General features: G+C 46.1%; 9 protein-coding genes, 1 non-coding gene and 1 pseudogene across 28 annotated transcripts; 4 read left to right on the top strand and 7 right to left on the bottom strand.

Moving 5' to 3' along the window:
* The first annotated feature begins 18,158 nt into the window (after window positions 1-18,158).
* Window positions 18,159-27,345, top strand: TP53INP2 (tumor protein p53 inducible nuclear protein 2). Of its 4 annotated transcripts, none has more exons than XM_008021459.3 (5): window positions 18,159-18,396; window positions 19,243-19,359; window positions 22,570-22,743; window positions 23,222-23,390; window positions 23,961-27,345. In XM_008021459.3, the coding sequence occupies exons 3-5, from the start codon at window positions 22,620-22,622 to the stop codon at window positions 24,208-24,210; spliced, it is 543 nt and encodes a 180-aa protein (XP_008019650.1). In that variant the 5' UTR covers window positions 18,159-18,396; window positions 19,243-19,359; window positions 22,570-22,619; the 3' UTR covers window positions 24,211-27,345. The 4 variants fall into 4 exon arrangements, with proteins under 4 accessions (XP_008019650.1, XP_008019646.1, XP_008019641.1 ...); XM_008021450.3 differs by having other exon boundaries at window positions 18,161-18,396; window positions 23,102-23,390; XM_037982846.2 differs by lacking the exon at window positions 18,159-18,396 and adding an exon at window positions 18,568-18,663 and having other exon boundaries at window positions 23,102-23,390.
* NCOA6 (nuclear receptor coactivator 6) lies at window positions 26,529-146,811 on the bottom strand. 6 transcript variants are annotated; one of them, XM_073008105.1, is made up of 15 exons: window positions 146,612-146,811; window positions 109,951-110,064; window positions 98,764-99,047; window positions 93,215-93,370; window positions 85,091-85,213; window positions 75,088-75,216; window positions 73,494-74,387; window positions 70,996-71,142; window positions 66,043-67,159; window positions 63,074-63,195; window positions 58,349-58,966; window positions 52,332-52,400; window positions 48,232-48,268; window positions 42,618-42,766; window positions 26,529-29,927 (listed from the first exon to the last, which is right to left on the bottom strand). In XM_073008105.1, the coding sequence occupies exons 3-15, from the start codon at window positions 98,996-98,998 to the stop codon at window positions 29,884-29,886; spliced, it is 3,840 nt and encodes a 1,279-aa protein (XP_072864206.1). In that variant the 5' UTR covers window positions 98,999-99,047; window positions 109,951-110,064; window positions 146,612-146,811; the 3' UTR covers window positions 26,529-29,883. The 6 variants fall into 6 exon arrangements, 5 of the variants coding, with proteins under 5 accessions (XP_072864206.1, XP_008019692.3, XP_008019687.3 ...); XM_008021501.3 differs by having other exon boundaries at window positions 55,985-58,966; window positions 70,996-71,106; window positions 146,612-146,809; XM_008021496.3 differs by having other exon boundaries at window positions 55,985-58,966; window positions 70,996-71,109; window positions 146,612-146,809.
* Window positions 146,812-154,530: 7,719 nt separating this feature from the next.
* LOC119618438 (high mobility group protein B3-like) lies at window positions 154,531-155,568 on the bottom strand (annotated as a pseudogene).
* A 10,937-nt stretch (window positions 155,569-166,505) lies between these two features.
* Window positions 166,506-195,520, bottom strand: GGT7 (gamma-glutamyltransferase 7). Of its 6 annotated transcripts, none has more exons than XM_008021536.3 (15): window positions 195,303-195,519; window positions 185,703-185,938; window positions 185,204-185,355; window positions 183,523-183,640; window positions 182,306-182,373; window positions 182,020-182,093; window positions 181,493-181,689; window positions 178,830-178,917; window positions 176,853-176,980; window positions 176,588-176,676; window positions 174,139-174,288; window positions 173,905-174,022; window positions 172,979-173,116; window positions 171,722-171,814; window positions 166,506-167,265 (listed from the first exon to the last, which is right to left on the bottom strand). In XM_008021536.3, the coding sequence occupies exons 1-15, from the start codon at window positions 195,469-195,471 to the stop codon at window positions 167,203-167,205; spliced, it is 1,881 nt and encodes a 626-aa protein (XP_008019727.1). In that variant the 5' UTR covers window positions 195,472-195,519; the 3' UTR covers window positions 166,506-167,202. The 6 variants fall into 6 exon arrangements, with proteins under 6 accessions (XP_008019727.1, XP_008019719.1, XP_037838767.1 ...); XM_008021528.3 differs by having other exon boundaries at window positions 171,715-171,814; XM_037982839.2 differs by having other exon boundaries at window positions 171,715-171,814; window positions 183,511-183,640.
* A 3,731-nt stretch (window positions 195,521-199,251) lies between these two features.
* On the top strand, window positions 199,252-249,900 carry ACSS2 (acyl-CoA synthetase short chain family member 2). The gene is made up of 18 exons (XM_073008126.1): window positions 199,252-199,509; window positions 205,155-205,350; window positions 234,567-234,658; window positions 234,858-234,961; window positions 235,219-235,291; window positions 235,562-235,637; window positions 235,944-236,058; window positions 241,348-241,485; window positions 242,460-242,630; window positions 242,940-243,073; window positions 243,263-243,395; window positions 243,477-243,533; window positions 243,720-243,800; window positions 245,284-245,392; window positions 247,674-247,742; window positions 248,081-248,257; window positions 248,844-248,918; window positions 249,053-249,900. The coding sequence occupies exons 1-18, from the start codon at window positions 199,332-199,334 to the stop codon at window positions 249,178-249,180; spliced, it is 2,106 nt and encodes a 701-aa protein (XP_072864227.1). The 5' UTR covers window positions 199,252-199,331; the 3' UTR covers window positions 249,181-249,900.
* Window positions 249,901-250,368: 468 nt separating this feature from the next.
* On the bottom strand, window positions 250,369-278,277 carry GSS (glutathione synthetase). 2 transcript variants are annotated; one of them, XM_008021561.3, is made up of 13 exons: window positions 278,193-278,277; window positions 274,281-274,417; window positions 268,035-268,180; window positions 265,006-265,081; window positions 264,563-264,702; window positions 263,754-263,870; window positions 258,949-259,029; window positions 258,769-258,846; window positions 257,584-257,650; window positions 254,206-254,400; window positions 253,623-253,704; window positions 251,326-251,515; window positions 250,369-250,883 (listed from the first exon to the last, which is right to left on the bottom strand). In XM_008021561.3, the coding sequence occupies exons 2-13, from the start codon at window positions 274,407-274,409 to the stop codon at window positions 250,760-250,762; spliced, it is 1,425 nt and encodes a 474-aa protein (XP_008019752.1). In that variant the 5' UTR covers window positions 274,410-274,417; window positions 278,193-278,277; the 3' UTR covers window positions 250,369-250,759. The 2 variants fall into 2 exon arrangements, with proteins under 2 accessions (XP_008019752.1, XP_008019760.1); XM_008021569.3 differs by having other exon boundaries at window positions 278,060-278,208.
* Window positions 278,236-323,984, top strand: MYH7B (myosin heavy chain 7B). The gene is given in 45 exon segments (XM_037982838.2): window positions 278,236-278,475; window positions 280,564-280,676; window positions 299,547-299,595; window positions 299,853-299,889; window positions 299,892-300,014; window positions 301,285-301,391; window positions 301,541-301,684; window positions 302,436-302,592; window positions 302,894-302,921; window positions 304,303-304,399; window positions 306,526-306,549; window positions 306,687-306,779; window positions 306,898-306,961; window positions 307,935-308,033; window positions 308,727-308,830; window positions 308,985-309,123; window positions 309,394-309,512; window positions 309,602-309,751; window positions 309,918-310,088; window positions 311,535-311,714; window positions 311,809-311,941; window positions 312,029-312,105; window positions 312,537-312,624; window positions 312,803-312,920; window positions 314,615-314,738; window positions 314,847-314,983; window positions 315,647-315,902; window positions 316,856-317,098; window positions 317,862-318,038; window positions 318,129-318,274; window positions 318,628-318,718; window positions 318,796-319,185; window positions 319,856-319,982; window positions 320,072-320,190; window positions 320,280-320,476; window positions 320,619-320,968; window positions 321,134-321,258; window positions 321,354-321,469; window positions 321,858-322,254; window positions 322,329-322,454; window positions 322,545-322,715; window positions 322,802-322,906; window positions 322,988-323,083; window positions 323,506-323,643; window positions 323,717-323,984. Coding segments are annotated over 44 exon segments (6,048 nt in total). The 5' UTR covers window positions 278,236-278,475; window positions 280,564-280,590; the 3' UTR covers window positions 323,747-323,984.
* Window positions 323,960-411,967, bottom strand: TRPC4AP (transient receptor potential cation channel subfamily C member 4 associated protein). 4 transcript variants are annotated; one of them, XM_073008119.1, is made up of 20 exons: window positions 411,753-411,967; window positions 397,122-397,250; window positions 387,764-387,880; window positions 375,688-375,745; window positions 373,098-373,153; window positions 368,009-368,137; window positions 362,654-362,861; window positions 353,320-353,505; window positions 342,844-343,010; window positions 337,366-337,497; window positions 334,425-334,483; window positions 331,638-331,739; window positions 330,131-330,214; window positions 329,029-329,119; window positions 327,927-328,067; window positions 327,188-327,296; window positions 325,962-326,074; window positions 324,922-325,128; window positions 324,622-324,798; window positions 323,960-324,165 (listed from the first exon to the last, which is right to left on the bottom strand). In XM_073008119.1, the coding sequence occupies exons 1-19, from the start codon at window positions 411,918-411,920 to the stop codon at window positions 324,661-324,663; spliced, it is 2,394 nt and encodes a 797-aa protein (XP_072864220.1). In that variant the 5' UTR covers window positions 411,921-411,967; the 3' UTR covers window positions 323,960-324,165; window positions 324,622-324,660. The 4 variants fall into 4 exon arrangements, with proteins under 4 accessions (XP_072864220.1, XP_072864221.1, XP_072864223.1 ...); XM_073008120.1 differs by having other exon boundaries at window positions 324,612-324,798; XM_073008122.1 differs by having other exon boundaries at window positions 323,960-324,798; window positions 342,844-342,986.
* A 28,283-nt stretch (window positions 411,968-440,250) lies between these two features.
* EDEM2 (ER degradation enhancing alpha-mannosidase like protein 2) lies at window positions 440,251-473,774 on the bottom strand. 2 transcript variants are annotated; one of them, XM_008021634.3, is made up of 11 exons: window positions 473,577-473,774; window positions 473,237-473,347; window positions 471,110-471,149; window positions 468,178-468,283; window positions 463,352-463,477; window positions 460,245-460,456; window positions 457,119-457,260; window positions 451,837-451,961; window positions 449,120-449,264; window positions 443,488-443,609; window positions 440,251-440,819 (listed from the first exon to the last, which is right to left on the bottom strand). In XM_008021634.3, the coding sequence occupies exons 1-11, from the start codon at window positions 473,681-473,683 to the stop codon at window positions 440,319-440,321; spliced, it is 1,737 nt and encodes a 578-aa protein (XP_008019825.2). In that variant the 5' UTR covers window positions 473,684-473,774; the 3' UTR covers window positions 440,251-440,318. The 2 variants fall into 2 exon arrangements, with proteins under 2 accessions (XP_008019825.2, XP_008019831.2); XM_008021640.3 differs by lacking the exon at window positions 473,237-473,347.
* Window positions 442,032-442,103, bottom strand: LOC119618679 (small nucleolar RNA SNORD56). The gene has a single exon (XR_005235049.1). It is a non-coding gene; the product is annotated as a small nucleolar RNA SNORD56 (small nucleolar RNA).
* A 23,827-nt stretch (window positions 473,775-497,601) lies between the features above and the next one.
* Window positions 497,602-503,043, top strand: PROCR (protein C receptor). The gene is made up of 4 exons (XM_008021651.3): window positions 497,602-497,882; window positions 500,418-500,669; window positions 501,848-502,126; window positions 502,379-503,043. The coding sequence occupies exons 1-4, from the start codon at window positions 497,813-497,815 to the stop codon at window positions 502,492-502,494; spliced, it is 717 nt and encodes a 238-aa protein (XP_008019842.2). The 5' UTR covers window positions 497,602-497,812; the 3' UTR covers window positions 502,495-503,043.
* Window positions 503,044-576,716: the final 73,673 nt, after the last annotated feature.

The raw sequence follows: 576,716 nt of genomic DNA on the forward strand, positions 1-576,716 counted from the left end.
TAGCCGAGTGTGGTGGTGCACACCTGTAGTCCCAGCTTCCTGCGAGGCTGAGGCAGGAGGATGGCTTGAGTCTGAGAGGTGGAAGTTGCAGTGAGCTGTAATAGTGCCACTGCACTCCAGCCTGGGACCAAAATATGTTTGTTTGTTTGTTTGTTTTCTCTTTTTGAGACAGTCTTGCTCTGTCGCCCAGGGTGGCGTGCAGTGGCATGATCAGAGCTCACTGCACCCTTGACCTCCCAGGCTCAAAGAATCAAAGTTCTTAAGCTGGCCTGCCTGCAAGGCCAAGCCTCATCTGACCTGCCTAATTCTCTTGCTTCATCCTCCACTGTGCTGTCCATTTGCATCTGAGAAAATAAATGATCAGTGATGATTCCCTTGGTACATTCTAGTTTTTACACCCCACCCTCCACCCCAGCAGCGCTTATCCTCAACTGGCAAAGTTCTACTTATTCTTCAACACCCATTCCTTTTTTTTTTTGTTTTGTTTTTTTTTGAGACGGAGTTTCACTCTTGTCACCCAGGCTGGAGTGCAGTGGCGTGATCTCGGCTCACTGCAACCTCCTCTACCTCCCGGGTTCAAGCGATTCTCCTGCCTCAGCCTCCGAGTAGCTGGGATTACAAGTGTGTGCCACCACACCTGGCTAATTTTTGTATTTTTAGTAGCAATGGGGTTTCACCATGTTGGCCAGGCTGGCAAGACCCATTCCTTTTTTAAAAAAATTCAATTCATTATTTTACATGATATAGAGATGAAATGATATAGACATGAAGTAGCTCTTGCTATTTTGACCAGGTTGGTCTAGAACTCCTGTCCTCAAGCAATCCTTCCGCCTTGGCCTCCCAAAGAGCTGGGATTATAGGTATGAGCCACCACACCTGGCCTCAAGACCCATTTTAAAAGTATATATATATCTCTCATGTATTATTTTACAAAAGACCCATTCTTTTTTTTTTTTTTTTCTCTTTTGAGGCAATCTCACTGTCGCCCAGACTGGAGTACAGTGGGGCAATCTTGGCCCACTGCAACCTCTGCCTCCTGGGGTCTAGTGATTCTTCCACCTCAGCCTCCCGAGTAACTGGGACTACAGGTGTGCACCACCACACCTGGCTAATTTTTGTATTTTTAGTAGAGATGGGGTTTCACATGTTGGCCAGGTTAGTCTTGAACTCCTGATCTCAGGTGATCTGCCTGCCTTGGCCTCCCAAAGTGCTGGGATTAAAGGCGTGAGCCACGGCGCCCCGCCAAAAGACCCATTCTTAAAATTTCTTTCTCTATGGATACCTTTCTTTTTTTTTTTTGAGACGGAGTTTTGTTCTTGTTGCCCAGGCTGGAGTGCAATGGCACGTTCTTGGCTCACCGCAATCTCTGTCTCCAGGTTCAAGCGATTCTCCTGCCTCAGCCTCCTGAGTACCTGGGATTACAGGCATGCGCCACCACGCCCGGCTAATTTTGTATTTTTATTAGAGACAGGGTTTCTCCATGTTGGTTTAGGCTGGTCCTGACCTCAGGTGATGCGCCCGCCTCGGCTTCCCAAAGTACTGGGATTACAGGTGTGAGCCACTGCGCCTGGCCTCTATGGAGACTTTTATTACATCAGGTAATCAGTTATTTCTTTCTTTTTTTTTTTTTTGAGACGGAGTCTCGCTTTGTCGCCCAGGCTGGAGTGCAGTGGCGCGATCTCGGCTCACTGCAAGCTCCGCCTCCCCCGTTCACGCCATTCTCCTGCCTCAGCCTCGGAGTAGCTGGGACTACAGGCGCCCGGCACCACGCCCGGCTAGTTGTTTTTTTTTTTTTTTTTTTTTTTTTGTATTTTTAGTAGAGAACGGGGTTTCACCGTGCTAGCCAGGATGATCTCGATCTCCTGACCTCGTGATCCGCCCGCCTCGACCTCCCAAAGTGCTAGGATTACAGGCGTGAGCCACCGCGCCCGGCCGTATTCGGTTGTTTCTTTATGCTCCCAAAGCACTTAGTAGCTGCGTCTACCTGCCCTTCATGATGGCTATCTGATACTTCTGTTATCTGAAGTTGGTGGGAGTCTGGTTTTTCTCTTCATTGTGTCTGCTGAAACTTCATGGTGAATTGTTTTCTTGTATATTTTATAAATTTAGATTATAAGCTAATGTTTGGAAAGTATCTATCCACCTCAGAGCTAGGAGGCTGCTGGCCCCCAACAGGTATTCATCCTCTTAACCCCTTACAAGGACACCTGCTTAGCACGTCCGCTTTATTGGCTTCAGGGGTCTTCAATAACCTGAGCTCACCACACCCTGTTAGAAGGTAATTGAAAGCATATACTTGGCTGGGCACGGTGGCTCACGCCTGTAATCCCAGCACTTTGGGAGGCCGAGGCGGGTGGATCACTTGAGGTCAGGAGACCAAGATCAGGCTCAGGGCTTAGACATCCCAATGATAACTGAGACTTTGAGCTTTGACTCAGAGGAAGCACATGGGCCAGTTCCAGATGACACCCTAAGGCTCATCTTAGGGTGGAAGTCTAAAGTGGTAAAGCATTTTGGGAGAGTAATTTGACAGCATCTGTTCAATTTGAAATGTACATACCTATCAATCTTGCAATTCACTTCTTTGAAACTATTCTGTATATCCAAGATTAGTCACTGTAGCATTATTTGTGGCAGCAAGCATGGTGAAGCCCTGTCTCTACTGAAAATACAAAAATTAGCCGGGCCTGGTGGCAGCTTGCAATCCTAGCTACTAGGGAGGCTGAGGCATGACAATCACTTGAACCCAGGAGGCAGAGGTTGCAGTGAGCTGAGATCGCACCACTGCACTCCAGCCTGGGCAACAGACTGAGACTCTGTCTCAAAAGAAAAGAAATAAAATGAAAAGCAAGCATATACTCCAAGCATTATCTATTACAGTTGCCTTAGTCATTTACTTCACACTCCTACGGACCTCAGAATACTTTGCGACAATCTTTACTATTTCCGACAGAGTGTACAGCTCAACATTCTTTATAGAAACAGGGTTTCATAGACTTCACATCATCATTGGCTCAACTTCCCTGCTGCCTTCTCTGCCAACTACAATTTCACTTTATATCTAATCACCGTTTTGGATTTGAAGCTGCTGCTTGATACTGACATTTTGTAGATGTAGTATGGCTATGCCTGTACGTTTCTGCCTATTGATGAAGATCATGTTCTTTTAGTATTAAACAGTACAGTTGACTTCCAATCAATTAGTTTATATATAGGAATCCTGTGTAGCCTGCAATGGGGTTGTGGGGGGCAAGGCAGAAGTGGCCACTCCAGAAACGATTTACATGTATTTCTTCCAGGCATCTGAGAGATCATTTCAGAATGGGTCTCTTTTTATAGTAATTTCTCAGCTTTGAGATTCCCAGCCATGCAGGTGATGCAAATGTGAATGCCAGACTCATGGAGGGTAGGCATGTGGTTTCAAATTCTCAGGAGATCGTTTTTCCCTCCTGCCCAAAGACCAGGTCAAGATGGACGCATCCTTTTTGTCTCCCTTCCGTAGTAGGGGTTTGTTTTTCCCCTAGTTTGTTCTTTCACCGTGGGTGTAACCCTTCGAGGGTCCTAGATTTATCAAGGGTCTCAGCTGCAACCTCTAATTTCATGTAAGCCCAAAACTTCAATGCCCCAAATGTTTGTTTAAAAACCCAAGCTATCGGCCGGGTGCGGTGGCTCAAGCCTGTAATCCCAGCACTTTGGGAGGCCGAGACGGGCGGATCACAAGGTCAGAAGATCGAGACCATCCTGGCTAAACCGGTGAAACCCCGTCTCTACTAAAAAATACAAAAAAACTAGCCGGGTGAGGTGGCGGGCGCCTGTAGTCCCAGCTACTCGGGAGGCTGAGGCAGGAGAATGGCGTGAACCCGGGAGGCGGAGCTTGCAGTGAGCTGAGATCCGGCCACTGCACTCCAGCCTGGGTGACAGAGCGAGACTCCGTCTCAAAAAAAAAAAAAAAACCCAAGCTATCGCAGATTCAGTTGTGCATTTTAAAGGATGTTCGTTGTTTTTATTTCCAGCATCTCCTTGGGTTGTGTAGCAGGAACTTCCCGATATTGTCAGAAAAGGAAGTCCAACTCAGTATTTAGTACAGCTGTCTGTTTACTTGTCTATTTTCTCCATGAGTGTCAAGCTCTGGGAGGCCAGGAACTAAGGCTGACTCATCTCTGGGACAAAACACCAGGCCCAAGATCTGTCACAAAGTAAATGCTCAGTGCATTTGTTGACACTGAACCTCCACTTGGACGCTTCTAATGATGGGGAGCTCACTTTCTCCCAAGGTGGCCTCTTTCCTTTAGAGAGGGTGTGTGTTACCTGAGTGACCACCTGGTTAATGGGGGACAGCTTGCCCCTCATTTATGTACAACCTTCCCAACACTCAGCTTGTCCATCCAGATTCTGCAGAGGGGGGCTCAGGGCTTAGACAACCCAATGATAACTGAGACTTTGAGCTTTGACTCAGAGGGAAGCACATGGGCCAGTTCCAGATGACAACCTAAGGCTCATCTTAGGGTGGAAGTCTAAAGTGGTAAAGCATTTTGGGAGAGTAATTTGACAGCATCTGTTCAATTTGAAATGTACATACCTATCAATCTTGCAATTCACTTCTCTGAAACTATTCTGTATATCCAAGGATAGTCACTGTAGCATTATTTGTGGCAGCAAACAATTGAAAACCGCCCAAATGTCTGTCAATAAGAGTAACTAAATAAATTCTCTGTAGTGAAGTCATACAGTGGAAAACTGTGAGGCTTTTTGTTTTTTTGAGACAGGGTCTCACTCTGTCGCCCAGACTAGACTGCAGTGGTGCCATCACGGCTCAATGCAGCCTCAACCTTCTGAGCTCAAGGGATCTTCCCACCTTAGCGTTCCAAGTAGCTGGGACTACAGGTGTACACTAATTATTTTTCATTTTTATTTTTGTAGAGACGAGGTCTCACTATATTGCCCAGGCTGGTCTCAAACTCCTGGGCTCAAGAGATCCTCTAACCTAGACCTCCCAAAGTGTTGGGATTACATGCATGAGCCACCACACCCGGCCAAGGTTTTTTTTTTTTTTTTTTTTTTTGAGATGGATTCTCGCTCTTGTCACCCTGGCTGGAGTGCAGTGGCGCGATCCCGGCTCACTGCAACCTCAGCCTCCCAGGTTCAAGCGATTCTCCTGCCTCAGCCTCCTGAGTAGCTGGGATTGCAGGCGCCTGCCACCAAGCTCAGCTAATTTTTGTACTTTTAGTAGAGACAGGGTTTCGCCATGTTGGCCAGGTTGGTCTCAAGCTCCTGACCTCAGGTGATCTGCCTGCCTCGGCCTCCCAAAGTGCTGGGATTACAGGTGTGAGTCACTGCGCCCAGCATGTTTTTCGTTTTTGTTTTTGTTTTTTAATAAGGTAGATCTATGTATATTGACATAAGTAGAGTTCTAAGACATGTTACTGTGAGTCTGTAAGACAGAGTGTATAATATCAAGAAAACAGACAAACCTAAAAGCAGTGTAAATTGGTACCTCATGTAGGCTATTTAGTAATATCAGTCAGTTTTTTTTTTTTTTTTTTTTGAGATGGAGTCTTGCTCTGTCACCCAGGCTGGAGTACAGTGGCGTGATCTCGACTCACTTTAACCTCCACTCTCGGGTTCAAGCGATTCTCCTGCCTCAGCCTCCCGAGTAGCTGGGAATACGGACACGCACCACCGCAGCCAGCTAATTTTTGTTTTTTTTTTTTTGTTTTTTTTTTGAGACAGAGTCTTGCTCTGTCGCCCAGGCTGGAGTGCAGTGGCCGGATCTCAGCTCACTGCAAGCTCCGCCTCCCGCATTTATGCCATTCTCCTGCCTCAGCCTCCTGAGTAGCTGGGACTACAGGAGCCCACCACCTCGCCTGGCTAGTTTTTTGTATTTTTTAGTAGAGACGGGGTTTCACCATGTTAGCCAGGATGGTCTCAATCTCCTGACCTCGTGATCCGCCCGTCTCGGCCTCCCAAAGTGCTGGGATTACAGGCTTGAGCCACCGCGCCCGGCCTAATTTTTGTATTTTTAATAGAGACAAGGTTTCGCCATGTTGGCTAGGCTGGTCACAAACTCCTGACCTCAGGTGATCCACTTGCCTCAGCCTCCCAAAGTGCTGGGATTACAGGTGTGAGTCACCGTGCCTGGCCTAAGTCAACTTTTAAAATGCTATTTAAACTTTTAAAATAACCTCAACTGACTAATCCCCACTAATAGATATTTATATTACAAATAAATATGCAAAATAATGGGTAAAAATATTAATTGCCACATTGTAATAACAAAATATTGGAAACAAACTTTTTCTCCTTATGAGATGGAATATATAGAGTGCATCTATTTGATGGGATACTATGCAGGTTTGAAATAAAATGAGGCTGCTCTCCATATTGATATGGAAAAGTCTGCAAGATAGAGTATGGAGTGATGAAAAAACAAGGTGCAGAATAGTGTCTCTATGTTTATGAAAAATACATGTATTATATGTTGGATTTTATAATTTTATATTTTTATTAATTTTTTGAGACAGCATCTCACTCTGTTGCCCAAGCTGGAGTGCAGTGGTGCAATCATGGCTCACTGCAGCCTCAGTCTCCTGGGCTCAAGCAGTCCTCCCACCTGAGCCTCCCGAGTAGCTGGGACCACAGGGCTACACCACCACGCCCAGCTAATTTTTGTATTTTTTGTAAAAACAGGGTTTCACCATGTTGCCTAGGCTGGTCTCAAACTCCTGGGCTCAAATGATGCTCTAGCTTCAGCCTCCCAAAGTGCTGGGATTACAGGTATGAGCCAACACGCCCACTCTGCATCAGATTTTAAATGCATAGAATTCCTCTGGAAGGAATCACAGGGAACTGAAATTGGTTACCTCCAGGAAGGAAACCAATAATTGGGAACTGGGAAGGGAAGGACACCTGCTTTTCACTGTACTCCCTATTGAAGTTTTTGTAATTTTGAACTATTGCCTTACAATTAAGTAAGGAAGTAAAAAACATTAAACCATAATTGTAAAACTGGAAGCAAAACAAGCTGTACAAAACAAAACACTTTCTATATGTATGTACACATGTTGTGTAGAAAAAGAAAAGAAGGATACACTTCAAACTGGTGGCAGTAGCAGAAGGTCTCTGGGACTGGATAACGAAGGGTGGTCAAGGATGCCCTTGGCTTTATCTTTTCGTTGTTGGGTTTTTTGTTTGTTTGTTTGTTTTGAGATGGAGTCTTGCTCTATCGCCAGACTGGAATGCAGTGGCACGATCTCGGCTCACTGCAACCTCCACCTCCTAGGTTCAAGCAATTCCCCTACCTCAGCCTCCCAAGTAGCTGGGACTACAGGGGTGTGCCACTACGCCTGGCTAATTTTTTGCATTTTAGTAGCGAGAGAGTTTCACCATGTTGGGCAGGATGTTCTTTTTTTTTTTTTTTTTTGAGACGGAGTCTTGCTCTGTTGCCCGGGCTGGAGTGCAGTGGCCGGATCTCAGCTCACTGCAAGCTCCGCCTCCCGGGTTTACGCCATTCTCCTGCCTCAGCCTCCTGAGTAGCGGGGACTACAGGCGCCCGCCACCTCGCCCGGCTAGTTTTTTGTGTTTTTAGTAGAGACGGGGTTTCACTGTGTTAGCCAGGATGGTCTCGATCTCCTGACCTCGTGATCCGCCCGTCTCGGCCTCCCAAAGTGCTGGGATTACAGGCTTGAGCCACCGCGCCCGGCCGGGCAGGATGTTCTTGATCTCCTGACCTCATGATCCGCCTGCCTTAGCCTGCCAAAGTGCTGGGATTACAGGCGTGAGCCACCGCACCCGGCCTGTTGTTGTTGTTTTTTAACATATAGGGTCTCACTCTGTTTTTTGTTTGTTTGTTTGTTTGCTTCGGGGTTTTGTGTTTGTTTGTTTCGGGTTTTTTGTTTATTTGTTTTGAGATGTCATCCAGGCTGCAGTACAGTGGTGCAATCATGGCTCACTGAAGCCTCAACCTTCCAGGCTCCAGCAATCCTCCTACCTCAGCCCCTGGAATAGCTGGGGCTACAAATACATGACACCACATGTAGCTTTTATTTTTATTTTTATTTTTTGTAGAGACAGGGGTCTCATCATGTTGCCCAGGCTGATTTTGAACCGGGGCTCAAGCAGTCCTCCTGCCTCAGCCTCCCGTGGAGCTGGGATCACAGGTGTGAACCACCATGCCTGGCCTTGCTTAGATTTTTATATAATATTTCTGTTAATTGTTACTTTTTTTTTTTTTTTTTTTTGAGATGGAGTCTATCTCTGTCACCCAGGCTGGAGTACAGTAGCATGATCTCGGCTGGTTGCAACCTCCGCCTCCCGGGTTCAAATGATTCTCCTGCCTCAGCCTCCCTAGTAGCTGAGATCACAGGCGCCCGCCACCACGCCCGGCTAATATTTGCATTTTTAGTAGAGATGGAGTTTTGCCATGTTGGCCAGGCAGCTGGTCTCAAACTCCTGACCTCAAGTGATTTGCTCACCTCGACCTCCCAAACTGCTGGGATTATAGGCGTGACCCCCGTGCCCAGCCTGTTACATCATTTAAAATCCATTTTAATCTTTAAAGGTAGGCTTCAGGTGGATGGAATACAACCACAGCCTGGCAAAGGAATGAGGCTGACTCGCCTCCTTCTGAGGGAAGGATTCATGTTGTGCCCTTTGTCCCACTTGCCTTCCCCAAGGACAGCCTGGCTCAGGGGAGGCACCGGGGCTATTCCTGGCGTCATTCCAGAGAGCCTCTCTTGTCACCTCTCACCCACTTGGCTCCCTGTCACCAGTGTTCTGGGCTGGGCTGAGAAGCAGCACGGATTGACTATTGGGTTGTATCTCCAGAAGCTCCATCAATGTCAGATTGGGCAGAGCCAGCCCAGGAAACATGGAACATCTATCTGCCTCTGGCCTGTTACCTCTTTGTGTTCCTATGAAGCCCCGCCTTTTTTTTTTTTTTTTTAGATTTTGGCAGTTACTTGGAATATTCTTTTTTTTTTTTTTTCTTTTGAGACAGAGTCTCTCTCTGTCGCCCAGGCTGGAGTGCAGTGGCCGGATCTCAGCTCACTGCAAGCTCCGCCTCCCGGGTTTACGCCATTCTCCTGCCTCAGCCTCCCGAGTAGCTGGGACTACAGGCGCCCGCCGCGTCCTCCAGCTAGTTTTTTGTATTTTTTAGTAGAGACGGGGTTTCACCATGTTAGCCAGGATGGTCTCGATCTCCTGACCTTGTGATCCGCCCGTCTCGGCCTCCCAAAGTGCTGGGATTACAGGCTTGAGCCACCGCGCCCGGCCGGAATATTCTTTCTCTTTGATACTCCACTACCTTTTTCTTCATACCCCAATTTATATTTCTGTGTCATCTCATTCAGTGGAGAGGAGGCATCTGAAAAACCCATCAGCTAGATGTGTAGGGATTTAATGTTCCTACATTAATTGTATTTTAGGAGGCATCTAAAAAGGACGATGCTTAACTATGAGGAAAGACACGATAATAATGGAATTCCTGGTACCGGTGGAGAAGAGATCCTAAGGCAGAAAGGCCTTGCTGTCACTCTTCAGTCATGTTGATAGGCAGTGCCACAAAGGGCTTAAGAACGTGGCACTGAGGCTGGGCACCATGGCTCATGCCGGTAATCCTAACACTTTGGGAGGCCCAGACAGGAGGATTGCTTTAGCCCAGGAGCTGAAGACCAGCTTGGGCAATATGGGGAGACCCCGTCTCTATACACAACAACAACAACAAAAAATTAGCCAGGTATGGTAATGCACACACGTAGTCCCAGCTAATGGGGAGGCTGAGGTGGGAGGATGGCTTGAGCCCAGGAGGTTGAGGCTTCAGTGAGCTGTGATTGCACTACCACACTCCAGCCTCGGCAACAGAGTGAGACCCCATCTTAAAAAAAAAAAGAATGTGGGCACTGGAGCCAGGCTGCAGGCTGACAGATTCGTATCTGTCACTTAGCAGCTGTTAAACCTTTGACAAATAACCTCTCTGTGCCTCAGTTTCCAAATCTGCAAGATGGAGATAAGAGTAGCTCCTTTATAGGACTGTTGTGAGGCTGTAATGAGATATTACATGAAAAGCCTGTAGTCCCAGCTACTCAAGAGGCTGAGGCCGGAGTACCACTGGAGCCTAGGGTTCAAGTCCAGCCTGAGCAACATAGTGAGACCGCCATCTCTAATTAAAGAGAAAAAAGAGAGAGATTTAATCTCTCTGTAATCCCCATCACTTTGGGAGTCTGAGACAATTGGATCTCTGGAGCCCGGGAGTTTGAGACCAGCCTGGGCAACATGATGAAACCCCATCTCTACTAAAAATACAAAAATTAGCCGGGCATGGTGGCTCATGCCCATAGTCTCATATACTCAGCAGGCTGAGGCACAAAGAATTGCTCGAGCCCAGGAGGCAGAGGTTGCAGTGAGCCGAGATCGTACTTGGGTGACACAGCAAGACTCTTTCTCAAAAAAAAAAAAAAAAAAAAATCAAAGGGCCTCTGATCTGTGCCAACCACTCCTTAAAATCCCTTTGGTTCTCTCCAATCTCTCACATCCCACCACTGCCTCTCAGTGGCCTTCACTCACCAAACCTGTTACTCTCCATGAAAAACTGTACCCCCAGGCCCTTTCCCTCAGGCCTCACTTTTTTCTTTTTTCCCTCTCACCTCTCTATCCTGTCTCTGTTACCCTGTTATCTCAGTTCCATATCTCAGAAGCCTAGAAAGCAGGCAGACAAGACAGAACTCTCCTTAAAAAGTGAGGGGCAGGCCAGCTGTGGTGGCCTATACTATAATCCTGGCACTTTGGGAGATCAAGGCAGGCAGATCGCTTAAGACCAGGAATTGGAGACTAGCCTGGGCAACACAGTGAGACCTGGTCTCTACAAAAAAATTTAAAAATTAGCCAGGCATGTAGGTGTGTGCTGTAGTCCCAGCTACTCAGGAGGCTGAGGCAGGAAGATTGCTTGAGCCCAGGAGTTCAAGGCTGCAGTGAGCCATGATTACACCACTGCACTGTAGCCTGGGTGTCAGAGACGCCATCTCTAAAAAATAAAAAATGTGAAGGCCGGGCGCAGTGGCTCACACCTTTAATCCTAGCACTTCGGGAGGCCAAAGTGGCAGGACTGCTTGAGTCCAGGAATTCAAGACCAGCCTGGGCAACAAAGTAAGATCACATCTGTACGAAAGAAAGAAAGAGAGGAAGGGAGGGAGGGAGGGAGGGAGGGAGGGAGGGAGGGAGGAAAAAATTCACCAGACATGGTGGCACAGGCTTGGATAATTTTTTAAAAATTATTTGTACAGAAGGGGCCCCACTGTGTTGTCCAGGCTGGTCTTGAATTCCTGGCGTCAAACCATCCTCCCACTTTGGCTTCCCAAAGTTCTGGGATTATAGGCGTGAAGCCTGTGTGTACTGATTTTCTGTTGCTGTGTAACAAAACCTCCACAAACCTAGGGGCTCATGACAGCACCTGTTTATTAACTCACAATTCTCTAAGTCAGAATTCTGGGCACAGCTCATCTGGGTTCTCTGCTTGGGATACCACAACGCTGAAATCAAGGTGTTGGCCAGGTATGTCCTCATGTGGAGGCTCAACTAGAGAAAGATCAACTTCCAAGCTCCCTCGGGATGTTGGAAGAATTCATTTTCTTGTGACCATATTAGTGAGGCCCTGTTTTCTCACTTTCTGTTGGCAGGGGACCACTCTTAGCTTGTAGAGGTCCCTCTTGGGTCCTCATCAGGTGGCCCTCTCCACACATGGCAGTTTGGTCCTTCATGGGAGCACCAGCTGCTCGAAAAAAATGACTCTGTTAGGTAAAAATACTGTACGTTTTTGAAACACGCACCAACTGTTTAGCTCTGTGATTGTGGGCAAGTTTCTTCAAGCAACCTGAGCCTCAATTTCCTTATTTGTAAAGCTGGGAAAACAACAATGCCCATCTTGGAGGGTTACAGGCACATAGAAAAATAATAAATATAAGCTGCTGTTTATATTCTTTTTTTTTTTTTTTTTTAACAGAGTCTTGCTCTGTCGTCTAGGCTGGAGTGCAATGGTGTCATCTCGGCTAACTGCAACCTCCGCCTCCCAGGTTCAAGCAATTGTCCTGCCTCAGCCTCCCGAGTAGCTGGGATTACAGGCATACACCACCATGCCCGGCTAATTTTTGTATTTTTAGTAGAGATGGGGTTTTGCCATGTTGGCCAGGCTAGTCTCGAACTCCTGACCCCAGGGGATCCACTGCCTCCCAAAGTGCTGAGATTACAGGTGTGAGCCACCACACCCAGCCTACATTAATTCTAATGAATAGACAGGGTCTAGACACAGAGAGATTAGATGAGTGAGGGGCAGGGTTCCCTACATGGAGGAAACCGCAAGAGCAAAATCCTGGAAGCAGGAAAGCTGGTGGTTTATTTGCAAAGGGTATGTGTGTGCATATGTGTACAGAGAACTCTGAAAGAGTAGGTGAACACAGCTTTGCTTATCCCTCCAGTCAGAATTTACCAGCTGCTTACTGTGTACCCGGTACCAGGAAAGGGTGCCCCGCCAGCAGTGTGAATTCAGCCTGGGAGTGAGAGGGAGCCAAGGAAGAGCCATGAGTTGGAGAGGGAAGTGGTCTGAGCTTCAGGAAGTTAATTTGCTTCTAGCAGAGTGGTTGACTCAGCAGGAGGGAACCCCCTTCTCTTCTGCACCCTCTCCTCCCTAGCCTCAAAGCCTGCTAAGGACCCAGTTCCCAAGCAGAGACCCAGGCGGGAGTTGCACAATCTGGCCCTGTCTGGGCAAGACAGATAGGATGCAACTCCAGATGCCAGTTCCTTTTCTTTTGCTCCTGGATGGCCCCAAAGCTATCCCTTCTAACCATGATGGTCAAGGAGGGATAGAACAATTTCTCTTTTAAATGTTACACGTGGGGTTGGGCACAGTGGCTCACACCTCTAATCCCAGTACTTCAGGAGGCCAAGGTAGGAGGACTGCTTAAGCCCAGGAGTTTGAGACCAGCCTGGGCAACATAGGAAGACCCCCATCTCTAAAAAAAAATTAGTAAAATAAAGTTCTAAACGTGGGAAATCATGCTGGGCACTCAACTACAGCAGCTCACTTGGGTACTTGTCCACACTCATAAACATACCCCTGGGACCCCAAAGTCACTGTCCCACCCTCACACCATGGCAGACGGACTCAGACTAAGCCAGGCTTTTGACTTGCTGCCACCTGCCTCTTCTCTCTGAAATGAATCCTGTCCTGATCATCACCTCCTTGCTGACAGGGCCATTAAGTACAGTTCACACAAACAAGCCACGATGCCTTGAAGTTGAGCCTGGGAGGTATGTTAAGGGAGCATGGAGCCAGCCATTCTACTGATGGGGAAACTGAGACAAAGAAAAAGGAAGTGACTTGCCGAGGCTCAGGCAGTGAGCCCAGGAAAGACCAAGACTGAAATCTGACAGTCAGGCCAAGGTTTATACACACACACACACACCCCGCCCACAATTTGAGTTACTCTCAAATGTAGATATCTGTGGATTGAACAACAAAGGGTTTTGTTTTTTGTTTTTTGTTTTTTTTCCCTGAGCCAGAGTCTTGCTCTGTTGCCCAGGCTGGAGTGCAGTGGTGCGATCTCGGCTCACTGCAACCTCTGCCTCCTGGGTTCAAGTGATTCTTCTGCTTCAGCCTCCTGAGTAGCTGGGATTAAAAGTACCCGCCACCACGCTTGGCTAATTTTTGTATTTTTAGTAGAGACAGAGTTTCACCATGTTGGCCAAGCTGGTCTGAAACTCCTGAACTCAAGTTATGTGCCTGCCTTAGCCTCCCAAAGTGCTGGGAATTACAGGTGTGAGCCACCCGGACCACAACAAAGCTTTTTGAATAGAAGTTCTTGGAATGTGGCCTCTTGTTAATGTGTAGGCCCATCTGTTGGGGTAATTTGGGGATTATGCCTGCTCTAGCTGGCTTTACCAATGAAATGTTTTCTCCTCTCTGTCTTAGTTTTTTCACCGGTAAGATAGGAAGAGTTTATTATCTATGTCAGAGGGATTCCTCTCAACCTCACTCTCTATCTCAGGGCAGGGGGCAGGGGAGGGTGGGGAAGGAGGGGAGTGGTGAGCCAGTTCTCCAGCCAAGCGCAGAGACTGGCTCATACCCGCAAGTACACACAAGGTCCTTTGAGCGACACACACAGGCTGACACATCACTTAAGGGGGCAAGAGGGGGGCAGGCAATGAGAGTGGCAAGCAGTGGGGAGCCCCCAGGTGAGGGCAAGCCCAAGGAATAGAAGGGCGGCCTCATTTTTTTTTTCTTTTTTTTTTTGAGATGGAGTCTTGCTCTGTCACCCAGGTTGGAGTGTAGTGGTGCAGTCTCGGCTCACTGCAACCTCTGCTGCCCAAGTTCAAGCAATTCTCCTGCCTCAGTCTCCCGCGTAGCTGGGACCACAAGCTCACACCACCACGCCTGGCTAGTTTTTTGGTATTTTTTAGTAGAGACAGGGTTTCACCATGTTGACCAGGCTGGTCTCGAACTCCTGACCTCAAGTGATCTGCCTGCCTCAGCCTCCCAAAGTGCTGGGATTGCAGGCATGAGCCACTGCACCCTGCCTGAAGGGTGGCCTCTTGACCTCCAGTCCTGGAGCCCATGAAATTGGGCAGGTACTCACACCTGGGCATGGGTTAGATGGGCGTGGGTCCCTATTAACTCTGAGCATGAGCTCATGTGCACGTGTGTATATGTTTATATATGGGTGCCTTCATTGTATGCACAGATACGCCTGATTATCCATGTGCGTGCATAGGAATGACACCCTCTGTCTGCTTGGAAATGAGACTCCAGAGTTACCCCAGCATGATGCTCACTGCCTCATTTTTTTTTTTTTTTTTGAGACAGTGTCTCCCTATGTTGCCTAGGCTGAAGTGCAGTGGCATGATCACACCTCACTGCAGCCTCAACCACCCAGGCTCAATTGATCCTCCCACCTCAGCCTCCTGAGTAGCTGGATCTACAGGTGCAGGCCACCACACCTAGCTAATTCTTGTATTTTTAATAGAGACAGGGTTTTGCCATGTTGACCAGGCTAGTATCGAACTTCTGGGCTCAAGTGATCCTCCTGCCTCGGCCAAAGTGCTATGATTACTGGCCTGCACCACTGCGCCCAGCTCCGCTGCCTCTTTTTACAGCCCACTGGCCCAGACCAGGGTCTCAGAATACTAAACCCACTTTCTGGGGCCAGGGTCAGTAGATGGCTTTGCTGCTGTGTGATTCTAAGCAAGTATCTTGACCTGCGTGTGCCTCAGTGGACTTCAGTTTCCTCACCTATAAAATGAGGGGTTTGGATGAGTTGAGGTCTGAGGTATCCTCCAGCCCAGATAATAAATCTTTGTAGTGGACAGGAAGAATGGGTCCCATTGGTTTCAGGAGGGGACTTCCATGGGTACCTGTGACTCTACAGAGAAATGGAAGACTGAGATCTGACTTGGCAGCCTAGAAATGGGGTTCAGCTAATGCTGGGAACAGAGTCCAGTCACTTAGGGTACCAGAGTGTAGCCAAGAGCCCCCTTTTCTGGGCTTGGGGAACCAGAACCATGTGCTCAACAGACCATTGCCTGTACACAGGGCAGAGTGCAGGTGTACATTCCTGAACCAGCCACCCTTCTTAAGCTTCAAGCTATAACTACTGAGCCTTTGATGAAAGTCTACTCTATGCCACACCCCCACAAGCTGGGTGGGGGCAATACATGGACAAAGACCCTGCCCTTGGGATGCCAACCATTCACTTGAGAAGACATACACACATACAATGAGTGATCATCATTTACTGTTTACTGAACAAATAAATGACTGTCCATCAAGGTAGCCATCAACTGGTAGGAAGGAACAAGGAAGGCTACCTCGAGGAAAAAAGGGTAAGTAGAACCTCTCTCTCTCTCTCTTTTTTTTTTTCTAAGAGACAGGGTCTGGCTCTGTCATCCAAGCGGGAATGCAGTGGCTTGATTATAGCTCACTGTACCTAAACCCAAGTGATCTTCTTATCTCAGCCTCCTGAGTAGCTGGGACTACAGGTGCATGGCATCTGGCTAGTTTTTTCATTTTTTGCAGATAACGGGTCTCGCTATGTTGGCCAGGCTGTTCTTAAACTCCTGGCCCCGAGCAATCCTCCTGCCTTGGCTTCCCAAAGTGCTCGGATTATGGGTGTGAGCCACCACACCTGGCCAAGTAGAATCTTGAAGACAGGAAAGATCTGGATTTCAGAAAGTTCTGAAGAAGGCATTCCAGGCAGGGGAAACAGCTTGAGCAAAAGGGTGGAGGTGGCAAAGTCCCATAGAGTGAACGAGGAGTTTGACTTTAGCACAAGATGCATGCAGGAGAAGGGGAGGTGAAGCTGGACAGAACTGGGGCTGGAGCATGAGGGGCATGAGTACTGTGTTAGGAGTGTGGGGCTTTAGGAGCCACATCAGGTTTTAGAACAAATAAGTGGCTTGACAGGAGAGATGTGTTACGGATTATTTAGTTAAAGTCAGCAAGTAGGTCTGAGAGGGTATGAAGTTAGCAGGAAGTGGCTGTGATGGGCAGAGGCTCAGAGTTGCATGGAATGAGGACACTCTGGGTATAACACTACAAGGGCCACAAGGCGACTCCCCTCTCCACCCCTCAGCCTCAGGTTATTTTTTTCTGGCTTCTTCCTCTGTCCCTAGGGTTAAGGAGTCCCTTGGGGGTTTCAGATGAGGCTGGGACAGAGTTTTATCACTAGTGCATTAACCTCTGGCCTAGGTCACCTCTGGCCTCCTTTTGGGCTAGATGGGCAGTTCTCAGACCCTCCCCCACCAGCCCTGCTGTGCTGACCTAGAACCTCTGGCCCTGGAGATTCTGATATGTGTATTTGTGGTCTCTTCTCAGGCATCTCCCAGGCCACTGGGAGAGCTGGGGCCTAGAACATCGGGTGGGCGGAATCCTGAGGGCAGAGAGTTTGGAAGAATCTTACAATGGCAGCTCTAGAGGGAAGCCTGGATATGTTGTTTGACAAACTGAGACCCAGAGAGGTAACATGACTTGAGGTCACACAGCAAGTCTAGGGCACCGACAGGACTGAAAGCCAGGACTCTGGGGAGCCTGAAGCGTCCTGAGGTTTAGACCATCTGGTGCATGTAGAGAATGGAGAGGGTCAGGGCTGGGAGCTATAGGTTCAAATCCTGGCTCTGCCATTGACTGTACTTTTGAGACCTAGGAAAGTCAAGCTCTGTGAGTCTGTTTCCTCAGCTGTAAAACGGGGAAAATATCCACCTTTTGGGGTTGTTGTGAAGATAAAAAAAAACACACATAAAGCACCATAGCACAGGTCGTGGCACACAGTAAGTGTTAAATACATGTCAGCTAGTGGTATGGTGGTGCAAAAGTAGGTGCCTAATAAATGTTGAATGCATTGTTGAATATGAGTTCACACACTAACAGTGAGATTGTGAGACTCAGCTTCCCCACGTGTAAATCAGGACTCCTAATCAGCCCCTGTCCTGCCGCTTCTGTACAGCCCCAGTAGCAACGTGGATTAAGGAAGGTGTGAAAACGTTCAAGTGCAGAGCCCTCTCAGGTCAATGTTTACTCAGCACAGGGCAATTCCTCTCAAGTCCTACTCTGCGAAATTTCCCGTCAGCTTCACTAACTTCTCTACATTCCCAGATGCTCCCCCGGAACCGGGGATGGGGAATGTCCCTCTTCTCTCAAGCCTGCAGAGCTGAAGAAAAACCGGGGTGGGAAAACAAAGTGTGTAGGGCTGAGGAGCTGAGTCCGAGGAGGGAGGGAGAGCAGGGAGAAGGGCAGTGGGGAGAATGGAGGTGCACAGACGTGGTGTGGATCGAGAACAGGGTCCGCATCGCGGGACTTGGACATAGGATGCAGTGAAAGGATTTGGGGAGCAGTGGGAGAGGTGAGGGTGCTTCGATCCGGGAAGAGTCAGGAAAATGAGGAGCCGGTAGGAGGGAGTGGAGATCCTCCTCGCGGAGAGCTCGCCGCGGCACAGGGCTCCCAGCTCCCCGCAGCTGCCTCCCCGAACACTCACCCTCCCGGTTCCGAGAACGTTTCCCGGCCCGAGCGCCCGGCCCGCAAACCGGGAGGGGAGGGGCAGGACGGGGGGGTGGGGATCCGCAGCCCGGGATTGGCCGCCGCCCCGCTAGCCGGTGACGCGAGGCGGGCGGGCCTCTTTGTGACATCACAATCAGCTGTTTGAACGTTCCAATTTGTGCCGTGAGCCCCGCCGCAGCGGCGGCACAGACTCAAAGCCCGGCGGGCGAGCTCAGCAGCCCGGAGCGACCGCGGCCCCGCCGCCTCCCCCGCGAGCCCCCGCGAGCCCCCGCGATGCGGCCTGGCCTGTGAGCTGCCGGCGACCCTGGGACGCCCCGCCGCACAACTACCTCAACGCCGTGCCGCCCCCCTCCCGCCCCCAGGTGAGTCCCGACCCGGGTGGGCCTAGGGGGCTCCCCCGCCACGGACACGCCTTGAGCCCCCCGCGCCCGGGCCTTTGTCTCTCTCCGCCGGCGGCCGCCGGGGCCGCGTTCCCGGCTCTCAATTGGTTGCCGCACGCCCGGTAGACCATGACGTCGTTCTATTTGCATATGACATTGAGACGTCACCAAGGCCGGCACCGCCCCCACAGGCTCGGGTCACTTGTCCTCCCGTGACCCGGTAGCCGCTGTGTCGGGGCTGGGCCCTGGGTGAGACGCTGCAATCCAAAGGGGGCTGCAGGGGGTCGGCGATTTCCTAGGGCTAATCCAGGGGCTGGGGTCAGGCCTCTGATCCCCTACTTTCTCTTTGCAACCTGAGAAGGAGTCAGACGGTGCTGCTGGGCCTAGGTCGAGGGGGTCGTCAGGAGTTCGGGGCTACCTTGGACTCCAGGTGGTTGGGACAGCACCAGATGGTGGTGGGATCCCCTCCCTCCGGCTCCAGACTCCGCCCCCAGGGACTAACAGAATAACATCCTCCTAATCCCTGATTTGTGTGCAGCGCCTTAGCTGATGTCACTCCCAGACCCAAAATGAGGGGTCTTAGACCCCAGTTCATGGAAGGGGCAACAGGCTCAGAGAGGAGAATTAGCTCACTCGAGGTCACACAACCAATTAGAGTCATGCTCACTGAGTGACAGATGCATTATTAGCCAGGGGCATAGACATAATAGAGGCTCAATACAAGTGGTAAGGTACACATCTTCCTTTCGCTGGGGACCTGATCTTGGGCTCAGCCTCATCACGGTTTGATAGGCTCCTAGGTCTCCTTACTCCTGGACCTTTTTCCAGGGAATCTCTGCAGATTGGTTCACGTTTTGTGGTCCTGACCCCTTCTGTCCTCACTGTACCTTGGAGTCCTAGAGTCCAATAAAATCGCTGCCTCCCAGCTGTTTGGATCACAGAGAGGTGAGTCATTGGCTGCCTCGGGGTGTCTCCAGGGCTGATGTTGGGGTTGGAGGGTGGGGTGAGGGTTCCCTCTATTGGCCCTTTACCTCCCCAACTTCCTAGGTTGTCAGCTAGGAAGGGCCTGACCTGGCCTAGTGCAGACAATTCCAAGTGTTTTGCTGCTCCCTCCTCACCTTTGCCCAGAGAGTATAGGAAAAGGGATAGGATAAGGAGAGTTTCTGACTTAAGTGGATGGGCCTAGAGGCTGAACCAGGAACTCCATTCCTGCTGGGAGTTTGCTCAAGGATGGGCTGGGGGTAGGGATGGCTTAGGGCATAAATGCTATTCTGGGCAGAGCTGCTGTAGTTATTAAAGGGAATGGTTCTCCCTGGAGCAGAACTGGGAATGTGAGAACCTGGAAGCTGGCAGGGCTGGGAAAGGAAATCTGGGAGGCTTCCCAAGTGGTCAGGAGAGGGGGCAGGCACTGGCTGGCTGGTGCTGCTGTCACTCCTGGCTGTCACTGACTTGCTGTGTGACCTCAGACAGGGAGCTTCTCCCCCGAGCCTCCCTCCCCTAAACCTATCTGAAATTTGAGGAGGCACAGTGCAGGCTCTGGTACACAGTGGGTCTTCAGGAAGTGCATGCTAAATCTTGGTGCCAGTAACCCCAGACCCTTTTGTAGCTAGGCGAGGGGTGGTGTGGCTAGGTCAAGGTCTTTTTCACCTCCCTGTACCCCTGCATCATTGTATTCTTGGGGATTGTTTGCTGAGTCTTTCCTGACATCCTCCTAATCTGGACTGGATGCACAGTAATGTGGGACTAGGACTGCCCTGCCACTATCTAGCCATGTATTTTTGGATAGATTATGTCTTCTTTCTGATCATCACATTGTAAAATGGGCTGGGTGAATATGATGGTCCCTGAAACAGCTCTTAACTTCTCTTTCATATTCCATGAAGTAGTAGGTTCTTGGAAGGAGGATGTGCCTCATTAAGGCCTTGATATTCCCTTCCTTCAAGAGGGGCCAAACTTTCTGGGCTTTTGGCAATGGAGTCACCAGCTCCCTGTGGCTACAGATGGGTTGGGATACATGAATTGTGCTGGGCGGACACTAGTTGGGGGTGGCGCCACCTTCTTAACCCTTGTAGATCTCCCACCCCCATCCCACCAGGGAAGCCAGCATCTTGAGCCTCCTGTGAGTCTGCAAATGTGGAAATATTCTCAGGGTATGGAAGTGAGGTGATTCTGCAGCAAGTGTGAAAACACTTCCAGGGAATGGGGGAGGTAGCAATAAGCATGGCAATACTGCAGGTGGATTAGCAGAAAGAGGAGAAATACCTCCAGGGAAGTCTGGACCTGCCCCCAGGAAGTTCTACAGGAAGTGTGGAAACACCCTTAGAGAATGGTGACAAGTGGCTCAGCAGCAAAACCATTGAGCATCTTTAGGGAACAGGTGTGGAGAGTCAGTCAGGCTTCAGGTACTGGGGAGTATGGCCAGCAGCCCCCAGCCAAGCTCTAGTCCTGAGGTAGGCTGGCATGGGGAGGGGGTAGATCTAGAGCTACCACCTTGGTGTTTCCATTTCTGGAGTAGGGGGCCTCTCTCTTCATCTTCACCCAGGGAAGGATTGGTTAAGGGCTTGCCTGGGTCTGGGTCCAACCCTCAGTGCTCATCCTGAAGGGCCCCTGGAAACTGACAGCTCCCTTCCTCCATCATCGCCTCCCACTGACCTGCTGTCTCCCTGAGCCCAAGCAACCTGATCTTCCTCCTAGCCTGGGATGCTGCCCTTGAACAGGAGCCCAGGAAAAGGGGGTCAGAGGGGGGAGGGCCTGCCATCTTTACACCTCATATGACAGACACAACCGAGCCATGCCAAATCACATGGTAAGATGGTAGCAGTTCTATGGGATTTCTGCTGGCCAGTGCTTTTCAAACCACACAGGCTCCAGGAGTGGTTCTTAGTCTCTCGGGTCAAAGATTGCTGTTGAGGAAATCATGATGAAAACCAAGGTCCTTTTTCGCAGAAAAATACACATGGACCATGACCCCTGTCCACCAAGTTGAAAATATCAAATTCAGACAGACACCCAGAAAAGGCAATAGAATATGGTGATTCTGGGTGCTACCTCTGGAATCTGATAGTGTGGATTCAAATCCCACCTTTGTCTCTTACTAGCTGTGAGACTTTGGGAAAGTTAACTTCTCTGTGCCTCAATTTCTTCAACTGTAAAGTAAGGATAATAATTATCTACTTCCTGTAGTTGTTGTGAGGATTACATGAGGTAATGTAGGTAAAGCTGCTTAGTATAGTGCCAGGAACATAAATGTTAGCTATTATTATTATTATTATTATTGAGACTGAGTTTTGCTCTGTCACCCAGGCTGGAGTGCAGTGGCGCCTTTGCAGGTTCCAGTGATTCTCCTGCCTCAGCCTAGGATTACAGGCACCTGCCACCACGCCCAGCTAATTTTTGTATTATTAGTAGAGATGGGGTTTCACCATATTGGCCAGACTGGTCTCTAACTCCTGACCTCAAGTAATTCACCCACTTCTGCCTCCCAAAGTGCTGGGATTACAGGCGTGAGCCACCGCGCCCGGCCTAGCTATATTGTGATGATAACAAGCAGACAGTATGGGCAATTTCCTCCCTGCCTGGAGAACTCCTGTTTACTCCTCAGAGTCCAGCTTGGATGTCCAATTCTCTGGAGACCTTCCCTGGCAGAGCTGTGTCATATGTCATTCTATGTTCCTAAAGCACCCTGTAATAATAACTATTAGTTTGTTGAGTGCTTACCGTATGCCCAGACATAGTTCTAAGCACTTTATAAGTGTTTAGCTCATTTAGTTCTTTCCCCCCGCCTTTTTTTCTTTCAATAACTTTGATATAGCTCATTTAATTCTTATTAGAGCCTGGAGGAGGATACTATTATTAGCTTATTTAATTCTTATAAGAGCCCGGAGGAAGGTACTATTATCATTGTCTTTTGACAGATGAGAAAACTAAGGCACAGATAAGTTAAATAACTTCCTAAAATCATACAGAAGATTTAAAAAAAAAAAAACAACCAAAACCTAGATTTGAATACAGAAAGCACATATCCTCAAAGTGTCCGCACATATCCCTGTTGTGTGTACCCTTCTGCCTGCTCTGGGGGTGGTATCTTCTGTCCTCTGCCCCAAGCCAGGAGTGGGGTGAACTTCAATCATCTCAACGTCCTTCTATGATTCCCAGGTTTTTGCACTGCCATAGGGTGCCCCCGTGAGGCCACTTCGCCCCCCACCATGTTCCAGCGCCTCACCAGCCTCTTCTTCAGCACCCCCTCGCCGCCTGAAGACCCCGACTGCCCCCGCGCCTTCGTGTCGGAGGAGGATGAAGTGGACGGTTGGCTCATCATTGACCTGCCGGGTGAGGTCTGGGTCTGCCTCCTGGGCCTGTGAAGTCATTCTAAGGGCAGATGGCCGAGCAGAGGGGAAGGGCGCTGCTGGAGGATTGGGGAGTCCCCCAAGCCTACTGGAGGTGGGGTCACGGGACCCCTTACCATGAGAGGCGGGGCCCTCTCCTGGCGGCCCAGGAGAGGACGCACGTCAGGTCCCCTAGGGCAGCAGGGCGAGACTTCTGGCCCGTGGGTGCCCCGGGGAGCTGCGGACGGGCTGCGGGTCTGACTAACGATGCCCTTTCTCTCCCCGCCCCCTTGTCCGGTGTGCGTGTGTGTCCCTCCTCGCTGCTCCCCTCCTCTGCACGGCTCCCAACCCGCGCCCCTTAGACAGCTACGCGGCTCCACCCAGCCCCGGGGCCGCCTCTGCCCCCGCGGGCCGCCCTCCGCCCGCGCCCTCCTTGATGGACGAGAGCTGGTTTGTTACCCCTCCCGCCTGTTTTACTGCAGAGGGGCCTGGACTCGGTCCCGCCCGCCTCCAGAGCAGCCCCCTGGAGGACCTCCTCATCGAGCACCCCAGCATGTCCGTTTACGTCACCGGCAGCACCATAGTGCTGGAGCCCGGGCCCCCTTCCCCGCTCCCGGACGCGGCCCTGCCAGACGGCGACCTCAGCGAAGGGTGAGCGAGCCGGGGGCGGAGCCTGGATGCCCAGGGAGACGGATCTTGGAGGCCAGGGTCCAGGCCAGGAGGCTGGGGTAGCGGGCCAGCCCGGCCCCGCGCTCGAGGGGGTAGCGGCCTTGGGAGAGTTGCGTTTGAGACAAAGTAGGGGGCCCGTGAGCCGCAGGGCGAGGCTAGAAGCGGGCCTGAGGATGGAGGGGCTGGGCTGTTGGGTGGGAGAGGCGTGGCTTTGTGGCCGGGGCGAGGCTTGGGAGGGAGGGGCGTGGCTAAGAGGCCGGGGCCGGATTTGGAGGCTTGAGGAGCGTGGCTGGAGCGTCTAGGGAGTGGGACTTAAACAGAAAGGCAAGGGTGGAATGGGGAGTGGGGGGTCCAGTCTTCCCCGAGGTCTGGTTTACCTGTTATGGGCTAGAACCGAGGAGACACCTCCGGGTTGGCACCCACAAGAAGGGCGTCGGGCACCCCAATCTGAACGGACGCAACTGCACCAAAGCAAGGGTGGGAGATGGCAGCGCCCCCTAGCCCCCCCACCCGGCTTACCCGGCTTGACCGAGCCTCGCTCTGTACCCACAGGGAGTTGGCGCCCGCCCGCCGCGAGCCCCGGGCCGCGCGCCACGTCGCTCCTCTCCCAGCGCGGGCGGCGCTGCTGGAAAAGGCGGGCCAGGTGCGGCGGCTGCAGCGGGCCCGGCAGCGGGCGGAGCGCCACGCGCTGAGCGCCAAGGCGGTGCAGCGACAGAACCGAGCCCGCGAGAGCCGTCCGCGCCGATCCAAGAACCAGGGCAGCTTCATCTACCAGCCGTGCCAGCGCCAGTTTAACTACTGAGCGTCCACCGGCCGCGCCGCGAACCCCTTGCTGACTCCCGATCCCTGTCGGGCTCCTCCGACGCCTCGGGCTGGACACCGAAACCTCCCTTCTTAAAGCGTGTGAGGTTAGGTGATAGCCGACACCCTCAATATCCCCATCTCTGATCGTCTAATCTGCCTCTGAACCCCTTCAAGCCCCCTTCACCCTCACTCCTTCTGGCCCCCATACCCAGCATCTAATCATCCATGCCCCCTACTCCTGACCCCTCCATCCTTTCTTCTCCGGTCCCCATCCCTGTCTTTCCCCTTCACCCTTGCCCTTCAGTCCTCTACCTCTGGCCCACCCCTATTTCTGAAAGCTTCTTCCAGTCCCTGATCTAGCTCATTCCTCACTTTCACCTCCCACCTTACATGAGTCACACTATCCCATGGTTGGCATTACACTTATTCCTGTTCCCTTGTTCTTCATTCCCAGTAATTCCCTCCCAAATGGTGGGGACCCTGAGCCCAGCTCTGACCAGCTAGAGCCTTTGCAGCCTGGGCTGCTGTCATTGCCCTCTAGTAAGGGCTCAGGGTTTTGCTAATTTTAGTCTCCCCTTCCTTCTGCCTTGGGGACGGTACTCTGTGGAGCTACTTAGGCCTGGAAAGGTACAGTATGTAGAAGAGGACTGTGAGATGTGAGTTAGAGGGAGAAGACGGAGGGAATCTAGGGAACGAGGCAGCCTATTGGAGATGCGGACAGGACAGACACGTTGAGAAGCTGCAGGGAGCAGGGCACCAAGGGAGTGTGCACTGTGCTTGCTCAGAGAGGCCAAACCCTGCTCCCAGGCTGAAGCCTGGAGTCTGCCCCCACTTCCCTTTTCTATAATCCACCCTTGTGCAGGTCCCGGAATCTGAAGGGCTTAGTCAGTACCTTGCCACTCTACCCCTGACATGTCACCCGAGTAGAAGCTGGGCAAGGCCCCACCATCCTGGCCATCTTTTCACAAGCCCAAGGTGCTAGAACTAGCTTAGGAGACATGCAGGCCACACGGCTTCTAGGCAGGGAAAGGGCACACACTCTAGGTCAGCATGCAGAGCAGTGATGCTGGAGGACACACCATGGGGTGAAGTCATCCCAAGGCTGACAGCTCAGCTTTCACCTTGCCTCTGGCCTTGTATTTCACACCCTGCTCAGTATGGCTAGCCAGCAATCCTAAGTAGGAGTCCAGGACCCCTACTGTCCCAATCCGCAAATTGTTCCTATCCAGGTTCAGGGCCTTCAGGGGGCCTCTTTTCATTTTCTCCCACAGGCCTCTCTTTCTTTCTAGGTTGCTGGGGAGAGATGGGTGCCCTATGGTCCTCCTCCCCTCCTCCTCCAGTAAGTACCTGGAGGAGGGAACCTGAATCCCTGGGGGAGACAGACGGGGCAGGGGCCACCGGCCTCCCCCTTCTTGCGGTGAGACTGAATTTTGGGCTCAGACACCAGCAACAGCCTCCTGGGATGCCCCGAGTTGCTTCCCATTTCCTCTTTCTAGCCACCCTTTTCTAGTGTGTGCCCACTCTTCCTTGGAACTTTTAAGACTTCTTGGTACATATGAACATAAGTCCTCCACTCACCCCAACTCTAGGTTTCCAGGCCTCCCAGCCAAGCTGAGGCTTGGAGAAAACTCTGCATTCCCATGAGGGCAAAGGCAGCTGCCCTCCCTGACCCTCTAGCCCCAGGCCTCATGGGGGATATGTGGGGAAGGGATGGGGTATCCCCATGGATGCTGGGATGAGGACAGAGGAATACCTGATGGGGTCTCCTATTCCAGGGAATAAGCCAAATTAACACTAAAAACGGATCAAAGCTCCCACGCCAGTCCACTAGGGCCCCAGTAGTTGACAGCCTTGCTCCTCTCCCCAAGTTCTCCTTCAGTTACAACCTAGTTGCTTTTATTCTTCCAAAGCTACCACTTGGGCACTTCACAGCCAGCCTAGGGTCTTCGGCACCTCCAAGAGCTGAAACTCCCTCCAACCCTTCTTGCCTACTCCTCACTGCCAGCTGGGACCTAGGCTCAGTCCTTTGTGGTGCCCATGATCCTTCTGGTGGGGGAAGAGTTTAAGTTATAGGGCATTTGGCTCAAATTTTAAAAGGCCTTTTCTTTACATGTATTTCTGGAGGCTCCTGTAGTTCTAGAACCCAATCTCTCACGTGGCAGGTTGCAAGGCTATTTTTTTGTACCTTTCCTATAGATTCTGTAGCATTTGAGTGTGGCAATATTTTAATTGTGTATAGATTTCTAAAAACCAACACTACTCAGTCTCCTGCTAGTCTGACTCCTGAAGCATCAGCCCTTGTCATACTGTATTGACTGTGTACGTGCCTTTCACCTTGAGCATGCTTCAGGATTTTTTTTTTTTAAACCACAGAACTTGAATATATGAGGGAACCAGAGTTCAAAGTCCTATGCAACCTTAGGAGGGGGTTAGAGACTCTGTTTTGATCGATGTTTTCAGAGGCCCTAGAGTTTGTACCAGTTTGTGAGTATTAATGTCAGTACTACCAGCACTTTGCCAAAACTGTGTCAGAGGGACCCCTCTTTCTAGAGTGAGTCCCAGTTACATCAAAGAGTGACTTCCAGTTATTCCCCAGTTAAGTCTGAGTGGGTCCTTCAAGCTGGGTGTCTTTCCAGCCTTTGCCAGTCTAGTCCCAGCAGGGCACCGTGTATGAATGCAGTTTGGTGCTGTTTTAGAGTATGCCTGCTCCCCAGCCCCCTGCCTGGAACCTTCTAATCAACTTGCTCTGACCTATAATGTCTTAGGTGCAATAAGGACCCCATCAGAGCTCTTGGATACCCCCCTAGATCCATGTGGCTTTACATGAGGGGACTGAATGCAGACACACCATAGCCCCCTTCTACTACTTTCCCTCTCGCCCTGCCACCTAGTTCCACATGGAACCAACAAGTTGAGTGCATCCCTGTTGGATGTTTTGAGACTGGCTGAAATGAGGAGATTTTGACCATGTGACGTGTCAACAGACTCAAGGAAACAACCACCTCAACTGGGTCATGTGGCATGCCTGTGTGTGTGTGTAACAGAATTCTGATTGTTAGACTGTAATGCTATTCCTCTATGGGAGAAAAAAATTAATATAAAGAAAAACAAATAAAAATCTATTTAAAGCACATGATCCTTTCTGCCTGAGTTGAGCTTAAGTATGAGAAGCACTTTGTAATCTTAAGCACAGTAGTGGCATAGGATATTATGATAAAGCTGACTTTGGTTCTGGTGTGTGTGTCATGGGACAGGAAGAGGGGAGATAAGCTTACTGGGAACAGAGCCAGACAATGGGGTCTGACTCATAAATGACGACTATTAGGATCCTTATAATGCAACACGCATATATGAAGACAGCTGAAATAGAGATGAGAATAAGAGCATAACAGAATGACCAACTCATCCTTTTGGTTTCAGGCACTGGGTTAGAGCAAAGGCAAGGAGCCACTGGAGGGAAAGGATGAAGTCTAGCCCTAGGGGAGATGCAGCAGAAGGCTGAAGCCCAGGCTGAGACAAGGCCAGGGCCCCCAGCATCAGAGTCTCCTGAAAGTTGGGGGTAGGGTGGGGCAGAAGCAGCTGGCTTTGGAGACTACACACATTTTGAAGCAGGGCAGCCAGAGTGAATGAAATGTAGTGAACATCTCTGAAATATATAACACAAAATGACCCCTCTAATTTGGAAGCTGCTCCATCTTTTTTTTTTTTTTTTTTTTTTTTTTTTGAGACAGAGTCTTGCTCTGTCGCCCAGGCTGGAGTGCAGTGGCCAGATCTCAGCTCACTGCAAGCCCCGCCTCCCGGGTTCACGCCATTCTCCTGCCTCAGCCTCCCGAGTAGCTGGGACTATAGGCGCCCGCCACCTTGCCCGGCTAGTTTTTTGTAGTTTTTAGTAGAGACGGAGTTTCACCGGGTTAGCCAGGATGGTCTCGATCTCCTGACCTCGTGATCCGCCCGTCTCGGCCTCCCAAAGTGCTGGGATTACAGGCTTGAGCCAACGCGCCCGGCCGAAGCTGCTCCATCTCACCACAGAACTGGACTGAAGGTGGAAACCTGACCTAAACTGGACTAGATTCTTTTTTTTTTTTTTTTTTTTTTTTTGAGACGGAGTCTTGCTCTGTAGCCCGGGCTGGAGTGCAGTGGCCGGATCTCAGCTCACTGCAAGCTCCGCCTCCCGGGTTCACGCCATTCTCCTGCCTCAGCCTCCGGAGTAGCTGGGACTACAGGCGCCCGCCACCTCGCCCGGCTAGTTTTTTGTATTTTTAGTAGAGACGGGGTTTCACCGTGTTAGCCAGGATGGTCTCGATCTCCTGACCTCGTGATCCGCCCATCTCGGCCTCCCTAAGTGCTGGGATTACAGGCTTGAGCCACCGCGCCCGGCCTCTTTTTTTTTTTTTTTTTGAGACGGAGTTTCACTCATTGCCCAGGCTGGAGTGCAATGGTACAATCTTGGCTCACCGCAACCTCCGCCTATTGGGTTCTAGCAATTCTCCTGCCTCAGCCTCCCCAGTAGCTTGGATTACAGGCATGCGCCACCATGCCCAGCTAATTTTGTATTTTTAGTAGTGACGGGGTTTCTCCATGTTGGTCAGGCTGGTCTTGAACTCCCGACCTCAGGTGATCCGCCCGCCTAGGCCTTCCAAAGTGCTGGGATTAGAGGTGTGAGCCACCACACCTGGCCCTGGACTAGATTCTTGATGCTGGCATAATCTTACAGGCCAGTCTGGGCTTACCTCCTGCACGGAAGATATGTAAGCACAATTGTTTTGGATCTATCCACCATGCATATGGAGAAGCAATGTGTGACATGGTGAAAAAGTGCTGTCTCAGCTGCTGACAGCTTCCTGTCCCTAGAAAATCCTGGGTGGTCATTGATCTCCTCTAAGTTGGTTTTGTTATTTGCATCAAAAGAAATTTGAGCAATATATATCAAAGTACCTGGCATAGTGCTGAACAGGGTTGGTTTCTTCAAAGCCAAGAATGAAGTGAGGGAGCAAGTATGTACATTTTCCTCAACTTGCCAGGCGGACATCTCAGGTGCGATGAGGACTAGATGGGAATTCCATTCACAAAGAAGGTTGTGTCTGCTTATTTAAGGTCCAAAGAAAGAGCTTATCACCCAAAAATCCCTTACCAATAACATAACTTTATGTTCTATGACAATGACATTTATTTAACACATTATTTCGCATTGTACAAATCCTTAGATTCTCTTTATTCACTGGTCCATTTCTACAACAAATACATCCAAAACACTATATAATAAAATTATTTACAACATTTCCAAATGAGAAGATTGCTTTTGCCCCCACTACTGCTATTCACACACAGTACTTCCACAGCACAATACGTCATTAGGAGATCTAAAAATGCTCACCCTGTACTCTAGGCTGCTTAGGAAATGTGAAAACTAATAACATTTATAATGGCATTAGCTCCTTTCAATACAAGACAACATTTTAGAAACCTTGAACTTCAACTCGCAACACCAAAAGGGCTCAACAATCCTGCTTTCCCCATTGCACTTTATGAAACAGGTTGCAGGGACTAGGAAAAGGGCCATATTATTAAAATTACTAACTGTACAGAAATTGATTTAAAAAAGTCACAGCTCAAAATTGCTCTTTGTAAAAGTCACACACATTTACAAGTATCAAGTCGCCGTCCTGCTTGTTTACTTGGATTTTCTTCGCTTGGATTGCACCGCACTGGTTATGTCTGTCGGGGGAAAGAAAGGACGTGTTCAGTGGAGGTTAACACTTTATAGCAGTACCCTTTAGGCAGTCCACAACAAGCAGGGCAGACCTAAGGGGAGCCCTACTTGACTCGGAATCTGTCTAAGAGGTGCTCTGAATGGAGCACAGGCTTTGCTTGATGACCTATGTGGGAAGAAGGTGTGGTCCTGCATTGGGCAGAATTGGGGGAATGTGACAAACGTGGTGGGCGATGAAGCACACTGACTAGAGAAAGTGCAGAGTGGAGACAGCCTTTGTAGCTGGGCAATTCACCCACTGTTTCCCTCACCAGTTCCCATCATACAACGAAGTATGAATAGATAGATTGACAATGCTTTTGGTGGAAATCAACGAGTAATGCCATAAGCAAGTAAGTAAGTTGTGTTAGAGTGCAAAAAAAAACCTGCCTTGGGATCCCTTTTGGAGCCAAGCTATTGTTTCACAGTAAGGAACCATTTTTGTCATGCTATAGTCAAGGTCTAAACAACATGACCATGGGCTCTGGTCAATGAGTGTCTACTATGGCCCAGCCAGTTATATCAAGACTGTGGAAGGCTGGGCGTGGTGGCTCACGCCTGTAATGCCAGCACTTTGGGAGGCCAAGGCAGGTGGATTGCCTGAGGTCAGGAGTTTGAGACTAGTTTGTCCCATCTCTACTAAAATACACAAAAATCAGCAGGGCATGGTGAAGTGCGCCTGTAATCCCAGCTACTCGGGAGGCTGAGGCAGGGGAATTGCTTGAACCAGGGAGGTGAAGGTTGCAGTAAGCTGAGATCCCACCACTGTACTGCAGCCTGGGTGACAGCGAGACTCCGTCTCAAAAAAAAAAAAAAAAGACTGTGGATATATCAGTCATGAACTCAATTCAGAACAAGCAAGAGTCCACTCTGAGTCCAAGTGAGCCTGAAGGCTTCATGGAAGAGGGGAACTGAGTGATTTACACACAGAATGACAGTGACATAAAGGCAAATGACTATGTTTTGATTCCTTTAGTCTCTCTTGTCTTAATCTTATGCCAGATTTAAACAGTGTTTCTTAAAAACATTTTAGGCTGGGCGCGGTGTAATGTATTACATGCCTGTAATACCAGCACTTTGGGAGGTCGAGGCGGGCAGATCACCTGAGGTCAGGAGTTCGAGACCAGCCTGACCAACTTGGAGAAACCCTGTCTCTACTAAAAATACAGAATTAGCCAGGTGTGGTTGCACATGCCTGTAATCCCAGCTCCTAGGGAGGCTGAGGCAGGAGAATCACTTGAACCTGGGAGGCAGAGTTTGCGGTGAGCTGAGATCACACCATTGCATTCCAGCCTGGGCAACAAGAGCAAAACTCTGTCTCAAAAAAAAAAAAAAAAAAAGTTTTGGCCAGGTGTGATGGCTCACGCCTGTAATCCCATCACTTTGGGAGACTGAGGCGGGAGGCTCACTTGAGCCCAGAAGTTTTGAGGCCAGCCTGGGCAAGATGGTGAGAACCCATCTCTACAAAAAGAAAAGAATTAGCTGGGGATGGTGGCACATGCCTGTAGTCCCAGCTACTTAGGAGACTGAGGTGGGAGGATCACTTGAGCCCAGGAGTTCATGGCTGAAGGAGTTCAACGCTGAAGTGAGCTATGTTCATGCCACTGTACTCCAGCCTGGGTGACACAGACCCTGTCTCTATTAAAAAAAAAAAAAATTCTACACAAAGTTATGGCAGAGTACAGTGAATAGCTTGAAGCTCTCCAAATGTAAACACTTCTTTAGAATCTCATATTGACTACAAAAGGTCACCTTTACTTAATATTCTGGTTTTAATATGAAAAGTGTTCTAAAATTACTTCTCATCAAGGAGAAAAAAAATGCTTCTAGTATATCAATACAAAAGATGAATCAGATTTACCCATTTCTGGAAGTAGGCTGAATTTTCTGATACTGCATGTTAGGTTGTATTCTAAGCAAATTTTACTTTGTCTTTTGTATCATAATATTTTGCGAACCCAGACTCTAATAAATATGTAGATTTTAAGGAAAAATTTTACTACTCTGTTAGCTAAGGTAACTGCTAAGAAGTGAGGCCTAGGCCAGGCGCGGTGGCTCACGCCTGTAATCCCAGCACTTTGGGAGGCTGAGGCGGGCGGATCACCTGATGTCAGGAGATCCAGAGCAGCCTGACCAACGTGGAGAAACCCCATCTCTACTAAATAATACAAAATTAGCCAGGTGTGGTGGTGCATGCCTGTAATCCCAGTTACTCGGGAGGCTAAGGCAGGAGAATTGCTTCAGCCTAGGAGGCGGAGGTTGTGGTGAGCCGAGATTGTGCCATTGCACTCCAGCTTGGGCAACAAAAGCAAAACTCCGTCTCACACACAAAAAAAATAAAATAAAATAAAAAGAAGTGAGGTCTAGATGAATTTCCAAGAAGTGCCCAGTAATTTCATTCAGGCCTCTCTGTTGGTGGAAATTTCAGTATGTTTATCTTCTCAAAGGTCATGTTTTTTTGTGCCATGTGGTAGAATCAGTCTTTCTGATTTACTCATTAGTCTTTTACTAATCAGAAGACAGTTAATCTGCCAGGATGTTAATAATGGTGTTCTTTATTTTAATTCATGTAAATTAAGAGTCTCACAGAGCCCACACAACTCCCTAAAATCAACTCTTCAGGTCCAAATCTCAAGCTTTATTTTCACTGCAGCAAATCTGTCATGTGCAGTAAAAATAGGCAGGTTTTTGTCTTGACAGTATTCATCCTCAGAAAAACATTCATTAATTAGGTCAACTTTGGAAGCTTTTCCCTTGTTGTGATATGAAGGATCAAGTGGTATGTCTGAGAAACATATGTGGCTGGGAAAAGAAGTGGGTAGTGGAGTGTGGGTGAGAATCAACCTCAGGCTCCCCCTCCTACCTTGCTTGTTCCCATTTGTCACTGCTCCAAAGCACCCAATGAACTGGCAGGCTGCCTCTGAGCGTGAATCAATGAGTGGGGCCAGGAATAAACAAATGACTTGTGCTAGAAACTGCAAAAAAAACACAAACATGGCCAGGCACGGTGGCTCAAGCCTGTAATTCCAGCACTTTGGGAGGCCGAGATGGGTGGATCATGAGGTCAGGAGATCAAGACCATCCTGGCTAACACGGTGAAACCCCGTCTCTACTAAAAAATACAAAAAACTAGCCAGGCGAGGTGGTGGGCTCCTGTAGTCCTAGCTACTCAGGAGGCTGAGGCAGGAGAATGGTGTGAACCCGGGAGGCGGAGCTTGCAGTGAGCTGAGATCTGGCCACTGCACTCCAGCCTAGGCGACAGAGCGAGACTCCGTCTCAAAACAAAAACACAAACAAAAACAAACCACAAACACACCAATAAAAACCCTCATCTTTTGGATACTATGGTTGGTGGGGAGAAGTGGTGAAAGATGTACTTTCATACTTCCATGAGGAAAAAAATAAATTTTAAACTGAGTTTGAAGTCTCTATCACCTTCCCTAGATAAATCCAGTCAATCTGAGTCAGAGAGCAAACCTCAGACTCAAAATGTCTAAAACCAAACTTGGGATTTTCACCTCCAACAGTGAGGTCCTCTGCCACTGTTCCCCATCATGTCTGAAAAAAAGATTTTTTGATGAGTTTTTTTGTTTTAGTAGTTGATTTTATACTCCTTCCAAAATGTTACCACTTTTACTACTCTAATGAATAGGCAAATTATTATGTTTTTTTTTTGCGAGTGAGTCTTGTAAATTACTTTTTTTTTTTTTTGAGACAGTCTTGCACTGTCACCCAGGCTGGAGTGGCGATCTGAACTCACTGCAACCTCCACCCCCTGGGTTCAAGCAATTCTCCTGCCTCAGCCTCCCTAGTAGCTAGGATTACAGGCGCACACTACCATGCCCAGCTAATGCTTGTATTTTTAGTAGAGATGGGGTTTCACCATGTTGGCCAGGCTGATCTCAAATTCCTCACCTCAACTGATCCGCCCGCCACAGCTTCCCAGAGCGTTGGGATTACAGAAGTGAGCCACTGAGCCTGGCCACAAATTAAGGTAAGAAATTCTAGGTAAGTGATGTAGAGGCTAATGATCCAGTCAGGGTGTACCTCAGACTGTGACTGGCACACTGTTCCTAAAGGCTGCCTGGCCTGTGAACCTACCTTCAGTTTTTTAATCATCAGGGATTTTACAAAATTAGTGTCTCTTCACAGATAAACAGTTCAAACTCTAGCAGTGCAGTCAGATCATTTATATCCATGTCTTACAACATGGATAAACATGTTCTTAGAACATAGATAGAACATGGGTGGTAAAGAACTGGGTCAATAACAGTCTTTGAGGTGACTGTCCAAGTATGTCACTGGGGGAACATTTAAATTTGTAACCTAATAAAGGGATTTTTCAGCCTGGTTGCCTCATTTTGACCTTAAGCAAATTTGACCAAATCTACAGTACAAGGCTCTACTTAATCCTCTAGTATCCTCTACCATCCATGGAGCTTTAGAAATGGACTTTGACCTTCCTCACATCATTGTGCCTTTCACTGTCTATACTACTTCTACCCAAGACGTCTACGTAATTGTAAAAAAATTCTGGGAATTGGCAAGGTGCGGTGGCTCACACCTATAATCCCAGCACTTTGATTAGCAGAGGTAGGCAGATCACTTGAGGTCAGGAGTTCAAGACCAGCCTGGCCAACATGGCGAAACTCCATCTCTTCTAAAAATACAAAAATTAGCCAGGCGTGGTGGTGCATGCCTGTAGTCCCAGCTACTCGGAAGGCTGAGCCAGGAGAATCACTTGAACCCAGGAGGCAGAGCTTGCAATGAGCCGAGATCAAGACACTGCACTCCAGCCTGGGTGACAGAACAAGACTCTGTCTCAAAACAAACAAACAAAAAAATTCTGGAAATTTTCCTTTACAATTTGCATGGTTGGTTTCTAAATGAAGCTACTAGAGTACACTTTCAGGTGGTTACTCTTCAGGGTTTTCTCCCACGACATTATCAATATATGTTCACTTGCATATCTACAATAATACTTCTGCTTTAATTCAGTATATCGGTATACCCTGTGTTTTTTTAGATGGTTGCTTCACTGGCTGTGGGTAGGGTGGGGCTATCACCTACTTTGCTGTCAGGGGGACACCCAGGGCTGCTGATAATTACAGATTGCTCTGAACTTTCCTTAAATTAACATATTTTCCTGGTTCCAAACTTATGCTTTGAACTTCATGTTTTCAACTACCTTTTAAAAAAATAATTACCTTTTTTTTTTTTTTTTTGAGACGGAGTCTAGTTCTGTCGCCCAGGCTGGAGTGCAGTGGCGTGATCTCGGCTCACTGCAAGCTCCACCTCCCGGGTTCACTCCATTCTCCTGGCTCAGCCTCCCGAGTAGCTGGGACTACAGGCGCCCACCACCGCGCCCGGCTAATTTTTTGTATTTTTAGTAGAGACAGGGTTTCACTGTGATCTCGATCTCCTGACCTCGCGATCCGCCCACCTCGGCCTCCCAAAGTGCTGGGATTACAGGCGTGAGCCACTGAATAATTACCTTTTTCCCAGGTGAAAATATAACAAAAACTATTCTAAATGAAGGAGTAAATAATGATAAAGAAAACTAGAAAAATCAGCCAGGCACAGTGGCTCACGCCTATAATTCCAGAGCTTTGGGAGGCTGAGACAGGAGGGTCACGAGGTCAGGATATCGAGACCATCCTGGTTAACACAGTGAAACCCTGTCTCTACTAAAAAATACAAAAAATTAGCCAGGCGTGGCGGCGGGCACCTGTAGTCCCAGCTACTTAGGAGGCTGAGGCAGGAGAATGGTGTGAACCTGGGAGGCAGAGCTTGCAGTGAGCCGAGAGCGTCACTGCACTCCAGCCTGGGCAACAGAGCAAGACTCCGTCTCAGAAAAAAAAAGAAAACTAGAAAAATCATTTGTGTTTTTGTGGCAAATTCACCATGTCAGGAAGGAGAACTACTCATTTGCATGTTTGTAAACAACACATCTGATCAGGTGCAATTTTAAAAAGTGATTTGTGGTAGCTAATTTTTGTGTAATTATAAGTGACCCAACCAACCAAAACAATGGATCAAAGCATGACCAAAAACCATGAGGGCCTTCCTGGACTTGCCCAGAAATCATCCATCCCACCTGCTCTGATCTGGCAGTCTGGCAGGCCTTGGCCAGCATGATGTAAGCAAACTCAGCTCTCACAGCAGGAGCATGATTAATGTCACTGGTTCTCCAACAATACAAAAACAGCAACACTTTTAATTACAAACCGCTCATAGTGTTTCTCAGCTTCAGAGATTTTCATGAAAAACACAGTATGTTTCTGATTTTGTTTGTATATGATATGTATGACCAAACTCTTATTAAATGCAAAAAGAAGCAGCCCCCTTTCCCCCTCAAAACTTTAAAAAGTGCTGATTCTGCAGGAACATACTTAATTCATATTTCAGGTACCCAGCACTGCATATGTCCCCACATTTGAGGTGCATCCATTTTAGAAACCAGCTTGATATTTTGTGATCACAGTCTGGGTATGGGTTTAAATACAATCACAGTAAATTATTTTGTAACTTGGTTCACATTTTTGGATACAATATACAGGCCAAAAATATGCATAATTATTCTTTAATTTGGCTCCAAGAACTTTAATACTGAAAAACCAAAAGGGCTCCAGTACTAATTTCTGATTTAAAAGGTAACTGTGATACTATGATATATAATTTTTGGTTTTTGTCCCACGTTCCTGGCTCATAGGTCCTGTAACTCTTATAATTTCCTAAGTGACTGAGCAATCTTTTGTTAAAATATTTGGCTTTTTGCCCATAGTTCTTGAAACAGCTCTGAGGTTGAGTTGATCACAAATGCCCAACTCTTTTATCAATCATGCCTATGTAATGAAGCCCCACTAAAAATCCAAAAGGGACCTACCTCCCCTTCCCCTTCTTCCTCCATACAAAAACAAACAAACAAAAAACAAAACAGAACAAAAAACCCCACAAAACCCACAAAAGGACTGAATTCAGGGGCTTCCCAGAAGCTGAACAAGAACATATCCACCTGCTAAGAGAGTGGTGCACCAACTCCACATGGATGGAAGCTTCTACACTTGGGACCCATACAGACCTTGCCCTATGTATACCTTCATCTGGCTGTTCATTTGTATCCTTTAAAACAGTGGTCCCCAACCTTTTTGGCACCAGGGATTGGTTTCGTGGAAGACAATTTTTCCACAGACTGGGGGTTGGGGGGATATGGTTTCAGGATGAAACTGTTCCACCTCAGATTCTCAGGCATTAGTTAGATTCTCATAAGGACCACGTAACCTCTATCTCTCGCACGCACAGTTTACAGTAGGGTTCACACTCCTATGAGAATCTAATGTCACCTCTGATTTGACAGGAGATGGAGCTCAGGCAGTAATGCTCGCTTGCCCACCACTCACCTCCTGCTGTGTGGCCTCGTTCCTAACAGGTCACAGACCACTACCAACCGGTCTACGGCCCGGGGATTGGGGACCACTGCTTTAAAATATCAGCAGGGCATGGTGGCTCATGCCTGTAATCCCAGCACTTTGGGAGGCGAAGGTGGGAGGATCACTTGAGCCCAGGAGTTCTAGACCAGCCTGGGCAACAGGGTGAGTCTTGTTTCTACAAAAAATTAAAACTTCAGCTAGCCATGGTGGTGTGTGCCTGTAGTCTCAATTACTCAGGAGGCTAAGGCGGGAGGATTGCTTGAGCCCAAGAGTCTGAGGCTGCAGTGAGTGATGAGAGTGCCACTGCACTCCAGCCTGGGTGACACAGCGAGACCCTGTCTCAAAAAAAAAAAAACAAAAAAACTGGCTGGGCATGGTGGCTCACGCCTGTAATCCCAGCACTTTGGGAGGCCGAGGCAGGTGGATCATTTGAGGTTAGGAGTTCAAGACCAGCCTGGTCAACATGGTGAAACCCTATTTCTACTAAAGATATAAAAATTAGCTGGGTGTGGTGGTACACACCTGTAATCCCAGCTACTTGGGAGGCTGAGGCACAAGAATTGCTTGAACCCGGGAGATGGAGGTTGCAATGAGCCAAGATCATGCCACTGCACTCCAGCCTGGGCGATAGAGTGAGACTCCATCTAAAAACAATAAATAAATAAAAATAAAATAAAAGTAAAAATTTAAAAAAAAATCTTTCATATGGGAGGCCAATGTGGGAGGATCACTTGAGGCCAAGAGCTCAAGATCAACCTGGGCACACAGGGAGACCCCGTCTCTACAAAAAAAATAAAAAATTAGCCCAGCGTGGTGATGCACACCTATAGTTCCAGCTACTTGGGAAGCTGAGGCAGAAGGATTATTTAAGCTCAGGAGTTTAAGGTTGCAGTGAGCCATGATCATGCCACTGTACTCTAGCCTGGGTGACAGAGTGAGAACCTGCAAATGAAAAAAAAAAAAAAAAGGGCCAGGCACAGTGGCTCACACCAGTAATCCCAGCACTTTGGGAGGCCAAGGCAAATGGATCACTTGAGGTCAAGATTTCGAAACCAGCCTGGTCAACATGGCGAAACCCCATCTCTACTAAAAAAAAATACACACACACACACACACACACACACGCACACACACAAAATAGCCAGGCATGGTGGTGCAAGCCTCTGTAATGCCAGCAACCCGGGAGGTTGAGGCATAAGAATCGCCTGAACCTGGGAGGTAGAGGTTGCAGTGAGCTGAGATCGTGCCACTGTACTTCAGCCTGGGCAACAGAGTGAGACTCTGTCACAAAACAAAACAAAACAAAACAAAACAAAACAAAACAAAACTAGAAAAAAAGAAAAAGCTTTATAATAAACTGGTAAACATGCTTCCCTGAGTGCTATCAGCCATTCTAGCAAATTAACTGAACCCGGTTAGGAGGGTTTCATGGAAACTCCAATTTTTAGCCAGCTAGTCAGAAGCACAGGTAAAACAACCCGGGGCTTGCACCTGGCATTGGAAGTGGGCAGCAGTCTTGTGGGACTGAGCCCTCAAACCTGTGGATCTGATACTATCTCCAGGCAGATAGTGTCAGAATTGAATTGGAGGACACCCAGCTAGTGTCTGAGGCAGGACTGCTTGCTTGCTTGATGTGTGGGGAAAAAAGACACCTTACATCTGGTGTCAGAAGTGTGTTGTGAGAGTATAGCAGGAGAAACTGAGTCTGTTTTCCTACTCATACACAGTAACTTAACCAGGGACAGTTACAGAATGATGGCCTGAGGTCTTGTGACTGATGTGGGTATCTATACATGACTGTGATTCCAGGGGCTGACCAGAGCTATGCCATTCTTTAGGGAGACACTTAGCACCCCTCCATGCAAGAACACAAAGCCTGAGAGTCATTATGGCCTCTTCTAAGCCAACTGCTAAGCCTCAAAGCAAGGATGTGCCAGGCATTCCGACATCACCACCGCCACCGTGGGACAAGGTTCAGTTTAAGTGTACAGGCTTATTCCCCACCCCCAACACCCCCTAAAAACAGGTTCTAGCTTTCCATCTCTTCTTGGCTGGTAGTTCTCTACAGAGCGGTTCTAGTTTGAGCATCTCTTCTTAACTGTCCCAGCTGCTTCTTAGATTCTTTCTGGTGCCCTGTAAATAACACCTTTAGTAACCTGAGGCTCTGGGCTGAGGTCAAGGTTCCAAAAATCTGGTGTGTGACATCTCTAAAGGCCAATACCTTTTCCCTGCTTTAAAGGTAATTACATACCATATTCTATAGCCTAGAAGATCTTGCTCTTTTGGGAAAGTGAAAGGCTACAAGAACATGCAGAACTGAGGGGAAGCAGATTTTCCCACAGAACTCTAGGCATGTTCCCTTTTATGCTTTAAGTTTAGTACTTCAATATACTGAAAAGTGTGCTTCCTTCCAAACTAGTTTCTGCCTAGAGATGATTCCCAGGGAGGAGGAAGGAAGTTACTGGCTTCATATCTCCACCTAAAGTTAGGATACCTAACAGGACCCTGACAGTATTCCTAGAAAAGAAAGAAGGCCCCTCTCACCTTTGCCGCTTAACTCTCCAGCAGGCTGAGTATGGTGATGGTACTTTGTACACCTCAATTTTACCTGTAAATGACCTCTGCCCTATTCCCAGAGGCTCTTGTGAGGCATCGTGACATTCTTGCCTAGAGACATAACCTGCCAAGAGCAGCTGAGTCCTCAGATCCGTGTCTAGTGTCTAGTGTGGGTGCACCAGAATCTACCTGGCCTTTAGGCTGGCATCCCAATGATACTTGACCGTTTCTCAGCAGTCCTGCTGGTATCAGGTACTCAGCCAGGATCCCAGCTCTTACCTTACCCAGACTGAACTATTCAAGCTCAGCACATTTCCTAAGAGAATAATCTGGTCACTGCCTCAGCTTAAATGTCATGTCATTTTTTTCCAGAAAGCCTTCTCTGACCTGGCAGAAGAACAAGGTATCCCAGCTATATGCTCTTATAGTGCCATGTAATTTTGCTATCATAGCATTTAACATTTAACACAGAGTATTAGAATTCGTCTTTCAATGTGGTGAAGACAGAGACTCTCTTTTTTTTTTTTTTTGAGATGGAGTCTCACTCTGTCGCCCAGGCTAGAGTGCAATGATGCGATCTCGGCTCATTGCAACCTCCGCCGCCCAGGTTCAAGCAGTTCTCCTGCCTCAGCGTCCCCAGTAGCTGGGATTACAGGCACCCACCACCACGCCCAGCTAATTTTTGTATTTTGAGTAAAGACAGGGTTTCACCATGTTGGTCAGGCTGGTCTCGAACTCCTGACCTCAGGTGATTTACCCAACTCGGCCTCCCAAAGTGCTGGGATTACAGGCATGAGCCATCGCACCTGGCTGAGACTCTGTCTTTTCACTAAATAACCTCAGGGCCCGACATGTAGTAAATATTTAATACATATTTGATAGACGGTTATTCATCTGATAATTACTGATTGGTACATCTCTGTATTTGGCACCATACTAGGCACCAGGGATACAGTAGTTAGCAAAATCAGACATAATCTCCTGCCCTAACCAAGTATACATACTAATTACCTATGTCACAAACTGGCATAAAGTTATAGCTGTGGTATTATGAAGAAGAACCTGGTGCTGTGATTCCCCACAGCAGTGACAACTGAGCTAAGATAAGTAGGAAGGGTGGGACGTTAAGGAGAAGAGAGGTGGGCAGAGAGAAGAGCACTCCCTGCAGTAGCTGCATGCAACATATGCACAGGGTTGTGATGAGAGGAATGAGGATGGCATGTCCAACTTGCCAAGAAAGTGGGATGAGGCTGGGAGATGACAGGGCCGAGACCACACAGAAGCTTGTGGGCAAGGTTGAAGCTTCTGGACTTTAATCCTAATTACAATGGTAAATCACTGAAGGTTTTTAAGCTAGTTAAGTAGTAGTGAAGATGGAAAAGGGCCACCTGAGATAAAATGGGCAATATTTTGTGATGAATTTGATATAAGGGTGAGGGAAAGAGGTATCAAGGAGAACTTGTCTAATGGATAGATGGTGGTGCCATTTATTGACATGAGGAACAATGGCAGAGGACCTCACTGTTGGAGGTGAAAATCACAAGTTTGGTTTTAGGCATGTTGAGTCTGAGGTTCCAATAAGGATGTGCATGCAGTTGTCTAAGATCTCTAGGGTTCTGTACTAGAAACAGAAATACAAATTTACAAGTCATCTGTGAAAGGTTGTAACTAAAGAAGAGGGGCATGACTGAGATCTAAGGGAGAAAATACAAATTTGAAGAGAAAAGGTGACTCAGGATCAAAGTTTGAGGAAGGTCACCATCTAATGGCTGGGAAGGGAATTCTACTTTCTCTGTGAAGAGGTCAGGGTCTCTACCGAGAAAGGGGGAGAAAGTGTGAACCAGAGATTTAAAAAGAGTAGAGAGTGGGAAAGAGAGCTGACCACAGAAACATGGAAAGATAGCTGGGCCATATTCAGGACCTATCTGAAGTGGGTGATCACAAATTTAAAGTGGAATGAGCTGGGCGTGGTGGTTCAGCCTGTAATCCCAGCACTTGAGAAGCTGAGGCGGGCAGATCACTTGAGGTTAGGAGTTTGAGACCAGCCTGGCCAACATGATGAATCCCTGTCTCTACTAAAAATAGAAACATTAGCCACGCGTGGTGCACGCATCTGTCATCTCCTGAGGCAGGAGAATCACCCGAACCTGGGAGGTGGAGGTTACAGTGAGCTGAGATCATGACACTGCACTCCAGCCTAGGCAACAGAATGAGACTCCATCTCAAAAACAAAAAAAACGTGGACTCAAGGCCAGGTGTGGTGGCTCATGCCTGCAATTCCAGCTTTGGAAGGCTGAGGCAGGAGGATTACTTGAGCCTAGGAATTCAAGGCTGCAGTGAGCTGTGATTGTGCCACTGCACTCCAGCCCAGGCAATAAAGTGAGACCCTGTCTCAAACAAACAAACAAAAAACAACAACAACAAAAACCAGTGGAATAAATCTGCCCTGTTATGTTCTTTTTTCCAGCAGTGCTTGTTGCTCTTGTGTACACACACAGAGAACACATAGTTAAATGAACAAATAAAGGACCAAACAAGTAGTAGAAGACAAAGACACTTGACACACTTCAGGAACAGAAGCAAAGATGAAGAACAAAGTCTGCTGCTGCTGTGATAAGGACTCTATTCCTCTATTTGACTCACAAATAGCACCCACATCCCACTGCTAACCTTTAGTAGAGCTGGAGGCTGACGCAGGTCGAGAAGATCGTTTACGATGTCCATTTTCCACACTTTCAGAAGCCACAGTTGGCTCTTCAGTTCGGGAGTTTCTTCGGCTCGGGATTTTGGACTTTTCAACTATCTCTTTGGGTTCACTGCTGACAGAAGCAAAAAATTTCCAAGCAGGTGAGGGAATCAGGCCACACAAAAAACGGGCTCTTCAGATAGTTTCATTCGTAAAGTAGGAGACTAAGAACTATATAGTTATTCTGGAGAGAAAGCAGTTCAACCTGGGGCAATAAGCACTATTGCCTTCTATATTACTGGGGGTTTAAAAGCGAGTCTAGCTTATTACATTAGTAAAAACAAAATAGTAAAGCATAATGTTGGTGAAATTATAGAAAAACTGGTAAAAGACATAAAAAAAATTGGAACAAAACTCCCCTAATTCCTCACCCATTTCCTTATCTTTTTTTCTTTTCTTTCTTCTTTTTTTTCAGACAGAGTGTTACTCTGTCGCCCAGGCTGGAGAGCAGGGGTGTTATCTCAGCTCACTGTGACTCCTACCTCCTGGGTTCAGGCAATTCACCTGTCTCAACCTCCCGAGTAGCTGGAACTACAGCCATGTGCCACCATGCCCTGCTAATTTTTGTCTTTTTAGTAGAGATGGGGTTTTACCACACTGGCCAGGATGGTCTTAAACCCCGACCTCAAGTGATCCACCCACCTCGGCCTCCCAAAGTGTGGGATTACAGGTGTGAGCTATTGCACCAGGCCCCTCATCCATTTTCCTAAGGTAGGAATAGTCCCCTTCAAAAATTACAACATTTTGGATTTTGTAAATTTTTAGATTCAAGAAAAAGGTCTTTAATATGTCTGAAAATTGCTAATAACTCAAAATAGTATATAAACCTAGGAAATTATTAACATATATTGGCATTTACTAATGATCCTGGTAGAGTTAGATAACAGCATATTAGAAGCCACAGTATGGGGATAATTCACAATATACTGCTAGGTATATTGATTGTCCCCACCCCAAATCCCTTTTCTTAGTATATGAAGATTTAAAATTGGTAATATTCACTGTTATTGAGGATACAGGAACAAAAACATTTACATACACTCCTAATTGGAGTGTAAATTGTGTAACCTAGTGGTTCTCAAAAGGAGGCAATTTTGCTTCTTAGGGGACATTTAGCAACGTTTGGAGACATTTTTGATTGTCACAACTTGAGGAGAAGGGTGCTACTGGAATCTTTTGGGTACAGGCCAGGGATGCCACTAAACATAAGCCCCACACAACAGTTATCTGGCCCCAAAGCTCAATAATGTTGAGGCTGAGAAACCCTGGTGTAACCCTTGACTCAGCAATCCCATTTCTAGGTGCCTAAGGAAACAAATCTTTTACAGAGCTCCACACATAAGGAAGTTAAAACATTTTATTTGTACTAGTGAAAACAGAAGACCTAAATGCCTAACGATAGTAGATTAGTTGGCTAAATCATGGCACATCCATATGGAGTCATGAAAAATCATGTTGTAGATTATTTAATGACAAAAACAATTCGTGACACATTACCAAGTGGGAAAAACTTACCAACATAATGAACAGTATAATTCCATTTTCATTGTTATATATGTTGAGTATATATGTAACTACATATGAATAAATATGAGCTATATACACATAAATCTTCTGTTGTTGTTGTTTGTTTTTAAGATGGAGTCTTGCTCTGTCACCCAGGCTGGAGTGCAGTGGCACGATCACAGCCCAGTGTAAACTCATTACAGGCGTGAGCCACAACGCCCAGCCCTATACAGATAAATCTGACACAATATATTTGGGTGCATACTGTGTGAAAAAGACTAGAAGTAGATGAACTACTAGTTGAGTTGTAGGAATACTGGTTTACTGGTGAGTTATTTTCTTCTTTGTAATTCTCTGATCTGAATTTCTGGTTTTCTTTAATAAACTTTTTACACTTTCATGGTTCAAAAATGCATGTTAAAATTATTAGAAAAAAATTCCTTTAGACAATTAAATTTGCTTGCAAGACATGTACCAAATACAAATAATGCAACAAAGCAAAACAAAACTGGTCAAAAGGCTGCCTCTTCTGGGAAGTCTTCCATGACTTCATTTCCCAAGTACAGCCGTCTCTTTTGTATCTTGGGTTCACAGTCTTTATCTGGCATTCTAGAGCACCCATCAGATTGTACATCATGTTCTATTTTAATGTTTTGTGCCTTCAACTAGACTGTAAGCTTCTTAAGGACAAAGACCATAACCTGATTGTCAACTATCCCTACCCTTCCACTGTTCACTCCTGCCAGAGGACCCTTTGCTAGTAGCACCGTGGTTGGGAACTGGGCCACACTGTTCACTCCCATAGTTTTATGTATAACAGCTGCCCCACACCCAACCATAAGCCAAGGTAAGTCAAGGAGAGGTGAGGCTGAAGCTGGGGTGGAATTACAAGTCAGAGGGATTTACACCTCCTTTGAGAGGTAGTGAAGACGACTTTCTGGCTAGGAGCCCAGAAAATGGTCAAAGCTTCTGAGGAAAGAAAACTCTTTAAAAAAAAATTTTTTTTTTTGAGATGGAGTTTTGCTCTTGTTGCCTAGGCTGGAGTGCAATGGTGTGATCTCGGCTCACGTCAACCTCTACCTCCCAGGTTCAAGCGATTCTCCTGTCTCAGCCTCCTGAGTAGCTGGGATACAGGCATGCGCCACCACGCCCAGCTAATTTTTGTATTTTTAGTAAAGATGGGGTTTCACCAGGTTGGCCAGGTTGGTCTCGAACTCCTGACCTCAAATGATCCGCCCACCTCGGCCTCCCAAAGTGCTGGGATTATAGGCATAAGCCACCATGCCCAGCCGATTTTTTTTGTTTTTTTTGAGGCAGGATGTCACTCTGTTCCCCAGGCTGGAGTGTGGGTAGTGCAATCATGGTTCATTGCAGCCTTGACCTCCCAGGCTCAAGTGATCCTCCCACCTTAGCCTCCTGAGTAGCTGGGACTACAGGCAAGTGCCACCATGACCAGCTAATTTTTTATTAATTTTTTAATAATTTTTCGTAGAGACAGGGTCTCCCTATGTTGCCCAGGCTGGGCAACTCCTGAGCTCAACCAATCCTCCCTCCTTGGCCTCCCAAAATGCTGGGGTTACAAGCATGAGCCACTGTACCTGGCTAGATGGTTCCTAATGAAAGTGCCTCTTTCTCCTGGCAAAACAAAAGCCACAGCAAGACTATCCTGTTTTTTATGGTCAATGCTCAGGTATCGCTGGAAACAAATACCCCAAAGGCATTTTTGGTCTAATTAGCTTCTTTCTCTAGACAAATCGCTGGTGCATGTTTGAGAAATGCAGATGAGGCCGGGCGCGGTGGCTCAAGCCTGTAATCCCAGCACTTTGGGAGGCCGAGACGGGCGGATCACGAGGTCAGGAGATCGAGACCATCCTGGCTAACCCGGTGAAACCCCGTCTCTACTAAAAAATACAAAAAACTAGCCGGGCGAGGTGGCGGGCACCTGTAGTCCCAGCTACTCGGGAGGCTGAGGCAGGAGAATGGCGTAAACCTGGGAAGCGGAGCTTGCAGTGAGCTGAGATCCGGCCACTGCACTCCAGCCTGGGCGACAGAGCGAGACTCCATCTCCAAAAAAAAAAAAAAAAAAAAAAAAAAGAGAAATGCAGATGAATTCAAACATTAGCCCAATCCAAATAAAACCAGACAGGCAGAGTGGTATAGTAGGAGTAGCAATGAATTTGGAATGAGATGAACAAGGGTCAAGTCTTAGCTATGCATTTATTGACTATGCTATTTAATGCTCTATGTTCTAGACTCTTTTTTTTTTTTTTTTTTTTTTAAGATAGAGTCTTACGCTGTTGCTCATGTTGGAGTGCAGTGGGCAGGACTATGGCTCACTGCAACCTCGACTTCCCTGGGCTCAGGTGATCCTCCCACCTCAGCCTCCCAAGTAGCTGGGACTACAGGCGCGTACCACTACGCCCAGCTAATTTTTTGTACAGACAGGGTTTCACTATGTTGCCCAGGCTGGTCTCAAACTCCTGGGTTCAAGCCATCTGCCTACCTTGGCCTCCCAGAGTGTTGGGAGTACAGGTGTGAGCCACCGAGCCCGGCCATTCTAGACTCTTTTTTCTTTTCTCTCTTTTTTTAGACAGAATCTCACTCTGTCGCCCAGGCTGCAGTACAGTGGCATGATCTCAGCTCACTGCAACCTCTGCCTCCCAGGTTCAAGTTACTCTCCTGCCTCAGCCTCCCAAGCAGCTGGGATTATAGGCATGCGCCACCATGCCTGGCTAATTTTTGTAGTTTTAGTAGAGACGGGGTCTTACCACGTTGGCCAGGTTGGTATCAAACTCCTGACCTCAAATGATCCGCCCACCTCGGCCTCCCAAAGTGCTGGGATTACAGGCATGAGCCACTGCGCCCAGCCTTGTTCTAGACTCTTGATCTATAAATCCCATCTTGTCTGCTGCAATACATAGGTTAAATGTCAGGGCTCTGAAGTCAGAAGGCTTGGGTTTGAATTTAACCTTCACCATTTACTAACTCTGTGACCTTGGGGAATTTAGTTAACCTTTCTGAGCTTTAGATTCCTCATCTATAAGACAGAATTTACTTTCCTAATAGATACTGTGAAAACTAGATGAGATAATACATCTAGGGCGCTTGTAGCTCAAACTATTAAGGATGCATGGCATGGAACAACATTCAAATAAATGGTGGCTATTAACCTCCTCACAGGGATGATATTAAGATTAAATGAAAAAAATATTGTGAAAGTGTTTTATGAAGTTGCTGTACAATTATGAGAAGTTCTTTAAAATATTATCCAGTGCATTCCTACACTAAAAGAGGCAAGGCTGGGCATGGTGGCTCACGCCTATAATCCCAGAGGCTGAGACGTGTGGATCACTCGAGGTCAGGAGTTCAAGACCAGCCTGGCCAACATGGTGAAACCCCGTCTCTACTAAAAATACAAAAATTAGCTGGGCGTGGTGGTGCACCAAGATCGTGCCACTGCACACCAGCCTGGGTGACAGAGCAAGACTGCCTCCAAAAAAAGCCATGACTTTTGGAAAATGGTAATATTCCTCTCCATAGAGCTAATGAAGTTGAAGCCATAGATGTATTTCATTTTGTAGGGTTATGTGGAGCAGCACAGTGTAACAGAAAAAAGCACAGGTTTTAGGTCAGATCCTGCCTGGCTTTCTCCTTCTTTCGCCTTGAGGGTCAAACAACTGTTCTTTAGAAGACAGTTGCAAGGACTATTATTAATATCAATGGTAACAACAGCTCCCATATATTGAACATTTACTATTTCCTCATTATGCTGAGTGCTGAATGTGTTACCTTATTCAGCTTTGAAAACAACCATAAAAGGTAGAAACTTAGCCTCCAAGTTTTATTAAGAGAAATGTTACCTCTGAGGGATTAGGACTCAAGATATCTCTCTACGTTAGCAGTAAAAACAGACTGGCGTGAGAGTGAAGGAAAAGGACAAGGTGAAGAGAGGTTTAAAGACTGAGAAAGCTGATACCTTTCAAAGAGGCTTATGCTGTGTTCATGCTACGTCTGCAGAAATGATCATCTTACCTTTGTCCAGAGACTATGCCAGCATTTACCTCCAGCTCTGTAAAAAAATGTAAAGGATAAAAATGAAATGTGGGAGCTGCCACGGAGAGAAGCTAGGAGTCTACAAGAATTCTCAATGCCCTATTTAGGCTAAAGTGTCCCTGTGCCCAGAAGGATTCTCACCCTACATGGTATGGAGACAAAGCTGGCACAGATACAACTTGGTTTGTTTGAGACATAAGACACTTGGTCTATTTTTATTTCTACGCCACACTGTGAAATAACCTGTTTGGATTAATAGAACTAAGTTCACCCTTCCTCGTTTGTATCTCATCCAGTTACAACCAGGTTAGCAAAATAAGTCTCTTCCTCTCATGTGAAAGAGACTGTTTTCATTTTAAAACATCTCCACCTTCTTGGCATTTTTTTAAAAAAGCAATCTTCAAATATGTCTTGAATATCTATTAAGGATGCATTCTTCTTAAAAGGACTTCCTCACTGAGTGTTAGAGGGCATAGTGCTTTGCTTTCAGATATTGCCTTAGACCCCATTCTATTCCTTTCTTTCTCAACCTCCCAGCAATGCCCTCCAAGCAAGGAAAATCTCAGTAATTCGTCTCACAGCGTTTAGCATCAATGAGCACACTCTGGGTTTGCCAGGCACTTCTTCCTCAGCACCAGAAAAAACATTTGCTTTCTCTATTATGTGCCTTTAGGTAGTTCCATCTTTTCCAAAAGCCTTCCCTGATGTACCAGAGAGCAGTGATCTATCTTGCCTCTGGCCTCCCATAGCCCTACACCTGTTCCCCCATTGAGGGAATTCAGCACCTCATTACTCAGTGTATATGTCTAACCTATTCTACTAATTACATGGTAACCTTAAAGGCAGTGAAGTTAGAGTGCCTGGTTCAAAATTTTGGCTTCAATGCTTATTAGCCATGTAACCTTGGGTAAATTACCTGACATCTCTGTGCTCAATGCCTTATCTAAAAGATGGGAATAACCACATTACTCACTTCAAAGTTAAGAAGATGAAATAATGCATGTAGAAATTTTAGTATGGCAACTGACACTTAGTCATAACTCAATGTTATTAGCTAGTATTATTGCTATGAAGATCAGGTTGATGCAGCCTTCCATGTAAGGAGGTTGGACTACTCTGCCTTTAATGCAAGGTGCTAGTAGAAGGGAATCTTTAATGGGAGGCTGAGGCAAAGGAATTGCTTGAACCCAGGAGGCGGGGATTGCAGTGAGCCAAGATTGCGCCACTGCACTCCAGTCTGGTGACAGAGCAAGACTTCGTCTCAAAAAAAAAAAAAAAGGAAGGGAATCTTTGCTTCTCACTGCTGTTTAGCCTCCTGTATTTGTACCCACAAAGCCTGAAAACCCATCCACAAGAAATAGACACCAATTCACTGAGTCTCTGCTACTTTGCTGGCCTGGCTGGAAGATATAAACTCAGGTAATGTGTGCTCAAAAGTGAAAACGACTCAAGTCAAAAGAGGTGCTCATACTCACTGTTATTTTATTTTTTTGAGACAGGGTCTCACTCTGTCCCCCAGGCTGGGGTACAGTGGTGCTCACTGCAACCCCCACTTCCAGGGTTCAAGCGATTCTCCTGCCTCAGCCTCCCAAGTAGCTGGGACTACAGGCACACACTACCATGCCCAGCTAATTTTTGTATATTTAGTAGAAACAGGGTTTAGACATGTTGGCCAGTCTTGTCTTGAACTCCTGGCCTCAAGTGATCCGCCCGCCTCGGCCTCCCAAAGTGCTGAGATTACAGGCATGAGCCACCGCACCTGGCCTATTTTTATTTTTGGGGAGACGGTCTCACTCTGTCTCCCAGGCTAGAGTGCAGTGGGATCACAGCTCACTGCAGCCTCAACTGGACTCCTTGGGGTCAGATGATCCTCCTACCTCGGCCTCCCAAGTAGCATGCATGCCAAGCCCAACTAATTTTTAAAAATTTTTTGTAGAGATGGCGTTTTGCTATGTTGCCCAGGGTGATCTTGAACCCCTGGGGCTCAATCATTCCCCCCGTCTCAGCCTCCTAAAGCACTGGGGTTACAGGCATGAGTCATCACACCCAGCCTAGTTTGCTCTTTTTTTTGAGACAGAGTTTTGCTCTTGTTGCCCAGGCTAGAGTTCAATGGTTCAATCTCCGGCTCACCACAACCTCTGCATCCCAGGTTCAAGCGATTCTCCTGCCTCAGCCTCCAGAGTAGCTGGGATTACAGGCATGTGCCACCATACCCAGCTAATTTTCTATTTTTAGTAGAGACGGGGTTTCTCCATGTTGGTCAGGGTGATCTCGAACTCCCAACCTCAGGTGATCTGACCGCCTCATTCTCCCAAAGTGTTGGGATTACAAGCATGAGCCACCACGCCTGGCCTAGTTTCCTCTTTTAAAACAAGAAAGTTTGATGTTTTTGAGAATCTTAACACTATCACTGCTGATTCATAAGTAGAGATCAAGAAAGTTCGATGAAGGTAATCAGTGGCTCTGAGGGATGTTAAGGATAAGGAGATTCATTTATACCAAACTTCAAAATGGAACAGGATTTTTCAGCCAATTACTGCGAGAAGGGGGAAAAATGATATGGTAAATCCTATTTTCTAGAGTAGGGTTGGGGCAGGAAATGGAATTCCCTTTCTCTTTATAGTTACTCCTTTTCTTACCAAAAATGAGTTTTGCTGTATGACCCCTCCTTTAAATAATGTGCTCCATTCCTACCCTTCTCAAATATCAACATGATGTCAGGTATCATGTGGGCAATGGCAACAAAGAAAGCATCTGGGTGGCTGGGCCGGGTGCCGTAGCTCACACCTGTAATCTCAGCACTTGGGGAGGGCTAAGGCAGGTGGATCACGAGGTCATGAGATCAAGACCATCCTGGCTAACATGATGAAACCCCGTCTCTACTAAATATACAAAAAATTAGCCAGGCGTGGTGGCAGGCACCTGTAGTCCCAGCTACTCGGGAGGCTGAGGCAGGAGAATGGTGTGAACCCAGGAGGCAGAGCTTGCAGTGAACAGAGATCGCACCACTGCACTCCAGCCTGGATGGCAAAGCGAGACTCTGTCTCAAAAAAAAAAAAAAAAAAAAAAAAAAGACTCTGGGTGACTGAAATGTTTTTTGCTCGCACACTATTTTCAGAGGCCTGATTTTATTCAGAGTGTGCAGTAGAAAGTCCTGTCCATCACATAGGATGTAGCATTCTGAAGTAGGTTTTAAAATAATCACAAACTATACCTTACTTTTATTGGCTCAGATTCACAAAATTAAGCATGGCTACTATTTTTTTTTTTTCTTACTTTGTCAAGTATGTGATTGTAGTTTCAATGAGATTCTTACCTCTGTGGGAACCAGTCAGACTTTTTTTTTTAAACTCCTCAGTGACCTACAGTGATAAAGAATCAGGCGAGACTAAACTGTACCATATCTGATATTTATCTGCCTCCAGTGTGTAAAGGCAAACCAAGGGCTGTTACTGCCATCATCCTCATGTATTCTGAGCTGACCCTGATCCCACAGCAGTTATTTGTCAGATTACCATGGGCTCCTACTTCCAGAACTATCATCCCTTGTGCTATTTACAATATATCGGTCACAGGGAGAAACTTAATGCCACCCAGAGATGACTGAAATGACTCTGCCTCCCTGGAGGAATGGCTACCACATTGTGGCAGAGACTCTATGAACAAGACTCCACTACTGTCATGATAATAAAATTACAAAGTGCATTAATGCTTGCCAGCCCCGTAAGTCACCATATGCCAGTTATTCAGCTGCCAACCATGGGTGCCAAGGTCATAGAACAGGGAAAACTCTGCAACAGAAACCCATGACTGGGTGGCAGACAATGGGCACAGAGATGCCCTTCTTGAGTTCCTTAGCTGATACTATGAATGCATAAGAGAGCAAGCTGGTCAGGGGGAAAATAATCTCAAGTAGAACTGCACAAGTTCTGCTGCTCAACCAAAGTCTGCTCTGAAACAAACAGATAAAATAGTTCCAGCTACTTCCTGGCATAAGAACACATGACGTTGAGGACAGCAGTAGTTCCTTCACATGTAACCCATCCCACTCCAAGATGTTTTTCCAAAGTACACCTTACCTGGTCTGGCAACAGAGGCCTGCAGTGCTGTGGTTGAAGTTTCCTTTGAGACTAAATTCTGCGATGGGGCTAAGGCAAGGAAAAAAAAATTACAGACCTTTTACTTTCTTTTCTAAACAAAAAGCAAGCATTAACCTAATCAAGGGCTAAGTAACTGCTGAAACAATACACTCTTAGAGGGCAGTACTCAAAATTGGCCTCGAAATTACAAGTATATTTTAAGACTTACTAAAAAAATTAATTACCATAACACTCAGTACCAATGACTACCATTTAGGGGTATAAGCTTTTCCTTTTGGTATGTATAATAATAAGGGAAGGAGATGGCTATAAGAACACAGCACTCATATTTTCTGCTTCTTGGGGTCAGGTTCTGAACACTACTCCAAAAAGTCCCAAAGCATACCTTAGTAGGCAACCCAAACCATAGAGGTACAATTATACATTCCCCTCAGCATTTAAAAAATCTAGTCTTACTCCCTAAAGACTATACTCCATGAGAGTGGAAATGGTCACATAGTTTTGTACTTTTCTACAGCACTCAGCAAAAGTGATGGGCATAAAGCAGGCATTCAATTCATACATAATAAATAAATAAATTTCATATGTTATTTACTTATCTAACAAATAGTTGCGAAGAACTTACTAGGGGCAAGATACTGTGCCAGGTACCCTGAGAGACCAAACTACATCCTCTTGCACATCAGGAACTCAGTCTAGTATTAAAGATAAGATACATACATGTGGTGCACTTGAGTGCACTCTGATGTCATATGAAGGAGTCACAAAGTATAAAATACTACAAAAGTCCAAAGCAAGGGTTAGCAATTCTAGGTTGAGAAATCTGAAGGCACATTAAAGGGAGAAACATCAGAATCAGGCTTCAAAGGACACAGAGAACTTAGGCCCTTAAGGAATGGAATAAAATACATAATGCACTCTAGAAGGGAACCATCCTGGAAGATACAGGAAAGATTATGGCGTGGATATGCCACAGTCACATCTCGACACCTCAGTCTAAAATCCTAGATAAACTCTGCGACAATACGTTTTACTCTCTTGTGGAAACTGTGAATTTTGTATATTTCCCTCCCTGCTTTTTAAAGCAGTAAATTAGGCATTTATGTATAAGAATTTATTTTGGATGCTTATCTGATAAACCTTAAAACTATATCTTAACTTCTACTTTTAACTTTAGTGTTCATTTCTCAAATTTCCTTTTCTTTTTCTTCTGAGACAGACTTGCTCTGTCACCCAGGCTGTAGCGCAATGGCAGGATCTCAGCTCACCACAACCTCCGCCTCGTGGGTTCAAGCAATCCTCCCGCCTCAGCCTTCTGAGTAGCTGGGACCACAGATGCATGCCACCATGCCCGGCTAATTTATATATATATATTTTTGTAGAGATAGGGTTTTGCCTTGTTGCCCGGGATGGTCTCAAACTCCTGGGCTCAAGTGATCCACCTGCCTCAGCCTCTCAACATGCTGAGATTATAGGCATGAGCCACTGCGCCTGGCCAATTTCTCACATTTTCAAAGTAAAAGCACAGAAGTCCCTTGAAAAAGAATAGAAATAATCACTTATAAGCAAAGTGAGTATTCTTAACTAAAATTGAGAACTTTTTCCAAGTGTGGTTCATCTCCTCAAGGCCCACATATTTCTCTAGTATAATATATGATCCAGATAAAAAAAATTTCTAATTACTTCATCATTTTTCTCTTGATACCAGAGGGAAAAGTCTCCTGAAAGGAGAAGTGGAAATATTTAATAGTGAAGGATATACTTAATTTACAGCAGGTTCCCTTTTAATTATTAAGGTTCATCTACACCAACAGAACTAGAACAAGATAGAATAAGCACCCAGTCTTGTGAAGACTGTCTCCTATAAGAGCAGCAAACTCCTTGAAGGCCTTTATCCTGCCCCCATATCTCTAACACTGAGGTGAAGAGGTAGAGAAAAGGGGAATTAACCTTTCCAGAGCTCGGTGTGAGGCAGTGTGTTGGCCACTTGACAAATTTTCTCATTGAGTCCTCTCTCAGAATCCTAAATTCTGGGAGGTAGAATGTACAATCTCCATTTTACAAGTGAAGTACATGGCTTAGGAGAGGTTAAGGAATGTATCAACTGTAACTGGTAACCAGTGGGCTAGAATTTGAACTCTGATCTTACCCTGAAGCTTGTGTTCTTTCTGCCTCTCCACCTGGGTGCTTACCACTCAGTGGTAGGCACTCGAAGCATTTTAGCTGCATAAATAAGATAGGCACTTAATTAGCCGGCCTAGGATATTGCAAAGGTCTTTCTCAGCTCTAGCAGTGTGTGACCGACTCCACTCTGAGGAAACAGAGCTTCTTCACTTAAGCCTCACAGGAGGAGGAACATGTAGGGGAAGGGAAGAAGGGAAGGAGGGGCAGTTGTAAGGACACCTATGCTTCCATCATTAGCCCATTTTAACAGTACATAGGAAATAGCCTGAACTAGATACACACAAATGGAATGCACCAATCAACAAAGAGATTACATCAAAAAGAAACTGGGAATAACAATTTTTACCACTTATTGAATAATTATATGCTAGGTTTTGTGCTAAGAATGTTACATGCACTACCATATTGAATTCTTATAACTATTATTGTTCCATATTACAAAGGAGGAAACCAAAGTCTGAAGTGGTCAAGTAACTTGCCCAAGTCCACAGAGCTGGTAAATGCTGGTGTTATAATACCAACCCAAGCCTACAGGCTCTTGACCACTTTGTTTCTGCCGTGTCCACTATCATGAAACCCAGTTTTCTTCCAGCTCTCCTCTAGAGTAGCCCAGACAAAGAAAGAATGGTTCCTGAGATAGAGTACAATGAGAATGAGGACCCATTGTTCTGAAAGTCATGAGCAAATCTTCACCCTGGTAAAGAGAATCTGCAGAAGCTGCTGTTCACACGTAAGGTACAGTGTTAAATGGGAGGTTCACAGTATAGACTCTGAACAAACACTGAACTTCTTTGAGCTTCAATCTTTTCACCCATACAATGGGATTAATAATATCTGATATGGTTGGTATAAAGATGATGCAAGACAACATATGTAAAAATGCTTCCTTGTAAATTGAAAAACTTTTATATAAATGAAAGGTGTCATTATTTCAGGAGCTCTTTGTTTTGAAAGCCTTAGCTCTCTTTGTTTTTTTTGAGACAGAGTCTCACTCTGTTGCCCAGGCTGGAGTACAGTGGCGTGATCTCGGCTCACTGCAACCTCTGCTCCCAGGTTCAAGCGATTCTCCTGCCTCAGCCTCCTGAGTAGCTGGGATTACAGGTGTGTGCCATCATGCCTGGCTAATTTTTGTATTTTTAGTAGAGATGGAGTTTCACCATGTTGGCCAGGCTGGTCTCGAACTCCTGACCTCAAGTGATCCACCCGCCTCGGCCTCCCAAAGTGTTGGGATTACAGGCGTGAGCCACCGCACCCGGCCCTTAGCTCTCTTTAATGAATGCAAACTTAACATGGGATTTAAAAGCATATTTTCCAACGTACTTTCAATAAATAAAACTACTTCTATTTAGCCCACTCTCCTCCAAGTAAAAAACGAGTCATGCTTTCTCTTGTGGGATTAGGTCATCAAAAAACTGACACAAAGAGATGATGAAGCCCCAAGTACATACCTATGCTGGGTAGAAGTTCTGGATGGGATCCCACCTTCTCCTCCACTAGGCCACCCGCAAGTGGCTCAGATGCTATGCCACCATGATTGCTTTTTGTGGTCGGTACGGCGGAGATGAGCTCGGAGGGTACCAGAGTGGTTACTATCGAGCGTACACTGGTGGGGAGAGCACCGCCAGGTAAGCTGGGTCCTGCTGAGGCAGTGCCCGGGCCCACGGGGCTAGAGGTCATTTTTAGCAGAGTGGGTGCTGGGGGCGTTGGGGTTTTACTGTCCAGCTCTGTGGGTAACTGCTCTGTTCCCACGAGCCCCGGAGCTGTGGTGTCTAGCCCTTGGCCTTCAGTCTCTCCATCTGCACCATATTGTTCTTCCCCTTTCTCAAGAGAGCCTGTAACTTTCTTACACGCCTTGGTCAACAAAATTTGGCCAATTTTGTCCACTTTTCCTTTGCCCTTACTAGACGAGACTGGGCTTCGCCGGTTGACAGAGGACCCTGGACTATTGGTCAAAAGGGGAGAAACCATTGTGGTTGGCTGTGAAGAGGGAAGAGTGTTCTGATCTGCTGAGGTGTTCACCTGAGGGCTAGCCTCATCTGGATTCAATTCTTTCACTTGCTGGACAGGGGGATGAGGAGGGACAACTGGAGAAGACGTACAAGGAGGGGAAGGAAGCTGAACAGGGGTGGCTCGTGAGCTAAGGACCAAAGGTCGACCTGTCTGGATGTTTGGAGCAGGACTACTGGAGGGAGCATTAGGCGGTACAGGAGCAGAAGAAAACTTTATGTTCTGAGGTATGTGTAAAGGGCCAACAACTGCAACAGAGGGCGGCATCAGGCCAGAGTTGGTTGTCAGTGGGGCTGCAGGAATTGTGCTTGGCTGTGATCCTTTCATAACCTGAATTATTGAGGATGAATTGATAAAGACAGGTGTAATGAACTGAGGCCGGGCATTAGACTGAGCAGCTGACTGTCCCTCAGAAACCATAACCTTGCTACCCACATTGGGCATTGTGACAACTGTTGACATCAATGCAGACTGCAAGTGAGTTGGCAAAGCTGCTGATGTGTTAGCTGAAGTTGTGATGGGATTGGAAGTGACAAATACAGTTATTTGATTTGGGGGCAAAGGAGTGGAAATGGAAGAAGAGCTAACAGGTCTTGACATTACTGGAGGGATGCTTGGTGCAACATTAGAACTGACCTCACTCAATTCGGGATGCCCAAGGGTTGAACACGGCTCATTACTGTGAGGTAAGTTTAGGGAATTAGAGGGTTCTTTAGAAGAAGACGGATCCTGCAGTGTGGGAATGACAGATGCTTTTTTGAGGTCCTCCCCAGAAACTACTGGAGGTGTTACTTCCAGATCTGTAAGCCCAGGGGGTTTAATCGTCACATTGGGAGCTCCAGAGTTGTCAAGAAGTTGACTTAACGATGTTGGTGCTTCCCTCATAGCAGGAGACACCACCAAATTTTTGTTCTCTTCGACACTGGGAAGTTTGTTAGGATCCGAAGGCTGCCCATCCTTTTTGGATTGATCTTCAGGGACAACCATTTTAACTTCTTGGGCAGGGACTGCTTTTAGTTCAATGTTTACCTGTTCCTTCCTACCCTGGGAATTCTGGCAATCACTGTCCTGAGGCACATTCAAGCTCTCCTTGTTATCCTCAACAACACCCCCAACTGCAGCCACAGACACAGTAGGATTCTGAGGATTCAGCCCACTGTTGTTAGGAAAGCTCCCAGGTACAGGGGGATTGGCCAGAGGAGCGGAACTGACCAATACATTTCTCGGCAACTCCACATTCTGCAAAAGGGCTGCATTTGTCTGAGAGGCCAGAGTAAGTTTAGGGGCTTTTGAATTTTGCCTCCCGGGGCTTGGAGTGGTTTTCCTACTGGCCCCAGGACTAGACCTGCGACTGTTGCTTGGACTTGCCCGTTTTGTTGCTCCAGAATTAGACTGCTTTCCAGAATTCACTACCACAGAATCTAATTTGTGAGTTTGTGGGGTAGCAAAACTGGAAGGATTCATGGTAAGATTTGAAGGTGCTTGCCCGATGGCCTTCAAAGTTGTTGGATTTAGGCCTTGTTGATCAAAGCCCCTGTTTAAATTTGGCCTAGGAGGTAAAGGAATATTAATCTGTGGAGGGAAGAGTCCTGCTATGGAAGCATTGAGTCTTTCTGGTGACAGACTGATTTCTGAAGGTTCTGTGCTGGGAGGGCGGTTGTTGGGTGTCTGAGGATAATAGGGTCTGGGGCTGGCTCTGTTCGGTGTTTTGGGCCTAGATGTCTGGGTTGGCGCGGCCACATTTGGAAAGTGGTGGCCATGAGAGCTGGGCAGGGAATTTACAGGGGGTTGTTGGGGAGTTGCACCTTGAGTTGCTGAAAGGGGCGATGGTCCAGGTTTTGGCCCTGTCATCATTAACTGATTCTGGGGAAGTACTACATGTGAAGGCATGTTGTTTGGGCCTCCTGGGACAGATGGTGCTTCACTGCCACTTGCTTCAGGGAGCGAGGCCATCTCCGCCAGTGGCGAGCTGGAAGGATTCTGCGGGCTCTCCTGATAGACCATTTTCCTTGAATTGCTTCCCAAAGGAGTATTCACAGGCATTGGCATTCTTTGTTTATCAGGTGATGGTGGCACGGAGGCAGGTCCTTGCAGACTGACCATGACAGGCACACTGCCACTCTGTTGCATGGGCATTCTCTGGGAGTCGGGGTTCAGGGGGGCCCTTGGAGGATGGATACTTTGAGAGACTGGAAGCCTAACTGATTTGGGATCCTGCTGCATCATGAGCATCATCATCATTTGTTGCTGCTGCTGCTGCTGCTGCTGAGACTGTGGCTGACTGGGAGGTGGTGGCTGCTGCTGCTGAGGCAGTTGTGGCTGTGGCTGCTGCTGTGGTGGCTGTGGTGGGGGTGCCACATGCTGCATGAGTTGAGGAGGCATCTGCTGAAGTGGCCTCTGTTCAACTGGTTGAGAAGGATAACCTAAAACAAGCCCCCCAAATCAGGGAAGTTAGATTTTTCAGCAAGAAAATGTTGCTACCTTTAGAGTATAGCCAAGCAATACTCATCTAGGTGGCACAGACTATGCACAAACAGCTCAGGCATGCCCACTCCTGGGGCAGGGGGCAGCCCCTCATTACTTGACATAAGCAAAAGGGGCACAGTGCTTAAGGAAGCAAAAAGCAAAGCATCAAAAAACCTGGAGCTCCTTGGTGTGTAGGGTCTGAATGAGCCATGACTGTACTAAGAGCCTGATTTTCTGTGCTATGCACTGAAAATGGCTGTGTCTATACCAGCCAAACATTCAGATGAAATGAGAAAAACTCCATCAACAGCAAGTGCCTGTCTACCCAAGATTCAGATCTCATGTAGTCATAATCAATATTTCAATGTACTTGTGAATGAAGTAAAGCATTTAGGATTCACTTCTTCTGTTAGCATAGAAATAATTTTTTTAAAGATGTGGTTTTATTGAAAATAACAGCATTGAAGACAACCTTTTTATTCTTTCAACAGAAGTAAAATATAAAATTCTAGGATTCAGTTCCTTAAGAAAGAGGAATTTAAAATTATTTCAATTCATTGGCTCCATACACTACGCCGCATCCTTCAGGATTAATCCTTTGGGGGAAACCAACTGAATTAAAATTGCCCTTCAGATGTAAATCAGTTTAATAAACAGTAGGAGTTAATGGAAGCTGAGATACACATTGAAAATAAAATTAGGGCACTGAAGTTTTTATGGATATTAATTTGCACTTAACTTTCTTACATGCAAATCTCTATTTGGAGAAATATTTTCCATGAATCCACAGTTGGAGAATAAGGAAGGCGGAAGCATAGCCCTCAGGAATAAAAAATAATTTTGGAAAGGCCGGGCGCGGTGGCTCAAGCCTGTAATCCCAGCACTTTGGGAGGCCGAGACGGGCGGATCATGAGGTCAGAAGATCGAGACCATCCTGGCTAACACGGTGAAACCCCGTCTCTACTAAAAAAAACTACAAAAAAACTAGCCGGGCGAGGTGGCGGGCGCCTGTAGTCCCAGTTACTTGGGAGGCTGAGGCAGGAGAATGGCATGAACCCGGGAGGCGGAGCTTGCAGTGAGCTGAGATCCGGCCACTGCACTCCAGCCTGGGCGACAGAGCGAGACTCCGTCTCAAAAAAAAAAAAAAAAAAAAAAAAAAAAAAATTTTGGAAAAAGAACCCTGAAGGACAATGTCTTCTAGATAAGCAGAGGGCAACATCTCAAATTATTCTCTTTTTTGTGAAGATTTTACTTGGCATTTTAGAACCAAAACCTTACAATCAGAAAAGATAAAAAGTTACACAAACTGGCCAGGCGCGGTGGCTCATGCCTGTAATCCCAGCACTTTGGGAGGCCGAGGCGGGCAGATCACCTGAGGTTAGGAGTTCGAGACCAGCCTGACCAACATGGTGAAACCCCGTCTCTACTAAAAATACAAAATTAGCTGGGCATAATAGCGCACGCCTGTAATCCCAGCTACTTGGGAGGCTGAGGCAGGAGAATCGCTTGAACCTGGGAGGCAGAGGTTGTGGTAAGCCAAGATTGCGCCATTGCACTCCAGCCTGGGCAACAAGAGCAAAATTCTGTTTCAAAAAAAAAAAAAAAAAAAAAAAGATATGCAAACCAAGAATAACAGTAGTTCTGTGGGAAAAAGTGGGCATACAGCTGTGCATATATGGGATAAAATTCCAGTTCCACAAACTAGATTTATTCCATTGTTGCATGAAGAGTACATTGGGGGAGGTTTTAAGAAGGTGTAGGAATAAGAGCAATTGGCTCTGGTGGTCAAAAGAAATGCTGACTCAACATTTTCATAGAGCAGCTACCAAATTTTGTGGGTCAGACTCAGTACTCAATAGCTAATTAATGTCTTCTGGCCAAAGATTTCCATGGTATCAATGAATACAATGTGTAGAATCCAGTTTTGAAGATTTTTTTAAAAATCCTTTTTTATTTTAGGCCCGAGTACCTTCTTGACCCTTATAAAGCCAATAACATATGGCATTTCTATGGTTCAATTGTCCTTTAGACTATATAGTCAAATATAGCGGGTTCCTATTTTTCACATTCAATCTGGGGTTCCCACATTAAGAAAATCGTAATTTCTGCAAAAGCCTGTTGATGTCAGGGCTATGACATGGATGCCTTTTATCTTTAAAATCAGCCCACCAGACAGTAAATACCAAAGAGGACAGCATAGACAATACAGCAGCCTCTCAAAGGTAACAGTTAAGGGCATGGCTGCTACAGAGTCTAGAAGCTGGAGGCAGCAGTCCAAAAGGCACTAATGATAAGACAGATTGGGGTTGATGTGACAGAATGGTGAAGAGGGAAAGCCAGGACACACACAGTGCCCGTAACACAATCACAAACCAAATTTATTACTCAGGGAATGCAAACTTCTATGCCTTTAGGGGTCAAGCAGGTAGTAGAGAATAGAAGTGGACTGGTATAAGACAGCAAGAGTCCTATCCACAATGCCAAACTGCAGAGCAGATGCCCTCTTTAAAGGCATTTAAATTCAGACTTTTGTTTAAGACACTGCATAGCAACTCAAACCCATTATAGGCCAAATTCAGCCTGCAAGTCCCCAGTTTGCAGAAAGAAGGCAATAAATGTATACAAAGACCCTGGGATTCATATAATATAGAAGAGCTCAGATGTGTCTGAGGCAAGAAGGCATGTTCCTGCTCTCAATGCCTTCTGGACATACTCCCCAAAGACTGATGAGCACTCAGTCTCAGCTATGCCGCTGCATCTCACTGATGGGAAGTGTGATATGCCCAAACAATTTGTAATAAATAACACAAAATATTGATATAATGATGGATTTAGCTTTTTGTTTGGATTCACTTTTAAAATACATAAATCAGGGGTAGATTAAAGTTTATTCCTAAAATAATGTCACTCTCATTTTCATGCCAAAAAGGAGCTGAAATAACTAGTGAGGAAGAAACAAAACATACCCTCTGTACACACAGGGGAGAGTAGCCTAAGTGTGAAGGGCTGTGCATCCTCAACCGTGTCATAGGGGAATAAAGTTACAAGTCATTGCTCAGGCCAAGATAACTAGGTTTAGAGATATTGTGGCAGCTGGCTTTGGTTCTATAATATCCATGTTTGAATGAATTAGTTTTAGGAGCTTTTCCATCTTTGACATAATTTTTCAACATTTAAAGGATAGTATTATTTTATAATCAGGGTACAACAAAGGGGGTTTCCAATATTGGTCCTATTTATTATAAATTATTAACCTACGTGGCAGAAAAATGGGTGTCTCTTTTATTTCTTTATATCTTTTTTATATTTTAAAGACTCAATAATGAAACTTCTATAAAAAAGATCACCTTGTTTTAAACCCTGGTAGTTTCCTGCTTTGAAAAAGCCCCAGGAAGAAACACTGCAGGAAAGGCAGGTAAGCAGGATTAGAGTGAAATCATCTCTCCATTTAATCTTATCCTATTCTGATGCCAACTAGAACCTTGACATTGACAAGAATAAAGAGGCACTTCACATTTCAGGGTTTTTTTTTTTTTTTTGAGACAGGGTCTCACCCCTGTAGCCCAGGCTGGAGTGCAGTGGCATGATCATGGCTCACTGCAACTTCAATTTCCTGGGCTCAGGTGAAACTCCCACCTCAGCCTCCTGAGTAGTTGGGACTGTAGGTGTGTGTCACCATACCCGGCTAATTTTAAAAAAATTTTTTGTAGAGACAAAGTTTCACCATGTTGCCCAGGCTGGTCTTGAACCCTTGGGCTCAAGCAATCTGCTCACCTTGGCCTCCGAAAATGCTGGGATTACAGGTGGATGAGCCATCGTGCCCAACCACATTTCAGTCCAATTTTATGAGGACTTAAAATAACAAAGACAAATTTGAATAGAATGTGTGTATGTGCCTTCAAAAGTTATATTTGAAATTTTTACCTAATACCAAGGCGAGACACACTAAATCACTGAAGTAGACTAGTTAGCAGATAAAATACTATTGTTTCCTCGAAGACAATGAAGCCTTGAATGCCACATGCACATGTGATAAGTGTATAATCTAGCTAACATGTTATCACCTGGTGGCCGGTTTGAAAATTCTGGCAGTTTAGGGCCTGAGTTATCCAAGTTAATTCCTTGTTCTCCAGGCAATGGTGGCTGATCAGCCTCTTCCAGACCAGCTGGGCGAGTATCTGGGGTGCTAAAAAAAAAAAAAAAAAAAAAAAAAAAAAAAAAGTAACATATTTTAGAATAAGTTGCATAGAAAATACACAAAACTAGCTTAACCCTTCCTCTATTTCAGAGGAACTAAAATGTTTGTATTACCATTATTCATCTCTCTCTAGTGTGGATAAAACATTAAATATTGGCATAAAAATAATCTGGCAATTTCATTAAATGTTAAAATCCACTTAATCTAACAGCACTGTATTTACTCAAAATGCTTTCCACAAATTCCTGATGCAATAATTTTCATGTAATCACCCATTCCTTAGATGTTTTTAAGACTTGATCACAGGGCTATCAATGTTATAAGATATTATTCCTGTGAAACCACACTATCTCCAATGTAGCGATCAAATTCAACTACAGGGTCTGATTGTTTCTTTTTTGTGGATATAACAGTGGGGGCTCAATTCATAACACCTTGCAAAAGGTTGTATAGGTTGGCTGATGGAAATGGTGTTCAGAGAACAAATAAAGATTGACATCACCACAACAAAAATTTTGCTGCAGAATGTGCAGACATCTCTATTGGCTTTGAGATGCCTTCACTTTTACCTGGGTGTAGCTTAAAATTTTTAGTGGGGAAGAAAAAAATGAAGAAAATGTAGCTACTAACATCCACATTCTCAAAGAACAAGACAGATCACGAGCCTCATTTTGTTTGTAATCTCAGTACTAATTGTACTTTTCTTTTCTATCTTTAGTTTCCCTTTGCCCTGATTTTGTTCACCCACTTTTAGGTAGTGTTTTGTCTCACTCTACTGTGTACAGTTTCATAAGCCACCAAAATCCATTTTAAAAGCCCCCTAGCACATGGAAATTTAGAACCTGAAGCAGATCTTTAGCACATCCAGACCCCTGTAACAATTTGCTCCTTGTAAAACTTCTCTCACTTTAAATTACAGGCACAATTTGCTCCTTGTAAAACTTCTCTCACTTTAAATTACAGGCAAAGATTCAGTGGTAACCCCTACTTTCAGAAAATTGTAGAGCTAAGAAATCTCAAATATCTGGTCCAGCCCCCTCATGGTTTTTTTTTTTTTTTTGAGATGGAGTCTCGCTCTGTCGCCCAGGGTGGAGTGCAGTGGTGCGATCTCAGCTCACTGTAACTCCGCCTCCTGGCTTCACGCCATTCTCCTGCCTCAGCCTGCCGAGTAGCTGGGACTACAGGCGCCTGCCACCTCGCCCGGCTAGTTTTTTTGTATTTTTTAGTAGAGACGGGGTTTCACTGGGTTAGCCAGGATGGTCGCGATCTCCTGACCTCGTGATCCGCCCGTCTCGGCCTCCCAAAGTGCTGGGATTACAGGCATGAGCCACCACGCCCCGCCTGCCCCCTCATGTTATGAATGAGAAAACAAAGGCCCAAAAAGGTGTGTGAAACAGGCCCAAGATTTCACAGTGAACTAGTGGTAGAGCTGGAAGCAGGTACTTTTCCTGTAAACCCACTGTCTCCCTTTCCTAGGAGTCCTGATGCTGTATAAGGTCGCTTTCACAATTTGTAGACCTAAGTAAGCAATTTCCCTAAGGGCTGGTGAAGATGGCAAAAAATGCACACTAGAGGCAACTGAATAACCTTGCAATTTTACTCCCAGACTATCGAGAGAATAAAATATTTATTAAATAATTATTCCCACAGATTGATACTAGTAAAGAATTTAACTGAGAAAGAGCTATCAGAAAAATGAGATAATTAAGTTTGAATTCAGAAAAATGTTATTATTAATAATATACCATGATAAGCTTTTAAAGTATAAGATTCAAGAAGCAGCAAGTGAGCATGATATAACACAGTACAAAGAATATTGTGGGAAGGCTTAAAGGTAGTTGGTTTAATTTTGAACATTTAAGCTTGTTGAAATAAAGTTTCTAGATTCTTTTTCTATAATTCTAACAATTTGTTTCAATTAACCTGTTTTACATTCATTAGCCATTATTTCCTCATAATAAATGTCTCTAAATTTTAGTTTTATGATTAAAGGCACAAAATACAGCCCAATGAATATTCCTTTTGGAAACATTTTATCGAACCCAGAAACACAAATTAATACTTAGCTTCAGGAAATGAAATATAAATTGTTAATTGCCTTTCCTGCTATGATCTTGCAATATAACTCACCTGGAGAACGTTTACTGAAAGGGTAACTGATTTAAAAGGTCCAATCATCTTAGCGTGGGGTTTTAAGCTTCTAGGGATGATAAAGAGCCTTTAAAGGAAAGGCACCTGTGCAAAAAAACCATTTCTATTTGAGAGACAGCAGTAGTTTTAATTTCCAAAACACATTTGGCCTCTCTGGTTCCCCAATAGCCATCATAGGCTTGAAGTCAGTGCTTTGTGGAGTTACCATATGGAAGCACTGGTTACTTTTCAGGCTCTGATTGCCAAAACCCCCCTGACACTGTAGAATTAAGAGATATGCCAGCCAATTGCAACATATGAATCTTGTTTGGATCCTTATTTGAACAAATTGTAAGAAAAAAATTTGAGATAATCAGGGAAGTTTGAACACCGGATATGAGAGTACTAAGGAATTATTAGTTTTCTAGGTGTGCTAACAATATTGTGCGGGCATATTAAAAACTGTCCTTATCTTTTAGAGACACACACTGAAGTATTACCAAGTGAATTTGCTTTGAAATACTCAAGAAGGTAATGGAAGAGAGTACAGATGAAGGCAAGATAAGCTGTGAGTTGATAACTGCTGAAGCAGGGGGATTTCATTATACTATTCTAGTTTTATATTATGTAAAATTTTCCATCAAAAAAAGTTATCCACATAGAAAACAAATGAATAAAATTTGAGGCAAAACCATCACAACCTACTTTAGATCTTGCTGACTGTTTTTCTTCTTCCGAGGGGGTTTCTTCTTCTTCGGTTTATTTGCGTTGGTATTATTTTGCTTATTGTTTACCCCAAAATGGCCTGCAGAGATATCACTCTGCAATAAGTTGACCAACAATGGGCTCGTCAGCGTGACATCCTTATTGACTGGGAAGCCTGGATTTTGACCACAGGACATCTGATTTCCATTGGGAGCTCCACTGAAAGGCGCATTGAAAGACATCCCATGGCCTGAGAAGTGGTTTCCCGAGGCACTGTTTCCCTGCATGGCCTGTACATGAGGGGGGACCATGTTGGTTTGTTGCATGCTAACATCAGGCATCATCTGAGACAAACTGACATCATTATTTGCCGTAGTAGCAGGATCACCATGCTGCTGGGCCATGTGTGGGCTGGGCCCTGGTGGCCGCAGGACCTGCCCCTGAATCCCCATAACCTGAGATGGACTGTTGTTCACAGGCCCTTGCTGGGGCAACATCTGTCCTGACATTTGTCCCGTAAACTGCACCATATTTCCTTGCATGTTCGGAGTTGGTCCCCTCATTATCTGGGCTGGTCCCGGCATGACACTGGATTGGTTCTGAGTGTTAAACTGCTGCTTATTCCCCTGCATTTGATTGGTCATGATCTGCTCTATCATTGGGTTCTGTTGGAGCAAAACCTGTCCCTGAGGCCCCATCATCTGGTTATGTGGCGCCATCATTTGTGGGCCCTGCTGGGAAAGCATCTGCTTGGGTGGGGTCATCCTTTGGGGCGAGGGCCCAAGATTTTGGCTCGGAGGGTTCACCATCATCTGGCCCTGTGGCATAAGCTGGGCCCTTGAAAGGATCATAGGGTTCTGAGGGTTCAAGCTTCCTTGTTGCTGGACCATCTGGCCCTGGGAGGGCACAATCTGCTGGTGCATGCCCATCAGTTGAGATGGTGGGCCCTGCTGGGGCTGGCCTTGCATGTTGCTGAGGTTCACTTGAGGAACCCCAGAACTACCAGCCTGCTGATTGTTCATGTTGCCATGAATTCCCATGAGGCTGGGCTGCATCATATTTGGTGGCCCGTGGGACACCTGCATCTGGTTTTGAGGAGGACCAGCTCCTTGACCACCTTAAAAAAAAAAAAGTCATAGTTTCAGAAATATTTTTATCTCATTGGTATTAAGATACTCAAGTTACATTACTCAGAGAGACATCCATCACCCACATATCCACTGACCAACATAAATGTGCTGTTGACATACTTCCTGTGAGTTTTCTAAACCATGAAGATGTGGCTGTGGGATAAATGCTTACATTCCCAATGACCATATAATAGAGAAGGAGAAAGTTTCTATATTCCCATATGGTATCTTAAAGATTTAACATATTAAAGATTAAGAAGTTTACTTTCTTCCAGATTAAATAATGAGAAAGGCAGCATCTCATTGTTTTAAAATGACTTGTAGTGGCGGGGCTCGGGTGGTTCATGCCTGTAATCCCAGCACTTTGGAAGGCTGAGGCAGGCGAATTGCTTGAGCCTGGGAGGTGGAGGTTGAAGTGAGCAAAGATCACGCCATTGCACTCCAGCCTGGTGACAGAGAGAAACCCTGTCTCAAAAATTAAATTAAATTAAATTTAAAAAGCACTATAGGCTAGTGAAATAACTCTGCTATAAATGAGCCAGAGAAACAAAGAATGTGAAGTGTCCTCTTAGGAAAACCTCAACAATGATGAGGACATTTAAAAATGCTTCTTGGAAAACTGAAACAATAATGACTCTCAAAGGCTATGTGTGTGATATATGGATGCTGCATTTCAAAGAAAAGAACACCAAGGACAGGTTTCCTCTGCCCTGATGTGGTAAAAAGTAGTTAATCTTGATCTGGAAGCTGAGCCTCTGGTGGGAGCCAACTGACTAGATGACCCATCTGGAAGCTGCAAATCCTGCACAGTCCCTGGTGAATCATGTGGCACATGTCCTAGTCTTCTCAGCTATTTCTAATTTAGACAAAAGTTGCTACCCGCCTTGCTGTAGTGCTTATTTATTTACTGGGTCTTTGGGATTTTCCTATAGCTACTTGCATTATCTCCCCGTTTAATTGTGTAACTTTGTAGTTTATTTTATCCCTTTTATTTTTCACTTTTTCTGTTGTTTTGTTTTTGAGACAGAATCTCGCTCTGGTGCAACCTCAGCTCATTACAACCTCCACCTCCTGGGTTCAAGTGATTTTCATGCCTCAGCCTCCCCAGTAGCTGAAACTACAGGTGCACAACAGCATGCCTGACTAACTTTTGTATTTTTAGTAGAGACAGGGTTTCACCATGTTGGTCAGGCTGGTCTCGAACTCCTGACCTCAGGTGATCCACACGCCTCGGCCTCCCAAAGTGCTGGGATTACAGGCATGAGCCACCGCACTTGGCCTTATTTTTCATCTTTAAATGGGGACTAGAAAGTTCCCTATAATGAAGTTATGAAGCCAGTCCATGCTCCGGCTATGAAGGCAGGGGACAAACTACCTTGTTCACACTATCCAGACTTTTCCTTAACTCCAAAGAAGATTTTCTAAACCAGCCTTATAAACTCAAAGTGGAACTCCATGACCACTGTATATGCTTGTATACACTAAATATACTGTGTATATTCACTCAACTGACAATTATTCATTAAGTACCTAATATGTGGAAGGCACTTTGGTGCTGAGGTAACATCAATAAATAAGACAGACCAAATCCCTGCATCCTTGGAGCCTACAGTCTAACTGGCAAGAGACACAATTAACAAACAGACAAGTATTTTTTCAGGAAGCGGTAAAAGCTAACGAGAAAGTAGGGTAAGAGAAAAGAAAGTAAGAGACAGGAGTAGAGCTACTTTAGATAGCATGGGGAAATTAAAACACATACATGTGGGCCAGGCACAGTGGCCTGTAATCCCAGCACTTTAGAAGGCCGAGGTGGGTGGATCACCTGAGGTCAGGAGTTCTAGACTAGCCTGGCCAACATGGTGACACCCCATCTCTACTAAAAATTAAAAAATTAGTGGGGCATGTAATCCCAGCTACTTGGGAAGCTGTAAACGCTTGAACCTGGGAGGCAGAGGCTGCAGTGAGCCGAGACTGCACCATTGCACTTCAGCTTGGGCACAAGAGCAAAACTCCATCTCAAAAAACAAAAACAAAAACAAAAACAAAACAAAAGAAAACAAACGAAAAAATGTACACATGGAAGGTACTATATAAAAACACAAAATAGCTGTGATAGGGTGCAACAATGAGAAATGATTTTGTCATTGTTTTAAAACTTACTTTTTTTTTTTAGATGGAGTCTCTGTTGCCCAGGCTGGAGTGCAGTGGTGTGATCTCAGCTCACTGCAACCTCTGCCTCCCAGGTTCAAGTGATCCTCCGTCTCAGCCTCTTAAGTAGCTGGGATTACAAGTGTGCGCTACCACGCCCGGCTAATTTTTTTGTATTTTTAGTAGAGACAGGGTTTCACCACGTTGGCCAGGATGGTCTCAAACTTACGATCTCAAGTGATCCACCTGCCTCAGCCTCTCAAAGTGCTGGGATTATAGGCGTGAGCCACCGCACCCTGCCTGTTTTAAAACTTTCTATAAAAAAAAATGAATTCGTCAGATGGTGGCTCATACCTGTAATCCCAGCACTCTGGGAGGCCGAGGTGGGTGGATCATGAGATCAGGAGTTCAAGACCAGCCTGGCCAACATGGTGAAATCCCATCTCTACTAAAAATACAAAAATTAGCCAGGCGTGGTGGCCGGTGCCTGTAATCCCAGCTACTCAGGAGGCTGAGGCAGAGAATTGCCTGAACCCGGGAGATGGAGGCTGCAGTGAGCTGAGATTGTGCCACTGCACTCCAACCTGGGTGACAGAGCGAGTCTCCATCTCAAAAAAACAAAACAAAACAAACAAAAAAAACACATGAATTCATGTAACTCAGGAATGAAGTTTTGCTTTAGCAGATAGGGAAATTTAAGCAGTTTGCACTACCCTTCCGTTTCCCTGCCAGAAATAGTGTGAACTTTTTTTGTAAAAGTCAGATTTTTGTCTCATTCCTTAGTGATTTACAATTAAAGTTGGAGTCACATTACTAAATTAACTCCAGTGGGGATGAGAATTCAGAAACTAGTTGCACTACCTCAGTCCAAACTGCTTCAACGAGAAAGGGTAAGAGGATTAGTCATGTGGTCCTTAAGCAACCAGAAACATGAAGTTTGAGCTTATACATTACTGCTTTGCAAATACTTTTTAGCCATTCCCCTGTATCTTATTTCCTCTCCAAAATTTCTTCTTTTTGTAGTACACTGTTGGTATTAAATCTGAACTGAAGAAGTTTGAAAAATATCACACTAAACCAGAATTCAGACACTCAGCATAAACAAAGCTTAACATGTATCGTGTAGAAATGTAAAAAGTTGCAGTTGTCCAAACATGCCTCCATGCCTTTGTGTCTGTGGTTTTCATTTGCCAGAAATGCCTTTTTCCCTTTTACTACCTGAGCAAGCTCTAACTCAGGGGTCAGCAAACTATGGCCTCTGCTGGTTTGTAAATAAACAAGTGCTTGGAATGCTGCCATGCTCGTTTGTTTATGTATTGTCTATGGCTACTTTCTGTGGTATCATAACAAAGTTGAGTAACTCCAACAAGAGACTATATAACCCGAAAAGCCAAAAATATTTACTATCTGCCCCTTCAGAGAAAAAAAAAAAAAAACTGCTGATTCCTGCTCTAACTCAAGTTCCATCTCCTTTTAGATGTTTCTGAGTTCCTGTGACATTTCACCGACTTTTGATATATTGACAAAAGTTACTAACCTGAAAGAATAATTATTTTGGGCTCGAAATTAAGGGAAGAGACCAAGACTTACTATTTATCTGTATACTCCTGTTGTCTATCAAGTCTACCACACAATGCTCAATAAATGCTGGCTGAACAAATCACAGAAAACAAACCTGCATGCTGAACATTTTGATTTGCTTGCAGCTGAGGGGCTCCTGAATTCCCAGGGGTGGTTGCTGTGGTCGAAGGCACCTGACCTTGCATAAAATTCGGATTGGCCTGTCCTGCTGAGAAGCCAGGTGGGAGGCGTTTAGGCATTCCTTAATAGAAAACAATGAGTAAGGCAGTTACCTAGCAAATTTATACTCTTGCTTAGATATGGAATGAATAAGGAAGGATGAGCTGCATGAAGTCTCCACTGGCTTAGCTCTCTCTGTCACACTGGTAGGATCTTTAATAATAAGGTTGGGAAAGATGGTTAAAAAAATCAACACAATCTCTTATATGAGGCATTGTCAAAATGAAAAATAAATACTAAAAAATTTACACTTAGAACATGCCAAGGAAAAGATGGCAATCTGCTCCCTAAATGTGATCTGAGGCCACGCCACAGCAAGGTTTGAGGGCTCACTTTTCTCTGTAATTAACAATGGACCCCAAAACTTTACATATTTTAACACAGGCACCAAAGGAATATGCTAAATTCTCTCATTTCAAACAAATTGATGTGAAATAGTATAAAACAAAGAGATGGGTCCTGATATTAAGGATAGATTGGTGATTTTTTTTCCTTTGAGGTAAACTGATGACAATCTCCTTTGCAGAAAATTTCCCCCCAATATTGTGCTTGTCTCTTTGGAAGAGACAGATTGGAAACAGTTCACGGGAGCTTCAAAGTGATGCTATATTAAATCATTATGCTTTCCTCTCATAAGGTTTGCTGTGATTCTGACAGCTTTGGTGCCAAAAACCATACTCTAATGGAATCTTTCTCAAGTATCAGTTCCTTTTAGGAAGGGCTAATTTTAGAAAATTTGTATTAACGAGAATCTCAGAACCCACTTATCATTTACAACACAGGCCTTGATGTGGCCAGATCACCTAGGTGAGCATATCATCTGCTCTATGAAAGCATCAAGACCTAAACTCACTTAAAAATTTATTATATTCATTCATTTATTTATTTACTTTTATTTTTATTTTTTGAGACAGAGTCTCGCTCTGTTGCCCAGGCTGGAGTGTGGTGGCACAATCTCGGCTCACTGCAACCTCCTCCTCCCAGGTTCAAGCAATTCTCCCTGCCTCAGCCTCCCGAGTAGCTGGGATTATAGGTGTGCACCACTACACCCGGCTAATTTTTGTATTTTTAGTCGAGATGGGGTTTCACCATGTTGGCTAGGCTGGTCTCGAACTCCTGACCTCAGGTGATTCACCCGCCTCGGCCTCCCAAAGTGCTGGGATTACAGGCGTGAGCCGCTGCGCCCAGCCATTTATTTTTTTAAGGGCCAAATTTTCAATGTCCTGAAAAACTCTTTGTAGACAAATATGCATTTGTCCTTTCTTTAACAGTGACAAGTCCCATTTGCATGCTCCCACTGTAATTATATCAGTAATCACATTTGCAGGAGGGACTACCCAGCTTCTACTGATCCGGGGCTAGATTCCCAGAACAGTGAAATTTGGAGCTGAAACATTCTTGCATTTTCTAAGAACTTCTTACGATTCAAATATTAGAGCCTGCATGTCAGCAAAATTAATTACAAGAGAGTGAAAGGCTGATGAGCAACTTAACTTCACCAGAAACCATGGGAACATGCCTTTGCTATGTTGCACTAAAGATGCAAGGATTTTTTTCTGGATAGGCAATGGGTGTCTTTTGGTGGGGGGTATGTTTATCAGATGACAGTATTACTGATACTCTATACCTTACTGAAAAGCTCCAAGCACATTCATGTGCACTAGATCAATGATTAATAAGAATAAATAATAAACATGGAGATGGATAAGTTTTACTGTAATCGTTTTACCTCTCACACATTAAGCTCCATTGCTTTTTCTTCATACAAGAGGCACCTTACAAAATAAATAAATAAATCTCCTTTAGGTATAACTGGTGGAATTCCCTCTCTAAGGAGCAGGCATTGGCATTATAAAACTATAAAAGTCAATGATTTCTGAACTTATTCCCCTTTAATACTTTAATCAAACTTAACAAGTACCATGCTTACTATTTTATTAACTAGGATTATAAAAATTGGTAACTAAAAGGGCCTTTTCTTCAATGAGACCCTGTTCTTTTTATTTCTGCTCTATTGCATAATCTTAATTTTTCAGCAACTCAGAAGTTTAAATTGTTAACAAAATGCATTTTTCTTCTGGACATTTTAATTTACTAGTAAAAGATCAAGGAAAAATAATTTGAAAAACAAAATGAACATCTCTACGTTGACTTTTACCTGAATTTCAGTTCAGAGAGCTAGCTTAAATTTAACTAGTAAGATGCTGCATAATGTATCCAGTTAACTAAGTTATATCAAGTGTCACCACCATATCCACAAAACCAAATAATTACATCCTTATTTCACTCCCTCCATTAACTCTAAAAACTGAAGTTCTACTAAGATCTAGCTCCAGCAAATTTACCAACACAAATAGCTACAGTGTTCCTCACCTCCTAGGCCTGGATGTAAACTCTGTGGCCCCTGGTTTGGTGGTTGCTGCTGCATCACCATGAAGTTAGGTGGCACATTTCCCTGTTGAACCATAGGATTCCGACCCGGAGAGCTGACAGGCTGCTGAAATCCCTGGGGAAGTGGGTTATTTTGAGGTGGCCTTGGTCCCATCTGCTGCTGAGTTTGGTTAACCGTTGGGGAGGATGCAGGGGATCCCTGCTGGAAGGAGGAGGGTGAGGAGGCAGGAGACTTATTGGTGAGGTGGGGCTGCTGCAGGGGAGTTGGGACCCTAGAGGGCCCTCCCTGCAAACTCTTCATCTGAGGAGCTGTGAACTGGCCTGGGTTGCTCATCTGAGGAAAGTTTGTGTGGGCTTGTGAGGCTTGCTGGCTGCCAAAGGGATATGGAGGGGGAGGGTGGGAAGGCGTCTGTACCGTAGCTAAGGATGGTCTTGCCTGGAGTTGCTGTTGCATTGGGCCAGGCAAGGGAGCCTTCTTCCACCCTTGGTTTGCAGTCATTGTGCCCAGAGAACCCTGGGCTGGAGGAGGTTGAAGGGCTCCAGAAGGCAGCTGGTTCCAGCCTGGAGGAACAGGCACCTGAGTTGGGGAAGTAAACTGGGGTCGAATTCCCTGTGGCTGTTGTTGCTGATGTTGCTGTGGGGGTCTTGCCTGCAACTGTTGTTGCTGCTGTTGCTGCTGTTGTTGCTGCTGCTGCTGCTGCTGCTGCTGTTGTTGTTGTTGCTGCTGCTGCTGCTGCTGCAGCTGGGGAAAATTAGCTGGGTTCATTTGTCTGTTCACAGAGACAGGCTGCATTGGGTGGTGTGGGGGAGCTAAAGATCCTGAGGGATGACTTTGCTGCTGTATATGGAGCCCAGAGAGGAGTGGATCCATTGCATCTGTTTAAAGATAGTCAACAAAGCAATAATTAACCTACTGCAATCTAGATCCTAGAGCAGTGGCCTTTGTAATTCTTGATATACAGAGTAAAATCTGCTGCTACTATTTGATATAATAAATGCTTGTGAATACCTTCTATGTGTGAAGCAACATACCAAGATGATGAATTCTGCCTTAAAAAGAGCTTGGTCAGTAGTGGACATTAAAAGCAAAATGTAAAACATGGAGAGCAGTATTTACCAAATCATATTCTGGAGAACTATGTTAATTAGCGTTATAAGAAAACAAAACACTTAGGTTTGGGAAACAATGAACCTAACAAACTTAGATGGGTTTCTTCACTGTAGGGCTTTCAGTGCCTCCAATATGTGACTTTTGAATCTCCAGGAGGGAAGGTAAAGAATGATGCATTTACCAAATTTACTTGACTACAGAATTCTATGTAATGAGCATCTTGCAGGACTACGCAGGCCAAGGCACGCTTTTAGAAAAGTTAGGGTATAACTGATTAAGAAAACAATGAGAAATTCTGAGAAGAAAATAACGACATTTAGCTTGAAGAAATCAGGTCATATTTTGTAAAGAAGGTGACAGTGTGAGTTTGGAAATTAGAAATTCAGCATCAGAGATAACTGAATTTTGTAATGATCTGTGCAGAAAGTTTCAGACTCTTCATCCTCAAAGATTGGAAGTCATTACCTGATTGAGAAGCAGGGCGAGGAGTCCTGGGCTGCAGCTCTGGATTGTGGCCTGGTGCCATCATGGAAGATGACACATTTCCACCCGGGGGTATCATAACAGTGGCAGGGTTGTTCATCCTTATTATTCCTAGAAAAAAGATCCCTAGAATAGAGTACTGGAATTGGCACAATTTTTGTTTTTTAATGAGTTATTTCAAGAATATGAAAAGATATGGAAAATTTGGGTTTTTTTTTTGACAGGTCAAGCTCTGTTGCCCAGTCTGCCAAGTGGCACAATCACAGCTCACTGCCACCTCGACTTCCCGGGCCCAAGTGATCCTTCCGAGTCAGTCTCCCAAGTAGCTGGGACCATGGGCACATGTCACTGGGACCACAGGCACACACCACTGTGTCCAGCTAATTGTTCTATATTTTGTAGAGATGGGGTCGCTATGTTGCCTAGGCTGGTCTCGAATTCCTGGGCTCAAGTGATCCTCCAGCCCAGCCCTCCCAAAGTGCTGGGACCACAGGCGTGAGCTACTGCACCCAGCCTGGAAGTTTCTACACCCATCATCTACCTTTTTTAAATTTAAAAAATTTGCTCTTATCTCCTTCAGGTATATATGTAGATACAGCAGAAGCCCGCTACTCCTTCCATTCCACCTCCTCCCTGTTATTGCAGTTGGGGTTAACAGTTCTGTGCATGTTTATTGACCTTTTCTGTATCTGTAGGTAAACTGCACTTTTTCTGTAGGTAAACAGCATTTTTTGTATGCTTTTAATCTTTGTATAAATGGCACTTTACTATATGCATTCTTCATCAGCTTCCTTTTTCACTTAATGTTATTTTTTGAGATTCACATCTCTCTTGACTGTTACAAGGGCTCCATCGTATAGAACCATATATCCACCCTTCTGCTGATGAATACTAAGGTTTTATTTTTCCTTTATTCTTATAATTTTGCAATGTTGTGTATTTGTCATAAATTCTTGTGGATATATGAGAGTGTTTTTACACTATATACTTAGAATTGCTAGGTTTTAAAGTCTAAGCATCTTTAAGTTTACTAGATATTGGTAAACTGCTCTCAAAAGTTGGTTATACCAAATTATACTCAAACTAGCAGTTTGAGAACTCCTCTTTCTCCACATCTGAAAATTTCTGATACTGCTAAACTTTTCAGAATTTATCATCCATGCTCCTGAGAACAGGCCAGGCATGGTAGCTCATGCCTGTAATCCCAGAGCTTGTGGAGGCCAAGGTGGGAGGACTGCTTGAGGCCAGGAGTTTGAGACCAGCCTGGGCAACATAGCAAGATCCCATCTCTACAAAAAATAAAAAAATCAGCCAGTGTGGTGGCAAGCGCCTGGATTCCTAGCTATTTAGGACACTGAGGCAGGAGGATCACTTAAGCCCAGGAGTTTGAGGCTGCAGTGAGCTATGATCATGCCACTGCTCTCCAGCCTAGGCAACAGGGTAAGAGCCTGTCTTCAAGAAAAAAAAGTGATAACCACCTATACTTATTCTCTTTTCCTTTCCTTGGCTACAGAATTCTCTGTCATGGGGCATCTTGCAGGACTAAGTAGGCCAAAGCACACTTTTAGGAATGTTGAGGTATGAATAAGAGAACAATGAAAAATTCTAAAATGAAAATGATGACATTTAGCTTGAAGGGCAGATTTTGTGACATCTTTGATTTTTGGCATCGAGGTGAAAATAACCTCAAAATGACTGGGAAAGCATCTTTCTTCTTTTTCTGTGCTCTGTGTAACTGTTCTTTAAATGTTTGATAAAACTTTCCTGTAAAACCATCTGGGCCTATAGGTCATACTAATTGATTTACAGGGAAACAGATTTTTATTTCAATTTCTTAAATGGTTATAGACTTTTCAAGTTTTCAATGCCTTATTAAAAGTCAATTTTTATTAAATTATAATTTTGCCAACACTAAAATTTATTAGCATAAAGTTAACTGTGGAATATCTTTTCCATTCTTTTAAAAAAAATGATACATAACTCATATACTATAATATTCACCTTTTAAAATTTGTACTTTTTTCATTCTTTACATTGTTTGTGCCCTCTTTTCTTCTTTGGTGGTTTTACCACATTCATAAGTTTTAGCTGTCCTTTCAAAGAAACATCTTTTGGGCCAGGGATGGTGGCTCATGCCTGTAATCCCAGCACTTTGGGAGGCTGAGGCAGGTGGATCACTTGAGGTCAGGGGTATGAGATCAGCCTGGTCAACATGGGGAAACCCCCATTTCTACTAAAAATACAAAAATTAGCTGGGCAAGGTGGCGGGCGCCTGTAATCCCAGCTACTCAAGAGGCTGAGGCAGGAGAATCTTTTGGTTTTGCTGTTCCATTGTTTTTTTGATTCATATTTTACTTATCTCTGTTCTTATCTGTATAATTTCCCTCATAACTTACTGCTCTGCTCAATTCTCAAGTCAGACACTTAGTTTGTTAATTTTCAGTTGGTGTTCTTTCTTCATTAATACCAATTTCTGAAGGCTTAAAATTTCTTCCAAGTGTTGTATTGGCCACATCTCACAAATTTCAGTATATATTATTCTCATAATTCCATTCAAAATATTGTCTAATTTCCATCAGGATTGCTTTTTTAAATCACTAAGTATAATGCATTACCACATTTCCAAAAATATGGGATATTTTGGTTGCGTTTTTTTTTTGCCACTGACTTGACCTAACAGCATTGCGGTTAGAGAACAGGATCTGTGTGATATTAATATGTGGTATTTACTGAAACCTGCTCTTGGAATAATCCCTGGTCAGTCTGTATAAATTTTCCATTTATGCTTGGGAATATTAAAAATTCTTGAATTATGACTGCACTTTTATTTTTTTTTGTTTTTTCTTCGAGATGGAGTCTCATTCTGTTGCCCAGGCTGGACAGCAGTGGTGCGATTTTGGCTCACCACAACCTCCACCTCCCAAGTTCAAGCGATTCTCCTGCCTCAGCCTCCCAAGTAGTTGGGACTATAGGCACACGCCACCATGCCTGGCTAATTTTGGTATTTTTAGTAGAGACGGGGTTTCACTATGTTGGCCAGGCTGGTCTTGAACTCCTGACCTCGTGATCTGCCTGCCTCGACCTCCCAAAGTGCTGGGATTATAGGCGTGAGCTACCATGCCCGGCTGACTGCATGGTTTCTATGTATGTCCATTATATAAAAGGTATATTGTTATTCAAGCTTTCCTTTATCCTTACTAATTTTTTACAAACTTGGCCATCAATTACTCACAGAGGTGTGTTAAATCTCCCCTAAGGTTTGCTATTTACATGCAATTCTTAAATGTTTTGAGGCTAGGTTGTTAAGTACATAAGAGTTTAGCAACTTCCTGGTGAATTTTTCCTTTTACATTATATAGTGGCCCTATTTACCTTCAGTGATGCTTTTTATTTTAATGTCTGTTTTATCTGATAAAAATATTATTATACTTTTCTTGGTTAATAGTCACCTTGTTAATCTTTCTATCTTTCTAACTTTGAACCTTCTGAGTCCTTACATTTTCTGTGTTTCCTGTAACAGCACATAGGTAAACCTGAGAATACTACTCTGATTAATCATTTCCTTTTTATCAGTGTTCATAATCCATTTACCTTTATTGTTAATTACTAGTATAATTTTATTTATTTTGTCATTTTATGATTTCTATTTACCCTTTTTCTCTGTGCTGTCTTCCTATTTTTCCTGAATGTTACTGGATTAAAATTTTTCATCATGGTCTTCCTCTTTAATCCTCTACTACTAGTTTAGAAGTTATATATTCCATTCACATTATTTTACTGGTATCTTTAAAATGTCAACAGACATATCTCACTTAAAGTTTAAAGACAATATATGATCATCATTATTACTAAATAAGTCAAGGCTTATTTAGATTTACCCCATGCTTATCAATTATTTAGCTCACCATTCCTTCTTAGATCTTATTTCTTCCATCTTAGGTTCAATTTTCTTCTTCCTGAAGTACATCCTTGAGCAGTTCAATTAGCAAGGGTCTGTTAATGGTAAATTCTCTTAGTCTCTTTGAAAAGCTCTTTATTTCATACTACTCTTGATAGTATAGCTATGTTTAAAATTCTAGGTGGTCAATTATTTTCTCAGCACTTTGAAAAAACTATTCCAATGTTTCCTGGCCTCCAATGCTGCTGTTGAGAAATCAAGGAAAGCTGATAGTCTTTCCTTTGCAAATAATAGGTCTTTTCTTTTGGGTTGCTTTTAGCATTCTGTTTTTCAATGTTCTGAAGTTTTTTTTGTTTTGTTTTGTTTTGTTTTTGAGACGGAGTCTCACTCTGTCGCCCAGGCTGGAGTGCAGTGGCTGAATCTCAGCTCACTGCAAGCTCCGCCTTTCGGGTTCATGCCATTCTCCTGCCTCAGCCTCCTGAGTAGCTGGGACTACAGGCGCCTGCCACCTCGCCTGGCTAGTTTTTTGTATTTTTTAGTAGAGACGGGGTTTCACCGGGTTAGCCGGGATGGTCTCGATCTCCTGACCTTGTGATCCGCCCATCTCGGCCTCCCAAAGTGCTGGGATTACAGGCTTGAGCCACCGTGCCCGGCCCTGAAGTTTTACAATATTGTGTCTAGATGTAGATTTATTTTTATTTTGTAGTGCTCAGGATTACTGGGCTTCTGAATCTGAGGACTTATGTCTTTCATCCATTCTGGAAAAATTTTAGCCATTCTCTGACTGTCATCCCTCCTCAATTTCTTTATCTTCTTCAGGAACTCTTTTCAAACATGTTAAACCTTCTCATTTTATCCTTCTTGTCTCTTGACCTCTTTCATACTTCCATCTCTTTTTCTCTGCTGCATCCTAAGTGATTTATTCAAATTCACCTTTCAATCCAGCTATTTCTAATTTGCTGAATAAGTTATTCACTTTATTTTTAAATTTCTGTAAGTTCTGTTCCCCCATCTCTCCTTATGTTTTAATAGTGCTTGTTTTCTTATGATTCTTGTAATTGTTAATACTCTGATATTCCTATTACCTAAAATTCTGGAGGGAGTGAGTCTAATCCTAAATTGTATAAATTCAGAATATAAGCTCATTTATATCAGGTTTTAACTAGAAGTCTGCAATGACTAGGGTTGAGAATATGCCCCTCCACAGCTTCAACAGTTATCACCAGTCTAGACCCACTTAATGTTAATGACTTAGCCTGTTAATGGGTATTCACTAACATATTAAATGTCCAAAATGCAAGAGGGTAGAGAAGACAATTCCACAACACCCATTTTCCCACCTCATGTCTACAGCCCCAGCAAACACAGACAAATTTCCTATTAATTTCCCATTAATTTCCCTATGCCAGAGGGTGACATTTTCCTAATCTATCTTTCACTGAAAATTCTGGTTTCATGAGGAATTTTGAATTCTAACTTGCTTCTTCATGTTGACCCAAGGCTTTATTTTTTATCCCTTCCAGGCCATTAAAACCCAAATGCTTTAGACCCTGCAGAATCTCATTTGTTTACTGCTGTTTAAATATTCATCTTTGACTTTTTTTTTTTTTTTTTGGCCCTAGGGACTTCCTCTACTTTCTTTCCCCAACCCTCTGCTTCCAAGCCCAGCTACCTTTTTTTTTTTTTGGACACGGAGTCTTGCTCTGTCACCCAGGCTGGAGTGCAGTGGTGCGATCTTGGCTCACTGCAAGCTCCGCCTCCAGGGTTCACGCCACTCTCCTGCCTCAGTCTCCCAAGCAGCTGGGAATACAGGCACCCGCCACCACACCCGGCTAATTTTTTGTATTTTTAGTAGAGACAGAGTTTCACCATGTTAGCCAGGATGGTCTCGATCTCCTGACCTCATGATCTGCCCGCCTTGGCCTCCCAAAGTGCTGGGATTACAGGTGTGAGTCACCGTGCCCGGCCGCCCAGCTACATATTAAATGTTATAGGCAGGGTGCGGTGGCTCATGCCTGTAATCCCAGCACTTTGGGAGACTGAGGTGGGTGGATCACTTGAGGTCAGGAGTTCGAGACCAGCCTGGCCAAGACAGTGAAACTACTAAAAATACAAAAATTAGCCAGACATGGTGGTGGGCACCTGTAATCCCAGCTGCTAGGGAAGGTGAGGCAGAGAATTGCTTGAACCTGGGAGGCAGAGCTTGCAGTAAGCCGAGATCGCACAACTACACTCCAGCTTTGGTGACAGAGCAAGACTTTGTCTCGAAAAAAAAAAAAAAAAAAGTTGTATTTTAAGGTATTTTGTAGTTGGAGAGGACAGTTAGGCTAATGTTTATCTGTTGAAACTGGATTTGTTTCTGAGGAATTGCACCTGGTTTTTTAAAGATGGTAGTTAGACAATTAAGAGAGCTCTCACGAGGGCTTGGTTGTGGTGGCTCACGCCTGTAATCCCAGCACTTTGTGAGGTCTAGGCAGGTGGATCACCTGAGAGCAGGAGTTCGAGACCAGTCTGGCCAACATGGTGAAATCCCATCTCTATTAAAAATATAAAAATTAGCCAATTAGCCGGGTGTGGTGGCACCCGCCTGTAATCCTGGTCACTCTCGAGGCTGAGGTGAGAGGATCACTTGAACTCAGGAGGTGGAGGCTACAGTGAGCTGAGATCATGCCACTGTACTCCAGCCTGGGTGACAGAGTGAGACTCCTTCTCAAGAAAAAAAAAAAAAAGAGAGAGAAAGTTCTCGTGAGATAAGAAACAGGTTTTTGGCCGGCGCGGTGGCTCACGCCTGTAATCCCAGCACTTTGGGAGGCCAAGGCAGGTGGATTACGAGGTCAGGAGATCCACACCATCCTGGCTAACACAGTAAAACCTCATCTTTACCAAAAATACAAAAAATAAATTAGCCGGGTGTGGTGGCAGTCGCCTGTAGTCCCAGCTACTCGGGAGGCTAAGGCAGGACAATGGCGTGAACCCAGGAGGTGGAGCTTGCAGTGAGTCAAGATCGCGTCACTGCATTCTAGCCTAGGCAACAGAGCGAGAGTCCATCTCAAAAAAAGAAAAAAAAGAAAAAAAGGTTTTCTTGGTCCATAATAAGCTTCCTAATCCCAGAAAATTTCAAGTATATGCTGACTACATGTTCAATAGTGACACTATAACATGCATTCCAGTACTAGATGGGAATGTGCACAAGATCCAAGGTTCTCATCTAGGGGAAATTTTGTCCCCCAAGGGACATTTGGTAATGTCGGGAGACATTTTTAGGTGGCACAACTACAGGGAAGTAATGGTGCTACTGGCATCTGGTGGGTAGAAGCCACGGATGCTACTAAACATCCCACAACACACAGGACAGTCTCCCACAGCAAAAAATTATTGGCTCCAAACATCAACAGTGTTGAAGCTGAGAAACTTGAATTAAACGACTACTATGGTATCTAACAAATCTTTGAATTCTATAAGGCTATGAAAAAAAAACAGGCTATGGATTTAGTTTTAATTGCAAAAGACTCTTATTAGTAAACTTTCTGTTCCCCACGCTAAGAGAAGAAAGTAGTACTAAGAATGATTGAAAAACCAACTGCTGTAGATACACAATTCTAAAGTTATTTATTATAGTTTTAGAAGAGATTTAAGGTCTCTTTCCCCAGAAAAATTTAGCTGTTTAACCTAATATTAAACTTTGTTTGCATCCTTCAAGTCTCAATAGACAACAGAGAAAAGCAATCCTAAAATATGCTTGGCAGTAAAGAAAGGTATCTTGGGGGTTAAAATGTTACTATTACTACAGGTCATTACTAATTGATTATTCCTGAAACTTTATACCATACACATTATCTCAATCTGAGTCCTTCATTAAATACAAATCTAACCTGATTTCAATCTAAAGCTTCTCAGTTTCCTAGGTTGATAATCAACTATAGTACTACAATTGGCTGGGTACGGTGGCTCAGTTCATGTCTGTAATCCCAGCACTTTGGGAGGCTGAGGGGGCAGATCACTTGAGCCCAGGAGTTAAACCAGCCTAGTCAACACGGCAGAACCCTGTCTCTACAAAAAAAACAAAACAAAACAAAAATAAGCCGGGTGTAGTCCCAGCTACTGAAGGGCTGAGACAGGAGGAACACTTGACCCTGTCTCAAAAAAAAAAAAAAAAAAGCACTATAATTTACATGCACTTCTTAGGGATACTTAGTAAACATGCTTGCTATTTGCCAGATACTAGCCTAAGAGAGCTTGTAATTACAGTACTAGTAACAATTAAGTGGAGTCTTAACATTTTAAGCCTAGAAGGGATCTCTAGCATTGTTTTTCTAGAACATAATTAAAGATGTTTATAGGCAACTAGGGTCAGTAAATATTAAGTCCTTTGGAAAAGAGACTAGAACCCAGATTTCCTGATTTATTCATTCTTTCATTAACTATACGTAACTATATGGTAACTATAGGTTTATTCATTCTTTCATTAACTATATGTAACTTGGCTAGGCTTTTCCCACTCTGCTTCTGGCCCATGTCTTTCCAGTAGTGGCAACAGTGTCGTCTATAATTTCTCATAAAGCTACCTTAACACCAAATGCTCAGACTTCTGTGGGGAACTACATCTATGTACACAATACCAGGCTGGATATTTTACATCTATTATATGGTATTCCACAACAGCCCAACAGCACAGGTCCTGACATATATATTTTCCTAAGTCCTAACAAGAACTTAGGAAATGTCTGCTGCACTGCTCAGGGTCCTCCTACCTTCAAGCATGAGCTCAAAAGATGGTAGGTATTATTACTTCATTTTATTGTGAAGAAAGTATTGCTTGGGGAAGTATAGTAACTAGCTTGAGGTAACCAGTAAATGGTAGTACCTGAATAAAAACCTAATTCAATTCTATGATCAATTCATTAGTTACAGTTCAGAATAGCATGTTTTTTTGTTTTGAGACAGAGTCTCGCTCTGTTTCCCAGGTTGGAGTACGGTGGTGCAATCTCGGCTCACTGCAACCTCTGCCTCCCAGGTTCAAGTGATTCTCCTGCCTCAGCTTCCTGAGTAGTTGGGATTATAGGCACCTACCACCACACCTAGCTAATTTTTGTATTTTTAGTAGATATGGGGTTTCACCATCTTGGCCAGGCTGGTCTTGAACTCCTGACCTCAGGTGATCCACCCACCTCAGCCTCCCAAAGTGCTGGGACTACAGGCGTGAGTCACCGTGCCCGGCCAAGAATAGCACCTTATAAATTGAGCTCCTCTACACTGCTGCATTTCTCTAAGAGCTACTGTGGTAGAGTGGGAAGGGAATGACTGGGTAAGCAGGTTCTTACTCAGGTTCAATCACAGCAGCTGTGCTTTTCTGTTTTATTTGAATAAAGGGTCCTGCAGCTGAAAAAATTTGAAAGCCACTAGTGCAGTGAAAAAAGCACTAAACTGGGCGTTAGAAGATCTGTGATACTAGTTTATTGCTCCTTGACCCTGGGCAAATCACTTCCTTTATGTGAGTTCCACAGCTTCCTCAGCTTTAAATGGCAGTCAGCTCAATTCTAATATTCTGATATTCACAGAATATTGAGTTCAGTCTCTGAAGAAGAGATTTCAAGATTACTAGAAAAGGAAGCAATTTATAACTCTCAAATTCTAAACACGTAAAAACTCATATTCTTCCACATACATCTTCAGATTCCACATAAGCACACAAGAATTCAATTTACAGATATTCTCAGCCTCAGAGAAAGTGGGAGTTGGAAAGCTACATTCTCCATTGTACTATTAATATTAACATAAAGAGGGTAGAAAATGTCTCATTCATTTCTATTTCCAACAGCACAGGTCCTGTCACACAACAAGAAGTCAATAAATGTTTGCTGCATGGCTCAGTGTTCATCAACCTTTAAGCATGAGACCAAAAGATTGCAAAGATGCTTCATGCTGTGACCCCTAGCCTCCAGGAATGACTCATGTCTAGCTTTCCTGATTCAACACATAGAGATTTAAGTATGCCATGAACCCCCACCTATCTTGCAGGGCTCAAATGATCAAATAAGCCAAAAAGGAAACTAGTAAAATGTCATACAATTGAGTCGGAGGTCTTACCTGGACCACCTGCCATGGGAAATCCCGCCTCCATCCTAACTGAATTTCCGGCTCCGATGGGTCCATTCATTCTCACATCTTGGCTTCGGTTCTGAGCCAAAGCCAGGTTGATAGCACCTTCCCCTGAGAATGACAGTCAAGTGATAAAAAGGAAATCAGAATAAAATGCAAATTTTGCTTATAGACAGCTATATAAGTGCTGTAGTTATCCGTGCTTTTGAAGAATTATGGTTAGTTTACCACCAGAACAATGGTGGGTTCAATGTAGATGGGTCTTTCTTCAACCCATCTGAGTAGGTTTCATTAAGCACAAGGAGATAGAACCAATTCTTGTAATAAGGAAGCAGGGTGACCATGAATGATGCTTAGTATCAACAGAGATCCTGGAACTCTGAATATTTATTTTCAACCATCTTACCAATTGTGTGTGTGTGCGGTGTGTGTGTATAATGGAAGAAAATGTTCTCAAAAACTCTCAAAATCCTAGACTTTCTTTTGATAATTTATGATCAGAAGGTAGATATTAAATATAAGTAGGTTTAATGAATGAAGAACATATACTGGTACAGGGATACTAGCACTTGTGAACAAAATGCCACTTCCATTCAATGCAACATAAACCTATTTCCAGCAGGAAAAAAATCATGCAATGAAGAGGAGATAGGTTGCTACAAATCTACTTTCTGAGACACCAAATGACAGGACCAGTATTTGTATAGGTTTTTGTTTATTGAGACGGGGTCTCACTTTGTCACCCAGGCTGGAGTGCAGTGGCACAGTCATATAGCTCACCACCGCCTTAAATTCCTGGGCCTAAAGGGTCCTCCTGCCTCAGACTTCTGAGTTGCTGGGACCACAGGCACATACCAGTATGTCCGGCTATGTATAGGATTTTCCTTTTTTATTTTTTTGAGACCGAGTCTCACTTTGTTGCCCAGGCTGGAGTGCAGTGGTGCAATCTTGGCTCACTGCAAGCTCCCCCTCCCGGGTTCATGCCATTCTCCTGCCTCAGCCTCCTGAGTAGCTGGGACTACAGGCACCCGCCACCTCACCTGGCTAGTTTTTTTGTATTTTTAGTAGAGATGGGGTTTCACTGTGTTAGCCAGAATGGTCTCGATCTCCTGACCTTGTGATCCACCCAGCTCAGCTTCCCAAAGGGCTGGGATTACAGGCATGAGCCACCGCACCTGGCCTTTTTTTTTTTTTTTTTTTTTGAGAAGGGGTTTTACTCTGTCACTCAGGCTAGAGTGCAGTGGCGTGATCTCAGCTCATTGCAACCTTCGTCTCCTGGGTTCAAGGGATTCTCCTACCTCAGCCTCCCGAGTAGCTGGAATTACAGGCACCCACCACCACGCCCAGATAATTTTTGCACTTTTAGTAGAGACAGAGTTTCACCATGTTGGCCAGGCTGGTCTCCAACTCCTGCCCTCATGTGATCACCCACCTCAGCCTCCTAAAGTGCTGGGATTATAGGCATGAGCCACCGGGCCTAGCCTGTATAGGATTTTTAATTTTATCTTATTTGAGCTTCACGGTACCCTCACAGGTAATGTTACTAGAAGTGTTCCAATTAAGTAGACTCTAAACTTAGAGGAAACTTAAATGTTACTTGGTCCAATGATAAAAAGGTCTCTGAAACAAGCTACAGAATGTTTCTTGCACTTAATCCAAAATTTTGACTACTGTTATTATAAGAGAGCACCACCTTGTGGAGAGTTAAAATATAGCTAGTCTGTGGCTGCTGAGCTGAAAGGTTGCACTCACCCAAGTCCTCCTATACTAGGGTTCAGATTCATAGGGTCAGATGGCAAAGTAAAAAGTTAATGAGACATGGCAGTTTCCTCTGTCCTGTCACTGATCTAGGTCAGCTTTCTCTTTCTTTTTTTTTTTTTTTCTGAGATGGAGTCTCACTCTGTCGCCAGGCTGGAGCGCAGTGGTGTGATCTTGGCTCACTGCAGTCTCCACCTTCCAGGGTCAAAAGATTCTCCTGCCTCAACCTCCCGAGTAGCTGGGATTATAGGCGCATGCCAACACACCCAGCTGATTTTTGTATTTTTAGTAGAGACAGGGTTTTACCATGTTTACCAGGATGGTCTCGATCTCCTGACCTTGTGATCCGCCTGAAGTGCTGGGATTATAGGCGTGAGCCACTGTGCCTGGCCTAGGTCAGCTTTCTATGTCTGTTTTAACCAGGGAGGTTCACTGGTCACAGGGAACAAACATCCTACCAAAAAGGAAGCAATCACTGGGAGCTACCAGATGCTCTGGCTTGCCTCTAGAAATCAGGCGTAAAAGAGAAAGCGAATACAGGTCATGAGGGTTTCCACCAAAGGAAGGGAACTATTAATATACAAAATTTGTTAAGACATTCTAGGTAGAAAGAAAATTGTTCTGGAAAAGGACATCAGTTTGTATCATTCCCCTGCTTAAAACAGGTCCATTGCTTCTCACTATTTTAGAAATAAAGACCAAACTTTTTTTTTTTTGAGTCAGAGTCTCAACCTATTGCCTGGGCTGGAGTGCAATGGCACAATCTCAGCTCACTGCAACTTCCGCCTCCGGGTTCAAGTGATTCTCCTGCCTCAGCCTCCCAAGTAGCTGGGATTACAGGTGCTTGCCACCATGCCCGGCTAACTTTTGTATTTTTAGTAGAGACAGGGTTTCACTATGTTGGCCAGACTGGTCTCGAACTCCTGACCTCAGGCAATCTGCCCATCTCAGCCTCACAAAGTGCTGGGATTACAGGCATGAGCCACTGTGCCCGGCCAGGCCAAACTTCTTAACAGTCTACACAAGGGCTCAAATTATCTACCTAGCCAAAGTGCTGTTCAACACAAATATAATATGAGCCACAGATACAATTTAAAATTTTCTAGAAGCCACAGTAAGAAACAGACTAAATTAAACATCATTTATTTCACTTAATACATCCAATGTACTGTTATTTCAACATGTAACTAATGCAAAAATTATTTTTATTTTTTGAGACAGGGTCTCACTCTGTCGCCCAGGCTGGAGTGCAGTGGTGAGATAACAGCTCACTGCAGCACTGACCTACTGGGCTTAAGCGATCCTCCCACATCAGCTTCCCAAGTAGCTGGGACTACAGGAGTATGCCAACATGCCTGGCTAATTTTTTTCAGTTTTAAATTTTTTGTAGAGACAGGGTGGGTGTCACTATATTGCCCAGGCTGGTCTTAAACTCCTGCGCTCAAGCAATCCTCCTGGCCTCAGCCTTCCAAAGTGCTGGGATTATAGGTGTGAGCCACTGAGCCTGGCCAATATAAGAATTATTGAGATACTTTACATTCTTTTGGGGGATACCAAATCTTCAAAATGTAATATGTATTTTATACTTACAGTGCATATCAGTTTTAACTAGCCACATTTTCAGTGCTCAAAAGCAATATACAGTCAGTCTGTGGCTACCAATACTGGACTGCCCATATTTAGCCCTGTCTACCTCTTTAACCTCATCTCATGCTATTTTTCTCCTTCAATAACAAGGATTCAGCCCCATTGTTTCTTTTTAGTTTCTTAGGCACACAAGGCTGCTTCTTAACCCAAGGCCTTTGCTCATGTGGTTTCCTCTGCCTAGAACAGTTCTCTGCACTCTTCGCATAGCTAGCTTCTCAATTTTCATGTAATCTTAAGTGTCACATGCCCCAAAAGGCCTCTACCAACTATCTTATCCAAGGTTAGGTAACTTTTATCAGAACATCTTGTTATTTCTGCAGAGCACATTCCACGTAATCATTCACTCACTCATTTTCTTGCTTGCCTCCCCCATCACTATACAGGGGTAATCACAAGTCTGTCCTTATTCCTTTACATCTGTTGTTCCAGCATAATTAATAGCATTCTCTTTCACTTTCAGAAGTGTCCTACTTTAGGCTGGGCATGGTGACTCACGTTTGTTAATCCCAGCACTTTGGGAGGCCAAGGTGGGAGGATTGCTTCAGACCAGGAGTTCAAGACTAGCGACATGGTGAGACCCCATCTCTATGAAAAATTAGTCAGGTCCATGGTGGCATGCACCTGTGGTCCTAGCTACTCAGGAGGCTGAGATGGGAGGATCGCTTGAGCCCAGGAGGCTGAGGCTACAGTGAGTTGTGTTTGTACCACTGCACTCCAACCCAGGCAACATAGTGAGACTTTATCTCAAATAAAAAAGAAAGAAAAGTGTCCTAATTTAATGATAAATTATATGACGATCTATAATATATCCTTTATACATAAAATAGTGCCTGGTACATGGCAGGTGCTCATTAGCTATTTTTTAAATATAAACAGTCATCTTATTTATAACCTTACAAAGGATTATAGGCATTTTTCTACATGACAAATTAATTTCTGGAAAACCTCACATTTATCAAATCTCATACTCACAATAAGAGGGTTAGGGCAAACTGAAAACCTATGAGACTTTGTAACCAGAGCTCTAATAAAAGCAGTAACTGGTGGAGGCAAAATACCAGAAAAAAATGCAGTGGAAATGCCTGGTTAAAGCTGCTGAGATAATGCAGATGTAGTGGAGCTCTGAGCCAGTGGGGCTGCCATTAAGGTGGACACAGGAAGAAATGCAACCTGTCATGAGCTGAGAGCCACGCAAGGCTGGGGGACGCACGTCAGGAAGGCACACGAATGCATACTCTCATCCTTAATTTTAATAGAGCTGTAAAGACTCCCACACATGCAACAGCTGAGTGAAAAGCTTCTTCTTGTTGATAATTATAATTCTATTTCTACTATTCCAGCTCCTCTTACCTAAGAAAAAAAATCACATCTTAATAAACAGAATTTCCACATTATACTGCTATTATTCCCCTATTTGCCAACTGCATATATGCCAATTCATGTCAAAGAGAACACTACGGGCTCCCAAACTTGCCAATTAGGGGTCCACAAACTACGTCTTGTGGGCCAAATGCAGCCCACTGCATGTTTATTTAAATAAAGTGTTATTGAAATCCTGCCACGTTTACTTGTTTACATATTGCCTATGGCTGTTTTTTCCCTACAAGACAGAGCTGAGTACTTGTTGAGTTGAGATCTTATGGCCTGAAAAGCCAAAAATATTTATTCCTGGCCCTTTATAGAAAAAGTTAGCAGACTACCGCTTTAGATCACCATGAATTTACAGAGGTGGCACAAAATGTCCTCAAAAAAGATGTTTCCCCAACTCCCTGGCCAAAACTTAAAAAGGGAAGGGTACAGGGAGTATTAGTCAATGGAGAATGGACTCTTGCGAGAACAACCTGTCCCTCAAGCCTTGCAGCAGACATGATAGTGGCAACATTCCTTCTTTTTGATTTTTTGAGACAAAATTTCGCTCTTGTCGCCCAGGCTGGAGTGCAGTGGCATGATCTCGGCTCACCATAACCTCTGCCTCCTGCGTTCAAGCAATTCTCCTGCCTTAGCCTCCCGAGTAGCTGGGACCACAGGCATGCACCACCATGCTGGGCTAATTTTTATATTTTTAGTAGAGTCGGGGTTTCACCACGTTGGCCAGGCTGCTCTCAAACTCCTGCCCTCAAGTGATCCATCCACCTCAGCCTCTCAAAGTATTGGGATTACAGGCGTGAGCCACCGTGACTGGCCAACATTCCTTCTTACAATTTACAAAATCAATAGCCCAGTTCCACAAAAGCAATAGCTGCTGCCATCACTTCACTCCTGCCTGAATTTCCAGGATTGTAAGAACAGAGATCATCTGGGACACACATGTAGCCTGAAAGTTAAAGAACTCTTTCTGTATTGTGATAATCATTGTCATATGTGAATTTCATAATTTCTTAAAATATGTTATCTATTTGCTTCCTTGCTAGTACTCATGTTTGAATTTATGGCTATAATATTAAGGGAGAACCAGCATTTTATCCTTTTAGGAAGTAGGTCTGCTTAAGAGATAAAACTGGTACTTCTTTCTCCAGTTAAAAACACTATCAATTAAGGTTTTGAAGTCTTTAAATAGGAACAGAGACCATAAAACATGTGGGGTTTTAAAGAAACCACTTATGTGTCCCTTAAAGTATAAACGGCCCACATACTGTTATTTTATCCAACAGTTGTTCGATTTCCACTCTTCCTAATAGTTCATCCTACAGATTGCTGTGAATTAACTATACTTCTCTGGATCCTTTTCGATAGTTCCACATTTTTCAAATTAAAGTGGTTATTGTTTAAGCCACTATCCCCTCATTTATCAAGTGGTGAAATTTACCCCATTTCTCAATCTACATATAACCCTTTCTAAATAATCTGTTTGTTGGTATTTCCCCTTTGAGGGCACAGCAACCTATAATGCTAGACTGCATAAAATGTGTCTCACTCCTATAAACAAAATGATGACCTCGGCTGCTGAGGTTTCACGGAGCATTTAGGTTCTACGTAAGCACAGGGCCAGGAGGACCTGGCCTACTGTGGAAGGGAAAGTTGGAATTGCTGGTTGTCACCTGGTTGTATCAACACAGGAGGGGAAGAGGGGGGTCTAGTTCACTGAGCTTCCAAAGAGCTCTCCCACACATGGTAGGTACTTATATCTCTCACAGGTTTGTCTTCCTTACTAAAGTCATAAGCTCTTCCCAGTTTATAACAGTAAGGACAATATTTATCACTGTATTCCAAATGCTAAAGCTTATAGTCTATGGGGGATAAAACAACAATCAATAATTGCTCTAATGAAAAGTGTGAGATAAATGATCTGAGGGAGAGAAACAAACTTTTGTGAGAGCACATAGCAAAGGACTCTGACTTGCCAAAGGAGTTCAGAGAATATATCCTCAAGATTTAAGCTGATACTTGAAGGCTGAGCAGGCATGAACTAGGGGAAGGGGGGCTGGTAGGGGATGGTATTTCATTCAGAGAAGACATCAATACAAAGGACCTGTGGCAGCAGGAAGAGAAAGTTGAGAAGCTGGAACACAGGGGGCAAGGGAGGAGAGTTATACAAGATAAGGCTCGATGAAGAAGGTAGAGGTGAGACCATGCAAGGCCTGAGGTCATGGTAAGGAGTTTGGTCTTCATTCTTTGAATAATACCAAGAGATGGTAGGATTTTAATCTAGGGGTGTAGGGATATGTGTGTGTGTGTGTGTGTGTGTGTGTGTGTGTGTGCGTGCGCGTGAGCATGCGCACGCGCGCGCGCCTGCTCATCTAATTTTCATTTTGAAAAAGATCATTCTGGTAAAAATATTGAAAATGAACACTGTGGGCCGGCATGATGGCTCACGCCTGTAATCCCAGCACTTTGGGAGGCCGAAGAGGGTAGATCAACTGAGGTCAGAAGTTTGAGACCAGCCTGGCCAAGATGGTGAAACCTTGTCTCTACTAAAAGCACAAAAATTAGCTGGGCATGGTGGTACATGCCTGTAATCCCAGCTACTCGGGAGGCTGAGGCAGGAGAATCGCTTGAACCTGGGAAGTGGAGGTTGCAGTGAGCTGAGATCACGCCACTATACTCCATCCTGGGCAACAGAGCGAGACTCTGCCTCAAAAAAAAAAAAAAAAAAAAAAAGAAAGAAAGAAAGAAAGAAAAGAAAAGAAAAGAAAATGAACACTGCTACAAAAGGAAAGGACTGTTGAAGGCTTCGTAATCTGTTAGACGAATAAAGAAAATACTAAACTTTATTTGGTGGAAGGAAGGAAGCAAATTAAATTATATGTTAAGCTGGGTACAGTGGTACAGGTGTAGTCCCAGCTACTCAGGAGGCTGAGATAGGAGGATCATCTGAGGTCAAGAGTTTGAGTCCAGCCTGGGCAACACAGAAAGACACCATCTCTAAAAACAACAACAATAACAAAGAAAACCACACAACTAAATAAATAAGACAAATCAATTCCTGGTCAGGATGCCAGTAAAATCAAAGTCTGAAAGACTGATGGTCAAAATTAGCCAAAGGAATGGAAACCAAGACTACAGATGTAAAGACCATCAGGACCCAGCAATAACCTCAGTCAGTCCCTCTTCATCTAAGGTGCTGCAAAGCAAAGTACAAGTTACATGAGTTGCTTGGCATTCTGAAACACAAGAGCAGAAGAACAGACAAAGCAGCATAGAAAATCATGCTATATTCTACTACTGTAATGATTCTGGTCTAGATGGGCACATGGCAAAGTAAAAGACCTTCAATCTGAACGGAGAGAATCCCTAAATCCCGAAGCTGCTGGTTGTTGCTCTGAGCAAGGATCCGTAGCCGCTCCGCTGCTTCCCGGGGGATGTTGAATGTCACACGCACGCTGTTCCAGGGCTCCACCTTCTGTACTTTTAGCTTGCTGGACTCTTGATTGTGAAAGAAAAAGATTTTTATTAGTAATCTTTTAGCCACCAGAAGAGAGATGGAATTAAAGACAAACCAAAAGAGTAAAAGAATAAGGTGGAGCACCAGCTTGGAATAGCTAACAGAGCATGCTTTGGAGCTACATACTCAAATCTAATCCTAGCTTTGCCACTTAGCACCTGGATGACCATGAATGAGCTATTTAACCTTTCTGAAACTTATCTTTTTCTTTTCTAAAACTATGAAAAAAACTACTTCATGAGATTTTGAGTACAAATTAGATAATACATGCAGAAAACCTAGCATAGTACCTGGTACACCACAGGCAATGAATAAATGGAAAGCAGTAAGATGGAGAAAGGATCATAAAAAAGAAGAGAGAGGTTAAGTTTAAATTAATAGAACAGGCTCATGCCTATAATCCCAGCATTTTAGGAGGCCGAGGTGGGTGGATCACAAGGTCAGGAGTTCATGACTAGCCTGGCCAACATAACGAAACCCTGTCTCTACTAAAAATATAAAAATTTGCTGGGCATGGTGGCACGCACCTGTAGTCCCAGCTACTCGGGAGGCAGAGACAGGAGAATTGCTTGAACCCAGCAGGTGGAAGTTGTGGTGAGCCTAGATTGTGCCACTGCACTCCAGCCTGGGCAAAAAAGTGAGACTCCGTCTCAAAAAAAAAAAAAAAAGGCAAAGGACAGTTCTCCAGAAAAGATACACAAATGGCCAATAAGCACATGAAAAGATGCTTGACATAACTAATCATTAGAGAAATGCAAATCAAAATAAGATACCACCTCACAACCATTACCATGATACTATCAAAACCACAGAAAATAAACATTGGTGAAGATATGGAGAAATAGAATCCGCAGGGCATGGTGGCTCACACCTATAATCCCAGCATTTCGGGAGGCTGAGGCTGGTGAATCACTTGAGTTCGATCAGTCAGGAGTTTGAGATCAGCCTGGCCAACATGGCAAAACCCCATCTTTACTAAAAATACAAAAATTAGCCAGGCATGGTGGTGCACACCTGTAGTCCCAGCTACTCAGGAGGCTGAGGCAGGAGAATCACTTGAACCCAGGAGGCAGAGGTTGCTGTGAACCAAGATTGCGCTACTGCACTCCAACCTGGGCAACAGAACAAGACTCCATCTCAAAAAAAAAAAAAAAACTGGAACCGTTGTGCACTGTCAGTGGGAATGTAAAAGGATACAAGCTGCTGTGGAAAACGACAGTTTCTCAAAAAAAATTAAAAACAGAATTACCACAAGATGTAGCAATTCTACTTCAGAGTACACACTCAAATGAACTGAAAGCAGAGTCCCAGAGAGATATTTGTACACCATATTTATAGCAGCATTACTCACAATAGCTAAGATATAGAAGCAACCCAATGTCTACTGACAGATGAATGAATCAGTAAAATATGGTATATATATACAATGGAATATTATTATTATTTGAGATGGAATCTTGCTGTCACCAGGCTGGAGTGCAGTGGCATGATCTTGGCTCACTGCAACCTCTGCCTCCTGGGTTCGAGCAATTCTTCTGCCTCACCATTCTGAGCCGGGACAACAGGTGTGTGCCACCACGCCCAGCTAATTTTTGTATTTTTAGTAGAGACAGGGTTTCACCATGTTGGCCAGGATGGTCTTGATCTCCTGACCTCATGATTGCCTGCCTCGGCGTCCTGAAGTGCTGGGATTACAGGCGTGAGCCACTGCACCTGGCCACGATGGAACATTATTAAGCCTTAAAAAGGAAGGAAATCCTGTCACATGGTGCAACATCAATGGACTTTGAGCATCTTACGCTAAGTAAAATAAGCCAGTCACAAAAAGGCAAAATTCCACTTATATGAAGGAAGTAGTCAAAAATCATAGGAACAGATAGTAGAATGGTGGTTTCCAGGGGCTAGGAGCAAGGAGGAAATGGGGGGTTGTTATTTAATGGTTAGAGATGTTCAATATTTTTTTTTTTTTTTTGAGACAGAGTCTTACTCTGTCACCAGGCTGGAGCGCAGTAATGCGATATCGGCTCACTGCAACCTCCACCTCCCACGTTCAAGTAATTCTCCTGCCTCAGCCTCCCAAGTAGCTGGGACTGTAGGCGCCCGCCACCATGCCCGGCTAATTTTTGTATTTTTAGTAGAGACAGGATTTCACCATGTTGGCCAGGATGGTCTCAATCTCTTGACCACGTGATCCACCTGCCTCGGCCTCCCAAAGTGCTGGAATTACAGGCGTGAGCCACCGTGCCTGGACAGAGATGTTTAATTTTACAGGATGAAAAGAGTTAGGGCGACACATGGTGGTGATGGTTGCACAACATTATGAGTATATTTAATTTCCACTAAACTGTATGCTTAATAATGGTTAACATGGTAAATTTTATGTGTATTATACAAAAAAAAAATACTTCTTAAAAAAGTTAAGTAATTGAGGAGGTACTATTAAATGTAGTTACATTTTACAGGTTGGAAAGCAAATCCCAGGCACAGTTAGCTGATAAAAAAGTTATTTGGCTGGGTGCAGTGGTGCATGCCTGTAATCTTAGCACTTTGGGAGGCCAAGGCGGGCAGATCACTTGAGCTCAGGAGTTTGAGACCACCCTGGGCAACATAGTGAGAACTCATCTCTACAAAAAATAAACAGAAAATTAGCCAGGTGCAGTGGTGTGCGCCTGTAGTCCCAGCTACTTGTGAAGCTGAGGTGGGAGAATTGTTTGAGCCTGGGAGGTCAAGGCTACAGTGAGCTGAGATCATGTCACTGCATTCCAGCCTGGGTGATGGGGTGAGACACTGCCTCAAAAAAAGAAACAAAAAACAAAAAAAGTTATTCAACAACCTCAGGCAAAACAACTTTCTCTTTTGTTATTAACTCAGCTAAACTGAATCTTCTGTATCCTTCATTCAGTTATACATTCTAATATTAAGATAATGGTCATTCAACACCTGTGAAAAGAAGGAAAAAAAAGAGATAATGGTCATAGAGGAGTATCTTTTCTCAAAATGAGAAATATCTATGGATAGAGGAAAGTGCCTACATGTTGCCTACAGCCCCTTCCAGCTCTTAAACCACTGTACATTGAATGTTAACTTTTCCAGACATGGAGTTCACTTGCTCTAATGTGGAAAAAAAAAAAGGGGAAACTTGCTAAAAGGAATGAGATAACACAATCACAGGAATTTAGAAAAGATTAGACAATATTTAGTCCAAGACTATTTTATAGGTGAGGAAACCAAGGACCAGAAAGTGATCTGCTCAGAATCCTGTGGCTAACTAGTAGCATCAGAGATGACATTAAAACCCAGCTCTGATTTTCAGGGCAATTTCCTTTCCATTACACGTAGGCCTCCAAACAGCAAAAGGCAGGAAGTTTGGGGATCCTGGCCACCAATCATAGACACTGCAGGACTTCTTCCCACTCTGAAGTGTACTAGAATCTTGTACATATTCTACACAAACATCAAATTTGCTTATGGTATTAACACTTGTAATATGCTTGCAGAAAAATCCATATTCCTAATAGTTATATCTTATCAAAATCTTTTTGAACTTTCATATTTGAGAGATTTGACTTAAAATTTTTTTGGACCAAGAATATAATCTGATAGCACCATAAATCTAGAATTGGTTATTTATTTATTTTTATTTTTTTGACACTCACTCTGTCACCCAGGCTGGAGTGCAGTGGTGTGATCTCAGCTCACTGCAACCTCTACCTTCTGGTTCAAGCAATTCTCATGCCTCAGCCTCCCGAGTAGCTGGGATTACAGTCACCTGCCAGCACGTCTGGCTAATTTTTGTATTTTTAGTAGATGAGGTTTCACCACGTTGGCTGGGCGTGTCTCGAACTCCTGGCCTCAAGTGATCCGCCTGCCTTGACCTCCCAAAGTGCTGGGATTACAGGCGCGAGCCACTGCGCCCACCTTTATTTATTATTTATTTTTTTAGACAGGGTCTCACTCTGTTGCCCAGGCTGGAGTGCAGGGGCACTATTAGAGCTCACTGCAGCCTTGACCTCCCTGGACTCAAGTGATCCTCCCACCTCAGCCTCTCAAGTAGCTGGGACTACAGGCGCACGCCAACATACCCAGCTAATTTTTGTATTTTCTGTAGAGATGAGGTCTCTCTATGTTGTCCAGGCTGGTCTTGAACTCCTGGGTTCAAGTGATCCACCCAACTCAACCTTCCAAAGCGCTGGGATTACAGGCAAGAACTACTATGCCTGGCCTAGGTTTGGTAATTTATTTGAAAGCCATAAATAAATTGATTCAGCAATATATAAACAGAAAAATGTAGTAATTAATAAAGAGCAATGAACAATTTCAGGCCCAGCTAGACCTTTATAATATATATTATAACTATGATTATGGTTACAATATTGTTGATAACGACATGAAAAATTCTTAATTGTATGCTAAAAATAATACATAACTATGAAGAATCGTATACAACACAGTAAAACGCAGTTGAAAAAACAGCTTCCCTCCAGATAACAATCTCAAAGATAAAACCCCCAAGCCTAAAAAAAGCTAATTAACTCTTGATCAATTTAGGATTTGTGATTAAAGGAATAAATCTAGGCTTTTCACTGTGTCTGAACGGATTAGATAATTGTGCTAACTAGAATAGAGAACATCTAAATCAAGGTTCAAAACCACAAATGCCTGTAAGATCTGGACAGGTAATCTAAATGTGTGAAAAAGCCAGATGGGAACTGTGGTGAAGTGGGGTTGCTCTCAGTAGCAGCTGCTACTTAGTACCATCTGGGAAAGAGGGAGAACTCAATGTTATCAGATCTTCCTATTTTTAAAGATAAAAGTAAAAATCTGAATTTTCATGCAATATATGTCAATTTTTAAATCACTGGCAATGAAACTCAAACATTAAAAACAAACTAAATCTCAAACACTAATGTGGGCCAAATAACACATGGCTGCAGACTGGATCCAGCAAGTTGTCAGTTAGTGACTTCTGATATAAAAGTTTAGGGAATAAATTTAAAGTGCATTATAAGCAGACTCATGGAATAGTAAGTTTTCTAAGCTTTAAGGGTCCTTAAAGATTTCAATTTACAGATAAGGAAAATGAAGTCCAGAGAGTTAAAAACAAATAAATTTGGATATTGAGAATTACTTTTATCCACTACAGCAGATTATCCAACAACTTCCACGATAAGAAATACTTTATGTTCAGCTCTTCGATGTTACTTAAAAGAAAGAAAACATGTATATTTTTAAAATCCTAAAATTCTACCTTTGCACTTAAATTCGGCCTTTTGACCCAATTTAGCAAACTTGCTTTGTAAAACTCAGGATAGCCATGGAAGGGCAAACATTTCAAAAACAGTAACAGGAATAAAAAATAATTAAAGCAAATTACCCATGTGTAGCAAATTGGGCACATTTTTCAATATTGCATCTAATTTCCATTTGAAGTCTTTATCATCTATATTTCCTTTGAAGGCCACAAAAATTGTGGAATCCTCCAAAATACTATCACTTTTTGTGTCATCATCTTCTAGTCCGGAGTCAAAATCCATCTCTGAGTTTTCCATTGTTGATGAACACAAGGAAGTATAGATGTCTTCTAGGTTTGGAAGGTCATCCAAAACCATGGTGAATATTATTCCAGAAGCATGTGCCAAGCGGACAATAAGAAAACTTCTGAAAAGAGAAGATACAAAAGAGCATTACAATGCATAGTTATGCATTCAACAATGTATAATTCATAGTTCTATGAAAATTATAGGCCAGGCGCGGTGGCCCAAGCCTGTAATCCCAGCACTTTGGGAGGCCGAGATGGGCGGATCACGAGGTCAGAAGATCGAGACCATCCTGGCTAACATGGTGAAACCCCGTCTCTACTAAAAATACAAAAAACTAGCCGGGTGAGGTGGCAGACGCCTGTAGTCCCAGCTACTCGGGAGGCTGAGGCAGGAGAATGGCGTAAACCCATTCTTGCAGTGAGCTGAGATCCGGCCACTGCACTCCAACCCGGGCGACAGAGCGAGACTCTGTCTCAAAAAAAAAAAAAAAAAAAAAAAAAAAGAAAATTATAATTTATTTGACAATAAGGAAATACTATAATTAAGAAATTACAAAAAAGATAAGCTATTTTAATTATTATATTCTAAAGCAATTAGTTCTTACAGTTATTACCAAAAATAAAAATACACCAGTCTTAAATTTAACATTCTTTTTATTATGTTATATGCCACTTTTTTATAAGCCTAGAATGTCAGGAGAAGGGAACAAAGGATCACAAGAAAATAAAACAAGCACATACTTTTTGGGAATTATAGGCCTTTGGTTGACCCCACAGAGCAAGGGGCTCCCCAAGACTCTCCCTACTTCTGTCCTGACAAAAGCTTAAAAGGAGCCAAGGTTTCTAAAGCCCTCTTCCTTCTCCAAACTACAAAGCACAACCAGACCTGACTAATAGCAACTGGATGATTACCTAAAATTCTGAAGTCTTTCATGAGCCATTTTAAACAACGTTTAAAGGGTTATTAATAGTGGAATGGCTGAAAATAATGATTCAGAAATAAACACTTAAAAATTCTTACATGAAAGGGCTGGGTGCGGTGGCTCACACCTGTAATCCCAGCACTTTGGGAGGCCAAGGTGGGCAGATCACTTGAGATCAGGAGTTTGAGACCAGCCTGGCCAACATAATGAAACCCTGTCTCTACTAAAATACAAAAATTAGCTGGGTGTGGTGGTGTGTGCCTGTATTCCCAGCTACTCAGGAGGCTAAGGCAGGAGAATTGCTTGAATCCGGAAGGGGAGAGGTTGAAGGAGCCGAGGTCATGTCACTGCACTCCAGCCTGGGCGACAGAGTGAGACTCCATCTCAAAACACACACACACACACACACACACACACACACACACAACAAACCAAAAAAGGGGTTGATAGACATTTATGAAGATAAAGAACTGTGTTCTGGACAGAATTAAATTGCTTCCTAACTTTTAGATATAAAGAAGTTACATTTTCTGCTATTTTCAGGTATACTGCTTACCAAAAAGTACATGTAGATCACACAGTGTGGCCATTTCCTCTGTTAGCTTTGGGACTGAAGATCACATACTTAACCCAAAAGTAAATGAATGAACATTAATTTCCAGCATTTGTGGTAAGCAAAAATGGCATGGAAACCTAAGAACCTCCCACAAATGTTCTAATAAAATAATCCCTTATAATTTAACTATAACACAACATTGATTGATTGACTGACTGATTGAGACAGAGTCTCACTTTGGTGCCCAGGCTGCAGTGCGGTGGCACAATCTTGGCTCACTGCAACCTCCATCTCCCAGGTTCAAGCGATTCTCCTGCCTCAGCCTCCTGAGTAGCTGGGACTACAGGCAAGCACCATCATGCCCGGCTAATCTTCTGTAGTTTTAGTAGAGATGGGGTTTTGCCACGTTGCCCAGGCTGGTTTTGAACTTCTGAGCTCAGGCAAGCCACTCATCTTGGCCTCCCCAAGTGCTAGAATTACAGACGTGAGACACCATGTCCAGCCTTTTATTTATTTATGGCACTTATTTATATTATTAAAATATTATAAATTATTACTTTATACTTGTAACTGTAATTACAAGTTTCTTTTAAAAAAAAGGATAAGAAAATTAATCCCCTAAAAAGCAACTATATTAGGTTGGTAGGATCATTGATAAATTTTATTTTCCTATTTTCCAAATATGCTGCAAATCATTAGGAAATACAAAACTGCTCTAATATGGTTATATTCCGTGCATAAATGAAAAAAAGTAACTGAAAAACTGTTTAACTTTTTTTTTAAATTTATTTTTTTGAGACAGGGTCTTACTCTGTTGCTGGAATGCAGTGGCACAAACATGGCTCACTGCAGCCTCAGCCTCCTGGGCTCAAGTGATCCTCTCACCTCAGCTTCCCAAGCAGCTGGGATTACAGGCAGGTACCACCATGCCCAGCTAATTTTTAAAACTTTTTATAGAGATTGCATCTTGCCATATTGCCCAGGCTGGTCTCAAACTCTTAGGTTCAGGTGATTCTCCCACCTTAGCCTCCCAAAGTGCTGGGATTACAGGCATGAGCTACCATGTCCAGTCAATTTTTCTTTTTTAAATAGTGAGGCTGGTGGATGGCTTGAGGGCAGCAATTTAAGACTAGCCTGGGCAACACACTGAGACCCTGTCTCTACAAAAAATAAAAAAATTAACTGGGTGTGCATGCCTATAGCTCCAGCTACTCAGGAGGCTGAGGCGGGAGGATCCCTCAAACCCAGGAGTTTGAGGCAGAAGTGAGCTACAATAGTGCCACTGCATTCCACTAAGGGTGATAGCAAGATTTTTGTCTCTAAAAATAAAAATAAAATAGGCCGGGCGCAGTGGCTTATGCCTGTAATCCCAGCACTTCGGGAGGCTAAGGCGGGTGGATCACCTGAGGTCAGGAGTTCGAGACCAGCCTGGCTACCATGGTAAAACCCTGTCTTTACTGAAAATACAAAAATCAGCTGGGCGTGGTGGCAGGCACCTATAATCCCAGCTACTTGGGAGGCTGAGGCAGGAGAATCACTTGAACCCAGGAGGTGGAGGTTGCAGTGAGCCGAGATCGCACCACTGCACTCCAGCCTGGAGGACAAGAGCAAGACTTCGTCTCAAAAATAAATAAATAAAATAAAATAAAATAATTGCTAGTGACTAAACTTCAACAGCAAAGGCTTTGCAAAAACCAACCTAAGCAACCTTTGGGGAAAAAATTCCTCTGTTATAAGAAAAAATACTTCCAAATTTTAGCAGAGCACCTTGTGTTCTGGCAATTATATCCTTTTCTCGTACTATGACTGTTACAGTGAAACTGATTTGGGTGGTTAAGAAACAACAGTAGGGTCAGTGGTTCACACCTGTATTCCTAGCACTTTGGTAGGCAGAGGCCGGAGGCCTGCTTGAGCCTAGGAGTTCCAGACCAGGCTGGGTAACAGCGAGACCACGTCTCAATTTTTTTAAAAATTAAAAAAACAGGGCCGGGCACGGTGGCTCAAGCCTGTAATCCCAGCACTTTGGGAGGCCGAGATGGGCGGATCACGAGGTCAGGAGATCGAGTCCATCCTGGCTAACATGGTGAAACCCCGTCTCTACTAAAAAATACAAAAAAATAGTCGGGCGAGGTGGTGGGCGCCTATAGTCCCAGCTACTTGGGAGGCTGAGGCAGGAGAATGGCGTAAACCCAGGAGGCGGAGCTTGCAGTGAGCTGAGATCCGGCCACTGCACTCCAGCCCGGGCGACAAAAAAAAAAAAAAAAAAAAAAAAAAATTAAAAAACAAAAGAAACAACAGCAGTCAGAAAATCTCAAATTAATATCACTGCCCTTATTTAACTGCCATCTGCATTTTACAGATTTTTAATAAACTTCAGAGGTAATTAAACACAACTAATAAAGATTTTTAGGGCTTAAAAGTTGCTGCTTAGCAGGAAAAATGATGACTGCCTACAAAGCTATAGCTATTTAGCAACTATTCCAAAGTTGGAACAACTGCAAGAAAACAATTTAAAATCTAAGAAACATTTTCCAAAAGAATCTTTAACCAGAAAGGAGACTAACTAAAAAGCCTGGACTTTGATAGTCTCCCTAAATAGGCCGTTGGTCATGACATGAGGACTGTGTATCCAGATCTGGAAAACCTTATGCTGGCAGATACAGGAATTGTCAGTTTAACAATACTATGGGCACTACACAGTACTTTAAAAAAAAAAAAAAAAGAGAAATTGAAAGTCTATGAAAAATTGCTGGCCTTTCCTCCAAAAAAATAATTTTTAAAGAAACTTCTTTGGTTGGTAGGCTATTTATTATTGCCTCAATTTCAGAACTTGTTAATTGGTATATTCAGAGATTCAGTTTCTTCCTGGTTCAGTCTTCCTGGTTCAGTTCAGAGTGTATGTGTCTAGGCATTTATCCATTTCTTTTAGATTTTCTAGTTTATGTACATAGAGGTGTTTATAGTATTTCTGTGGTATCAGTGGTAATAGCCCCCTTATCATTTCTGATTGTTTATTTAATTCTTCTTTCTTCTTTATTAGACTTGCTAGTGGTCTATTATAACTAGTGATCCATCATTTTTTTTTTCCCCAAAAAACCAGCTTCTGGATTCACTGATTTTTTGAAGGGTTTTTCGTGTCTCTATCTCCTTCAGTTCAGCTCTAATCTTGGTTATTTCTTGATCTTTTGCTAGCTTTGGGGTTTATTTGCTCATTTTCCAGTTCTTTTAGTTGAGATGTTAGATTGTTAACTTGAGATCTCTCTAGCTTTTTGATGTGGGCATTTAGTGCTATAAATTTCCCACTTAACACTGTTTAACACTGTCCCAGAGATTCTGGTATATTGTCTCTCTGTTCTCATTAGTTTCAAAAAACTTATTGATTTCTGTCTTAATTTCATTATTTACCCAAAAGTCATTCAGGAGCAGGTTGTTCAATTTCCACTTAGTTGTGTGGTTATGAGTGAACTTCTTAATCTTGAGTTCTAATTTGATTGTGCTGTGATCTGAGAGACTGTTACGACTAAATAGGATTCCTTATTTAATAAATGGTGCTGGGAGAACCGGCTAGCCATATGCAGAAAATTGAAACTGGACCTCTTCCTTACACCATCCTTACAAAAATTAACTCAAAATGGATTAAAGACTAAAATGTAAAACCCAAAACTAAAAAACCTCAGAAGAAAATCTAGGCAATACCATTCAGGACATGGGCATGGGCAAAGATTTCATGACAAAAACGCCAAAAGCAACTACAAAAAAAAAAATTGACAAATGGGATCTAATTAAAATAAAGAGCTTCTGCATAGCAAAAGAAACTATCATCAGAATGAACAGACAACCTACAGACTGGGACAAAATGTTTGCAATCTACCCATCTAACAAAGGTCTAATATCCAGAGTCCACAAGAAACTTAAACAAATTTATCAAAAAAAAAACCCCATTAAAAAGTGTGTTTTCAGGTGTCTCCTGCCTCCACTCTTATCGTCCTCCAATCTGTCTTCAGACAGCAGCCAGAGGGATCTTTTTAAAACACAAAATAGGACAGGTGTGGTGGTTCAGGCCTGTAATTCCAGCACTTTGGGAGGCTGAGGTTGGAGGATATTTTGAGACCACTCCTGCCAACACAGTAAGAGCCCATCTCTACAAAAAAAATTTTTTTAATTAATCAGATGTGGTGATGCACACCTGTAGTCCCAGCTACTTGGGAGGCTAGGGTGGCAGAACTGCTTGAGCCTGGGAGGTCAAGGCTACAGTGAGCTGTGATTGTGCCACTACACTCCAGCCTGGGTAAGAGAGCAAGATCCTGCTCTTAAAAAAAAAATTAAAAGAGCAAGATCTATTTTAGAGATGGCCTAACAGGCCTAGGAAACAAGTTATTGAGGAAAAACCTCAAAACAAACTTTGCCATTTACAAATTAACCTGTATTTGATGCAGGAGAGGCAAGCCCCCAAAGTGGGGTTTAGCCTTCAAGCGTTCTTGGCTTCAACCAGGAAAGAACCTAAGGATGAGCCAGGGTAGGGTAGAAGAAAACAGCTCTATTGAAGCTGCAGTGTTACAACTCTGTGACTGCTCCTGCACAGCAGGACCACCCCATAGGCAGTGTGCTGAGACTAGCAGCTCAGGGCAGTTTTGCAGTCATATTTACACCAAATTTTTTTTTTTTTTTTTTTTTAGATGGAGTCTCGCTCTGTCACCTAGGCTGAAGTGCAGTGGTGTGATCTCAGCTCACTGCAACCTCCGCCTTCCAGGTTCAAGCAATTTTCCTGCCTCAGCTTCCCAATTAGCTGAGACTACAGGCAGATGCCACCACGCTTGACTAATTTTTTGTATTTTGGTAGAGACGGAGTTTCACCGTGTTGCCCAAGCTGGTCTCGAACTCCTGAGCTTAAGCAATCCGCCCACCTCGGCCTCCTACTGTACCCAGCCAGGGGTTATATTTATATCTACTTTCATGTATTTATTTATTTTAATTTTTTTGAGATGGAGTCGAGCTCTGTCTCGCCCAGGTTGGAGTGCAGTGACACATTTTAGTAGAGATGGGGTTTCACAGTGTTGCCTAGGCTGGTCTCGAACTCCTGACCTCAGGTGATCCACCCGCCTTGGCCTCCCAAAGTGTTGGGATTATAGGCGTGAGCCGTCACGCCTGGCCTATACCTACTTTTAAGTGTGTAGAATAACAGGTGGTTTATGCAGAAATTGCTAGCAAAAGTATGGTAACTTGGGTCATTGCCATGGAGAGGGTTGGTAAGTCCTGGGTGTTGTCATGGCAATGGTAAACTGAAATGGCACACCGGTGGACATGTCTTATGGAAAGTTGCTCCTGCCCCACCCCTGTTTTAGCTAGTCCTCAATTTGGTCTGGTGTTCAAGCCCTGCCTCTGGAGTCGATTCCCACCTCCTACCTCATATTTAGGCTTAACTGAATGACAGCTAGTTTTTAAAGTTGAAGATTAAATAAAGAGCCTGTAATCCCAGCACTTTGGGAGGCCAAGGCAGGTGGATCACCTGAGGTCAGGAGTTCGAGACCAGCCTGACCAACATGGAGAAACCCCGTCTCTACAAAAATACAAAATTAGCTGGGTGTGGTGGCGCATGCCTGTAATCCCAGCTACTGGGAGGCTGAGGCAGGAGAATCACTTGAACCTGGGAGGCGGATGTTGCAGTGAACCGAGATAGCGCCATTGCACTCCAGCCTGGGCAACAAGAGTGAACCTCTGTCCCAAAAATAAATAAACAAATAAATAAATAAATCTCTTTAGCAGGTTGATATTTTGCCCTGGTGTGCCAATGAATTGCTTGATTATGTGTCAAGTTCAAAGCATCTGAAAATTTCAAATTACAGCTTAAAAAAAAGTATATACCATAGGTTACGTGGGGGCCTGATATTAGGAAATCAACAATTCATCTAAGTGCTGTATGAACCAGCACCTAGAAAGCTTTATTCAACAAACTTTGAGGGAACTATGGTAGTAGTAATGAGAAAAGTTAAGTGAATAGCAGTGATCAAATGCAATTTCTTCAAGTTTCAATCTATTGAAGTCAACCAATGACAACAATGGTATCTTTCTTACTCATCTAACAAATAATTTATCTTTAGAAAAATATAAGGATAAAAACGTTATTGTAAAGCCCTACAGCGAGGAAATCCAACAGTTTTTCTGACTATTGAGGCATCAAATGCCTGACATTGCATTTACAGGTAGGTATCTTGATATTGTGTCATAGGTTTATCAGCAGTTCCGCAAATTCCTACTCCAACTTTGCATAAAGGCTTACTATGGCTAGGTGTGGTGGCTCACACCTGTAATTCCAGCACTTTGGGAAGCCAAGGTGGGCAGACAGCTCAAGCTCAGGCTTTTGAGACCAGCCTGGGGAACATGGTGAAACCCCATCTTTACAGAAAGTACAAATATTAGCTGGGCCTGGTGGTGTGTGCCTATAGTCCCAGCAACTCATGAGGCTGAGGTTGTAGTGAGCTGAAATTGTGCTACTGCACTACTGTTGCTCTGAGCAACAGAGTGAGACTCTGTCTCAAAAAATTTAAAAATGAGCCGGGCGCGGTGGCTCAAGCCTGTAATCCCAGCACTTTGGGAGGCCGAGATGGGCGGATCACGAGGTCAGGAGATCGAGACCATCCTGGCTAACACGGTGAAACCCCGTCTCTACTAAAAACACAAAAAACTAGCCGGGCGAAGTGGCGGGCGCCTGTAGTCCCAGCTACTCGGGAGGCTGAGGCAGGAGAATGGCGTAAACCCGGGAGGCGGAGCTTGCAGTGAGCTGAGATCCGGCCACTGCACTCCAGCCCGGGCGACAGAGCAAGACTCCGTCTCAAAAAAAAAAAAAAAAAAAAAAATTTAAAAATGATTATAAACACTCAGTAAATGTCAAAAGTGTTACAGTCACACACAGCATAACAATAAAATAATATTCTTTATGGCAATTATTCCTGCCTTAAATGGAAGAATATTCACTGAAAAAAAAAAATGTAAAAATTTAAGAAAGGCTGGGCACGGTGGCTCACACCTGTAATCCCAGTATTTTGGGAGGCCAAGGCGGGTGGATCACTTGAGGTCAGGAGTTTGAGACCAGCCTGGCCAACGTGGCAAACCCCGTTTCTACTAAAAAAAAAAAAAAAAAAAAAAAAAAAAAGATTAACTCTAAATTACACATATGTTCACAGCAACATTATTCACAATAGCCAAAAACTCAAACGTCCATCAACAGGTGAATGGATAAACAAAAAAGTGTGGTAGATACATATAGACAGAATATTATTTAGATATAATAAGGAATGAAGTGCTGATACATGCTACAATGTAGATAAACCTCAAAAACCACATGCTAAGTAACAGCAGTCAGACATAAAAGGTCATATATTGCACAATTCTATTTATTTATTTTATTATTATTATTTATTTATTTAAGAGGGAGTTTCGCTTTGTTGCCCAGGCTGGAGTGCAGTGGCATGACCTTGGCTCACTGCAAGCTCCACCTCCCAGGTTCACACCATTCTCCTGCCTCAACCTCCCAAGTAGCTGGGACCACAGGTGCCCACCACCACGCCCGGCTAATTTTTTGCATTTTTAGTAAAGACGGGGTTTCACCGTGTTAGCCAGGATGGTCTCGATCTCCTGACCTTGTGATCTGCCCACCTCAGCCTCCCAAAGTGCTGGAACCACAGGCGTAAGCCACGGCAGCCGGCCTATTACTATTATTTTTGAGATGGAGTCTGGCTCTGTTACCCAGGCAGGAGTGCAGTGGCGTGATCTTGGCTCACTGCAACCTCTGCCTCCCAGGTTCAAGTGATTCTCCTGCCTCAGCCTCCCAAGTAGCTGGGATTACAGGCACACACCACCATGCCCGGCTAATTCTGTTTATTTTTAGGAGAGATGAGGTTCACCATATTGGCCAGGCTAGTCTCAAACTCCTGACTCAAGTGATCCACCTGCCTTGGCCTCCCAGAGTGTTGGGATATCAGGCGTGAGCCACCGCACCCGGCCTAATTTGTATGAAATATCTAGAATAGGTAAATTCACAGAGACAGACAGAAGGATTAGTGGTTGTGAGTGGGAGCGGGATGGGGAATGGGACATCTTAATGGTTATGAAGTTTCATTTTGGAGTGACGGACATGTTTTGGAACTAGACAGAAGTGGTGGTTGTACAATGTGAATCTACCAAATGCCACTGAATTGTTCACTTTAAAATGGCTAATTTATGTTATGTGCATTTCAACCTGATGCATTTTTAACAAGTCAGAACTCAGCCCACTCCACAGAGAAAGTAGCACATTTAATTTCTTCTCAAAACATACTTTTAGAAAAATATTTTCCCTAGGTAATTTTTCTTGTATCTTTTTACTGCTTTAAAACGTCAATTGTGCACCCAGTGTGAGTATTCTCTAAGTAGGGAGCGGCAGTCTTTGTTAGTCAGATAAAGATTTACACAGAAGAGTAGCGGCTTGTGGCAACAGCTCTACAGTGCTTGCTTCCTTCCCTCTTTGCTCCTAATAGCACTCCTTCTTTCCTCCTAGGATCTGGGAGTGAAGGACTGGTTGTACGTACCTCAATGCACTGCTCACCCTGGCAGAAATGATGGGCTTCTGCTCCTGGCACAAAGTTCTTAAGTCTCAGAAAGAAAGAAAGAAAAAAAAAACTTTCTAGATATAAAAACTACCTCTCAGCAACTTGCAAATGCCAGTGTCTTTAAGGAAAACCAGCAATAAACTCTTAAATTACATTTAACATAAACAACGACTGCTTGCCAGAGTCGTCACTTTAACAAACTGAGATGAAAATCTAAGGATGTTAGGGCACCAAGGCACATATCCAAGCCCCTGTCATAATACTGTACATGAAGGAAATTCTCAAAAGAAGAAGGAGAGAGGGCAGGGAGATGATGCAAAACATGTTTTAATATTAACAACTTCTCATGTGGGCTTATGAAGCACTTCTGAAGAGTCCCCTGTGCCAATTTAAACCCATTATGACATACCTCCCAGCAGGGGACTGCCAGGATCTGTTATTGGAGTGCTACACAAAAGCTAGGAGGGAGGGAAACAGAAATTTCAAGATAAAAACAATCTAATTTTTGCTGGGCTTTAGCTCACCTCAGATCTAAATACAGTATCAAACTATGAGTTATGCTGAGTTTGCAACTTTCAACATATATTTATTTCTATTTTTAATCAAAGGTATTTATTTGAAGTATAATACCCTATTACAGTTTTAATCAACATAAATTCTAAAAATAAGTATTGTTTACTGGTCTTTCATTGTCTTCTACAGTGAAACCTAAGATTATCATTTATAAAAAAGACGAGAAACTACATAGTTTGTAGTAAAAACCCCATTTAAAAACAGAAGAATGGCATTTGTATTTTATTAAATATCTCCAAGATTAATAAATGCATTCTAGACAGTTTTTCCAAAAAGAAAGACAGTATCAGAAAAAAACAAAATAAGCATTAAGTTGGCTTTATATAAGCCATTAAGTTGGCTTAATATATATACTAAGTTGGCTCTCATATAAGGTTTCACTCACCAAAATCTGTTTCTTAATTTTTATCATTTATCCAGGTCATCTTCTAAGTCCAAAGAAGCCGGCATTTTTAGGGCTTGGATTTCAAGGTAGCAGCCCAGTAGCCAAATCAAAATTCTAAAAACAAACAACAACAACAAAAAAAAAAAAAAAGAGAGAGAGAGAGAGAAAATAAAATAAAATAAAGCCACAGTATTATACAGAAATTACAGACATAACCTATCTTTTCAACAAAAGTCAATGTAAATATCACAAGTTATCAAGTCAACATTGTCATTTTTAGAGAATGTTAAAATAGGGTTTTCATTAAGTCTACAAAGATTACCTTTTTGGAGACTTTTTTTTTTTTTTTTTTTTTTTTTTTTTTTTTTTTTTTTGAGACATGGTCTCGTTCTGTCACCCAGGCTGGAGTGCAGTAACAGATGATAGCTCACTGCAGCTCAACCTTCTGGGCTCAAGCAACCCTCCCACCTCAGGCTCCCAAGTAGCTGGGACCACAGGCATATGCCACCACATCTGGGTAATTTTTTTTTTTTTTTTTTTTGGTAGAGACAGGGTTTCCCCATGTTGCCCAGGCTGGTCTTGAACTTCTGGGCTCAAGCGATCCACCTGCCTCAGCCTCCCAAAGTGCTGAGATTACAAGCAAGAGCCACTGCCCGCAGCCTTTTTTGAGATTTTAGGCCACTCATCAGCAAGCATTCAAAGACTGTAGAAGCAAAATTCACAGACTTACACCAGCTTCACTTAGGAATCACCAAACTGTGACTTTAAGCCTTAGAGCCCTCTCTATACCTTCATTCCTAATTCTGTCAAATTAAGATGAATTAACATGTCACACTATTTGCATATGCTTACAGCCCAAAACAAAATATTTTGTACATATATGATATATAAGACCTGCTTTTCTAACAGGATTTCAAATTTAGCTTTTTAAACTTCACAAAGTTTTAGGTATAAGTTTTTTTCCGATTTTATCCATAATATCTATACATTATATTTTTCATTAAATTTTCAGTTTAAGTCTTGAAATATTCTTTACTGTAGATATAAAACTTATACATGGAACTGGCGTGGTGGTGCATGCTGGTGGTCCCAGCTATTCAGGCGACTAAAGCAGGAGGACCACTTGAGGTCAAGAGCTTGAGGTTACAGTGAGCTATGATCATGCCACTGCAATCCAGTCTGGGCAAGAGAGCTAGATCCTGTCTCTAAAAAATAATAATAATAAAGCCATAAGAGAAAAGATTGATAAGTTCAAATGCAAAAAAAATCAATTCTGCAAAGCAAAAAACATTGTAAATCAAAAAAACAAAGAAAAAAATACTTGCAATCTTATCAGTGATAAAAGAAAAAATCTCCCTATATAGAATGATATAGAAAAAAACATATATGCATAGGTATGTGTACGTGTATGTGCTTATACATATAAAATAAAAAGATCAATTTGGACAAACGTATAAAAATGGACAAAGAATATGATCAGAAAATTCACAGAAAAAGAAATACAAATGAACATTCAACATATGACAAGATGTTTACCCTCACACAAAAGAAGCAAAAAACAATTTTTCACTCATCAGATTAGCAAAATTCCAAAAATTTGATAATGCACTGTTCCAGCAAGGTTATGGTGAAACAGGCACTCTTATTATTTGCTGGTATTAGAGAAAAGTGGTACAACACCAGCAATTAGGTAATGTCTTTCAAAATCACAATTACAAGCTGGGTGTGCTGGCACACACCTGTAAACCTGGGTACTTGAGGGGCTAAGACAGGAGAACTGCCTGAGGCCAGGAGTTCAAGGCTGTGGTGAGCTATAATAGCATCTGTAAATAGCCACTGCCCTCCAGTCTGGGCAACACAATGAAACTTCATCTCTTAAAAAAAATTACTATTACATAAACCATTAACCTAGCAATTCCACTTCTGGATAGCAATCCTACAGATACACTTATCACCATACAAGATGACATATGTATAGTGTTATTCACTACAGCATTGCTTGTAATAGCAAAAGTTAGGAAATTACCCAGATGTCCATCAATAGGGACTGATTTAAATTACAGAACACCCATGCAAATGAAATGCAAAAAACAAAAAACAAAAACCAAAAAAACACACAGCAAGAAGGAGAATGCTGTCTGTGTACTGATACAAAAAGATCTCCAAGGTATATTTTTGAAAGAAAAAAAACAGAGTAAACCGTTGAGTACATTGCGCTACTTTTTTGGGGAAAAGGGGAGAAAAAATATTTTACATATGCTAGTGTTAAAATACTCTAGAAAGAAATATGAGACCAATAAAAATGGTTATCTTACAAGGTGAATTTAAAAAACGATGTTATACCGGAGGGAAGGAAGCACTCATACTAATGAGGAGTGTGTTACAAGAACACAGGAGCCAGTTTTAAGGTTTTCCACTGGGCAAATTTGAGTCAATTTGAGTATCAAAAGAGAATGGGAAATTACTAAAATTGATTATATCATGAATAAGTAAGAATCCATGAATCCCCAGCAATAACTCAGAGAGTGAAAAAACAAAAAAACACCTCTTCAGCCGGGCGCGGTGGCAAACGCCTGTAATCCCAGCACTTCAGAAGGCCAAGGTGGGCGGATCACGAGGTCAGGAGATGAAGACCACGGTGAAACCCCATCTCTACTAAAAATACAAAAAATTAGCTGGGCGTGGTGACGGGCGCCTGTAGTCCCAGCTACTCGGGAGGCTGAGATAGGAGAATGGCGTGAACCCGGGAAGGGGAGCTTGCAGTGAGCCGAGATCATGCCACTGCACTTCAGCCTGGGCGACAGAGTGAGACTCCATCTCAGAAAAACAAACAAACAAACCAAAAAAAAAAAAAAAACAACACCTCTTCCCATCACTGGAGGTACCTATGACGTTAATGACTTATTCTGAAGACTGACAATTAAAGAGAAAGAATTAAGCAATTTACAGCCTTTTTAGAAGGGTTCATCCTCAGTAGAGCAGCAAAGCTCTCTTTTACAGAAGACTACCAGTCAATAAATGTAGAAGGAAAGAAAGAATTTCAAAATCACCACTGTGCAACCCCAAATGAAATAAATGATTCAGGCAAGGATGGTCACAGGTTGCTAAAAATCATTTTTGCATAATCGAAAATTGTTGGAAAACAGAAGGTTACCACAGTGCCAAAGGATCATTCCAGAGATTACTTCCTAATTGCAAAGGGGAAAAACTGAGTACCATTATAACGGGAAGATGTGACAGTCGCCAGCTTAACCTAGTGATCAAACTCAGCAACAATCAGAATGAGACTCTTCATTTATGCCTCCTGATGTGATGTAACTTTAAGTACACAGCCTAAGTTATGATGTATTATTACCAAAAGTGCCTAACCTGGGTCTAAACAAGTCTTCAAATGCAATTTCTCCTTCATAGGAAATTCAAGAGATAGAGCAACAAGAAAAATCAGAAGAAAACATAATCTGACAGAACTAGAATATGGAACTTGCTACAATAAAACTGGTCTGGTCTCTTCAAAAAGCCAAAACCCTGGGGGAAAAAATAGGGGAAGGATAGAGTTATAGATTAAAAGAGACTGAGAGTCATAACAACCAAATGCAATGCAGAAATGTTACTCAGATCTGGTTTGAAGAAAAGAGTCATAAAATAATTTTTCAGGCAGCTGGGGGAAACTGAAAGTGAACTGAGTAGAAGATACTAGGGCATTATTTTTAATTTTCTTGGGTGTGGTAATGTTATTTGTAATTAGGTAGAGAATATTCTTTATTATTAGAAGATGCATAAAGCACAGGGATAAAGTGTCATTATGTCTGCAGCTTGTTTTCAAATTATTCAACAAAGGTAGATATTACAAATATGGCAAAATGTTAACACTTGTTTAAACTACATGGTGTACACTGTATTATTGTTTCAACTTTTGTATACGTTTGAATTTTTTTTTTTTTTTTTTTTTTTTTGAGACAGAGTCTTGCTCTGTCACCTAGGCTAGAGTGTTGTGGTATGATCACAGCTCACTGCAGCTTCAAACTCCTGGGCTCAAGTAACCTCCCACTTCAGCCCCAGAGTAGCTGGGACTACAGGTGCACACCATCATGCCCAGCTAATCTGTTGATTATCTGTAGAGATAGGGTCTCCCTATGTTGCCCAGGCTTATCTCAAACTCCTAGGCTCAAGCAATCCTCCTGCCTCGGCCTCCCAAAGTGCTGGGATTACAGGCGTGAGCCACCGCACCCAACCTGAAATTTTTCATATTAAAAAAGTTGGAACCAGGTATAGCAGCTCATGCTTGTAATCCCATCACTTTGGCGGTGCTGAGGGCAGACTGCTTGAGCTCAGGAATTCGAGATCAGCCTGGGCAACATGGTGAAATCCTGCCTCTACAAAAAAATACAAAAAATTAGTAGGTGTGGTACCTTGTGCCTGTAGTCCCAGCTACTCAGAAGGCTGAGGTGGGAGAATCACTTGAGCCCGGGAGGCAGAGGTTACAGCGAGTCATGATTGTGCCACTGCACTCCAGCCTGAGCCTATAAGTTCGAGACTAGCCCAGGCAACATAGTGAGATATTGTTTCAACTAAAAAAAAAAAAAAAAGAATAAAAAATCGTCTGGGTTTTGTAGTCCCAGCTACTCAGGAGACTGAATTGGGAGGATCACTTGAGCTGAGGAGACTGAGGCTGCAGTGTGCCATCATCAGCATTCCAGCTAGCTGGAATTCCACTGCTTTCCAGCCTGGGCAACAGAGCGAGACTCCCGTCTCAAAAAAAAAAAAAAAAAAAAGTTGGAAGCAAAAGAGCATAGAGAAGGTCCAGGGAGCTGAGGGTGAGATCAAGACTTTTGACTGTGTATCTTTTCAAATAATGTTTTTCTTTTTGAATCATGTGAATATATTACCTAGTGAAAACAAAAGTTAGCGATCAATAAAACCTCTTAAACCCTTAGTATCAATATTTCTGCTCTTACCTCATCTCAGATATGCAACGACAAAAATATCTCCTGCTTTTTATCTCCTTTTTTGAAGGGGGCTCCTCTGGCCACATTTCCCCATGAGCCATTTGACTCATGATAAGAACCTAGACCACATCATTACCAGGTGCCAAGCCACCGCCACCATCCCCAACTCTGTATTCCCTTAGGCCAGTCTCTCCTACTTATCCCTATCTAATCCCATCCCACCCCCTTACCTCCAGGTAATAAACCTCCTTATTCACACAGTTTCTTTCCTCTTATCCCACTGTTCGCTCCTTCAACAATGTCCTATCACGTCAGTGTTGTGGCTCCTCTTGCTCACCTATTCTTCAGGCACACGAAGTCCACCTGCCTCTCCCCCATCCCCACTGGCTCACAAACTTGAAGTTTTAGAGCTAGAAAGGAATTTACAGACTATTAGTCTTATTTTCCCCACTCTTTCAGATAAGGAAAATGGAAACACAGATTGTGTCTTTTTATTTATTTCTCTCTTTTTCATAGAGACAGGGTTTTGCCATGTTGGCCAGGCTGGTCTTGGACTCCTGACCTCAAGTTATCTGCCCACCCCGCCTCCCAAAGTGCTGGGATTACAGGCATAAGCAGCAGCACCCAGCCTGAAATAAAGTGAGTGGTTTTGTAACTTGACTAAAGTTACAAAGATTGTAGCAGGATCAGGACTAGATCCTGATCTTCCAACCTCAAGTTCAGTGCTTCTTGCACCATATACCAAACTTGCTTCTCACCAGGGTGATTTTACCCCACTGTATATACACAGCACACTATTAGTAGAAATATGAGAATGAAGGAGATTCGGCCTATCAAGCCAATACCCCCCAATTAGAACTTCCCTAGCTACTCTGAAATGACTAAAGTCAGAATACCCAAGATCAAATGGGTATGTGCTTTGAAAGAACTTCACTGGCTCTCAACCTTGGCTCTACATTGTAATCATTTGGGAAACTTAAGAAAAATAATAATGCCAGGATCCAACCAGGTCTGCACTATAGCCTGAGCTTTGGGTATTTAAACAGGCAATTCTAATATGCAACCTAAGTTTATTTTATTATTATTTTTTCAACTTTTACTTTAGGTTCAGGGGATACATGTGCAGGTTTGTTAAATTGGTAAATTGAGTATCACTGGGGTTTGGTGTACGAATGATCCTATCACCCAGGTACCCAACAGTTTTTCAATCCTTACCTCTCTCCCTCCCTACCCCTAATAGTCCCCAGTGTCTATTGTTCTCATCTTTACGTCCTTGTGTACTCAATGTTTAGCTCCTACTTATAACTGAGAAAATGCAGTATTTGGTTTTCTGTTACTTTAACTTGCTTAGGATGATGGCCTCTAGCTGCATCCCTATTGCTGCAAAAGGCAAAATTTCTTCTTTTTTTATGGCCTCTAGCTGCATCCCCATTGCCGCAAAAGGTATAATTTCATTCTTTTTTTACGGCTGCATGGTAATCCATGGTGTATATGTACCACATTTTCTTTATCCAGCCCACCAATGGGCATGGAGGTTGATTCCACATCTTTGCTATTGCGAAGAGTACAGCCAAAGTTTAGAACTACACTTCCAACATTATTTATTTTTCCTTTAAATGAGGTAACTGAGTAGGTGGGCAATGTAGCTAAAGAATTTGCCCCAAGGAAGGAGAAGGAGGGGAGCAAGATGGCCAAATTGAAGCATCCACTGATCATCCTTCCCACAAGAACAACAAATTGACCAACTATCCACACAAAAGGCACCTTGAAAACAACCAAAAGTCAGGTAAGCGATCCCAGGACCTGGTTTTAACTCCCTATCACTGAAACAGGCATTGCAGAGGGTAGGAAAAACTTGAATTGCCAATACCACCCTTCCCCTACCCCCAGCAGTGGCTGTGTGGCATGGAGAATTTGTGCACTCGAAGCAGGGAGAGCACAGTTACTGTGGAATTTTGCATTGGAACTCAGTGCTACTCTGTCACAGCAGAAAGTAACCCTGGGCAAAACTCAGCCGCTACCCACGTACCCATGGAGGGAGCATTTTAGACCGGACCTAGCCAGAGGGGAATCATTCATTTCAGTGGCTAGAACCTGAGTTCCAGCAACCCTTGCTGCCGTGAGCTAAACTGGTCTGGGGTCCTAAATAAACCTGAAAGGTAGTCTCAGCCACAGGGACTGCAAATCCTGGGCAAGTCCTGATGCTGTGCTGGGCTCAGAGCCAGTAGATTTCGGGGACACATAATCTAGTGAGACATCAGCCAGGATGGCCAAGGGAGAGCTCGTGCCACCCCTTCCCAAAACCCAGGCAGCACAGCTCACAGCTCTGGGAAAGACCCCTTCTCTCTGCTTGAGGAGAGGAGAGGGAAAAGTAAAGAGGACTTTGTCTTGCAACTTGGATGCCAGCTCAGCCACAGTAGGAGAGGGCAACATCCTGAAGTCCCCACTCTAGACCCTGGCTCCTGGATGACATTTCTAGACATACTCTGGGCCAGAAAGAAACTCACTGCCTTGAAAGGAAGGACTCAGCCCTGGCAGCATTCATCACCCGCTGACTAAAGACCCATGAGGCCCCAAATAATCAGCACTGGTAGCCAGGTGGTATTTGCCGTGGGGCCGTGGATGAGACTGAGACATGCTGTCTGCAGGTATGACCCAGCACATTCCCAGCTGTGGTGGCTACAGGGAGAGACTCCTTCTGCTTGAGAAAAGAAAGCAGAGTAAAGGGGCCGGGTATGGTGGCTCATGCCTATAATCCCAGCACTTTGGGAGGCCGAGGTGGGTGGATAACCTGAGGTCAGGAGTTCGAGACCAGCCTGGCCAACATGGTGAAACCCTGTCTCTACTAAAAATGCAAAAATTAGCTGGATGTGGTGGTGTATGCCTGTAGTCCCAGCTACTCAGGAGGCCGAGACAGAAGAATTGCTTGAACCTGAACCTGGGAGGCAGCAGCTGCAGTGAGCCAAGATCACACCATTGTACTCCAGCCCAGGAAACAGAGTTTCCAGCTTAAGTACCAGAAACACTAAGCTACAAGACAAAGTTCCCTTTACTATTTGGGTTATGTAGAGCACTAAGCAGATTCTTGGGGCCCCCAACTCTAGGACTTGGTTCTTGGATGGCATTTTCATTCTTTTTTATTCTTTTTTCTTTTGTCTCCTCTGACTGTATTTTCAAAGAGGTTCTGGGTCTGTCCTGGGCCAGACAAGAGCCCATTGTCCTGAAGGGAGAGTCCTAGGCCTGGCAGCATTCATCACAACCTAACTCAAGAGCCCTCGGGCCTTGAGTGAACACTGGCAGTAGCCAGGTGGTACCTGCTGCAGGTCTGGGGTGGTGGTGGCCACAGGGAGAGATGCCTCTGTTTGGAGAGATGCCTCTGTTTGCAGAAAGAGGACAAAAAAAATGGGAAGGACTTTGTCTTTTTACTTGGGTGCTAGCTCAGCTGCAGCAAAACAAAGCACTAGATAGATTCCTAAGGTTTCTGACTCCAGGCCCTGGCTTCCAAACATCTCTGGACCCACCCAGGGACAGAGAGAACCTGCCACCCTGAAGGGAAGGATACAGCATGGCTGGCTTTGCCACTTGCCAACTGTAAAGCCCTAGGGCCTTGAGTGAATAACACAGGTGGTGGTTACTGCAGGCCTTGGGCGAGAGACCCAGTGCTGTGCTGACTTTAGGTCTGACCCAGTGTAGTCCCAATGGTGGGGTGGCCACAGGGGTGCTTGTGTAACCTCTCCCCTAGCTCCAGGTAGCTCAGCAGAGACAAATTCCAATTGTTTAGGAGAGAGTAAGAGAAGAGAACAAGAGTCTCTGCTTGGTAATCCAGAGAATCATTCTTGATTTTACCTAAGACCACCGAGGTGGTACCTCTATGAGTCTGCAAGAGCTACAGTTTTACTACACTTGGGGTGCCATCTAACGTACATACAAATGCAGTGACGAGAGACTTAGATCACAACACTCAAGTCCCTTCAGATACTTGGGAAGCCTTCTCAAGAAAGATGGGTAAAAACAAGCCCAGACTGTAAAGACTATAATAAATACCTAACTCTCCAATGCCTAGACACCAACAAACATCCACAAACATCAAGGTAATCCAAGAAAACATGACCTCACCAAATGAACTAAATATGGTACCAGAGACTAATTCCAGAGAGACAGAGATATGTGACCTTTCAGACAGATAATTCAAAATAGCTGTTTAGAGGAAACTCAATGAAATTCAAGAGAGCATACAGAAGGAATTCAGAATCCTGTCAAATAAATTTAACAAAGGGACTGAAATAATTAAAAATAACCAAGCAGAAATTCTGGAGTTGAAAATGCAACTGACATACTAAAGAATGTATCAATCTCTTACCAGCAGAATTGATCAAGAAGAAGAAAAAAATGGTGAGCTTGAAGACAGCCTCTTTGAAAATACAAAGTCAGAGGAGACAAAAGAATGACGCACATCTACAAGATCTATTAATACAAAATAACCTCAAAAGGGCAAATCTAAGAGTTATTGGCCTTAAAGATGAGGTAGAGAGAGAGAGGGGGCAGAAAGTTTATTCAAATGAATAACAACAGAGAATTTCCCAAACCTAGAGAAAGATATCAATATTCAAGTACAAAGAAGTTCTAGAATGCAAGCCAGTTTAACCCAAAGAGTACTACTTCAAGACATTTAATAATCAAACTCCCAAAGGTCAATGATAAAGAAAGGATCCTAAAAGCAGCAAGACAATAGAAACAAATAACAATTTTAAAAAATACAATGGAGCTCCAATACATCTGGCAGCGGACTTTTTAGTGGAAACCCTACAGGCCAGGAGAGAGTGGTATGACATATTTCAAATGCAAAAGGAAAAAAAACATTTACTCTAGAATGGTATATCCAGCTAAAATATCCTACAAACGTGAAGGAGAAATAGAGACTTTCCCAAACAAAAGCTGAGGGATTTCATCAACATCAGACCTGTCCTACAAGAAATGCTAAAGGGAATTCTTCAATGTGAAAGCAAAAGATGTTAATGAGAAATAAAAATCATCTGAGGTACAAAACTCACTGGTAATAGTAAGTACACAGAGAAACAGAATATAATAACACTGTAATTGTAGTGTATCAACTACTCATATTTCAAGATATGAAAAGATAAACAAAATTGACAACCTTTAACCAAACTAACAAAAAGAGAAGACCCAAATAAATAAAATCAGAGATGAAAAAGGAGACATTACAACTGATACTTCAGAAATTCAAAGGATTGTTAGAGGCTACTATAAGCAACTATATGCCAATAAATTGGAAAACCTAGAAAAAACCTACCAACATTAACCATGAAAAAATCCACAACCTGAACAGACCAGTAACAAGTAACAAGATCAGGCGAAACCCTGTCTCTACTAAAAATACAAAAGTTAGCCAGGCATGGTGGCACATGCCTGCAGTCCCATCTACTCGGGAGGCTAAAGCAGGAGAATCACTTGAACCCAGGAGGCGGAGGTTGCAGTGAGCCGGTATTACACCGATGCACTCCAGCCTCGGCGACAGAGTGAGACTCCATCTCAAAAACAAAACAAAACAAAACAAAAAACAAGATCAAAACAATAAGGAAAAGCTATAATAAAAAAGAAGCCTGGGATCCAATGGCTTCACTGCTGAATTCTAACAAACATTTAAGGAAGAACTAATACCAATCCTACTCAACCTATTCCAAAAAATAGTGAAGAGAATAGTTCCAAACTCATTCTACAAGGTCAATATTACCCTGATACCAAAAAGAAACATCAAAAAAAGATGATAAACACCGATGCAAAAATACTCAACAAAATACTGCAAATCAAATTCAACAACACATTAACAAATCATTCATAGGCCGGGTGCGGTGGCTCACGCCTATAATCCCAGCACTCTGGGAGGCCGAGGCAGGCAGATCACCTGAGTTCAGGAGTTCAAGACCAGCCTGGCCAACACGGAGAAACCTCATTTCCACTAAAAATACAAAATTAGCCTGGGCACAGTAGCTCACGCCTGTAATCTCAGCATTTTGGGAGGCTGAGGCGGGCGGATCATGAGGTCAGGAGATCAAGACCATCCTGGCCAACATGGTGAAAGCCTGTCTCTACTAAAAATACAAAAATTAGCTGGGCGTGGTGGTGCATGCCTGTAATCCCAGCTACTCAGCAGGCTAAGGCAGAAGAATCGCTTGAACCAGGGAGTTGGGGTTGCAGTGAGCCGAGATTGCACCACTGTACTCCAGCCTGGCAACACAGCAAGGCTCCATCTCAAAAAAAAAAAATTGGTGAAAATATAAAAATGAAGTAATACTATGATCATATATTGGTTACCTATTAAAATATATCAGTTCATGAACTGTGAAAGAACTAAGCAAAATACAGGTTTAATTATATAATTATATTATTTTAAAATTTCTGCAGGTCGAAATGCACATGAATTGAAAGGCAAAATGCAAGTTGATAATTATATATTTTTGTTTGTTTCAGTTTGTTGAGTCAGGGTCTCACCCTGCTGCCCAGGCTAAAGGACAGTGGCACAATTTCCAGCTCAATGCAGCCTTGACCCACCAGGCCAAAGTGATCCTCCCACTTCAGCCTCCTGAGTAGCTGGGCCCAAGTGATCCTTCCACCTCAGCCTCCCAAGTAGCTAGGCCTACAAGCACACACCACCATGCTCGGTTAATTTTCGTATTTTTTGTAGAGACGGGGTTTTATCATGTTGCCCAGACTGGTTTCCAACTCCTGGGCTCAAGTGATCCACTCACCTCAGCCTCCAAAAAGTGCTGGGATTATAAGCGTGAGCCACCATGCCCAGCGATTTATAAAATCAGAAATAAACATAATCAATGATCAAAAAGCTTGCTACACTTCATAAGTAATCAAAGAAAAACAGGCCAGGCATGATGGCTCACACCTGTAATCCCAGCACTTTAGAAGGCCGAGGCAAATGCATCACTTGAGGTCACGAGTTCAAGACCAGCCTGGGTAATACAGTGAACCCTCATCTCTACTAAAAATACAAAAATTAATGGGGTGTGGTGGCCCGCACCCATAATCCCAGCTGCTCGGGAGACTGAGGCAGGAGAATCACATGAACCCAGAGGCAGAGGTTGCAGTGAGCCACTATTGTGACACTGTACTCCAGCCTGAGTGACAGAGCAAGACTTGGTCTTTAAAAAAAAAAAAAAAACAGAAAAAAAGAGAAAGTGAAATGTGTCTTTTTTCATCAAATTAGAAGATTTAAAAATAAAATAATTGTGGCAATGGTACAATGAAATAGATTAACATTTACATTTTGCTTAAACATAAGCAAACAGAATCACCCTTAACATCTTAACCATAAGCTTAACAATCTAGGAATTTAACCCAATGAAATAACTGAAAATGTGGTCAAAGATTTATATTCAAAGAAGTTCATCACTGACGGGGGCAGTGGTTCACACTCGTAATCCCAGCACTTTAGAAGGCTGAGGCGGGAGGATCACTTGAGGTTAGAAGTTCGAGAGACCAGCCTGGCCAACATTGTGAAACCCCGTCTCTACCAAAAATACAAAAAATGAGCTGGGTGTGGTGGTGCACACCTGTAATTCCAGCTACTAGGAGGCTGAGGCAGGAGAACTGCCTGAACCCAGGAGGTGGAAGCTGCAATGAACCGAGATGGCGCCACTGCACTCCAGCCTGGGTGACAGAGAGAAACTCTGTTTAAAAAAAAAAAACCTGAAGAAGTTCATCACAGCTTGGACAACACAGTGAGATTCCATCTCTACGAAAGTAAAATTTAGGCCGAATGTGGTTGCTCACGCCTATAATCCCAGCACTTTGGGAGGCTGAGGCAAGCAGATCACCTGAGGTTGGGACTTGGAGACCAGCCTGACCAATATGGTGAAACCCCATCACTACTAAAAATACAAAAATTAGCCAGGCATGGTGGCAGGTCCCTGTAGTCCCAGCTATTCAGGAGGCTAAGGCAGAAGAACAATTTGAACCCGAGAGGTGGAGGTTGCAGTGAGCCAAGATCGTGCCACTACACTCCAGCCTGGGCAACAGAGGGAGATCCTGTCATAAATAAATAAATAAGCAAGCTAGGTGTGGTGGCACACCTGTGGTCTCAGCCACTCAACAGGCTGAGGTGGGAGGATCGCTTGGACCTGGGAGAGGTTGAGGCTGCAGTGAGCCATGACTGCACCACTGTACTCCAGCGTGGATAACAGAGTGAGATCCTGTCTCAAAAAAAAAAAAAAAAAAAAAAAAGTTCATCAAAATATTCTGTTGATGGTTCAACAACAGAGGTGGTTAAACAATTTAAATATACTCAAATATTGCTTCCCATTGAGACTAATGTTTTTGAGAATACTTAACATCATGAGAAATATTTACATTTTAAATATAAAATATATAAAACATGTTATTTCAGCTTTCTTTTTCAAAAAAATTATTTTAATCACACATAACTGTACTTATATGTGGGGTACAGTATAATATTTTGATACATGTATACAATGTGTAATAATCAAATCAGAGTAATTAGCACATCCATCACCTCATTTATTATTTGTGTTGGAACATTCAACATCCTCTCTTCCAGCTATTAGAAAATATACAACAAATTCTTTTTATTTATAGTCATCCTATAGTGCTAGAGAACACTAGAACTTATTAGCCCTATCCAGCTATAATTTTGTACCCATTAACCAATCTCTCCTTTTTACCCTTCCTCCACTCTTCCCAGACTCTAGTAACCACTGTTATACTCTCTACTTCTTATAACTTTTTTTTTTTTTTTTTTTGAGACAGTCTCATTCCGTCACCCAGGATAGAGTGCAGTGGTGCAATCTCAGTTTACTGCAACCTCTGCCTCCTGGTTTCAAGCGATTCTTGTGCCTCAGTCTCCCTAGTAGCTGGATTTTCAGGCGCGCACTACCACGCCCAGCTAATTTTCTTGCGTATTTTTAGTAGAGATGGGGTTTCGCCATGTTGCCCAGGCTGACCTCGAATTCCTGGGCTCAAGCGATCCACCCACCTTGGCCTCTCAAAGTGCTAGGATTACAGGTGTGAGCCACCACACCTGGCCTATTCTACTCTCTACTTCTATTGTGATCAACTTTTTTAGCTTCCACATGTAAGAACATATGGCATTTACCTTTCTGTGCCTGGCTTATTTCACTTAACATAATGTCCTCCAGGCTGATGCCTGTTGCTACAAATAACAAGATTTCATTCTTTTATGGCTGAATAGTATTCCACTGTGTATATATACCACATTTTCTTTATCTAGCCATGTACTGATGGACACAGGTTGATTCTCTATCTTGGCTATTGTGAATAGTGCTGCAATAAACATGAGAATGCAGATGTCTCTTCGACATACTGATTTCCTTCCCTTTGAATATATACCTATTAGCAGGATTGCTGGATCATATAGTAGTTCTCCTCTTAGCTTTTTTTTTGAGACGGAGTCTTGCTCTGTTGCCCAGGCCCCAGGCTAGAGCACAGTGGCGTGATCTCGGCTCACTGCAACCTCCACTTCCCAGGTTCAAGAGATTCTCCTGCCTCAGCCTCCCGAGTAGCTGGGATTACAGGCGCCCGCCACTGTGCCCAGCAAAATTTTGTATTTTTAGTAGAGATGGGGTTTCACCATCTTGGCCAGGCTAGTCTCAAACTCCTGACCTTGTGATCCACTTGCTTCAGCCTCCCAAAGTGCTGGGATTACAGGTGTGAGCCACTGTGCCCAGTCCAGTGACTTTTTAGCTTTTTGAGGAACTGCCATAACTATTTTCCACAATGGCTATACTAATTTACATTCCCATCAACAGTATATAGTAGTTCCCTTTTCTCCATCTTTTTGGTAATAGCCACTATTTTAACTGGGGTGAAATAGTATCTCATTACGGTTTTGATTTACATTTCTAGATGATGAGTGACGTTAAGCAGATTTTCATATACTGGTTGACAATTTTACATTTTCTTTGGAGAAATGTCTATTCAGATCAAGTACCCAATTTTAAAATCAGATTGTTTTTCTGCTGCTGAAATATTTCAGTTCCTTGTTTATTCCAGATATTAATCCCTTGTCAAATGAATAGTCTGCAAATATTTTCTCCCATTTTGCAGGTTATCTCTTCACTGTTTCCTTTGTTGTGCAGAAGCTTTCTTAATTGGATATAATCCTATTTGTCAACTTTTGTTTTTGTTGCCTGTGCTTTTAAGGTCTTATCTATAAAATCTTTCTGCAGACCAATGTCCTGAAGTGTTTCCTCTACGTTTTCTTTTAGTGGTTTCATAGTTTCAGGTCTTACATTTAAGTCTTTAGCTCATTTTGAGTTGATTTTTGTATATGGTGAGAGAGAGGGGTCTAGTTTCATTCTTCTCCATGTGGCTATCCAGTTTTCTCTGCACATTCATTGAAGAGACTGTCTTTTTATCAATGTGTGTTTTGGGTGTCTCCGTTGAAAATCAGTTGGCTGTAAATGTGTGGATTTATTTCTCAGTTCTCTATAGTGTTTCATTGCTCTATGTGTCTGTTTTTATGCCAGTGCCACGCTGTTTTGGTTACAATAGTTTTGTATACTTTCAACTCAAGAAGTGTACTGCCTCCAGCTTTGCTCTTTTTGCTCAGGATGGCTTTGACTACTCAAGGTCTTTTGTGGTGCCTGCCATACAAATTACAGGATTGTTTTTTCTAAAGAAGTCTGTGGTAGACAGACTTGTAAAATGGCCACCAATTACTCCAGCCTCCTGGTGTTCATGCTTTTGTATAATCTCTTCTGTCTGAGTATGGACTGGCCTAGTGATTTGCTTCTAACTAACAGACTATGGCAAATGTGATAGATGCCACTCCATGATTATAAAAAAATTGTGACTTCCATCTTCCTAGGAGACTTGCTATTCCCTTCTCAGCTCTGTGATGTTGAAGAAGCTACATGGAAAGGAATTCAGAGCAGCCTTCAGCCATCAGCCAGTGAGAAACCAAGCCCCTCAATTCAACATCCCTTCAGGAAGAGAATTCTGTCACCAACCAAGTTAGTTTGCAAACAGATTCTTCCTCAGCCAAGCGCTAAGATGAGATACCAGCCCTGGCTGACACCTTGACTACCTCCTGTGAGAGACCCTGAAACAGAAGACCCATCTAAGCTATGCCGATTCCTGACCCATGGACACTCATGCCATAATAAAAATATATATTGTTTTAAACTGCTAAATTTGTGGTAATCTGTTACACAACAATAAATAACTAATGTTACCCTACATGGAAATCCTCCTGAATAAACTGCCTGGCAATTTCCTTTTTTATTTTTTTATTTTTTGAGACGGAGTCTCACTCTGTCGCCCAGGTTGGAGTGCAGTGGTGCAATCTCAGCTCACAGCAAGTTCCGCCTCCTGGTTCATACCATTCTCCTGCCTCAGCACCACCCCCGCCCCGACCCCCCAGTAGCTGGGACTACAGGTGTCTGACACCACGCCTGACTAATTTCTTGTATTTTTAATAGAGACAGGGTTTCACCGTGTTAGCCAGGATTATCTCGATCTCCTGACCTCATGATCCTCCCTCCTTGGCCTCCCAAAGTGCTGAGATTACAGGCGTGAGCCACCGTGCCTGGCCTTTTTTTTCAGTTTTTATTTTTTTGTAGAAACAGGGTCTTGCTGGCGGGGCCTGGTGGCTCACGTCTGTAATCCCAGCACTTTGGGAGGCCGAGGAGGGTAGAGTACATGAAGTCGGGAGTTTGAGATCATCTTGGCCAACATGGTGAAACCCTGTCTCCACTAAAAATACAAAAATTAGCTGGATGTGGTGTTAGGCGCCTGTAGTTCCAGCTACTCTGGAGGCTGAGGCATGAGAATCACTTGAACCCGGGAGGTGGAGGTTGTAGTGAGCCAAGATGGCACCACTGCACTCCAGCCTGGCGACAGAGCCAGACTCTGTATCGAGGAAAAAAAAAAAAACAAAACAAGAAACAGTGTCTTGCTATGCTTGCTATGTTGCCCAGACTGGTCTCTGACTCCTGGCCTCAAACGATCCTCCTGCCCTACCTTCCCTGGAACTCTGCCCAGCCAGGATTCTTAAATCAAATTTAAGGATTTAAGGATTCTTAAATCAAATCACAGTGCTGTAACTGTGCCCAGCCAGGATTCTTAAATCAAAATATTTTTCCCTTTATTTATAAATATTTATCCAAATATTTATGGGGGGAAAAAAGTCACAGATCACATAGTGGCCAGTTCTGCTTTAGCTAGCAGTGGTTCCCAAACTTGTCTGCGCTTTTTTTTTTTTTTTTTTTTGAGTCAGAGTTTCACTCTTGTTGCTCAGGCGAGAATGCAATGGTATGATCTTGGCTCACTGCTACCTCTGCCTCCCAGGTTCAAGCGATTCTCTTGCCTCAGCCTCCCGAGTAGCTGGGAGTAAAGGCATGTACCACCATGCCTGGCTAATTTTGTATTTTTAGTAGAGACGGGGTTTCTCCATGTTGGTCAGGCTGGTCTTGAACTCCCGACCTCAGGCCTGCCTCGGCCTCCCAAAGTGCTGGGATTACAGGCGTGAGCCATGGCGCCCAGCCTTGTCTGCACTTTAGATCATCTTGGGATCTTTTAAAAATTCCAAAGTCTAGGCCATACTCTCAGGGCAATTAAATCACAATCTGCTGGGGAAGGGAAAGAGACAAAGGCATCAGTTGTCCAAGCTCCACAGGTGATTTCAATGTGAAGACAGGTTTGGGAAATCACTGAGCTAGAGTTTTATCTGTGTGATCAAGAAAAAGTTAATTCAAGATGACAGAGAGAGAGGCAGCTGAATGAAAACAACTATATACACCTGCCCTTCTCTGAGATTGTAAGGTAGCCTTGATTTCCCCCTGCAATGTTATGAATTCTGAAAACATCAGAGAGAAGGCCAAATAAATGCTTATTTTCCTTTTTGGATTTATCCATGCCTCCATTCGCCTCCAGAATTATGGACAACTGAGAAATTCACCTTTTCATCTTTTCTTGGTACTCTTCATGGAACCAATAAAGAATTCTGCCATATTACGTGTATTCAACAAAACTAATAAGACTGACTCAAATGCTTTTTTATTAAGCAGATCTTATGTAATTTAGTCAGTTTTGATTCAACCCACACGCCAAATGCAGCTTGCCAAAGTAAAATACCCTATGGACATTAGGATCAAAATGCTTCCTTTTTAAAAAGTAAAGTCTATTTGTAATCCAATCCTTTATAAGTTAAAATTAGGCCTTTTAAAATTGAATTTCACGTATCCTACAGAATCAACAGACCTGCTTAAGAACCCTCTGACCACTCCCAGAAAAGTTAGTCAGTAGGACTCCTTTCCATTCCTCCCAGGACCTAGACAAAAAGGAAAAAGGGCAAGAGGAAGAAGAGAAACATCAGAAGAAAAGACTAAATATAAACCCAATAAACCTATTCAAAATAAATTTTTGTGATTGACCAAATTCCTTCTCTCTACCACTGTTTCTGCTAATTTTACTCTAGAAAGAGTTGTAAAAGGCCAGGTGCTAGGGGTCATGCCTGTAATCCCAGCACTTTGGGAAGCCGAAGTGGGTGGATCACCTGAGGTAAGGAGTTCGAGACCAGCCTGACCAACATGGTGAAACCCCATCTCTACTAAAAATAAAAAAAAATTAGCCAGGCATGGTGGCGCACTCCTGTAGTCACAGCTACTCCGGAGGCTGAGGCAGGAGAATCGCTTGACCCTGGGAGGCAGAGGTTGCAGTGAGCTGAGATTGCACCACTGCACTCCAGCCTGGGTGACAGAGCGAGACTGTCTCACAAAAAAAAAAAAAGTTGTAAAAGATAGATGACCTATTTACAATCTCTAGTCCAGTGGCTTCTATTAAGGAAAGCTTATAATCATCAAAGAGGCTCAATATACTTTTGAAATACCACGGTAGTGGTTATACAAGTGTGTTAATTTTATAATTCATTAACCTTATAATTTGTGTGCTTTTCTTTGTATGTTACACATCAATTAACACATTTTTACAATAGATACATTTGTCCTGGGCAGAATCTCTGAAAGATTCTAAGTAAGCAGGTATCAGAAATAGTCAAGGTTACATGACTTGCCCTAGGTCACAGATGCAGTTAGCTACAAATGAAGTCCTTCATATCACTTTCCTACTCTTTCTGTTATAAATTGTAAATATGTTGATATTATTATACTTTTTAATTAAACATTTAGTTTCCTACTTAGACTCTGAAAAAAAATAAGTATTACAAGTGAGAACTGCAAAAAAGTAAATAGAAAACACATGTCCTGGCTTCGTAACTGTGCACTGTTGAAGCTGTTGTACCATCATATGAGGAAATTAAATAAAGCCTAATGCCCATGCAACTATTTCTTAACCTTGATATCCTTTTTTAAATGCTTTAATGTAGACACATGTCAAACTATTAGTACAAACTATTAGTAAAATGAACTGTGTACCTATTCAGATAGACTAGCATTATTTTTGATATGAAAATATAGGGTAATAGAATCAAAAGAGGGCTAGGCTGAGCATGGCAGAGTGGGTTTTAGTCACGGCTGTCCCATAAAGTTGTTTTATGATTTAGGGCAGGACATAATCTCTCTGGGTCTAAGAGTGTTAAAATGAGAGGATGGGGCCGGGCGCGGTGGCTCATGCCTATAATCCCAGCACTTTGGGAGGCCGAGGCGGGTGGATCACGAGGTCAGGAGATCGAGACCATCCTGGCTAACACAGTGAAACCCCGTCTCTACTGAAAAAAAAAACAAAAAAAAAATTAGCCGGGCGTGGTGATGGGCGCCTGTAGTCCCAGCTACTCAGGAGGCTGAGGCAGGAGAATGGTGTGAACCCGGGAGGCACAGCTTGCAGTGAGCCGAGATCGCACCACTGCACTCCAGCCTGGGCAACAGAGCGAGACTCCGTCTCAAAAAAAAAAAAAAAAATGAGAGGATGGAACACCAGAGCCAGGACTAAAAAGAATCTCAGGTTTCTTCCAGATTTAAGAAAAATCAAGGACTATTTAAAAACAACAACAACAACAAATATATATATATATACACACACACACACACACTTTTAAAATGCATTTTACAAATGATTATCTCTATTCAAATATGTTCAAAGTAGCTTTGTAAAATAAAAATACTAGAATTCCTCTGGCACCTGCTTCATAAATACAAGCATATTCTTCAGCTTGTATCAAATGCAAACCTCTGATTTGTTGTCTAGGTGCAACAACCTCTCCCTCTCAGTTGACTAATAATAACATTGTTGATTCTTTATCATCATGAGACTCCTGCATGCATTTAAAAAACTTTATATTAGGAAACAATTTCAGATTTACAGACATGAGTTATTTTTATGGGAAATATGTATCTCTCAATATGTAACAGAAGTCTCTCTTAATTTCTAATCTGCTGTAATTTGAAAACTTTCGATGGATGCATTTATCTAACTACCCTTTACCAACTACCTACTAGCACTCTGCTAGGCACTTTACTGTTCCTGAAGTTAATTGAAACAACATTATTTCATGAGTGCCTCAATCCGAATATTACACTTATAGTACTTAAAAAATTAAGTTGGCCTTGTAACCACATAACCTTAAATGTTTCAGGATAACTTATAAGACATTGTTAAAGTGTCTAAACAAACAGTTAAATGCCCACTGTTAAAGACGATTTGCCTAGGCATAACTATTAAGATCCAATTTCATCCTTCCTATACCCTTTCATGAGATACTTACAAAATTATTTCATGCTGGCCAGGCGTGGTGGCTCACACCTGTAATCCCAGCACTTTGGGAGGCCGAGGCAGGAGGATCACAAGGTCAAGAGATCGAGACAAGCCTGGCCAACATGGTGAAACCCCGTCTCTACTAAAAATACAAAAAAAAAAATTAGCTGGGCATGGTGGCATGTGCCTGTAGTCCCAGCTACTTGGGAGGCTGAGGCAGGAGAATCTCTTGAACCCAGGAGGCAGAGGTTACAATAAGCTGAGATTGCGCCACTGCACTCCAGCATGGCAACAGAGGGAGACACCATCTTAAAAAACAAAACAAAAAAAACAAAAAGAAAAAACCAAAAAAACGCAATTATTTCATGCTTCCTAGCTTCCTAGTCTCAGATCTGGGGCTCCCAAGGGAAAATCTGTACAGCCCTCCAGCCAAATCAGAGAAACTTAGTGCTCTGAAGGGATCAACAAAATGCCTGTCAAGGCGACTGGCATTTCAATACAACAACCCTGGTTTGCTCTTGGTAGGGATAATAGACTATTTAAGGGATTAGGGAATATTAACATTAATTTTTAAACTTCAATCCTAACTTCTTAGTACAAGAAACAAAAGATAAATTAGTAAAACATGAAACTTGAGATTTCCAAAATCACTCATTCCAACACATATAATAAACATAAACTGTAAGTCAGAAGCTCAATGAGATTTTTCCCATCTTGTTACATACCACAGTAGGCACATAAAATAAAATATAGAGAAAACTACTTTATACACCATGTTCTAATTATGAACACCACCACACTCTCAATCATAATAAAGCTATAGTCAAAAAACAACACAGGTTAGGAGCATCAATCTTCTAATCCATGATCTAAATATACAAATGACAGTGAAAAACTGACCAAATTCTACAACATCCACAAAACAATTTTTAATATTCCCTAAAAATAACTGGAGAACCTGAGCAGAGTAAGAACCAGAGCTTAGCAATAATCGGGTCCAATACCTTCAAGGAACAAACAGAAAAATCAAGGCTCAAGTGAACAATTTGTCCAAAGTCTCTTAGAAGTAGGAAAGTCATTTCATATGTTATATAATGAATGTTGTCTTGCCATAAGACACTGATGAAAGACAACTTAAAGAAGTCTTTCTGCTTCTGTTAGGTTTCTCTATGACAAGAATTAAATCATGCCATCTAGGTTCTAGTCAGGGAAGTCCTTAGGCCATCATTCTCAGAATTAGCCAGTGTTTCTTCTCCCTTATCTTAATATGTTCATAATGACAACGCTGTCAGGATTTTTGTTTTGCTTTGCTTTATGCTCTTGCAATTGTTGTTTTTTTTTTTTTTTTTTTTTTTGAGACGGAGTCTCGCTCTGTCGCCCAGGCTGGAGTGCAGTGGCCGGATCTCAGCTCACTGCAAGCTCCGCCTCCCGGGTTTACGCCATTCTCCTGCCTCAGCCTCCCAGGTAGCTGGGACCACAGGCGTCCGCCACCTCGCCCGGCTAGTTTTTTGTATTTTTTTTAGTAGAGACGGGGTTTCACCATGTTAGCCAGGATGGTCTCGATCTCCTGACCTCGTGATCCGCCCGTCTCGGCCTCCCAAAGTGCTGGGATTACAGGCTTGAGCCACCGCGCCCGGCCTTTTTTTTTTTTTTTTTTTTTTTTTTTGAGACGGAGTCTTGCTCTGTCACCCAGGCTAGAGTGTAGTGGCGCGATCTCAGCTCACTGCAACCTCCACCTCCTAGGTTCAAACGATTATCCTGCCTCAGCCTCCTGAGTAGTTGGGATTACAGGCACATGCCACTGCACCCAACTAATTTTGTATTTTTAGTAAAGACAGGGTTTCACCATTTGGCCAGGCTGGTCTCGAACTCCCGACCTCAGGCAATCCGCCCGCCTCAGCCTCCCAAAGTGCTGGGATTATAGCCATGAGCCACTGCGACCGGCCAACTGTCACCTTTTAAATCAAATACTGAAGCCCTAAGACCAGCTTTCAGGTCTTGCAGCTACCATTTCATCATTATTCATAACCCAGATGAATACACTGACTATGCTTAGCAAACCTCCAGATGGAACAGTATTACGTGGATGTACCAGTATTTTCAAACAGAGAGAGAGCATTCAAATGATTTGGTGCAATTAGGATAGCATTTTTTTTCTTTTTTTGAGACAGAGTGTTGCTCTGTTGCCAGGCTCGAGTGCAGTGGTGTGATCTCAGCTCACTGCAAGCTCCGACTCCCAGGTTCACGCCATCCTCCTGCCTCAGCCTCCCAAGTAGCTGGGACTACCGCGCCCGGCCAGGATAGCATTTTTTTGAAGTTCAAAAGAGATCATTTAAAAACTAAAAAATTGGGCCAGGCATGGTGGCTCACACCTGTAATCCCAGCACTTTGGGAGGCCAAGGCGGGCAGATCATGAGGTCAGGGTATCAAGACTATCCTGGCTAACGTGGTGAAACCCTGTTCCCTATTAAAAATATAAAAAATTAGCCAGGTGTGGTGGCAGGCACCTGTAGTCCCAGCTACTTGGGAGGCTGAGGCAGGAGAATGGCATGAACCCGGGAGGCAGGAGCTTGCAGTGAGCCAAGATTGCACCACTGCACTCCAGGCTGGGTGATAGAGTGAGACTCCATCTCAAAAAAAAAAAAAAAAAAAAAAAAAATTGAATATTGTGCTTACCCATAAACAATAAAGATTATATAATTTTTTTATCAGAAGAAGAAATTCATTGGCAAGATAAACTGGTTCATTTATGCTAAAAAACAAAGAAATAAATCTCTACCCAATTTGCAACAAAGAGAAAATAATATTACAAATGAATAATACAAAAACAGAAATAAAATCTAGAAGAGGCCATGCATGGTAGCTCATGCCTGTAATCCCAGCACTGTGGAAGGCCAAGGCAGGAAGACTGCTTGAGGCTACAAGTTTGAGATCAGCCTGGGCAACACAGAGAGACCCCACTTCTATAAAAAAAAATTTTTAAATTATGGCCAGTCACAGTGACTCATGCCTATAATCCCAGCACACTGGGAGGCCAAGGTGGGTAGATCACCTGAGGTCAGGAGTTGAAGGCCAGACTGGCCAACGTGGTGAAACACTGGTCTCTATTAAAAATATAAAATTAGCCAGGCTTGGTGATGCAACCCTATAATCCCAGCTACTAGGGAGGTTGAGGCAGGAGAATTGCTTGAACCCAGGAAGAGGAGGCTGCAGTGAGATGAGATAGCGCCATTGCACTCCAGCCTGGGAGACAAGAGCAAAACACCGTCTCAGAGAAAAAAAAAAAAAAAAAGCTGGGCACGGTGGCTCATCCCAACACATTGGGAGGCCCAGGAGGGTGCATCGCTTTAGGTCGGGAGTTCAAGACCACTTGGCCAACATGGTGAAACCCTGTCTCTACTAAAAATATAAACATTAGCCAGGCATGGTGGTGGGCACCTGTAATCCCAGTTGGGAGGCTGAGGCAGGAGAAACGCTTGAACCCACGGGGCAGAGGTTGCAGTAAGCTGAGATTGTACCACTGCACTCCAGCCTGGGCAACACAGCGAGACTCTGTCTTAAAAAACAAAAAAACAAACAAACAAACAAAAAGGCTCATTTCGGAGATAACTGGAGAAAGATTTAATGTTGGATAATATTAAGAAATTACTGTTTTATTAGGTGTTAATAATGGTATCATGTTTATGTAGAAGAATATCCTTACTTGTAAGGAGATGGCGTGCTAAAATATTAAAGGGATAGTATCATATCTTTATTTTTAAAAGGTTTAACATAATAAACATTATTAAGCATATGACAACATGTTGAATATAGATGGTAGGTATAAGGGTGGTTCATTCTACTGTTATTTCTGGGGCTTTTTGTATGTTTGAAAGTTGTTTTTTTTTTTGAGACGGAGTCTCACTCTGTCGCCCAGGCTGGAGTGCAGTGGCGCGACCTCAGCTCACTGCAAGCTTGGCCTCCTGGGTTCACGCCATTCTCCCACCTCAGCCTCCCAAGCAGCTGGGATTACAGGCGCCCACCACACACCCGGCTAATTTTTTTTTTGTATTTTAAGTAGAGACGGGGTTTCACCGTGTTAGCCAGGATGGTCTCGATCTCCTGACCTCATGACCCGCCCGCCTCGGCCTCCCAAAGTGCTTGACATACAGGCGTGAGCCACCACGCCCAGCCTGAAAGTTTTAATAAAACACTTAAAACATCAAAAAAGCCCACAAAACTGAAGAACTGCTATTATACTAGAAGAAAAAATTTATGAAATTCAATCTGAACTAGTAGCTAGTGGCACTATAAACTGGTAGTTGTTCTAAAGAATAATCTGACAATGTGGCTAAAAAGTGATAGCCTCAGATCTAATCAAATCATTTTAGGGAATATATTCTAAGAAAAAAACTGGAAGAAAAAGATTTCTAAAAAGATGTTACAGCACTACAATTTAGAATTGTAAAATAGGGCTGGGTGTGGTGGTCCACTCCTGTAATCCCAGCACTTTGGGAAGCTGACCGAGGTGGGCAGACCACGAGGTCAGGAGATGGAGACCACCCTGGCCAACATGGTGAAACCTACTAAAAATACAAAATATTAGCCGGGCGTGGTGGCACACGCCTGTAGTCCTAGCTACTTAGGAGGCTTAGGTAGGAGAATTGCTTGAACCGAGGAGGCGGGGGTTGCAGTGAGCTAAGACCACGCTACTACACTCCAGCCTGGGTGACAGGGTAAGACTCCATCTCACGTGGAAAAAAAAAAAAAAAAAGAATTGTAAAATAGGAATAAAAACGAACTGAAAATCACCCTAATGCCAAATAACCAGAGTACTTTAAACTTTAGTTGTTATATATCCATTAAAAATGATAAATATAAAGACGTGTGGAAAAGTACGTCAATATATTGCCAAATGAAAGACTAAAAAAAACCTTTATATGAATTAAACTAGTAAAGACTGTATGGGCTGGAGTGCTATGGCATGATCTTGGCTCACCGCAACCTCTGCCTCCCAGGTTCAAGCAATTTTCCTGCCTGAGCCTTCCAAGTAGCTGGGATTACAGGCGTGTGCCACCACACCAGGCTAATTTTTGTATTTTTAGAAGAGATGGGGCTTCACCATGTTGGTCAGGCTGGTCATGAACTCCTGACCTCAGGTGATCCACCCGTCTTGGCTTTGCAAAGTGCTGGGATTGTAGGTGTGAGCCACAGTGCACAGCCTTAAACATAATTTTTAAAATTTCATGGGGACACATGCTATTAGAGGAAGTATAAACAATGCAAATATAAAATCAGGAAGAATGCCTAGGCACAAATAAAGAAAAGCACCTGAGGGCTATTACTGACCACAATTTGAATGAGTATTCAAAATTTAAATACAGTCCTATCCTGGACAAGGCCAACATAGCTACCATTAAAAAGACAGGCTGAGCAAGTGGCTCATGCCTGTAATCCCAACACTTTGGGAGGCAGGAGTATCGCTTAAGCCCAGGAGTTTGAGACTGGCCTGGGCAACATAGGAAGACCCATTCTCTACTTCACCACCCCCACCAAAAAAAAAAAAGCCAGGTGAGGTGGTGAACACCTGTAGTCCCACGTGTTCACTCTGGAGACTGAGGTGAAAGGATCGCTTGAGCCTCGGAGGTTAAGGTTGCAGCGAACCATGATCACACCACTGCACTCCGGCCTGGGTGACAAAGCAAGACTCTATTTTTTTAAAATAATAATAATTTAAAAATAAAAAGACACAGAAAAAGAGCACATCGTTAGCCTGGACAATACACAGTCTTCCTCAATTCTATTTGTTATTTTAAAACAATACTCAGTTTTCTTCAATTATTTCCAATATTTTTTAAAATTATGAGAAAACTGAAGAAGGTTCAGAGAAAAACCAAGAGGTAAAGAAAAGGATGGAAAAGAAGTAATTTTGAAGAACGGTCTGAAATCAAATGAAGTGTGACATGACTAATTAACACTGAAATATCCATGGGGAGACTTTTGAATGGAGACCCTGAAAAGCTGATGTTATCTCTCAATGCCCACAGATGACTCACCAAGAAGAGAGGGCTAACAAAATCCTCAAAGTTTGTTGTTTTACAGAAGAGAGATCTCTTTACTGTGCTGGCAAAAGTTACCGGCATAGGCAAATAAGGGAGGCTGGGTGTCTTAAGTCATTGACCATCTGTTTTTCTACAGGGTGTTTACTTATCCATGATCACCTGATCATATTAGAATGTCTCTAAAACTTGACTCAGTTACTCAAAGCTTGAATCAATTATCTACCATTTCAAAATTCTGCAATGCCATCCCGCTCCCACACACTGCTCACTCAGCAACATCCAAATGTCTTAGACCTGCCATCCAGGGCCCCAAGAAAGTACGCTGGCTTCACTTCTCCACAACTCCTCAACACACCAGCAAATCAGATGTCTGACTATTTCATTACCTAAATATTCCTTACATTTTCCTATGTACTTTTGGTTACTCTCTCCTTAACCCCACTTGTTGCAATCTTACCCTTCCATTTTAATAAATTTTAATTTAATGCTTCTATGTTATCTCAAACACAACCTGTTATGTGTTGAATTGTAGCCCCCCATCCCGCCCCTGCCAAATATGTTAGTCCTGACCCTCAGTACCTCAGAATGTGACCTGATTTGGAAATGGAGTTGCTGCAGATGTAATCAATTAAGATGAAGTTACTGGAGTAGGGTGGGACCTACTGGTGTCCTTATAAGGGAAATTTGGACACAGAGACACACAGGGAAAATGTCATGTGACAACAGAGGCAGAAATTGGAGTGATGCAGCTACAAGCCAAGGAGCACCAAGAACTGATGGAAGCCTCAGCCTCCCAAGTAGCTGGGATTAGACGCACATGCCAGCACGCCTGGCTAATTTTTGTATTTTTAGTAGAGATGGGGTTTCACCATGTTGGCCAGGCTGGTCTCAAACTCCTGAACTCAAGTGATCCACCCACCTTGGCCTCCTAAAGTGCTGGGATTACAGGCGTGAGCCAGCTACTTGGGAGGCTGAAGCAGGAGAATCACTCGAACCTGGGAGGCAGAGGTTGTAATGAGCCAAGATTGCGCCACTGCACTCCAGCCTGGGCAAGGGAGTGAGACGCTGTCTCATTTAAAAAAAAAAAAAAAAAAGCAGCTGGGTGCAGTGCAGTGGCTCACACCTGTAATCCCAGCACTTTGACAGGCCAAGGCAGGTAGATCACCTAAGGTCAGGAGTTCGAGACCAGCCTGACCAATATGGTGAAACCCCGTCTCTAGTAAAGCTACAAAAAAATTAGCTGGGCGTGGCGGTGTGCACCTATAGTCCCAGCTACTTGGGAGGCTGAGACAGGAGAATCACTTGAACCCAGGAGGTGAAGGTTGCAGTGAACCAAGATCTCATTGCTGCATTCCAGCCTGGGCAAGAGTGAGACTCCGTGACAAAAAAAAAAAAAAAGAAAGAAAGAAAAGAAAAAGAAAATGTACATAAATGGGTACTATTGAACTGATATTCAATAGATTCAACATCAGTAAAGGAGCTGATTAATGGGAACTTTTGTTGCCTTTGCATATGGGAGTGGGGAGTTGCAGCTGGTTAATGCTAAATACAAACTGAAATATCTATTTAAAGTATGAATACCCTCTGAATTTGGTGCTCATTAATAATAACTGATATAGTTAATTTATTAACTGATAATGAATATTGTAACTGACATAGAATACACAATTCATCATAAGGTAAAGGTGTGGTCCTGGCCTTCTGCTTTATTGAGCTTGTATATCGAATAAAGCATATGACCAACCCTAGGGCTGCATTACTACTGCCATCAAAGCCATAGTATTTCATTTGTATATACATCTAAATATAACTCTAGTTATTTACTAATTAATTCAGAACGTTTATTGAGCTCGTAGGCAGCCACTTTACATCCTTTTTAGAATAAGGTGAGGCAGAAAAAGATCACATTTAAAAAAATAAATGAGGGCCGGGCGCGGTGGCTCAAGCCTGTAATCCCAGCACTTTGGGAGGCCGAGATGGGCGGATCACGAGGTCAGGAGATCGAGACCATCCTGGCTAACACGGTGAAACCCCATCTCTACTAAAAAATACAAAAAACTAGCCGGGCGAGGTGGCGGGCGCCTGTAGTCCCAGCTACTCTGGAGGCTGAGGCAGGAGAATGGCGTAAACCCAGGAGGCGGAGCTTGCAGTGAGCTGAGATCTGGCCACGGCACCCCAGCCTGGGTGACAGAGCCAGACTCCGTCTCAAAAAAAAAAAATAAAATAAAATAAATGAATATGACAGACATCAAAATAGGCAGACACTGGAGCCAAAGGGAGGGAAGAGGGAAGGCAGAGACAGACACCAGCCCAGTCCTAAAGGAGCACCCATCCAATCTAGTGAAAAGTAAGAGAGTAAACTAGCTTCATACCTCTCCTTTCTCCCCATGCCAATCCTACACTTCACAATCAGGCTTCCTTTCCTAATGTACAGCTTTCATTAGATCACTGGTGAAAAACATTCAATGACTTTCCACTATTTAGTCAATCAAGTCCAAACTTCCCAGCTTGGAATAGAAATGGAGACTCAAAGCCTTCCATGATTTGATTGTGTGGTATGCAGAGATTAGGAAGACAAGCTTTGAAATTAGACTACCTGGACTCAAATATTTTCTGTATCAACTGTTAGCTCTCTTCCTCATTTTATATGTAAAAAGGGATTAAAAACCAGTGCCTACCTCATCAGGTTGTTGTAAGGATTAAATAAAATGCTACTTATGAAACGCTTAGCACATTATCTTGCAAATAGTAACCATGCAAAAACTGTGAGCCACTGACCAGGCATATGGCTTGCACCTATAATCCTAGCAATTTGGGAGACCAAGGCAGGAGATCACTTGCGTCCAGGAATTAAATACTGCAATGAGTTATAATCACACCACTGCACTCCAGCCCAGGCAACAGAGTAAGACCCTGGTTCTATTTAAAAACAAAACATAACAAAACAAAACAAAAAAAAAACCCTACCCAAAGCACACTGGGGGAAAAAAAAGCCACTACTACTATTAATTTTTTTAAGTTTTATTTATTCATTTTAGGTTTTATCTATTATTGTTGCTGTTGTTCATCTCCATTTCCAGTCTTAAGTCCAACAACACCCTTATAACAATCTTGTTCTCCAAGCAAAGTGGACTCTTTACCATCTCCTAAATACCCACCTCTGTGCTTACGCTTTCACTCAGCCTGAAAATACAGTACTGTCTCATCTCCAAGTATTAAGATACTAACTATTCTTGGCAGTTTCATTCACAGGCCACCTCTTTCAGGTACTATTCTCTAGTACCCCAGCTCCATAACACATTACAGACATTCCTCAGCATACAAACCTTGGCTAGATTCATCCTGGTATCTTGCAGAGTTCTAGCCAGTTTCCAGTATACATGGTAGAGCTCAATAAATATTTGAGAAAATAATACCTATATTTCCTTTCTCCTCTAACCACTCTCTTGGATAAGAGCTCCATATTACAAGTAAAAAGAGTTCTTCTAGAGTATTTCATAAAGCTGGCCGGCTAATTTTCTATCACCAATGTGGTAATTTTCTAATACAGTATCTAACACATAGTAGATGCCCAAATATTCAAGGAGCTAAGCTGAATTTCACCTCATCTTTTAATTTCAATTATCATTCTATTCATTATGATCAAGTATGGCTCATCCTTAGAAATAGATTTTAGTATTTACTTGCCCACAAACTCATCTATCAATTTCTGGCCATCCTCCCCCATCCCAATATGTCATTTATTGGTTTGGGAGAGACAACATTCAAAACCTCAGTAAAGTAAGAATCAGAGAATTAAATGTCTACAGGGCCATAAAAATAAACAGCAGGCCAGGCGCAGTGGCTCACGCCTATAATCCCAACACTTTGGGAGGCCGAGACGGGCGGATCACGAGGTCAGGAGATCTAGATCATCCTGGCTAACACTGTGAAACTCCGTCTCTACTAAAAATACAAAAAATTAGCCAGGCATGGTGGTGGGCGCCTGTAGTCCCAGCTACACAGGAGGCTGAGTCAGGAGAATGGCGTGAACCCTGGGGGCGGAGCTTGCAGTGAGTGGAGATTGTGCCACTGAACTCCAGACTGGGAGACAGAGAGAGATTCCGTCTCAAAAAAAAATAAAAAATAAAAAAAATAAACTGCAAAGCAAGAGAGCAGTGCAGACTATGGAGAACTAGGAAACACATCCCACCTAAAAGTTTCAGCTAGTTACTGCTATAAGTGAATATGGGCTTGCTGTTCACAGATCTTCCAATTTTTCAAAGTTAAGTCAGAAACTCAGAAGTCTGTGTACATTTTTAAGACATTAAAAATATTGTGTAAACCAAACAAAATATGTATACAGGTCAAATCCAACCACAGGTTGCCAGTTTGCAACCTCTGCTACAGAAGTTCTCTGCAAAAGTGATGGCGTGAGAAGAGTTCTATCCCAGCAGATAATTTAAGGCAGCCCCTAAAACTAAGCAGCTTCTTGGAAGCATCTCCTGCAACACTTAGCCCAACCCTCAACCATTCTGATTGACCTGAAAACCAAATTAATTTGACAATTTAATTAAGCAAAGTGAGCCCCTACTCTGTACCAGGTGCTGAGGAATCAGAAATGAACAGTAGTGCTAAAGAAAACCTAGTATTTATTGAGCATGTTCTAGATGCCAAGCACTATTTTACACGTTATGTATATTGACTCATTTAATCCTCACAAAACCCTATGAGATTACTATTATCCTTAAAGATGAGGAAACTGAGGCGCAATGAGGTTTTATTTGTCCAAGGTCACACAATCAGCAAGCAGCAGTGCTTAATAAGGACCTCAGACAGACTCCACCAAAAAAAGCTCACAATTTGAAAGCAAGCCCCATTCAATAAATGATGCTGGGATCACTCGTTATACGTAGGGAAAAAAAATGAAACTGGACCCTACCTTACACTACACATAAGAATCCATTCCAGATACATTAGAGATCTGACCATTGAAAACAACAGAGGGATTCCAGAATATAAAGAATAATTGCAGGCTGGGCACAGTAGCTCACACTTGTAATCCGAGCACTTTCGGAGGCTGAAGCGGGTGGATTGCTTGAGCTCAGGAGTTTGAGACTAGCCTGGGTAACATGGTGAAACCCTACCTCTACAAAAAATGCAAAAAGTAGCAGGGCACAGTGGTGCATGCCTGTGATCTCAACTGCTCCAGGAGGCTGAGGCGGGAGGGCTGCTTGAGCCCAGGAGGTTGAGGCTGTAGTGAGCCAAGATTGCACCACTGCACACTAGCCTTGGTGACAGAACGAGACCCTGCCTCAAAACAAAACAAAGAATAACTGCAAATCTTGAAGGAAAAGATTGATAAAGTTGACACTAAAATTCAGAACTTTTTAACAAATGACACCTTAAACAGATTTTTTTTTAATAAGCAACAGGCCAGGTGCAGTGGCTCATAACTGTAATCCCAACACTTTGGGAGGCCAAGACAGGTGGATCACTTGAGGTCAGGAGTCTGAGACCAGCCTGGCCAACATGATGAAACCTTATCTCTACTAAAAACACAAAAATTAGCCAGGTGTGGTGGCACATGCCTGTAGTCCCAGCTACTTGGGAGGCTAAGTCAAGAAAATCACTTGAACCTGCGAGGCGGAGGTTACAATGAGCTGAGATGGCATGACTGCACTCCAGCCTTGGCAACAGAGCAAGACGTCATCTCAAAAAAAAAAAAAAAAAAAATTTAAAATAAGCAAGAAACTGGGAAATGACATCTGTAATACCTATCAACAACAAAGGATTAATAATCAGAATCCATAAAGAAATATTTTGTAAAAGACAACCCAGTAAGAAAAACAGCAAAACAAGCCCGAGCATTATCTAATCTGTGTAAAGCTGGCACTACCACAGTTACCACACAGTACACTCCAGAACAATAGACCTTGCCATCACTGACTGATATAAATATTCAGGGGTCTGTGTTGTGCTGCAGGTACACAGTGCATGGGTAATCCAGCCCCAAGGCCAGAACCAAGACATTTATTCATTCTCCATCATCATATAGACATTGGATGGCAAATTAGAGGTTGAACATCCAACCCTCAGACATATAGAACAGGGGTTGGCAAGTGTTATTGTAAAGAGTATTTCCAGCTTTGTGAACTGACACAACACATCTCTGTCATGACTACGCAACTCTGCTATTGGTACCATAAAAGAAGATAGGGACAATATGTAAATAAATGAGTGTGGCTGTATTCCAATAAAACGTTATTTACAAAAACAGATGGTGGGCCAGATTTGATCTGGGGACCACAGTTTGTTGACCCCTAACATAGACAGCTGTGCTATTTCTACACTATAGGTAGGACACTTCCCACGTTTTCGCCTGTCTTTTACGTCTGCTGACACCTCTGATTTCCTTAACCAAAAACTACACTACACTTGACAGCAACTCTATTATTCTGCCAAAAAAACCTTTTCGCCCTTATTATCAATGAGAATTCTCCCCTCATTTTCCTTTCACTTTTTCAAACCTCTTTTGACAGCCACCACCCCAAACCAGAAATCTAAAAAACTCCTCCCTTTTACCACTCACAATGTCAATCGTCAACACCTGCAAATTCTAACTCTGATCAATGCCCACAGCCTCTGCCTTAGTTCAGATCCTCATTACCTCTCTGGTCTTTGGTCTACCCTTCTTCCAAAGAACATCCATTTATCTCCTAGAAATTAAACCTCCACCCCATACTTCCCTTCTCGAAGATCCTGAATGCCTCTCTCAGCTGAGGTTTCAGTCCAAACTCCTTAGCAAGGTCCTTCACAACCAGGTTCCTAACACGGTCTTCCTAGTATCATCTCTGGCCATGCTTTCACACACATTCTATGCTCCAGCCACATTCAGTTATTAATACATTCCCTGAAAACGTGTCTTTACCTGAAAGGCCCTTCTCTCCATATCACTGGCAAACTCCTGTATCTTTCAGGACATATCTCAAATGTCACCCCTTCAAAACACCTTCCCTGATTCTTTGAGCAGAGACACACCCATCTCTGTGTCCTTACAATGTTTAATAACTCTTCTTTGGTGTCGACCATCCTGAACTATGATTGCTCATATGTCTACTTCACTCATAGGGCTGCATACCCAAAGTGAAGTGACTCTGCCTTAAAGACCTCTGAATCAACAGAGCCCAGCATAATGCTTGATATGCAGTAAATGCCTTGAGGCACAGTAAATGTTCGCTGAATAGAACACATGCCTGGTAGTAGGAGGAGGGTTTCTTAACCTGGGGTTCACAGACAGGAGTCCATAGACAGGACGTCAGTGGGGTTTGTGAACTCGGATAGAAAAAAAAAATCTCTTTTATTAATCTCTAACTGAAAATTATTATTCTATTCAAATATGAGTGTAGGTAACATACCATTCTAGTATTAGCAGTATCTATGACTCTGTAACAACAGAAATCTCAAATATCTTTATATCATACTACAGTTGTTGCATATAATCTTGAAGTAGGCTTTATGCGCATCACGTCTTTGAAATTGTAATTATCAGATCCATCAATAAATCTGATTTCTTAATGTGCTGATAAACAAGTATATGAATATTAGATTTGTATATTTTGGAAACTATATTTCCATATAATTGGTGTTCCTTATAATTCAATGTACTTTATTTTATACAACTAAAAAATATTATTCTGAAAGGGGTCCACGGCACAGATAAGGTCAAGTCTTCCTTCATTAGAAAAACCCAGAACAGGCTGGGCACGGTGGCTCACGCCTGTAATCCCAGCATTTTGGGAGGCCGAGGTGGGCAGATCACTTGAGCTCAGGAGCTCAAGACCAGCCTGGGCAACATGTTGAAATCCCATCTCCACAAATTAAAAAAAGAAAAGAAAAACCCAGAACAAATGAATTGTGTTGCGGTATATATATATGGTATTGACAATCTTATTTAAAATTTGCCCTCATAACCTTTCTGTTCATTAATTCTCTTTAATTATATGGGGCCCTGGACCTATTTTCCATGACTAGTTTGCATATTTCCTTCAGAACTCCCCCATAGCCCGTGCGAACTTTGAATTCTTCTCTAACATGATCCAACTTCAATTAACAAAATAGAGACTCTGGGTCTTTACAATTTTTCACTTTTCTTTTTTAGGATTTTGTGTCCCTTTGTGGTAAACACCTAGAAGAGAAGAAGTATTTTTCTTTTTTTTTTAGACAGTGTCTTACTCTGTAATCCAGGCTGGAATATCATGGAACGATCACAGCACGGCTCATTGCAGCCTTGGCCTCCCAGGCTCAAGCGATCCTTCCACCTCAGCCTCCTGAGTGGCTGGGACTAGAAGTATAAGCCACATCAAGTGGCTAATTTTTTTTATTTTTTTGTAGAGATGGGGTCTGCCAGCTCCTGGGCTCAAGCAATCCTCCCGCCTTGGCCTCCCAAAGTGCTGGAATTACAGGCATGAGCCACTATGGCTGGCCGGAGCATCTCTTAAAACTCTACAAAGTTAGAAGGTCTCAAAGATAACTTCTTTGCACAATTAGAGATGAGCCAGGAAATACCAAATAACTGGCTGCCTACCCTCTTTTGTATTCCCTTCAGCCTTTGTATTGCCAAAGTCATTAAAGGAACAAAACAAATTTAATAGTTATCTGGTATATACTGTTACGCTTCACTTCTTATTGTTTTTGTTTGTTTGCTTTTAGTTTCATCACACGAATGTTATGGTTCATTTCTTAACACCTTTCTCCCAGCTAGCAAACTCCTTTAAGGCAATGTGTTTAGTGAGCAGGCAGCTGACCATTTCCAGTAGACCCTCTGCCACTAACTTGTAAGATCTTGAAAAGTCAACTTTACCTTTCTATGTTTCAGCTAAAATCACTACCTGATTTGAAACCTTTACTTGATCTCTCAGGCCTTTGTAGTTTTTATACATTCACTCTTCTTCACCATTTTACTGGCTTCAATAACGCCTTTCGGATGACCTCTCCAGGTGACCCTGCTCTTAAGCTGTGGGCTGTCCCCTTCCAGGGAAGACACCTTGGGTCACCGCCCCCAAACAGCCGGGTCCCTCCTTTTAAAGACACACACAATTCCCTAAGTTGATAAAGGTTCTTTCCTTTCTTGCCAACCAGTTCCACTCTCTGTGCCTCTTTTGCCCGTCAGCTCCTGCACCCAAACCTCAGTCCCCTTTTGTCCCCCTTTTCTCTCATCAAACACCTCCTTTTTCCTGTTGCTTCCCCCAATAGGGAGTGGAGGATGCTTGGAACGTAAGTCTTCAGAGCCTTGGGAATTATACAGCTTTGCAAATCAGCCCCAGTACCCCAAGAACTGCCCCAATCTGATACCAGCGTCTGTACCCAAAGGGCCCTCATTCCTCATCAATCACCTCCTTCCCTCCCCGCAAAGAACTGCTCCAGCCCTGACAGCCTAAGCTTGGCCCCCATGCCTCCACCCCAATCACCAGGTTCTACCTGCACTAGGGCTCTAACCCCGCCTAAGGCCTAACCCAGTTCCACGTCCTGCCATCCTCTCAGCCCATGGACCCCAATCCTGGTTCCTTTCGGATCCAGAGTTCCTTCTCCACGACCCTGACCACGACCCCACTACTGGCTCCCGCCTGTTCCCCGGGCCTGGAGCGCCACCCCGTGCAGACCCCGGCCAGCCCTGCACTCCCTCAGTGCGCCGGCCCCAGCGCCCAGCACCCTCCCCACCCGGCTGGACCGCCGCTCCCTCCAGCGCCCCCGCCCGCAGGCCTGGGGCCCGCTCCCCAACATGGCGACGGGGACACAAGCGCGGCGGGCGGGGCGGCTCCGGGCCGGGCCCGCACTCAGACCGTGCCACTCGGTCGCCCGGCGCCATTTTCCCGCGCCGGGCCCGGGCGGCGCCTCCTCCCCGCGAAGCCAGCCCGACAAGGACCGCGGACACCCGGCGGGCCCACCCCTTACGGGCCTGCGCCGCCGTCGTCTCACCTGAGCGCGGCCCCAGCCCTCCCGGGCGGGCCTTGGAGCGCCGGCCCCGGCCGTGCGTGCCCGCCGCCCTCCGTGCGTCCGTCCGTCAGTCCTCGCGTGCGCCCGTCTGTCCGGCCACCCGCGCCCGGCCGCCCGCAGCCCGACCCGGCAGGGCCTCACGGAGCCGGCGGGGAGGGGGATGGGCCGGACCGGGCCGGGGAGGGAGGGGGAGGGAGGGAAAGAGGGAGGGAGCGCCAGAGGGGGCGGGGCAGACTCGAGGGGCGGGGCATTGCCCACGTGACCAGACGTCCCCGGGAGCGCGAGGTGGAGTGCGCGCCAGCTCGCTTGGGTGCTGTGTGCTTAGTGCTGGGATCTCGTGGGTCTCTGTCGGCTTCCCAGTGCTATTCTCTCGCCAGTGAGTCCCGCTGGGGAAACACACCGAACAGCCTTTTGCGAGGGCACTGAGTATCCTTGGAAATGGCAACTCCAAACCTCAGTTTACCCATCTGAAATATGGGGAAAATCATAGTTCTTGTGAGGAGGAAATGGAGGTAGGCATGGAAGGCACTTGTCACCGTGCCTGACACATAGTGTCTAATAATAAGCTTAATGGGATATAGATAAAAGCTTTCACTATTATTTGCCTCTAAATCCCTCTCTTCTTTTTCCCATCATTACCTCCCTAGCAAGCTAAAATGCTCAGGAAATAGAATTATTGATCGAACGAGTGTGACCCCTGCCCACTTCCCAAATGTAGAAAGGCCTCCTCAGCACTGGCCTTGACGTCTGTCATACAGGCCTGGATTCATATCTGGCTTTCACTCTTTTTTTTAAATTTTTTGGGCCGGGCGCGTTGGCTCAAGCCTGTAATCCCAGCACTTTGGGAGGCCGAGACGGGCGGATCACGAGGTCAGGAGATGGGGACCATCCTGGCTAACACGGTGAAACCCCGTCTCTACTAAAAAATACAAAAAACAGTGAGCTGAGATCCAGCCACTGCACTCCATCCTGGGCGACAGAGCGAGACTGCGTCTCAAAAAAAAAAAATTTTTTTGTTTTTGTTTTCTTTTTTCCCACACTACACTGATGTATTTTTAAAATTTTTGTAAGTACGTAGTAGGTGAATATATTTATGGGGTACATGAGATTTTGATACAGGCATACATCGTGTAATAATCACATCATGGTAAATGGGGTATCTAGCACCTCAAGCATTTATCCTTTGTGTTACAAACAACCCAATTACACTCTAGTTATTTTAAAATGTACAGGTAAATTGTGTGTGTGTGGTTTTTGTGTTTTGTTTTGTTTTGTTTTTTTTGAGACGGAGTCTCACTATGTCGCCCAGGCTGAAGTGCAGTGGCGCGATCTCCGCTCACTGTAACCTCCGCCTCCCTGGTTCAAGGGATTCTCCTGCCTCAGGCTCCTGAGTAGCTGGAACTACAGGCGCCTGCCGCCACACCCAGCTAATTTTTGTATATTTTTTAAGTAGAGATGGGGTTTCACCATATTGGCCAGGCTGGTCTCGAACTCCTGACATTATGATCTGCCTGCCTCAGCCCCTCAAAGTGCTGGGATTATAGGCGTGAGCCACCGCGCCCGGCCAATTGTTTTGTACTATAGTCACCTTCTTGTGCTAGCAAGTACTAGGTCTTATACATTCTTTGTAACTATTCTTTTGTACCCGTTAATCATTCTCGCTTCCCACCCACCTCCCCACTAACCTTACCAGCCTCTGGTAACCCTCCTTTTATTCTCTATCTCCATGAGTTCAATTGTTTTAATTTTTCGCTCCTGGCTGGGTGCAGTGGCTCACACCTGTATCCTAGCACTTTGGGAGGCCAAGACGGGTGGATCACCTGAGGTCAGGAGTTCAAGACCAGCCTGGCCAACATGGTGAAACCCTGTCTCTACTAAAATACAAAAACTAGCTGGGCATGATGGCGAGTGCCTGTAATCCCAGCTACTCAGGAGGCTGAGACGGGAGAATCTCTTGAACCTGGGAGATGGTGGTTGCGGTGAGCTGAGATTGCGCCACTGCACTCTAACCTGGGCAGCTGAGCGAGACTCCGTCCCCCAAAAAAAAATAAAAATAAAAAATTTGTTGCTTCCACAAATAAGTGAGAATATGTAAAGTTTGTGTTTCTGTACCTGGCTTCTTTCACGTAACATAATGACCTCCAGTTCCATCCATATTGTTGCAAATGACAGGATCTCACTTTTTTAATGGCAGAATAGTATTCCATTGTGTATATGCACATTTTATCCATTCATCTGTTGATGGACACTTAGGCTGCTTCCAAATCTTGGCTATTGTGAATAGGGCTGCAGTAAACATGCGAGTACAGATCTTTTCCATACACTGATTTCCTTTTTTCTGGTGTATACCTAAGAGTGGGATTGCTGGATTGTATGGTAGCTGTCCTTGGCTTTTGCTTTTGATAGCTGTCCTTGCCTCTCTGAACTTGAGCTTCTTTATCTGTAAAATGGGAGTTAGGGGTCTGTTCTGAGCATCACAGGAGATGGAGGATGAGCAGGTAGATGTAAACTAATTAAACAGATCAGTCCTACTGATCCCATAGAAGAAAGAGAGTCAGGAACCCTTTCATTCCATCAATATTTATTGAGTACACACAGTGTGCTTGAACTGGGATACCCACCATCTTTTCGCATTACCCTGACTGCCCTCTAATCTATTCTCCACCCTGCTGTCAGAGTAATGTTTCTAATGATCAGAAATCTGATCATGTCACTACCCTACTTAAAAGTATCTGATGATGGCCAGGTACAGTGGCTCGTGCCTATAATCCCAACACTTTGGGAGGCTGAGGCAGGTGGATCGCTTGAGCCCGGAGTTCGAGACTACCCTAAGCAACATGGCAAACTCTGTCTCAACAAAAAATACAAAAATGGCTGGGCTCAGTGGCTCACACCTGTAATCCCAGCACTTTGGGAGGTCAAGGTGGGCGGATCACCTCAGCTCTGAAGTTCGAGACTAGCCTGGCAACATGGCGAAACCCCATCTCTACTAAAAATACAAAAATAAGCTGGGCATGATGGTGCACACCTGTAGTCCCAGCTACTCGGGAGGCTGAGGCATGAGGCAAGAATCACATGGGCTGGGAGGTGGAGGCTTCAGTGAGCCGAGGTAACACCAGTGCACGCCTGCCTGGGTGGCAAAGGGAGACCGTGTCTCAAGAAAACAAGACAAAAACATAGCGGGCATGGTGCTGCACGCCTGTGACCCGAGTCACACAGGAGGTTGAGGTGGGAGGATTGCTTGAGCCTGGGAGGTTGAGGCTGCAGTAAGCTGAGATCATACCACTGCACTCCAGCCTGGGCAATAGAGTGAGACTCTGTCTCAAAAAAAAAAAAAAAAATCTGATGGCTCTACATTGCTCTTAAGATAAAAGTCAAATAAATGTTGGCCTCCCCACATCTCTAGATTTATCTCAGGGCCCTCTTCCCTTTTCTCTGGGTTGCAACTACAGTGATATTTCTTACACATTGTTCTCCCTCCCTTCTGAGAACCCTTGTACATGCTGATCCCCCGCCTGCAATGCTCTCCCCACTTAGATAACTCTCAGCCTTGAGATCCCAATTCAAACAGGGCTACTCCAAGGATACTTTACCTGACCCATTCCCAGACAGGTTTTCTTAGCACAATGTGCTTGTCCTCAATAGAATGTACTAAGTCATTATTAGGTAATAATAATAATCTTTGCCACTACACTATGGACACAATAAGGAAGAAAACCTTATCCATCTTGTTTAACACTGTTTCGTCAGCACATAGCACAGCGCCTGGCACAGAGTAGGTGCTCAATAAGTATTTGCTGCGTTTGTGAATCCTAAGCATGATGCTAGGTACTGGGCCCAAGAGGGCAGAGAGGAGCAAAGAGAACCACAGGCAACCGCAACAGGGGGGCACCTTAGACCTTTGAGCCTATGAAATTAACACTAAAGAAATTTAAAATATCCTGGGAAAAAAAACTTTTCTGAAGCTTTTTATTTTAACTTCTAAAAACTGAAATATAATTTATACACAATAAAATGAAAAAATATTACATGTATATCTAATAATTGTTTTGCCTACATTCCTGTGTTACTAACATCTAGATCAAGTTATAGATCTATCAACCCAGAAAGTTCTCATTTGTTCTCTTTTATATGTTCCCTTCCAATAAATACCTGCTCCCCCAAATGTAACCATTATTCTGACTTCTAGCACCATAGATTAACTTTGACAGTTCTTGATCTCCATAGAAACAGAACCATACAGTTTGTACTTTTGTGTTAGCCTGGGAATCTGACATAGCCAAAGAATGATTTTTTGGATAAAGATACAATGAATGAATGACTTGATTAATTTACCTGAAAGATTGAATGAAAAGCTCTGGCTACTTCCTCCTGTAGATACAGAGGTCTTGACAACAGCCAGCCCAGAGGCTGAGAAGACCTCATTGACATACTTCCAAACCCACAAAGACTTCTAGAGGTAAGAAAGCTCTGGAAGATTCCAGAAACTCTGCAATAAGACTGGGTGCTACGGCTCACGCCTGTAATTCCAGCACTTTGGGAGGCCAAGGCAGGAGGATTGCTTGAGTCCAGGAGTTCGAGACCAGCCTAGGCAACACAGTAAGACTTCATCTCTACAAAAAATTAAAAATTTAGCTGGCCATGGTCGTGTGTGCCCGTAATCCCAACTATTCATGAGACTGAGGTGGAAGGATCACTTGAGCCTGGGAATTGGAGGCTACAGTGAGCCAAGATCATATCACTGCTCTCCAGCCTGGGTGACAGAGTAAGACCCTGTCTCAAAAAAAAAAAGGCAGGCCGGGCGCGGTGGCTCAAGCCTGTAATCCCAGCACTTTGGGAGGCCGAGACGGGCGGATCACGAGGTCAGGAGATCGAGACCATCCTGGCTAACACGGTGAAACCCCGTCTCTACTGAAAAAATACAAAAAAAACTAGCCGGGTGAGGTGGTGGGCGCCTGTAGTCCCAGCTACTCGGTAGGCTGAGGCAGGAGAATGGCGTAAACCCGGGAGGCGGAGCTTGCAGTGAGCTGAGATCCGGCCACTGCACTCCAGCCTGGGCGACAGAGCGAGACTCCGTCTCAAAAAAAAAAAAAAAAAAAAAAAAAAAGGCAAAAGACTTGAATAGACATTTCTTCAAAGAAGATATACAAATGACTAATAAGCACGCAAAAAGATGTTCAATCTCTGTAGTCATTAAAGAAATGCAAATCAAAACCATAATGAGATACCACTTCATACCCATTTTATTTATTTATTTATTTATTTATTTATTTATTTATTTATTGAGACAGAATCTCTGTCGCCCAGCCTGGAGTGCAGTGGTGTGATCTCAGCTCACTGCAACCTCCGCCTCCCAGGTTCAAGCAATTCTTGTGCCTCAGCCCCTGAAGTAGCTGGAATTACAGGCGTGCGCCACCATGGCCAGCTAATTTTTGTATTTTTAGTAGAGACAGAGTTTCGCCATGTTGCCCAGGCTGGTCTCAAATTCTCCTGAGCTCAGGCAATCTGCCTGCCTCGGCCTCCCAATGTGTTAGGATTACAGGCATGAGCCACGGCGCCCAGCCGCTGTTATTTTTTTAAAAGGCAAAAAGTAACAAGTTTTGGCAAGGATGTGGAGAAATTAGGACTTTTATGCATTGCTGGTGGGAATGTATTTTGTTTTTGTTTTTTGTTTTTCTTTGAGACAGAGTCTTGCTCTGTCATCCAGGCTGGAGTGCAGTGGTGCAATCTCAGCTCACTGCAACCTCTGCCTCCCGGGTTCAAGCAATTCTCATACCCCAGCCTCTAGAGTAGCTGGGATTACAGGCATGCGCCATCATGCCTAGTTAATCTTTGCATTTTTTGTAGAGATGAGGTTTCACGCTGTTGCCCAGGCTAGTCTCCAACTCCTGGGCTCAAGTGTTCCACCTGCCTTGGCCTCCCAAAATGCTGAGATTACAGGTGTGAGCCACCATGCCCAGATAGGAATGTAAATTGATGCAGCCATGGTGGAAAACAGTTTGGCATTTCCTCAAAAAGTTAAACATAGGCGCCCCCATAATCCCAGCTACTTGGGAGGCTAGGGCAGGAGGAGCACTTGAACCCAGGAGTTTGAGTCAAACCTGGGCAACATAGCAAGACCCAGTCTCAAGGAAAAAATAAATTAAACATAGGATTACCCTATGAGCCAGTAATTCCACTTCTGGATACTTATCCAAAATAAGTGAAATCACATTAGTACCACTGTACTCCAGCCTGGGTGACAGATGAGACCCTGTCTCAAAGTTTAAAAATAAATAAACAAGCCAGGTGCGGCAGCACATACCTGTGGTCCCAGCTACCCAGGAGGCTGAGGCGGGAGGATCAGTTGAGCCCTGGAGGTTGAGGCTGCAGTGAGCCATGTTTCCATTCCTGCATTCCAGCCTGGGTGATGGACCAAACCCCTGTTTCAAAATAAAATTTAAAAAATAAAAAAGAAGTGAAAGCAGAGTTTCAAAGAGATATTTGTGCACCCCTGTTCAAAGCAGCATTGTTCACAAGAACCAACATGTAGAAGCAACCCACATATCTATGGACAGTTAAATAGATAAGCAAAATGTGGTCTATACATACAATGGAACATCACTCAACCTTCATAAAGGAAGGAAATTCTGACACAACGTACAACATGGATGAACCCTGAAGACATTATGCTAAGTGAAATAAGTCAGTCACAAAAGGACAAATATTGTATGATTCCTCCTATATGAGGTTCCTAAAGTAGCCAAATTCGTAAAGACAGAAAGTAGAGTGGTTGCCAAGGGCTAGAGGGAGAGGGAATGGGAAGTTTGTGTCCAATGGGCACGAAGTTTCAGTAGGGAAAACAAAAAAGTTCTGGAGGTAGATGGTGGTGATGGTTGCATGTGAATATACTTAATGCCACCAAATTATAGACTTAAAAATGGTTAAAATGGCAAATTTTATGTTATATACATTTTACCATACACACATACACAAAAGATTCCAGAGCCACTATCCTAATTTTTTCACCTTGATGTCCATGTCCTTAAGCCAAGGGTCATGGGTATTCCTGGGATCTGCAAGAATGCAAGATGCTGAGAAGACAGGGGCCCACTGGGCACCTGCGGATCCTGTAGGTAAAAATAGTAGGAGCCTAGGCAACACAAATACTTGTTGCCTGCAGGCAGGCAGCAAAGGAACAAAAACAGGCCATGAACTAGCAGATAGTATAGCATAATGATTACAATATTGGGCTCTGAAGCCGAAACACTCAAGTTCAGATTCTAGCTCTGCCATTTATTAGCTGTGTGATCTTGGGCAAATGCAACTTCTATGTTATACAGATAAAGAAGCTGCAACCAGGAGGAGATAAATGACTTGTCTAACAGGGTCCAAAGTATTTTCTCCTTTATATTGTTTAAAAATCTTTACATGGCTTTGTTTCGTTTTGTGTCCCCAGTAGACTGTAAGCTCCCCAAGGAAGCTATGTTTGTAATAGCATCACTTGAAATGCAACTTCTTTGTGCTTCAGTTGCCTCACCTATGGGATGCAGAGAATAAGGGCTCCTACCCCATAAGGTTGTCAAGCATATTAATGAATTTATACCTAGAAATGTTTAGGAGAAACCTTAGTGCATATGATAGTCTCAACAAGCAATAGATTGAGAGAGGCTTCTGAAGAGGTGATCAGGCTATTTCATAAAATGTTTTGAGCAAGAAAAACAGTCCTAAAACATCCAGGATTGTTCTAGATTTGGACTAGAGTGAAGAAAATCAATTGTTCTTTGATAATTTGATTTGTATTTATTGGACTTCTACTTTCATGTATGTCTAAATAGGCTTAAGCTTTGCAGTGATAAGACTGACAGTGAATACTTCAATGATGTGTTTAAGAAAAACAGTAACAAAACAGGGGAAAAAAAGAACAAAACCACCTAGAAAGTGTCTACATTTTACTGTCTGCAGGGTTCGTCACAACAGTGCCAAATCACAGACTTAACACATTTAGTTGGATGAATTTTGCCCTGAAGAAGGATTTCACTTTTTTTTTTACAGTTTATTTATTCATCTACCTTCTCCTCTTCCTCCTCCTCTTCTTCATCTTCCTCTTCCATCTTTTCCCAGGCAACTTTAGCAGGACCTTTTGCGCCATCCAATTTTCCTTTCGACTTATAGTCAGCAACATCCTTCTCATACTTCATCAGTTTTGCCACCTTAGTGACATAAGGCTGCTTTTCACTGTCATTTAAGTTCTTCCACATCTCACCCAGTTTTTTTGCCACATCTCCAATAGAGATGACGGGGTTTGTGGATTTCATCTTGGGGTGGAATTCTGAACAGAACAGGAAGAATCCAGACAGTGGCCTTTTGGGGGCATTAGGATCGTTCTTCTTGCCTCCCTTAGCTGGTCCATAATCCTTCCTTTCTGTATCATTGTGCACTTTATCTGCCTTTGCCATTTAATCGAATTTAGACTTCTCTCTCTTCTTTTTTTTTTTTTTTCTGAGATGGAGTTTTGCTCTTGTTGCCCAGGCTGAAGTGCAATGGCACAATCTCAGCTCACTGCAACCTCTGCCTCTTGGGTTCAAGCCATTCTTCTGCCTCAGCCTCCCCAGCAGCTGGGATTACAGGCACCCACCAACACGTCCAGCTAATTTTTTGCATTTTTAGTAGAGACGGGGTTTCACCATGTTGGCCAGGCTGGTCTCAAACTCCTTACCTCAGGTGATCCACCCGCCTCACCCTCCCAAAGTGCTGAGATTACAGGCATAAGCTGCTGTGCCTGGCCTAGACTTCTCTTTCCCAGACATTGTCTTCCACCTCTTAGAGCACTTTTTGGAAAATTCTGCAAAATTGACAGGGACCTCTGGGTTTTTCTTATGTTCTTCTCTGCACATCTGTACAAAGAAGGCAAAAGCAGACATCTTGCCTCTTGGTTTCCTGGGGTTACTATTAGCCATCCTGACTGTATTGTTCACTAGTCTTGAAGGATATCACTTTTAAGTGGACACCATTCACATGATATTGTAATTTGTAAATTTATTATGATAATTTACCAGTAGATGGCAGTAAAATGCCTTGTTATTACAGAATCCGTTCATTGTAACAATTTTCAGACATATGGAAATAAAATGCCTTGAGAAGGGGGTCACTTCTACTTTGCATAAAGACATACTATGGCGAGGCACAGTGGCTCATGCTGTGAACCCAGCACTTTGGGAGGTGGAGGTAGGTGAATTGCATGAGTCCAGGAATTAAGAGACCAGCCAGGGCAACATGGCGAAACCCCATCTCTACAAAAAAATACAAAAATTAGCCAATCGTGGTGGTGCATCATGCCTGTAGCCCCAGCTCCATGTGAGGCTGAGATGGGAGGATCACTTGAGCCCGGGAAGCAGAGGTTGCAGTGAGCCAAGATCGCACCACTGCACTCCAGCCTGGATGACAGAGTGAGACTCCATCTCAAAAAAAAAAAAAAAAGAAAAAAGAAAAAAGAAAAAAAAAAAGTAGGGGGCTTACTATGGGCAAGCCATGGCTTGCTCTTCAGGAAAAAAAAATGTTGAAAAAATAGAAGAAATAGAGTAATTATTACACAATTTTAAAAAATGGAAGAATATCAAGTGACCACATACACACACACAAAGGTGGGGGTGGGGGAGAAAAAAAATCTGTTTCCAAAAATATTCTGAAATTGTAAAGCTTTTTATTAGAGTATAATATAAAGACATAAAAGTACAGAAATCATAAGTATAAAGCCTGATGAATTTCCACAAAGCCAACATACATGTCTAACAAACACTGAAATCAAGAAATAGAACATTTAGCCCCAAAGAAGCCCCTTCTAGTCATTACCCACAGCCTCCAAGGGTAAACAGTATTTTGACTTCTAACTCCATAGATTAGTCTCACCAGGAGTTAAACTTATAGATTCATCTACATTGTTGCATGTAGTTGCAGCATGTTCATTTTCATTGCTGGGTAGCATCTCATTATTTATTTTTTATTTTTTTGAGACAGAGTCTTGCTCTGTCACCCAGGCTGGAGTGCAGTGTTGCAACCACAGGTCACTGCAGCCTTAACCTCTCAGGCTCGAGTAATCTTTCTGCCTCAGCCTCCCTAGTAGCTAGGACCACAGGTGCATGCCACCACACCACGCTAATTTTTGTATTTTTTGTAGAGACGGGGTTTCACCATGTTGCCCAGCTTGGTCTCAAACTCCTGGGCTCAAGTGATCCTCCCACCTCTGCCACCCAGAGTGCTGGGATTACAGATGTGAGCCACCACACCTGGCCAGCATTTTATTGTTTGAATACACCATAATTTATCCATTCTACTGTTAATGGGCATGTGGGTTTCCACTTAGGAGCTATTTTATTTTATCTTATTTTATTTTATTTTTTAGAGATGGAGTCTTGCTCTGTCGCCCAGGCTGGAGTGCAATAGTGCGATCTCGGCTTACTGCAACTTTTGCCTCCTGGGTTCAGGCAATTCTCTGACCTCAGCCTCCCGTGTAGCTAGGACTACAGGTGTATGCCACCACGCCCGGTTAATTTCTTTTGTATTTTTTAGTAGAGACAAGGTTTCACTGTGTTGCCCAGGCTGGTCTTGAACTCCTGAGCTCAGGCAATCCGCGTGCCTTGGCCTCCCAAAGTGGTAGGATTACAGGCATCAGCCACCACACCTAGCCGGAGCTTTTTTGTTTTGTTTTTCTTTTTTTTGAGATGGGAGTTTTGCTCTTGTTGCCCAGGCTGGAGTGCAATGGTGTGATCTCAGCTCATTGCAACCTCCACCTCCTGGGTTCAAACAATTCTCCTACCTTAGCCTCCCGAGTAGGTGGGATCACAGGCACCTGCCACCGCGCCTGGCTAATTTTTTGTATTTTTAGTAGAGATGGGATTTCTCCATGGTGGTCAGGCTGGGCTCAAACTCCCAACCCCAGGTGATCCGCCCACCTTGGCCTCCCAAAGTGCTGGGATTACAGGCTGTAGCCACCGTACCCAGGCCAGAGTTATTTTAAATTTTACTACTACGAACATTCTTGTACTTGTCTTTTTTTTTTTTTTTTTTTTTTTTTGAGACGGAGTCTCGCTCTGTCGCCCAGGCTGGAGTGCTGTGGCCGGATCTCAGCTCACTGCAAGCTCCGCCTCCCGGGTTTACGCCATTCTCCTGCCTCAGCCTCCCGAGTAGCTAGGACTACAGGCGACCGCCACCTCGCCCAGCTAATTTTTTGTATTTTTTAGTAGAGACGGGGTTTCACCGTGTTAGCCAGGATGGTCTCGATCTCCTGACCTCGTGATCCGCCCGTCTCGGCCTCCCAAAGTGCTGGGATTACAGGCTTGAGCCACCGCGCCCGGCCGATCCTATGTCTTTTTAAAAACAGCTTTATTGACAGGCTGGGCGCGGCGACTCACGCCTGTAATCCAAGCACCTTTGCAGTCTGAGGCGGGTGGATCACCTGAGGTCAGGATTCAGACCAGCCTGGCCAACATGGTGAAACCCCATCTCTACTAAAAATACAAAGATTAGCTGGGCATGGTGGTGGGTGCCTGTGATCCCAGCTACTCAGGAGATTGAGGCAGGAGAATTACTTGAACCTGGGAGGTGGAGGTTGCAGTTAGCTGAGATCCCGCCATTCCACTCCAGCCTGGGTGACAAGAGTGAAACTCTGTCTCAAAACAAAAAACAAAACAAACACCAATTTTCCCGAACAAAACAAAAAAACAACTTTATTGAAATATAATTGACATACCATACAATTTACTCATTTAAAGTGTGTAATTCAGCCGGGTGTGTGGCTGAAGCCTGTGATCCCGAAGGCTGAGTCAGTCAGATCGCATATGTCCAGGAGTTCAAGACCAGCCTGGGTGACATGGTGAAACACCATTTCTACCAAAAATACAAAAATTAGCTGAATGTGGTGGTGTATGCCTGCAGTCCCAGCTATTGTGGAGACTGAGGTGGGAGGATCGCTTGAGCCCAGGAGGCGGAGTTTGCAGTGAGCTGAGATTATGCTACTATACTCCAGCCTGGGCGACAAAGCCAGACCCTGTCTCAAAAAAAAAAAAAAAAAAGTGTAATTCTATGGTATTTAGTATAGTCACAGATATGTGCAACCGTCACCAGAGTCAATTTTAGAACATTTTCATTGCCTCAGAAGAAACTCCATACTCTTTAGATATCTCCCTCTCCCCAACTCCCCCATTCCCTCAGCCCTAAGGAATCACCAGTTGACTTTCTGTCTCTATCAGTTTGCCTATTATGGATATTTCATATAAATGGAATCATATGTAACCTTTTACCTTCTCTCACTTGGCACAATGTTTTCAAGGTTCATCCATATTGTAGCATGTATCAGTATCACTACTTCATTCTTTTTCATAGCTGAATAATATAATATGTATTATCGTATGAATATACCACATTTTGTTATCTTTTTGTCCATTGATGGACATTTGGGTTGTTTTTTACCTTTTGGGATTGTGAATAGTGCTGCTATGAACATTCATGTACACGTTTTTCTTTCAACACCTGTTTTCAGTGATTTGGGGTTTATGCCTGGGAATGGTGTTGCTGGGTCATTTGGTAATTTGGTTTGTCTTATTAAAGAAATGCCAAACTGTTTTCCATAGCTGCTGTACCATTTTACATTTCTACCAATAATGTATGAAGACTCTAGTTTTTCACATCCTGAGCAACACTTGTTATTTCCTTTTTCAAAAATTATTGTTGTAGGGGCACAGTGGCTCACACCTGTAATCCCAGCACTTTGGGTGGCTGAGGCAGGAGGACTGCTTGAGGCCAGGAGTTTGAGACCAGCCAGAGCCACACAGTAAGACTTCATCTCTATTTAAATAAAAGATAAAAAAATTTTAATAAATAAAAAATAAAAATAATATTTATGGCCAGTCTAATTGTTGTGAAGTGGTATCTCATGGTGATTTTGACCTGTTTTAATCTACATTTCCTTAGTGATTATGATATTCAGTATCTTATCATAGACTTATCTTTGAAGAAATGTCTGTTGAAACCCAGGCACAGTGGCTCACACCTGTAATCCCAGCATTTTGGGAGGCCAAGATGGGAGGATTGCTTGAGTCCAGGAGTTTGAGACCAGGCTGGGCAACATGGCAAAACCCCATCTCTACAAAAAATGCAAAAATTATCTGGGCGTGGTGACATGTACCTGTAGTCCCAGCTACAAAAGGCACTGAGGTGGGAGAATCTCTTGAGCCCGAGAGGTGCAGGTAGCAGTGAGCCAAGATGGTGCCAGTGCACTCTATCCTGGGTGACAGAGTGAGACTCTGTCTCAGAAAAAAAAAAAAGAAGTGTCTTTTTTGTTTTGTTTTGTTTTGAGGGAGGGCTTCACTCCTATCACTCAGGCTGGAGTACAATAGCACGATCTCAATTCACTGCAGCCTTGATCTCCTGGGTTCAAGGGATCTTCCTGCCTCAGCCTCCCGAGTAGCTGGGACTACAGGCACGTGCCACTGCACCCAGCTAATTTTTTATATTTTTGGTATATACGGGGTTTCACTATTTTGCCTAGGCTGGTCTTGAACTCCTGGACTTAAGCGATCTGCCCACCTTGGCCTCCCAAAGTATTGGGATCACAGGCATGAGCCACTGTGCCCTGCCAAGAAATGTCTATTGAAGTCCTTTGCCCATATTTTAATTGAGTTATTTGTCTTTATGTTGTTGAACTCTAAGTGTTTTTAATATATTCTGGGTACTATATAAAGTACTCAGATCAGATATAAGATGGCAAATATTTTTCACATTTTTGGACTGTCTTTTCACTCAATATTGTCCTTTTATGTACAAAACCTTTTAATTTCGATGAAGTCTAATTATCTATGTTTGCTTTTGTCACTGTGCTTTCGGTGCCATATCTAAGAAACCATTGCCAAATCCAAGGTATGAGGATTTACCCCTATGTTTCCTTCTAAGAGTTTTATAGTTTTAACTCTTATATTTGGGTCTTTGATCCATTTTGAGTTTTTTGTATGTGGTGTGAGGTAAGGTTCAAACTTCATTTCATGTATGTGAGTATGTTAAAGAGACTATTCCTTCTTCATTGAATGATCTTGGCATGCTAGTTGAGATCAATTGGCCGTAGATATATTGATTTATTTCTGGATTATCAATTATGTTCCATTGATGTGTTTATCCTTATACCTACCACACTGTTTTGATTACTTTGTAGTAAGTTTTGAAATCCGGAAATGTGTGTTCTCCAACATTGTTCTTTTTCAAGATTGTTTTGGCTATTCTGAGTCCCTTACAATTAATTCCATATGAATTTTAGGATCATCCATATTCATTTCTGCAAAAAAGTGCTGCTGGAATTTCGATATAGATTGCGTTGAATTTGTAGATCAATTGGGAAGTATTGGCATCTTAACAAAATTGAATCTTTCGATTCATAAACACAGAATGTCTTTACATTTATTTAGTTCTCCTTTCATTTCTTTCAACAATGTTTTGTAGTTTTAAGTTTTATATTTCTTTTATAAAATCTATTCCTAAATATTTTATTCTTTTTGATGTTTCAGTAAGTGGAATTTTCTTTCTTTTTTCTTTTTCTTTTTTTGTTTAAGGGTCTTACTCTAATGCCCAGGCTAGAGTGCAGTGACGCCATCTTGGTTCACTGCAACCCACCTCCCGGCCTCAAGCTATTCTCCCACCTCAGCCTCCTGAGGAGCTGGGACTACAGGCACACACCACCACTGTCAGTTAATTTTTGTAGAGACAAAGTTTCACCATGTTGCCCAGGCTGGTCTCCAAGTCCTAGGCTCCAGCAATCCTCCAGCCTCAGCCTCCCAAAGTGTTGCAATTCCAGGTGGGAGCCACTGCACCTGGCCAGAATTGTTTTCTTCATTTCATTTACAGGTTGTTTATTGCAAGTGTACAAAAACTTTATACTGATTTTATACCGATCTTGTATTAGTAATCTTGCTGAACTCCTTTGTTAGCTGTCATTGTTTTCATTGATTTATTAGGATTTTCTGTGTACAAGATCATGCCGTCTGCAAATAAAAACAGTTTTACTTTTTACTTTCCAATCTGGAGGCCTTTTATTTCTGTATCTTGCCTAACGGCCCTGACTAAAACATCTAGTACAATATTGAATAGAAGTAGCAAGAATGGGTATGCTCTAATCTTAGTGGGAAAGCATCCAATCTTTAACTATTAACTATGATGTTAACTGAGGGTTTTTCATATTTGCCTTTTATCATGTTGAGGGAGTTCTCTTCTATTCCTAGTTTGCAGTGTTTTTTGTTTGTTTGCTATCATGAAGGGGTGTTGGATTTTGTCAGATGCCTTTTCTGCATCTATTGAGATGATCATGTGGTTTTTGTTTTTTATTCTACCAAAAAAATATAATGCAATACTTGAGTTTTGAATAGTAAACCAAGCTTGAATTTCTGGAATGTATCGCACCGAGGCAGGGTATACTTCTTTTTATATGTTGTTGGCTAGTATTTTGTTGAGTATTTTTGCATCCATGTTCATAAAAGAATATTGGTCTGTAGTTTTCTTATTATGTGTTTGTTGGATTTTGATCTCAAGGTAAAACTAGTCTCAGAATAAACTAGAAGGCGTTTCTTCCTCTTCTATTTATGGAAAGTTTTTTTATAGAATTGGTATTTTTTAAATGTTTTGTAGAAATCACTAGTGAGGTCATCTGAGACCTGGGCTTTTCTTTGTAAGTAGTTTGCTTTTTAGTATATATTACTAATCTCTTTATTTGTTATACATCTCCTCAGATTGTCTATTTCTTCTTGAGTCAGTTTTGGTATGTGTCTTTCTAGGAAATTTTACGTTTCATCTAAGTAATCTGATTTATTAACGTACAATTGTTCATAGTATTTCTTTACAATCCTTTTTTATTTCTGTAAGATTGTAAGTACTGTCCCATCTTTAATTTCTGATTCTAGTAATTTGAGTCTTCTTTTTTTCTTGATCAATCTGGGATGGGTTTGTCAATTTTGTTGATTTTTTCAAAGATCCAGGGGTTGATTTTATTGATTTTCTCTATTGTTTTTCTATTCTCTATTTCACTAATCTCTGCTCCAATCTACCCAGTTTATCATATTTTGGTATGGCAGCCCAAATGAACTAAGACACTCTGTCATTTGAAAGACAGCCTGGGAGAGTTGGTATGACTACAGGCATGGCTCAAGCACCTAAAGATATCAGGACAAGGATCACCCAAACATCCATCAAAAGGAAACTAGTTAAACCCTTCAGTGAACTACGATGCATTATTATAAATAATGAAGTGGATCCATATATATTAACAGGGGAAAATGCCCATGTTATATTGGTAAATTTTTTAAAAAGGAAGTTGTAGACAGTGTGAAAATATAGTGCCATTTTACTTTTTAAACAGAATATATGTTAATGTACAGAAAAAGGTTGGAGGAATGTGTATTAAATTATTGATAGTGAGATTTTTGGGAAGTTTGGATTTTGAGGTGGTGGATTACAGATACACATTATATATCTATAAAGTGTTTGATATTTGAAAAACTGTTACATCTGCAATCCAATAAAATAATTTAAAAATTTTTAAAGAAGTGGCCAGGCACAGTGGCTCATGCCTACAATCCCAGCACTTTGGAAGGCCAAGGCAGGAGAATCACTTGAGGCCAGGAGTTCAAGATCAGCCTGGGCTGTTAGTGAGACCCTTGTTTCTACAAAAAGTGAAAAATCAGCCAGGTGTGGTGGTGTACGCCTGTAGTCCCAGCCACTTGGGAGGCCAAGGCAGGAGGATTGCTTGATCAAGAAAGTTGAGGCTACAGTGAACAGGGATTGTACCACTGCATTCCAGGCTGGGTAGCAGAGTAAGACCCTGTCTCTAAAAAAAAAAGAAAGAAAGAAAGAAAGAGAAAGGGGAGAGAAGGGAAGGGAAAGAAGGGGAAAGGAAGGCAGGGAAGGAAGGAAGAAAGAGAAAGAAGGAAAGGGAAAGAGAAAAAGAGAGTGAGACAGAGGGGAAGGGAAGGGGAGGGGAAAGGGAGAGGGAGAAGGGGAGGGGAAAGGGAGAGGGAGGAGGGGAGGGGAAAGGGAGAGGGAGGAGGGGAGGGGAAAGGGAGAGGGAGGAGGGGAGGGGAAAGGGAGAGGGAGGAGGGGAGGGGAAAGGGAGAGGGAGGAGGGGAGGGGAAAGGGAGGGGGAAAGGGAGAGGGAGGAGGGAGGGGAGGGGAGGGAGGGGAAAGGGAGAGGGAGGAGGGGAGGGGAAAGGGAGAGGGAGGAGGGAGGGGAGGAGAGGGAGGAGGGAGGGGAGGGGAGGGAGGGGAAAGGGAGAGGGAGGAGGGGAGGGGAGGAGGGGAGGGGAGGGGGGAGGGGAGGGGAGGGAGGGGAAAGGGAGAGGGAGGAGGGGAGGGGAAAGGGAGAGGGAGGAGGGAGGGGAGGAGAGGGAGGAGGGAGGGGAGGGAGGGGAAAGGGAGAGGGAGGAGGGGAGGGGAGGGGGGGAGGGGAGGGGGGAGGGGAGGGGAGGGAGGGAGAGGACGGGAGGGAAGGGGAGGGGAAGGAAGGGAAGGGAAGGGAAGGGAAGGGAAACATAGTCTATGGAGTCAAACAGATTGCTTTTGAATCATGGATCTGTGAAAGGAGGGCAAGGAAAGAAGGGAGAAAAGAAAAGATAAAAGAGAAAGGTAGGAAGGAAGGAAAGGAAAAGAAGAAAGAAAGAAAGAGAGACATAGTCTATGGAGTCAAACAGATTGCTTTTGAATCATGCATCTGCCAACTACCAGCTGGGTGATCTCTGGTAAGTTACTTCATGTTTCTCACGTCACAATTTTCTCATCAATAAAATGGGGAATTAATACCAGCCTCATAAGAATGATCTACCTACCTCACCAGTTTCATCTCATCCCATCATCCCCTCGGGGTGCTCTAGTGTAGGGGTCAGCACACTACCGCTTTTATGGCAGTAAGGGTCTATTTCTAGAAAATAAAGTTCTGGCTGGGTGCAGTGGCTCACACCTATAGTCCCAGCACTTTGGGAGGCCGACGTGGGCGGATCACGAGGTCAGGAGATCGAGACCATCCTGGCTAACATGGTGAAACCCTGTCTCTACTAAAAAGACACAGAAAAAAAAAAAAATTAACCAGGCTTGGTGGCAGGCGCCTATAGTCCCAGCTATTTCGGGAGGCTGAGGCAGAAGAATGGTGTGAACCTGGGAGGCGGAGCTTGCAGATCACACCACTGCACTCTAGTCTGGGTGACAGAGGGAGACTCCGTCTGAAAAGAAAAGAAAAGAGAAAGAAGAATTCTATTGAACACATCCACAGCCATCAGGATGTTGTCTTACACATTGTCTATGGCTGCTTTTACACTTCAGCAACAAAGTTGAGTAATTACTACAGGAACCATATGACCTACAAAGCCTGAAATATTTACTTTCTGGCCCCTTGTAGGAAAACTCTGCCAACCCCTGCTCTAGGAAGAATATATAGGCCTTCTTTCACCTCCTAAAACATGACACATTCCTTCTCACCACAATACCTTTGAACATACTGTTCCCTTTGCTAGAATGACATTTCCACATCCCATATCTAATCCTTTCCTGTCAATCCTATTCATCCTCATGACCTTCTCAGGGAGGTTTTTGCAGATCCTCAAACTAGATTAACTTTCTTTTTTTTTTTTTTTTTGAGACGGAGTCTTGCTCTGTCGCCCAGGCTGGAGTGCAGTGGCAAGATCTCAGCTCACTACAAGCTCCGCCTCCCGGGTTTACACCATTCTCCTGCCTCAGCCTCCTGAGTAGCTGGGACTACAGGCGCCCGCCACCTTGCCCGGCTAGTTTTTTGTATTTGTTAGTAGAGACGGGGTTTCACCGTGTTAGCCAGGATGGTCTCGGCCTCCCAAAGTGCTGGGATTACAGGTTTGAGCCACCGCGCCCGGCCTTGATTAACTTTCTTGATATACATTTTCTTAGTATCCCTCATAGAGCTTATTGTGATGGCAATTATCCGAATTATCTGTGCTCTTATTTCTTCAACGTTTGACTGCCGCTATAGACTGCAAACCCATTAAAAAATCTGTCTTGGCCGGGCGCGGTGGCTAATGCCTGTAATCCCAGCACTCTGGGAGGCTAAGGTGGGCAGATCACCTGAGGTCGGGAGTTTGAGACCAGGCTGACCAACGTGGTGAAACCCCGTCTCTACTAAAAATACAAAATTAACCAGGCATGGTGGTGCATGCCTGTAATCCCAGCTACTCGGGAGGCTGAGGCAGGAGAATCGCTTGAACCAGGGAGGCGGAGGTTGTGGTGAGCCGAGATCACGCCATTGCACTCCAGCCTGGGCAACAAGCGCAAAACTCTGTCGCAAAAAAAAAAAAAAAAAAAAAGCCTGTCTTGTTCAGTGCTGAATCTCTAGTGCCTAACAAAGTACCTGAAGGTACAAAGTAGATGGAGGCATGAATGATATTATCTATAAAAGGTACTTATTGTCTGATATATACTATATGACATATACTTTATAACAAATAGTTCAACTAACAGGTGTGGAATTGGTTAAGAGCACAAATTCCGGGGTTGGACATGCTGAGATGAACCCCAGTTCTTCCATTTAACAGATGAAGAACCTTAGACAAGTCCCTTAACCTCTTTTGGCCTGTTTCCCATCTGTAAAATGGCAATAATATTAGTACCTACTTTGTGAGGCTTGTAATAAAGATTAGATGCTATCTACTATAGTTATTACTGTTGTTATGAATTATTATTATTATTGGTGCGTGTCTTAGCTGGACAGCAGATATTATTATGAGTCCTTCAACGCTGACTCCAGGTTACTCTGGAGTCGGTTACTGGGACAGGGTGAGTCGAGGTCTCCTCTCCCACTCCCACTCTCAACCCAGTTAAATATAAATTAAACCACAGCCATAGTTAAGCAACATTCTTTCTTTAATTCCCCTTTGCAAATGGAAGCCCCTGAGCTTGTCCCCACCCCCACCCCATACCCTGGGGACCCCCAGATGCAAGGCCCCCACCTCAACCTGGTGGGAAAAGAGGAGCAACCCTTCCCTATAATGGCCCATTAAAAAATTCCTAGTCTTTTAAGAAATGAGGCTGGGAACAGGAGAAAGGAATTAGAAGACAAGGCCCAGGTCAGGCCAGTCTGAAGATGTTGGGGTTGTGAGACCCTTGAGAAGGGTTTGCAAGCACATCCCTAAGCTCAGGGCCAGCATGGCTGAAGGAGGGGAGGTGACACATAGACAGTCTGATTCCTCAAGGTCCTGCCTGCCTGGTTGTGGATGCTGACACTCATCACCATCATCATCACCATCACTACCACCACCACCACCTCCAGCGGCGGCCTCCTGATGGAGAATTTTCCAGTTACTCTGGGATTGGGTTTGCTAAGCATCCCCTCTGGCCCCTGATCTGCGGCATCCATGGGGTCCCCCTGAGACCAAACCTGGGAGAAGGAGGGACTCTGGGAACATGCAAAGTGGGGGAGCAGAGACCCCGCCCCACCCTGCTGCTCTACAGGATGGTGGCTCCAGCTGCATCTGGGCTCCGAGGGTCCTTAACAGCAATGATGAAGTTGTTGGTCCTTCGGCTGCCATGGACCCAGGATAAGACATCTACTTTCTCCACGTGGTGACCCCTGGCTTCCAGGAACTCAATCTCTTCCTCTGTGAACTCACCTGAAAAACCATCCCCGACATACATTCAGAATGTACAGAGCACTAGTTCAAGAGTCCTACAGTCAGACCTGAGTCCTTGTCCTGGCTGCTCCACCACAGAGCTGTATGACCTTGGACAAATCACTTTACCTTGCTGAGCCTCAGTTTCCTCATATATAAATAGGGATTATATGAGAACATGAAGTTGCAGGGACTAACAGAGATAATGCACACACAGCACTGAACCTTGCATACAGTAAGTGATCAATAATATACAGTCATTCTTCATATTGAAAACAGGACAGATCAGGTGCAGTGGCTCATGCCTGTAATCCCAGCACTTTGGGAGGCTAAGGTGGGAGGATCATTTGAGCCCAGGAGTTTGAGACTAGCCTGGGCAATATAAGGATACCCCATCTCTGCAGAAAATTTACAAATTAGCTAAGGTTGGTGATACATGCCTGTAGTCCCAGCTACTCAGAAGGCTAAGGTAGGAGGATCGCTTGACCCTGGGAGGCACAAGTTGCAGTAAAGTAAGCTGAGATTGCACCACTGCACTCCAGTATGGGCAACAGAACAAAACCCTGTTTCAAAAAAAAAAAAAAAAAAAGAAAAAGAAAAGAAAAGAACGGAAGGAAGGGAGGGAGGAAGGAAAAAAAAGAAAAAGAAAAAGGGGCTTTGTGGATCTTCATCTTCACCTGCCAAAGTCAAGCTGCCATCATTACTTGCCAGGATTCCTGCATAATCCACTAACTGGTCTCCCTGCTTCCAGCCCTCCCTTCCTTCCTTACTGGTCTCCCTGCTTTCAGCCTTCCCTCCCTCCCTTCCTTCTTTTTTTTTTTTTTTTTTTTTGAGGTGGAGTGTCGCTCTTGTTGCCCAGGCTGGAGTGCAATGACACGATTTTGGCTCATGGCAACCTCTGCCTCCCGGGTTCAAGCGATTCTCCTGCCTCAGCCTCCCCAGTAGCTGGGATAACAGGCATGAGACACTATGCCCGGCTAATTTTCTATTTTTTTTTAGTAGAGACGGTGTTTCTTCTTGTTGGTCAGGCTGGTCTCGAACTCCCGAGCTCAGGTGATCTGCCCACCTCGGCCTCCCAAAGTGCTTGGATTACAGGCGTGAGCCACCATGCCCGGCCCCCCGTCTTTCTTATAGCCTGTTCAAACAGCAGCCAAGGGGATCCTTTTAAACCATTAGTCAGACCTTGTCACTTCCCCTGCTCAAAGCCCTCCAACAGCTTCAATGGCTTTTAGAATAAAATCCAAAGTCCTTACCAAGGTGCCTCTAAGCCCAACATTGTTTGGGACCTTGCTACCTCTCTAAATTCCTTCCCTCATTTCCTTCTATTCCTCACCTTGCTTAACTGTATTCCAGCCACATTGGCCTCGTTGCTGTCCCTTTAGAAGGTCAAACATGTTTCTACTTCAATGCCTTTGCACTTCCTGTTCTTTCCATCTGGAATGCTCTCCTAGAAAGTCACACTGCTGGTCCCCTTACTTCAGTCCAGTCTTTGGCACCTCTTCAAGAATTTCCTCCACCATTACCTAAAACAGCAGTCCCTACCATATTTACCTTGTTTGGTTTTCTTCCAAAGTACTTACTGTTACCTGTATTTGTTTGTTTATTTACTGTGTCTCCCTCCACTAGATTATAAGCTTTTTGAAGGTAGGAACGTTGTCTTGTTTGCTATTGATCCCCAGTGCAGGATCAGTACATAGTAAATACTGAGCAGATACTTACTAGATAGATGAACAAATCCCCATCCCGTTGGATAAGTTCAGGCCCTCATCATCTCTTGCCTGGGCCATATCCCAGCTGCTTCTCATATGTCCCTGACTTAAATTCTCCTCCCCTCAATCTACCTCCCCTAAATAAGACAAATCAGGTCATGTGTCTCCCCTTCTCAACTGGATAATCTTAAGGCTGACCTCTGTGATAAGCCCTGTAACTCCACATCATACCGCTTCTCAATAAAGATCTAGTCTTATTCTTTCCCTAATAGGAAGGCTTTCGGCAGCTCTTGAGATGAAGACCCAATCTTGAATAGTATTAAATCACTTAATCGAAAATCTATGTCCTTTGTGGCTCACTTTCAATCCTTTTGATTATGGCAAGGAACAAGTTTCAGTCTGCTCTCTAACACTTCCTAATCTCCTTTAATGGAGAAAGCAGTCTCAGAGCCTTCCATGGGCAACAATATTTAACTAAAAACTGCACGTATCTATTTGTGTAGCTAACAAATAGATGGTAGCTATTTATCATCTATTTGTGGCAAATGATGTCATTTTTCCATTTGTGATTATAATATAAGGTTTATTTTAAAAATACATTTAGGGCCAGGCGTGGTGGCTCACGCCTGTAAATCTAACACTTCGGGAGGCCAAGGTAGGTGGATTACTTGAGGTCAGGAGTTCGAGACCAGCCTGGCCAACATGGGGAAACCCTATCTCTACAAAAATGCAAAAATTAGCCGGCTGTGGTGGCATGTGCACCTGTAATCCCAGCTGCTAGGGAGGCTGAGGCATGAGAATCGCTTGAACCCAGGAGATGGAGGTTAAGTGAGCTGAGACTGCACCACTGTACTCCAGCCTGGGTGACACAGTGAGACTCTATCTCAAAAAAATAATAAAATAAAATACATTTAGGCTAAAAGGAAGTTCATTTATAGAGACATGTTCTGTACATAATGGTTTAGATGGTGTGCAAATGTGGCAAAAGTCACAAAGGTGCTGGGTAAACTCAGAACTCTGGGAAACAACAGCTAGCCTCCCGACTGCTCTCTGAGTCATTCGTTCTGGTTTTTGCCTAGGCTGTTCCTCCTGACCAGAATGTCCTTTACCTCCACATGCCAAATTCCTATTCATACCTCAAGGCCCAGCTACTTGTTGCCTCCTCCATAAAGCCTCCCCAGGGCCTCAGGTGGATGAACTTTCCCTTCACCAAGCCCCCACCCCTTATGCCTCCATCTTACACTAAGGCCCTGAGGGGAGGACTGGGCTGAGCCCAAATAACTTAGCAGAGAGCCTCACGTTCAACAGAGACCAGCAGATATTTGTTGAACAAAATTCAGTTTCAAGGACGTGGCCTTGTCATCTATCAGCTGGGATCCAAGTGTTGCTGGCCAACTACAGGATGTGATCGTTGAAGATCGCAGTCTCTGCTTCTAATGTGATTCAGTCCAGCAGATATCAAGAGCTGTGCGGTAAAGAATAGAGTCTTTGGTATCAGCCAGGTGTATGTCCTAATTGAAGTTCTGCCACTTAGTGGTTGATCTTTGACTAGTTTATAACTTCTGTGAGCCTCAGTTTCTTCCTCTATAGAATGGGGATAATAATATTGAATAGGCAAGGACTGTGTCTCAATCAATTCTGTATTCTTTTGGACTAGTGTCATATTAATATATTGTTATAATAAAAACTCTTCAAAGGTGCACACACTTTCCTGTTTATAAAATTCAGCTGTGCCAAAATTAAGCCCTTAGGTGAAAGTCCATCTCCTCACCATAAGGTCCATGATCTGGCGCCTGCCTGCTGGCCTCTCTGATCTAATTTCATCCTTGCTTACCTTGGTCTCCTTTTTATTCCTCGAACCACCAAGTCCATTCCTGCCCTGAGTTCTTTGTACTTGCTCCCCTGACCTACACAGTTCTGCATCAGTTCTTTGTACAGTGGGCTCTCTCTTACACTTTTTTTTTTTTTTTTTTTTTAGGAGACAGGATCTCACTCTGTTACCCAGGCTGTAGGGCAGTGGCGTGATCTCGGCTCACTGTAACCTCTGCCTCCCTGGTTCAGGCAATTCTCCTGCCTCAGCCTCCCAAGTAGCTAGAAGCACAGGCATGCACCATGCCTGGCTAATTTAAAAATTTTATAGAGATGGGGGTCTCACTATGTTACCCAGGCTGCTCTTGAACTCCTGGCCTCAAGCGATCCTCCCACCTCAGCCTGGGATTATAGGTCTGAGCCACTGCACCCAGTTTCTTTCTCTCTTTAGATCTCAGCTTAAATATCACCAAAGAGAAGTCTTCCTTGATCATTGAATCAGTCCTATTGTGTCACCCTGCTCTGACTGTTGGCAGAGCACTTATTTGTCTCATATTTCTTTGATGACTTATTTTCCTGTTTGCCTGTAAATGCAGTATCCCCAACACCTAGGATGATGCCTAGAAAACAGTAGGTGTTCAATACAAACTGTTGAGTAAATGAAGGTTTGAAGAATGAACAACTGTGTCTTATTTTACAAATGAGAAAACTGAGGCTCAGAGTTGAGACATGGATTTCCCAAGGCCACACAACCAGGAAATGGCAAGACTGGTTCCAATCCCCAGATCGTCCACTGCTCCAATAGGAATTTGCCAAATAAAACCAAACTTCACTGGCAGTTGGTGCTGGTTGAGGCATGGGCACCCTTGGGAGGAGTCCTTTCTCTACCAGTCCCTGTGCCCTCCCCACAAGATCTCTCCTCTGCACTCACTGTCCACCTGCAGGAGGTTGGACTGCAGGTCCGGGTGCAGGCGGCCGCGGGCCAGGCTGTCACTCAGGTTCCGGTTCAAGGTCAGGACATTCAGCAGAACCTGTGGTAGCCAAGGAACAGAAAACTCAGGGCTGTCCCAGGGCGATGGTCAGGATTCCTCAGCTCCCACCCTTGGTCCAGGCTCCTTACTCTTGAGAACTCTTATACTGGGTGTCATGTGAGCCTCCTAACAGCCCTGGAAGACAGGCAGGCCTGTGATGACTGTTCCCATTTCACAGAGAGGGAAAGTGAAGGCCAGCAAGGGAAATGACTTATGCCAGAGTTTAGAGGAAGCCAGGGAAGATATACCACTAGACCCAAGTCTCCTTAATCTAGCCCAGGGCTCCCTTTTTTTCTCTCTGGATAGGGCAAGGTTAATAGCTAGGGGTGGTCTAGGGCACAATCTGGGTGCCTTTAACTTAGTGGTTAGGAGTGTGCATAGGCTCTGGAACCAAACTGCCTCCCCACTCTTTCTAGCTGAGTATTTGACCTAATGTCTTAACCTCTCTGGGCTTTGGTTTCCTTATCTATAAAATAGAAATAAGGATTCTCCCCAGAACTGGGAAGGTTAAAATGGTTAACACACATAACACAGTGCCCAGGACTTAGTACGAACTCTTTAAATGTTAGCTATGTTATTACTTCCATTTTAAAGATGAGGAGACTGAGGTTCAGAGCTGTTAAGTGAATGTTCCAGCATCACATGGTTACAAATTGGTAACACGGGCTGGAACCCAGGCGTGTCTGATTCCAGAACTCAAGATTGTTAACTCACCACCTACCAGAATAGGTGCCTAGCATATATATCAGGTTCTCAAGACATTCAAGGAGCCATTCTGAGATGTTCTGGAGAGAAGCAGGCCCTTCCTTTCAAAATCCCACCCTAAAAAGGCCTGGTTGTCTATTCAGATGCTGGGTAGAGGTGTAATGGGACTTAAGGTTAACAGAACCTAGGCCACCCAGATGCTAACCCCACTTTTCAATCTACTGACCCTGCCATTTCCCCTGCAACCGGGAAAGACAGGAAGCATTGGAGTTCCATTTTCACTAAGAAACTCAGAGCAGCCTGTGTCCACATTGCCCAGGATGCACCTGGCACAAAGCAGCCTCAACCCATGTTTGCTGCATGAGGAATGGAAACAAGTCACAGATACGACAGGCATCTGCAGTCTAGGCCACAGTTTGGCTCCTGGCTGAAAAAGGCCAACCATGGCATAAACCTCACCTGGGTCAGGCCGCTGAGGCCCCGGGCAGCTCCATTGGCCCCCAGAGCGAGGTAGGTTCCACAGAGCCCCTCTGCGGGTCGGACCACTGTGGGCAGCAGGAAAGAGAGTGGCCGCTTCCCTGGCTGCACTGAGTTCTCCTGTTGTTAGAGGACAGAGACCACAAGGGGGAGGTGGGGTAGGACAAGACCGGGAAAGTGCCACTCCACAACCCTTCCAACTGCTCTCCCTCTTCCACATCTTCCACATCTTCCACAGGCCCAGTTTTCCTGGGAGACTGGTCCCTTCCCAGACAACAGTTTGCTGTCTGTGAAATGGGTAGGGTGCCTGGATGGGTGGGGTGGATGGGGTATAAGTGGATCCACTGAGCTATGAGGCTGCCATGAGTCACAGGAGAAAGGACCAAGCCAAGAAAGATGGCAATGGGGAAGAACAGGATAACCCCACCCTGATCATCTCTATATGTATTTGCCCTGCTGGGACCCCAGACTATGGGGCGTAAGAGAGCTTTTAACTGGATAAAAATTATTAAATCCTTCCTCCTTGGGTCCCTCTTTGGTGCCTAGACATAGGGCTGAGCCCCATCAGCTCAAGCTCACATCGTCACAGACCACTAGTGCTGGAAAGTGCCCAAAACATCAAATCGGAGCCAAAACCCTCATTCTACAGGTGAAGAAATTGCCCAGAGAGGGCAAGATCTTCACGAGGTCACACAGTTAAGACAGTGACAGAATGGGACAAGAGTTCTTCAGACCCACCAGGCTCCATGTCCCAGACTTAGCAGGGCTAGGGATGAGGTGAACTTCTTCTTTAGGCTTCCTTATACTAGAAGATTCTGGACAAAGTAGGGAGAAAGGGGCAGCCATGCCACTGCACCTCCTACCTATAGGCCTTAGGATCCCCAGGGAAGTGGGGAAGCAAATCTTACCAGGCTGGGTGCAGAGTGGTTAGCTGTCCGGTTGGGCCAGGAGAAGTCTAGCATCTGGCTGTTGAGCAGGATCCCCGAGGGGGTGATAAGACCGCTGCCAAAGGGCTGGTTCAGGGAGCTGGGGGCCGAGGTGGAGTCGGGTGAGCCCTGGCCCATCTTCACCTCTACCCAGCCCCCACCCTCTCTTGGTTCAGAGGATCCCTTGTTCCAGGTTCTGAGTCTGAGCTGGCATACCTAACCATGGCCACAATGAAGTCATCAGGTCCCATGATCAGCACCTGGGCAGCCGTGGGCGCTCCGTCTAGTTCATAGACAGGCAGGAGTGGGGCAGGGGCTGCCTGGGAGTCATTGATATGGCCCCGGAGGTAGGCGGCCTCCACCTTGCTGAAAAGACAAGGGGTGGGAGATGAGCAAACAACAGGCTCTCTATACACCTCACCTACCTCACTTTTGTGGTGTTTGTGTAATTATTTGATGAAATCTACCTCCCTCACTGGACTGCTAGAACTATGAGTGCAGAAGCTCATTAATTGCACATAAGAAATACCCAGAGAGGCCGGGTGCGGTGGCTCAAGCCTGTAATCCCAGCACTTTGGGAGGCTGAGACAGGTGGATCACGAGGTCAGGAGATCGAGACCATCCTGGCTAACCCGGTGAAACCCCGTCTCTACTAAAAATACAAAAAACTAGCCGGGCGAGGTGGCGGGCGCCTGTAGTCCCAGCTACTTGGGAGGCTGAGGCAGGAGAATGATGTAAACCCGGGAAGCGGAGCTTGCAGTGAGCTGAGATCCGGCCACTGCACTCCAGCCTGGGCGACAGAGCCAGACTCCGTCTCAAAAAAAAAAAAAAAAAAAAAAGAAATACCCAGAAAATAGCTGTTGAATGACTTTATTTAGGTATTATTTAGATTCTTTTCTGGAACCAACTTTTAATTTATTTAATGTTTAAATCAAGAGCCTTTTAGTTATCTGACTTCTTAATCCTTTCTATAAAAGTGCCTGGTGTATAATGGATGATCAGAAAATATTTGTTTTGAATTAACAAACTAGATTCATTTAGACTAATGTTTGTAGTCTAAAGTTTTATTAGGAGTTTAGTTGGGGGAGGATTTTGTATATGAGGATCTTTTTTTTTTTTTTTAATGAGACAGACTTTTGCTGTTACCCAGGCTGGAGCGCAGTGGTGCTATCTCAGCTCACTGCAACCTCTGCTTCCCAGGTTCAAGTGATTCTCCTGCCTCAGCCACCCAAATACCTGGTATTACAGGCACCTGCCACCACACCCGCTTAATTTTTGTTGGTATTTTTAGTAGAGACAGGGTTTCGCCATGTTGGCCAGGCTGGTCTTGAACTCCTGACCTCAACTGATCCACTCACCTCGGCCTCCCAAAGTGCTGGGATTACAGGTGTGAGCCACCACATCCAGCCAGGATCTTTACTTTCTATTATAATTTTTTCCCAAGGCACAGAGTAAGTGCTCAATAACTATTTACTGATGAACTGGTTGAATAGATTTCATATAGGCATATGTGTGTGTGTTTTAGAGCAAAGTTTGCATTGATCTTAGAAACAACATGTAATGCTCCAGACTTTTATAAATTCAACTGAGGCAGGAGGCTGAGGCAGGAGAATTGCTTGAACTCAGGAGGCGGAGGTTGCAGTGAGCCGAGATCATGCCCCTGCACTCCAGCCTGGGTGACACAGCAAGACTCCGTCTTAAAAAAAAAAAAAAAAAAAAATTCAACTGAGGGTTTCTTACCTAACAACTATGTGTTGGGTTCTCCATAGTAGATTAGAGAATAAGTTACCAAAAATTACTTGAAGACAGTTATCTAATTTTCAACCAAAAAAAGCTTTACATGTATGATTTTGTTTAGTCCTCACCACAACCTCACAAGTTTGATACCATCATTGTCAAGCCCCCTTGTAGAAACTGAGATTTAGAGAGTTTAAATTACTTGCCCAAGGCTGCACAGCTAGCGAAGGGTAAAGCTGGAATTTGAATGTAGGCAGTCTCACAAGAGCCCACAACCTACTATTATGTTATGTTGCTAATGAAGCTGTATTCCCACCACCTTCAGTATTTGCTTGGAGACTGGTTTTTTTTTTTTTTGGAAACAAAGTCTCACTCTGTCACCTAGGCTGGAGTGCAGTGGCATGGTCTCGGCTCACTGCAACCTCTGCTTCCCAGGTTCAAGTGATTCTCCTGCCTCAGCCTCCCAAGTAGCTGGGACTACAGGCATGGGCCACCACACCCGGCTAATTTTTGTAGTAGAGACAGGGTTTCACTATGTTGGTCAGGCTGGTCTCAAACTCCTGACCTCAGGTGATCCCTCCGCCTTGGCCTCCCAAAGTACTGGGATTACAGGTGTGAGCCTCTGCACCCAGCCTTTGTTTGGTATTGAGCTTTCTTTTCCTACTCAAAAGGAGGAGCAGATGGACTCCTATAGGTGCTATGCTAGCCTCAAAAAAATTTAAGAGCCACATGAAGTAGGCCAACTCACTGTGCTGATAGGAAAGGTGAGGTGTACGGAGAGGCACCCAGTGTCATGTTGTGAGTTGGAGTTGAGCTGAAATTGACTTAGGATTTCAGGCCTTTATTGCTACACCAGCTGCTTTTCAACTGACCCTTTCCCCACACCCACCACTGCCTCTGCAGTCCCCAGGTCCTGCCCAAGACCCACCTGAGCATGTCATCCATGCTCTCAGTGATGGTAGAATCATAGATGGGATCTCCCAGTCTGCTGGCCAGGGCTAACGCAATCTTCAGGGTCTGAAAATACAGAGGGGATATGGAAGAGGCTGCCAGACCCCTCCCAGCACCCACACCCAGTGGATTTTCGTGTGTGAGAAAACTTGGAGGTGATTTAGTCCTGCCCTATGGCAGTACCCAATCTCCCCACTCCTAATATCCCTAAATCCAGGGAAAGGCAGAGGGGTCAGTCTTACCTCTGCCACCCAGTGAAGAGCCTGTTCTCGGGATACCAGGCTGGTGAGATTGAAGCCCTCCAGGATGTTGAGAGCACTGATGAGGGCAGGGCCCGTGTGCGGGGGTGGGGGACTAAGAACCAGGTGGCCTGAAAGGACAGGAAGTGACTGATGGCAGGGTAGGGGTCAAGGCACCTTCACATCCCACATCCCATTTCCACATCCCACCATCACACACACTGAGACTACTGCGCTGAACCCCCTTGCCAGATGGGGAAACTGAAGCACTGAGAGGCAAAGAGACCCATTCAGGTTCACATGGCAAGTCAAAGGCAGGGCCAGGACTTGAACTCAGAACACTGGTCTTCAGTTTCCTCTGCCATTTGGGAAAACTAAGCCTCAAGAGGGCTGTGGCTTGCCCAGAGTCACACTGCAGGCTATCAGCAGAGCAGAGCAGAAACAAGTGACCAGATGTCTATATTCCTGGCCTGTCATGTGTCTCCTTTTAGCTCTCCCATAGGCCAGGATACTATCCATGACTCCTGATGGTCTCATCCAGCCCCAAACCTCTTGGCAGCAACAACTTTCTCTTCCTATTCTGTTACTAGATGTTTGGACATCAAAGGAATAGCTGATGCATAACACTAACATTAATTAATTCATTTAGTCCTCATGGTGGCTACTGTTATCACACATATTTGATAGGTCCAGAAACTGTGGTACAGAGAGACAAGGGGAATCCAGAGCACTTAAGGTACTAGCATTGTTGAGACAACCCAGGCTGGGAAGGGGAAATGGAAAATCCACATTCAGTGCGTGCTCTGATCAGGGCGACTTCCTACATCATCTCATCAAATCCTCATGGGCATTCTAAGATGTAGGCACTAATATTATTTCCATTTTAAGGAAGGAACCAAGGCTCAGAGTGGGAAGCAGCTTGTTCAAGGCAAATGGCACAGTTGGTACTCAAACCCAGGTCTTCCTAGCTCCAATGCTATGCTTGTTCCTTTTTTCTTTTTATTTATGTGTGTGTGTGTGAGATAATGGTCTCACTCTGTCACCCAAGCTATAGTGCAGTGGCACAATCATGTTTACTGTAGCCTTGACCTCCCAGGCTTAGGCAGTCCTCCCATCTCAACCTCCTGAGTAGCTAGGACTACAGGCACACCACGACGCCTGGGTAATTTTTAAATTTTTTATAGAGACCATGTCTCACTATGTTGCCCAGGCTGGTCATGATCTCCTGGGCTTAAGTGATCCTCCTGCCTCAGCAACACAATGTGCTGGAGTTACCGGCCTGAGCCACTGCACCCAGCTGATATGCTCTTTCCATTGCTTCATATTCCACTGCCTCTGGCAGAGGAATCAGGTTGGAGATTGAGGCCTGGAAAGTTGAACTCAGAGAAAACCTTGCCTGGGGCTTGATGTGATCTGGCTCTCCTATAAGGGAAAGAACCTGAGAATCTTCTGAGAAATCCAGCACCTGCCACCTTGGGTTCAGCAAACATGGACCCCACCCATATCATAAGCTTCGTTTTCTGGATTCCCTGTTGGTTTTCTTGAGTTTGGCCAGTTAAGTTCTATTCTCTCCTCCAGCCTCAATTTCCTTTTGGCACAATGAGGAGCTGGGTCTATGACTGTCTTGAAGGTTTGTTCTACGGTGAAGCTTGGATGGACTTTGACAGTGCTGCTGGGGAGAGGGTGGGGGCAACACAGAACCCAAATCAAGAAAACCTATGGCCAGAACCCCAACTTCCAGGTCGGACCTTTTGACCAGGTCCACCCCCCAATATCCTAAATACTTGGGGTAACTGACCCCACAGCTACTTTTCAGAAGGTGGGCTGGCTCTGGCTTGCTTCACAGTTGGCTGCCCAGGCAGTTCACTGCCTTAGTTTCTCTCCTGTGAAATGGAGAGGAGTCTCTAGGCCAAAACGATGTGGCCATGGACTGGGAGGCTTCTCCTGAGTGGGGACCCTGGGAGCTGGGGGAGAGGTCACCTCTGTACACGCCACACACAGGCTTCTCCACAAGGGCGCTGTAATTGCTGAAGTCCTCTTCGGTTATGACACCCCCTGCATGCTGAGCCTGGAGGGGAGAGAATGAGAGAATGACCTCCACAACTGTGACATGTGGTTTTGGCCTATAATACATGTTTGGATCACAGACAGGTCAGCTGTTTATAACTTCTGTGCCTTCTGCAACTCCCATCATGGCCTTTAGAGACCCCATTATCCTTAGATACCTGAGGAAAAAGGAAGGGGGAAAAGCACTAACATTGAGCACCTATGATGTGTCAGGCATTATACTGGGTACATTCCATGAATGACCTCTTTAACTTGCCATTCAAGACCTTTTGTGATCTGGTCCTGGCCTACACCTCCCACCTCATGTCCTGCTGTTCCCCAGTGAGTTCTATGCAACTGCAGAGTGACCTGAAGTTCCTGAACTCATGCCTTTGTGTCTTTGTACCTGCTGCTCTCTCTGCCTGTGGAAAAGGAAGATTTTCCACTTATGGCACACTTGCCTAGGAGATATCAAAACTGAATGCTGCATCTCACCATAACCAACTAAAGCCACTAGAAAACCATGACTTCGAGTGATCCTGGAAGGACTGACCCTTATTGGACATAACCAAGCAGTCATTATTGACCAATGAACCAATCTGGTACAAACCAATGGGCTCATTCCATCCTATCCAGTGTGCTGACTGTCAACCCTAAATTAGCATAACCACTCTGAATCCTTTCTTTTTTTGTGCTTAGTAGTACTTGAAACCCTTGAGTTATCTATCTTCAGCGAATTACACATTGACTTTTTTTTTTTTTTTTTTTTTTTTTTTTTGAGGCAGGGTCTCATTCTGTTGCCCAGGCTGGAATGCAGTGGCATGATCATGGCTCACTGTAGCCTCAACCTTCCTAGGCTCAGATGATCCTCCTGCCTCAGACTCCTGAGTAGCTGGGACTATAGGCACATGCCACTATAGCCAAACTATAGCCAAACCTGGCTAATGTTTGTATGTTTTGTAGAGATGAGGTCTCACTATGTTGGCCAAGCTGGTCTCAAACTCCTGAGCTCAAGTGATCCACCCATCTTGGCCTCCCAAAGTGCTGGGATTACAGGCATGAGCTACCATGCCTGGCCCATTTGAATTCTTGAGTTCCTTTTTCTGGCAAGTTAATAAATTCAACTGTGGGTTTCTTTTTGTCAAAGATCTGATGGTCTTTGTTACAATCTCCTGCATTCCCTTTGCCACCTCCAGGAAAGGGCACACAACCCAGGCCTGGCCAATTGGGGCATTCCCTTCTGTGCCACAGTGATTGATTTGGGAATAGTCATGAGACCTATGATGAGCCAATAAGACACAGTCTGGAGGTTTTTGCTGGAACTACTGGGAAGGAGAAATGCTCTTTCTCTGGGATAGCTTGCTGGAAGGATGGTCTGATATGGGCTGATGGGGAGCAGGTGGAAAGGATCTGAGCGTGAATCCAAACAAACGAAAGTAGAGTTGAGAGAGAAAGAGGGAGAGCAAATCCTAACACAGTGGATTGATAATCTGGACACAGAAGAATCTAAGCCAGTAATCTCCTGGACTTTCAAGTTAAGTCTGTTTGAGTCTATCACCACATCCAGTGCCCAGCATAGGGCCTGGCACAGAGCAGGCACTCTGTGAATGTTGAATGAATAACAGACCTATTTAATTCCCACAACTGTATGGCAGAGACAGATTGAATCATCCCCATGGCTCAGATGAGAGAACCACTGAGTTAGTCTATGCATCCTTATCATGAACATAATTTTCCATTAGGAGTTTTGCACTATTAATGACAGTTCTCACACCTGTTACTGCCTGAGACTGGGACTCTTTGGGATTGGATGGTAACTTTCTGTGTCAATCTTCCCAGTCTTGATAGTCAACAATGAAAGAGGTGCTTCCCTCAGTCCCTAGAAAACCCAAGAGCAGGGAAGGATTGTGAGCTTAGGGAAGCTGAGGCCGATACTGGGTCTCCACCAGGCCTGGGAGGGACATGACAAGCCCCTGCACAGGTTGGCATCACCCCTGAGAAGCCCAAAGGTAACTCTGAATCAAGACAGAATACTTCTGGCTAGGCACGGGGGCTCACACCTGTAATCCCAGCACTTTGGGAGGTTGAGGCAGGTGGATCACTTGAGGTCAGGAGTTCGAGACCAGCCTGGCCAACATGGTGAAACCTCATCTCTACTAAAAATACAAAATTAGCTGGGCGTGGTGGTGCACACCTGTAATCCCAGTTACTCAGGAGGCTAAAGCAGAAGAATCACTTGAACCTGGGAGGCAGAGGTTGCAGTGAGCCAAGATCGCACCACTGCACTCCAGCTTGGGTGACAGAGCAGGACTCCGTCTCAGGAAAAAAAAAACAAAAACAAAAACCACTTCTATCATCCCAGGAGGTTTTTCATGTCATATCCCAGTCAACTCCTCCCAGCCCCACCAACCACTGATCTGATTTCTGTCACTAGAGGTTAGTTTTGACTATTCTAAAATTTCAAATGAACATCATCCACAGTAAATAATATAGAAAGAAAAGGAGGGAGGGAAGGAAGGAAGGAAAAAATGCAGACAAGGATGTCCTGCAATAGGGACCTTGGGGCATGCCCCCACCCGCACAACATGAGCACTCACCTCCGCCACCATCTCCAGTGTGAGGTTGCTGCCCGCATAGAAGGCGGCCGGGCCAGAGGTGCCAAGTACATCCAGCACCTCAGCCAGGTCGGGCCGATGCAGCAGTGAGCCAGGTAGTGGCGGGCGGCCCGATGGCAGGAATGTCTCCCGGAAGCGCTCGGACATGTTGGGTGGCAGCTGTTCAGCCAGGGCACGGGCTAGAGGCAGGGACGGGAGGCTGGGCAGGGCGGGGCGCCAGGACTGGACCAGATGAGACGCGCAATAGGTGGGGTAGATGGGAGCTGAGTGGCCCACCCTAAGTGCCCCGACCCCCCAGGAGGCTGTTAAGTGTGAGGCAGGGATGTCTCAGGGCCCTTCCCAGACCCCCTCGTCTGAGGTCGCCTCCAGGTGAGGGTGGGATAAGGTGGGGAGGGGGTCTGAGGAGCAAACTGGAAGAGAGGGCCTCTCTGGCTTGGGCCCCAAATCTCAAAGATTCTACCCCTCTCCGTCAACCTCATGTCTCTCCCAAATCCCCAGGCCCCACTGACCTAGATCATGAGTCACGTTGAATCCGTCTTGGGCCACAGCTGCTGCGAAGGCCAGGACTTGGGACCATGGCAGCCTGGGGGGGCCGGAGAGCAGGGGGTGGAGGAGGTCCTGGGGGAAGGAGGAGGGGTCCTGGGGGGAGGGGGGTTCCTGGGAAGGAGAGTCCTGGCAAGGGAAGGGGATATTAGGAAGGGGAGTTTGGAAAGGAAGAATCCAGGGAAGTAGGAGAAGGCCACCCAAGGAGAGATGCAAATGGGGGTCCCTGGTCCCCAGGGGGAGGGTTGTTACCTGCCATACAGCTGGTGAGCTTCATGTAGCCCCTTCACCATTCCAGGAACCCCCACCAAGAGCCCAGGCTGGGCAAGGCGGGCAGGCGAGGGAGAGAGGAGACCAGGTCACTGGAAGGGGGGTGCTGGGCTGAACTCCGCAGAGCCCCAAGCCAGGGATGGCTGGCACAGGGGAGAGACACAGGCCAAGTATCCCAGGGGAGGGACAAGCTTTCCCAAGCAGGCACCCCTCCCATCTCCCTGACTTCCTATCGGCAAATGCAGAAAGGCCTCTTTTAGCTGCCATAGTTGAGGGATTTATAAATTAAGCAAAACCTTTCACGACCCAGGACATAATCAGTTTAGACAGCCACTTGTCTACATTGGATTTCACCAACCCCTGCCCTTTTTTTTTTTTTTTTTTTTTTCCTGTTACCCAGGCTGGAGTATAGTGGCGTGGAGTACAGTGGCAGGCTCACTGTGGCCTCCAACTCCTGGGCTCAAGTCAAGCGATCCTTGGCGCATGCTACCATGTCTGGCTCATTTCAAAACATTTTTTGTAGAGACAAAGTCTCACTATGTTGCTCAGGCTGGTCTCAAATTCCTGGCCTCAAGCAATCCTCCTGCCTTGGCTTCCCAGAGTGTTGGGATAACAGGTGTGAGCCACTGTGCCCAGGCAACCCTGCCTTTTAAAATGGTGGACAAGGGACCTTCATTTAACCTATTCAGTTTCACACCACCCTTACTCTGAGATCTGAAGGCTCAGGGGTGTGTTTGGCTTTTGCCACTGCACTAAGTACCGATTTTTCCAAGTTATTTGATTTCTTCTTTTTCTCTTAGCAGACAGTTGGTTTGCCTCTAGCAGTTCCCCTCTAATCTTTCAATATGTCAGGGGCTGGGAAAGTTACAGTCAACTAGCTCAGAGTGAGATGTGTGAGTTTTATTGCATCAACTTTGTGACATTTTGGGGTACTCAGTAGTCTTTTTTCTTCCTATGTGCCAGATAGGTAAGACTGCCAGAGAAGTATGGTGTTGCAGTATTACCTGTAATGAACCAGCCAAATTTTCTAGTTCATTATTTTATTTTGGGGGCTGCCTGTCTCTCTCATAGCCTAAGAGAATCCTGCTCAACTCTTTTTTTCCACTCCCCTAGTAAATACTTAGCAAATTAATGCTTGGGTTAGCAGAAGGGCAATGAAGAGACTCCCCTGAACTCTCTCTTCTCACCAGGGTCCCCACCTTGGTCTCCCAGGATCTTTGCAGGGTCTCTTCCCTGAGGGCCCCTGGTGCGGACTCCCGGAAATCAATTATGTGGCTCTCATTTCGTCGGATGTCATGTACCAGCATCACGCCCCCACTGGGAGAGACACAGAAGGGGAAGTGTGATGATAACATGCTACCTCTCTGTACAATTAACATGCCACCCCTCCACCACCAGTGATGACAGATGTAGGCTCAGTTTGTCATTTGGGGTCAGGTGTCTGAGCCCCCTCCCAGCATAATTCATAGACTCAGCCACCCTAAGAGGATGGGAGTGAAACCAAGAGGGTTGGAGACCCAGGGTCCATGGACTTCTTCTACCCTGTCACTGGAGACTTTAATCCCTGATTAGGAAAAGCCCAGAGACAGGGAGAACAGGATGTTCTGCCCCATGCCCCCACCCTGACCAGAACTGGACCCCTGCCAGCTTCCTGCACCTGTCTACTTGGTGTGTCCCTTGCCCCTCCTCCAGGACTGGATTATGTAAGGATAGAACATGCAAAACCAAAAGAGGAATTTCTTTGGTAAGGCTTGGAGACCTGATCTTACAGGAGCCAAGATAGGAACTCTGTCAGCTTGTTCCTTTTCTGTGGCTTATTTACTTCTAAGATGGGGGCTGCAAACTTAAATGCCCACAGCCAAATGACAAAATAAGGCAAGCAGGACAGAGAAACAGGAGGAAGTGGTAGAAACTATGGCAAACCAGACAGCGCATGCCCCATTATGGGAAGCAGCTTCTATTCCACTCCAGATAACTTCAGCCATGTGAGAATGTGGGCCCAACTTGTTATCGAATTTCCTGATTATTCAAGAAATGTTGGAAATCTGGATTTTTATGAAAATTCTTAACTTTTTAACAAGAGCAAACAAAATTTTAAGACAGTTCAGTGTCTAAACCAAACCAGTCTGTGTGCTGGGTGTTGTCCATGGGTGGCCAGTTTGCAACTTCTGTTTTAAGAGTTCTGGCCGGGCACGGTGGCTCAAGCCTGTAATCCCAGCACTTTGGGAGGCCGAGACGGGTGGATCACGAGGTCAGGAGATCGAGACCATCCTGGCTAACACGGTGAAACCCCGTCTTTACTAAAAATACAAAAAACTAGCCAGGCGTAGTGGCGGGTGCCTGTAGTCCCAGCTACTCAGGAGGCTGAGGCAGGAGAATGGCGTAAACCTGGGAGGCGGAGCTTGCAGTGAGCTGAGATCTGGCCACTGCACTCCACCCTGGGCGACAGAGCAAGACTCCGTCTCAAAAAAAAAAAAAAAAAAAAAAAAGGTTCTTAGCGTGGGGCGTATTTTTGGAAGACAGCGGGTCCAAGGCTTTCCATCAGACCCATAGGGATGCATGATCCTAAGAGTTTAAATATCTCTGCCTTAAGTGATGACAGTATACCTCCACCTGTGCACCTTAATTTATGGTTTACAAATTTCTTTTTCCAGTTTAAAAAAAAAAGCTTCTCAAAACACTTCCAGGTTTTCCATAAGGTAGCTTTGCTCTTCTGACTCCATCCAGGGAGAAGGGCGTGAAATTTGGTGTAGAAAGAAAAAATGCAAGGAGTTGGGGCCCAACTGCCACTCTCCCTAAGTTAGGAGTGCTCCACATGAGGCCTGCAGACCAGGAGGCAAGCAACAGGCCTGGGGGACCCCGACCTCCACTGCTCCTTACCCGCCCAGGCCAGAACTGTGGGGAGCCACGATCCCCAAACACAAGGCTGCTGCCACCGCTGCATCCACAGAAGATCCCTGTTTACTGAGCACCTCGATGCCCAGTGAAGTGCATCGGGCAGCATCGGTCACCACGGCACCCTGCTGGAAGATCTGGGAGGGGAGATAGGACTTGGTAGGGGCAGGAGGAGCTGTCCGCCTCCCTAGGGCACCTCCACTAGCCCCAGAACTCTAGGGGGGGATGAAGGTCGATGCCCTACCCTCTTGTTGCCTTGACTCTGCCCTCATTACCCCAAGTGCCTTCTAATAGATCGAGCCCCTTCCTTGTTCTGTCCCTCTCACGCCCTGGAGTTCCTCCCTTTGGGACCTTCCTCTCCCCCAAGTCACCACCCTCTGTCCCCTTCCACCACTCAGCCATTCCCCAGTTTCCACGGTTCCTGGGAACATTACCCCACTCCCTCCTCCCCAGTTCCTTCCCGCTCCCCATTTGTCCCCCTCACCTGGGGGTCCCCAAAGTAGATCTGCATGACCAGCGCCACGGTGACACCTGTGGCGAAGGTGAGACAGGCCGTGACGATGACCGTGAGCCCGTCCTGGCGGCAGGAGCACTCGGCTGCTGCCGCAGAGAAGGGGTCTTTGCGCGTCTCCCGTAGCGGCGACCCGTCTTGGCTGCCCATCTCCGAGGACGACGATGGCAGCCGCTGCAGCCGTGCTGACTTCAGGAAGGAGTCCGGGTCTGCAGGCAGGCAGCCAGGTCTGTCTGGGCACCTCCTACCTGGCCCTGCCCACCCTCCAGGCGGAACCATTCAGCGCTTTCTCTGCCCTGCCCCTGTCACACAACCCCCCCACTGGCTAGCACTACTCACCTTTCCTCATCTTTGCATGCACCCCAGGACAGGCGGGGGCAAAAGTGCCCGGCTGGGAAGAGACAGGGACCTTCCCAGCTGGGCAGCAGGGAGGCTGGATTCGTGCCCCTCCCTGATACCTAGGCCAAATTTCCTGGCACCCAGGGCCCAGGGCTGAGAACACTTCCTGGGGGGTGGGGTGGGGGTTCCAGCCCTCCCTGGAAATCGGATCCTGCCCCAGTTGGGGCTCAGCTTCTGTGCAAGGAGGCAGCTACAAAAACAGAGTAGAGGGACCCTCCCTTCCAACCTTACTTCAGTTATCCGTTCACTCATTCCTTAAATATGGAGAGCCCTATGTTAGGTGCCAGGGGAAGGGAACAGATAGTTCCTGCTCTCATGTGGTTCATAGAGCCCTGGAAGAAAAAGCCAATAAGCAAAGGAGTCTATAATTAAAAGTTGTGGCAGGTGCTATGAAGAAAAAGGAGGAAATGACAGAATAATGGTGGGTGGTAGGGGAGGGAGGATTCCTTAGCTGCAGAAATCATGGAAGGCCCCTCAGGAAGTGACTTTTAAGCTGAAAACAGGGATGAGAAGGAGCCATCTATAATGTAGAACAAGGAATGTGGAATGTTCTGGAAAGAGGGAATAGCAGATGCAAAGGCCCTAAGGTGGGAATGAGCTTGGTACATTAGAAAAAAAATAACCAAGGCCTGGGCGGCTCTGGTGTAGCAGGCATGGGGAAAGAGTAGTAAGGGTGGAAGCTAGGCCAGATACATGCTGAGTGCAGTGATTCACTCCTGTAATGCCAGCACTTTGGGAGGCCGAAGCGAGTGGATCACTTGAGGTCAGGAGTTTGAGACCAGCCTAGCCAACACGGTGAAACCCCGGCTCTACTAAAAATACAAAAATTAGCTGGGCATGGTGATGTGTGCCTGTAATTCCAGCTACTTGGGAGGCTGAGACACAACAGTCACTTGAACCCACGAGGTGGAGCTTGCAGTGAGCTGAGATTGTGCCACTCCACTCCAACCTGGGTGACAGAGTGAGACTCTGTCTCAAAAGAAAAGAAAAAAAAAAAGGAAGAAGATATGTGAGGCTCTACCAGCCTGGGGAAAAGCTTGGGTTTTACCCTAAGGATTATGGGAGGTCACTACTAGAGAGGCTATTTTTGTTTGTTTTTGAGAAGGAGTTTTGCTCTTGTTACCCAGGCCGGAGTGCAATGGCACAATCCTGGCTCACTGCAACCTCCACTTCCTGGGTTCAAGCAACTCTCTTGCCTCAGCCTCTCAAATAGCTATGATTACAGGCACATGCCACCACGCCTGAGTAATTTTGTATTTTTAGTAGAAACAGGGTTTCAGCATGTTGGTCAGGCTGGTCTCGAACTCCTGACCCCAGGTGATCTACCCGCCTCAGTCTCCCAAAGTGCTAGGATTACAGGTGTGAGCCACTGCACCCAGCCCACTACTAGAGAGTTTTAAGCAAGAATGTAAAACCATCTGTTCTGCATTTTGTTGTTGTTTGAGACAGGGTTTGGCTCTGTTGCCCCAGCTGGAGTGCAGTGGCACCATCTCAGCTCACTGCAACCTCTGCCTCCCAGGCTCAAGCCATCCTCCCACCTCAGCTCAGACTCCTGAGCAGCTGAGACTACAGGCGTGCCCACCACACCCAGCTAATTTTTGTATTTTTTGTAGAGATGGGATTTCGCCACGTTGCCCAGGCTGGTCTCAAACTCCTGACCTCAAGTGATCCACTCACCTCGGCCTCCCAAAGTGCTGGGATTACAGGCAAGAGCCACCGCGCCCAGCCTGTTTTGTGTTTTAAAAAGATCCCTCTGGCTACTGTTTGGAGACAGACTGGAGAATGATAGGAGTGGAGGTAGGAGAGAACTGAAAGCCCACTACTTGCTGGTGGCTATGGACAAGTCACTCAAGTCATGCACCTCACCTTCCTCATTCTAGTAATGGAGCTAATCCCTAACTGGTGGGATAGGGGTACAAGGATTCCATAAGGTGATGTGCACCCAGTGCACTATAGGTACTCACTCCAACTTATTTCTATTCCTTTTCCATTGTGGCCAGGGCTGAGACCCTCTTCCATCCCATAGCTCCCTTCTCTGAGTGTTATTAGCTGTGAACCTAGGTCCCTAAATGGCCTAAAGGTCCTAGGTGTTTGTGAACAGTAAAGAAATAGTCTGGTACCTTGACTATTATGCTATATTCACAATATGTTTTTTAAAGTTTATTCATTCAATATTTTTTTAGTACCTGCTACTGTGCACTAGGAGTATAACCCTTTTAAAAGTCTGTGTGATAATATTAAAAACTGACCATTTTATTGTTCTGTTTAAAATACATGGTTCACTGATGCCAACATAATAAACATCCAAGTTCCTTGTGGTGTTTAAAGGCCTACGTGATCCACAATCCCATCTTTTGTGTAAATAAGAAACCAAATATATAGATAAAATGATGATATATGCAACAAATGTTTATGATTACAGAAGTTACTCTTGGGGAAGGATACTGAAGATGGGAATGAAATGGGGTGGGAGTATTTTTGGTTTGAAATTTTTACCACTTACATGTATTTCCTTTTTAGAAATCAATACATAAACCAGGAGTGCTCGTGCATGCCTGTAAGCCTAGCTATTCAGAAGGCTGAGGCAGGAGGATCACTTAGAGCCCAGAAGTTCAAAGCTGCAGTATGATTGCAATATGAATAGCCACTGCACTCCAGGCTGGGCAACACAGAAAGACCCTGTCTCTAAAAAAAATTAACATCTATATTTTGAAATGAAAAGGAAAAATTACAGGGAGATAGGAATGGAAAAGGGGACTTTTTTATTTTTCCTCACTATTGCTTTTTTTTTTTTTTTTTTTTTACCATGAACATGTAACTTTTGTTTTTGTCTGTTTTTGAGACAGTCTCTCTGTCGCCCAGGCTGGAGTGCAGTGGCACAATCTCAGCTCACTGCAACCTCCACCTCCCAGGTCCTGCCTCAGTCTCCTGAGTAGCTGGGGTTACAGGTGCATGCCACCATGCCTAGTTAATTTTTTATATTTTTAGTAGAGGCAAGGTCTTACCATGTTGGCCAGTCTGGTCTTGAACTCCTGACCTCAGGTGATCTGCCTGTCTTGGCCTCCCAAAGTGGTAGTATTACAGGCATAAGCAACCGCACCCTGCTGTTTTTAAACTTTACCTTCAAAAAAAGGTTATCTTCTGAGAATCTCCCTCACTTGATAATATTTGCCTCTAACCCTCAACACCAGCACCAAAGAGTCTGTAAATAAATAAAACTGGAATTCATCCAAACAAACAGATGTTAAACACCCACTGTGGGCACAGAACTCTCCTTGGCCCCTAGAAACGTCTTTTGTTGTTGTTGTTGTTGTTGTTAATAGAGACAAGGTCTTGCTATGTTTCCCAGGCTGTTCTTGAACTCCCGGGCTCAAACAATCTTCCCGCCTCAACCTCCCAAAGTGTTGGGATTACAGGCGTGAGCCACTGCACCCAGCATTAGAAGTTTCAAAAGAAGTGCAGGAAAGGGTTTTGAACTTATATTTATTGATGCTGACTACGTATTAAGCATTTTACATATATTCCCTCATTGAAGTGTTCCCAAGACTTTATGAAATAGGTCCCACTCTCCCCACTTTACAGATGATAAAACTAAGATCGAGAAAGGTGATATTGCCCATCTCAGGTCATAAAATGAGTAAGTGGGCCAGGTTTGGTGGCTCATGTCTATAATCTCAGCACACTGGGAGGCCGAGGTGGCAGGATTGTTTGAGCCCAGGTGTTCAAGACCAGCCTGGGCAACATAGTGAGACTCTACAAAAATTTTTTTTAAAATTAGCCAGGCATGGTGGTGTGCACCTGTTGTCCCAACTACTTGGAAGGCTGAGGTAAGAGCATCACTTGAGCCTGGGAGTTTGAGGCTGCAGTGAGCCATGATCACACCACTGCCCTCCAGCCTGGGTGACAGGGTGAAACCCTGTCTCAAAAAATTTAAAGTAAAATATAAAATAAAATAAAATGAATAAGTGGCAGAAACAAGAGTCTGTGTAACTAGAAAGCCTCCTTCCCATTGCTCCACGTGGCATCAAGAGCCATTTCTACCCTTAGAAACCAACCTTACAAGCTAATTTTTGTTGCTATTTCTTGGTACTTATTGTTTTGTTTATGAGACATAGTTTTCCTACCAGGCTGGAATGCAGTGGTGTAATTTCAGCTCACTGCAACCTCCACCTTTGGCTTCAAGCAATTCTCATGCCTCAGCCTCCCAAGAAGCTGGGATTATAGGCATGCGCCACCATCCCAGCTAATTTTTGTATTTTTAGTAGAGATGGGGTTGCACTATGTTGGCCAGGCTGGTCTCAAACTCCTGGCCTCAAGCAATCCGCCCGTCTTGGCCCCCCAAGGTGCTGGCATTACAGACGTGAGCCACCGTGCCCGGCCCTACGTACGGTTTAATTTGTTTTCTCCAGTCAGATATAAGAATCCGGGAGATAAAGGTGACACGCCCCTATCATAGCTATTCAAGACTCTCTACTCCACCAGTCCATCATAAAGTTATTCATTTATACAATAAAAATATTTACTGAGTACCTACTACGTGCACTGTGGAACAGCTAGGGCAATAATAGTGTTGATTTTACTGATTGGGAAGAGCAACAGCAGGATACTGGGAAAAGATTAATTTGCAACCAGATTAAGATGGGAGAAAAGACGACAAGTTCAATTTTGGTTATTATAAATTTGTGGGAGACCAGAAGAAGATGTCTGGAGGCAGTTGGCCTAGTAGATATCTAATTTTTACCTTCAGGGCTCATCCCTGGTATCTGCTTAGATACCACTTCTTATTCAATTTTCTTTTAAGGAACATTCTCTCTCCTCAGCCCACTCCCTCATTCCTGACCAAAGTATATAATTCAGACTTGACCAATCAGAACAGGTACCTCTGTGCAGTAACAGGCATGTGAACAAAATTCAGGCCAATAAGACCCAAACTTTCTTCTTTTGCTGGAACTATTGGGAAAGAGAAAGGCTCTCTTTCTATTACACTTAAGTTGCTAAGTTAATAGGATGTAAGCCTGTAGCTGCTGGGGGCATCTTGCCCCCAGTAAAATGGGAGGCCTTCTGACAATGAAGCCCACCGAAAGAAGGCAGAGAAAAAGATGGAGAAAAGTCCATTCCTTTTTAGGTACCTTAATCCAGCTATGCCTGAAACCCATATCCCTGGACTTTTCAGTCGTGCTACCCAGTAAAATTCTCTTTTTTGATGTAGCTCAGTTAAGCTGGGTTTATGACAAAATAATCCTGAACAGAATTGATTATATAAGTCCAGAGTCTAGGAGAGTGATCTTGGCTAGAAGTTAGGGTCATCCCTGGCTTGTCGTTTACTCCCTTAAGGGGAGAATCACTAAAAAACTAAACTAAAAATAAATATATATAATATAAATTTTATATGTATACATAATTTTGAGACAGTGCCTCACTCTGTTGCCCAGGCTAGAGTGCAGTGGTATAATCTCAGCTCACTGTAGCCTCAACCTTCAGGGCTCAAGCCATCTGCCCACCTCAGCCTCCCGAGTAGCTGGGACTACAGGCATGCACCACCACGCCTGGCTAATTTTTGTATTTTTTGTAGAGACAGGGTTTCGCCATGTTGCCCAGGCTGGTTTTGAATTTCTGAGCTCAAGCAATCTGCCCACCTCAGCCTCTCAAAATGCTAGGATTACAGGTGTGTGCCACCATGCCCGGCAGAATCACCAAAGATACTTGAACCAGGGAGTGACATGACCAGAAGTGCAGGGCGATAGATGGACTGGGGTGGGGATAGGGGTAAGAGGTAGGAGGTAGGAGGTGCCTATGAATAATATTGATAAGAGAGGTTGGTGGTTTAGTCTACAGTGGTGATGACAGGGATGATGAGTAGGAATCTGAAATATACTTAGGAGGGGTGCAGAGAGCACTTGATCACCATTTGGAAGTGAGAAGAAAAGGAGTCCAGCATGCCATTCGTTCTTGGCAGACTGGGTGAATGGCAGTGTCATTAACGGAGAATGGCAGTGGAGGAAGAGCAGGTGCATGGGGAAGGGATATGAGGAGTTCAGCATAGAACACGCTAGAGACGAGGCACTTGCAGGACATCTGGAGACACAGGCCTGGGAGAGAAAGGAACACATGAGCTTAGAGCTCAGAAGAAAGTATTTCCCAACCTTGGAATGATCACTGTCTAGCTCTCTTTCCCACAGAGCCTGATGTGGGATGCCTGGCACTTGGGTTTAGGGAATGGCAGGCCAGAGGCAAGCTGGGCACAACCAAGGTCCTGGCTAAGAGGATGGTGCTGTGCCACTAGATGGCACTACCAGGTTGAGAACACAGGAGGCCATGTCAGCCTGCAGTCTGGTCCAGGTGAACCAAGGGAGTCTTGGGGCTTGGAAGTAGGATTAGGAGACATGGCATTCATATGATTACACTGATATGATGGCAACACACAAACCTGGCGCATAAATTTGGCATAAGTTATAAGCTCCCAGAAGCTCAGATGAGTAGGATCTTTGCTAGATTTCCGTACAGGTGAGGGCAGAGCCTGCACTGAACTTCCCAAAATACTCCCTGAGGTTTTGGAACTTGCTCTCTCCTACCATTATTTCATTCTGAGATCTCTCTCATGCATTTATTCATTCAACAATTATTAATTGAGCACCCAATAAATATATAGAGATGAGGTTTTGGGTTTTTTTTAATTTTTTTTTTTTTTTTTTGGAGACAGAGTCTCACTCTGTTGCCCAGGCTGGAGTGCAATGGCACGATCTTGGCTCACTGCAACCTCTGCCTCCCAGGTTCAAGTGATTCTCTCTGCCTCAGCCTCCTGAGTAACTGGGATTATAGACACCTGCCAGCAGGCCCGGCTAATTTTTTTTTTGTACTTTTTGTAGAGACAGGGTTTTGTCATGTTGGGCAGGCTGTTTTTGAACTCCTGACCTCAGGCAATCCACCCGCCTTGGCATCCCAGAGTGCTGGGATTACAGGCGTGAGCTACCACGCCCAGCCGGTGTATTTTTTTTTTTTTTTTTTTTTTTTTTGAGACTGAGTCTCACTCTGTCACCCAGGCTGGAGTGCAGTGGCATGATCTCAGCTCACTGTAACCTCTGCCTCCCCGGTTCGAGTGATTCTCCTGCCTCAGCCTCCCGAGTAGCTAGGATTACAGGCACCCGCCACCATGCCCAGCTAATTTTTGTATTTTTAGTAGAGATGGGTTTTCACCATGTTGGCCAGGCTGGTCTTGAACTCCTGACCTCAAGTGATCCACCTGCCTCAGGCATGAGCCACCGCGCCCGGCCTAGGGAAAAGGTCTTGATGCTGGAGAAAGGAGAGTGAACAAAACAACCATGATCCCTGCCCTCATGGGGCTTACGGACAAGGAGTAATCAGATAATTGCACAAATAGGCTGGGCGCCTATTTGTGCCCATAATCCCAGCCTGTAATCCCAGCACTTTGGGAGGTGGAGGCAGGAGGATCACGAGGTCAGGAGATCGAGACCATCCTGGCTTACACGGTGAAACCCCGTCTCTACTAAAAATACAAAAAATTAGCTGGGCGCGGTGGCGAGCGCCTGTAGTCCCAGTTACTCGGGAGGCTGAGGCAGGAGAATGGCGTGAACCCGGGAGGTGGAGCTTGCAGCGAGCTGAGATCGTGCCACTGCACTCCAGCCTGAGTGACAGAGCGAGACTCTGTCTCAAAAAAAAAAAAAAAAAAAAAGATAATTGCACAAATAAATAATCACAGATTTTGGTAAATGCTAAGACACTTACAAAGGGCCAGAAGAAAACATGTCAGGCAGTTCCAATCTCTAGGTCAAAAGAGACAGGCATTCTCTGTTGAGCTGGAAGAGGAAACTAAGGCCCAGGACAGGGTAGGTGTGCCCATTGTCGCTCAGTGAGTCAGGGCTGTATTAGGACCAGAAGCCTCACTCCTGACTACCGAATAAAAGCCCTAGCTTCAGGCTGATATCCATCACCAGACATCTTCCCACTCCTCTCCCTGCTGCCTCCTGATTCCACTCCCTTTGGAAAATAAGTTTTGATCTGCAGCCCTGACATTTGATGCCCATAAACCTCTCAACCCCATCCTCATTATCTCCTCACCCCCACCCCATATAGAGTGCAGTCCGGTCAGGTTGGCGAGGGCTGCTGGTTAGGGCCAGATGACCAGAAAGTGTAGAGGAGAAGAGAATTTGGGGCTCTCAGACTGGGAGCAGCTAGGGAAGGGCCAGGCCGGAAAAGCAGCATCTGCCAGGCTGGGAAGAGACAAGGCTCAAGTGCAGGCACTGCGAGGAAGCGCGAGTGAGGTAGAAGGATGCTCTAATGCCAGGAAGTGACGTGCAGGGACAGAGGGATGGGGGATGAAGGATGAAGAATGGAGGGGAGGATGGAGCTGGGCCACATGGCTAGGAGGAAGAGTAGCACGGAAGGAATGCACAGAGAGCTCTTTGCCCCCAGGTTCTTCCAATCCCTGTCTCCTCCCTCTCTACTCCCACTTCTCACAATTCCAGCAGAGGGCTGAGGGGAACACAGTAAAATTCTGGAGACTGCTTCCTAGCGAACAGAGTACTTTACTAATACCCCGGCCAGATCCGTGGCTTGGGGAGAGGTGGGGTAATCCACAGGACAGTGAAGGCGTTCTAGTCCCCAAGGACTTTGAGAGGTCATGCAGTCCATGCCTCAGTCTCCCAATACCCAGCAGAGGGGAATCATATTCTCTTTACCCCTCCCTACACATGAAGAGATTCTCCGCTTCTCTCAGACCCTCTGCTTCCCACAATCCCTGGCTGTGGGGAACTTCTCTTAAGGCATAGATTGGATCCCTCTTGCTGCAGTCTCTGACTTGGTTTCTCGTATCCTGTCCTCTGTGGCTAGAGAAAGGCCTCTTCTGGGTGATCACAGAGGTTCCTTAGGATCTCCCCTCCAACATTCCTTCATCCTTAGTTGGTTCTTCCCAGAAGGTAAGCCCAATCCCTTCTACTGCAGTCCCTAGCACACTCCCCGTTGTCGCATCCTACGCCTCCAAGGTAGAAATGCACCCCTTCCCCACCAAATAATTAACAGAGACAAGGGAGAAGAATGGAGAGGTCCAAGAAGATGGGGATGAATTAAGGAGATGGAGCTGGAGGTGGATGCTCTACACAGAAGAAGGAAGACCGGGACTTCCCAACGCAGGGCAGGGACGGGGCCAGCGGGCCTCACCGGTGTCGGGGTCTCCCAGAAAGGCGTCCTCGTCCTTGCGGCCCCTCAGCGGGGCCGCGGGCGCCGGCTCGTCCTCGGGCAGCCGCGGGAAGCTGGTGATGCTCATGTAGTCCACTGGCGAGTAGGCGCCCAGGGCGCTCTCCTGACTGGCCTCGTTCTCCGCCGCCATCCTCGCCCGCGCCCCCCAGCAGCGCAGCGCCCGCCGGAAGTGGCTGCGGCGGGGGAGTGGGAGGGCGGAGGGCGGGGCCTGAGCTTCGGGACAGCCGGGAGGGGGCGCCTCACCCCGCCCTTGGCTGTGTCCGGGTCTGACTCGCCCCCGCCTGCTCAGCGCTGTCAGCCTGCAGCTGGCACGCAGGTGCGCGTAGATGGAGAGCCAGGAAGGCAGCGCAGGGTCGAGGGGAGAGCGCGGAGCAAGCGAGACTTCAGTGGCTCTGCACTTTACGCAGCTCAGGGACCAAACCCCTTCCTCCTCCCAGTCTGAATCCAGCTAGTATCCTCCTCAAATCCCGGGCTTCCTTTTCGGACCCCAGACCTTTTCACTGACCGCAAATCCCTCTAGACCCCGACCCTGTCTCTGACCCCAAACTCCTCGGACCCCGGACCCCTCCTTGAACTCCGAGATCCTCCTCCTCCGATTTTAGACTCCTCCTCCGACCTTAGACCTCTTTTTCGACTTCAGACTCTGTCTTCACCCGCAGGCCCTTTTGAAAACCCCAGCCCATACTTCGTCCCCAGGCCTCTTTGACTGCAGACTCCTCTTTGGAGAACAGTTCCCTACCCTGACCTCAGATCCCTTCCCGCACCCCGACACTTCTGACTCCTCTTTCAACCTCATTCTCAAACTTTAGTGTGTGTTAGGGTCTTTGAAAGCGGATCCCCAGATTCCACTCCAGAGGTCATGATTCAGTAGGCTGGGATGAGGTCCTTGGAACCTGAATATTTACCATCATTTTAAGAGTTTTTGATGTGGTTCTGGAAAGGACACTTTGAGAAAGAAGGAGTGGTGGTAGTGGTGGTAGGGCAGGAATGGGCCAAGGTGGGGAATAGGTCTCCATAGTCTAAATGTCTGGGTTCTATTCTGCTACCGCTCAAACACTGTGTAATCTTGGGCAAGACAATTAATCTCCCTATCAGTTTCCCCATCTGTGAAATGGAAAGAATAATAGTACCCATTTTAAAGGGTTGTCATGAGGATTAAGTAATAGAATGGAAAGCAATTAGTATAGGGCTTGGCACCTACTCAATAAATGGCATCATCATCATCATCATCATCATCATCATTGCCTTAATCTGGTAAACTCATTCCCTCCAAACCCATCCATCCTCTCTCCACTTAGAAATTCCAACCACACTACAGCTTGTACTACTTCTCCATATCCAAAGATGAGGGAGGTTCCTTCTCTTACGAGGTCTCTGGTCCAAACTTTCATTGTGAAGTCCACAGGAAGAGAGAGGGGGCTGGTGAAGCCTCTATACACACATTCTTTCTCTTCCCAACCCCAGACCAGTCTCGGATAGCCTGAAGTGCTTGAAAAATCTACTATATGCACAGCAGCTGCAGTAGCAACTATAGACAGGAGGGGGAAGCAGTGTGTCGGGAACAGCTCTGGGGTTTGGTGGTAGGACTTGGGAGAGAGGATAGGAAGGAGAGGGCTACTCAGAGCTGTGTGGTAGGAGTGCCCAGGGAGGGTAACAGTCTATCACCAAAACGTGTACCCATTGTGTGTGCCTCTCCCCACCCCAGAGAGTTTTTATCTCCTCAGTGATGTCTGTAGGGTCCATTACACTACCCTGAGGTCTAATCCCTCCAGTGGGACCTTTCTCCACTCAATGAAGTCTGCGCCTTCTCAGTGATGTCCACTCCCACAGTGTAGCTGGTGGCTCCTCAGTGGGGTTTGAGTCCTCTGGTAGGGTCCATGTCTCCTTAGTAAAATCCATATCCTCTGTATCTCCTAGGGGAAATCCATGTCTCCTCACTAGGGTAAGTGCCCTTCAATGCCATTCATGTCCTATTAGCAGGGCCCAGGGCCCTTCAGTCAGATCTGAGAACCCCCAGCAACATCTGTGCTCCCTTAGTGGAGTCCATGTACTGTCAGTGAAGTGTGTGTCCCTTCAGTGCAGTGAATGTCTCCTTGATGAAAGTATCTGACCCCTTGGTGGGGTCCATGTCCACTCCAAGAGGTCTGTACTCCTTCAGCAGGCCCTGAGATTCCCGCCCTCCTCAGGATTGGGCAGACTCTCGGTCTCCCATGGGAAGATTTTTTTTTTCAGCTTAGGGTGTGCAAGGTTTACGGTCAGCTGGGCAAAGAGCAGGGAAGTAGGTGGGAAGGGAGGCTGGGCTAGATGGGGTCACAAGGCCTGTGTAGGCTTCAGGAGGTGGGAGCTGCCTGCTTCAGGCCTCAGAATCACTCTTGCAGTTAGAGATTTAAGAATCCTTCCTGCCTTGATAGCCAGTCTGTGAACTGATGGGTGAGGCGAGTCCTTCTTCATGGTGAGTGCAGGTGAGAGATGGAAGAGGGTCCTGCCTGACTTCTTTCTGGGGTGGAGGGGCTAGAGGGAAGCTAGAGGTAATTAAGCCCAGATTGTGGTGGTGGTGGTAGGGGTTTCCCTTGGTGAAGTAAAGAGATTGTGAAGGAAAAAAGAGAATGTGGGCTGGGTGCGGTGGCTCATGCCTTTAATCCTAGCATTTTGGGAGCCCAAGGCAGGCAGATCACCTGAGGCCAGGAGTTCAAGATCAGACTGGACAACATGGTGAAATCCAATCTCTACTAAAAATACAAAAATTAGCTAGGCGTGGTGGTGTGCACCTGTAATTCCAGCTACTCAGGAGGCTGAGGCAGGAGAATTGCTTGAATCCAGGAGGCAGAGGTTGCAGTGAGCCGAGATCGAGCCATTGCATTCCAGCCTGGGCGACAGAGCGAGAGACTCCGTCTCAAAACAAAAACAAAAAACAAGAATGTGAATGATTTTTCCTATTTGCACAGACTCTGATATTTTACAAGCCTTAGCTTCAAGCCTGATGAGGAAGTAAAAACAAATCTGCAGTCAAGGAACCTAGCTTTGACCCTAACTTGATCGTCATTTGCTCTCTGACTTTGCACCAGTTCCTTCCCTTTCCTGGGTTTGCCATTTGTGCAATTAGGAAGTGGGTTTATTATAAAAAACCTGAATGTGTCTCCTAGTCTTCACTTATTGAGTCTTGTACTTTAGATCTGGATGGAGATTTGTGAAGGCAAGGAGATTGAAGACATGTCCTCATAAGAGGGAGAAAATCTGAGCTGGCTCCAGGGTGAGCAGAGAGGGGGTGCTGTCACCAGAGCATGCCCTCAAGGTCATGGGAGAAGTTTTTCCGGAGGACGGAATGTGGGTGTGGCTCAGAGAAGGGGGAACTAGAGGAAAGGGTGTCACCTGAAAGGGACCCTACCCCACATGGCTTTCCAACTCAATGGGGTGATAGTCAGGACTGTGCAATCAGATCACGGGGCGGCTCCGCGATGGACCTTACTCAACTCCTCTCCTTAGTCCAGCCCCTTCCCTTTCGATCCCCGCCCTAACCCAACCCCTTATCTGTCACTCCAAGACCCCACCCCACTCTGGTCACTCCATGGCTCTGCTTCCTCTCCTGTCACAACCAGCCGGGTTACTCCCCATCACTCCATGGGCCCACCTCCTCTCCTGTCCCGCCTGGCCCCGCCCCTCCCCTGGCATTCTACGGTTCCACCCTCTCACTTGTCGCACCCGGCCCCGCCCCTTCTGCTTTCACTCTACGGCGTCACTCCTTCCGGCAAGTCAGCTCCGCCCCTATCCCGCGACTTTTACTTATAGTATTTCTGTCCTTGCTAACCTCGATCCCGCCCCAACCAGGCATGGCCCCGCCCCTCTGGCACCGCCCACCCGCCAGACCAAGCCCCGCCCCACTCGCCAAGCCCCGCCCCTCCATGGAGGCCCCGCCTCTAGGTCGGCCTGTTTTCCCAGTCCCGGCACCCGCCGCGACCGCAAAGGCGGCCACGGTTCTAGGAACTTGACGTGATGGGGCTTCCTGAGGAGCGGGGCCGGAGCGGCAGCGGCAGCCGGGGCCAGGAGGAAGCGGGAGCCGGAGGCCGGGCGCGGAGTTGGTCTCCGCCGCCCGAGGTCAGCCGCTCCGCGCACGTCCCCTCGCTGCAGCGCTACCGCGAGCTGCACCGGCGCTCCGTGGAGGAGCCGCGGGGTGAGGCCCGGCCCGGGTGGGCCTCGAGGTGTCAGTGAGGAGAGGAGTGGGGGCTCCCTGGGGGAGTCTGGGCTCCCTTGGGAAGCTGAGGGGTCCGTGAGGAGATGGAGGTTCTATGAAGGAAGAATTGCGGTTCTTTAAAGATGGAAAAGGGATTCCGGGAGGAGACGAGGCTTACATGGGAGCTGGGGAGTTCCTGGAGACTTGAAGGGTCCGTGGGGGAGATGTGGGTTTTTGCGAGGAGACGCGGGATTCCGTGAGGGAAGAAGTGAGGTTCGTTCAGATTGGGACGGGGAGGTCGGCCAGCAGAGTGAAAGTTTCGTGGGAAGAGAAGGGGAGTTCCTGAGGCGAAAAGAGGGTCTCTAAGGGGCGACGGGAGCTTTGAGGGGAGGAGGACCACCAATAGAACTTTCTTTGCTTCCCTTTCACACCAGCGCGGCCGCTGCCTCCTGAGATCTTTAACTTGTGAACTGTTGAGGGCAATAACGGGTCTGGTTCCCATCTTGGGGTCCTCAGATTAGTAATCGAGTCCCTGATCTATTTTTAGTATATCGGACATCCCAATAGAAATTACGCGGTATAAGACTCAACGAGTTACTACGATGTCAAGTTGTTTTATTTTTATTTTTTTAACTTGGGCTGGGATTGTATTAATAATAATTCAGAAGTTCTGATAGATGGTTCCATGTCTGTTAAAATGTATGAGGAAAATCGGCCGGCAGCAGTGGCTCACGCCTGTAATCCCAGCACTTTGGGAGGCCGAGGCGGGCGGATCACTTGAAGTCAGGAGTTCGAGACCAGCCTGGCCAACATGGTGAAAACCCCGTCTCTACTAAAAATACAAAAATTAGCCGGGTGTGGTGGCGGGCACCTGTAATCCCAGCTACTCGGGAGGCTGAGACAGGAGAATTGCTTGACCCCAGGAGGCAGAGGTTGCAGTGAACCAAGATCACGCCACTGCACTCCAGCCTGGGCGACAGAGCAAGACTTCGTCTCAAAAAAAAAAAAAAAAAAAAAAAAAAAAAAAGGAAAATCCCCCTACCCTTGCCCTCAGTCTGGGTAAAGGATATATATATATTTGTGTATATATATTTTTTGTTTGTTTGTTTTGAGACAAGGTGTTGCTCTGTCACCCATGCTGGAGTGCAGTGGCTCGTTCTAGGCTCACTATAGCCTCCAACTCCTGGGCTCATGTGATCTTTCCACTTCAGCCTCCTGGGTAGCTGGGACTATAGGCGGATGCCATGACACCCAGCTAATTTTTTGTACTTTTGGAGAGATGAGGTTTTGTCGTGTTGCCCAGGCTGGTCTTGGACTCCTGGCCTCAGGCTTTCCTCCTGCCTTGGCCTCCCAAAGTGCTGGGATTACATGTGCATGAGCTATCACGCCTGGCCCAGGAGTCAAAATTGCACCCACATTGGGAGGCAGCATGATGTTTGGTTGTGGGACAAGCATGGGCCATGAATCAAATCCAGAAAAATGTAGATTTAGACCCTGACTCTGCTATTCATTTACTGTGGGGTCTTAAGGCAAATTTTTAAGCCTATCTGAGATTCCTTTTCTTCCATCTATAAGATAGGACTAGTAATACTTGTCTAATGGGTTTGTATGAGGACTAAAGTGTGTAATAAGTACACACTATAATATGCCTGATGCACAGTACACATTCAATAAATAGTAGTTAGTCTGATAACAATATAAATTAAGCAATTACCAAGTAATGCAAGACAGGATTCAATCAAGTGTAAAGTGGTGGAGTTGGGATTTGAACCAAGACAGTTTGACTGCAGAATCCATATCCTAATAGCAATGCTATTCCTCTTCCATGACCCCACAGGATGCACTTCACCAAATTCCGTCAAATACAGAATTTCTACCAGGGAAGTAGCCTCCTAGTTTGTCCTCTCTTGCCTAGTTTCACCAACTTCAGTCTTTCCAGTAGATTTATCAAGACACCATTAGATTGATACTATGGAAATATGCTTTCAAATGTCACTGCAAAAACTTTCAATAGTTCCCTGTTTCTGGCAGTTTCTAATTAAAATTCTGCTTTTCTTTTAAGACCTCCAGATAATCTAGCTCCACTCTATCCTTATCTCCCACTACTTGCTACCACTCCCCTCATTCTAGATAGATCATTCTCCTTGATATCATGGATACACACTTACTCCCACTTTCTTGCCTTTGTTCATTTCCTTCAGCTTCTCTCTACCTAGTCAAACTCCACCGGTTCCAATAGAGCATTCCCTGATTATTCCAATTTATGCTCACCTTTTTCCTCTTCTGAATATCTTTAGTACTTAGAATCTATGCCAATCATCCAGATTCTGACACACACACAGCCTCTACCCAAAAAAAAAAAAAAAAAAAAAAAAAAAAAAACCCAGAAAAACTAAGTGTGCATAAAACTCAGTTTCGTAGCCAAGCATGGTGATGCACGTCTGTAATCCCACTACTCAGGAGGCTAAGGCATGAGAATTGCTTGATCCCGGGGGAAGGAGATTGCAGTGAGCCGAGATTGTGCCACTGCACTCCAGCCTGGGAGACACAGCAAGACCCTGTCTCAAAACAGAAACAAAAACAAAAACACCTCAGCTTTCTTCATTCCTTGTTGATGGACATAAATATGGTTTATAGTTTTATATACTATGTGCCTACTATTATCACTTAAAAATATTTTTGAGTATTTGTATTCTCGTTATTAGCTGTGTGGTCCTTGGCAGAGTTTCCTATGCTTCCTGAGCTTCAGTTTTCTCATCTATAAAATTAGGATAATTGATGTATACGCTGTAAGACCATAATGTCATAAAGATTAAATGAGATTAGTCCAGTCCCTGATACATGAATGGCATTTACAAAATACTAGCTCTCATTTGCTTTCTCTTTAATGGCCATTTATTATTCTATGGTATTACTACTTGTATTACTAGTTTTCATCAATTTCTTATTGTTGGGCTATTGGGTTGTTTCCAGTTTCACTATTATAGTGAAACTCTTTACTAATCCCTTTTTTCTTTGTGATTGTTTTCTTGAAGTCTATTCCTTGTAGTTGAGATAGCAGAGAAAAGGGTATAAAAAGTTTTATGGGCTGGGCGTGGTGGCCCACACCTGTAATCCCAGCGCTTTGGGAGGGCAAGGTGGGCTCCCAAAGCTTGAGCTCAGGAGTTTGAGACCAGCCTGAGTAACATGGCCAAACCCCATTTCTACAAAACAAACAATGTGTGCCTGTAGTTCCAGCTACTGGGAGAAGGGGAGGGAGCACAGCTGAGATGGGGGGATCACTTGAGCCAGGGAGATGGCGGTTGCAGTGAGCTGAGATCATGCCACTGCACTCCAGCCTGGGTGACAAGAGAGCGAGACTACGAACTGAAAAAAAAAAAAAAAAAGTTTTATGGCTCCTGTCATGCATTGCCTTGTTATCTAATAAGATTGTGCCAATTTCTTACAATGCCGTTATTGTGTAAGAGTATCTGTTTTCCCAGGGCCACCCAGACATTGGGCTTAATAATTTTTAAAATTTTTACGAGTTTTCTAGGTATGTAATAGCACCTTGGGGTTGATTTAATTTGGATTTCTTTAATACATTATAGGGTTGTACACTATGTGATTTAGCTTTCAGTTATGTTCTGTCTTGTACATTAAAAAATATTTCATGCATTAATCTTATCTCTCCAACTAGATTGTATAAACTGTAAATTGTATAACCTGAAACAAATGACTTAGCTTCTGTGAATTTTATTTCTTATAAAATGAAATGAGGGGGTGATAATCTGTAAGGTTACTTCCATTATTATGGTTCTAATTGCTTCTCTTTCCTCCAACTTGTTTTTTTTTTTTTTTTTTTTTTTTTTTTGAGACAGAGTCTTGCTCTGTTGCCCAGGCTGGAGTACAGTGGTACCATCTCAGCTCACTGCAACCTCAGCCTCCCAGGTTCAAGCAATTCTCCCTTCTCAGCCTCCTGAGTAGTTGGGATTACAGTCACCCGCCACCAGGCCTGGCTTTTTTTTTTTTTTTTTTTCTTTTAGTAGAGGCAGGGTTTTCACCATGTTGGCCAGGCTGGTCTCGAATTCCTGATTTCAAGTGATCCACCCACCTTGGGCTCCCAAAGTGCTAGGATTACAGGCGTGAGCCACAGTGCCCGGTATCCTCCAACTCTTGATTCAGTACACAGACTATCCTAAATTCTCTGCATTCATATGTTTTACCTGTGGAGTACATTTTCTGCAGAATAGCCAGGCAGATATTTTAAGAATGTAAATTTGATCATGTCACTCTTGCTTAAAACCCTTCACTGAATTTTCATTGCTCTTCGGATATATACCAAATTCCTTACTATACACAGAATTGCATGATTTGCCCAGTTTATGCATCAATTCCTGCTATTCCTTCCCTTATTCTCAGTGTTTCAGCCTCAAGGAGTTCCTCCTAACATATACCCTTGGTTCTCTCTTATCCCAGAGTAGTCCCTTTTTTTATATGGGAGTGGAGAAAAACTTCTATTCATCTTTCAGATTTTAGCAAAAATGTCTCAAGGAAGTTTAAATCTTGATTTAGTAATTGTGTAACCTTAGACAAGGTATTTAACCTCTCTGAGGCTTGAGTTTCAAGTTTATAAAATGAGAAAAGCCTCCCTCCTAGAGTTGTGGTAAGGATTAAATAAGATAATACATATAAAAAGTTTAAAGAAACATTTGGCACAGAGTGAATAACACTTACACAAGTAGAAGCTGGAGAAAGAGATGTTCAATATATAATTGCCGAGAGAGAATGCACAAATTAAGAAAGAGTTGGTCATGGAAGGTTCTGTGGGTAAATAATTTTTTCCTTTCACTAATTACTTCATTAAAAAATTTACTTTCATCTAGTTAGAGGGTGAAAATAATTGTACTTGATTTCAGCAGGACTCAGTGGTGTGTACCTATAATCCCAGCTACTTGGGAGGCTGAGGCTGGAAGATACCTGAGTCCAGGAGTTCAGGACAAGCCTGGGCAACAGCAACAAAAAATTACCGATTGCCTATTGTGTGCTAGGCATTGTGCTAGTACTAGGTGGCTCTGATTTTAATAGATGGTAAAAAATGAGTAGGCAGTCTTGAGGACAGGAGGAAGAATTTGAGTCAACATTCAGCCCAGGAGAACAGAAGATGGGTTAGAAGAGTGGTGGGTGCTGGCCGGGCGCGGTGGCTCATGCCTTTAATCCCAGCACTTTGGGAGGCTGAGGCGAGCAGATCACGAGGTCAGGAGTTCGAGAACAGCCTGGCTAACATAGTGAAACCCCGTCTCTACTAAAAATACAAAAATTAGCCAGGCATGGTGGTACCCACCTACAGTCCCAGCTACTCGGGAGGCTGAGGCAGGAGAATTGGTTGAACCCGGGAGGCAGAGGTTGTAGTGAGCCGAGATTGTGCCACTGTATTCCAGCCTGGATGTCACAGCGAGACTCCGTCTCAAAAAAAAAAAAAAAAAAAAAAAAAAAAAAAAAAAAAAAAAGGTGGGTGCTAAGATTAGACAGGTAAAGAAGGGACCCAGGTGGTGGGTCCTAGGGCAGGGAAGTTATAACTTGGTCCTGTGTTAGACTGGTAAGCCTTCTGAGGCTAAATATGTCTGAGAAGATTAATGATATCTGGGCTTCCATTTCTATTGCAGAATTCTGGGGAGACATTGCCAAGGAATTTTACTGGAAGACTCCATGCCCTGGCCCATTCCTTCGGTACAACTTTGATGTGACTAAAGGGAAAATCTTCATTGAGTGGATGAAAGGAGCAAGTACCAACATCTGCTACAATGTACTGGATCGAAATGTCCATGAGAAAAAGCTTGGAGATAAAGTTGCTTTTTACTGGTAAAAATATCTATCTTATACTTGGTGGCAGATAAAAACACTCATTTGATACTTACAACAACCCAGCAGAGTAAGCAAAGTGTCATCAACTTAATATCTCAGGTGAGGAAAAATACCTCAAGGAAGTTACATGACTTCCTTCAGATCACATAACTAGTACGTGACAGAGCTGACATTCAAAGCTAAGTGTCCTGACTTCTGTTCTAGTGTTCTTGGCTTTGCAGTTGAAGAGGGAGAAAGGGCACTGGCAAATGGAAGAGAACAGGACTGAGTAGCTTTCTTCCTCATTCTTGCTTTGGAAGAAAAATAGTATTGGGTTTTTCACCACCTCTACTATCACTATCGTTATCATTATCTTTTACAGAGCTGTGTGCCAGAAACTATGCTTAAGTGCTTAACAAATATTATCTCCTTTGATGCTTATAATAATTATGAAAGCACTATTTGTTTTCCTTATTTTATATAGGCGAAAACTGAAATTCTGAGAAGTCAAGTGACATATCTGAAGTGAAACAACTAGCTAGAAGCAAGGCTGAGATTCAAACCTAGGCAGTATAATTACAGAGCTTATACACAACCATGACACTCTATTACTCCTCTAATTCCTTACCTTGGCCTCTCAACAGCTTTGTAAAATAGGAATTCTTAGTTTCATTTTACAGGTGAACAAATGAAGCATTGAAGGGTTATATAGTGAATAAGGTCATAGAGTGAACAAGTGGTAGAGCCAGAATTCAAGCTCAAGTCTGCCTGACTCCTTGCTTGTACCACTAGGCCATGCGGCCTCCCCAGCAGGAAATTTCTAAGACTGCTTCTCCCAGGAATTTAGCTGTCTAGGAGATACTACTATACCAAATCCAAATAGGACTTTGAAATTCCAATAATTGGGGTGTTGCTTCTGCCACAACCTGTGAGCACTCAGAATTGATCTATTTTTTTCTGAGACAGGATCTTGCTCTGTTGCCCAGGCTGGAGTGCAGTGGCATGATCTTGGCTCACTGCAACCTCAGCCTCTGCCTCCCCTGCTCAAGCAATCCTCCCACGTCAGCCTCCTGAGTAGGTGGGACTACAGGCATGCACCACCACGTTTGGCTAATTTTTGTACTTTGTATTTTGTATTTAGTATTTTTTGTAATGATGGGGTTTCACCACATTGCCCAGGCTGTTCTTGAACTCCTGAACTCAAGCGATCCACCTGCCTTGGCCTCCCAAAGTGCTGGGATTAGCATGAGCCACCATGTCTGGCCTGATTAATTTTTTAAGCTAGCCAATAGGAGCAGCTTGGATCCTTCATAGGAGAGTTAAATTGGAACTCACTCAATATCTTTGCCCAGTTTGTGTGATATATTGAGAAGAGCCTTAACCTGAGAGACAGGAAATTTAGGTTCTCCTTTCAACTCTGCCATTAACATGTTGTTTAACCACAGACAACGCATTTAACTAAGAGTCAGTTTCTTCTTTCATAAAATGGGGATAATAATTCTACCCTTGTTTTTCTCACTACATTGTTGTAAGAATCAAATGAGATAATGTTGTAAAAGCACTTATTTGTTTATTGGAAAACACTGTATAGGTGTGAGTGGTCTATTATTATATTACCATTGCTTAGTTGGGGGCCACTTTGCCACTGAAATTCACTGTCCATTGTGTCTGTTGAGACTCTCTTTAGCTTCTGCTTTAGAGCTTTATGCTTGAGCTCCAGCCAACACTTGGGCTCATTTCCCAGGCTCTTTAAAGATCAGAAAACCTTTAAAGATCTTCAGAGGAGGCCGGGCATGGTGGCTCATGCCTGTAATCCCAGCACTTTGGGAGGCTGAGGCAAGAGGGTTACTTGAGCTTAGGAGTTCGAGACCAGCCCGGGCAACATGGTGAAACTCCCACTCTACATAAAAGACAAAAATTAGCTGGGCATGGTGGTGCACGCCTGTAGTCCCAGCTACTCGAAAGGCTGTGGTGGGAGGACTGCTTGAGCCCAGGAGGCGGAGGTTGCAGTGAGCAGAGATCACACCACTGTACTCCAGCCTGGGCAACAGAGCAAGACCCTGTCTCAAAAAGTAATAATAAAAATAAAATAAAATAAGAAAAATAAAAAGAGAAAAAAAAGATCTTAAAAGGAAATGCTTGTATCTGAATTTGTTCCCTGGTTTGAAAGAACTCAGGTGCCTAATGAAAAACAGAATACACAGGCCAGAGTTTTCAATCACTGGAGAGTTTTCCAGAATCCTGAGGCCCTTTCTTTCTAGAGGCACCAGTTCCCCTGAACAGGCTTTGGAGAGCCTCTCTTTTCCCATCTGTAAAATGAGAGTAGACTAGATCAGCGTTTTCCAAAGAATTCTTCAGGAACCACTAATTACTGGAGATATTAGTAGGGGGCTTTTTAATTCATAAAATGCTTCAGTCTGAGAAACATCACATAATAAATTGCCTTTGTGTGAGATTCCTAATGTATATTAGCATAGTAAAATCTCCAAGAAGTCCTACATTAGAGGTACCTGATTAATTTTGTTTAACATATGATTTCCTGAACTTATTTAAGCCCCAGACACTTTTGGCCAGCATGCTATTGACATCACAAGAAGCAGTATTCCATGGAACACCCATTGGGGAAGCACTGGATTAAATAATCTCTAAATTAATTTCCAGTGCAAAATTCTGTAACTCAAAAAAACAAGACATCCTTACTCCATTTTTACATTGGTCACTCCCTCAACAAGAATTGTTAAAGATATTGGATATTCAGGGCTGCATTAGGCATTAGGGATATACGGGTAAAAAGGCAAGAGACAAGTACCATATAGGCAATTACTATTTAATTATTTTATGTTTATAGTAAAGCAAAAGCAAAATACAAATAAATTGCATTTTATTATAAGAAAGTAAAGTGCAAATATGCCAGATATGTGGTTACTTCCTTTTGTTACCTCTGTATTTTTAAAGGATATGCTTATACTGCTATTTTTCATCATTTTTAAAGAAAATATTGATTTCTTACTATGATAGATGAGAATTTAGTTCTTATATACCTCTCTAACTTCCTTCTTTCTTCTTCTCAATATAATTAAAGCTGTTTTCTAGTTAATTTAAAACCAGTTTACATAAGAATAGCATACTATGGTATGCTGTACATTTCCTTTTATGTACAGATTTTTATTTACTCTGAAGTTAATAATTGCTTACCGAGCTGGGCGCAGTGGCTCATGCCTGTAATCCCAACACTTTGGGAGGCTGAGGCCCAGGCAGATCACCTGAGGTCAGGAGTTCGAGACAAGCCTGGCCAACATGGTGAAATCTCGTCTCTACTAAAAATACCAAAAAAATTAGCTGGGCATGATGGTGCACATCTGTAGTCCCAGCTACTTGGGAGTCTGAGGCAGAAGAATCACTTGAACCTGGGAGGCAGAGGTTGCAGTGAGCCAAGATCACGCCGCTGCACTCCAGCCTGGGTGACGGAGCAAGACTCTGTCTCAAAAAAACAATAAATAATAATAATAATAATTGCTTACCATTTTTTTCTTGTACTGTTGAAGCCTTTATCATATATTTAATATTTTCCAAACTCACTATCATATGAAGTCCTCCTTTTCCTCCCAAAGTTCTCCCTCTTGGAGCTCACCTTCTTTCTGCTCTAATTCTTACTAAGGCTTTTAAAAATGACATCTTTTCCATGATTCACTCCAATTGATATACTTCTTATAGAAACACATTATGTCTTTCCTCTTAATTTTATGTCGTTTAGATAGCTATGGTGGCATTAACAAACCACATTTGTAGCTCGTGTCTTGTTTTGGAACATGCATTGTATAGATATTGAAATTATCCACAAAGGAAGTGGTGTTCTTAGGAAAGTACTCCCATTATCCAAAATAGAACCATATTAAGGAATAATTTGGCCTTTTACTTTTGGCTTGACACATTGCAAATGTTCATGGAATAGTAGTGTTTTTAGAACTTGAAGTGACTGTTAGAGTCCATCTAGGCCAACTCTCTTCAAAGATTGGTAGATTAAGGGACAGAGAAGCTAAGTGATTTGCCTGAGGGTCATACACCTGTTTGAAGACAAAACTGAGACTAATCTCCAGATACTCTCACTCCTAGTCAACTATTTTTTTTCACTCATGACACTACCTCATTATTCTAGTAGTCCAGCACTTGGCTGTGACAGATAAAAAGAGAAAGTAGCCACATTAGCCAAATTGATTTAAATTAACTTTAAAATATCAGATAAAATGTGTTATTAGGTTTGAATGTCCCAGACCCTAATCTCATGGAATTTACATTCTATTTGGAAAGACCAAATAGATTGACTGGGCACAGTGGCTCACGCCTGTAATCCCAGCACTTTGGAAGGCCAAGGCAGGTGGATCACCTGAGGTCAGGAGTTCGAGACCAGCCTGGCCAACATGGTGAAACCCTGTCTCTACTAAAAATACAAAAATCAGCTGGGTGTGGTGGCGGGTGCCTGTAATTGCAGCTACTTGGGAGGCTGAGGCAGGAGAATGGCTTGAACCCAGGAGGTGGAGGTTGTAATGAGCCGAGATCGTGCCATTGCATTCCACCCTGGGTGACAAGAGTGAAACTCCATCTCAAAAACAAAGCAAAACAAAACAAAACAAATAGATCTACATAAAAACAGCCTGGGCCAGGCACAGTGGCTCACGCCTGTAATCCCAACACTTTGGGAGGCTGAGGTGGGCTGATCACCTTAGGTCAGGAGTTCAAGACCAGCCTGGCCAACAAGACAAAACCCCGTCTCTACTAAAAATACAAAAATTAGCCGGGTATGGTGGTGCACTCCTGTAATCCCAGCTACTTGGGAGGCTGAGACAGGAGAATTGCTTGAACCCAGGAGACAGAGGTTGTTGTGAGCCGAGATCATGCCAATGTATGCCAGCCTGGGCAACAGAGCAAGACTCCATCAAAAAAAAAAAAAAAAAAAAAAAAAAAAAAAAAGCCTGAAAAGAGTTATGGACCAAACTGCAAAGAGCTACTTACACAAATAGTTCATAGAAAGGAGAAAGCCTTATAGGGAGGCAGGATAACATAAAGATTGGGAGAATGGGTGTTTTGGTGTCAGACTAACCTAGTTTGAGTCCTATTTTTGCCACTAATTAGCTGTCTGATCTTGGGCAAGTTACTTAACCTCTTTGAGCCTCAGTTTTCTCAACTGTTAAACGTGGATAAAAATAGCTTTTATCTCATGGAGTTGTCAGTTTTGTAAGATTGAATAGGATAAAAAAAAACCATGTGTCAAATTCCTGGCACACTGGATGCATGTAAATATTAACCACCACAATTATTTATGTTGGAACAGTGAGAAGACCAAGCATGTTTAGAGTAAAAATTTTATGCGGGGAACAATTTATTCATTCAATAAATGCTGACTAAGAACTTATTATGTGCCAGGCACTATTCTAAACAAAGTTCTTGCCCTCATGAAGGTTATAGTCCAGCTTGAGGAGACAGACAATAAACACAGAAACCATAAGTATATGACAGGTAATGATGAGTACTATAGAAAAATATAGAACAGAGCAAGGAGAAATAGAAGTGACAGTGCAGAGTGGGAGCTGATAAGGAAAGAACCTTTTGATAAAGATGACATTTGAGCACAGATCTGAAGGAAAGTATGGAGTGTGCTACACAGATAGTTGGGGTAGGGAGGGGAAATGTTCCAGGTTGACGGAAGAACAAATGTGCTGCTGCCTGGTGTGTTTGAAGACTAGCTAGGAAGTTAGTGTAGCTAAAACAGTGTGAACTAGGGAACAGAGAGTAGTATTGACACCAGCAGGATATTAGGTCATGTCACATCTTGAAAGCTAATGTAGATTTTGGCCTTTTATTCATGGTGAAATGGGAAACCACTAGACAATCTTTTTTTTTTTTTTTTTTTTGTTGACACGGAGTCTTGCTCTGTTGCCCAGGCTGGAGTGCAATGGTGTGATCTTGGCTCACTGTACCCTCCATCACACCTGGCTAATATTTTTTATTTTTGAGACAGAGTCTCACTGTATTGCCCAGGCTGGAGTGCAGTGGTGTAATCTTCACTCACTGCAAGCTCTGCCTCCTGGGTTCATGCCATTCTCCTGCCTCAGTCTCCCGAGTAGCTGGGACTACAGGTGCCCACCACCACACCCGGCTAATTTTTTGTATTTTTAGTAGAGATGGGGTTTCACCATCTTAGCCAAGATGGTCTTGATCTCTTGACCTCGTGATCCACCTGCCTTGGCCTCCCAAAGTGCTGGGATTACAGGTATGTGCCACCGTGCCTGGCCAATTTTTATATTTTTAGTAGAGACGGGTTTTCACCATGTTGGCCAGGCTGGTCTCGAACTCCTGACCTTGTGACCTGCCCACCTCGGCCTCCCAAAGTGCTGGGGTTACAAGCATGAGCCACCATGCCCACCCACACCACTAGACAATCTTAAACATAGACGTGATAATGATTTGGCTTCTATTTAGGCTCTATCTTTTATATTAAGAAGAGACTGTAGAAGGGGAAAAGTAGAAGTAGGGAGACCAATTAAGAGGCTATTGTAGAAATCGAGGTGATAGATTGTGGTGATTTAGACCATAGGAGTAGTCATGAAGATGGTTAGATGTGGTCAAATTCTGGATCTATTTTGAATGAAGAAGCCATGGAATTTGCTGACTTGGATTGGGTATGGGGAGTGAAAGAGGAGTCAAGGTTGTCATCAACATCGGATGAGGTCCAGGTAAGGGAGATCTTGACTATTTTTGGAGATCTGTGAAAGGATTGCGTGCAGGGGAATGTAGAAGTCACAGCAGAGGATAAGAGGATCATCTGGATACATATGGAAATGGGAATGTGAAGCCAGAGAACAGAGAGTTTGTTATTGAGTTCTGAACTGTGATGTTGCTGGTGGGAATGGAATGGAACAATGAAATTTTAGAGTGATTTAGTAAGTTTACATTAATCTCTATAAAGGGCTTGGTGCTTGGCAAAAAGTGTATTAGCTATTTTTTCATTATGGAAAGAAACCAGCACAGGTAACTAGGTGAGTAGATGGTGAAGAGACAGGGAGAAAGTGAGAGGAAAGAGTCAAGGATTCTCTTAATCTGTATAAACACTGCCTCTTTTGAAGGCACACATTCATCTGATTCAAGGGCTAAATTTGCCCTGCAAATTACAGACTTTGGTTCCAACCCTCTTGTGCTGTCTTCCCCCTGGTGTGGCAGATAAATATATTAGTGGGGGTGCATATGTATATATATGAGAAAATGATCAGTGACAAAGTATTGGGATAGTCATTCAGGGAGAGAGAGTCAGTGAGGGTGTTAGAGGTAGCTGAAGGAGTGGAAGGGAGTTAGCTAGTTGAAGGAACACTGGGGGACTGTTGGGGATTTGGGGGATTAAGTAAAAGGTTTATAAGGAGAGGGTGGAAAGAGTGGTTGATGGCTGATATTCTGGTCATTTATACTAGCTGCTCAATCTCTACTTTTTCTAGAAGTCCCCAGTCACCAGAGCCCAACACATTTGGTATCGTTGATTCCTTCCATTGTTTGCTTTGCTTTGTGTTTCCTAAGGCTGTCATTATCTCTGAGCCACCTAAATCCCCACCCTCAGCTGAAATCACTGCTGTCTCTTCATGGCTCTCACTGTATTTCAGTCCTTCTTCAGGAACTGGAGCTTTCAAGAATAAGGCAACTTTAGGAGTGACCCTAGGACAGAAGCTCTGCTCTCAGGATCCTTGTATGCTCCTGAATATGAATTCCATAGTATGACATTTGGAGCTGCCCAGATCCTTGTAGCATATGTGTGTGTGTGTGTGTGTGTATTTGAGGCAAAAAAAAAAAAAAAAAAAAAATTCCCTACCTCCCCATATCACTGAAGTGAACTCCAGAATATGGACCTAGATAATTTAGAGTCCCTCGACATGAATGATAGGACAATATACTCTAGGGATCTGATTTTCCATATCACCTTTACAGATCTCCTTGTCAAAACATGGGCTTCCCTCACCTTCTCAACCATCCCTACCTTCTCAAATACACACACTATATCTATATCTTCACTAGTTTCACAACAGCATGTCTGTTGATCAAGATATGCTTGGTAAAGAAAAACACTCATTTTGAGAAAGATGACTTCAGACCATTCTCTTCCTCTTTCTGGGCCTTCTCTTTGTAGGCATGATGGGAAATGCACTACAGATACTCTACAAGGTCCCTTTCATCTCTAATATTCCAGAATTCTCTGACTGTTTCTGAAGAGAGGAAGCAGTTTTTAGAAGTTCTGTTGCAACCTGTAGTGACTCTGTGGTGACTCAGTAGGTGGGCTGAATTTCTGTTGCGATGGTAAGAAGGACGGAGGATTTTGTTTATTTATTTATTTATTTTTCTATAATAATGTTGACAACATAAAGTGAGAATTTTAGAAGGTTTGGAATGAAGGGGCTGAGGAAGGAGTCTGCTCCCCTTGCCTGAGGGTTGTTTGTGGCTGGTATCATAAATACTCAAAGCTAATGGGAGATACATGGGAAATACCTGTTGTTGGGAAGTCTTTCTCCACTTGAATCAGGTGAGCAGATTGTGGAGGAGAGCTGGAGGATTTCATGTTTAAGGTGGATTTCTAACCTGCTTCTCTCATTTCTCCCTGTGTTTTATGACCTTTGACACTTTACAGAACCCCTCCCTAAAGTGGTGAAAATGAGACAAGTAGGCTGTGCTTTCCGGGTCACTTTTTTGGAAGTAGATGGCATATGAATAATAAATGTATTACTCTGAAGACTCTGTCTTGAGGCCTGTTTCAGTGTCCTGAGCTTCATATCAGCTACTTGAGTTTGTGTCTGAGCCAACTTCTTATACTGGTGTGTTCAGTAAACATTTAATGAAAAGAATGGCTTTAGTTAATGCCCTTTTCTAAGCCTTCTTTTTCCCACTTATAAACTGTTAGGGATGTACAGGACACTTGCTTAAGTTACTTCTGGCACTGACCTTCAGAATTTCTGTCACAAATGTAGGGAACTGCCTGGATAAGTTCCCTACATTTCTGGGAGAAGTTAGGGGAGAGGAGGAACTGGCCTCCTCTCCTTTGAAGATACTAGATAGTCAGATGGGAGCAGGGGTTCTTGCCTTATGGCAACCCCACATTTATAATAATTAACTCAGAAGGCCTGGAGTTGAGGATGGGCCTTCCCCCACTTCCTGGATTTGGTTTGGGAGAGGTTGGGCACTGGTAATGATCCCCAGTGTCTCACACCTTGAACCTCTGAGAATTCAAGACTCTCAGTTTCAGTCCTTAGAGGTCATTTGTTCTAATTCCCATATAAATCAGGAATTGTACTACCAATATCCCAATACCTAACAATCCCCGTAAGTTATCATTCTGATTCTGGGTCATTCTGATTCAATTCCTGCATCTCTACCTTAATACTTACTAGTTAGGCAAGTTACCTCACCTCTTTAAACCTCAATTTTTCATGTCTGTAAAATGGAAATAATAACAAGTCCTGTGACATAGATTATTGTAAGGAAGAATTGGAATAATCTATATAAAGGGCTTAGTGCTTGGCAAAAAGTGTATTAGCTATTTTTATTATTATGCCGAAACCCTATACCTAAAACAGGTAACAGCAGTGCTGATCTTGTTGGAGCATGGATTGGAGGCATAGAGCCACATTCTGTAGGCTTCTCCACCCTGTCACTGTGTTCCCTGTGAGGTGTGTGTCTGGAATCGCTAGGGATTTGCAAAGCTCAGTTTGAAAACCCCTGATCTAGTCCAGTGTTCTTGTTTTATAAATAAGGTGATACTGAGTCCACATTCTCAGGTTCCTCATATGATGTGGCTTCCTAAACAACCACGTCAGTCTCCCCTGGATATACTTTAGTTGGCCAATATCTCTCATTAAGTATTCCAGCCACGGTCTGCCTTGAACAGAGTACTATTACCATTCTTTGACTTTACAAATCTAAGATTACATTAGCCTTATTGACAACCTCACTCTCCACTCAGTTTATAATCTCTCATAATACTTAGGATTTTTCTTTTCTTTCTCTCCTTCCTTCCTCCTTCCTCCTTTCCTTTCCTTTCCTTTCCTTTCCTTTCCTTTCCTTTCCTTTCCTTTCCTTTCCTTTCCTTTCCTTTCCTTTTTCTTTGTCTCACTCTATTGCTCAGGCTGGTGTGCAGTGGTGTGATTGCGGCCCACTGTAGACTCAAACTCCAAGGTTCAAGTGATCCTCCCACCTCAGCCTCCTGAGTAGCTAGGACCACAGGCATGCACCACCATACCTGGCTAATTTTATTTTTATTTTTATTTTGAGACAGAGTTTTGCTCTTGTTGCCCAGGTTGGAGTGCAATGGTGTGATCTCAGCTCATGAGCTCATGGTAACGTCCGCCTCCTGGGTTCAAACAACTCTCCTGCTTCAGCCTCCAGAGTAGCTGGGACTACAGGCACACACCACCATGCCCGGCTAATTTTTTTTTTTTTTTTTTTTTGTATTTTTAGTGGAGATGGGGTTTTGCCATGTTGGCCAGGCTGGTCTCAAATTCCTGACCTCAGGTAAGCTTCCTGCCTCGGCCTCCCAAAGTGCTGGGATCACAGACGTGAGCCACTGTGCCTGGCCAGCTTGGAATTTTGAATTAGAGAAGGTACAAGAGAAGACTGCAAAATCTCAGACATAAGAGGGCCTTGGACTTACCTGTTATCTCTTTTTGGGATATAAAGTTTTTAGAACAGCCCTCTTGTAGGGTTCTAAGGTCTGGTCTACTTATTGAAAGCCTTATTGGTTTTACTATCATGGAGCATCATTATTTTATTTAAATAAAATAAATACAACCCTGAAACTGTTCACCCCAGAATACATTACACACAGAGTTGTCCATACAGAAAACATCTCTAGAGCATATGAACACCTGTATTTCTAATTGTGATTTTTTGACCAGAGACTAATTTTTGAAACCAATGTTTGCTTCTTTTTGACCATGATATTTTAATACATGTAAATCTATCCAAAGGAGCAGTCACAGAGGATTCTTGTTGAACTTTAGTTTCAGAGCTGCTTTTGAGGATGGCTGTTTGAGGTGTCCTCCAAACTGACACATATAGTGAGTTAGAGAATCTGCCAGGCACAGTGGCTCATGCCTGTAATCCCAGAACTTTGGGAGACTGAGGAGGGAGGATCACTGAGCTCAGGAGTTTGAGATCAGCCTGGGCAACACAGGTAGACCCCTTCTCTACAAAAAATTTAAAAATTAGGCTGGGCATGGTGGCTCACACCTGTAATCCCAACTATTCAGGAGGCTGAGGCAGGAGAATCGATTGAACCTAGGAGGCAGAGGTCGAAGTGAGCCAAGATCATGCCACTGCACTCCAGCCTGGGTAACAGAGCGAGACTCTGTCTCAAAATAATAATAATAATAAATAAAAAATTAGCTGGGTATGGTCATGCATGCCTGTGGTCCTAGATATTTAAGAGGCTGAGGTGGGAGGATTGCTTGAGCCTGGGAGGTTGAAGCTGCAGTGAGCAGTGATTGTGCCACTGCACTCCAGCCTGGGTGAGACCCTGTCTCAAAAACAAGTTAGGGAATCCTAATATGACATCTGGATTTGTTAAAAATCTATCTAGTTGTTTTCATATGATGGGAAACAAACTGATAGAAGTCTAAATTTATTTATATGGATAGCCAAACTTTACTTGCTAAGACCACAAGAACAGGCTCAGAGAGAGGGGAAAATTTGTGTAAATTATATGTTGAATTAGGGGTAAACAATCTAGTCTGGTGACTAGATTGTTTTGTAATTATTATGTAAATAATTACCTGAGGATGTCGTTAGAAATCCAGATTCCTGGAACCTATCTCAGACTACTGAGTTAGAATCTCCACAGGGTAAGACCTCTGACTTGTATTTTTGTAACCTCCACAGGCAATTCTGATGTAGAGGGGAAGGGATAAAGTACCCCTGAAAAATTATTTAGATTAATAACCTTAAACTCTTAAAATTGTATACCTAAAACAATTTTGAAAAATTATGTAACTCTTGACATAATGTTCATATCTAAAAATTTTATTATAACATTTAAAAATTGCAAAAAATCTAATTTCCAAAATATTTTACATATTATATACACACACATATGTATATGCACACATAGGTTATAGCTCTTTCAAAACATTGGCACTGCAAATTTAGCTCATATAATTTATAGAAAACATCCACCATACAACCTATTTTGCATAGCCAATTATCACTCAACATAATCATCCAAATCAGATCTACTTTGTTAGAAATTGCCTAACTTCTTTCTTAAGATAAATATGTTAATATAGGACTCTGTGATAACTATTTCACTGCTGAATTGTAATTCTAAGAGATATAAGGCAAGTAGTCTTGCCATGAGTTTGTTAGGTGGATGAATTAAGATGCCAATCCTTTCAATACTGATTTCTCAGAGAAACTCTCTTCGGTTTGCTTTCTTGGGGCTCTCACTCAGAAGTTATACATTCTCAAATTGTCCCTTTGTTCAGCACTTTGTTCATACCGTGGCATTGTACCGTAATAAAGTTTGAGATAAGAGAGAGCTATGACATTCTTGTTTAACATGGGGGAAGGGTAATTGTGAAAGAGAGTGAGAAAGAAGAGCCAACTCAGACAGATCATTGTTAGGAAATATTACATATGGAAGTTGAGGATCTAGACATTTATTCTCTTCATATTTTTCTGCGCAGGTACTCACAGGAATAGAGTACCCTAGATTGAGGACTAGTGATTTAAACTGCCTTTGACCTAGATAATAGAGAACCATTGTAATGAATATTTTTGCATGTGTCTATTATACTTGAGAGACTTGATGTACATATAAAATGATGCCCCTGGATTTTCTTTCCACTTTCTGTTTCTGCTCTAGGCATATTCCTCTTTTGGGCTGCATTCCAAATGCTCTAGTAATAAAAGAGCTACCCTCATTCACTTGTTATAGGTAAGGCCAGCATGGGACACAGGATGGTAGGAACAAGTGCGTGACTCCCCTCCTGTAAGTAGGCTTGTAGGCAGTGGGAAAAGAGAAGAGGTACACAATCCATCAGGTGCCAAAGCCACTTTGGCCAAGGGAACATGCACAAGGTATTTGGATCAAGGCCTGAAAATAGCTGGCAAGAGGACAGGGTACAATAATAGCCCAAACTGCAGGGCAGGAGTCCCATACTCTGAACCTCAGCTCCAGGGGCCTCTTCTAGCCTCTTCACAGAGTCCCAGACTGAGCCCACTGTGGGAGCTCAAGAAACTCTTCTTGACATGATTCCAAAATCCATTCCACAAATTCCACTCTTGTCTTTCCCCTGCCTATCCAGCATCTATCTTGTTTGTCTGTATCCTATCTTATCCCCTCTCCTTCCATACTTTCTCTCTTTGATCATCCTGGATCCAGCTGGTCATATGAGCAGAGATAAGTTTGTTCATTTGTTTATTCATTCTTTTTTTTTTTTTTTTTTTGAGGCGGAGTTTCGCTCTGTCGCCCAGGCTGGAGTGCAGTGGCCGGATCTCAGCTCACTGCAAGCTCTGCCTCCCGGGTTCACGCCATTCTCCTGCCTCAGCCTCCCGAGTAGCTGGGACTACAGGCGCCCGCCACCTCGCCCGGCTAGATTTTTGTATTTTTTAGTAGAGACGGGGTTTCACCGGGTTAGCCAGGATGGTCTTGATCTCCTGACCTCGTGATCCACCCGTCTCGGCCTCCCAAAGTGCTGGGATTACAGGCTTGAGCCACCGCGCCCGGCCTATTCATTCTTTTATCTATTCATTTTACAATTATGTATTAAGTGCTCACTGTGTATTGGCCTTTGTGGTAAGCACTGAGGAGAAAACATATAAAAAGATATCCTGTCTGCCATTAAGGAACTCACAATCCAGTGTGGGAAACAGATGTCTACATAGGACTGTAGTGCTAGAAAAAAATCAGTGTCCAAGTGTTGTCTTTTTTTTTTTTTTTTTTTTTGAGACGGAGTCTCGCTCTGTCGCCCAGGCTGGAGTGCAGTGGCCGGATCTCAGCTCACTGCAAGCTCCGCCTCCCGGGTTTACGCCATTCTCCTGTCTCAGCCTCCAAGGGTTTACGCCATTCTCCTGTCTCAGCCTCCTGAGTAGCTGGGACTACAGACGCCCACCACCTCGCCCGGCTAGTTTTTTGTATTTTTTACTTGAGATGGGGTTTCACTGAGTTAGCCAGGATGGTCTTGATCTCCTGACCTCGTGATCCGCCTGTCTCGGCCTCCCAAAGTGCTGGGATTACAGGCTTGAGCCACTGCGCCCGGCCAGTGTTGTCTTTAGAAATAAACAGAAAGGCTGGGCATGGTGGCTCACACCTGTAATCCTAGCACTTTGGGAGGCTGAGGCGGGCGGATCACTTGAGGTCAAGAGTTCAAGACCAGCCTGGCCAACATGGTAAAACCCTGTCTCTAATATATAAAAATTAGCCAGGTGTGGTGGTGGGAGCCTGTAGTCCCAGCTACTTGGGAGGCTGAGACATGAGAATTGCTTGAACCCAGGAGGCGGAGGTTGCAGTGAGCTGAGATAGCACCACTGTACTCCAGCCTGGGCAACAGAGCTAGACTCTGTCTCAAAAAAAAAAGAATAGAAAGAGGCAAGAATGAATGAATGAATAGTGCTAAATCTTTCTGATGAATGGTTACAGTCTTTCTGGAAAGGAAGGTTTGTAAAGATGTCTGTATTTTCCAAATTAATCTGTACATTTATTGCAATTTCAATCAAAATTGCAATTATATTTTTTATTGAGATATAATTTATACTGTACAATTCACCCATTTAAAGTATACAATTCATATTTTTAATATATTTGCAAAGGTGTACATCTTTCAATTTTAGAACATTTTCATCACCCCCAAAAGAAGTCCAATACTCATTAGCAGTCATTTTTCATTTCCTCCCAACTTCTTCCCCTCTAGCTCTAGGCAACCACTAACCTACTTTCTGTCTCTAAGGCTCTGCCTTATTCTGGACATTTCATATAAATGGAATCATATAATATGTGGCCCTTTGTGTCTGATTTCTTTCACTAAGCGTAATGTTTTCAAGGTTCATCCCTGTTATAGGCTGGATGCAGTGGCTCATGCCTGTAATCCCAGCACTTTGGGAGGCTGAGGCAGGCAGATCACCTGAGGTTGGGAGTTCGAGACCAGCCTGGCCAACATGGTGAAACCCCATCTGTACTAAAAATATAAAAATTAGCCGGGCATGGTGGTGCATGGTTGTAGTTCCAGGTACTTGGGAGACTGAGGCAGGAGAATTGCTTGAACCCAAGAGGCAGAGGTTGCAGTGGTCTGAGATCATGCCACCACACTCTAGCCTGGGCAACAAAGTGAGACTGTCTTAAAAAAAATGTTCATCCATGTTTTACCATCTATCAGTACTTCATCCTTTTACATCGCTGAATAATGTTGCATTGTATAACTGTATCACATTATCACATTTTTCTTTCTTTCTTTCTTTCTTTTTTTTTTTTTTTGAGATGGAGTCTTGCTCTTGTCGCCCAGGCTGGAGTGCGGTGGCATAATCTTGGCTCACTACAACCTCCGCCTCCCGGGTTCAAGCGATTCTCCTGCCTCAGGCTCCCGAGTAGCTGAGATTACAGGCACTAGCCACCACGCCCAGCTAATTTTTGTATTTTTGGTACAGACAGGGTTTCGCCATGTTGGCCAGGCTGGTCTCAAACACCTGACCTCGTGATCCACCCTCGTTGGCCTCTCAAAGTGCTGGGATTACGGGCATGAGTCACCACGCCTGGCCCCACATTTTTCTTTTCTTTTTTTTTTTTTTTTTTTACGGAGTCTCGCTCTGTCGCCCGGGCTAGAGTGCAGTGGCCGGATCTCAGCTCACTGCAAGCTCCGCCTCCCGGGTTGACGCCATTCTCCTGCCTCAGCCTCCCGAGTAGCTGGGACTACAGGCACCCGCCACCTCGCCCGGCTAGTTTTTTTGTACTTTTTAGTAGAGACGGGGTTTCACCGGGTTAGCCAGGATGGTCTCGATCTCCTGACCTCGTGATCCACCCGTCTCGGCCTCCCAAAGTGCTGGGATTACAGGCTTGAGCCACTGCGCCCGGCTAAGCCACCGCGCCCGGCTCATTTTTCTTTATTCATTCCTCAATTGGTGGACATTTGGGTTGTTTACACTTTCTGATGTCATGAATAATGCTACTACAAACCTTTGGGTACATATTTTTGTGTAGATGTATGTTTTCAATTCTCTTAGGTATATAACTAGGAGTGTAATTGCTGAGTCATATGATAACTCTATATTTAACCTATTGAGGAACTGCCAGACTGTTTTCCAAAGTAACTGAACCATTTTATATTCCCACCAGCAGCTTATGAGGTTTCCAATTTCTGCACATGCTTGTCAGCACTTGTTATTGTCTGTTTGTTTGATTATGCCCATCTTAGTGAGTGTGAAGTGGGATCTGTTTGTTATTTTGATTTGTATCTCCTTGACCACCTCTGACCTTTTTTTTTCCTTTTTTTTTTTTTGAGACTGAGTCTCGCTCTGTCACCCAGGCTGGAGTACAGTGGCACAATTTTGGCTCAGCACAACCTCTGCCTCCCAGGTTCAAGCGATTCTCATGCTTCAGCCTCCCGAGTAGCCGCAACTACAGGTGCGTGCCACCATGCCCGGATAAATTGTTTTTTTTTTTAAGTAGAGATGGGGTTTTGCTATGTTGGCCAGGCTGGTCTTGAACTCCTGACCTCAGGTGATCCTCCCACCTCAGCCTCCCAAAGTGTTGGGATTACAGGCATGAGCTACCACGCCTGGCCCATTAACTGCCTTTTGAAGACTGGTTGGTACAAACCTGGCTTCCTCAATAGGTGAGGAATCAATGTTTAGGGAGACATTTCATAAATAGTCCACTGATTGAGGCTATTTACTCTAGTTTCATCAGTTTTATAGTTGGTGGAGAGCCCTTCCAAATTTGGGTGCTAGGATGACAGTTGATTCCAGTTTTTGAGTCAGGAGCTGAGTGAGGCTGCATTAGGGTCTGCAAATTAGATATCACTTGAAACCAGAAATCTTTGGTGTTTTCAAAAGGAACTTTTTCTAAGGAACTAAGGGAAAACCAAACAGAATGATGAATTTCTGATAAGCACACTAAAATTCCATCCTTGGTAGTTGTCAACCTCACAATTCTCAGAGTTCCTACATTTTTATTTTTTTCCTTATGCTAATTCTGAATTTGGAAACAATACCCCCCTTTTGGAGACCATGTCATTTAGGAGGAGAGTGCCTTGAACTAGAGACATTTGGACTCAGGAATTGTGCTATCCAACATGGAAGCCACTAACTACATGTAACTATTGATATTTATAGTAATTAAAATTAAGTAAAATAATCCAGTTCTTCCGTCACATTTCAAGTGTTCGATAGCTATATGTGGCTAGTGACCATTTTGGACAACAGTGCTTTAGAATAATGCTGCTACTAATTTGTAAGTAACTTCGAGGTCATCACTTTCCATTTCTGTGCCAAAGGTTTCTCATTGGTAAATAAGAGTGGTGAGTCTCAAAAGTGCCACCCTCCTCTGGAATTCTTTATTTTTCTTTTTCTTTATTTCTTTTCTTTTCTTTTCTTTTCTTTTTTTCCAGACACAGGGTCTTGCTTTGTTGTCCAGTCTAGTCTCTGTAACTCCTGGCCTCAAGTGATCCTCCCACCTCGGACCCTAAAGTGTTGGGATTACAGGCATGAGCCACCATGCCTGGCCCTCCTCTGGCATTCTGAGTAATCTGTGGTTCAGTTTTTGGGATGTGCCTCTGTCTACCTCCTCCTTCGGCCCTTCTTGTTCCTTACTGCAGCTAGGGCAGAAGCACCCAGAGGGAACATTAGGCTGCTAATTGGTCAAGGTACATTGCTCCCATTCCCTGGTGAAAGGGAAATTGGCTTGTGGGTATACTTGTATCTTGAGTGCTCCAAATTTGTATAGTGCTTTATGGATCACAGAACTCTTTCACATTATTTTTTCATTTTATAGAATCAAAGAATATCAAAGTTGGAAGGGCCATAAAGGTCATTTCAAACTTCAATAACCATGAATGATATGGGGAGCTTATGCAATGAAAATTTCAAGACCCCACTCCCTGGAGAATAATCTGGTAGAAGTAAGTGTCAGGGTTACCCTGGCCCAACCTGAACAATCCTATGCTGCATGGAAACTTGGTACTGCATTATTAACACTATCTGACCACTCTTTGAGAAACACTGGTCTCGTTTGGTCCCTGGCCATATTGTGGAGTCTGCTCTTTAGTATCCCTAAAAATCCCAGATTCGACATGATATCTCCAGGGTCAGGAAACTCCTGAAGGAGTGCCTTCCATCTTTGGACACCTCTAACAGTTAGAAAGGTTTTCTTTAATATGGAGCTCTCCCAATTGACATAGATTTTCCATTTATAGTTATACTACATTAGTCTACTTTTTCCCATAATAATCCTTTAGATTCATGCATTCGTTCAGCAAAAATTTACTGAACACCTACTATATACAAGGTTCTGTACAAGACAATGAGGGATTCAGCAGTGAACAAGACCAACTTGGCCTCTGCCTTCAGAAACTGTCTTCTGTCTAGTAGGGAAGATAGGCAATTAGCAAAAATAATAAGTAAACAATATGTAATATTATTAATATTATTGTCAATATTAATAACAATAACAATAAGTAAACAAATAACAAAAGAAGTATAGTTTGAGAAAAATGCTGTGAAGAAAATAAGCAGTGTTGTGATGAAGAATAACAGGAAGAGCTGATCTACTTAGGGTGGTCAGGGAAAGCTTCACTAGGAGGTGACATTTAAGCCGAGATTTGAAACACAAGAAGAATTGGGGAAAGATAGTTAAAGAACATGGCATGTTCTGTCAGTCAGAAGGCCAGCATGTTTGGAGAATGGCACAAGATGAAGTTGGGGAGGATACAAGGCAAAGTAGGAATGTGGATTTTCTTCTATATGCAATGGAAGCCATTAAAGGATTTTAAGCAGGAGGTGATATGATGTGATTTGTGGTTTGTTTGTTTTGTTGTCGTTGTTGTTTATTTATTTATTTTGAGACAAGGTCTGGCTCTATTGCCCTGGCTGGAGTGTAGAGGCAACATCTCAGCTCACTGCAATCTCCACCTCCTGGGCTCAAGTGATCCTCCTACCTCAGCCTCCTGAGTAGCTAAAACTATAGATTTAGTATGCACCACCACACCTGGCTAATTTTTTTTTTTTTTTTTTAAGTAGAGCATTTTGCTATGTTGCCCAGTCTGGTCTCAAACTCTTGGGCTCAATCCACCTACCTTGGCTTCCCAAAGTGCTGGGATTACAGGCATGAGCCACCATGCCTGGCCAATTTATGTTTTTAATAAATCATTCTGTGGCTGGGTGCAGTAGCTCATGCTTGTAATCCCAGCACTTTGGGAGCCAAGGCAGGCAGATCGCTTGAGGTCAGGAGTTCGAGACCAGACTGGCTAACATGGTGAAACTTCATCTGTACTAAAAATACAAAAATTAGCCAGGCATAGTGGCATGCACCTGTGGTCTCAGCTACTTGGGAGGCTGAGGGAGGAGAATCATTTGAACCCAGCAGACAGAGGTTGCAATGAGTCGAGATCGCACTACTACACTCCAGCCTGGACGACAGACCGAGACTCTGTCTCAAAAAAAAAAAAAAAAAAAAGAGATCACAGATCATGCTGGGTGATGTGTGGACTGGAAGGGTGCAAGAGTGAAGTGGGAGACCAGTTAGTTGGTCATTGTGGTCATCCAAGCAAGAGATGAAGGTGGCTTGACCAGGGTGGAGGCAATGAAGACACAGACTTTTGAGACTTGATATCACATCTCTCAGTATCTTCTCTTATACAAACTAAACATCTCAGTTCAGTGTTCCTCTCATCTCCTCTCATAACAGGTTTGGTGTCTCTTCTCACCTGGGGTGTTTCTCCTCTGGTTTCTCTTCCATCTGATGCCTCTGTAAAGAACCCAGTTTCTCCACCTATCTTTCCCTCAGCTGTTTCTTCCTATCGTGTGCCTTACTTGTAGTTCTAGGGAATTAAAAGCTTCAATCCAATGACTACCCTTCTCATATAAAGAGGGGAGCTGGGTGCAGTAGTGCATGCCTGTAGTCCCAACTACTCTGGAGGCTGAGGTGGGAGAATCATTTGAACCTGAGAGTTTAAGACCAGCCTGGGCAACATAGTGGGACATTGTCTCAATAAATAAATAGATAGATAGATAGATAGATAGATAGATAGATAGATAGATAGACAAATAAATAAATAAATAAAGGGTAGCCCTAGTCGTCCCTGTGATTAGTCAATTATCAGTCTTTCAATTATTTAACCATGACCCTTGAATACCTATTGTGCCAGTTGTGCTTGGAGGAGACAGAGAAGAAGAAGACATGATCTCTGTCCTCCAAGAGCCCAGGGTATAATGGGAAAGATAAGGCCCAAATAAATGTAGTAAAAGCTAGAAAAGCAGATCGCAAAGAAAATGAGATAAAGGGCTTTGGGAGGAAGAAATAACTTTTAGATTTTGGGTAGGTGAGAAAAAGGGAAACTAACAAAAATTTCATGGAAAATGTTAATTCAGAGAACCTGGGGCTGGAGAGGGGCACAGGAAGTATTTTTTTTTTATGTAGTGGTCAAAGATGACCTTACTGAGAAACCAACATTTGAGCAATGACTCAAAGGTAAGGAATAAGTCATGTGGCTATCTAGGGAAAGAACACTTCAAGAAGAAGGCAAAGGCTCTGAGGTTAAATGTTCTTGGTGCTTTTGCCAAACACTGGGGAGGCCGTTTGGCTGGAGCGGAGGGAGAGGGAGAGGAAGACAGAATAGTTGTGTATGAGGACAGAGAGGTAACGAGGGACTAGATCATGTAGGCCATTGTGAGGACTTTGACTTTTACTCAGAATGAAATGGGAAGTGATCTGAGCATTCTGAGCAGAGGGGTGACATGATGTCACCTACCTAATGGTAGTTTTGGACCAGGATGGTAGAAATAGATGTGAAGAGAGGTAGTCTAATTCTAAATGGATTTTGAATCAATAATGGGTTAAAGTAAATTTTGAGAGTGTGAGGATGAAGTAGTTGGAGAAGGCTCCTTGAAGGAGGTTCCCTAGGGGAAGAAGATGAGAAGGGCTAGTGACTGTGTACCGTGGGTTGTCACACCAACCATATGGCCTCCAGGTGAAGGAAAAGTAGTTTGGTTTACACCAAGGGTTCCCCATATTATCGCACCAGCTAAATTTCTCATTAATAGTTTTGTTTGATTCACAGTGTTTAAAACTTTTTTTTTTTTGGTAGGGAGGGGCGGGACAGGGTCTCCGTTGCTAGGCTGGAGTGCGGTGGCATCAACATGGCTCACTGCAGGCTTGATCTCCCGGGCTCATGTGATCCTCCTGTTTTAGCCTCTCAAGTAGCTGGGACCACAGGCATTAGCTGCCATGCCTGGCTAATTATAAAATTTTCTGTAGAGACACTATGGTTCCCAGGCCAATCTTGAACTCCTGTCCTCAAGTGGTCCTCCTGCTTTGCCCTCCCAAAGTACTGGCATTATAGGTATAAGCCACTGCACTTGGCCTTAAAGTTTTTAAAAATTAGTGGTCAACACTTACCTAAATTCAGGAGTTTTGACAAAAATAGATTCCAGGCTACTGTTGAAAAATCAAAAAAATTGACAATATTGAGCCCCGATTCCTAGCAGGCAAAAGCTGACAGGAACCAAGTTTAGGTACTAGATGCCTCCTTTCGCCAGAGCATGCGTTTGCCAGTTTTCCAGTCCTTCCCTTTCCCTATTGTTCCCCTGAAACTGAGGCTAAGGGTTATTATATATGTGCTGCTGTTTTCTTATAGGGAAGTGGAAAGGGAACTATTTCTTATCTTTATCATGTATTTTCTTTCATTTGGTCCACTTATTTACATTACCTGCCTAGATCCTGCCAATTTTTGAGCTTGCAACTCCTGTTTTAGAGGAAAGAGGTCTGGACCTTAATTCCTGGTCCCTGCTCTGCTGTGGTAACCCACCCTGTGATGCCAAGCATAGCTAATAGCCTCTTTGGATCTCAGAGTTAAGAGACTAAATTGGATGTTCTTTTAAGAGTTCTGACATCCGCCGGGCGCGGTGGCTCAAGCCTGTAATCCCAGCACTTTGGGAGGCCGAGACGGGCGGATCACGAGGTCAGGAGATCGAGACCATCCTGGCTAACACAGTGAAACCCCGTCTCTACTAAAAACACAAAAAACTAGCCGGGCGAGGTGGCGGGCGCCTGTAGTCCCCGCTACTCGGGAGGCTGAGGCAGGAGAATGGCGTAAACCCGGGAGGCGGAGCTTGCAGTGAGCTGAGGTCCGGCCACTGCACTCCAGCCCGGGCGACAGAGCAAGACTCCGCCTCAAAAAAAAAAAAAAAAAAAAAAAGAGTTCTGACATCCTAGAGGGCTTAGGATTTTGCAGTAGGCCAGTACCCTGCCCCTCACCTTTCCCAGCCAGCCAGGGGCCCCAGCCTGGTGTGTATGTCAGAGAAAGAAGATACTGGAATGAGTAAGGTGCCTATATCAATAATGTATAACTTGAGCCCATAGCCAAGTAGAGGAATGCACACTGTGGTGTGTGTGTGTGTGCATGTGCGTGTGTGTGTGTGTCAGGGTTGGAAGTGGGCTCAAGTAAATTGTACTTGTATAGGTTGTGCTTATCTCTTCTTATGCACCCTCTATGTACTAGGTTGTACTCGAGGTGCTAGGGCTGCAGCAGTGAAGAAAACAAATAATATCTCTGCTATCAGCTGGGTGCAGTGGCTCATGTCTGTAATCCCAGCACTTTGGGAGGCCGAGGCAGGTGGATCACCTGAGGTCAGAGTGTGTGAGACCAGCCTGGCCAACATGTTGAAATCTCATTTCTACTAAAAATACAAAAGTTGGCCAGGTGTGATGGTGGGTACCTGTAATCCCAGCTACTCGGGAGGCTGAGGCAGGGAGAATTGCTTGAACCCAGGAAGCGGAGGTTGCAGTGAGCCGAGATCTCACCATTGCACTCCAGTCTGGGTGACAGAGTGAGACTCTGTCTCAAAAAAAAAAAAAAAGATCTCTGCTCTCGTGGAGCTTATATTCCAGTGAAGAAAACAGATAATACATAAGTAATTAACATACATGAGATAATTTCAAACAATGAAACGTTTCATGAAAAAAATAAAACAGAATTTTTTTTTTTTTTTTTTTTTTTTTTTGAGACAGAGTCTTGCGCTGTCACCAAGGCTGGAGTCCAATGGCACAATCTCAGTTTACTGCAACCTCCGCCTCCTGGGCTCAGGTGATCCTCCCACCACAGACTCCTCCGTAGCTGGGATTACAGGCATGCGCCACCATGCCTGGCTAATTTTTGTCTTTTTGGTAGAGTTGGGGCTTCACCATGTTGGCCAGGCCGGTCTCAAACTCCTGGCCTCAAGTGATCTACCCACCTCAGCCTCCCAAAGTGTGGGATTACATGTGTGGCACCTGGCAAAACAGAATGATTTGATGGAGAGTTTCCGAAGGGGCACACTGTACACATAGGTGGGTATGTATTTGTGGTGGTTGTACTTGCAGATACAGATAAGTCCTGAAGTTTGAATCCTGGGTGCATGTATTTATCCTTATTTGTTCCTATGTGTGCAGATGGGCAGGTTTTATGCCTAGAATGTTTGTATATTAGTATATGTGATTTTATGCAAGTGAGCACACATAGGTGAGTTGGTATGTCGTTTGCTTGTGGGGACACACGTGCTTGGGTATGTGTCAGCATTCAGCCATAACCGGAGACGTTCTGAAGTTCCTGTGGCACTTGTCAGTGAGCCAGTTAAGGAAATGGCTTTTCTGCCTCTGGCATTCGGGGCTGTTTGCCAGCTTCCTCTGTCCCTGTTCTTTCCCACTTTAGTAAGCTCCCTGTGTTTGGCTTCTCTTATCCCTAGGAGGGTTAAAGCCTACTGACGCATTGAGCCAGGAACTAGAAAGAGGCTGATAATCTTCTGTGTGACCTTTGTTAGTAAGAAAAGGCCTGGCTTCCCTGCCAGTCCCCGTCCTTCAAACTATGAGGGAAAGAGTCCTGACTTGAAATCAGAAGACCTGAGGATCAATTCTTGGCTCTACCACTTATCGTTGTGTGACCTTGGCCAAGCCACTACGTCTCTCTAGGTTTCAGTTACCTACTTCATAAGTGCTCTGTGCAGTAAGGAAGGAGAGGGAAAGCAATGGTCTGTGGTGCTAAGGGAGGGCCACATGGTGCTGGTGTCTGAAGGAGGAAGGAAAATATTCTGAGTGGAGGCAATGGCATGGTCAAAAGTGTGGAGACGGACATGAACTTGCCAAGGGAAACCAGGAATCCACTTAGAGTAAAATTCAAACTTCTTACTATTGCCTACAAGGCTCTACATGATTTGGCTGCTGCCTACCTCTCATTCTTACCCAACTTCTTGCTCACTGAAATCCAGCCATATATTCTTTCTTTCTTTGTTTGAAAAGGTCTCAGTGCCTTTCCACTTGATGTTCTCTTTCCCCAGAATACTCTTCCCAAGAATTAGTATGATTGCCTACCTCTCATTATTCAGGTCTTGGCTCAAATATCACCTCTTCAGAGAAAGGCCCTCCAGGACCATCTTATTTAAAGTAGTTGTTCCCTAATATTTATCAATATTTAAAATGCACACGTTGGCCAGACATGGTGGCTCATGCCTGTAATCCCAGCATTTTGGGAGGCCAGGGCGGGTGGATCACCTGACGTCAGGAGTTCAAGACCAACCTGAACAACATGGTGAAACCCCATCGCTACTAAAAGTGCAAAAATTAGCCAGGCGTGGTGGTGCATGCCTGTAATCCCAGCTACTCAGGAGGCTGAGGCAGGAGAATTACCTGAACCCGGGAGGCAGAGATTGCAGTGAGCCAAGATCACACCATTTTACTCCAGCCTGGGCAACAAGAGCAAAACTCCATCTTGGGAGGAAAAAAAAACAAAAACAAAAGCACACATCTCTTGACCCAACAGCTCCACTTCTGGTAATTCATCCTACAGATATACTTGCAAGTGAGTAAAGTGACATAAAAATAAAAATATTCATTGACGCATTTATTTGTTAAATAAATAACAGTACATACAAACGGTGGAATATTTTGCAGCTGAGAAAGATAATGAAATAGCTCTTTAAGCTTGGCACCATGGCTCACACCTGTAATCCCAACGCTTTGGAAGGAAGGCTGAGGTGGGAGGATTGGAGGATCACTTGAGGCCAGGAGTTCCAGACCAGCCTGAGCAACATAGTAGGATCCTGTCTTTGCAAAAAAAAAAAAAAAAAAAAGTATCCAGGCGTGGTGGCTCTGGCCTGTAGTCCCAACTACTCAAGAGGCAGAGGTGAGAGGATCACTTGAGTCTGGGAGGTTGAGGGTACAGTGAGCTATGATGGTACCACTGCACCCCAGCCTGAGTGACAGAGTGAGACTCTGTCTCAACAACAAAAACAACAACAAACGAAAAAGAGAAATAGTTATCTAAGTCTTGCTGAAGAATGATATCAAGGTATATTGTTAAATTTGAAAAACCAAGATGATCAACTTCTACACGTAAGATTTGTGCATTTTAGTGAATGCATATAATAATTAACAAAACAAGATACAGAACAGTGTGTATTGTATGCCATCATTTGTGTAGAAAAAATGAGAATATGTAAACAAATGCATGTAGTATATATGCTTGTCTGACAGACCTGTTCCTTAAGTAGAGCCGTTCTTCCTACCCCTGTTACCCTGTGCTTGACTAGGGACTATGAGGTGTTTATCTCTTTTCTGAACAACATTAAAATCCTTTTCTTTTTTTTTTTTTTTTTTGAGACAAAGTCTTACTCTGTTGCCCAGGCTGGAGTGCAGTGGCATTATCTCTGCTCACTGTAGCCTCCACCTTCCGGGTTCAAATGATTCTCCCGCCTTAACCTCCCAAGTAGCTGGGACTATAGGCGTGTGCCACCATGCCTGGCTAATTTTTGTATTTTTAGTAGAGATACGGTTTTGCCATGTTGGCCAGGCTGATCTCAAACTCCTGACCTCAGGTGATCTGCCTGCCTCGGCCTCCCAAAGTGCTGGGAATACAGGTGTGATCCTCTGTGCCTGACTGACCAATTTTTTTTTGGAGCAGAGTTTCACTCTTGTCACCCAGGCTGGAGTGCGATGGCACAATCTCAGCTCGCTGCAACCTCTACTTCCCGAATTCAAGAGATTCTCCTGCCTCAGCCTCCTGTAAAATCCAATTTTTTAATATTCAACTTTCAAATTTCTGTCTTCAATGATATCTCAAGGGTCTTATTAAAGATCCTAATGATACAGACTTCTTGCAAAGTAATTAGTTTGGTCATTCCACACTAGTTGAATTACCCTAGCCCTCTGTCCTACTAAGAATGGTCCTGTCTGAATATTGACTGTTTCTGGAAAGTTACACAGAACATTGGTAACAGTGTTTTGCCCTGGGCATGGTGGCTCATGCCTGTAATCCCAGCACTTTGAGAAGTTGAAGCAGGATTGCTTGAGGTCAGGAGTTTGAGACCATCCTGGACAACATATTGAGACTCTGTCTCTACAAAAAATTTTAAAATAAAATTAGCCAGGTGTGGTAGCATGTGCCTGTAGTCCCAGCTACCCAGGAGACTGAAGTAAGAGGTTGCTTGAGCCCAGGAGTTGGAGGCTGCAGTGAGCTATGATTGTGCCACTGCACTCCAGCCTATGCAATAGAGTGAGACCCTATCTCTAAAAACCAAATCGCAAAACCCAAACTGTGGTTTGCCAGTAGGCAGGGTAATTGGGAGATAGGAGTGGGGAGAACACTTATCATTACGTATCTTTTTATGTAGTCCTACTTGTATGTATTACTTATTCAAAAAAATCATAAAATTGGAAAAAACTACTAACGGAAACATTTATTTATTTTTTGAGACAGGGAAACTCACTCTGTTGTCCAGGCTGGAGTGCAGTGACATGATTACAGCTCACTGCAGCCTTGACCTCCAGGGCACAAGCGATCTTCCTGCCTCAGCCTCCTGAGTAGCTGAGACTACAGGTGTGCACCACCACACTCAGCTAATTGAATTTTTTTTTTTTTAGAGACGAAGTTTTGCTATGTTGCTCAGATTGGTCTTGAACTCCTGGTCTCAGATGATCCTCCTGCCTTGGCCTCCCAAAGTGTTGGGATTACAGGAGTGAGCCAAGAGATCTTCCCATCTTATCTTTCTGAGTGGCTGGGACTACAGGTGCATGACACCACACTTAGCTAATTTCTTTTCTTTTCTTTTTTTTTTTTTTTTTGAGATGGAGTTTCACTCTTATTGCCCAGGCTGGAGTGCAGTGGCATGATCTTGGCTCACTGCAACCTCCGCCTCCTGGATTCAAGTGATTCTCCTGCCTCAGCCTCCTGAGTAGCTGGCATTACAAGCATGCACTACCACGCCCAGCTAATTTTTGTATTTTTAGTAGAGACGGCGTTTCTCTGTGTTGGTCAGGCTGGTCTTGAACTCCTGACCTCACGTGATCCACCCGCCTCGGCCTCTTAAAGTGCTGGGATTACAGGTGTGAGCCACCGCGCCCAGCCGGATCCACCTAAATTTTTTTAGAGATGGGGTCTTGCTATGTTGCCAGGCTGGTCTTGAACTCCTGGCCTCAATAGATGGGCCCACTTTGGCCTCCTAAAGTGTTAGGATTACAGGTGTGAGCCACCATGCCTGACCCAAGATAGTATATTTTTTAAAAGTATTTCTCCCTAGTCACTCATTTTTATATCATTCTGCTTTATTTCCTTTTTAATGCTTATCATAATCTGAAATTATCCTGGTTATATTTGTTATTTGTTTATTACCCACACTATCATTAGAATATAAGCACCATGATATCAGGTATCTTACTTATCTTGCTCATTGGTGCCTTATTTCTTCTTTTGTTTGTTTGTTTGAGACAGAGTCTTACTCTGTCGTCCAGGCTAGAGTGCAGTGGTGCGATCTTGGCTCACCACAACCTCCACCTCCCGGGTTCAAGCAATTCTCCTGCCTTAGCCTCCCAAGTAGCTGGGATTATAGGTCTCCCAGTGTGCTGGGATTACAGGAAAGAGCCACCATGCCCCGCCCATTGGTGCCTTATTTCTATACTTGTAGATAGCACATAGTAGTTGTTGAATAAGCAAATGAATGCATGAAGGAATGACTGAAGTAAACAGGCTAAATCCTAGGAAGGAGTGGGAGGCAAGGCTGGGGAGGTAGACAGAAATCACCTGATACAGGATGGTGATTCTCAAACTTTATTTATTTATTTATTCAAGACAGAATCTCACTCTGTCATCCAGGCTGGAGTGCAGTGGTATGATCTCAGCTCGCTGCAACCTCCGCCTCCTGGGTTCAAGGGATTCTCATACCTCAGCCTCCCCAGTAGCTGGGATTACAGGCACACACCACCACACCCAGCTACTTTTCGTATTTTCAGTAGAGACGCAGTTTCACCATGTTGGCCAGGCTGGTCTCAAACTCCTGACCTTTGGCCCTCCAGGACCATCTTATTTAAAGTAGTTGTTCCCTAATATTTATCAATATTTAAAATGCACACATCGGCCAGGCACAGTGGCTCATGCCTGTAATCAAGGTCTGTAGTCAAGGCCTCGGCCTTCCAAAGTGCTGGGATTACAGGCATGAGCCACCGCGCCCAGCCAATTCTCAAACTTTAAGTGTGCATCAGAATCCCATACTAATTCCTTGTACCATCTTGTAATAAAGAAGCAGATCTTTGGATGCTGTGATTCTAATTCAGTATGTCTGAGCTGGGGCCCAGGAATCTACAAATCCTCTAGATGATTTAGGCACAAGTGATCTGGAGACCCTACTCTGAATAATGCAGTCTTGATGCCTCATCAGAAGGAATCACATCTGTGATATCACTTCTCCTTAATACATTACTAGGATGGAAGAGAAGGGGCCATCACTCCATTTTATCAAGGATCAGAGATGGACAGTGCATTTCCTAATGACACACAACATGTGTATAAAGTATCTTGAATGGCCAAAGTATCTGACCAGTCAGCTCAAGATTGATGATGGCAAGATTGATGGTGGGCAGATAGCTCACCTCATGGAACAGTTCCAGGCCTTAGTGTCACTGGATGGATTTTATGACTATGCCTGTTTCTTGTTTGGGGAAGAAGTTATACCCCTAATCACTGGTTCTTTCTGGTATGTCTCAGGGAGGGCAATGAGCCAGGGGAGACCACTCAGATCACATACCATGAGCTTCTGGTCCAAGTGTGTCAGTTCAGCAATGTTCTCCGAAAACAGGGTGAGTGTGGGGGTGTGGGAAAGGGACTGGGGGGCTGGCGTTGGGGTATCTGAGGACTTATGGGGAAAGGGCAAGGGATGGAAAGATTTTGGTAACAGTGGAAGAGAACAGGTCAGCTGGGAGGGAGGCCAGCTGGATGGGAGGGAGCAAGTAGCAGCAAGAAGGGTTCATGGTTCATTTTCTGTGCTTTTACCTGCAGGCATTCAGAAGGGTGACCGAGTGGCTATCTACATGCCTATGATCCCAGAGCTTGTGGTGGCCATGCTGGCATGTGCCCGCATTGGGGCTTTGCACTCCATTGTGGTAGGAGTTTGGGCTGGTGAAAAGGGGCAGGCATGGGGGGTGGGGCTCTGAAGAAGTAGGTTGGGCCTAGAAAATGGAGGGCCTTAAATAACAAACTAAGGAGCTTAGAAGGTTTGTGTCATAGGTCCATATCAGTTATTCAGTTTCTTCTAGGACCCTGGCTTAGAGATCCTGAAAGTTTCATGAGCAACCCCTTTCCTTATTTGCTGAATCCCTGGGGCTTCCTTCTCTCCCTTAGACTTTCTTCCTTTCCCTAGTTTGCAGGCTTCTCTTCAGAGTCTCTATGTGAACGGATCCTGGATTCCAGCTGCAGTCTTCTCATCACTACAGGTGACTAATTCTCTCACCTCTTCTCCAGAATCCCCCATACCTCAAGCCTTGGTCGCCAATCAGCTCGTTGGTATTTGGGGCTACTCAGCATAGAGGGTAGAAACTGCCTGCCTTTCCTCTCCTGGTCCCACCTCAGCTGACCCTCTGTCAGCTCGAATCAGCTGGAAGAGCCAGAGTTAAGAGGCCCACTCAGGAAGGGCTCTGTGGACATTGTGCCCACTAGGCAGCATGGTGCTTACTAAGGCCTGGAATGTCTGTTGCTCCCCAAAGATGCCTTCTACAGGGGAGAAAAGCTTGTGAACCTGAAGGAGCTGGCTGACGAGGCCCTGCAGAAGTGTCAGGAGAAGTAAGTGTGTTTGGTTACTGTCTGAGTTAACTGAGCCTTGACCCAGTGCCAGGTTCCCTTTGTCCCCTCTACCCTAAATGGACATGGGCGGGTCTTGCCAAGTTCCCTTTGAGCCAACAAGCCTACCACTTTAGGCTTTTGTCTTCTACAGGGGTTTCCCAGTAAGATGCTGCATTGTGGTCAAGCACCTGGGGCGGGCAGAGCTGGGCATGGGTGACTCCCCCAGCCAGTCTTGGACATGGGCGGGTCTTGCCAAGTTCCCTTTGAGCCAACAAGCCTACCACTTTAGGCTTTTGTCTTCTACAGGGGTTTCCCAGTAAGATGCTGCATTGTGGTCAAGCACCTGGGGCGGGCAGAGCTGGGCATGGGTGACTCCCCCAGCCAGTCCCCCCCAATTAAGAGGTCATGCCCGGATGTGCAGGTGAGTCTGGCACTGCTATGACTCTAGGCTCAAATTCCTTCACTTTTCCTGCCTAGAAAGTTCCTGATGTCCTTCTTTGCCTGCTCATCAGTATACTGAGGATCCAGGAGCAATTCTAGGAATGCCTCCTCTAGCAGGGCTAGGTGGGAGCTAGAAGACTTTGACCTTGACTGTGGGTAGAGAGGCCCTTGTACCTTGAGAACAGCACAAGCGATTGTAAGGGAGACTCCTATGCTGGTTGGGGTATCCTTGTGGGCACAGGGGATCCTCAGGGCCTAGGTTTGTGTTAGAAATGTCTAACTTGAGTGACACTATATAGTCATCTCCATTACTGGGCTGTGATGTGGGGTGGGCTACCTTTGCGGCCTAAGGGATGCCCACCATGGAAGGACCAGAGTCCAGCCCTCACAATATGGCCCTTGTTAACTTTGGAACCCCGGGCTTCTGGTGGGAATGGTAGAAATGCCCAGTGATGGCCTCCAGGCTGAGGAGCATGAGGGATCAAAGTTCTGGGGTTGAATGAGAGTCTGTGACTTGAGGCTCCCTGAGGGGTCTTGGGGCTAGAGAGGCTATAGTCTAGTTTAGGGAAGTTGGAAAGCCCAATCAGTGTTACGGGTTTTACATATATAGGGGCTGGAATCAGGATCAGGAAAATGGAAGCTGGGAGGACCAGTGAGAAAGGAGTTTGGGGTTTACAACACACTGACCCTTTCTTCCCACTCCCTGTGTACTTGGACCCTCCTCACTACCCTTTTCATCCTGGGCTCTTAACAGGGTAAGCTGAAAGAGAAATCCAAGCGTGTTCAGCCCCAGGTATCCATTTCTGCACTGCCGTGGGCACCGCTTCCCTGTGTGCTTGTCTGTGTGCTCATCTGCCCTTTGCCTGTTTACCCCATTGAGGTGGCTGCCAGACCTAACCCCCTTCCCCTTGCCCCAGGGCAGCTTGCCATGTAAGCCACTGAAGGGTGGTGAAATTAAATGTCTGTTACTGCCTCTGTGAATTGGTATAGAGCATGGCTCTTAGAGAGGTAACAGGAGAACCCATTTTATCCTGCTGCTCAGGACCTTTGTGGGAGAGGGGACAAGGTAACCTGTCAGAAAATATTTAGTGTGCAGGTAGCTGGAGCAGAGCCAAGAGAGACAGGAGGAGGAGTAGTTGGAGGAGGTTCAAACCCTGACTTTGGGAATTCACCATCAAGTTGGGGAGTTATACATGTATTATTAATACAAAGGAAAACCTAAGTTTTATACAGAACAGCAGAGAAGATTCCTAAATACATTTACATAGTACTTTGGGATTTATAAACTGCATATAACTTTGTAATATGACTAAGTGCTAAACTGAACAAAAGTCACATTGTAGGTGGTTCTAAGAAGGGAGATCCATAAGGGGATGCTTAAAGTAGATTAGTATCGAGGAGAGAGTGGGCCTGAAGTCCAGAGACTAATTTTTAGCTGTATGACCTTGAGTAAGTCAATTCTCCCCTCTGGGATTCAGTTTCCTTGTCAGTAATGGAGAGATGATAACACGGACTATGAAAGGAAAGAGCTTCCCTTCCTAAAACAACAAATAAAGCTCACTATTCCTCTGGGTTTTACCATCTTCACAGGGTGTCTTACTCTAAATCTGCTATGATTAACCTCTTAGGCCAATGGTAGATATAAGCCCCTTTTTCATTAGCATGGTGAAGATAGATCTGATTCCTAGGGGATACTGCTTTCCTTTTAAAACTCAGGCAGGACCTACACCCTTTCTTTTGAAAGAGGTGACAAATTTAGTGGCTTAAATTGTAATCTCTGGAGCCAGATTACTTGGGTTCAAATCCTGTTCTGCCACCTGCTACTGTGTACTTAAACTCTCTCGTTTGTTTCTCCATCCGTAAGATAAGGATAATAATTGTACCTATCTTATAGGGTTTTGTCAATATATGTAAGGTGTTTCGCACTTAGTAACTACTCAATAAATGCCAGCTGTTTTTTGCTTCCCCTTAATGCAACAGACAGATTGGCATTTCCAAAAGAGAGACCAGAAAAGAAATAACAAACTCTTATAATTCTTAATACCAAAGACCTTCAGGCCAAAGGCTACTGGATTTTTGTTTCTTGGAGGTGAAAACAACCAGTTTCCAAAATACCAAAGAGCATAAAAATAGGCTTAAAAAGTCCAGGTTTGTTGGTCTGGGAACTGCAGTCAAAGCTGCAAAAATCTTTCTGACAATGGGCCCCATATTTAAAATTTTTTAAATAATTTTCAAAAGAGCTGCAAAAATCCTGGCAGGGCTCCAAACACCTGTATCCTTAAACAATCTTCCAGGGAGAGCCTGGCGGGGTTTGCAGGGACCCTCCTCAACCATATGGTCTATGAGCTCCCTCATATACCTCTCCCATACATGGCAGCTGCCCTCTTTGAGGCTATCCTGGTCCAAGGACAAAGGCCAACTCCTTAATTCTTATTTTAGAAAATTCAGACCGTTTCCTGGTTCAGAGCCTGGGGCCTCATAGGCACACACCTAATTCACCACCAAAGGTTGCTCTACTAATTGAGTTCACTCTGCTTACTGGTGCTAGTTATCAGTTCCACACCTGGAGTACTCTAACCCGTCTACCTCTGTAAACACACCCACCCACAAAAGAAATAATATTATAAGATTATAAGAGTGCCCTCATTGCAGAGCCACAGTGGTAACTATGCCTTGTCCTTACATGTACTTAGTGCCTGTTCTGCGACAGTTCACAGTGCTGTAGACCAGCACTATTTGTCCAAAGCAGTATTGATACTTCTGGTTGAATACATTAGTGCCCCCATCTCAAGTGATCATTTGGCAGAAGAAAAAGTACCCATGTGACAATGTATGTGTAGATGCATACGGATAGACAAAATCAGGCATGTTCTTTTTTTTTTTTTTTTTTTGAGACGGAGTCTTGCTTAGTCACCCAGGCTGCAGTGCAGTGGCCGGATCTCAGCTCACTGCAAGCTCCGCCTCCCGGGTTTACGCCATTCTCCTGCCTCAGCCTCCCGAGTAGCTGGGACTACAGGCGCCCGCCACCTCGCCCGGCTGGTTTTTTGAATTTTTTAGTAGAGACAGGGTTTCATCGTGTTAGCCAGGATGGTCTCGATCTCCCAACCTCGTGATCCGCCCGTCTCGGCCTCCCAAAGTGCTGGGATTACAGGCTTGAGCCACTGCGCCCGGCCAGGCGTGTTCTTATGTTTTCTAACTGTGGGCAGCTTTCTCTCTCTTCTTGCTTTTTCTAAGCTTGTTGTTTTTATGATGTTCAAAATCCAGAAATTTCGAATTCTCTACCATAAGGGGCAGGTGGTACAGAAAGAAGGGAGTGATTAGATAGTCATTTTCTAATTTATCAAGCTATATTTCTAACACTCCAGGGTTTTTTTTAACTAAATATGCACACAACAAATTAGCATATATCCTCACAATGGGAGAATGGCATTTATCTTACACCACCATGTCTACCTGCCAGCCAGGGCCATTGAACATACAAGAATCTAATAAATATGAAAGGACTTTGTGACAGCTAAAGCAAACCCCAAACAGTTCCCATCATCACACTCTTGAGTTATGTTGTTTTTTTTTGTTTTTGTTTTTGTTTTTATTTTTGTTTTTTTGAGACGTAGTCTCACTCTGTTGCTCAGGCTAGAGTACAGTGGTGCGATCTCAGCTCACTGCAACCTCTGCCTCCTGGTTTCAAGTGATTCTCCTGCCTCACCCTCCTGAGTAGCTGGGATTACAGGCACCCGCCACCACGCCTGGCTACTTTCTGTATTTTTAGTAGAGACCAGGTTTCACCATGTTGGCCAGGCCGGTCTTGAACTCCTGATCTCAGGTGATCTACCCACTTTGGGCTCCCAAAGTGCTGGGATTACAGGCATAAGCCACTGCGCCCAGCCTCACACTCTTAACTCCCAGTAGTCATTGAACTAACCTCTATCTCTCCTGACATTCATCAGTCTTCCTCATCCCACCCCAACCTCTACCCTTGGGGCAATCCACGGCTTGGTGTTTACTAGATAATACTTTTCTCTTTTAGTGTTTACCACATCCTGTGAGTCCATTAGGGCAAGAATGACTGTCCTCATTTTTAAAAGGAGAGACTTAAGGTAAAGTGACTTGCCCAAGGTCATATAGCTAGGAAGTGGCAGAACTGGTATTGAAGTTCACTGAAGACTTTGGACAAATTCAAAGGATCTAACTTCATTCAGCAGATGGTAGACTCAAAATTGGTGTTCAAAGAGGTGATATAGACAGAAAAGTAAAACAGTTTCAAAGGAGAATTTAGAGAAGTGTCAGGATGACAGATCCAGAAGTAATTATCAAAGGCATGGGGGACATCCTTCTGCTGAGAGAAGTCTACCTTGGTCCTTCTCCACCAACTTGAAGCAAAGCTTCCTGCTGAATGGAACCTGTCCCCTCAAGCCAAAGTCTCTATGGGAAACCCTATTGGTACCAGTGGTGTAAACGCAGGAGCAGAGCTAGGGTAGGAAACCCATAGGTGTGGATTGGGTCTGGACATGCAGGGAAAAGTGCTTGGACCAAGATCTGTTGACTTATTTTACTGCTAACAGGGTCAGGTGCCCACCTCACCTGTAGGCTCTGACTAATTTTGCATTTCTGAATTGTGTGGTGTCCGCATCCCTGCTAATGAGCCTAGTCCCATAAGTACATATGTATGTATGTAGACCTGTGTGTGCATAGTCATTTGTCCAACAAAAATTGACTGAGTGCCAGGCACTTTGCTAGGTGTTGGGAGATACAGCAGGGGTCGGGAGAAAAGATGTTTCACCTTCTTCATAGATGTCACTATCTAGATGGGAAGACAGTAATCAAGTAAACAACTAAATAAAATAACAGGAAATATGTACTGTGTGGGAAAGAAACATGGTGTTGGGATCAATAATAATAGCAAGGTTGGAGGTGGGAATCTATCAGATACTGTTCAGGTAAATTCTTTCCAAGAAGCTGACTTCTTGGAAAGAAGAAAGCTGAGAATTGAAGGATGCGAAGGGACCAGCCAAGTGTTCCTCCTCGGCCTGAGGCCAGGTGAGAGGAGTTCTGGGGTAGAGATCGGGGTAGGATGGCAGGGTGGTTGGAGTACTCAGTAAGCTTAGGTTCTGCTCCTGTTCTTTCTGTTCCATTCCACCCTTGAAGGGCCTTCTCTCCCTTCCTGTACTCCTACCTTCCCGTCCCACCTCATTCCCTCCAGAGGCAACATATGGGTGTATCTTGTCCCCATCTTGAGCTGTTCACAGTTCTTCCCTGCCCATCTCTGCAGATCTCATGGAACCAAGGGATTGACTTGTGGTGGCATGAGCTCATGCAAGAGGCAGGGGATGAGTGTGAGCCCGAGTGGTGTGATGCCGAGGATCCACTCTTCATCCTGTACACCAGTGGCTCCACAGGCAAACCCAAGGCAAGTGTGTGTGTGTGTGTGTGTGTGTGTGTGTATGTGTGTATGTGTGTATGTATATTATGTAGGGGTAAGAAGTAAGTTTCTGAGGAAACAAGTAATGAAATTATTTTTTTCCAACAACCCTGAGTTTTAGAAATGTAACATTGTCTTTTCTAAATCAAGTGAAGACATAAATCCTCCATCTATAGGTGGTGAGGCCCAGGGTGAGACAATTCAGGTGGAGGGTTTCATACAGCTGACATGGATATTCTTTCCCAATGCACACATGGTTTGGTTGAAGGAGATCTATTCTGTTAACTCAAGGCCAAGGGTGGGCACAGAGATCCCTCTCGGGCTTCTAAGACCATAACTCTTAGAGTTCAATTCCTTCCACATGGCACACTATTAACATGTAGTTCTCTAGTTCTCTGCCAACACACACCATGGGAACCAGAAACACTTAAGAAAACTGTTTCTTCCATTGACTTGAAAGCTATGTCACTCTACCTTCTGCCCACCCTACTCCTAAATTATCTCCATATGCTTTGGAATATCCCTCAATGAGCCTTTAGAAACACAGTTTTGGCCTCTCCTTCATAGAAATGGGGGTAGGGATGGAATAAACAAAGGGAATTATCTTTTTTTCCCACTCACTCTGATGGTGTGCAATTGAGTGTGTGGGCACATATACACAACAGAGGGACTATTAGTTATGAGTGTTCATGTGTGTGAGTGATGTGGGTGGCTCTGAAATACCATCTGAGGGTGCGAGTGTGAATGATGGACTGATAGACATCGTGTCATCAGGAGTGTGATCAAGGAGATGAGATGGGAGCATGGAGAAAAGGAGATGGAAGAGAGATGGATGCTGTGAAAAGGGTGCTGGCAGGGCTGAAATCCCTGAGGAGGATCTTCCTCCAGCTCTGCCCAGCCTCCATTTGGTGGTCAGTAGGGGTAGGCATGAAGCCCTAACCTGTTCCCCATTCTTCCCACAGGGTGTGGTTCACACAGTTGGGGGCTACATGCTCTATGTAGCCACAACCTTCAAGTATGTGTTTGACTTCCACGCGGAGGATGTGTTCTGGTGCACAGCAGACATTGGTTGGATCACTGGGCATTCCTATGTCACCTATGGGCCATTGGCCAATGGTGCCACCAGTGTTTTGGTGAGAAGGGAGCTGGGACCCATGGCCACCTGGCCTAGCTGGGGGATGGACAAGATGATCCTGGGTGACTACCTCCCAAGGCTTCTTGGTCTAGAGGGAGGGGGACTTATACAACCATCTGTTTCCTGGAGAAAGAGAAGTCCTAAGGGGGTTGCGTATCCTGACTAGGATGGTATCTTGGCTTGTCTGGTAAGGGAGTGAAGCTATGGTTGGTCAGAAAGGGCAAAATACTGAACATGAGGGAGTGGTAAGGGGATGAATAAAAGGACTATTAGGAAAGACTGGGAATGACCAGCTTTCATGGGTCAGTTTGAGGGGATTCCCACATATCCGGACGTGAACCGCCTGTGGAGCATTGTGGACAAATACAAGGTGACCAAGTTCTACACAGCACCAACAGCCATCCGTCTGCTCATGAAGTTTGGAGATGAGCCTGTCACCAAGTGAGACCCCTTCCCAGTTGCTGCCCCATGGGTATCCCTCAGAGCTGGGTGCTGGCCTTTGTATAGTCTCTTCCTTTCCATTGTCCCAACTCTCTGACCTGGAATAAGGATGGGGCAAGAGAAAAGCCTGAATATGTATGTCCTCCAGTAGTACTCAGAGCCTTCCTCTCTCCCATTCCCCTGTCCCAGGCATAGCCGGGCATCCTTGCAGGTGTTAGGCACAGTGGGTGAACCCATCAACCCTGAGGCCTGGCTGTGGTACCACCAGGTGGTAGGTGCCCAGCGCTGCCCCATCGTGGACACCTTCTGGCAAACAGAGACAGTGAGTGAAGGGTTCAGAAGGCTGGGGCCCAGGGACAATGTGGGAAGATTGACTCAAATTTCTCATCTCTGAATTCCCCAGGGTGGCCACATGTTGACTCCCCTTCCTGGTGCCACACCCATGAAACCTGGTTCTGCTGTGAGTGATGCTCCCCTGGCTGGTCTTGGGCTAGGCAGGGATGGTGTCTTGGGGCATTTGGCCTAGGTAGATAGTGGAGAACTGGACTGATAATGTGTGAAGAATTTGGGGTTCTGGGGCTCCTTGGGAGTTGGGTCAGAGTTGCCTCATTCCTTTTCTTGGGTTCTGTCTCCTGTTTGCTTCTAGACTTTCCCATTCTTTGGTGTAGCTCCTGCAATCCTGAATGAGTCTGGGGAAGAGTTGGAAGGTGAAGCTGAAGGTTATCTGGTGAGGCCCTGACCCTTGGGAGTCTTTAAGGAGAGGGAGAAAGGGTCTGCCAAGGGTACTTTGCTTTAGAGTTAATAACCTAATCTCTCCTGGAGCTGCTTAGGACTGAAGTTTCATGACTGGAGGTTTGCTCACTGAGAGACCCTGGAGGGGACCCTGGATACTTTGCCTGCATCTCTTCCTTTTGGGCCATAAGTCTCCTAAGGGCCTTTTCAGAGTCGCTCAGATTCCTGATGGTACCTTTTTGGGTCTAGAAGACTTAGTCCCATCTTCTTTTGACAAATATTCTAGAGAAAGGAGGCTTTATAACATAGTGGAAAATCATGTAGGATCTGGAGTCACCCTGCCTGGGTTCAAATCCTAGCTCTGCCTCTTCTGTGACCTCAGATAAGTTACTTAACCCCTCTGAATCTAAATTTTCTAATTTGTAAAATAGGGTTTTAATGGTGCCTCTGGCTGGGCGCGGATGGCTCACACCTGTAATCCCAGCACTTTGGGAGGCTGAGGCGTGCGGATCACCTGAGGCTAGGAGTGGAAGACCAGCCTGGCCAACATGGTGAAACCCTGTCTTTACTAAAAATGCAAAAAGTAGCTGGGCCTGGTGATGGGATGCCTGTAATCCCAGCTACATGGGAGGCTGAGACAGGAGAATCACTTTAACCAGGGAAGTGGAGGTTGTATTGAGCTGAAATCGTGCCATTGCATTCCATCCTGGGCAACAAGAGCAAAATTCCATCTCAAAAAAAATAGTGCCTTTGTCTTCTATGGCTGCTTGCTTGATTGAGTTAGATAATCCACGTGAAGGGGTTAGTGGAGAAACTAACAATTAGTACTTGATAAACATTAGCTGTTGTGATTATTGTATTCATACTTGTAAGAGCCTCACCTGTCCCTTCAAACCCCCCCCCCCCCCCATTTCACTTTCCCAAGAGCAAGTTAGTAACAGGGGCAGGGTTTACATCCAGGCCTTCTGACTCAGCCTAGTATTCCATCCATTCCATCAATCTGCTGCCAAAGAATGCTACTGATTGGGCAATAATTATTTACTTGGTATGTGTGCACCACTTTTTTTAAATGACTGTTTTCATTTGTATCAAACTGGACTTGCTTTCCTCAAGGATTGCCCAAAAGGAGACACAAATTTACTAAACACTTATCAATAATAGTACACTGTGCTAGGCAATTTCCACATACTATTAATTTAACCCTCACAATAACTTTGGAAGACAGAAAGTATTTTCTTTGATTTACAGATGAGGATTCTGAAGCTCAGAGGGGTAAAGTTAGTTCTGTGAGTTCACCTAGCTAGTAAGTGGTAGAGCTGGGATTCCAAGCCAGGATCATCTATCTCCAAAGCCTGTATTTTCTCCTACTTCTCAGGAATGGCATTCAGGACACTTTCCCCCACGTTTAGAAAAGCTGTAATTATCTTCCAGTGAGACAGCATAGCAAATGTGATCACTGTCCCTTCTTCACTCCCCAGGTGTTCAAGCAGCCCTGGCCAGGGATCATGCGCACAGTCTATGGGAACCACGAACGCTTTGAGACAACCTACTTTAAGAAGTTCCCTGGATACTATGTTACAGGAGATGGTGAGCCTTAGCTATCCCCTTCTTGTACCTCCCACTAAGACATGTACCTTCCACTTCCATTTTCAGGAAGAGTTGGTGTGTTGCTATAAAAGAATACCTAAGACTTGGTGATTTATGAAGAAAAGAGGTTTATTTTGGATCATCATTCTTCAGGCTGTAAAGGAAGCATGGTGCTGGCATCTGCTTCTGGTGAGGCCTCAGGTAGCTTCCAATCACGGCAGAAAGCGAAGGGAGAGCCAGTGTTTGACATGGCAAGAGAGGAAGCAAGGGAGAGAAGGAGGAGATGCCAGCCTCTTTTAAACAACCAGATCTTACATGAACTCATAGAGTGAGAACTCACTCATTACTGCAAGTGCAGCACCAAGCCATTCATGAGGGATCTGCGCCCCCCGCCCTGCCTTGACCAAAACACCTCCCACCAGGCCCCACCTCCAACACTGGGGATCATATTTCAACATGAGATTTGGAAGGGACAAACATCCAAACTATATCAATTGGTTAGGGGTAAAGAAAATCAGAGAAGAATGTGTCCTACATGTCAGTATCTGGTATCTAGGCAGAGCTGCAAAGACTGTAATGGCAGGAATGAGTATAGCAGGAGGGGTCTCAGGATGTTGCCATCTGAACTTTGATGTATGAGGAAAAATGGACGATGTACGCTCCTGTGTTGAAAGAGATGGGGCATGTGGCAGTGCATGATTATTATGTCATGTTTGTCTTCATGGTTGTAGTCTGTGTTTGTCCATCTATCCATCTACCAATCCATTCATCCATAAGATCTGAGCACTGTGATCCTGTGCCTAGGCACTGATCTAAGCACAGGTGATATTATAATGAATAATGTAGTCAAAGTCTCTTTCGTCATGGGGATTCTAGTAAGGGGAGACAGACAAACCAAGCAAACTTAAATAAGCTTATCTTAGATAGAGATAAGTGCTATTAAGAAAAATAAACAGGGTAGCATGATAATGAGTGTGTGCAGGGATAGCTACTGTACACGGGATTGTGGGAGAAGAGTTCTCTGAAGTGACATTTGACCAGAGGCCTGAAGGGTGAGAAGGAAACAGGCATGGGGAAATCTAGAGTAACAGTGTTCTGTGCAGAGGGACGCAGCTTGAGATGTCTGAGGAATGGACTGAAGCCTGTGTGGCTGGAGCATAGTAAGCGAAGGGAAGAATATTACGTGACACTGGAAATGTACGTAATATAGGGAGGGTCTTATGGGCCATGGTGAGGAGTCTGAATTTTATTCAAAGTACAGTGGGGAACCTTTTGGGTTTTTTTTTTTTTTTTTTTTTTTTTTGAGACAGAGTCTCATTCTGCCGCCCAGGCTGGAGTGTGGTGGTGCGATCTCGGCTCACTGCAACCTCTGCCTCCCGGGTTCAAGCAATTCTTCTGCCTCAGCTTCTCGAGTAGCTGGGATTACAGTCGGGTGCCGCCACGCCTGGCTAATTTTTGTATTTTTAGTAGAGACAGCGTTTCACCATGTTGGCCAGGCTGGTCTCGAACTCCTGATCCACCCACCTTGGACTCCCAAAGTGCTGGGATTACAGGAGTGAGCCACCGCACCTGGCCACCTTTTGGGGTTTTAAGCAGGGGAGTGCTATGAATTGATTCACTGTTTAGAAAATAACTTTGCCTGATTTATGGAGAATAGAGTTTGAGTATACTATTGCCATGGAACAAATTATCCCAAAAATTGGCAGCTTAAAATAACAAATATTATCTCACACAGTTGCTGAGGATCAGGAGTCTGTGAACAGTTTAGATGGGTCATTCTCATTCTGGGTCTCTTGTGAGTTTCAGTCAAGCTGTTTGGTAGGGACTGTAGTCACCTGAAGGTCTGACTGAGCCTGGAGGACCTACATTCATGCTCACTCGCATGGTTGTTAGCAGGAACCCTCAGTCCCTCACCTCACCATAGGACTATTCAAGATGTGGCAGCTGGCTTACCCTAGAGCAAATGATCTGAGACGATGCAACCAAGACAAGCTAGGTGTCTTCTACAACCTAATCTCAGAAGTGACATCCTATCACTTCTGGCAAATTCTGTTGATGACACAGACTAACCCGAGTACAATGAGAAAGAGGACTGCAGGGCTATGAATACCAAGAGGCAGAGATCAGTGGGGCCATCCTGGAGGCTGGCTACCACAGTGGGCAAGAGTGGAAGCAGGAAGACTTGTTAGAAGGCTATTGCAGAGGGTGTGGCAGTTTGGTAATGTGGATCAGGTATCCTACCGTAGGGTTTTTATTTATTAGGTTTTGCATTTCTTCCCAGGCTGCCGGCGGGACCAGGATGGCTATTACTGGATCACTGGCAGGATTGATGACATGCTCAATGTATCTGGTGAGGGCCAGGGGCCATCTTCCCATCTTATTAACTCTGCTTCTCTGACAACACCCAGCCAAAGCCTTCTGCAAGAGCCCAGGAGTGTCCTTTGGCCAGACCATGTACTAAGCATAGCATTCAGTTCTGGGTCCAGGTTTTAGAGGAGTATTGAACACTGGAACGTGCCTAGAGTAGGGGAACTGGGATGGTGGGGTGACTGAAAGCATGTCATCTGAGGAGTGAATGAAGGGCCTTCTCCTTTTGACCAGACCAGGACTGCCCCATGGGTACAGATGAAGCAGGGGCTGGGGCAGAGGCTGAGATCTCTCTCATGGCGCTTCCTTTCCCTTGACAAGGACACCTGCTGAGTACAGCGGAGGTGGAGTCAGCACTTGTGGAACATGAGGCTGTTGCAGAGGCAGCTGTGGTGGGCCACCCTCATCCTGTGAAGGGTGAATGCCTCTACTGCTTTGTCACCTTGTGTGATGGCCACACCTTCAGCCCCAAGCTCACCGAGGAGCTCAAGAAGCAGAGTGAGGAGCCTCCCCGGGCAGGGACTATAGGGTCTGTCGTGGAGGCCCAGTTATCACTGCAAGTTGTTGGGGAGGGGCTAGAACAAGCTGATCCCCAAACCACAAACAGATTCCAGGGGGTTCCATGGGCTCATTGCCCTTTTCCTGTTCACTCTTCACTAGTGTCCCACTAGGATAATAATAGCTAACATTTCTAGAATACTTTGTGCCACCACTAGGCTAAGTGCTTTAAATGAATTACCCCACTTAACCAGAGTCACCTTCATGAAATAGATCTTGTTACCTTCATTCTAAAAATGATGAAACTGAGACTCATAGAAGTTAAGTCACTTGCCGAAGGCCACACTGCTAGAAAGGTGGCATTTAAACTCTAGCAGGCTCATTCTACAGCCTGAGTTCCATAAGATAAAATGGGAGAGTAAGGAGACAGTGTGTTGAGAGTGAGAGAAGCAGTGAACCTGAGGCTGTCTCTGTGCATAGAGACTTGAGGAGGAAACAGGTAGGGAACAAAGCCATCTCTACTTTGGTTTTTTGAAAAGTCTGGCTAAGGGTGCTGAAGAAATGCTTGATGATTTATTGGTTACAGTTAGAGAAAAGATTGGCCCCATTGCCACACCAGACTACATCCAGAATGCACCTGGCTTGCCTAAAACCCGCTCAGGTATGTTCAGAGGCCTCCATGGATTGGGATGGGCTGAGGCCTGGTGGTGGTGGGTATGCGTGGATGAAAGCCTTTGGCAGGGCTGCGGTGGGTCAGTGCTTTCACCAAGTAACTAAAGGTCTGTTGTCTCCCAGGGAAAATCATGAGGCGAGTGCTTCGGAAGATTGCTCAGAATGACCATGACCTGGGAGATACGTCCACTGTGGCTGACCCATCTGTCATCAGTCACCTCTTCAGCCACCGCTGCCTGACCATCCAGTGAACATGATCCTGACCTTTACCCAGGATTCCCCCTGCTCCAAACTTTGCCCATCCTCTTTGCCCCCTCAGGAGTGCTGAGGGCCAGTGTTGACCCACACTACCCTCCCTAGACCAGCTGTCTGGGACCAGAAACCAGCTTTGTCTCCGGGTGGAGACAACTTCCTGTGACTGCCAGGCAGAAGGGACAAGGCCCAGGTCAGCCTCGTCTGCTGTGCCCCCAGACTGCAGAGCTCTCAGAACCCAGGGATGAAAAGGCTACCTCTCCTACCCAAGTTAAGTGTTCAGAGAGGATGTGAGGGCCTCCATTGAAGCAGGGAGGCAGCTGTGTAATCCTATGTCAGCTCTCTTAGGAAGCACCAGTACTTATATTGGTCATGCACTTGCCCTTAAAAACAATGGTCTGTGAGTCCATATTTTGCTGCTCTCTGTTCTGGGTCTGAATTCCCTTTTGTGCCAGATGCCAGTACTGTCTGCCCATTGGCTTCAGGGGCTGTGTGGGCAGATTCAGTATCCAGAGGGCATTCAGATCATCTGCTTTTTTGAAGGAGTAAATGTGTTTTGTTCCTAGGGCCAGAGGAGCTTGTCTTCCTTGTCCTCTGTTCCCATCCTCCCCTGAACAGAACCCAGTCCATGAGAGACATTCTCAGATGAAACTCTGTTTTCTTGCCTCAGTCAGGCTCAAGCTCTGTGGTTGTAGGAATAAAGCCTGTGATCTCAAGAAGTGGTGACTTGTTTTCTTAGGTATCTGTGCCCTGAGGCTGTATATTCATTAGTGGCCCTGATTTGTGTGGCAGAAGGGAAGGGAGGGGTATTTCCTAGGACTACCCCCAATATCTTCCTTATAGAACTTTTGGTTTGGGCAGAGCCAAGGAGGCTTCACTGACAGGCCCTTTGACAAGCCCCTGAGCTAAGCAGGAAAGTGATTGAAGCCAGTTCACAACTGTTGTGTCCCAACATGGTTGCCTTCCCTCCTGGGCTCCTGCCAGGGACTCTCATTCCTCCCTGTGATCCAGTAGGAGCATTAATGGGTGGCTAAGGATTGAAACTTCAGGGTTCCACCTGCAGAGTCTAGGTCTAGGGAGACCCTGATTACAGAACAGTCACTTCCCTGCTCTAATACATCTTAAGTGGGCTAACGTAGATTACAGCTCCCACCTCCCCTCTATGCACAAAGTAAGGAATCACTGAATCAGCAATGCAGTTTTATTTAAGGCAGAATTAGGGAAAGGCTATGCCCCTCCACTCCCCATCCTCCTACCACTCAGTCCTAGCCCAAGTCAGGCACTGGAACCTGCTGAAAAGGCTGATGAGGGGCTGATGGGAGTGGGGCAGGGTTCATGGACCTTTACCTCAGAGCAGCTTCCCCTCAGCTGTACCCACACCCCCAGGATTTGGGGGCCTCTAGATCTCATCTAAGGGAAACACAGCTTTTCTGGTCCTCAGATGGAGAGCTGGGGGAAGGTACCAGTATTTACCCTTCCATAAAGACTTTGGAGGTCTTTAGGAGGATACCCCTCAGGAGGGCTAGGAAAGGAATGACAAATATAGAGGATAGAAGGTCCCATGGCCTGGTTGTACCCTCACACGGGGTATGGGTTGTCCAGGACTGCCACTCCTGCTGCCACACCACCATCTGCATGCTCGATGGCTTTGGTTCGAAGTAGGTGCCCCACGTGCTTGTTCATCACGAGTGTCTTTTCCTGCCTATAGAAATGGAGGCAGGATATACATATCACCCGGACTCAGCCCCAAACCCAGGGCCTTCCCTGGTCCCAGTTGAGCAGTACATGGGTAATTGACTATACCCAAGAAAGTGCTAGGATTTTAGAGTCTCTATTCCTCTCTGGAGTCTCCTTCTAGTCCTAGATTGTCAAACCATGTGTTCTGAATCCTCTTAGTGCTATTCGGAGTTTGCTTCATGGTTGCAGAGGACTTCTCATCAGGGCTTCATCTGATACCCTGGTGAGGTGGGCAGGTCTTGTGTCCTTGGCCTCATTTAATAGATAAAGAAACAGGCAATAAAGCTAGGGATTGGCAGAGCTGGCACTGAAGCCCAGGTTCCTGACTCTTTCCAGTGTTCCCCTCTAGGCTCACTTGGCTGGCACTCTTACGAGCAGGTAGTGGAAAGAGCTTCTGATTCACTCACCTGACATAGACCCCAAAGATGCCCAGCTCTGAAATGCACTGGACCACTTGGGCAGGGCTGCCAGGCCGTAGCAGGCAATTCTCAAAAGGCTCAGGTTCGATCTTCTCCATGAGGATGTAGGAGGCCCTCTCCTCACTGTCCTTCAGCTGTTTCAGGGCCTGTACCATTTCCTCCCCATACAGGTTGTTACCTGCAATGAAACTGGCCAGTCACCCTGGACCCTCTGCCTACCTCCTCCATCCCATGCCCTCACTTTTGAGGCCACATGGGCAAGTCAGCAGCCTCAGTTCCTGGCATCCGCTCAGTGAAGCCAGGGCATATCTGGCTCCCCAGGAGGGAAGCTTACTTTGACAGGAGAGCCCTTACTCATGCAGTGAACACATCTTCCACTACACTGTTCCGCCCTGGTTCGCCTCCTACCTACAGCTGTTCCTTCTCAAGCTCCATTACTTGTTCCTTCTCTTAAATGCTGGGGTCCCAGGGGAATTGGTCCTCCATGCTTACTCTCTCCTCCATGTGCCTTTTCCCAGGGAGATCTGTCCTATTCCTGAGGCTCCATCTATACCCTAAAAATTGTTAACTTCCGGTCAGGCGTGGTGGCTCATGCCTGTAATCCCAGCACTTTGGGAGGCTGAGGTGGGCGGATCATGAGGTCAAGAAATCGAGACCATCCTGGCCAATATGTAAAACCCCGTCTCTACTAAAAATACAAAAATTAGCTGGTGTGGTGGCGCACACCTGTAGTCCCAGCTACTCAGGAGGCTGAGGCAGGAGAATCACTTGAACCTGGGAGGTGGTGGTTGCAGTGAGCTGAGATCATGCCACTGCACTCCAGCCTGGTGACAGAGCGAGACTCCATCTCAAAAAAAAAAAAAAAAAAAAAAAAAAAAAATTGTTAACTTCCAAATCTTTAATGCAGGCTCCCTGCTTAGACACCATATGACTGGCCCCCAAACAAACTCAACTTGTCCAAGCAGAACTTATTACTTCTGCCTAAACCTGCCCCTCTTGGACCTTCCCACCCCCAATCAGGCAAAAGGCACCCTTGAGTCATATTTAACTCCTCCCTTCCACTATCCTCTCACTGTCTAGGACATGTCTCTCCAGTCGGCCCCACAGTCATAGCCCTAGCTCAGGCCTCTACGTTGCTCTTCTGAACAACTGTATCAGCCTCTTCCATGGTCTCTGCTACCAATGTCTCCCCTCATTCCAGGACATCTTCTACAATGCAGAAACTTTGTAAGTTTTGCGAGTTCCCAGCACTGCTAACCACTTGAGTCCTGGATCAGTGTGTCCCTTCCAGGCTTAAAACTCTCTAATGGCCTCCCACTGCCCTTAAGATAAAATCCAATTTCTCAGTATATATTCAAGGCCCTTTATAATCAGGATGCAAACCATTTTTCCAGCCTAAATCTCTGTCCCCTCCCAGCTCCCCCTCCAGCCTCACCAGTTTCTCATTAACCTCCAAACATTCCACACTTCCATGGCCCAGTGCCTCGGCTTGAGGTTGTCCCTGTTGTATGAAACACTCTTTCTCGAGGCCGGGCGTGGTGGCTCAAGCCTGTAATCCCAGCACTTTGGGAGGCCGAGACGGGCGGATCACAAGGTCAGGAGATCGAGACCATCCTGGCTAACACGGGGAAACCCCGTCTCTACTAAAAAATACAAAAAAATAGCCGGGCGAGGTGGCGGGCGCCTGTAGTCCCAGCTACTCGGGAGGCTGAGGCAGGAGAATGGCGTAAACCTGGGAGGCGGAGCTTGCAGCGAGCTGAGATCCGGCCACTGCACTGCAGCCTGGGTGACTAAGCAAGACTCCGTCTCAAAAAAAAAAAAAACAAAAACAAAAACAAAAAAAACAAAACAAACAAAAAAGAAACACTCTTTCTCCTTTCCATCTGGGAAATTCCTACCCACCTCTTAAGACAAAGATTAAAAACTTCCTCTCCTCTGGAGAGGCAGACATGACCCCTGACCTCAAGGAGTTTCAAATTAGAAAGGAAAACAGACATGTATTCTCTCCAATCTCCTAATATGACCCTACCCCACTTCCCAACAATCTACCCACAGGCCCCTCAGGTTGAAGTTGTCCAAACCCTTCAATGCTGGTTAATCAGGTTCCCCTGTGCTCCCGGACTTGGTCACAGGGTCTTAGGCAACACTGTCCAACATGTGGCCTGTGTCAGTTCCAATAGTATCCCCCATGCTTGGGACTGTGCTCAGAGTAAGTGCCCATGAGCACTGGCCACAGCCTGCTAGTCCCTTTCATTGAGGAGCCCTGCAAAGGGGGATCCACCTACCTCCACCCTCTCTCTGGGGCTTTAGCACGAACCGGCTAGGAGCAGCAAGGGCCTTGGCGATGGCCTGGTCCCCTTCTTCACCCTAGAAGGAGGCAGAAAGCTGTTAGCAGAAGTTTAAAGGCTAAAGAGGCAAGAGCTTAGGTCCAGCTGGTTGTGCAGAGCAGTATCAGAGGAGGAGCAGGAGGGAGAACAGCCATAAATTCCTTCAGGTGGGATGCTACTATCTGGATGACACTCCCAACAAACCCCCTGCAGCAACCGATGCAATGAGAACAGGCCTTTCTTTAGCAACAGCTAAGGGCTCTGCAGCAGGCACCCTGGTACGTTTCTTAGTTCTTGCTACCTGACTTAGTCCCTTCCCTTTGGTTGCCATCCTCATCTCTACCTTTGCTGAGGGAGCTTACAATGGATTCCAGTCCCCATCCTTCCATTATGAGGCTGCTCTTCTGCTCAGAGTTCTAGGGGTTCTCCAGAGCATCACCAACCCTTGTCACAATGCCAGCTCCACCCTCCCCAACACATTGAACTCTAGGTCTCTGCCACCTATGAGGCCTGTGGTAGGAGAAACGGGCTGCCCACATACCATGTCCAGTGAGTAGAGGCCAGCAAAGGTGGCGCGGAGGCGAGCCACAGCCTCAGGCTGGCCAGGAAGCAACATCTCCAGCATGCCTGGCCTGCTCAGCTCCTGCTGCACCTTCTTAGTCCCAGCCAGCTGGGTGGCAATGTCTGGGCACTTGGCAGCACATGACCTCTCCAGCAGTAGACGTGCTTCCCAGTTCTGCAGAGGGAAGAAGACAAAAGGAATTCGACTTTATTTTACCTCAGCTGATGCTTACTGAACACCCATTAGGTGCCAGGTATCATGATTTATATCTTCACACTCATTATCACCCAGGATCATTATAACATCCTTGTGAGCCAGGTGTGATATGTTATAGTTATATATCATTGCGCCAGACTGTGAGCCCCCGCAAAGGCAAGAATTCCCCAATCTGTGGGAAACAATAGGTGTAAGGATGTAGAAAAACTGATGAGTAGGCTTGAAGGAGGTAGAACACTTGTCTATGTGCTCAGCTTCCCACTGTGTTCCATACTCCCTACCATGGCCTTTAAGATCCTTCAGGAGCTGGCTCCTGTCTACTTTTTCAACCTTGTACCACCCTGACTTCTAGTCTCCATCATTCTAGCCACACAGGCCTGGCATTCCTTAAATCACAAAGCTCTTTCCCTCCTCAGGGCCTGCACTGATTTTCCCTCAACCTGAAACCCCCTTGCTTTTGGCTTTTCCTATGCATAGGTGGATCCTTACCATCCTTACATCTCAGCTCAATGTCAGCTTTTCAGAGAAGGCTTCCCTGTCCACTCTATTTAATGTGAATTTCCCATAATTCTCTCTTTTTACCCAGTTGTTTCACTGAAAGCAGTTACCTGAAACTAAAACACACACATGCACACATGCGTGCGCATGCACACACACACGCACACAAACACACACACACAAATCCCAATTTTTTTTTTCTATTTTTGTTTACTTTTTTTTTTTCTTTTGAGATGGGGTCTTGCTCTGTCACCCAGGCTGGAGTGCAACGGCGCAATCTTGGCTCACTGCAACCTCCACCTCCCGGGCTCAAGTGATCCTCCCTCCTCAGCCTCCCAAGTAGCTGGGACTACAGGTGCACGCACCACACCCAGCTAATTTTTGTATTTTTTGTAGAGATGGAGTTTTGCCATATTGCCCAGGCTGGTCTCGAACTCCTGAGCTCATGCAATCCACCCACCTAGGCCTCCCAAAGTGCTGAGATTACAGGTATGAGCCACCATAAATGACTATATTTTTGTTTACTTTCTGATGCCCATTTCTCTGACCAGACTGTGAGCTTCACAGCACAGGGCTCTTATCATTTTCCTCATTTTCCGTTGTATCTCCAGTGTCTAACACAGTTCCTGGCACTTTGTAGATGCTTAATAAATATTTGTTGTTGTTGCTGAATAAGGTGAAATTTGAGTGGGGTTCTGAAGGACAGGTAGAGCCTGTCAAGTGAGACTCAATAGGGAAGGGATACTCAGACTAAGATAATATGAACAAAGGCCTCAAGTGGGTGATCACAGGATGAACAGTTTACTACCACAAGAGCTGAGGGTATAAAAGGCAAGGAAACAGCAGGGGATCATGCCTCCCAACTCTGGTTCCCATTCTCATGCAATGGGGAGACAGTCTGTCCTTGGCTCCAGACCACTGCAAACTGCACACAGCAGGATCAGGTCTCTTCTGTGACCCCCACCCAATGCTGTCCTTACTTTGATACTACTGGTTCACCTGCAGCACTTTCACCCGATCTTCATCAATAATCCCAGGAACTCAACTACTAGTCTGGCATTCCACACAGAATGATAGGTGACCAGAACATCAGAGATAAACCCAGAGAAATACTCCATTATGTTAGAAGCAGGAAAGCAAAACCAAAGATAAGCAAGGACTTGCCCAGGGTCACCTAGCAAGTCACTAAGCCTTCTAGATCTCTCTCCATGTCTAAACCTGCTCTGAGCTGCTCAGTTCTCTAAAAATGTCTACCTCTTGGCCAGGCGTGGTGGCTAACACCTGTAATCCCAGCACTTTGGGAGGCCAAGGTCGGCAGATCACAAGGTCAGGAGTTCAAGACCAGCCTGGCCAACATGGTGAAACCCTGTCTCTAGTAAAAATAAAAACATTAGCTGGGTGTGGTGGCGCGTGCCTGTAATCCCAACTACTCAGGAGGCTGAGGCAGGAGAATCACTTGAAACTGGAAGTCAGAGGTTGTGGTGAGCCGAAATCGCACCACTGCACTCCAGCCTGGTCGACAAGAGCAAAACTCTGTCTCAAAGAAAAAAAAGTCTACCTCTTTAAACACTACTTTCCTTCCTTGTTATCTCAAATTCTTCTAAGTTTGTTTGTCCTGTTTTGAAATCTAGACCTATTTTTCCAATAGACAGTTTATCTCTCCTGTAGTCAGCAAGTAGCCACCACTGCTAACCACCTATCTAAAAAGGATGTTCTATCAAGATGTCACCTCTGTAGAGCTTCCCTATACGGAGCTCAACCCTTAGGGGAGTCCTAGATTAATTACAGACCTAGAAGGAGCCCCCTCAGTTTTCTAGTGTAGCTCCCCCAGCTCACAGAAACAGACCTAGAAAGGGTCAGGAACCTGACCATCATCACACAGAGGCAGTCAAGCTCATGACCTCCAGCTCACTGCTCATGGTATTTCTAAACTTACTTCCTCCTTTATCATCTCCCAGCTAAGAGCAGAGCTTCTTAGCCTCTCCATGATGTGGACGTTAGGAACAGAGGAGAAGAATGGGAATACCATCGGCCTGAAAGTCAGAAAACCTGGGAACTTCCTGTGGGGCCTTAGAGAAGCCTCTGCATCTCTCTAAACGTTAGTTTCTCCATCTGTATAATGGGGATAATGATATGCCTCACCGAGTGGTTGTGAGAGTTAAATGAAACAATGGATGTGGAAAGTAATGAAACTACATGGTAGGATGGCAAAATGAGGTGATATTACTGTCATTAACATGAATGAGGAGATTATAAAACTTTCTGATTCAGATAAAGGAAAGGTAAGAGTTGGCAGAAAAAAAATGGTCAGCAGTATGCTGGAACTGGCTTACATCAACTAGTGAGAGCTGATTGTTGTCAAACATTTGCCAGCACATCTCTGGAAACAGTGTAAATGGCTGAAGCTCTGTGGATTCCTGAGGATTCAAATTCTAGAAGACTGTGTTCAAATTCTAGAAGACTGTGTAGAGTGAGAGGTAGCAAAAGCCTTGAGGGAAGATAAGGAGGCTCTAGCAGCAAGCTCCCTGAGAAAGAAGTGAAGTGAGAACTTGGAAAACTCAGTTGTTATAAGCCTGAATTGGGTGTCTGTGGAGCTCTTGTGGGTCCCAGGAGGCAAAGAATGGTCTCACAGAAAATACCAACCTGTAGACTGTACTGACGAGGCATGTAGCCATCCCGGAAGTAAACCACAGCAATTTCCTGGCCATCCCTGGAACACAGGATGGAGAAAGCTGCTATGTTAAATTATAACTGATATGTTCAGTGGTTCAATCTATTTCAGGGTGCATCAGGATGAATTTGGCTTTTTCAAAATTCAGCCCACAAGTGGGAGCCTGGTCAGGGGTTCATTGGAACCAGTGAAAGTAGATATCCATACTACCAGGGCTTCCACTGAAAACAGGGAGGTGTGCCATATGGAATACTTTAGAATATTCTAGTTTTAGAGTCATTCTAAGAAAGCCAGAAGGAACAAGAAGGTCACTAGAATCAAATTTGGTAAACGCATAACAATGTTGGCTCAAAATTACCAAGCAGCAGAATCATACTGCCATGCATAGTAAAACACACTTTGTACTTCCACTGCTTAAAGCAGCTAAAACCAGACTGAAAAAAATTTTTAATGGCGGGGGTGAAGGTGGAAATGAAAACATGTAAAATGACGAGTCTGATTAAGACACAGACTTTTAAAAACATCTTTTCCTTTTCTTTGACCTATTTGATATTGTCTAGTTTATCTGAAAAGTAAATTAACTACTTTGTTTTGTTATGATAAAAGCACATTTTGAAAAACAGTGAGTGGTGGTGTGAAATTCCATGGACAGTTTTAATTTTAACAATCACCAAGTTCTAGGTCTAAATATATGTGCTGCAATGCTACCCAAATATGTAGCACTAAATCTACCTGGTGGTGGCCCCTAGAGAGGATAAGACTTGGCTTGGAACACAAATTCGGGCCTGAGCTCAGACAGTGGCATCCAGACCAATCACAGAATGAGCCAGCTGCTCCTCTTCCTCCCTGACTGCCCAGCTCAGTCTCAGGCCTGACTTCACCTTACTAAGAGGCGCAAGAAAACTTTTGGGAACTTAGGGCATATGAAAACTAAGATGATCTCTAAGGAGACCCTGATCCAGAATGTCAACAGCTCTGATAGAAGCAGAGAGTGTCTGGCTTTCTCCAAAATTTCCTGGGAGGATGAGATATTTCAGAAATTATGAGAGAAGGAAGCAAGCCATCACATCTCTCCGAAGAAAGAATCATTTTAGGGAAGAGAGTGGCAGGATGAGCTTCATAAACCAGCCTTCCACTGAATTCTTGGGAATGCTTACACAAACAGCCTTCGGTCTTGGTCCAGAGACCCCTTTTCAGAGATATCTTCAAATGTTCGTCGGATCACATGGATGTTCCTGGGAAAAATGGGCAAGAGCCAGAGAAATGGATGCTATGTTCTGAGTGTCCCACCCCCAGTCCTGGAGCCACAGATAGAAGTCCCCCTTACCTTTACTTACCTGGCCAGTAGCTCATTTTCTATGGCACGCTGGTCAAATATGTTTCTTTCCTTCTCTTGAGCAATCAGTAGCACCAGAGCACTGGGGAAAAAGCACAGGTGGCCCGAGGCTACTATAGAACTTGTTCTTCCTTTGTTTCTCCCCTCAACCACCCCACCGCCACACCTCCTGGAATAAGAATAAGAACAAGGCTTCCCTGAAAGAACAGATGTTCCCTCTCTCAGAAACCTTGGAATTACCTAAGGCATAGACACCTGACGCTATCACATATGAGTTCCTGAAAATAGAAAACTTCAAAAATGAAGATGCCTCTGACCCTTCTCCAGTGGGCCGATGAAATATTGTAATGATGTCATGAGTCGATGAATTTCTGTGCAAATTAAAATGTAGATTTAAAACCATCTCAAAAACCCAAGAAGCCTTTTTCTTAGAACTTAACATAATTCTAACATCTTTCTGGAAGAATAAACAAGTGGGAGTATTGAGGAACATTTTGTAAAAGAACAATGCAGGGGGTCGGAGGCTAATGGCTCTATTACTAGATTGTAAAGGATACAATAAAGGAGTGTGGTTCTTACACAAAATGGAACCCTACAGAAACCCACAGGGCCAACTACAAACAACTACATTATCTCCTGGGTCTCCCAAGATTCCTGTGATGTACACAGGGCCACGTTTGATCTCATAGTATTAATGAGATCACTAGGGCTTATGTGGCTTCTTCCTCTCTGACTATTCATGTATTTCTTAAAGAGGCAGGGGCTTGAGGACTCAGAGAAAAGCTTATGCCAGGGAACTATCTGTTTGGCTGCCAGCTAACACATTTCCATTGTCAAAGATAGGTCCAGTCCCCTAACAGATTCCTAGGGTGAACGCTCAGCAGTACCAAACTCCATTTTTTTTCTTTTACATTTTATTTTATTTATTTTTTTGAAGCAGAGTCTCCCTCTGTCACCCAGGCTGGAGTGCAGTGGCGTAATCTAGGCTCACTGCAACCTCCACCTCCTGGGTTCCAGCGATTCTCCTGCTTCAGCCTCCCAGGTAGCTGGGATTATAGGTGTGTGCCACCATCCCTGGCTAATTTTTGTAGTTTGAGTGGAGATAGGGTTTCACCATGTTGGCCAGGCTGGTCTCGAACTCCTGACCTCAGGTGATAGGCCTGCCTCGGCCTCCCAAAGTGTTAGCATTACAGGTGTGAGCTACCGTGCTCAGCCTACAAACTCCATGTTTGCTGTGACTATACTGCTTTGTGCCTGTGGCTTCTTCTTGAGACCTATGGAACCCTAGGCTTTGGCTTAGGATTCTAAGTGTATATTCCCTGACCTCCTCTACTTAACCTTTCTTGTCTATCTCTGCTTCTCCTGACCTTGGCAGAACCTCTTGGACTAAACTCTGTTTGCCTGACTCCTTTCTGCTTAGCCAAAATATAGGTCTTAGTAAGTCCCCTCTCCTGGTCTGCCTGAAATCTCATGAGGTCAGACGTGACATTGAGCTGAGTCTTGGCTTTGAGTTGAGTGCCTGAGACATAAACTAAAAGTGGTGCACTCACAAGTCATCTTGCCCTGAGAGAGCCCTAAGGGCCAATGGCTTTGCTCTTCACTTTGTAGCCTAAACTGTCCCGCGCATGGGTGAGGGTGTGTATGGGAGGGTGGCAGTTGGCCCAGGCTGGCCCACCTCCAAAAAGAGGCGGAGGAGGAAGGCTGGCAGCTGGAGGTTAAAGAGGAACTGCACCCTCCAGCTAATTAAGTCAGCCTGCCAACTGCTAAACAATCAGAGCTGGGCTCAGAAAACATATTTGACCTCTCCTGCTTTCAGTTCTGAGCAGTTCTGAGCAGTCTGTTTCCTAGTAAGAAAGTTGTCAGTTAAGGAAGGTGACCTGACAATAGCATGCTGGCTGGGGGTAAGGACCCCTGAGTGCTAGTCCTGGCTCTGCCAGTGACTTGTAGTGTGTCTTGGTAATTGACTTGGGTAAGGCAATTTCGTTCCTTGGGCCCTGGTTTCCCATCTATAAAATAAGGGTGTTATGGCCGGGTGTGGTAGCTCATGCCTATAGTCCCAGCACTTCGGGAGGCCGAGGCGGATGGATTGCCTGATGTTGGGAGTTCGAGACCAGCCTGACCAACATGGAGAAACCCTGTCTCTACTAAAAATACAAAATTAGCCAGTCGTGGTGGTGGGCGCCTGTAATCCCAGTTACTCGGGAGTCTGAGGTAGGAGAATCGCTTGAACCTGGAAGGCGGAGGTTGCGGTGAGCCAAGATCGTGCCATTGTACTCCAGCCTGGGCAACAAAAGTGAAACCCCATCTCAAAAAAAAAAAAAAAAAAAAAGTGTTAAAAAGATCACAGTTCCCAGCCTTTTACCACCAGGAATCCCCTTTTCTTATTCTATTCATTCTAACCACAGGCCCTATGCTTTGAGAGTTTGTCTAAGTTGAAATTGTAATTCATTTTGCAGGCTTCCATTTCTTAAAAATTTTTTAAATTTTAAAAATCATGAGATAATTGATGAAAATTATTCTACTCTACCAATGCAGTTTTTCAGTCAATACTATGGGACCATATCTCTTAGAAGCAGAAAAGGGAAGTAGAGAGAACATAGGCTTTAGAGGCAGACGAATTCTATACTTAACAGTTGTATAACTTTGGGCAAGTTATTCACACTTTCTGAGCGTCAGTTTGCTCTTGTATGAATTAAAATTAGTACTTGTCAAATGATAGCTGCTATTATTATTATTTTATTTATTTATTTATTTTTGAGACAGAGTCTTGCTCTGTCGCCCAGGCTGGAGTGCAGTGGGGTAATCTCGGCTCACTGCAACCTCCACCTCCTGGGTTCAAGTGATTCTCCTGCCTCAGCCTCCCAAGTAGCTGGGACTACAGGTGCCCACCACCATGCCTGGCTAATTTTTGTATTTTTAGTAGAGACGGGGTTTCACCATGTTGGCCAGGGTGGCCTTGAACTCCTGATCTCTGGTGATCCACCTGCCTCGATCTCCTAAAGTGCTGGGATTAGAGGTGTGAGCCACCATCCCTGGCCTATTATTGTTATTATTGAAAGTGCCACATAATGATCCACACAGATTTTTAAAAACATTTTTCAGATCCATTATCTCATTTAATTCTCACTAACACCCTTTTAGGTATTATTATTACTCCTATTTTACAAATGAGGAAACTGAAGCTCAGGGAAGAAAAGAACTAACTTGCCAAGGTCATGTGCTAGGTCAGCAGAAGAGCCTATCTCACTCTCACAATGGGGGAAGCCAGTTCTGGCTCAGGTGTCACATAACTCCTACCTACCAGTGCCTAATTCTGGACACACGAGTTTTTTCTGTCCACGTTATTGACAGGCTGGCAGGCAAAACCCTCTGCAGTGTTTGTCTGTCAGCAGTTCCCCAGCTGACCCATCATCCCCTGGCCTCACTCTCTTAAAATACAACCTAGCCAATATACTTGAAAGAATATTTGTCTGATGACTTCTAAATGCTTAGAGTCTGAGGTTTCTTAGGTCTTAGTGTGGCTTAGCAAGGACAGACAGGCTCTCTTGGAGGTAAGAGCATGATTAAGAGTGCAGGTTTTGGAGAGAGGTAGACTCTGGGATCTGCCACCAACTCATCACTTAGCCTTAACAATTCACTTTGGTTCTCAGAACCTCAGTTTCCTCATCTGTAAAACGAGGTGGTTGAACAGTATTGACCTTAGAGAGCTTATTATGAGAATTCAATAAGATCCTGTTTGTACAGAGCTTAGCACAAGGTGTGGCACTAGTAAGTGTACATTAAGGACTATTAATGCTATATTAACATTGCAATAACTGTTAGTATAGTGGCCCCTTGATGATCTGAAAATCACTTACCTAACATCTTCACTTGAGAAATAGGAAGAAAGCAATGCCTCTAAGCAGTTAAAAAGGATACCATAAAATTCCGTAGTCAAAGTTTATGCATTTACACATCCAAGAGGCCCTCGCACTCTTCAGACCCAATCATAACAATCTGGATCATTTGCTTTCCCAAACAATGGCAAATCGGAAGGGAGGCATGGGCATGGGGGTGGAGGATTCCAAATTCAAGCACACCGACAACAGTCAAAAGTAAGAGCTGAGAATTGGGAAACAGACAAGAAAACTATGAAGAAAATGAACGAGAGGCCAGGCATGGTAGCTCACACCTGTAATCCCAGCACTTTGGGAGGCCGAGGTGGGCGGATCACGAGGTCAGGAGTTCGAGACCAGCCTGGCCAACATGGTGAAACCCCGTCTCTACTAAAAATACAAAATTACCCAGCTGTGGTGGCATATGCCTGAAATCCCAGCTACTCAGGAGGCTGAGGCAGGAGAATCGCTTGAACCCGGGAGGTCGAGGTTGCAGTAAGCCGAGATTGCACCATTGCACTCTATCCTGAGCGACAGAGTGAGACTCCGTCTCAAAAAAAAAAAAAAAAAAAAAAAAGGAAATGACTAAGAACTTAAAGGCTGGCAGTCAGAGCTATTAGAGCTATTAATGCAGGCAAACAGCCTTGCATGCCTCTCTAAACCTAGGTAGCACTACTGTATTACAGCAAGCTGCAATTGTTGACAGTCATAATGACGACCTCCAGTCAATAAGAAAAACTTAAATCATAGTCAGCATCTCTTCTTATTTAAGAAGGAAACCTTAAAATAATTTTGGCATGTAAAGGTATAAGTTTCTATTCCCAGAAAAATCCCTTTATTCTCTAATGATGGCTGGCAAGAAAAGAAGTTGCTAAACCTATGAATGCCGAAACTAAAGCAGGATCCTCCTGCTACCTTTTCACACCCTTACTTGGTTGAGCCGTAGAGCTCCCAGGCTTTGGCAATTCCCAGGGCCAGTCCCTTGCTGGGATTATTAGAGAGGATCTTGCCAGCTTCTTTGGTTTTACTCAGGACACTGAGAACATGTCTGTTGGAAGAGAGATGGCTATTCAGTAATTGCATGGACCTGGAAGCCCCCTCTGCCCATGACCTCATAGATATAACAACATGACTCTGAGAATCAGCTGAGCACTGAAAAGCATGCTCCCATCACATTCCTGGAGGATCCACTTCAGGTTGGAATATGCTGGGCTGCCCTAACCCTGGCCCCTGGTGTACATGCCTAGAGGAGACCTGGGAGCCTCTGTCCCCACCCCAACCTACCCCACCCTCCCATTGAGCTGGAATCCCTTACTCTGGGCCTCCAGGTGCTGTCTGGAATCCCTTACTCTGAGCCTCCAGGTGCTATCTGGAATCCTGCTGCAGACCATCTAAAATCATTGCAACCTGGAGCATCACTGCTGTCTAGAAATGGATACTACCAGGCCCAGCCCCCAGACAGAAGTCCCTGCATTCCTCTCTCTGGGGCTCTCAAGATATTGTTCCTTCTGCTTGTACAATGTAGGGACAGGACTAGATGAACCTGGAGGTCTCTTTTCTCCCTGACATACCAAGGATCTGATTACAAGTGGAAACTGCTGTTGGGATGGCAAGGGGTAACATGTGACCCAGGACCCAGGAAAGCACAGTCATAGCTGGAGTTCCCCAGCCTAGCCAGTGACTGTACACCCACCAGCATGTCACCCCACAGGTATGCCTAGGGCTGCCCAGGGGACCCACCGGTGCACAGCTGGGGTCCGGGAGGCCAGGCCCCCAAAACTGGCAGAGATGGTGTTGATTTCGATCTGTTTCAGGGCTGGGGAGCCATCTGTGCTTCGCTGGAACATGTAGTCTGAGCGATTCAGGCCCAGGAACACGGTCTGTGGGGAAAACTGAAAGCTGACAGTATCTGCCCAGGGACTGACTCTGAGGACCTAGCCACAGAGCACACAGGTACCATGAACTCTACGTAGAGATTAGAGGTACCAGCAAACACTCCCAAGCCCAGTGAGATCATTCTTCTGGTCATTCTCGAATTGGTCACTGGGATAAACCCAGTGGGGACCAGTGACAGGCAGATTCCCATGGGCTGAGGGCCTAGACCAAATTCTTCTAGCAAAACAGAAAACAAACAGAGATGGGAGGGGCAGCTTTCAGACTGGAGTAAGGCTGGGAATGGTTACCTGGGCAATGCCCTCTTTTAGGACTTGCTTGTGGATGTCAAAGAGACGAGCGGTAAAGTCATCCTGTTTGATGGTGCTGGAGGAAGGAATAGAGAACATTTTGCAGGTTTAATTGGCCTAAAATTTCAAGGAGTCCCATCCCCACTCATTGACTCCTGAATCCTCTCTGAGTCTACTGACCAAAACTTGAATGTCTGCCCCAATCTGGTAAAGAACAGTGGCTAAGAATCCAGCTCCAGACCTGGGTTCAAATCCCAGCTCTACCACTCACTAGTAGGCAACCTCAGGGAATCATTTCACCTCTCCGTGTCTCAGTTTGCTGATATATAAAATGGAGAAGAATATAATTAAATTTATATCATAGGATTGTGGTAAAAAGTCAGTAAGATATTACATTCAAAGAACTGAACATACTGCTCCGAAGAAGAGCTAAAAAATGACATGATATACCTATTCTACTTGAATAGCTCTGACGGTTGGCAAGCCTTCTGGTTGACCTAATACTAACTCTTCACAGCTTTTCCTACACTCTGCGACCTCCCAGGGTGAGCCTTCTCCTCCTCCTCCATGGCAGCCCTCAGAGATTAGAAGACAGCAGTTATGCCCTGTGCACCAATAAGATTTTTCTGACCCAAGCTAAATATCCTGGTTTTTTTTTTTTTTCTTCAACTAGTCCTCATATGATGTGATTTCCTCAGGGAAGCCTTCCCTATCTGAGTCACATCCCCCTGCTGTGTGTTCTCACAGAACTAAAAACCACTGCTTTATATCACTGACTGCAGTTGCAATTTTACATTTTCTTTGTGTGATGATTAGTGTCATCTCTCCTGTTTGACTATAAGCCTCATAAAGGTAGTGGCTGTGTCTATGCAGGCTCATTGTCATAGCCCAGTATACTGCCGTGACATGTGACATGTGTTAGAGGCCTATCCAGTATGGTTTTCTGGAGCCTCAACAAGAGCCACAGTAAGAAGGAATCCACAGGTAATTAACATCACACTTACTGCCCTTTGAGATTCAGGGTGGATTCTGCATACCTGCTCAAGCTTGGCTCACCTTGTTACAGAAATGTCACAGGAGACCAGTGGGGGAAGCCAAGTAGCCCAGGCCTGCCCTGAAGTTCCTCTGCTCCCCAGCCAGCTCTCTCCCACTGGTGAGCTCCCTCATGCCAGCCCTTGGTTAGGAGGAGAGTCCCAGCTGGGCTTCAGCCTCCAAGGAAGTTGGGACACACTTTCCATTTCCTGAAGAGGTGCTCCCCTTCATGTGCTGTAGGGGCTCTTCTCCCTTAGGAACTAGGGTTTGTATGTGTATGAGAGGAGAGAGGAACAGAGAAGGCAGGGGTCGCAAAGATGAGCTGCAAGTCTCCTTCATAAATGCATCATTAGGGTAAAGGTCATAAGCCAGGCTGCTCATGTTTCCCACAATCCAGGATCGCAGGTACAAAGCTGGGCCCATTCCAAGAAACAGCTCAGGGGCAAGGTGGTGGGCAGATTCATACATTCATGACTCATTGGGTTTTTGGCTACAAGTCAATGGTTTCCAAGCTTCTTACCATTATGAGCCCTTCTCATATTCACCCACACATTTTTAAAAGATTTTGTCTCTAACAAAAGTCTAGTTTCTGTTGAAAAATTAATCAAAGACATGCAATTACAGGTTGGATATTCCTTATCCGAAATGCTTGGGACCAGCAGTCTTTCGGATTTTGGAAGATTTGCATATACGTAATGAGATATCTTGGGGATGGGACTCAAGTCTAAACACAAAATTCATTTGTTTCATATACACCTTATACTCATAGCCTGAAGATTATTCTACACAATATTTTAATTAATTTTGTGCATGAAACAAACTTGACTGTATTTTGACTGCACCTGTCACATGGCATCAGGTGTGGCGTTTTCCACTGGTAGAGTCACCTGGTGTTCAACAAGTTTTGAATTTTGGAGCATTTCAGCTTTTGGATTTTTGGATTAGGGATGCTTAACCTGTACTATATATATATATATATATATATATATATATATATATATCTAGCATGTATATGTAAATACATCATATTTATAGATATTTAATTCTACAATGAATATATATACATATATATGTATTATTTTTTGAAATGGAGTCTCACTTTGTTGCCCAGGCTGGAGTACAGTGTCATGATCTTGGCTCACTGCAGCCTCTGCCTCCTGGGTTTAAGCAATTCTCCTGCCTCAGCCTCCCAAGTAGCTGGGATTATAGGTGCCCGCCACCACACCCAGATAATCTTTTTGTATTTTTAGTAGAGACGGGGTTTCAGCATGTTGGCCAGGTTGGTCTCGAACTCCTGACTTCAAGTGACCCACCCACCTCGGCCTCCCAAAGTGCTGGGATTACAGGCGTTAGCCACCGCGCCTAGCCTATATATATATTTAATTCTAAAATAAACAAAGAAATGTTTAAAAATTGCCCCAGAATCTGAAGAAAAAAGAAAGATCAAGGGAAAGAGACAGAGAAGGGTGGATGGGCTGAACCATTTCAGAGGTTGCTTCCTCATGCCCTGAGTGTGGCCCAGTCTGTACTCCATCCCATCCAAAGATGAGAGGCCTGAGGTGACAAGAAAGGGTCACTGCTTAGGAGAAGTAGAAAATCTGACTTTAACCCAATAACCTTCCCTACCTCTGTTCTCCTCCAAAACTAGGCTGACTTTCCCTAACTCCAAATGGAAATATCAGTCTTCAAAGTAGGGTGTCACGGATTACAGAATGTGAACAATGAAAGGGATCTTGGATTTAAGTCAATCTCTTGGTATTTCAGATGAAGAAATCTTAGACCCAGAGGAGGAAAGGGAGTGGCTTGAGGCCATAAAAATAACTGGTTGAGCCAGGATTAGAAGCCAGCTTTCCTGACCCCTATGACTTTTTGTTCTTTGGGGGTACCTTTCCTCTATCTCAACAAGTCAGCCGACACAGTAACACCTCACGGCTCTGCAATCTTCCAGTTCCTTGGTTCTGGCAGCTCCTGGCCCCCCATGCTTCACTGCCCCCTACCTGGAAAGAGTTTGCTCCAGGAAGGCAGTGTTCTGGCTGACAGCATCCACTAGCAGGTTGAAGTCCATCTGCACAGCATAGGCTTGCTCCAGCAGGGCACTGGGGACCAGTGAGGGGAAGAGCGTGAATGGGGCATAGCTCACCACCTGTGATCAAGAAGAGAGAATGGGACAGGGCAGGGCACCTGTGAACGGGCTGTCTTCCTGCAAATGGAATCCCGTGGAAAGTCTGGCCTACATTTACTGAGGACACACCAACTGTAGATTAGTGGTTACCTCGGGAGGAGTGGAAGGGGGAGAGGGGAACACAGAGAGCTTCCAGATTCTCTGATAGTTTATCTCTACATATTAGAGAGATAGAAGCAAAAAAGCAAAAAGCAAATAACAAAAAGAAACCCACGAGTTATTGAGCACTTACTATGTGCAAGGTATATTATTTTAAATACTTTACATAGATTCATCATTTAGCCCTGTGAGGAAGATACTATTATTATCCACACTTCACAGAGAAGGGACCTGAGACAGAGAGGTTAACGGATCCAAAATTATATTCAGCTAGTAACTGGTGGTGGGATTTGAACCAGGATGGTTAACAGATCCAAAATTTTATTCAGCTAGTAACTGGGGGTGCTGGGATTTGAACCAGGATGGTTACTAAACACAACACACACACACACACACACACACACACACACACACACACATATACATATATGGAAGCCTGCTCCTTGCTGGTTGATGTTCAAGCCCAGGCCCCTCCATGCATGAGTTCACACTCCAGTCTCCTTAACTTGTATTATGAAGCATTCCTGACTTTAACCTTTGAGTTAATATCAGTTTGTCATTATGATGGTATAAGTTTATGGTGTTAGAACTTGGTATTCGTATATTTATTTTTAAAGTACTATTTTTTTCTTTTTTGAGGTGGAGTCTCACTCTGTTGCCCAGGCTGGAGTGCAGTGGTACAATCTTGGCTCACTGCAACCTCCACCTCCTGGGTTCAAGCAATTCTCCTGCCTCAGCCTCCCAAGTAGCTGAGACTACAGGTGTGTGCCACCACACCCAGGTAATTTTTGTATTTTTAGTAGAGATAGGGTTTCACCGTGTTGTCCAGGCTGGTCTCGAACTCCTGACCTCAAGTGATCCGCCTGCCTCCGCCTCCCAAAGTGTTGGGATTATAGGCATGAGCCACCATACCCAGCCAAAATATATATATATTTTTAACAGATAATACAAATACATGATACAAACTTCAAAAAAGACATAAGAATACATAGTGAGAAGTATGTCTCACTCTCATTCCAGTCTCCTGGGAAAAAGACTGGGCCCCAGCCACCCAGTTCTCCTCCCCAAAGGCATATGACAGACTAGTGTCTCACACATCCTTCTAGCCATCTTTGTATTGATATATATGTATACATATATATTTTCTCTTTTTTTCACCCCCACAGCAAACTATACTATATTGTGCTTTTTAAATATTTCCTTATATGTTCAAATAGAGCATTTTCATTATTTTTAATTGCTGCATAGTATTCTACTCTTTGGATATACCATAATTTATTGAATCTAGTATATAGGTGGTTTCTTTATTTTCCCATTACCATTAATGTTTCAATTGGTATCCTACAATATACATTCTAGATATTTTTGTATATGAGAAAGTCCATATATTCTAAATTTCTAAAAGTAAAAATATCAAGTAATTCAGGCAAATCTATTTTAAATTTTGATAGACAATTCCTAAATTACCCTTCTCAGCATCTTTTTTTTTTTTTTTGGAATGGGGTCTTACTATGTTGCCCAGACTAGAATACAGTGGCTATTCATAGGTGCCATCATAGTGCACTATAGCCTCAAACTCCTGTGCTCAAGCAATCCTCCTGCCTCAGCCTCCCAAGTAGCTGAGACTACAGGTGTGTACCACTGCCCTGGCCTCAGCATCTAAGATAAAACTGAGGAAGGCTATTTGTGAGAATAAGGTTTATTCGGCCTGAAGCCTTTATGAGTTAGAATGGGAATGACTGCAGATTACATAAGGGGTGACCTAATACCCTGAGTAGCTATGTGATGACTACAGGAGCAATTTCCTTGGCTTTAACAAAGAAAGCTCTGCCGCCCCCAACAAGTCTAATCTTGGCCTGAAAAACTCAGAGTTTTTCTGCTAAGGCATCCCTCTGCCTCTGTCCCAGGACTCATTATGCCCTTCTGAATTTAGAATCAATAGTATACAGCTGTTCTCTATTATCTACAGGCTAAAGGCTGAAACACACAATCTTCTCACTTTTGATAGAGACAATAACATAAAATAACATTACTAGCAGGGTGCAGTGGCTCACGCCTCTAATCCCAGCACTTTGGGAGGCCGAGGCAGGCAGATCACAAGATCAAGAGATCGAGACCTTCCTGGCCAGCATGGTGAAACCCCATCTCTACTAAAAATACAAAAATTAGCTGGGTGTGGTGGCGCATGCCTGTAGTCCCAGCTGCTCTGGAGGCTGAGGCAGGAGAATCACTTGAACCCAGGAGGTGGAGGTTGCAGTGAACTGAGATCGTGCCACTGTACTCCAGCCTGGGGACAGAGTGAGACTGTCTCAAAAAAAAAAAAAGAAAGAAAGAAACATTATTCTACTGTTTTAAAAAAACTATAGCACGTGCATGACAACATTTTGTTTTGTAGCCAGGGAAGCAACAGCAAGTGACGGGAACTGTGGCAAAAATAAGAACTTGCATCTTCTCTAAAGGGGTCAGCCAAAACTCTGCTCTAGCCAATTGTCGTCATGCAGGAAAGTAGGCCAGAGTTGCCAGATGATATAATTTTTCAAAACAAGTTGGGTTGCTAGATGTTTTTTTAATTTCGTGATTTTTTTTTTTTTTTTTTTTTTTTTTTTTAATGTTGGCTCTGACATTTTAAAAATACTCTGGTGAAAAAACCTAGGTGCTGGAGAGGATGTGGAGAAATAGGAACACTTTTACACTGTTGGTGGGATTGTAAACTAGTTCAACCATTATGGAAAACAGTATGGCGATTCCTCAAGGATCTAGAACCAGATGTACCATATGACCCAGCCATCCCATTACTGGGTATATACCCAAAGGATTATAAATTATGCTGCTATAAAGACACATGCACACGTATGTTTATTGCGGCACTATTCACAATAGCAAAGACTTGGAATCAACCCAAATGTCCATCAGTGACAGATTGGATTAAGAAAATGTGGCACATATACACCATGGAATACTATGCAGCCATAAAAAAGGATGAGTTTGTGTCCTTTGTAGGGACATGGATGCAGCTGGAAACCATCATTCTTAGCAAACTATCACAAGAACAGAAAACCAAACACCGCATGTTCTCACTCATAGGTGGGAACTGAACAATGAGATCACTTGGACTCGGGAAGGGGAACATCACACACCGGGGCCTATCATGGGGAGGGGGGAGGGGGGAGGGATTGCATTGGGAGTTATACCTGATGTAAATGACGAGTTGATGGGTGCAGCACACCAACATGGCACAAGTATACATATGTAGCAAACCTGCACGTTGTGCACATGTACCCTACAACTTAAAGTTTAATAATAATAAATAAATTTAAAAAAAAAAAAAAAAAACAAAAAAACAAAAAAACAATGCATGCCCCTGGTCAGGGAAACACTGGCTGGAGGAAGGGGACTTACTCTGAATTTTGCACCCTGTTCAAATGCATTTGAATGTATTACTTTTTGTAAAAAACAAATTAACTCCCCAAACACTGCAGAAGCCAAATATTCAGGCTGGATATGGCTAGTTTGCAGCTCTAATCTGCAGGATAAAGTTCACACTCCTCCTCCACCCAGTAGCTAAGGCCCCTTGGCTGTCTGATGCTGGCCTGCCTTCTTTCTCACTATATCCACTTATGCGCCCTGCATTTCAGCTGCATTCTCTTGAACACTTTTTTTTTTTTGGCTTTTCCTACTTTTAGGTCCTTGCTACGCAGTTCCTTTTCCCTGTTTGTCTTTTAAGGTCTAGTTCAAATACCAACTCTCAACTCAATCATCTAATCATAATGAATTACTCTTTTTTCCAGCTGTCCTATATAGTATCTCAGGAAAGGAAAAAAAGCATGGATGTTCAGAGCATGGACTCAGGAGCCAAATTCCTTGGGTTTACATCCTGGCTCTGCCAATTATTTTACCATTTAAATGACTTCAGTAGGTTATTTAGCCTCTCTGGGGTTCGGTTTCCTTACCTCTGTTGTGGTGAGGAGTCAGTGATTCCAGTGTTTAGAATAATGCCTGGCACATAGTAAATACTCAATAAATGATAGTTAACATTGTGTAGCAGACTGCCTGTGTTTCCTCATAGAGCTGACATTATTTCATTTTGTTTTGTGGTATGTTCTCTAACGAGACCAGGAGCTCCAGAGGCTAGGACTCTGGCTGACTCACCTCTCTGTCCTCAGTGCCTAGAATGGCACAGCATGGAGAAGTCATTTGGTAAAGATTTGGAGTAAAATCTCACACGCACACACTCACACACGTACAGTTTCTGACTTTTTTTCTGGATTACAAATCTCACTGTGGATTGTGCCTTTTCTAGGCTCCATTAACTCCCAGAAAGACCAACTGCTGAATCTTCACATGGTACCTATTGATTAGCAGAAGAAACAAAAGCTTGAAAGGGAAAATGCTTCATCTTAGATTCATACAAGTAATTCACAAAATCTAGGTTCACAGCCCAAGCAATTCTATTCCATACCGTCAGCCTGCCTTAGGTGACAGGCATTGTCACTTACTTGGGCCTTAGCAAACGATTACTGAGTGTGGACTCCACCAGGCCTGTATTAGGTTCTGGGCACACAGAGACAAAAAAGAATGGGGCTGATTAAAAAAAGAAAAGATGTTGGCAGCTCTTTAGTCACCAATATGATCTTAAGGTGTACTGTTAGGATTTTTTAAAAAAGTGGGCAAAAGGAGGCTGGGCATGGTGGCTCACACCTATAATCCCAGCAATTTTGCGGGGGCAGAGGCCAGTGGATCAGTTGAAGTCAGGAGTTTGAGACCAGCCTGGACAACAGGGTGAAACCCCGCCTCTACCAAAAATACAAAAAAAAAAAAAAAAAAAAAAAAAAAAATTAGGCATGGTGGCACATGCCTGTAGTCCCAGCTACTTGGGAGGCTGAGGTGGGAGAATTGCTTGAACCCAGGAGGCAGAGGTTGCAGTGAGCCGAGATTGTGCCATTACACTCCAGCCTGGGCAACAGAGCAAGGCCCCAAGGAATACATTTACTTGTTACTAGTTACTTGTTATGAATCAGCCATCTGAAAAGATCATCAAGAAACCAAAACACAGGCTGCATTAGGATAAACTCTTGTACCCTTTGAATTTGAACCATGAAAATGTCTTGCCTAGTCACCAAATTAAAAAACCTTTATTTTTTCCCCCCTAAGGATGAGATTTTAAAAAGGTGTGGTTTGGACTCAGCAGTTCTACTTTTACGTATTGACCCTGGAGAAACACTCACAAAGGTGCCCCAATAGACATACACATGGATGTTCCCTATAATGCTATTTACGGTCATAAAATCACGAGAGAAATCACCTAAATAGACATGAGTAGAGGGAAGCTAAACTGTGATATACCCACATCTGGAATACTATGCCTCAGAATGAAGTTGACCCTAATGGAAGGCATTAGAAAGTTCTAAGACAGACTATTAAATAAAAAAACAAAAATATATCATAGAATAACATAATTTATTCTATGATAGATATCAAATAATATTTGATAATTATCAAATAATAGTTTGTTTTTTAAAAAAGACATATTTCTCTATATACATATCTATATATACAAATGCACAGAGAAAGGCTTGAAAAGATATATCACAAACCAGTTACAGAGAAGGTAGAGTGATTATGGGATCTTCAGTAATAGCTCACTGGGCAAAGTGCTTCACGTGAATCACCCTCTAATTCTCTTACCAAACCAGTGAGGTAGGTCCTATTATTATCCCATTTTTACACCTGAAGAAACTGCAGCTGAGAGTAATTTGCCTAAGTCACACTTCAAACCCCATATTTAAATTTGATTACTCCAGCATGCTGCTTTTTTACTTTCTACTTCTACAGATCAATTTTAGTTACTGAAAAAAATAAGGCAAAAGAGATATGGTCCCTGATGCAAAGGAAAGACCCTCAGCCTGGCTGGGGCCAGACAGTGGGCCATGGTGAATGCCATGGGGAGGAGCTAGGGGCTTACCTCTGAGGAAGTGGGCTCCTGTGAGGTCCTCAGCAACACTCCCTCAGCCAGGGCGCGGTCCACGGCCTGCCGTGCCAGCTCCTCTAGCTGCTGTTCATCCTGCAAGAGGCTCCCCCAGTTGGTGGCCATCCCAACACCTGCAAAAGATGGAGAGAAGAGAGTTGGCGACAGATGGCCTGAAGCCCAGCAACCACCGAAACTGGCGGGTGGCCACCCCCAACACAGCAGGACCCTGACCTCTGTTGGAAGGGAACAGCATGATATACAGGAATGAACACTGGCTGGTTCTAGCTCTTAACAACTTCCATGTGCACGAAATAGAAAGCCTGACAAAGCATTTCCATTGCCACTCTCTCTTTTGATTCCTAACACAATGGCATTATTCTCACAGTAAGGAAGCAGAGGCTTGGAGAGGTGAAATGACTTGCCCGAGGTGATGACTGGTATAGCCTGGACTTGAACCCATGTCTCTGGACTCCCAGCCTAATGCTCTTCATTGGAGAAAGAAGCACTAATATCAGATGTGACTGGGGCAAGTTCCTTCCCCTCCCGGAGCTACAGATTCCCTAACTGTGAAACAAGAAGAATGGGTAGATCAGTAGTTTCCAAACCTGGCTGAACATTCTGGGGAGCTTGGGAAAGAATACGGATTCCTGGGTCCCATCCGAGAGACTCTGATTCAAGAGGCCTGAAGGGAACAATGGGTTGAGGCTTTGTATTTATTTTTATTATCATTATCATTATTTTTTTTGAGATGGAGTCTTACTCAGTCGCCCAGGCTGGAGTTCAGTGGCTTGCTCTTGGCTCACTGCAACCTTTGCCTCCTGGGTTCAAGTGATTCTCCTGCCTCAGCCTCTCCGAGTAGCTGAGATTACGGGCATGCACCACCACGCCTGGCTAATTTTTTGTATTTTAGTAGCAACAGGGTTTCACCATGTTAGCCAGGATGGTCTTGATCTCCTGACCTTGTGATACACCCTCCTCGGCCTCCCAAAGTGCTGGGATTACAGGCGTGAGCCACCACGCCAAGCTGAGGCTTTGTATTTTTAACAAGTTTTCCTGGGATAGGAGTCACTGCAGTACACTATTAATTCCCTTCAAGCTCCAACAACTCATGTCAGCAGATCTCAAATAAATTACATGGGAAGGGGGAGGGAGCTCTTCGTGGAATATCATGAAATGCAAATAAGGTGAACTCCTCCCTTATACTAACCAGAAGGAATCTTAGTAGCAGGAAATGATTACATTCCATGTACGGACATTTATTATCAAAGCACCAAAGGACAGAAAATATTTTTGAGAAATCACATTAGCAAGATGGAAATCGCTGAAAGCCACGTGTCCAGTGTAATAGGAGGAGTTGTCTGATTGGTTGCCCAGAGACATACAGAGGTGTACAAACTCACACCCTGGTACTCATTCATTTTTCAGCAGGCCTCAGGAGTTTAAGATCTGGGTAAAAATCTGGAAATACCGTCATTACTTTTGTTCTGCTCTGTTGTCATTTAACAGAACATGGCTGCCCAACTCAGTGGTCCCCAGGAAGGAAGTTAGAGAATAATAGGAAACCTCCATCACATTCAGCTCTATCCCCCTGTCCCCATGACAGAGCTAGTGCTAGGCCAATTATGAAGGTCTGCCGGCCTCAGCACAATGCTTTGAAAGAATGTGCACGTAACCTCAGGAGTGTCCTGATGATATCTCTGCTGAGTGAGACATAGATGAGGGCAGGCATAGTAACGACCAAGGCTCAAGTCAGACAGACAGACAGACCTGGGTTTGAGTCCATAACAATATGACTTCTTTCTCTCTCTCTTTTTTTTTTTTTTTTTTTTGACGGAGTCTCGCTCTTTCTCCCAGGCTGGGGTGCAGTGGCGCAGATCTCGGCTCACTGCAAGCTCCGCCTCCTGGGTTCACACTATTCTCCTGCCTCAGCCTCCCGAGTAGCTGGGACCACAGGCGCCCGCCACCACGCCCGGCTGATTTTTTGTATTTTTAGTAGAGACGGGGTTTCACCGTGTTAGCCAGGATGGTCTCGATCTGATCTCGTGACCCCCGCCCTCGGCCTCCCAAAGTGCTGGGATTACAGGCGCGAGCCACCGCGTCTAGCCGACTTCCCTGTCAAGTAAGACTGCTGTGTGGATTAAGAGAAAAATCAGTGTGAAATTTCTCAAAAGCAGCTCTACACATGAGACCATTTTTTGACTATACTCTCTTTACAGGTAGGAGGAGACTTGTCAGAGGTCACACAGAAACCTAGTGGCAGAGCCAGGACAAGAACTCATTACTTTGACATTAGAGTAATGAAATCCTCCATGAGCCCCCATCATTCCACAATTCTGGAATTCCGATATCTGTTTGCTGTTGGGCTTTTATTTAGTTGGCAAACACTGATTTGCATTTAATGCCAGTCCCTTGACTAGGTCCAGGGACATGGAGAAGGATAAGACATAAAAATAATCACCATGGGCCAGGTGTGGTGGCTCACATCTGTAATCCCAGCACTTTGGGAGGCCGAGGTAGGCGGATCACCTGAGGTTGGGAGTTCAAGACCAGCCTGACCAACATGGAGAAACCCCATCTCTACTAAAAATACAAAATTAGCCCGCCGTGGTGGCACATGCCTGTAATCCCAGCTACTCGGGAGGCTAAGGCAGGAGAATAGCTTGAACCCGGGAGGTGGAGGTTGCGGTGGGCCGAGATCTTGCCATTGCACTCCAGCCTGGGCAACAAGAGCAAAACTCTGTTCAGGAAAAAAAAAAAAAGAAAGAAAAAAAATAAATCACGATGAAGGTGCTAAGTGGGCCCTTTATTTTTCTAATTCTACAGCTTCAACCCTCCCTTTGCTTTATTTGTTTTGCTGATGACATTCAAATCTACATCTTCACAGCAATACTTTCCTACCTTCAAACTAGAATATCCAATTGCTTCCTGAGAGTCTCCACACAACCAGAATATAATTTGTTGTTGTCTCCCACAAATCTGCTTCTCCTCTGATGAACCCCACCCAGGTACCCAAGCCTTGAGTACTTCTTTCCTACATCTCACTGTCCCCAAATCCTGTGGATTTTGCTGCCTAAGTATATAGTACTTTGAATTCCGTTATTTATCTCCATTTCCAGTGTTTGTAGCCTAGCCCCGGCCACTGTCATCTCTTCCCTGGGCACGAAACAGATTCAGAGTGAGGTATCTTCGGTGACCAGGATACGTCGGCCTCTGTCCCCCTTCCAGCCCTTGGCACGTGCTGTCTTCTCTTTGGAACTCTCCCCACCACTTCTGATCAGGGTTCGCGATTTAGTTCCAGATGCCGTCCCTGTTCTCCGCCCTGGGCTTCTACATTCTACAGCCCATCAGTTTTCCCGGTACCGCGGGAACAGTGTTTGTCTTGATCACTTCTCTATCTAGTGTTAGCCGCGCTTAGTACTGTATTCATTCATTACATGAATGAATGAAGAAAGAACGACAGACGGGCCAGATCACCGAAAGCCTCAAAACGCCCACAAGGAAATGGGTCGGACTTTATCCCCAGGACTAGACCAGAGCCTAGAAAGGCCGCGAGGCAACGACACGGTCGGCTACCCAGGCTGGCCCCACTACACGGGCCCGCTCGCTTTCACCCTGGACAAAGTTTGTCCCTAATCGCTCCCCGTTGTAGTTCTAACTGGCTCCAGTCTCACTGGCCCACTGGCCCCGACACCGGCACGATCTAAAGGCAGGAGGTCCGGAAAGTCTGGGATCAACGCCCGCCAGCCTAACCCCCTCAAGAGACACTAGTATACCCGCGCATGCGAAGGGTTTCAGCTACAAGATCTCCCGGCCTCCGGAGTTCAATCTCTCGCCAGACCCCTCCCTCACATCGTCCCTCCCGAGGAAACGTGACCCGTGCCGGCCGCCGTGACCGCGCCAACCTACTCGTTCGCCTTCTCTCAGCGCACGGTTCTCTCGGCACTCGCACCGCTACCCAGGCTCGGGGGGCGGGGCCTCGATGCGACGCAGTGCGCTTGCGCGGGCCGCCCCGGGCCGGCTTAAAGAGTAGGGCGGGGACAGAGACCCATATCTTTGGCGCTGAGTCGCAGCTAGGAAGGGGAAGTCGTTGAGAGGGCGGCCTTGGCGTTAGGAGTGTGTCGGCTGCACCCTGGCGGACGGACCTTGGGAAGGAGGGGAGGGGACCGTCGGGGTCGGCGGGGAGCTACGGGTATGCATAGCTCTTAGAGCGTCAGAGCTGGCGACGTCCAGTGGAAGATGGGGAAACTAATGCTCAGAGCGGGACACTCACTACCTCAGGGGCACACAGTTGATAAGGGTGGGGTGGCCGTGGTAATGGAGGCCCCAGGGAGGGTCAGGGGCCCGTAGTACGTCAGGGGCTGAACCTGTATTAGAACCCAGGCTTGTTTCCCAGCGCAGCCGGGTCCCAGAAAAATCCCCCTGATTTTATCTATTTATTTTTTTTAACCTGGGATAGCAGCAGGGAAAGCATTAGAGGCAAAAGGAAAGGATTTTCATTTTTCCAGGAAGGCTGAAGTCAGGACTGTTTGAGGGGAACCCTGTGTTTGTCAGACTCTCCAGTACCGTTTACATCAGGATCTGGGGCAGCTTTTAAAAATATGCAGATTCGTGACTGCTACCCCCACCTCACTGCTTGGCAGCCCACAGGTGCCTTCCCTGTTTCTTCCTTCTGGGTTGTGATAGGCTTGTCTGCAGTCCGAAGCATCTGATAAGAATTTTAGTTAAATGGAATGTATCAGTCCAGCTTCTAGGGAATTAACCATGAATAAGACACAGCCACTGCTTTCAATCTGATAAGGTAGGCAATAAACAGTGCTTTTCTGAAGGAATCAGGGATGGCTTTTGGGGTCTTGAAGGATGGATAGGAAGGTGTAGCTAGTGAAGGAGGTAGGGGTAGAGGTGAGAGGCTGGGATGGGGACTGTTCCAAATTGCAGGAACAAAAGCAGCAAAGGCTGGCTGGGCGCAGTGGCTGAGGCCTATAATCCCAGCACTTTGAGAGGCCGAGGCAGGTGGATCACTTGAGCTCAGGAGTTGGAGACCAGGCTGGGCAACGTGGCGAAACCCCGTCTCTACTAAAAATACAAGAATTAGCCGGGTATGTTGGCCCGTGCCTGTAATTCCAGCTACTCAGGAGGCTGTGGCGTGAGAATCCTTGAGCCCCGGAGGCGGAGGCTGCCGCGGCTGAGATCATGCCGCTGCACTTCTATCTGGGTGACAGAGTAAGACCCTGTCCTAAAAAAAAAAAAAAGAGCAGCGAAGGCATATAATTCTGAGGGTGGTTTGGCTTGTTTTACAGACTCGGAGGAGTTTGGTGTGGATAATGAGGAAGGGCCTAAGGGTTCCAACAGGACTTTAGGCGCTTAGGCTTGGAGAGGTAGCCTCAGATGCCAGTTCCACTGAGCAACAGGAGCTAAGGGCTTTAAGCAGGGGAAAGACATGGTTAGTTTTGTGTGTTAGGCACTGGTTACAGCGTGACAAATGGTTTGGAAGTGGGGAGATGGGCTAGAGAAAGAGCAGAGAGTTAAGATGTGAGATAATGAGGCCGTAGCCAGTGCAGCAGCTGTGGAGATGCAGTGAAGAGAACAGATCAAAGAAATTTAGGAGTGAGAACTCCTGGTGATGGTAAATCAGTGGCCCAACCCAGGGACCAAGATCTTTTCGATTCTTTTTTTTTTTTTTTTTTTGAGATGGAGTTTTCGTTCTTGTTGCCCAGGCTGGAGTACAATCGTGCAATCTCAGCTCACTGCAACCTCCACTTCCCAGGTTCAAGCCAATTCTCCTGCCTCAGCCTCCCAAGTAGCTGGGATTACAGGCACCCACCACCACACCCGGCTATTTTTTGTATTTTTAGTAGAGACAGGGTTTCACCATGTTGGCCAGGCTGGTCTCGAACACCTGAGCTCAGGTGATCCACCGACCTCAGCTCCCAAAGTGCTGGGATTACAGGCGTTAACGACTGTGTCTGGCCCCTTTTGACTCTTTAATTAAAGCATGTACATTATCTGACTACAGGACAGGCTGAGTCCTCCAGTCTCCCGTGTGTGGTCACAGGATGGGGGGAGATGGTGGTAGATAGGTGTCTGGTTATTACCAGAACAATGTTTCCTGATGTCCTTTCCTTGTTGGCTTTTGTACCTGAGGGGATAAGCAGCTATTAATTAGAATAGGCCCCAGGTGGCAGGAAGAGGTTACTGGGTCAACCAGGAACAAAAGAAGCTATTTCTAGTGCAACATGAAATTGAAAATAAAAAGCATGACTCGGGGTTCTCTGTGCAGGTTCCCCTCTTCCAAGATGGGTGCCAAATGACGAGTATCAGGTGTCTATGGCAAGATTTGGGGAGGATCCCAGACCTTAACAGCCTTTTGGTTGAATCCTCTCACAGTGGCAGGTAAGATGTCTTTATTCCCATTTTGTAGATGTGGCATCTGAGCCTCAGAAGTTACGTGACTTGTTCAAGGTGACCCAGTTCGTGGTAGGACTGGGAGTGAAGGACTCTTGACTAAGAATCTTTCCAGGGAGCGTTTGCCCTTTCTGCACCCTCTGCCTGGGTGCTCTCCTCCAAAATCCTGGCATGACTGGCTCCTTTGGTCATTCAAATATTTCATCCCTGGAGGCTGCCCCACCCTATAAGTCTGTATCACGTTATCCTTTGTCTTGTCTTTTCTCTTCCTAGATGGAGTCTCACTCTGTTGCCCAGGCTGGAATGCAGTGGCGCAGTCTCAGCTTACTGCAACCTCCTGGGTTCAAACGATTCTCCTGCCTCAGCCTTCTGAGTAGCTGGGATTACAGGCATGTGCTACCATGCCCGGCTAATTTTTGTGTTTTTAGTAGAGACAGGGTTTCACCATGTTGATCAGGCTGGTCTTGAACTCCTGACCTTGTGATCTGCCTGCCTCTGCCTCTCAAAGTGCTGGGATTACAGGCATGAGCCACCGCGCTTGGCCTTGTATTTTCTTCATAGCAGTTACTCATATCTGAAATTGTTGCTTTTGTCTGCTGTTTCCCTCTGCTAGAATGTGAGCCCCATGAAAATAGGGGCATGTCTGTCTTGTTCACCACTTTACCCCCAGGACCTATACTAATTAGTGCCTGCCACATGGCAGATGCTCAATAATATTTGCTAACCAATGGAAATAGGTTGGGGAGAGAGAAAGAGAAGGAAACCATTTAATGAAAGCTGAGGATGTTTCAAGTACTTCTCACAAATTGCCTCATTTGATCCCTTCACAGCTTTTCAGGGTAGCAATCGTATCTCCATTGGGTGAATAAGAAACCATGCTAAGCCAGGTCAAGTCTATGGTTGGTCACTTTTGAGGCTATAGACTCGTCTGAGATCTATTAGGCATGAAATTTTGCATCAGCTACGTGGAGGAATTCACAGACCTTCTCAGGCTCACTTGGGGATCTCAGATCAAGAAACCTAGGATTGGGGAACTTGCCCAGTGGTCTTTTTGGCCCCAGGCCTTTCCTGGATCCTCACTCTCTGGCAAGGATGGAATCCATGTAGTAGACTATAGGGAACCTGATGAAGATTCCAAAGCAGAGGGAGATGATTTGCACTGAGTCTCTGGTGTCTCAAACCTGAGTTTGAATCCTGACTGTGGAGAAGTCATCTCTCTCTCTCTCTCTCTCTCTCTCTCTCTCTCTCTCTCTCTCTCTCTCTCTCTCTCTCTCTCCCCTCTCCCTCTCCTCTCTCTCTCTTCCCCCCCCCCCCCCCCGACTGGAGCAATGGCGTGATCTTGGCTCACTGGAACCTCTGCCTCCCGGGTTCAAGCAATTCTCCTGCCTCAGCCTCCCGAGTAGCTGGGATTACAGGCACACGCCACCACGCCCAGCTAATTTTTTTTATTTTTAGTAGAGATTGCTGTCCAGGCTAGTCTCGAACTCCTGACCTTGTGATCTGCCTGCCTCGGCCTCCCAGAGTGCTGGGATTACAGGCGTGAGCCACCACGTCTGGCTTTCCTCACTTTCAAAGTGAAATCTGTTTTTTTCCTAACAATAACTACCCTTTGTTGAGCTGGTCGCTAAGTGCCAGGTACTTGGCTGATGACTTTACAGTGCTTATCTCACTTTCCCTTACCTCCCTATGACATCAGTATCTTTATAGCTTCCGTTTTACAGCTGGGGAAAGGAAGGCTTGAAGAGGTATCCCGACTTACCAGAGATCACAGCAGTAGTGTCAGCCGTGGTGTTCCCACACATGTACCTTGGGACATGCCATGGGCTCAGACTTCCCAACGCTAACTGTTGAATCCATTGCATCCTCTGTTCTTGGGGTTTGTGGGAACATTTGAGTCTGAATTAGGTGAAGAAAAGTATGCAGGGATGTACTTCACTGTGAATGGAGGCCAATCCCTTAACTTTGTGTCTTGCCTTTTTCCCTGCGAGGGCCTCTCTCCAAGTCTGGACTGTGCCTTTTGATTGGAACATCTCTGTCAGCCCCAGGGTCTGCATCACACGTGGTCTGCGTCTGTGCACATGGCTACTGTCTCTTTTTAGCAGTGACATCACCCCGCCTGGTACTGTTGTTTATGAGGCCGTCTCCCCACCTGGCTGGGGGCCACTGCTTTGGCCATTCAGAGTGGAATTCCTTTGTCTTCCAGCCTCTAGCACAGGCCTGGGCCAGCATTGCTGCTCAGGAAATGCCTGTGGAATCAAAGTGAGGACTGTCCCAGGTGTTGAGGATTTACTGTGTGCTAGGCCTGTCCCTGACACTTTATATGTGTTATCTCATTTACACCCCCACAGTCATCCTGGGAGGGAGAAGTTACCCTATTTTACTGAGAAGAAACAGACTGATTGAAGTTGGGCTTTGCCTTAGGCCCACTTGTGATGATTGATGGCACCAGGGCCAACTCTAGGGTCAGTGCCCTGGTCGTGTTTGAGGTGTGTGGGCTGAAAAAGGGGGAGACACACTTCAAGGCCCCTGGGATCCCCAGAAACCTTCTACTAACAGGTTCCTAGTTTGGCTCTGATTTCATCCGTGAGGACACAGAAGCCTAGAAAGGGGAGATAACTTACTTATAGACCCTCTTCTCCACTTGTTATGTACTTATGTATCCACTTAATTTTGGCAGGATGGGTCTGTTTTGATTCACCATTGCACCACCCATGTAACCCAGTGCCTGATCCAGGTTGATGCCCAGTAAATACTTTCACATTTTATTTATTATGAAAACACTGAGAAATGTATAAAAATTAATAGAACAAATACCTGTGTGCCTACCATCCAGCTTGCAAAATGAAACACTGCTAATGTAGATAAAGACCTTTTTGTTTCCCTCTATGACTGACCCCGAAACCCAAGAAATAAAGACTCTCCTGATTTGGTGTTTATTATTCCTATGCAATGTTTATTGAGATATCATTCAGGCACCATAAAATTCCCCCTTTAAAGTGTACAATTCAGTGGTTCTTGGTATATTTACAAGATTGTACAACCATTACCACTGTCTGATTCCAGAATATTTTCATAACTGCAGAAAGAAACCTCATCCCTATTAGTAGTTACTCCTCAATTCTCCTCCTCCTCAGCCCCTAGAAACCAGTAATTTACTTTCTTTCTCTATGTATTTGCCTATTCTGGACATTTCATGTAAATGGAATCCTACAATCTGTGGCCTTTTGTGACTAGCGTCTTTCACTTAGCATGATGTTTGCAAAGTTCACCCATGTTGTAGCGTGGATCAGAATTTTATTCCTTCACATGGCTGAATGGTCTTCCATTGTACAGATACACCACACTCTGTTCCTCCACTCATCAGTTGATAGGCATTTGGGTTGTTTCCACTTTATTATTTATTAAGAATAATGTTGCTATAGCCAGCAGTGGTGGCTCATACCTGTAATCCCAACACTTTGTGAGGTTGAGGTAGGAGGATCACTTGAGCTAAGGAATTCAAGGCCAGCCTGGGCAACATAGGGCTCTCTACAAAAAAAATTTAAAAATCAGTCGGGCGTCGTGGCATGTGCCTGTCGTCCCAGCTGCTAGGGAGCCTGAAGTGGGAGGATCACTTGAGCCCAGTAGGTCAAGGCTGCAGGGACCTATGGTTGCGCCACTACACTCCAGTCTAGGTGACAGAGTGAGACCCTGTCTCAAAAATAATTATAACTATGCTGCTATGAACAGTCATGTACAGGTTTTTGTGTGAATGTTTTCTGTTCTTGTGGGTAGATACCTGGGAGTGGAATTGCCGGATCATACAGTAAGTATATGTTTAACTTTTTGAGGAACTGCTGTTTTCCAAAGTGGCAGCAATTGTATGACAGTTCCAATTTTTACATCCTCACCAATACAGTCATTCTTCTGTGTCTGTGGGGAATTGGTTCCAGGACCTCCCATGGATACCAACATCCAAGGATACTTAAGTCCCTTATATAAAATGATATAGTATCTCATATATGCTTAAGTCCCTTATATGAAATGGTGTAGTGTTTCATATAAACTATGTGCATCCTCTCGTATACTCTTTAATTTTGTTTTATTTTAAATTTAAATTTATTTTTATTTGTTTATTTTGAGACAAGGTCTCACTCTGTCAGGCTGGAGTGCCATGGTGCGATCATAGCTCACTGCAGCCTGGAACTCCTGGGTTCAAGGGATCCTCCTGTCTCAGCTTCGCAAGTAACTGAGACTACAAGCGAAAGCCACCACACTGTCCTTTCCATGTACTTTAAGTCATCTCGGCTGGGTGCAGTGGCTCACACCTGTCATCCCAGAACCTCAGGAGGCCGAGGCTGGTAGATCACCTGAGGTCGGGAGTTTGAGACCAGCCTGGCCAACATGGCGAAAACGTGCCTGTAGTCCCAGCTATTCAGGGAGGCTGAGGCGGAGAATCGCTTGAACCCCAGAGGCAGAGGTTACAGTGAGCTGAGATCGTGCCACTGCACTCCAGCCTGGGTAACAGAGCGAGACTCCGTCTCAAAAAAAAAAAAGTCATCTCTATGCTACTGGCAATAACTAATACAATGTAAATGCTATATAAATTGTTATACTGTGTTGTTTAGGGAATAATGACAAAGAAAAAAATCTGTACATGTTCAGTACAGATGAAACTTTTTTTTCAAATATTTTCAAGTTGCAGTTGGTTGAATCCACAGATGTGGAACCCATGGATATGGAGGTCCCACTGTACTTGTCTGATTATGGCCATCCTAGTTGGTCATTGTGGTTTTGATTTGCATTTTCCTAATGACTAATAATGCTGCATATCTTTTCATCAAACTGCTTATTGGCAGTTTGTATATCTTCTGTGGAGAAGAGTCTATTTAAATGTTTTGCTTATTTGTAAGTTATTTGTCTTTTTATTGTTGGGTTGTAGGAATTCTTTATATATTCAAGATAGTAGACCCTTCCTTGTTTGTGATTTGCCAATAAGTTGTCCCATTTTGTGGATGGTCTTTTCTGTTTTTCGATAGTATCTTTTGAAGCACATATTTTAAAATTTTGACGAAGTCCAATTTATTTTTTTTCTTTGCTTGTGCTTTGAGTGTCATATCTACGAAACCATTGCCTAATTCGAAGGTCACAAAGATTTACACTTATTTTTTCTAAGAGTTTTATGTTTTGGCTCTTACATTTAAGTCTTTGATTCATTTTGAGTTAATTTTTATATAGGGTGTGAGGTAGGTCTTATGCATTTTTATCCTTTTATTAGGTATATTTCTGAACAATATATGACAGTTTTTCATGGTATTTGCACTTTTAAGTGGTAAATTGTTTGATTCTTGTGCAGCCTGCTTTTCTCTTTCAGTGTTATGTCAGAAGAGTTATCCATGTTTTAAGGGTAACTAGTTCATTCATTTTCACTGCTCTATAGGTTTCATTGCATAAAAATACCACATTTTGTTTGTTTATTCTCCTGTGAATCGTCACTTGGTTTATCTAGTATTCTATTACTATACATGGTAAAAAGACTAATAGATGCCTCCTGTGCAGTGTGTTGAAGGTCGTGAGCATATTCAGACTTACGAGGTAATACAAAGTTTCTCTCCCAAATGGTTTTGCAAATGTGCAGTCCTGCTAGCAATGTATTAGAATTGCCCTCATTCTGCATCCTCACCGAGGCAGAATTGTCAAGGTTTCTAGCTTTTGTCAGTCTAGTGATTGTGAAACAGTGTCTCATTGTGATTTTCCAGATTAATAGCAAGATTTGTTTTTCAGTGTTTACATGGTTGGATGGATGAATGTATGGAAGCAGATGGGGTACAGCTCTTTGGGGAGGCAATAACCCTTTACTCTGCCTGTGGTTGGAGGATGGCAGGGCTCTGGGCCTAGACTGTGTGGCTCTCTGTAGGGACACCGTGGAGCTAGAGAATGTTGGGGCAGGCTGACAACTCTAGATGTGGGAGAGGACGGTTGTCACCTTGAAACTAGTGATGGGAGCCTCTCTCTCCCCAGGGAGAGGCTATCATCCTGCCCTTCCATCTCCTTGAATTTTCCAAGAAGGGAGAGAGTGGAGAGAGAGTGAAGCCAAAAGAGAATTCCTGGGACTGGGCACAGTGGCTCATGCCTGTAATCCCAGTACTTTGGGAGGCCAAGACAGGAGGATCACTTGAGACCAGGAGATAGAGACCAGCCTGGGCAACACAGTGAGCTCCCACCTCTACAAAAAATTTTTGTAAAATTAAAAAACAAGGGAATTGCCTAAGGATGAGAAGTCACAGGGGCCCAAGTGACCCTTGGAATGACCCTTTTTCTGGGACTTTTTCATGATCTCTATATTGGTGTGACATGAATTTTCCTTGTTTAATCTACTGAGTTTGGAGATGATCTTAATGATAATAAGAAAATGAATAGTAATGATTATATGTTGAACTCTTATGTGCCAGGCACTTATGCCTTTTCTTTTTAAAAATAGATATTATCTCATTCAATTTCTTATGGGACAAGTACTAATAGTGTTCCCATTTTATTTTATTTTTAAAATAGGGATGCGTCTCACTGTGTTGTCTAGGCTAGTCTCATACTCCTGGCCTCAAGTGACCCTCCTGCCTTGGCCTCCCAAAGTACTGGGATTACAGGCATGAGCCACCACGCCTGGCTTATTCCTGTTTTATAGATGAGGAATCAGAAGATCAAAGAGACAGAGCAACTGAGGGTTTGCACATAAGCATTTGGACTCCAGAACTCTTAGGCATCATGCCCTATGGTTAACCTGGCTCAGCTGAATCCAGGAGAGCAAAGAAAAGAGAGGCTTGCCCAGGCTTGGGTGGGAAACAGGAGTCAGAATATTCACTGGGCCTGGCATGCGTGCGCAGCAGGGAGCAGAGCGAGAGGCCACTGGGAAAGATGGTTCTTAAAAGCAGAAGCCTCACCCCAGGGAACATGGCCCATCAGCAAGCACATGGGTGCCTCTTCTGGGCATGCTGGCTGCTGGGGACCCAGAATGGCATCTGCCTGCTCCTGGGTCTCAAGAAAGACCTGTCTTGTGGGGTAGACAGATGATAATAAGCAGACTTAGCCATAAGTGTAATACATTCAGAAATGGAGACATGTGATACAGAGGGTAAAGAGAGAACCTTTATAGAAAGGACCTAGTTTAGCTAATGTAGTCAAAGGAAGCCGCTTTGAGGAGGTGAAATTTGAGTGGAGACTCGAGAAGAAGGAAGCAGCCACGCCCCAGTCTGGGGAAAGAGTAAGTGGCAGATGCAGAGTCCCTGAGACAGAAAGGAGCTGGTTTAGTTCTAAGCTCTCAGAAGGCCACTGTATCTGAAGTGGTATGAGTGAGAGGGTGGGGCTGCTGTAGATGGGGCTGGTCCGTTGGCAGGGCCAGGTCAGGCTGGGTCTCCAGGCCAGGGTCAACATATAGGTCTATAGCCAACATGTTTAAACAAGGCCCATAAGACTATCTTCTTGCTGTCCCTGAGAACTGGGTGTTTGCATATTTGGGAGGGACTGAATCCTGATGCCTAGGCTGGGAAAGAGGATGGGGAGGGTGGGGAGCTTTCTTGGCTTCTGGTCCTAGAAAGCTGGAACAAGAATTTGGAGGCTGCATCCCACTGACTCCCAGGTGGGTTGGAGGGTGGGTGGCCTCAGCCCCCAAGGCCCAGGTGATAAGGTGGCACCTCACACTGACAGCTGTCCAGATGTCCTTCCACAGGTGAATGGTCCATGAAACTGTGATGCATCCATACATACCATGGAGTACCACTCAGCAATAAAGACACAAACATGAAATGAGCAACACCTTCGAAGAATCTCCAGGGAATTATGTGGAGTGAAAAAAGCCAATCTCAAAAGAGTACATACACTATATGATTTCATTTATGTAACATTTTGGAATGACTGTTTTAGAAACAGAGGACAGATTGGTGGTTGCTAGGGGTTAAAGATGGGAGGGAAGTTAGTGTGGTTATCTAAGGGCAACACCTTTTTATTGTTAGAACTGTTCAGTATCTTGGTGGCAGTGGAAGATCCGTGAATTGACACAGATGATGAAGTTGTATAGAACTTAATACATGCAGATGTGCATGCGTGCACACGCACACACACACTCACACTAGTATATGTAAAACTGGGAAAATCTGAATAAGATCGGTACATTATATCAATGTCAATACTACAGAGTTACTGTGGTATTGCTTACAATTGCATGAGCATATACAATTATCTCAATAGAAATTTTAATTAAGAAATGAAATTTGGCTAGGCATGGTGGTACATGCCTATAGTCCCAGCTACTTGGAAGGCTGAGGGAGGGAGATTGCTTGAGCCAGGAGTTCAAGGCTACAGCGAGCTATGATTATGCCACTGCACTCCAACTTGGGTAACAGTGATACCTTGTCTTTAAACATTTTTTTTTTTTTTTTAAAACGGGGGCCGGGCGCGGTGGCTCACACCTGTGAGCCAGCACTTTGGGAGGCCGAGGCAGGTGGATCATGAAGTCAGGAGTTCGAGATCAGCCTGGCCAACATAGTGAAACCCCGTCTCTACTAGAAACACAAAAATTAGCCGGGCATGGTGGCGCGCACCTGTAGTCCCAGCTACTCTGGAGGCTGAGGCAGGAGAATTGCTTGAACCCAGGAGGCAGAGGTTGTAGTGAGCCGAGATCACACCACTGCACTCCAGCCTGGGAAACAGAGTGAGACTCCATCTAAAAAAGAGGAAGAAAAAAAAAAAAAGAAATTTAAGGCCCAAAGCATTAGATAATAGAATGACAGAGATATTTGTACTAATAAAATTTTCAGCCCATGGAAAAAAAAATCTGAAGGCTTTGCTCAAGGAGGTCTCTTGTCCTTGAGTTAGCAAAGTCACAGGGAGGTAGGCAGTGTACCCTCAGGTGTGGGAGCAAGCAGGGTCACCCTCAGGACACTCAAGATAGAGCGGTGGTACCCTCAGTCCCTCTGGGTAGGTTGCCCAGCTTAGCCTTTTGGACCTCCCTCTGCCCCTTACCCCTCAAGCTGATTGACCATGATCACAAGGATAAGAGCAGAGCCACAGCACCCCCTGCCCTCCACCACTGTTTGGTCTTTCATGGAGAACAGGCGTTCTCCTGATCCCCACTCCACCAGGTTAGGCTAAGGACAACTATGATTAACCTTCTGTGCCTGTGTGTCCACCAGCAGCCTAAGACTCCTGAACCTTCAGAGCAAACCTGATGCCAATCCCAACTTGAAGGGCATGGGAGAGTGTTTGTTTGAGGCGCTGAACTACATAGGAAACTGACCGAGGCTGGGGCAAGCCCATCCTGAGACCCCAAGCAGGGCCTCGGCTTTGGTCCAGGATTTGTGGGGTGATTTTACAACATCCTGGGATTTCATATGTGGGTGCCACTAAGACCTCTCTTCCAGAATGTTGGCTGCCTTGGGCACTGTCTCAGATTCCATCCACAGAGTGGCAGACCCAAGGCTTCCTGCCATAGTACCCCACCATACACAGAGCCACAGCCGCATCCTCAAATTGTTGACATCTTCCCATAGGCTGAGCACTTCGTTTCATTTATTTCTCTCAGCCACATTACAAGGCAGGTCTTCTTTGTGTATTTATTTTGCAGAGAAGGAACCCAGGGCTCAGAGAGGTTATGTAACTTGCCCAGGGTCACTCAGCTTGTAAATGGCAGGGCAAGGATTTCAAGAGGCAGTCCTGACATGTGCCAGGCCTGACCTAGTCCCTGCAGATGCAAAGCAGAAAGAGAAACATTGCCTGCTCTGAAGGAGCTAGGGAGAATATCACCAGACATTTCCATAGTGCGTATGATGGGGCAGGCACAGGCTAAGCTCCTTGCATGTGTTATTCCATTGAATCCACACCACAACCCAGTGGAATAAGGTTATGCCTACTTGATGATGGAAATTGAAGCTCCGTGAGGAAGAGAGACCTATTCAAGGTCATATAGCGAGCTGGAAAGTCTGACCTCCTCTTGTTAGCTTCCTCCCTCCTCCAGGCTGGCCTCCCAGGCCCCTCCCTGCTCCTGGTCTGCACACCCCTTCTCCCCTCCACTCAGCTAAGCCTTGTCCATGGCCCCTGTCCCTTTCATTTCTCTTCTTAGCATAGTTTGGAGCCTGCGATGGGGCCACACTATCTGGACGGTGAGCCTGGGGGTGCACCTTCTACCCCAGGGTGTCCTTTAGCCCTTCTTGTCTCCTCCAGCTGTGCAGCAAGGGGAGTGTTAGAGGGGCCCACTCCCCAGGCCCTTACCTGCCTGCGGCGGCCTACCTGAGTGTGTGCAGCCCACACAGCATAGAGGATGGAGCCTGCAGGACACCCTTAATGCCCTTACCTGGCAGGGAGGCCAGCACACAAGGGGCTGGGGGCGGGACTGGGCTTCTCAGGGTTGAGTGGTTCTGGAAGCCGATATGAGCAGCAGCAACTGCTGGCATTATCTAGGCTCTAAGAATAGCTTGGGATGAAGAGTCAGAGGTTGAGGCCAGGGAAGAGGACAGGAGCCTGTTCCTACCACCCCCTCCTGCTGCTTGGCCTGGAAGCTGGGAAGCCTGCCTCCTGGCTCACCATTTGCTCTGGGATGGTTTTGCATGGACACATCTTGTCCACCATTGGGCTGGAGGAAAGAGGGTACCCCTGGGACTCAGACCTAGGCTGCTTCACCTCAGGCTGAAGGCAGTGGGCCCACTCTCTGAGGACCAGCCCTCACCCAGGCCCCTCCCAACTGGCACAGAGTAGGGGTTTGTTTTTTTCAAGGATCATGTTGGAAGTGACCCTCATTCATTTAGCAAACACTTTAAAAATAGGTTATACATACAGGATTTAAAGTTCAAAGGGTATACAAGGGAAAAAAAATCACTGTCCCTCCCTTCCCTGGCCCCCAGCTACCAAACACTGTTACCAGCTTTCTTGGGTGACTTCCAAAGGCAGTCCATCCATACATAAGCATACAGATGCACAAATGTCTCTCTCCCCCGATTTTTACGCAGGAGATGGCATTGCCCATACATCCTTCTGCTCTTTTTTTTTTTTTTTTTTGTGAGACGGAGTCTAGCTCTGTCGCCTAGGCTGGAGTGCAGTGGCTCTATCCCGGCTCACTGCAACCTCCGCCTTCTGGGCTCAAGTGATCCTCCTGCCTCAGCCTCCTGAGTAGCTAGATTACAGGCATCTGCCACCACACCCAGCTAGTTTTTTGTATTTTTGGTAGAGACAGGGTTTCATCACGTTGGCCAGGCTGGTCTTGAACTCCTAACCTCAGGGGTTCTGTCCGCCTCGGCCTCCCAAAGTGCTGGGATTACAGGTGTGAGCCACCGTACCCAGCCACAACTGTTTTTTTTTTTAACCTAATGATCTATCTTGGAAATAACAGCAATAAGGTATTGAGTCTCCTCTAGTGTCAGGTACTATTCTAAGTACTTTAGATGTTTGAACTCATATAATGCTCATCACAGCACTAGGAGGTAGGTCCTGTTTGTGAATCTCCACCGTTAAGAGTTGAGGTTATTCTCCAAGACTTTGTGCCTGGTAACTGGCAGAGCCAGGACTAAAACCCAGGCAGCCTCACTTTAGATAAGGTGCTCCTTCCTCAATGCTCTATGCTGCCTCCCAAGTGTGAGACATGTTGAGACTCACAGCGTGCCCTTCCTCTTCCTAAGGGCCAAGGTAAGCCACGTACAGTGAACACTTACCACGTACCAGGCTGAGGCTGGGCTACTGCAGTGTGAGGAAGACCAGGCCTCTGTCCTCATGGAACTGGCATCCCAGTGCCCATGAGTGTCTGCCAGCCAAGGCAGGAGGAGGGAAACCCACTTGTCTCATACCCACGTGCCCTTGTATAGGTCTACCGTTCAGATACACCCTGGTCCCATGTCCACTAGTCCTGTAGTCACACCACCTCTGAGCTGGAAGGCCTTAGAGCCCAGAGTTACAGATGGGAACATGGGGGCCCAAACAGAGGTGGACACGAGAGCACCAGGTGGCCCTTGCGAGACTCATCCCCTGCCTCCCAGGATCCATTTCAGCAGGGTGGGTTGGGGGTGACTTTAATCCAGGGCCCAACCATTGTTTGAAGTTGGGAACAATTGAAGGACAAGGGAGCTATAGATAGATCCACAGCTGCTGTTACTTGTCCCAGCCTGGGCACTGGGCCTGAGCATTGTCTACAGAGGGGCACTCTAAGCAGTGAGGCCCACTCCTGGGGGTGGGAGGTTGGCCCAGAACAGCTCAGCTCAGCTCTGGAGATACAGAGTCAGAGGCCAAAACAGAAATACAGAGTCTTGTAGGGCAGAGAGCGGGACAGGGCAACACCAAAAGAACAAGACCCTTGAGAGATACAATGAACTCCCATCAAATATCGACAATACCAGACGGGCTGGGGGTGGGAGGGCAGAGACAGAGCCTGAGCCACAGGTTGAACTCGAGGATGCGGCATGTCAGGAGACCTGGACCAGAGCGGGTGCTGGGGTCTGGAGCACCTCGGCCCAGCTCAGGTCTTTCTGTTCATCCCTCTAGAACAGCTGTGCATGTTAATCACTCTCGGGGGCAGCCAGTCTGAGGTACCCTTGTGTGTGCTAGGGGAGGCCTCTAGGTCTTCCGAAGTGACAGGTTGTGCTGTCAGGCCTGGTCATGGCTTGAATTCACTGTATGACATCAAGCAAAGATCTCCCTTTGTGCCTTAGTTTCCCCAGCTGTCCAATGAGAGCTGGTTGGCGTGATGGCTGAAGGGCCCCCTCATCCTCCAGTGATGTCAGGACATTTTATGTGTCTAACTCCCTCCTCTTGCTGTGGCTGAGTTTGCAGTCCCCTCCTTTCTTTGTCCTTTGTGAGGATGGGGGACAGCTGGTTCCCCACCCGCTCCCCCCAGTAACCTTTCAGCCATAAATCCATGCTGAGGCGTCTCTCCTCCGGATAAACAGCCCTGATGCCTTTTGGCTGCCCTCATCCTATTATTTGCTTGAAGCATCAGAGCTGGGGCCCACTTGGGTCCTCTGCAGCTGCCCAGGGCCCCAGGAGGGGGGAAAACCTGGGACAAGCAGGGGCCCAACCACCCCCAGGGTGCCAGGTTCGCGAGCCCCTCTCTGGACCTCACCACCTTTCACTGGGACCATTATGGCAGCCTCCTCCTGAGTCCGTCTTCCTGCCACCGGCCTCACCGCTTCAGTGCATCCTCCACACCAGCTGCCACAGGGAGCTTAGGAACACATAAATCTGACCACACTGTCAAATTCCGTTGCTCGGAGCTCTTTGATGCAAAAAATAAATAAATAAAAATGCCTTTGATGGCGCCCCAACTCCTGCAGGATAAAGCTCCAGATCTGAATCTGGCCTTTGAAGCCCTTCACAGTCCAGTCCCACTGCCCAGTCCTGCCCCACTCCCCTTTATGCCCCTGGTGGCCCAGCTGCATCTGGTGGGGCTGCTTGGGCCCATCTTCACCTCCCCCCACCCTGCCTTGGAGTTCTAGGTCATGCTGTCCATTTCCTGTCCCCTCTTGCCACCTCCACGCCAGACCCATCTGCTCTCACCTGGGTGATAGCAGCAGCTCGCCCCGCTGCCTCCCCTGCCCCTTCCAAGTCATTCGCGTGGTCACCATGAAACTTCAGCTCACTCACACTTCTGCTCTCGCAGGCTCCCTCTGCAGCTGCAATACAACCCTGGGTCCCTTCCAAGTCCTTCAAGGCTCTGAATGATCTGCCTGTCCACCCTCACCTTGGAAAACTCTCCCCTTGTTGACCACTAGGATGGCACCTCCAACATCCCAAGCTGTTTTCTGCCTCATGGCTCTTGTATTTGCTATTCCTTCTGCTTGGAATACTGTTCCAAGGGCTCCCTGCCTCACCGGCTTCTTGGCACTCTCTGGTTTCACCTTCAGTGTTGCCTCTTCAGAGAGGCCCTCCCTCACCCACCGGAGCGAGGTACACCCCCATTACCCTCCAGGCCATACTGCTTGTTTCATGCTCACCATTGCCATAATCTTTAATTACCTTAAAAATGTGTTTGCTTGTTTTATTTTATTTATTTATTTATTTTTATTTTTATTTTTTGCTTCTCTAGGGGAGTGTTAGCTCTATGAGGGTAGGAACCTTGTTGCCATACCCCTCTTCCTGGCAGTCTGGGTGTCACACTTGTTTGTTTAGAGACAGGGTCTTGTTCCTGTTACCCGGGCTGGAGTGCAGTGGCATGATCTCGGCTCACTGCAGTCTTGAACTCCTGGAATCAAGCAATACTTTCACCTCTCAGCCTCCTGAGTAGCTGAGATTGTAGGTGTGTACCATCATGGCCAGCCAATTTTTAAATTTTTTGTAGAGACAGGGTCTTCCTACATCAGCCTAGGCTGGTCTTGAACTCTTTGGCTCAAGTGATCCTCCTGCCTCAAGCCTTCCAAGTTACCAGGATTATCATAGGTGTGAGCCATCATGCCTGGTTAATTTTAAAAATAGTTTTTGTGGAGATGTCACAGGGAGCTTATGAACACATAAATCTGAACACACTGTCAAATTCTCTTGCTCAGAGCTCTTTGATGCAAAAAATAAATAAAAATGCCTTTGATGGCACCCCAACTCCTGCAAGATAAAGCTCCAGATCTGAATCTAGCCTTTGAAGCCCTTCACCGTCCAGTCCCAACTGCTTAGTCCTGCCCCACTCCCCTTTATGCCCCGGTGGCCCAGCTGGTCTCAAACTCCTGGCCTCAAGTGATTCTCCCACCTTGGCCTCCAAAAGTGCAGGGATTACAGGCATGAGGCACAGCGCCCAGCCTTCAAACTAGCTTTTCTCCTTCAGACTCCTCCATGTTGATGTCTTTCTTGAATATCTTTCCTTTCCTAGGCAATGTGTTTCTTTTGTTCCAATCCTGGATATGGGACAGAAGCTGTCAGATGCATGTTGAATTGAATTCATGTGTCCCTCCCAGCTGTAGAAGCATTATTCACAGAGTCCTTCAATGTCTTTACCCAAAGAAGAAATTTCAGGCATTGGGCTACATTGGTGGCAGATACATTTTGGGCTGGGATCTAAACTCCTGGAATCTCAGACTCCTGAAATCAGAACGAACTTCAAAGGTCACCCAGTTCAGAGGCCTCAGCCCTGATCAACCTCTGCCTGAGTCTTCCTTGGTGCTGGCAGACTCACTTTCCTGCAAGACAGCCTCTCCTGCTGCTGACAGGCTCAGAGGGTGAAAAGTCCCCCTTTGTGTGTATCCACATCCTGCTTCCTGTCACTGCCCATGGATCTACTTTTGAGGCTACACAAGTCACATCAGCTCCCTCTACTCTGGGACAGCTCTTCAAGCTTTTTTGATTTTTTGTTTTTTGAGATGGAGTCTTGCTCTGTCGCCCAGGCTGGAGTGCAGTGGCACAATTTCAGCTCACTGCCACTTCCAGCTCCCAGGTTCAAGTGATCCTCCTGCCTCAGCCTCCCCAAGTAGGTGGGATTACAGGCGCATGCCACCATGCCCGGCTAATTTTTTTTTTTTTTTTTTTTTTGAGACAGAGTCTTGCTCTGTCACCCAGGCTGGAGTGCCATGGTACAATCTCGGCTCACTGCCACTTCCAGCTCCCAGGTTCAAGTGATTCTTCTGCCTCAGCCTCCCGAGTAGCTGGGATTACAGGCACCTGCCACCACGCCCAGCTAATTTTTTTGTATTTTTAGTAGAGACGCGGTTTCACCATGTTGGTCAGGCTGGTCTCAAACTCCTGACCTCAGGTAATCCACCCACCTTGGCTTCCCAAAGTGTTGGGATGACAGGCATGAGCCACTATGCCTGGCCTTACTTTTTTTTATTTTTTAAGTTTTTTTAGTAGAAACAGGGTTTCATCATGTTGGCCAGGCTGGTCTCAAACTCATGACCTCAAATGATCCACTTGCCTCAGCCTCCCAAAGTGCTGGGATTACAAGCTCTTCAGGTATTGAAAGTCAGTACCTTAAGCCCTTGCAGGTTATAGTATTTGTTGCAAATCACTCAGAGCATTGGGTTTCCTCTTTGCGTTGTCATGTTTGTGTGTGAGCTTATCTCAGCAGGAAGATGTACCCTGGGTAGTGGAAGGGAACCTACAGGGAAGATCTAGACCCATTTTGGGGCTTGGTTTCTTAGCCCCAGGTTCATACACTGAATAGGTAATTCTAGGATTCAGACCCACATGATAGGTGTAAGTTAGACTTGCTAGAGGTTCTGATTCTTCAGGCTAATTCTGTTGGTCCCTGGGCAAGAAGTCCTGCCTTCTGAGCATCCTTAAACAATGAAAATAATTTTTCCCACTTTCTGGGCTTTCTATAAATTGCCCCAGCCCAGCTCTCCAGCCTCTGACGCCATATAGAGATTAAAATCCTATAATCTATCAGGTTTGGTTCATTCACTTACTCACTAGGTATTTATTGACTTTCTATGATGTGCAGGCACTTGGCAAGGTGCTGGGGACACAGACCAAGCTCCTGTTCTTGTGCAGGTCTTTTCTGGTGGCAGGAGGTAGGCAAGGTACAACCTAAGCTCTACACAGAGAATTGAGAAACAGTGAGGTTCTCACAGAGACAGTGTGGAGAGAAAGAAGAAAGGAATACATAATGTAGGATTCCATTCAAACAAATTTTGAAAATAGACAACACTAATCTGTGAAGTTAGAAGTCAGTATTATATTGTGGATCAAGCAAGAGTGGGTATTAAAAAAAATAAAAATAAAAAAAGTCAGTATTGCATTACCCTTGGTGAGGGGTGGTCCGAGGGGGATAATTTTTCATAATTTCTGTTTTTGAACAGGGTACGGTTTTGTTTTGTTGTTGCTTTTGAGACTGGGTCTGTTGCCCAGCTGGAGTGCAATGGTGTGATCTCGGCGCACTGTAACCTCTACCTCCTGGGTTCAGGCGATCCTCCCACCTCAGTCTCCTGAGTAGCTGAGACTACAGGTGCACGCCACTATGCCTGGCTAATTTTTGTTTGTTTGTTTGTAGAGATGGGGTTTTGATGTGTTGCCCAGGCTGGTCTTGAACTCCTGAGCTTAAGTGATCTGTCCGCTTGGGCCTCCCAAAGAGAGCTGGAATTTGGACGTGAGGTACTGGGCCTGGCCCAGGGTATGTTTGAGAAAATTCATCAAACTTTATAAGATCGTTCACTGCAGCCTTGACTGTAATGGCAAAAGACTGAAAACAATCGAAATGTCTATCCAGAGGGGACTGCATCATTTCCTAATGGGGACATGCTGTAGGACTAATTCCTAATAGGATCTGGGCAGTTGTAATTTTGATAAATATTGCCTAATTTGGCACTGTAATTTTTCTTTTTTTTTTTTTTTGAGATGGAGTCTCGCACTGTCGCCCAGGCTGGAGTGCAGTGGCGTGATCGCCACTCACTGCAAGCTCCGCCTCTCGAGTTCACGCCATTCTCCTGCCTCAGCCTCCCAAGTAGCGGGGACTACAGGTGCCCACCACCTTGCCCGCCTAACTTTTTTGTGTTTTTACTAGAGATGGGGTTTCACTGTGTTAGCCAGGATGGTCTCGATCTTCTGATCTCGTGATCCACCCGCCTTGGCCTCCCAATAGTGCTGGGATTACAGGTGTGAGCCACACGCCCAACGGGCACTGTAAGTTTTAAATGTGTTCCTGTATTATGCACACAGTAAAGTGCATACATCTTAGATGTACAGCTTGATTTGTTTTGCAAAGTGCACACACCTGTGTCCCATGGTTCTGCTCGGTGTATAGAGCATTTCCTGCCTCCCAGAGGCTCTCTGGTGCCTCCAGCCATTACCCTCCCTCAGAGGACCACTGTGCCACTTCTGTCACCATAGGCAAGTTTTGCCTGTTTTGAATGTATATGGTTGAAAATGTAGCTTGGAAATTATTTCTTTATATTTCATCTGGCACGCCTGTGCATTTAGAATGGGAGCGGATCGGTCAGAGGACTTCCCGTGTGAGCCTGGTCTGGCCTCTGGCTGGAACCCTGGCTCTGGAACTCCATTGTTCCATGTGTCTGGCATCTAAGGTTCTCAGATCCTTTCATTCTCGATTCTAAAACCCTGTGGTGTCACGGAGCCCTGAATGGGGTGATGGACAGGAGAGCCTGGAAGTGCCCTGAAACATTCCGAAGACTGTATCAGGCAGATGGACTGCCAGCGCCCTGAACCCCTAGAGAGTGAGCCACGGGAAGGTGGCTTCCTATGAACCTTGAATGTGGGAATCTGAAGGGGCTCCTAACTAGGTTACATTTCCTTGATTTGCTTCCACTTCAACCAAACAATTCCTTGATTTTGTAAGTTCCAGGGCTGATTTTCTTCATGTATGATTTCCCCAGGGGGTCCCCAGAAAGAAGATGGGGAGGGAGGAAGGGGGAAAGAGGGTATCGATGCGCTCCCAATTCCACATGCACAGGTGTGCCAGATAAAATATAGAGAAATAAATGCATATTAAAATAAATAAATTTTAATCTGTTCTTGGCCATTGCTCATCTGTGAGACTTGGCCAATGCTTTCCTTTCTCTGGGCCTCAGTTTCCCTGGATGTATCAAGAGGGTTGACTGGATGGTCCAACCTCAGTGGGCATTCTGTGGTTTCCTCTCTGAGTGTCCTTGCTCTCTGTATCTGGAGGTGGGAGTATTTTTCTGGGTGTGTCAGACTCTCTGTGACTCGGTTTCTCCCCGTGAGCTCCTCAGTCTCCTGAACCTCTTACTGCCTTGTCCCTGACCCTGTCAGTCTCTGCACCCAGCCTTCCTGTCTCTCAGTGGAGTGTCTCTCTCCGCCTTTGTGATCCCCTGACAATGGGAGGTAAAAATAGCCCAGGGGCCGTGCTGGTGGAGATAAAAGGGAATTTGCCTTTTGTGTCCTGTGGCCAGGCTGGGGGGGCTGTGACATGTGGAGATTGCTGACATAGCTCTCCTCCTCTGACCTTGACAGTGGCAATAAAAGGGGTAGCAGAGCTTCCTGCCCTCACCGTGGTGCTGAGGTGGGTGATCAGGACTGGGGTTGGAGCCGAAGGGCGGGCAGGAGGGTGGGTGGGTGGGTGGGTGAGGGTGTCCATGGGTGGCTGTGAGTCTTCCGAATCTGAAGTGAAGGAAGCCCTGGTGTTTGAGGGCGTGCATGTACGCTGGGCACTCACCCAAGGAGGCTGGATTGGGAGCCAGAGGGAGTCTCCTAGTATCTGGTCTTGTGGGTTGGGGGATCATGCCCTAGTTCAGCTCCCTCGTCACTGCCATCTTCCAGTGCCTGCTGCCTTGGGCTGCCTTGAACCTGCAAGGTTTCAGCTCCTCCTCCTTCAACCCAGTGCCACTGCCATGATGGATGTGAGTGAACTTGGGGAGTCTGCTCGCTACCTCCGCCAGGGCTACCAGGAGATGACGAAGGTGCACGCTATCCCATGGGATGGTAAGTGGAGGCAGAGGGGGAGGGGACACAGCCACAGAGATGCCCTTATGGACTCAGACCAGGAATTGGGAGGGGTGGCACCAGCTCAGGGCTGAAGGTGCATTGGGGCCTGACAGCTGGAGCCCTAGACCTTTCCCGCAGAGTCTGGGGGCTGGAAATTAAAACCCCAGGGACACTGTGTATATCACTGTGTGTCTGTGAGCAAGCCTTGGTTTGTTCCCCTGTGAAATGGGATAATAGCACCTACCTTCCAGAGCTGCAGTTTATGAAGACTCGGGCTGGAGCCCGAGCCTCTGAGGTGAGACTGATCGGCATGTGTGCAGGCTGCCTCCACATGTCCACAAAACTTGTGCTGGGGTTATTTTTAGTGCTTTCTGCAGAGCCAAAGCCACCCTTTATTAGGGACAGGAATAAAGGCTGTACTATTTATGACCTGGTTTGCTCATAGGACAATACTAACAATAGGCAGTGTGTACCGAGTGCTTATTGTGTGTCAGGTCCAAAGCAGATGACTTTCCATACATCATCTCAACAACCTGGGGAGATGGGGACCAGCGCCAGACCTAGCTTCACAGGGCACCAGGCTCAGAGGGACCTTGTGCTTGATTCAACACTCTGCCGTTGCCATCTTGAAAGTTTTAATAGTTTTCAACAAGGGGACCCACATCGTCATTTTGTACTGGGGTCTGTAGGTTATGTCCTAGATGGTCCTAGATGGTCCTGACCTACGCACTTGGCAGAGCAGGGAACACAAACTCCAGTTTGCAGCCTGTTTCTAACCACCATGAAATCTGGGCTCCTCAAAGTTCTGGGGACAGCTGGCCAGACAGGAGAGCACAGGTTACAGAGTTAGGAGGCCTGGATTTGAGTCTTCAGTGAAATAGGGAAGGCAGGACACCTCCCCAAGAGTTATATGCCTGATATTGAGGGACCTAAGGAGATCCCCATAACATTTTCCATATGAGGGAACTGGCCCAGAGAAAATCAGGGATTTTCCTGAAGTCAGAGGGCAAACGTGGGGGAAGCAGGGATTTGGAACCCAAGCACGTAACCCAGACTCATCCTCTAATAAGGGGATCTCTAGGGACCCTCCCAGCTCCGCCCTTCCTGAGCCTGGGTTTGGAGGGTTCTTCACTGGAACTCCTGTGTCCTGGCAGAGGGGCTTTGGGGAGGGTCACAGGTCTATGGATACCATGGCTTGGGAACTCCAGCTAGAACCCTGGAGGTGCCTCAGCCCCTCTCCGAGTCCAGTGCTCTCTCTGCAACCCAGGGAAGAAGCGAGTCTGGGTGCCTGATGAACAGGACGCCTACGTGGAGGCCGAGGTCAAGTCAGAGGCTACTGGGGGCAGAGTCACCGTGGAGACCAAAGACCAGAAGGTTCCGTTCCCCCTTTCCTGAGATTAGCCTCTCTGTCCCTAGGCCTCCTGGCCAGCAGGATCTGCACTCTGGGTATGTGGGTGGGGGTGACAGGTGAGGTCGGTCCGTTCCTTCTGGTCCCCTTACCTCTGCCACGGTCTGCCTGGTAGGTGCTGACGGTGCGTGAGGCTGAGCTGCAGCCCATGAACCCGCCCCGCTTCGACTTACTGGAGGACATGGCCATGATGACGCACCTGAACGAGGCCTCTGTGCTGCACAACCTGCGCCAGCGCTATGCCCGCTGGATGATCTATGTGAGCCCCAGGCCCAGGCCGTGGGCGGGGCGGGGCGGGGGTTGTGTGTGGGGCGGGGCTGGAGGTGAGGCTCTGGGGGCGGGCCCATAGCGGTGGGGCGGGTCCATAGCGGTGGGGCGGGGCTGTGAGCGATGAGGCGGGGCTGTGAGCATTGGTGGCGGGGCTGGAGGTTGGGCCTTGGAACCTTAGGGGAGCAGCTGTTCCCGTGCTGCGTGTCTAGAACGCAGCTGCTGACTATGGAGGCCGTGGGCATGGGCTAGGGCAGGACTGTGAGCACGAGTCAGGGGCGAGGCCAGGACAGCCATAGAGGGTGTGGTGTGGCAAGTCAAGTGGCTCCTTGAGGAATATCGCAGGAGTCAGGGTCTTCTGAAGACTGGGGCCTGGGGATGGGAACTTAGGTTATCCCTCCCAAAACCCTACCAGTAGGCCAGACGTGGTGGCCAATGCCTGTAATCCCAGCACTTTGGGAGGTTGAGGCAGGCGGATCACCTGAGGTCAGGAGTTCGACACCAACCTGGCCAACATGGTGAAACCCCATCTCTACTAAAAATACAAAAATTAGCCAGGCCTGGTGGTGTGCGCTTGCAGTCCTAGCTACCCTGGGAGGCTGAGGCAGGAGAACTGCTTGAACCTGGGAGGTGGAGGTTGCAGTGAGCCGAGATCTTGCCATTGCACTCCAGCCTGGGAGACAGAGCAAGACTCCATCTCAAAAAAAACTAACAACAAAAACCCTACCTATACTCTCTCTCAGACCTACTCCGGCCTCTTCTGTGTCACCATCAACCCCTACAAATGGCTCCCAGTCTACACGGCCTCCGTGGTGGCCGCTTACAAAGGAAAGCGCCGCTCGGAGGCCCCGCCCCATATATATGCGGTGGCAGACAACGCCTACAATGACATGCTGCGCAGTAAGGGCCGCCTGGACTCCCCCCAACCCCAGACCCCGACCTTGGTCCCCGGAGGCCTCTGTAAAGGACCCCCTTCCCCCACTGGCACTGCCCCCCTTTTGACGCTGCTGGACATGGTCGCCCAGCCGTTCTGTCCCTCCACATGGGAGCTGACCTCCACTAGGGACAGCCCCACCCGCTCATTCCCATTCCTGGCTCTGGGTAGTAGGGTCTGCCCCAGGGCTATGGATACCCAAGGTGTTTGACCTGTGGCTGGCCTGGCACCTTGGCCGACTTCTCTATCCCCTTCCCTTTCCTCCAGACCGCGACAACCAGTCCATGCTGATCACGTGAGTGAGGGGCTCTGGGGGTGGGGTGGGAAATGCTGGCCATCTGGCAGAAAGAGGGCGGTACCACAGTCATTTCCCAGGGTTGAATCCAAAGTGCTTAGGGCAGGGCTTTTACCACCTGGAGCTAGTGTCCCAGCTGAAGCTAAATTAGGCCTGAGCACATTCCCTGCCCCCATTCTGAACAGATGTGTTCTTGATGGTGGATAGGGAGGGCACACCCACAAATGGAGTGACCACCAGCCCCATACCTCCTCTCCCTGGGGCCTGGAATCTCCCACCTTGATCTTCTGGGGTTCTAATTCTGGCTGAGGGGCAGCAGGAAAATTCCTCTGCCCGTCTTCCTTTTCACCATCTACTTATGTCTGAATCTTACCTCTCATCCTTCTGTTGCCTCTGTGGGAAAACGGTAGAATTCTTCTTACATGCCAGGTTCTTGACCAGTCAGGCCAATATGGACAATGTTTAGTGGGAGTGTGCATGCACGCATGCAGTTAAGAGCAAGGGCCTTGGCTGGGCACAGTGGCTCAAGCCTGTAATTTCTGCACTTTGGGAGGCTGAGGTGGGTGGATCACTTGAGGTCAGGAGTTCGAGACCAGCCTAGCCAACATGGTGAAACCCCATCTCTACTAAAAATACAAAAAATTAGCCGGGCATGGTGGCAGGCGCCTGTAATCCCAGCTACTCAGGAGGCTGAGGCAGGAGAATCGTGCTTGAACCCAGGAGGTGGAGGTTGCAGTGAGCCAAGATCGCGCCACTGCACTCCGTCCTGGGCTCCATCTCAAAAAAAAAAAGCAAAAAAAAAAAAAGCAAGTGCCTTTAACCCAGACGGGCCTGGCTGAGTGTGGTAGCTCATGCCTGTAATCCCAGCACTTGGGGAGGCTAAGGCGGGAGGATTGCCTGAGGCCAGGGGTTTGAGACCAGCTGGGCAACATAGCGAGACCCCATCTTTAAAACAGAAAATTGAAAAGTTAAATAAAAAACCCTACCTACCACAGACAGTTATGACTCAGTGAGTTGATATATGTGCCTGGCACACAGCAGGGACAGCCACAGAACTCCTGACGCCCAGTTCCTTGTTCCTAAAGTGGGGGTGATAATGGAGCCTGCCTTCCAGGGTTTTCTGAGCCGAAACTGAGCCGATGGAGTAAAGTGCCTGGCACTGAGTTAGTACTTAGTGGACAGTGGCACAATCGTGTATTGTCATCTCACAGGGGTGGTCTACACTGGCTTGCTTTGTACACCTCTGAGGGTTGATCCATCCTTGGGGGTTTCAAGTTGGGGGGAAGGAGATGTGGGGGCCTCTGCTTGAGGGATGAGGCATTGGGGGTGGGGGAGAATTAGGCAAGATGGGCATTGGTGACTTATGTTTGTGTCGTCCAAGCGGAGAGTCGGGGGCCGGTAAGACGGTTAACACCAAGCGGGTCATTCAGTACTTTGCCATCGTCGCTGCCCTGGGAGACGGGCCGGGCAAGAAGGCCGTAAGACTTGCCCACTCGGGCATGATCCCTGTTGCTTCTCGCTGTTTTTCTTCTTTCTTCCTCTCCTTTTTTTTTTTTTTTTTCCTTTTTAAAAACTTTGCTCCCCAGAACCCTGAGCCCTGCCTGAGCCTCCCACCCTGGTGGGGGACTCTGGCCTGAGCAAGGCTTGACCAGAAAGGCTGTGGCCACCTGACACGCCTGCCTTTGCATTTCCATTGATAACACGGAGGGGTGGGACCACATTGCCGTTTCTAAATTTGTGTAATTTTTATCTTCCATTGTGACCTTCATATATTGAAAGAGTTTACTAGATGGGCTGCTTTTACTAAGTGTTGTTGTCTTGGTTTCCCTGACAGTTACCTGCCACTGACATGTTAGACACAGAGGTTGGCTGGCATGGAGGGCACTGGGCGTTCCCAACAGCCAGGGTTGGCAGGGCAATTTTGTGCCTTGTGATTTCTGTACAGTTTTTTGGAAATTTCTGAAACAATGGGGCCCAGTTTTTTTGTTTTTGTTTTTAAGGCCTAACATTTCATCCCTAGCCTTGGGGCCAGGTGTTCAGAGCTCTGTGGCTACCCCCAGATGGGCGGCCTTTTCTTTCCAGAAGCCTGAGGCCTCCCTCCCCGCCCAGTCCCTGCTCCTGGTCCTGTTGAGCCTTGCTTTATTCTGGGTGTTTTTCTTTCTTCTTTTTTTTCCCTTATTTTTTTTCTTTCTTTCTTTTTTTCTTTCTTTTCTTTCTTTCTTTCTTTTTTTTTGCCTTTTCCTTTTTACCCATTTGATTGTCTTGATTTTTGATTTTCATTTCAGTTTTGTTTTGTTTTGTTTTTGCTGTTGACTTTTTGGTCCTTTTTCCTCCTTCCCTTTCCTGCCCTGTCTTCCAAACCCTGAAAAAGGTCTCTGGGGATGTAACAGAAAGTTGGGTTGGTCGAGTGACAGGAAGAGATGTCAGGGAGAGGTCAGAGCTGGCAGGGACACAGCTGGAAGGGCAGAGGAGCACCTGGGCAGAAAGGAGCTGGGACAGTGGAGCCCAGGGGAGAGGGTCAGGCAAGGGAGGGGTGGGAGAGGCTGCCCGCAGAAGCCATGGCTGCAGGACCTTAAAAGGTTGATCAACTCCCCTTACCTTGGCCCCAAATTTGGCCAAATGGGCCAGAGAGAGCCCTGCACAAAAGCACTGGATGGGAGTGTATTGGGCGGGGGTCCCACCTCCCGTGCCCAATGTCTCTGTATTTTAACTCTTGGGCTCCCTACAGGTGAATAAATGACCACAAAGTCCCTGATAGTGTATCTGTTCCCTCCAGAATCCATTCCTTCCCTTCTCTCCCTTCTGTGGCTCCCAGCATCCGGGGTAGGGAAAAGAAGGAAAGGAAAAGGAAGGGAAAGTGAGGATGAGGCTAGGATGGGGAGAGGGAGGATCTGCTCAATTCAGTTAGTCCCTCTGGGTGACACACAGGACAGCTGTAGCGTCCGGGAAGCAGGGTGCTGGGTACCTGCCCTGCCGCTCCTGACTTGCTGTGTGGCCTTGAGCAGATCCACTCCCTGCTCCAAGCTTAGTTTCCTCATTTGCAAATTAGGGCTAATAATTGGCAGCTGGCAGGGCCATTGTGAGCACTGGTAGGTATACAGACAGACATACAATGAGGACACACCCAATTGCATTACAAAGGAGAGGTGTGTAAGGTCATAGCGGGAGTTTAGGGCAGGAAGGTTCAGACCAGGAAGAGGTCTATTCCAGCTTTGGAGCAGCCAGGAGGCCTTCCTAGAGGAGGGGGCACGTGGACTGGGCTCTGGAGGACCCTATATTTTAGTCGGGAGGCCCCTGGGGCTTGGAGCAGGGCCACTGCATGGAGACTGGAAAATGAAGGGCGGCCAGAGGCCAAGCTGGGGCAAGGAGGCTGCAGGTGGAGACTCTGGCTGGGGCCATGCCACTCCCACTTTCCAGCATTTTGCCTCCTAACAGCTGGAGGAGGGTCAGGCCAAGGGGCGGAGGGTGGGGGCCACGCATTCGGGTGACTAACGTCCACCCCCCTGTCCTGCTGCCCGCTGCCTTCCGCTGACACCCCGCCCCATCCTGCCCTGCTCTGCCCCGGAGGCCTCGCCCTCCAATGTTGTCTATCTTCTTCCCCCAGCAATTTCTGGCAACAAAGACTGGGGTGAGTATGGGGCCAAAGTGAACGGGGCAGGCCTGGGGGTGCCCCCTTCCTCTGCACAACAGAGGGGCCACGGGGGACTCTGGCCTCCTAGTGGGTAGGCATCAGAGCTGAGGGACCCCTCACCCCCACCGCCCTAGGGCACCCTTGAGGATCAAATCATCGAGGCCAACCCTGCCATGGAGGCCTTTGGCAACGCCAAGACCCTGAGGAATGATAACTCCTCCCGCTTTGTGAGTGGCCGAGGTGGGAGGGGTGGTGGGGATGTGGCAGGCCGCCAGCAGCAGGTCGGGTACAGGTGGGGACAGCGCTGGCTATGCCCCTTGGCTGAGGGCTCCCCTCTGCCCACAGGGCAAGTTTATCCGCATTCACTTTGGTCCCTCTGGGAAGCTGGCATCTGCGGATATTGACAGCTGTGAGTCAGCCCGCTGTGGGTGGTGCAGGGGAACGAGGCCCCGGGCAGGGCCTGAGCCCGGCCACGGCAACTTGGCCTCTGTCATCACGACTTCTGGGCTCCCGCCTGCTCCAGGCACTTCTCTCTACTCCCTGGCTGCTACCCAGCTCAGGCCACCTCACCCATCACCAGAACATCACCCCAGCCTCTGCCTGGTCTCCAGCCTCCTCTCCTCTACACACGGCCATAGTTTTGCTGGTCATATCCTGTTTCTGCTTGAAAGCTTTCTCTAGATCCTGTCACCTGAGGATGGAGACTCATCCTCATTTGGCCAGTCAGGCTCCTGTGACTGCACCCCTAGCCCGTCCCCAGTCTTCTCTCTGGCCACCAAGAGGGCAGACCTGGCCCACGCCCCTCCTGCCCCAGCTGCACAGCTACACTCAGAGTGCCCCATCCCTCCAGGTGCCCCGCTGGGAAGTGCCCCAGTATCACCCAGCTGCACAGACCCCAGGCACCTAGGCCACACTCAAGGTGGCCAGGGACACAGAGGGGCCCCCACGTTGGCCACTCCCCATGTTGGGCTGCATGGCTAGGTCCTGACAGATGAGCACAGACAGGCAGTGACGGGGATAGGGATAGGCTGTAATTCACACCCTGACCCCTAAACAGACACAGACACACACAGAGGCTCGGCCACACATGCACACACGCTGACACACCAACAGACAGAAACCTGCACACACAGACACCACACCCCACACACACGAGGACACACACTGACCCATCTGGCCAGAGATACACACAGGTACAGACAATACGGCTCATGCGATGACGCAGGCATAGGAGAGACGCCCTCCCCGCACACGCTGGCGGGTGCAGACGCAGCCCCCCGCACGCTCCCTGCCCCCCTCTCTCCCTCTGCATCACCCGCTTGGGACATCCGTCCACTCTGGGGAGGTGTGGGAGATGGCAGGCCGGCGCCCCTTCTCCCCAGATCTCCTGGAGAAGTCACGGGTGATCTTCCAGTTGCCCGGTGAGCGCAGCTACCACATCTACTACCAGATCCTCTCAGGGAAGAAGCCAGAGCTGCAGGGTGAGAGGCAGTACAATGAAGGGGGTGGGAGTGAGAACCCGGAGGGGCTGCCTGGCGCTTCCTGGCCCCCATCAGGCCAGGCCCTGGGGGTCGTTCCCTCCCTGTCCTGGGGTCTGTGGCCGCTCTTCTTTCTTGGGACTTCTGGTTACTTTCCTGCTAGGGAACAGTCGTCTTAGCTCCAGCAACCTGTCAGCATGTTATTGCTTCCTCCAGAAACCTAAGCCCTAAACCCCACCTGCTGTCCTGAGACTAGAGAGGTCCCACCCAGTACCCAAGGCAGACTGATGACTGTCTAGGCCCAGCTCTTCTCCCTGGCAAGCCCCTCGAGGGCAGAGTCTGGTCCTCCCTGTGCCCTAGCATCTAGCATGGGATCTGGGCCAGAGTGGGCCATGAGCAACCGTCAAAAGATAAGTGAGACGTAGGGACTGTGGTTCATTCCTCAGAAAGCCAGAAACAAAGAGAAGCCAGGGTCAAAGTGAAGGCCAGGTCAGGGCCCCTCACTCTCAGTGCCCTCAGCCTTGGCGGAGGTGATGATGAGAAACTTAGGCCCCAGACTGGGAGATGAGGTACTCTGGGAGGGGCCTAGACTCCTGCTGAGCTTGTCCCCCAGGATCCCCTATGCTGTAATTGTTGCAGGGAGAAGAGCCGGTAAGCACCACCTGACCTGTGCCTTTCTCTGTCCCACGTCCCCAGACATGCTGCTTCTGTCTATGAACCCCTATGACTACCACTTCTGCAGCCAGGGCGTCATCACGGTGGACAACATGAATGATGGGGAGGAGCTCATCGCCACTGATGTACGGGCTCTGGTGGGAGGGGAGCTGTGTGGGTGCCTGTGGTGGGATTGGAGAGCACTGCCAGTGCCCCCAGCTGCATGAATGGTCCAGGGGCAGTGCCTGGCTGGACCCTGGAAAAGCCCAGACCTCTCTGAACTCTCTCCCCCCACCCCAGCATGCCATGGACATCCTGGGCTTCAGTGTGGATGAGAAGTGTGCCTGCTATAAGATCGTGGGTGCCCTCCTGCACTTTGGCAACATGAAGTTCAAGCAGAAGCAGCGGGAGGAGCAGGCGGAGGCCGATGGCACTGAGAGTGAGGGGCCCTGACCTGGCCTTCACCTTGACCCAGACCTCAAACATCCTGTCCATGATGGTTAACCCCAACTCTTGTCCACAACCTTTAACCTCAGCCTTACCTGGCCCTGCCTCCTCAGCTTCAAACCCTTACCCTCCTGAGGCTTTGTTTGCTAGCCCTGAACTTGACGCCTCTTAACTTCCCTCTCCTAGCCCCGGCCTGAGGCAGTAGAGCCCGAGTGCCCATGGTGGTGTCCTCCTCCCTTACCCTACTCATGTGCCCTGCCAGGTGCTGACAAGGCTGCCTACCTGATGGGGGTCAGCAGTGGGGACCTCCTCAAAGGCCTTTTGCACCCCCGGGTGCGTGTAGGGAATGAGTATGTAACCAAGGGCCAGAGTGTGGAGCAGGTAAGCTGCCTGCAGGCTAAGCCCATGGGGGACAGCCGGGCAGGGTCCCCTCCTTGCCAGGTCCCAGCCCAGCCTCCCTGCACCTCCAGGTGGTGTTTGCTGTAGGGGCTCTGGCCAAGGCCACCTATGACCGGCTGTTCAGGTGGCTGGTGTCTCGGATCAACCAGACCCTGGACACAAAGCTGCCCCGGCAGTTCTTCATCGGGGTTCTGGACATCGCTGGGTTTGAGATCTTTGAGGTGAGGGCAGACCCTCACCTTGGGCTCTGTTCTCTCCAAGGTAGAGGACATGGGCCGGTGTGGGGGCAGAAGCCCTGGCCTTCTGCCTGGAAGTTGGGGGTGAACTCATGCCCCTCCCCGGGCCTCCCTTTCCCCATTTGCTGAGCCAGGCCCCTCCCTCTTGTAGTTCAACAGCTTCGAACAGCTGTGTATCAACTTCACCAATGAGAAACTGCAGCAGTTCTTCAACCAGCACATGTTTGTGCTGGAGCAGGAGGAGTACAAGCGGGAGGGCATCGACTGGGTCTTCATCGACTTCGGCCTCGACCTGCAGCCTTGCATCGACCTCATCGAGAAGGTGGGGGCCGGGGCAAGGTCACTCCGAGGAAGGGAGGGGGTGTGTGGTGAGCAAGCAGGGATGGATGACCATGGCTTGCACGGAAGCCTGTGCAAGTGTGCATGGAAGCATGTGACTGTGCTGCAGTAAGCATACATATGTGAGTGTAATAGTGACAGCGTGTTTATGTGCTTGTGTGTGAAAGGGCACGTGTGTGAATGGGTGTGTTGGAGTTGAGCATGTGAGCAATGTGAATGCATGCATCCCAGTACTGTGGACAACAGCTCCTCCTGGGTGCTCAGAATTCTGCAGCTCACAAGGCCCTGTTTGCAGCCACAATTTCACTGGATCCCTAGAACTGCCCTGGGTGCAGGGCAGGGTATGTTTCCTTGTTTTTGTGATTGTGGAACATTATGTATATTTACCCATTGTACAAAGAATGGAAGAAAGAAAATTTGAAAAATTGGCAGGGGAAAAAACGTTTCTCCTCATTCCTACCACAGTCAGTCACATGACACTTAGGTTCATTTCCTCAAAATCCTTTATCCCTTTTTTTTTTTTTTTTTGAGATGGAGTCTCACTCTGTTGCCCAGGCTGGAGTACAATGGCACCATCTCAGCTCACTGCAACCTCCACCTCCAGGGTTTAAGCAATTCTCCTGCCTCAACCTCCCAAGTAGCTGGGATTACAGGCATGTGCCACCATACCTAGCTAATTTTTGTATTTTTAATAGAGACAGGGTTTCGCCATTTTGGCCAGGCTGGTCTCGAACTCCTGACCTTAAGTGATCCACCTGCCTCGGCCTCCCAAAGTGCTTGGAATACAGGCATGAGCCACCACGCCCGGCCTATCCATTTTCTTTTATAGACACAGATTTCATTTGTATCATACCTTTTCTCTGAAAATGTATTTTGAATGTTGCTGATGGCAAGAGTAGTTCATGCAGTGGATGAGTTTCATGCCATGCATTTCTGCAGTCCCCTACGGCTGGGCATTTAGGTGACTGACAGCTTTTTAAATATTGTATCAGCACTGAAGACATGCATCTTCCCACTCTGCAGGTTAGAAGACTGAGGCTTAGTGATGTCGGAGGGCCCCACAGCTAGTGAGTGAGGACGCCAAAATGTGACCTTAATGGCTTTTTTGGACTTAGCCCGTGTTTGTGTGTGAGAGCCACGGCTGTGGTGGGGTGAGAGTGGGTAGAGCGATGGCAGCTTGGGTTTGCCGTTAGAAGTGAAGATGACAACTTGGTGCTGCAGATTTTGCAGGAGGGGTTGGAGCCAAGCCACAAACTTTTCTCTTAGGAGATGGGTTCTTGGAGTGGGTCTGGTGTCTGACCGGGCAGATGGCTGAGGCTGGGGATCTGGGAAGGCTCCCATAAGGGAGGTGGCCTGGGGAACAAGGGTTCAGTCCTTCCAGGATGGACTGGCTTGATGGTGGCTTTTCAAGCTCGTTCTCTGTTCCCAGCCACTGGGCATCCTGTCTATCCTGGAGGAGGAATGCATGTTCCCCAAGGCCTCAGATGCCAGCTTCCGGGCCAAGCTCTATGACAACCACGCGGGGAAGTCACCCAATTTCCAGCAGCCTCGGCCTGACAAGAAGCGCAAGTACCAGGCCCACTTCGAGGTGGTCCACTACGCGGGCGTGGTAGGTGCTTGCTGGAGCCCCAGCCCTCAGCCAGGCTCCTCCCTCCCTGCTCCAAGTGCCCCACCTGGGCTCAGCACCTGTCTGGTCTGTCCAGGTGCCTTACAGCATCGTGGGCTGGCTGGAGAAAAACAAGGATCCCCTGAATGAGACAGTGGTCCCCATCTTCCAGAAGTCACAGAATAGGCTCCTGGCGACTCTCTATGAGAACTATGCGGGCTCCTGCTCCAGTGAGTACTGAGGGACAAGATCTCTGCTCTGACAGGGGTCCACAGAGTGACATTCCCTGGAGTGACCAGGCCCTTTGTCTCTATTAGCCGAGCCCCCCAAGTCTGGGGTGAAAGAGAAGCGTAAGAAGGCAGCATCGTTCCAGACGGTGTCCCAGCTGCACAAGGTGAGGCCCCATCTGGGCCCCAGGTAGACCCTCACTCTTGGCAGCCTCCAGCCCTGCCCTTCACCCCCTGCCCTGTCCCCCGTGTCTTGGGCGGGCAGCTGTTAAGACTTGCAGTGATGTTTAACTCCTCTCCACGTGAACATCACAGCAAGTCTGTGCTGCTTCCCGTCCCTACGCTGCCTGGGCAGGGTTTGCGGGGGAAGGGGTAGGAGCCCTGGACTCTGGGAGGGACGGGGATTTGGCAGGGAAGTGAAGACTTCGGTGGTGGTGATGGGAGATGGTGAAGGGTCTCCCATCACCAGAATGAGAGTGAAAGAGCAAGAGTACAGGGCACTTAGGGCCCTGCTCCCGTCTCGGTCCTGACTACTGCGGCATCCAATTCTGGTTCTCTGCCCCCTTTGTGCCTTTCCCTCACTCTTGCCTGCCACCAGGAGAACCTCAACAAGCTGATGACCAACCTGCGGGCCACACAGCCCCACTTCGTCCGCTGCATTGTTCCTAACGAGAACAAAACCCCAGGTAGTCACCCAGGGCTCACCTGGCTGGGGTCGGGGGGGCGTCGTGGGAAGGTGACAGGGCAGAGGCCAGGAGGCTCAGTACATCTTCCCCCTCGCCTCGCAGGGTCTCCACTGCTGCTTTTCTCTGGGGCCTGTGGGTGTGCCTGTTGACCTCTGACCTCTTCCCCTCTCATGTCCAGGGGTCATGGATGCCTTCTTGGTGCTACACCAGCTGCGCTGCAATGGGGTCCTGGAGGGGATCCGGATCTGCCGCCAAGGGTTTCCCAACAGGCTGCTCTACACTGACTTCCGGCAGCGGTGGGCGACCCCTTCCCCCGCCCGCTGCTCCAGGTGGAGGCCTGAGGGGCTGGGCAGGACACACACGTCAGAGCCCAACAGACAGATGGTCCCCTGTCTGGAGGGGGAAGCAGGGACTGTGAGGGGCCTGGCCAGGCATCCCAGCAAGAGATGGGGGTGGCTCAGACCTGGCCAGGGACTTGGGGAGAAGTGAACAGGCTTGGGGCGAATATTGGAGGTGGAGCCAACAGGCCTCACTGATGAGCTGGACACGGACTTCTGGATGCAGAAAAGACAAGAGTGATTTCTAGGTTTGGCAGTGAGCAACCTGGGAGCTACCAGTGGTAGATTGACTGAGATACAAAAACGGTTTTTTGATTTGGGGGAGAGGCGAGGGGACACTGGTTTGAGCTCTGTTTTGCATATGTCAGGTTTGAAATGCCTCCAGCAGACACCCTAGAAATGTCATGGGGGAGACTCAAATTATCAGTCTGGAGCTCAGGGCAGCGGGCAGAAAGGATGCAGATTTGGGAGTTGAATGAGAATCGTGTGGACGAGGCTTCATGTGACGCCTGGCACATAGTGAGCGCCAGGGCAGTGCTGCTGGCTCTTCCCCATTCCCTCGATGGGCAACAAGCATCCATCGTTCCTTCTCTCTCCAGAAGTCATGGTGTCATCCACACTATCCTTTGTAAACAGAGGTTCATACAGATACCGTACACGCACACACACGCATGGTGCTGTAAGCTTGTTTTTTCATGTAACAGTCTGGCCTGGAGATCGTTCCTTATCCACAGACATATTCCTGTGGTCATCGTCCGTCTTTCATGGCTGCGAAACATCTCACAGTCTGGTGGACTGCATGCTTTGTTTAATGAGTCCCCTCGTGAGGGGCCTTTTGTGTTTCTGGTTTTGCCTTCACAGCGTGGCTGGAGCCCACCTGACCCACACAGCCCTGTGCACATGTGCACGTGCATCCGCCTAGAAGTGGGTGGGCTGGGAGCCCTGGCTCCTTAGCATTAGAATTCTCTCCCAAATGTTTCTTTGGTGATAGGGCACAGCATGTCACCTTCTACTAATATTTTTTGCCTTTAAAAAAGTTTTAAAAAATAGTGCATGCCTTCTGTAAAAAGCCTCTTCAAAAACTCACTGAACGCATTTAAAATCCCAAGGTTGTGTTTTTTTTTTTTTTGAGACAGAGTCTCACTCTGTCGCCCAGGCTGGAGTGCAGCGGCGTGATCTTGGCTCACTGCAACCTCTGCCCTCCCAGGTTCAAGCAATTCTGCAATTCTTCTGCCTCAGCCTCCTAAGTAGCTGAGATTATAGGCACCCGCCACTATGCCCCAATAATTTTTGTGTTTTTAGTAGAAACGGGGTTTCGCCATGTTGCCCACGCTGGTCTTGAACTCCTGGGCTCAAGCAGTCCACCCGCCTCGGCCTCCCAAAGTGTTGAGATTACAGGCGTGAGCCACCGCACCCGGCCAGCCCCCCAAGGATTTTAAGTGGAATATCCCTAGTGTCCCCATGTGGTGACACATCCCCGGCCCCCTTGTTCAGCGTGTGCCCTGCTGGAACCTCTGCACCAGCCTCGGAGAGGCCCAGGAACGAGTCCCCTGCTACCCACACCAGCCTCCTCGGTCCCTGACTTCTCCATTCTCAGTGGCCTGTGCCCCACACCCAGCCCTCTCCTTACCAGCTCTGTGCTGCTTTCCCAGGTACCGTATCCTGAACCCCAGTGCCATCCCGGACGACACCTTCATGGACAGCAGGAAGGCCACGGAGAAGCTGCTGGGCTCACTGGACTTGGACCACGCCCAGTACCAGTTTGGCCACACCAAGGTCGGGGCACTGTGGGATCAAGGCTGGCCCTGGCTGTGGCGGTCACACTGGGCAGGGTTCATGCAGATGGTTGGGGGTTAACCTGGCTGTCCCCTTCTCTGCCCCTAGGTGTTCTTCAAGGCTGGGCTTCTAGGCGTCCTGGAAGAGCTCCGTGACCAGCGCCTGGCCAAGGTGCTAACGCTGCTGCAGGCACGGAGCCGTGGCCGCCTCATGCGCCTTGAGTACCAGCGCCTGCTGGGAGGAAGGTGGGTGTGGGAAGGAGGCTGGGGACAGGATGTGGCCCTGCCCCTCAGCTCCCAGACCCACTGGCTCTCCCAGCCCTGACATGCTGTCCTGTAGTCAGATCAGCCCCTGTGGCTGCTGGGAGCAAGGTTCTGTTCTGTGTCTCCCCAGCGTCCATTTCCCCACTTCAAAAATTGGGGTAGGGCACTTGCTTCTCCATTCCAGGCCATCAGTGTGTGGCTCGGAGGGGCAGCGATGGCACCCAGTGTTTTCCAAGACTCTTGAGTGCCCGGCCCTGGGCAAGATACTTTCTCTGCATTATCCTGGTTAAAGCGCTGATGGTCCTGAGACACAGGCGCTGTGATGGTCTCCACTCAGCAGAGGGGTGCCTGCGTCAGAGAGCCAGTGCCAGCTGGCGTGTCAGCCCAGGCCACTGACCCCAGAGCCCCATGGCTTAACAGCCGTGGTGTCTTCTGGCACTTGCAGAGGCCACCAGGGCATGGGGGCTCATGAGCCTCTTCACTGGAGGCAGGCCTGTGGGCCTGTGGGCCTCCCCTGTAAAGCAGAGGTATTAGGAGCTACTCCATGAGGCTGCTAGGAAGGCAAAACAAGTGAACTGTGCCTAGTGTCACCATTTGTGACGGGCAGCACTGAGCCAGCTTCACAGCTCGGCTGCCCCTCCCTAGGGATGCGCTGTTCACCATCCAGTGGAACATCCGTGCCTTCAATGCCGTCAAGAACTGGTCATGGATGAAACTCTTTTTCAAGATGAAGCCGCTGCTGCGCTCGGCGCAGGCTGAGGAGGAGCTGGCGGCCCTGCGGGCAGAGCTGCGGGGGTTACGAGGGGCGCTGGCTGCGGCTGAGGCCAAGCGCCAGGAACTGGAGGAGACGCACGTCAGTGTCACCCAGGAGAAGAATGACCTGGCCCTGCAGTTGCAGGCCGTGAGTCGGGGTTCCCCTTGTGACTGGGTGACCCCGGCCCTGAGTACCCCTGGCTGCTCTGAGGAATACTTCAGCCAGACCCATGGGACTTAGGCCTTATGTCTCCCTGTTCCAGAGGTGCCATGAGATGAGGCCTCCATGTCCCAGCCTCCCCACCCCAAGGCCTCGTCTGGCCATATGTCCTGGCACTCTCCCCTCGTGCCACCTTGGCCTCCCGCTAAAGCAGAGGAACCCTAGCTCCCCAGCTCTCCCCTCCTTGCTATCCCTGAAACCAAACAGACCATGCTGTATTCTCTGGTTAAGGGCCATGGGAACCCAGGTGGCAGGTAACAGGGTGATAGCCAGAGGGCATGGATCAAGGGTCTGGAATCTCCCCAGGTCCACAGAGCAAGCTTTCCTGCCTTTGGCACGTGGCATTGTGTATCAGTTGTGTGCCAGGCTCAGGCTAGTGCAAGAGGAACATTGGTGGGAAGACAGAGATGGCCCTGTGGTCACAAAACTCACCTGCTAGTGCAGGAGACTGTGATGCAGCCGGGCAGTAAGGAAATGGGGGGTAAGGATATCTGAGCCCTTCCAGGGAGTGCCTCCAGGAGCCCGTCTGTGGCTGTGCAGGGGCTGCTGCTGCTCACCCTGCTCCTCGGAAGGCCTCAGCCCAACAGCGGGGCAGGGGGCTTTTCTCTCAGAACCCTTGTTGGGCCTCACTCTGGGCTGCCCCCCACAGGTCTAACGTTCCCCTCGTGATGCTCTGGGGTGTCCCTCTCCCTGAGCCCTTGCCCCTCCATGCCCAAGAGCAGGTCAAGGCATTCCTGAGTTCTCAGAGCCCAGCTGAGCATGGGCTTCAAACCTTTGGATGGACAAACAGAAATAGTTTCCTCTCCAGGGCCTGACCTGGTGTCCCTCTGCTGGTTTACCTGGCCCTCCCCTGACCCGGCCCCACTCTGTGTGCCCTCCAGGAGCAGGACAACCTGGCAGATGCCGAGGAGCGCTGCCACTTGCTGATCAAGTCCAAGGTGCAGCTGGAGGGGAAGGTGAAGGAGCTGAGTGAGCGGCTGGAGGATGAGGAGGAGGTGAACGCTGACCTGGCTGCCCGCCGGCGCAAGCTGGAGGACGAGTGCACGGAGCTCAAGAAGGACATTGATGACCTGGAGCTGACACTGGCCAAAGCTGAGAAGGAGAAGCAAGCCACTGAGAACAAGGTGTGGGCCGGGCCAGCTGTGGGGAAGGGCCCAGAGCCAGGGGGCCAGCTTTGGGGCAGGCAGCTGCAGGTCCCACCCCTGCTCTGCTAAGCCTCTGCTTTGTGGCCCTGGGCATGTCACTACCTTTCTTGGTCCTCAGTTTCCTTGTCTGTCAAGTAGGGTTAGCAGCACTACCATTAGGGTAGCTGGTGATGTGGTGTGTGACTGGCCTTTCCTGAGCACACACACCTGGGCCTTGCACACAGTAGGTGTTTAGCACATGCTGGCGATCCTCATCCATCCTGGAGTACAAGCCCCCTGAGGGCAGGAACTCCATGTCCCCAGCTCTGCGTCCTGCAGGTGACTTCTGACCTTGAGCTCTCGTGATGGCCGCTGTGGTTCCCAGTGCTGGAGGAGTGACTCCATTACACAGGATGGAAAGTGAGGTGGGGGAGGCAGCTTAGGTTCTCACAGGTGCTCACCGAGGAAGCCAGGACTAGGAGGCAGCTTCCCTGGGCACCTGCTAATACTGCACATGGCTCTGGCATCTGTGGCTCTCTTGCCGGGTCAGGTGTGGTGCTGGGCGCAGCGGGTGCAACCACTCGTGAATCCTCAGTACAGCCCCATGAGGAGGGTCCTTCCCTTAGGCAGAAGCTGTGGAGGCTTGGAGTCAAGTGACTTGCCTGAGTCCCATAGCTGGAAGGGGCACTGGTTCTGACCTAGTGCGGTGGCCGCTCAGAGTGCAGGGAAGGTCGTCCTCATGGTGACGCTGGCCCTGGCACAGGTGAAGAACCTGACAGAAGAGATGGCTGCGCTGGACGAGTCCGTGGCCCGGCTGACCAAGGAGAAGAAGGCATTACAGGAGGCCCACCAGCAGGCCCTGGGTGACCTGCAGGCCGAGGAGGACCGCGTGAGCGCGCTGACCAAGGCCAAGCTCCGGCTGGAGCAGCAGGTGGAGGACGTGAGTCAGGGTCATCCTGAGACTGGGTGGCGGGGCCAGGGTGCTGGCTGGCCTGGGCCATGGCTGACCCCTGCTCTGCCTGCTCCGCAGCTGGAATGCTCCCTGGAGCAGGAGAAGAAACTGCGCATGGACACAGAGCGGGCCAAGCGCAAGCTGGAGGGTGACCTGAAGCTGACGCAGGAGTCGGTGGCTGATGCCACCCAAGACAAGCAGCAGCTGGAGGAGAAGCTCAAGAAGTAGGCGGGGCGGTGGGGTGGTGGGGCGGTGGGGGGGCCCTCCCGGCCCAGCCAGAGGGGCCTTCTGAGCCTGCACCCAGCCCTTGTTCCCTTCTGGATTCTTGTGGGTCCTGTGGCATTGCAGAGGTTAGGCGTTGGGGTCGAGAGATGGGGCACTGGGGCGCAGGTGTCTTGCCCTCCCTGGACTGAGGGCCCAGCCAGGGTCCAGGGCTGAGGCCTCAGGGCCCAGTACAGCAGGTGCATGGGGGTGAGGTCCCTCAGGGCCTGAAGGGGACTTGGGGGCATTACAGGGGTCCCAGGCAGGTGGGTGGGAGTTAAGGCCTGCACTGGCTCACCCACCCTGCGGCTCCTAGGAAGGACTCCGAGCTGAGTCAGCTGAGCCTGCAGGTGGAAGACGAGCAGCTCCTGGGAGCCCAGCTGCAGAAGAAGATCAAGGAGCTGCAGGTACGTGGGGGTCGGGTGGGTGAGGCCCGGGGTCAGAGGCCCACAGAAGTGACAGCTGCCCCGCGTGCCCACCCCAGGCTCGGGCGGAGGAGCTGGAGGAGGAGCTGGAGGCAGAGCGGGCAGCCCGGGCCCGCGTGGAAAAGCAGCGCGCGGAGGCGGCACGGGAGCTGGAGGAGCTGAGCGAGCGGCTGGAGGAAGCAGGCGGCGCGTCCGCGGGGCAGCGCGAGGGCTCCCGTAAGCGCGAAGCGGAGCTGGGGCGGCTGCGGCGGGAGCTGGAGGAGGCGGCGCTGCGGCACGAGGCCACGGTGGCTGCGCTGCGGCGCAAGCAGGCGGAGGGCGCGGCGGAGCTGGGGGAGCAGGTGGACAGCCTGCAGAGGGTGCGGCAGAAGCTGGAGAAGGAGAAGAGCGAGCTGCGCATGGAGGTGGACGACCTGGCTGCCAATGTGGAGACTCTGACCCGCGCCAAGGTGTCCACACCTTCCTCACCCCATACCCACCCTGACTTTAAACCAATCCCAACCCCAGCAGCCAATACTGTCCCCATACTCCCTCCACCCGGTACCTGATCCTGAGCCCTGACCCATTCACCTGGCACCCAACCCCCTTTTCTCAGCCTCCTGCCAGTCCTGACCTTAAGCCATGACTCCCAAGCCCTGTTCCCTGACTCCAGGTCATTTTTGACGCAGCATCTACTTCCAGCCTTGGACCCTTGAACCAGCAGTAGTTGTGACCCCAGCCCTTGACTCCTGAACTCTGACTTAATACCTGTCCTGACTTCCTGTTCTGAACCCCAGCACCCTAGCCTTGACCTTTCTGCCACATAATCCTGACAGCTGACCTCTGACCACTGTTGCCAGCTGACTCCACAGCTACCATCCCAACTCTCGCCCTGACCCACCGGCCCTGGGGCTGGCCCAGCCCTGTCCATTCTGACACGTGTCTGTTAAGCCCAGCAGTAGAATCTCTTTCCCTGACTTTGAACTTGGGGCTCTGCTCTCCCTTTGATTCCTGGGCCCACATTTAGCTTACCAGTTTCTGATCCCAGATCCCAGTCTCTGACTGGCAGACCCAGATCCTGCCCTCTGATATACAAACTTGTTCTGACATCTGACCCCTGCCCCCAACCTGGGATCCCAGGCCAGTGCAGAGAAGCTGTGCCGCACCTATGAGGATCAGCTAAGTGAGGCCAAGATCAAGGTGGAGGAGCTGCAGCGGCAGCTGGCGGACGCAAGCACGCAGAGGGGGCGACTACAGACGGAAAGCGGTGAGGCTGGGGCTCAGCTGGCCACACCAGGCAGGGCTTTGGTGCAGCCCTCGCCAACCTGACCTGCCCGCTCGCCTCTTCGCCTGCAGGGGAGCTGAGTCGCCTGCTGGAGGAGAAGGAGTGTCTGATCAGTCAGCTGAGCCGTGGGAAGGCCTTGGCTGCCCAAAGTCTGGAAGAGTTGCGGCGCCAGCTAGAGGAGGAAAGCAAGGTGGGCTGGCACCGGTGATCATAGAGTGGGCAGGTGGGCGCCAGAGCCACTGGGCTGCACCAACGCTGAGGTCACTGGTGTCCCTGCAGGCCAAGAGCGCCTTGGCCCACGCTGTGCAGGCTCTGCGGCATGACTGTGACCTCCTGCGGGAGCAGCACGAGGAGGAGGCTGAGGCCCAGGCTGAGCTGCAGCGGCTGTTGTCCAAGGCCAATGCCGAGGTGGCCCAGTGGAGGAGCAAGTACGAAGCAGATGCCATCCAGAGGACCGAGGAGCTGGAGGAGGCCAAGTGAGTGCTTTGCTGGCCAGGCCCCTGCCATGCAGAGCTTTATGCCTGTGCCTCTGAGCCCCACTGAGGGTGGGCGAAGGGAGCTGCTGGGGCTGTCCTCCCTCCCTCCATGGTCCACAACTTGTCTGGCCCCACGGCCTAGAAAAAAGCTGGCACTGCGGCTGCAGGAGGCAGAGGAGGGCGTGGAGGCTGCCAATGCCAAGTGCTCGTCATTGGAGAAGGCCAAGCTACGGCTGCAGACAGAGTCAGAGGATGTAACCCTGGAGCTGGAGCGGGCGACCTCAGCAGCTGCTGCGCTGGACAAGAAGCAGCGGCACTTGGAACGGGCACTGGAGGAACGGCGGCGGCAGGAGGAGGAGATGCAGCGGGAGCTGGAGGCAGCGCAGAGGGAGGCCCGTGGCCTGGGCACTGAGCTCTTCCGGCTGCAGCACAGCCACGAGGAGGCACTTGAGGCCCTGGAGACGCTCAAGCGGGAGAACAAGAACCTGCAGGGTAGGACCTGCCACACACCAGGGCCAGGGCACTGCCCTGGGGTCAGAGCACCTTGGAGTCACAGGGGTGCCCTGGTGGGGCCACCCTGGAATCAGGGGTGAGTGGAGTGACCTGGGTGGGAGTACAAGCCATGGGGGTGGCCCCTCAGCACCCTGTCCACTGCAGAGGAGATCAGCGACCTCACGGACCAGGTGAGTCTCAGTGGGAAGAGCATCCAGGAACTGGAGAAAGCCAAGAAGGCGCTGGAAGGCGAGAAGAGTGAGATCCAGGCTGCACTGGAGGAGGCAGAGGTCAGGGGCTGGCCGCAGGGGTGGGTGGACACTGACGTGCTGCTCTGCTGGCTGTCCCCCCTTCCCACCCCACCATGCCTGCTCTGTATCCGCAGGGGGCCCTGGAGCTGGAGGAGACCAAGACGCTGCGGATCCAGCTGGAGCTCTCCCAGGTCAAAGCAGAAGTGGACCGGAAGCTGGCAGAGAAAGACGAGGAATGCGCTAACCTGAGGTGTGTCCATCCTCCTCCCGCTCCCACCTCCTGAGAGCAGAAGGGAAAGGAAGTAGTGTGTACTCTGCTCTCTAGTCTGCCCCTCCCATGGGACTTTCTGAGGTCCGGGTTGCTATCTCCATTAGAGGTGAACCTTGGAGACGCTGAAGGACTTGCCCAAGGTCACACAGTGGGGGTGGAGCCAGAGTCAGTCCACCTGTCCGCCTGGGCCTCACTCTTCTCCACGAACTTACTCTGATGGGCCACAGGCAGTCACAAGAGACTTTAAACTGGGAAGGGGTGACTCAGTTGTTCTCAAAATGGGTTCTTGTCTCCAACGGTCCTTGGGCATTTGTAAGGACAGATATGCCCTTACGGGACCCCCTTTCATGCCACCCTCCTCCCATAGGCGCAACCACCAGCGAGCTGTGGAGTCCCTGCAGGCCTCCCTGGATGCAGAGACACGGGCCCGCAATGAGGCGCTGCGGCTCAAGAAGAAGATGGAGGGTGACCTCAATGACCTGGAGCTGCAGCTGGGCCATGCCACCCGCCAGGCCACGGAGGCCCAGGCTGCCACGCGGCTGATGCAGGCACAGCTCAAGGAGGAGCAGGCAGGGCGGGACGAGGAGCAGCGGCTGGCAGCTGAGCTCCACGAGCAAGCACAGGCTCTAGAGCGCCGGGCTGCGCTGCTGGCTGCGGAACTGGAGGAGCTGCGGGCTGCTCTGGAGCAGGGCGAGCGCAGCCGGCGGCTGGCAGAGCAGGAGCTGTTGGAGGCCACCGAGCGCCTCAACCTCCTGCATTCGCAGGTGGGGACAGGAGTCCCTGGGGACAGAGCAGGTGCAGGCCTGTTGGCTGGCTCTGAGACTCTGCTTCCCCTCAGAACACAGGCCTCCTGAACCAAAAGAAGAAGCTGGAGGCAGACTTGGCCCAGCTGAGCGGGGAGGTGGAGGCGGCTGCACAGGAGAGGCGGGAGGCTGAGGAGAAGGCCAAAAAGGCCATCACTGATGTGAGGCTGGGCAAGGGCTGTGGGAAGCCTGGGACAATGCAGAGGGACTCCCTGAGGCGGGGCACCTGACCAGCCCCTTCTCCCCCAAAGGCAGCCATGATGGCCGAGGAGCTGAAGAAGGAGCAGGACACAAGCGCACACCTGGAACGGATGAAGAAGACACTGGAGCAGACAGTGCGTGAGCTCCAGGCCCGCCTTGAGGAGGCGGAACAGGCCGCCCTCCGTGGCGGGAAGAAGCAGGTGCAGAAGCTGGAGGCCAAGGTGTGTGCGGCCCCTCTAGTCCTTGGCCCAGGCAGGGTGGGTGACCCAGGGGTGGGCTGGGCAACAGGCAGTACCCTTGCCTGCAGGTACGGGAGCTGGAGGCCGAGCTTGACGCAGAGCAGAAGAAGCACGCTGAGGCCCTTAAGGGCGTGCGTAAGCATGAGCGCCGCGTCAAGGAGCTCGCATACCAGGTGGGTAACAGGGTCTCCCCGGGGAGTGGCCCTGGAGCTGGCCCAGCCCAAGCAAGCCCTGAGTCCCCCTTGCCTGCCCAGGCCGAGGAGGACAGGAAGAACCTGGCTCGCATGCAGGACCTGGTGGACAAGCTGCAGAGCAAGGTCAAGAGCTACAAGCGCCAGTTTGAGGAGGCGGTGAGTGTGCTGGGGCCTGGAGACCTGGACCTGGCACCCCAGCTCTGCCCCAGGGTCTGTGGCCAGGTGAGGCATCAGCAGCAGCTCCACCCTCCCGGCTCAGTGACCCAGAAGGAAGAGAGAAGCTTCTAACATCTCTGGGGAGATAGACCTAGCTCTGTCTCACAGAACAGACCCCACGTGCTTTCCCCTGGCCAAGGCTGGAGTTGCCTCTGAGGGGCGGGGCAGGCACAGAGGCACATCATGAAGTTGGTGCGTCCCAACTTCCTTATTCCCACTGTGGTATTAGTGAGGATGGACAATGGCAGTAGGAACAAAGTTGAGGACCAGGAGGAGCCAGCTCCCTTACTGGGGATGGGGCAGGGACCAGAATAAGCATCTCAGTCACTGAAGAGGAGCCAAGGCCGTGTGTGTGCCCCCAGGAGCAGCAGGCCAACACCAACCTGGCCAAGTATCGCAAGGCCCAGCACGAGCTGGATGACGCGGAGGAGCGGGCAGACATGGCGGAAACCCAGGCCAACAAGCTGCGGGCACGGACCCGGGATGCCCTGGGTCCCAAGGTGAGGAGTGGTGGGGGCATTGCTCTCTGTGCAGGGGGAGTGTGGGGGATGACAGGTAGTACTGCTCATTCAGCTATCCCTTTCTCCTCAGCACAAGGAGTGAAGGCCCGAGCCACTGGGCTCTCAAGAGGAATGTCTGCTGTTGTGCCTCTGGCTGAGACCATCTGCCCCAATCCTGCCATCTCTGCATCCCCCATGCTGCCTTCAGCCTTCCCCGGGCCCTGAATAAACACCACAGCCAGTTTCCTTCTCATTCTTTGGGGTTCAGGAGGGGAAAACACAGCCCTAGGGACAAAAGCCAGGTCCACAGCAATCATTTAAAATAAAGTTATTTAATAGTCTCCATTTAATTGGTTTATTTGCTGTTAATAAATTGGCAACACAAGGAAGGGCCCCGTGTCCAGGCTCAGGCAGGAGGGGCTGCCCCGTGCCACAAGGGATGGAGGGAAGGCTCCCCCCCCACTTCTGGGAGAACCTCCTGGGATGAACACAGCGGCCAATGAGCAAACAGAACCAGAGGAGCTAAAAGAAAATGAGGCAGAGGGGCAGGCTTGGGGGAAGGCAGCATTCTCTGGTACCCACCACCCCTGCCCAGGGCTCAGAAGCCTTTGCCTGGGTCCAAAGGCCAGGGACAAGGGAGGCTTGGCTCACAGATGGGGGGTCACCCATGTCTTCCTCCCCACCCCGGGACTGATGGCCAAGAAGCCGGCAGGAGCTCACACAGAGCTAATGCTAAAAGTCCTCTTACCTCTGGGTGGGCCTGGGCCCCAGGGTTCTGAAGGAAAGGTGGGCATGGTACCCCGTCCTCATTATGGGGACTGAGGCTCTCCAATGACCTGGGGCTCTCAGACCCAGGGGGACCAAGGGCTTCTAGGACTTCCCTCCCACCAAGCCTGTATCCAAAGACCTGGGGCAGGCAGAGAGCAGCAGGGAGAAACGGGAACAGGGCAGGGCGTGTGGCATCATACCCACGCTCACCCACACTGGCCCAGCAGCCTCCCGAGGCCTGGCCCAAGGTCACTCCTCAGTGAAGTCCCTGTCTATGTCCATGTAGGGCTCCTCAATGTAGCTAACGAGGGCAGAGGGTGACTGCCGGTCCGGGTTCAACAGGATGGACACTGTCTCCTTCCAGTATGAGAAGCTGATGCAGGAGCTCTGGGCAAAGAGGGAGGGGCTGGGGGGCGCCTGGAGGACCCAGGTCAAGCCCAGCACCGGGACACCCCTCAGGCCCTGGGTCTGCTGCCCACCCATCACCCCCTTGAGGGGTGGGGCACTCACGTTCTCTAGGCAGGTGCTGTCCTTGTCCTTGTGCAGGTAGTGCTGCTGCCAGAAGCGCAGCAGGTTGTGGAAGTTGTTGAGCAGGAAGCCGGGGTACTTCTTGCTATGCTCCATCCGCTGCAGCAGCCGCAGGTACAGGGGCAGTCGCTCTTTCCGTCGGGCCAGCATCAGGATTACCAGGCTGGTGTTGAGGCAGCTGACATTCTCCTGCAAGGCCACAGGCCCACCAGGTCAGGGGCTGGTGGGAGCCCCAGTGGCCCCTGGTGAACCTGGGCAACCATCAGGCAGGGAGGAGAGTGGCCCCAAGCCTCGGGCCACCCATGGAGCTCTCCCTGTGCAGACGTGAAATAGGACTAGGGGAAGGGGGCCCCCAGCAGCCCCAGTCTCCTGCCTGAGCACCTTCCTGCTCCCCACACCCACTTCCCACCCCACCTGAGGGCAACAACATCTGTCCCTGTCCAGACCTCGGCTCAAGCATCACTCCTTCCGGAAGGTCCATCCCAGGCAGGGCTGGGTGCGTGTGCTGGGGCGGCTATCCCGCTTCAGAAGTGCCTGTCAGCACTAGCCTGTGCACCTTGGAGGGGCAAGAGTTCTGCCCCACTCACCATGCACTCTCACCTGGCGCCTCACCTCAGAACAGAACCAAAGACCACCTCTGAGAGGTGCTAAGACCACCCCCACTTTAGAAAAGAGGTGCATGAGGCTCAGAGAAGGGAAGGCTGCATGACTTCAGTGAGGGAGTTGGGCAGCCTCAGGTCCGACTGTGAAGCCCAGCAGGGCAGAAGGTGTGAGGGATGTGGACATGGGGGAGGCGGGAAGAGCGCTGGCCTGCGAGTCAGCCTGTGACCTGAGGGGACTTGCGAACCCTCCTTACGCCCTGTCTGTACAATGGGGCACTGATTCCTCCTGAGCACAGTCCTCAGAAGAGCTGGGTCTCCAGAGATGCATTTCTGGAGTCGGGGACAGAAATCTAGGCTCCAGGACAAAGGAACTGGTTTCCAATCGACCTTCCCTGCTGTGTGTTTGCCGGGGCCTCTCACCTGGGTCAGCGTCTGCACGTGGATGATGTTGATGAGTCGGAAGAGGAAGGACATCTGTGTGGGTACCTGGGATATGTAGGCAAGCAGGCGGCACTCGGACAGGACCTCGGCAACTGTGGAGGGAGGCGGGGGTGCAGCAGGTCAGGCTTAGGCCCAGTGGCTTGGTCGCCCAGGCCTCTAGTGGAGCCCCGTTTGAGTCCTGACTCTGAAGCTGGGGGCTCATCATCAAAACAGCTTCAATGAAAGCTGACTGCGGCAAGAAGAGGAACCTCCAGCTGTTCTGCCAGCAGGCAAAGCCGTGTTCTCAGAGCGCCCAGAAGCACACCACCTCATCCTCCAGAACCAAGCTCAGGGCAGCTCTCCCTCAGCCCTCCCTAGGCTGGCTCCAGACCCCTGCCCTCCATATCACACACAGGAGAGTTTCCGCCACAGCAAGATGGATCCATGATGCTGCATTAAGAAAACCAATGCAAAAGTTCAAATCCTCCTGCAGAGCTCCTAGCGCAACTGGTTTTCCACACCAGCTCTCAGGTGAGTCCGGCCCAGACTGAGACCACAAGGCACAGGTTCTGCTCTGGCCACTAGTGTCGGAGCAACTGCTTCCCGCACAATTGGGAGGCGGGGCAATAGCTGAAGGTACCAAAATCTGGGTGGCTGTTCCCCTGAAACAGACTCTCTGGAGCAGAAAAAGGAGGCAAACGGCTAAATTACCAACTACCAGGATACTTCTTGCTATCAATGACAGTGACCTAGACAAGGAACAAATGCCTGACTTTTTGGGGGGTGGGGGGGTCAAAAACCCTCAAGAGAATCTGCTGGATGCCACAGGCCCTCTCCTAGGAAAAAAAGGAAATGTGTGCACATACACATGGAAGTGCGTTGGCAAGTCCAGGAGGGTTCAGATGCCTGCTGCACCACAGGGCACCTGTAATTCCACGCACAGCACACTGGGGACGAGGGGGCCAACTCATCGTGCCAGGCAATACCAGTCCAAAAGGCCTTTTTCTGTTTTTTGCATCTTGCTAACAACAATGGATTTTCACCTTGTTAAAGTGTTGAACAAGGCAGCAAAGTGAATTGCCCTGGGAGCCGCCACCTCGAAGCCGGCCATGTGGGCGTCTGGCGCAGCTCCCTCAGTCATTCTTGTCTCCCTGCTGGAGACAGGGTGTCTGATGCCAGCGTTCTCACCCTGCGTGACTTGCCTTGACAGCCTGCCTTTCACGTACCTTTCATATCCACCTGGTTTTCAAATCGGTCCAGGGACAGAGTGACACAGCGCACCAGCATGTTGGAGTCCACCAGGGAGCTGTTGATCTGCTTCAGGAACACCTGGAACTGTATAGAAACTAAGCTCACAGCAGGCAGTGGGCTGTTGGCCAGGGATGGCCATGGCCCGGGGGGACAGTCACTACAAGGGGCATCAGTGACCTCCACCAGCCCCACTGCTTCAGATAGGAAGACAGAGGCTCAGATAAGCTGAGGGACCTCCCCTCACGACCCAGGTACTAAGAGGCACCCCCTGGAGTTCAGCACAGATCCGACACTCTGTCCAGTGGTTTTACACTCAAGGGTGCTGGATTCCTCTAATTTTTACTTCTAATTTTACTTCAGCTAGCCTCAGCTGGGTTTCTGTCACACACACCTGCTGAGCCTAACACACCAGGCCCAGTCCCTCCCTACAGCAGCTCCCACTGTGGCACCCACCATGCTGCGTCACGGCAGGCGCACAAGCCGCCCATTCCCACCCTCACTCCCTACCCACAAGCAGCCCCGGTTTTCATCCCTGCATTCCCAGGGGCTAGCACAGAGCCAGGCAGAGCAGGTTCCGATGAATGTTTGCCAAAGACTGCCCAGACTCTCCTGTCATCTCTCATTTAAAACTGTGCCTAAAGACTGGCAGAGCAGGACTACAAGGGAACTGCTGGACAACCTAGCACACTCTGCAGAGCCCGAGGTTAACTTTACCTTTGCATCGGTGTTGATGTATTTATTGAATCTCTTGAATGCATCAACGTTGAACTTCATCAGCTCCCCCAGGAGGTCAAAGTAACTCTGGAGCACATCCCTTGACTTGCACTCGCTGTCCACAATGCAGTAGAGGATGTGCTGGGTGAGGAGGGACAGGGTGAAGGTGTGAACGTGGCTACCCACACCAGGGCCTGGAATGGAGCTCAGACCATGCATTGGCTTCGAGCAAGCATCCTGGGGATGGAACCTGCAACCCCGTCTAGATTCTTGTCTGAGAATGCTGGTGGCTCCAAGGACAGGCCCAGGCCTGACAGACCTCACCAGGAGGCAGAACAGACTGGGAATGTGGCACAATCTCTCCCCTGCCCAGGGCGTACAGCTGAAGCCTGTGGCCTGCACTGTGGTCACCACGATGGCCGGGGTACTCAGCTCCTAGGTGAGTGGAGTTGTCATCACCAGGCCTAAAACATGGCCACTGCCTAGGCACTGAGGTCATTCAAGTAAATGAAGGACAGAATTGAAAAGCAAAGGACACACTTTGACCCCACGGCTCGTCTTTGTGTTTCTGAGCAAAATTGTTTAAAGTTTACCCCAAAATATTGAGTTTTCATCAAGAGAATAAAGCCAATTTACTCCTTTATAAAGTTTTCTACATTTTCTTGGCGTTAACATTGATTTGGTCAGTTCTTTTCCACATGGATTTTATAATTCAGGGGTCAGTTTCTTGTCCATATGAAAAAATTTGAAATACCAATTATAACTGTGGCCATTCTGCTCTGTTTTACTTTTTCTGAAGACCATTATTCAATAAAGGAAAATTAACTTTTAGTATCAAAGTATCTTCACGGTCAAAATGCCTTGCTAACTAAACTCTCACCCTCCTGCATGGCCTGGCCACCCCCTAAATCTGTTACCCCTTAAGCACCCACGGGGAACCCACAGTTGGAAACCCAGGGCAAAAACTAGGGCAACCTGCACTGGCATTCAGAGGTCGTGATATCTGGTCGGCTCCTGATGAACTGTCTGGGGCTCGGTACAGGACACAATGTGTGGGCTGGGCGGGGATGGAACCCAAGACAGTGGCTGCTCCAGACCATACCTCCAGGAGGCCTCGCTTCAGCAGGAACATCTGGTCTGCATAGGAGGTGGTCCCTCGGAGGAAACTCTCCACAGCCCGAGCTTGCCAAAACCTGCGACCCAAATATTGGCTCAGGTGGCTAAGGCTGCCCTCTTCTGGGCCGTGTTCAATTCTCCAAGGGGTTGGGAGATGTCTGTTCCCTTTTCATGTACTCAGCATTTACTGAACATCTACCAAGCATCAGGCTTCATCCTGGGCCTGGGGACACAGCAGTGCCCCCATCCTCAGAGAGCCAGCTCAGTGCAGAACTCTTCTATCTGGGTCTGTCTGGAAGGGGCTGTTTCACAAAGAAGGTGACATCTGGGATCGAAGGGCTGGCTCCTGCGAGTCCCCCGTGAAACATACTCTAGGCTGTGCCCTTTCACGAGAATGGGAGGACGTGCAATTGAGGGGCCAGGAATGTGTGTGGGAAGCTGACGAACACGTGCAGACAGGCCGCTGGGCTCACAGACGGCGGGCTGGCCTAGGGAAGTAGTGGCTTATGCTGACTGAGGGACCCAGAGGCACAGCGGGGATCCATGACAGGGAGTTTGGACAAGGCACTGAAGTGACAAAGGCCCATGTGGGCATGACACCTCCTGAGAGCTCACGCCCGGCCCTGATGGAACTCTACCTGTCCACTGACTTCAAGACTCATCTCAGATGTGTCTAAGGACCTCAGAGAAGGTCTTCCTCTACTCACCCAGCCCCCAGCCCTAGCAGCAGGAGGCTCTCCTTTGCTCCTACAGCTGCCGGGCAACTGGCTCCATTCCTTTCCATGCTGCACTGAAACAGCACAGCTCTAGGGAATTCATGGCAGGGCCCGTATCCTAGTTCTCCCACCCATGCGGCACCAGCCCAGAGCAGGCGCTTGGTGAATGCTCGATCACTGTGGGTTGCGGAAGAAGGTTCCACATACCTGCCAAGTCAACACTAGGCAAGATGGCAGTCAAACCACCTCTCCCCAACAGTAACTGTGCTTCAGGCGTGGATGCTGGTGACTAAAGGAGGTATTTCTAACCTCCTGTGGAACACCTGGCTCTGCAGCCCCACAGAATTGGCAGGTACTTGTCCCCAGACCCACCTGAAAGACGACTCTGCTGGCTCCTTCTTCATGACCTGCAGCAGACGAGTTAACAAGCCCCTCTTCCCATCACACACCAAACTCCTGAAATAGAAGAGAGACACTGGTGATCGATCTGAGAGGCTGACGGGGGCCCTGGGGATGGGTCGCTCTGCTGGTTTGGGCGGTGAAAAACTATGGGGACATTTCCAAGTCTGCAGGATGCCTTCCTGCTCCAACCGGGGCCAGAGCCCCGGAGACCCCTTCAATCACAGAATTAACCCGCCAAGTGCATTCCCACCACATCTCAGGCCAGCTTACCTTCCCAGGCCAGAAACATCCCGAATCAGACATGGCTTAGAACTGCCAGAGAAGAGCTGTTTATACCAAAAGTGTACTGACACAGGCACGCCAGGCTGCCAGATGTGGAAAGACTGTGCAAACAGGGTGGGACCCAGCATACTCCTGGCCTGAGGCTCACTTCCAGCTGGCCTTGGGCAAGTACCCACAACCCCAAGCCTCAGTTTCCCAGTCTATGAAGCAAAGGCAGGAGATGAGGACATGACTCAGGCCCCATCATGGGGGAAGGAAGATGGCCAAGCATGCGGGGTCCAGGCCCTTCCAACAGAGCAGCTCTCCTGTGATCCACTACACACATCAGGGCAGGACGGGGTACAATTTTATTTGAATGAAGAGTTCTGCTTGCTGCCTTAGGAAAAAAAGGTTGGGAGGCCAGGAATGGTGGCTCACACCTGTAATTCCAGGACTTAGGGAGTCTCACTTGAGGCCAGAAGTTCGAGGCCAGCCTGGGCAACATAGTGAGATCCCATCTCTACAAAAAAAAGTACAAACACTAGCTGGGCATGGTGGCGCACACCTGTAGTCCCAGCTACTTGGGTTGTTGTGGCTGCAGTGAACTATGATCACACCACTGCTCTGCAGCCTGAGGGAAAGAATAAGACCCTGTGTCTAAAAAACAACAACAACAACAACAACAACAAAAACCAACAAAAAAAGGTTGGGAAATTACGGTTCTTGCTGGATAAAGTCCACTGCATTCTGACGCCTGTGAGACTAGCTCCCCATTGCCTGGCTCCAGGTGAGGCAAACCTAACCCAGGTAATGCAGCTTAACATGTGGCAGTAGGTAAGAGGCTTCTGTCTGTCCTGCTTGGCTGCAGATGCCAACAGGCAAGAAAGGAGCACATAAGCAAAGGGGCTGAATGCACGAGGCAAGGGGGCCAGTGCGGAGCACACAAGACTTTTGGCAGGTGACCTCTCTGAGGCTCTGCCCCCTCATCTGTAAAGTGCAGGGATGGATGGGGCTTCCCTCCTAGGGCTGCTGTGAGGCTCCGATGAGAAAATGCAGGTGACACGAATACAGTGCCTGGCACAGAGGAGCCCTCAGGACACTGTAGCTACGTGTGAGAGAGGACACGCATGTATACCTGGGTGTGCTCCCCAGTGAGCCCCCAGGGAAGGCGAGCAGCCGGGATGGGCTGAGGGAAAAGCTGCACCCCTGCACTCACCTGTCGGTGTTGAGGACAGCTTCCACCTCAGGAATGTTGGCCTTGAGGGAGATGGCACTGAGTTCGTTCAGCTCCTGGTTGTTGAGTAACAGGTACTTGTTCCTGAAACAAAATGGGTTGGAGGAGGTAAAGGACAGGAACTGGGGCTGCTGGGTCCGCCCCGGGCTACTGCAGGGAGTCTCCTGCCCACTTCCTGCGGAGAGAATCTGAGAAGCCACCAGGCACTTTCCTCCAGCACCTCTCACTCCAGCCAGCACTCGCAGGAGGGAACTCTGGGCTCTCAGGCAGTGGAATCTTTCCCTGGCCCCACTCCCAACCCCCAACCCCTGCTTGCCACATTCACTGACAAGGCCCCTTCCCTCAGCAGCTCCGGGCCTTTCTCTTTGCCTGCACTTTTACTTGTTTCCTCAAAGGCACCAGCACCTCAACATGTCCAATCACACTGAAGCCTGGCCCTGCTGCAGCAGTCCCACCAACCACCACAGTCAGACATCACAGAGGCCTGGTCAACTGTGACACTTCCCCCCGCTTGCCATCCAGGCCTGTCACTGCTCCCTGCGCTCCCAGGACACCAGCTCCCTAAAAGGTATCCCATAGGAACTGAGTCATCACACAGCACCAAAAGTGATCTTCAGAATCAGGACTCTGATCCTGTCACTCCTGGTGAAAATACTTTCACAGCCTCCCACTGCATTTAGAACAGACATTTTCTGACTTAGAAGGGGGTTATGCCCTGATAAACCCGTCGTATTTGAAAATACCGTTAAGGTGAAAACATACTGAGGCTGGACGTGGTGGCTCACGCCTGTAATCCCAGCACTCTGGAAGGTCGAGGCGGGCAGATCACAAGGTCAGGAGTTCTAGACAAGCCTGGTCAACATGGCGAAACCCCGTCTCTACTAAAAATACAAAAAATTAGCTGGGTGTGGTGGCGCATGCCTATAATCCCAGCTACTCAGGAGGCTGAGCTAGGAGAATTGCTTGAAACCAGAAGGTGGAGGTTGCAGTGAACCAAGATCATGCCACTGAACTCCAGCCTGGGCAACAGAGCAAGATTCCGTCTTGAAAAAAAGAAAAAAAAAACAAACACATTTAATGTATCTAACCTACTGAACCTCCTAGCTTAGCCCAGCCTACCTGGAATGTGCTCAGAACACTGACTTCAGCCTACAGTTGGCCATAAACACTGGCAACATGGCGGGCACAGCACAGAGTACTGGTTGTCTACCTTGGTGACCACATAGCTGGTCATCATTTTTCTTGAAATACATTTGAGCTGCAGCTGCAGCTCAGCGCCCAGCATTGCAAGAGTACTGAACTGTTTATTATGAGCGCAGGAAAAGATCAAAATTCAAAATTCGACTTCTGTACCATTGTACAGTTGAAAAATTCTAAGTGATGGACCATCTGTATATAAAATCCAGGCCTGTGACTGTGACCCACAAGGCCCTGTGCAGCCAGCCCAGAGCCAAGCCCACGTCACTCCCATCAGCTGGCCACAATGGTCTTCCCTTGTTCAGGGGCTTCTGGCTAGAACACTCACCCTCTCACATGCCTGTTCACTCAATTCACTACAAGCCGACCCTTCAGGTCTTGGCTGACAAGCCACTTCGGCAAGGGAGAGTTCCTGAGCATCCTCTGGCCAGTTCCGTACCCTCTCAAATGTCCTCTCACAGACCCATTCCTCTCCTCCTGAATACCATCTCCACTCATCACTAATGCTCAACGGTGGAATCCTCGGATGAACAACTGTCTTTGTTTTCAGACTCTGCCCTTCATGAGAGCAGGGGCCATGGCTGTTTGCATTTCGTCCTGATATCCCACAGAGTACTCAGATTGAAGAGTCCGATGAAAGCCAAAGACTCACTTCCTCAGGGAAAACAGCGCAGTTCCATAACATATGTGGTGCCATTTTTCAGGTTAACATGCTTCCTGGAGCCCTTCTATGGCTTTCAGCCAGAAAATCTCTCAAAGAGGACGGGTGCATATGACGGAGGTGCCCTGGGGCCACAGCTGTCTCCAGGCATGTTCTGTTAGCTCAAATGCAAGGTTTTTAAAAAATTTAAACCAACATTTAAAATCAGGACCTTTCACATAAATCTTAATTTCTGGCTTTCCTTGGCCGAAAACATCAGAAGTTATGCAACAGTGGGCCCAGTTTCCTGTGCACACACAGCTGGCTGGAGCTAAGCTCACTGAAATTCTCGCTCACTAAGGTCCCCACATCATCTCCCCAATGGCAAGGCCAAGGGTCAGCTGCTAGTCACCCCCTTCCTGCACTGTTTTCCTTACAGCAGAGAGTAATTTTCCTCGTACATTCTCCATCGAAGGTTAAAAAATAAATGAGCACAGAATGTCTTTCAAGAAAAACGGGAGCACACCTCCTCGTGGAGGGAAGAATCCCCAGCTGCTCAGTAAGCAGCTGGCTTTGCCTGTCTGAGGTTCCTGCCGGCTCCTGGGAATAGCCACGCTGTCCACTCTTGCTTCAGAGGGGCAGCAGGTTGAGAGGTCCATTGATTCCAAAGGTAATAAGGGGCCAATGACTTCCATACTCAGTTCCTGGGGTAGCTATGAGGGCTAGAAGCAAGCTCAGGGGCAGTCCCTGCCATAAGAAAGGCTGGATAGATGGCAGGTCTGACTGCAGTGTCACACCTGCTACCACTGAGGGGACAGCGGGCTTCCACCAGCTCTAGGGCCTCCTCTCGAGCCGAGGTCACGGACCAAAGAGACTGAGGCCTTCAAAAGACAGTCCAACAACTCTCCTTGCAGGGACACACTTGTACTTACTCGTGGTGGTCGCTGAAGCTCTGAAGAAGCCTCAAAAACTGTATCTTCAAGGTGATGTCCTGAAACACACGCACAGCCTCAATGTTAAGACCACAGTCACAAGTTCCAAAACACCACAGACAGACACCCTGGTGAGAGCCTGCTTCTCTGAGCCTCTGTCCTCATGCACCATGAGGACCTTTCTTTAGTTAGAAAACCATCTGTTCACTTCCACATCTGATCAACAGCAGATTAAGCTAATGTGGCCCCCTTCCTGCTAAAAACATGCCAGTACACTCAAAAAAAAATAAGGTGGGGCGTGGTGGCTCACACCTATAATCACAGCACTTTGGGAGGCCGAGGCGGGCAGACCACTTGAGGTCAGGAGCTTGAGACCAGCCTGGGCAACATGGCAAACCCTGCCTCTACTAAAAATACAAAAATTAGCCAGGCATGGTTGCTGCGCCTATAATTCTGGCTACTTAGGAGGCTGAGGCAGGAGAATCACTTGAACCTGGGAGGTAGAGGTTGCAGTGAGCCCAGATCACACCACTGACTGCACTCCAGCCTGGGTGATGGAGACTCTGTCCCAAAAAACAAACAAACAAACAAACAAACAAAACGTGTGGGGAGGAGGGGGGGAAGTCCACAGGAATCAGAAATGAAGAAAGGACCGAGGAGTTTGGAGTCGTGAGCCAAGGAACTGATACTCAGCAGCTGAGGGCAGTGTGGAGCGGTGGCGAAAAGACCTAGTCACACTAATGCTTGGGTTTTAATGCCCTGCAGGGACCAGACAGGGTCTCAGGTTCCTGTAAAGCCTGGGGAGCATGTACACTTGGCGAGAGAAGGGTTAGAAAGGCCTGACCCACCAGCCCAGGGAGCCTGGCTCTGCCAGGGTGCTGCTGGCGGGGGAAGGGAGCCCTCCCAAGAGCAGCAGAAACCCTGCGCTCACACGACTGGGGCAGCAGGGCCAAGACCTGAAACATGAAAACTGCCCTGGGACAGCTGTACCTGACATACCTGGCAGACAAAAGCAAAAGTGCCCTGTAGAAACGCCTCCAGGGCTGAGGCTACACAGGTACCCATGGGGCAAACTAGCCCCACTGACCTCAAGTGATCCGTCCGCCTTGGCCTCTCAAAGTGCTGGGATTACGGGTGTGAGCCACCGCGCCCGGGAGCACGGTTCTATAAGCAGATGAAAATTACAATAGGATAAAACAGCAAATAAAAAAGCATGCTGCTAGCTCATGCAGTGGGCAGCCCCCTGCCTGGAGTGAAATGAGATCCCCATCACAGAGGTGTACAAGGGGAAGTTGGCTAGAGGGCCTCAGGCAGGAACTTTTTTTTTTTTTTTTTTTTTGTGAGACACAGTCTCACTCTGTTGCCCAGGCTGGAGTGCAGTGGCGTGATTTCAGCTCAGTGCAACCTCCGTCTCCTGGGTTCAAGTAATTCTGGTGGCCTCTCCATAGACATTACAAAACACGAGGTAACACTCCACCCTGAGGTCTGAAGACTCAAACACAAGCATTAGTACCCCATGAGCAATCGAAAGAGACCTTAAGAAAGTATTTTAAAAATGATTAAAAACAGAATATGCAGCAGAAAAAAGATATTATAACATCATGGCTAAGCAGTTTCCGAACTGAGCCAGACAGAACATCTAGAAATGCAAAATATATCTGCCTGAAATTAAAAACTCAAATGATAAAGCAGAAGACAGGTCACTGAGGAAAGTCCCCAGAGTGCAGTAAAGAGATCAGGGCCCCATGGCACCGGGCCCTGATGGCTGTGTGGCACTTTTAGGTCCCAGAGCACCTTCCTTCTCATGCTGGTCAAAAGGTTGTGAACTAGCCGGGGGGCCAATAGGGGAAAGAGTATTATCCTCCTTTGGCAAGAAAAGAGGCTCAGAGATTCAGTGATACATTCAAGCTCTTACAAGTCTTCCAATGTCCTGTTCAGAGCTCTCTCAAGGGTACTGTGAAAGACACAAGGTAAAGGAGAGTCCTTGGGCTCAAAAAAACAAATCCCCCTTTTTGGTATGAGACAGTGTCTTTGCTCTGTCACCCAGGCTGGAGTGCAGTGGCGCGATCCAAGCTCACTGCAACCTCCACCTCCCGAGTTCAAGCGATTCTCCCACCTCAGCCCCGAGTAGCAGGGATTACAGGTGCCCACCAACACGCCCGGTTAATTTTTGTATTTTTAGTAGAGACGGGGGTTTCACCATGTTGGCCAGGCTGGTCTCGAACTCCTGACCTCAAGTGATCTGCCCGTCTTGGCCTCTCAAAGTGCTGGGATTACGGGTGTGAGCCACCGCGCCCGGGAGCACGGTTCTACAGGTGGATGAAAATTACAATAGGATAAAACAGCAAATAAGGAAAAGCACGTTGCTAGCTCATGCAGTGGGCAGCCCCCTGCCTGGAGTGAAATGAGATCCCCACCACAGAGGTGTACAAGGGGAAGTTGGCTAGAGGGCCTCAGGCAGGAACTCTTTTTTTTTTTTTTTGAGACACAGTCTCACTCTGTTGCCCAGGCTGGAGTGCAATGGCGTGATCTCAGCTCTGTGCAACCTCCGCCTCCTGGGTTCAAGCAATTCTGGTGCCTCAGCCTCCCAAAGAGTTGTGATTACAGGCACCCAACACCATACTTGGCCAGGCCGGTCTGTAACTCTTGACCTCAAGTGATCTGCCCACTCAGCCTCCCAAAGTGCTGGGATTACAGGCATGTGCACTGTGCCCGGCCTAGGAACATCTTAAAAGGGATTTCTGCATAGGCTGGGGTGGGGAGTGGGGTTCACTCAGATCCTACTCCAAGGTAGCTTCCAATTAGGGGACTATAAAATACAATTTTAGTCTCTGCTCTACTCCCAAAGGAAAAAAGGTCAAAGGGTCAGCAGCAGGTCTTGAAACAACTACTCCAAGCCAGTGAGGCACCATCTGTCTGTCCCCAGGGGTCTCCTGCTTACCGGGCTACAGTCACAGTTCTGGTTGTGACCATGGAGGACAAGAGCAGATGCTGAATGCTTCCTCCAAATCAGTTTGTCAAACAGATTATTAAGTCCGGGGATCAGCTTGAACTCTGCAATCATTCTGTGAACCTGGACAGGATAGGAAGGAAAAAGTATTAATTAAGACAAATGTGCTTGAAAAATCTAGCAAAACCTCGTGCTCAGTACACACGATAATGACATTCAGGACGAAGAAAGCAACTAACTGTCAGTAAGGAGTGCTGGGGTTTGAAGAAAACATCCATGTATCCCCTACACCTACCACACACAAACACACTTTCTAACTTTGCTCATTAATGCTCACAATAATCCTACAAGTCATAATGTATGATAGTTCCTATCACAGAAGCATAAGTTTAGGATTCAGATAGTATGATTCAAGAGTCCTTTGGGATTCAAGAGTCCTGGGTTTGACTCTTAGCTTTACCATGTGCAAACTTTGTAACCTTAAACAAATTCCTTAAGATTTGTCTCCTCATATTAACATGAAAATGTCCCTCATGCTTTGCACTAGGATAAATTTCAGCTGAAAGTAAGATACGATTATTAAAACACTCTAAGATCCAGAAAAATCTCTGCAAAGAATTTAAAAAAAATGATCTAAGAGTTGGAAAAGCCTTTCTGAAGAATCACACTAAACCTAGAAGCTCAAAAAGAAGCTTGTTGACATCAACCACCCAAACCTTTTAAAATTCTGAATGGCAAAACTCAAAATAAGCGAAGTCACAAGCCAAATATGACAAAAACAGAACAGACATTGGCAATTCATGCCACAAGCAAAGAAATTCCTCTATAAGGAGTCCTACAAACATCTGATTTTTCACTCTTTCAGACTGGGAAAGATGACAAAGCTTTAAAAGAACATGTTGGTGACCTGGGCATCAGGTACATTCACACGCTGTTGGTGGGAGGGCACACTGTTACGACCTGCACAGGGAAGAGGGTTTCACAGTAACTCTAAAATTTCAAATCCATAATCCCTTTAACCAGCAATTCCACTTTAGGAATTTACATTCAGATCCATATAAATACTAAATGACACATATTTACAATGCTACTCACTGCAGCATTATTTATAATGCCCCAAAATAGATATAACCTACACTTCCATCAACAGAGATTAGCAAAATAAATTATGGTATGCCACTCAATGGGATATAAGGCACCAGTAAAAAAGAATCAAGGTGTTTTGTATGTCGTGAACTTAACAACTGCCGAGAGATAATACTGGGAAAGCAAGTACGTTCATGCTATATTACTGACTGTGTAAAAAAAAGAGGAATACAATTCGCCTTTGTAAGCATAAAAATGTCTCTAGAAGGATACACTAATAACTGGTAAAATTAGCTGCTTCATGGAACCATCAGAATGTCAATGATCAGAGGGGAAACAGGCTTCATTGATACTAACTTAAATCTTTTAAAACAGAACTACAGGAATGATTTCCCTTTTAAAATTTGTTTATATAACGTAAGGCTATTACTAGCCCTTCTCGGGGCTGTTGTAAGGATCAAGTCAGAAAGCACATGTAAAGCTCTGCACACAGCACCACTGCTCGCTTATTGCCATTTTACAAGGCGGAGAAGTTCAGCAAGACCAGACTGGGCAAGGTCAGTGATTGCAACAGCACCTAACTCAGGTGTTCTGATCCTAAAGTCTGCCCCTTTCCAGCCCACTACAGGTATGCATTTATCTTGGGAGACCAGAACCTGACAAAGACATTCCTGGCAGCCTCCATTCCAATGGACCTCTCCTTTCAACATATTAGGTTGTGTAAAAGTAACTGTGGGTTTTGCCACTGAAAGTAATGGAGGTGACTATTCTCTTTCTACTAGAAATCACAGCCTACTAGAAATTTCTACATAATTTCTACTAGAAATTATGGCCAGTGTTAGACTCATAAGCAGCCCAGAACCTGTTAAGACTGAGGCTGATGTAAAATGACACCTGCTGTGCCACTCAGGCCTTTACTAAAATCCAGCCTGGGTCTACCTTGCCCTGCTTAACTGGGGTTGGGGAGGTACGGCTGACATCTATGGTGTTTACCAAGCCATGTGCCTTCCTGTCTCACTCAAAGGGCCCTAAGCCAGGCCCAGGTCACACAGCTATAAAACGTTGCAACAATGGCCCACAAAAATTCATCCAGTGCAATTGCCTCACTGCACAGACTAGAAACCCAAGCTTAAAGAGATTAGGGGTGAGTCACACAGCTGGGAAGAGAGGGGCCTTCTGAGGCAGACTTGGACCTGACCCTGGGTCTCCTAAGTTCAGGCCAGTATTTAGGTTTGAGGTTTCTCCTACATCATTTCCCTTTTCTCTTAACAATACCAGCTTCTCAGCCAGGCATGGTGGCTCACGCCTGTAATCCCAGCACTTTGGGAGGCCAAGATGGGCAGATCACCTGAGCTCAGGATTTCGAGACCAGCCTGGGCAATATGGTGAAGCCCTGTCTCTACTAAAAATACAGAAATTAGGGCCGGGCATGGTGGCTTACATCTGTAATCCTAGCACTTTGGGAGGACAAGGCGGGTGGATCACTTGAGGTCAGGAGTTTCAGATCAGCCTGGCCAACATGGTGAAACCCCGTCTCTACTAAAAATACAAAAATTAGCCGGGTGTGCTGGCGCATGCCTGTAGTCCCAGCTACTCAAGAAGCTGAGGCAGGAGAATTGCTTGAACCTGGGAGGCGGAGGTTGCAGTGAGCAGAAATTGCGCTCCAGCCTGAGTGACAGGGAGACTCCATTTCAAAAACAAAAACAAAATACAAAAATTAGCCAGGCATGGTGGTGTGTGCCTGTAACCCCAGCTACTTGGAGGGCTGAGGCAGGAGGATCGCTTGAGCCCGGGAGGCAGAGGTTGCAGTGAGCTGAGATCACGCCACTGCACCGCTCCAGCCTGGGTAGCAGAGCAAGACTAACTCAAAAAAAGGAAAAAAAAAAAAAAAAAAAAAAAAAGGAAGAAAGAAAATAGCAGCTTCTTCACGTGTAAAATTTGTAAAACAAATTTTACTTGTAGAATGCATTATTCCTACTCTCAGGTCCAGCCCCGTGGCCTGCTCTATAGGAGGATGGTGGGCAGGTGGGTGAGATGAAGTGCCACTCTACCTGAGGAGGCAGTGGCTAAGAGCTCAGGCTTCGCAGTCAGCAAGCCCTGGGTTCATAAGACAGCTCTGTGACCCTCGGCAACATTCTTTGAGCTCAAGTCCCTTGACAGAAAAGGCGATGGGGGACGATGGAGCTGTTGAAAAGGCTCAGTGAGGTAATGTGGAAGCTACTCAGGGCTTGAAGAAATGACTAAAAGAAACGACTGCTATATGGATGATTTTCATTAGCACCAGAGGGACGAAACTTGACAGCATTTGGGGAGCCTTTCCAGTCTTGAGATTTCAATTTGGCCAAGATTGGTCAGAGAACTTGGCCCAACTGCCCATTAACAATAAGGCCTCTTTAAGGAAGAAGCCTTCTGTGAGGCCTGGCCAAGGAAATCCTTTCCCTTGCTACCCAGTGTAGGCAGGATCTGGGAATCCATATCCTCATGGTGCCCGGCACACAGCAGAAACCCAGGAAATGCTGACTGTGCAAATGAGAACATGCTAGTGAAAGTGATTTTGGGGGGCCAGGATTTCAAGGTCACTAATGGTCCCTTCCCAAGGAAGCAGCGCTGTAATCATACAGTTTAACTCAAGACTGCAACGACTCATAGCAATGTGGAAACAAGAAGGCTCAGGGAACAGAGAACTGTTGTGAGATGGCAGACAGAGGAGGCAGGGCAGCAGAGTTTAAATTCTGGCTCTGTCCAGGCCTGTCCCCGAGAGCACAGCCTAGTTTATGCCCTGGCTTTCTCAAGAATCGAGTGTGGGGACACACAGTCACCACCTGTTGTGTAACTTACTAAATACCTGAAAATTCAAACAACTGTGAAAGTGCCTCGAAAAAGTAATAGCACTCAACACATAAAAGCTGTCCCTACAATTATTTCAAATATAAATAACTGTGAAAGTGCCTCAAAAAAGTAATAGCACTCAACGCATAAAAGTTGTCCCTACAATTATTTTTTATAAAAAACATGTTCCATATTGAAGGAAGGGACACCAATGCTGTGGCTATCAGTGTGGGATCTCATCCAGTGTCCTGATTTTAAATACAACCATATGCTGAGGACTCCCAAAGTGACACCTCCAGCCTTGCCATCTCCCCAACAGCAGCTGCAGGTAATCAATCCAAGTGCCAATTCCATCAGACACCTCAAATCTACCTTGTACAAAACGCAGCTCACCATCTTCCTAAGCCTGCTCCTCCACCCCTTACCTGCTGGTCTTAACCATCTCAACACATGGCAAATCCATTCTCCTATTTGCTTAGTTCACATTCAAATGTATCCAGAATGCAACCACTTCCCACCAGTCCCAACACCAATACGCTGGTCCTAGCTGCTATCATCTCTTGGCCCTATTATGAGGGCCCCTAATGGTCACCCTATTCCCTTCCTTGCTGTTTCCAGTCTTTCCCAAAGCAGTCAGAGGAATGACTTCTCACTTCACTCGGAGTAAAAACCAAAGTCTTTAAAATGGCCTGTGACAGCTTGACGTGACCTGGTCCCTGCGAGCCCTCAGCCTTCCTCTCCTAGCTGTTTTCTCCAGGCCGTCCCCCAGCTGCCTCACTGTTCCAGTGACTACGCACACTCCTCCCTAGGGCACTGCCCTGTCCCACCTGCTACACTCTTTCATTCTCTTCCAGACGTTTTCATCCTCACTTGTAAAATGGGGGTAACTGCACTGCTGTTGCCCAGACTTGTGACAGTCCAGTGTCTGACTCAGAAAGGTGTGGAAGGACTGCTAAGACCCCAGCCTCTCCTGGCCCCATGCCTGGTTTCCTCCCTAGGAGAAGGGCGTGGTCTGCAGGCTACTTCTCAACAGTCTTGAGGAGGAGGGCTGCACTGTTCCAAGCCCTTTTTCCTCTACTGTAGCTTATGGGCCCTTCCTCCTCCATCTTGGAACTACTTCAAGACTCAGGGAAGCCCTGCACATCTGGAGCCCCTGTACTTGCCCAGTTTTCCTAAGCAGACATAGCTCTGGGCTCTGTCCCATTGCCCTGAGCCCACATCAGGTTGGCAGCTCCTCCAGCACATCCACAGGGCCAGTCTTGCCAGTTTTCAACCCTTTAATCTTCACCTCACAGAGGCAACTGCCTGCTCCTGCCCTGAGCACCAACCAGGAATGCCTAGAAACGCTCCACACAGCAACGCACCGTGGAAAGACTCCGGTTCTGGAATCAGCCTGGTTTCCTGATGGGTAGAACAGTAGGAGAAATACCCCTATGCTCTGCCAGCCTAGAGCAAGAGCCATTCCAACAGAAGGCCCTGTGGAGCACCTGGCATACCATGAGCGCCCGGGCAGCACCTGCTCCCTGTGTCCTGAGACGCTGGAGAGGGGCCCACCTGGTTTCGCTGACGCCCCATCAGCAGCACGCAGAGGACATAGAGCACTTCCAGTTTGTACATGATCTCATGCATAATCTTCATTGACTGGGGCAGCTGGGTCCTGGCTGACGTGTGAGGCAGGCCATTCTCCTCAGAAGCCCCTGGAGGAGGGAACACAATGGAGGCTGACACAGCCACCAGAGAGAGGATTGAGTCACGGCTTGTGAGGAAACACATTTCTGTCCCTCGAACCTGCTCTGAACAGACTTGTAGCATAGCCATTCAGCTGGGCCTTGAGCCTGAACAGAGACCCTGAAAGCTGCAAAACTCCCTCCACACCCCCAGGAGCCAGGTAAGCTCAGAGACTCAGAAAAATGGACTCTGCAGTAGTTGTATCTCATCTACTTTTACATGAAGTAAAAATATTCGGACACAGCCAACACAGTAACATGACCCATCCCTCCCTGCTTATCCCCTTCTCCTGCCACCAACCAGACCCCCAGAAAGTGCCCACGCAGATGTCTGACAGCAAATTATGGGGACTGCTCTTCAAGTCGCAAATGGCCCTGCTTGCTTGGTTCTACTGAGATTCCATAAGGGACACTGTGGAAGCCCGAGAGGGATTCTTTTTGAAGAATTTCCTCTTTTTCAAAAGAACCATCTAAATTTTTCTAAGGTTCAACTTTCTAAAGCAGACTGGGTATCACAACTGATGCTACTGATGCAGATGAACACACTATCTACAGGCAGACTTTCATTTTACCCAATGTCATTACTGCTAACTTCAACAGCAGCTAAGTAATATTTACTGGATACCTGACATGTGTCAAGACTTGCTGGCTTTATGACTTTGGGCCAGTCCCCTCCTCACTAGGCCTTAGACTGCTCTGTACTACTGCAGCGGACAGCTAGAGTTACTGTGAAGACTGAATGGGAACATAAGAGAAGCCCAGCATCTGATTCTTAGGAAGCCCCCATTCACTCCTAGATCCTTTATTTATGTATGTATTTATTTACTTACTTACTTACAGTCTGGCTGTGTCACCCAGGCTGGAATGCAGTTGTGCGATCCGGCTCACTGCAACCTCCGCTTCCTGGTTTTAAGCAAGTCTCCTGCCTCAGCCTCCCGAGTAGCTGGGAATACAGGCGCATGCCACCATGCCCAGCTAATTTTTCTATTTTTAGTAGAGATGCGGTTTCACCACGTTGGCTGGGCTGGTCTCGAACTCCTGACCTCAAGTGCTCTGCCCGCCTTGGCCTCCCAAAGTGCTGGGATTACAGGGGTGAGCCACTGTGCCCGGCCCAGATCCCTATTATTTTAAAAGGGCATCGGTCAAGAGTCAGGAGAGGCTAGGTGATCTCAGCAAAGTGACTTCCCTTCAGTTTCCTCATTGTTAAGGTGAAAAGATGAATCAATAACTGCCATGGTCCTCTCAAGCTCCTATAGGAACTGTTTCCCTAGAGGCCTTTTGCAAAGGCCTCTATGTGGTATAGAGGAGCGGTTATCAGATATATTCAGGTAAGGCTCATACAGAAAACACAGTGATACTCTGCAAAGTATCAAGACAGAAGAATCTAACTTATTCTGACCGGGCGTGGTGGCTCATGCCTATGATCCCAGGACTTTAGGAGGCCAAGGCAGGTGGACTGCTTGAGCCTAGGAGTTTGAGACCAGCCTGGACAATACAGTGAGACCTCATCTCTATAAAAAAATTTAAAAAATTAGCTGGGCATGGTGGCATGTGCCTGTAGTCCCAGCTACTGAAGAGGGAGAGGTGGGAGGATTGCTTGAGCCTGGAAGGTGAAGGTTGTAATGAACCAACAGATATCGTGCCACTGTACTCCAGCCTGGACAACAGGGCTGAACCCTGTCTCCAAAAAAGGAAAAAAAAAAAAAAAAAAAAAAAAGAGAGAATCTAACTTACTCTATCCTACAGACTTGGAACTACTTTTCCCAGCCATGTTATGTTAAAATCACAACCCTGGAAGACGACAAGCTGCTGAATGAAGCGTGACTGAGACACAGCGTGGCACGGTAGTTACGAGAAGAGACCCTGAAGCCAGACTACTGGGTTTGAACCCCAATCACTAACTGGGTGGTCTTCAGTAAATCAGTGGACCTCTCATGCTTCAGTATCCATCCTCCTTTGTAAAACAGCAATACTGACAACCATACCCACCCTTTAACATTGTAAGGAGTACGGGAATATATTGAAGGTGCCTGAAACAATGCCCGAAATAAGCAACATACAATTAGAAACTAAATATAAGTTCTCAGAAAACTGAGTTTTATCTGCTAATGCTTGCTTGCTACTTTGTATTCTTCTTTTTCATCTCCAAGCTTTTAATGGGAACTAAACAGGTAGGAGACAAAGACTCAGGAAAAATTTACTGGAGAAATTTTTAATTTAAGAGATTCTATCTACTCATATTTATTCTCCTGTACCTTGGGCAAAAAACTATAGTTACTCAATTTCCACGTTAGGACTCCTTGGCCCAGCTTCCAGAACAGTTAAGTGTCGGCTAATCTGTGAAGTGAACCTGAAGAACTATCACGCAGAATCCTGCCTCTGTCGTGCACTGCTGTGTGACCTTGCGTGCTTGGCATCCTCAGCAGCCAGCCCATGGTGCTCTAGGGAGTCCTGCAGGGAAGGATGTTTATGGAAGCAGTGGGCACAGTGTGGGGCACACAAGTCCTACTGAGAAACAAACATCTGCGAAGCAAGAGACAGGGCAGCCTGACACCTCTCCAAGTCACCACCAACTTTTGGTGCCTGGCTTGTACAGGCCTGACAGACTTTCTGGAATATTTTCAAGAAACACGTCTCCAAAGCAATGGAGAGCTTAGCAACAAGGACAGTCCCAAGGATGAAGATGGGAAAACCAGCTCACAAGGCCTGTGCTTCCCTCCGAGTCTCTTCAGCTCTACCAGGCCGATTGGAGCAGTCACCACTCTCTCTCTCTCTGCACTGCACTCCGTTTTCTGCGGGCATGCACGCTCATTTGTTTTCTTTTTTTAACAGCTTGGAGGTACAATTCACATACCATGCAATTCATCCATTTAATTAACCATATCATGATTTTTAGGATATTCATAGAGTTGTACAGCCATTACCACTTTTAGAGTATCTTCATCACCCCCCGAAATCTGCCTTGTACTCACTACCAGTCACTTCCTATTTCCCACCAAACCCTTTAGCTCTAGGCAACCATGAAACTGTTTTCCGTCTCTAGGTAACTGCCTATTCAGGACACTTCATATTAATGCACTCATGCAATATGCCGTCTTTTGTGACTGCTTCTTTCACCTAGTACAATGTTTTCAGGGTTTATCTATGTCGTGGCACCGATCAGCATTCCCTTTTTTTAACTGCTGAATAACACCCGCTAGTATAAATATGCCACATTCTGGCTTGGCACAGTGGCTCACGCCTGTGATTCCAGCACTCTGGGAGACCAAGACGGGAAGATCGTTTGAGTGCAGGAGTTTGAGACCAGGTTGGGCAACACAGCAAGACTCTGTCTCTTTTATTACAAAAAATAAAAAAATTAGCTGGGTGTGGTGGTGTGCACCTGTGTTTCCAGCTACTTGGGAGGCTGAGGTGTGAGGATGGCTAAGCCTGGCAGGTCAGGGCTGCAATGAGTGCAATGAGCTGTGATCACACCACCGCACTGTAGCCTAGGTGACAAAGCTAGACCCTGTCTCCAAAAAAAATAAATAAATAATATACCATATCCTGTTTATTAATTCATCGGGTGACAGTCATTTGCGTTGTTTCCATTATTTTGGCTGTTATGAATATGCTGTGACGAACATTCCTGAAAAAGTTTTTGAGTAACACGTATTTTCATTTATCTTGGATATATACCTGGAAGTAGGATTTCTGGGCCCTATGACATAACTGTATGTTAACCTTCTGAGGAACTGCTAGACTGTAGAGTGGCGGCACTATTCTACATGCCCACTAATAGTGAATGTGGGTTCTGATTTCTCCCTATTCTTGCCAACCCTTATTATCCACCTTTTTTGATAACCACTCGAGTGACTATGAAGTACTGTATCATTGTGGGGTTTGTTTTTTCCTTTATCACCTAGACTGAAGTGCAGTGGCAAGACCACAGCTCACTGCAGCCTTGAACTCTGGACCTAAACAATCCTCCCACCTCAGCCTCCCAAGTTGCCAGGACTACTATGGGCACATGCCACCATGCCCGGCTAACCAAAAAACTTTTTTTTTTTTTTTTTTTGGTAGAGACGAGGTCTTGCTCTGTTGTTCGAGTTGGTCTTGGACAATCTTCCTGCCTTGGCCTCCCCCGAAGTGTTGGGATTACGGTGCCAGCCACTGTGCCTGGCCTCACTGTGGTTTTGATTTTCATTTCCCTGATGGCTAATGATGGTGAACATTTTTCACGTGCTTAATAATTATTTGTATATCTTCTTTGGAGAGATGTCTATTCAGATCCTTTGTCTATATTTTGAAATGGGTTGTCTTTTTATTATTGAGTTATGGGAGTTCTTTATACATTCTAGATACAAATCCCTTATTAGATATATGATTTGCAAAAATGTCCCAACCCTGTATTCCCCACAAAAACATTCTTCCATGCTGTGTGTTCTCTTTTCACTTTCCTGATAGTGTTTTTTGAAGAACAAAAAGTTTTAACTTTGATGAAGTCCAATCTATTATTTACCTGGTTGCCTGTGCTTCAGATGTCATTGTGTATGACATCTAAATTGTTAAATCCAAGGTCATGAAGCTTTATCCTTATGTTTTCTTCTAAGGTTTTATAAGTTTAGCTCTTTTATTTATGTCTTTGACCCTTTTAATTTTGTGTATGACATGAGGCAGGGGATCTAACTTCATTCTTTTGCATGTGGACATCAAATGGTCCCAGTACCATTTGTTGAAAAGACTACTACTGTTTCCACCAACGAATGGTCTTGGTACCCGTTGAAAATCAATTGATCACAATAAGCATGGGGGTTTATTTTTGAACTCTCAACTCTGATCAATATGTCTATCCTCAGGCCGGCAGCACAGTGTTGACTGCAGCTTTGTAGTAAGTTTTCAAGTCAGGACATGAGTTCTCTTAGTTTTTTTTTTTTTTTTTTTTTTTTTTTTTAAAAGAGTCTCGCTGTCACCCAGGCTGGAGTACAGTGGCACGATCACAGGTTACTGCAGCCTCAAACTCCTGAGCTCAAGCTAACCTCCCACCTCAGCCTCTTGAGTAGCTGGGACTATAGGTGGGTGCCACGAGGCTTGGCTAATTTTTAAATTTTTTGGAGACAGGGGTCTCACCATATTACCCACGCTGGTCTCAAACTCCTGAGGCCAAGTGATCCTCCAGCCTCAGCCTCCCAAAGTGTTGGGATTACAGGCATGAGTCACTGTACCCAGCCTAGTTCAAGATTGTTTTTGTTCATCTGAGTCTCTTGCATTTCCACATGAATTTTAGGATCAGCTAGTCCATCTTTGCAAAGCAGACAGCTGAGAGTTCTGACAGAAACTGTGTTGAATCTGCAAGGCTGACCTGTAGATCAGTATGGGAATACTGTTATCTTAACAATATTAATCTTCTGATTCAAAGACAAGGGATGTCTTTACATTTATTTAGGGTTTAATTTTTCAATGATGTTTTAGAATTTTCAGAGTATAAGTTTTACACTTGTTAAGTTGCTAAGTATTTTATTTTTTTGATCCTATTGTAAATAAAGTTGTTTTCTTAATTTCATTTTTGGTTTGTTGATTGCTACTGTATAGAAATACTACTCATTTTTTAATATTAGCCATTCTGAACCTTTGTTGAACCTGTTTATTAGTTTATTGGTTTTTATAGTAGGTTCCTTAGGTTTTTCTACATATAAGATCATCCCATCTGTGAAGAGTTTCACTACTTTTCTAATTTGCATGCCTTTAATTTCTTTTTCTTGCCTAACTGCCCTAGCCAGAACCTCCAATACAATGCTGAAGAGAAGCGGCAACAGCACTGCCACTTCCAGAAACAATCAGGAACTCATCTTGGTCCTGGATCTTAGTGGGAGAAGCCTTCCATTTTTTGCCATTAGGTATGATGTTAGCCATGGGTTTCTGTAGATGCCCTTTAACAGGCTGAGGAAGTTCTCTCCTGAGTTTTTGTTTTTACTAGAAGGGGTATTGGATTTTCTCAAATGCTTTTATGGAAACGATCATGTGGTTTTTGTCCTTTATTCTATTAATACAGTGTATTACATAAACTGATTCTCAAATGTTGAACCAAATTTGCATAAATCCATTTGGTCATGGTATACAATCCTTGTATGTTGCTATACTTGGTGTGCTAGTATTTTGTTGAGGATTTTTGCACCTATAATCATAAGAGATACTGGTCTTGTGATGTCTTTATCTGGTTTTGGTATCATGATAACATGATCTCAAAGAATAAGCTGGGAACTGTTCCTTCCTCTTTTATTTTCTATTAGAGTCTGGAAAGTATTGGTGTGAATTCTTGAAACACTTGGTAGAATTAACCAGTGAAGCCACGTGGGCCAGGACTTTTCTTTGTGGGCAGTTTTTCATTATTTATTCAATCTTGTTGTTACAGTTATTTCAGGTTTTCTATTTCTTCCTGAGTTAGCTGCGGTAGTTTATGTCTTTTAACTGGCTCATTTCATCCAGGTTATTTAGTTTATTAGCTTACATGGTTTATAGTATTCCCTTAGAGTCCTTTTACTTTCTTATTTTTTTTTTTTTTGAGACGGAGTCTGGCTCTGTTGCCCAGGCTGGAGTGCAGTGGCCGGATCTCAGCTCACTGCAAGCGCTGCCTCCCGGGTTCACGCCGTTCTCCTGCCTCAGCCTCCCGAGTAGCTGGGACTACAGGCGCCTGCCACCTCGCCCGGCTAGTTTTTTTGTATTTTTTAGTAGAGACGGGGTTTCACCGTGTTAGCCAGGATGGTCTCGATCTCCTGACCTCGTGATCCGCCCGCCTCGGCCTCCCAAAGTGCTGGGATAGAGTCCTTTTACTTTCTTAAGGTTGGTTGTAATGTACCTTCTTTCATTTCTAATTTAGTAATTTAAGCCTTTCTTTTTTGGTCAGTGTGGCTAGAAGTTTGTCAACTTTGTTGATCTTTTTCAAGATTACCTTTTAAAAAATCATCTTTGGTTTTGTAGATTTTCTCTATTGTTTTTCTATTCTCTATCTCACCATTTTTCACTCTAATCCTATTACTTCCTTTTCCTCTTGAGATGTTTGTTTTTTTCCCAATGACTTAAGGTAGACGTTCAGGCAATTTAGATTTAAAAATGTAGGCATTTATAGCTCTAAAGTTCCCTCGAAGTACACTTTAGCTGCATCCCATAAGTTTGATATATAGTGTCATTTTTCATTTCTCTCAAAATATTTCCGTTTTTTTTTTTTTTGACAGAATCTCGCTGTCACCCAGGCTGTGGTGTGATCTCAGCTCACCGCAACCTCCGCTTCCAGGGTTCAAGCGATTTTCCTGCCTGGACCTCCTGACCTGAAGCGACCCACCTCCTTGGTCTCCCAAAGGGCTGGGATTATAGGGGTGAGCCACCGCGCCCAGCCTCAAGATATGTACTAATTTTGCTTGTGATCTCCTGTTTGACCCGCTGGTTATTTAGAAGTACACTGCTTAATTTGCATGTATTTATTAATTTCCCAAGTTTCTGTTATTTATTTATAACTCACCCCACTGGGATTTGAGGACATACTTTCGTACAATTTTAATCCTTTCAAATTTGCTGAACTTTTTTAACAGCCTAGCATATGGTCTATCCTGGAGAATGTTCATGTGCACTTAAGAATGTGCATGCTGTAGTAGTTGGGTGGAGTGGTCTACAGTGCTCTGTTAGTCCTTGTTGGTATACAGTGTTTTAAGTCTTCTGTTTTCCTGTTGATCTTCTGCTTAGTTTTATCCATTATTAAAAGTAGTATGTTAAGGTCTCCAGCTGTTGTTTTTGAACTACTGCTTTCTTCCAATCTGTTAGTTTTTGCTTCACGTATTTTTTGGGGGCTGTTTTTAGATGCATACGTGTTTATAACTGTTATATCTTCTCGATGGTTTCACCCTGTTATTACAAAATATCCCTATTTTGCTCTGATAAGAGTTTTTGTTTTAAAGTCTCTCCAGCTCTTTTGGCTTGGCGATGGTGGCTCACACCTGTAATCCCAGCACTTTGGGAGGCCAAGGCAGGTGGATCACCTGAGGCCATTTGAGACCAACCTGGCCAACATGGTGAAACCCAATCTCTACTAAAAACACACACAAAAATGAGCCGGGCGTGGGCTCCACGCCTGTAATCTCAACTACTTGGGAGGCTGAGGCATGAGAATCGTTTGAACCCAGGAGGTGGAGGTTGCAGTCAGCTGATCGTGCCATTACACCCCAGCCTGGGCGACAGAGACTCTGTCTCTCCAACTTTTTAAAAGTACAGCCTCTCCAGCTTTCTTGTGGATGCTGCCTGCATGATACATCTTTTTCTGTCCTTTACTGTCCTATTTTATCTTTGAATTGAAAGTGTGTTTTCTGTAGGCTGCATATAACTGGATCTTGTTTTCTGATCCAATATAACAATCTGTCTTTTGAATGGTTAAATCGATTCACATTTAATGTTATTACTGATAAAGCTGGACTTACTTCTGCCATTTTTTTGTTTTCTGTAGTCTTGTGTGTTTTTTTGTTCCTCAAAAAAATTTTTTTTTAAATCTGAAAAATATTAAGATGTATGTGGTAAGCAACTTTTTTTTTTTTTTTTTTTTTTCCCCTGATAAGGAGTTTCACTCTTGTTATTCAGGCTGGAGTGCAATGATGCCATCTTGGCTCCCCACAACCTCCGCCTCCCAGGTTCAAGCGATTCTCCTACCTCAGCCTCCCGAGTAGCTGGGATTACAGGCATGTGCCACCACGCCCGGCTAATTTTGTAGTTTTAGTAGAGATGGGGTTTCTCCATGTTGGTCAGGCTGGTCTCGAACTCCCGACCTCAGGTGATCCGCCCGCCTTGGCCTCCCAAAGTGCTGGGATTACAGGTGTGAGCCACTGCACCCAGCCAGCAACTTCTAAGAAAGTAACTTGGGAAATACGGTGAAGAAATAATTGAAGGAGATATGTTATACTAGAAAATATTAATCAAAAGAAACATTAAAGCTTTCCATCTCTTCTGGTATTACATCCAGCTGTTAGGCTCTATTAACTGCTGTCTGAATTCTCGACTGTTTTTGACAATGCCCTGGAGTATACACTGCTCCCAAGTCTAATTCAATTAAATTCAGGAAGGGGTGATTTTTGAAATTGAGCTTTGTTCTGACCTTAGGAGAGTTCTTCTCAGCTGTCTCCTTCCCTGGTTCTCTGGTGAACTAGCTGGCCTGTGCATCACCTTGTTCTTAATTAAGAAGAGGTACCTGGCTGGGCATAGTGGCTCATGCCTATAAACCTGGCACTCTGGGAGGCCAAAGAGGGTGGATCACCTGAGGCCAGGAGTTTGAGACTGGCCTGGCCAACATGGCAAAACCCTTCTCTATTCAAAAAAAGAGAAAATACAAAAAATAAAAGAGTAAAAAAAAGAAGAGATACCTGTCTCTTTTTATTTGCTTACCATCAAAATCTCAGGCATGAACTTCCCTAGACTCTGTTCTTACTAACTGCCTTTCTCTGTGGGCAAATTCTCAGAGCAGGGTCAGTAGCCTCTAGTCTTCTGGGCTTGCCTTTCCCAGTGCAAAACCTCTGTACATGAGCAAGCAAGCTTAGGCAAAGGTGATCACAGCCATAGAATTCTTAGCCTGAAGTATGTGGAATAGAGCTTCCATACCGTGAGTGCAGTATGGAGTTGGGTGGAAGAAGGAAGCCTCTGACCTCCTTGCCATACTTACCGAGAACTTAGCCTCTTCAATTTGGAGCTGGAGGGAAGAAGAAAAGCTGGTGGCCTCCCACTCCCAGTGAGATACCTATTCCTCGTTTGGGAGCTGAGAATTCCTGGGTTTGTGTATTCTGAACCTGCTGGCCAGAATCGAATGCTTTAGGGATGGGCACCTAACCAAAGATGGGCCAGAGTTCTTTACCAGGAAGCTGCAGCTGAGACTGGGAGTCTTCTTATTTAATAGGCAGTCTTCTGCCTAGTCCCATCAAGGGGACCACGAAAAGACAGGGCACAGTAAGACAGAAGACTAAGAAACACTGTAGAAAGAAAAAGAGATAAGGAGAGAAGTTTCTAGGTTCCTAAGAATGTTCTGGTTACTGGTTCTTATCAGTCCCTGAGACACAGCTGTCTCAGGTCTGCAACAAAGCCTTTCTCCCTGAAATCAAGTCCACTTTGGGGAGTTCAATGAGGTTTCTGTAACCAGCTATCAAAAGAGTCTTAATAGTCATGGTCTAGAATTGCCTTGAGGAAAATACTACTTTGAGCAAATCTCCAATTAATCCTCCTTGGAAAGGAGAGCAAGAATGGTCCCAGGTGCCCATGGAAAAGCTCCCAAACACTCAGGGGACCCATCCTTCCATACCTTGATTGTGCTCTGACTCCTCATTGGCCACTCGCATCAGGGCATCTAGCACCAAAGCATTGTCTAGCCATGTGTACCACTCCTCCAACTCCTGAAGGAAGCTGGCTGTGCCCGTTGACTCTGACACCTTTCGAGTCGCCAGTTTGCAAAGCCGCTCAACAAAGCCAGGGATGCTGAGAAGGGCCGCTGACAGGGAAAGAACAAGCGAGGAAATTTTCAAAACAGAGACCAGCAAAACTACCCCTAAAGCCCTAACAAACAATCTGCATGATAGGAATAATTCTTACTCTGATAGTAGCTAAAGCTACTCTTTTAAAATGAAATGTCAAGCCAAGGTAAATAGTAATTATGTTACAGGCATAAGCTCAATTTTTAGCAGGTACAGGGAAACAGTCTTTTTAATCTACTGGGAATGAATATTAGAATAATCTTAATGCCTTAAATTTGTGTGTCTTTGAGCCAAGAGGTCAATTTCTGGGGATTTACCACAGGGAAATAACCAGTCATATTACAAGAGAATATCTGTGTAAGGAGGTTCACTGATGTGGTTTCTGTAACAGCAAAAAGGTGAAGATAACTAAATGTTCATCAATAGCTGATTAATTAAAGACAATGATACATTTATACAATGGAACACTGCATAGATACTAAGAATGATGACACATACATCTTTATACAGGGACTCAAAACAGCTGTTTACTCGTTACAGAGAGTAAATTATTTAAACAATATGAGTTTAATTAAGTTCATTTTCTTCAAAAATTTAAATATTTACTTCTTTAAAATACACAAATAAGGAATGAAAACATATATACCAAGGGATTTGCTGTGGCTGTTCCTGAGTAGGAAAGAATATAAACATTTCTCTTAAAATTACTCATCTACAGTTTCTAATTTTCCTATAACATTTACTGGCAGGATGAAAGAAAATAAACTTTTTTTTTTAAGGTAAAGAAAAAAACTGAATAATCACCCAATTTTTCTTTCCACCAGTCTCATTTAATTCACAATGAGTGAGGTGGAAACTCTGATCGGCATAGTAGAACATCACAAACTTTGGAGGCAGGGAGATCCAGATTCACATCCTGACTCTGTCATTTAACCTTCTTTAAAATGAGACTAATGCCTGTTCATGTTTGCCTGAATATGCATTAAATCTCTCTGGAAGGACAGAAAAGCAGCCAAGAGCAGTGGCTGCCACAGTAAACGGCCATAAGATGGAAATAGCCAAAATGTCCATCAAGTGGAAAAGGGAGTTTAGGTCACTGGGAATAACAGTGGAATGGAAACTTTTGAATCCGCAGATTTTTTGGAACCATGTGAATATTACACCTAATTAAAAATTAATAAATAACTAGATATTTCAGGATATCAAGGAATTACCATTAATTTTTGATATGATGACAGAGTTATGTTTCTTAAAAGTCATTATCTTGTAAAAACACTGAAATATATGCAGGTGAAATTATACAATGTGTGTCTGGGGTTTACTTCAAAATAACCCAAGGTGAAGTAGGGAATAGTGAATGGGAGTAGAGATAAAGTAAGACAGGCTTGAACTCCTGGACTCAAACTATCCACCCACTGTGGCCTCCCACAGTGCTGGGATTACAGACTTAAACCACTGCTCATGGCCTTTTTTTTTTTTTAATAAATGAGTTTTAAAAATTTTTTATATTGACAAGGCTAAGCGCAGCGGATCATGCCTGTAATCCTAGCACTTTGGGAGGCCAAAGTGGGTGGATCACTTGAAGCTAGGAGTTTAAGACCAGCCTGGTCAACATGGCGAACTCCGTCCCTACCAATAATACAAAAATCAGCCAGGCGTGGTATCGTGCGCCTGTAGTCTCAGCTACTCAGGAGGCTGAGGCATGAGAATTGCTTGAACCTGGGATGCAGAGGTTGCAGTGAGCCGAGATCGCACCACTGTACTCTAGTGTGGGCAAGAGTGATACTCTATCTCAACACACACACACACACACCCTCCCTATAAATTAGTGAGTGGCTATGACGTTTGACTTTACTTATACTACATTAAGGTTCCTCAAAAAGTCAAACATAAAATTACCGTATGACCCAGTATATTTCACTCCTCTATATATATACCCCAAAGAACTGAAAACAGGTGCGCACACAAATATGTGTACACACACGTTCATAGCAGCACTATAAGATGAAAACATCCCAAATGGCCGTTAACTGAAGGGATAAACAAACTGTGGTATCTACATATGATGAGTATTATTCAGCCATATAAACGAATGAAGTACTGACATGATACAACATGAATGAACCTCAAAAACATTATGCCAAGTGAAAGAAACCAGATTCAGAAGGCCATATGCTATATCATTCTGTTCACAGTCATGCACGGCATTAACGCTGTTGCGGTCAATGACAGACCATGTAGAAGATGGTGGTCCAATCAGATTATAATACTGTATTTTTACTATAACTTTTTTCTATGTTTAGATACACAAATACCATTATGGTACAACTGCCTACAGTATGTAGTACAGAAACATGCTGTACAGGTTTGCAGCCTAAGTGTATCATGGGCCACACCAGCTAGGTTTGTGCAAGTACACCCTATGACATTCACACAATGACAAAATTGCCTCACTGCATTTCTCAGAAGGATAGAGATTGCTAAGTGGCACATGACTGTATATGAAGTAATATGAATAGGTAAATCCACAGAGAAAAAAGCAGAACGGTGGTTGCCAGCGGTTGGGGAGAAGGGGTAATGGGAAGTAGCTGCTTAATGTGTACGGGGTTTTCTTTTGGAGTGATGAAAATGTGCAACTAGATAGACGTGGTAGCTGCACAACACTGTAAATTTATGAAATGCCGCTGAGTTCACTTTAAAATGGCTAATTTTATGTTATGTGACTTCCATCTCCATAAAATAAGTACGCAGAAATAGATATCTGTTTGAGACACCTTTTTTTTTTTTTTTTTTTTTAACATATCAGCCTGGCAAATATAAAAAAGTTTGATAATGCTCTGTACTGGGAAGGCTACAGGTAACAGGGTGGGAAGATGACAAGTAATTTCTTTGGAAGGTGAATTTGTCAACACATCGATTTCCATTAATGAGGGACTAATTAAACTATGATATGCCCGTATAATAAAATACTATGTAATTACAAAAAGGAATCATATAATTCTATATATGCTAGAGTATAATTTTTGGCAAGGTAAGTTTAATAAAAAGAGACAGAGCAGGCCGGGCGCGGTGGCTCACGCCTGTAATCCCAGCACTTTGGGAGGCCGAGGCGGGCGGATCACAAGGTCAGGAGATCGAGACCATGGTGAAACCCCGTCTCTACTAAAAAATAGAAAAAAATTAGCCGGGCGCAGTGGCGGGCGCCTGTAGTCCCAGGTACTCGGGAGGCTGAGGTAGGAGAATGGCGTGAACCCGGGAGGCGGAGCTTGCAGTGAGCCGAGATTGCGCCACTGCACTCCAGCCTGGGCGACAGAGCGAGACTCCGTCTCAAAAAAAAAAAAAAAAAAAAGAGACAGAGCAGTGCTTATTTTATATTACCTATTTACATTACCATCTGTACAAACAGGAAGGAATCAATCTCTCTCTCTCCCTCTTTTCCCCATCCACGATTGGGCATGGATAGAATATCTTTGGAGGGACGTTTAAGAAACTGGTAAAAAGTTACCACAGGGAGGGGGACAAACTCTCTGCTGTACTTTTTGTACCATTTAAAAAAAATCTTAGGTGTATATTATTTTTCCTAAAAACAAATAGGCTGGGTGTGGTGGCTCACGCCTGTAATCCCAGCACTTTGGGAGGTCGAGGTGGGTGGATCACCTGAGGTTGGGAGTTCAAGACCAGCCTGGCCAACATGGCAAAACCCCATTTCTACTAAAAATACAAAAAAATTAGTCGGGCGTGGTGGCACATGCCTGTAGTCCCAGCTACTTGGGAGGCTGAGGCATGAGAATTGCTTGAACCAGAAAGCGGAGGACGCAGTAAGCCGAGATTGTGCCCAGCCTGGGCAACATAGCCAGACTCAGTCTCAAAACAAAACAAAACAAAACAAAGCAAAAAAACCAAAAAAGAAATAAAAAGAATTTGTATTCTACATGAAAATCTTCACAAAGCTGGATTTTTATTCTTATACTTCTGTTCTCAGCAAAAGTAGCTCCCGCTGCTTGACCTGCTCCTCTCAGGACAGCATGTAGGAGCTAGTCTTCCCCATTCCTGCACACTGAACACACTCCTCCAGATGGGAAGTGCCCAGCACTCAGGGTTATAAGTCAGACTTCCCACCCGAGATTCTTGAGCTGTTGTGGGTCACTCACCTCCTGAAAAGCTAATGAAAGCTACAGACTGTCTCCCTGGAAAGAAATTCGCTGGACTAATCATACCTAGCAACTCATACACAATCTCATGGGCTGACACCCCAGCATATCCAGTCCTTGTAATTCTCACAGCTTTAGCAGTAGCTACCACACCTGGCTGGTTAATGGTAAACTAACAACTAAATCACTCACAACTCCTGGGAATTTCTGCAGAAGCAGGCCTCTTCTCTCCTCTCACTGTTGAAACATCAGTATTCCCCACACACTCCGGTAGTCTCCCCTCCTGCTTTCCAGCTTCATGTGCTGCATAATTCAGCCCCTCTCAGCTAAGTGTCACTTATAAATTGACAATTATCTAGCCTATAGCTTCATTTGCATCTCTGCTAAAAATCTTGAAAGATGTTACTTTCCCCCAGAAGGAAACCAGTTGTTCTCTTCTGAATCGACAGAAGGAACAACTGGTAGTTCTGAGAATCCCAAAAAGGACTCAAAAAATAATGATTTATGCGATCTTCCCGGAGGTCAGATAATTTACATTAGATAATTACATGTAAATTATCTGACCTCCAGGAAGATCGCATAAATCATTATTTTTGCTGGGCAAGAAAATGACCTCACAGTCACAGTTTATTAAAAACAAAATGAAAACTTTTTGGCAACATCCTACATATTTCAGCTTTCCATACAGTTATGGACTGTATCCCTCCAGCCCCTGCAAATTCATATATTGAAGCTCTAGCCCCAAATCTGACTGCGTTTTGAGATAGGCCTTTTAGGGAGTGTGGTGGTGTGATGGTTAATTTTTGCTGTCAATTTGACTATACTGTGGGATGCCAACGTGGCTGGCACAGCACTGTTTCTGGGCGTGTCTGTGACGGTGATTCCAGAAGAGATTGGTGTATGAGTCTGTGAACTAAGGGAAAATCTGTCCTCAATGTGGGCAGGCACCATCCAATTGGCAGGGGAGCAGTGGGAGGCGATGGAGGAAAACCAAAAGGGATTCTCCCCTTCTGGAGCGGGAAGTTTTTCTCCTACTGCTCTTGGATATCAGACTCCAGGATCTTAGGCTTTTGGTCTCTGAGACTCGCACCAGCAGTCTCCGGGGTCCTCCAGCCAGGGAGCTACACCATCAGCTTTCCTGGTTCTAAGTTTTCTGGACTTGGACTGAGCCATGCTAACGGCTTCTCAGGTTCTCCAGCTTGCAGATGGCTTCTCTTTTATTTTATTTATTTATTTTTGGAGATGGAGTTTTACTCGTTGCCCAGGCTGTAGTGCAATGGCGCAATCTCAGCTCACTGCAACCTCCGCCTCCTGGGTTCAAGCAATTCTCCTGCCTCAGCCTTGCAAGTAGCTGGGAGTACCGGCGTGTCACCACGACTGACTAAATTTTGTTGCAGATGGCTTATCATGGGACTCCTCCGCCTCTGTGATCATGTGAGCCAATTCCCCTAACAAATCTCCCCTCATAAATCCTACTGCTTCTGTCTCCAGATCTGGAGACTGCTGCCTAATACAGGGAGGTAATTAAGGTTAAATGAGGTTACAAGTGTGGGGCCCTAAACGGAGAGGACTGGTGTCCTTCTAAGAAGAGGAAGAGACACCAGAGATCTCTGTCTCTCCTCACAGACGCAGAGGAAAAGTCATATGTGGATACAACAAAAACGTGGCCTTCTACAAGTAGCCAGGAAGAAAGGCCTCACCAGGAACCAATCCTGACAGCACCTTGATCCTGGACTTCTAGTCTCCAGAACTGTGAGAAAAATAAATGTCCGTTAGTTAAGTCACCTAGTCTATGGTATCTTGTTATGGCAGCTCAAGCTGACCGACACACACATCTGAGATAAAGGCATTCGCTACTGGAGTGCAATTCAAGAATGACAACATTCAGAGGACTAAGACTTTTCTCACCCACTCATGATTTAATTATGTCCACTGGCTTGGCCTGCCCAGGGCATTTGAATGGAGAAAATCATGTGGGTAAGGGAATGGAGTAGGAATTACCATCAGAGTCGGGAGGAGTCAGACCCTGCACAACCTCATGGGTAGAACCTACAACATTTAAGCTTTATTCCAAAAGCTACAAGCAGAATCACATATAGACTGTCTACTACGTTAGTCACACAGGTATGAAAGTGAATCTAGATATTTTAGAGAGACTTAAAAAAAAAAACCTCCCAAATAAAAAAACAAAAACAAAAACTGAGCTTTGGGTTCTCAGTTAATCAAAAAAGCCCAGCTGACCAGAACAGTTCATTCCTCAAGAATAATGGGTAATGCTGGTTTTACATAAGTCAGTTTACAAATAGGCATATGAAGGCAATCAATACTAACAGGATCAAAATCATCTGCCAGAATAGATTCCTTAAATGGGAAACTAAAAGGTGCAAGTTACTTGTGCCTTGGCATACACAGGTATCCCATACAGAACCTTTCTAGCCCTTAGTTTCCTCACATGTGCAATGGGGATACTAATCTCTATTCCACAGGGCACTTGAAGGATTAAATAAAATCACTTATAGGTAAAGCAGTTAGCTCAGTGTTTGCCATGTATCAGGAGCTTAGCAAATACTACCTTTTGTCAATGTATATGGAGGTGTGTACACCAGTTCTGAGGTATAATTCAGTTATAATGAAAGTCACGTATTTTTTTAAAAAGGCAATTTCCTAAAATGAGAACTCCCCGCAAATCATAAAGGAGTGGGAAGAAAACTGTACACAGACCAAGGAAGACCTTGTATCTAGGGACATAGGAGGAAAAGCAAACCTGAAGAGATAATAAACAAACTGTGGTCAGAGTCTGCAAACCTCTACCTTTACATATGACTACAACATGTAAAATTATATTCCCTAATAACCTACAAAGTATAGTTATGACCACCTCGTATTCCTAACTAAAACTAGACAATAACAGAGTGAATGGCGGGCTCATATTCAGCCTCAGGAGAGGAGGCTGCTCTGAAGCACCTGACAACTCTGCAGAGCCAGCCTGGGGAATGCACACAACTGGACTTCAGAAACAAAGAACTGTTTTCAGAGCATGATTAGGGCTACCTCTGGATGGTTGTGGTTTTCCGCTGCTGCTTTTTAATGATGCATTTGTATTATTTTACCTTGTTTATTTGGTGTACCCTAAGGTACACCAAAGGCTTTTGTTTGAACAGTATTTCTAGCCTGTTAACACTGAAAAACTAGCTTTTAAGATCCAAGTTTCAGTTCAAATATGAATTATCTACACTCTTACGGCCAAAACACATATATGTCAGTTTCTCCAAAATCTGTGCAGGCAACAACATTTTAGAAAGAATACAGTTCTTTTGCTACTGAACAGAAACAGGTGGGGTAGGTTGGTTAGAATAGTGTTTTGTTTTTAAAGTAATATATTTACACAGTTCCAAAATCAAACAATATATGAATGTATACAGTAAGAAGTCCCACTCCCACTGCTACTACCTTCCCTTACCTTCCTTACTTCCTATTAACAACCACTTTAGGTTTCTTGTGTATCCTTTCAGTTTCTTTAGGCATACCATATGTGAGCAAACGTAGGGTCTTATTCTCCCCCAACTTAATACAAAAACTATCATATCATACACACTGTTCTGTATTTTCCTCTTTATCATTAATATATCTTGGAGATTTTTCTATAGCAGTACATAGAGATCTTCATTTTTTCAAAGCTACATAATTTTCCATTATATAAATATTGAATACATTAAGCAGTCTAGTGTTAATGAACATCTGGGTTGTTTTCAGTCTTTCGTTATTACAATGGTGCAATGAATAATAATTTTTTTTTTTTTTTGAGACGGAGTCTAACTCTGTTGCCCAGGCTGAAGTGCAATGGTGCGATCTGGGCTCACAGCAACCTCCGCCTCCTGGGTTCAAGCAATTATCCAGCCTCAGCCTTCCGAGTAGCTGGGACTACAGGCATGCACCATCACAGCCAGGTAATTTTTATATTTCTAGTAGAAACGGGGTTTTGACATGTTGGCCAGGCTGGTCTTAAACTCTCAACCTCAAGTGATCCTCCTGCCTCAGCCTCCCAAAATGCTGGGATTACAGGTGTGAGCCACCGTGCCTGGCCTTAATGAATAATCTTGTACAGTAGTCCTCCCTTAGCCAAGACCCCCACAGTGGATACTTGAAATGGCAGATAGCACCAAACCCTATATATACTATGTTTTTTCTTATATACATACATAACTATGATAAAGCTTAATTTATAAATTAGGTACACTAAGAGATTAACAACAATAACTAATGATAAAACAAGACCATTATAACAAGATGCTGTAATAAGAGTTATATGAATGTGGTCTCTCGCTGGAATTTTCCAGTTAATATTTCGGATTGCAGTTGAACAGGTAACTAAAACCACAAAGTGAAACTGCATACAAGAAGGGACTAGTGTCTACACATCATTATCTATAAAATGAAGGCCCAGGACTTAGTAGATCAAAAAGTATATGCATTTGTAATTCTGATAAAAAGTAGTTCTTAACTTTTTTTGTGGTTCTGAACCCATTAACAAATCTAATGAAAGGTATGGAACTTGGTTCCCAAAATAATGAACAGATACACAAAATTTACATACTAGGAGCCTTCACATGGATCCATCTCTAGAGATATTAAAAAGGGGTGCCAGGTGTGGTGGCTCACACCTGTAATCCTAGCACTTTGGAAGGATGAGGTGGGTGGATCACTTGAGCCCAGGAGGTCAAGACCAGCCTGGGCAACATGGCAAAACCCCAACTCTACAAAAAATACAAAGATTAGCCCGGCGTGGTGGCACCTGCCTACAGTCCCAGCTACTCGGGTGGCTGAGGTGGGAGGATCACCTGAACCTGGGGAGGTCAAGGCTGCAGTGAGCCATGATTGTGCCACTGCATTCCTGCCTGGGTGACACAGTGAGCTCCCATCTCAAAAAAAAGAAAAAGAAAAAAAAAAAAGTTAGATGATTTAGGAAAGGCCTCAGAGCTATAATCTCAAAATTCTGAGAACTTGGAGACTTTACCTTGATTGATTTCAGCTGCAGAAGGCCCCAAACTCAAGCTCTTCTTCTGTTGAGCATTTTTGGCAAGAAGCGTGTGCTTGTCATCGTTCCCTGTATCCATCTCTGAAATGGTGACAGCCAGAATCCGGCAGAAATTAGCGAGCTGCTGCTGATCGAAATTGGATACTAAGGAACTCAGATTGGGGACTTCATCTAGTCGGATCATTTCCTACAGAAGACAAAAATGAAACAATCTCCATGCTCAATTCACTCAAGAGATTGGATGTGCCTCTCTTTTGCATCCCCCTAAATATGGGGCTCAGTGGCTAGATCACTTAGGTTCCTATCCCAGCTCTGTAACTTGCAGCTCCGAAACCTTAGTTAAGTTATAAAAACCTTTCGAGTCTTTGCTTGTTCATCTGTAAAACGGGACTAACCTGCCTCATGGGATTAGTCTGAGGACTAAATTTACCTTTTGATCACCACTGTTTTCACTTGTTCTTGTGGTATATTTTGCCTACTTTTTTTAAAAATGGAAATGCCTACCACTCAAGTTTTGCGAATCATAAATTACCATTCTTACTACAGATTTTCTTCTTAAAAAAATAAAACACTTCAAATATAGCTAAAGTACTCTGTGTATTCCCCATCCAGTCGCATTTTCCTATCTCCTCGCAGAAGTAGCCATTATTTTGAATTTTGTGTTTATTATTCCCATGCATGTTTTTATACTTACAAATATTTCCATTAAAATACATGGTACTGCTCTGCATGCAGTGTGAATGATACCATACTATACCTTACTTTTCATCCAACATTTTGAAGTTTATCTACACTGATACGAGCAGCTGATTCAATCACTTCCCACCGTTTTACTCCACAGTTTAATCATTTCTCTTTTCTTTAATAGACAGGGTCTCACTCTGTTGCTCAAGCTAGAGTGCAGTAGTGTCATCATAGCTTACTACAGACTCAAACTCCTAGGCCCAAGCAATCCTCCCACCTCAGCTTCCCAAGTAGCTAGGACTACAGGTGCGTGCCATTACACCTGGCTAATATTTTAATACTTTTTTTTTTTTTTTTGAGATGGCATCTCAATCTGTCACCCAGGTTGGAGTGCAGTGGCGTGATCCTGGCTCACTGCAAACTCCACCTCCCGGGTTCAAGCAATTCTCCTGCCTCAGCCTCCCAAGTAGCAGGGATTACAGGTGCCCACCACCATGCCTGGCTAAGTTTTGTATTTTTTAGTAGAGGTGGGATTTCACCATGTTGACCAGGCTGGTCTTGAACTCCTGACCTCAGGTGATCCATCCACCTTGGCCTCCCAAAGTGCTGGGATCACAGGCGTGAGCCACCGCGCCCGGCCAGTACTTCATTTTTATAGAGAAAGTGTCTCACTATTGTTGCCCAGGCTGGAACTCCCGGACTCAAGCAATCCTCCCACCTTGGCCTCCTAAAGTGCTGACGTTACAGGCGTGAGCCACTGTGCCTGACCCTTTCTTCTTGTAACACATATTTAGGTACAGTACAGTTTTTCACCATTAAACAATGTTGCAATGAACATTCCTACAGGTACTCTCCATGTACACATACATGACCATTTATCCAGAGTCAGAGCAAGAATTGTCTTTTTCTTGACTTTAGTAGAAATATTTCCAAAACATTTAAATTAAGTTTAATGTTTGCTGTAAATTTTTAATAAATACCCTATAGCTGTTATATTTTAATAAATACCCTATATATAGTTTCTAAGTTTTCCTTCCATTGCTAGCTTTTGTTAGGAATGATAATTTTATGGAATGCCTTATGTTATTTGGTTCTATTCTCATTTATTACTCCTTCAAATCTGTAAATGTCATGTACTACATGAGCTTTTCTCATTTTGAACCATCCTTGTGCTACTCAGGTAACACCTGCTATCCTTTATCCCACTAATTTACTTCCACTGGATTGGGTGTTTCTCTCACTGCACAGATCACATGAACTTTTAACAATCTGTTCCTGCATCTATTTCCCAAACAATCTGACCATACTTTGACGAAGGCACATATCCTACTCTTTCTCCTGAGACTCAATGTACAGGACCTGGTAGCAACGGTATCAGTGAATGTGCCTGAAACAAGTGCATGATTCCTAGAAGCTCCCATGAATCCCACACTCCCCTCTATTTCTAGTAATGGAGGAAGACAGGAATTTGCTGTGTAGGGGGCACTGGGGAATGGCTGCTTCCACCTGTCCTTTTCCTTAGTACAAAACAAATGTCAGCTACTGCTATTATTGGCAACTGTAACTTTTAGCTCACCAGTTCCTCTAGCCCTGTCTAACTTAGTATATGGGTACCAAAACAGGTCCTACCACCCCCAGCCCACTTCTTATGGTTGTTTTATATTTTAAGATTTTTTTTTTTTTTAAGGCAGAGTCTTGCTGTGATACCCAGGCTGGAGTACAATGGCACAATCTCTGCTCACTGCAACCTCTACCTCATGGGTTCAAGCAATTTTTCTGCCCAGCCTCCCAAGTAGCTGGGACTACAGGCATGCACCACCACGCCTGGCTAATTTTTGTATATTTTTAGTACAGACAGGGTTTCACCATATTGGCCAGGCTGGTCTCCTGACCTCAAGTGATCTGCCCACCTCGGCCTCCCAAAGTGCTGGGATTACAGGCATGAGCCACCGTGGCTGGCCAAGAATTCTTATGTTTTAATTTTTGATACATACAACACATATTATGCAGCATAACAAAATGACTAGCTGTGTGTGCCTTTCCTATGGCATCTCTCTGCCTCTGGGAACCACTATCATTAATAATTATTGCCTTGCCATTTAAAAACCAGTTTTATCAGTAAACAATTTGCTTTTTTGAGCTTTATGAAAATGATACGCTACCTACAGTGTTCTGCAACTGGCTTCTACCACCCGATTATTTCAATTCCTCGGCTATGTTGTTGCTTATGGCAACAGTTCATTCTTCTACTACATAATATTCCACTGTGTGAAGAAAGTACATTCATCCCTTCTCCTATTGATGGATCAGAGACTTGGTTTCAGTGTTTTGTTCTGAAACAACAAAGCTATAAATGTTCTTGGGTGTTTCTTGATGCACAGGTGGAGAAGTTTTGCTGGGGCAGTGGCTTCCAAACTTTTTAGCTATCACCAGGAATGACCACCAGTAAACATACACATGGGACTGTATATATAAATGTCAAACAAAAACTTATTCAAATAATACCCTTACACAATACAGTTTGCTCTTTTCTATCTGACTGATAGACCCGATGGATTGATTTCACAACTTTCTGGATTTCAATCCTAAGAATCACTGTTCTAGGACTGAGCTTCCTCACAAGTGTGTCCAGGCACAGATTATAGGTGACCAATGGCAAAATACTGATGCCTCAGCCCTCAGGGCAAAGCTTCCCTAGGTGCTGGGGCACAAGGTATATGGCTGTTCAACTACAAAACAAAAAAGAGAATATTCTGCTGATAAACATTTATCAGTAGTATGCAAGTGTTTCCACTGATATATATACTCACCAACATTTGCCCACTCTCCCCCTCACTATGGTATTGATGTGCATTTCCTTGATTGCCAGTGAAGTTACGCATCTTCTCTTTTATATTTATGGGCCATTTCTTTCTCATCTGTGAAATGCTTGTTCATAACATTGCCCATTTGTCTACTGGGCTATTTGTCTTTTTCATGCTGATTTGTAAGAATTCTTTTTTTTTTTGGAGAGGGAGTCTTACTCTGTTGCCTAGTCTGGAGTGCAGTGACACAATCTTGGCTCACTGCAACCCCTGCCTCCCAGGTTCAAGCAATTCTCGTGCCTTACCCTCCCAAGTAGCTGGGATGACAGGTGTGCACCACCACACCTGGCTAATTTTTGTATTTTTTAGTAGACACTGAGACTGGGTTTCACCATGATGGCCAGGCTGATCTTAAACTCCTGACCTCAAGTGATCTGCCTGCCTCAGCCTCCCAAAGTGTTGGAATTACAGGCATGAGCCACTGCACCCGGCCTGTAAGAATCCTTCATAAATTCTGAATACAAATCCTTTGTTGGTTACCTGAATTGCAAATGTCGTTTCCCAGTTTATGGTGTTTCCACTTTCTTTATGGTGTCTATCCCCCTTTCAAACTACACCAAGATATCCATAATGTTTGGTACAACATGTCACCATTTTGGGGTACACAAAAAAGAATGAGAGGGAGTGAGAGGCAAGTGGGAAAAGTCATGAAGGAGCAATTCTAGACTCCTATGCTGAGACTGCTAAGGAGTCTGGAGTTTCTACTCTGGAGGCCCCCTTTCACATACTGGCTGGAACACACAATTACTGGAATAACAACAAAGCCTTTTATCGAAGGGCACAAAGGGTCTGTCTGGGGCCTGCACACATCTCCAATGTGTTCCTGCAGACAATAGGCCACTTGTGCTGGGCAACGACAAGCAAGGCCTGGGGAAAGCACAGTAAGAAGAAATGAAAGCTGGGGTCACCACAGTGCACGTGAACACCCACTTCCCTGCAACAGCCACCTCTAGGAGGCTGCTCAACAGGAAGAGAAGGAAATCTGCCAACCAGCAAACAACATGGAGGCTCAGGACAGATTAGGACTGAGGAGGTGAGCTCCAGATCCTTATAAGCATTACACCAAAAATGTAACACAGTGAGTCTCTAACAGAGGTCTATGAATGTATTTTTGGGTACCTGTGAATTCTTGAAATTTTTAATTTAGTTTTCATTTTGATCATAGTTTTTTTAAAAAAGGTTATGGGTCATCTGATTATCAACCTGATGACCAAGTGGCAGGATTTCAGAGCTCCCATTTGTCTCCTACTGTGCTGGTGCCAATTAACCAACTTTAATTGTTGAAGACTAATGAGAAACGATAGAGGCAGACTTCATAAGTGAAAGCCAAACATTACTACCAAGGGGAACATATCCCTTGGTAGTAATGAATGAAGGCTTCACAGCAGTTCAGATAGCGGTAGAGAAAAGTGGTAAGAGAATGGAGTCACTGTACAGCATACAGTAGCATAGACATGCTACAAAGAACTTGCCCCATGGTAATGAGTGAGGGGCAATTTGATTTCAGCAAAGTAACATGCGGCATCACACTACATTCACAGAGTCAATCTGAAGTTCTGAGTTTTAGAATTAGTTTGCTTTCAATGTATATGTTTGTTTAGGTTTTACAGTCATGAAAGAACCACTAGTATAAGGGGTAATCCAGGTTTACACTTGAATATATCTAAGTAACACAAGACATAATTTAACACTTTCTTTTAAAAAAGCTTTGTATATTATTCAGGTTTGAGAATCCAATGGTCTGAGACACCCTTCCCCATCTGGTCAGCTGGAGGACACAGCTCACCTTTTTAACACCCAAAATATCTTCAATGAGGGTTGCTGTTTGTAAGAATGTCTTCTTACTTGTCATCAGTGTAAACAGGAAGATCACAAAGTCATTCTTTTCCGCCAAACGCTTTGTAACTCCCTCCGTCTGTCACAAGAAGAAAAGGCAGAATAAGTTGTTAAGGACAAAATAAATTATGAAGAACAAGGCATCCTTTACCGACAGTGAAAAGCAATTTCACCTCTGAAAACTGGCATGAGTCAACAAAACGGGAAGGGCACGACTTAACTGTGGGAAACATTCGTTAACTCCCCAGCCATGAAAGAAAAAAGCTTCCTGACATTCAGGCTACACAAGGGGAGCCCACTTGTGAGAACATAACACAATCAGATGGTATTTCCTAAGATAACTTATCTCAGAGTTCTGAAGGCCATTATTAAATCTGAAATCCAACAGTGCCAAAGCATGGACTTAAAAGTCAGACCCATGTTCTAATTCCAGTCATGTGATCCTGAGCATATCACTTCTCACCTTTGGAACTCCATTTTTTCATTAGTAAAATGATCATCTTAAAAGTCTTTGAGGCCAGGCACGGTGGCTCACACCTGTAATCCCAGCACTTTGAGAGGCCAAGGTGGGCAGATCACTTGAGGCCAGGAGTTCGAGACCAGCCTGGCCAATGTGGCAAAACCCTGTCTCTAATAAAAATACAAATATTAGCTGGGTGTGGTAATGCACGCCTGTAGCCCCAGCTACTTGGGAGGCTGAGGTAAAAGGATCACTTGAGCCCAGGAGGTGGAGGTCGCAGTGAGCCAAGACGAGGCAAATGCACTCTAGCCTGGGCAACAGAGGGAAACCTTGACTCAAAACAAACAAAAAACCCAACAACAACAACAACAACAACAACAAAATCCCCAAGGAGTATGAAGGAAGTAAGGAAACTAGCTGGTTAAAGACCTTAAAACTTAGGTTCAAGAGTTTGGACTGAAAACTGCAGTACTGTCAAGTGCAGTGGCTCACACCTGTAATCCCAGCTACCCAGGAGGCTGAGGTGAGAGGACAGCTTGAGGCCAGGAGTGTGAGGCCGCAGTGAGCTACAATCTCACCACTGCATTCCAGCATGGGGACAGAGTGAAACCTTCTCTCTAAAAATAAAGAAACTGCAATACTGCTAGCTTACACACACACACCTCCCACCCCTACTGCCTTAAGGCAACTAGAGCTTAGTGGCTTTAATATTTCTTTCTTTTTTTTTTTCAGCCTCTAAACTGAAAAAATTCCAAGGCTTACTGCAATAAACTTGACCTCTCCCTAAAAAGTATAATCAAGTGTACAGACACACACAGTTTGGTAAATGGGAACCCCAAGTTAGGAAGCATTTCAGAATCAGTGAAATGAGGTATGTCACAGCAAATTTAAACTTCTTTCAATTTTAGAGACAGGGTCTCACTCTGTTGCCCAGGCTGAGGCCATGACTATTCACAAGTACAAATATAGCTCACTGAAGCCTCAATCACCTGGGCTCAAGCGAGCCCCCCACCCTCAGCCTCCCGAATTGCCAGATCCCCCCACCTCAGGCTCCTGAATCACTGGGACTACAGGCGTGCACCACCACACCTGGCCAATTTAATTTTCAAAGTGAAGGCATCAATAAAGATGTGCCAAGTATATAAATCTTCAACGATCCCATTAAATAGGACACTAAAGAAAGTAATCTCAGTCTGTACTGATACATCTCTGTTCTTCAGTTGTAGCACTGACACATTAAAAAAAAAAAAAAAAAAAAAGAGAGAGAGAGAGAAAAAAAGGTTGTATTCCCAAACTACATACAGTACCTACACTGGCTACGAGATGTGAAACAGGACTGACTCTACTTTTACTTAGACAAGCAAAAGTTCTGGAAGATCCAAAGAAACAGAACAAAAAGAGAAATAAATTTATCACTTTCTCTCTATCTCTAGGCTGTCAAATACACAATCCTGCTGCTCTAACTAGCTACCCTTCACTACCCACCTTTCTCCTCTCTTCAATTTATCAAAGTACTACTCCTTTTACAGACTGGCTAAAATGACTCCTCTTGGAAAGCCTTCCTAAGTCAACACTGGCCACCAAAAAGGCCATCACAGTCCTTCCTTTCCTCTACATCACAAGTTCTTAACTGAGGCCAAAAAGCACTAAAACGATATATAAAATGTTGCATGCAACTACTGGGGAGAGTTTTTTCCATATAATATTCATCATAGGTTTTTTTTCTTTTTTAAGACAGGGTCTCACTCTATAGCCCAGGCTGAATGAGTGCACTGGCACAATCATGGCTCACTGCAGCCCTGACCTCTCAGGCTCATGCAATCCTCCCACCTTAGCCTCCTGAGGAGCTGGGACTATAGGTATACAACACCACATCCCGCCAGTTTTTTATTTTTTTGTAGAGACATTCTCACTATGTTGCCCAGGCTAGTCTTGAACTCCTGGACACACATGATCCTCCTGCCTCGGGCTATCAAAGTGTTGAGATTATAGGTGTGAGCCACTGCGCCCAGCCTAATCAAAAGCTCTTGACCTAGTATTTGTCAAGTATCTAAACAAGGAGCTACAAACTAGCAATCAGTAGGCCAAGCTTTTTCTGACGAGCAGTACTGTTTTTTTTTTTAATATTTTATTTTTTAAGAGAGTCTCATTCTGTCACCCAGGCTGGAGTGGAGTGGTACGATCTCAGCTCACTGCAACCTCTGTCTCCTGGGTTCAAGTGATTCTCCTGCCTCAGCCTCCCAAGTAGCTGGGACTACAGGCATGCACCACCACGACCAGCTAATTTTTGTGTTTTTAGTACAGACGGGGTTTCACCATGTTGGCCAGGGTGGTCTGGAACTCCTGACTTCAGGTGATCCACCCACCTCAGCCTCCCAAATTGCTGGGATTGCAGGTGAGAGCCACCATGCCCAGTCAAGAGTACTTTTTAAACTTTTGAATTCAAACATCTTTAGACAGGACACACTTGCTTCAGTTTAGTCAGTTTACACAAGTCCCCTCTCCAACACCAGCAATTCCAAACATTTCCTGTTTTCTGCCTGATCCCTGGAGGCATTGGTGTTTGAAATCCTAAGAGCCCTAATTTCTCTATGTAACATGGAATTCAGCCAGATAGCACATAATTGGACCATATCATCCCATGTTGCTTAAAATTTTTTTTAAATTTTATTTAAAAATACTTTTAGTTGATACATAATAAAAGTACATAATTTCAGGAAGCATATAATTTAATACATTCATACAATTTATAAAGATCAAATCAATGTACTTGGGATAGCCATCAGCTTAAATACTCGTCTTTTATGTTAAGAACCATTCAAATTCTCTTCTATTTTGAAATGTAAAACAGATTATTATAAACTAAGTCACCCTTACTGATTTATCCTAACACTAGGTCTTATTTATCAACCCATATACTTGTACCCATTAATGAACTTCTCTTCATACATTTTTTTTAACTTAACTGTTTTATTGGAATGTCACTGATTAACAATAGGTATCATGATTTTAAAACAGCCTCATAAAACTACTGACTATATGGAAGTTGCCAATGATAGAGTCATTATTTTATACACTGTCTTCTTCTATAAGGACAATTTCTTTTTGGCCTTAGTTGCAAGAATTGTGCATTTCCTGAACAATTTGTTTTTTATCTTATAGATCTCCCTGTGCCTATCTCTGTCATTAGCTATACATGGCTACTGAGCACTTGAAAGGTGGCCAGGCCAAACTGAGATGTGCTCTGGTGTTCAAATGAGAAGGAAAAAAAACCAAAAAAAACATTGGATTTTGAGAGCTTAATACCAAAAAAAGTATCTCATTAATAATTATTACATGTTAGAATGACAATATTCTTGATACACCGTGTTAAATAGAATTTATCATTAAAATTAGCTTCACTATTTCTTCCTACCTTTTTCTTTTTAAAAAAGTGGCTACGAGGAAATTTAAAATAACCCAAGTGGCTTGCATTATATTTCAATTTTACAGCACTACTATACATGCTGAATTATATAAGTGTTCAAACAGATTCCTCTATTTGTGTTGGCTGCTAAGAAGCCTGAAGCCAAATTTGTGCCCATCCATAATACAGATGATTTTATGGTCTTCATTTTTATATCAGCCCAATTCCTGGCTACATGTTATGTCCCCACCCTTGTTTTATTTATCTTCTTCTTTCTTACCTACTTCTAAGTTCGTGATCTTGGTAGATTTTGCATACACCCACAAGATGCCAGAAATCTCATTTTGAATGAGGCAAGAAATGAAATGGAGCTCAGTGTTTCTTTTTTATTTCCACAGCATACAGGGTTCACATCTATAACACTCGTCTCATTCTGCCATGTATTATGATTCACAGATTACATAGTTTATCATAAGTTTCTAAAAGGTACTGTGTCTTATAAAAATTAACATTTATATATTGTTTTACAAAGTGTTTTCACATCTACTATCTCAGTTCTCACAATAAATCTATGATGTTAATATGACTGCTAACTGCACTCTATTGGTAAGAAGCTACGGCTTGGGAGGTATACTAAGCCAAGGGCCAGAACACAAAATCAGGTCGTAACACTAAGTGCCATCCTCTTTTGTTTCTACTAAATTGCTTCCTTTATTCACCACTCTTCCTGGCTCAATGGTCAACCTAGTAGAGAGTCCTGCTCAATATATGGGCGGGGGGGGGGGGGGGCCCTTCTGGTTCTCATTTTGTTCTCTAACAAGGAAAATGAAGAAATAGGCATAATGGAGTTAAAATGAGTCTTAAAGGTCACAGTCTGCCAAAGCTTGTCATCTTTTGACAAGTGTTCAGTTTCTACTCGGACAGCTCCAAGCTCCAAGGCCAAAGGAGTTTACTACCTGCTGCAGCAGTTCTGGCTCTTAACAACTGCTACAAAATTCTGCCTCCCTTAATTTCTACCAGTTAGTCCTGATTTTCAGGCACACATAAAATAAGCCCGATTCCCTCACTATCTGAAGACAGCTCTCACATCTGCCACCCCACCCGAATATTCCCATCTTAACCCTTGCAGATCTGGTAGGGAGATACGTGGAGCCCTAATGGCAGGGTACTTACACAGACACAGGTATTATACAGGATACTCAAGCAGTCCTTGGACATTTCATCACTTACTGAAAGTTAAAGGGTAATGACTGGTTATTTTTCTCATTGAAAAGATAGTACAACAGTTACATTTTTTTTCAGCATAAGAACTGTTATAACCCCCTCCAAGATGATGATTTTTCTTTTAATATACTCCTTCCAGTCCCTGTCTACCAAAGATTTTCATAGTGTACATCAGAATCTATAAGCCCATTTGCATATTGCTTTTGGTTTGATACAGCAGTTGTTTTCTTATTATGCCCCAAAGTCTTCATAATTTCAACCTGTTGTTGTGCCATCATTTAATAAAGCCATTTTCCCTTAATGTCTTGCTTAGGATATATCTACGATTTGGGGTTTTTTTTTTGGCTATTTAAATAGACCACAAATAAGCAACTTAATACATATGTGTATCCTTTTAATGTTTGTATTAAACTGGTTCCTCAAGATACATTTTCAAAAGCAGAACTACTAGAATCTAAAGTATAAGGATTTTTTTCTGTTCATTTGTTTTGGTTTTTTAAAGATGAGGTCTTACTCTGTTACTCAGGGGCAAGATCACAGCTCACTGTAGTCTCGAACTCCTAGGCTCAAGCAATTCTCCCTCCTTGCCCTCCCGAGTGGCTAGGACTGCATGCGCGTGCATCACGCCTGACTAAAAGTTAAAAGTATAAGCATCTCAATTGCTCTTGTTATAAATTTCCACTGAAAGTTCTATTAGCAGCAAACAAATATACCATTTTTATCAGACTCACTAACCGAGCATTTCTTTTTTTATTGCTGTTATCTGTATTGGGCAAATGGCTTTTCATGTCTGATCTATTACTAATTCTAATAAAGAACCTACTACTTCCCTGTGAGCAGGAACAGGAAAGCAGCATAAAAAGGAAACTTAATTTTCATAAGCCCAAAACCAAGAGATGATGAAACTGAGTATGAACCATGGACAAAGTGTTTTATTTGGCACTGCTTCTATTTTTAAAAACTGTTTCCATTTGCTCCTAAGCTGCCAGGAATGCTAAAATGCTAGGTCTCCTTCTCAGATCCCAATGGGCAGCCCCACTAAGCTAGCCTGACTAGACGGGTTGCCTCACATAATCCTGAGACAATGTAGATGCTCTGCATCCCTTATCACCACCTTTCAACCTACTGGGGCTCTGTGATTGATTTATTTAACGACTTCAGAGCAGGGTAAAACACTGCTCTGTATGTCTCACTATATATCTCACTATTTCTAGATCCTCCACTTTTAAAAGGAATTAGGATTCACTCATTCATCAAGTATTATTCAGCATCAACTCTAGAGCAGATACAGTGGTGAGGGAAAAAAAAGTTTCAGCTTTCATGGAACCTATAAATCTAGTGGGAGGAAGAGAGACTAAACAAGTGCACCAACAAATAATTACAATATGCTACTTGCTGTAAGGGTAGATAGAGAACACGAAAGATCAAGTTAGACAGAATACATAGTTGAGGCATTAAAAATGAATATAAATCCTCTTAACCACTACTGCATGCACAAATGAGGCCTTATATAGTGTATAGGACCCCTAATAGGTTAGGGGTAAAAAAAAAAAAAAAAAAAAATCTTTTAAATTGAAAAAATGCAAAGCTGGTAGGAGGGCATTCACCAAACATTAAACATTAATGAAGTTATCTCTGGATTTTAACACCAGAGTAAAGTGCATTCGCTTTTTTATTTTAAATTAAATACTGAAGCTGGGTGTGGTGGCTCATGCCTGTAATCCCAGCACTTGGGAGGCTGAGGTGGGCAGATCACTTGAGGTCAGGAGTTCGAGATCAGCCTGGCCAACATGGTGAATCCCCATCTCTACTAAAAAATAAAAATAAAAAAATTAGCCGGGTACGGTGGCGGGCGCCTGTAATCCCAGCTACTTGAGAGGCTGAGGCAGGAAAATCACTTGAGCTCAGGAGGTGGAGGTTGCAGTGAGCCAAGATCATGTCACTGTACTCCAGCCTGGGCAACAGAGCCAGATTCTGTCTCAAAAAAAAAAAAAAAAAAAAAAAATTGTATACCTAAAAAGAATATTTGTAACATGTGTTAAGTCATAAAAAACAATAATAGAATATTACCCATATATCTACCGCTCAGCTTAAGAAATAGTGCATACCAAAACACTCTGACTTCTTACCATTCACACTCTAGTAATGACTGAACTTTTTACAAAGAGCATATATCACCTTTCTAACAAAAAATAAGTTTTTAAAAAATAAAACAGAGTGATCTTACCAGGTTATTGCTTACTCTCTCAGCTAGTTATATATGAGAAATAAGAATTTCCCAAGGAAACATAGAAGCTGGATCACAGGACTATCAAAAGTACAAAGATGTATCCTTTTAACCCAGATCTGAATTTCTACGCAGTACAGAATGAATAAAGATAGTTGCTTAGCTGGGGGAGGAGAGAGCAACCTGTAGCTGAAGGTAAGACATGTCCTCAGTATTAAGAGTCAGGAAGGGAAGGAAGAAGGCAGCTGCTGGGAACTGCTACCATATTGGCATGCTGGAAAACAAGGACCAGCAGCTAACAGGTATACTTACTTTTCAGTTTCTGTCCCCGGATAGAGATCGTAGGCCTCATAAGAATTTCTACAAGAAGCTATAAAAAAAATTAGATAAAATCTTCAAAATTAATTCAAAGCATAACTTATAAAATGATTTTGCCATAACTATTCATTGCCCATATATCTGTCACAGTATTACAAGACCCTTTTGTTCCAGGAGGCAGTAAGGTTCAGTAAAAGCAACACTGCAGCAAGTCAGGAGACCCAGGTTCTAGTTCCAGCTTGGCCACCTACTTGCCCTTCTCTGGGCCTCAGTTTTCTCATTTTTGAAAAGAAGTATTTTAGAGTAAGTAATCTCTGTGATCTAATGTGGCTTTAATTTCTGAAAAGCTGCAGAACATTATTACTATGATTCTTCTGTTTAAAGCACATTTGTAAGTGTAAGTTTATTTAAAAAGGTCTCAGAAGATACACCATAAATTGTTAACACTGATTTCTACAGGGTTGGGTATGCATGTATTTTTTATTTTACATACTTTTAATCCAATTTTGCACAAACTGTTTAAAATAAGCATGAATTTAAAAATTCATTCTACGGAGAGAAAGGACAGCTGATAAAAGGGTCAATCCATTAAAAAGATAACAACTACAATCACATATGTACCTAACAATAGAGCCCAAAAATACATGAACCAAAAGCTGGCAGAAATGAAGCAAAGAGATAATTCAAAAATAAAAGTTGGACACTTTAATAACTCTGCTTTCAATAATAGACAACTAGGCAGATTAGCAAAGAACTAGAAGACTTGAACACAATGAACACATACATTCTAACAGACATCTACAGAACACTCCATGCAGCCGGAACAGAACATACATTCTACTCAAGTGCACATGAAACATTCTCCAGGACAGATCATATTTCAGGCCACTAAACAAGCCTCAATAAATTTAAAAGCACTGAAATCATATACAGTATGTTGTCTGGCCACAATGGAATGAAATAAAAAAGAAATTTGGGAAATTCATGAATTATGTGGATAATTAAAAAAACCCATCCTAAATAATAATCGGCCAAAGAAGAAATCATAAGGGGAAGTATAAAGTATCCAAGATGGATGAAGACACCAAAACTTACGATGTAGCTAACGGAGTGCTCAGAGGAAAATTTATAGCTGTAAATGCCTACATTAAAAGAAATTTTTTTTTTTTTTTTTGAGACAGTCTTTCTCTGTCTCCCAGGCTGGAGTGCAATAGCCCGATCTTGGCTCACTGCAACCTCCACCTCCTGGGTTCACGCGATTACCCTGCCTCAGCCTCCAGAGCAAAAAGAATTACAGGTGCCCACCACCACTCCTGGCTACGTTGTGTATTTTTAGTAGAGACGAGGTTTTGCCATATTGGCCAGGCTGGTCTCGAACTCCTGACCTCAGGTGATCCGCCCACCTTGGCCTCCCAAAGTGCTGGGATTACAGGCGTGAGCCACTGCACCCGGCCAAATAAAATTGTTTCTAATCAATAAACTAATCTTCTGCCTTAAGACACTGGAAAAAGAGCAGACTAAACCCAAAGCAAGCAAAAGGGAGAATAAGAGTTGAAACAAATGAAACACAGAACAGAAAATAACAGAAAATGAACAAAACCAAAAGCTGGCTCTTTGAAAAGACTGGCAAATTCTTAGCTAGACCAACCAAGAAAAAAGGGGAGAGGATACAGATTACTACACTCAGAAATAAAGGAGAGGGCATTACCACCAAGCTTATGGCAACAAAAGTCATTATAAGGAACTACTATGAACAACTGTATGCCAACAAATTAGATAACCTAAATGAAATGGACACATTCCTAGAAAGACATAAAACTATAAAAACTGACCTAAGAAGAAACAGAGGCTGAGCATGGTTGTTCCTGCCTGTAATCTCAACACTTTGGGTGGCTGAGGTGGAAGGACTGATTGAAGCCAGAAGATTGAGATCACCCTGGCCAACATATCAAGACTCCATGTCTCTACAAATAAAATAAATTAGCTGGGTGTGGTGGTATGCCTATAGTTCCAGCTACTCGGGAGACTGAGGCAGGAGGATTACTTGACCCCAGAAGATTGAGGCTGCAGTGAGCTATGATCATGCCAATGTACTCCAGCCTGGATGGAAGGGCGAGACTCCATCTGTTTAAAAAAAATAAAGAAGAAGAAGAAACAGAATATCTGAATAGCCCTAGAGCAAGTAAAGAGATTGACCTAGTGATTACAAAAAACAAAACAAAACAACAACAACAACAAAAAACTATCCATAAAGAAAAACCCTGGACATGATGCCTCCACTGGTGAACAATACAAGACATTTAAAGAATCACCAATTCTTCCCAAACTCTTCCAAAAAACAGAAGAGGAGGAAACATTTCCCAACTCACTCTTTGAGGCCAGTATTACCCTGATACCAAAACCAAAGACATAACAAGAAAACTACATATGAGTATCTCTTACGCATATATACACAAAAATTCTGAAAACCCTAGCAAACAAAATCCAGACACATATAAAAATGGTTATAGTCCACGCATGGTGGCTCACACTTATAATCCCAGCACTTTGAGAGGTCAAGGCAGGAGGATTACTTAAGCCCAAGAGTATGAGACCAGCCTGGGCAACACAGTGAGACCTTGTCTCTACAAAAATTAAAACAAAAAATTAACCAAGCATGGTAGCATGCACCTGTAGTCCCAGCTACTCAGGAGGCTGAGATGGGGGGATCGCTTGAGCCCAGGAGAAGCTGCAGTGAGCTGTGATCATACCAATGCATTCCAGCCTGGGTGACAGAGAGACCCTGTCTCAAAAAAAAAAAAAAAAAAAAAAAAAGGATTATACGCCATGACGAAGTGGAATTTATCCCAGGAATGTAAAGTTGGTTCAACATATGAAAATCAATATAGTACATCATATCAATAGAATAAAGGACAAAAGCCAAAAGCCACACAGTCATCTCAACAGATGCAGAAAAAGCATCTGAAAAAAACCCAACACACTTTCATGATAAAAGCAATCAACAAGGAATAGAAGACAACTTCTTCAGCCTGATAAAGGGCTTTTATTAAAATACCCACAGCCAGTATCATGCTTAACAGTGAAGACTAAATGCTTTCCCATTAAGATGAGGAAAAAGACAAAGATGTGCACTCTTGCTACTTCAGTTTAACATCGTATTGAGTGTTCTAAGTCAATTAGGGAAAAATAAAAAAAGAAATTAATGGCACCCAAATTGGAGAGGAATAAGTAAAACTAATTATTTACAGATGTCATTTTTTTTTTTTTTTTTTTTTTTTTTTTTTTTTTTTGAGACGGAGTCTTGCTCTGTATCCCGGGCTGGACTGCAGTGGCCGGATCTCAGCTCACTGCAAGCTCCGCCTCCCGGGTTTACGCCATTCTCCTGCCTCAGCCTCCCGAGTAGCTGGGACTACAGGCGCCCGCCACCTCGCCCGGCTAGTTTTTTTTGTATTTTTAGTAGAGACGGGGTTTCACCGTGTTAGCCAGGATGGTCTCGATCTCCTGACCTCGTGATCCGCCCGTCTCGGCCTCCCAAAGTGCTGGGATTACAGGCTTGAGCCACCGCGCCCGGCCAAGATGTCATAATCTAGAATATAGAAAATTCCTAAGGAATCCACTAAAAAAACTATTAGAGCCAATAAGCAAGAGTTCAGCAAGATTTCACAATATGTGATCAATATACATAAATCAACTGTATTTCTACAATTGTAGCAAGAAGCAATTCAAAACTGGAATTACGAAAGCAATTCCATTTAAAAGAGCATCAAAAACAGTAAAGATACTTAGAAATAAGTTTAACAAGTACAAGACTTGTACAACAAAACATTTTTGAAAGAAATTAAAGACAATAAAAAAATGGAAAGCTATCTTGTGGTTCATGGATCAGAATATTTAATATTAAGATGATAATACTCCCTAAATTGACCTACAAATTCAATGCAATCACTATCAAAATCTCAGCTGGCTTCTTTGCAGAAATTGGCAAGCTGATCCTGAAATTCACATGCAAATACAAGAGATGCATAACAGCCAAAACAATCTTGATCTGTAAATACAAAAATAAACCCCTGTGTCTATACAATCAGTTGATTTTTGACAAGGTTGCCGAGACAATTCAATAATGAAAGAGTAGTTTTTTCAGTAAGTGGTGCTGTGACAACTGGATAGTCACATGCAAAATAATGAAACTGGACCCCTGCCTCACATGATAAACAAAAATCAATGCAAATGGATCAAAGATCTAAATGTAAGATAAAAAATATAAAATTCTCAGAAGAATACACAGGTAAATCTTTGTGACCTTGGATTAGGAAATGGTTTCTTAGACACACACCAATACCCAAGCAACAAAAGATAAAATGAACTTCATCAAAAGTAAAGACTGTGTTTCAAAGGACACCATCAAGAGGTGAAAAGACAGCTACTTAATGGGGGAAAATATTTGCAAATTACAAGATATTAGTATCCAGAGACTAATACAACTCAATAATAAAAAGACAACCCAAACAAGAAATGGAGAAAGCAGATGAATGCACATTTCTCCAAAAGTCCAATAAATAAACAGATGATCAACATTAGTCATCAGGGAAAAGCAAAACAAAACCACAATGAGATACCTCTTCATACCTACCAGGATAGCTATGATGAAAAAGACAAATAACAACTATTAGCAAAGATGTGGAGAAATTAGAACCTTTATACATTGCTGGTTGACATGTAAAATGGTGCAAGTGCTTCAGAAAGCAGTCTGGCAGATCCTTAAAAATTAAAGAGTTACCAGCAACTCCACTACTAGGTATATACCAAGGGAAATTTTTTTTTTTTTTTTGAGAGGGAGTCTCGCTCTGCCGCCCAGGCTGGAGTGCAGTGGCGCGATCTCAGCTCACTGCAAGCCCCGCCTCCCGGGTTCCCGCCATTCTCCTGCCTCAGCCTCCCGAGTAGCTGGGACTACAGGCGCCCGCCACCACGCCTGGCTAATTTTTTGTATTTTTAGTAGAGACGGGGTTTCACTGTGTTAGCCAGGATGGTCTCGATCTCTTGACCTCGGGATCTGCCCGTCTCGGCCTCCCAAAGTGCTGGGATTACACGCTTGAGCCACCGCGCCCGGCGGGAATTTTTTTAATAAGACAATCTAATAGAAAATGAAAACACATCCATATAAAAATTTATATGCCAATGTTCATGGCAGCATTATTAATCATAGCAGATTATTAATAACAGTCAAAAGTGGGAACAACCCAAATGTCCATCAATTGATGAATGGATAAGTAAGATGTGGTCTAGCCATACAATGGAATATTTCTTGACAATAAAAAGGAATGGAGTATTGATACATGTTATGACATGGATTAACCTTGAGAACATTATGTTAAGCAAAAGAAGCCAGTCACAAAAGACCATGTATTGTATGACTCCATTTATGTGAAATGTCCAGAATAATTAAATCTATAAAGACAGAAAGATTAGTGGTTGCCTAAGGATGGGGGAGGGAGGCCTTGGGAGAAAATGGAGAGTGGTTACTGAAGAATATGGTATTTCTTTTTTGGAGTGATGAAAATGTTTTAAAATCAATTGTCGTGATAGTGGTATATAACTCTGACTATACTAAAAAACCGAGTTATATCTTGTAATATATCTTTTAAATGGGTGACTTGTATGACATGAATATCTCAATAAAGCTATTATTTAAAACAATAAAACACCTCATGCTCAGTTAAAGAAGCTAGACATAAAAAGCCACATGGTGGATGATTCTGTTATACGAAATATCCATAACAGGTGATACAGTTTGGCTCTGTCCTCACCCAAATCTCACCTTGAATTGTAATAATCCTCATGTGTCAAGGGTGGGACCAGGTGGAGGTAACTGGATCATGGGGGCGGTTCCCCCATGCTGTTCTCGTGATAATGAGGGAATCTCATGAAATCTCAGGGTTTTGTAAGTGTCTGGCATTTCCCCTGCTTGCACTCACTCTGTCCTGCTGCCCTGTGAAGAAGATGCCTGCTTGTCCTTTGCCTTCTGCCATGACTGTGAGTTTCCTGAGGCCTCCCCGGCCATATGGAACTGTGAGTCAATTAAACTGTGAGTCAATTAAACTACCCAGTCACAGGTATTTCTTCACTGCAGCATGAGAACGGACTGATACAATAGGCATATTATGGACATTATGGATATTTCACAATAGGCATAATACAGACATAAAATAGATTAATGGTTGCCAGAGCTGGGGAGAAGGGGAGATGGAGAGTGACTGCTAACTGGTACAGTATTTCTTTCTGGCATGATAAAAATGTTCTGGTTATCACAGCACAATACTGATGGGTGGTTACAAGAGTTAACTTTATGATATGTAAATTATATTTCAATAAAGCTGTTATTGCTGGGCAGGCAGGGTGGCTCGTGCCTATAATCCCAGCTACTCAAGAAGGTGAGGCAGGAAGGTCATTTGAGACCAGGAGTTGGAGAGTGCCTGAGGAACAGAGCAAGACCCCTAGAACTCTAACAAATATTTTTAAAAAATTATCCAGGTGTGGTGGCACGAGCCTGTAGTCCTAGCTACTTGGGAGACTGAGGCAGGAGAATCACTAGAGCCCAGGGATTCGAGGCTGCAGTGAGCCAGGATTGTACCACTGCACTCCAGCCTGCGACAGAGTACAACTCTATCTCTAAAATCATCATAACAAGTTTTAAAAGCTGTTATTTAAAAAAATTCTGTTAAACAAATTATAGGTTAATATAAACAGAAAAAAAAAATGTTAGAAAGGAATACTCCTGAATCTCAACAGTGGTTGAATGTTGGTGACAAGTCCCAAGATAGTTTTTCACATTTTCCTTGACAAACACCTTTTCCTTTTAAAATGAGGACCTTTGTTTTCCAAAAAAGTGCAATTTCCACTTAAAGCATTTAAAAATAATCTATATGCTGAGAATATGACTAAGCCCGTATGTTTAAAGACATCCCGTATATACATATTTTACTTATTTTTTATTATTGTTTAAATCAAGCTAGGAGTCATCCTAGAACAAAAAGAAAAAAATTCTTCCTTAGCCCCTTCTAGCTATAGGCCAATACTGAGGCAGCATATCCAAGACACCTCAAGCCAAATGAAGAAAGAAGATTCCACAGCATTTTTCAAATTAAAAAGCCAGTAGGCAAATCTTTGAGACTAGATAGTTCAGCTTGAGGGTCTGAGAAAGCCTCTGTTCATCTCACACCAGCAACAAATCTTTAAGAAAGTAAATCCACATGCCCTGAGATTGCTCCTGGCATGAATGTGACACTATAATTCAACATCCTGAATTAAGAGAGATGTGTTATTTTAGCTTGAAGCAGCAAATTAAAAATAAAAATCCTAAACTACTATACCACAGACTGTCAGTTCTAGAGAAGCACTGGGTTCAGCTTTCTGCACATCTGTATTTAATGTCAACTGCACTTGTAGGAGAGAAAAGCAAGATGTCTCACGTCTTGGGGCAACAATGAAAGTTGCCCTGAATGTAGGCCTGCTTTGCTTTGTGTAATAGAGACCTAAGGTCATCCTCTAGAAAAGGTGGAGTAATTCTTATAGAGTATATAACAATTTTATAGCCTGTTTTCATCATGAATTTTCCCATATTATAATTTTAACATGATATTAACAACTTCATAAAATTCAGCAAAATAGAATAACCATTACCTTCTCCTGGTAGACAGTCATTACAAATAATGTTACACCTAACCGTCTTGGTATACAAGCTTTATCTCATTTTGACATGTCTTCAGGAGAGTCACAGAAATGGAAACAACAGGGCAAAATGAGTAGTAATGTTTAAAGCTCTGAAGTATACTACATAAATTCTTCTCAAAAGAGATCACATTCATACAAGCAAGATGTAAGATGCTCAAGTGCATAGAATGTATTTAAAATAAATTCACTTCAAATGGAAGATAGACTATGTCAATGAATAAAAGTTCCTGAATGCCAAGCAACGGCTTACACCTGGCCCACAACTACTGAAAAGCTAGAAGATTTTTACCTACAAATCTAGATTTCCCATAACCTCTCAGGGAAACAGTCAATGGGAGAAGAGGAGTCATTTCCCCCATAAAAGCAGGCACACACTCTCTAGTCCACCACAGTCCTCATACTTATTTAATTTATGCAGATGAGCTTGCTCTGGGTCTGCTTCACTCCACTTAGTTACATACTTCACATCTGCTTTGTATACTCTAAGATACACTTTTCACAGTCATGTTATAGATAGGGTCAGGTTGACAAGGAGTGATCCCACTGAGCTTTGGGCAGCATGACCCAAGAGAGGCTTACTTTGGGTTCTTGCTAGTTATAAGCAGAGGAAGAAATAACAAGCTCTGTTTGGAAAATACTACCAGCAGCAGGATAGCAAGAGAGTTCACTAACAAATGCACCCAAACTGAAGGTTAGTGAGGTGCATAATGACTTAAGCAGGAGCCCATGTTTATAAAATGACTGGGATTCCTGGAGAAGCTGCCTTAATTCAAAGCAGGAGAGAAAACCCCCACAAAATCAAGAACAATTGATCCAAAGATGTCTGAAGATGGGATAGGCTCCTACTAGAGAGCCACACTTCCACTGAAAATAGACACCAGACTAGAGACCTACATTATTATATTTCCTCCCATAAATACATCAGTTCTTACTGAGTAGATTTCTTGATGAAACAACTCAAAACTAAAGGGTCTCTCTTGTGCTGGTCAAGTAAGTAAATGCTCTAGGACCACCGGCACTGCTGTGGACAGGGAATGCCGGGCAGCAGTTAAAGAAGAAAGGCTGTGGCTGATGACATGCATGCAGATGTCACACTCAATCTTTACTTCAGTGGAAAATGGCACCTTTAAACAAAAGGAAACTTTAATAACTGAAGTATAACGTGATACCGTTTAAAGAGTAAAATTTTTTTTTGAGACTGGGTATTGCTCTGTCACCCAGGCTGCAGTTCATGGTGTGATCTTGGCTCACTGTAGCCTCAACCTCCCAGGCTCAACCAATCCTCCCACCTAGCCCTCCAAGCAACTGGGGCTGCAGGCATGTGCTACCACAATCGGCTAATTTTTTGCATTTTTAGTAGTGATGCAGTTTTGCCATGTTGCCCAGGATGGTCTCTAACTCCTCAACTCATGCAATCCGCCTGCTTCGGCCTCCCAAAGTGCTGGGATTACAGGCATGAGTCACTGCACCTGGCCATGAGTACAAATCGTACATGTACAGTTTTACACGCTGAACACCGTTCCTGTACAATCACCACACAGATCAAGATAAAAACTAACCACAATACCCGGAAATGCCCTCTCCTTCACGTTCACTTCAGGTAATGGGGTTATGGGCAAATATCTAGGGGAGAAAAGTCAGATCCGAACCCTTCACTCATTACACCAAAACAAATTTCAAACGGTGCAAAAATTTAAACATATACAATTAAAAACTGTAAAATATTAGAAGGAAATAGGTATGTAAGTTTAAATCCAACAGTGGGAAAGGTATGAACCAAAACTCTGAAGCCATTAAAGACTGATCAATCTGACAATCTAAAAATTAAACATATCTAATTTTAAAATAATGTCAAAATTTAATTCTCAAAATAAGAAAAAAAACACAAATGACAAAGGGCTTTAAAAAATCAAAAGCACTTACAAATCAGTAAGAAAAAGGACAAATAAATAGAAAAAGGTGCAAAACAGACAACTGGCAGAAAAGGAACTACTTATAAACACAAGAAAAAATATCCAATCTCAGTCATAGAATGAATTTTAAAAACTGCAGAGAATTTATAAAGAACTCTTACAACATAATATTCAAAAGAGATATATCTCAACTAAGAAACTGAAAGAGGAGACAGTAACTTCTCCAAGGAAGATATACAAATGACAAACTCAAGAAAAGATAGTCAGAAATGCAAATCAAGACCACAATGAGCTGTCTCTTCACACTCACTAGAATGGCTATAATCATTACCGGCCGGAGCGGGGGCTCATGCCTGTAATCCCAGCACTTTGGGAGGCCAAGGCTGGGGGACTGTTTGAGCCCCGGAGTTTGAGACCAGTCTGGGCAACAAAACAAGACCCCATCTCAGTATTTTTTTTAAATTTTAAAATACTTTCAAAATGACAGATAATAACAAGTGCTGTCAATGATATAGAAAAACTGAAACCCTCAGACATTGCTGGTGGCAATGTAAAATGGTAGGGCCTCTGGGAAAACATTCTGGCAATTCCTCAACCAATTAAACATAGAGTTACCCCATATGACACAGCACCTCTATTCCTAGGTATGTATATGCCCAAGAGAAATGAAAATATGTCCACAAAGAACCTGTATAAGAATGTTTATAGCATTGTCACTCATAATAGCAAAAAGACGGAGGCAATCCAAATGCCTCTCAACAAATAAGAAATGTAGCATACTCACACAATGAAACATCATTTGGCCATAAAAATGAGTATTGATACACGCTACAATACGGATGAACCTAGAAATCATTACGCTAAATGAAAAGAAGCCAGTCACAAAAGATCGCATATTATATAACTGAATTTATACAAAATGCCCACAACAGAGAAATCTATAAAGACAAAAAGTATACTAGTGTGGAGAGAGGGGGAGGAGGTGGCAGAGGTAGGGCAGTGCTAGATAAAACACATGGAGTTTCTTTTTTGGGGTGATGAAAATGCTCTAAAGTTGACTGTGGTGATGGCTGCACATATCTGCAAATATACTAAGAACCACTGAATTGTGTACTGTAAATGGGTGAAATGTATGGTATGTGAACCATATCTTAATAAAGCTGGTTAAAAAAACTATGGAAAAATACCATTTTTTCTCACATCTGCTTAGTAAATACTTAAAATACACTGTTTGCTGAAGGGGGCTTCTGGGTACTGGTAATGTTCTATTTCCTAATTTGGGTGGTAGTGCAAAAGTGAATTTATTTTGTGGTAATTATCAGTGTACTTTTCTGTATGAAGGTTATACTTCAGTAACAACATCCATAAAAATGCACACACAAATACAATATGTTGGTGATGGTATGGGTAAACAGACACTCATACTTTGTTACTGGGGATATAAACTGACAAAACTTCTTAGGTAGGTAAACTTGAGATTTATACACAATAAAAAACATATGTTCTTGTTCCAAAGATATATACTCACATGTGTACAAAAATATGTACAAGATCTTTACTGCAACCTTGTCTGTAAGAGAAATGGTGTGGAAAAATTATAAATGCCAATCAACTGGGGCCTGGGTAAATATATTATGGCACAATCACAACAGGGAACACTAGCCATTTAATCTTTTTTTTTTTTGTTTTTTGAAAGAGAGTCTTGCTCTGTCATCCAGGCTAGAGTGCAGTGGTATGATCTTGGCTCACGGCAACCTCAGCCTCCTGGCTTCAAGCAGTTCTCCTGCCTCAGCCTCCCGAGTAGCTGGGATTACAAGCACCCGCCACCGCGCCCAGCTACTTTTTGTATTTTTAGTAGAGACAGGGTTTCACCATCTTGGCCAGGTAGGTCTCGAACTCCTGACCTCATGATCCACCCGCCTTGGCCTCCCAAAGTGCTGGGATTACAGGCGTGAGCCACCATGCCTGGGCTAAAAATTTTAATTAAAAAAAAGAGATAGAAGAAAGAAGGTACAGGATAGTGTAACCGTGTATATAGTATATCACTCTATGTGGGGAGAAAATAAACTAAGGTGGAGGTGGAGGAATATCTACACACATACACACACACCCACACACCCACAACAGAACATCTTTGGCAGGACACACAAGAAACTAGTGATCACAACTGGTTCTGAGGAGGGGACACTGGGAAAATGAGAGATGTACTTTTCACTTTGTATTTTTTTAAAAAGGTAGACACCAATTTAAATAAATGAATTATTCTAAAGTAAAAGAACGCTGCTTCAACATGTAAATGCCGCTAAGCTTCTAAAAGTTAAAATCTGAAATGTTATAAATTCTGAAATCTTTCTTATCTCCCATTTCAAAAGTTAAATTCTCAAACCATTAAGTGGTAGTAACAGTAGTAATAATAAATAGCTACTTACATCAACACCTCCAAACAAGTCAAAAATATAAGTATTTGGATAAGTGGTTTCTTGGGTAAGTTTCCTCTCTTCAGTAACAAATGCCATAGCCTCCATGGAGAGAAGAGGAGAAATTTCCTAGTTTTTTTAAAAAAAAGTACATACAGACATTGTATTAGTAACCAACACAGGCGAGACACTTAAAGCATCAGTTTGTGCTTTAGTCCCAACTTGAATTCCCATGAACACAAAGACAGTCCCCAAAGAACCACACTTCCTAGTATTCAGGCCCCTGTAAAGCCCTTTCTCACACTGAATCTGCGCTGGTATGACATACCTCAACTAACAGAATGTGGTAGAAGTGACACTAGGCCACTTTCAGCATAAGCCTTAAGAAAGCCTGGTAGGCCAGGTGCCGGGCTCACACCTGTAATCCCAGCACTTTGGGAGGCTAAGGTGGGTGGATTACTTGAGGTCAGGAGTTTGAGATCAGTCTGGCCAACATGGCAAAACTCCATCTCTACTAAATATACAAAAATTAGCCAGGCGTGGTGTTACACACCTGTAATCCCAGCTACTCGAGAATCTGAGGCATAAGAATCACTTGAGCCAGGGAGGCAGAGGTTGCAGTGAGTCAAGACAGAATCACTGCACTCCAGCCTGGGCAACAGAGGGAGACTGTCTCCAAAAAAAAAAAAAAAAAAAAAAAAAAGCCTGACAGACTTGGCTCTTGTCATCCTGGAACCCAAACATTATGCTGTGGGAACAACACAGACAACTTCGGAGGCCATGAGGATAAGAACTGAGGCCACGACCAATATCCTTAGCTGATCTCCAGCTGACAGGCAGCACCAACCTGCCAGGGATGTGAGAGAGACCACTTTGGACATTCCAGATATCTCAGTACCACCCTACCCAACAGCACATGAAGCAGAAGAGCCACTCAATCAACCAAGAATTGTTGAGAGATAAATGATGCTTGCTACTTTCAGCTGCTAAGTTTCGGGGTGACTAGTTCTGTAGCAATAACCAAGTCACTGCTCAAATATCATCTCCTGCAGGAAGTCTTCCTGATTTCCCCCAACCAGAAGCATGCTCTTCAGACCCCGCAAACAATCTACAACTCATTTGTAACATTTAGCACTTTTACTTTGAACCTATTTACAAGCCTATGTTATTTTGTTATTTCTTCCCTAGACTAAATGTTCCTTGAAGACAACACAAACAGATCCCACTTTGTATTCCCCACAGATTCCAAGACACAGTATTTGATATAGTACACATAGGGTAGTAGTTCCCAAACTGAGGGCCACAGAATCCTTTGTTGGAACAAAGCTAAGAGGAAAAAAATCTTATAAGAAAACCTAAAACATAGTAAGTTTCAAGTAAGTATTTATTGAATGAAGAAATGATGATCACAGCAAAGATATACAAATATTAATTTCCCTCCCCTTTAATTTCACCTCAATCTCACATCTGAGATTCTGCAGGAAGCAAATAATGTGCAATTCTTTGAAAAGCATTTTTAAACAAGTGTAAGAAGCTATAATTATTTCTATCAGACTGTGAGAAGATTAAAAATATGAAAATGTCTCTTCTTAAAGGTAAAGACTATGTTTAGTTTCGATTACATTTTAAAATAACTATGCGATATAATAATCAAAACTTCACCTCTGAAGAACATTGTCATTCAATTTCATTACGTTCAATATAACTTACATGGGTTTTTATTTTTATTTTTTATTATACTTTAAGTTCTAGGGTACATGTGCACAAGGTGCAGGTTTGTTACATATATACATGTGCCATGTTGGTGTGCTGCACCCATTAACTCGTCATTTACATTAGGTATATTTCCTAATGCTATCCCTCCCCCAGCTCCCCACCCCACAACAGGCCCCGGTGTGTGTTCCCTGCCCTGTGTTGGTGTTCTCATTGTTCAATTCCCACCTATGAGTGAGAACATGCGGTGTTTGGTTTTCTGTCCTTGTGACAGTTTGCTCAGAATGATGGTTTCCAGCTTCATCCATGTCCCTACAAAGGACATGAACTCCTCCTTTTTTATGGCTGCATAGTATTCCATGGTGTATATATGCCACATTTTCTTTTCCTTTTTTTTTTTTTTTTTTTTTTTGAGACGGAGTTTTGCTCTTGTTGCCCAGGTTGGAGTACAATGGCGTGATCTCGGCTCACCGCAACCTCCACCTCCCAGGTTCAAGCGATTTTCCCGCCTCAGCCTCCCAAGTAGCTGGGATTATAGGCATGTGCCACCAAGCCCAGCTAATTTTGTACTTTTAGTAGAAACGGGGTCTCTCCGGTGGGTCAGGCTGGTCTCAAACTCCCAACCTCAGGTGATCCGCCCACCTCAGCCTCCCAAAGTGCTGGGATTACAGGCGTGAGCCACTGTGCCCCGCCATATGTCACACTTTCTTAATCCAGTCTATCACTGATGGGCATTTGGTTTGGTTCCAAGTCTTTGCTATTATGAAAAGTGCCACAATAAACATACGTGTGCATGTGTCTTTATAGCAGCATGATTTATAATCCTTTGGGCATATACCCAGTAATGGGATGGCTGGGTCAAATGGTATTTCTAGTTCTAGATCCTTGATGAATCGCCACACTGTCTTCCACAATGGTTGAACTAGTTTACAGTCCCACCAACAGCATAAAAGTGTTCATATTGCTCCACATCATATTGCATCCTCTCCAGAACCTGTTGCTTCCTGACTTTTTAATGATCACCATTCTAACTGGTGTGAGACGGTATCTCATTGTGGGTTTGATTTGTATTTCTCTGATAGTCAGTGATGATGAGCATTTTTTCACGTGTCTGTTGGCTGCATAAATATCTTCTTTTGAAAAGTGTCTGTTCATATCCTTTGCCCACTTTCTGATGGGTTTGATCTTTTCTTGTATATTTAAGTTCTTTGTAGATTCTGGATACTAGTTCTTTGTCAGATGAGCAGATTGTAAAAATTTTCTCCCATTCTGTAGGTTGCCTGTTTACTCTGATGGTAGTTTCTTTTGCTGTGCAGAAGCTCTTTAGTTTAATTAGATTCCATTTGTCTGTTTTGGCTTTTGTTGCCATTGCTTTCGGTGTTTTAATCATGAAGTCCTTGCCCATGCCCATGGCCTGAATGGTATTGCCTAGGTTTTCTTCTAGGGTCTTTATGGTTTCATGTCTAACATTTAAGCCTTTAATCCATCTTGAATTAATTTTTGTATAAGGTGTAAGGAAAGGATCCAGTTTCAGCTTTGTACATATGGCTAGCCAGTTTTCCCAGCACCATATATTAAATACGGAATCCTTTCCCCATTTCTTGTTTTTGTCAGGTTTATCAAAGATCAGATGGTTGTAGATGTGTGGTATTACTTCTGAGGTCTCTGTTCAGTTCCACTGGTCTATATCTCTGTTTTGGTACCAGTACATGCTGTTTTGGTTACTGTAGCCTTGTGGTATAGTTTGAAGTCAGGTAGCATGATGTCTCCAGCTTTGTTCTTTTGGCTTAGGATTGTCTTGGCAATGCGGGCTCTTTTTTGGTTCCCTATGAAGTTTAGTTTTTCAAATTCTGTGAAGAAAGTCATTGGTAGCTTGATGGGGATGGCATTGAATCTATAAATTACCTTGGGCATTATGGCCATTTTCACAATATTGATTCTTCCTATCCATGAGCATGGGATGTTCTTCATTTGTTTGTGTCATCTTTTATTTCATTGAGCAGTGGTTTGCAGTTCTCCTTGAAGAGGTCCTTCACAATCCTTGTAAGTTGGATTCCTAGGTATTTTATTCTCTGAAGCAATTGTGAATGGGAGTTCACTCATGATTTGGCTCTTTGTCTATTATTGGTATATAGGAATGCTTGTGATTTCTGCACACCGATTTTGTCTCCTGAGACTTTGCTGAAGTTGCTTATCAGCTTAAGGAGATTTTGGGCTGAGACAATGGTGTTTTCTAAATATACAATCATGTCATCTGCAAACAGGGACAATTTGACTTCCTCTTTTTCTAACTGAATACCCTTTCTTTCTTTCTCCTGCCTGATTACCCTGGCCAGAACTTCCAACACTATGTCGAATAGGAGTGGTGAGAGAGGGCATCCCAGTCTTGTGCCAGTTTTCAAAGGGAATGCTTCCAGTTTTTGCCCATTCAGTATGATATTAGCTGTGGGTCTATCATAGTTCTTATTATTTTGAGATATGTACCATCAATAACTAGTTTATTGAGAGATTTTAGCATGAAGGGCTGTTGAACTTTGTCAAAGGCCTTTTCTGCATTTATTGAAATAATCATGTAGTTTTTATCTTTGGTTCTGTTTATATGATGGATTACGTTTATTGATTTGTGTATGTTGAACCAGCTTTGCATCCCAGGGATGAAGCCAACTTGATCATGGTGGATAAGCTTTTTGATGTGCTGCTGGATTTGGTTTGCCAGTATTTTATTGAGAACTTTTGCATCGATGCTCATCAGGGATATTGGTCTAAAATTCTTTTTTTGTTGTCTCTCTGCCAGGCTTTGGTATCACGATGATGCTGGACTCATAAAATGAGTTAGGGAGGATTCCCACTTTTTCTATTGATTGGAATAGTTTCAGAAGGAATGGTACCAACTCCTCTTTGTACCTCAGGTAGAATTTGGTTGTGAATTCATCTGGTCCTGGACTTTTTTTGGTTGGTAGGCTATTAATTATTGCCTCAATTTCAGAGCCTATCATTGGTCTATTCAGGGATTCAACTTCTTCCTGGTTTAGTCTTGGGAGGGTGTATGTGTCCAGGAATTTATCCATTTCTTCTATATTTTCTACTTTATTTGCATAGAGGTGTTTATAGTATTCTCTGATGGTAGTTTGTATTTCTGTGAGATTGGTGGTAATATCCCCTTTATCATTTTTTATTGCATCTATTTGATTCTTCTCTCTTTTCTTATTAGTCTTGCTAGCAGTCTATCAATTTTGTTGATCTTTTCAAAAAACCAGCTCCTGGATTCATTGATTTTTTGAAGGGTTTTTTGTGCCTCTATCTCCTCCAGTTCTGCTCTGATCTTAGTTATTTTTTGTCTTCTGCTAACTTTTGAGTTTGTTTGCTCTTGCTTCTCTAGTTTTTTAAATTGTGGTTAGGGTGTCAATTTTAGATCTTTCCTGCTTTCTCTCGTAGGCATTTAGTGCTATAAATTTCCCTCTACACACTGCTTTAAATGTGTCCCAGAGATTCTAGTATGTTGTCTTTGTTTTCATTGGTTTCAAAGAACATCTTTATTTCTGCCTTCAATTTGTTACGTGCCCAGTAGTCATTCAGGAGCAGGTTGTTCAGTTTCCACGTAGCTGAATGGTTTTGAGTGAGTTTCTTAATCCTGAGTTCTAGTTTGATTGCACTGTGGTCTGAGAGACAGTCTGTTATAATTTCTGTTCTTTTAAACATTTGCTTTACTTCCATCTATGTGGTCAATTTTGGAATAAGTGTGATGTGGTGCTGAGAAGAACGTATATTCTGTTGATTTGGGGTAGAGAGTTCTGTAGATGTCTATTAGGTCCACTTGGTGCAGAGCTGAGTTCAAGTCCTGGATATCCTTGTTAACGCTCTGTCTCCTTGATCTAATGTTGACAGTGGGGTGTTAAAGTCTCCCATTATTATTGTGTGGGAGTCTAAGTCTCTTTGTAGGTCTCTTAAGGACTTGCTTTATGAATTTTGGTGCTCCTGTATTGAGTGCATATGTATTTAGGATAGTTAGCTCTTCTTGTTGAATTGTTCCCTTCACCATTAGGTAATGGCCTTCTTTGTCTCTTTTGATCTTTATTGGTTTAAAGTCTGTTTTATCAGAGACTAGGATTGCAACCCTGGCTTTTTTTTGGTTTTCCATTTGCTTGGTAGATTTTCCTCCAACCCTTTATTTTGAGCCTATGTGTGTCTCTGCATGTAAGATGGGTTTCCTGAATACAGCACATTGATGGGTCTTGACTCTTTATCCAATTTGCCAGTCTGTGTATTTTTTTTTTTTTTTTTTGAGACAGAGTCTCGCTCTGTCGCCTGGGCTGGAGTGCAGTGGCCGGATCTCAGCTCACTGCAAGCTCCACCTCCTGGGTTTATGCCTTTCTCCTGCCTCAGCCTCCGGAGTAGCTGGGACCACAGGCGCCCGCCACCTTGCCCGGCTAGTTTTTTGCATTTTTTAGTAGAGACGGGGTTTCACCATTTTAGCCAGGGTGGTCTCGATCTCCTGACCTCGTGATCCACCCGTCTCGGCCTCCCAAAGTGCTGGGATTACAGGTTTGAGCCACCGCGCCTGGCCTCAGTCTGTGTATTTTAATTGGAGCATTTAGCTCATTTACATTTAAGGTTACTATTGTTATGTGTGAATTTGATCCTGTCATTATGACGTTAGCTGCTTATTTTGCTCATTATTTGATGTAATTTCTTCCTAGCATTGATGGCCTTTACAATTCGGCATGTTTTTGCAGTGGCTGGTACCAGCTGTTGTTCCTTTCCCCATTTAGTGCTTCCTTCAGGAGCTCTTGTAAGGCAGGCCTGGTGGTGACAAAATCTCTCAGCATTTGCTTGTCTGTAAAGGATTTTATTTCTCTTTCACTTGTGAAGCTTAGTTTGACTGGATATGAAATTCTGGGTTGAAAATTCTTTAAGAATGTTGAATATTGGCCCCCACTCTCTTCTGACTTGTAGAGTTTCTGCTGAGACATCCGCTGTTGGTCTGATGGGCTTCCCTTTGTGGGTAACCCGATCTTTCTCTCCGGTTGACCTTAAAATTTTTTCCTTCATTTCAACTTTGGTGAATTTGACAATTATGCGTCTTGGAGTTGCTCTTCTCAAGGAGTATCTTTGTGGCATTCTCTGTATTTCCTGAATTTGAATGTTGGCCTGCCTTGCTAAGTTGGGGAAGTTCTCCTGGATAATATCCTGAAGAGTGTTTTCCAACTTGGTTCCATTCTCCCCGTCACTTTCAGGTACACCAATCAGACACAGATTTAGTCTTTTCCCACAGTCCCACGTCTTGGAGGCTTTGTTTTTTCTTTTTACTCTTTTTCTCTAAACTTTTCTTCTTGCTTCATTTCATTCATTTGATCTTCAATCACTGATACCCTTTTTTCCACTTGATCGAATTGGCTACTGAAGCTTGTACATTTGTCACGTAGTTCTCGTGCCACGGTTTTCAGCTCCATCAGCTCATTTAAGGTCTTCTCTATGCTGTTTATTCTAGTTAGCCATTCATCTAATCTTTTTTCAAGGTTTTTAGCTTCTTTGTGATGGGTCTGAACATTCTACTTTAGCTTGGAGAAGTTTGTTATTACCGATCTTCTGAAGACTTCTCTCAATTCGTCAAAGTCATTCTCCATCCAGCTTTGTTCCGTTGCTGGCCAAGAGCTACGTTCCTTTGGAGGAGAAGAGGCACTCTGATTTTTAGAATTTTCAGCTTTTCTGCTCTGGTTTCTCCCCATCTTTGTGGTTTTATCTATCTTTGGTCTTTGATGACGGTGACGTACAGATGGGGTTTTGGTGTGGATGTCCTTTCTGTTTGTTAGTTTTCCTTCTAACATTCAGGACCATCAGCTGCAGGTCTGCTGGAGTTTGCTGGAGGTCCACTCCAGACCCTGTTTGCCTGGGTATTACCAGCAGAGGATGCAGAACAGCAAATATTGCAGAATGGCAAATTTTGCTGCCTGATCCTCCCTCTGGAAGCTTCGTCTCAGAGGGGCACCCAGCTGTATGAGGTGTCAGTCAGCCCCTACTGGGAGGTGTCTCCCAGTTAGGCTACTGGGGGGTCAGGGACCCACTTGAGGAGGCAGTCTGTCCGTTCTCAGACCTCAAATTCCATGCTGGGAGAACCACTACTCTCTTCAAAGCTGTCAGACAGGGACATTTAAGTCTGCAGAAGTTTCTGCTGCCTTTTGTTCAGTTATGCTCTGTCCCCAGAGGTGGAGTCTACAGAGGCAGGCAGGCCTCCTTGAGCTGCGGTGGGCTCCACCCAGTTCCAGCTTCCTGGCCGCCTTGTTTACCTACTCAAGCCTCAGCAATGATGGACGCCCCTCCCCAAGCCTCACTGCCGCCTTGCAGTTCAATCTGAGATTGCTGAGCTAGCAGTGAGCGAGGTTCCATGGATGGGGGACCCTCAGAGACAGGCACAGGATATAATCTCCTTGTATGCCGTTTGCTAAGACCATTGGAAAAGCGCAGTATTAGGGTGGGAGTGTCCTGATTTTCTAGGTACCGTCTGTCATGGCTTCCCTTGGCTAGGAAAGGGAATTTCCTGACCTCTTGCACTTCCCAGGTGAGGCAATGCCCCACCCTGCTTCAGCTAACACTCCGTGGACTGTACCCACTGTCCGACAAGCCCCAGTGAGATGAACCCAGTACCTCAGTTGGAAATGCAGAAATCACCGTCTTCTGCATTGCTCATGCTGGGAGCCGTAGACTGGAGCTGTTCCTATTCGGCCATCTTGGAACTGGACCCCCAACTTACAGGGGTTTTACCTGCATTAGAGCTGGTGCTCTAAATTCAAATTTAGATCCAAACTACCGCTAAAGTTTGATAAAATAACTCCAGCTCTACTGAATCAGAATTTCAGGGGTGGGGTCCAGAACTCTGTTTTAAAAAGATCTTCAGGTGATTCACAAACACACTCCAGTTTGAGAACAATTATCCTAGCATAATGTCTCTGCTCTTTCCACTCATTTCCCAATCATCAAACCTGGGACCTTCAATCTTCTTATGTTAGTAATAATAATCAACAACCACAAGGCCCCTTCCATGAGCCTTCAGCAATATGGAATCTTCTAAACCCTTTTCTTTTTTTTTTTTTTTTTTTTTTTTTGGAGTCTCGCTCTGTTGCCCAGGCTGGAGTGAAGTGGCGCAATCTTGGCTCACTGCAAGCTCCACCTCCCAAGTTCATGCCATTCTCCTGCCTCAGCCTCCCGCGTAGCTGAGACTACAGGCGCCTGCCACCACACATGGCTAATTATTTTTTGTATTTTTAGTCTCGATCTCCTGACTTCATGATCTGCCCGCCTCAGCCTCCCAAAGTATTGGGATTACAGGCGTGAGCCACCTCGCCCAGCCTTCTAAAGTTTTCAAAAAGAATGTCATCTGAATCGCAGGATAGTGCTGACCTCCCAAAATTAAGGAAGCCCTGCCACAAAATAAACACACATAGAGACCAGAAGGATAACACAGGGAACCTAACGGTGATTATCTTGGGATGATGGGATTATAGGTGATGTTTATGTTTATTTTCTGAATTTCTCAAATTTTCTATAGCTTACACAGTAAAAAGAGGCTATTTTTAAAAGCCAACAGAAGGGAAAAAAAAAGCAGACAGCTTGTGTCACCTAGAGTCCCTGAATACGCCCCTCAAAGTTCCTTAAGAGTTACCTTGAGGATGTTTTGGCACTCAGCGAAGTCACTGTGGAGGTGGCTGGTGGCGTGCAGCTTGAAGAGCAGCTGAGGAATTCCACTCCACTTGGATTGTTTGTCCCTCTCTGTCAAAAAAGTCTCAGTGAACTGTGAGTTAAAAAAAAAGAGAAAACATATTATTGTATTATTGATAATAGCTGATATGGCAAAGGAGAGCAGCTGACTTCCAAACCCACCCAGGACAGTTACAAATTTCTTTCTAAGCGCTACTATAAAAGGCCTCTGTCTAGAAATCTTCAAAACCTCCCTAACAGCCTATTACTATAAGTAGTAAGGAGGAGGGACTGGAAATACTCTTGTACCACCCACAAACAGCACAATATCATTGAGAGTGGACTCAGACTAACAGTAAACATATACTGGAAATTCTAGGGCAACTGCTAAAAGTACTTTTACAAGAAGAATAATTGATATGCTAAGAGATGAAAAATAATGGAACCATATAAACTGCACAGTTAAGCCCATAAAAGGCAGGAAAAGAGGAGAAGATAAACAAATAACAAGTATAATAAAACCAACATGGTATATATTAATCCAACTATATCAATAATCGCTGTAAATATCTATAAATGGTCTAAACAATCAAAGGACAGAGACTACAAGAATGGATTTTAAAAACCAAGATCCAACAATGTGCTGTCTACAAGAAACCCACTTAAATATACATACAGATACGTTAAAAGTAAGGGGAAAGGCCGAGCACGGTGGCTCACATCTATAATCCCAACACTTTGTGAAGTCAGGGCAGGTGGATCACCTGAAGTCAGGAAGTTTGAGATCAGCCTGGCCAACATGATAAAACCCCGTCTCTACTAAAACTACAAAAATTAGCCGAGTGTGGCGGGAAGTGTCCATAATCCCAGCTACTCGAGAGGCTGAGGCAGAAGAACTGTTTGAACTCAGGAGGCAGAGGTTTCAGTCAGCCAAGATGACGCCATTGCACTCCAGCTTGGGTGACAGAGCAAGACTCTGTCTCAAAAAATAAAAAAATAAGTAGATGGAGAAAGATAAATCGTGTAAAAAGAAAGATGGAGTAGTTATATTAATTTCAGACAAAGCAGGCTTCATAAAAAAAATTATCAGAAATAAAGTGGGTCATTTCATAATGACAAAGGGGTCAATTCTCCAAGAAGATACAACAATCCTTAACATATATGCATCTAACAACAGCATGTCAAAATATGAGGCAAAAACTGCCTAAAAGACCCGCCAGACAAAAAAATGACAAATCAACTCTTACAGTTAAAATATTTTAAACTAAAAGAAAACAAAACTTGTCAAAATTTGTGGGATGCAGCAAAAGCAGTAATAAGCCAGAAGTTTATATCACTGAATGCATATATTAGAAAAGAAGAAATATCTATAGTCAATAATCTAAGCTTCTACCTTAGTAAACCAGAGAAAGAAGAGCAGTTTAAGCCTAGAGCAAACAGAAGAAAAAAATAAAAATGAGAGCAGAAATCACTGAAATTGAAAACAGAAAATCAAGAGAGAAAACAAAACCAAATGTTAGTCCTTTAAAAAGATTAACACAATCCATAAACTCTAACCAGGCTTATCAAGAAAAAAAGAAACACAAATTACTAATATGCGATACATAAGAGGAATTATTATTACTGACTCTATGGACTTCGAAGGATAAAAGAGTATTATGAACTCTTTGCCCTGATATTTGCCTAGCACTTTGGGAGGCCAAGGCAGGAGGATCGCTTGAGCTCAGGAGTTCAAGACCAGCCTGAGCAACATAGCAAGAGCTCGTCTCTACTAAAAATCAAAAAAATTGGCCAAAGGTGGTGGTGCACACCTCTGGTCTCAGCTACTCAGAAGGATGAGGTGAGAAGATCACTTGAGCTTGGGAGAATGAGGCTGCAGTAAGCTATGACAGCACCACTACACTCCAGCCCGGGTGACAGCGCAAGATCAAAAAAAAAAAAAAAAAGACATCATTATAACCAAAGAATGGAAACAATTCAAATGTCCATCAACTGATGAATAAATATAGTATATCCATCCAATGGAATATTATTCAGCAAGAAAAAGTAATGATGTACTGAAATTATAACAAGGATAAATCTTGAGACCATTATGTTAAATCAAAGAAGCCAGTGTCTAGCTGGGCACAGTGTCTCATGCCTGTGATGCCAAAGTAATCCCAGCACTTTGGGAGGCCAAGGTGGACAGATTCCTTGAGCTCACGAGTACAAGACCAGCCTGAGCAACATGGTGAAACCCCATCTCTACAAAAAAAAAAAAAAATACATATATACACACACACACACACACACATATATATACACACACACATATAAATTAGCCGGGTGCGGTGGCACATGCCTGTAGTACCAGCTACTCGGGAGGCTGAGGTGGGAGAATGGCTTGAGCCCTGCAGGCAGAGGTTGCAGGGAGCCAAGATTGCGCCACTGCACTCCAGCCTAGGCAATAAAGCCAGACCTTGTCTCGAAACAGAAACAAAAACAAAGCGTGACTCCATCTTTAAAACAAAAACAAAAACGAAACTAAAAGCCAGTCTCAAAAGGCCACATATTGTTTGATTCTATTAATTTAAAATGTCCAGAATAAGCATATCCGGAGACAGATTACTGCTTGGCAAAGGTTGTGGGGATGGGGAAATTGGGGAGTAACTGCTACTGAATACAAGGTTTCTTCTTTGGGTGATAAAATGTTCTAAAACTGATTGTGATTGACAGATGCATAACTTTGTGCATACAGTAAAAACCACTGACTTGTACATTTCATTTTTCGTTTTTTTTTAACCCTTTTATCTCCTTGGTTTACCAACTTGTACACTTTAAAAGGGTGACATGTGCAATATGTGAATTACATCGCAATAAAGCTGCTACAAAAACTAAATAAACAAATGAACATAAGTGAACTTTTTAGGGTGACAATGTTCTAAAACCAGATTGTGGTGATGGTTGCATAACTTCATCAATTTGCTGAAAATCACTGAATTGTCAACTTTTTTTTTTTTTTTAAGACGGCGTCTCGCTCTCCCGCCCAGGCTGGAGTGCAGTGGCGGGATCTCAGCTCACTGCAAGCTCCGCCTCCTGGGTTCACGCCATTCTCCTGCCTCAGCCTCCCAACTAGCTGGGACTACAGGGGCCCGCCACCTCGCCCAGCTAGTTTTTTGTATTTTTTAGTAGAGACGGGGTTTCACCGTGTTAGCCAGGATAGTCTCGATCTCCTGACCACGTGATCCGCCCGTCTCGGCCTCCCAAAGTGCTGGGATTACAGGCTTGAGATACCGCGCCCGGCCGAATTGTAAACTTATAATGGGTAAATTTTATTGTATATAAATTATGCCTCAATAAAGCTATTTCAGAAATATTTTAAAAAAGAAAAGGGAAGAAAGGACATTTAAAAGGCAAATATTGTATTAAGCAAGTATATTTAAACACAAAAATGTCAGTTATTATATTAAATCTAACTGTACTAAATGGTCCAATTAAAAACAAAGTTTGGGCTGGTTGCAGTGGCTCATGCATGTTACTGCAGCACTTTGGGAGGCAGAGACAGACAGATCGCTTGAGCCCAGGAGTTAAAGACCAGCCTGGGCAACACGGGGAAACCCTGTCTCTACCAAAGAAAAAAAAAAATTAGGCACAGCAATGTGTGCCTGTAATCCCAGTTACTCAGGCAGCTGAGGCAGGAGGATCCCTTGATGCTAGGATGCCGAGACTGCAGTAACCTGTGATCTGGTACCATACTCCAGTCCGGGCGACAGAATAAGACCTTGTCTCAAAAAATAAATAAAAAATTAAATTAAATTAAAATAAAATAAAATAAAATAAAATAAAAACAAAGTTTGTTATGCCACTTACCAGAGAACAGAAATGCTAAAAGAATGGGAAATAATACACAATGTAAACATATATCAAAAGGTAGTATAACTATATTAAAATCAGCAAGAGCAAAGAAAAATCATTACCAAGCCAGGCGTGGTGGCTCATGCCTTTAATCCCAGCACTTTGGGAGAGCAAGATAGGTAGATCACTTAGGTCAGGAGTTCGAGACCAGACTGGCCAACATGGTGAAACCCCGTCTCTACTAAAAACGCAAAATTAGCTGGGCATGGTGGCACAGGCCTGTAATTCCAGTTACTCAGGAGGCTGAGGCAGGAGAATTGCTTGAACCCAGGAGGTAGAGGTTGCAGTGAACCGAGAATGCACCACTGCACTCCAGCCTGCGTGACAGAGCAAGACTCCATCTCAAAAAAAAAAAAAAGTACTACCAGAGATAGGCACTTTAATAAGGATAAAAATGGCAACCTGGATAATGTTAATGGTCCTAAATTTGAAAATATCTAATAAAAACTTCAACATACATAAAGCAAAAACAGACAAGGCTAAAAGGAGAAATAAAGAAATCCATAATCGTAATGGGAGATTTTACATATCTCTTTCAAAAACTGATACATACAGACAAAAATTAGTGAGAATATAGAATATTTTAACACAATTAAACAAAACGGACACACCTCGAGCAGTATATCTAGTAAATGCACTCTACGTGTCCTTTACAAATATAAAGAGAACATCTGCAAAATGACCAGCTGGTAGGCCATACAGCAAATTCAATACATTTAAATGAACTGAAATACAGACTATGTTCCACATCAGAAAGATAATTATAAAATCCCCATGTTTGGAAAACAATATACTTCTCAAAAATGCACGAGTCAAAGAAAAAATCAAAGTGGATACATGAAAATATCCTGAAAGATAATGAAAATACTACACATTCAAACTGATGAGGTACAACTTAAGCCATGCTTAGTGACCACTATAACCCTGATACCAAAACCTGTCAAAAGGAAAACTGCAGGCCAGTTTCACTAATGACGATGTAAGGAAAAAACCCTAATTCAAAAACTGAATTAAATTTAAAATTTGTATCAGAAATTAAAAGTTGGTTTAATATTTGAAAATTTTATTCAATGCAATTCAACATATTGATAACAAAAACGAGAATGATATGAATACCTCAACTGATACAGAAAAAGCATCTGATAAAATTCAACATCCATTCATGATAAACTCAAACTAAAAAAAAATTAATTTCTGTTAACAGGTATCCACAGAAAACCGACTGCAAACATCACACTTAATGAAAAAATGTTTAAGGCTTTTTCCCTCTTAGACCAGGAACATGCTACTTCTATTCATCATACTGGAGGTCTCAGGCAGCAGAGTAAGGCAAGATATATAGAAGACATTAAGATTGTTAAGGATAAAAGATTCATTTGCAGATGATACAACATTCACAGACGACTGTACAGGTATACAATCCGAAAGAATCTAAATGTAAATTATCAACCATTACAGCAATATAAAGGAATAATATAAAAATCTATCATATTTTTATATTAACAGCTACAATTTTTAAATGTAGTTTTAAAAACACTACTTATAATACCACTTTAAAAAATGCTAAGGAATAAATCTAACAAAGTTATGCAAGACGGCTACAAAGAAAACTATAATACACTCTTGACCAGGCACAGTGGCTCACGTCTGTAATCCCAGCACTTTGGGAGGCCGAGGTGAGCAGATCACTTGGGGTCAAGAGTTCAAGACTAGCCTGACCAACATGGTGAAACCCCATCTCTACTAAAAACACCAAAAAAAAATTAGCTGGGCACGATGGCGGGCACCTGTAATCCAGCTACTAGGGGAGGCTGAGGCAGGAGAATCGCTTGAACCTGGGAGGCGGAGGTTGCAAACAGCTGAGATCACGCCACTGCACTCCAGTCTGGGAGACACAGGGAGACTCTATATCCAAAAAAAAAAAAAAAAATACAGGAAAATAACTTCCAATTTAGAATTCTATACCCAGCCAAACTAAATATACAAGTGTCAGAATAAGATATTTTCTGATCTGCAAGCTTAAAAAAAAAAAAAGGTACCTCCCAGGTACTCTTTCTTGGGAGGCTACCAGAGAATGTGCTCCAGGAAAAAGGAAGACAATTCAGGAAACAGGGTCTAAAACATGAGAAAACAAAGAAAAATGTTCTGGATTTGGAGAAGAGAAGTCCCAAGAATTCAGCTGAATAGCAGACCTAGTAACTAAACTAAACTGCTAAACTGCAGTAGAAGAATGAAGGGCTTCAAATGATTTCTTTAAAAAGTTTTAGAATTTAGGAACAAATTGTAAGTATACAGAAAGCAAGTGGGCAGTGGCTCACACCTGTAATCCCAGCACTTTGGGAGGCCGAGGCAGGTGGATCACCTGAGATCAGGAGTTCGAGATCAGCCTGGCCAACATAGTGAAACCCTGTCTCTACTAAAAATACCAAAAAAATTAGCCAGACATGGTGGCGGGCACCTATAATCCCAGTTACTTGGGAGGCAGAGGTTGCAGGGAACCGAGATCATGCCATTGCATTCCAGCTGGGCAACAGTGCAAGACTCCATCTAAAAAAAAAAAAAAGATATACAGAAAGCCAAACAAATTAAAAGGATGCATTACTGCATTATTCCCTGACTTCACCACCATGCAATACACCAATGTAGCAAAATTTCACTTGTACCCCATTAATACAATTTTAAAAACAGTAAAATAAAGGATGCACTATCATGCTAATGAAAGTCAAAAGGCTATACAGGGTATAAGTATATTTATCCTTCGATTTAAAAAATGGAAGAGGACTGTTTTTAACATGACAAAAAACAAAATTATACAAAACATATATAATTGTACAATATATGGCCCTGCCGTAAACAATAATGCTAACATCATAATGTAAATACTTAACGACAGCCAAAACTGTGATATAACTACATTGGTAGAATAGTGGAGACGGGTAAGAAGGAATCAAATGTGTGAATTAAATCCTAGTCTTTTTCGAAAGCGAAGAAAATAGAAGTATCTAAAAGTGAAAAGAAACAGCTTTATTACCACGTTATTTAGAAATACTGGCTCTCCTGCTTCCTGGATTCTTCTCTTGCAAAAGAAATAGCTAAGTATGGACACTGAACAGCATTGGGAGTATGGAACTTAGAGGTGCAAAGCGGGCAGTGCACTGCTGTTCTTTTGTTACAAGCTTCATGACACTCAGAGACCTAATCACAGTCCAAACACTTGACTTCACAAGCGATTTCTTCACTATTTCTGCATTGTCTTACAAGGCATTTACTCTCTTCTAAAAATAATAATTTGGGGCTGGACACAGTGGCTTACGCTCATAATCCCAGCACTCGGGAGGCCAAAGCGGGCCCACTGCTTGATCCCAGGAGTTTTAAGACCAGCCTGGGCAACATGGGAGAATCCCATCTCTACAGAAAAATACAAAAATGAGCTGCATGTGGTGGCATGCACCTACAGTCCCAGAAACTCCGGAGGCTGAGGTGGGAGGACTGCTTGAGCCCAGGAGGTGGAGGTTTCAGTACACCAAGTTTGCACCACTACACTTCAGCCTGGGCAACAGAAGCAAGACCCTGTCTTAAAAAAAAAAAAAAAATCATCAGAATTTTGCTTTCCTTGTGAACAGCTTGGCACTGTGATGAAAGTGCCACCATTCAGTCATCTTCACAGTTGAATTACTGGCAGGTATCATATGGGTTTTCTCTTGAAGTACTTGTGGTTTAACAGTTGACAGCAGTGATAATCTCTTACATCATACCCTCTAAACTGTCAAGCTGTTTAGCAAATGTGACATTTCTAGACATTTACAGTTTCCACTGATTATACTGTTTTTCAAAATAATTAAAGGCTAAATTCCATGAAGATAAATGTGCATCTTGTTTCTTTAATCCCAAGTGTAAGATATCTAATGCTTCAAAATGTCATACTAAATGCAAGGGTCTCGTGCAATCTCACTGCAACCTCTGCCTCCTGGGCTCAAGTGATCCTCCCGCCTCAGCCCGGCCCCTTCCCCCTCCTGGCCCCCCCCCCCCCCACCAAGTAGCTGGGATTACAGGCATGCACCACCACGCCCGGATAATGTTTTGTATTTTTAGTAAAGATGGGGTTCCACCCATCTTGCCCAGGCTGGTCTTGAACTCCTGAGCTTCAAGAATCCGTCTAGCTTGGTCTCCCAAAGTGCTAGAATTACAGGTGTGAGCCACCACACTCGGTCTAAGTAGATCCCTTAAAGGATAATGAAGATAAAATACCTTGTTGGGTTATTTTGACAATGCATGTAAACCACTGAATACTTGGGTCTCCTTTAATGCAGTTATGATTCGGTAAAATTAGGAGTAAATTTTAGGGCCTGTGAATACAAAATCTTCCCATTGAAATGAATGGCACATATATATATCTACATATATACATATATAGATATATATGTGTGCGTATATATACATGTATATGAATGAGACTGTATCCTAATCAGTTTTTCAGTAACAAATGACCTTTGAAAAGCAAGGGAAGGTTTATTTGACTTAAATGCCTAGGTTTCATAAATACTAATGCTTAGAATGAGGCTAAAACAAGTAGGCCGGCGCGGTAGCTCAAGCCTGTAATCCCAGCATTTTGGGAGGCCGAGACAGGCGGATCACGAGGTCAGGAGATCGAGACCATCCTGGCTAACACGGTGAAACCCTGTCTCTACTAAAAAGTACAAAAAAAAACTAGCCGGGCGAGGTGGTGGGCGCCTGTAGTCCCAGCTACTCCGGAGGCTGAGACAGGAGAATGGCGTAAACCCGGGAGGCGGAGCTTGCAGTGAGCTGAGATCCGGCCACTGCACTCCAGCCTGGGCGACAGAGCCAGACTCCGTCTCAAGAAAAAAAGAAAAAAGAAAAAAAAATAGAAACCCCGTCTCTACTAAAAATACAAAAAACTAGCCGGGCGAGGTGGCGGGCGCCTGTAGTCCCAGCTACTCGGGAGGCTGAGGCAGGCGAATGGCGTAAACCCAGGAGGCAGAGCTTGCAGTGAGCCAAGATTGCGCCACTGCACTCCAGCCTGGGTGACAGAGCAACACTTCATCTCAAAAAAAAATAAATAAATAAAAATAAAAAATAAAAAAAACAAGTAGTGCCTAATGAAAAAGCTAGTGAATCTGGCTGGGCATGGCAGTTCACGTCCGTAATCCCAGCATTTTAGGAGGCTGTGGTGGGCGGATCGCGAGGTCAAGAGTTTGAGACCAGCCAGACCAGCACGGTGAAACCTTGTCTCTACTAAAAATACAAAAACTAGCCGGGCATGGTAGCACACGCCTATAGTCCCAGCTACTCGGGAGGCTGAGGCAGGAGAATCACTTGAACCCGGGAAGCGGAAGTTGCAGTGAGCCGAGATCGTGCACTACACTCCAGCCTGGGTGACAGAGCAAGACTCCATCTCAAAAAAAAAAAAAAAAAAAAAAAAAAAAAAAGGCAGTGAATCTAAAGAAAAAATATAAAGTAATTTAGATATGCCAATAATCATAAAGGAAGCAATGACTGGCATGTGGGAAATTTAACGGCATCCCACAACCCAGTCTGTCACCAGACTGCCAAACTGAAGGGCATCTAGGGATGGTGGGTCATGACCTGTAATGTGAGTTGCACTACCCTAGAGCCCAGGGTTTACTCAGTCTGTCCTTTCCTTCAACTCCTACTGATCATTCAGGGCCTTGTACGCCCATGGTAAGGAATCCAGAATTGATTCTATCAACCGCAATGAGATGAGGCTGGAGAGTTTTAAGCAAAGAATTTATAAGATCTGATCTGTATTAAGCATCAAATGTGCTGATGAATATGAAAAGGCTCAGTAAACTCCAAAGTACCACCCCAGCGTATTTTACTGCCTTGACAGAGGGCAGAACAAAAGGAAGGGAAGAAAATAAGGCAAACTAAAATCCAAGTAGAATTGACCCATTATAAATCATGTGGCCAGTAGTCATGACCCAGGCTTTCCTTATGCCCCATTTAGGCAGATGGAGAAGATCAGATCTGGTGGAAAAGGGAGAGGATTTTGGCTGTCAATATACTAAGTTTGAGATGCCCATTAGACATCAAAGTGGAAATGCTGAGAAGGCAATTGGATATACCTACCCACCCCGAGCTAAAAGGAGAAACAGGAATGGAAACAGAAACTTAGGATCCCTCAGAGTATAGAGCAGTTATTAATAACAATACTAGCTAATCTTTACAGCAGTAAGCAATGTACTTACAGCTGAGGAAGTAGTTTCAGACACTATTTTAAGTGCTTTATATGTATAATTCACTTGGTCCTCACCACAACCTTGGAAGGTCAGGTCCTATGATACTTACTTTACAAATGAATAAACTTAGCCATAACAGATTAAGTAACTTGTCTAAAGACACACAGTAAGTAAATACCAGAGCCAGGTTTCAAACCTAGGCAATTTGACTCTGGAACTCTTTAAAGCCATGAGATTGCTTGGCGAGTAAGTCTAGACATAAATTAGACTGAGGACACAGTATTTCAATTCAAGCCATTTCCTGAGTATCAAATGGCTGGCAAGGTTTCAGGCTCTGCAGATACAATGAAAAATAAGACACAGTCTCTTTGAGAAGCCCAGTTTAATTAGCTACTAGCTGAGAGAAACTATTTACTAAACAACTATTACTATATGCCATACTGGTTAAGCTTTTAAAACATATTATTTCATTTAATCCTCCTAACAACTTTATGGGATAGATGTTATCATCACCTCTTTAGAAATAAGGAAACTGAAGTTAAAAGAGGTTAAGTAACTTAACCTTGGCCACTCTGCTAGGATTCAATTCAGGTCCACCTTACCTTAAAATCTGATTTTTTTCCCAAGGAAATTCCATCATATGCTATACCACAGATGATCCTTGAGGACATTACGTTAAGTAAAATAAGCCAGTCACAAAAAGACAAACACTGTATTATTATACTTGGGTTATCTAAACTAGTCAAACTCATAAAAACAGAAAGAAGAATGGTTACCAGGGACTGGGAGAGAGAGAAATGGGGAGTTGTTCAATGGTAGTTTCAGATTTGCAAGACGAAAAAGTTCTGGAATCTGTTTCACAACAATGGGAATATACTTCACATTACTTAACTATACACTTTTTCTTCCCCCCTAAAGATACAGGGTTTCACCATGTTGCCCAGGCTGGTCTCAAACTCCTGGGCTCAAGTAATCCACCCACCTCATCCTCCCAAAGTGCTGGGATTACAAGCATAAGCCACCACAATGGGCCTGACCTCTACACTTATAAATGGTTAAGATGGTAAATTTTATGTTTACATATATATATTTACATATGTATATAGCTTGAGGCAGGGTCTCATTCCGTTGCCTAGGCTGCAGTGTAATGATGAGATCATGGCTCACTGCAGCCTTGACTTGCCAAGCTCAAGCGATCCTCCCACCTCAGCCTCCTGAGCAGCTGGGACTACACGCATGCATTCCCACACCTGGTTATTATTATTATTTTTTTGTAGTAGAGATGGGCTCCACTACATTGTCCAGGCTTGACTCAAACTGGTTCAGGTGATTCTCCCATCTTGGTCTCCCAAAGTGCTGAGATTACAGACATGAGCCAATGTATCTGGCCTATATTATATATTTGTTTACAACAATTAAAACATTTTGGCCGGGCACAGTGGCTCACACCTGTAATCCCAGCACTTTGGGAGGCCAAGGCAGGCGGATCATGATGTAAGGAGTTTAAGACCAGCCTGACCAACATGGTGAAACCCTGTCTATATTAAAAAGACAAAAATTAGCTGGGCGTGGTGGCACGCGCCTGTAATCCCAGCTACTCAAGAGGCTGAGGCAGGAGAATTGCTTGAACCCAGGAGGTGGAGGTTGCAGTGAACCGAGATTGTGCCACTGCACTCCAGCCTGGGCAACAGAGCAAAACTCCGTCTAAAAAAAAAAAAAAAAAAAAAAAAATTTTTATTCTGGTCTTTTCCTACTATACCACATGCCATAACGGTATGGTAATCTGGGCAACATAGTGAAACCCTGTCTCTACCAAAGATACAAAAATTAACGGGGTATGGAGGTACATGCCTGTAGTCCCAGCTACCAGGGAGGCTAAGGTGGGAGGATCACTTGAGCCCAGGAAGTTGAGCGTGCCACTGCACTCCAGCCTGGGTGACAGAGCAAGACCCTGCATCAAAAAAAAGGGTAAGTAAATAATTTATTCTGCAGGATGGGAGAGAGGAGAGGAAGGACACAGCATGAAATAAATTTTTTTAAAAAACTAAGAATATCAGTATTTGAAAGATGAAGGTCCCCATTTTATCCTCACATTTTATCTAGGCAGGGGATCTCTATCTCAGCCTCTGAAATAGCTCCCATACCTATATACAACCATCAGTTACCACAATAACCTGCCTAAACCAGGCTCCAGAATTTTCCAGTAGCCTTGTATCTGGTGAGGTGTTTTTTTTTCTTTTTTTTTTTTTGAGATTAAAGTCTCACTGTCACCCAGGCTGGAGTGCTGGAGTGCAGTGGCGTGATCTCAGCTCACAACCTCCACCTCCCAGGTTCAAGCAATTCTCCTGCCTCATCTCCTGCCTCAGCCTCCAGAGTAGCTGAGATTACAGGTGCATACCACCACGCCCGGCTAATTTTTGTATTTTTAGTAGAGACGGGGCTTCGCCATGTTGGCCAGACTGGTCTTAAACGCCTGACCTCAGATGATCCACCCGCCTCGACCTCCCAAAGTACTAGGATTACAGGCATGAGCCACTGTGCCCCGCCTCTGGAGACCTTTTCTAGGCTCCTCCCATTCTAGGTCATTCGGCACTGGAAACAAATTAAGGTGCCTAAATTGCCTCATTTATTATGCTAAAGAACTTCTGTGGCTCCCTATTACTCTCAGAACACTGATTATCAGGAGGGGTGTTTAGGAACATATCACCTAGCCTTTCTGAGCCTCAGTTTCCTCATCCATATTAACAAATGAGTCTTGAAGCATAACTCAAAAGCTTGAGCATTAAATAAAGATAACATATGCCTTGCACCATACTTGTTCTAAAGTTATGTGCTCACTAAAAGTTAGTCCTCTTTCTGCCTGCCTCTACACACCCAGCTCAGTAAGGTATCTTAGCCTAAGAAGGAAAGACCAAGTATTTCTAGGAATGTTTGTTTTTTTTTTTTGAGACAGGGTCTCACTCCATCAATCTCCGTCTCCCAGGCTCAGGTAATCCTCCCACCTCATCCTCCCACAGGCACGCACCACCGAACAGCCGGCTAATTTTTTTGTAGAGACAGGATTTTGCGTTGCTTGGGCTGGTCTCGAATTCCTGGACTCAAGCGATCTGCCTGCCTGGGCCTCCCAAAGTGCTGGGATTACAGGGTCTTAAGTCAGGTAGAGAACACCACAAGGCGGAAAAAGGCTGCTCATCTATGGTTGTGTGATGGCCACGAAAACATCTCTCACTCACTGCTCTTTTCGTCCACAATCCTCCATACACACAGACCACCTAGCCTTTATTTTATTACATCCTTTTCGTCACTTGAGGAAGTGATATTTAAACAAAATTTAAATAAAGTTATACTGTGAAAAGTCTCACTCCCATTTTCTCCCCCTTTAGCCCAATTCCCACCTCACTCCCACCAACCACTTTATTAGTTTGAGTACCCTTCAAACTTCCTTTACGAAAAAGCTGTCTTTAAATAAAACTACTGTTTTACAGGTGTTAGCAAGGTTTGGGGTGGGGGAGGGTGGAAGAAGTAGGAGACTAGGTCCTATTCAATCTGGTTTACCCTAAAGCAGTGTCCTTCGCTCACTCAAAAATAACAATAATCATATGTTGGGCACCTGTTATAAATCAGATGCTTAATATTAACTACCTTCAGCCCTTCCTATGCACCAGAAATGCACCAACGCTTTACACAGTTGCCCCCTTTGATCTCCACAACAATCTTAAAACGTAGGTTACTAATTCTCATCTTCATCTTGCAAGTGAGGAAACTGAGGCACAGAAAGGTCATCTGCCCAAGCGAGAGAGAGGAGCAGGGCTTTGAACCCAGGCCTGACTCCAGAGTCCCTCTTAACCATGACGCTCTGCATTGGCAAACCAGATACAGTCTGTGCACCCGCTGGAACTCGGCCTCATGTGGGAGACAGGCGAGAAAAAGGCAGACAACAAAGAAATAAGAAATTATAGACTAAGAAAGTAATGTAAACGAAATAAATTCCCAGCTGTGACAGAATAACAATGGGGACCTACTTTAGAAAGGGGAAGGAGTGTCAAGAAAAGGCCTGAGAAAATGACATTTATGAACGCTTGGGAACCATTTGGGGGCTGCAATGATGACCCCCTCCCCCACGCCCAATACACAGGGGAGAAACTCGAGGCCCATAGAGGCTAAAACAAACTCGCCAGGGTCCCCCAGACGTGTAGACGTGGCGCAAGGAAGGGAGGATCCAGAAACTGGGCCCAGCGTTCGTACACGCCATCAGTGCCCACAGCAGCCCAGCCCCGCTCGGCCCCTGACAAGGGGCAGCAAGCCAGCTGCTTCCTACGACCCCGCTGCGGCTGAGAGCGTCCGGACAGCTCACAAGGAGGCCTTGCGGCCAGCCAAAAGGGGTCTGGCCCGTCCAACGGCGGCCTGGAAAGGCCTCTTCCCCAGCACCCCGCCAGCTCCCGCCTGGTCCGCCCCGCCCCGCCCCTCCTGGTCCAGCCTTGTACCTGCACCGCCCGGACCAGGCCCCGGCCGGTCAGCTGGCCTTGCCGCAGCTGCAGCAGAATGTTACTGGGCCGCGGCCGGCCGCCCCATCCGCCCCAAGCCGCCACTGTGGCTGCCGACCGTCGCCCACGGCCGGCTCCGGACCCAGCCGCTGCCGGCGCCGCCGCCATGTCTCCTCGTCGGACAAACAGGAAGCAAGCGGCCTCGGGGCCGCGGAGATTTCTACGGGGCGGCGGAGGGGTCGCCGCAGCGCCCCCAGTGGGCTGTCGGCGGAGGCGCAAGCCGCGTGGCAGGGACAGTGCGCGGCATAGAGGCTGCTGGGAAATGTAGTCCTGCGCGGCCGCAGGGCAGGTGGGAAAAGAGATGTGGCCTTTCCTGCACTGCCGGTTTCTCTGGCCCCCGGGCCCAGCATTTCGGCGAAATCTCCCGAGGTCTGAGACCAGTCTCTGTGTGCGCACTCTCCCATTTCTCTCGCCTGTTTGGGGAGGATGCAGCCAGCTGGCCAAGAAATGATCCTGGGCTTCGGGTCAGGAGTCAGGCCCTCGAGTCCGCTTCCTGCCTGCTTCTCTCTACACGTGACTCGCTGCGGACGTCGACCAAGTCATCGCACTCTGCCCCTGCGCCTGTGTCCTCGTCAGGTCACTCCATCTATAGATCCTGGGAACCTGATCAATCAGTAGTTCCTGGGGCTTTCTCTGCGCCTGACCAAACCATGTCTAGGGGAAAGGGAGGGTGTCTGGGATACAGCAGTGAGCAGAAAGGCCTAGGACCCTTTATCACGAGATGCAGGTTACAGGGGAAGACAGCAGATCCATACACAAAGAAACGCAATCTCAAACTGGATAAGGTGTGTAACTGGATAGGCTGTTGTGAAATTAAATAATGGAAGGGAAAGGGATTAGTAAATTGTGACATCACATTCTCTGTCAGGTGAAAACCCTGTCCTAATTTCTATCCACTAGATAGCATGTTGTCTCTACTATGAGCCCAGATACTCATTTTTTCAGCTAACTTCTGTGGCAGGATGGCAATGACTCCCCCCACCCAACACACCCACACTTTTTCCCTTCCTAGCAGGGGGCTTGTAATAAAAATGAAAGAGGAGAGCTAAGTGTGATATAAGAGGGAATGGTGAAGAGTGTGACTCATAACTAAGATGACTGTAACTTACTACTCAAACCAGAACACTTTAAAGAATGAAAAGACACAATAAATAATTACACTGGGACGGTAGGCATAAAAGGGACTCTCCCAGGTGAACTGGCACTATGGTTACCATCCTCACACCCCATCTAAAAGGAGTGGACTCACCATCCATCTTCATAGAACTAGAAAAAAAAAATTCTAAAATTCATATGGAACCAAAAAAGAGCCTGCATATTCAAAGCAAGACTAACCAAAAAGAATAATTCTGGAGGCATCACATTACCTGACTTCAAACTATACTGTAAGGCCATAGTCACCCAAACAGCATGGTACTGGTATAAAAATAGGCACATCAATGGAACAGAATAAAGAATACAGAATAAAGCCAAATACTTATAGCCAACCAATCTTTGATAAAGCAAACAAAAACATAAAGTGGAGAAAGGACATCCTATTCAACAACTGGTGATAACTGGCAAACCACATGTAGAAGAATGAAACTAGATCCTCATGTCTCATTATTCAAAAAGAAACTCAGCTGGGCGCAGTGACTCACACCTGTAATCCCAGCACTTTGGGAGGCTAAGGTGGGCAGATCACTTGAGGTCAGGAGTTCGAGACCAGCCTGGCCATCATGGTGAAACTCCATCTCTAAAAAAATACAAAAATTAGCTGGGTGTAGTAGTGGGTGCCTGTAATCTCAGCTACTTGGGAGGCTGACGCAGGAGAATCACTTGAACCCAAGAGGCAGAGGGTGCAGTGAGCCAAGATCATGCCACTGCATTCCAGCCTGGGCAACAGAGACTGTCTCAAATAATAATAATAATAATAATAATAAACTCAAGATGAATCAAGGACTTAAATCTAAGACCTGAAACCATACAAATTCTAGAAGATAACATCGGAAAAACCCTTCTAGACTTTGGCTTCAGCGAATACTTCATGACCAAGAACCCAAAAGGAAATGCAACAAAAAAAAAGATAAATAGATGAGACTTAATTAAACTAAAAAGTAAAAAGAAACAATCAGCAGAGTAAACAGACAACCCACAGAATGGGAGAAAATCTCCTCAATCTATACATCCACCAGAGGACTAATATCCAGAATCTACAAGGAACTCAAACAAATCAGCAAGAAAAAACAAACAATCTCATCAAAAAGTGGTCTAAGGGCATGAACAGACAATTCTCAAAAGAAGATATACAAATGGCCAACAAATATATGAAAAAATGCTCAACATCACTAATTATCAGGGAAATGCAAATCAAAACCACAATGCCATACCACCGTACTCCTGCAAGAATGACCGTAATAAAAAAAAAAAATAGAAGTCAGTGTGGATGTGGTGAAAAGGGAACACTTATACTTCTGGTAGGAATATAAACTAGTACAACCACTGTGGAAAACAATATGGAGATTTGTTAAGGAACTAAAAGTAGAACTACCATTTGATTCCAGCAAGCCCACTAATGGTTATCTACCCAGAGGAAAATAAGTCATTAAATGGAAAAGATACTTGCACATGCATGTTTACAGCAGCACAATTCGCAATTGCAAAAATATGAAACCAGCCCAAATGCCCATCAATCGATGAGTGGATAAAGAAATTGTGGTATGTATATACCATGGAATACTACTCAGCCATAAAAAGGAACAAAATAATGGCATTTGTAGCAACCTGGAGACCATTATTATTATTATTATTATTATTTTGAGATGGAACCTTGCTCTGTTACCCAGGCTGGAGTGCAGTGGCATGATCTTGGCTCACTGCAACCTCCACCTCCCAAGTTCAAGTAATTCTCCTGCCTTAGCCTCGCAAGTAGCTGAGATTACAGACACTTGCCACCATGCCCAGTTAATTTTTGTATTCTATTAGAGATGGAGTTTCACCATGTTGGCCAGGCTGGTCTCGAACTCCTGACCTCAAGTGATCTGCCCACCTTAGCCTCCCAAAGTGCTGGGATTATAGGTGTGAGCCACCACACCCAAGCTGGAGACCATTATTCTAAGTGAAGTAACTCAGGAATTAAAAACCAAACATGGTATGTTCTCATTCATAAGTGGGAACTAAGCTATAAGGATGCAAAGACATAAGAATGATACGATGGACTCTGGGGACTCAGAGGAAAAGGTGGGATGGGGGTGAGGGATAAAAGACTATAGACTGGGTACAGTGTACACTGCTTAGGTGATGGGTACACCAAAATCTCAGAAATCACCACCAAAGAACTTAGTCATGTAACCAAACACCACCTGTTCCCCAAAAACCTATTGAAATAAAATAATAGAAATAAAAGGATTGGTCTTTACTCACCTCCAGCAATTGCTGCCAGATCTTCTGGTCTTTACAGAAAAGCCAAAAATCAGAGTTTTTATGTGAAATTCCCCAATTCTGGGGGAAACAAGCAAGTGATATTCTGTAAAAGAGTCAATATCCAGAATTTATGAAGAATGACTGTCTCCTTTTCCTAGAGTTTTTATCCCCAGGCAAATCTCTGAATGGCTTGCTTTCTCATCACCAGATCTCTGCCCAGGGACAATTCTTCCCTGACCACCTATAGTAGTGGTATAGTAGATCTCTCTCTCTCTCTTTATTTTTTTTTTTTATTATTATTTTTTTTTTGAGATGGAGTCTCTCTCTGTTGCCCAGGCTGGAATGCAGTGGTGCGATCTCGGCTCACTGCAACCTCTGCCTCCTGGGTTCAAGCGATTCTCCTGCTTCAGCCTCCTGAGTAGCTTGGACTACAGGCACCTGCCACCATGCCCAGTTAATTTTTGTATTTTTAGTAGAGACTGGATTTCACCATGTTGGCCAGGCTGGTCTCGATCTCCTGACCTCGTGATCCACCTGCCTCGGCCTCCCAAAGTGCTGGGATTACAGGCATGAACCACCACACCCGGCCTAGTAGATCTCTTTTTTTTTTTTTTTTTTTTCTTGGAGACGGAGTCTCGCTCTGTCGCCCAGGCTGAGAGTGCAGTGGAGGGATCTCGGCTCCTGCAAGCTCCGCCTCCTGGGTTCACGCCATTCTCCTGCCTCAGCCTCCCGAGCAGCTGGGACTACAGGCGCCGCCACTACGCCCGGCTAATTTTTTGTATTTTTTAGTAGAGACGGGGTTTCACCATGTTAGCCAGGATGGTCTCGATCTCCTGACCTCGTGATCCACCTGCCTCAGCCTCCCAAAGTGCTGGGATTACAGGCGTGAGCCACTGCGCCCGGCCAGCCTAGTAGATCTCTTATGCTCTTCATCTTATTACCTGCTTTTTATTTTTTATTTTTTTTACATGTCATTGACTTGAAGCTCAGCTACCTGCTTTAAAAAAACCACTTACCTCCACCTGACCTACACTTTTCACGCCCTCCCCCTGACTAGAGTATAATTTTGATCTGTTTTGTTCTTTGCTGCATCCATCCCTAGCACCCACAATGGTACCTGGCACATAGTACATAGTATTTGTTGATGGGATCAACAGATTAGTTAACAGATTCATGAACTCCTACAAAATTACAAAGATAAGTCAAAGAATATACTAGAAAAATAAATAGGAATAAGCAGTTCAAAGGGGAAAAATAGCTAGTAAATGTATAAAAAATGCTTATCCCTAATGTTACCAATAGTAGAATGCTGATGGTGAGAACATAAATTAAAATATACCTTTCTGGAAAGCATTTTTTTAGCAATATAAATTGTCATAAAGAAATCCAAACTTTTTAACTTAATAATTATTCCTTTAGCCACACTGGAAGTTCTAGCCAGAACAATTAGTCAAAAAAAGAATTAAAAAGCATCCAAATTAGAAAGGAAGAATATCTCTGCAACATCTCTGTTTGCAGATGACATGATCTCATATGTAGAAAATCCTAAAAATTACACACACACACAAACACACACACACACACGTACTGCTAGAACTCAAATTAAGAAAAGTTTTAGGACAAAATCAACACACAAAAATCAGCTGCACCAGGTGCCTGTAGTCCTAGCTACTTGGGAGGATGAGTCTGTCTCTTAAAAAAAAAAAAAAAAAATCAGTTGTGTGTCTGTACACTGGCAATGAACAATCTTAAAAGGAAATTAAGAAAATAATCCATTTACAATAGCATCAAAAGGAATAAAATCCTTAGGAATAAACTTAACCAAGGAGGCAAAAGACTTACACATTGAAAATATAAAACATTACTGAAAGAAATTAAAGGCACAAGTAAACGGAAAGACATTCTGTGCTCTTGGATTAAAAGACTTAATATTGTTAAAGTGTCCATCAATCAAAGCAATATACAGACTCAGGGCAATCTCTATTAAAATCCCAATGGCACTTTTTGCAGAAATAGAAAAAAAATCTTAAAATTCATGTGGACTCTCAAAGGACCCTAAACAAAGTCAGAGGCCTCACATTTCCTAATTACAAAACATATTATAGTGTTACAATAATCAAAACAGTGTGTACTAGTACAAAGACAGACATATGGGCCAATAGAATAGAATAGAGAACCCAGAAATAAGTCCTCACTCATATGGTCAAATGATTGTCAACAAAGATTTCAAAACCACACAATGGGGAAAGGACAGTCTCTTCAGCAAATGATATGGAAATGCAAAAGAATGAAGATGGATCCTTATACTATATGCAGAATTAAAATGAATTAAAGACCTAAATGTAAGATGTAAAACTGTAAAATGTCTAGATGAAAACATAGAGGAAAATCTTCATGACGTTGGATTTGGCAATGATTTCTTGGATATGACTCCAAAAACACAAGCAACAAAACCAAAAATAGACAAATGGGACTACATTAAACTTAAAAACTTTTGTTCATCAAAGGACACGATCAACAGGTGAAAAGAAGCCGATGGAATGTGAGAAAATATTTGTAAATCATGTATCTGATAAGGAGATAATATCCAGAATATGTAAAAAAATTCCTACACCTTAACAACAACAACAAAAACAAATAGCTAGATTTTTAGGTTGGGCAAAAGACTTATATGAATAGACTTATCCCCAAAGAATACACAAAAATGTGCAAGTAACATATGAAAAGGTACTCAACTTCACTAATCATTAGAGAAATGCAAACAAAAACTACAATGAGTTATCACCTTATGTTCATTGGAATGTCCACTATCAAAACAAAACAAAACAAAACAAAAAAACAAAAAACAGAAAATAACATGTGTTGGCAATGATGTGGAGAAATTGGAAACCTTAGGCACTGTTGGTGGGAATGTAAAATGTTTCCATAGAAAACAGTGTGGAGGTTCCTTAAAAAATTAAAACTCGAATTAGCATATGATTCAGCAATCCCATGTCTGGGAATATATCTGAAAGAATTGAAAACAGGATCTCAAAGAGATATCTGAAAATTCACATTCATAGCAGGATTGTTAACAATAGTCAAGTGGTAGAAACAACACAAGTATCCATCAATAGATGAATGAATAAACAAAATGTGATGTATACATACAATGGAATATTATTCAGCCTTGAAAAGGCAGGAAATCTCATCACATCTTACAACACGGATGATCCTTGAGGATACTGTGCTAAGTGAAATAAGTCAATCACAGAAAAATAAATACTACACAATTCCACTTATATGAGTTATCTAAAGTAGTGAAACTCATAGAAAGTAGAAGGGTGATTACAGGGGCTGCGGGGAGTGGAAAATGGGAAGTTGTTCAATAGATATAGAGCTTCAGTGTTGCAAGCTGAAAAAATCCTAGAGATGGGTGTACAAAATAAAGCAAATTATAAAGGAATAAGTAGATTTCTGATCCCATAAATGTATAATTATGGCTGGGCGCACTGACTTATGCCTGTAATCCCAGCACTTTGGGAGGCAAAGGCGGGTGGTTCACTTGAAGTCAGGAGTTCAAAACCAGTCTGGCCAACATGGCAAAACCCCATCTCTACTAAAAAATACAAAAATTAGCTGGGTGTGGTGGCTTGTGCCTGTAGTCCCAGCTACTCGGGAGACTGACACAGGAGAATCACTTGAACATGGGAGGCAGAGGTTGCAATGAGCAGAGATTGTGTCACCACACTCCAGCCTGGGCGACAGAGCAAGACTCCGTTTAAAAAAAGAAAGAAAGAAAGAAAGAAAAAGCATAATTAGACATTCCTACTCTGTATGTCCATATGCACAACCTGAAAGAAATGTCACCAAAAATGTTAACTATGGTTTTCACAACATAGACAGATTTCAGGTGATTTTTATGTCACTAACATTGAGACAGAGTAGGGACTCCTCTTAGGGGCCTGCAGGTCCCACAAACATGGAAATAAAGAAAAATCTTGAGTTCCTTCAAGGGAATTTCCAGGCAACTAGCTAGCCTTGAGAAGTAAAAGAGCAACTTGATAGGCAAGAAGGTAATAGTAGCTTAAAACAATAGCCAAAGCCCAGGTGCTGTGTCTCACGCCTGTAATCCCAGCACTTTGGGAGGCCGACGTGGTTGGATCGCAAGGTCAGGAGTTTGAGACCAGCCTGGCCAACATGGTGAAACCCTGTCTGTACTAAAAATGCAAAAATTAGCTGGGCGTGGTGGCATGCGCCTGTAGTCCCAGCTACTTGGGAGGCTGAGGCAGGAGAATCACTCAAACCTGGGAGACGGAGGTCGCAGTGAGCGAAGATCACGCCACCGCACTCCCATCTGATGACAGAATGAGACTCCATCTCAAAAAACAAAAAACAAAAAACAAAAGCCAAAGAAGTTACAGTCAGGAGATATTTTGTTCCCTATAGAAACTGAAAATAATATCTTAAAATTTGTCCCTGAGTGTTGTTTCTCAGAAACTCGAACCCTCACCAAATGGATCTGCTGATAAGCAAACCTCAGATAAGGGAGAGCTGAGGACTAAACTTTGACTTCTATTTTTTGTTCTAAATTTCTTCCTAAGGGGGCTGGAGGAGGGCACGACCATAAGTCAGAGCTAACATTCTTTTCTGTGGATCCCAAATTTTTGGACAAAGCTTTACCGCCTTAACCAATCACAAGTCAGAAAATCTTTGAATCCACTTGTGGGCCCCAGTTGGAGACATCCTGTCTTTTTAGGTGGAACCAATATACAGCCCCCATGTATTGATTTATGACTTCACCTGTAGCCTCTGCCCTCCTGCCATTAAAAACCTATAAGCTGGCCGGGGGCGTTGGCTCTCACCTATAATCCCAGCACTTTGGGAGGCCGAGGCAGGTGGATCACCTGAGGTCAGCAGTTCAAGACCAGCCTGGCCAAAATGGCAAAACCCCGTCTCTACTAAAGATACAAAACTTGGCCAGGCATGGTGGCACGTGCCTGTAATCCCAGCTACTCGGGAAGCTGAGGCAGGAGAATCGCTTGAACCCAGGAGGCAGAGGTTGCAGCGAGCTGAGATTGCACCACTGCACTCCAGCCTGGGCGACAGAGCAAGACTCTGTCTCAAAAAAAAAAAAAAAAAAAAAAGGCCGGGCGTGGTGGCTCACGTCTGTAATCCCAGCACTTTGGGAGGCCGAGGCGGGCGGATCACAAGGTCAGGAGATTGAGACCACGGTGAAACCCCGTCTCTATTAAAAATACAAAAAATTAGCCGGGCGCGGTGGCGGGCGCCTGTGGTCCCAGCTACTCAGGAGGCTGAGGCAGGAGAATGGCGTGAACCCGTGAGGCGGAGCTTGCAGTGAGCCGAGATCGCACCACTGCACTCCAGCCTGGGGGACAGACGGAGACTCCGTCTCAAAAAAAAAAAAAGCTGAGCGTCTCTCACCACCAGAGGACGCAGTACGCCTCCCACTAGAGGCCCGTTGATGTCAATTATAATCAGCACTAGAAACAAAATGAAGCTCCCAAACTGGCTAATTTTTTTCCACCGTAATCCCAAATGACTTAGCCAAACATGATGATGCTATTCAGAGAACATTCACTCTTGTAAATAAATAGCCAAACTCATCTCAGTTGGGCAGACAGATTTTCTGGGACTTTTTTTTTTTTTAAAGTCTTGCTCTGTGACCCAGCCTGGAGTACAGTGGTGTGATTATAGCTCACTGCAGCTGCCAAGCTCCTGGGCTCAAGCAATCCTCCCGCTTCAGCCTCCCAAAGTGCTGGGATTACAGGCATGAGTCATGGCACCCTGCCAAGAAGTCATTTTAATCAAAGCAACCGGCACAGTTATATTAGGCCACGGTAACAGCTGTCCCATGCAACCATGCATCCTCCTGTGGTGTCATATTTACAGTAATTTTTTTTTACATTACATTTCTAATGTACAACCTCTCAATGATTTGTCTTTCAAATGTTTGTTAAGTACTACCTTATATGCCAGGCACTGCTATAGGTGCTGTGGATATTGTGCTAAATAAAAGAAACGAAATTCCCTGCTCTCATGGGGCTTATACTTCTGGGTAAGATCTACCCTTTATTGAGCACTTACCACTGGCCAAGCATTTTCTTTGCACTATCTTATTCTTTTCACAGCTTTTTGGGGAAGTTTTTCAAATCCACAGAAAAGTTGAAAGATACACCATGAACACTCATATACCCTTTGCTTAGACTTGCCAACTACTAAAACTATATTTTATCTTTCTCTGTGTGTGTGTGTATATATATATATATAGCTCTTTCCATATATGTATCTCTCTATATATTTATACTTCATTTGTATGTAGAGAAGGTTTTTGTTTGTTTTGATGTAAGCCACTGCACCATCCTGCTGAGCCATTTTTTGCTTACGCATTTGAAAGTAAATTATAGATATTATGACACTTCACTGCACATTTTAGAATGTACCCCCTAAGATCAACGACATGCTCCTAAAAACTGTGATACTATCACACCTAAGAAATTTAATATTGATATAATTTATCTTTTTATTTATTTGTTCTTTTGAGACGGGGTTTCACTCTTGTTGCCCAGGATGGAGTGCAATGGCGCGATCTCGGCTCACCACAACCTTGGCTCACTGCAACCTCTGCCTCCCGGGTTCAAGCTATTCCCTTGCCTCAGCCTCCCAAGTAGCTGGGATTACAGGCATGCGCCACCACACCCGGCTAATTTGTATTTTCAGTAGAGACAGGGTTTCTCCATGTTGGTCAGGTTGGTCTCGAACTCCCGACCTCAGGTAATCCGCCCGCTTCGGCCTCCCAAAGTGCTGAGATTACAGGCATGAGCCACCATGCCCAGCCTTTTCTTCTTTTTTGAGATGGAGTCTTGCTTTGTAGCCCAGGCTGGAATACAGTGGTGTGATCTCGGCTTTCTGCAACCTCTGCCTCCCAGGTTCAAGCAATTCCCTTGCCTCAGCCTCTCGAATAGCTGGGTTTACAGGCACCCACCACCACACCCAGGTGATTTTTGTATTTTTAGTAGAGATTGGGTTTCACCATGTTGGCCAGGCTGGTCTCGAACTCCTGACGTCAAGTGATCTGCCCACCTCGGCCTCTCAAACTGCTGGGATTACAGGTGTGAGCCACTGCGCCTGGGCATTATTTATCTTATAATCCATATTCAAATATCTGCAATTATCCCCCAAATGTCCCTTACAGTCTCTTTCCCCCAGTCCAGAGTTCGATAAAGGATCATGTATGCATTCGAAAGCTATGTCTTGTTACTATCTTTTAGTCTAGAAGAGTCTCTCATCTCTTTTGTCCTTTCAGGATATTGACAGTTGTACTGAATATCCTGCCATCTGGATCTGCTTTATTGTTTTCTCATGATTTGGTTAGGATTAAGTTTCTATGGCTAGAATATTAAACAGGTGATGGTGTGCTTTCCCATTGCTTCATATCAGAAAGAAATAATGTAAATTTGTCCCATTATTGATGATGCTAAGTTTGATCTGTTGAGTAACATGTCTTCATTGGAAAAGTACATTTTGGGGTTAATAAGTAATCTGCGGCCTTCAAGACTACGAGACTGTCTTGTTCTCCACCCACCTTTCACCCAGTAGTGTTTGTGTTTGTTTGTTTGTTTGTTTTGAGATGAAGTCTTGCTCTGTCACCCAGGCTGGAGTGCAGTGGCACAATTTCGGCTCACAGCAACCTTCTCTTCTTCTTCTTCTCTTGCCTCAGCCTCCTTCCTGAGTAGCTGGGACTACAGGCATGAGCCACTTCACACGGCAATTTTATTTATTTATTTATTTATTTATTTATTTATTTATTTATTTATTTTTTTGAGACGGAGTCTCACTCTGTCACCCAGGCTGGAGTGCAGTGGCGCCATCTCAGCTCACTGCAAGCTCCGCCTCCCGGGTTCACGCCATTCTCCTGCCTCAGCCTCCTGAGTAGCTGGGACCACAGGCGCCCGCCACCGCGCCCGGCTAATTTTTTGTATTTTTAGTAGAGACGGGGTTTCACCGTGGTCTCGATCTCCTGATCTCGTGATCCGCCCGCCTCGGCCTCCCAAAGTGCTGGGATTACAGGCATGAGCCACCGCGCCCGGCCAATTTTTTTTTTCTTTAGTAGAGATGGGGTTTCACCATATTGGCCAGGTTAGTCTGGAACTCCCAACCTCAGGTGATCCACTTGCCTCGGCTTCTGAAAGTACTGGGATTGCAGGCCTAAGCCACCGCGCCTAGCCCTCACCCAGTAGTTTTCAATCATCCCTTGATGAACCCTCCCTGGATGATTATGCTGGTGGTTGCAAAATGGTAACTTTCTAATTCTACCACTGCTTCCCCTTTTATTAGGTAATATTCCCCCCCAAAAAAGAGCTCCCACCCTTTTTCTGGGGTATCACTATGGACTAATAACTTTTTTTATGTGTTATAATCCATTACTATGGTTATTCTATTTTCTCTTGGTTTTATTAGGGTATCATTTACATGAAATGAAATGCATAGATATTAAGTAATATCTAATCTGATGAATTTTGACATATGTATATACTTGTGTAACCAATATCTTAATTTAACCAATACCCCCAATGGATATAGAAATTTCCATTACTCCAGAAAGTTCTCATGCACTTGTTACCTATTAACTCCAAAGGAGAAAAATGTACTTTTCCACTGTTCTAATTTTTATCATCATAGATTAATTCTGACTGTTCCATAACTTCATATAAATGGAACCATCTAATATATAGTCTTTTGTGTTTAGCTTCTTTCACTAAGGATGATGTTTTCGAGATTCATCCACGTTGATCTGTATGTCAGTGGTTCATTCATTTTTTACTACTGGGAAGTCTATGGTCTCAGGAAATGATAGCCCAGGGCCCGGTGCAGTGCCTCACACCTGTAATTCCAGCCCTTTGGAAAGCTGAGGTGCAAGAATCGCTTGAAACCAGGAGTCTCTACAAAAATTTAAAAATGAGCTGGGGCCAGGCGCGGTGACTCACGCCTGTAATCCCAGCAGTTTGGGAGGCAGAGGCGAGCAGATCACTTGAGGTCAGGAGATCGAGACCAGCCTGGCCAACATGATGAAACCCCGTCTCTACTAAAAATACAAAAATTAGCCTGGCGTGATGGCGGGCACCTGTAGTCCCAGCTACTCGGGAGGTTGAGGCAGGAGAATCACTTGAACCCAGGAAGCGGAGCTTGCAGTGAGCCGAGATCGCGCCACTGCACTCCAGCCTGGGCGACAGAGCGAGACTCTGTCTCAAAAAACAAACAAAAAAATGAGCTGGACTTGGTGGCACACACCTGTAGTTCTAGCTACTTGGGAGGCTGAGGTGGGAGGACTGCTTGAGCCCAGGAGTTGGGGTCTGTAGTGAGCTATGATCCCACTACTTGGGAGGCTGAAGTGGGAGGACTGCTTGAGCCCAGGAGTTGGGGTCTGTAGTGAGCTATGATCCCACCACTGCACTCCAGCCTGGGTGACAGTGTGAGACCCTGTCTCTGAAAAAATAAAAAAGAAAATGATACCCTAAGATAAAGCTTCAGAAGCAGCTCTCTCTAACCTTCTCCTACCCTTCTGTCTCTGGCCTCTTATTCTCCCCTGAGGCTAGTCATGGAAACTAGAATCCCTCTTCCCCAAGGCAGGGCTTAGAAACTAGAAACGGGCAGGGCGCCATGGCTCAATCCTGTAATCCCAGCTCTTTGGGAGGTCGAGGCAGGTGGATCGCCTGAGGTCAGGAGTTGAGACCATCATGGCCAACACGGTGATACCCCGTCTCTACTACAAATACAAAAATTAGCCAGGTGTGGTGGCGCTTGCCTGTAATCTCAGGTACTCAGGAGGCTGAGGCAGGAGAATCGCTTGAATGTGGGAGGCGGGGGTTGCAGTGAGCTGAGATTGTGACACTGCACTCCAGCCTGGGCACAAGAGCAAAACTCCATCTCAAAAAAAAAAAAAAAGAAAAAGAAAAGACCAGAAACCTTCCTCCTTCCCCTTGCCAGCGGTGAAACCAAACCTACAAAATATTACTCCAACTCCCTCCCCCTAAACCACACACACCTTTCTGTGCATAAACTGGCCATAAAGAAATTATCCGACCCACCTGGTTTGACCCCCATTCCAGAGAGGGTCCTGCTACACACCCGGAAGGACAGACAAGAGCAAAACTCTGCCTCAAAAAAAAAAGAAAAAAAAATGTGTGTGTGTATTTCTCATTATTCTTTTTTGATGCTCAAATTGTCCCAAATTTGACCATTGGTAGTCCTTTCAAATTAATTCTTGTGTCGTCCTTGGGACAATCTTGATTTAAAATGGTCCCTGTGGGACTTAAACTTGTCCAACTCTATGATCGGATCTAAGTTCAGAAAATACAATGTCTCTAAATTTTTGTTGCAGTCTCCACAGATGTAGATTCTTAACTCATTCCCAAAGCTAGTCACTCCTTAATCTACAACAGCCATTCTTCAGCAACACTGAAGATTCTTTTATGACGAAAACTTGAAACCTCTTTCCCCAAATGATGCATGCATCCGACACACAGGTAGACACAACGTGCGCGGACACACACACACAGGCAGACACACGTGTGTGCGCGCACACAGGCAGACACAGACACACACGTGTGCACACGCACACAGGCAGACACACACGTGCATGCACGGACACACAGGCAGACACACGTGTGCACACACACACAGGCAGACACACATGTGTACGCACGGACACACAGGCAGTCACACGTGCATGCACACACACACAGGCAGACACACACGGGCGCACACACACAGGCAGGCACACACATGTGCGCGCACACACACACACAGGCAGGCGCACACACAGGCAGACACACACGTGCACATGCGGACACAGACACACACGGGCACGCACACACACACAGGCAGACACACACAGGCAGACACACACATATATTTTGCCAGTGGTTCTTGGATTGTTTACAGTGACCTCTAAATCGCTAAACACCTACTATGTATCAGAGATTGTGCTAGATGCAAAGAAACGCAAAGGGAAGAAAATAAGAAAATTAACATTTGAAAAAGACCTAGGCCCCATGTAGTGGCTCACACCTGACATCCCAGTACTTTGGGAGGCTGAGGCAGGAGGGTCACATGAGCCCAGGAGTTGGACACAAGCCTGGGCAACATAGTGAGGCCTCATCTCTACAAATATATATATATATATATATATATATATATATTTTAATTAGCCTGGCATGGTTGTGCATGCCTGTGGTCCCAGCTACTTGGGAGGCTGAGGTGGGAGAATTGCTTGAGCCCTGCGGGCCAAGGCTGCAGTGAGCAGAGATTGCACGGTCCAGCCTGGGCAACAGAGCGAGACCCTGTCTCAAAAAGAAAAAGAAAAGACCTACCATGTATGTTTCGGGTACTATACCAGGTGTTTGATACGTGTCATCTTAACAAATATGCATAAAATAGAAATTTCATAAACTAACAAAGTATCACAGCACACTAGAATACATACTATTATAAATAAAGGCATGTAGTCACTGAATTGCATTCATTCACCAGGTATTTCTTGAAAACTTCTTATGTACAAGCTCTGTCCCAGGCGTTGGGGATACATCTGCGAATAAGACAAATACAGCTTGTGCCTTATAGGGCCCAAGTGTAGTGGAGGAAGGCAGACACATAAGCAATTACCATCAGGGCTCCAACCCACACAAGCATTTTTAAAAATATATTATTGTAGAGACAGGTTCTCACTATGTTGCCCACGCTTGTCTCAAACTCCTGGCCTCCAGTAATCCTCTCACCTCTGCCTTTCAAAACATTGAGATTGCAGGCATGAACCACTGCGTCTGACCCAAAAATATGTTTCAAAAAGAAAAACAAAATCTAAAACCCACTACCTCTGAATCTGTACTACATTCTTTGGAAGCGCCTCACAGGTGACAAATTTGCATTGTCTTATATACAACTCAAAGCCCTCTGAGCACAGCTTGATGAGTAAGTGGATAATTAATACCTTTTTTTTTTTTTTTTTTTTTTGAGACAGAGTCTCACTCTGTGGCCAAGCTGTAGTGCAGTGGCATGATCTCGGCTCACTGCAACCTCCGACTCCCTGGTTCAAGCAATTCTCCTGCCTCAGCCTCCTGAGTAGCTAGGACTACAGGCGTGCGCCACCACACCCAACTAACTTTTGTATTTTTAGTAGAGACAGCGTTTCACCATGTTGGCCAGGATGGTCTTGAACTCCTGAACTTGTGATCCGCAGCTGCAGATAGAAAGAAAAGAAATCCCAGATTGAGTGTTGTGCTGTAATCCTAGAAAACAGTCGATCAAATTAGAACAGACTCCATAAATAAAAAGAAGAGATTCCAACCAGAAATTAATGTCAGAAATTTGAAAATGGAATATCATTTCAGATTCTTCATCACTAAAAGATCATAAGAAGACATGATGAATAACTTTATGCCTATATATTTGAAAATGTATGTGGAACAGACAAATTTCTAGAAAAAACAGGCTTACCTAAATGGACACAAAACATAACAGAAAATTGGAATCATCTTATGACTATTAAAGACATTTCATCTCTAATTTAAAAGCTTCCCACAAAGAAAACCCCAGTCCCTAATGCCTTTGAAATCTACCATACTTTTAAGGAAGAAATAATGCCAACATCACATAATTTCTTCCAAAGACCAGAAAAAAAGGTCACCAACCGACATGAAAGTAACATAACATTGACACCAACATAGCAGATAAGGTGCAAAAATCTAATTTCATTTCATTCAGTTCAAACTGTGATATGGTTTGCCTGTGTCCCTACCTGAATCTCATTTTGAATTGTAGTTCCCATAATCCCTACATGTCACGGGAGAGACCTGGTGGGAGGTCATTGAATCACGTGGGCAGTTACCTCCATGCTGTTCTGATCACAAGTGAGTTCTCACCAGGTCTGATGGTTTTAGAAGGGGCTTTCCCCATCATTCGCTCTTCACTTCTTGCTGGCGCCAGGTGAAGAAGACCTTGTTTGCTTCCCCTTCCACCATGATAGTAAGTTTCCTGAGGCTTCCCCAGCTATGTGGAACTGTGAGTCAATTAAACCTCTTTCCTTTATAAATTACCCAGTTTTGAGTATGTCTTTACTGGCAGCATGAGAATGGATTAATACAAACTGCTTTCATTAATAAAGTTGCATCAGTTTGTTGCAGCAATGTTGGGAACATCTCGTAACGTTGTTCTCAGTCTTGAGCTTGCATTAGAATCACCTGGAGGGGTTGGCTTTGTTAAACTACATTGCTGGACCATCTATGGTCAGGGATGGGGCCCAAGAGTTTTACTTATAACAAGATCCCTGGTAATGCTGTTGCCTCTGCACCAGGGACCACTTTTGACAATCACTGACCCAGTGGCACATACTATTTTGAAATCTTGCTTGCCATAGAAGTAATGTCGTTTGGAATGCTTGGACAGGCTCAGCATGTTGGAACAACTTCTAATTTAATTCTCTAAGGATGTAAAAAAATATATTGGTTAGATTGGCCAACATTGATATGATTGGCCAATTTCAATATGCTAAAGTAAATGATAAGGTCAGCTGTAATCCCTGAAAATTTGTTTTCAAGAAGTTGATTATCACTGTTTTCCTCCAACATATAATTTTAGCAACATATAATTTTAGCAGGATCCCTGTGTTTTCCTAAGATTTACAACATATAAAAAGAGTATTCCAAATAGCATTGCTTTCAGATTCTAACAATTTTATAATAATTTTATTATATTTTCATTCATATTTGCTGCTCTCATACAATGCCTTTACATTTGTCTGGACTAATTTGTATTGACCAAAGTTACAATTGCCAATTCTCTAAATGCTTTTAATCCAGTTTTGTGGGAGAAGATTAACTAAACAAGAAGACCCTCCTTAAAACGTTCTTACCACTCATATAAGGTATAAGCTAAGTGTTGTGCAACTTTCGATTTGACTTTCTGTGGTTGGATTACAAAATCTATATGAGATTGGAACAACATAATAAGCGTTGTTTCCAACATTCTGCAACAGTATAGATTCAAGGAGAAACTCTACTATTGCCAAGATATATTTTTATTACTTGCTACACCATAAAAACTGTACACACCAAATACATGCCAGAGAATAAATTTTTTTTTCAGGAACCATGTGAGCGATTTTTTTCTTTTGGCACATAATATGCAACCCAATACAACGATAATAAGGCTTTCTCACTGACAGTCACAACATGAATCATAAAATTTGCCTATCACATTATATATATTTTTCTTTCCTTGGAAATATTCGAGAGACTGACTAATCCAACATGTCATGTTTCCAAGCATCTTTTAAGTTTTGACGGTTTTAACTTCTCATTTGCAAGGACATCATTATAATGCATTGGTGTACATGTCATTTTGTTGGATTTACACATTTGATAAAGTAATATATATATTTTTTCTGAGACAGAGTTTCATAATTACCACCCAGACTAGAGAGTGTGATCTCAGCTCACTGCAACCTCCACCTCTCAGGTTCAAGTGATTCTTCTGCCTCAGCCTCTGGAGTAGCTGTGATTACAGGCACCTGCCACCACACCCGGCTAATTTTTGTATTTTTAGTAGAGATGGGGTTTTGCCACATTGGGCAGACTGGTCTCAAACTCCTGACCTCAGGTGATCCGCCCGCCTTGGCCTCCCAAAGTGCTGGGATTACAGGCATGAGCTGGTCGGGCATGGTGACTCATGCCTGTAATCCCAGCACTTTGGGAGGCTGAGATGGGATGATTGCTCAAGGCCAGGGGTTTGAGACCAGCCTGGTCAATACAGTGAGACCTCAATCTCTATTAAAATAAATAAACAAATACATAAATAAAGCAAATCTTGCATTTACCCTTTTTAACAAGATTCAAATTACGTTAGTCTGTTGATTAGAGTTGATATTTTCTCCAATATTTCCATTTACTTTTCCCATGTTTTTCACCTTATTATTCTTGTTCTTCATAGCATTAAAACAGTCAACTTAACAGCAATTTGAACTAGTTCAATTAAAATGCTACAATAATTGCACATCCAAAATTTTTTATCTGATTATAAACTTTATGAAAAACTGCACTGCAAATTCCTAACCAAAACCCAGTTGAAAGTCATGGCAATACTGCCCCCCCCCCACAAAAAAAACCCCACTCTTCACAACTAACTACAAACGATTTTGATATAAAATTAAATAATACACAGCTGGGCGCGGTGGCTCATGCCTGTAATCCCAGCACTTTGGGAGGCCAAGGTGGGTGGATCATGAGGTCAGGAGGTTAAGACCAGCCTGGCCAAGATGGTGGAACCCCATCTCTACTAAAAATATAAAAATTAGCCAGTCATGGTGGTGGGTGCCTGTAATCCCAACTATTCAGGAGGCTGAGGCAGAGAATTGCTTGAACCCGGGAGGCGGAGGTTGCAGTGAGCTGAGATCGCAACACCGCACTCCAGCTTGGGCAACAAGAGCAAAACTCCATCTCGAAATAAACAAACAAATACATACATACATTATACTATACTATACTATACTATTCTGTCATTATAACTTGATGGTCATATTGGCAGTCAAGTACCAGAAAATCAAATGAGATGACAATTCACCAAACTGCTTTTAGCCAATGTGTACATTTTTCACATCCCCTCCTCTGTCTCTCCCACAGTGTAATGCAATTAGCCTTGTGCGATTAGTAATGTGCTCCTGTCCTCAGTTCTTGTCAAGAATCCATACAAGGCACTCTTAATATTTTTGAATCCATTCTATTTCATTGTTTAAAAAGTTAGTGGGCCACATTAAATTTATTTCTTGACCCACTAAAGAGTCATGAGCAAAGTCTCAAAAACACTACTCTAAGGCACTAAACTATTAACTTCTGCAAGGGAGTTTGTAAAAAAATACAATAAACAGAATAGCTTACCTCTCTGCATGCAGAATGTTTTCTTTGATAACTTTATTTTTCAAGGCTGGATTTATACCACACTGGGCTTGCAAACTACTGCTGTTTCATGGGTTGGTGCGGGGAGGGGTAGGAGATGGGTTTATGGGGTATATATGTTTTCTTTTTTATTTTGTGGTCTTTTTAAAACATTGAGATGTAATTCATGTACCATAAAATTCACACCATTAAAGTCCAATTCAGTGGTTTTTAGTATATTCCCAATACTGTGTAACTATCATTACTCTCTAATTCCAGAATATGTTAATCACCCATCAAAAAAACCTATACCCATGAAGAGTAACTCCCCATTTTCCTGCCCCTGGTCCCTGCCAACCACTAATTTACTTTCTGTCTCCATGCACTAATCTATGCTAGATAGTTTATATAAAAGGAATCATATAGTATGTGGCCTTTTGTGTCTGGCTTCTTCCCCTTAGCATATATTTTTAAAGGTTTATCCACGTTGCAGCATTTATTGGTACTTCATTCCATTTAGTGGTCGAATAATATGCCATTGTATGACTATTCCACATTTTAACCATTTGTAAGTTGATGAATGCTAGGGTTGTTCCCACTTTTAGCTATTATGAATAATGCTGTTACACACTGACAGATACACTTTTGTGTAGACATAATTCATTTTAGTTTTCTCTTGGGTGAGTGGAATTGCCGGGTCACATGGTAACTTAATCTTTAATTTTTATTTATTTATTTATAGGTTGAAGTGCAGTGGTGTGACCTTGGCTCACTCCAACCTCTAACCCCCAGGTTCAAGCAATTCTCCTGCCTCAGCCTCCCAAGTAGCTGCGATTACAGGCATGTGCCACCATGCCCGGCTAATTTTTCGTATTTTTAGTAGAGACAGGGTTTCACCATGTTGGCCAGGCTGGACAATGTTTAATTTTTGATAAACCAACAAACTGTTTTCCATCCCAGCTGCCCCATTTTACATCCCCACTAGCAATGGATGAAAATTCCAGGGCTGGGTGCGGTGGCTCACGCCCATAATCCCAGCACTTTGGGAGGCTGAGGCGGACAGATCACTTGAGTGCAGGAGTTCGAGACCAGCCTGGGCAACATGGCAAAGCCCTGTCTCTACAAAAAATAAAAAATTAGCCAGGCATGTTGGCATGCGCCTGTGGTCCCAGCTGCTTGGGAGGCTGAGGTGGGAGGATCGCTCGAGCCCCAGAAGTTGTGGCTTCAGTGAGCTTTGCTTGCGGCACTGCACTTCAGCCTGGGCAACAGAGTAAACCTGTCTCAAAAACTAGTAAATAAATAAATAAAATTTTTAAAAACAAAATTCCAAATTCTCCACGTCCTCAATAACATCTTAAAAGCTGGGACTACAGGTGCGAGCCACCATGCTCAGCTAATTTTTGTAGTTTCAGTAGAAACGGGGTTTCACCATGTTACCCAGGTCTTGAACTCCTGGACTCAAACTATCCACCCACCTTGGCCTCCCAAAGTGCTGGGATTACAGGCTTAAACCACTGCTCCTGGCCTTTTTTAAGAAATAAATAATTTTTAAAAATTTTTATATTGACAAGGCTGCGCGTGGTGGCTCACGCCTGTAATCCCAGCACTTTGGGAGGCCGAGGCAGGCAGATCACGAGGTCAGGAGATCAAGACCATCCTGGCCAACATGGTGAAACCCCGGCTCTACTAAAAATACAAAAATTAGCTGGGCATGGTGGTTCATGCCTGTAATCCTAGCCACTTGGCAAGCTGAGGCAGGAGAAGTACTTGAACCGGGGAGTCGGAGGTTGCAGTGAGCCAGGATCTCGCCACTGCACTCCAGCCTGGTGACAGAATGAGACTTCATCTCCAAAAAAAAAAAAAAAAAATTATATTGACAAATAAAATTAGTATATATTTATCAAGTACATGTTGTTTTGAAATAAATATATATTGTAGAATGGAATGGCTAAATTAAGGTAATTAGTATATGTGATTAACTTTAGACTTTAAGGATATGTACCAGTCATAATGGTCTCTAAGTATATTAGTCAGGAACCTGACAGGAAACAGATGGCTCATTCAAATTAGAAAGATTAGTGGAAGGTTTAATAAAGAGACTACTTACAAGGTGTGGGCAGAGTGTTAGAGAACCACAAGGGAAAATACGATAATCCTATACAGCCAATCCTATCCCTAGCCTGAAGGGAATAAGAGAATGGTTACTGTATTAGTCAGAGTTACAAAACAGAACTAATTGAATATGTTTGTGTAAGGCGGGCTAGGAGGCTCATGCCTGTAATCCCAGCACTTTGGGAGGCCGAGGTGGGTGGATCACCTGAGGTCAGGAGTTCGAGACCAGCCTGACTAACATGGTGAAACCTTGTCTCTACTAAATACAAAAAATTAGCCAGGTGTGGTGGCAGGCACCTGTAATCCCAGCTATTTGGGAGGCTGAGGCAGGAGGAACACTTGAACTCAGGAAGCAGAGGTTGTAGTGAGCCGAGATCGTGCCACTGCATTCCAGGTTGGGTAACAACAGTGAAACTCCGTCTCAAAAAAAAAAAAAAAAAAAAAAAAATGTGTGTGTATAGAAAGAGGTTTACAAGGAATTGGCTCACACAATTGCAGAGATTGGCAAGTCCAAATATGCGGTGTGGGCTGGCAAGTTTGAAACCCAGGAGAGCCAGTGGCACAGATGAAGTCCCAGAGCAGGCTGCTAAAGAATTCCCTCTCATGTAAGGGAGAGGCCGTGTCTTCATTCTCTTCAGGCTCCAGCTGATTGAATGAGGCCCACCCACATTATGGAGGGCAATCTTCATTAATTAAAATGTTCATCTCATCCAACAACACCCTTGCAGAAATACTCAGAATAATGTTTGACCAAATATTGGAGGACCCAGTGGTCCAGCCAGTTTGACACATAAAATTAACTACCACCTGAAAATAAAAAGTTGCATAGAGATGGGCACCTTGGGATAAAATGATACTCTTTTTTTTATTATTATACTTTAAGTTCTAGGGTACATGTGCACAACGTGCAGGTTTGTTACATATGTATACATGTGCCATGTTGGTTTGCTGCACCCATTAACTCATCATTTACATTAGGTATTTATCCTAATGCTATCCCTCCCCCCTACCCCCACCCCACCACAGGCCCTGGTGTGTGATGTTCCCCACCCTGTGTCTAAGTGTTCTCATTGTTCAATTCCCACCTATGAGTGAGAACATGCAGTGTTTGGTTTTCTGTCCTTGCAGTAATTTGCTCAGAATGATGATTTCCAGCTTCATCCATGTCCCTACAAAGGACATGAACTCATCAAAAGGATATTCTTTTTTTTTTTTTTGAGATGGAGTCTTGCTTGTTGCCCAGGCTGGAGTGTAGTGGCGCAATCTTGGCTCACTGCAAGCTCTGCCTCCCAGGTTCATGCCATTCTCCTGTCTCAGCCTCCCGAGTAACTGGGACTACAGGTGCCTGCCACCACGCCCGGCTAATTTTTTGTATTTTTAGCAGAGACGGGGTTTCACTGTGTTAGCCAGGATGGTCTCGATCTCCTGACCTTGTGATCTGCCCGCCTTGGCCTCCCAAAGTGCTGGGATTACAGGTGTGACCCACCACGCCCGGCCAAGGATATTCTTTTTATATACATATATAGAGAGATGGGGTCTCACTATGTTGCCCAGGCTGGTCTTGAACTCATGGGTTCAAGCAGTCCTCCCATCTCTGCTTCCCAGAGTGTTGGGATTATAGGTGTGAGCCACCATGCCCAGTCAGAAATGATACCTTTTGATTGAGAGATGTAGCCAGCCTGAAGCAAACCCTGCAAGAAGGGAGCCAGAGGGATAAACGCCCTTGAACTCATTCCACTCCCTTTCACCAATCTCCTGTCTGGGCTCCCCGTTGGATGGACCCAACTGGAAGCCAGGAAGAATGAGCCCATTACTGTAGCTCATACCAGACCACAAGAACGAGGATAATGAATTTCTTGGGGCAAAAAATAGGGTGAAAAAGGGTGAAAAGTACATCCACAGGGGGAAATGGAAGATATCCTACACACTAGATTATGCCACAGTGATAAGCAATTCCAGCAGACTCAAAGAAACTAGAAGAAAGGAAATAAGATCAAAGCAGAAATTAGCACAATAGACAAACATACGCTTGATAGCAACAAGTCAGTCCCAAGTTTGTTCTTCAAAAAAGAGAAAATAAGAAATCTCTGGCAAGACTAATCAAGAAAAAGAGAAGGCACAGACAATATTAAAAAACAGGCCAGGCATGGGGGCTCACACCTGTCATCCCAGCACCTTGGGAGGCTAAGTCAGGAGGATCATTTGGATGCCAGGAATTTGAGACCACCCTGGGCAACATGGCAAAACCCTGTCTCCACACACAAAAAATTTTTAATTAGCCAGATGTGATGGTGTTCCAGCTACTTGGAGTTCCAGCTACTTGGAAGGCTGAGGCAGGAGGACTGCTTGAGTGTGGGAGGTCAAGGCTGCAGTGAGTCCTGATATGCCACTACACTCCAGCCTGGGCAACAGAGTGAGACTTTTTCTCAAAGAAAAAAAAAAAAAAGAACAAAACAGATAGGACAACTTCATGCCAATGAATTTATAGAAAAGTACAACTTTCTAAGTTAGGGAAGAGTGGGGTTTAGGAAGAGACTTTCTTTCCACTCTCTGGTCTGGCCTGGAATCTGGGGTGTTGACTGATGATCAAGGGTATCCCTAGGTGTGGGGATGAGCTGGTCTTGGCCCAAAGAAGCCTGAATAATGAAGTGGACTGCGGTTCTAACAGTAGTCATAGCTAATAGTAGCTGTTAGCTAGTAGATGATGTAATTTCCTTCCATTGTGCCTCAACTTTCAGTCAAGACTTCTTCAAAGTTATAGCAGTTCTCGTCTGTGTTATGGGGAATTATGTGTGGGCCTGGGTCTCTATTTGAGGCAAAGTAATAAAAGAGAGGGCAAGAGGTGTATCCCTGCCCATCAAGGTAGCCAGAGGTTTGTCATGGTACTGAAGAAAATGATCAGCAGCTGAATTAGCCAAGGTTCATGAGCAAAGATGAGGTTGGCAGATAAAGCCAGATAAATTCCTAGTTAAAAGTCACCTCCTGAGCTATTTAGAGAAACAGTTGATTCAGGGCTGGGATAGGAACGGGATCAGCTGAGCTTGGAACATCTTGTAATACCAGAAAGCAGGACACTATCAAAGACTATTGGGGTTGTGTTAACAGGACTCAGGGCTAACTTGAAGAGCAGCTTCCACTGGCCAAAAATGGGACAATTTGAGCTCTGATAAGAAAAATAATTTCAATGAACTGAAAACCATCAAATGAGTTTAAATCCAAGGGTTCACAATACTTAAAAAACAAAACTTCATTGTCACCATTGGAGGATGCTAGGAAAACGATGCATTATTCTGGAAAATAAAAAAAAAAATTAAGAATCAAATATTTATCCTGGCTTTCCTGAATGAACTCTACCTCAAGGAACCCAAATAGTTGATGAGAGGAAGTCTTTCTTTTTTTTTTTTTTTTTTTTTTTGAGGCGGAGTCTCGCTCTGTCGTCCAGGCTGGAGTGCAGTGGCCAGATCTCGGCTCACTGCAAGCTCCGCCTCCCGGGTTTACGCCATTCTCCTGCCTCAGCCTCCCGAGTAGCTGGGACTACAGGCGCCCGCCACCGCGCCCAGCTAGTTTTTTGTATTTTTTAGTAGAGACGGGGTTTCACTGTGTTAGCCAGGATAGTCTCAATCTCCTGACCTCGTGATCCGCCCGTCTCGGCCTCCCAAAGTCCTGGGATTACAGGCTTGAGCCACCGCGCCCGGCCGAGAGGAAGTCTTTCTTTAGAGAAGTAGTCTAGCCTCGGCTGGGTGCAGTGGCTCATGCCTGTAATCTCAGCACTTTGGGAGGCCAAGGCGGGTGGATCACCTGAGGTCAGGAGTTCGAGACCAGCCTGACCAACATGGCGAAACCCTATCTTGACTGAAAGTACAAAATTAGCTGGGTGTGGTGGTGCACGCGTGTAATCCCAGCTACTTGGGAGGCTGAGGCAGGAGAATTGCTTGAACCTGGGAGGTGGAGGTTACAGTGAGCCGAGATCAAGCCATTGCACTGAAGCCTGGGCAACAAGAGCAAAACATCATCTCAAAAAAAAAAAAAAAAAAAAGAGAGGGAAATAGTCTAGCCTAATTAAAATCTCACTATTTTGAAACCCCTGTTGAAATGATAGATCTAAGCAATGATCAACAAATGGCTGTTAGTAATAGACAAGCAGATGTGATGTATCTCTTGACCAAAAGAAATAACAGTGCTTATGAACCATTCTTGAAAAATAAAAACACCAACCTAGGCAACATAGCGAGACCCCATCTAAACAAAAAATTTAAAAATTAGCCAGGCAATGGCATGGACCTGTAGTCCCAGCTATTCGGGAGGCTGAGGCGGGAGAATCACTTGTGCCCGTGAGGCTGCAGTGAACTGTGATCACCCCACTGGGTGACAGGGTGAGATGCTGTCTCAAAATAAATGAATATACAAATAAAAATAAAAACAAAAGTAAAAATTCAAATCTGATGATGCCTCTAGATCTTAACATCAACTTTAAAAAAACAGTTATATAATAAATACCTCACAGATGCAATTAACAAAATCCATAATATGGGAAATCTATAGGACATACAACTGTTGTCTTCAACAAACAAACTGCAGTGGGAGGAGTGGGAAGGGAGAGAGGAAGGGAGAGGGAAAGAATTTCTGTAAATCAAAAGACACTTCAGAGATATATCATCTAATTTCAAATATATAAATTAACCCTATGTGGGTCCTGATACAAACAACCTATAATACAAAGTTATGAAACAAAACATTTTGAACATTGGAGAGGATATCAAAGAATAATGATTGATTTTTACAGGTGGGCTTTGGGGATGCATTCTGAAATACTTCTAGGAATAAAATGTTTGGAATCCTAAATAATCCAGTGTGGCTATAAATGAAATACGGTTGGCCGTGAGTTCATCATCTTTGAAGCTAGTTTGTTGAAACTGGTGAGCACACAAGGGATGAGCACACAAGGGATGGCTGTCCTGTTCTCTCCACTTTTGTATATTTAAAATTTTACTTAGCCAGGCTTGGTGGCACGCACCTGTGGTCCCAGCTACCTGGGAGGCTGAGGTGGGATGATCGCCTGAGCCTGGGAGGTGGAGGCTTCAGTGAGCTCAGATCATGCCACTGCATTCCAGCCAGGGGGTGAGTGAGATTCTGTCTCCAAATAAATAAGGAGAATAGAATAGAATAGAAAGAATAGAATAGAATAGAATAGAATAGAAGAGAAGAGAAGAGAAGAGAATAGAATAGAAGAGAATAGGAGAATAGAATAGAATAGAAAAATAAAAAAAATTAAAAAATTAAAAAATTAAAAAAATAAAATAAAATAAATAAAAATAAATAAAATAAAATAAAATAAAATAGTACAGCCTGGCCAGGCATGGTGGCTCACTTTGAGAGGCCAAGGTGGGCAGATTGCTTGAGCTTAGGATTTTGAAACCAGCCTGAGCAAGGTGGTAAAACCCCATCTCAACAAAAAATACAAAATGTAGGAAAATTAGCCAGGCATGGTGGCATGTTCCTGTTGTCCCTGCTACTCAGGAGGCTAAGGTGGGAGGATCACTTGAGCCCAGGAGGTCAGGGATTGCAGGGCCTGCAGTGAGCCGTGATTGTGCCACTGCACTCCAGACTGGGCAACAGGGTGAGACCCTGTATCAAAAAAAAACTTTACGGCCAGGCACAGTGGCTCATGCCTGTAATCCCAGCACTTTGGGAGGCTGAGGTGGGAGGATTGCTTGAGCCCAGGAATTCGAGACCACCCTGGGCAACAAAGCAAGACCCCATCTCTAATGTTTATAAAAATGTAAAATGAAAAAATTAAAGTTATAAGAAAATAAAATTTAAAAAAGAAATAAAATTTTACATAATTAAAAGCTCACCTCCTCAGGGAGGCTTTTTCCACCCCCCCGTTTAAAGCAGCTTATCTTTCCCCATTATTTTCTAGCACAGCCCCCTGTTTTCTTCATGGAACCTATCACAATGCTGTTTTATCTATTTACTAGGTTATTTCTTTCTGCTAGAAATTTAGTTTTACAAGAATAAAAACTGTTTGCCTTGTTTGCTGCTGAACCTCTGGGGCTGGGGCTGGTACACAAAGGTGCCTGCCCAACCCCATGGCTCAAGCCTGTAATCCCAATTTCCCAGGAGGCTGAGGTGGGGAGATTGTTTGAGCCCAGGAGTTTGAAATCAGCCTGGGCAACATAGGGAGACCCTGTCTCTACAAAAAATTTTTTTAAAAATCAGGCAAATTATAGTGGTGTGTATCTGTGGTCCCAGCTACTCCAGAGGTTGAGATGGGAGGTCAAGGCTGCAGTGAGCGGTGATCATGCCACTACATTCCAACCTGGGTGACAGAGGGAGACCCTGTCTCAAAAGAAAAAAGGTGCTTAATAAATCTTTGTTGCTTGGAAGGACAGGTGGATAGATGAGTCAACTAAAGAGTAAGAAGCAGCCAGGCACGGTGGCTCACGCTCATAATCCCAGCACTTTGGGAGGCTGAGGCCGGTGGATCACCTGAGGTCACGAGTTCGAGACCAGCCCGGCCAACATGGTAAAACCCCATCTCTACTAAAAATTAAAAAAAAAAAATTTAGCCAGATGCAGTGGCGCATACCTGTAGCCCCAGTTACTCAGGAGGCTGAGGCTGGAGAATCGCTTGAACCTGGGAGGTGGAGGTTGCAGTGAGCCAAAATCACGCCACTGCACTCCAGCCTGGGCGACAGAGTGAGTCTCTGTCTCAAAAAAAAAAAAAAAAAAAAAAAAAAAAAAGTAAGAAGTACATGTTGGAGCAAGAACAAACAAAGAAATACATTTATGACAACACTTTCCGCAAAGACACCACAAAAGGAAAGGAGATTCAACTATCAACCCCTGGGATCTTTGGAGCCAGCTAATTGCATTTAGCCTTTTCTCCAGCTGCATGAGAAAATTAACTAGGTTCACAATTGCCCATAGCCACCAATCTTTTCTTTGAATGAAATCTCATGAAATAGCCCAATATGTAAAACGTGATAACCAAAACATGATACCCAAAAGCAATTTATTATAGTTTAGTCTCAAAAAAATAAAAAAAAAAAAAATTATCCAGTGGTTATGAGGAGTCAAGGAAAACCTGTCCCAGTAATGCCAACTTGGAGGTGAAGGGCTGATTGGGGCAGCTGAGAAGCGGGACCTTCTGTTTGGCAGGCTTCCTCTCCCTTGCCTGGTCATGGTTTTCAGGTGAGAGGAGTGTTCCTGGCCTTGTTGGGGGTTCCCATGGCCCCGAACTCATAGTCTTTTTCTGAAATTTCGACCTGTTGCGTTTCAGAGAGTAGAATTCCCTCATCAAGTCCTCCACCTCCCACTGCTCTTCCTTCAGCCTCTGGCAGCAGTGCAGGGCGGCAGGGTCGATGGGGTGAGCTTCTGTGTTGAAGATGTACCCCCCAGCCCCCAGGATGCACTCCCCATAGGGGGTGATCACCGTGTCAAAGGTGGACCCATTATTGTGGATGAAGTTGGTTGGGTCAAACAGGAGGTAGAGGTATTTCACAGTCTCGGCCAGGAAGAAGGACTCCATGCGGTTGTCCAGCTTGTGGTCTCGCAGATCTTTGATCTGACACGTGGGAGAAGGAAGCAAGTGGAATACCATCACAATTTGGTAGTGAGGGTCAGGCAATTCCTTAAGAACTCCTGTTCTGCCACAAAGCAGCTGAGGGCCTGGGAGCAGATCACTGAACTTTTCAGAACTTCACTCTTTCCCAAGCCACCGTCATCTCACCTGGATTATCACATCAGCTTCCAAATGGGCTTCCAGCCTCCATCCTTAGCTCTGCAGTTTGTATATACACACTATTTTAAAAAATAGGGACAGAGTCTCACACCATGTTGCCCAGGCTGGTCTCAAATCCCCGGGTTCAAGCAACTCCTCCTACCTTGGCCTCCCAAAGTACCAGGATGACAGGCGTGAGACACACGCCCAGCCCCTACAGTATATGTATAGCATAAATTTTCCTGTCAATTCTCTACTCAAAACTTTCTGTGAACCCTCCATTTCATGCAGGATAAAAATGGAAGTCATGACCTGGCCCCTGCTCCCTCCCTGCCCTCACCTCTTACCACTCTAAGAGCTCCAGCTGCTGACTTTCTATCCTGAGCTGGCACAGCACCCTCCTGCCTCGGGCTCTTTGCATCTGTGGTTCTTTCGGCCTGGAGCACTCTGCCTCCAGTTTTCCCCATAGCTTGTTCCCTCCCTTCCCTCAGGTCTCTGCTCAAATGCTTCCTCAACAGAAATGTCTCTCCACTAACCTTCCTCTATGACATGACAATCTCCTATCCCCTTTATCCCACCTTTTTGTGACTGTAAACATAGAGCTAATCGTCTCTTTTAATGATGGCATAGTACTCCATCGTGAAAATGGATCACCATTTACTTAGCTAATCCTCCCTGGAAGGGCATTCATGATTACCAAGTTTTTTTATTTTTAAAATTTTTTTTCAGATGGTGTTTCACTCTGTCGCCCAGGCTGGAGTGCAATGACACAGTCTCAGCTCACTGTAACCTCTGCCTCCCGGGTTCAAGGGATTCTCCTGTCTCAGCCTCCAGAGTAGCTGGGACTACATGCACATGCCACCACACCCGGTTAATTTTTTTTGTTGTATTTTTAGTAGAGACGCGGTTTCACCATGTTGGCCAGGTTGGTCTTGAATTCTGACCTTGTGATCCACCCGCCTTGGCCTCCGAAAGTGCTGGGATTACAGGCCTGAGCCGCTGCGCCTGGCCAATTACCAAGTTTTTGTAAGCTACTAATAAGGGGTCTTTTTTCCTCCACTCAGACCCAAAGTATCGAAACTTACTAGGTTCAACTGCTGTTGATGAAAACTATTGATATTGTTTTAGTAAGGAGTCTTAGAGAATTTCAACTGAGTGTTCAGGCATGGATGACTAAGATTACTTGCTACAAATATTTATTTTAGCTTCTCAGAATTAGTAATACTTCTAAACAAAACATTCTCAGTGGACTCTTACATTTAAAAATATGACTCAAATATGGTCTTGATGTATCAAGATTATTATTTCCTTGCCCTGTTTGACAAAGGTCAGATGCCTGTTCCCATCACTAACCATGGAAGACCTCCAAAGGGCTTCATGTTTATGGAAAGGAGCCCAGCATTCCTAGGAAGGCCCCAGTGGGCTTATCATTTTGGTTTTTCACATAATACAGAACATTAGAACCCAAATCATATCAGGGGTTTATTTTTTCCCTTCCACATGTAGGTCTTCTCTCTTCCCCTACACATATCTACATTTTACTTAGAGAATATAATCACATTACAAAATTTTGCAAAATAAGTGTTTCGTTGTTGTTTTGATTTCCATACCCCAACACCAACTCTGTAGGCTTTTCGGGGAATTTTCTTCTAGACTATTTTCTTCTATATCTGTATTTATATCTTGCCTGCTTGGGTCCTGTATGGATGTGAGATGGCTCTCACCTTTGACCCTTTCAATCTATTCTCCACAGAGCAGCCAGAGCGATCTTTCTAAAGTACAAATCAGATCATGTCACTACTCTGCTGTAAATCCTACCAAGGCTTCATATTCCAAGTAGAAAAAAATCCAAAGTCTTTCCTGTGGCTTACACAAAGGCCTATGTGATCTAGCCCCTGCCTACCTCTGGGACCTTATCTCTTCCCACATTTCTCCTTGCTTGCTCCACTCCAGCCACACTGGCCTTCTGTCTACACGATACATATTCATGGTTTTTTCTCATTAAAATGTAAGCTCCATGAGAGCAGGGGCTCTGCTATAACCCTTGGGCCTAGAGAGTGCCTGACATGTGAAAGACATTCAATAAATATCTGCGAGACTAAGTAGAACTGCTTTGTTAAGGAGCCCCAGGTTTGAATATAGGGCTATGGGACTCTAGATTCCCCTTAAAATCTATTTTAGTGTCTCACAAAATTTTTCGCTAAACTCACCTTTTCAATGTCACCTATTCAAACAGATCAAGGATCTCTGCTGTGTGAGGAATGCCAAGGGCCTGGGTCAAGATCCCAAGGAACTAATCCTAGCTCTTCCTCTACTAGCTGTGAGATCTTTAGCAAGGCACTTAAGCTTCTCTGTTCTTTGGTCTTGCCATCTGTAAAATACGAGCATTATGTATATCTCCAAGGTCTCTTCTAGTGCCGATATATCAGAACTCCCAAAACTCTACCCTTAAAGAGACTTCTTAGCAGCAAGAGGAGACTCTTCCCAGTCTTGGGGCCATGGAAACACTTACTGTTGCAAATCCGCACTCCACCTTGCTGATTTTTTCAATGGATTCCACAGCATCTCTTCCGAGTTCTAGGAGAGTGGGATCCCCCGTGGCACGGTAGAGGTACATTGCGCTTTCAATAAGTTCTGCAAAGTCCAAAGTAGACCCTCCTCACTCAGTGGCTGCATAGAGATGGCCTGGGGCCTTTTAGGGCAGTGACGGACTACTCCCCTCTATATCTTGTCCATAAGGTCCCAACTAGTAGGAACACAGGATACCTCATCCAACGCTGAGTTGCAGAGCCAGTATACCCAAAGCTTGAAGCTCAGTGGAGACCAGCATTAAGGCTGACCAGTGGCTCCCACCCCAAGAAGAGAAAGGTGGCCAGGTTCTGGGGTAGAGAAGGTGGCGGAGATTGTTGCCTATTTCCCAGCATCTGTTCCCCGCTTCCTCCTTAGTAGCAGGATTCCTAACTTTAGCTAAGCACAGGCTGCCTGGTTGCCAACACTAACAACTATTCTAATAGCTAGGTGGGATTAAGGACACCATGGCGAGCCATATAAGCCCAGAACATGAGAGAGAAATAAATTTCTATCCTAATTAAGCTACTATTTTTTTCCTGTCACTCAGAGTCTAACCTAATTCTAAAATGCAAAAGAAGAGTAAGGGGTCGGGTGTGGTGGCTCACACCTGTAATCCCAGCACTTTGGGAGGCCGAGGCAGGGGGATCACAAGGTCAGGAGATTGAGACCATCCTGGCTAACATGGTGAAACTCCATCTCTACTAAAAATACAAAAAATTAGCCGGGCATGGTGGCGGGCACCTGTGATCCCAGCTACTCGGGAGGCTGAGGCAGGAGAATGGTGTGAACCCGGGAGGCGGAGGTTGCAGTGAGCCGAGATCGCACCACTGCACTCCAGCCTGGGCAACAGAGCAAGACTCCATCTCAAAAAAAAAAAAAAGAAAAAGAAAAAAAAGAAAAGAGTAAGAGCCTCGCATCATAAGGCTTTTTCTGAGATAGGATAGGTCAAAAGAAAAGGCTGAGATATCCAAGAGCAGACCAGGCATGGTAGATCATGCCTGTAATCCCAGTGCTTTGGGAATCCAAGGTAAGAGGATAGTTTGAGCCCAGGAGTTTGAGACCAGCCTGGGCAACATAGTGAGATCTTGTCTCTACAAAAGATAAAAATAATTAGCTGGGTGTGGCATGCACCTGTAGTCCTAGCTACTCAGGAGGCTGAGGTAGGAGGATCACTTGAGCCCAGGAGTTTGAGGCTGCAGTGAGCCATGATTAAACCACTGCGGCATTCCCGCCTGGGTGACAAAAGTGAGACCTTATCTAAAAAAATAAAAATAAAAAAAATAAAATAAACCACCAAACCATCATTCTAACAAAGACGTGGTCATCAGTTCACTGTGCCCAGAAGAAAGTGATGTTTTGTCTTGCCCAATTCTATGCCACAACTGGAATTTGATGTTAAGACACGAGCTCTATCTTAAGATGAATATTAGCCAACAGAAGTGGGTCCAGATGAGAATATTTATTCTAGAGAAAAGGAAATCCAAAAACAATGTGTTTATTGCTTTCAAATACCTGAAGAACTGTTGTAGAGTTGACTTCAAGGGTGGCCTCAGCTCAATATGGTTTTCTACTTCATCCATCTTTTCTAAGAGAGAGAAGAATCCCTGTCCCCTTTCTGTACCATCATCTCCCCGACCTTTTCCTGTCCTGTTTCCACCTGGGCTTGATCAGTGCTTCTCTCCCTTTTGGCTTATTGCTACAAACTCTAGTTCTTATTTTATTTAATTAATTATTTTTTGAGACAGAGTCTTGCTCTGTCACCCAGGCTGGAGTGCCATGGCGTGATCTCCGCTCACTGCAACTCCGCCTCCTGGGTTCAAGGGATTCTCATGCCTCAACCTCCCGAGTAGCTGGGATTACAGGCATGCACCACCAGGCCTGACTCATTTTTGTATTTTTAGTGGAGACAGGGTTTCGCCATGTTGGCCAGGCTGGTCTCAAACTCCTGACCTCAAGTCATCCGCCCGCCTTGGCTTCCTGAAGTGTTGAGATAACAGGCGTGAGTCACTGCACCCAACCTCTAGTTCTTATTTTAGAGAAAAGGTCTCTGCCTATCTCCCCAGTTCTCTCTTACTTCCTCCTCCTCCTCTCTCCTCACAGGCCTCTAGACAATTGCTAATCTAATTGCTCATATTCTAAGGCACAGACTAAGGTACACTCACTATCAGATGAACACATTCTGTGTGTTCAAAGGCAGAAAAGACAGTGCTCTCATGGGAGGCCTCCTCTTCTGCTTCTTTTTTGTGCTGCTGCTTCTTTTTTTTTTGAGAGCGAGTTTTGCTGTTACCCAGGCTAGAGTGCAATGGCACGATCTTGGCTCACTGCAACCTCCGCCTCCCAGGTTCAAGCAATTCTCCTGTCTCAGCCTCCTGAGTAGCTGGGACTACAGGCACATGCCACCACGTCCAGCTAATTTTTGTATTTTTAGTAGAGATGGGGTTTCGCCATATTGGTGAGGTTGGTCTCGAACTCCCGACCTCAGTTGATCCACCCGCCTCGGCCTCCCAAAGTGCTGGGATTACAGGCATGAGCCACCGCACCCAGCCCTCTTCTGTTTCTAGCAGCTGGTGGGGCCAGTGTACTCATGACCAGCCATTGCGCTTCTCTCCTCACATGTGGGCCTCCTAAGCATGTTAGTTATTGCTTTACTTTCCTGTGCATCTGGCCAGCTCTGTCGAGCAGCGGTCCCCAACTGTTTTGGCATCAGGGACTAGTTTCGTGGAAGACAATTTTTCCATGAACTGGGGTTGTAGGGAATGGTTTTGGGATAATTCATGTGCATTACATTTATTGTGTACTTTATTTCTATTATTATTACGTTGTAATATATAATGAAATAATTACACAATCCACCATAATGTAGAATCAGTAGGAGCCCTGAGCTTGTTTTCCTGCAACTAGACAGCCCCATCTGGGGGTGATGGGAGATAGTGAGAGATCATCAGGCATCAGCTTCTCATAAGGAGCACACAACCTAGATCCCTCACATACGCAGTTCACAATAGGGATCGTGGTCCTATAAGCATCTAATGCTGCCACGGATCTGACAGGAGGCGGAGCTCAGGCAGCAATGTGAGCGATGAGGAGCAGCTGCAAATACAGATGAAGCTTCGCTTGCTCACACGCCACTCACCTCCTGCTGTGTGGCCTGGTTTCTAACAGGCCACGGACTCATACCGATCCGTAGCCTGGGGGTTGGGGATCCCTGCTCTAGAGGAAGGTGACAGCCCAAAGTTCAGATTTGGACTTACAGGGAGGTAAAAACCTGCAGAGGCCTTTAGGATAGGCTCTGTGCTCCAACACTGCTGATCAGAGACATATATGAGAGTATAGGGATCTGGTAAATCTAGTGAAAGAGTAATCCTTATCTCCTATTTGCCATTGTTTTGGGGTAGGAGGAATGACTGGATTAAGGCACTCCTGGATTCCTGACAGGGGTGCCTTATGTTTTTGTTTTTGAGACAGGGTCTCACTCCATCACCCAGGCTGGATTGCAGTGGCGCAATCATGGCTCACTGCAGCTACGACCTCCTGGGCTCAAGTGATCCTCCTACCCGAGCCTCCCAGGTAGCTGGGATGGGACTACAGGCATGCACCACCACTCTTGGCTAATTTATTCTTATTTCTCATAGAGACAAGGTCTCACTATGTTGCCCACGCTGATCTTGAACCCCTGGGCTTAAGTAATCCTCCTGCTTTATCTTTCCAGAGTGCTGGGATTACAGGCACGAGCCACTGCGTCTGGCCAGTAGTGTCTTACTTTCCATGAATGCCTTCCTGCCGGCCTGTCCTGCAAATGGAACAGGTTGCCGCTGTTAAGTAGCAAGCTTCTTGTCACTTGTCACTCGTGGAAACTAAGCAAAAACTAGATAACTATTTGACAGGACCATATTAGGAAGATTCCAATTAGAACAACTCTCAAGTTCCCTCTAACCCTAAGATTGTACAAGCCTATGTCTTACATTTAGTCCTAAACCCTGATCTTTATCTGTTGGTAACAAACACTAGATATGATATCTTCTCAGAGTTTCTTATTTTTATAATTTATTTATTTATTTATTTTGAGATAGAGTTTTGCTCTTTTTTGCCCAGGCTGGAGTGCAATGGCATGATCTTGGCTCACCGCAACTTCCACCTCCTGGGTTCAAGCGATTCTACTGTCTCAGCCTCCCAAGTAGCTGAGATTACAGGTGCGCACCACCATGCCCGGATAATTTTGTATTTTTAGTCGAGATGGGGTTTCATCATGTTGGCCAGACTGGTCTCAAACTCCTGACTTTAGGTGATCCACCTGCCTTGGCCTCCCAAAGTGCTGGGATTACAGGCGTGAGCTACCACGCCCGGCTGAGTTTCTTGTTTTAAAAACATGCCATGAGAACGAATGCACGGGAAACATCAGTAACAGTGGCCTCTAAGGAGTCAAAAGTGACTAATTAGCTCTTTATTCCCTCTCCTGGAACCCTCTACACCTCCCACATAATCATTTGAGTTAGAAGAGGAAGGAAATGAGGTAGAAGAAGGCAGCAGAAGCAGAAGCCACTAGGAAGGCCTGTCCCAAGGCTGAAAGGCAATTCAGGTGGGAAAGTGGGAAGTGTCTAAGACAGTGGGCTCACAGCCTATTTTGGGGTGGGGGATGACTATGCGTGCTGACTAAGCTTCCTTCCTTTGTCCCCCTTTTTCTTCCCCTCCTCACAATTTTCAGCTTCCCTGAAGTGAATCAGAGGACATCAGGGCTAGAAAGGAACCTAAGAGAATGTCTCAAATATAGTCCTTTGCTTGATTCTGAGCTGCAAATGGGGAGGTGGAAGAGACGAGGTAATTCCTAAGGTCTGTGCCACAGTTCTAACATTCCATACACGTAAGCATAATTTATCTGACCCATGGACTTAGGAAGTTTGTCTACACTTCTGAACTCCTGATGGCAGGAGCTCAAAAGGAGTCAACCTTGGCCTTTTCCTTCTCACTCATTTCCTGATTTGAAAGAGCATACTGGGCTAGTCGCGGTGGCTCATGTCTGTAATCCCAGCACTTTAGGAGGCCAACATGGGTGGATCACCTAAGGTTGGGAGTTCAAGACCAGCCTGACCAACATGGTGAAACCCTGTCTTTACTAAAAATACAAAATTAGCTGGGTGTGGTGGATCATGCCTATAATCCCAGCTACTCGAGGAGGCTGAGGCAGGAGAATCGCTTGAACCCAGGAGGCAGAGGTTGCAGTGAGCCAAGATCACACCATTGCACTCCAGCCTGGGCAACAAGAGCAAAACTCCATCTCAAAAAAATAAAAATAAGAAAGAGCTTGCAATTTAGTTAGGAGTCCTGGGTTCCAGGCCTAGCTCCTACACTTAAGAACCAGAGGCGAGCCATTTCATCCCACTAGGCCTCAGTTTCCGTATCTGAAAACATGGGGATAATTAACTCCTAGGAAGAAAACCACCCAGAGTCACTGGAAGGAACAGATGGAAAAAAAATGAACTTGTGGGCAGTTGTGAAGCATGGAGCCTTGTAGAGGGGATTTGGGGTTTCAGGAACCAGAGCCTGTGGGCAGATGACAAGCCAGAGAGGCTGCTCACCTGGCCGAAGTGGGTAGCCCTCTCGCTTCTCCACTGTGTATCCCTGAGGAATGTTGTAGAATTCCGGGAGCCCCCCAAACTGCTTCCATACGGTGTAGTAGTTGAGGAAGGTCCTCATGGCATTGTCAATGTCTCCAATGAGGCTCTGTGGGAGAAAGTGGCTGTTAGGCAGGTAGACAGCAGGCATAAAACCCTACAGACAACCTTAAGAAAAGACAAAGTAAAAATCTGTGGGGCCAAAAAGGCCTTGAATCAATCCCTGAGTCTGCCTGTTACTCAGTGTGGTGCTGAGCCAGGCACTGGACTTCTCTGAGCCTCATCTATAAGACATAACATACACCACCTATCTCATACATTGTTGGAAGGAACAGAGATTGTATGTTAAGTCCCTAAATCTTCAGAGTCATTGTCAGCTACTAACAGTTTTGGAATTCAGCCAGCCAGTTCAAAAGTCTAATAATAGAGAAAAGTTTCTGCTAAGTCTCACTCCCACCACCACACCCCAAAAGATAACCATTTTTGTTTTTGTTTTTGAGACAGGGTCTTGCTCTGTCACCTAGGTTGGAGTGCAGTGGCACAATCATGGTTCATTACAGCCTTCACCTCCTGGGCTCAAGAGATCCTCTCACCTCGGCTGGGCGTGATGGCTCATGCCTGTAATCCCAGCACTTCGGGAGTCCGAGGCGGGTGGATCATGAGGTCAGGAGATCGAGATCATCCTGACTAACACGGTGAAACCCCATCTCTACTAAAAATACAAAAACATTAGCTGGGCATGGTGGCGGGCGCCTGTAGTCCCAGCTACTCAGGAGGCTGAGGCAGGAGAAAAGTGTGAACCCTGGGAGGCGGCACTTGCAGTGAGCTGAGATTGCGCCACTGCATTCCAGCCTGGGCGACTGAGCAAGACTCCGTCAAAAAAAAAAAAAAAAAAAAAAAGAGATCCTCTCACCTCAGTCTCCCATGTAGTTGGGACCACAGGTGCACACCCCAATTCCTGGCTAATTTTCTTATTTTATGTAGAGATGGGGGTCTCATTTTGTTGCCCAGGCTGATCTCAAACTCCTGGGCTCAAGTGATCCTCCTACCTCAGCCTCCCAAAGTGCTGAGATTACAACCACGACCCATCCTGCCTGGCTTCAGATAACCATTACAGATTTCTTGTATAATCTTCCAGAGTTTCTTTTTTTTTTTTTTTTTTTTTTTTTTTTGAGACGGAGTCTCGCTCTGTCGCCCAGGCTGGAGTGCAGTGGCGCAATCTCGGCTCACTGCAAGCTCCGCCTCCCGGGTTCACGCCATTCTCCTGCCTCAGCCTCCCGAGTAGCTGGGACTACAGGCGCCCGCCACTGCGCCCGGTTAATTTTTTTCTATTTTTTAGTAGAGACGGTGTTTCACCATGGTCTCGATCTCCTGACCTTGTGATCCGCCCGCCTCGGCCTCCCAAAGTGCTGGGATTACAGGCGTGAGCCACCGCGCCCGGCCAATCTTCCAGAGTTTCTACATGCATGAGTATATGTTATTTTCCCCACACTAAAAAATAGCCTTTGGTTCCTTATTAATAGGGATATTAATTATCTCCATATTTTTAGATACAGAAATTTGGTTTTCAGATATTTTTATTTGAATTGGTTCCAACAACTAATGTGGCAATAAATAATTCTGCATATGTCACATCAAACAGATGTAAAGTGTTATGTGTAAGATACATTTTCAGAATTAGGATCACTGGGTCAAAGGATATATGCATTTATAATTTTACCTGCTATTGCTAAGTAGCCATTACTACTAATGTAATCTCACAGGGAAGCAGCTGACCTTGACGTCTCCACTGGATGTCTCATGGACAGAACAAACTTGTCATTTCCTAAAAAAATTCTTGGTTCCCTTACATTCCCACAAAGTTGCCTCCTTACTCTGGCCTTTTTCCCTTCTTGGTAAATGACACAATGTCTACCTGGCTATTCTGGATAGAAACCTGGTGGTCATTTTTTTTTTTTTTTTTTTTTTTTTTGAGACAGGGTCTCACTCTGTCACCCAGACTGCAGTGACATGATCATGGCTCACTGCAGACTTGATCTTCGCGGTTCAAGCAATCCTTCCACTGCAGTCTCCTGAGTAGCTGGGACTACAGGCATGTGCCACCACGCTCGGCTAATTTTTTATTTTTTGTACAGATGAGGTCTCATTATGTTGCCCAGGTGGGACTACTTTTTCTTAAAACTTTTAAAAATGTAGATTATGAAAACATTTTGGTACATGCACTATTTTGGAACAGCAAACTGGGGCAGATTAGATAAGCTCTAAGATCCTTCCGGCTGCAACTCTACCAGACCATGTAATGAGAAAATAACGAGATGGCAGAGCAGCATAAGCTGCTTCCTGCCCTTCCTCAGGCCCACTGTCAAGAATGAGATTGGACAGAAACGCCCAGTGGAGAAACAGCTGTTGCCAATGGCCATTCCTGCCCAGACTGGAAATGCACTGTCGACTTTAAGTACCACAACGTTCCATGGCAAACTGGAGGCTCAGTTCCTGACACTTACTTTGGCAGAACTCTAAATCTATCTAACTCACTCTAGGTCTCTCTTCCATCCTCAACCTGTTCCTCCAAAAAAAAGTACTCAAGTAACTAACAAAGTACCTTATTTGACTTATACATCAGAATGAGCTTGCTTTGCCAGACCCATAGAAAGATGATCACATTCTTTGATCATTCCTACCTGAAGACCAGGCCAGTAGGCCTCCAAGGACTGGAAGACTGGCATGGACACAGTCCCCTTGTACATCTGCACCCAGAGGTACCAGTCATCGAAGCGGGTATAGTTCCTGATGGCTTTGTTATACTCTGCAATGGGAGAGATGGGATAATGGACATATGAGTGATTAGGGAGACAAAAGGCAGGCCTGGACAATGGAAGTAAGGACTTACACTTTGGAAAGAGCACCAGGATGCAATGAGACAAGCAGGCTAGAAAAGAGCATGGATTCTGGAGTCAAACTTCCAGCTCAAATTCCAGCTCCAGCTCTACCACATTGCTAACCATGACCTGGGGTGGGTTTTTCCCTTTTAAGTCTCAGCCTTATGATCTATAAAATGAGGAGGCCAGGCACGGTGGCTCAAACCTATAATCCCAGCATTTTAGGAGGCCAAGGCAGGCAGATCACCTGAGGTCGGGAGTTCAATATCAGCCTGACCAACATGGAGAAACCCTGTCTCTACTAAAAATACAAAATTAGCAGGGTGTGGTGGTGCATGCCTGTCATCTCAGCTACTTGGGAGGCTGAGGCAGGAGAATTGTTTGAACCTGGGAGGCAGAGGTTGCCGTGAACCGAGATCACGCCATTGCACTCCAGCCTGGGCAACAAGAGTGAAACTCCATCTTAAAAAAAAAAAAGCGGGGGGGGGGGGGGGGGTAATTGATATGGTTTGGCTGTGTCCCCACCTAAATCTCATCTTGAATTGTAGCTCCCATAATTCTCATGTGTTGTGGAAGGGACCTTGTGGGAGATAACTGAATCATGGGGGCTGTTTCCTCCATACTTTTCTCCTGGTAGTGAATAAGTCTCACGAGATCTGATGGTTTTATAAGGGGTTTCCCCTTTCACTTGGCTCTCATTCTCTCTTGCCTGCTGCCATGTAAGATGTGCCTTTCACCTTCCGCCATGATTGTGAGGCCCCCCCAGCCATGTGGAACTGTGAGTCAATTAAACCTCTTTTTCTTTATAAATTACCCAGTCTCGAGTATGTCTTTATCAGCAGCATGAAAATGGACTAAAACAGTAATGTTAAGTATCTGTGAGACTTTTCAGTCATTTATTGACACAACAAACATTCGCTGAGCACCTACCAGGTACCAGGCACCTGTGAGTTTGTAAACAAGACAAAATCCAGCCCTCGGAGAACTTACATTCTAGTGGGAACTTGAATTTATCCCTTATATCTCTCCCCTAGATTGTAAATCCATGAGGCCTGGGACTTTGTTTTGTTTACTGCAGAATCCCCCACACTAGTACAATGAGCAATAAATATTTTCTGAATGAACAAAGTATCAAATATACATGCAAATAAATAAGATAATCTCAAACAGGAGTTGTAAGGATTATATGAAACAGTCCATGTTCAGAGCTTGGCACAATGCTTGGCACATCCATGGTATTCAATAAATATTTGTTGAAAAATGAGTAGAGTAGTCCCCCCTTATTTGAGGAGAATATGTTCTAAGACCCTTAGTGGATGTCTGAAACCATGGATAGTACTATATAAACTCTATATACAGTCATGTGCCATATAACAACATGTCGGTCAACACTGAACTGTAGAGATGGTGGTGGTCCTATAAGATTATAATAGAGGTGAAAAATCACCACAGCCTAAAGATATCACAGCTGTTGTAATTTTATAATGTAATGCATTACTCACTTGTTTGTGGTGATATTGGTGTAAACAAATCTACTGTGCTGCCAGTCATAAAAGTATAACACATACAATTATGTACAGTACATGATATTTGATAATAAATATTTACTCACTTATGTATCTACTATACTATTATCATTACAGTACTCCTTCTACTTAGATAAAAAAGGTCAGCCAGGTGCGGTGGCTCAGGCCTGTAATCCCAACACTTCGGGAGGCCGAGGCAAGTGGATCACCTGAGGTCAGGAGTTTAAGACCAGCCTGGCCAACATGGTGAAACCCCATCTCTACTAAAAATACCAAAAATTAGCCAAGAGTAGTGGTAGGCCCCTGTAATCCCAGCTGCTCAGGAGGCCGAGACAGGAGAATCACAGGAAAATTGAACCTGGGAGGTGGAGGTTGCAGTGAGCCGAGATAGCACCATTACACTACAGCATTGGCAACAGAAGCGAAACTTCGTCTCAAAAAAAAAAAAAAAAAAAAAAGTCAGCTGTGAAACAGCTTCAGGCAGGTCCTTCAAGGAATTCCAGAAGGCACTGTCATCATCTGAGATAACAGCTCTGTGAGTGTTACTGCCCCTGAAGACCTTCTAGCAGGATAACATGGGGAAATGCAAGATGGTGATATTGATGATCCTAACCCTGTGTTGGCCTAGGCTAATGTGTGCTTGTAGCTTAGTTTTTAACAAAAAAGTATAAAAGGTAAAAACAAAATAAAAAAGTAAAAATAGAAAAAAGCTTAGAGAATAAGGATATAAAGAAAATATTTTTGTATAGCTGTACAATGTTTTAAGCTAAGCGTTATTACAAATGAGTCAAAAAGTTTTTAAAAAATTTAAAGTTTATAAAGTAAAAAAGTTACAGTAATCTAATGTTAATTTATTATTCGAGGACAGGCATGGTGGCTCACGCTTATAATCCCAGCACATTGGGAGGCCGAGGCGGGTGATCACCTGAGGTCAGCAGTTCATGACCAACCTGGCCAACATGGTGAAACCCCATCCGTCTCTACTAAAAATACAAAAATTAGGCCAGGCACCGTGGCTCATGCCTGTAATCCTAGCACTTTGGGAGGCTGAGGTGGGTGGACTGCCTGAGCTCAGGAGTTCAAGACCAGCCTGGGCAACACAGTGAAACCCCATCTCTATTAAAATACAAAAAATTAGCTGGGCGTGGCAGCGTGCACTTATAATCCTAGCTACTCGGGAGGCTGAGGCAGGAGAATTGCTAGAACCCAGGAGGCGGAGGTTGCAGTGAGCCAAGATCGCGGGATTGCACTCCAGCCTGGGCAACACAGTGAGACTCTGTCTCTAAAAGAAAAAAAAAAAATTAGGCAGGCGTGGTGGTGGGCGCCTGTAATCCCAGCTACTCAGCAGGCTGAAGCAGGAGAATCACCTGAACTGGGGAAGCAGAGGTTGCAGTAAACCAAGATCATGCCACTGCACTCCAGCCTGGGCAACAGAGCGAGACTCCATCTCAAAAAAAAAAAAAAAAAAAGAATTTATTATTGGAGAAAGAAAAAAAAATTAAATAAATTTAGTGTAGCCTAAGTGTACAGTATTTATAAAGTTTACAACAGTGTAATGTCCTAGACCTTGACATTCACTCACCACTCACTGACTCAACCAGAGCAACTTCCTGTCCTATAACCTTCATTCATGGTTAAGTGCCCTATACAGATGTGCCATTTTTTATCTTTTATACTGTATTTGTACTGCACTTTTTCTATGTTTAGATACATAAATACTTACCATTCTATTACAATTGTCTATAGTATTCAGGAGAGTAACATGCTGTACAGGTTTGTAGACTACGAGCAATAGGCTACACCATATAGACTAGGTGTGTAGTTGGCTATACCATCTAGGTTTGCTTAAGTACACCCTATGATGTTTGCAAAATGATGAAATCACCTAACGATGCAATTCTCAGAATATATCCCTGTCATTAAGCAACGCGTGACTACTGTTTTCCTATACATACACATCTATGAGAAAGCTTACTTCATTAAATTTTTACAAATTTTTACTTTTGAGACAGAGTCTTAGTCTGTCACCCAGGCTGAAGTGCAGTGGTATGATCATGGCTCACTGCACCCTCAACCTCCCAGGGTCAAGCAATCCTTCACTTCAGTCTCCCAAGTAGCTGGGACTACAGGCACGCACCACCATGTCCAGCTAATTTTTAAAAATTTTTTTGTAGAGACAAGGTCTCACCACGTTGCCCAGGCTGATCTTGATCTTCTGGGGTCAAGCAATTCTCTTGCCTCAGCCTCCCAAAGCGCTGGGATTAAAGACATGAGCCACTGTGCCCAGCCGAAAAAGTTTAATTTATAAATTAGGCATGAGAAGAGATTAACAATAACTAATAAAACAGAACAATGATAACAATATATTGTAGAGATGTTATGTGAATTTGTCTCTTTGGTAAGAGACAGAAAAAAAAGAAATTATGTAAATTTGGTGTCTCAAAATATCTTTTTTTTTTTTTTAAGAGAGGGGGTCTTGTTATATTGCCCAGGCTGGTCTCAAACTCCTGGCCTCAAGCAATCCTCACTTCCAAAGCACTGGGATTACAGGTGTGAGCCACTGCACTCAGCCTCAAAATACCTTATCTGACTGTACTCACCTATTTTCAGACTGTAGTTGACCGTGGATAACTGAAACCATGGAAATCAAAGCTGTGGATAACAGGGGACTACTGTAGCTATAATAGTAATGGTAATTACGTGCTCAACAATTCCTTAATATTGCTAGTGTCTAAGGGCCTGGAGGGTAAGATGTATTTATTCAACAGGCATTAATCTATTACCTACCACATGTAAAGCACTGTGAGAAACAAGATGAATAAGGCATGGATTCTGCATTCAATTAGTAGAGCTGTAACTGTTGACAAGAGCTAACTGCAAAACAGATGCTAAAGGTCCTAAATTTTGAAGAAGGATCAAGCTACTTCCTGGGCAAGGTGACATTTAAGTTAGGCTTTGAAGGGTGAAAAGAATTTGGACACAGGAAGACAGGAAAAAAGACATTCTAGGCAAAGAAGACGCCATGTGCAATGGCCAGGAGATAAGAAATACAGGGCTATAGACACAGAATGCAGCATGCTTCAGTTGGCTTTTGCAAGAAGGCATGAAGTGGTGTAGTGGGCATGAAGTGGGCAGTGTAAGTCCATAGTGACTCTGAATTCAGAACTGATTCTGCAGGCACTCAGGCTGGGCATGGTGGCTCACACCTGTAATCCCAGCAGTTTGGGAGGCCAAGGCAGGCAGATCACCTGAAGTCTGGAGTTTAAGACCAGCCTGGCCAACACAGTGAAACCCCATTTCTATAAAAATTCAAAAATTAGCTGGGTGTGATGGTGTGCGCCTGTAGTCCCAGCTACTCAGGAGGCTGAGGCACAAGAATCACTTGAACCTGGGAGGCAGAGGTTGCAGCGAGCCTAGATTGTGCCACTGCACTCCAGCCTGGGAGACACAGCAAGACTCTGTCTCAAAAAAAAAAAAAAAAAAAAAAAATGCTTTTAAACAAATCACACATCAACAAGAAAAAGCAGGGGAAAAGCTCCCTTACTCTGCCCTTTTTACCTAGGAACATGGCCATGAGCTTCTTATCCTGAAGCAGGATGGCTCCTTTCACCAAGTACTCAAAGTAGGAGTCCACGCCAGCCCCGATGCCTGCGTCCTGGGCCACCCACTTGCCAGTGAGCACATCAATGTGGTTGCCGACCTGAGAAAGAGAAAGACACATGGTCCCAAGGGGAAGGCTGATGGCCAAAGAAGGATCTACTCACCCCCAACCCTGACTACCCAGGAAGATGCAAGGTAGGCGCCCCAGTGCTTCTTGGGAGACACACAGACCGTGAGAGGGAAGGGCAAGGCTGGATCATGGCCAGCCTTCCTGTACATCCGCATAGTAGAGATGCATCTCATGCACATTTATGAAGACTTAGTTACACACATTGAGCAAAAAATGAAAAAGAAAAATGATTTGGAGTGTTTATGTCCTGCCTAGAGTGAGTGTGAGATGGGAGATGAGAATTTGCTGTTCCCACAATCTGTCCGATTTCTCAGCACTCAGCATGTGATTCCAGTATCTGAAGACACAGGCATGCTTTACATATTTCCATAAATTAACTCAAGAAGAACATTCACCAGGAAGCTGACAGAGTGGTTCTAAGGAGAGAAACCGATAGCTGGAGACAGGTGCAAAAGGGGACTTCACCAATGTCACTGAGTACCTTTTTTTTATATCCTTTGACTTTTTTTTTTTTTAATTGTTCAGTCTCTGTAGAGACTGTTAAAAATTGCCAATGCTGGCTGGCCAGGCGTGGTGGCTTACGCCTATAATCCCAGCACTTTGGGAGGCTGAGGTGGGAGAATCACTTGAGGTCAGAAGTCCGAGACCAACTTGGCCAACATGGTAAAACCCCGTCTCTACTAAAAACACAAAAATTAGCCAGGCATGGTGGTGTGTGCCTGTAATCCCACCTACTCAGCAGGCAGAGGCATGAGAATCACTTGAATCCAGGAGGGGGAGGTTGCAGTGAGCTGAGATCGTGCCACTGCACTCCAGCCTGGGCGACAGGGGGAGACTCTGTCTCAAAAAAATAAACAAAGATATGCATTTTTCTGTTTCATTTTATTTATTTTTTGTATTTTTAGGAGAGACGGGGTTTCTCTATGTTGGTCAGGCTGGTCTCAAACTCCCGACCGCAGGTGATCCGCCTGCCTCAGCCTCCCAAGGTGCTGGGATTACAGGCGTGAGCCACCGCGCCCGGTCACAGATATGTATTTTTCATACAGCTTAGACCCTCATGGAAGCTGGTAACTTCATTTGGTACTCAAAGAAATAGCTAACTGTTCTGTGTTAGTTTGGGTTCCCCCAGGGGCACAACCTCATTCTGATTGAAAGTAGTTGGTTTGGAAGGCGAGTCCCTGTAAACACCAGTAGAGGAGGAGTAAAGTGAGGCAGGGCAAGGGATGCGGCATTTAAGGGGTATGCCATCAGGCAGGTTTTCACCATGGGAACTGGAGTTCAATCCTGCTGGGGAGCTCAGGAATTCAGTGCAGAGCTCGAGCTTCGGAGTGATCCCACCAAAGGGGCAGGGAACTGGAATGTTTATCCGCCAACTCCCATCGGTATCAGTTACTGGCTTGAGAGCTACTCACGGGTAGCATTAAATCCTAGTACCCTCGGCCAAAGGCAAGCAGAGTGGCTCCAGGCACCAGAGGAGACCCCTAGGCAAAGAGGCGCAGGTGATGGCAGTTGGAAGACTGGTCAGTGTGCATGGAAATGGTAATAGTTGAGAGGATATGGGCACAGCACCAACACAGTCTACTACGGTCCCATTGCTGGAGCAAAACCTGCCTGAGATGGACTAAGGGATTCACTACAGGTCTCCAGGGGGGCACCTTTTTTTTTTTTTTTTTTTTGAGACGGAGTTTTGCTCTTGTTGCCCAGGCTGGAATGCAATGGCGTGATCTCGGCTCATCGCAACCTTTGCCTCCTGGGTTCAAGCAATTCTCCTGCCTCCACTTCCCAAGTAGCTGGGATTACAGGCATGCACCACCACACCCGGCTAATTTTGTATTTTTTTAGTAGCGATTGGGTTTCTCCATGTTGGTCAGGCTGCTCTCGAACTCCTGACCTCAAGTGATCCGCCTGCCTTGACCTCCCAAAGTGCTGGGATTACAGGCATGAGCCACCATGCCCAGCCTTAAGGGGGCAGCTTCTTAAGGGATTTTCAAGGAGTCCTCACACAAGCTTTACTTTTCAAGCTGAATTAGCACCAGACTCTGCATAAAATGTGCCTAGACCTGAATGCAGTCTTCCTATGTCAGAATGACTCAGCAAAGTTGGTATTAACATATTAACATTACTGACGAAGTAACTGAGGACAAGAGAGGTTGAGTGACTTGCTCAGAGTCACACAGTTTCGATATAGCAAGGCCAGGGCTTGAATCCAGTTCTGACTAAATCCAGTGGTATGTCCTGGATGGCTTTGGCTCAATTACTGTTAATCTTACTGGATTATTCCATTTAGAAGCTGAAACTGACCTTAGAGATCATCTGGTCCAAAGTGTGTTCAATTTCCATGGGTTAATAGTACCGGAAGATAAAGGGAAGCTCTGGTGTTAAATAAGTTTGGGAAATGTTAAGTTAAGCAAAGTTGAACAGATTTCTTTACTAGAGGACTTTTATTCTGCTCAAGAGCATTCTGACTCTCCAAAAAAGGGAGGGATATTATGTGTAATATTCCCCTAACTTAACTGGCCAGGATTCATTTTGTCACGCAACAGTCATTCAGTATCTCCCAGAACTGGTGTCCTAAAAAACACAGCAAATACAGACAGACACTAAAAATGAAGGCCGGGCGAGCTGATGAGCTGAAGTCACCATGTGAGTCAGGTGCATGAAATATACAACCCTCTTCCTAGAAATCAGAGAATCTCAAGTGGTCAAAGCTTAATGCAGCCCCTGCTGCCCGCCAGAAAAATGTGCTTTCCCACTCTCCTCCCCACTCCAAGCCAAACTTGAATTGGAGGGTTGGTCTATTTTTGGTGTCCTGAGCCCAAATCCTGGACCACTCCTAAGGTCACCCTAAGTTTTCCTTGGCTTGATTGCAACTTATTGCTCAGAGCCCTGGGCCTCATGAGCTGGGGCCAAGGTGGCAACTTTGACTCAAACAGGAAGGGCAGCAGCGAACCTACCAGCCCGATATCTGACCGGCTCTCCCAGAGGCGCATCAAAGCCACTCTGGCCACATCTTCAAACACCAGGTCACCAGTGAGGCTGCTCAGGGTGGCAAATTCAACAATGAAGGTCCCAATCCCTGCCGTACAGGTGACAGGGGTCTCTCCTGGGTTCACGCCATGAAGTAAGTTCACCGTTCCATATGGCATGCCAGTGGGGGTCTGAAAGGCTGAACAATTGAAAAATTATGACCCCGGACAGGAGCAGGGGGATAGGGATAGTTCTGATACACGCCCAAAGCCTGGGACCTTAGCCAGCACTTTCCTCTTTCTCCTGGGTGTCCTGCTAGAGTCTGAGCCAGAGAAGGATAAATGTCGTAACTGGAGGGCCCTGAGCAGCCACCCAGCCCAGATGCTGTCAAACACTGCTCTGCACAACCCTTGGGTTCCTGCTCGTGATGAGGGTGCTCCACACACACTCGCTTTAGCTAGAGTGCTTTAGCTATTTTTATTTATTTTACACTATGCCTTCAAAGTCCAGGCAGGTAACTTATTGTAATGCAGGCAGGGGTTAAGCCACAGAAAGTGGTGGGGCTTGTGGCACAATGAAGAGTAAGCCCCATTCAAAGCCATTCATAGACTTTTGGTTCACGCCTATAATCCCAGCACTTTGGGAGGCAAGGCAGGCAGATCACTTGAGGCCAGGAGTTCCAGACCAGCCTGGCCAACATGGTGAAACCTTGTCTCTACTAAAAATACAAAAATTAGACAAGTGTGGTGGTGCACGTCTGTAATTCCGGCTATTTGGGAGGCTGAGGCACAAGAATTGTTTGAACTCAGGAGGCGGGGGCTGCAGTGAGCTGAGATTGTACCACTGCACTCCAGCCTGGGTGACAAGACGAGACCCTGTCTCAAAATAATAATAATAATAAACAAAGCCATTCATAGACTTTAAATAAAGATCTCTGCTTTAAATAAAGAGTATAGGGGCTAAATTATTTTTTAAAGGAAGCAAAATAGGATATAAACCACTAAACCACTGATATAGCATGACCCTGGATTTATAGGTAGGGAAAACCATGCCTGTGAAGAAGTGATTCAGCCAAAGGCCACACAGAAGAGTGTCAAACAGAGCTGGGATGGGAACGCCTGCCCTATGCCCACCCCTAGCCCCAGTCCAGTTCTCTGCCCGCCCCACCCAAGTGTCTTCTGATTCAAGACGAGAACTAGACAACCAGCCAGAGGCAGAGATTTCCTCTCCGGGCCTAAAGGTCAAACAACTCCAGAGCACCCTGTGCGTCACCAATCTGTGAACAAAGGTGTCGACACTTCCAAGAACCACAGGGTCTAGCAACTCTGTCTGCCACAGACAAGAAACTTGCTATCTGGCAGACACCAGAGGGACAGCAAGTCACAACCAGGAAGGGCTCTAAGGAATATTTCAGAAAAGTCAGGCCGTATTAAAAAGAAGGGGAGTGACAAAATCCTGTTTCTTGACCTTTTTTTATAAAATGACCAATGGCCAAAAATAATTAAATAATAAAGGAGGAGCAGCTAGACAGAGTTTCCAGAGTTTCCTCCAGGAATGCATCACACAGGACACAATGTCTGCAATGAAGACGCTTAAGCCATTAGCCATGAACCATGAGCCATGAGTGAGACCTGAACCCAGCTCACCCACTATCCTCAGCTCTCCCCCAAAGGATAGGCAAGTGCTATGTGAGAGGGATAAAGAGGCCGGGTGTGGTGGCTCATACCTGTAATCCCAACACTTTGGGAGGCCGAGGCAGGTGGATCACTTGATCCCAGGAGTTCAAGACCAGCCTGGGCAACATGGTGAAACCCCATCTCTACAAAAAAAATTTAGCCACGTGTGGTGGCGTGTGCCTGTAATCCCAGCTACTCAGAAGGCTGAGGTGGGAGAATCAACTGAGCCCAGAAGTTCGAGAGGCTGCAGTGAGCCATGATCACGCCACTGCACTCCAGCCTGGGTGACAGTGAGACCCTGTCTCAAAAAAAAAAAAAAAAAGAAAGAAAGAAAAGGGATAAATAAGTGAGATGGCCAAGAGGCTGGTGGAAAGCACAGTGTGACGTATCTGGGTGTGAACAGTCCTCAGAGCTTCCACCACACCCTGAAGGGAACACAGTGTACAGTTGATGCTACTGAGCCTGGTGTTACTGCCTCACTAGACAAAAACACGGAGGCTTGGCCTGTAGCCCTGGACACAGCTTAGCCACAAAACAAATCCCTCTCGTTTTAAAAGTGTTGGAGGTTATCTAAGCAGTTTCTCTTTCCTGACCTCATTTTAGCCTCCCCAAAACCCAATGTGGTAGGGAGGTGGAAATTATGATTCTCATTCGATAGATGGAGAAATTAAACTGTGAGACCAGAGAGACCAGACACAGTGGCTCACGCCTGTAATCCCAGCACTTTGCGAGGCCGAGGTAGGCAGATCACTTGAGGTCAGGAGTTTGAGACCAGCCTGACCAACATGGTGAAACTTCATCTCTACTAAAAATACAAAAATTAGCTGGTCGTGGTGGTGGGCGCCTGTAATCCCAGCTACTTGAGAGGCTGAGGCAAAAGAATTGCTTGAACCCGGGAGGCAGTGGTTACAGTGACCTGAGATTGCGCCACTGCACTCCAGCCTGGGCGACAGAGCAAGACTCCATCACGAACAAACCAACAACAAACTGTGAAGAGAAAGAGTGGCTTGGTCAAAATGTTGACTGGCAGAGCCGAGTCTAGAATCCAGGGCTGCTAATGCTCACACCCGGGCCCCTGTTACTCCAGCAGTGTGTGAAATAACCGTAGCACCTGGGAGGGGACAAATGGGTTCATTCAAAATAAGGGCAATGGCCTTCCACCCACCAGGCTGGTCACCTTCCACCATCCCCTGCAAACAATAATGAAGTCGACTCATCCACCTGGGTCAGGGCCCCAGCAGGCCCTTAAAATGCCCAGGACACTCCTGATTTCCACGGTGGGTGCCTGGGGGGTAGAAATACCAAATACACCTCGTGAGAAATACCAGGAATTAATTCAGCACTGCCACTCCCATCTTCAGCATGGGAAGCAGGACCTAATGGACTTCATCTCTGCCCCATCTCTGTGTGGGTCTTACCTGGGAGGAGTTTTCGGGCCGCCTCCTCAGCCATTCTCAGGAGAGGCCCGGAACAGGGCCATCCAGCCTCTACTTCCACCCCAGCCTTCTTGGAGAGCAGATGAGCAGACAGGAGTCCTCCTACCACTACAGATGGCACAGAAAGCAAATGGCACAGTCCAAAGGGAAAGACCAAGGGACCAAGGATCTTTCCCCTGTGCGAGTTAAACCTAAACACTCTATTGGGGGTGCATGTTATCAGGACCTCCTGAGGCTATTTCATGGGTAAAAACAAACAAACAAACAAACAAAAACCCTCCCTCTATTGGGGTGGCTCACTGGGAAGAAGCTAGAGCCACCTAGTGAAAAAAGAGTCCCTTAATCCCACATATCTATACAGTGTTAAGTTTATGGGTTTTTTTCTCTTGGTGCATCACAGGAACAGTCTCTATTTTTCTGTAAGTCCCTATAGTGTACCAAGCACTAACTATTACTGCCCCCTGTTCATATGAAGATACTGAGGTTCCATGAGATAAAGTGACTTGCCCCAGGTCACCCATCTAGTAGGTGGTAGGGCTGAGTATCTTTGATTCCAAAGCCCATGCTCATTCCATTTGTCACTCTGTCTGTCTCCCAGTCATCTGTCACACCTGGAGGGAGGGGGGTAATGGTGGTTATTACCTTTATTTTACTAATTTATCTATTTCAACTTATTATACAATATTTAGAACTTTTTTTTTTTTTTTTGAGACAGAGTCTCATTCTGTCCCCCAGGCAGGAGTGCAGTGGCACAATTTCGGCTCACTGCAAGCTCCGCCTCCCAGGTTCACACCATTCTCCTGCCTCAGCCTCCTGAGTAGCTAGGACTACAGGCGCCCGCCACCGTCCGGCTAATTTTTTTGTATTTTTTTTTGTAGAGACAGTGTTTCACTGCACTAGCCAGGATGGTCTCGATCTCCTGACCTCATGATCCACCCGCCTCAGCCTCCCAAAGTGCTGGGATTACAGGCCTCAGCCACCGTGCCCGGCCTATTTAGAACTTTTAAAAAGACACAAAGGTTCTGTACTTGGAAACATAGCTAAATAGATATCCTGAGTGGCCCTCTCACTGAAAATAACTGGTGACCCTAAGCTTCAAAATTCCCCTCCTCCCTGCAGAGGGGGAATAGGAGACCAAGGCCAGGCCTGCACCAGGTGGAAGTCTGATAAAAGGTCCCTATGTAAGCCAGGCGCAGTGGCTCACGTCTGTAACGCCAGCACTTTGGGAGGCCAAGGTGAGCAGACCACGAGGTCAGGAGATGGAGACCATCCTGGCCAACATGGTGAAACCCCGTCTCTACTAAAAATACAAAATATTAGCCGGGCATGGTGGTGCACGCCTGTAGTCCCAGCTACTCGGGAGGCTGAGGCAGGAGAATCCCCTTGAACCCAGGAGGCGGAGGTTGCAGTGAGCCAAGATGGCACCACTGCACTCCAGCCTGGGCAACAGAGTGAGACTCCATCTCAAAAAAAAAAAAAAAAAAAAAAAAAGTCCAGGTACGGTGGCTCACGCCTGTAATCCCAGCACTTTAGGAGTCCGAGGCAGGCGGATTGCGTGAGCTCAGGAGTTTACGACCAGCCTGATAAACACAGTGAAACCCCGTCTCTATTAAAAATACAAAAAATTAGCTGGGCGTGGCGGTGTGTGCCTGTAGTCCCAGCTACTCGGGAGGCTGAGGCAGGAGAATTTCTTGAACCCGGGAGGCGGAAGTTGCAGTGAGCTGAGATCACACCACTGCACTCCAGCATGGGCGACAGAGCCAGACTCCGTCTCAAAAAAAAAAAAAAAAAAAAAAAGAAAGAAAGAAAGAAATAAAAGAAATCTACATGTATGTACATTATGGTAAAACTGCAGAGGCCAGGCGCAGTGGCTCACGCTTGTAATCCCAGCACTTTGGGAGGCCAAGGCAGGTGGATCACCTGAGGTCGGGAGTTCAAGACCAGCCTGACCAACATGGAGAAACCCCGTCTCTACTAAAAATACAAAATTAGCCGGAGTGGTGGCACATGCCTGTAATCCCAGCTACTCGGGAGGCTGAGGCAGGAGAATCGCTTGAACCCGGGAGGCGGAGGTTGCAGTGAGCGAGATCGCGCCATTGCACTCCAGCCTGGGCAAAAAGAGTGAAACTCTGTCTCAAAAACAACAACAACAACAACAACAACAAAAAACGCTGCAGAACACCAAAGGGAAAAAAGATCTCGAATGCAGCCAGAATCCATGTAATAAGTATTAATGCTGGGTGATGGGCACATCTGGTTCATTATACTATTTTCTCTACTTTTATGTTTGAAGTTTTCCATAATAAAAAGTTTTTAAAAGGAGACACCAGAGTGAAAACCAAAACAAGATTCTCTACAAAGAAATAATAAATTGACAGATTACTTCTTAACAATAATGAAACCAGAAGATATTGGAAAATTTTTTCAATACAATAAGAGAAAGTAATCATTAACCTAGAACCATACACCCAGCAAAAATATCACCCAAAGGCCAACCAAAGACAGTGGAATAAAGACATTTTCATATAAACAAAAGCTGGGAATGTTTGCGAAGCACACACCTGCATTAAAGGAAATTCTAAAGGAAATACTTTGGAGAAAAGGTCTGACACACGAAAAGAAAAGATAGTCAAAAAAGTGGTAAAAAGGCCAGGCACAGTGGCTCACGCCTGTAATTCCAGCACTTTGGGAAGGCAAGGCAGGTGGATCACTCAAGGTCAGGAGTTTGAGACCAGCCTGGCCAACGTGGTGAAACACCATCTGTACTAAAAATACAAAAATTAGCCTGGCGTGGTGGTGCACACCTGTAATCCCAGCTACTCGGGAGGCTGAGGCAGGAGAATCATTTAAACCCAGGAGGTGGAGGTTGCAGTGAGCAAAGATCGTGCCATTGCACTCCAGCCTGGGTGACAGAGTGAGACTCTATTTCAAACCAAAAACAACAACAAAAAAGTGGTAAATATATGCGTAAATGCAAAACTTCAACAGTATAGAACAAAAATTATAATGTATGGAGGGTTTAAAACAAATAATTAAAATATATAACTATAGCATATAGGTCAGGATGTTCTCGAAGCCAGGATTTGCATTATTCAGGAGTAGAACAAAGATTTTCACTAAATTTAGACTTTGATAAGTTATGTTTATTAAATTTACTTGGTAAACTATGTAAAAAGCTAGATATTGTGCATAATTTCCATATTGGTAAGAGGAAAATGGAATAGGGGAAAAACAATCTAAAGAAGGCATGAAAAAGGGCAGAATAAAGGAACATAAAGAAGATGGCACAGGGCCGGGTGCAGTGGCTTACACCTATAATCCCAGCACTTTGGGAGGCTGAGGCGGGCGGATCACCTGAGGTCAGGAGTTCGAGACTAGCCTGGCCAACATGGTGAAACCCCATCTGTACTAAAAATACAAAAATTAGCAGGGCATGGTGGCGAGCACCTGCAATCCCAGCTACATGGGAGGCTGAGACAGGATAATCGCTTGAACTCGGGAGGCAGAGGTTGCAGTAAGCCGAGATCGCACCACTACGCTCCCACCTGGGCAACAGAGTGAGACTCCATCTCAAAAAAAAATAGAAGATGGCACAGAGAGCACAATACTGTAGAAATTAGTACAAATATATCAGTAATTACAGTAAATGTAAATGGATTAAATGTTTCAGTTAAAGATTATCAGAATGGATAAAATATAATACACTATTTGCAAAAGATGTATCTAATCATAAAACTACAGAAAGATGGAAAGGATAGAAACAGATACATGGGAAAATGTCAACCAAAAGAAAGCTGGTATCAATTATATTCATATCAAAAATGAAGGTATAAGAACGACCTTCATTCACGGATGACAAACTGGGCTCAGAAGCTGGGAGACACAGCCAACAAGCACAGCCTCAAACTCACGCCGGATTCCTAAACCAGGATTTTAGACCATGTTGTCCCTCTGCTCTCTTCTCTTTTTTAAAATTTTTATGGATCATATGTCTGGAATATAAGTTTCATTGCAGAAAACATACAAAATAATGGGGAAAAGTAGAACTCTGCCATCCAGAGGTGACAGCTGTTAAGTGGTCTAGAGGTCAATGCAAATAAGGGTTGTGGTAGCTTCACAAGAATCAATGGAAGTCTGCTAAAAATACTGATCCTAGGACCCAACCCAGAGATTCCAATTCATTAGGTTTAGGGTGGAGCTTCAACATCTGGATTTTTTAAAAGGTCCTAAGTGGTTCCTACGGGCAGCCAAGTTTGGAAGATTAATGCCCTAGATTTGCACTGTCCAATACAATAATCACTAACCACATGTGACTATTTAAATTTAACAGCATTAAAATTAAATGAAATTAAAAATTCAGTTCCATAGTTGTAGTAGATACATTCCAAATGCTCAAGAGCTCATGTGGTTAGTGGCTACCACACTGGCCAAAACACAGAAAATAAAACATTTCCATCATTGCAGAAAATTGGATTGGACAGACAGTAAGTTCCAAGAAGGCAAGGATCATATCTCTCTTGTTCATAGCTGTGTGCCTAGTATCAAATATATATTAAAGAGGTGAGTAATCTGGTGTATTTCTTTCCAGGCTTTTAGTCTCCTGCTCACTTTCATATCTGAAACTGATGAGGAAATCCTGAGACTTCCCCACCTCATCCTCCAGGAGAGAAGGAGAGCTCTGTCGGTCAGAGGTTTTGGCCAAGGGTCCTGGCATGGTCAGTCCTTAAAATCCTGTTGACCACTTTTTGGTTTACAGAGGCAACTTCACACTCTTTTTTCTTTTAAAGGTCCTAGAGAGCAGCCCTCACCTCGAATGTTGGTTTCAAACACAGAGGCGTTCACATCAATATCAAAGTCCACGTTGTCCTGGAGCACTTCAACCACTCTTTGGAATTCTGAGACATTCCCCAAAATCTGGAAATAAAAAAGAGACCTGACGCTGAGGCTGTTGCATGCACGGAGGCAGATTCAGAGTCTGGGATCCTATGTTGATGTGGCCCTCACATATTCCACTTAAGACCTCCAGTTTCTGTCCTAGGATTGGTGACAGCAGAAGAAAGCACTGAGAGCTAGAGATCATCCAGAGGCTTCATATCAAGAGACTAGTTAATTCCTAGGTCCCAATTAAGAGTGATGATGTAGTCATTTAAACGGACACAATAGGCCGGGCGCGGTGGCTCAAGCCTGTAATCCCAGCACTTTGAGAGGCCGAGACGGGCGGATCACAAGGTCAGGAGATCGAGACCATCCTGGCTAACACTGTTAAACCCCGTCTCTACTAAGAAATACAAAAAAACTAGCCGGGCGAAGTGGCGGGCGCCTGTAGTCCCAGCTACTTGGGAGGCTGAGGCAGGAGAATGGTGTAAACCCCGGAGGCGGAGCTTGTAGTGAGCTGAGATTCGGCCACTGCACTCCAGCCTGGGCGACAGAGCGAGACTCCGCCTCAAAAACAAACAAACAAACAAACAAACAAAACGGACACAATATAAAGAATGCAAACTACACATAAGTCTTAGGTTTTTTGTTTTGTTTTTTTGAGACAGTCTCACTCTGTCGCCCTGGGTGGAGTGCAGTGGTGCGATCTCGGCTTACTTCAAGCTCCGCCTCCCGGATTCTCCTGCCTCAGCCTCCTGAGTAGCTGGGATTATGCGCCACCATGCCCAGCTAATTTTTGTATTTTTAGTAGAGACAGGGTTTCACCATATTGGCCAGGCTGGTCTCGAACTCCTAACCTCGTGATCCACCCGCCTCAGCCTCCCAAAGTGCTGGGATTACAGGAGTGAGCCACCGCACCCAGCCAAAAGTCTTAGTTTGACATTTGCAGTAGGTATCAGTTGTTTTTAACCCTGTCTTGTCATGTTCAACCTTGTGGAAAACAGAACAGGTTGGCTGACCCAAAACTAAATTCATTCCTACCCTCTTTACCTCATGGCCTCCCACCAGAGGTTGGAAATCCAGAAGCTTTCTCAGCCTCCTTTGCTGCTGCAGTTGATTGTTTACCCAGTCAATTCTGACCCTTGAGAATTCTACTGGGGGCACTTCTGGGAAGGCTTCTGTTTTCTTAATACCAAGGGACAAACACAGCTAACATGGCTTTTAGTCTCTTTCTGCCTTGAACTCAGACTTGATTTCTGAAGTGATGGCAGCTATGTGAGACCATGAGGTACTAAGCATGAGAATAAAAGCCAAACCACTAACCATACTAGAATGCAAAGCTACAAAGAGCCTAGTCTCTGATAACACAGTTAAGTAGCTGACCCTACGCTAGAAATTACCTCTAGACTTTCTTTTGCTTGAGAAAATAAACCCTTTTTATTTCAACCATTAGCCAAATGCAATCTCAATCTCTCTTCTTTTGACAATAAATAACATCTCAGTTTACCCTCTAGGAATCACTCTTTCCCAGTAGTCACTCCTGTGATTTGGGAGAGGCTGATCCCATCCCTCTGGCTATGGAGTGGGTACTTGACCTGGACCAGTCCAAGACTTTTTTTTGTTTTGAGACAGGGTCTTGCTCTGTTGCACAAGTTGGAGTGCAGTGGTGTGATCATAGCTCATCACAGCCTTGAACTCTGGGGCTCAAGTAATGCTGGCCTCCCAAACTGCTGGGATTACAGGCATGAACCACCACGCCTGGCCCTTTCTAAGCATCAGGTTTCTTTTATATCTTTTGTTTGTTTGTTTGTCTGAGACAGGGTTTTACTCTGTTACCCAGACCAAAGTGCAGTGGTGCAATCTTGGCTCACTGCAACCTCTGCCTCCCTGACTCAAACAATCCTCCCACCTCACCCTCCTCCCAAACAGACGGAGCCACAGACATGTGCCATCATGACTAATTTTTTATATTTTTGGTAGAGACGGGGTTTCACCATATTGCCCAGGCTGGTCTTGAACTCCTGTGTTTAAGTGATCCTCCCACCTTGGCCTCCCAAAGTGCTGGGATTACAGGCGTGAGCCACTGCACCCAGTCGTAAGCATCAGGTTTCTTAGCCATAAGAAGGAGTAAATGTACTTACCTCAAGAAGTTGTTGGAAGAATTAATACATGTCTGTACTAAGCCCTACACAAACATACTAATTAGTCACTGATATTATTTTTTTATTTTTAATTTTTTTGAGACAGAGTTTTACTCGTCACCCAGGCTGGAGTGCAATGGTGCAATCTCAGCTCACTGCAACCTCTGCCTCCCGGGTTCAAGCAATTCTCCTGCCTCAGCCTCCCCAGTAGCTGGGATAACAGACATGTGCCACTACGCCAGGCTAATTTTTTGTATTTTAATAGAGACGGGGTTTCACCATATTGGCTGGGCTGGTCTCGAACCCCTGACCTCAGGTGATCTGCCTGCCTCAGCCTTCCAAAGTGCTGGGATCACAGGTGTGAGCCACCGTGCTCAACCTGATATCCTTTTATTATCATTGAACATGGCTCCTAGAATGTAAGCCTCTGAAAACAGGAGGATGTCAAAGTCTCTGTATCCTCCACAGAGTTATACAAGCCTATTACAATTCTCCGTACATAACAGGTCCTCTATAAATGTTTGCTAAATAAATGAATCTGCATAAGTTGTAGTTCATTTTTCCCTATGTAGCTAGGCAACTGCAGCGGACAGTTCAGAATCATGAGATGCAAATAAAAGGCCTAGGAAAGGAATTCATTTTTCACCCACAGTCAAGCTGCCAAAAGAGGAAGGATGTTGGTTATGTAACGGTGGAAAGGAAAAGAAACAGACGAGATACTTACCAGCAAGGTGTCCAGTGCGTCAATTAGAGTCAGAGAAAAACTGCAAAAGGACAGAAATCCCAGCCGCTTAGTAAGAAAATCAAATACCAGACATTATGGCTGCCCTAGATCTGATCCCCCTAAAAGTAAATGAGGCAAAGTAATGCCTGTGCCTGTCCCACTTACAGTCACAACAGAGAAGCCACAGTGAAAATCGCAGGGATCCTCTGACCCACTTAATGCACCTGGGAGGGTCGGCTGATGTAGCTCCATTGTAATCAAATATATCACCTATATTCTGGCATTCTCCTCTACCATTGGGAAGCAGTATACGATTATAGCTTAAAGCACAGGCTTTTCACCAATTTTCACATCTAGGAATTTACCCCACAGTGAACAGCTGTTTGACAGTGTTCATGGCAGTATTGTTTAGAACAGGAAGAGGCTGGAAAGAACCCAACTGTCCACCCATTAATGGGTGATTAAACTGTGTTATAAACAGTGCAAAACTATGAAGTTATCAAAAAGATTGTCATCAAGACTTCTATGTGCTGATGGAAAGATATTCTAATTGTTTTTAATGAAAAAGACAGGGTGGTTTAGTATGTTTCCATCTGTGTTTCAAAAAGACATACTTACTGACAGAAAGCAGATCAGAAATTGTTAGGGTCAGTGGTGGTGCAGGGATGAACTATAAAGGGTCACAAGGGAACTTTTTAAGATGACAGAAGTGTTTCATATCTTGACTGTGATGGTGGTCACTATGCACTTAAAACGAGTGTAGGCCGGGCGTGGTGGCTCATGCCTGTAATCCCCCAGCACTTTGGGAGGCCGAGGTGGGTGGATCACCTTAGGTCAGGAGTTCAAGACCAGCCTGGCCAAATGGCAAAACCCCATCTCCACAAAAAAATTATCCAGGTGTGGTGGTGGGCTCCTGTAATCCCAACTACCTGGGAGGCTGAGGCAGGAGAATCGCTTGAAGCCAGGAGGCGGAGGTTGAAGTGAGCCAAGATCACACCATTGCACGCCAGCCTGGGAAACAACAAACTCCATCTCAAAAAAAAAAAAAAAGAGTATACTTTATTTTATGTAAAGTATGCCTTTAAGAAGTTCATTTTAAAAAGATACACATATACACATCTATATGTATAATGGCACAAACCAAGAATATTTCTGGAGAGATACGAAGGAAAGTTAATAGTTGGAATTCTAGGGTATGGGAGATATTTATTGTATATAATTTTTTACCACTTGAATTTGTCATTTGTATTTACTTTGTTTCAACTTTAAAAAATAAAAACCATCACAAGTTTTGAGTTTAATTTCTCTCGACCTTAGCACATTCGTGTGTAAAATAGGGATAATGGCACCTAACTCGTAGGGGTATTAAGATAATTAAAGGAGATGACACAGTAAAATGTTTAGCACAGTGTTCAATCAATGCCAGCTTCAGCTAATGCAATGATTCTTCACTGAGCAAGGAATAAGCCAGTGAATTCCAGCTCTCATAGATTTTTATTCTAGTGGGAACGAGAAAGACAAACCAGTAGATAAGTGAAAATGAGAGTATCAAAGAGAAGTGCTACAAAGAAAATAAAACAGGTAACTTGTGAGAGTGACTTAAAAGGGAGTCGTGGGTCGTTAGGGAAGCGGATGCTGAGGAGGAGACTACTGAGCTGAGACCTGAATGGGAGCAGCAGCCAGTTATGGGAGGAAAACGGGGAGAGTGTATTTCAGGCACAGGGAACACCAACTACAAACAGTTAAGTTTTAGGAGTGTCACACTCCTTCCTCGACCTGAATGCCCACCTGCACAATGAAAGGGTTGGGTTTTCTACTTCTTGGAGCCCTTCCACGGTTTCTTGTTACTCCAGAAATTGCCTATGTCCCCACAGCTGGTGCCTGTTACTGCTGGCGCTGAGCCCAGCGATCCAGCCCACCCGGCTAATCCAGGACTTTTTTTTCACTGAGAGAGGCTAAATGGATCCCGGAGGTGAGAGCAAGAATTGGAGGGAGCGCGGTTGTAGCTCATCTGGGGACTTTCCGGTGCCGGTGAGGAGACCATGAAGCCACCAGCCCCAGTTGACCCGCCCGCCTAGGCCCGGAAAGTCAGACCCTGGCCGCCCCTTGCCCCTCCGCTCGCACTACCTGCCCCAGGTGTCGTGCCCGTCACAGGTGAGAGGTCGTAGCTCATCGAAGGGAAAGGCATTCTCCAGGTAGCTGTCGTAGGCGTGGTAGAACATGGCCTTGACTCGCTCCCTGGGCGTGGGACGAGAAATCAGGCATGGGGCCAGAACACAAAAACAAGCGGGGGAAGAACAGGATACAGGGCGGAAAGTGGGAATCACTAGCTGATTTCTGCCTGGGACTTAGCGGCGGGGTCCCAGCAAGTCGGGGTAGGAGACCTGGGATGGACAGAAAGGGAAGGGACCCGGTTCGCGCATCCCATTCCCCAACTGCGAAAGGGCGGGAACCTGGCCTCCTTCACCTGTAGTGGGCGGGATCTGGCGCGGAGCCGTCGGGACCTGGCGCACCATGGTGCAGAGGCAGCAGCGCGCACAGGAGGCCGAGCGAGATGAGCAGCCGGAAAGGCATAGAGCTCGTGTCCTCTCAGCGCCGCCGCAGCAGCAGCAGCCACTGCAACCAGCTCATCCTGGGAGCTGCTGCGGGTTCTTCCGGGGACCCGCGCCACTGCGCCTGCGCGCTGAGAAATCAGCCTCTCACTTCCGGACTACAAGCCCCGGAATGCAATGGGCAGCGAAACGTGGCCGAAGAGCAACTTGGGATATACGGTTTCGGAAACACTGATCAACGTGTCTTAAAGACAGTGGCTGTTGTTACTACTGTTATTAATTAATGTTTTAATAATTACAGCTAGCGTGCATTGAGCACTTATTGTGTACTAGTACTGTACGGAGCATTTAAAATGCATTCTATCATATTTGTTTCAACAACCTTATTAAGCATGAAGGCTGGGTAAACATGAGAAATGTTCAGCTTCTACCATTATTATGTAGCAGAAGGAGCCGCAGAAAAAACTCCTCAGACGCCGGGTTAAAGAAGGAAGGGGCTTTAATCGGCTGGGAGCGTGGGCTGACTCAAGTCTCAAAAACCGAGGTCCCCGAGTGAGCAATTCCTCTCTCTTTTAAGAGCTTACAACTCTAAGGGGGTCCGCCTGAGAGGGTCGTGATTGATTGAGCAAGCAGTGGGTATGTGTCTGGGGGCTGCAGGCACCGGTAATAGAAGGGAACAGAACAGGACAGGGATTTCTACAATGCTTTTCCATACAATGTCTGGAATCTATAGATAATATAACCGGTTAGTTCAGGGCTCGATCTTTAATTACCAGGCCTGGAATGCAGCGCTGGGCTGTCTGACTACTGATTTCACTTCTGTCTTTAACTCCTACTTTTTATTTGAGGCAGAAATTGGGCATAAGACAATATGAGGGGTGGTCTGCTCAGCTATTTAGGGATATTAAGCTTCCCAAACCAGTTACTTGTTGATTGTATAAGATACAACTCACATTTATTTGTCCAAAACTTCCACTTTTTTTTTTTTTTTTTTTAATCTCTTGCATTTTCTGATGCTGTCACTCTTGAGGTTTCCTGAAATCCCTTCAGTTCTAGAAATTCATGACATTTCTTTCCTTCCACTTTGGGATGTGGTTACACAATCACGGTCCCTTCAGTCTCCATCTCAAACCGGAAGCTTACCCCTATCAGCCCTGTAGAATGTCTTAGGTAAGAATGAATACCTTGGTCAGGCGCAGTGGCCCAAGCCTGTAATCCCAGCACTTTGGGAGGTTGAGGCGGGTGGATCACCTAAGGTTAAGAGATCGAAACCAGCCTGGCCAACATGGTGAAACCCCGTCTTTACTAAAAATACAAAAATTAGCCAGGCGTGGTGGTGGGTGCCTGTAATCCCAGCTACTGGGGAGGCTGAGGCAGGAGAATCGCTTGAAACTGGAAGGCAGAGGTTGCAGTGTGCCAGGATCGCACCACTGCACTCCAGCCTGGGCAAAAGAGCAAAACTCCATCTCAAAAAAAAAAAAAAAAAAAAAAAAAAGAAAAAAGAATGACTACTCTGGAGCACTATAGCTTTCAGGAGGTTTGTGATCCATTTCTCCATTTCCCTTATTCCCAAGTTTCTCAAGTTTGGTCAGCACCTTAGACCACAGCAACACCCATGACTTTGGTCAGTGTGACATGTAGTAGAACCAACCCTGAATTTGAAGTCAGATCTAGGCTGCAGTTAATTACAACTCTGTCACTCATCTATAACCTGTGTATGTGACCCTCTCCTCTGGGGCTAGCATCCTTGTCTATAAATAATGAGGTGTTTGAACAAATGGATCTTTGAGATCATTTTCGGTCGAGCTTTCTATGATTCTAGGAATGGCTATCTCCTATTTGCTGAAAAAGGCACATGGAACTGGTAGCTCAGTTTGTTGAGCCGGAGTGCAGCCAGGCTTGGTCTCCTTTGGTCCCACATCTATCCCTGAAAACATCCCCCAAGTAAGTGTCTCAAAATGCCATCCATTGATAGAATTAAATCCCTGACAACCCAGAGAGATTGAGATGATATAGCCTAGAGGCTAAAAGTATGGGCTTTATATTTGGGCAGACCTGAGTTGGAGTACTAGCTTCATCACCTGTTAGGATATGACCCTGCCAGTTTTTCTCTGAGCCTCAGTTATCTCATCTGTATAATAGGAATAGTATTAGTACCTACTTAATAGGATTGTGAGGATTTGGTGAGCTATTGCATGTAAAGCACCTGGCATCGTGTCTGGCAGAGGAGACACTCAGTAAATATTAGGATGTTTTTATTTTTTATTTATTTATTTTTTGAGATGGAGTTTCATTCTTGTCGCCCAGGCTGGAGTGCAATGGTGTGATCTTAGCTCGCTGCAACCTCTGCCTTCTGGGTTCAAGCGATTCCCCTGCCTCAGCTTCCGGAGTAGCTGGGATTACAGGCGCCTGCCACTGCACCCAGCTAATTTTTATATTTTTAGTAGAGACAGGGTTTCGCCATGTTGGCAAGGCTGGTCTTGAACTCCTGATCTCAGGTGATCCACCCACCTCGGCCTCCCAAAGTGTTGGGATTACAGGGGTGAGCCACCGCACCCAGCCTAGGATGTTTTTAGAAACTCTTCTTGGGGCTTCCAGATGGAAGGGAAAGGAGACGACAGTAAGCTGAGACCTGGATAACAACACAGGAGCACTGTATTCGTTTCCTGTGATTCTTCCAACCAATTACCACAAACCAAGTGGCTTAAAGCAACAGAAATTTATTCTCTTGCAGTTTGGGAGGTCAGGAGCCTGAAATCAATTTCACTAGGCTAAAATTAAGTTCTTGACAGGGCCACACCCACTCCAAAGTCTCTAGGGGAGAATCCGTCCCTTGCCTCTCTAGATTCTCCTGAATGCTCGCATTCCTTGGCTTATGGTTGTATCACTCTAGTATCTGCCCGTGTCTTCATATATCCTTCTCTCTTATAAGGTCGTTTATAATTGCATTTAGCACCCCCCCATTCCCCCCACCCCCAGATAATACAGGATAAAACTCCCATTCCAAGATTTTTAACTTAATCATGTCTGGGAAAAAAAAAAAAAAAAGAAACACCCCTTTTCCAAATAGAGAAACATTTACAGTTTCCAGAGATTAGGACCTGGACTTTAGGGGGCTGTTTCCAGTCTAGCACAGGGACTAAATATTTTTCAGACCTGGGCCTTGCCCTGTTATGAAACTCACCTTCTCCATATTATAAATCCTATAGCTTATTTTTTTGTCTCCCATTCAAAATTCTAGTGTAGATAAAACTTTTGCAGGAAGGGTGGGTTCAGGTTGCCTGGATTTGGTAACGATAGGTCTCTCTTTATGAGCAAGACTGAAACACTCACGATTTTCCTTTATATTCTTTTTCTAGCTTGATGTCATTTTCCACACTGTCACTGAACAAATAAAACCATGACTTAGGCTTTCACAATTCATGTGACTAATTTCATAGTTCTCTAATGAGAATAAAAAGCTTGTTTTACCCTCTGGAAAGTGTCAGAACTCTTCTTCCTCTCACTCTGTGTTTATAATATTGGATTCCAGAAGGTTATGACCCACCAGTGAAATGTCACACTTGAGCATTTACTTGTGAAGAGACTCAGGGTAAGTTGCCTACCTCTCTGAGCCTCAATTTCCTATTGTAAAATACAGAAATTGATGATGCCATAAAGGAATTCTGGGAATTAAATGAGATAATGAAAGTGAAAATTCTCAGTACAATGACTGGTATATATTAAGTTCTTGATACATATTAATTCTCTTCCCTGCCTCCCCAACTCTTCCTTTTTTTAAAGGCAGAGCAGCTGGTTCCAATTACTGAGCATCTACCCCTAGTCATCCAAGGCGTTATAGGCAATAGTTCCTACCCTCAAAAGTCTGAGGCACAGTGCTGAGCATATAACTAAGATTCCAAAATAATCAAGTCATAGGCCTTTCCCTTGAAGTGCTTGCAATTTTGTTAGAAGGGGAAGATGTCAATTGGAGAATACTTGGAATCATAGGATGTTCAAGTCTTTCCTGTGGGTGAATAGAGTTTGGAGGGAGCTCAGATGACATCAGTATCTGAGGCCAATGTCCTTAGACAATGTCAGTGGAACAAGACTTTGACTGGTCATCAGAAACTCTTGGTCTTGTTACTTGTTTATCCACTATCTCTGTGTGATCTCGGGCAAGTCATTTTCCCTTTTGGGGACTCAGTTTCCATATCTGGAAGATGAAAGAGTGACTATCAGCACAAGGAAAATATTAACAGATCCATACAGAGTTATTGCAAAAAATCAGAAAACAGAATTCAACACACATCAACTGCAGAAATTTCCCCCCGAGAAACATCCATGAAGCAGAATAAAACAGTGCGACAGCATTCCAAATGGAATTTGACTATTTGCCAACAAAATAAGAAAGGAGGGGGATGGGGAGGGGGACAAGAAGACGGAGAAGGAAAAATTGTCACATGTATTGATAATAGCTAACATTTACATAGCAATTAATATGTTCTTTGTACTTTACATCCATCAACCATTAATCCTTACCACAACCCTCTGAGAAAGTGTCATTATCACCATTTTATAAACCAAAAACCTGAAGCACAGATTCTAAGAACTGAAGGGAGATTTAGCAACTTAATCAATGTCTCATACCGAGTAAGTAGAAGAGTCAAGGTTTGGATCCAAACAGCCTATACGCTAACGCATTAATGAAAATAATGACAAATATATAAATAAAAGGCCAATATAGAATTTAACAATGGAGATCTGGTGAACTGCTACAGTGGCCTCTAGCTTCAGCTTCATGTGGTTTTAGGGTCAACATTTCCTTCCCTTTTGCTGGAAAATTAGAGGGAAAAGCTCAATTCCCTGAAGTTGGAAGCTAAGGCATTTTAGATCCCCTTTGGCCAAATACACTTGACCTCTTTCAGCAGGGGAGAATCATTTTTCCAGCATCTGAAGGTCATTTGGTTCTCCCAACTCCCAAAGCTGGGGTTGCATACTACATACTTTTGACTTGCCAAAAAATAAGTTTATCCCTGGGAAATTTCCCATCTGTTGCTTTGTAGAAATGCTTGAACTTCTGTGTGCAGCATGTCCAAACATTTAGATCAATGACTCCCTGGGTAGAGTTCCAGACCTCGCTATTTTTTTTTTTTTTTTTTTTTTTTGAGATGAGAGTTTTGCTTTTGTCACCCAGGCTAGGGTACAGTGGCATGATCTCAGCTCACCGCAACCTCTGCCTCCCGGGTTCAAGCGATTCTCCTGCCTCAGCCTCCCGAGTAGCTGGGATTACAGGCATGCGTCACCATACCCGGCTAATTTTTATATTTTTGGTAGAGACAGCGTTTCACAATGTTGGCCAGCCTGGTCTCAAACTCCTGACCTCAGGTGATCCACCCGCCTCGGCCTCCCAAAGTGTTGAGATGACAGGCGTGAGCCACCGTGCCTGGCCTTACGCTTTTATTCTCAATTTATTTTTATTCTTTTTGAGATAGGGTCTCACTCGGTTACCTAGGCATGATCACCACTCACTTCAGCTTCGACCTCCCAGGCTCAAGTGATCTTTCCACCTCAGCCTCCCAATCAGCTGGGACCACAGATACGTGACATTATGCCCAGCTAATTTTTAATTTTTTGTAGAGACAAAGTCTCGCTGTATTGCCCAGGCCAGTCTTGAACTCCTGGGCTCAAGCAATCCTACCGCCTTGGTCTCCCAAAGTGTAGAGATTACAGGCATGAGCCACCACACCTGGCCTCAGACCACGTTTTTATTATGCTTATGTTGGAAGTGAACTCAGACCTGTAGCTAAATCTGCCACGGAATTGTGCACTTCAAAATGGTTAAGATGGTAAGTTGTATCACATGTATTTTGTCACAATTTCTTAAAAATTAAAAAGTGAGGCTGGGCACAGTGGCTCAAGCCTGTAATTCCAACACTTTGGGAGGCTGAGGTGGGCAGATTGTTTGAGCCCAGTAATTTGAGACCAGCTTGGGCAACATGGCAAAACCCTGTCACTACAAAAAAAAGAAAAAACAAATTAGCAGGGTGTAGTGGCATGTGTCCCTAATCAAAGCTACTCAGGAGGCTGAGGAGGGAGGATCACCCTCCCACCTCAGCCTAAATGGAATGGAATAAATGGAATGTGATACAACAAAATTATTTATTATTATTATTATTATGTCTACTGCCCTTTTGAAATACCCAATTCTGGCAGAGTGCAGTGGTTCACACCTGTAATCCCAGCACTTTGGGAGGCCGAGGTGGGCAGATCACCTGAGGTCAGGAGTTGGAAAGCAGCCTGGCCGACAAACTCCATCTCTTCTAAAAATACAAAAATTAGCTGGGTGTGTTGGCGAACACCTGTAATCTCAGCTACTCCGGAGGCTGAGGCATGAGAATTGCTAGAACCTGGGAGGTGGAGGTTGCAGTGAGCCGAGATCATGCCACTGCACTCCAGCCAGGGCGACAGAGCAAGACTATGTCTCAAAAAAAAAAAAAAAAAAAAAAAAAAGAAAGAAAGAAAAGAAAAGAAAAAGAAATACCCAATTCTTTCACAGAAAATATATTCTTATTTGCTGGCGGGGAAAGGGGTGGTTGGTAGATGCGAAAAGGGTGCTTTCTTTGCTGATGTCCAAAGCGGACACTTTCTCTGCCTATTTGATGATACAAAACTAGCCCTACCACACCAGGCTAAGGGAGAGAAGAGGATCTGTGTCCCACAGAATTCCCCCTATTAGCCTACCTGCCCCATAGCCCCCTAACTCTGCTGCTAATCAATTGTGCCAGGTCAGGAAGAAGGAAACTGGAGGGAAAGAAGAAGCCTAATAGATTGAAAATCCCCTCAGCAAACATTTATTGAGAGCCTTATAATGGTTAGTGTCTACTGAATTAAACTTACTAGTGTTAAGAAAAATTATCTGAAACATGTTACTAAGGTAAAAAGATGATCGTGTGGCCGGGCGCGGTGGCTCGAGCCTGTAATCCCAGCACTTTGGGAGGCCAAGATGGGCGGATCACGAGGTCAGGAGATCGAGACCATCCTGGCTAACACGGTGAAACCCTGTCTCTACTAAAAAATACAAAAAACTAGCCGGGCGAGGTGGCGGGCACCTGTAGTCCCAGCTACTTGGGAGGCTGAGGCAGGAGAATGGTGTAAACCTGGGAGGCAGAGCTTGCAGTGAGCTGAGATCCGGCCACTGCACTCCAGCCTGGGTGACAGAGCGAGACTCCTTCTCAAAAAAAAAAAAAAAAAAAAAAGATGATTGTGTGACTTTTTGCTGTCATGATAAAGCATTGACTAGCAAGTCTACTTGTCATCTATCCCTGAAGAGAAACGTGACACTATTTACATAATTAATTAGGGCCCAGACATTGTACAATTCTATAAAGTAATAAGATGTAACACTTTCCTTTCCTGTGTAGTAGAGAAGATAATCCCAAAGGTTATGATATTACTACTCTGTAGGACATTAACCCATTTAGTATTTAATTTAGCAATCTTACTTCAATATTTTTCTTTTCCATTGACTATAAAAATTCCAGTTCTTTTTTCTTTCTTTTGAGACAGGGTCTCACATTGTTGCCCAGGCTGGAGTGCAGTGGTTCGAACACGGCTCACTACAGTCTTAACCTCCCACATCCCAGGCTCAAGTGATCTTGCCTCAGTCCCTCAAGTAGCTGGGACTACAGCATGTGCCACCATGCCCAGCTAATTTTTGTATCTTTTCATATAGACAGGGTTTTGCCATGTTGTGCAGGCTGGTCTGGAACTCCTGGCTAAGCGATCCACCCACCTTGGCCTCCCAAAGTGCTGGGATTACAGGTGTAATCCCACTGTGCCCAGCCCAAACTCTAGTTCTTATATTCTGTTTCGAACTGGCTTTGTCATCCTGCTAGTCCCCTCATTAATGAGTTAAATGAAACTCTGACCCATGCTCACTGTCTATTTCAATGAGAATTGTGGGGTTTTTTTTTGTTTTTGGTTTTGGTTTTTTTTGAGACAGAGTCTCACTCTGTTGCCCAGGCTGGAGTGCAGTGGTGTGATCTTGGCTTACTGCCTCCCGGGTTCAAATGATTCTTTTGCCTCAGCCTCCCAAGTAGCTGGGAATACAGGCACCCACCACCACTCCCAGCTAATTTTTGTATTTTTAGTAGAGATGGGGTTTCATCATGTTGGCCAGACTGGTCTCGAACTCCTGACCTCAAGTGATCCACCCACTTCAGCCTCCCAAAGTGCTGGGATTTACAGGAGTGAGCCACTGCGCCTGGCCAATAATTACATTTTTAACATGCTGATAATTATCCCTGACACTAAGTGTCAGACCCTGGATTAAGTAATTTATAGATCCATGAAACTCCTTTGAGATAGTTTTTTTGTCCCCATTTTCCAGATGAGAAAGTGAAGGCACAAAAAGATAAAAGAATTTTGTCAGTGCCAGTTTTGTGCCAGGAGCTTTACTAAGTTACAGTTTTTTCTCCTTCCCTGGGAGTCCTGTTTATCTATTCATTGATTAAAAAAAAAAATCTATTGAGCACTTATGATGTGCCAAATACTCTGCTAAGCTGGTAATATAGAACTTTAAAACACATTCTCTGCCCTCTTATGGCTTTTGGTGTGGAAGACAGACGCATAAATAGACAATTATCATTTAAAGAAGTAAAGGAGGAAAACTCTCCGAACCTATTCTGGTTTGGGGCTGCCTGCAATTAATTAATTAATTTTTTTTTTAAAAAATAAAAAGAACTAAGGGAAAGAGAGGGCTCCAGTAGAACAGAGGCAACATCTAACCCTGGCTTGTGGACATGAAGTCAGGGAAGGCTTCCTGTAGTAGGTGACACCTGAGTATTCTAATAGGAATTAGTAGGGCTGAAGAAGGTGGTGGGAAGAACCTCAATTCAAAATTTTGATTCTTTTGTGTATTAGGAAAGGCTCTTCTTCTGACTCCTGCTTACCTCCTCATATCACTTCTTCCTTCCTATCACCTACTCCTATTTGGCCATACTTAAGTATTACTGCTTTCTCAAGTACTTTCTCCTTTCCTATTATATTCTTTTGTACTTTCTTCACCCTGTACTTGAAACAACTTTTTCCTCATCCCTACTTGCCACTTAGGCATTATCGGGGTTTTTTGTTGTTGTTGTTTTTGTTTGTTTTTTTGTTTTTGAGACAGGGTCTTGCTCTGTCACCCAGGATGGAGTGCAGTGGTGCACTGCAGTCTCAGCCTCCTGGGCTCAAGTGATCCTCCCACCTCAGCCTCCCGAGTTGCTGGGACTACAGGCACACATCACCATGCCTGGCTAATTTTTGTATTTTTTCAGAGCCCAGACGAACTCCTGGGCTCAAGCAATCCTCCTGCCTCAGCCTCCCAAAGTGCTGGGATTACAGGTGTGAGCCACTGTACCCAGCCTGAAAAGCATTCCTTTTTAAACCAGGAAAATGGCAAGAATATTCTCTTATATTCTCTATCACTGTTTTTTTTTTTTTTTTTTTTTTTTTGAGACAAGAGTCTTGCTCTGTTGCCCAGGCTGGAGTGCAGTGGCACGATCTCGGCTCACTGCAGCCTCCGCCTCTTGGGTTCAAACGATTCTCCTGCCTCAGCCTCCTGAGTAGCTGGGATTATAGGCATTCACCACCACACCCGGCTAATTTTTGTATTTTTAGTGCAGATGGGGTTTCACCATATTGGCCAGGCTGATTTCAAACTCCTGGCTTGAAGTGATCCACCCACCTCAGACTGCCAAAATGGTGGGATTTCAGGCGTGATCCACTGTGCCTGGCCTTCTATTACTATCTCTGTTAAACATTGTACTAGAGGTTATAGCCAGAACAATAAGTTAAAAAGAAACAAACATAAAAATTAAAAAAGAATAAATAATCTGCATTATCTATTGGTGCTATGATTATGCATGTAGAACATCTAAAAGAGTCTAAAAATAATTATTATAACAAACAAAAGAGTTTATTAAGATTGCTAGACACAAAACTAATGCAACAAAATCATCAGTACTTCTGTATGCTGAGAATGAGCAGTTAGACCATGAGATTTTAAAAATATATTATTTACGATAATATTTTTAAAATATGAAGAACTTGGCTGGGTGCAGTGGCTCATGCCTGTAATCCCAGCACTTTGGGAGGCCAAGGTGGGCAGATCACTTGAGGTCAGGAGTTCGAGACTAGTCTGGCCAACATGGTGAAACCCTGTCTCTACTAAAAATATAATTAGCCTAGTGTGGTGGTGTGTGCCTTTAACCCCAGCTACTCTGGAGGCTGAGGCAGGAAAATCGCTTGAATCTGGGAGGTGGAAGTTGCAGTGAGCCAAGACTGTGCCACTGCACTTCAGCCTGGGCAACAGAGCAAGACTCTGTCTCAAAATATATACATATATATGTATATATGAAGAACTTATAGGGGAAAATTTAACAGAGGATGGGCCATATGTTCAGAGAGAAAATCATGAAACTCTGAGAGATATCAAAGAAGCTGTCAACAAAATATACCGTATCATGCACTGGATGATTCAATATTGTGAAGATATCAATTCTTCCCAGTCATTTACATGCTAAATGCAATACCAACCAAAATTTCATCAACTTGATAAAAAAGATTCCAAAATTTAGGTGTAGACGTTCAAATATTCAAAAATAGCCAAGACACTTTTGAAGAACAAAGAGGGAAGACTTGATCTACAAGAAATAAAGACATTATGAAATAATATTAATTGAGGGCCGGGCACTGTGGCTCACGCCTGTAATCTCAGCACTTTGGGAGGCCAAGGTGGGTGGATCACCTGAGGTCAGGAGTTTGCGACCAGCCTGACCAACATGGAGAAACCCCGTCTCTACTAAAAACACAAAATTAGCCAGGCGTGGTGGCACATGCCTGTATTCCCAGCTACTTGGGAGGCTGAGGCAGGAGAATCACTTGAACCTGGGAGGCGGAGGTTGTGATGAGCTGAGATCGCGCCATTGCACTCCAGCCTGGACAACAAGAGTGAAACTCCATCTCAAAAAAAAAATTAAAAAAAAAAAAGAAATAATACTAATTGAGATAATGAGCATTGCTGCAGGGTGAGACAACTGGGCCACTGAAACAGAATAGACATATTTACTATAAGTCAGAGATATCACTGCAGATCAGTAAGGAAAGGCCAACTTTTGATAACTGGTTCTGGGACAGTGGATATCCATTAAAAGAAACTAATCTTGGCCGGGTGCGGTGGCTCAAGCCTGTAATACCAGCACTTTGGGAGGCCGAGACAGGTGAATCACGAGGTCAGGAGATCGAGACCATCCTGGCTAACACGGTGAAACCCCGTCTCTACTGAAAAAAAATACAAAAAACTAGCCGAGCGAGGTGGCGGGCGCCTGTAGTCCCAGCTACTCCGGAAGCTGAGGCAGGAGAACAGCGTGAACCCGGGAGGCAGAGCTTACAGTAAGCTGAGATTCCGCCACTGCACTCCAGCCTGGGTGATAGAGCGAGACTCCGTCTCAAAAAAAAAAAAAAAACCTAATCTTGACCTCTACTTCATACCATACCTCAAGGTGAAAGACATAACTAAAAAGCTTTGAACATAAACAGAATATCTTCATGACCTTGGGGGTAGGGAAGGGTTGCTTAAATAAGGCACAAAAAGTACAAACCATAAAAGAATAAGTTGATAAATATAACCACCTTAAAATTAGGAACTTTTGTTTATCTGAAGACATGATAAAGAAAGTGCAAAGGGGCTGGGTGCGGTGGCTCATGCCTGTAATCCCAGCACTTTGGGAGGCTGAGGTGGGAGGATCACTTGAGCCCAGAAGTTTGAGACCAGTCTGGGCAGCATAGCAAGACCTCATCTCTACAAAAATAAGTTTAAAAAAAAAAAACAAAAAACCTGCGAGGGTAAAACCACCTACTCAAGCCTCAGCCATGGCGGACACCCTTCGACACCTAGGTGGCATAGCCTGCTACACCCCTAGGTTCCTTGGTATAGCCTATTTCTCCTAGGCTACAAACCTGTAGAGCATGTTACTATACTGAATACTTTAAGCAATTGTAACACAACGGAAGTATTTGTGTATCTTAAGAAATCTAGGATTTGCTGGCAAGATGGCCGAATAGGAACAGCTCCGATCTGCAGCTCCCAGCGAGACTGATGCAGAAGGTGGGTGATTTCTGCATTTCCAACTGAGGTACCTGGTTTATCTCATTGGGACTGGTTGGGCAGTGGGTGCAGCCCACGGAGGGCAAGCTGAAGCAGGGTGGGGCATCACCTCACCCAGGAAGTACAAGGGCTGGGGGGGGGGATATCCCCCACTAGTCAAGGGAAGCTGTGAGGGACCGTACCCTGAGGAACGGTGCACTCAAGCCCAGATATTGCGCTTTTCCCAAGATCTTCACAACCTGTAGACCAGGAGATTCCCTCTGGTGCCTACGCCACCAGGGCCCTGGGTTTCAAGCACAAAACTGGGCAGCCATTTGGGCAGACACCGAGTTAGCTGCTGCAGGAGTTTTTTTTTTTTTCATACCCCAGTGGCACCTGGAACACCAGCGAGACAGAATCGTTCACCCCACAGGCTGGGAGCGGTGGCTCACGCCTGTAATCCCAGCACTTTGGGAGGCCGAGGTGGGCGGATCACGAGGTCAGGAGATCGAGACCAGCCTGACCAACATGGTGAAACCCCGTCTCTACTAAAAATGTAAAAATTAGCTGGGCGTGGAGACGCGCACCTGTAATCCCAGCTATTCGGGAGGCTGGGTCAGGAGAATCGCTTGAACCCGGGAGGCAGAGGTTGCAGTGAGCAGAGATGGCGCCACTGCACTCCAGCCTGGGCCACAGGGCGAGACTCCGTCTCAAAAAAAAAAAAAAAACAACAACAAAAAAACCAGAATCATTCACTCCGCTGGAAAGGGGGCTGAAGCCAGAGAGCCAAGTGGTGTGGCTCAGTGGGTCCCACCCCCACAGAACTCAGCAAGCTAAGATCCACTGGCTTGAAATTCTCACTGCCAGCACAGCAGTCTGAGGTCGACCTGGGATGCTTGAGCTTGGTAGTGGGAGGGGTGTCCGCCATTGCTGAGGCTTGAGTAGGTGGTTTTACCCTCACAGTGTAAACAAAGCCGCAGGGAAGTTCAAACTGGGCGGAGCCCACCACAGCTCAGCAAGGCTGCTATGGCCAGATTGCCTATCTAGATTCCTCTCCTCTGGGCAGGGCATCTCTGAAAAAAAAGGCAGCAGCCCCATTCAGGAACTTATAGATAAAATCCCTGGCCTCACGGTGGCTCACGCCTGGAATCCCAGCACTTTGGGAGGCCGAGACGGGTGGAGCATTTGAAGTCAGGAGTTCCAGACTAGCCTGACTAACATGGTGAAACCCCATCTCTACTAAAATACAAAGAAAATTAGCCAGGCGAGGTGGCAGATGCCTGTAATCCCAGCTACTCGGGAGGCTGAGGGAGGAGAATTGCTTGAACCCAGGAGGTGGAGGTTGCAGTGAGCCGAGATTGTGCCATTGCACTCTAGCCTGGGTGACAGACTGCAATGTCTAAAAAAAAAAAAAAAAAAAAAAAACTCCCTGGGACAGAGCACCTGGGGCAAGGGGTGGTTTGGGCACGGCTTCAGCAGACTTAAACATCCCTGCCTGATGGCTCTGAAGAGAACTCCCAGGACAACATTCGAGCTCTGATAAGGGTCAGACTGCCTCCTCAAGTGGGTCCCTGACCCCTATGTATCCTGACTGGGAGACACCTCCCATAGGGTCCAACAGACACCTCATATAGGAGAGCTCTTGCTGGCATCTGATGGATGCCCCTCTGGGACGAAGCTTCCAGAGGAAGGAACAGGCAGCAATCTTTGTTGTTCTGCAGTCTCCAGTGGTGATATCCAGGAAAACAGGCTCTGGAGTGGACCTCCAGCAAACTCCAGCAGACTTGGAGTAGAGGGGCCTGACAGCTAGAAGGAAAACTAACAAACAGAAAGGAATAACATCAACATCAGCAAAAAGGACGTTCACTCAGAGACCCCATCCGAAAGTCACCAACATCAGAGACCAAAAGTAGAGAAACCAACGCAAAAAGGCTGAAAAATTCCAAAAACCAGAATGCCTCTTCTCCTCCAAAGGATCACAACTCCTCGCCAGCAAGGGAACAAAACTGGACAGAGAATGAGTTTGACGAATTGACAGAAGTAGGCTTCAGAAGGTGGGTAATAACAAACTCCTCTGAGCTAAAGGAGCATGTTCTAACCCAATGCAAGGAAGCTAAGAACCTTGAAAAGATGTTAGATGAATTGCTGACTAGAATAATCAGTTTAGAGAAGAACATAAATGACCTGATGGAGCTGAAAAACACAGCACGAGAACTTCGTGAAGCATACGCAAGTATCAATAGCCGAATTGATCAAGAAGAAGAAAGGATAACAGAGATTGAAGATCAACTTAATGAAATAAAGAGAGAAGACAAGATTAGAGAAAAAAGAATGAAAAGAAACAAACAAAACCTCCAAGAAATATAGGACTATGGCCAGGCGCGGTGGCTCAAGCCTGTAATCCCAGCACTTTGGGAGGCCAAGACGGGCAGATCACGAGGTCAGGAGATCAAGACCATCCTGGCTAACACGGTGAAACCCCATCTCTACTAAAAAGTACAAAAAACTAGCTGGGCGAGGTGGCCAGCACCTGTAGTCCCAGCTACTTGGGAGGCTGAGGCAGGAGAATGGCATGAACCTGGGAGGCGGAGCTTGCAGTGAGCTGAGATCTAGCCACTGCACTCCAGCCTGGGTGACAGATCGAGACTCCATCTCAAAAAAAAAACAAAAAGAAATATGGGACTATGTGAAAAGACCAAATCTACATTTGATTGGTGTACCTGAAAGTGATAGGGAGAATGGAATCAAGTTGGAAAACACTCTTCAGGATATTATCCAGGAGAACGTCCCCAACCTAGCAAGAGAGGCCAACATTCAAATTCAGGAAATACAGAGAACACCACAAAATCAATGTGCAAAAATCACAAGCATTCCTATACAGACAAACAGAGCCAAATCATGAGTGAACTCCCCTTCACAATTGCTACGAAGAGAACAAAATACATAGGAATACAACTTACAAGGGATGTGAAAGACCTCTTCAAGGAGAATAACCACTGCTCAAGGAAATAAGAGAGAACAAAAATAAATGGAAAAACATTCCATGCTCATGGATAGGAAGAAACAATATAGTGAAAATGGCCATACTGCCCAAAGTAATTTATAGATTCAATGCTATTCCCATCAAGCTATCATTGACTTCCTTCACAGAATTGGAAAAAACTACTTTAAATTTCCTATGGAACCCAAAAAGAGCCCGCATAGCCAAGACCTTCCTAAGCCAAAAGAACAAAGCTGGAGGCATCATGCTACCTGACTTCAAACTATACTACAAGGCTACAGTGACCAAAACAGTATGGTACTGGTAGCAAAATAGAGATATGGACCAAATGGAACAGAACAGAGCCCTCAGAAATAATACCACACATCTACAACCATCTGATCTTTGACAAACCTGAAAAAATAAGAAATGGGGAAAGGATCCCCTATTTAATAAATGGTGCTGGGAAAACTGGCTAGTCATATGTAGAAAGCTGAAACTGGATCCCTTCCTTACACCTTATACAAAAATTAACTCAAGATGGATTAAAGACTTAAATGTTGGACCTAAAACTATAAAAAACCTAGATGAAAACTTAGCAATACCATTCAGGACATAGGCACGGGCAAGGACTTCGTGTCTAAAACACCAAAAGCAATGGCAACAAAAGCCAAAATTGACAAATGGGATCTAATTAAACTAAAGGGCTTCTGCACAACAAAAGAAACTATCATCAGAGTGAACAGGCAACCTACAGAATAGGAGAAAATTTTTGCAATCTATCCACCTGACAAAGGGCTAATATCCAGAATCTACAAAGAACTTAAACAAATTTACAAGAAAAAAACAACGAGAACACATGGACACAGTGAGGGGAACATCACGCACTGGGGTCTGTCAGGGGGTGGGGAGCTAGGGGAGGGATAGCATTAGGAGAAATACCTAATGTAGATGACGGGTTGATGGATGCAGCAAACAACCCTGACAAGTGTATACCTGCATAACAAACCTGCACGTTCTGCATATGTACCCCAGAACTTAAAGTATAATAAAAATTAAAAAAAAGAAATCTAAACATAGAAAAGGTACAGTAAAAATATGGTATAGTCGATTTTAAAAGGTATACCTGTAGAGTGTGTACTTCATGAATGGAGCTTGAAGGACTTGATATTGCTCTGAGTGGGTCAGTGAGTGAGTGGTGAGCAAATGTGACGGCCTAAGACATTACTGTACACTACTGTAGACTTTATCAACACTGTTCACTTAGGCTGCACTAAATTTATGCAAAAATATTTTTCTTTCTTCAATAATAAATTAACCTTAGCTTACTGTAAAAAAAAAAGACGTGAAAAGGTAATATTTATGTGTTCTGTGTTCAGGAAACCAGGAGGAATGGATTTTGCTGAAACTGGAATACATGGGTGGATAAGGCTAGAGAGATAGGCAGGAGCCAAGCCAACAATACCAGGCTACCACCAATTGCTGGGGTAGGCAAAAGCAGGCATCATCCTGGGTGTTTGGAGCTTCTTTTCATGTTCCCTAAGTTGGGGTGTGTTGGGGGGATGATACAGGGAGAAATTCTGATTAAGACTTACATCTATTCCTTTGCCTTCTTTTCAAGAAGTCATACTTAATGTCCATCCCTCCTGGACAGGGTCTGTTCTGTTTGCTGCTAAGCTCCTTTCTTATCTCTCTCACCTACTGAACATATACTGTGTTCTGGGAGCTTTGAATGCATCATCTTGTTTATCCTCATGAGATGGTCTAATAATGAAGAAAGCATGTTTTGGAATTCAACTCACCTGGGTGTGAGTCCCAGCTCTGCCTTTTACTAGCTGGATGTCTTTGAGCAGCTCAGTTCACTGTTCTGTGCTTCTGTGTCCTCATCTGCAAAATGGGAATGATGGCTATTTCTTCAGATTGCCCTCCCTCCCTTTTTTTCTCTCCCTCCCTCCCTTCCTTCCTTCCTCCCTCCCTCCTTTCCCCCTCCTTCTCTCCTTTCTTCTCTTTCTTTCTTTCTTTCTTTCTTTCTTTCTTTCTTTCTTTCTTTCTTTCTTTCTTTCTTTCTTTCTTTCTTTCTTTTTCTTCTTTCTTTCTTTCTTTTTCTTCTTTCCTTCTTTCTTTTTTCTCCTTCCTTCTTTCCCTCCTTCCTTCCTTTCCTCCTTCCTTCCTTCTCTCCTTCCTTCCTTCCTTCCCTCCTTTCTTCCTTCCTTCCTCTCTCTCTCTGTCTGTCTTTCAACATGGTCTTGCTATATTACCCAGGCTGGTCTCAAACTCCTGGACTCAGGCAATCCTCCCAGCTTGGCCTCCCAAAGTGCTAGGATTACAGGCCTGAGCACCTGGCCCGGACTTTCTTCAGACTTTTCACAGGGTACTAGTGAGAAAAAAATACATGGACTCTGCTTACTTAATACTGTGACTGGCACATTACAAGCTCTTCGCACACGTTATTGCTATTATTCCACATCCTAAGGGGGAAGTGCCTTTGAAGGGTCCACACTCTTTTGTTACCCAAATTGGGCCAGGTTGCTTAAACTGCCGTTCTCCAGTAGCTAAAAACGGGTGGGAGAGCCTTGTCCTCTGAAGTCCAGCTGGGCACACAGCCAGTCCCTGGCCCGTCCCTGCTCCTGCTGCGCTGGCAAGGCCTCCCTTACCCACTGGGGCTGCACCAGCACTGGCCCTGGCTCAGCTTCCTGTCTCCCTTATCTTCCTCCAGCATGTGCTGTCTGGAGTAGGAAACACTACCGCTTGCTTCCCTCATTTCCCTTTGCTCAACAGGACCCTCATTTTTTAGGTCTCAGTCAAATCCCAGCTGCTGGCCTGGTGCCCACTCTGTGATTTTCTACACCTCAGCCACCACCCAGCCCAGATGCAGTGTAGGCCCTGGCTCCAATAGCAGCATTTCTCTTTTCTTCCCCACCCCCATCCCTGGGTTTAGAATGAGAAAATGCTCAAGTTGCCCCTCTCCCAACACTCTTATTTTCTCTGTTCCCCAGGGCCTCCATACTTCCATCCTTTTTTTTTTTTTTTTTTTTTTTTTTTGAGACAGAGTCTTGCTCTGTTGCTCAGGCTAGAGTGCAGTGGCAGGATCTTAGCTCACTGCAAGCTCCGCCTCCCAGGTTCAAGTGATTCTCCCACCTCAACCTCCTGAATAGCTGGGATTACAGGTGCGCCACCATGCCCAGCTAATTTTTGTATTTTTAGTAGTTTTTACCATGTTGCCCAGGCTGATCTCAAACTCCTGACCTCAGGTGATCCATCCACCTTGGCCTCCCAGAGTGCTGGGATTACAGGCATGCCCAGCCCCATACTTTCTGAGTTCAAATCCTCACTCTGCACTTCCACGCTGTGTGACCTTGGGCTACTTACTTAACTATTTTTCTGGGCTTTAATTTTTTCTTTTTTTTTTTTTTTTGTACAGAGGAAGCAGAGAAGGTTTCATCAGGTTATCCAGGTTAGTCTCAAACTCCTGGGCTCAAGGGATCCTTCTGCCTGGGCCTCCCAAAATGCTGGGATTACCGGCATGAGGCGCCATGCCCAGTTTTTTTGGTGGTTGTTTTGTTTTGTTTGAGACAGGGTCTCTTTCTGTCACCCAGGCTGGGGTGCAGAGGCACAGACATAGCTCACTGTAGCCTTGACCTTTTGACATCCTGGGCTCAAGCCATACTCCTGCCTCAGCCTCCCGAGTAGATGGGATCACAGGTGTGTACCACCATGCCTGGCTAATTAAAAAAAAATTTTTTTTGTAGAGATGGAGTCTCATATGTTGCCATGCTGGTTACTGATTTATAGGCATGAGCCACTATACCCAACCAGCTTTAATTTTTTTTTTTTTTTTTGTCTGTAACATGGAAACAATGAGCATGGTCTGCTCCAGAGAAAGTGATTAAAGGCCTAGCACATAGTATGAATTTTAAGAATGTTTTATAACATATATATTAAACATTCAAGCATGTTGGAGGTATGTGTTCAAAAATGTATTGATGAAGAGTGATCAAAATAATTTTTGAGACACTATGGGGGGGTTTAAATTCACAAACTTTGGCACCAGAGAGAGAGAAAGTTTCAAATTATAGCTTTTGCTGTGTGACCTTAGGTAAGTCACTTAACCTCTCTGAGCCTCAGTTTCTTTATTAGTAAAATGGTGATGCTAGTGAAACCCATTTTATAGGGCTAGCATAAGAATAAAGTAAGATTATTTATGTAAAGAGCTGAACACTGTTCCTGGCCTGAAATAAGTGTTACCTATAATAATGGTATCATTGTCTCACTGTTCAATTTTCAGGGCTCTAGGATATGAGAGGGGTGCTTGGGAAATAGCTATTGCTGCTGCCATTTGTCCATGATGGATCTTAACCTGATTAGAAAGGCCTCGATGTGGCTGGCCCCCTGGGATTACAAATCCCAGCACTTTGGAAGGCCAAGGCGGATGGATTACTTGAGGTCAGGAATTCGAGACCAGCCTGGCCAACATGATGAAACCCTATCACTACTAAAAATGCAAAAATTAGCCAGGCGTGGTGGCACCCACCTGTAAATCCCAGCTACTTGGGAGGCTGAGGCAGGAGAATTGCTTGAATCCAGGAGGCGGAGGTTGCACACTGCAGAGATCATACCGTTGCACTCCTGCTTGGGCAACAGAGCGAGACTCCATCTCAAAAAACAAAAAAGAAAGAAAGAAAAGCAAAGAAAGCCCTTGATGTTATGAGCGCTGTATAAGATAATGTGGGTGAAAGTGGACCCAGACCCTACCGACTTAGATCGAAGGCTCACAGCATTCAATTCCAAATTGGTTCAATCATACGCTCTCTTACCCTCTCTTACCCATCCCAAAGTACCCTTCAAGCCTTCAAGGGAGAAAAAAGTCAAAGCAAAAATAGGCACAACCTCACTAAGAGTCAGATAAATGCAAACTAAAACCAAAGAGAAATGCCATTTTACACCCAACCATCTGATAATGCCAAGAGCTGGCAAGGATGTGAAGTGAGGGAATTCTCATACGCTGCTGGGAATGTAAATTGGCACAACCTTTTTGTGAAACAGTTTGGCAATATCTAGTAAAACTGAAGATGCATATACCTTATTACTCAGAAATTCCACTCTTAAGTTTGCACCTACAAAAACTCCCACATATACCCAAGGACTCATGTATGAGAATGTTCATACCAGCACTGTTTGTAATAGCAAAAAACTGGAAAAAACTTAAATGTTCGGCAACAAGAGAATGGATACATAAATAATAATCTATTCCCAAAATTTATTATTTTTTTTGAGACAGGGTCTCGCTCTGTTGCCCAGACTGGAGTGCAGTGGCATGATTATGGCTCACTGCAGTCTCAACCTCCCGGGCTCAAGCAATCCTCCTACCTCAGCCTCCTGAGTAGCTGAGACCACAGGCACACCCCACCACGCCCAGCTAATTTTATTTTATTTTTGTAGAGATGGGGGTTTCACTATGTTGCCCAGGCTGGTCTTGAACTCCTGGGCTCAAGTGATCCACCCACCTTGGCCTCCCAAAGTGCTGGGATTATACCTCCCCAGCTGGAATATTTTAAAGCAGTGAAAATGAATGGTCTACACATAGCCACATGAATGAATCTTATTAATATATTAAGTGAAAAAAGCAAAATGTACAAAGGAATACATACATTTTAATACCATTTATATAAAGCTCAAAATATATGAAATACCACCATCTATTGTTTAGGGATATATACATAAGTAGTGTAAGTATATAGAAATATAAGGAAATGAAAAATATCAAATCTTCATTTTCATTTGAAGTGGTTACTTCAGGGGCTGTGGCAGGGAGAGAGAGATGCAACTGAGGAAGAGTCCATAGGGGGCTTCAACTATATTAGTAATATTGTATTTCTTATGCTGGGTGGTGGGGATAGGTATGTTTGAAATGTAATCCTTTAAGCGTGAAATAACTCTTCAGAAATGAAATATTTCAGGCTGTGCACAATGACTCACGCTTGTAATCCCAGCACTTTGGGAGGCTGAAGTGGGCAGATCACCTGAGGCCAGGAGTTTGAGACCAACCAGGCCAACATTGTGAAACCCCATCTCTACTAAAAATACAAAAATTAGCCAGGTGTGGTGGCAGGTGCCTGCAATGCCAGCAACTCGGGAGGCTGAGGCAGGAGAATCACTTGAATCCGGGAGGCGGAGGCTGCAATGCGCCGAAATCACGCCACTGTACTACAGCCTGGGAGACAGAGCAACACTCCATCTCAAAAAAAAAAAAAAAAAAAAAAAAAAAAGAAAGAAAAGAAAAACAAAAAAGAAATGTTTCATAATTTTTAATAAAAGTCAAGACAATATAAATTGGTAGTGATTTAAGTCATTCTACTTTTCCTGAGGCCCAGTGCAGGAAAACAAATTTCCTATCCCTCTTCCAACTAGACTATTTTGATAAGCTGCAAAAAGAAAAGACTTTGATGCTATTTCTTAGCCAGTTTGCAAGAGCTGAGAGGTGAGCATGGAAGCTCTTGCATATATTCAGTTCAGAGAATGGGTGCCTAGTTTACATCCAGCCTTTGTCCCAGATTTCACTATGATGTCAACTTTCCAGGGAGAAGTATATAAAATAAAAAGTTAAAATCCCCCTCAGTCCTTTACCCAATCCCATTCGCCAGAGGTAATCTCTATTGACAGTACCCCTTCGGACATTTTCCCTATGTATATACAAATACACAAATACACACAGAAAGTTAATTTTGGCCAGGTGCAGTGGCTCCTGCCTATACCAGAGGATCGCTCGAGTGCAGAAGTTCAAGACCAGCCTGGGCAACATAGCGAGACCTTGTCTCTAGTAAAAATCAAAAAAATTAGCTGGGTGTGGTGGCACAGTGGTACGTACCTGTAGTCTCAGCTACTCAGGTGGTTGAGGTGGGAGAATCACTTGAGCCTGGGAGGTCAAGGCTGCAATGAGCTGTGATTGCTTCACTGCACTACAGCCTGGGTGACAGAGCAAGACCGTGTCTCAAAAAAATAATAATTACATATATGTATATATATATATATGAGGATGAAATTATATATGTATTATTTGAACAGAAGTGAAATCTTTTCTTTCTTTTTTTCAGACAGAATCTTGCTGCATCACCCAGGCTGGAGTGCCGTGGTACAATCTCGGCTCTCTGCAACCTCCACCTCCCAGGTTCAAGCGATTCTCATGCCTCAGTCTCCCAAGTAGCTGGGATTACAGGCATGCACCACCATGCCCAGCTAATTTTTGTATTTTTAGTAGAGACATTCGCCTTGTTGGCCAGGCTGGTCTCAAACTCCTGGCCTCAAGTGATCTACCCACCTCAGCCTCCCAAAGTACTGGGATTACAGGCATGAGCCACTACGCCCAGTCAGAAGTGAAGTTTTTTAATTAAAACTTTTATTTTATTATTATTATATTTATTTATTTATTTTTTGAGACAGAGTCTCACTCTGTTACCCAGGCTGGAGTGCAATGGCGTGAACTCGGCTCATGGCGACCTCCATCTCCCGAGCTCAAGTGATTCTCCTGCCTCAGTCTCCCAAGTACCTGGGATTACAGGCTCACGCCATCACACCCAGCTAATTTTTTTTGTATTTTTCGTGGAGATGGCGTTTCACCATGTTGGCCAGGCTGATCTCGAGCTCCTGACCCTGTGATCTGCCTGCCTCAGCCTCCCAAACTGCTGGGATTACAGGCGTGAGCCACCGTGCCTGACAAAGAAACAGGTTGTTTAGTGGTTCTGTGTGTGGTTGACACATAAATGGTCCTAAACTGTTCAAAATATTCTGCAACTTATTCTTGGACATCTATGTACATCATAACTATCTCATTCAGTCATTCACTTTGCTGATATTTATTATGTGATGTGCACTCTTCCAGGGAGACTATTGCACGAGATAAACGTCCTCCTTCCTCATAGAGATTACATTCTGGTGAAACATTCAAACAATAAGCATGTAAATAAATAATATAATTTCATGTAGTACTAAGTAATATGATGAAAATAAAGTGGGGATTGGGCAGGGGAGGGTGTACTTTCTTTTAACTATTACATAGTATTCACAGTATGGATTAACATAGCTTGGGGGAGTGACTTTAAAACTTTTCTACTTGCTTCCTAGAGTAAGGAACACATTTTACACTGCTATCCAGAACTCATCATAGAAACATACGCACAAAACCAAAGCACACATGTACAACTGAACAAATATTTCATGATATAACACTTTCTCTTACTAAGGGTGATGCACTGAACTTTTGTATTCTGTTCTATTTCATTTTTTAAAAATGGTAACCATGACCTGCTAAATTGTTTTCATTGTCCACTAATAAATTATGACCTCAGTTTCAAAAAATATTGCTTTAGGTAACCAATCATCTTCTGAGATTTATACAGATTGCTCATAATTCTCTCCTATTTAAAAAAAAAATTGTTGCAGTGAACTGCTTTACACTCATTTTATGACTACTTCTGAGACCAAGATCCTTGATTACGTAATTGCTATTTACTTAAAATTCTGGTAAAATGTAGCCATTATACTGGAAAACTAAATTTTAATCTTGGATCTGTCACCACCATGATATATAAACTTTGGGCAAGTCCCTGCACCTCTCTGGACCTCCATGTCCCTACCAGCAACCTGCTGATCCTACACCCAGGAGTGTGTTCTAAGTTAACAGTAGATGCCCCACCCCCTGCATCAGCGCGGGCAGGACTTCTCACCAAGCCCTTCTCCCCCTTTTCCACTCCCTGTTCCTGGTTCCTAGGAAGCAGCCCATGGAGGAGGGGAAAGGCAGGTCTGGGCAGGAGGGCGCAATGAAGGGCGGGGCAGAGGGAGGGTAGGAGGGAGGCCAGCCCCCTAGTAGGAAATGAGACACAGCACGAATAACACTTTATAAGCCCGACACCCTCTTCCTCCTCCCATCTCCTGGCCTTCTTCCATCCTCCTCTGCCCAGACTCCGCCCCTCCCAGACGGTACTCACTTCTCTTTTCCCTAGACTGCCGCCAGTGGAGCCCCCAGCCTGCCGAAGCCAGGAACCCAGGTCCAGAGCCTCAACTTCAGGATGTTGACAACATTACTGCCGATACTGCTGCTGTCTGACTGGGCCTTTTGTAGCCAAAACGCCTCAGATGGTGAGTCGGGGGCACATCTCCTGCCTCAGGATGGTTCTGGAGAATCTCATTCTATCTGGGTAAGTGGCAAGACCACAGGATAGCTTATCTCACAGCATCTGTGTCTGCAGCTGGCTAGATCGCTCTACAGGGCAGGCAGAGTCTTGGGGACTGGTTTGTGTCTCAAAGCCAAGGTGAGTTAGTACATTTAAGCCCCTGAAAAGGGGAGATGAAAGAGGCTAGGGGAAACAGGATGACTGGAAACCTGAGAAAGAAACCAGCAGAGAGGGTAGGAGAATCAGCCTCAGGGAGAGGGGAGAAAGGGGAACTGAGGGTGATGGTAGATAGGGGTACATCTAGGGGAGACGGGAAGAGGCTCAGATGAGAAGAGAAATGGAGGGAATGGGAAGACACTGGGAAAACTGATGGAAGAACTGAGGGAAGACTGGGGCAGAGAGAGGTGAGGGGAGGCTAGGGAAAATGGAAGAAGACTGGGTGCAGCTGGTGGAACTGAGAGAAAGAGATGCTGTGCCTAATAGAACTTATGGGCGATCAGGCTGCCTGAAGTGGCCCTGTTTAAGCAGAAAAGGGAGTTATTACCCTCCCTTATAATTGCACAGGGGCCTCCTTTCCCCTCTCTCACAGTCCCCATAGCTTCAGTCTCCCCCTCAGAGAGGCAGCAAATAATAACCAGTATTCAATGGGTGCTCACTATGGTTAATACATGGATTGACCCATTTAACTTGCACAAACCCCGAAAGGTGGGTAATATTATTACTATCTTCATTTTATAGAGGAGGAAACTGGGTCACAGAGTAGTTAAGGACCATGTCTAGGGTTATCCATAAATATACTTATTCACATCTGCAGATACAAAGCACAACTTCTCAAATGCAAACACAGACAGGACCCACTCACACACACTGATTTACAACCCTGGACTCATCCAAATGTGCTCTGGGCATCAACTCTGTGCCAAACTCTTTTCTGCGTGTAGGAAGCAGAGATCACCAGGCATGGTTCCATAGCCTAGAGGAGTCCATTGTAGCCTGTGTGTGTTTGAAGACAGTCAGGTAGAATCTAGTGAGATATTCACTAATATATGGTGGTCTGGGATCACTGAAACAGACCCACTGTGTCTTGTGGGGCATCAGAAAAAAATTTCCAAGGAGAGGGCAACTGAGCTGGGTCTTTTTTTTTTTTTTTTTGAGATGGAGTCTCAGGCTGTCACCCAGGCTGGAATAGAGTGGCACAATCTCAGCTAACTGCAACCTCCACCTCCCAGGTTCAAGCGATTCTCCTGCCTCAGCCTCCTGAGTAGCTGGGACTACAGGCATATACCACCACGTCTGGCTAATATTTGTACTTTTAGTACAGATGGGGTTTCTCCATGTTGGCCAGGCTGGTCTTGAATCCCTGACCTCAAATGATCCACCCGCCTCGGCCTCCCAAAGTGCTGAGATTACAGGCATGAGCCACTGTGCCCAGTCTCTAAGCTGGGTCTTAAATCATGAATAAACTCTGCTAGGCAGAAAAAGGGAGGCAGAGCAATCCTGACATGCTATTCATGTGTCAGCCAAAGGCAGCATGAGGAACCCCAACTAGTTTGATATATAAGCGGTGGGAAGCGGCCAGAAAAGGCAGCAGGGGCCAGGTATCTAGCAGCCTTAAATGCCAGGCTAAAGACTCTGGACTTGATCCTGTGGGGAGGCAGTGTAGCAGAATGGCTAAGAATACTGGACTTGACTGCCTACATGCAAACCTTGGCTCTGCCGCACTATCTCTGCCTCAGTTTCCCATGTAGACTGGGGTTAATAATAGTAGCTACGAGCCCAGATCGCGCCACTGCACTCCAGCCTGGGCGACAGAGCAAGACTCCGTCTCAAAAAAAAAAAAAAAAAAAAAAAAATTAATAGTAGCTACTGCATTAAGCCATTTGGGAAAGGCACAAAGATAATAATGTATGTAAAGCCCATTGCCCAGGTTATAATAAGCACTTAATGGACATTGGCTATGATTATTTTTGATTAATGAAGGGGAGGGGGTTATGGCACTGGAAGATTTTAAGTAGGAAAAGGACATGATCTCATCCCTGGGTCAGGTGGAGGTCGGAATAGAGAATGGGGAGATGTAGAAAGGTACTACCCCCGTCCAGATGAGACGGGTGAATCCTGAATCAGGGCAGTGGAAGAGGAGACAGAGAACAGGCGATGGAACTGGGATTTTATTGAGGTCAGGATTTGTTAACCATTTGTTCCGTTGGTTAACAGGAAACGGGGGGAGGGAGAGCCGAGGGTGAAAAAGGAGGCAGAAAGGAGTGTCTCTTCCACTGCAGGCCTCAGTTTCCTCATCTGTAAAACGGAGATAATAATCCCTGTCCTGCCCTCCTGGCAGAGTTACTGTGAGCGTCAAATGGGAGAAGCGGTGGGAGGGCACATTATAGTTTATGAAGGGTCGAGAAGGTGGGCGGCCAGCCTCAAGGTAGGGGGTTATTATCTTCCGCTGCCCGCCGCCCCCTCCCACGCCGGCCCAGGCTGACGCTGACTCTGCCCGCAGGCCTCCAAAGCCTTCATATGCTCCAGATCTCCTACTTCCGTGACCCCTATCACGTGTGGTACCAGGGCAACGCGTCGCTGGGGGGACACCTGACACACGTGCTGGAAGGCCCAGGCACCAACGCCACGATCCTCCAGCTGCAGCCCTTGCAGGAGCCCGAGAGCTGGGCGCGCATGCAGAGTGGCCTGCAGGCCTACCTGCTCGAGTTCCACGGCCTCGTGCGCCTGGTGCACCAGGAGCGGACCTTGGCCTGTGAGTGGGCGCGCAGCGGGGGCGGGGTCTGGGCAGGGCTGGTGGGGGCGGGGCCTGACTGGTGGAGGCGGGCTGGGGCTTGCAGGGACTGGGCCGCCACTGGAGCTCGGTGGCGCCTGGGCCTTTGAAAATTGCTGGGTGGGGGCTGGAGAGAGGCAGGTGTCCCCGCTAAGAAAGCCCCGACTCGGGCGGTCGGCCTGCTGGCATAACCTCTTGGGATAGACCCTGTTGGGAGGCCCTCACACCGTGACACCGAAGGTACCCTGAAAACTCCTCACCCCTCACCTCACAGTCCTCCAACTCCTTTTCTTCATAGATCCCCGTCCTTCTCTTCCCACACCCCCAGCACTTCACTCTCCACCCTCCAGCCACCTCTCCTCATACAAGCTGATGACTTCGCTCTTAGCTCCACTCATGACCCCAACTCCTCCCCCAAAGACCCCAGTTTCTTCTCTCAAAGCCCCACTCCCTCCCCGTCACAACCCCAACTCCTTCTTCTCAAAGACCCTAGTTTCTTTTCTCAAAGTACCACTCTGTCCCTCACCCTGATCATAGCCTTTAACTCCTTTCTCTCCTAGTCCCCCACTGCACCCACCTTTTTTTTTTTTTCTTTCTGAGACAGAGTCGCTCTGTCGTCCAGACTGGAGTGCAGTGGCCCGATCTCGGTTCACTGCAACCTCCGCCTCCTGGGTTCTAGCGATTCTTCTGCCTCAGCCTCCCAAGTAGCTGATATTACAGGTACTCGCCACCAGGCCCGGCTATTTTTTTGTATTTTTAGTAGAGAGGGGTTTTCGCCATGTTGGCCAGGCTCGTCTGGAACTCCTGACCTCAGGCGATCCACCGCCCTGGCTTCCCAAAGTGCTGGGATTACAGGTGTGAGTCCCTGCCCCCCGCCGCCCAACCCCCATTTTTTTTTTTTCTATCACCAGTTGAACAAGGCCTGACAATTCCCTTTTTTCATCATAGTCCCTGGCCCCTTCTTTCTCAGCCTGTAACAGTCTAACCACAAACCCCTCCTCACAGCCCCAGGCCTTTCTCCCCACAGTTCCCTGACCTATAGACTCCCCTCTCCTCACAGCACTGACTCTCACCTTCCTATGTTCTTTTCCCCTTGCTGGGCCTCCTCCCACACCTGGCACCCTCTCTGCAGTCCCCTGACCGTGACTCTCTATCCACAGTTCCTCTGACCATCCGCTGCTTCCTGGGCTGTGAGCTGCCTCCCGAGGGCTCTAGAGCCCATGTCTTCTTCGAAGTGGCCGTGAATGGGAGCTCCTTTGTGAGTTTCCGGCCGGAGACAGCCTTGTGGCAGGCAGACACCCAGGTCCCCTCCAAAGTGGTCACCTTCATCTTGCAGCAGCTCAATGCCTACAACCGCACTCGGTATGAACTGCGGGAATTCCTGGAGGACACCTGTGTGCAGTATGTGCAGAAACATATTTCCATGGAAAACATGAAAGGTATGATGGGACTGGGGCCCAGGCCTGCAAGCTGGGGAGAGGGCGGGTTCCAGACAAATGGATGGACCTGAAGAATGGATGCCTAGAGCAACAAGAGGCCCACAGCTGGGGGTTTGGGACAGAACACACTCAACTTAAGTCAGTTGGTAAACGGGTCCCTTTCTCCTGGGGCAGAAATGCTTTGGGGTTTGACTCAAATCATGGACTCCTTGGGAGTCTATTCTTCGGGCTAACTCTCTGCATGTTCTGCAGGGAGCCAAACAAGCCGCTCCTACACTTCGCTGGTCCTGGGCATCCTGGTGGGCAGTTTCATCATTGCTGGTGTGGCTGTAGGCATCTTCCTGTGCACAGGTGGACGGCGATGTTGATTACTCTCCAGCCACCTCAGAAGGGGCTGGACTGATGGAGGCTGGCAAGGGAAAGTTTCAGCTCACTGTGAAGCCAGACTCCCCAGCTGAAACACCAGAAGGTTTAGAGTGACAGCTCCTTTCTTCTCCCACATCTGCCCACTGAAGATTTGAGGGAGGGGAGAAGGAGAGGAGAGGTGGACAAAGTACTTGGTTTGCTAAGAAACTAAGAACCTGTATGCTTTGGTGAATTAGTCTGATAAGTGAATGTTTATCTATCTTTGTGGAAAACAGATAATGGAGTTGGGGCAGGGGGCCTATGATCCATCCTCCAAAGATAGACAGAATCACCTGAGGCATTCAAAAGCTGTAACCAAATAAACAAATCATCCACAATCAAAATACAACATTCAATGCTTCCAGGTGTGTCAGACTTGGAATGGGACACTGGTATAATAGGGTAGAAAGAAATAACACGAAAAAGTGGTAGAAATGTAAAATCCAAGTCATATGACAGTGATCAATTATTAATCAATTAATAATATTAATAAATATATTATATTTAAAGCATTGTTATCTCCTCTACTTTGCAAAATTTTTGGAAAAGTAACCTATACCCATTTCTTCTGCTTCCTTATTTCTCACTCATTTTTTTTTTTTTTTTTGAGACAGAGTCTTGCTCTGTTGCCCAGGCTGGAGTGCAACAGTGTGATCTCAGCTCACTGAAACCTCTGCCTCCCAGATTCAAGTAATTCTCCTGCCTCAGCCTTCCAAGCAGCTGGGATTACAGATGCATGCCACCACACCCAGCTAATTTTTGTATTTTTAGTAGAGATGGGGTTTCACCATGTTGGCCAGGCTGGTCTTGAACTCCTGACCTCGTGATCCGCCCACTTCGGCCTCCCACCATGCTAGGATTAGACGTGAGCCACTGTGCCTGGCCTTCACACTCATTCTTAGACCCACTGCAATCTGACTTCTCTATAAACTGCTCTAAGATCACTAGTAACCTCTAATTGTCAAACCATCACCCTATATGGTATCTGCAAATTTGCAGACTAGAACTCTCTTTTTACCTTAACTTCTGAGATACCATACTTCAATTTTTAAAAACTGTTCTGTCTACTTTTTTTCAATCCCATTGACTATGTCATCTTACTTGATTCACCCTGGAAATGTTGGCTTCCTTAGAATTCCATTTTTTTCCTTTTCTTCCTGTTTGAACTATACCCTTTCTAGGTGACCTACTGACCTTCATGGCTTCAAATACTATCTACCCGTGGTTTCTATGGAGAAGCAATATAATTTTATCTTTAAGAGCATGTGTTTTGTTGGCCAGGCGCGGTGGCTCACGCCTATAATCCCAACACTTTGGGAGGCCGAGACGAGAGGATCACTTGATGTCAGGAGTTCAAGACAAGCCTGACCAACACAGTGAAATCCTATCTCTACTAAAAACACAAAAATTAGCTGAATGTGGTGGCACACACCCCGTAATCCCAGCTACTTGGGAGGCTGAGGCAGGAGAATCACTTGAACCCGAGAGGCAGAGGTTGCAGCAAGCCCAGATAACACCACTGCACTGCAACCTGGGCAACAGAGTGAGATTCTTTTTTTCTTTTCTGAAAAAAAAAAAAAGAGTATGTGTTTTGTCATCAGACTTAAGTTTTACTTCTTTGAGCCAGAAATTTAACCTCTTCTAGTCTCAGTTTTTTTGTTCCCAAATGGTATTAATAAAATATACCAAAGGATACAAGAAAAACAATACCTAATTCATACAGGCGTGAAGAGTATTAAATAAAAGTATATATGTAAAATAATATGCCAAGCGCAAGCCGGACATGGTGGCTCACACCTGCAATCCCAGCACTTTGGGAGGCCGAGGTGGGCGGATCACGAAGTCAGGAGATCAAGACCATCCTGACTAACACGGTGAAACCCTGTCTCTACTAAACAAAATACAAAAAATTAGCCTGGCATGGTGGCGGGCAGCTGTAGTCCCAGCTCCTCAGAAGGCTGAGGCGGGAGAATGGCGAGAACGCGGGAGGCGGAGCTTGCAGTGAACCGAGATCGCGCCACTGCACTCCAGCCTGGGCAACAGAGCAAGGCTCTGTCTCAAAAAAAAAAAAAAAGCCAAACACAGTGACTAGCTCACACCTGTAATCCCAACACTTTGGGAGGCAGAGGCAGGAGGACTGCTTGAGCTCAGGAGTTTGAGACCAGCCTAGGCAACATAATGAGAGCCTGTCTCTATAAAAAAGTAGAAGAAATTAGCTGGGCGTGGTGGTGTGGGCCTGTAGTTGCAGTTACTCAAGAGGCTGAGGTAAGAGGATTGCTTGAGCCCAGGAGGTTGAGGCTGCATTGAGCCATGATCGTGCCACCATACTCCAGCCTGGCAACAGACCCAGAAAAAAAAAAAAAAAAAAAAAAAGATAGTATATGTATAGTCAGTAAATACAGCAGTGGCTTCTGATCTCCAGACCTCTCATTTGCATTGATTCTTTAAAGTCATCTCTACCTTAATGCTCTGTAGACATTTCAGAATCAACATGTTCAAAATCAAATTTATTATCTTTCTCCCCAAATCTGCTCTCTCTACTTCTGATGTTTATTGTTCATTAATGGATAACAGAATAACCGTCAAATCATGTAAGTGGAGAGACCTCACTGTTAACCTTTATTTACTCCCTCTTATTTATCCCCACCTACCAAATACAGTATCTATAAAACACATTCACTCCTTTCTACCCCATTACCTTTGTTTAAGATATCATAATTCCTCTCTTTCTTTGTGGTAAACATGAAGGTGTACCATTCAGTTCTACCTCCAAAGAAAGACTTCCTGTTGGCCAGGCATGGTGGTTCATACCTGTAATCCCAGCACTTTGGGAGGCCGAGGTGGGGGGATCACCTGAGGTCAGGAGTTGGAGACCAGCCTGGCCAACATGGCAAAACCCTGTCTCTACTAAAAATACAAAAATTAGCTGGGCGTGATAGTGCACGCCTGTAATCCCAGCAACTAGCAGCGGCTGAGGCAGGAGAATCGCTTGAACCCAAGAGGAGGAGGTTGCAATGAGCTGAGATCTTGCCACTGCATTCCAGCCTGGGCAACAAGAGTGAAACACCATCTCAAATAAATAAATAAATAAGAAAAAAAAGACTTGCTGTTCAGCTCTAGGGGGAATAGCTAGCAGACAACTTCCGCCTACTTCAGTTCTTTCAATGTCTGCTTCAGCTGTAGAGGACAGTCCTACACAAGATCATGTCCATCCCAGAGCTGCCCTCACTTGGTACCTGAGCAAGGCAGGGGTATAAAGGTTTGACCATTTTGGCCAACTGCAGGACAGCTCTGAGAATAGGTTGGCTTGACAAGGGCTGGCCAGGGCTGGAAATATTCACTCCAGAGCTCCCTACCAGGGAGGCTGGGTCTTTGTCAGATCTGCATTGCAGTTTGACTTCTCTCTTAGCTCAGCCCTGCTTCTTCCTCCTGGTAAGCATCTTGCACCTCAAACTCTGTCTCAGCCTCTGCTTCCAGATAACCCAACTTGTGTGTGTGTCTCTCTCTCTCTTTCAAAATTGAGAAATGTTCTCAATCTTTTGTCTGGACCCTGGCAGTAGCCTCCTCCTAAGAAATTGTCTAATTTCTCCATGTTTTAATTCATCTTCTACATTGCAATAAAAAACACAGATCTAATTGTGTCATTATTCTGTTTTTGTTGTTGTTTTGTTTTGTTTGTTTTGAGACAAAACAAACCTCTGTCGCCCAGTCACCCAAAACAAGCCTCTGTCGCCCAGGCTGGAGTGCAGTAGTGTGATCTCAGCTCACTGCAACCTCTGCCTCCCAGGTTCAAGCAATTCTCCTGACTCAGCCTCCTGAGTAGCTGGGATTACAGGCATGTGCCACCATGCCCAGCTAATTTTTTGTAATTTTAGTAGTCGGGGTTTCACCATGTTGGTCAGGCTGGTCTTAAGCTCCTGACCTCAAGTGATCCACCCGCCTTGGCCTCACAAAGTGCTGGGATTACAGGCATGAGCCACCATGCCTGGACTGTTTTTTACATTTTTCATACTTATTGAGTTAAATTCAGAATCCTCAAAATGACATTCAAGACCATGCACAATGTGGCCCCAACCTAATTTTCTAATTTTATTTTATTATTATTATTTTTTTTAGATGGAGTCTCACTCTGTCGCCCAGGCTGGAGTGCAGTGATGCGATCTCTACTCACTGCAACCTCTGCCTCCTGGGTTCAAGCTATTCTCCTACCTCAGCCTCCTGAGTAGCTGGGATTAAAGGCATGTGCCACCATGCCCCACTGGGTCAGAAAGTTACATTAAACTAACATTTATTTCTCTTTGACTTCCTCTCATTCATTAATCTGTTCCACTTTATAATGGGATTTCTAACATTCCGGAGACAGAGTGTTTTGTTTTCTCTGGAGAAGGTACAGCTGATAGATAGTGAATATCCATTTCTTACTAGACTTTGGTTTTTAGAGCAGTTTTAGGTTTATGGGAAATGGAGCAGGTGTAAGTATCTAGAACTAGAAATACCATTTGACCCAGCCATCCTATTACTGGGCAGGAAGTCACCCCCCTCTCCCACTGCCAGCTTCCCCCGTTGTTAACATCTTGCATTCGTGTGGTGCATTTGTTAGGACTGACGGACAACGGAAAAATAACACGTCAGTACCGATGCATTGTTAGGACACAGCCCAGCCTCCAGGAGGGCTCCCTCTTGGTGTTGTGGATTCGTGGGTTTGGACTAGTGCATGGTGACATGGAGCCACCACTGCAGATGTCACAGTGCTGCGTCCCTGCCTGAAAGTCCCCCGTGCCCTCCTGTTCATCCCTCCCTCCTCCCACAGTCCTTTCACTGTCTCTGTGGTTTTGCCCTTTTCGGAATGTCGTGGAGTTGGAATCCTACGGTATGCAGCCTTTTCAGATGGACTTCTTTCACTTAGCACATGTCCTTAATGCTCCTCCATGTCTGGGGGCCTGATAGCTCATTGGATATCCATTTTTGAAGCTAAGAGAAATGGAACTTATGCATTTACCCCACTAACTTTTCTCAAGCACCTCCTGGGTGCCAAAGTCACCAGGTTGGAAGGTGCCAGAGACCCTGGTGAGGAAGGCAGGCCCAGCGCCCGCCAGCCTCAAGCCTACAGACTGGCAGGAGGTGGCCAGCAGTTTCAGGCCCTGCCTGTGCTTGGAGCCAGGGTGAAGGGTGAAGCCAGCCAGGGCAGCCTGAGCAGCTGTCAGTGGAGACACTCAGCCATGTCCCTGTGACCACAGGAGGGACAGGAGCAGATAAGCCTTCCAGAAATGCCAGATCTACTTGCTCTGTGAGGCAGAGATTGGTGCTGGGAGCAGGGCCTGGCTGGGGAGACCACTGTATTCCCACAGCACCCTTCCTGGCTGCCACCTTCCTAGATGGTTCTGAGCATGGCCCTGCAGCCCTCCATGAGGTCCCTGCTACCCCACAGGGGTCTGCTTGGTCAGGATGATCTCTTTTGAAAGTGCACGCCGTCCCATCACTCACTGGGCAGAGCCCATTGGGTGCACCCGGAGCCTGGGCAGGTCCCTCCCAGGCAGGTGAAGCAAGGGCCTCGGGGCAGCCTTGGCTCCTCCACGTCCTGTTGCTCAGCAGGTTCCTGAGGCAGCTGCGTGTTTGTAGAATCAGAAAAGCACCATTTCCAGCAAGACGCCTCCTGCCAAGCCCAGAACTGCGCAGGTGGGTTGGGGGGGCAGGCCCCGTGCAGACGCTACCACATCACCCGGGAAATGCCCCCCTGCTTTGGAGATGTGCGCGAGTGGCTCATGGGGTAGAAGGTTCTCAGATTGTTGCAGGTGTCCTGGCACCACAGGGATGCGGCTGCTCCTCTGCCCGACTGTCACCCCCACAACGACTGCGCAGCCCGGCGGGGTGCCTCTGTTGGAGGGTGTGTCCCCGGGATGAACAACATCAGACCCCAGGTTGCCCCACCTGCACGGTCCCCCCACCCACCCACTCCCCTTAGGAGATTCTCCCTCATCAAGAACCTGAACCAGGGCCAGGCGCAGTGGCTCACACCTGTAATCCCAGCACTTTGGGAGGCCGAGGCGGGTGGATCACGAGGTTAGGAGATCGAGACCACGGTGAAATCCTGTCTCTACTAAAAATACAAAAAATTAGCCGGGCGTGGTGGCAGGCGCCTGTAGCTACTTGGGAGGCTGAGGCAGGAGAATGGCGTGAACCCAGGAGGCAGAGCTTGCAGTGAGCCGAGATCGTGCCACTGCACTCCAGCCTGGGCGACAGAGCAAGACTCCATCTCAAAAAGAAAAAAAAAAAAGAACCTGAGCCAACGCCACCACCTCCAGAAACCTTGGACTCAGACTCTGAGCTCTCTCTCCCTCCTCCTCAGCCTCCTCTCCCCTCTGCGAGCTCCTGTCGCAGTGACGGTGACTCACTGCTGGGCTGGTTCACTCCAAAGTGGCTCGAGTGCATTACTCAGGTCTTTGCAACAACCCACGTTTCTCTGTGTACAAAATATGCATATGCATTTGCCTCCCAGCAGTGTCTAACTTTCATGGGAGACAGCGGTTTCCCAGCGAGTCCTGGTGAAGTGACGGACATGAACGCTGAGATATTCCAAACCAACACTCAGTCTCCATGCACTGCACTGGGGAAAAGAAGGAGCTTTTGGAGTTCAAGTCCCGGCTCTCCCACCTGCAAGTGTGGAGGTGACTGCGTGCCTTGGAATCAAATCCAGAAATTGTACTAGGGCTCCTGGAGCCCACAGGCACTGCCCCGTCCCTCCCCACCTCCTCCTCGCTCCCTTCGTGCTCCCTCGTCTCCTCCCATCCTCAGATACACTAAGCATGCCTCAGGATGCAGAGCCTTGCACTGTCTGTTCACTCTGTGGGGAATGCTCTTCCCTCAGGCACCAACACAGCCTCCCACCTCTCTTCATTCAGGTCGGCCTATTGGAGAGGGGGCGCCTCCCCCCAGTGGCTCCATAACACTACCCCTCCTGAGCCAGGCACCTCCAGCTGCCAGCTCATCACACATAGTCCCCGACTAGACAGCTTCCTGGGGAGGACCTCAGTGTCCACCGTGTGTCCCCCATGCCTGTGAGATGCTCAGAGGCGATTCTTGAATGGATAAGTGGGAGAAAGGAAGAGGCTGGAGGCTGGAGATGAGTCGCATGCCCCACGTCCCTGTGCTGCCCAAGGCTTTGATGTCTCAGGGCATCTTGTTCCATTTGGGCCATCTCAAAGCAGAAGCTGAACGTGGCCTCCTCCCTGTGCCACGTGTGCTGGGAGCCCCTTCAGCAGGGTGGAGTGACCTGCTGGGGAGAGAGAGAGTGTGCTCAGGCCTAATTCTCCCCCTCTAGGCCCAGCTCCCACCTCTGAAAACGGGGTGCTTTGGGCTGTGTGGGGGCAGCAGGTGTGAGATGACACATGGACAGGAAAGCCGTGGCCCAGGGCAAGGCGGGAAGGGCAGGGGAGGGCGGGAAAGAAGGGCAGTCTCCTGGGACGCTCGGTGCTCGGTTGCTACTGCTGCTGATGTCGTTTAAGAGGGTCTTCGGTTGTTTCAAGGGAATTGTCTATGTTCTAAGCAGAGCAGGTTCCGGGCAGTGGCAGCCGTTTACATGCCCAGGCGTCCACAGTCGTGGTCCATGCCCACCAGGCTGGATCCCTGCTTCTCCCATTGCCCTCATCCTGCTCACAGCTGCCACTCCCACTGGCTCTCTTGCCTCCGGGCCTTCACACGTGCTGTTCCCACATCAGAGTACACTTGCTCTGACTTTCTGTGGCTGCTGCCCTGGTCACAGAGGCCTCGGGATGGATGCTTCCCCCCCACAGGCCCTCTGCTCCCACATCTCCCCGGCTGTCCCTGTCACAGTGACTTTGTTCATGGGCCGGCTGCCTCATGGTCTCCCCACCACACTACATGCCACGCAGGCTGACTGCCCAGCACCCAGGACAGTACATAGGGAGGCAATCGGTATGCGATGGATGGATGGATGGATGGATGGATGGGAGGAAGGAAGGAGGGAAGGAGGGACGGAAGGAAGGAGGGAAGGAAGGAAGGAAGGAAGGAGGGAAGCTGGCAGTCTCTGCTGGTTGAACCTGAGGGTTTGAAACTCACCCTCTCCTCAGCACAGTCCCAGCTACAAGCTCACCTCTGGCTCATTTGATCTTTCTCAATTCACCTAACAAGAAAAATAATAAAAAGGTGTGTTTTGTAACCGCAGCACCATTCTCCGGCATGCCTGTCTTGGAGAGACACAGGCTGCTGCCCCCGTAAATGTCAGCAGGCTCCTGCCGCAGAGGAAGCAGAGCGGTGTCACTCAGGGCTTGTTCCCAGGGCAGGCTGTCTCCAGGCTCCGTTCACAGAAAAGCAATTAGACGTGATGGGGGTAAAGGGTTAACCCAGAAGCCTCCTAACAAGGGGAGCTGCTGGCTCCTCCGTGGGTGAGTCTCCACAGAGGCTTCTGATCCGCATCACTGCACCCGTCACTGCCGTGCACACGTGAGACTGGGGGCTGGGGGGAGATGTGAAGTCGCACGCTAAGAAAATTATTTCCTTCATCTTGGAAAAACAAAAGAAGCCGGGCTCTGCTGTTTGGCTGAGGGTCTAATTATGACTGCTACACATGGGGAATATCAAACCACGTGATCCTCGGAGTTCAGAACTGGCCCAAGCCTGGGCAGGGCCCACTGCACACTTCCCGGGCTCAGAACGGGGAGTTGTTGTATGTGAGGTTTGCACCAGCTGCAAGCTTTGTGAATACACAGAATTCTAAGAAAAGTACCTGGGCGGTGGGCTTGTGACATGCTTTGCATTGGGGCATCTGCTACACGGATTCTGGAAGTGCCCAGAGCCCCAGACGGGGAGGGGTGGCCTTGGTTGTGACTCTGGGCCCCGTGTGGTGCAGGTGCAGGGATTCAGTAAGGGTGTGGGAAACTGCTTGAATAATGAGAGTTCATCCCAAAGGTAGTTTTCCTTCAGCAGGCTGAGTTTCCGTATCACTCAAACAAGGGACTGGAGTGGATCATTTCCGAGGCGCCTCCCGGTGTGGCTTGCTGCAGGCTTGGGGCTGTGGGGAGCTCCTGAGGCTGAGCTAAGCTGCAGCAGTTTCTCCCTGTGCCACCAGTTTTCTCCATCCCCGTCCAGCACATGGACACAGCGCACACAAAGTGCGCACAGGCACACATAACAACTTGGGCAGATATTCAAGAGCCTACAAATCTCCCTCCTGAGTCCCCAGGGCTGAGGCCCAGCGCAGACAATAGCCCCCCCTCCTGAGAATCTCCCTGCCCTCAGAGGGCCTTGGGCAGGTGCCTGGTGTTGGGTGTACCCGGTCCTCTGGGGAGGGCTGTTGCTCTGCGGCCCCTCCCCCTCGACATCGGTGGTTCTGTCTCAGTTCACTCCAGTGAGAACCATCGTCTTCCCCAGGGACAGGAAAAATGACAGAGGGGCCAGAAAGAGAGAGGAGTCATGGAGGAGGGACCCTGTCCTGGACTGATCTGGGGATCTCCGTAGGGAGAGGGAATTGTGGCCGGCACTCGGGATCCACTCCAGGGAAATGTGTGAGACTCAAGGTGCAGGTGGGGTCCCATCAGCACAGAGCTCAGGAGGACTTCTGTTTCCTCAGCCGCTGGAATTAGGGACCCTGGAAGCTGCTTTTTTAAAATTGAAGTAAAATTCACATAACGTAAATGTCCCCATTTTCAGGCATACAATTCAGTGGCATTGAGCACATTCATAATGCTGGGCCACCGTCACCCCAAGGGAAACCCGGTCCCCATTAGTGCTCACTCTCCTACCCTCCTCTGTTTCTTGCACCCCCCTGATGGGCAGAACCTGTGGTGGGTAGAGGAAGGTGCCTGCGGGGACCACAGCCCAGCCCAGTGCAGACCCCCAAGGGATTCCCAGGGACTCAGGGACCAAGCACAGGAAACCTGGGGGGCCACAGGGACCCTGATGTTCTGCCTCTGGGCCGGCACCTTCAGGGCCACTCAGGGGACTGAGGCCCCATCTGCCCCCTCTGCTGGACCCCGTGCTTCCTGACGATGGCTGAACCCCGTGCTCCCTGACAATGGCTGGACCCCATGCTCCCTGACAATGGCTGGACCCCATGCTTCCTGACGATGGCCGGACCCTGTGCTCCCTGATGATGGTGTCCAGGGTTGGGGCCTCCCCACAGCCTCTGTGGCTAATAGGTCTTTGCTGCAGGAATGAAGGAATCTACTTCCCTCTGACATTCCTCACCTCTTTCTTCTTTCTTTTCTCCTTCTTTTCCTGGCTCTTGAATTTCTCTGTCCCCAGCAGACGTGTCTGAGAGCGTGTGCATGAAGCGGGGCCCACAGCCATCTACTCCAGGGGCTGTGATCCTCTTTGCAGCCAAATGTTGAGGATGGGCTTCTGAAGCCACTGCAACAGCCTCCTAACTCAGCTCCCCGTGTTGTTTGCAAGGCTAGGAAAGGCTGTGGCTTTCTTAACATTGGGGCCGAAAGGGGGTGTCTGGGTGTGGCTTCCACTCAGGACACCCCCTCAGTCCCAGAGACTGCGGGACCTCCTGGGAACTCAGGGTGCCCCCCGCTCCTGTGCAGAACTCTGAGCCTCCTTGCAGTCACCAGGTCAGCAGCCTCCATGCAACATCTCCCGGGCCAGTCCCCACCCCGAAGGTGTAGGTCATCTTGCTGGCCGAGGGTCTTCCTGCCACCACGCCGTGTTCATTCTTGTCACCCCAGCTGCCCCTGCTGTGGTCACACCAGCTCTCAGGTCCTGGAATTCCTCCCTTCCTCTGCCCCAGGACCTTTGCAAGTCCCATCTGCACTACCAGGAATGTGTTCCCCACCCGAGCCTTCCCTGGAACCTCATTCCCCGGATGTCCACAGAAGGGTCCTGGTATCAAGGAAGCCCTCCCCACCTATCCACTCAGCGTGGGTCAGGCTCTCACAGAGCCTGTGTCTTCCTTGTAGAGTGCCGCACGTCTGATGTGATGACTTGGTTAATGTCTGCCCTGCCCCACACTCTCAGCCCCACTGGCAGTCCCTGCGTCTGGTGTCTGCTGACTGGTGGCATCAGTGATAAGTCATGCGAAAGGATGAAGGTGGGGGAGGGGGGAGGGAGGGAGGAAGGAGGGAGACAGAGAAAGACAGAGAGAGAGAGAGGAGCAAGCTGCTGTTCTTCAACTGTGCATGTCCAGAGGCGCATTCACGACAGGCGGGGGTCCCTTCTTAACAGGGTGGGATTGGCATGAGTTCTGGGAGGTGGAGCCGTCGTGAGGTCACCCATCGGGGAGGTCCACAGAAACTCCATCCACAACACAACCAAGACCAGGGCGATAGAGGGAGACTAAGGCCCACATTCACACTGCACGAAGACGTGGGTGACAGGCGGGGGCCAGCCACATCCCAGCCCGGAAAGGGGAAAGGGAGGGGAAGGGGAGCCCAGACCACCCTCAGCCTGTGCTTTGCTCTACAGCTGCTGGGAGAAGGGAGTGGGGTAGGGAGAACCGCCCTGGAACAAGTCCCAGGCTGTTGGATTCTCTGGTGTGCCGCCCTTCCTGGGTGTCTGGTGGAGGTTTGCCTCGGCATTCGTTGCTCCTCGTGTTGCTTGGATGGCTTTGTGGATCCCGCTGAATGCCAGCCCCAGGGGCTGAGCCCAGCCCGGCATTTGGTCATATTTCAGAGTGGGTGGCAGAGAGTAGTCCCTGGAGGGTGAAAGATGGCGCAGCTTCTGTTCTCTGGTGTCTTCTCAGAAGAAAACACGGGTTTTAAAATTAAATCCATGTTGTGCAGAGCGGGAGGCCAGTGATATGGGGCCAGGCTGCCCAGAACCTCAGAAGTTGCTGACCCCACACCTTGGGGTGAAGGGGGGAGCCAGCCCCCAGCAGGGCAAAAGCGGGATCCCCATAGACTCAGAATCCCAAGAGTCGGCTGGCCACAAACACCCTGCACTGCTCCCCATCCCACCTCTGGGACCCCCAACCTGACTAGGGCCCTGCTGTGACCCCACTGCAGCCTGGAGGGCTCGGCCATCCATGCTGTCATCACCCGGCCACTGACCACCCTGGCCTCACCCTGTGCAGTTCCCGGCAGACCCTGGTGTTCAGTAAGTGTTTGTGGGATGGACGACTTTGACCTTGTGTGACCTTGGCTGAGTGCCTTGCTCCCTGGTGCTGTGTCCATGCCACTGAAGGATGTCACAGGGCGTGCTGGCCACAGCATAACGACAGCAGCAGACGCCCACAGTGCCCTGTGCCAGGCACTGAGCAAAGGGATCAATGCGCTGCCTTTGTCCCCCTCCCTGAGCTGCTGCCGTCACTCCCGTTTCACAGAAACAAAGACTGTGCTCAGAGAGGGGCCACCGTTCCTCAAGGTCACAGAGACAGGAGGCTGTGGTTGGGGTTTGCACCCCGAGACCAGAGTAGGTGTGCACCCTCCTTGCTGGGCACATGCATACCCGCCCCACAGCGCACGCAGAGGGTGCTGGGACCCTGAGGTTCCATGCCTGTGGCTCTGGTGTGAGGACAGCAGTGGTTCCCCTCCCCACCCTCCAGGGCCACCTCTTTGGGGCAGGCGGTGCCAGGCCTGCCCCCAGGGCCCAATCCTCTGTACCACCTCTAGCACTGGCTTCGGGGCCTGCAGCAGCCACTGCCAGGGGAACGGAGGCAAGGGAGGTTCTGACTGCACGTTTAAACAGTTAGATTTCATTTCTCTCCAGACCCTTCTGTCTCTTGTCAAGTTTGTTTAAAACTAATGGAAGCAATTATCTAACCATGGAGAGATGTGCGTGGCAGGTAGCGGCTGTGGGTTCTAGGCGCCAGGCGGTCCCATGTTGGCCGAGGATGGAACAGGTGCCCTCCTCCCCAGGAGGATTTCCCTCCCGTGGCACCTGCATTTCCACACAGGTGTTTTCTCCCCCAAGAAACAACTCTTTTGTCCCCCACAATTCTTTCTGGGACCGCAGCGTCCCTAGGGCCCAAGGCAGCAGGCTGGTCCATGGCTTCCCTGCAGAATCCTGCATCCTGAGGCAGAAGTGGGAGCCAACACCCCAGTGGGACCTGAGGGGCCATAACCTTGGGGATTCCTCAGAGGCACCGCCTGGGGTCCAGTTCACACATCAGCTGCAAAATGTTCCCTCAGAATGTGCAAGTCAGAAGCTCCCCACACCACACCACCACCCCCATCCCCCACCAGGCTTGGCATCCTCCCAGCCTCGGGAAGAACCAACCCTGCTGGGTGAGGGTGACAGATCCCTGAAGTTGGGTGGCAAACCCTGTTCCTCCTCCCAACACCTTCACAGCAATCCCGCTCCTCCTCCCACCACCTTCACGGCAATCCCGCTCCTCCTCCCACCACCTTGACGAAGGCATGAAACGTCCCTGAGCCTCAGCTTCCTCATCTGCAAAATGGGCCAGTGCCACTTGCGGTGCTGCCTTCCCGTGCCTGGCAGCGCACCCGTTGCACGGAGGCTGCAGGGACTGGGACAGTACGTGTGATCTGCATTCGGGTCACAGTGGCGGCTTTTCAGAGCATTGTAGGTTTTTGCTGGTACATCGAGGGAAAAGTTTTCTGGGAATCCATTGGGTTTTAATTCTCTCCTGAAGACTAAGAGAGAAATCAGGAGATCAAAAACAAATACGTAAGAAAACTAAAATACGTAAGAAAACTAAAAACTAAACTTCCATTCGGGGTGCTCCTGCTGGGTTGCTCGCCTTCCCGCTGGGTGGCTGCTGACGCGGTCTCCTCTAGGGGCTGTTTCCCACGGGGAGGGAAGTGCGGGGGGGGTCCCATGAGGATTCTGGGCTGAGCACAAAACAGGACAGAAGCCCCCTTTCTGCCCTCAGCCTGACGGGAGCCCCGGAGCGGCCAGGGGAGGCTTCACCCCTACTTCACCCTGACCAGGTGCCTGATGCTGTCTGGTCTCAGGGCTGCACATTCACCAGTCTTGGGGGGATATGGGAGGACACAGGAATCCGAGTTACGAAGCCAGAGAATGAAACAAAAATGGGTGATGTGAGGGGAGAGGTGGGGCAGGTTACAGGTTTCCATGGGAGCCAACATCCTAGCCAGGCCTGAGCACTGGGCCAGAGCCAGCTCTGCCGGAAACCGCCAGTCACAACCTCCGTGTCCAGTCTGGAGAGTCCAACGTGAGGGGCCTGGATGGGGCTGAGGCACCAGGTTCCTGCCTAGAGGAGGCTCAGTGACAGCAGGCTTGGAGCCCGGGCCCAGCTCAGAAGGTGAAACTGGAAAGACTGCACAGTGCTGGCCAGAGCCAAGGTTCAGGCAGAGAGCAGGCCACTCCCGACCGCTGCAGAGGCGAGGGCAGCACAGGACCCCAAGCACCCACAGAAAGTTCTATAAGTAGCCAGGGGCCTCTCCAGCCGACGCCTCAGGTTCAGACTCCAACCACGTTCATAGAGAGGCAAAGCAGAATCCAAATAAGTCTGTGCCAGGCAACACCGTGAGAAGCATCCTCTCTGCACACGGGGACACTCGGTGCATGCCGACACCCACATGTACATGTGCACTTTTCTGTTGTCCTCCTGGAATGCATTTAACCTTGCAGAGAGAGGCAAAGACTCCAAAAATTAAAAAGGAAGCAAGAGGAAGGAAGCAGGTTAAAGAGGAAACAAAGGTGAAAAATAGAATGGAATGTGTTGAGGTTAGTAAATGTCTCAGCATTGTTAGAAAAGCTGGCTACGGTACTGCCTCTGAGCTTCCCAGTAGCCAAAGTGAAGAGGGAAAACCTATTTAGGCAATTCTCAAGGAAAGACAAACAGGATACAGGGAGGAGTCCCCATCCCAAGACCTCAGACATCTCTCCCTTGGAGCTGCCCTGCACACTCACTTGCCGTTTCTATAGCATGGCAAAGTGTTAGTAACATTCTGAGTGGTGTTCACAGGTACCCACATTTCAGAGTTTCCAAAGGGAGTGTTCATACACTCAGTGCTAATGTTCTATGAATGCCTCTGGCGTCGCCAAAGACCTGCCTTATTGCTCTTTCCTTATGAAAGAGGCCACAGCCTGGTAGGGCACAGGAGCAGGTACTGAAGGTTCTGAGGTTCCTTTCTTCTCCTGGAATGCAGGTCCCCCCAACACTGGGGTCTCTGAATGACCCCCCATCTTCCCAACCTCTCTCCAGGAGGGTGTGGGCCAGCACCATTTGCGTAACCATGTCCTGACACTTCGTGCCCTGGGCTGCTTCCTTCTCTGCCAGTGACAACTCCAGTTTTCCTCCTGTTTCTCTGGGATGAGGACTCAGAATCGCAAACGCTAGTGGGCCGAGTGTTCAGACACAGACGTGTAGTGTTTTGAGCAGAACACCCAAGTTATGGTTAGACCAAAACGGGATGTTGGGACTGCATCTTGTCACAAAGGCCTGGAGCTTTCTTGTGATTGGACGGGGCCATGTCAGACACAGACAGAAAAGGCATAAAGATCTAGGAAGTGGCCGGGTGCAGGGGCTCATGCCTGTAATCCCAGAACTTTGGGAGGCCGAGGCGGGCAGATCACCTGAGGTCAGGAGGTCGAGACCAACCTGGCCAACATGGTGAAACGCTGCCTCTACTAAACATACAAGAATCAGCCAGGCATGGTGGTGCGTGCCTGTAGTACCAGCTACTCGGGAGGCTGAGGCAGGAGAATCACTTGAACCTGGGAGGCGGAGGTTGCAATGAGCCAAGATGGCACCACTGCACTCCAGCCTGGGCAACAGAGCAAGACTCCGGCTCAAACCACAACAACAACAACAAAAATCTAGGAAGCCGGTGTGCAGGGGCCCTGGTGCGGTCCCCTGGGTATCACTCCCCCAAGCCACCCACGGAGCTGCCTTTGAGGGCCCTGTCGTAGTTTCATCCTGGGTCTCTCCCGCAGGCAACACCTTTCACTTGCGAAGTCCTTGGTTCACGTGGCCGACGCCCCCGCTGTTTCCTGCCTGGCAGTTTAGACGGTAGTGGCCCATTCATTCTCAAAGCAGCTTCAACGCTTGCCTAAAGTGGTGCCAAAGCTGTGTGCCTGTACTTTTTTTTAACTACAACACTGTTTAATCCTGAAGACAACACAAACCCTCCTGCTGCTGTCAAATTGCATTAGTTTTATTAGGAATTTGCTTTTAGAGAACAAAGGGGCTTATTTGTGTATTTGTGCTCATCTCTCAGCAATCACAGAGCTGTCATTTTTATCTTTGTCAGTGACAATCGGATGTCAGAAATGATTGATCCGCTAAGTTGTTGCTGATTTTAACTTGTTTACCATCGGGCAAACAGAACTATAAAAGCAGTTTGGAATTTTCCTGTCACTTGAAAAACAAAATGTAATGATTCCGTCCTTAGAGGGGGAGTATGTCCGGAGAGCCACAGCGGACCCTTGCCTGGGTTGCCGCCATCCATCAGAGGAGCCACTGAGGGGGGAGCCCTGGAGTCTGGAAGTTTCATTGCTCTGTGGAACCAGACAGGGTGGAAATGCCTGGTGTCATCACGTTTAAAAACATTTTCACATGAAACGCACAAGTGGGAGGTGCCATTGGCTGGGAAGATACCTAAAGTGAACTATTTGAGACGAGGGAACAGACACGTTATTTATTCTTTCAAGGCAGGCAACAGTAAAAGGTGAACGCGAGGGGAAAACACTTTATCTAATGTAACAGTGAGTCGCTTTTTTTTTGGTTTCTCGAATAAATAGTAATTAAATCATGTAAGCTGTGACAGCAAAATTGCTTGAAAAACCAATCCTCCCACCATAATTGCTTAGATACCCATATTTTTATAAATACTAGGTAACTTTATCCGTGGCTTTTATCAGCAGAATGTGACACGGGCTGTGGGCGCGTCATAATTTACCATGGCTGTAGGTGACAGTTGCAAAAGCACACGTCTAAAAAATGCACTAATGTGTCCAGATGAATCTGCGCCTCTGGAGGTGTCTTTTTCTGCAGCAGAATTAGAGATGGCCATGGTGCTGGAGCCGTGAAGGGAGGTTGGCATCCTGGTGCCTAGTAATGTTTTGGAAGTGAAGCAATGTACAGCACCCAGCAGTATGAAGAGACTGTCTGCCTTCAACTCGGTTTCCAATTCACCAAGAAAACACTTGGTGGGGCTAGGGTCTGCCCTGGCTGCATCTGCCCAGCCCACCCCAAGGCAGTTTGCAGGCATCCGTTCTGGCTTAGTAATAAAAAGGACCAGAAACACAGCAGAGCCCAGTTCTGCTGCCGGAATCCACCTGCCGTGGGGGAATGGTCCCCAGATGCCAGCTCTCTCTTGCTCCTTCTTGGGGTGGAAAAACAGGTCCATTAGGGGCTTCACAGTCTCCCCTGGCAAGAAGAAGATTTGCGTAGGCAAGAGTGGGGGGAACCGAGGGCGTATTTTTGGGGTGGAGGGTACCCACTGTGCTGCTCACAGACTCCGGCTGAATTCGGAGGTAATAGCGGCGAGGGAGAGATGCATTTGTGGAAGGGAGTGCAGCTGTGTTGTAGATAGAACGGAAGCTCGGCGTTGCTTTGTTTTTTCCCCTCCTTTTTTAAAGGCCTCTGGCTAATTCTCTAGGGGTTGAGATAAAACACACCACCCTCTCAGGAGGTGGAGAAATCAGTGCAGACCTCATGCCCCTGATGCCCACGGGGGGCCTGGAGGGCATCCTGCATGGTTGCTGCCATTGTTACCAACCTTCTGCTGGCCAGGCCGATCCTGACTGTCTCCCTCTCCTCTTGCAGTCAAGTTCAGCAGCTGTGTGGGGACCAAGGGGACACAATACGAGACCAACAGCGTGGACTTCAAAGTCGGGGCCGACGGGACGGTCTTCGCCACCCGGGAGATGCAGGTCCCCTCCGAGCAGGTGGCATTCACGGTGACCGCATAGGACAGCCAGACAGCAGAGAGATGGGACGCTGTGGTACGGCTGCTGGTGGCCCAGACCTCGTCCCTGCACTCTGGACACAAGGTAAGGTGTGACTGCCCAGGTCTGCACCGGACTTTAGATGTCTTAGTTCCTCCTGCAGGCCCCGGGCAGAGCCTCTGCCTGGGCTCCCTCAGGACGGACAGTCACCTCTTCCTCGGACTGTGCCGCTCAGGTCATTGCCAGCCGAGCACCCCTGCCCTCTTCACTGACCTGAGACACGGCCATCGTTGCAGGAAGGTCCCCTGGGCAGGTGCACAGGCCCCACACTCAGGTTCAGACACTATGCCATGTCTTGATGCTCTTCATATGTTTTTGAACAAGGGGCCCCACATTTTCATTTCAAACTGGGCACTGCATATTCTGAAATCTCTCCTGCCTCCCGAAGTTTGTAGCCCACCAGGCCCAGGGCGTTCTGAAGCCTGGAGGGATGAGAAGCGAGGCAGAGATCATGTGGTTGGAAAGGAGCCAACCAGAGAGTGGGGAAGGGATGGAGAGAGAGACGAAGAGAGAGGAAGACAGGTGAAGGGAGACAGGAAAGGAGAGGTAGGAGAGGGAGAGAGAGGGAGGGGGAGAAAGAGAAGAAGAGAGGCAGAAAGAGACAGGAAAGGAGAGGAAGAAAGGGAGAGAAAGAAGGAGGGAGAGAGATGGCTGGGAGAGCGAGGAGAGAGAAGAAGGGAGAGGGAGAGAGAGAGAGAGGAGAGGGAGACGGAGGGAGGGAGGGGGAGAGAGAGAGAGAGAGAGAGAGACAGCTTCACACAGACATCAAACGTCTGCTATTCAGCATCCCAGCTGCCCTCTGACTCTCCCTCCTTCTAAGCCGCTGCCTGGCTCATCTGGGTGACAGGGAGGGCGCCTTCACTATCCCCTGTCCTGAGAGCTCCCTTTCATCCCCGCCTATTCCAGCAATCCAGCACCAGGCTCCTGAACAACGTGTGTTCATCCCCCAGTTCCTAGCTGTTAGGTTCCCTGTGCCTTATGGGGAAGTGGCCAGGTCCCGTCCACCTTGAGTGTCCTGGCATTGGTTGCAGCCACTACGCCAGCCTTAAGGTGTGGAGGCTGCTGAAGAAGCTGCAACCAGGAGGGCTGTGGGAGGGCGCTAAGGAAGGCCAGCCTTCGTTCAGGTCCAGCTGTGGCAGCTGCCTGCCTGGGGGGCCACAGTGGTGGAGAGAACGTGTGCCAACCCCTGCAGATCCCCCGCCCCAGGTAACATGAGGCCTCTGTGGGGTCATTTGAGGTATGGTGAGCAAAGGAAATCACCATGCAAGGCAGCGGCCGCTAGCAATCATGGGCACTCCCTCGGAAAAGGGACCTTGGGAAGTAAAGCATTAAGCAGAGGCAAGCAGATTCCTTTCCGTGGGTTTCCCAGAACCTCAGGCCTCATGTGCTGTGTAAGCCTCTGAGTGGGACACGGTCTGCAAGTTTCCCCAAACTGTCTGACCAAGGAACCCTTCTCCATGGAAAGCTTGCAAGACAGGTGTGCCAAGGAACCCACTTTGGGAAGAGAGGGACCTGTGTCTTCTTCTGACTTGTTTCTTAGATGGACGTGGAGGTGGTTTAGGTTAGAAAAGACAAAGTGTGACTTGGGTGGACAGTCTTCACCGCGTGATCAGCTGACCCCCAGGGGGAAGGAGGTCTTGAGCATCCTCCTGAGTGTGTTAAACCAGGCAGCAGAGTGCGCCTCTAATGGCAGTGGCCCCCAAATCATGAGCCCCACCTGTGAGTCCTGAAGAGTCTAGAATGGTGTATGTCATTTTTGTTCTTTCCTAAGTGATTATTACAAGCCACGCCCAGTGAGCAAGGCAGGCCCTTGGACATCCTGGGGACCCTGTGCCATGGGGGCCCCTTCCCTCCAGGAGCTGTACTGGGACACTGACAGGCAGGGACTTGCATCCCCATCATGCCTGTGACTTCCAAGCTGTCCCCAAGTCTCCGATTGTGATGCAGAAACTTGGTACCTTGTGAGCCGAGAGCAAAGCCCCTGAGAGCCTGTCGAAAGCCTCCAGTAAAGGCTCTGATTGAAAATATAATGGCACCTTTTCCTGGGCATGTTAATGAAGCGATTTCAGATTTAATCCCCTGATCCTCTGAGGAAGGGGCAGGTCTAGCTGTGGTTGCTGCTAGACAGTCCCTGTGGGAATTGCTCCTCGACCCACGCCAGGCTGGCGCAGGAAGCACCCATCCGGCGGAGCAGGGGTCACTGAATTCACGTCCCAGGCTCAGCACACCCGGGGAGCCAGGTGTTAAATCAGGCAGCAGAGCGGGCCTTTAACGGCAGTGGTCCCCAAATAGTGAATCGTGAGGCCTACCTGTGAGTCCGGCGTATGTTGTTTTTGTTCTTTCCTGAGTCATTATTACAAGCCACGCCCTGGTGAACAAGGCAGGCCCTTGGGCAGCCTGGGGACTCTGTCCCATGAGGGCCATGGGGTCACTGTGGGGTGCAGCCCTGAGTCCCTGAGACATGGCTGTTGCAGGGCACAGTGGGCAGTCTCCACAGCCCAGGAGACCCGGTCCTCCAGCACTTGTGTTGCCAATGGTTCCTCTCCTGACTTTCTAGGACCCACTCAGACCTTGCCCCAAGTGGTGTTAGCTCGTCTAACCCTCTCCACACGCCTGGGAGTGGGTGCTGTCGCATCACAGATGAGGGTGCTGAGCATGTGACCACAGCTCTGTGCTGCATGGGAGAGCGATGTGTGGGGAAGGAATGGAAAAGGACTTTGCAAGTGTGGCAGAGCCCGGCATGGTGCAAGAGCAGCCGCCCGGGGTGTGGGTCCACGGCAAGGCTTCTGCGACTTACTGGCTGGGTGTGTTGGGAGAGTTCACACAACTTTGAGGTGAGCTGCTCTGGAGAATGGGAGAGTAATGCTACCCACGTCCCAGCCAAAGGGTGTTGATATTTCATGAGGTTATGGAGGTCGGGGGTGGAAAAGAGCAGCATATGGCTGTCATTGCCCGGTTCCAGACTTCACGGTCCTGTGCTTATCACAGCTGCTGGGCCTCCCCGGGCGGCATGGGGGCAGGAGGAGGCAGGCAGGGAGTGGGGGCCCCTGTGGGACGCTGGGTCACCTGGTTGATGCGCCCTTACAGAGCATGATGCCAGTCTCTATCGATGATCAAGGTGACACCGGATTGCTGGTGTCCTGGCCACCTGCCAGAAGCAACTTGATCTTCCCCAGTGTGAACTGTCACCCAGGCCTTGAGCTGTGTCCATCTCCTTTCATATTCAACGTCCAGCACTGTCACCCAGGCCTTGAGCTGTGTCCATCTCCTTTCATATTCAACGTCCAGCACTGTCACCCAGGCCTTGAGCTGTGCCCATCTCCTTTCATATTCAACGTCCAGCACTCAGCCTCATGACTGGGCACATGAGGAGGGACAAGATGTAGAAAGAACAGTCGAAAGAAGTAGCAGAAAAGAAAGGACCCACAGGGGCCGGGCGTGGTGGCTCATGCCTGTAATCCCAGCACTTTAGAAGGCCGAGGTGGGCGGATCATGAGGTCAGGAGATTGAGACCATCCTGGCTAACACAGTGAAACCCTGTCTCTACTAAAAATACAAAAAATAAAATAAAATTAGCAGGGTGTGGTGGCGGGCGCCTGTAGTCCCAGCTACTCGGGAGGCTAAGGCAGGAGAATGGCGTGAACCCGGGAGGCAGGAACTTGCAGGGAGCCGAGTGAGCCACTGCACTCCAGCCTGGGTGACAGAGCGAGACTCTGTCTTTAAAAAAAAAAAAAAAAAAAAAAAAAGACAACAAAGAAAGGACCCACAGAGGCTCCAGAGCATGGGACGATCAGACAGATTTTACAGTAACTACAGTTACTATCTTTAAGCAAATTAAATAGAAGACTTTGAGAGATAATTAGAAGGTATAAAACAGAACTATTAATCATTGGACAGTTTGGAACTGAAAACTAAACCAAACAAAACGAAGAGCTCAATGGATAGATATATCTGCAGATTTGACATAGCTGAAGAAAGAATTAGTGAAGCGAAAAATATCAAAAACATTCATGCTGTAAAGCGTGAAGAGATACACAGAAGAAAAATACACAAGCAAGCGTAAGAGATACTAGAGAAGTAGTAAGAAGGTCTAACGTGCATATTTGCAATATGAGGGGGAGAGAGAAAACGGAGCAGAAGTAATATTTGAAAATATAGTGGCAGAAAATATTCCAAAACTGATAACATTCGTCTAGGCATGGATTCAAGAAGCCCTATGAACTCTATGCAGGAGAAATATTTAAAGAAACAGTACCTGGATGCTTTATAGTAAAATAGTTACAACCCGAAGACAGAGGAAGTCTCAAAAGCAGACAGAAAAGGCAGAGCTCCTTTGAGGGAGCAACGACTAGGAGACTGACTTCTCAACAGGAGCTAGTGGGTTGTTGGGGGGTTAGAAGACAATGCAATGAATTTTTTTTTTTTTTTTTTTTTTTTTTGAGACGGAGTCTCGCTGTGTCATCCAGGCTACAGTGCAGTGGCGCCATCTCAGCTCACTGCAACCTCCACCTCCCAGGTTTAAGTGATTCTCCTGCCTCAGCCTCCCAAGTAGCTGGGATCACAGGCGTGTGCTGCCATGACTGGCTAATTTTTGTATTTTTAGTAGAGATGAGGTTTCACCACGTTGGCCAGGCTGGTCTTGATCTCTCGATCTCATGATTCGCCGGCCTTGGCCTCCCAAGGAATGATATCTTAAAAGTGCTAAAAGAAAATAGAATTCTATCATCCGGTAAAACTGTCTTTCAATAATTAAAGTTGAATGAAGAGAAACTGAAAGAATCTGTCCCAAATGATGTTCTTCAAACAAAATAAAACAATTTGAGGTGAACACTCAGAAATGGAGGAAAGAATGAAGAGCTGGGAAAAAGCCAAGTACACAGAAAAATACAAATGAATCACAGCAGTGTAACGTTTCATGGGTGTAAATAGAGAACTCAAATTCACAGCAAAGCTGCATAAACTTTGAGAAGGGATAAATGGAATCAAAGAGATGGAAGTTGTTTGCATTTTTCTCAGAAATGATGGAAATAACAAATTAATATTACTCCTAAATAAAACAAAGACACTTGTTATAAAGTCTTTAGAAAATCACTGAAAGAGTCATAAAAGTCTATAAGTAGTGACATAATAAATGGAAAAAACAGAATAATAAAAATTATCAAGCCAAAAAATGCAAAAAAGAGAAATGAAAATGGAAGAGATGGGCTATACCTTTCTCTTTGAGTAAGATGGCAGATTTGCAAATATATTTATAATTATAGCAAACGAAAATATATTTGTTGTAATGTTAAAAAATAAATTGATGGATAAAGATAAATCCAACTATAGGCAGCTTATAAAAGATACATCTGAAAGGTATAAAGCTAAAGGTTAGGAGTAAAATCTTAGAGAAATAAATACCATGCAAGTATCAATCAAAAGGAAGCTAGTGGACTCTGTTAATATCAGATGAATAGAATCTGAGGACAAAGCATTCTGTTCAAGGAGGAACACCTCATAATGACAAACAATTCACCAAGAAGATACAGGAATCCTACATTTGTGTGCGTTTCATATGACTTCAAAATATTTGTGCCAAAATTGGTAGAAATAAAAGGAGAAATAACTATGCAATCAGTGATAAATTTTAACAAAATTTCTTAGCGAATAATAGAACAAGCAGAAGATACCAGTAAGGAAAGAGATTAGAATCGCACAATTAACAGATCTGGCTTTACAGAGAGGTATAAAAAGCACAGAAACCAGCCACTGCTAAATACACATGATTTTTAAGTATAGACAGAACATTTACAAATATTCACCAAGCAAGTCCCAACATACTTCATAGCCTTCAAGCAATTCGCAACATACTTCAAAGGTTTAAAATCAAAACATAGTTTGTTTTCTTAACTCAGAGCAAGTAGACTAGAAATCAATAACAAAGAACATAACTGGAAAATCCCCATAGATTTGGAAGTTAAGTAAAAGCCTTCTCATTAACCCTTGGGCAGAAAAAAAAAAATCACATGGAAATTAATGAATATTTTGAACTGAGTAATAAAACTACTGGGATGTAGCTAAAGTCATGCCCAGATGGAAATATTTAGCCTTAAATACATATATTACAAGATAAAGAAGGCAGAAGATTTGCTGGGCATGGTGGCTCATGCCTGTAATCCCAGCACTTTGGGAGGCCAAGGCAGGTGGATCACCTGAGGTCAGGAGTTGGAGCCCAGCCCAGCCAACATGGCGAAACCTCGTCTCTACCAAACATGCAAAAATTAGCCAGGCGTGGTGGTGCATCCCTGTAATCCCAGCTGCTCAGGAGGCTGAGGCAGGAGAATTGCTTGAATCCAGGGGGCAGAGGTTGCAGTGAGCCAAGATTGCACCACTGCACTCCAGCCTGGGCAACAGAGCGAGACCCTACCTCAAAAAAAAAGGGGGGAAAAAAAAGGCAGAAAATCAACAATCCAGGCATTCATCTCAAGAAACTATAAAAATAATAGAAAATGAGACCCAAAGTCTAAAGAAAGAAATTGTTAACACAGGAGGAGAAAACAATGAAACAGAAAACAATAGAAATAACTAAGTTCATCCTTTAAACTACGAGGCTGATCAGACTGAGTAAAAAGAAAAAGTATAAACTGCAACAATCCTTATCAAGGATGAAAATATGACATCGTGACTAATCTTGTGGACATCAGAAAGATCATTCGAGGATATTATATACAATTTATACCAACACACTTAAAAATATACATGAAAAGGACAATAGTATAGAAATATACACCTTACCAAACTAACATAAGAAAAAGCAAACCTGAACTGTTTTACTGTTACAAACAAAATTAAAACTAAAATCCTTATCACAAAGAAATGTCCACACCTGTTGGCTCCACTAGTAAATTCTACCCAAGCTGTCAGGAGAAATTAAAACAAATCTTACACAAACCTGTCCAAAGATCATAACAAGAGGAATTGCTTCCCCAAAGTTTTGTCTTCCCAAATCCTGATAGTGAGGATATACACACTGGAGGTACAAGCCAATGCAGTAAGGCAAGAAAAAGAAATGAGAATAAATAAAACTGACATTATTTGTAGCTTATATGATTATGAATGTTAGAAAATGTAATCTGTCCTGAAAGAACCTGTGCTAAGTTGTTGGTATTCATGAGTAAGGTTAGCAAGGGTGCTAGACATAACAGTTGTACTTCTATGTACCAGGAATAAATCATTAGAAAATAAAATCTGAACTAGATCCCAATTACAATAGCATTAAAAATGATCATATAACTGGGAATAAATCTAACAAAAATGTACAAGACTTCTTGCATTTTGTTGAAAAAATTGAAGACCTATAAAAATGGAAGGATATGCCGAGCTCATAACTTGGAAGGCTTATGTTAGAATATTGATTCTACCCAAAGTTGCCATAGAGTCAACACAACCTCAATAAAAATTCCAGCAGATTTTTTGTTTGCTCGTTTTGGGAAGAGTAAAGAGCCGACTTAAAATTTTTTAATGGAAATGGAAAAGGCAAAGGTAGCCTAGAACAAGAAAAAGATGGGAGGACAGGTCCTTCCAGACACGTTGTTGGAGCTGTCCTGTGTGCTACAGGATAGTAAGCCACACTCCTGGCCTCTACCTGCTAGATGCCAGATGAAGCCCATAACTTCCATATGCAACCCAAGCTCTTTCCAGCCACTGCCAAATGTTCCCTTGGGGGTCAAGACTGCCCTTTTGAGAACCACTGAATTACAGCCATTAAAATGGTGTCATTTTGGAGCAAAGACGATTGGATAGACACTTGGAATAAAAATAGTGAGCCCAGAAAAAGATATGTAATGTTTTTAAAAATCAGCTTCATGGATGTATAACTTTTATACTACAAAATCCACCCAGTTCATCTTTACAATCTGATAAGCCTTGTCAAATGCCCAGGGTGTGGACCCTTGATTTTTTATTATAAGAGCAGTACTGTAGAGCAGGTACCAGCTGCTGTAGCCCACAGGACTTTTATGGCCAGCAAGCTAAGAATGGTTTTTACATTTTTAAATGATTCCATTTTAAAGGGTTATGTAAGTACCTATACAATGTCCTCAATTTTGCCCCTTAGCCTGAGATACCTAAAATATTTAACGATCTGGCCATCTGGGGGAAAGTTTGCCCATTTCTACTGAAACAATGGAGGAAAGACTGTCTTTTCAACATATGGTGCTGGGCCAATGGGGCATCTTTAAGAAAAAAGTAAAATGACCCCTACCTCACACCACACCCAAAATCCATTTGAGGTAGACGGAAAATCTAAACATGAAAGGCAAGGCAATGCAGCTGGGAGTGATGTGACCCCGGGGTGTGGAAAGCTTCCTCGCACATGGCACGTGAAGCACAAAACATGGGAAAGAATGATCTCTGGACTTTATTAAAAATAAGGACTTCTGCTAGGCGCAGTGGCTTATGCCTGTAATTCCAGCACTTTGGGAGGCCAAGGTGTGCAGATCACCTAAGGTCAGGAGTTCAAGACCAGCTTCGCCAACATGGTGAAACCCTGTCTCCACTAAAAATACAAAAATTAGCGAGGCATGGTGGTGCACGCCTGTAATCCCAGCTACTCGGGAGGCTGAAACAGGAGAATTGCTTGAGCCTGGGAGGTGGAGGCTACAGTTAGCCGAGATCACGCCACTGCACTCCAGCCTGGGCAACAGAGCAAAAGATTGTCAAAAAAAAAAAAAAAAAAAAAAAAAAAAGAACTTCTGATCATCAAAACATATATCTTAAAAATGAGACAATAAGGCAGAGCCTGGGAAAGGACATTTGCAGCACTCAGTTATGAACCGAGGACTCACACCCAGAACATGTAGAGAACCTCAGATCACTACCTACAGACAGACAGAAGATGGATGAGAGGCTTAAACAGGCTGATCACCAGACAGTAGTGCGTCATGGTGGATAAATGTAAGACAGAGGCCGAGCCACAGTGGCTCACCCCTGTAATCCCAACACTTTGGGAGGCCAAGGCAGGAGGATCATTTGAGGTCAGGAGTTCAACATCACCCTGGCCAACATGGTGAAACCTCATCTCTCCTAAAAATACAAAAATTAGCCAGGTGTGGTGGCGGGCGCCTGTAGTCCCAGCTACTTGGGAGGCTAAGGCAGGAGAATCACTTGAACCAGGGAAGCAGAGGTTGCAGTGAGCCAAGATCATGGCACTGTACTCCAGTCTAAGTGATAAAGCAAGACTCTGTCTCAAAAAAATAAATAAATAAGACTGGCTCAACCTCAGCAGGGCAATCAGAATGGCAAAAACTGGAAAGACTTGTACTACTAAGTATTGGTGAGAATCTGGAGCAAGTGGAATTTTCAAATACTGTTTTTCACTTGTGTGTTTTTATTTTGAGACAGGATCTCACTCTGTGGCCCAAGCTGGAGCACAGTGGCACCCTCTTAGCTTACTGCGGTCTCAAACTCCTGGGCACGAGCAATCCTCCTACCTCAGCCTCTGAGTAGCTGGGACTACATGCATCATCACCCCTGGTTGGTTGGTTGGTGGGTTGGTTATTTTTAAACTTTTTGTAGAGACAAGGTCTCACCATGTTGCCCAGGTTGGTCTCATACGCCTGGGCTCAAGCAGTCCTCCCACCTTGGCCTCCCAAAGTGCTGGGATTACACGTGTGAGCCACCCTGCCTGGCCTTTTCATATACTCTTGATGGGAGTGTACAATAGCACAAACACTTCAGACAGCAATTCAGAATTACTATGAAAGTCAAATATATATATATATGCTGCGTTTTTGGTGTATGCCCCATAGCAGTATAGGCAGGTAATACCAGGAACTCTGTACAGGACGTTGAGAGAAGCCTTACACATAATCACCAAAAGCTGGAAACAACACACATGCCTTCGCCATTGGAATGGGTCAATAAATTGCAGTGGGCTCCTAAAGTGGAATATTATACAGTAATAAAGGTGAACAAACTGCAGCTAGAAGCAACAAAGCCAGCGAATCTCACAAACAGATCAAGGAAGGAAAGCAGGCAGGTGCCAGGCGCAGGAACACGTGCCAGCCTAGTGACCACACTCCCAGGAAATCCAAATTCGGGTGACACTGAGGTACACAGTTACAGTCGGTTGAGGGTTCCCTTCGGGGGCAGCAGGAAGCCATGCTAGGGGACACCAGAGGGTTGGAGGGAGCCTTGTGGCAAGACAGGTGCTCATTCTGCCATCATTTATTTAGCTGATGCTCTGTATGCTGTGGTGCTTATACTATCACTCACAATTTAGTTTTTTTTAAAACAAATGCATGCAGAGGGCTATCTGACTGTGTTTGGAGAAGGTGGGAGTTCTGATGGGGGCACGTGGTGAGCAAGAGTTCTGCTGGAGGAAGTTTCTGGAGAAACAAATGGACTCCTTCAAAGCATCAGTTTACAGAGTGCTAGGAGTCCCAGGGCAGTGTTTATTGAGAGGAGCCTGGAAGCAAATTCTGCCAGGGCAGGCACACGGGGACCCCTAATTTCCTGGTTCTGTGAATTTCATTTCTCTTATGTAGAGGTTTCTTCAAGTGCAGCATCATCCGTCCATTATTTTAGCAATTCTGTGGAGTTGGGTAAAACTGACAGCTTTACAGTTAGATGAACCATAACAATTTGGCAACTTTTCTCCTTCTTTTGTCCCCCTCTCTTAGCAACTATTTAAAAGCAGCCTTTCTGTGGGCAATGCAGGCAGTGCTGGAATCTGGAAGAACTGTTCTTTGGTGCAGTCTTGCAGGAAAGCTGATAGCAATTCAATTAGGAAATGCAAATGAGGTCACATATTTCCCACTGGAGTGCTGAGTTGCCCCTGAGGAATCAGAGCAATATTCCGGCCTCACAGGAAACACTCGAGACCAAGTTCTCACCCAGTTGTCATCTGACTAGCTGCTGCAGCGCTGAAAAGTGGCAATAAGACCTGTGGGTATCGTTTGCAAAAAAAAAAAAAATACTGTTGTTTATGAAACCAATATTGTGTCTTCTAGCACACGTCAGCATTTATGAGGATAAACTCGGCCAAGCAATGTCCCAGAGTCAGGTGGGCCCAGGCGCTGACCTGTGGCCTTTTCTGGGTGTTTCTGTCCCCCCAGGTCCCTTGGGCTGAACTATGCCCCCTAAAATTCAGGTATTGAAATCCTAACCTCAGAACATGACTTAACATGGAAATAGGGGGTTTGCCGATGTAATTAGTGAAGAAGAGGTGATTAGAGTGGGCCCTGATCCAATAGGACTGTGTCCTTATAGAAGGGGAAGCCTGGACACAGACAGGCACAGGGAGAAGTCCTGTGAAGGTGAGGCAGAGAGCTAGGGGATGCCTTCGAAAGCCAAGATCAGGGAAGACTGTGGCGCCGCCAGGAGCCGGGAGAGACGCCCAGAGCACATTCTCCGGCACAGCCTCCCAGGGACCAGCGCTGCTACATCTTGATTTTGGACTTCTGGCCTCCAGAGCTGTAAGGGAATAAATCTCTGTCTCAGCCCGCTGGCTTGTGGACCAGAGCCTTCCAGCCGAGGCAGAGACTCAGAAGGCAGAGTGCAGTCAGACCCCAAGGCACCCCCGAAGGCAAGGAGGAGTGTCCCCAGCCAAGGGTCCTGCCCAGGGCTCCTGCTCAGGGCTCCAGACACCCCTGAATCCTCTTGATGCAGTCATTCTCTCCAGGGCTGGTAAGTCCCCGCCTACGGCAGCCCCCAGGTCCCTCTGCTGCTGTCCAGGTCCTTCCATTGTCCCCACTGTCCCCCTGCCCACTGAGGGCTCCACAGGGCTTGAGGTGTCCCTGGGGGGAGGAGGGATGAGGAACGGGTGCACTGGAAGGGCAGCAGCAGCACACAGCAGGTACAGGCACACTGACCAGAACACCACACACACGGTGCGCGGCACACAAACCACACACACACACCCCGCACACACTATACACACCACACAGTGCATGCCACACACACCACATACCCACACACACATGCACCCTGCACACACTACACACACCACACACACGCGCCCTTTACACACTATGCACACCGCACAGTGCATGCCACACAGACCACACACATGCACCCTGAACACACTGCATACACCACACACACACGGTGTGCACCACACACACAGTGCACGCCACACACCACACGCACGATGGATGTACGCCACACACCACACACACATACCCCCCACACACCACACAGTGCACTCCACACACACCACACATACACCCTGCACACACCACACACAGAGTGCGTGCCTGTATTAGTCTGTTTTCACACTACTGATAAAGACATACTTGAGACTGGGAAGGAAAAGAGGTTTACTTGGACTTACAGTTCCACGTGGCTGGGAGGCCTCAGAATTATGGCAGGAGGTGAAAGGCATTTCCTACATTACAGCAGCAAGAGAAAATGAGGAAGAAGCAAAATGAAAATCCCTGATAAACCCATCAGATCTCGTGAGACTTATTCACTATCACGAGAACAGCACGGGAAAGACCAGCCCCATGATTCAGTTACCGCCCCCTGGGTCCCTCCCACAACATGTGAGAATTCTGGGAGATACAATGCAAGATGAGATTTGGGTGGGGGCACAGCCAAACCATATCAATACCACACGTACCACACACACACACGCCCCACACACAGTGCACACCACACACACACTGCCTTGTACACCACACACAGAGTGCATGCCACACACACACCATACACATGGTGCAAGTGACACACACACACACATGCCCCACACACAGTGCACACCACACACATACTGCCTTGTAACACCGCACACATAGTGCATGCCACACACACACCATACACACGGTGCAAGTGACATACCATACACACACACACCCTGGACACACCACACACCATACACACAGTGCACGTCACACACACACACACGCCCCATACACACCACACACACACCATACACACAGTGCAAGTGACACACCACACACCATACACATACACGCTCTGGACACACCACACACACACACACCATACACACAGTGCAAGTGACACACCACACACACGCCCTGGACACACCATACACACACACCATACACACAGTGCACGTCACACACACACACCATACACACAGTGCAAGTGACACACCATACACACGCCCTGGACACACCACACACACACCATATACACAGTGCAAGTGACACACCACACACACACACGCCCTGGACACACCACACACACACACCATACACACAGTGCACGTCACACACACACACACGCCCCATACACACCACACACACACCATACACACAGTGCACGTCACACACACACACACGCCCCATACACACCACACACACACCATACACACAGTGCAAGTGACACACCACACACCATACACATACACGCCCTGGACACACCACACACACACACCATACACACAGTGCACGTCACACACACACACCCCATACACACCACACACACACCATACACACAGTGCAAGTGACACACCACACACACGCCCTGGACACCACACACACACACCATACACACAGTGCACGTCACGCACACACACACCATACACACAGTGCAAGTGACATACCACACACACACCATACACACGGTGCACGTCACACACACACACACCATACACATAGTGCACGTCACACACACGCCCCATACACACCACACACACACCATATACACGGTGCACGTCACACACACACACACCATACACATAGTGCACGTCACACACACGCCCCATACACACCACACACACACCATACACACAGTGCAAGTGACACACCACACACATACACGCCCTGGACACACCACACACACACACCATACACACAGTGCACGTCACACACACACACCATACACACAGTGCAAGTGACATACCACACACACCCCATACACACAGTGCACGTCACACACACACACACCATACGCACAGTGCAAGTGACATACCACACACACACCATACACATAGTGCACGTCACACACACACACACCATACACATAGTGCACGTCACACACACAGACACCATACACACAGTGCAAGTGACACACCATACACACGCCCTGGACACACCACACACACACACCATACACACAGTGCATGTCATGCACACACACATACACGCCCTGGACACACCACACACACACCATATACACAGTGCACGTCACCACACACATGCCCCATACACACCACACACACCATATACACAGTGCACGCTGCACACACCCACACACATGCCCCACATGCCATGCACACAGAGCATGTCACACGTGCCATGCACCCCATCTACACCACACACAGTGCATTTCACACCACACACATGAATCGCATGCACATACCACATACACGGCACACACTACACACCACACACACTACACACATATATACACCACACACAGCACACATATCCATGTGCACATACTCCACACAGTACACATACGGCTATGTGAACCACATGCGTGGTGTCGCACACTCACACTGATACCAAACTCAGTCTGAAAAAGGGTTCTGTGTGTAGTCAGTAGCTCAGGACCCAGCACTTCACAGGATTGGATACGGCCGCCTGGCTGCGTCACCCCAGGCTCACTTGGGGCGTTCACCATGCCCAGCCCGTGCCCCCCATGCTCACGTTCCCACAACAGGGCGGGCTGCACCACTGTATCTGCTGTGGGCCGAGCTCTCACACCTTCTCCTCTGCACATTCTGATGAATCACAGACAGCCTGGGAGCACGTGGAGGAGGCACGGGCTTCGTTAGCACGAACCCCTGCGCTGTGGTGCAAAAGCTCACAGCAGGACGTCTGGAGTCGGCATCCTGGGCCTGCACCCGAGCTCCTCTAATCCCGGCCAGGGTCTCGGCTTCTCCTTGCCTCCGATCTGCATTTGTATGCTGGGGGCTGTGGGGCTGTCACAGAACGAGAGGGGTTGCTGAGCTGTGGAGGTGGGGGCCCACAGGCAGCTGTTAGCAAATGTCAGGTGTGTCACTGTAGAGCACGTGCAAAGGCTGAAGCAGGGGCCATGGGCACAGCCACTGGCTCAGGGAGCCCAGGAGAGGCCTAGACCAGGGTGAACGCTCTCCTGCACAGCCCTGTCTCCCACTACTCACATGGTCCATACCCTTCATCTCCCAGGCCCATCCCCCATCCCCCTGGCCCATTACCCCATCCCTGGTCCCTCCCTCATCCCCTGGTCCCTCCCCCATCCCCTGGTCCCTCCTCTGATCTCCTGGAGAAGCCTGGATATGAATCACTTCTTGCCCTTCACCCTGAGAGCAGAGGCCTTGTAAGTGAGGCTGGCATTGCGGGGAAGCATCCGCAGACTGCGTTCCTCCATGAGTTCCCCAGGGCTGGCTGGCTAGTGTCTGAACGTGGACACCTGAGCATTGGAGAACTTTAACTGAAGGGGGCCACGGGGCATCAGGGCAGTGAGGGGACAGTCCCCCCAGGGCTGTCCACATGAGCTGTTTCTGCAGAAGGCATGTCTGCCTTGGGAAAGCAACTAGAAGGTCCTGAGATGTGGGTCCAAGTTTGAAGCTCACATCTCCAGAAAATAGTGGTTTGTTTAATCCTTCTCCAAAAGGCGGCCCTCAACGGGACTGAAAAACAGCAATTCTGGAATAAATAAACAGCAACAGTGCCGTTGGCAAACTTGTAGACAACCTGTCCGCCTCCTGGCTTTGTTTTGAAGATGACAAGCTATTTTAATGAGTGTGAATAACCTCCACGCTCCTGCAAGTTCAGACACTGTCGCCAGCAGAGGTCTGGCTGCTCAGGCACAGATTCCATGGCCTCTGCATTGGGCGGAGTGTGTGTTGGTGTCACCACGCGTGTTTCTCCACATCAGAACATACCCCTCCCCTCCAGGGGACTCGAGTTTTGGGGGTGATGGGCTGTCAGGATTAGGTTTCATGGTCGTGAAATGCACCCCAAAGGAACTGCAGCTTGTAACTCTTCATGGGCGTGAAGGACGGGAGTGACTACTGGAATTGGTCTTGCTTCTTTCAGAGCTGAGAAGTTCAAACTTAGCCAGGGTTTTCAGGCTGCAAATGGCCTTGACGACATCTGGGCCAGTCCTTCACTTGTACATGGAGGGGTGCCCAGCGCCCCAGGGGCAGTCAGCTAACGGTACGACCCCGGACTCCCCAGGACCAGCAGGGAAACCCCCCTAGGGAGCAAAATATGCTGAGTTATTGGTCATTTTCCCCAGGCCGGTCCTGGTGGGAGAAGGGCAGACCTCAGTGCAGACGCTGCCAGGGGCACTGTCCCAAAAAGATCGGAAGGGGATGGGCCCATGGTAACCTGGGGGGTGGCTTGGTGAAGATTCTGGCTGCCGTGTGGAGGGCATCAGGGATAAAAGTGGGCCATGCCGGCAGGGAGGCTGTGGTCACGTGAGCCGTGGAGGGAAGAATGAATGGTACAGACTCTGTGTCACCTTCTCCCCCAGAGGCATGGTCACAGGGCTGGACCTGAGTGGCAGTCATGTCTTTGAGGACCTTGGAGTCCCATGGGCTGGAAAGATCTGGAAGTCACTGTCTTTGTTCACTCCAGGAGTGATGCTGGGCATTCACTTATCCCGGCACTGCTGTGTGGCAGCTCCGTCTAAGACCTGGGGACACGATGGGGGACACTGCAACGTGGCCCCCACCCTCACTGAGCTTACCTTCTCTCGGGGCAGGGAGGCCAGGTGTCTATGTGGCAGGTTCAGTCTAGCAAATGCTGTGCAGAAACATTCTGAATCAGGTGAGGGGTACCCAGCCCCGGGACAGCGGACAGAGGGTAAAGGTGCTGTTTCATCCAGGTGTGCAGGATGTTGACATCCAAGTTGAGACATGATGTGTGGGAAGAAGCCAGCCGTGAAAAAATTCCCGTGGGAGGAGTGTTCCAGACAGAGGGAACAGCAGATCCAAAGAGCCGAGCCAGGCCAGCCCCGGTCACGATGTAATTACTCAGTGCACCTCTGTGGGATGCGTGCTCTGCCTCGGGCCCTGGGCCCTGCCCGTATTGTGGTGCCATGGATGAGGCTGTATGTTCTACGTGGTTGACTCGTTTGCCATCTGTCCTGATGCAATCAGAGGCTCAAGGGCTTTCCCAGAATTGCCACGAGGAGTTAGGGGCAGAGGGGCACTGAGAGAGAGCCCGGGGTGAATCTGCCTCTGCCCACCTCCCAGCCAAGGAAATCTCTGATCCATCTGCAAAGTAAGGACCACGAGGTCTGTGAAGTTGTCCTGGGGGCGTGACCTCAGGACTGCACGTGGCACCGTGTCCCATGTACAGTGACGGTCCCCCGAGCCGTGGCCACCACCCCAGTTCCCTGTCTGTCTGGGTCAGTCAGTCCAAGCCTTGACCTCCTGATGGGGGACGAGCCCACCTGCCTGCCTCCCCCGCAGGCCTGTGCAGGCTGGGAGCTGGGAGGGCACACAGGCAGGTGCGGAGACGGGCACACGGGCCCTCCAGTGTCTCAGCTTCTAGCACAAATAAGTTCTACCTGGGCTGTTAGCTGTCGACTAGAGCTGGTGAGTGAGTGTGCATGTGTGTGCACGCATGGGTGTACACATTGTATATGAGTGTGCACGTGTACGTGGGTGTGTACATGGGTGCACATCACATACACACATGTGTACACTTTGGGGAGCCTGTTCAGAGCGCCCCAAGCAGAGGTGTGGGGAGCCAGCGCTGCCCTCTGCAGGTGATGAAAGTAAAACTGAAGGCAGACTTCTCAGACCACACGTTTGTGTTTCGCTCCAAGGCCAAAGCTCTCATTTAATATTTGGTTAAAAATAAAATCCTCTGGTTCTGGAGAAGGATTTTGTGAAAACAGTGAGAAAGGGGTCACAGACACAGTCTTTTGTATGCGGCAGAAAGATTCCCAGCAAGAACAGGGGTATCTGTGAGACTGAAATGCAGGTGCCTGATCCTGTGATGTGGCCGGAGCCCATCCCTCGGGTGCATGGCACCACGCGGTGGATGACAGATCCATGAAGCCGGAGGTCCCCAGGGGGCTCTTCAGAGGACACGTCACTGAGGGTCTGGGCGCCAGGGCTGTGGCTGGAGCCTTCACCGTGGTCCTCACCAAAGCCTTCCCGAGTCACACACGCTGATGGCACCAACCATCTTTCTCACTAATTGACAAAATATGAACTATTTCATTCAGTTCCACCACTAACGACTCCGGAAAAAAGTAATACATTTTCCCTTAACTTGCTAATTTAATTTAATTCTTTTTACTATGAATGTATTTTTCTGTAAACTGGAGGGTAATTTTGTTTAAGGTGTTTCTAACGAAACATAATTTTCCTGAATCTCTAGAGCAAGTTGTTCTCAGCCAGGGCATCTGGCGAGACCCGAGGCACCTGTGGTTGTCACCTCGGTGGGGGTTGCTCGTAGCATGGAGGGGGTGGAGGCCTGGTGTGCTGCTCAGCATCCTGCGGTACCCAGGATGCCCCAAAACAGAGAAGGATTCAGCCCAAAGTGTTAGGAATGCTGAGGTCAAGAAACCTGGTCTAAAGCCAGGGGTGCAGCCTGCCCAGGACCAAGGTCACAAGCTTGGTGGCTCGTCCAGATCTCTTTGTACCAGAACATTCTGGAACCTCTGTTCTTCTGCTAGATGGAAGTGCTTATCAACACCCTCAAAGAGGCTGACATCAGAACACACATGCTCTCTTGTCAGCCACAAATTCCTCCTCCTTCTGTATCTTCACTTTTGGTGGGAGGCAAGGCTGAAGGGTCGGGGAAGGGGGTGGGCAGCTATGAGATCTTCATCCAGAGAAACGTGGTTTGTGACGCTGATTAGGAATGACACGAAACCCCTCCACAGGGTGATGGTAATTGTTCCAAGTTCAATAGCCTAAAGAACCAAGTCTAAACTCTCACCCCCAGGACAGCCCAGACCCTCAGAGGTCACAGCCCAGGCACCAGCTTTGCCCACAGGCGCAGGGGGAGAGGGGTCCCAGGACCACAGCCTTCTGTGTGACCCTCCATCCTCTGTGTCCTGTGAGAAGAGGAATGGTTAGGGCTGAGAGCCCAGGCTCCGGGGGCCATGGCCTGAGTTCCAACCGGCCTCCAGAGGACAGAGGCATGACGCTGGGCAAGTCATGGAACCTCCCTGGGTAAAAATGAAGGCGCTGGCTCCCTGCCCCTCCTCCATCCTGGGGTCACTGAGCCGAGACTGTGGTGCACTGTGGCGCACTCACACCATAGCAGCAAGCCAGGAGCCTTCCTGCTGAGGCTCTCCTTCCAAATGGGCACAGTGAAGAAACAGCTGCCCAACTGTGTTCAGGAAACCTTTCTTTGTATTATTTCTATGGGAATTTTCAAAATGATCTCCCCTTCTCACGAGAGAACAGAAGAAAGAAATTCGGTGCTACTCGCGGGGCAGGGAGAGTGCGTTCGGCCCCCACTGTTGTCATTGATGTAAGAAAACAAATCCAGTAAGTGCCTTTTCGGAATGAAACTCATGCAAACGCTGACTTAGAATGGCTCGCATGTTCTATTTGTGAAAGAATGTAGATATCGTTCCGTTGTTTTAGTTTGTGTTTGTTAAATACCATTTTATTCCGTCCATCCTTAGCTGCCATGGAAACCAGCTAGACGGCTGCAGACAATATCCTAGTTAAATATTTTAAATATACATGTTTTCGGGGAAGCAAAATGGACCCTTTCTCAAAGGTACACTGAAAAGGAAATAGGAGGTAGAGGAATGAACTGTGTAGGTTTTAAGGCACCCCCTTTTTAAAAGAAATCTAATTATCCTCAGTAAATATCCATACTAGGTTTGACATTTAGGGGAGGGGGGCCACATTATTTCCTTTTGAAGCATATTTAACCCAAAGCTATAAGGAAGCAATGAGAACAGGAAGACTGCGAATCAGAGAGATTGAAAAGAGCCATAAATAGCCTTGATATTTGGGGAAGAAATCGTATCCTCCCTGTTCCAACAGAGCAATGTTCGTTCATAATGCAGGCACGGTCGGTCCTTCCCCAGATGTTTCGTTTCCACGACAGACTCCTGTGCAATCGATCATCTTGGAGCACTAGACTCTAAGATGTGGTGCGTGAGTGCCTGGGGTCGGCCACATATTTACCCAAACATTAGTGCGTTCAGCAAAACAGGAGCCGAAAATGCACTGTGAGATGGTGCCATGGGTCTGTGGTCACTGCCGCATGAGAAGCTGCCAGCACCCAGGAGTCTGAGGCTAGACGATGTCAAAGACCGGTGACTTTGGGGACAGAGGTGCTGGGTGGCTGGGACTGCAGCGCACGGAGGGGTGAGCGCTGATTTTGTTAGTGAGTAACGTGCAGAAGATGCTGTGGCCTCAGCAGGGCTCCGAGACCTACATAGGGTTTCAGAGCTCCCAGAACCTTCCATCCTGAGAATGCTCTTCTCCTTGCATTCCCAGCCAGAGCACCTTTCCTCTCACAGGAAGCTCCAGTGCATGGAGCAACCTCCTAAGCCGTGCCATTCAGCCTTGCCGACAGCCCTACGCAGTAGGCAGTTCTGCATAGCAGGGCCATATTAGAGGACTGGGCGCAGGGAAGAGCTGCAGTGCTTTGCCTTTGCAGCCAGTCCAGCTTCAAGGCTGCCACAGGGCCCACCTGGCTCTGCTGTGGGGAAAGGCCAGGGGGCAGGAGCTGCCCTGCCCTGTTTCCCTGGGCCACCCAGTCCGCAGGTGGTGGACCTCCCCAGGTCAGAGTAAGACCATTTCGTAGGCACTCTCTAGTGGAACCTCCGAGATCTGTTCTGTGTCCATCGCCATTCTACACAGTCATGAGGCATGTTGGAAACAAAATGAAATCCACAAATTAGATGCTTCTTATGCCTGACATGACCACACAGCGGGACTGGCCAGCATCTGGTATGTAAAGAAAGTTCTGCTCCCTGAGCTCAATTCTCCCATGATAATCAGCTTTCTCATTCACACCAAAAACCATCTTCAGTACCCACTGTTCACCCAGATTTCTACTTCTGGAGACATTTGCCACCTCTATTTTTATCTTCACAGAAAAGGAGGGCTCTGTTTTCCCCCACATGGCTCACAGGGGTGTGTGGAGGGGAGCCAGCAGAATCCCCAGCTCGGGGCTGTTGCAAATATTCCCCTCTTCCTCAGTGGAATGGCTCCCGCTGCACTCTGTCCAGCCTGGAAGATAAGGAGAGGCAGCAAAATCAGGGAAGTGAAGAATCCTCTCTCGGTTCCTTGACACTGGATCTGGTTTATTTGCTTATGCAAATCAGACCCCCAAGCTCTGCGGCTACAGAAGCCTGGTGTCTCAGCATTTCAGGTTCACAGGGCTATGCCGCCTATCAGAGAAATCCAGTGGTGTGGGGATCTCCCCAAAGAGTCGCTTTTTCTTGGATAATGAGAGCCAGCAGTTACACCTTTCCAGGAGGGGGGCAGGTGCACCCCAACAAGCTGGCACGGAGCACCTTGACCGTGGCGACAGCCGGTACAGTGACCTCTAGGGGTCCTGTGCCACCAGAAACTGATTTGAAAACATTCCCATAAGTTGCTTTTGTTCGATCAGGTGAACTTGTGCCCATGCCATTTTCTCAACATTGTTCTCAACATCTGAGAACTTCAGATGCTAAGGACGTGCCCAGCAGGGTCAGTGCAGGACCTGGCCGCTGGGCGGGACGACAAGTGAGGGATGCCACCACCGCCATCTGCGACCCATCGCCAAAGGCCGGGGCTGCTCGCTTCCCTTAGAAACGTACTACGGATCTGGTGTCAGGGAATTTGAAGCAATTTCTACGTTCGTGCTGTCTCTTGAGGGTAGTGACTTCGACTAGAACAGGGGATGCTCGCTCTTCCTCACTGAACTTGGCAGGAGCATCAGGCCCCCCACAACTAATAACCCATGCTCAGGGAACCCAGGCCCCACTCCCCTGTTCCATCTGCACCACGCTGGGGCTTCGATCAGGCCCACCCCATCTCGGCCCATCTATTCAAGAGGCTTTCTCTGGCATCTGTGCCCCTGGGAGGCATTTCCATGCGATGGCTACGGCACTGCAGAGCAGGCGTTCAGTTCAGGATGCCCAAGGAGCTCATCCACCCTGCAGACAGCCTCATGCCATGCATCCAGAAGGTCTGGAGTGGGACCCGCCATCTGCATTTTTACCACAAGGAAATGTTAAAACGGTTGATCACCATCCACTTGCAAACCAGCTCACAGGCCCCGGCCAGACCACGCCTGTGGGAAAGACCCTCTTCTTCCGTGGAAGTGCTCTGGGAGTTTCCAGATTGAAGCCTGGTCTTGGTGGCTGGCCCTCCCCCATGTGGCTTCGCCTCTGAGTGTTTTAGCATATGTCCTTTCACTTAAAAGCTGTGGTTCCTCCTTGGTGCTTCATAATTCCAGGCTCCTAACAGATGTGTGGATTCGAGAATAAAAGGTACAACAAATGATAACTTTTTGCAGATAGCTTGGGAGACGCATGTGATTATATTCTTTCCTTGACACGTTTTTTCCTTTTTCAAAAAACAGAAAAAGACGATCACGTAAAGCCTCTGCCCCAGGTCAGTTCTGCATTCCTCATCTCTCACTTGCGAGTGATGAGGGGAGGGAGATGACCCACTTTCTGCTGATATTGAGCTTTCCCTGGAGACCTCACCTCGCAGTCACAGCCAGTTACAGCCTCCTCACACAGACAGCACTTCTCTTACAGGGAGAGCAAGACCCAGGCGGGGAGCAGGGCTGCCAGGAGCTTAAGAAAATAAAATGTTGTGGCCCCGAGAAGCCAGCAGGGCAGAATCGAGCCCTGGGGAGAGCACAGGCCGCTGCAGGGTGCAGGTGTGGACATGGGGGCTAATGTGCTTTTCTCAGCATGCACCTTGCACGTGAACCCGGGGCCACGGACTTCCAGTGGAACAGAAGCTGTCTTTGTCTGCGTGCCTTCTTTTTGTCCTCTTGAGCTCATTTACCTCTCATCACTTCCCCTGAATCACAATTGATGTATTCTTGAGTGTAAGGGATTGGTCACCGTATCTCTGGGAAGAGAGGGGACACCTGCATTTGAGATCGGTCCAGCAAGCCTCTGCACAGAGAGACCCGGGGCCGGAAAGGAGTTCATCCGAAAGACCATGAGACCACCCAGACCCCTGGAGCCATGGGTGGAGTGGCAACACACCTTCCGCGCAGGGCCCCCTGAGCAGCCCACTGGAGCCCAGGCTGTCATTTTATCTCTAAGAAGCCAAGCTCCGTCGCGCATCGCCCCATCAGTGGCAGTTTTGCGGCACCTTCTTCCCCAGATGTGAAGTGAAGCTTCTGCTCCCCCAGGTGCCCCAGCCGTCGGCTTCTAACATCACTCCCACCCCCACTGCTGCCCACACCCCAGGCGTCCAGGTAGCTCCAGAGCACAGAGCTCACCCAGCCCCTCCCATCAACAGGGAAGCCGAGGCCCAGAGAGTGGAAGCCTCATGCAGGTCACAGGGCCCAGCACTAGGACCCGTGCCTGGGGGCTCCCGCTGCCACTGCCTCCGTAAATCACCGTCTTAGAGTAGAATCAGCAGAATGCGTTTGACAGGAAGCACAGGTGATTAGGGCTCAGTGGAGAGAGGCGACCTAAAATGAGAAGCGCTTGTAAATAAAAGCTGATTAAGAAGCAGGCAGGTTTGCTATTGTGAATAGTGCTGCAATAAACATACGTGTGCATGTGTCTTTATAGCAGCATAATTTATAATCCTTTGGGTATATACCCAGTAATGGGATGGCTGGGTCATATGGTACATCTAGTTCTAGATCCTTGAGGAATCGCCATACTGTTTTCCCTAATGGTTGAACTAGTTTACAATCCCACCAACAGTGTAAAAGTGTTCCTATTTCTCCACATCCTCTCCAGCACCTGTTGTTTCCTGCCTTTGTAATGATTGCCATTCTAACTGGTGTGAGATGGTATCTCATTGTGGTTTTGATTTGCATTTCTCTGATGGCCAGTGATGATGAGCATTTTTTCATGTGTCTGTTGGCTGTATGAATGTCTTCTTTTGAGAACTGTCTGTTCATATCCTTTGCCCACTTTTTGATGGGGTTGTTTGTTTTTTTCTTGTAAATTTGTTTGAGTTCTTTGTAGGTTCTGGATATTAGCCCTTTGTCAGATGAGTAGATTGCAAAAATTTTCTCCCATTCTGTAGGTTGCCTGTTCACTCTGATGGTAGTTTCTTTTGCTGTGCAGAAGCTCTTTAGTTTAATGAGATCCCATTTGTCAATTTTGGCTTTTGCTGCCATTGCTTTTGGTGTTTTAGACATGAAGTCTTTGCCCATGCCTATGTCCTGAATGGTACTACCTAGGTTTTCCTCTAGGATTTTTATGGTATTAGGTCTAACATTTAAGTCTCTAATCCATCTTGAATTAATTTTCGTATAAGGAGTAAGGAAAGGATCCAGTTTCAGCTTTCTACTTATGGCTAGCCAATTTTCCCAGCACCATTTATTAAATAGGGAATCCTTTCCCCATTTCTTGTTTCTCTCAGGTTTGTCAAAGATCAGATGGCTGTAGATGTGTGGTATTATTTCTGAGGACTCTGTTCTGTTCCATTGGTCTATATCTCTGTTTTGGTACCAGTACCATTCAACCCAAATGTCCATCAGTGACAGATTGGATTAAGAAAATGTGGCACATATACACCATGGAATACTATGCAGCCATAAAAAAGGATGAGTTTGTGTCCTTTGTAGGGACATGGATGCAGCTGGAAACCATCATTCTTAGCAAACTATCACAAGAACAGAAAACCAAACACCGCATGTTCTCACTCATAGGTGGGAACTGAACAATGAGATCACTTGGACTCGGGAAGGGGAACATCACACACCGGGGCCTATCATGGGGAGGGGGGAGGGGGGAGGGATTGCATTGGGAGTTATACCTGATGTAAATGACGAGTTGATGGGTGCAGCACACCAACATGGCACAAGTATACATATGTAACAAACCTGCACGTTATGCACATGTACCCTACAACTTAAAGTATAATAATAATAAATAAATAAAAAAATAAGCAGCAGGCAGGTTTAGAGTCACCTGCACCTTGTAGATACATCCCTGGGGGCCTCAGGCTCCCACACCCTGTCCTCAGTGCTGGGCAGGTGGGCTCTGACCCTGAAACCTGGGGCCCTGGACAAGCTCGTCTGCTGCCACTCCTGGCTGCTCAGGGCTCAGAGGGAGAAACCTGAGAAACCTGAGAAGGGGCAGAGCTGTGGGTGGAGCTCCTAAAAGCTGGGCAGGACCAGAGGGCAGAGAAGGAGAGGGCAAGGCTCCTGCAGCCTGGAGGCCGGGTCAAGGGGGGCCTGGGATGAGCTCTCAGTGCTCAGGGGCTAGGGCTGGGGGGCGGGCAAGCTCAGGGTGTCCCATAACCCTTATATCCCAGGAAGGGAAACTGAGGCCCAGAGCAGTGGAAGAATTTGTCCAAATTGCCTGGCTAGGGAGAGCTGGGGCCAAGTGGTGCAGGGTGGACCTCCCACAGCCTCGTGTAAGCAAGAGGCAGGAGTGGTGGCACCATTTACCAGGCATCTGGGGCATACTGCTCCAGGCTCTGATGATGCCCTGGGCTGCAGACTCTCTCCACCCCTGGGGTCTGTTCAACCCATGGACCACCATCCCCAGCCGGCCAATGGCTGCACGTGATACTGAGACCAGCAACTCGCCCTGGGGTCTATCCCAGGAAAGGTAGCTGAAGCCACGAAGCCAAAGGTGCGGGGCTCACAGATGCCATCTGCAAACAGACAGGCCAGGCTCTTAGCTCAGCTGCAGCAGAGCAGCTGTAGGGGATAAGGAAGCAGGGAAGAGGAGGAGGAGGAGGAGTATGGTGTCTCCACGTTGCTGTCCAGGCCAAGGAGGCCGAGTGTGAACAGACTCTGAGGAGCCTGTCCTGGTAGGGACCAGCCTGGGCGTGGCGCGTTTCAGGAACAGCAAGACTGGGGCCAGGGGTCAGGAAGGGGGAGGTAGGGGCTAATCGGGGCGGCCTGGAGGCCAGGCCCAAAGCCCCAAGTGCCTGTGGGGGCAAGGAGACTGGCAGGACTCCCACCCTCCCATCTCGAACCCTCATCCAGGGAGGAGAGCCCACTCCTTCCAGCAGCCCCAGGAAAGTCCCCTGCTGGGGTCACCTGCCTTCCCTGGAGCAGTCACCTGGCCAGGTGGAATGCCAGACTCTGATTGGCCGACTGGACCCTCAGCCCACCCCCACGCCTCTGGGTTGGCTCCCCGGAGGAAAGCATGAGTGCAGTAGAGGGACTGTGGATGCTAGGCCCAGCCCTGGGTTCTCTAGGACCCCACTAGGTCATCCAGGAAGGAGCCTGGGCCCACACTTCCCTCCCTGGCAGGCCCCTCAGGCTGGGTCCAGGAGCCCACCTTGCTCACGGTGTCCTCACCAGAGCAGTCCCTGACCCTCCCCACCCCACCCTCAGTCTCCTGCACCACTTGGCCCCAGCTCTCCCTAGCCAGGCAATTTGGACAAATTCTTCCACTGCTCTGGGCCTCAGTTTCCCTTCCTGGGATATAAGGGTTATGGGACACCCTGAGCTTGCCCGCCCCCCAGCCCTAGCCCCTGAGCACTGAGAGCTCATCCCAGGCCCCCCTTGACCTGGCCTTCAGGCTGCAGGAGCCTTGCCCTCTCCTCTGCCCTCTGGAAGTCCTGCCCAGCTTTTAGGAGCTCCACCCACAGCTCTGCCCCTTCTCAGGTTTCTTCCGAGAGCAGGGCTGAAGGTCCCCACATCTGTCAATGCTCCCTAGACAGTACCACATTCACCCCACACCCGGCAGGGGAGCTTCCTGATTACCCCTGTTTCACAGATGAGGGACTGAGGTCAGGGATGAAGTAAATCCTGACTTGGGCAGTGGAGAGCAAACCTATGCTCCACGCAGCTGTTAACCTCAGAGCCTGGGACGCCCCCACCCTGCTTTCCTTCCAGGCCCCAAATCATGGCGGTGTCTGCCTGGTTTCTGAGGCATCCACACTGTCCTGTGGCACTGTGTGTGCCCGCTTCCTGGCCCATCCTGCCTGGCAAACTCCTATTCACCCTTCAGTGCCCTGACTGAGGTATAATACCCACCATGAGTATTTCTGTCCCCATCTCCCCAATGGACTGATTCTGTGCGACTTGGTGCCAGTTTGAACCTCCTGCCTGATTCTGACTCTGCGCTAATCAGGGGCCCCGTGGGAGGTGGTGGGATGGTTCCATCAGGATGGTGGGCCGCAGGTCGGACAGCTTGGGCTCCAGTCCTGGCCGTCCAAGCTTGAGTGGGACTTCACCCCTTGTGCTTGGTGTCCTCTGTGGGCTGCCCTGAGGACTAAATGAGACTGTGCCTGGGAAGTCACATGGGCGGGGCCAGGGCCCGTGCAGGACTTGGGAAGGCGTCCCTGAGGTCATGGCTGCACCTCCCCGCCCATATGAGCATGCAGGGGACAGGCTGAGGGCCATTTGCTTTGTCATCTCCTGGGTTGAGGGTGACATCAGCAACTGTGTGTGGATACAGTGACTTAAATCTGTCCACTGAGTTTGCTCCATAGAAAGTGAGTGGCTATCAGGGCTCTGCTGGGCGCCCCCGCCACCGGGGTTGTGGTACCTCCCTAACATGTGGGACTAGGAAAATGCACACAGCCCCCAGGGCAGCACCGGGTCCAGGGTGGCACCAGAGCAGGTGTTCCCTGCAATGTGGAGTGTGGCCCACCAGGGGAGGTGCTGTAGGTTGAGCCTGGCATGAGGAGGAGGCGCCCAGGCAGAGAGAGGGGCAGGAGCAGGGCCTGGGGGCGGTGGAGGTGGATGTCTGGTCCCTAGCACCTGGCAGGTGAGCTGAGCCCCTACAGGCTGCAGGCCAGAGTGGGTGCTTTGGGGCGTTCCTGCCCACTGCCCTGTAGGCAGGACTTTGAGGGAGCTGAGAGTGCATCAGGGAGCCCAGTGGAGCTGAAGTAGGGCAGAGTCAAAGGCATGAGGAAGAGGAGGGAGCGCAGGAAGGAAACTGTGGGGTATGGGACACTGCAGCCCAGGGCGGCTGGCCTCTGCACAGGCGACAGGGCCAGCTTCCAGGCCCGGAAACACTCATGGGAGATGAAAGTCGGACCATAGCCCAGATCCCATCCTGCCAAGGAGGGCTCGATGATACATCCTTGTGGAGCCATCCTGCAGGCTGCTGGCAGCTCCGGGAAGCCACCCCCTTACATAGCTTCGCAGGTGTCCGTGAGTGGATGGAAGCGAGGGTGGGCAGCTTCCTTGGTGCACCTGATTCTGCAGATCTGCAGGAACGAGCTTGGTTGGACCCCAAAGACCAGCTCAGCCACCAAGACCCTCCTGGACCTCCTAGTTACAGGACTTCTAGCTTGAGCTAAACTGTCAGCATGCAGGGAGTGGGCATGGCCAAGATATCTTGCTGCTGGGCTGTTGGTTTTGAGAAAGTTGTGATGTGCTCTATACACACACATAGATACACAAACACACATAAGCGTATGCATACCTGTGTATGTGTAGAAGGCATAAACACACACGTATTCATACACATGCGTTTGTGCATGTGTGTACATGTAGTCATACACCCATACATCTGTGCATACTTGACGTGTGCATTCATATATATCTGTATGTGCATGTGCGTACATGCATGCATACATGTGTGCATAGCACCTGTATACACATGTGCACATGTGTATTATCTAGTTTCCGGTAATGGTGGAGTAGAGGTCACTTTTTTTTTTTTTTTTGAGACGGAGTCTGGCTCTGTCCCCCCAGGCTGGAGTGCAGTGGTGCAATCTCAGCTCACTGCAAGCTCTGCCTCCTGGGTTCACGCCATTCTCCTGCCTCAGCCTCCTGAGTAGCTGGGACTACAGGTGCCCGCCACCACACCCGGCTAATTTTTTTTTTGTATTTTTAGTAGAGACGGAGTTTCACCGTGTTAGCCAGGATGATCTCGATCTCCTGACCTCATTATCTGCCCGCCTCAGCCTCCCAAAGTGCTGGGATTACAGGCGTGAGAGACCACACCGGGCCGAGGTCACCTTTAAGTCATTACCCAATGCTCAGTCTTCATTCACTCAGAAATACAGAAGAAAGACATGCACCAGGGAAAATCAGCAGGTGTCATCTGTTAGAAAATATTTTTAAGCATAACTGGAAGCATTATTTTTAATGAGTATAATTATGCATCAGTGTTTATGTGATGTCTTCTGAATGGGCCCAAGATGACTGCGTGTTCAAAAGAACATGCTTGTTCGACCAGGGCGAGTGCTAATTGTGGCTGACATTTTCTTCCAGGGAAGCGGGTGCATCTTCCAGGCAGAAGCCCGTGCAGGTCTGGCATTGATTTTCACCAGATTTTGTTATTACATTTGTCTCACAGCTTTAAAATAGTAGCAAATATGTGCAATTTATTTAAACAACACTAGAGAAATTAACGTCATTGCAAGCTCATCCTAAGCAAATGAAAATGAAGGATTTTTTTAAAAACGGCTACATGAAAACCCTTTAAAACTCAGAGTCAGAGATTCAGAGGGCCCTGGTGAGCCGCTACCGGTTCTGAAGCACCACCAGGTGGGAGAGACCAGCCAGTCTCCTCCGCCTTGGTCTCCCGCTGGGAGATGTGGGGAGCTGCAGATGGCCAGAAGGCCCCTCCTAGCAGCTATGCCAGAGCTCCCCTCGCCCTCATCTGGGAGCGATCCATCCAGGCTCTCCTCCCTCATGCAGACCTGCTCAGGAACAAAAATAATGCTCTACCACCCTTCTCCAGAGATGGACCCCTGATTGCCTTTGGGCTGGGAGACCCCCTGTTATCTACCTGCAGCACACCTCAGGTGTGGTTGGCGGCCCCACCCCAGAGTTGTTAAGTCTTAGATGAGACCTAGGAACCTGCATTCCTAATGAGCTCCCCAGGGTGCTGAGCTGCTGGTCCTGGGACCAGCCTGGGACCTCAGACCTGTTTCTCCCCAGTCTGGGATTTACAGAGCACATCCCGGGTGGGTGCAGGAAACATCACTCAGACCCCCTTTTCCCCTGGTTCCCTATCTTTTCCATGGGAAGATCGATTTCTGCCCAGTCCGGGACCTTCCTGAGGTCCGGCAAATGGGATTTGACTTCACAAGCAGAGACCACAGAAGGGAAGGGTGGTACTTCCAGGTGCTCCGGCCTTGGGGTCACACTCCTGGCATCTGAATCCTGCCTCTGCTGAATGGGCTGCGTGGGCTTCATGAGTGTCTTGGCCTCGCATGGTGGGAAAGTAGGAATGATGGTGCTCCCCGCTGAAGTGGTGAGAGGGAGGATTCAGGGGGAGACTGCATGGAACAGCATTTGGCCTGGAGCCTGGAACCTGAGTGCACACCACAGCTATCATTATTGTTCGTGTTGGCTGTGTTGGCGTTATTTCAAGTCACTTTGAGCAGTGGGATTAATCTGGTCTTTCTCATCAAAGCTTAGAGCTTATTAACCTAAATTGTTGTATCTGCAAGGTAAAGACCAGGCTCCCAGGGAGGTGCCATCTGTCTGGGGCTTGGTCTTGGAGGACAGGTGAGATCTCTTCAGTGGAAGGACCAGATGCAGAGTCCTGCTCTCACGCTCATCAGACATTCAGCACCTATGAGGCAGCGGCTACTGGTCTGGGCGAGGAAACCATGGAGTCCAGTTGTCTGTGCTCTGGGTTCCGGGGAGAATGTGCAATTAGGACTGTCCTGGAAGTTCTTCAAAGTCCCCTGAGGAGCCTAGAAAAGCCCCCACCCCTTGTCATCATGAGGGGCTGGAGTCGAGACCCCTGGGTCTCCATGTTTGCACCTCACATGGCTCCTTTCTAAGGAAGGCTGGGAGTGCCCCCATGGAAGCCTCCTGGGTTTTATTAATTGAGGCAAACGGTGGTGGGGACCCCCGCCGTGCCTGGCGGGGCAGCCTGTGGTCAGACACCTCCCAGCCAGCTTTGTCCTCCCTGTCTTGGGCTGCCCTGGTGCAAGGTCCATTCTCTACCGTGCGAACTCTCATATCCTAGTGCCTCTGCAGTTCAGATAAAATGAGCATCAGCCACAAAGACTGTGGCAAGGCATGCCATGTGGGCAACCTGCACTGGACCCAACGCGGCAGACGCATGGACGCCACGTGTATGCGTGAAGTTCTGTTGGCACTGTCAGCCATGGGAGTCACGTGCACTGTCAGGTTTAGAAAACACAGAAAGGTAAAAGGAAGGAAGTAAAATACGATAACAGAACTCCCTGGTGACCAGAGAAAACCAGTATATGCATTTTCATGTATTTTCTTACATTTTTTTTCTTTTTTTTTTTTTAGACAGAGTTTCGTTTTTTTTTTTTTTTTTTTCCCCTAGGCTGGAATGCAATGGCACAATCTCGGCTCACTGCAACCTCCGCCTCCCGTGTTCAAGTGATTCTCCTGTGTCAGCCTCCCAAGTAACTGGGATTACAGGCACATACCACCACACCTGGCTAATTTTATATTTTTAGTAGAGATGCGGTTTCACCATGTTGGCCAGGCTGGTCTTGAACACCTGACCTCGGGTGATCTGGCTGCCTCGGCCTCCCAAAGTGCTGGGATTACAGGTGTGAGCCACTGCACCCAGCCTCTTTTTCTATCCTTTAAAAAAACGCAGTTGAAGCTGGGCGTGGTGGCTCATGCCTATAATCCCACGGCACTTTGGAAGCCAACACTGGCAGATCACCGGAGGTCTGGAGTTTGAGACCAGCATGGCCAACATGGCAAAACCCCATCCCTATTGAAAATACAAAAATTAGCCAGATGTGGTGGCTGGCTCCTGTAATCCCAGCTACTCGAGAGGCTGAGGCAGGAGAGTCACTTAAACCTGGGAGGCAGAGGTTGCAGTGAGCCAAGATCGTGCCACTGCACTCCAGCCTGGGTGACCCAGTGAGACTCCATGTCAAAAAAAAAAAAAGAAAGAAAAAAGAAAAAGAGAAGAAAAAATGCAGTTGCGGTTGATGCTGTATGTATGCTTTGGTGCTATTTCTCCACTTACTAATATTTTATGGACATTTCTTCACGTCAGTCTTAAAAGAGTAACTTTTAATGGCTATAGCATTCCAAGACATGAACACAGTGTAATGCACTTGGAATTCACTGTCAGACATTCAGATTTGTGCTCTGGTATTTTTACTTGTTCAAAAACATCCCCAGTAAACATCTGTCTACAAGGACTTTGGTCCACCTAGAGTTTCCTGGGGACCGATTTCCAGCTGTGGAGTTATTGGGTCAAAAGGGGCCTTCCTTTTTGAGGCTCTTGATAGTCACTGGCCACCGGGAGGCAGAGGTCTGTGCTGAGTGACCGCGGGACCCCAGCAGCAGGAGCTGCGTCAGCGTCCGTCCTGACAGCCTGAGCCCTGTACTAAGCATGGGCTGGGCATTTTCTCATTGTCATCTGATGTCATTCCCATAGCAGTCCCTAAACTCAGGGCCATTGCTACCATCTCCCTTCCGTAAGAGCGGATCCCAGGATTGTGAGAGATGAAGGGACTTTGCCCCACGTCACATGAGCTTTGACACATCCACACAGGTGTGGGTCTAAGGCCAAATCCCACACCCTCAGCCATCAGCCTCCACCCACTGACTCACTGCACACCCCAGTGTTACAGATTCATTTCACTCAGCCTTGTCAATCTGACAGGTAAAAAGGATATATTACTTTGATATGCATTATTTGATTACTGGGAGATGTGGACAGTTGTCATAAGTTTATTGATTGTTTATATTTGTTTTGCTGTGAATTATCTATTCATGTCCTTTTCTTGTTTGGAAACAAGATTCCATTTTATTTTCTTCCTGCTTTCTAAGAGTGCTTTATGTAGTGACTATGAACCTCATGTCAAACTGTTGTAAATCATGTTTTCCAAATGTGTCAATTGCCTCTTGGGTCTGTTTTCATGAACAGGAGTTTTGTGGGAAAACATATTAGTCTTTTCTTTTGTCATCTCTTGCATTGTTTTGGGTGGGCGTAAAAAGCCCTGTCTACACTATTGGTAACATTGTCAACTATATTTTCTTCTTTTTTTATGGTTTCTTTTTCTCGCATTTAATTTTGTAATCTGTCTCATCATATTGATGGGGGTCTTACTTGATTTTTTTTCCCTAACACTTAGTTCCTTTTCCAGTGTTATCCCGCCCTTCCCACTTAGCTCCTTGTCCCAGGGTTACCTGCCTTCCCGCTTAACTCCTTTTCCCACTTAGCTCCTTGTCCCAGCCTTACCCGCCTTCCCTCTCGGTCTGGGGCAGTACAGATCATCTTAGCAGACGCCCTTTTCCTCTGTGCAAAACCTAACTGGACTTCTTTGCTTCTTCTCTCCCCTTTCCAAATAAAGCCACAGAAAGGAAAGAAGATCGTGGCTCTGGACCCCTCTCCGCCTCCGAAGGACACCCTGCTGCCGTGGCCCCGGCACCAGAACGCTGACGGGCTGAGGCGGCGCAAACGGGACTGGGTCATCCCACCCATCAACGTGCCCGAGAACTCGCGCGGGCCCTTCCCGCAGCAGCTCGTGAGGGTGAGTGCAGACCCCTCCCGTTGGCACGGGGGTCTCGGTGTTAGCGTGAGGCTCTTCTCCCAGCATCCCAAAGCCAGGGGCGGTTCTGCATTTGGTGTCTAAGAAGGTCGTGATTTCACCCTTTCTGTAATGAGATAAGCCTTACACAGGGCAATGAAAAATTTAGACGGGGAAGCTGCCTCCTAGGTGGATGGGCCTTGTGAGTCAGGGGTGATTTCTCTCTTGGTTACTTTCAAATGGCTACTATGTGTGTGGAAGCAGTGGGCAGGGGTGTGGATCATGGCCTTTGACCTCTGACCCCTTTCTTTGGTCTGATCACATTTGTTTCCATGGATGACTAAGATCCCGGATGATGGGATGGTGGCGTGTCTGCCATGACGATCACTGTGCCGAGGCCAGCGTGGGCTGTGCCATGAGCCGTCTGCAAGGTCTTGGTCCCCGAGTTCCCAAGGCCACCCGAGATTGCTTTTACCGCAGAAAGAATTTATTTTACAAATTTGTGTCTCTATAATCAAGGCTATCAACGAGCAATTTCTGCTTCCCTTTGAAGAAAATTGCAGCCTAATCTGAGCAATAATTTGATAAAAGGATGGCGAGAATTCCATTAAATAATTCCCAACCGTTGTGGAAAAGCCTCACCCACCCTTTGGAAATGAGGGTCCCCAGAGTGTGCTTAAGGGGCCATTCTCAGTCTTCGTGCTGTTTAGCGTTTTCTCTTTCCTTTCAATGCAGAAGGCTGGGCTGTGCGTTTAGAATGCAGAGATGGGAGGAAGAAAGCAGCCACCAGGCATGGTCCCCCCAATTCTTTGTATCCCTAACCTTGGCCACCAGGGGACCCTGCCAGGGAGCAGTCAAAATGACTGGTTATTTATAGCAGAAACTCTGGTGTGAGTGAATGCAGTGTGCCTCCACACCCCAGCCAAGGTATCACCTGATTGCAAACATATCACCTGCCCTCTCTGCACAGAGCCGGCCCTCCCACCTCAGCACCCAGCCTCTGCTGCATCCTCCCCTTTCGGGGCTCAACTCTCCTTGGCCACCCATACCCCTTGAGGGCCAGGCTGGGCTGGAGATTTTCCTGTGAAATGCAGTTCAGAGCTTGAAGGAAGCCACCAGGGGTTGGAACCCCATCCTGGGGGAGCTTCCCAGGCCCACATTTCCTGGGCCCACTGGGCAACCTCCCGCCCACCACGGACGCCAGAGACGATGCCAATGGCAGTGCTGTGGCCCCCATGCTGCACCCACCTCGCCATCCTCAGGGCTGGGATTTGCTGCCTCCGGCCATTGCTTGTGTTGTCATTGACTTAAAATTCTTCTCAAAGCGATTCAATTTTTTTCAACTTTTATTTTAAGTTTGGGGGCACATGTATAGGATATGCAGGTTGGTTACCTAGGTAAACGTGTGCCATGATGGTTTGCTCCCCCTGTCAACTCATCACCTAGGTATTAAGCCCAGCATCCTTTAGCTATTCTTCCTGATACTCTCCTTCTGCCCCTCCCCTCCCACAGGCCCCAGTGTGGGTTGTTCCCCTTCCTGTGTCCGTGTGTTCACATCATTCAGCTCCCACTTAGAAGTGAGAACACATGTTATTTGGTTTTCTGTTCCCACTTTGGTTTGCTGAGGATGATGGCTTCCAACTCCATCTGTGTCCCTGTAAAGGACATGATCTCGTTCCTTTCTATGGCGCATATAGCATTCCATGGTGTGTATGTGCCACATTTGCTTTATCCAGTCTACCATTGATGGACATTTGGGTTGAGTCCATGTCTTTGCTGTTGTGAATAGTGCTGCAGTGAACATACACATGCATGTGTCTTTGTAAGAGAATGACTTCTATTCCTTTGGGTGTATACTCAGCAACGGGATTATGAGTCAAATGGGAGTTCTGCCTCTAGGCCTTTGAGGAATCGCCACACTGTTCATCCCCAAAGGAGATTGTATACCAAACCACAGTTTGATCACTAGGATCGTTTGTCAGGCTAGAAACTGACTGTAGAGAAAAGCATAAGGTGAGAGAACAGAGGCTGCCCTTGATTTGTTTCCCAGGCCAGTGGAGCAGGGGCTTCAGGGTGTGCTGGAGGCATGAGGACCAACCACAGATTCCTCTTTGAAGGTCATCAGGATTGAAGGCCCCTGAGAGAGGGAGTGGGTTTCTGTTGTGCTCTGCAGGCTTCTGTAATGCCTTGTGCTTCTGCTGCCCCCACATTGCCCCTTGTAGACAGTCTTCGCTCTTACTCTGGGGTCAGCAAACCTTTTCTGTGAAGGGCCAGGTGGTAAAAGTGTTGTGGCCTTACAGCTTCTGTCGCTGTGGTGTGAAATCAGCCTCAGGCAATGTGTCAACTAACTGGTTGGCTGTGTTCCAATAAAACTTTATTTACAAAAACAGGGAGTGGACTGGGTTAGCCCACAGGCCATGATTTGACAACTGCCAATCACTTTTCCCAAACTCCAGAAAGGGCTGCCCAAGCCACCCTCACTGGCACAGGGTAGGCACATTATTTGTGGAGTGAGTGAGCAGTGAATTTGAGGGCCCTCATCTGCTTACACCCCACGGAGGGGGTACCCGCAGCGTCTGGCTGTTACCTCTGTTATCTGAGCACAGCTGGGATATTCTGCTGCCCTGGCTCTTGGAGTTTCTCAGCCTGATGATCTAGGACTGAAAGGCAGGACTTTCTTCCTTAGCTCTGCTCCGCAGACAGACTTGTTAAAGGGAACGCAAAAGGGCGAGGCCACATAGGCACAGCCCCTGTCCCAGGAGGGTCCCCAAGCTGCGTGTGGCCCCACGCGCCGTCTCCTGATGGACAGTGGAGAGAAAGACCCCCTACACTTCCTGCCTGGCTGACCTCCTGCAGCGTCAGTGGCTGAGGAAGTGTGGGCTGGGACAGGGTCCATGAAAGGACCGAATCCTCCCAGACCAGCAGAGGGTTCGGGTGAGGATGGGCCCAGTTGTCCTGTTGATGAGGATGTTTCTCCTGAAGACATCACCATGAGAGCCCAGCTTACTCCACATCTGAATGCCCTGCCGGGGAATGGGGTTTTCCAGTTTGCAGGAGGGAAATTTGCCCCTCCTGATTAACACGAACTTGGAAAATGTGGCTGAGAGAGCAGCTGGCACCAGGAGCTCTCCGGGCCGTGCAGGTGCAGCCTCCTGAGGACTCTCTGCCGCTGACCTTTCTAAACTAGAAATGTGCAGGGAAGAATTGTGAATTTGGCTTTGGGTGTCAGAATGAGAAAAGCTGCAAATTCCGTGCTTCCAGGAAACTGCCCCCAGCATCTCCGACTCAGGAAGTGGCGGCTTCTCTTGTTCTGGGGTCTGTGGCATTGCTGTGGTTTGAAACCACTTTGTCATCTGCTCCTCACACCCCCGACTCGTCCAGCAGCCCCTGCAGGCAAGGTCACCTCCACGCCCAGAGCGTCACTGCAGAACAGGCGGTGAGCGGAAGGAGGCGGTGAGGTGGGTGCGTGTTAGGGCTGACTACCTGCACTGCAGCATTTCAGAAACTGAACCCAACCGAAGTCAATTTCTTGCTCACTGTGAAGGTTGGTGGGCAGGGCCAGGGTGGCCCGTGCTGCAGCCATTCAGCCACCGGGGGTGAGTGTCTCGGGAATGGCGAGGCTTACAAGTGGCATATGTCAATAGTGCCTACATGCCGCTGGACAAAGCCCAGTCACATGGCCACGTCTAATTGCAAGGGACATGGGGAACAAGTCCAACTCCGTGTCCTGAAGGAGGGGGAAATATGGCTGGCGAATGGCTGGTCTCTGCCAAAGTAGGTTTCTAAAGATGAGATCCACCTGTGTCCTTTCCTCCCTGATCCCAAGGAGCCCCCGGCCACTGGAGCCATGGGCGAGCAGTTCAGATGTAATTCGCCAACCAGGTCATTCTTTACCCTCTGCCCTGCTTCAGTTCGCCATAGTGCTTGGTGTGATCTGGCTGTATTTTCATTATTTATTCACCTACTTCTCCTCTAAGAGGAGGCTTCCTAAAGGCAAGGATCTTGGCCATATCCCTAAGTATTGTAAACAGCCCTTGGCACGCAGTGGGCCCTATATTTGTTGAGGGAATGAGTGAGTGAGTGAGTGATAGACGTGATCTCAGTGGCGACTGTTGTGCTGGGCGCCCATCAGCTCACCCTGCAGAAGCAGCCTTGGTGTCTGCTTCTTAAAAGCAAAGTTAAGCATTCAGCTAAGGTTCATGTCAGAAAAGGGACTTGGAGGGGGGGCCTGGGCTGGCGCCCCTGGGATAGGAGCGGCCAGCAGCCACACCCTGCCTGCTTGAAGCAGCCTCTCCCTGGAGGACAAAACCAATGGATCTTATCTGATCTAGTGGTTTCAGGAATTGTCTACACACATAAAGCACATCAGAGAGGAGAGAAAATTGTTGATGTGCTCTGTGTTTTCAGCAGAAAATCGTTCTCCATGTCGCTGCGTGCATGAGCCTGCCTTGCCCGGGGCACGCCAGCGCCTCAGCCCAGCAACCCGACATGCAGGCCCAGAGTCAGGCAGGGGCTGCAAGCAGTGTTTCGCACTCGCCATTGCCTCTGGGAGGTAGAACTGGTGGAGAAGGGACAGGAGGTATGGCTGTCCTGTGCCGTCAATTTGGGACAGCCCAGGCCTGAAGACTTCTGTCTCTATAAATAAGTAGCCAGGTGAAGATTTAAGTTTTCTATGAAAAATAATGGAATCTGAAGCTAATCTGTGTTGCAAATTCAAGGTGTAGATTTGGTCAGGGTTGACACATTTATTGTGTTCAGTCTGAAATTGGTCAATATAGGATGACAGGGTGTGAACAGTATATCCACAATCTATTAGATTAGTGTTCATCCACCCCTCCATCCATACACCCATCTATCTGTTCATCCATCTATCCACACTACCACCTACCCCTCCATTCATCCATCCATCCTCTGTCTACCCATCCACACACCCACCCATCTACCCATCCATCATCCATTCATCCATCCATCCATCCATCCATCCATCCATCCATCCATCCACCCAACCATCCACTGATCCATCCACCCATCCATCCACCCACCTACCATCCATCCATTCATTTCTCCATTCATCCATTCATCTCTCTATCATTCATTCATTCATTCATCCACACATCCATCCACCCACTATCCATCCATTCATCCATTCATCTCTCAGTCCATCCATTTGTCTCTCTATCCATCCATTCATCTCTCCACCCATCCATTCATCTCTACCCATCCATTCATCTATCCATTCATCTCTTCATTCATCCACCCATCCATCCACCCATCCATCCACCCATCCACCGTCCATCCATTTATCCATCCATCCATTTCTCTTTCTATCCTTTCATCCATCCACCCATCTATCCACCTACCCACCATCCATCCGTTCATCTCTCCATCCATCCATTTATCTTTCTGTCTATCCGTTCATCCATCCACCTACCCACCATCCATTTATCTCTCTATCCATTCATTCATCTATCCACCCACCATCCACCCATTCATTTCTCCATTCATCCATTCATCTCTCTATCATTCATTCATCCATTCACCCACCTATTCACTCACCCACCATCCATCCATTCATCTCTCCATCCATCCATTTGTCTCTCCCTCCATCCATTCATCTCTATCCATTCATCCATCCATATATCCATCCATCCACACACCTACCATCCATCCATTCATTTCTCCACCCATTTGTTCATCTCTCCATCCATCCATTCATCCATCCACCCATCCATCCTCAGCACTCTCACCCTCAGACTCTCTCATTGCTCCTGACATCAGCAGGCCCCAAAGCTAGAACTCTGGCATAACCACAGCACCCGCCTCCAGCTACTGTTTCAAAACGCTTCAGGCCTTTTAAGTAAATGAAAAACCGAACAGGCAAAAAGATTGCCTCATGAGTTGCTGTCCTTAAAACTATTTCAACATTTGAAAACTCCCTGTCGAGGATAAAGGTAATCAGTTTTTGACAGTGGTGGAAAATTCTTCCAGGGGTTTGGGGAAAAGCCATCCCATTTGACTTACCTATGAACACTACACAAACTTTCTGACTTGATGCTGAAGCCTAGCCCTGAGGAAGATTTTAGGACCAGAGCAGTCTTCTTAATGGTTTTCCTAAATCATCAGCAACAAAAATGTGGACTTAGAGAAAGAAGTGTGTTCACTCAGATTTCTCCTTAGAGGAAATGTTAGGTTTTGCTAGGAAAGTCCATCTTAGGCCAGATGAAAACAGCGATTCACCTGGTCATGGATGAGACGTGTATTGCAATCAGCTCTGTGGCCGGTGTTGAGGTCCACAGTGGGCCACTCAGTCATGGTTCCTGTCCTAAAGCACTACACATTGCTGGTGGAGACACATTGCTGGTGGAGACACATTGCTGGTGGAGACACATTGCTGGTGGAGACACATTGCTGGTGGAGACAGGTGGTAAAGGCGAGAACAGATGAGAGGAGAAGAAACTGTTAGAACACAGAAGGAACCACAGGGAGAGTGGAGTACAGGGACAGGATGGGCAGTGAGGGGCAGGCTGGGATGAGGAGCAAGGCTGTAGATGGGACCTTCCAGCCAAGGCCTCTCCGACGAGCCAGCTGCTGAACTGGGCCTGCATGGCAAGGAGCTGGCTGTGCACAGGTCAGGCAGAGACCCACAAGTGCAAAGGCCCTGGGGTAGGAATGAGCGGGGCACACCCAGGGAATGTAAAGTTCTGTACTGTGAGAATATGAGTGAGGGAAAGGGAGGGAGGGGCCTGGGGGAGGGCAGGAGCAGGTCCCAGGGCCTCCAGCCCGTAGGAGTTTGGGTGTAGCTCCAATGCGGAAAGAAGCTTGCAAGGAGCCATTTGACTGTCCATCTATCATCCCCTGGATGCCTTTGGCTGCCTGATGGGGCTGGAAGGTTAAGGCAAGAGCTGCCCCAGAGCCCCAGGGAGGAGAGAGTTGCCCTGAGGAGAGATGCGAGGGCCTGGGCTAGGATAGTAGAGGCATGGAGGTGAGGAGGGGAAAGCGGGGAGCCCATACGGCCTGCAAGGAAGGACCCAGAGGACTTAGGGAGAGGCAGGTGGAGGAAAGGGAGTCATCGAGCCTGGCTCCTGGATTTTCAGCCCACCCTGATGTTGAGGTGACAGCACCTGGCATCCCCATTGCTCAGGAGGTGCCTGTGTGTGGGGTGCCATGGGGATGCCATGCACATCTGTCCCCCCTCCTGCACATCTGTCTCTTCCCGCTCCCTCCTCACCTCTTGTTACTAAAGAGGCTTCCTGCCCCAACCCAAGGGCCTCTTCCGACATGCAGCTGCTAGGTGCACTGGGCTGATTCCCAGACTCTGCGTTCAGCTCTCTGGGATGCTGCAGGAAAGCAGGAAATCAAATTAGGCCATTGACACCTCGCCCACGATCTTTATTCTATTGTCTCTTAGTCCACCCAAAAAAAATGTAAATCAAAATAAAATCAGAATATCTTTAGATGATGCTCTGTGTGTGTGTGCGTGTGTGTGTGTGTGTATTTTTTTTTTTTTTTTTGATATGGAGTCTCACTCTGTCGCCCAGGCTGGAGTGCAGTGGCATGATCTCGGCTCACTGCAACCTCCGCCACCCAGGTTCAAGTGATTCTCCTACCTCAGCCTCCCGAGTAGCTGGGACTACAGGCATGCATCACCACGCACAGTTAATTTTTGTATTTTTAGTAGAGATAGGGTTTCACCATATTGGTCAGGCTGGTCTTGAACTCCTGACCTCGTGATCTGCCCGCCTTGGCCTCACAAAGTGCTGGGATTACAGGCATGAGCCACCGTGCCTGGCCTATGTGGTTTTTTTTTTGGTTTTGTTTTTGTTTTTGAGACAGAGTTTCACTCTGTTGCCCAGGCGGGAGTGCAGTAGTGCAGTCTTGACTCACTGCAACCTCTGCCTCCTGGGTTCCAGTGATTCTCCTGCCTCAGCCTCCAGAGTAACTGGGATTACAGGTGCCCGCCACTACACCCAACTGATTTTTTGTATTTTTTGGTAGAGATGGGATATCACCACGTTGGCCAGGCTGGTCTTGAACTCCTGGCCTCAAGTGATCTGGCCACCTCGGCCTCCCAAAGTGCTGGGATTACAGGCGTGAGCCACTGTGCCTGGCCCAGACGATGCAGTCTTAATGGGAGCAGTGTCACCCCCAAGGGGAGCAAACAGTTCTTGGCGACAAAAACCAACTTAGTTATCATAACAGATGGTGGCCCTCCAAAGGCACATAAAGAGATTTCATGGCTGGAAGAGGCAACTGGGAAACAAAAATGTTTTAAAGGCTCTGAGGGCTTGGGGGATAATAAGAAACATTGAGAAACATTGCTCAGGGACCCATAAAGTGGGCCCAGAGGTCAGGGTGCTCCCTGGACACTCATTCTCAGGCTCAGTGGCTCACGCCTGTAATCCCAATACTTTGGGAGGCCGAGGCAGGTGAATCACGAGGTCAGGAGTTCAAGACCAGCCTGGCGAAGATGGTGAAACCCTGTCTCTACTAAAAATACAAAACTTAGCTGGGCGTGGTGGCGGGCACCTGTAATCCCAGCTGCTCAGGAGGCTGAGGCAGAGAATTGCTTGAACCCGCGACAGAGTGAGACTCCATCTCAAAAAAACAAAACCAAAAAAAAAAAGACGCTGAAATAAGTGAATACCTCTCACCCTGGCAGCTCAGGGGGTGTCTAAGCCTGGGCCCCAGGAGCACTCTGATGTGAGTACTTCTTTGAGAGGTAGAGGAGACACAGGGTGGGGCAAGGAAATGAACCAGTGAAGGGGAAGCAGGCCAGTAAGTGATGTGTTATCAAGACACCCACCTCGGGGCAACTGGACATCCCACTAAGCCAGCCCTGGGAACCCGTCATTCCCCTGCTTCCGCCATTGTGTTGAGGGCCTGGGGTGCTCATATACCAAGTCCTTTGGTCCTTGGTTGGAGGCTGCTCCCAAGGACATTAATTCCTCAGCATTTTCAGCCTGTCAAGTGGGCAGCAAAAGTGGCTCAGCAGGAAGAGAAAGGCCCTTGGCAAAGAGTCACAGGTGCTGGTTGGAAGTTGGCGAATGTGCCCTGAAATGATAACATCAGGCAGACACGGGTGGGCACCCACAACTTCTCCTACAATAGCACATCCTTGGACTGGACACAGGCTCCATGACTGTCCCCCAAACCACCTATGTGTGGTCCTACGCACCTAGGACCAAAAAGAAGCTCTAACCCAGGCCAGCAGGACTGTGTGCATGATCACACAGTCCTGCAAGCGGGGCCTGCCTGCCTGCTCTCAGACCTGCCAAATAGGGCTCACTGCGCCAGGCACTGTGGGCATTTTAGGATGTTCTTAAATGTAACTATGCACTTTATAGGAAGAATGTTAAGCTGGCCTAATTCCTGAGCCACTCTTGAAGTGGTTCCCTCTGTCCTAATGTTTGTCAGAGTTTTCTTGGTTTCTTAAATATGGGTAGAAAAGAGTGTTCCTCCATTGGGATGATGGTGATAAAGGTGGGGGTGGTGGTGATGATGATTATGATGAGGATGATTGTGGTTATAATGGTGATGGTTATAATGGTAATGAGGGTGATGATGTTGATGGTAATAATAGTGATGATGGTGGTGATGATGATGGTAATGGTAGTGATGGTGGTGATGATAATGGTGATGATGGTGGTGATAATGGTAATGATGGAAATGGTGATGGTGATGATGATGGTAATGGTAGTAATGATAGTGGTGATGGTGGCAGTGATTATGGTAATGGTAGGGATAAAGGTGATGATGATGGTGGTGATGATGGTGAGGATGATGGTTATAGTGATGGTGATGGTAGTGATGATGGTGATGAAAATGGTGGTGATGGTGATGATGATGATGGTAATGGTAGTGATGATCATAGTGGTGATGGTGGTGGTGATGATGTTAATGGTAGTGATGATGGTGGTGACAATGGTGATGGCAATGATAGTGATGATGGTGGACATGATGATGGTGATGGTGATGATGGTGATGGTAGTGATGATGGTGATGATGATGGTAGTGATAATGGTGATGGCAATGATAGTGATGATGGTGGACATGATGATGGTGATGGTGATGATGGTGATGGTAGTGATGATGGTGATGATGATGGTAGTGATAATGGTGATGACGATGGTGATGGTAGTGATGATGGTGATGATGGTAGTGATAATGGTGATGACGATGGTGATGGTAGTGATGATGGTGATGATGGTTATGGTAGTGATGATGATAGTGGTGGTGGTGGTGGTGATGATGTTAATGGTGGTGATGATGGTGATGGCGATGGTAATGATGATGGTGATGATGACAATGGTGATGGTAGTGATGATGGTGATGATGGTAATGGTAGTGATGATGATAGTGGTGATGGTAGTGGTGATGATGATGTTAATGGTAATGATGATGGTGATGATAACGGTGATGATGGTGATGATGGTAATGGTAGTGATGATGATGGTGGTAAGGATGATGGAGTTGATGGTCATAATAATTAAGAGGAAGACAAGGGCTAGTATTTATCATTGCTACCAGCTACCATGTGAGTTTCATACAGATCATCTCTGAAATCCTGTTTTAGTCCTCATAAAACCCATCACCTTCCCAGCAATCACTTTGTACTGACCCTTTCTTCACCGTAGTATCCTAAGCCCCATCTGCCAGTTGCTGTCCTGGGCACCAGGGACAGAATGGAATGAATGAGGTGAATGAGATGCAGCCTCTGCCTTTAAGGAACCCCCAGGAAGGTGAGAGGAATGACAGGTGACAGGAAGTCACATCATGGTGGCATAAATGAGACACTCAGGGTGACAATGGGAGCCCCCCAGGAGGACACGTACATTGTGCTTGGGGAGACTGAGACAGGCTTCACAGGGGAAGAGAGACATGAGCAGAAAATAGAACAAAAAGGCATCATCCCCTTAAAGCAGAGAGGGCATCAAGGCAGAGAGAAGGGGCAGGGAGACCAGAAGCTACTGGGATGTGCAGCTTGCTTTGCCTATCTGGAACATACCAGAGGTGGGGCCAGGAGTGTGGACTCAGGAGGGAGGGAGGCTGGGACCCAGGACCATAAGAGCCACTGGGCTGGAGTTTCATTCACACAGCCACTCTGGAAGGCTGCCTGGGGCAGGAGCAGTGTTGCATGAGTGGATGAAGGATGGATGGATGGATGGATGGATGGATGGATGGATGAGTGGACGGAGGATGAAGAGCCTCAGAGCTGTTCTAAGAAGGGTGGGCTTTGCCTGAGAGTAATGAGAGCCTTTGATGAGCTTTAAGGCATTGAGGGACATGGTCAGATCTGTGCTTACCTTAATCCGTGCTTTCCACTCCCACTCCCCACATAGCAAGCTGGACCCTGGTGGAAGGCAGGGACAGGAGCTGGCCCCTCCCCCTCCCTCAAGCCCAGACCACCATCTAGGGAGGCTCCTGGACCGCTGCCTCCTCACCCTGAGGGGCCACTGGCTGTTTACCATCCTTCCCTGCACTGCCCTGGCCTGTGAGGCAAGAAGTGTTATCATTTTACTCCTATCATTTTACTGAGGTTCAGAGAGGCTGAGTGACTCACCCAAGGCCACACAGCCAGGAATCCCCAGAGCAGGACCCTGACCCATCCCTTCTGCATCCAGGGCACATGACAGCTGCTCACAGCCCCTCCCCAGCCCTCCACCCCACACTCTATTTACAGCCCAGCACAGGCCAGGGCTGCCCAGGAGGACTCAGCTTGGGTTCTCACCTTCTGACACAGATGTCACTACCCCTGGCCCCGCGTCCTGCAGCCTCACTGGGCCCACCGCCCTGCCTCCCATTTCCTGGAAAGGGGCATCCTGTAGGAACAGATGAGGTCCTGCTTGCCATCCTCCTGGGCCCTGTAGTGGCCCTCAACCATTGCTCTGGCTTGGGAAAGGGAGGACCAAAGGATTTGATTATTTCTCTGCTTGGCCACCCCTGGGGTGTGGTCAGCCCTGAGAAAGTCACTTTGATTGCAGAGCCAGGGTCTCACATCTGTGGTGCTGAAGGCTGAGGCGAGGCTCCATGGTGTGGAAGCCGCCCAGCAGTGTCAGGGCCCACGGGGAGCTTTGAGCCTGCGGCTCCCAGCACCCCTGTCCTGCTGGAAAACACTGGAAACTGGAGTGTGTGAGAAGAAGGGGCGGGAGGGAGAAGATGGAGCTGCCGAGCAGAAACCATTTCCAGGGGCTTCTGCTAAAGTGGGAAATCTTCCACTCCATCGAGAAATTATTTAACTTTCATGCTGCTTTCCCGACGGCGAGGCGCATGCCCGTGCCAGCTTGCTTGGGAGAGCCATAGGGCACCAGCTGCAGCATCAGCTCCCCACTGGGAGGCAGTGCCAGCCACTTCTCCTGGGTGGCCAGGGAAGAGGGGGTGCGGGCTGCTCTCTGAAGGCTGGGACAGGAAGAGTCACCCGACACTGGCCAGCTCCTGGTAGACACAAGTCCCTCCTGTCCCCGAGTATTGGAAGAACAATAATGCCGTTGCCAAGTCAAAGGGTTCACACTATCCACTGCCCAGGATGGGGAAGGCTCACACCATCCACGGCCCAGGGCGGGGAAGGGCTCACGCCATCCACGGCCCAGGGTGGGCACGAGCAGGAAAGAGGCTGAAACTGCACAGCAGGGAGGTAAGCATTGGATCTGGCAGCCGAGCTGCACTTCCCCACAGTCCAAAATCAAGGAGGCCGGGCTTACATGGAGCTAGTGTTGTATCAAAACAAAACAAAACCACACCACCTGGTGGGCTTGATTAAAAACGTCCGGCCTGTGGCACTGGCTCATGCTGTAATGCCAGTACTTTGGGAGGCAGGTGGATCGCTTGAGCCCAGGAGTTTGAGACCAGCCTAGCCAAGAGAGCAAGACCCCATCTCTACAAAACAATTAAAAAAATTGCCAGGCCGATGGGGCACGCCTGTAGTCCCAGGTCTTCAGGAGGATGAGGCAGGAGGATTGCTTGAGCACAGGAATTCAAGGCTGCAGTGAGCTGTGATGGTGCCACTGCACTCCAGCCTGGCTGACAAAGTGAGACCCCGTCTCTACAAAAACAAAAAAGATAAATGTCTGGCCAGGCCTCCCCACCGAGGTTCTGGCTGAGAAGTCCGGGCGGAGGGATCCGCATCTTTTCTAGCTTCTCAGGTGAGGGCATGGCCGCATGACACGGACTGCAGGTTAAGGCAAGCTGCGGACCTCACGGGGCCCTGTGTGCTGGGGGCCGGCGCTTGCTCATCTTAGGGTTTTTCTAGAGAAAGTCAAAGTGGAAAAGCACCACTCCGGGGTCAGCTCCGGCCTCACTGAGCGTCCACAGCCAGCCTCTCTGAGTCTCGTTGTCACATCCATGAGCAGTTCCTTTGACACCCCTTGCCTGGGTCACACGGTCAGTCACCGCCCTCTCACCCTGCGCCTCTCCTGAGCCAGCAGCGGTGACCCCCGGCCCTGCCCCTGGCTCTGCAGCAGCGCCTCCTGCCAGGAGCACCCTCAGCTCCCTGCGGGAGCACGAAGCAACAACACAGGAGAGGGGCTGCGGTCCCGCCTCGCATGTACCCCCGCTGTGGGCGCGCCCTCCCTGCGCCTCGGCCTCTCCCTGGCCCCACGGACCTCCACGCTCCTCACACACAGAGTGGGCTGCGGGTTCTCAGCCCGTCCGAACCCTCGGCTCCTTCCCCGCTACCTCCGTGCGGTTCCGCGGCAGGGTTTGTGGGGTGTGGTCCCACAGCGCGGCCCTGGGGTGCATCGTACTGATTCCACTGCAGGCGGGTGGGGCCCTCAGGAAGAAAACGACTTGACAGCCTCGGCTGCTGCATGCTCTGTGCAGAGCCACTTGAATGTTAGACTAGCCAAGGCCATATGGACAAATGCCACTTCGGCCACGCCCCTTGCTCCTGGTGACCAGTACTCATGGGCACCAGCATGTTGGCAGAGGCCCTGAGTAACCTTCCCGCACACCAACGACCCTGGACAGCCTGCTTCTTCCTCCTTGTGGAACAGGAGGGAGCCGGGCGGCAGGAGTCCTCAGCAGCAGCCCAGGTGCCAGCGGTCAATCTGGCAGGGTGGCGGCTGTGTGTCCGGAGTCCAGCCAGGGCACGGCGCTGGTCCCACTCTCACCAGCTCACGTCCATGTGTCATTTCCAAACTGGCAGTCAGTGAGAATTAGCCCCCGATGACCCGGGCCCCTTCCGCAACACAGGGCAAAGGGTGACAGCTACTGTGTTGCGATCAACAGTCCCCTGAGATTTCACTAAGCTCAAGGCTTTCTTAATGCAAATTTGAAAAGCTTTTAATGTATGTTAAGTAAATACCAGCTACTTGTCAGAGCTGTGGTTATTGAGGATTAATTTTATAGCTGCTACATTGCTCATCAACTGTTACTTGTAATTAGCCCTTATAAATGTTTCAAAATAATCAGATAATATTTGAATAGCTTAAGTAAACTATCTTACTACCTCTATCAGGAAATTACATGTAGAAAGCTATAAATTGGGAATTGCAAAAAGGTAGGTCCATGCAACTGGCTGGTGTAAGTGTTGAGTTGGTCGAAACCCAGCTGTTACCCTAGGGAAGAAAAAAGGTTAAATATGCTTCATAATATAAGAGGATTATTTTAAATATTCGTATGAATTTTTGGAGAACACGAGCAAGCTGTGCATGTTTTGAGGCCTGAATTCCCTGCAGGCTGGTAGGGATTTTGTATTTGAGAGTCGATCTTTGTGCTAACCTTTAACCATTGGCACCTGTGCCCAAAGCCTGGGCCTGCATTTCCAGGTGGGTCGGAGTCACCCTTTGTGGTCTGGAGAAGCCAGGGGGCTGCTCTCTCCCATGTCTCAGGAGATGCGTCCTGGGCTGCTCCTCCCCACCAGGATACTGCACTCAGCCTGGGCACTGGGGGTAGGAGGGGTGCTGGTGTCTCTGCACAAAGGGCTGTTAAGCTGGGCCTAGGGAGTTCCTCTCGGTCTCTCCTGGGTCCCTCGAGCTCCTCTGAGGGTGTCCCTGCTCCTGGTGGGCAGGAGGTGGACCCGGTCACAGCAGTAACAGATTTCCTTCCCGTGCTGCCTTCATTGACGCCCAGCCCAAAAGGCCAGTCACATGGTCATGGCTGTCGGCCTGATGACACCATAGTCCCTGCAGGGCCTTGAGTGGGGCCTCTGCGGTGGCTCTGCCCACTCTCCCTATCTCTCATGCGACCTCCCTGAGAGCCTGGGGCCATCTCCGCTTGTCTTCGTGGTGTGTCCCTTCCCACAGCCCGCTCAGCTGCAGCAGCCCTCGGTGGGTGCAGTCACCAGGCCTGGCTTCCCCGCCTGTGCTTCCTCTGAGGGGTTCCCCAGCCCCCAACGTGGTCCAGGGCCGGGTGGGGCCAGCGTCCTCCAAGTCTGTGCAGTCTGTCCTTGAAGTCTGTGCAGGGCTGGATCTCCCTTGTGTGCAAGCGAGCAAGCGGCCTACAGCCCCAAGGGCCCCTTTGTGAGTGCTGCAAAGACCCCAAAACCGGGGCGCACTCCCTCGACATGCACAGTACTTCTGGGAAGCTGCCTGGCCGCCAGGGGGCCAGAACTCCTCGCCCTGTGAGTGGGCAGGGGCAGTTCTGCATAGCCGACTCTTTGCCCCCCCCTCGGGCACTCCCTTTACGCTACGCCAAGAGTCTCATGCCCGCCACAGGCTGACCCAGCTTCAGGGCCACTGCCTCTGCAACCATTTGCTGCACTCTTGCCTTGGGGCTCCTTGGGGGTGGCGGTTCTCCCACCACTGTGCCTGTCAATCTCCTCATTGCCCCCACAGAAATGAAATGGAGCCCCAGAGAGGGTAAAACGCCTGCCCAAAGACACACAGCCAAGACAGGGCAGAGCAGGGCTGCAGTGTGAACCCTTCAGCTCCAGCCTGCCCTTAAGGCCTGCATCCTCAAGTCCCCAAGAAGTGCGCAGGGGGCTCACAGGAAGTGCTGGCAGTGCCCGGCTCAAGGCAGAGCCCCAGGCAGGCTGAGAGCACAGATGGCCTCTTGGACACACCCCCAGGGGCCGGGGCTGGGAGAAGATGGGCTGGAACTCCTTGCCGTCTCTTGCCTGGTTACAGGCCCACTGGGGACCCTGGGGTGTGTAACCTCTGGCACTCCACAACCTTAGTGCCCACCAGCAAGAAAGGCCAGCGTCCACTCCACAGTGGCCTCGGGAGTCCACTCCACAGTGACCTCGGGCCCGTCTGTGCCACAGGTGGGGTAGACCTGGGCATGGCTGCAGGGCCCTCCTGGGACCCTCCAAGCATCATGGTTGGGGGCAGCTACGAGGGGCACTGTCCCCTTCTCATCTGTCACTTTGGGCATTGCAACCCCAGGCTTGGTTTTTGGTGGGGGCTCGAGAAACCCACCTTCTGCAGTGACATTAGTCCTCAGGACGCCACAGCACCGGGGCTCCTGCCTCTCGTTGGGAGGTGTTGAGAGCATGGGGACAACAGGCATGGATAGCAGCACCTCTCAGTGTCTGCAGGCTGCAGCAGGAGAGCTGGCAGAAAGCAGGGTGGTTCCCCGACACCTAGACATTAGGGGCGCGGGGTCAGGCAGCCTCTGAGCAGGGCCAGGGTGTCCCGCTGCATCAGCCAACTCTTCCAGGGTTGGGGGCATCAACCACGAACACTGGTGTGTGTGGTTAAAGCCACGGACCCTCAGAGTTCTGAGACGTCATCCCGAAGCCACCTGTCCTCTTCTTTGTGTCCTAAAGTGCAGAAGTGGGTGTTCCTTCAGTGGTCACTCCCTGTCTGTCTGAGTTGCCGGGAGCTGCTGTCACAAGTCACCGCAAACCAGGTGGCAGAGAACAGCCCCATGTCGCCCCGCATGGTGCTAGAGGTCAGAGTCGGAGGTCAGTTTCTGTGGGTCAAAGTCAAGGGTCGGCAGGGCCATGCTCCCACTGGAGGCCCCAGGGGAGAATCCATCTCCTGCCTCTTCCCATTTCTAGAGGCTCCTGTCCCCCCTCCTTGGCTCCTGGCCCCTTGCTCTGTCAAGGCCAGCAGTGCAGCCTCCTCCAGCCTGTCTCTGCTCTCTCTCCACGTCACCTTCTCCTCTGTAGTCAAACCTCCCTCTCCTACCCTCTGATAAGGACCCTTCACATGGCCTGGAGGGGCCCCTGGGAGATCTAGAATGGGCCTCATCTCAAGGTCCTTCACTCCAGCACGTCTGCAAACTCTCTTTTGCTGTGGAAGGTGGCATTCACTGGTCCCAGGATGAGAACCCAGATGTCTCTGGCAGCCAGATCCAGCCAGCCTTGCTGCCATAGGAGAATGCCATGGAGTTCCCAGCCCTGTAAGTGGCGCAAGAGCGGGCCTCAATCAGGTCTGGTCTCTGCCCCTTTGTCCAGCAATGTCCCCAAGCTCTCCCCACCTTTCTCTCTTATAAATGAAGATGCCAATGACAGCTGGCATTCACAGAGCACCTCCTTGGAGCCAGGCCCGGGCAGACCTCTCCTCGCCTTCATTCAGCCCCACTGGCAGCCCCAGAAAAGGCGCTACACACCCTGATCATGCTCTGTTCCCAGCAGAGACAACAGGCCCAGAGAGGTCAAGATTCTCACTCAAGGTCACACAGCTCGAAGTACAGAACTGGGCTTCGAACCCCAAAAGTCAGACGAAAGAGTGACCCCTGCAGCCACCCTGCTGTGTGTAGCCGAGAACCTCGTGGGGGTCCGTTGTGCCTGGGAAAGTATGTGAGGAAACTGAAGCTCCCCCAGAATCCTGGGGGTGGTCCCATCGTCCCTGTTTTCACCATCTCCGAGTTAGTTCTAAGGAAAGGGATTTCTCTGCAGAGCATTTGCTTTGAAGGAAAACGTACTTGGAGAAAGAAAAACAACTGTGTCCACTGGGAGCAGTTTCCAAACGGGAGGCCATGCCTGGGTTTTTCCCTTGCTGCTTCAAGCAAATCGGCCGTTTTCGCCGCAGCATGGCTGCAAAGGAAATGGGGAAAAGGCAGAGTGCAGCCCTCGGAGCTGCCTCCCCGCCTGGGGGCCGTGCAGGGGAAACAGCTGCCACCTCGGCCTAGACGGGGCGATGCCTGGGAGGAGGGACTGGAGGAACCGGGCCTTCCCACCACGGGGCCCTGTCTGTGGCCGCCGCCATCCACGGGAGCTCCACAGGGGCATGCAGTGTTCCTCCCCGTCCTCCTGGCTGCTGCCTTTTGCGGGATAGTCACAGGCTGGCTCTCGCTGAAGGGGCTTCTCCGAATTCCGTTTGTCCTGGGTCTGGCTCCCTCCAACATGGCAGCTGAGGAGGCAGAGGAGGCGGCTTGTCTACCTTGTCACTGCCGGGCCTGATGTACCAACAGGTCTGGACAGCGTCCCCCTCCTTCCCACGCCCCCACTGCTAATTGCCTGCCTGTAGAGCCTGTCTCTGTAGCGCAGCGAGTCAGCTCCGCCGTTGCCCGTGTGTCCGTGGAGTGCTGTGGGGTCTTATTGTGGTGGCTGCGGACGGGCTGGGGTCTTCCTCTAGATGCTTTCAGGGCGGCAGGGAGCAGCCTGGGTACTCTCCATGCTCGGCACAATCCGCCCCGGCTGGCAATTAGAGAAGCCTCGGAGAGAGGCGCGGCCAGAGAGACTGTCCAACTCTGTTTCCCCGGGCTGGGTTATTGGAAAGTCTAAAAATCCCTAATACCAAGAGACGGGCGGTATTTAAATTTAAGTCTGGTTCCCAAATGAAATCTTTTCGTTCAACTGTTCAACTGTATTTGGAAATATGAAATGGTAACTTGATTACATGTTAAGGTAGCTTTGGTCGGGGGATTAGAGCTGAAATCTCTGCTCCTCTGAGTTCATCCTCCTGCGAATGGAATCCATCCAAATTAGGAATCAGTTCTGCTACCGTGGGCGAGCTGCAGGCCGGGTGGCCTGGAGGGTGGGGCATCTTGAGGCTTCAGGATTCCAGTTCCTCTGCATGGCCAGGATAAGGGGGCCCGGAGCTCTGCTTTCCACAAGGGAGGTTGGAAGGAAACCTTTGTGTGCTTCCCAGCACCCTAGCAAATCACACGATGTTGATAAACTGTCAGTGAAAGTCATTTACAAGAAAATCTCCCATTTCCAGTGGCTCCGCAGCTTAGAAAACTCAAAACTGAAAGTCACACGCCACCCAGGAAGGGCAGGAGAAACGGGAACAGGCTCCATCGCTGCAGGGCATGAGGCTGGCCCCTGCCACGTCTGCTTCCAGGAGGCGGTGCCGAGACGGCGGAGATAATGGAAGCAGAAATGAGTTAAACTTTTTTGTTGTTTTTAACAAGTGTCTCTTGTCAAGGAAGTTGCCAAACTCAAGTATCTACTTACGGTGTAAGAAGGATGTGGGTTGGTTCCCGAGCTAGGGAATCGGGAGTGAGCAATCTGGAGGTTCACACCTTATCTGCAAAGGACGTTCAGACCCCTGACTCATTCCTTGGAATGCAGGACATGCAAGGAAGCAAGGCCCTTTGTTTTGCGTTAAATGGAGGTTGCCAGGTGGAGGGTGCTAAGTGAAAATGCTAAAGAACTGTGTGCTTTTTGCCAATGGCAGCAGGCACTCCTGAGCCTGGATGGGCTGCCGTCACTCGGATACCTGAGATCTGTATTTGATCTTTGACCCATTTCCTAACACACAATTCCTAAAACCTGTGGAATCTCTAGCACAAAGAATGTCTTTTGTATCCTAATGAGATAGCTGGTGGCTGGGTGCCCTGAGTAGCTTCAGGGTGGGGCTGGTCATCTTAAATACCAAGGCAGGTTTGAGGGTTAAGGTTTTCAGCCTCAACTCCTGATCTCCAGGGACGGGAGAGAGGCTGGAGGTTGAATTGATCACCAATGGCCAATGGTTTAGTCGATTATTCCTACAGAGTGAAGCCTTCATAAAACCCGGAAAGACTGGGTTCCTGGAGCTTCCAGATAGCAGAATGCATGGAGGTTCCTGGAGGGTGGTGCTCAGGAAGGCGTGGAAGCTCTGTGTCCCTTCTTCGTACCTAGTGTTACACATCTCTTCATCTATATCCTCTGTAATATCCTTTATAATAAACCAGTAAATGTGTTTCTCTGAGTTCTGTGAGCCACTGTAGCAAATTAGCTGAACCCAAGCAAGGGGTCGTGGGAATCGCTGATTGATAGCCAGTCCATCAGAAGCACAGGTCATAACCTAGGGCTCGAAACTGGCCTCAGAAGATGGGGTGGGGGAGCACCCTTGGGAACTGAGCCCTCACCCTGTGTGATTTGGTGCTGTCTCCAGGTAGACAGTGTTGGAAGTGAATCGAATTAGAGGACACCCCGCTGGTGTCTGCTGTGGAATCGCTTGCTCAGTGTGTAGGGAGGCTCCCCCATATTTGGTCACAGAAGCGTTTTGTGTTGATTGCCGTGTAAAAGTGTCCTGCTGGATCCTGTTGACACCAATGTGTCTGAGAGGACCAAGAAGAGACCCACAGCTGTGGAACGAGATGTAGGGTTTATCAAAGACTTACATACCGGGCAATCCAGGAGTGGTTGGCTGGACAGGAAAACTGCTGCTGTTCGCAAAAAGCACGCAGTTCTTTAGCATTTTCACTTAGTACCCTCCACCTGGCAACCTCCATTTAATGCAAAACAAAGGGCCTTGCTTCCTTGCATGTCCTGCATTCCAAGGAATGAGTCAGGGGTCTGAACGTCCTTTGCAGATAAGGTGTGAACCTCCAGGTTGGCCACTCCCGATTCCCTAGCTCAGGACTCAACCCACATCCTTCTTAGACCCTAGGGTCATTCTCAGGGTGAGCTTGAGTTGTTGCTGTCAGGTGCTTCTGCCATACAGAACACAGAGGAAAAACCATATGTGTATGTGTGTGTGTGTTTTTTTACACACAGACAAGACTTAAAAATAGTGATCAAAATGATTTAACTCTTATAAAAATGTCCGGCATATACAGTAGTAGAAGTAACAGTATAATGAGTCCCCGTGTTCACATCATGGCTTCTGCCCTTGTCAGGCATTGCCAGGCCTCTGTTATCTATGCCTCCCAGCCCCAAGACACAAACTACTCATTTTTTCTTGTTGGAATATTTTGAAGCAAATCCCACACATCATGTCATTTCACTAGAAGATACTTTATTACACATCCCTGACTGGTGAGGACTTTTTACAAGAACATAACCTCCCTGCTATGTCACAGTCCATTCCTAACACTGTCTCATTCCCCTCACCAGGGAGATGGGAACTTCTCACAACTGCTTTGATTGAATCTGGCTCCAGACAAGGGTCATGCGTCAAGTGGCAGCTATGCATGTCTTAATGCTGGCATGCAACAATGTGATACACACACGCAGTCTGCACCACAGCAGGTTAGAGCTGCGAAAGGGGCTGCGTAGCTGCTGTTGACCTCAGAGCACTTGCAGAGATGAGTCTACCTTCCCATGGCCACAGGACATATGCGGGGAACACGCATGTCTCCCACATGAGTCACAAGTTTGAGACTGGAATCCCACAATCTCCGTGTGTAAGGGGATCCCGGGACGGCTCTTCCATAACATTTGCGGTGTTTGCGTGACCGCATTTGGTGGCCAGCCCATTTCATGGTTGGAGGGCCCTGCTTTCCCTGAACTGGAAACAAATTTGATTGCAGCACCCTCAGCCTGGTTTTGGGAAGGCATTCCTGGCCAGTTAATCAATGTCTCTCTTAAACGAGGGGCCCAGCACTGTCTTCCCACCCCACTGATGAGACTCCTTGGAAGTAGCCCTCCCGAGGGCTGCATGGTCCTTGACTCAGTCCTGCAGTCTCCCTTCCCATAGGATGCAGATGGCATGACAGATGGAGTACCATTGGTGGCTCTTGAGGACTGGCCCAGGTCTTCGTGCCCTCCCAGCAAAAGCCTCGGTAGTACTGAGTGAAGAACAATTGTTTCAAGTGTCGAAGTCAGATAAAATATGTGGAAACAAATCTCTAAATTTATTGTTTTATTTGGGATACAATAATAGCAGTTTGAGGCTGATATGGTTTAGATTTGTGTCCCTGCCCAAATCTCATGTCAAATTGGGATCTCCAGGGTTGGAGGAGGGGCCTGGTGGGTGGTGACTGGATCATGGGGTGGACTTCCCCTTGTTGTTCTTGTGATAGTGAGTGAGTTATCATGAGATCTGGTTGTTTAAAAGTTCGTAGCACCTCCTCCTGCTCTCTCTTCCTCCTGCTCCAGCCACGTAGGACATGTCTGCTTCCCCTTTGCCTTCTGCCATGATTGTATGTTTCCTGAGGCCTCCCCAGCCATGCTTCCTGTACAGGTTGTGGAACCATGAGCGAATTCAACCTCTTTTCTTTATAAATTACCCAGTCTTGTAGTTCTTTGTAGCAGTTGAGAACATACTATACAGGGGCATTCTCACAGATTGGGTGGTCTTCACTATGTCCAAAGGACAAAGAGGAGGTTGCAGGTTTTGCACAAAGGAATGTATTGTTGGCCCAGGATGTTCATTGTCACTTTTAAGGTTATGGGAACTGGTAGGCTCTGACTGGTGAGTGACCTTGGTGGGTAAAATTAGTCTTAGAGTTGTAGTAGCTTGTTTCAGTAGCCACAGATAAAACTGGTTTCAGGCAACAACAGGCAGTCTCAGCAGCCAGGCTTGCAGACCATTACATTCTTGAGCAATGTCTTGTGCCTTGAATGGTTTTCTCCTCTGGCCTCAACTCTGTTTAAGTTGGGTGTGACAAAAACGACCCGATTTGTATGATCGACTTCCACACAAGTCGCTCCCCTCTCAGCTGTGAGAACATATACCTGCTTGGATTTTGTGTCTTTACGGATCCCAAATGGGGTCATGACAAGCAGCATTTATTGAGCATTAATGTGTGCAGGCCCCCTCCTGAGCTTCCTAAGCTCCTATCAATTCTCACGCCACTTCTATCCTGTGAGGCATAATGTAATGATAAACTGTCATTCTCTCAATTTCATGGCTGAGGACACCACGGCACAAAATGGTCACATAACTGCCCAAGGTC

The sequence above is a fragment of the Chlorocebus sabaeus genome, chromosome 2 (genome assembly GCF_047675955.1).
Source record: "Chlorocebus sabaeus isolate Y175 chromosome 2, mChlSab1.0.hap1, whole genome shotgun sequence".
Classification (NCBI taxonomy): Eukaryota; Metazoa; Chordata; class Mammalia; order Primates; family Cercopithecidae; genus Chlorocebus; species Chlorocebus sabaeus.

Excerpts from the sequence above, each read along its gene's own strand:
- PROCR (XM_008021651.3), top strand. The coding sequence starts at position 497,813 with ATGTTGACAACATTACTGCCGATACTGCTGCTGTCTGACTGGGCCTTT. Across the intron at positions 497,883-500,417 it reads TAGCCAAAACGCCTCAGATG|GCCTCCAAAGCCTTCATATG; the intron begins GTGAGTCGGGGG and ends CTCTGCCCGCAG. Across the intron at positions 502,127-502,378 it reads TTCCATGGAAAACATGAAAG|GGAGCCAAACAAGCCGCTCC; the intron begins GTATGATGGGAC and ends CATGTTCTGCAG.
- EDEM2 (XM_008021634.3), bottom strand. The coding sequence starts at position 473,683 with ATGCCTTTCCGGCTGCTCATCTCGCTCGGCCTCCTGTGCGCGCTGCTG. Across the intron at positions 460,457-463,351 it reads GGCCCGAAAACTCCTCCCAG|CCTTTCAGACCCCCACTGGC; the intron begins GTAAGACCCACA and ends TCAATTGTTCAG. Across the intron at positions 449,265-451,836 it reads CCTACTGGCCTGGTCTTCAG|AGCCTCATTGGAGACATTGA; the intron begins GTAGGAATGATC and ends TTTCTCCCACAG.
- TRPC4AP (XM_073008119.1), bottom strand. The coding sequence starts at position 411,920 with ATGGCGGCGGCGCCGGCAGCGGCTGGGTCCGGAGCCGGCCGTGGGCGA. Across the intron at positions 373,154-375,687 it reads CCGGGGACAGAAACTGAAAA|TAAGTGATGAAATGTCCAAG; the intron begins GTAAGTATACCT and ends TTTAACTTTCAG. Across the intron at positions 326,075-327,187 it reads AAACCAGGTGGATATGAAAG|TTGCCGAGGTCCTGTCCGAG; the intron begins GTACGTGAAAGG and ends CTCCCTCCACAG.
- NCOA6 (XM_008021472.3), bottom strand. The coding sequence starts at position 98,998 with ATGGTTTTGGATGACCTTCCAAACCTAGAAGACATCTATACTTCCTTG. Across the intron at positions 85,214-93,214 it reads TCTCTCCGTTCAGATTGAAG|GGGAAGGTGCTATCAACCTG; the intron begins GTCTTTTACTTT and ends TGTCATTCTCAG. Across the intron at positions 67,160-70,995 it reads TCAAAATGTTCAGCATGCAG|GTGGTCAAGGAGCTGGTCCT; the intron begins GTTTGTTTTCTG and ends TTTTTTTTTAAG.
- GGT7 (XM_037982839.2), bottom strand. The coding sequence starts at position 195,471 with ATGGCGGCGGAGAACGAGGCCAGTCAGGAGAGCGCCCTGGGCGCCTAC. Across the intron at positions 185,356-185,702 it reads TCTACTTTGGGGACCCCCAG|ATCTTCCAGCAGGGTGCCGT; the intron begins GTGAGGGGGACA and ends CTCCCCTCCCAG. Across the intron at positions 182,094-182,305 it reads GCTCACCAGCTGTATGGCAG|GCTGCCATGGTCCCAAGTCC; the intron begins GTAACAACCCTC and ends CGGCCCCCCCAG.
- GSS (XM_008021561.3), bottom strand. The coding sequence starts at position 274,409 with ATGGCCACCAACTGGGGGAGCCTCTTGCAGGATGAACAGCAGCTAGAG. Across the intron at positions 264,703-265,005 it reads TAAAAGAGGGCATTGCCCAG|ACCGTGTTCCTGGGCCTGAA; the intron begins GTAACCATTCCC and ends TTTTCCCCACAG. Across the intron at positions 254,401-257,583 it reads CTCGTCAGTACAGTCTACAG|AACTGGGAAGCACGTCTACT; the intron begins GTTGGTATTTTC and ends TTCCCTCTGCAG.
- TP53INP2 (XM_008021455.3), top strand. The coding sequence starts at position 22,620 with ATGTTCCAGCGCCTCACCAGCCTCTTCTTCAGCACCCCCTCGCCGCCT. Across the intron at positions 22,744-23,101 it reads GCTCATCATTGACCTGCCGG|ACAGCTACGCGGCTCCACCC; the intron begins GTGAGGTCTGGG and ends CGCGCCCCTTAG. Across the intron at positions 23,391-23,960 it reads GACGGCGACCTCAGCGAAGG|GGAGTTGGCGCCCGCCCGCC; the intron begins GTGAGCGAGCCG and ends CTGTACCCACAG.
- ACSS2 (XM_073008126.1), top strand. The coding sequence starts at position 199,332 with ATGGGGCTTCCTGAGGAGCGGGGCCGGAGCGGCAGCGGCAGCCGGGGC. Across the intron at positions 205,351-234,566 it reads GATAAAGTTGCTTTTTACTG|GGAGGGCAATGAGCCAGGGG; the intron begins GTAAAAATATCT and ends GGTATGTCTCAG. Across the intron at positions 236,059-241,347 it reads GGTCATGCCCGGATGTGCAG|ATCTCATGGAACCAAGGGAT; the intron begins GTGAGTCTGGCA and ends CCATCTCTGCAG.